Source organism: Mixophyes fleayi, chromosome 2, assembly GCF_038048845.1.
Source record: "Mixophyes fleayi isolate aMixFle1 chromosome 2, aMixFle1.hap1, whole genome shotgun sequence".
Classification (NCBI taxonomy): Eukaryota; Metazoa; Chordata; class Amphibia; order Anura; family Limnodynastidae; genus Mixophyes; species Mixophyes fleayi.
In genome coordinates, this window is record NC_134403.1 from 126,743,382 (window position 1) to 127,304,501 (window position 561,120).

General features: G+C 40.6%; 2 protein-coding genes and 1 long non-coding RNA gene across 5 annotated transcripts in view; 1 reads left to right on the forward strand and 2 right to left on the reverse strand.

The window, feature by feature from the left end:
• ITGBL1 (integrin subunit beta like 1) overlaps positions 1 to 3,701 on the reverse strand; it is a 257,791-nt gene extending 254,090 nt beyond the window's left edge. Inside the window, exon 1 of the mRNA XM_075199951.1 lies at positions 3,450 to 3,701. Coding sequence (XP_075056052.1) covers positions 3,450 to 3,541 — 92 coding nt within the window. The 5' untranslated portion in view covers positions 3,542 to 3,701. The remainder of the gene's footprint in view (positions 1 to 3,449) is intronic.
• Positions 3,702 to 38,812: 35,111 nt separating this feature from the next.
• On the forward strand, positions 38,813 to 470,787 carry NALCN (sodium leak channel, non-selective). 3 transcript variants are annotated; one of them, XM_075199955.1, is made up of 45 exons: positions 38,813 to 39,095; positions 55,537 to 55,685; positions 100,974 to 101,102; positions 102,472 to 102,654; positions 136,780 to 136,863; positions 143,816 to 143,955; positions 148,659 to 148,787; positions 179,538 to 179,689; positions 231,802 to 231,944; positions 232,047 to 232,151; positions 243,298 to 243,384; positions 274,130 to 274,261; positions 283,281 to 283,448; positions 284,076 to 284,267; positions 317,520 to 317,657; positions 341,105 to 341,179; positions 368,118 to 368,254; positions 373,215 to 373,356; positions 381,191 to 381,264; positions 382,541 to 382,642; positions 383,015 to 383,084; positions 387,176 to 387,267; positions 387,357 to 387,479; positions 395,936 to 395,992; positions 399,629 to 399,749; positions 399,833 to 399,964; positions 402,699 to 402,866; positions 404,217 to 404,321; positions 409,010 to 409,116; positions 419,561 to 419,681; positions 419,764 to 419,862; positions 437,109 to 437,202; positions 438,055 to 438,161; positions 438,633 to 438,707; positions 439,581 to 439,700; positions 441,401 to 441,469; positions 449,013 to 449,161; positions 450,779 to 450,872; positions 451,733 to 451,865; positions 454,683 to 454,798; positions 457,967 to 458,124; positions 461,269 to 461,419; positions 465,346 to 465,492; positions 467,253 to 467,370; positions 467,692 to 470,787. In XM_075199955.1, exons 2-45 carry the CDS (start codon positions 55,683 to 55,685, stop codon positions 467,883 to 467,885), a joined length of 5,235 nt encoding a protein of 1,744 aa, XP_075056056.1. In that variant the 5' UTR covers positions 38,813 to 39,095; positions 55,537 to 55,682; the 3' UTR covers positions 467,886 to 470,787. The 3 variants fall into 3 exon arrangements, with proteins under 3 accessions (XP_075056056.1, XP_075056057.1, XP_075056058.1); XM_075199956.1 differs by lacking the exon at positions 55,537 to 55,685; XM_075199957.1 differs by lacking the exons at positions 38,813 to 39,095; positions 55,537 to 55,685 and adding an exon at positions 39,593 to 39,636.
• On the reverse strand, positions 207,713 to 213,830 carry LOC142141453 (uncharacterized). Its single transcript, XR_012688676.1, has 2 exons — positions 213,558 to 213,830; positions 207,713 to 209,294 (listed from the first exon to the last, which is right to left on the reverse strand). It is a non-coding gene; the product is annotated as an uncharacterized LOC142141453 (long non-coding RNA).
• Positions 470,788 to 561,120: the final 90,333 nt, after the last annotated feature.

Sequence of the window (561,120 nt, forward strand, 5' to 3'; positions counted from 1 at the left end):
GAAAGAGGGCGGATCAGCAATGTGTGGATGTTCTCGCATGCGAGGGGGTTGGCACCCTCAGTGGAGCCGTATTTAGGCAAACAAGTATATAATACTATATGTCAGAGAGTTTTACTTTTAATATGTGCATACCTCCCAATTTCTGAAAGGAAAGAAAACTGGTACAAAATAAGCATGATTTGCCCAAGTCACACACATGATCAGTCAAATTTGTTTGAGACCACACCCTCATCCCAGTAAGCCAATACAATCTTGGAATTCAAGATCGGGACAATCATGAAGAATGTATATTCCTAATGACTAGATTTTCCTAATTTCTTGGGTTTTTTGTTTGGTCTATTTAAGCTTTTTTGGTGTCAGTTACCATTTATAACAACTTTTGCTGTTCCAAATTGACTCAATTCCTTTATTTGTACTTAGTGATAAATTAATAGGAATATACTAATTAATTTAAGCAACAAAGTGTAACTATGATGCCAACTAAATGGCAAATGTCTGCTGTGGATGTAACTGCACAGCAAGAAGCAGCAAATAGAAGGGCGGAGCGGGATAAAGCCCGACGACAAACTATTACTGATGACGAAAGACAACGTGAACTTGATCGTCATCACCATGCAAACATGACTCATCAATAAACTGCCAGTCACAGAGAAAACAATCGAAGACCGAACAGGACAGAAGTAATATCAATACAAGGTCAGCGAACAAGATGCCACGCTCTTCGGTAACTCTGTTGAAAGAAAAATTAATGCTCATAATTGTGGTCCCATGAACAGTATTTGTGAATTTTGTTACACTAAGTATTTTGTCAATGCTGCCACAAGGGTACAGTGAAATTGTGTGCAATAAGGTCTGCCCCTGTTGTTGAGCACTTAAAGGACAGTATGAACATTCAAAAAATTACTTTGGCAACTTGAGATCTATTAATAGTGCTTTACCATTTGCCTCTATGGGTGCTAATACAGGCCCACCACCTGGCTACGGTCCATATTGTTTCTGAATTAATGGTCAAAGTTACCATTGAGCAGGAACTTTGCATCAAACAAATGAGGACCAACAAAAGTTTGCACAACTGTATATTTTAAACCCAGATTAGGCTGCAAATGAATGAATGAGTATACATGAAATGCGGAGTGCAATCCTGATCTGATGCAAGAATTAAGTACTTTCATGTCTCAATTTAAGCCATGTCCTGGCATAAATAATGCGCAAAATTTAACTGTTACCAAAAAAGGGTCCATGATCTTACTCTTCTTTTTTCCATCATTTTGATGGTCTTTTAAATAGTTATATAATATTCTCATAAGCAGTATATAGTTTTCTCCTTTACATTATCTAGAATAGCACAATGCCAAAATATACAGTGTGTACTGTTTTAGGATACACAACTCAACAGTGCCAGTACACATGGCCCATTGTAGTACAGACTAACCCCCAGCGCTGCAGTAGATAGTAAACCGCCCTTGTACAGTATGCCCTATTGCAGTAGACCAGGGTTTCTCAACATGAGCACTTCCAAAGCACACAAAGATCAGGAGAACGCCCACCAGTTAATGTATACCAAAATAACAGTTTAATATATAAGTAATGAATAAAAGTTGCTAAAAAAAATTAGAATGGGTAGTCATTAAATTATTCAAAGACAATGTTGCTTGGCAAAAATGTATACATATTTAGGGGTACGTCCAATAAATGTATCTACTTTAGGGGTTCTTAGTAAACATTTATAATAATTCATGATTTAAAAACTTGCCCCAACACAGTATATAGTATGGCCCAGTGCAGTAGGAAGTGTATTCAGTTGCCAATATAAAACATTCAAGTAGTGCCAGTATACAGTGTCCCCTATTATAGTAAACAGAGTGCCTTGGCTACTAGTCTTCAGTGCCTCAGCTCCTCCAGCGGCCTCAGCTCCCTATCCCCTAGCAAACCAATAAAAAGCCGCCTGCGTTGTGACTGTTCAACGGAACAGGATGCTTCCTATTATATTGTAGAATTACATAAATAAATGTTGTCTGCCAGCAATTATTTATAGCAGTATGTAAACATATTTTCAGTTGTTGGCACACCCACAAATAGTCATGTGATAAGTATGTGGCAAGTACACACACATCTGTGGTTTTCAACAGCACATCATAATGCAAAGGCCCTGTAGATACTTTGTATCAAATACTCTACTACTACCACAACTGAAGTTACAAATAAATTGTGCATGTAAGAACACCCATCACTACAACTACTTACATCACTTATACACAATCTGTAACAGTGGAAAAAGTGCTGTGTGCTTAATTTAAAAAAAAAAAACTTTAATATTTTTCTGCATAGGAAAGTACTAATATTTTTAAAACATTTTTAGAATTTGCATAAGTTCGATCTTGTATTACTTTGATCATATGCAATATTTATTATTAGATATACTCTGTAAGGCGCTAGGTGATATGTATGCACAATATATAAATAACTGCTATTAATATTTTTATATTTCTCTTGGCATATTGCAGGCTGTAATCTCTTCAGCGCTAGCACTCTTTTGCTGCACATTTGGGCTTCTTTATATTAGAACAGCATATTCACACTTGACACATGACATATCATAAGGACACATGACACATCATAAGGACACATGACACATCATAAGGACACATGACACATCATAAGGACACATGACATATCATAAGGACACATGACACATCATAAGGACACATGACATATCATAAGGACACATGACACATCATAAGGACACATGACACATCATAGGGACACATGACACATCATAAGGACACATGACATATCATAAGGACACATGACACATCATAAGGACACATGACATATCATAAGGACACATGACACATCATAAGGACACATGACACATCATAAGGACACATGACATATCATAAGGACACATGACATATCATAAGGACACATGACACATCATAAGGACACATGACATATCATAAGGACACATGACACATCATAAGGACACATGACACATCATAAGGACACATGACATATCATAAGGACACATGACACATCATAAGGACACATGACACATCATAAGGACACATGACATATCATAAGGACACATGACACATCATAAGGAAACAAGCAGAAACTTTGAGAAACAGACAGCATAGCATACAGTAATATTTTCAGGTGTTCTTAACACTTCCTAAGCACAGCCCCCTCCTACACTAGTTCCCTCTAATTATTTTCATTAATATTATAATCAAGAGGCATTTACAACACTTATGGCACCATATATAAACAGAGAGAAACAAATGGCAGGCCATCATATTGCTCTGTAAAACAGAGCAGACAGCTTAGGCCCTACTGTATATACAAACAAATGCTTGTTTATAGCAGAGTTTTGGATTCTGCAGCTTCAATCTAAACCACATGTATGTTTAATATGCAACCAGCAAACCTCAGTGGGAGTAAACACTTACTTCTGGCTCAGAGAGGGGATGTGCGACACAGCAGCGAGGACACTGAAGAAGAAAGAAGCCCACAGAAGGTTGACCAGCGCTCCAGCATGCATACTTGATCCGGTTAGAAGAGTTAGCTACAGACTATCTATACGCAGCACTTACAGCTCTTCTTTCCTAAAACACAGCTCACACTGGAACTCCAGTATTCAAAGCTGGCCAAAACCGGCTCACAAGCTATCCTACTGCACAGTGCCTGTGATTAGCTGCCTGCAAGGATTTGGGCAGCTCTCTAGGAGGGACTGTAGTGCCAAAAGCCTAAAGTTTGCAGTCTAGTCAGTCAAGTAATTAGAAACAGTTGTAAATCCAGATGTTTTATTTTGACACACAAAGTATCCTGTCCAGACATTTTCCCTTGAACAGACAACCTCATTCTTGAAATACCTGTAGAAGACATCTTACTCAAAAACACAAACTTCACAGGATATTAATTGCTTGTAAATACAGTACTGATTCCGAAATAAGTACAAGTAAATATAGCACTAGGGGAACAGAAAGTCCAAAACACTTTCTGACAAGTAATAAAAAATTCCAGTTTCAGATCTCCTCTATATAAATAAGCCATGTGTATCTGTATAAAGAAGTAATCATCTGGTGACCAGAACGAGCAGGAAGTTAACCCTGTCAGTTGGAGCATAGTGTAATATTGCCAGTGGCTGAATTCTATAGCATTTATCATTCCTGCTTCTGGAAAATGGCATTCTGTGATTTCCAATTTTCTACAATTTTAATACAAACTGGAAACTATTCTGAGTTCCATTTGAGGGACACCTTGGTAATAAAACAGTGCACAATGCATGCAGCAGCCAGAGTAATAAACTGTCACTTCTGTTTAATATTAATCACGCCAAATAAAAAATGTACAGCAATGAAAATTAACATATAGCACCTCCAAATGAACAAAGACGCTCCTGTTCTTTCCAGTCCAAAATGCTTTGCTATTGGACTTCCTTCTTACTGTAGATTATAAAATGAATTATATAATTGATGAGAAAGGTATTTTTAAACACCAATTAATTAATTCAGCTCAGGTAACTGCAACTGTTAACAAGTGGGAAGTTTAGGAGCAGTGTATCAGTGCAGTGTCAGACGGGTGTTTTAGACATAAAGTGATATGTAAAGCGTTTCTATAATCCCATCTCATTAGATGATGATTATCCTGGGAGATGTAAGGGGCAGTATTCAGTGTCAGGGGTGTGCAAGTGACAGTTTAGTACTCTGACTGCTGCATGCATTGTGCACTGATTTATTATCAGTGGGCCCTATCTGACGTTAGCCAATTGAATTCCCACACTGAGCCAGTGTGACTCTTTTAAACTACTCACAGGCCCATAGCTGTCATAAACAATCAGTTTTAGCATAATTAGGGAATAGAACCCCTGGAAGCATATTACCTTAAACACTTCAAAATAATATTAACCCACTAATATGTTGTTCATTCTCAGATACTCTAATCTGACCCCTTCTTTCTGATACAAAATTATTGACTTCTGAACCTCCTACTTTTTCCTATTGCAGTGACCTGTGCTAAATTAATAAACTAATTACAGTACCCAATGTCTTAATCTACCTGCCTGCAATAGGAAAAATGATAACATAGAAAAACAATATATTGCATGCAGCTATGGTATACGTTGCTACCTGGTTTCGGTCACAAGTTACTGGACACTGCACTGGAAAGTAGTTGAAAGAGCACGAGATGGAGGAGTGAGCAGAAAGAGCATCTGTGTAGGTTTAGGAAATTTAGGGATGGAACATCTGAAAAAACAGACTAGGGAAACTGGAAGACTGGCAAAATAAGCATACAGAAGATACGGTGGAAAGGAAATAGAAGAAAAGAGAGTTAGTGAAGTGACATGGAGGTTGCAAAATAAATATGACTATTGAGAAAAAAAGAGAAAGACTAAAAACATCAATCAATCAATCAGGAAAGTGAAAGACCATGGCATAGTCTTACATTTATACCTATGTAATATATGTATAATCAATAAAAAAAATAGTGACTGAAATAAAATAAAATCAGTGAACTGTTCCATTGTAAGATACATTTTGCATATGGGGGGGGAACTATGTCACTGGGACTCATAGCAGAATTCGGAGGGGGGCTCATAGATGCAGTCCATGCTGCCGTGGCATACACAGTGGCTTCACTCCGCTTACACTGACTGCATCGTGAGTGCAGGCAGTGGCGGCGCTATCACCATGTGGCTGCTCTGGGACCAGTAGCCGCTGTACTCCTGCGATAGCTGGAGTTCCACCACTGATCCTGCGGCTACATACTGTTCTGTGATCTGAATTAATGCATTAAGCAGCAAATAAAAGATGGTATATTACAAAACTATGAAGTCTATTTATCAGTGAGCAATAACAAGAGTTTTCGTCAGTGATAGGACTTGTTTTTGATTCATCCTATTTACTAAGAGGGATACTGCCTGAGATTACCCTGTTTTCATACGCTATAATCCTTTTTCCGCTGGCTGTCGCCATCTCCATAGCTCAGCCTTTTCTTTTTTCTGTAATAGTTTTCCTTGAAAAATTAACATCAGAGAATGGTGTTAGCTGTATGAAGAGGAGGCAATGCTATGCAACATGACCTCTTATTTTGGAACTTTGAAAAAACATGAATAAAAGTACTTTGTTTTTTTGCAAAAAAACCTACTGAGCTTGTGCAGCCTTTTTTCAACGCATGTGTAGTTAAATAAAAAAGACAAAATGGTGAAAACTATAGAAAAATAAGTTGTTTTCTACTGGTAAGCAGTGCTAAAAATAATATTGCCACCACTAAGAAAATTCTTGATAATTGGGCCCTACTGTATGTTACCCTTATCCATATCGTATGTAATATACATATGTCACATCAATATCAAAGACTACGCTTTGTTACAGTAAGCTTGATAAATAATATTAACAAATTCAAATATGCCCTTTAGAGATTTTCAGATTTTTGGCACTCTGGACATTATTATGGACAAATTACATCTTGCTGGATATTATAACTGTGAATGTTGGGCCTGATTTAGAGCTAAACATAATAATTAGCCTTTTGCTTACACACAAAACTGTGAAATGGGTGCACTAATATTAGATATTGAACCTACTTTTCTTTATATGATTTGTTAGAGAATCCACTAAAACAATCCTAGAGCCTAAACTTAGAGATGATTGTACTACTCGGTAATATAGAAACAGCAAATTAATTTTATTAACCAACAATAAAATTGGGTATTTGTGAGCTGGAGGACAAGCTTGTGATTACTGCTCCAAACCCCGGCTCCCAGTTTTTGGTTGATGCTATAAGAGAAACAAAAAAAGTCCTTGAAAAACCTCTGCACGGAGAAGCCCCCAAATATAATATAAAAGAAAACCACAAGCCTCTCTCATGGCTTTCTGCAGGTTGTCCTCAATAAAAGTCTGGTTCCCCCGTTTTATCTGGTTAGGGAAGAAACCCAGATTGAGTAAATCGCTACTAGCTAAACCCAAAGAGGCTAGAGGCCTTGGTCTACCGCTAATGTTTGAATATTATTTGGCTACACAATTGAACCACGTCATATCTTGGCATCTCAACCCAGGCCTAAAAAAATGGGTGGACATAGAAAATGCTATGATACCGGATATACCTGTACATCACTATTATGGCTTCCTAAATCTTGTAGACCGCCGTCAGTATACTCCTGCCCATCAATTGCCTTTACTCTAAACTCATGGGATTTGGCTAATAAAAAACATAACCTAGCGCCATACCCATCTCCCCTGACTCCTATATGGACTCACCCATTATTCCCACCCGGGAGATCAACCGCAATATCAGGATGGTGGCGTACACACAAGATAGAGCGCTTTCTACATATTAAGGGAGTAACCGCCCCTGCCTTGTTCGAAGAAATTCGAGATAAATGTCACCCCCCCTCTCCTATTCATTTTTAATATGTACAAATCTGCAACTTTATACAGTCACAAACCCAGTCCTCCCGTCTCCGGAGCATTTCCCAATTTGAACGACACTGTATATACTCCGCAGGCCGTAGGGGAAATATCTCAATCATGTATCGTACACTCACAGCACCACCTGATGTAATTCTCGAGACTCATGAAGAGGCATGGCAGTGGGACCTGGGGGAGTCTTTGGACAGCGAGGAGTTTTCTATTATCCGTACAAGAACAGCGAAGGTCTCCATTAATGCAGGTATCCAATAAAATTGCTATAAGATTTATACGCGCTGGTACCTGGTTCCAGAGAGGTTGCATCGGATATACCCATCGGTTTCAGATAGATGCTGGCGCCTTTGCGGGGCCAAGGGAACTTTTTTGTATATTTGGTGGGAGTGTCCTGTCATTCAAACTTTCTGGAATCTCACTCTGCCTGTAGCTCAAAAAGCCACAGGGATTAAAGTTAGTAAGAAGCCTGCTCAGATCCTACTTAACCAGCCCATCCCTGATATAAGTAAAGCTGAAAATTGCTTAATTGCACACATTTATCAAGCTTCCAAATTACTCATAGCAAGAGCTTGGAAACAATCCACGGCCCATTCTAAAGCAGAACTGATTTACCGTATTTGGTTTATCTCCTACATGGAGCATATCTCTGCCCTGTTGAATGATACCTTACCAAAATTTAGGGAAGTGTGGTCACCCTGGTTTAATTGGCAACAATCCTCCATCCCGGGAAATTCTTGATTTGTAACTCTAATAGATTAAGAGGTTAATACCCCCCCTTTTCCCCTCCCCCCTGACCCTTTTTCTCCTATCCCGTTCCCTTTCTCAAAAATACAAAGCCACCGCTGCCTTATGATTGTTTCACGTTTGAATTTCGCTCAGCTGTCTACACTTCCGTGTTGTTGAAAGTGCTATTTTTCATCATTATTAAAGTGTCATGACGTTTATGTTTCAGATGTATCGCATTATTGCTTAAACTGAGTATGTTTATTCACTTGTCTATGCGGTTTCAAAATAAAAAAAAATAAAAAAGTCTGGTTCCCCATAGGAAGGGCAACAAAACAACAATGACCAGCACACGAGAGGGAGAGAGGCAGGTATAAATAGGGAACACCCAGGTGCAGGAGATAATTAGTGACACAGGTTAACCCCTAGTAATAACAAACTAAATAGGCACAAGGCAGAGGTACTGCCAGATAAACATAATATAACAAGTCCAAAGTCCAGAAGGCAGGAGCTGTCAATGCAAAGCAGCATGCAATGCAGAGGGCTGCAGGCAGATCCTGACAACACATTTTACACAATTTAGCTTCAGATCTGTGCTCTTCATCTGTCAAAACCATTGGCTGAAAAGATTGTGACTCTGCACACTCCATAGAGATCTGTGGACACTGCCAGTTTTGAGTGCATACACACTGCAGAATTGGAACAACACTGTTCCATCATTGAACGCAATTTTTAGCTTGGTTTAAAAATCAAATCAAACAATATGATGTGCTTTGAAATGGAAATTGTTCATCATTGGAGCATACACACTAATGCAGTACCAGGTCGAACTGTTGTTTATTGTGTGATTGGCCCGATATTTGGCTGAAAAACCTGTAGTGTCTATCCAGCCTTAGGGATCCATGGGAGAGACAAGATAGGCAAATTTAAGGCAAAGGGACATCAAAGTCAGGTGAGGGTATAGATAAGACAAGTGGAGAGCATACAGAAGAGAAATTATGGAGAAAAAGTGCCAGATAATGGAGCTGGGGCGATGAAGAGGGCAGCTATGAGAGTGAGCAGTATGGAGACATACTTTATGCAAGTAAACAAGCAAGACTTATGGGCATGAAGAAGGAGCAGAGGACTCGGGGAGGTAAAGCACCATTGTGTTCCAAGAAGATTGAAGCTGCCCCACAAACTGGAAGATGTGCGAATTCCCCACAATGTTTAAAAAAAACAGACATCATGGCAGAAATGGCTTTTGACAATTTTCACACTTTTGGTTGGAATTATTCTTAAAGGGTTTGGGGGATTGATTCAGTGGAGGGCCTGCTACATGGGAAGCCCCAGGAACTTTAACTATGATTCATCTTCCGTAGTTAGGGAGCATCACAATACCAAAACAGCATTCTGATCAACAGAGTTCTGTAAGATGTGCTATCAGCCTGCTTTCTATCGAAAAATAATTAGGTTTTGACTATTTCCCTTTCAGCAATCTCCAAGATGACCAGTCGTAATGTAATTATTACCCAAGTTCAGCTTCAAGCATTTAACAAGTGTCCCAGTACAACCTCTGGATCCCTGGTGGTAATACAGTCATGACCAAAAGTTTTGAGAATGAGACAAATATTATTTTTCACAAAGTTTGATGGCAATAGTCTCCAGAATGTCATGAAGAGTGATCAGATAAATTTCAATTAACTTCAAAGTTCCTCTTTGCCATGACAATGAACTTTATCTCTAAAACTTCCAAAATTTCCACTGCATTTCAGCCCTGCCACAAAAGGACCAGCTGACATCAGGTCAGTGATTCTCTAATTAACATAGCTGAAAGTGTTGACGAGGACAAGGCTGGAGATCACTCTGTCATGCTGAATGAGTTATAATAACAAACTGGAAGCTTTAAAAGGAGAGTGGTGCTTGAAATTATTGTTCTTCCTCTGGTAACCATGGTTATCTGCAAGGAAACATGTGTAGTCATCATTGCTTTGCACAAAAAGGGCTTCACAGGCAAAAATATTGCTGCTAGTAAGATTGCACCTAAATCAACCATTTATCATATCATCAAGAACTTCAAGGAGAGAGGTTCAATAGTTGTGAAGAAGGATCAGGGCGCCCAGGAACGCCCATCAAGCCCCAGGACCATCTCCTAAAGTTGATTCAGCTGCGGGATCGGGGCATCACCAGTGCAGAGCTTGCTCAGGAATGGCAGCAGGCAGGTGTGAGTGCATCTGCACGCACAGTGAGGTGAAGACTTTTGGAGGATGGCCTGGTGTCAAGAAGGCTAGCAAAGAAGCCACTTCTCTCCAAGAAAAACATCAGGGATGGACTGATATTCTTCAAAAAGTACAGGGATTGGAGTGCTGAGGACTGGGGTAAAGTCATTTTCTCTGATGAATCCCCTTTCATCATCATCATTTATTTACATAGCGCCACTAATTCCGCAGCGCTGTACGGAGAACTCACATCAGTCCCTACCCCATTGGAGCTTACAGTCTAACTTCCCTAATATAGACACTCACTCACACACAGACACAGACATACAGACAGAGACTAGAGCCAATTTGTTAGCAGCCAATTAACCTACCAGTTTGTTTTTTTGGAGTGTGGGAGGAAACCGGAGCACCCGGAGGAAACCCACGCAAACACGGGGAGAACATACAAACTCCTCACAGATAAGACCATGGTCGGGAATTGAACTCCCCTTTCATATTGTTTGGGGCATCTGGAAAACTCTTGTCCGGAGAAGGAAAGGTGAGCGCTACTGTCAGTCCTGTATCATGCCAACAGTAAAGCATCCTGAGACCATTCATGTGTGGGGTTGCTTCTCAGCCAAGGGAGTCCGCTTACTCACAGTTTTGCCTAAGAACACAGCCATGAATAAAGAATGGTACCAAAACATCCTCCAAAAGCAACTTCTCCCAACCATCCAAGAACAGTTTGGTGATGAGCAATGCCTTTTCCTGCATGATGGAGTACCTTGCCATAAGGCGAAAGTGATAACTAAGTGGCTTGGGGATCAAAACATGAAAATTATGGGTCCATGGCCAGGAAACTCCCCAGACCTTAATCCCATTGAGAACTTGTGGTCAATCCTCAAGAGGCGGTAGACAAACAAAAACCCACAAATTCTGACAAACTCCAAGCATTGATTAGGCAAGAATGGGCGGCCATCAGTCAGTATGTGGCCCAGAAGTTGATTGATAGCATGCCAAGGAGAATTGCAGAGGTCTTCAAAGAGAAGGGTCAACACTGCAAATATTGACTCTTTGCATAAACTTAATGTAATTGTCAATAAAAGCCTTTGACACTTATGAAATGCTTGTAATTTTACTTCAACACTACTTTGTGAAAACCAATACTTGTGTCATTCTCAAAACTTTTGGCCATGACTGTATCTATCAGCACCGGAAGGGTGAAGAGTGTATGATGGAGTAACTGTGGTGATGAATGCAGGGCAATGTGCTGACAATTTGTTGTGTGAATTATGAATATAACTTTTATGGATGCATTATATGTTTGATATTTGTATCATATTATCTTAAACAAAGTGTTGTAAGTGTCTGTTTCAGTAAGGGGGTTATGGTACTGGTGTCTTTCCAGCTGTACTTTTAGCAGGACACTATAATATTTGGAGTCCACTGCGATGATATTATATACTGGATATTTGTTCCTGCACTCAGTAGTGTGTTGCAGACAGCAACCATCAGTTTCAGTACAGAAACCACTAATATTTGCCTGAGAGAAAACTGCTTAAAGTCTGCATCAAATTAATGATCCGAATGAAAGCTACATCCCTGAGGCAGCTGCTAGAATGCAAGGCTAAATGACAGGCAAATCTGTCATTGGGTGCGGTATTCCTGTCAGTCAGACACTGAGGGCGACCTGGATATTTGCTGATAAGATTAAGAATCCCAACTGGTGATACCAGGGGTATCAAGAAGCGCTCACTAGTATTTACAATGGTCATATTCCTCTCTGTGGAGATGGAAAGTATTAAATAGACATAAGTTCACATGTATGAATGACTTGTTAAATGTTAAATGTTACCTAGTGTCTCAAGCCTCCGCGACTCACTGTGCCCGCAGGACGCGTCCCGGCTGTCTCCATGACGACCGGGACGTGACTTCCTGTCTAGGCAACGGTCGGTACGCTGTAGTTGCTAGCACCACGTCCCGGCATTAGGGGCAGTCAGGTGCATGGGCAATTAGTTCATTTGATTATATTAATTAAACAGCCCCTGAGGCTGATTACTCCCTGCTGGGCCTCCTCTGCTGCCATTGGCCAGTCTCTGTATATAAGGCTTAGCCTCCCTGCCGGTTATAGTCCTCTGTTGCTGTTGCTAACCTGCTCCTCTGCCATGAACCTGTTTGCTGTTTGGATTTCTTGTGTATGATCCTTGGCCTTGTTTATTGGACTTGATTCTTTGCCTGTTGCCCTAACGTTTGCTTCATTTCTGGACCCTCCTCTTTTGATCCAAGCCCTGACATCTTGCCTGTTTCTTACCACGGTACCTGCTTCGGACCTAAGACCTCGGCCTGTTTCCTGACCACGATTGATTCACTATCCCCCGCTACTCTGCGCTACGGTACGTTCATAAACCTGTACTACTCTGAGTTTAAGAACTGGGGGCATTCGAGTATCTGTGAGCATATCGAGATCTACGGGAAAGGCAGCTGCTATAGGTGAAGACCTCTCCATCTTGTTCTACAAGTTTATGATAAGACCGATAGCCATAACACCTAGACACAGCATGTTCTTTTTCTTTTCCCCCCTAAAGTGAAAGTAAACTACAGTAGACAGAAGACCACAGAGATATATACGCTTGTTTTCCAATTGATCACTGGCAGTCAAGAACTGTTAAAAATAACACTAATAAATAAACTCTCCCACTGTCTTTTTTCAACCTCTACACTCTATCTCTTCTTCATAACTTTATATTTCTGTTCTCTCAAGCTTCCTTTGTGAAGTATGGTGTCAATTCCGTGTCTTGGGTAGAAATTAGCAACATTTTCAAAACTGTTGAGCAAAATATTCACCTTGTTTCACATTCATCAGTGAAAATTTACATATTTCACCAGTGGAATTTGGCTTTAAGTAGTCCCAATCTTACCCCAATTACACCACAGAATGAACTGATCATTATTGCCTTAGCTGTATTCATAGAATTTAATATCAGCGAAATGCATACTTACAAATACAGTATATAATGGGGTGAAGCCAAAGCAGAAGATTGTATTGCTGCAACTTCCCTCCGCTGTAGAATAGCCAGTTCCACTGCAAATTGATACATGCAGACTTTTACCGCTACTTTGCTCGTCTATAGTGTGGAAATTGGCAATGCATTCATTGCAACCTCCAGTGTTAGTATACTGCTTGGATCTCTGTCTTAGTGGTCAAAGCACTAGTTTCACCAACTTGTAGCAGTCTCACAGGACCCTTGTAAAAATGCTATACAGCATCTTGTTAAGAGAGGACCCAGGAGAACTAAGTGGGTCAGTCTAGTCTGGGACAACTACAATAGGGCCATCAGGCCAGCTGAATGCAGAAACAAATAAATGAATGTAACCTACATGTAGTATGTTACAGTTGTCATGTATTCAGCAGGTCACTTTTCAGTCAAAACAGCAAATCAATAAAAATGTACCTAAAAAGAGGTTTCCTGCACTGCTGAAGATAAATGGAAAATTTTAGGTATCAAATATTTAATTTCCATTTATTACGACACAATATTCTTGCCTAGACTGTCATTAGAACTAGAAATCACTAGACCATACTATATAAGAATTTCATACTATATAGTTTACTTTATATGTTTGCAACACAAATATAAACTCTGAATCCCTGAGAGCAGGTTTTCTATTTTTAAATCTAAAATGACTAGATAGAGGTAAGTGCTAAGTAATAAGTTCTAAGATCCATGTTGGAAAAACCATCTATAAAAAACAATGCTTTGTTTGATTATGTATCATAGTCTTTTACTTAAATGTGTGCTTTTATTGTTGTGCAAATTGGCTTGGATGATTTGTTTTTTATAAGCTTAATAAATGAATAAACCAACCTACTTTAAAATACAATAATGGCGTTAAATATTGAAATCTCTGTAATAAACATAACCCTTCTTTTTGCGCGTTATATTTCACAATACGATCAATATTAATACGACTATATGATTGAAAGAACAAACAATACAATTATAATAAAAGAAAAAAGAAATATCTGTTAGTAAGGTGGACAATGAAATCATTTTACCAGTGAATTAATGTAGCCAGATAACCAAAGGAAATCTGCATAGTAAGCAGGGGTACCATGGTTAGATATATAGCTGCTGACAAAATGTTCAACATTAAAGTTATATATGTCATACTTGCCCATTTTTCAAACCTCTCCTCCAGGAATTCTGGGAGGAGAGGTGATGTGAGAGGGAAGGTGTAGGAGGGGGTGTGTGACACCATTGTGTCACCATTGCCCTGACCCCTGCCCCCGTCGGAAATGCCAAAATTCATGGCATTTCATAGCAGAGGGCGTGGCTCAATGTTGCAAATTTGCATCATTAAACTCCGCCTCCATCACCTCTGGGAGGATGCCTACTCTTCCGGGAGTTCCTGGAGAGTAGGCAAGTATGATATATGTTGTACAGATTAGCAAAATCTGTAAAATATCATGATTAAAAATGGTGTACAGAAGAATAAGTCATAGAAACATCCCATACACCTTACAAGGGAACTTAGATACTACTACAGGAGAACTACAGGTGGCAGCTACAAAAGTCTTACCAGGAGACAGATATCAAGTAAAAACAAGGATCCAAGAAATAGAATTAGAATTAGAATTATTTGCCAATCGCCAATAAGCGTAATGGAGCTAAAAATGTAATAGGAAAAGTAAAATTAATTTGATGTGTATCAGCAGCTAAACAAAGGGATCTGATATTCCCTCAAACCAGACATCTTCTTGGTCATTTCTTCAGAGCTGAAGATATTGCCTAGGCGATGAAATGCTTCAAGTAAATACTATCTGGCACCCTGGCAGATCTTCTTTAATATCTCTACAAAATTGGACATTCGGACACAGTCTGTACAGAAATATATGGACTGGCATTAAACTACAGAGGAAAGGTGAAGCACTCTCTGTTTAACTGGTGAGTATATCATCTTAAATGCAGTGAACTTCTAGGATTAGAGATTGACTATTCCTAAAAAGGACGACTGTCCATGTTTACCTCTATAACCACAGTTCCTGGGTTCAATAACCACCATTTCTGGGTAGTTTATGTAGTCTGAGTTTATATGTAATATCTAGTCTTTATTCATACAACAGTCTGATATTAACAAATGCTGTAATATACTCAGAATACATAACCATAGGGATTAATCTAATAGTGGATCTAGATCTAAAAACATTTGGGGTATTTTAACCAATAACTTGATTAATTTGCACATGAGTATCACCATGTTTTATTGATTTTTATTAAAGGTATTTACATTATTATTCATATTTAATAATTATGCATTAATTAATTGATTTAAGTTGATGTGATTTCTCGATCTTTGAGTGCTGACTTTTCTCCAGTTTTAACAGCAAGGAAATGAAGGAAAGGAAATGTAGTCCCACTGCACAAAGGAAATGTAGTCTCACTGCACAAAGGAAATGTAATCCCACTGCAAAAACGAAATTTAGTCCCACTGCACAAAGGAAATGTAGTCCCACTGCACAAAGAAAATGTAGTCTCACTGCACAAAGGAAATGTAGTCTAACTGCATAAGGGAACTGTAGTCCCACTGCACAAAAGTGAAAGCAAGGAAGAGGCAAACAACTACCGTCCAGTGAGCCTTACAACAGTAGTAGGGAAATCGGTGGAAATACTCTTAAAAAAGAGTTGTACAATATATCAAATCCATCAATTTACAGGATCCCAAACAGCATGGATTTACTAGGGGGGGGGGGGAGATCATGTCCAACAAATCTTATTGACTTTTTTGACTGGGTGGCTAAAGTAATAGATTAAGGGGGGCTTCTCTAGACTTTAGTAGGGCTTTTGACACTGTTGCACTTTGCAGACTGTTAAATAAACTCGAAGGCTTGGGATTGGATTCTAGGATGGTTGAATGGATAAGGTCTTGGTTGCAGGATAGAAAACAGAGAGTTGTAAATGTAGTGCATTCACAGGAGGGAAAGGTTACCAGGGATCCGTAATTGGACCAGTGCCTTTTAATATCTTTATTGGTAACATTGCAATGGTATTGAAGGGAAAGTATGCCTTTTTGCAGATGACACAAAGATATGCAACGGGGTAGACACCAGGGGGTAAATGGATTATTGTCCGGTTTTGTCAACTCGCGGGAGTTCGGCGAGTTGACAGCTTAAATATAAAGCGGCACTGCCTTGTAAAGCTGTCATCTCGCCGAACTCCCGCGAGTTGACAACAAAACCGGATGATAATACATTTACCCCCAGGAGGGGTAAAACAAATGATTGATTATCTAGGTAGACTAGAGGAATGGTCAAGAATGTGGCAACTACAGTTTAATGACACAAATGCAAAATCATGCACTTGGGTCTCAAAAATCTAAAGGCTAAATATAGTATTAATAGCACTATAATGGAAACTACTGAGGAGGAAAGGGATCTAGGAGTCACTATTTCAGTGACTTAAAGGCAGGTAAGCAATGTAAACAAAGCAATGAGAAAGGCAAGTCATATGCGTGGCTGCATAGGGAGAAGAATTGGCAGCAGAAAGAAAGAAGTGATGTCACTGTATAGGTCATTGGTACGGTCTCTTCTAGAATATTGTGTTCAGTTCTGGAGGCCATAACGCCAGAAGATTAGAGACTATACAAAGAAGGGCAACGAAAATGGTGCATCGTCTACAGCACAAAACTTATCGGGAAAGACTAAAAGATCTTAAAATGAATAGTTTGGTGCAAAGAAGGGAAATGGGGACATGATCAAAACTTTCAAATATATCAAGGGTTTTAACAAGGTAGAGGAGGGAAGCATTCTATTAATTGATCTCAGCCTGAAGAGGCTGTGTCACACGCCGGACTCCCGCTGTCTCCGCGGGAGCCGGCGCCTGTCCCCGCTGACTCTGGAGGTCTCCTCCACCAGGATTCCCCCCCTGTTTAACAAACTCACTTACCTGGTTCCACGCCGCTGCCACCGTCCAGCGCTGTCTGTTCCCCTCTTCCGTTCAGCGCTCAGTGTTCTGCGCATGCGCAGAACTGTCTAGTCCTTTTCTGTGCTCTCACTGCCCTCTATTGGCTGCCTAATAGGAACTGCACTATATCTAAACCCTATGACCAGAACTCAATGCTGGTTCTTTCAGTCAGTCCCTGACTCTAGTATTGGATACAGCTCCTGTGTTTTGCTCCTCTCCGAGGTTCCAAGCCGCTATTCCTCCAGGAACACCACCTCTGGTGGCTTCGCTACCGAAGCTCCGGTCAGCACCCCCCAAGTGGCAACTATATTCTACGTCTGCAAGCCAACTTCCGAGTATCTACGTTGCAGTATCTCCCTGCTATTTCCACTCCAAAGTGGCAACGTCGCTAAAACATTACCGGCATCATCTCGATCAAGTGGCAAGTTTATCCCTAATTGATTCTACGCTCTCTCTATTGTGGTTCACTGGGAACTTCCTTAGGGGACCGCGACCTGCAAGTGGAAGCCGCAAAAGCCCATATTCCTTTGCGGGAATCACTGGTGAACACCTTTCACTTGTTAGACTCCGCGCCCCTAGCGAGAGTAACGCCAATCCCGGCTGAACTACTAGGATCCGGTTTTAACCCTACTGGTACGTGACACTAAGAACCAGCCATGTCAGATCCTGATAGAGAACCTTCCGCCAAGGATATGCTTCAACACTTGGTTGGAAGAGTGGAGCGCCAAGATGCGGTTCAGATGCAACTTTTACAATGTCTGCAAACTCTGGCTACCCGTTTAGACGCACTACAGGTGGCTCCGCCTCAGCCGGCTATTCAACCACAACCACAAGTCGCTGAGGGTCCTCCTGCAGCTGCTTCCTCTCTGCGTTTGCCAACTCCCTCCAACTTTGATGGTGACCCTAACTCCTGCCGTGGTTTTTTAAATCAATGCTCCATCCAGTTTGAGTTATTACCTCAGAATTTTCCTACCTCCAGGTCTAAAGTGGCTTATATGGTCTCACTCCTATCCGGCCAAGCCCTAGCATGGGCCTCTCCTCTATGGGAGCGTAATGACGAACTCCTCAACGATGTTACAGCCTTCACCTCAGCATTCCGGAGGATTTTTGACGAACCAGGACGAGTAACATCTGCTGCTACAAGCATCCTAAGACTCCGTCAGAACTCACGGTCTGTGGCTCAATACGTTATTGAGTTTCAGACTCTATCCTCCGAACTCCAGTGGAATGATGAGGCGCTTGTCGCTGCCTTTTGGCAAGGGCTGTCAGAGAAAATCAAGGATGCCCTTTCAACTCAAGAATTACCTCCCACCTTAGACGCATTAATTTCTCTCTGCAACCGGGTAGATCTCCGGCTTCGGGAAAGATCGTCCGAGAAAGACTTTCCTAGACGTACTACCCTCCGGCTAGCTCCTCGCTTTCAGCCACCCACGTCTACGGATGAGCCTATGCAACTGGGGCGCTCCCGTTTAACTCCGGATGAAAGGGAGAGAAGGATGAAAAGCAAATTATGTCTATATTGTGGAGATTCTGGTCACCTCCTGGTTTCTTGCACCCGGCGTTCGGGAAACGACAAACCCTAGCCTGCACTGGAGAGGTCAGTCTGGGGACTTTTACTTCCTCTCCAACTTCTTTTCCAGATCTAACCTGTTCTTTTCCTGTCACCTTGCATCTTCTTTCAGGGCCCAGGTCGTCCAAAGCCTTGTTGGATTCAGGAGCAGCTGAGAACTTTATATCACAATCGTTAGTAACACAACTTGCGCTACCCACTGTTGCGCTGAGGAGGCCCATGGCCACTACTGGCATCGATGGCTCCCGTCTCCCTCACGGCAGTATTCTTAGACGTACCAGACCTATCTCCATGCAAGTGGGGGCCCTCCACTGGGAAAAAATTTCCTTTCTCGTCCTGCCATTGACCATCAGCCCAATCATCCTTGGATTACCATGGCTCCATCTTCATTCACCCCATCTGGATTGGCCCTCATCACAAATCATCGCATGGGGCCCAGCATGCTCTCACCACTGCCTGACACCAGTCAAGCCTCTCGGCTTCACGCAAATTCCAGAACCCACTACGGTTATCCTACCGCACCAGTATTCTTCGTTTGTGGATGTCTTCTCCAAAGTCTCTTCCGAGCGTCTACCACCCCACCGACCTTGGGACTGTCCCATCGATCTCCTTCCGGGGAAAACCCCTCCTCGAGGCCGAGTCTATCCGCTCTCACTACCCGAGACAGAGGCTACTACACGTTACATCAAGGAAAATCTGCAACGCGGCTTCATTAGACCTTCCTCATCACCTGCCGGAGCGGGGTTTTTCTTTGTGAAGAAGAAAGATGGAGCACTCCGTCCTTGCATCGACTACAGAGGCTTGAACACCATCACTATTAAAAACCGCTACCCTATTCCTTTGATCACCGAGCTATTCGATCGCATCAAGGGTGCGAGGATCTTAACTAAACTCGACCTCCGCGGTGCATACAACCTGATTCGGATACGCTCTGGGGATGAGTGGAAGACGGCTTTTAATACACGGGACGGGCATTACGAATACCTGGTAATGCCGTTCGGCCTATGCAACGCTCCTGCTGTTTTTCAAAGCTTTATTAACGAAATCTTCCGTGATTTACTATATTCCTACGTAGTGGTATATCTAGACGATATCCTAATATTCTCCAGAGACCTTTCCTCTCACCGCCTACATGTGGCTGAAGTTCTTTCCAGATTACGCATCAACCATTTATTCTGCAAGTTGGAAAAGTGCATTTTCGAGGCCTCTAAATTGCTTTTCCTGGGCTATTTAGTGTCTGGATCAGGCCTACAAATGGATCCCGGGAAAGTTCGTGCTATAATCGACTGGCCCCAACCAACCACACTCAAAGCCATTCAACGTTTCCTGGGTTTCTCCAATTATTATAGACGGTTTATTGCTAGTTATTCCTCTATTGTGGCACCTCTGATAGCTCTTACCCGTAAAGGAGCAACACCACAGGTTTGGTCCCCAGAAGCATTGGAAGCGTTCCATTCTCTCAAAAGAGCCTTTTCCTCTGCACCTATCCTCCAGCAACCCGATATTTCTCTTCCTTTCTTTCTAGAAGTGGATGCATCCTCCGCCGGTGTGGGGGCAGTCCTTTCTCAAAAAAACTCCCAAGGCAGGTTCCATCCATGTGCATTCTTCTCCCGCAAATTTCTGCCAGCAGAGAGTAATTATGCCATCGGGGACAAAGAACTTCTGGCCATGAAATTGGCCCTAAACGAGTGGCGCTATCTTTTGGAGGGGGCTCGTCATCCAGTTACGATCTTCACGGATCATAAAAACTTACTCTATCTCCAGACAGCCCAATGCCTGAATCCACGTCAAGCCCGCTGGTCGCTTTTCTTTACCCGATTTGATCTGCGGGTCACTTTCAAACCCGGAATAAAAAATAAGAAGGCGGATGCATTATCTCGGGCTTTTCCAGGTAATCTGGGAACAGACACTTTGCCGGAACGTCCTATCTTGGACTCTAAATGTCTAAAATTATTTTCTACAACTCCAGCTCCTATTCCCCCTCAGGGGAAAACTTTTGTTCCTCCTCATTTACGGAAGAGTCTCCTACGCTGGTCCCATGCTTCACGATTCGCAGGCCATCTTGGCTCCCGTAAAACATCAGAATTACTCTCTCGACAGTACTGGTGGCCCAATTTCCACTCTGAAGTTAAAGATTTCGTGGCTGCCTGTCCTACCTGTGCTCAAAACAAAACCCCCCGCCAAGTCCCACAGGGGCTACTCCACCCTCTTCCACTACCTACCAAACCGTGGACTCATATTAGCATGGATTTTATCACTGACTTACCCCCAGCTAATAAATTCAATACCATCTGGGTCATTGTGGACCGCTTCTCTAAAATGGCACACTTCGTTCCACTCATCGGTCTTCCGTCCTCAGTATGTCTGGCTCAACACTTTGTAAAGGAGATTTTCCGACTGCATGGCTGTCCCGCGGAGATTGTCTCGGATCGTGGGGTGCAGTTTGTCTCAAAGTTCTGGAGGTCCCTTTGTCATCTTCTGGGCATCCGTCTGAAATTCTCCTCCGCGTATCATCCCCAGACCAACGGCCAGACGGAAAGAGTAAACCAAGATCTTGAAACGTTTCTCAGGATATTTTCCTCAGCCAATCAGAGGAATTGGATGGATTTATTGCCCTGGGCAGAATTTGTTCACAATAATTCCTTTCATGAATACACATCATCCACTCCCTTCTCCGTGGTATTTGGGCACCATCCTCGCATGCCAGAATTTTCAGCCCTCCCTCCCACCCAAGTACCAGCAGTTAACACTCTTCGGCAGGACTTTCTATCCATCTGGTCTCGAGTTCGGAAGGCGCTTAAAAAATCCTCCACTCGCTACAAGTTAGCGGCAGATAAGAAACGCAGAGCTGTTCCTCTGTTGAAGATTGGCGACAAGGTATGGTTATCTACAAAGAATATTCGTCTTAAAGTACCCTGTATGAAACTGGCTCCTCGCTACATTGGTCCTTATAGGATCATTCAAGTAATCAGTCCGGTTTGTTTTAAGTTACGACTACCATCCACTCTGCGTATTGCTAATGCCTTTCATATTTCCCTATCGAGACCGCTCATCATTAATCGATTCACTGTGCCCGTTACATCTACTACTCCTCTTTCCCTCCAACAAACTGATGAATTCGAGATCAGCCATATTCTGGATTCCAAGAGTTCTAGGGGAACAATCAAGTATCTAGTTGACTGGAAAGGGTACGGCCCCGAAGAGCGCTCCTGGGTACGGGCTGCAGACATCTGTGCTCCTCTTCTGCTGAAAAAATTTCATTCCAGTTTTCCGAAAAAACCAGGTCCTAGGTGTTCAGTGCCCACCTTTAAAGGGGGAGGTACTGTCACACGCCGGACTCCCGCTGTCTCCGCGGGAGCCGGCGCCTGTCCCCGCTGACTCTGGAGGTCTCCTCCACCAGGATTCCCCCCCTGTTTAACAAACTCACTTACCTGGTTCCACGCCGCTGCCACCGTCCAGCGCTGTCTGTTCCCCTCTTCCGTTCAGCGCTCAGTGTTCTGCGCATGCGCAGAACTGTCTAGTCCTTTTCTGTGCTCTCACTGCCCTCTATTGGCTGCCTAATAGGAACTGCACTATATCTAAACCCTATGACCAGAACTCAATGCTGGTTCTTTCAGTCAGTCCCTGACTCTAGTATTGGATACAGCTCCTGTGTTTTGCTCCTCTCCGAGGTTCCAAGCCGCTATTCCTCCGGGAACACCACCTCTGCAAGCCAACTTCCGAGTATCTACGTTGCAGTATCTCCCTGCTATTTCCACTCCCAAGTGGCAATGTCGCTAAAACATTACCGGCATCATCTCGATCAAGTGGCAAGTTTATCCCTAATTGATTCTACGCTCTCTCTATTGTGGTTCACTGGGAACTTCCTTAGTGGACCGCGACCTGCAAGTGGAAGCCGCAAAAGCCCATATTCCCTTGCGGGAATCACTGGTGAACACCTTTCACTTGTTAGACTCCGCGCCCCTAGCGAGAGTAACGCCAATCCCGGCTGAACTACTAGGATCCGGTTTTAACCCTACTGGTACGTGACAGGCTGATTATGTCTCCTGTGTGCCGCCTCTTTGATTGGACAATCCATGTATTTAAGGCAGGAAGGGCTTAGCCTCTCTGCCGGTTATAGCATTCACTGTGCTATAGCATTCACTGTGCTGCACAAATTGCTGACCAGCTTTCCAGTTTCAGTGGATACCCTGCAATCCTTGACCTAACTTCCTGTTGTGGCCCTTTGGCTTGTTTATTGGAATCTGCCTGAACTCCTGTGCCCCTGCCCTCTGCCTGTTTCTTGGAATTTCCATGTTTGCAGCCTGCCTGACATTTTGGCCTGTCCCTCAGCTTTCCTGCTCGCTACTGACAAACAACCTTTGCCTGCTCCCAGTACCTGCCTTCAGTATTCCAGATTCCTTCATCCTGCACTACAGTTATACTAATAAGATTCTACTACCATAGAGTTTATGTACTGGGGGCCTCCGAGTACCTCCAAACAATATCAGTTTTACGGGAAAGGTGTCTGCTAGAGGTGAAGACCTCTATTAGTCCAGTTTTAAGAGCTTATCTAATAGCTATAGTTGTAACATACATAGAAGCTACCGAGTAACAAATAAGCAATGTTACAAATCACAAAATAAACCACATGTCAGGGACTGAAGCATACTGAAGCATAGCTTACAATACACAAAATATGGCAAGTATCGGCATTTACATTCCTTATTGAATCAGGCCACAAGTGTTTACTTAAAAACCAAGGGAATGAATCATTACAGATATCATAGCATAAAAAAGAGTAACTTTGCACCCGGACAAAACATTGGAGGTGGAGGTAAATTTAAAATAAGAGGACAGATTTATAGTTTGGGTAGGTCATGTCCTAGATCAACTATAAATTTAATTGTAAAAATAAAGCTATCAAGTATATGTGTGCTAGATAAAAAAACAGCCAGTATTTAACTTATTTTCAAAATAATAAACTAATTTGTACCCCTTGCATTCTAACATGGTTTGTCCTAGAGAACATTCACTCCTTTTTTTGTCTTGTTTTCCTTAATGACTCAGGCCCCAAGACTGCATTTCAGACCCAACGAGTGACAAATAAAAGGTGGAAAAATGCTGGTTCAGTATGTAACATTATCTATTACCCTAACTTGTTAAAGAGTAAACTTGAAGTGAAATCTTTTAGGCAGAACAACCTGAATCTTAATCCAATATTGTTTAATGGGACAAATATAAACACAAATAAAGGAACTCTTAGGGGGGATTTCGCAGAGTCTAATTGTATGAAGCTCTGGTGGGATTTCACTTAGAATTGATTTCCCCATAGTCTGATATATTTCATGGACAATCATACTTCCCAGGACAATCAAACTTGTCAGGAGAAAAGAGAGATGGATTCTGATGTTTTCAGCAAATTATTTCTGATATTTGGCAGCTTTGATTACAGTGGCAGAAGTAAGACCAAAAATACATGCTGTGTTGACAATTGTGTATGGTTTCATGTCATCCTGAGGGTCACAAGGCACATTAGTTTCTAAAAGTTGCAGAGAACTGTAAAGAAAGACAGGGATTACATTCAGTATACAGATGTGCAGCAAAGAATTTGGAGAACCAGTGGCTGATCAACTGAAAGTTCTATGCCTAACAATAAAAGAAACACAGTATAAACACGAGCAAGAGACAAATAACAAAATGCTGGTATGCATTGTTAGAGAGACAAGTTCAGAGTTAAATGGGCAGGGTCTGAGTCTTTGCTGGCAAAACCTTGGTCATGATGCAAAACATACCAGCAAATTCAGTAGCAGGGGAACAACAAGTATGGAATACCCCTGTGAAAGCAGCAGCCAGTACCAGACACTATTAGGCTGGGCTGGTCCAGTTTAACAGGGAGACCCCTGCTATCTTCTGATGAAAATGCAACATATGCCGCGTGCCGCGCGAAAGAATAGACCAGCGGCTGCGATCGAGAACAGAAGCGAGGAACAGGAAAGTTTCTTACACACACCTTGTGGTTTTCTTTCCAGGAAATTCTCTCCCAATGAAGCTAATTACAGCATTGGAGATAAAGAACTCCTGGCCATAACAGTTGCTTTGGAGGTGGTACCTTCTGAAGGGAGCCCTTCATCTTGTTGCTGTGTTTACTGATCATAAAAATCTCATTTACCTACAGTCAGCACATGCCTAAACCCTTGGCAATCCAGTAGGTCACTATTTTTCTTTATGTTTCAATTAATTTTGACCTTTCGATCAGTCCTTTCACGATTCTGCCCTTGACCATATCTACCAACAGTTGGTCAATCATTTGTGGACACACGCCTACGTACCAAAGTATTAAGTATATAATAATGGGCTCATGATTTCAAATTTACTGGACATGCTGGCATTAAGAAGACCATTGCTCTTCTATTTCGCCTTTATTGGTGGCCCTTAGTCTCCGATGTCCATAAGTATGTTCAGACCTGCGAGGACAGTGCCTGACTTAAACCTTTTAGACGAGCTCCCGTCTGCCTTCTTCTTCCCTTCCCAGTACCAGACCTCCAGGGATCAGCATCAGCATGGATTTTATCACGGATCTTCCTGACATTCATGGTTTTAATTCGATTTGGGTGGTAGTCGGTCAATTTTTCAAGTTAGCCCACTTTGTCCACCTCAGGAGTTTACCCTCTGCTTCTGAGTTGTCAGGATATTTTACGCATCTATGGTTGTCCTCATGAGATTATTTCCGATTGTGGAGTGCATTTCGTTTCTAGGTTCTGGAGGTCCTTCTGTAAACACCTTAGGGTCAGTTTGAAGTTCTCTTCTGGGTACCGCTTTGAGACCAATCACCAGATTAAGCTGATCAACCAGGATCTAGAGACCTTCCTTTGCTGCTACTGCTAGGAACAATAATCTTCCTAGAGCGATCTCCTTCAGCATACTGCGGATTGCTATAAGCACTTTGCAGATCGCCACCGTGAAAATCTTCCTGTCCTCCATGTGGGTGACAAGGTATGGTTTTTCAATCGCAATTTAAAACTCAGAGTGCCATCCATGAAATTTGCACCTCTTTATATCAGCCCATTATCCATTTCCCATGCAATCAATGCTGTTACTTATAGACTTCAGTAATCTCCCTCTCTCCACAAGTATATCTTTTTACATTTCTTTATTGTAACCTCTTGTCGCTAATGAGTTTTCTAAAAGATCTTTTCCTTCTCTACCTATTAAATATATCCAGGGTAATGAATACGAGGTTCAGTTCTCGGTCCACTTTAGGGGTTACAGCCCCGAAGAGAGATCCTGGGTCAATAAAGAGAACCATCATGCTCCTCGCCTTCTGGCTAATTTTCAGAGAAGAAAAGCTGAGGCATAAGAGAGAGGGGAAGGTACAGTCAGTCACCATCCCTGCACTTTATCCATGTGCCAGGGACGGCTGCCTGCCTAATCTGTGTGCTTCCATCCCCTTTCCTAGCAATGGGACGCTTTCCCTTAGTCCGGTCGACGCACTGCATGACAACTAGACACTCCCCCAGCACATCGTCGGCGGTCAGCTGTGTTCTGACCGCCGAATCTTCCTCTGTCAAATCAGGGCTAAGTTTCATGTATTTAAAAAAGCCTCTGGCACTAGGGTGCAGGGTATTGGTTCACACCTACTCCAGCGTTTCCTACTACACCTGTAGCCTGCTTTCTGATGTTGGCTCCTGATTTGTCTTGTGTTTTGACTCCCCTTTGGATCTCACTCTGGTAACTTACTGCTCGCTCTGGTTTTGACCTCTGGCTTGTTTTTGACTACTCTCAGATTACCCTTGTGTACTTCGTTATCGGCTAGTTCTGACCCGGATCATGTGACCATTCCTGTCTTCCTTAGCCACTGTGCTAGTGACTATCTCGGAGAACTGCAACCTGTGCACTCTTTGCAGCAAAGTCCATACTTCCTTGTGGGGGTCCCTGGTGAATAGGATGCATTAGACCGGATTATCAGGTGTGTGCTACCTAAGGAAGAGATTGCACCAGGATGACTATGGGAAGAATGCAAGCTGGCGGAGGCAGTGTGAAGCTCTGGGCAATGTTCTGCTGGGAAACCTTGGTTTCTGACATTCGTGTGGATGTTACTTTGACACGTACCAGCTACCTGAACATTGTTGCAGACCAAGAACACCACTTCATGGCAAAGCTATTCTCTGATGGCAGTGGCCTCTTTCAGCAGGATAATGCACCCTTTCACCCTGCAAAAATGTACAGGAATGGTTTTAGGAACATGACAAAGGGTTCAATCTGATCGAGCATCTGTGGGATGTGCTGAAAAGACAAGTCTGACCATGGAGGCCCCACCTCGCAACTTACAGGACTTAAAGGATCTGCTGCTAACATCTTTGTGCCAGGTATCACAGGACACCTTCAGAGATGTGGTCTAGTACATGCCTCAATGGGTCAGAGCAATTTTGGTGGCATGAAGGGGACCTACACAATATTAGGCAGGTGGTTTAAATGTTGTGACTGAAAATAATACCTAAATTGCTAAAATACCTGATAAACAATGGAATAAGGAAAATCCTTTTAAAAGATAACAATTAAGTTACATTTTATGTCACATTTCCTTATGTGCTTCCTAATGAAATGATGCCTTTTCTTGAAAAATATATCATTAAAAATATTGTCATTTAAAATACTTTCAGAGATTGCAATCCTGCTCTGTAAAAATCCCAGAATATGTTATCACAGAGGTAGTTAAAGGTACAAAGGGTCTGATTTAGAGTTGCATGTAAGTGCATTTGTGTGATGTAAAGAGGAGTCTTGATGCACTGTACATATTTAGAGATGCATGTATGCACTTCCGTCTCCTTGCGCTTGAAGAGGCACATCAGAGATGTTAATGTGTAAGCAGAAAACAGTAAAGGCATGCAGACACAAGTTAAGCAAACCCCTTTGAGATGTGTCTATTTTTGAGTTACATGGATGTTAAATTAAGCTAGCTATAAAATGTAGATATTGCAGCTACATAAACCGAGATTTGGAATTAAAGATGATGATTGATGAAGATGATGATTGTCACATCTTTGCTCCAGACACATACATGCAGAGGCAGGCTGGGCTGGGTGGCAGGGGGGCATATGCCCCCCCGGGCCGATACCATAGTAGGCTACCTTGGGCTGGGTCAACTTCATATTTTCCCATTAAAATAGGTTGCTGAGTCGAGTCTTGCCCCCCAGGCTAAAATTTGCCAGCCTCCCCCTGCATACATGCACTAGATTTAAGGTTGAACATATGTTAAAATGCATGCAATAAATCCCTTTCGCCCTCCTTAACTGCACTTAAGAAACAAATCTAGCATATAGAAGTCATGGAAGAAATCACCTACTATTTCAATCATAGGGGTCTTGAACTTAATCTAGTAAGGGTCCCTGGCTCTATTCAGAAAGCAGATCTCGGTGCCCCCACCCCTCTTGATCCATGCACGGTGGGCAGGTGCTCTTTATATATTCCCTCCCCTCCCCCACCCACATACTAGAATTCCCTCTCATTAGCCCATCATTATCAGATACGTCTTGAGTTCCCTTAATATACAATGACAAAGATGTTGATTTTTCCATACTAGTCCTGTATCCATCCATTCTCTATTTCTCCTTTATCTCCTAATCTTTTATTTTCCATCTACCCTACCCTCCTTTACCCTTAAAATCATTGTTCTTTCTTTTCCTTTTTTTGTGTGTTATTGAGACTGGTTCATATTCAGACATAACTTGTAATTGTAAACTTACACCTGGCAATCTCCCTCCTAATGTCCGCACGAAGCTGCGGTTGCCTCCTGCAGAGGTCACTCTGGCAGCATTAAAGCTGAGCAATAGACCACCTGCTGCCCATTCTGTGCAAATAATGTTTGGTAGCCCTGTATGCTGCATTTTTTCCCCATTGCGGACAAACTGGGATGCTGTCCCCAAAAAATGGACCATGACACATCTCACTCAGGCCCTCAAGCTCTGCACGTGAAACGTTAGCAGACTTTATGTTTGCAAATGTATGAGACTTTTCAACATTCTCAGTGATTGACTCACAGCACATTTGTGAGTGTAGATATACAAGTCATGGTTCCCTTCAAGACCATATCTAAAATGGCAGATACACTATCCTTTTACTTATTCCTAATCAAATACCCGTTATATTCCCTTTAAGCAGAATAGTGGGCCATACAAATATAGTAACGTTCCAATGCGTGCGCGTTCAGACAACAAATGGCGGGAGAATATGCCTCTGCAGACACTAAAGCTGGAAAGGCAAGGATTGTGCCTTGCCATTTTGTTATTCAGACTTCCATTTTGGAATTATACACCTTTCTTCATCAGTACACACCACCTGTTAGATTCAGCGCTCCAACCCAGAAGATGGCTGGCTGCTCCTGTGTCTGTAAAAAGTCAGTTGTCAGGTAATGGGTGACTTCTTAGTTGAGAAACCCCCAGAGGATAAATAACTGAGGGAGAAGCAGGCATATATAGGGGAGTGATTCATTTTGAGCAAGGTTCTTAATGAGAATACCTGGAAATAATGGTGCTGAGGAAATTAGCCAATCACTCAGATAAAAGGTTCTTAATGAGGACTATAGGTTTTTCGTGCAATTTGCCACATACAGACATCAAATAAAAGAATTGAGAAGTATGGTTAGAGATGATCTAGGCAGTTTAGAAATGTCAAAACTGCCTCTGAAAACAGAAACAAACCGCTGCATAATAAATTTCTAATAGCTGGCAGGTTTATTTATAACCCTGGGCTTGCGTGACACCATTGGAAAGCGTGGGGGTGCTGCCATTGTAAAGACGTGATGCCTGGAGCTGCATTCTTTTTTGTTCTCTTATTTATATATAGATATATAAACTGACTGAAACCACAAAAATATATATGAGCAACCTGTTCTCTGACACTGCCCACAATATAAACTTACTACCATCTGCATATAATAATCTACTATAATAGTGTTAAGTACATTAACTGCATAAGCTTGTCATACTGCCTGTCTGTTACAGTCAGTTTTAACTGTGAGCAACTGCATATATGTGTATATCATCTGTTACAAGTTCTCAAGTAAAGCCTACAAATTGGTTAAGTCTAAAAGCTTCTTGTGGTTTAACATCTACTACCAACACTGCTGACACCTATTACATATAACATCACAAGTGCCCTGATAATAGGTTTCTGCCAATAAGTGAGACAGACCACCAACGCCTGATTACTATTCTCTCGGAAACCCATGCACTCTGGCTCAGCACGAATTCAATGTTTCATGCTCAAGCTCCAAAGGTACCATCTGAATGTGGTGAACAAACCTGGAAAGAACCTCCTTGTAGCTGATACCTTAACACGTGCTCACCACCCGGACTCAGGTGTCCCAGATGCTAATGGTGACTTGGATGTCATGGAGTTTGATGTCCTTTCCTCCAGGCACATGAAGGAGCATCACAAAGTGACACTCAGGAATGACCTGTGGAAACGGTTGTAACGTGTTATCCTGCATGGTTGGCCTTGCTCCTCTAGCGAACTGTCTATTGACTTCAAATCTTCGCCTTCTGCAATGAATTAACACTCTCAGATGGCATCCTCCTGTGTGGTGAGCATTTCGTGATACCCTATGCCCTTCAAGGTCTCTATTGTCAGGCGGCCCACCAGGGGCATTCCGGGCATGAGGCCAACATACGACATGCAAAGGATGCCCTATATTGGCCCTCTATGGCTGCTGACATTGAGTGAATTGTCTCTGCCAGTTCCCCCTGCAATGCTTTATGGGGCCGTCATACCAAGGAATCACTCAATCTCCATGAGGTTCCTGACCTCCCTTGGTTCATCCTTGCTGCAGATCTCTTTGAATGGAGGAGAAAAGAGCACCTGGTTTTAGTGGATTCATATTTCGGTTGGTTCAAGATATATTATCTTCCCATACTGACAAGTGCCACAGTCATCAACAAAATGAAAATACACTTTTCTGCACATGGCATACCATGCAAGTTATTTACTGACAATGCCATGCAGTTCATGGGTGGTGAGATACAGTCTTCCACAGTCCAATGAATTAGCAGAAAGGGAAGTATGTTCTGCAAAGCACCTGTTCGACAAATATTATAGAGATGTTTCTGACGTGTTCATGGCATTCCTCAATTTGAGAAATAGTCCAAAAGATGAACTTCTTTCTCCTGCTTCTTCTGTACAGGCGTCACACCATCATTCCCACCGCCACGTTCAAGCTTAGAATACAAGTTTTGAACAACATGGAAGGTAATCTGCAGAATTCCATGATAAAACTAGAAATGTTCACTGACCTCCGTGTTCTGGTTTTTGTTTTGGATCTGAATTAATTTCGTGTTTTGGTTTTGGCAAAACCGCCCTTACGTCTTTTGGTTTTGGATCCCTATTTTTTTCTAAAATCCCTAATTTTTTTTGCTAAACTCACATAATTTTGCTTTTTTTCCCCCTACATTTTTATTAACCTCAATAACACTAATTTTGAGTCATTTGCAGTCAATTTTGACCACCTCACAGGTCACAATAATATTTTCATACACTTTCAAACAAAGACTTCAGCAGTTCTTGCCAGTAATAAGAAGAAGGCCATTGTCATGCATGGGCATAAAACCAAAAAATCCACCTCTTATGTGTGGAATTATTTTTACACAAATCATGACAACAGTTGTCTAGCCATTTGTAGCATTGCAAAGCCACAGTCAGTAGAGGTAGGGACCTTAACCATTTAGGAACCTCATCCATGTTACGCCATTTGAAGGGAGCTCATGGAAAGCTTTTGTGAAAATCAGAAACTTCTAAAAAATAACAACAAGTAGTCCAGCATCAGCTACCTCCCTTCTCGCAGCTAGATCTCAGCACCTGCAATCTACACCCCCAACAATTTCATCATCAATATCCTCAAAAGTGATCAGAGTTAGTCCTGCATCCAAGTTTCTAAGTGAGATGACTCCTCCCCTATCCAGGACTCCTCAGAAGAATCCATGAGCGTTAAGCCCACTACTGCTGCTCCTGCTGCTGGGGGTAAATCTTCATCCCAGAAGCAGACCAAGAAGAAGACTACTAGTAGTTTACAACAATTGACTGTTAAACAATCCTTTGCAAGAGGAAGCAAGTATGAAAGCTGTCATCCATTCGCAAAGCGGATCACAGACACCATGGCGACTATGCTAGTATTAGATCTGCGTCCAATATCCACTATTAATGCAGCTGGTTTTAGCCAGTTGCTTGAGGTCTTCTGTCCCCGTTACAAATTGAAACACAACACCATTTTACTAGAAAAGCTATTACTCACCTCTACCAGAAGGTTCGTAAAAATGTAATTATTGGGCTACAAAATGCCATTCTACCCACTTTACACTTAACCACAGATATGTGCACAAGCGGAACTGGGCAAACTAAAGATTATATGAATATGACAGCTCACTGGGTTGGTGATTCGCCTTCACCAGCAGGTACAGCAGCAGCATGTACCCAAGAATGTCACATTTTTCAGAGGCAGGCTACTCTGTGTATCATCTGCTTCACTAAGAGGCATATTATTATTATTATCCTAGATTTGTAAGGCACCACAGTGCTCCACAACTCCATACAGTATGGAAGACAAGGATATACATAAAACAAGACATACGTAATAAAAGAACAGACAAGGCAGACAAAATGAATGGAGACATGAAAAGAAAGGGTATGGAGGACCCTGCTCATTAGAGAACTTACATTCTAAAGGGAAGAGGGCACAGCTGAAACAAGAAGAGCACGTGTGGCTCAGAGTGGAGATTGGGATAGTTATGAGGGTGCAATAGTGTGAAAAAGTGTTATGGAGGATAAGGTCACCTCTAAAAAAGAGATGGGTTTTCAAAGACCATCTAAAGATTTGAAGGCTGTGGGAAATTCTAATTGACCGTGGTAAAGAATTCAATAAGTGGGGAGCAGCATGGGAGAAGTCTTGAAAGTAGGAGTGAGAGGTGATTATCAGAGACGAGACAAGATGCAGGTCAGAGGTAATACCGCTTACAACCTGTTTGAAAAACTAAGGGATGTCATTGCAAAATGGCAGGCTTGCACTCTCCTGAGGATATGTGATTTCTGATAACACCACCAATATTGTTAGAGCATTACAGTGGGGGGAATTCCATTACATTCCCTGTTTTGTTTACACGATCAACTTGGTGGTACAGAACTTTTTAAAAAATGACAATGACGTGCAGGAGATGCTGTCTTTGTCCTGAAATATTTTGGGGTAATTTTCGGGATTCTGCAACAGCATGTAGGAGAATGCAGCAGCTGCAAGAAGAATAGAACTTAGGGGGAATGTACTTTAGTCCAGTGCGGTGGAGAATATTTTCTGTGTTGTGCAAGGTGTAGAAACTGTGAAGAGAGTGCAGACATTGTTAGCTTGAGTAAAGTGATTCCCCTAATTAGACTTTTTGAAAAGCAGCAAGAGAAATCGAAGAAGGAAATGAAACAAAGCAATTCCGCTAATTATGTTGTTATCTTGTAGATTAAGTACTTTATTCGGTTTGCCAGGATCCAAGAGTTATCAACATCTTGAAATCGGATCATTACATTTTGGCAACTGAGCTTGATCCTAGGTTCAAGAGCTATGTCTTCTCTTTCTTTCCAACTGAGCCAGATCTCAAGAGATGCAATGAGCTCCTGGTCAGCAAGCTGACAGCTCAGATGGTACATGACACAATGACGTCTCCTCTTCCAGTTTAGTCTGGTCTAAAAGTATTGCCCAAAAAACATGGCAGCTTTTCCGTAAAATGAACTATAAATTCCATGAGGAAGGCCATTACCGGAAATTACATCAAAGTACACAGACTTCTGTATTGTTTAAGGGTGATGTACACACTGATGAGAGTGAATATGATGACAGTGTTGATTGCAGGTGCTGAGATATAGCTGAGAGAAGGGATCTAGCTGATGCTGGTATGCCTGGTAATATTTTGTGTAGAATGGCATGTTGGCAATTTTAGGTTTTTCTACAGTAAACTTTCACCTTTATTAGAGAGGTGTTTTTTTCTTTAAAAAGGTACAAGCTTTTTATTTACATTTTTGTTTCCCTGACTTAAAACCACTATGCACTTGAACATAGGCTTTAGCACATGAGGTAGAGGGATTAGTATCATCATGACTGAGAATGGAGAGTGACAAGAACAGTGCCACCTCTCCTGTTTCTGTATGAGCTATGGTACAGTAGAATGTCACTGGAGACTTTTAAGAACACTGACAGCCCTATTATTACAATTTCTGTTTCAGTACTGAACCCTGCCATATCTCCTGAGTTTCTGAGTGAGCTATGGTACAGTAAAATGTAACTGCAGATTTAGACCAAAACTGCCAGCCCTATTATTTCGATTTCAGCAATGTGTCACTAACCGCGGCGGTACGCCGCATCCTGGCGTGATCTAGCAGCCGGGCGCGTGCTTTAGTTACTATGCTCTGTTATTATTCTTTGGGATTATCTTTGTGGCATAGAGTTGGAGGGTGTAGGGACATCCTCCAACTCCAGGGGGAGCTCTCGTATGATTTAAACTGGTTCATTTATATATTTATACATGTTCCTGGTTTATGTTATTACCTATGCCAGTTTAAGCTAGTAATTAATTAGCAGCCTCCTGAGGCTGATTGTCAGCCCTGTCCTCCTCTGTCCTGATTGGCTCTTAGTACTATTTAAGGTAGTGAGGTCTGAGCCTCACTGCCGGTTATAGCATTCTGTTTTCAGTATTGCTGCCTGCTTCTGTGCTGTGTTGGTGTTTAACCCTGGGATTGCTTTCTCGTGCATGACCTCTGCCTGTTCCTGGATTCTGAACCATTGCCCGTGACCCTGATCTTTTGCCTGTACCCGGATTCTGAACCATTGCCTGTGACCCTGATCTTCTGCCTGAACCCAGATGCTGAACCTGTGCTTGTGACCCTTACCCTGCTGGTTTCTGACATCTCCACCAGTTCTCTGTCCAGTCCGCAGATCTCTGGCCTGTTCTACTCTGTGCATTACCTCCTGTACCTGTGTGCCGCCGTGTGAGTATAAACTTGTACTACTTTGAGCATAAGTCCTGGGGGCATCCGAGTACCTGTGTGCATACCAGTCTCTACGGAAAAGGTGGCTGCTAGAGGCGAAGACCTCATCCGCTTGTTCTACAAGTTTATGCCGCACTGGTGACCATAGCACAATGACAATTAGCAATGGAGCAGTGGGACTCTCCTGTTTGTGTGTTACCTATATAACACAGTACAATGTGACTGCAGATTTAGAAGACCAGGCCTACCAGCCCTATTATTTCTATTTCAGCAATGACAATTAGCAATTGACCAATGGAGCTCTCCTGTTTGTGTGTTACCTATATAACACAGTACGATTTAGCAATGGAGCTCTCCTGTTTGTGTGTTACCTATATAACACAGTACAATGTGACTGCAAATTTAGAAGACCAAGCCTGCCAGCCCTATTATTTCTATTTCAGCAATGACAATTAGCAGTGGAGCGATGGAGCTCTGCTGTTTGTGTGTTACCTATATAACACAGTACAATGTGACTACAGATTTAGAAGGCCAAGCCTGCCAGCCCTATTATTTCTATTTCAGTAATGACAATTAGCAATGGAGCAATGGAGCTCTCCTGAATGTCACTAGAGATTTTGAAGAACACTGCTACCCCTCCTCTTTCTGTTCTACTTATGACGCTGCCCAAATGCACTAGAGACTGGCAAGAGCTGTGCTACCCCCTCTGTGTCCCTCTGTGAAATGGCGCTGGATCGCCGTGGAGGGCGGTACTTACAGAATCCAAAACTTGTGAGATCCGATGACGTAAAGATGACGTTTTGCCCCTTTTTCAATTCCAAGTGCATGCAAAAGTACCGAGCCGGCTCGGCCCTTTACTCGGATCTGCTAAGTTCGGGTGTGTTTGGTTCTCAGGGAACCGAGCCTGAGCATCTCTAGATAAAACATCTCACGTTATCCCCTGTGCAGACTGTTCACATCTTGACCACTGTCAGATTTGACAGAACTGTGCAGGGATTTTCTAACAGACACAACAGCTATGTTCTGCAATCTGATGGTGTTTTGTATGAGTGCAACAGGTGTCACCTCCTAGGGGCGTGTGAGACAACAACTACACCTCACCTGACACAGACTAAGTGAATCAGAACACCCCTCATCATGGACAATGGATCCCCTGAAGCAAAGCCGTAACTATACATTTTAGTGCCCTGGGCGAAAGACACCACTGCTCTGTGGCAGCATCACATAAATTCCAGGAGGGATTTGATTGGGGCAAATGGTGGGGACTGTGGCGCCCCCTTGGCCTTGCACCCGGATGGTCGCATCGGCCGCACTGCCCACGTTATGGCCCTGCCCTGGAGAAACATCTACTGGGGTACAGGACAGTCCCTTGACCTTGCGCAGTAGTGAACCTATTCAGACAGGCCAGACCACTACTCTCTTTCTTTGTCACCAGGTCTGGGAGACTTTCCAGGACTATGTTAGTTAGCCTCTCATTTTCTCAGTTCATCCTTGTTGCACACTGTTCCCGCATTCAACACCTGTCACAACCACACACTTGTTGAATAAAAAGAGATGTAGATGTATGCTGTATGTGTTTGTGGGTGGGGGAAGTTTTATCATTGCCATCCACTTGCTATAGGAAGTGTTTTGACACACAGGAAGTTTTTGCTATACAGAAAGGCCCCTGCAGCCATGTTCTTTTCAGCATTACTGCAGCTAGTAAAGACCCTCTTGTGCAGCTCTCCAGAATCCTGTGGTAATTTGCAGATATACCACCTTACAGCCTCTACTTGAATATAGTGTGTGGTTCCCTAGGCAATACAATTGTCAGGTTCCTACCAAAACATACAATGCAATCTGTGCAGGGCTATCCCACAACAGATTAAAGCTGGTATTGTTGAAACAGTCTCTGGCTATGTCATTATTGGGATAGTGGTCTGTTTTAGGTTTAAAGATTCTATAAATGCAGACCCTAGGTTCAGACAGGCAAGCCACCCGGTCTCCTAGGAGAACAGGCAAACCTCCCGGTTACTGGCAATGTCTTTAGTTGAGTGGCGGGAGGCAGGGCTTAGCACGCAATTTCCACGTCATCGTGACCCTGCCCCCTGCTGTTATAGGCTTAGAAAGATCATGACAAGTTAGGGGGCGTGGCCACCATGATGCAATTCACCTAGCCCCGCTCCCACATGCCCACCTGCCCCCCCCCCTTCTCCTACAACTTGCCAAAGTTGGCAAGTATGTCTATATCCTGCACTGTCTCATCTTCTTCTACCTCCAATGCTAGCTTACCTCCCCTGCTAACCTTCTTAAACGTCCCACCTGCCATTATCCCTACCCCGTACCTCTATCACCCCTTCATTCTACCCTCCTACAACTTGGTCCGTTTAGCCTCCATCTCTTCTGCTACCCACCTGGACCACAGAGCCTAATGTCACATCAGCCACTATTATCTCTAATTACCCCCTCCCTCTAGAATATAAGCTCTTAAGGTCAGAGCCCTTTATCCTATGTCTCAGATCTGTCCACACCATCTTCCTTGTAGTCCCAGTCATGTTTCTGTATGTTATGAGATTTGTTCTGTTAATTTTAGCCAAACATTTATGATTCTGCCTACCTTTATCCATGTTTTTAACTTTGCTTTTTCGTGTATGTTTTATATGTATGATTATGTCAGGTGCTACAGAATCTGTGGCGCTAAACACATAAACAGTGGTGATGATCACAAAAAAATTAACAATAAAAAAGCTAGGAGAGCACCAATAAAATAAAACAATTTATTAGAAACTAAAATTGTATAATTAAATAGTTAAATAATTAAAACAATCTCAAAAGACACTCAGCAGGGTGAAAATAATCATTTCACACACAGTCAGCATGTATATTTCACAGAGATCTTATGTCCATTACAATCAGCAATCACCTGCTGTATGTACAGTGAGGTTTTGAGGTTTTTGCTTATTATGAAATTTACATGCTGACTGTGTGTGAAATGATTATTTTTGCTCTGCTGAGTGTTTTTTTTAAATTGTTTTAATTTTTTAACTATTTCATTATACAGTTTTAGTTTCTAATGTTTTTTTTTTATTTTATCTGTGTTCTTCTATTTTTTTATTTGTCATTTTTTTTGCTATTATAATAACAGGCCCAGTACCTGTTAAATAGTGGAGCTGCAGATAATTATAGGCACTTAGCTAATGGTCCTGTAGCGCCTGGTAACTATTTTAGTGGTGATGATAATTTTATTTGGGAAATGGGGGGTTCGAAAGTTAATTACAAACTATCCACTTCCATTCACATTTTCCATACTGACACTTCTCAATTTCCATTTCAACCACTGGCTTTAATTAGTGCCAGTATTGTTAATGATTTGATTTGAGAGTTATTTTATAAATGTCGCCCGCAGCCCATCCAGTCAGCATTATTGTTACTCTTGCACTTCCAACTGTATCATTCAAAGTTCTCCAATGTTGCAACATTGTGAACTGACCATTAGTGAGGAGGTGTGAGTACAGAGGTAACTGTAATGTTCCCATATACCAGTTGGGTGTTTTATAAACTTAAACAAACCCCAATAATTATAACAAGTGGTGTTCCTCTTTTATGATTTCTCATTATAATCATATTATCCATATAAAAAAATTATATTTTTGATCAAACTGCTTTAAATGAATTGTTGAATTAATCAATGAATTTCTTAAAACTGTTTTGAATGTGATTCATATATAAATAAAATATTTATATGATCATTTTAAAATAGAAATTTTCATTGTTATTTGTCCTGATTTTATTTCATTTGTAATATACATTTGATTTTTCAAAGCTCTAATATTTAGCTATCCAAATGTAGGGTATTGTATAACAAGTGGTGTTTCCCTAAATAACTACACATCTGGGTGTAATGTATGCAGGTATTATGTATGCAGCAGGGTAGATTGAAAGAGAATGGAAGTATGTCCCTAACGCCACTCCATAAGAGAGGATCCCAGCTGTGTGTAGCTCTGAGACTGATGATCGGCAAGCAGGAAGGAACCTGCTAGCAGTGAGCAGCCCTCTCCTTCACATGCAATGCTGCATCCCCGGCTGACATAGAGGAGTGTGTGCCTGTCCTCTGCCTCTCTTCCTCATCTGGCTCTTAAAGGAGGAAGGATCAGCACAAACACTGTCTTCATCATCTGCTCACAATACAAAACACCCCCCGAGAATGAATAAAAGCTAGAGGTGCAGGCAAAACATCCATGCAATGAAGGCAAAGGCAGTGCAATAGGTAGGTTGTTATTTCTCACTCCTTGTCGTTGTATTGCTCATCTCCTTATGCCCCTTGCTGTGTTCTCATCTTCTGCCCCTAGTATGTTGTTTTCTGCTGGTGTGTGGTGTGGGATTGTTGAGGGGTGTTGAAGCAGCAGCAGCAGCCAGACAGGCCCTATGTACAGTTGTGTGTCGTTGTGATGCTTTACATCTACATGATGCTGAATGCAGTTAAATGGGATATTCAAGCCCATCTGAGAAGCACATAAACATGCACGTTAACCCACATTGGTACAGTTCATTTGCCTCATCTGTTTGGGATTTTTTCAGTGTCTCTTGTTTGTTTTGTGTGGCAGACCCATCTCTTTGGTTTAGATAATATGTGTGAGCACAGCTTACAGGTGAAAGATACAGCACTTTGGTCCCCTCCCCCAAATTACAGGAGGTTGTCATGGTGACAGAGCTGCCAGCTGCAGCATCCTAGTTGTGAAAGGGGAGGAAGTGAGGGAGGGACATTGGAGTCCAAGGTTCATCTGCACTCACCAAAGCAGGGGCTGAAGGTACTGGACAGATATACTGTAAATGTGTTAGATAACATTATATACATCTATGTAGGGTAAAACAAAATACGGTTGCCTAGAAAAATGAAAACAAAAATGGCACTTTAACAAAAGCTGGTGATTAATGTAAGTGTCATTAAACCTGTTTATTGGAGTGCTGTTGTCAAATAAAATACTCAGAGACCAGTAAGTACAATAAAAATATGGAAAAAGAAATTCACCTGGAGAATATATAAAAAACTGCACATGATTAAAAGGTTTATGCTTTTCATCATCTTAATAATGAGTCATCTGGTTCCTTTCATCAGAGGGAGTGTTTTACATGTATTTTCCCTCAAAGTTTTCAAATTGTTTGGATACAGTAATGCCCCAGAAATATCTTGAATAAATAATAATAAAAATATGTTTTTCCCTTTTGAGCCTATATATAACTGCGTTGATGAAGCTGATTTTCTATTGTCTCAGAGATAGAAAATCATTTGCCACTGCAATTTATCAATGATATAGCAATACACTGCTGCCTAAGTGATACTAGCTGGGAGCTATAAGGCTTAGTTACTGTTATAGTATTATTATTTTATTAGTGGATCTGAAATCCCATGTCTGGGCGTTCCTTTCCACTGCTCATGGCTAGCAGGGTCATCCATCAGCATTTACCCCAAGACTGGCCTGGTAAGGCAGTATGATAAGCCCACTCCTGGCCTGTGTCGGTGAGTATCGCACTGCATCCCTGGCGATTAATGGTGGGGGGGAGAAAATCATTGTTATTACCGCTTTTTAGTAAATAAGCCAGTTACTCTTGATGTCTCTGATTTAATATTGCAGATTTTTTATGTTTAAGTGGAGAGAATCATGGCCAAGCTGGGGTGGCAGATAATTCTTCTGATACTGTTGTCCTCTGTAAGGTACAATTATAATTCAGATAATATTTTAATAAATTTACCAATATAACCATGGATTACATATGTACAGTGGTCTATATATTCTAGAGATGTTCACTGACCCCCGTATTTTGGTTTTGGCAAAACCGCCCTTGTGTGTTTGGATCCCTATTTTTTTTCTACAATATCATAATTTGGCTTTTTTTTTTTTGTTCCTATATTTTTATTAACCTTAATAACATTAATTTCCAGTCATTTCCAGTCAATTTTGTTAAGTGACAAGACCACTGCTCCCTCTCCTGTTCCTGTGTGAGAAATGGCACTGGAGACTGGAGAGTGACAAGACCACTGCTCCCTCTCCTGTTCCTGTGTGAGAAATGGCACTGGAGACTGGAGAGTGACAAGAACACTGCTACCCCTGTTTCTGTGTGAGCAATGGCCTGGATCTCCTGGGGAGGGAGGTACTTATGGAACCCAAAACCCACGAGATCCGACAATGCAACAATGAAGTTTTGCCTCGATTCAGATCCAAGGATGCGCAAAAGTACCGAGCCGGCTCGCGAACCTACTCGGGTCCCCTAAGTTCAGGTAGGCTCGGTTTTCTGAAAACCGAGCCCGAGCATCTCTAATATATACTGCACTTTTTAAATGCATACAATGTGCAAATTATACTTTTTTAGATCTGTTTTAATACATCCAGTGTTTTAAGTGGAAATTTAGAAGTGACGGTATGGAAAATGTAACCGAATGTCTTGGGACTACCTAGCCCCCGAAGCTTTAGGTAATTTAATAAGTTTATATTAATGTTAGATCTAATTTTATATGCATTTTAGTGCTATTTAGTAATACACAAAGACATAATCATGCAAAGCAATCAAAGCAAGCTCTCAAATGTAGCCTCCATTGGAGTTCAGTCTTAAATTATGCATTTTTAGCAGTTGTGTTGTCATAAATCCATTTTAACACAATAGTGCTCATAAAAACAGAAAGAAAAACAACCATAGTGTGATCTTTCATTTATATATAAATGATAAATAAGTGAGCTGAATGTGATCCCACTCACCTATTATATGATGTATAAAATCCACCATATCTCATTGAAGTGATGTGGCGGAATGGACTCTTGTCCTCCTGACGGTCTCTCTCACTTGTGCCTGGTCTCTCTGGGGTTCTGAGCTGTCCTGCACTGAATATGATGGGGTACTTGATTCCGCTCAGCAAGACAGGGAATGTCCTGAGAAGGATTGTAATAGGTGCTTATACCCTTGGGTAACGCATCTAAAATGAGGGGCATCAGTGTGGACACCATCACTGGAAAAATCCAATTATTATTATGTTATGCGTTGTAACGGAGCATTTTTCTTTATTAAGTTTTATGGTACTATGTGAATTTAGTATGCTCACCTTTTGCTTATCATTTCACAGTAATAATGAAATGTAAGAGGAAAGCAGTGTTCCCTCTTTTTATAAACCTTTTAAAGTTTTAGAAATCCTATAAAACTTTAAACAGAAATGTGTGCTTTTACATATCGGGACATAATTAACAATATGTAATATTTAAAATGTTACAATAATGTTTTAGACTTTTATTTAAATATTTTTTATTTTATTTTTTTAATTGGTGGAACTATGGAGACTGGTCCAAGTTAACTCTTATTTCCCTGGGTCAGTATCGCCAGAGTAGCTTAGTAGCTCTGCTGCCTTGGCAATATTTTTTTCTTAAATGCAGGTTATAAGTGATTATATTATTTTGTTGTTGTGACAGGGGCACTGTTATAAAATAGACCCCCATGTCCTAAAATTTGATAAACCTCATCTTGTGTGTCAATAACACAACATATTTTGCTTTGTCTTTATGTATTCAACAAAAAAGAATCATGAAGAAGCCGTATGTAAAATAATAAATTCAGTAGCCACTTTTATTTATAAAGTATTTTACCACGGAGAAATACAGTCGCCTTTCATTTTCACGTATGTCCTGGATACATCATATACAGTTGTGATCTGATATAGAAATAAGGCATAGCACATTATAATTACAAACTTGTTTATAGAGTTAAAGACAGTTTATCAGCAGTAACTTGTAATTGTTTTTTCCATGAGTTTATCAGTGTCTTACATTGTATTTTAAGTAATTTTGACCATTACAACCCCGTTTCAGTTTATTGATGTTTGAGGGCATTAATTTATACACCACTCTTTCATGGTCACGACATCTCAATAGAATTGAGGCCTGAATTTATTTTTACAAACCATGATCTTTCTTTTTCTACCATTCGCTTCCAGATTTGCTGGGGTGCTCATGATCATTGTCCTGTTGCATGATCCAATTTCGGCTAAGATTCATTTGTCACACAGGTGGCCTTACATTTTCCTCTAGAATATTCTGATATAAAGAGTACACCAAATCATCACCCCTCCACCATGGCGTTTGACTGTTAGTATGAGGATTTTGCAATAATGCATTGTTTTTTCTAAACTTGGTGTTGTGCATTACTACCAGGCCCGGCGCTTGCCTAGGGCGCCGGCTCTGGAGGGCGCCACAGAATTCTAAAATACTTTAAAACTGTGCGGCGACCGCTGACCATACCTGTCACGGCCGCCGCACAGCATTCAGATGGACGGGGAGGGGGGGAAGAGGCTATTTTGTCACCACCGCCGCCTCTCTGCTCCGTCTCCTCCCCTCCACTTACTAGTGTCAGTGAGTGGAGGGGAGGAGACGGAGCAGAGAGGCGGCGGTGGTGAGACAAGGTAAGGAGAGGAGGGAGGAGGGCGGCGATTTTTGCGGGGGGGGCAACGATTTTTGCGGGGGATGGGGGGGGGGGGTTGGCGCCGCTTTTTTAAAAATGCCTAGGGTGCCGTGGACCCTAGCACCGGCCCTGATTACTACCAAAATCCACTTTGGTCTTATCTGTGCAGAGGACATTGTTCCAGGAGTCTTCTGTTTTTTTCAGGTTCAACTGTGCAAACTTAAGTCATACTTCCATGTTTTGTTTGAAAGAATTGGCTTTCTTTTAGGTACCTTTCCATGAAAGCCATGCTTGTTCAGGCTTTTTCTGATGATAGTCATAAGCTTTAACATTCACCGTGTTGACAGAGGCATGTCGATCCCTGGATGTAGCTTTTGAGTTCTTTGCAATGTCTTGTAGCATCATACAAACTGATCTCTCAGTGAATTTACTGGGACCGCCCACTCCTGGAGAGATTAAGATCCGTCTTCAATGTTCTCCATTGGTATATAATCCGAACTGTAACCAGAAATTTTATTACTTGGGGCATGAAAGAAAAGTCGCACAGCCGTAGTTACGGCCTTGAATATAATCTTACTCACTATGGATTGATGAACTTCATTTGTTATAAATGGCTTGAACAGTAACAATCGCTTTTCTGAGATCACTGCAGATGTGTTTTTTCCTTGGCATTTTTCTTACACACACTTAAATGCTCCAAACTGCTTAAGATTCTGCTTTTATTTAGATGTGGCAGCACTTCCAGATGATACTCACTTGCACATGATTATGTGCTCATCTCCTGACTCAAATCGATTTCTTTATTAATATGGAAGTAGACAGTCTGGGCTGGTATATAACATGGAGAGTGGAATACAGTGCGTGGATGGTGCCTCTATGGTGGGCTGGATTTTGAGAGCCAGGGTAATAAAAAGATTGGGACTAAATGAGTGGCAACTTTGCAGTACTCCTAGTATAATGGACCATGGCAGTGGCAGAACTACCATTGGTGCAGCAAGTGCGATGCACCAGGGACCATGGAGTTATTGGGGTCCGCTGCACAGGGAATTAGCGAGCTGTGGGCCCCGGTTCCCTCCTCCCCGCTTCTCTGCACTGGGGCCCACAACTCGCTAGTTATGCCTCTGGACCATGGTCTGTAAGACCACTATCAATTATACAAAGGTCGTAAATAAAAATAAACACAGTCACAATTTTGTCATTATGTATTCGAAAAAATTGATTAAAACATTCACCAAATCCTGATTGACCTCTTTATTAAATATAAAATAGAATTGTTGTTCTTGACCCATCGTATTCCATTGGGACATAAAATATTTTTCTTCTTTGTTTTAAATTTTTTTTGGTTTTGTCTTAATTCTCCATAGTCCTATGGGGGCAGGAGGAATCCAGGAAAAATCACCATCAAATATCATTCACTATGAGAGCCTGTTGTGAAATGACTGTGACATAGAGCTACTAGGTCTCCCTTTCACTGATCAACCAGTCACAAGCGGCCACCTTGGGAAAACACTTATTATTGGATTGCAATTAATGGGGACTCTCTGCTTAGTGCGGCAAAGCTGCTTGTGGTACCATCATTGCCACAAAGTAATGAATATGCAAAGTTCTTGGTAGGCTGACATATGCCAATCAGAACAGCCCAGGCTGATGCCATATGCCAGGCAATTTAATTAATTATCAGTGAACCATTACAAGAGGACATTGGAAGAAGCTTTAAGAGAACAGTTGCAGAATATGTAAATTAAATTAGACCCTTTTATACATAAACAGTATATTGGTGTGAGATTGAGATGACCAAAACTATAGCTTGTATTAAAAATATCTGACTAGTGACACATGCATAGGTTATACATTGTTAACATTACATGCATCTGTACCAGTTTTTTATGATAGGCTAACATTTAAAGGGGAGTCACATAAACATTCCTAATTTATGAAAACCAATGTCTAAGATGTTGTAAATATATTTGTAATATTATAATTTTATTTATTACAGTTTATTCTGATATTTTGAATACAAACTGCATATAGTTAGGCTATTAATATAGCCTTTTAGAAACAGATGAGTATTACACTGAATGCACAAGATGCAGAGAAGTGTTCAATTGTTGCATCCATCAAAGTCAGAAATACTTTAACAAATACTTATGTGAGGGCGATCATTGGAGGGGACAACAGGCCAAACCGGGCACACTGTGAGGCTCACTTTGATTTCTGCTAAGGGCCCAATTTTGTCTAGATGCTTCTGGCTCATCTTAAGTGGTTTTGAAGATGAGCCGGCAGCACTTTAATAGAGGTGTTATTATCACGCGTGGAGGCTAAAGGCTTAGGTGTAAAAATAAAAAAAAATCATGCCAGCAGCAAAAGGGTAAACAAAAAGTCAAGAAGTCTAAAATGTTGTCCTTTGTAAGCTAAAACGTGTGTCTGGAATAAAGTCAGAGGAGACTTGGATTTTTGAAAAAAGCCTTTTAATCATTTTTTTTAATGTATTTAAATTAAAATGTATACACATATAATCAGAAGTACAGGCTTGATTTACACTGAGCTTATTCAGGCAAACAAAATATTTTGGTGTTAACTCTGTAGAATTTAAAGCTTAAAGGAATGTGAGTCCTGGTGTCAGAAGTAACACCTCCCCTCACTTTAAAAGAAAAATAAATGCTGTGTTAAGGAGGAAGGAGAAATAAAGTACGTACTGTATACCTGCTTCTAATTGAAATAAGTTTTCTACTATTGCTGAGAGATCACTAATGTTCTGAGTTTAGTATTGATTTCATTTTTGGCACTTGCTTTTCAGCTAGGGATTGCCCCCCAGCAGAATGAGGACAGCCATTGCAACATCAATGGGTTGTAAGTGGAGTCTACAGGCTATCGTAAAAGTCTAAGGGGGTCTTTTTATCATTAATCATCAGATTTTTCCTTTACTTATAATTTCTTATCTCAGCGATAAGAAATTAATTTTTGGATCATTTTAGCAATTTAGTATAGTTTGGACAGTGTCTTCAAAATGTGGTTGTTCTGGCGAATACTTAGCCCACCAGTGATGTCTTAACGAGGCTAGTGATGAAAATGAAGGTAAGAGGTGCTGTCGGCATTTCAGGACAAGCTTTTTGCTGCTTGATAAATTGAATGATTTTGCCGTCCCCAAAGAAAATTATGGTGTTCAGTTTTCAATTTCATTGACAAAAAGACAGGTTGAAATATGTTTGACATTTCACCCCAGATATTAAGTCTCTACAAAGCAAACTTTTCAAAAATGGTCTTAAGGCCCCAAAGAAATTTATAACATCCTGGAAAGGCAGAATCAATGTTTTAAAAAAACAAATAATTTACTTATGTATGTATCTCTACTCCTTGCCAATCCCACTTCATAAGTCAGAAATCCCCACCCTGCAAAAAGATATGGTAAATATTTTATGGGACTTAGAAAAGCAATTGCATGTTCACCACCATACTTATACTTGCTTAGGAAGAAGGTGGTTTGGACTGACTCCCATGTAGCCTAACTTTCTCAAATGCTGCTCCATTTGGGCCCAACATGTTTGAACGTTATGCAATGCCTCCTCCCTAATCACAAACCAATCTGCGCTATTAAATATCTGTTCATAGCGCACTTACATACTAGGAATTATTATTTACATTATAAATTAAAGACAATTATATAAATTAATTTATATATTAAACACCTGAAAATGTAAAAAAATAAAATACATATGTGTAATATACAATTCCTTACCACAATATCTTAAGCGGTATTCTATTGCTGTTTTCACTAGCTATATACATCACCATGAGATCATATGAGCATTTATACAATTGTATTCTCATTGTTCTTGACCTCTAGGTTCTAAAGCAACAGTGAGCCCAGGGCGAAGCTCACATACCCCTTTCCTAACTCAAAGGTTAACTTGGACCTGTATCTCAATGGTAGAGTGTATCCGTTTTGCTCAAGAGAGCAGTACATGTATTCAATCCATTCTATATATTTGCACTGGTACAGCTATATGAGGATTTTTATTAGAATTTAGGGACATATGATGATTGCTCTGTGAGAAATCCATGTAGTTTTAAAGGTGAGGCTTTGTTCTAATGGTGAGAAGTCTAGGGTCAACACTTTGGCCAGGTTCAGAATTAAGACTTGGATAATTTTAAGGCCATGTTAGAATTAGGATTAAAGTTATACAAGTTACATTTTATTGCTGTTTTTATTTCACCCAGGAAATCTTACCCCAAAGATCAAATGTCTAGAAATAGAAGACTCTCCTCTTTAACACAAGGGTTGCTGGGTCTTTCTAGTATTCCAAGGGGCTGAAATAGAAGGAGTAATCTAAAGATGAGCGAAATGTTGCTCATATAGAATTTCGCGATGGAGCAGGCAGCTTCTCCGAGGTGCGAACTTCCAGCCTAACAATTAGTACCACTTTCTCTTCTCCATTCATTTCCATATTTGTAAATTTGTATTTAGCTAAATATTTCAGTGTAGGAGTAGAGCTGGGGTGGCAAAGATCAACTTATACTGTTGTGTGGTATGGTTAGAGTAGGACTGGCAATAGTTGAGGCCAAATTCAGTTGGCAAAAGGTGCAAAGTTTGGCTGACAAATGCAGAACAATGCAAATATTTTACATGACAATTATAACATTTCACTCATCTTGAGGCCTATCCCATCTTGGCACTATTTCTAAATGGCCCTGCCTACCATATGCACCCAAAACACAATTCTGCTTTTTTTGGCTGTGCAAATGTATTTGTCTGTACAGTGGAGAATTGTGACATTATAGAGAGAAGAGAACATATATAGTGCCCTTTGTCATGTCTGTAACCAAATGGATGTGCTTGTATGTCATCAGTACTTTTAATAACAATGGGGTAACATAGATTTACTGCAGGAATTCCATGCTTCCCTTCTAGTACATGCATCCTGCTGTACTTCTATCCATAAAGGGGCCATGAATTGGCTGCAATAAATTAAACTGTGACATTTGGTTGCTATTATATTTTAGATATACTGTATATTTTATCTTAAACTACATTAAAAACATAAAAACAAATCTGCTCCAAACTTAATAATTTGATTTACTCTTATGAATGATACTTTTAGTAAATTTTGATAAACAAAATAGCTGTATTTCTCAGGTACACACTGCAGTGTATTTAGTCAGTACAGACATGCTGAGGTGAGCACTGCAAATATTCTTGTTTCATATTTTTACCACTGGCGTTAATTACTTGTTTTTTAATTGCACTTTTAACGCTAGTAAAACACTTGTATAGGGAGGGGTTTGACAATAAACCAAACCATTGTAGGTCCACATTACCATTATGTCACGGTGCCCACTTGTAATTTTAATAGTGTTGTGTTAGGGAAGCAATGGGGCAGCCTACTGTAACCTTAAAACAATTGTGACAAATATAACAAATTGTGTTGCTTTACTGATCTACATGTGATATTGTTTACAAAGATAATTTGCTTAGAATGTGATAGTTTTGTTAGACATTTGTTCAACGGTCATATTTAAAATGCTGTTTATATTTCTTTTAAACATTAAGTTTTGTACTATTGTAACATGAAGCTATAATTTTTCCAGTATGTTCTTCGATAACTCAGTTATCCATTGAGTTATGGACGAACCTTCATAACTCTCTCTGCCTTGCATATAAATCTCTGTGGCAGATTTATATGTAAGGCAGGTGCTTGTTCCCCAGGAGAGGATCACCTGACTATTGAGTCAGAGCCCTCCCTTCATATATTTCTACAATTGTATAATGTTGTACAAGCCCAGCCCCTAATTAGTGTAAGCCATATGCCCCATTTTGCCCGACCATGACCATTTCTGACAGAGCCCCATCCCTTTTGAGGTCGACCATTCATGGCTATTAGAAATTATGGTGCAGTTAATTACTCATCCTTATTGCTCTCTATAGGTACCAGTCCTGCTGCTTTCACATTTCACAGTGTTATGTGGTGTTTAGAAATCTCCATGGTCAATTTACGGCATGATGATGCTCACCACATCATATGTGAAATGACTTGTTGCCATGGTAGTTACATAACCAATAACAAATTAAATCGTTAATAGCAGCTTACATCAGTATATTCAGTGGTTGAAGTGGGTATAAAAATGTAATGGGAATGTAAGTGAATAAAATGTGATAGTTTTACAATGAAGGCAGTAGTGGAAGTGATGGTATGGCATACTACCGTACACCCCACACACACACACACACTTTGACCACTGAGTATATTGAAAAGTGAGCAAATCAATCCCTCTTCTTACAGGTAGACAGAGTGATTTATGTTAAGGTACCTCATTTTAACATGATGTTGCATCTTTAAGGTATTACATTTGTCTTCATTACAAGTGATTGTATCTTAGTCTAAAAATCTTTTTGCCTCACAAAGAGGCTAAAGTGTCATACAAGCCTGGAATATTTATTTTTCAGTTATTTTTTAAGAAATATATATATATATATAAGATTCCACCTGAGACAGCCTTTGTACATGCCTCCTACCACCCTGCATGCACACATTCTCTGATTACTGGCTGCATTCTTTAGCAATTGATTGCAAAGTGAAGCACTGTAAACCACAGAGCTATTAAGGCAAGACGTTGAGGTTGTCTCAAAGGCTCAGGTTGACAGTTATTTCAGCACATTGTGGGCCAGGAAGTGGAACCAAGGTGATAACTTCATCTCTGCCTCCTGTGTGCCATTTGTGATGGGTTCTCACAGCTAAGGACGGCCGTGTGTGTCATTATTTATTCTTCCACAATAGTACAATACATATATTAGAAAGCTTCATATAGCATGTTCCAGGTGCAGATTGTCAAGTCGGGATTCTTAATTTTAAGTTTCCAATAGTTTTAGGCTAACTTGGAGACAAAGGTAACACAAGCTCAAACTAAAAAAGTTTTGTTGTAAAGATGTAAGGAGAATTTAAAGAGCAACGCTGCCAAGATTAGCATCAACATACACCATCTCCTCAGTTACTGTGTAATGAACTCAGTGAGAGAAGCTTCTGAGATATTATTTAGAATGGATGCCTAGCATCAGGCTGGTGCAAGCATTAGTTACTACCTAAAACACTGACTGATTTACATGATGTCACTCACTCAGGGTTCTTTCCTTGCAGCGCCACCCGCTGTCATGGAGGAGTAACAGCCTGCAGCATCTTGCCTGTTAAGATGCCAGCAGCTGCTCTTTAATGTTGGTGATTGGCTGGAAATGTAGTACTTAGCTGTGATGTCACAGCCCACCTCCACATTCCTAGCCTCGTGGGAGTTGAATAAGGTTAAGGGAGGGGGAGCAGGCCCCTAGCGTGCCCACAGACCTTCTGTTGACCCTACCTAACATGATCCACTAATAATTATTCTCGTACTATAGACAATCATACCGCTTCCCTAGCCACCTATTTTAACAGACACCTACTTTTGTGTAGACTGGCTATGCTCTGCCTTAGAGGGTCAGAAATGCTGTCCCCTTCATGACCCTTAGATTCTGTGCTGCAGACATGGTAACACATGCAGTGTCCTTTAGTATGGGTCGTGCCTCACATTGAAGTAATTGCATGTATTGGAGGATTTGGCATCAAATCTATCAATTTCTACCTAGAAAGAAAAAATGAGCACACTAAGTAAAGTGTTATTTATTTAATACTTTGGCTTTGAATAGAACATGGTTTTTTTTCTCGGAAACATTGAATGAAATGTTAAATAAATAATATTTTATTTTCAAATAAATCTCAGGTGCCAATGGTTCATATCTGAGACTGTTGTGAGATATTCATTGAATGCGATACTGACACTTGTATCGCATTCAATGGAGCCCTGTTTATGAACCAGAAAAAAAATGATCACATGTCTGTTTAACAGCCTTACACATACATAGGCACATGCCTGTTTCTGTTTTTTTGGAACTCTTCCCAAAAAAAGACTAAAACGTCTACTTAAAGAGTAAAAATGTCTGGGTAAAAATCCCAATGTATGCATCATAGACCAATCTTTCTTTTTAATGTTGATTTGAAAATATATACAAAAAGTCCTGGCAAAGAGGTTAGTTTGGGTCATGTGGACCAGGTGGGATTTGACCCTGACCGTCGGGTGGGGTATAACAGATGTAGCAAACTGGACATCCTGTCCCACCCTGGTCATGGCCCTGGAAGCAGAAAAGGCCTTTTACAGAGTGGGGTTGACTTTTATGAAAAGGGCTCTGCATTACGTCTTAAGGGTGAATATTTCCAAGGCATCATGGATCTGTATCAGAACATGTCTGCAACAAGGATGCCTGCTTTCACCATCGAGTTTTGCCCTTGACATAGAGCCTTTCGCATCAAGGATAGCAACATCTCAGGGATCAAAATGGGGTGTTCTAAGATTGCTGCTAGTGTTGTCTTGCTGGCTAAGTCTCTCCCTTCCTTGAAGAAGCTGATTCAGCTTAATTTATATTTTAAATGGCATCATTGCAAGATTAAATAACTTGGGAGGAGAATTACCAAAAAATACCCATTCTTGTTTGAGGCAAATTTCCCTGAACTCCTGTCATCCAATAAAGCGGATGTAGTTAAATGGAACAAGCAATTGATATTGTGGTTCAAGAGCTTTCCAGCTGTTAAAAGAAATGTATTCCCATGACTGTTTTATGTATTTTAGAGGTTCCTAGTACAAATTTCGTAAGTTTATTTTGATGAGCTGCAAAGAGCCACTTCACTATTGACTTGGATGGGCAGAAAGCCACAAGTCAGAATGCGCGTTTTGGCATATTGCCCTTCATGTGGTGGACTCACTGTCCCAAACTTTAAGATCTACTGCCTTGCAGTTCACTTAACACAATGTATGCAAATGCATTCTATCTCTGGGCCTGCACCTGGTTGACATAAAAGCTGAGTACCTTAAGCTTTTTGCGCTGTGAATTTATTTTTGCCTCTCAGTCCAGTCAAGAAGCTGCTTTGAGAGCATCTAACAGCTGTGTTTTCTTGTAGATTGTGGCATCATGCTTGCAAAACATACAACCTTATTTCCAATCCATCCAACCTGGTTCTGCTATGGGCCAACCCACCCTTCGCGGCGCTGTCACAGGGGTGCCGCGACCAGCCAGAGGAAAAACAACAAAAAAAAGAAAAAAACTTACCAATCTGCGCGGCGCCAGGACCCAGCATCCTTCTCTCTCCTGTAGCGCGCCCGACAATCAGTGACAAGCTGCGGGAGAGAGGAGGATGCTGGGTCCCGGCGGCACGCGGATTGGTAAGTTTTTGGTTGTTTTTTTTTTTTTTTGGTTGTTTTTTTTCCTCTGGCTGGCCGCGGTGGAGGGGGGGCAGAGTGGCAGCAGAGTGAGAGAGGAGCATAGAGAAAAGGGCAGAGGGGGCGGCAGAGTGAGAGGGGGCGGCAGAGTGAGAGGGGGCAGAGGGGACAGCTTGAGAGGGGGCAGCGTGAGAGGGCAGACGGGGAAGCGTGAGAGGACAGAGGGGGCAGCGTGAGAGGGGGCAGTGTGACTGGATGCAGAGGGGGCAGAGTGTGTGGACATGAAGGAGGTCACAGTGTGAGTTAGTTGTCAATTATACTTTGACAGAAATATAAGTGAAAAAAATAAATAAAAATATTATTTTTTCCTTGGATCTATGCGTATTATTTTTGCATACAACTAAATAAGTATTTCTGTCCTGACCTAAATACTTATTATGTTTTTTTGACCCAACTACTTCTAAAACAGGAATGCTCAATAATTATTTTGGAGGGGTGTTTTGAAAAAATTATGGAGACTCAAAGGGTGCCGCGAACTGCAAAAGTTTGGGAACCACTGGCGTAGACTGTGAGCAGAGTGATGGGATAGAGTCGGGGGATATTTAGACATATGAAGAGAGATTTATGTAGTTGCCGTTTTTTATATAAACGCACCTTTTTCAAATATCATTAGCAGGAAAAATAAAAACCAAGATATACAGTAGCATTTTAGCCGGTGGGCTGATGGTGGAGGAAATTTGCTGGTGTTACATCTTTCATTAACATTTAATAGATTTATATAGGAAAATACTGTATGTGCTGCAATGTTCAGCTGTGATTTTTTTTTTTTTTTTTACAAACCTAACCACTAGTAGCAGACTGAATCTAAAAATATTGGTTGCCAGGAGACAAAGGAGGCCCACCCACAACTATAAGGCTATCATTTAATTTTTATAAGAAAAAACATTTTCAAATAATACATAAGTGGCAAAAAGATAAAATTATTTTTTTTGCAAAATAAATGTATATATTTTAGTAATTACAGTGTACATAAATTGTACATATTATTGGCAGTCATACAGTAGATACTAAATGTGAATACAGATTGTTATAATTTAGTTGTTAATTATTATTTTTTTATTCAAAATAAATGGTGGATATTTTTAAATAGCTTGTACTGAACATTTTACACATTATCAGGTAGTTCAAAAGCATATTTCATGCAATCGCCAATATTAAGAGCAATCATTTCAATTCACTAGATGATCGTGCATATCTGTCAATAGTTGCTTCTGCATCTAGTTCATTTAACAATTCCTTTTCAATGGATAGTAACATGTATGATTCCAAGTTCTCCTCAGACAGTGAATTTCTTTGTCTTGTCTTTATGATCATTCGCTTTGAAAATGTCTTCTCACGTTGGACTTGAGTAACTGATAGTGTGCAGAGGACTTTATACAGTTCATAAAGGTTACCATATGCCTTGTCATGAAGTCTGTTGGATGCCACAATTTGTTGTACACACGGGATGGGCAAGTGCTACAAATTTTACACTTGTTGCAACTGGAATTCATATTCTCACCATCATTAAACAATAGCTTTAATACATCAAAGTTTGAAGCAAAAGAAAACAATTCCAATATTCCCTGATCTTTACTGATTTGCAGAGACAGCTTAATAATACCTTCTAATACTTCATCTTCAAGGCCCTTCTCTGTAATAGTTTTAAACTTTGCTGGGTCCAAGCAGAATAAATCTTTATACAACTTTTTTGTGTTGTACAAAGCGTGAATCTAGTGGCTGGACAATGTGGTCCATTACTAGGTTAAACACATTTACTCGAAAATCAGCTAGAGAATCTGAGCAATTTCCTTCATAATCTATAAGCTGCCATTCTTTACTTCTCCCTTTGCCTCTTAACTGGCTATGTTGTTTCCAAAGAGTCCATTTCCAATGTTTGATTTTCTTTCAAATTCAACTGTGCAATCTTGTCATTACATTTATTTGCAAATCCCAATGCTTAGCTGTGAACCAAATCTTCTTGTCTGTTCCTACAACTTTGTTGTAGCTGAATCTACTAAACTCTACGCAGTAAACATATCTAAACCACTTGTCTGTAAATAACTTAATAACGGGGCTGTAGTTTCAAATATATACAGGTAACTAAATGCTGTTGATATTGTTTCAAACTTTAGAAGATTTAAAGTAAAATATTTGCTTCTTGTTTTTGCATCAAACTTTTCTGAATCTTGTATGACCCAATATTTGAATGATATATCATTCGTACTTTTTATGTTAATAAAAGATTTAAACCCGGACTTGCGTTAGTAATGTCTTTTCCACAACCACAAAAGTTTACCATAGCTAAAAGTTGGCAATTGAGTGGAACTAGACCTATCCAAACCTCTGCTAATCACACATATTATCTAAGCCATGGAAATTTGATTTGTGCGTTTGCCAAGTGACACTGTAATTGCTACTTTTTGAAAATTGGTAGTGGGCTTTCAGTGTTAATTACATATTTTTATCAATAACACGCTAACCCAAAGTATATAGTTTTATACTGTTGAACAGCTTGATAAACAGCTATGGTTGTAAATAGTACTGTGGCTGTAGTGACAACATAAATGACAACTGAAAAAATGGGTAATATAGTCCGCAGGTACTAAAAAAAAAAAGTAACATAATTTCTATAATATGTGGAAACAAAGCTAGACAAATTGTGACAAAATAGTGTGACGAACCTAAGATTTGTTAGAGTGGCAAACTTAATGCTGGTCAAAATGTTCATTGATCATAACCGCAATAATGTACAGTATGAGCTTGGGCAGCACTGAAGTATTTGAAATCATTGTAATGTCACCTGTAATGCTTGTCCAACTCCTGGGTGCTTGCCATTTCACCATATGTACATGTTGGGAGGGAAAGTGGTTTGTGGTTGTTGTTGCTTTTTGTTGTTTTTACCTGGTTATTGTGTTACCTGGGGTGGGATGATAAGTTATTTGGGAGGTCATTAGCACCCTGTGAACATTGCCCACTCCCTACCTTCATGTCAGCTGCAGAGCATGGAACTGGGCTGGCTGCGCCTTCTGTAATCTTACGACAACTGCAAGGCACCACAGGAAGAAACCAGAGAGAGGCAGACGGACTTGCATACAATAAGAGGAAAAGATAGAGAAGAGCAACATTGAATCAAAGAGGCATGGTATGTGCTGCTGTACGTGTATGTGTAGTGCCTTGAACTTGTGTTGAATTTGTGTTAACTCACAATGTATTTAGTGCCATATGACTTGTCCATACTTGCAATGACTACAGCACTAGATTGACAAAATCCATTAACGAGTTTCTATGTTGGGTTTTTTTTCAAATTCAGTAGTTTATATTTCTTTGAGTTTAGTTGATGAAAATATTTGTAGTTCAGTGATGAGAAATTAAAAGTTTACCACTTGTTTTAATGCAAATTTATATAGCCATATATGTATATAAATAAAGAAGTAGGTTGTCTAAGAAGTTACATTTATTGCTTTCTTGGTGCAGTATTTTGAATTTAATTTATAACCCTATTTTTTAAGTGCATGAAAAATTATATGCTGTCTCGCCCAATGTATACAATGTTCTTCAGGAAAGTTCCATTTCAAAAAGTGTTTAATTCAAACCATTTTCTTAAAAATCTTTCTGATTAAATGACATGCTTTACAGTAGCTATAATGTAGATGAGTGGTAAAGAATGATGTGTATTTTTGAGAATTGTTACAAGCTACATAGGCCTTCCACCTATACACCTACATGAGACAAGTGTAGCATCGGCTGCACATATCCACATACTGTAGGCAGGGCTGCCAAGAGGAATTCAGGGCCCCGGTACAACAAATTCATGGGGCCCCCCTTATAGTCTAGTATGCTAAAAAAAAATTGCGCCATCTTAAGGCGGCGCAAAACTTTTCGGAGGTGTGGTCATGCATTTGGGGGGCGTGGCAAATGCTCCATTTGGGCGTGGCTAACATCAAAATCACTAGGCTCTGAATTCACCGGAGCGTCACAAATGTCCAAGCACTCCTGACTTTCAGGACATCTAGCACCACAGTGTAGTATACAAAGAATGCAGTGTGTACACAAAGAGTTCAGTCTTGGCCTGCACCTTACATTGGGCACAACACTCACCAAAAATGCCATTGTCCCTACTAGATTTCACATACTGTCCTGCTCTCTCCTACCTGTTCTTCTCACTTTCACCACCTGTGTCACTCACCGGACCGTGAGTGCTTCTTACCGGACATTTAGGAACCGTGGCCGTCCTCCATCCTGAGGGTCTGCGCATGCGCAGCCCTTTCCAATCCTTCAGTGTATGTCCCTTTAACTTAATTGGCAGATCAGGCAACACTCCCTATATTAAGCACCTGTGGTCAACACCACGTTGCCTGATCTTGGAGTCTCATTCCCCATGAGTCTCTGAAGGTGTTCCTGTGTTTCCTCGTTTATTCAGCGCGGCTGATTCCTGTGGTTTCCAAACCACTTCTACCTCTGTGGTTTCCAAACCACTTCTACCACTGTGGTTCCCATACCACTTCTACCATCAAGTGTATCATCGTGACTGTTAGCTGATTCCTATCCGCTGCCTCCGTGCACTACAGTCTTCTAAGCCACTTCAACTCTACCACATATCATCGTGACTGTTGGCTGATTCCTATCCGCTGCCTCCGTGCACTACAGTCTCCAGCTTGCAACTCGTCTGTGTTTCATCATCGTGACTGTTAGCTGATTCCTATCCGCTGCCTCCGTGCACTACAGTCTCCAGCTTGCAACTCGTCTGTGTTTCATCATCGTGACTGTTAGCTGATTCCTATCCGCTGCCTCTGTGCACCGCAGTCTCCATCTCATCTCTCCCGTGTTTCCTCGAGACTGCTGCTATTATTGCCATCCGCTACTCTCCGTGATCAACAGCTCCTGGTCTACTCTGCTCTCCCGGGTTCCATCGCTATTTGCACCTGCTGGTTGCTACTGGTTACCTCCGTGTGTCCGCAGAGTCCTGCTGCTGCTGCCAGCGCTAATCGTCCATCTACTGCTGATCCGCTCTCCACGCCTTCCTGTGTTCCGCTGGTCTCTACCCGCCTGTCAGCATTGGATTCGTGTCTCATCAGCTATCCTTCTGCTAGACCATCACCACTCTCCTGGGTCCTCCAAGAGTCCAGTTCCACGTTCTACTGATTCCTGTGGATTCGTGTCCCTGTTGGTCTACTTACCTGTGCGCTGCACCTACTAGACCTCTGCTTCATCCATCCAGGGACTTCTCATCCTGCCGGCCTCCTGCCGCTCAGGTATCGCTGCACTCCTGTCTGACTGCCTGCTTCTGAACCACGGTATGCATACTTCTCATTGACTGTGCTGGTGTATTGCATATCTTGCTGGACTGTGTTGGTTCTCCTCTGGAGTCTACTATCCGATGAGTCTATTGCCATCATTGACTGTACTATCTTGTGCCGGATTACTTCAAGAGACTTTCCATATTTGCAGTGCTGTTCAGTCATTTATATATATATATCTATATTGTGCATATTACTGTGGATCGTGTTTAAGGTGCCGTGTTTACCCTGTGTTGCAGTCTCTCCCCGTGCACCTCCTCACTCATATATTCAGTGGTACAACTTGCTAGCGGCAGACCACTGATCCCTGTTTCCTGTACCACCTGTTCCAGTATCCTCTCACATAGCAGTGGTACAACTTGCTATCGCAGACCACTGACTCCCCGGATACCTCCACTTGGATTCCATTCCTTCACACAGACAGCGGTACAACTTGCTATCCGCAGACCGCTGACTCTCATCACCTCCTCGTTTCTGTTGGACATTCCTCCTCACTATAGCAGTGGTACAACTTGCTATCGCAGACCACTGACTACCTTCACGTGTCCTTGTCCATACAGTTCCTCGTGTACTATTACCTCCATATTACCAGTGCTGCTAGTCATAGACTTTCCTGAGCATCTCATCATCTGCTATTTCCTGTTCCGTGATCACCCTGCTACCAGAGTACCCTATTACCACCTACATTGCTCTGGTAAGCCTACCACCTGGTGATCCCTGGGTAAAGACTCCTAGTGCCCGTGACAGTAAGATCAGGCCATGACAGACCCAGATACGGAACCTACCGCCAGAGAGATGCTGCAGCATCTGGTCAGCCGTGTGGAGCAACAGGATGCCCGCCAACAGCTGTTACTTCAGTGTTATCAATCATTAACCTCCCAAGGAACATCTGGACAGACTGTGACAGCCACTACTGAGGCTCCTGTGCTTTCCTCCGTTTCCCCAGTGCCATCCCAGGTGTCTACAGCTTCCACGCTTCACCTGCCTACTCCGTCAAAGTACGATGGAGACCCCAAAACTTGTAGGGGTTTCCTTAACCAATGTTCAGTCCATTTTGAGCTCCAACCTCAAAATTTTTCTACCCATCGTTCCAGAGTGGCCTATCTTATCTCTTTGTTTTCTGGACAAGCCCTGGCTTGGGCCTCCCCTCTGTGGGAAAGAAACGACCCAATATTGCAAGATAGTGCCAAATTCATTTCTACATTCCGAAGTGTGTTCGATGAACCAGGTCGTGTGACCTCCGCTGCTTCCAGCATCCTCCGTTTGCGACAAGGATCTCATACAGTAGGCCAGTACGTCATTCAATTTAGGATCTTAGCCTCTGAACTTCAGTGGAACACTGAAGCCCTAGTTGCCGCCTTCTGGCAGGGGCTCTCCGATAAAATTAAAGATGCACTGACTACCCAGGAGCTTCCTTCGTCACTTGAAGATCTGATCTCTCTTTGCCATCGTGTTGATATGAGATTTCGTGAAAGAGAAGCTGAGAAAACAACATCTGCTAAAGCACCTCTTCGTTCAAACCCTCAATTTCGTCCAGTTTCACCCTCTGTAATTCCCATGGAGATAGGACGTTCCAAATTATCTTCAGAGGAGAGGAAACGAAGAGTAAAGAATAGACTCTGTATCTATTGTGCTGATTCCACTCATATGCTCAGCTCTTGCCCTAAGAGATCGGGAAATGCCAGGCCCTAACTAGTTCTGGAGAGGTGAAGTTAGGGTCCCTGGAGTCCTCTCCATCTTCTATGAAATCTAAAGTCTGCGCTTTTGATGTTACGATTTCCTTTGCTACCAAAACCTTTGAGTCACAGGCATTGATTGATTCCGGAGCAGCAGGAAATTTTATTTCCAAATCATTAGTGCATCAATGGTCTCTACCAGTGATTACGTTAAAAACACCCATTACTGTGACGGCTATAGATGGATCACGTCTCATCAACGGTCTCATCACCCAGAGTACGTCTCCAGTAACACTTCAGATTGGTGCCCTGCACCATGAAGAAATATCGTTTTTAATCCTTCCAGTTACGACAAGTCCGATTGTCTTAGGCCTTCCATGGCTTCAGTGTCACTCTCCCCAGATTGACTGGCGCACTTCTCAAGTTACGTCTTGGGGGTCTGAATGTTACCATCGTTGCCTTTCCCAAGTTATTCCTCTCAAAGTACAGCAATCTTCCATCTCATCTTCCTCACCGGGACTCCCTCCTCAGTATGCTTCATTTACTGATGTGTTTGATAAAGCTCAGTCTGAACGTCTTCCTCCTCATCGTTCTTGGGATTGTCCGATCGACCTTCTACCTGGCAAGACTCCTCCCAGGGGCCGGGTCTATCCACTCTCGTTACCTGAAACTCAAGCCACATCTGAGTACATACAGGAGAACCTCCAGCATGGGTTTATTCGACCTTCCACCTCTCCCGCTGGAGCTGGGTTCTTCTTGTCAAAAAGAAGGATGGATCATTACGCCCCTGCATAGATTTTCGTGGACTCAATGCCATTACTATCAAGAATCGGTATCCCATTCCGCTGATCACTGAGCTATTCGATCGCATCAAGGGAGCCCGTATCTTTACTAAGTTGGATCTTCGTGGTGCCTACAATTTAATTAGAATTCGTTCCGGTGACGAATGGAAGACAGCGTTCAACACCAGAGACGGGCATTACGAATATCTGGTAATGCCTTTCGGGCTGTGTAATGCCCCCGCTGTTTTCCAAGGCTTCATCAATGAGATCTTTCGGGACTTATTATATGTATGTGTCGTCGTCTACCTGGACGACATATTGATCTTTTCACAGGACCTGCCTTCTCATCACCAACATGTGGCAGAAGTCCTCTCCAGGCTACGGAAAAATTCATTGTTCTGTAAATTAGAAAAATGTTCATTCGAATTGCCCCAGATTCCATTCTTGGGGTATATAGTTTCCGGAGTTGGCCTGAAGATGGATCCAGACAAGGTGAATGCTGTACTACATTGGCCCCAGCCAACTACTCTTCGTGCTATCCAGCGTTTTTTAGGTTTTGCCAATTACTATAGACGCTTCATTCAAGACTTTTCTTCCATTGCATCTCCTATTGTGGCGCTGACTCGGAAAGGGGCTAATCCTAAGCAATGGTCATCTGAGGCTCTCCAAGCCTTTCAAATTCTCAAAGAGTCCTTCTCTTCGGCTCCAATTCTTCGACAGCCTGATGTGACACTTCCCTTCTTCCTAGAAGTAGATGCCTCTAATGTGGGCTTGGGAGCCATTCTCTCCCAACGCTCGGAACAGCAAAAATTCCATCCTTGTGCCTTCTATTCTCGGGGTCTTCTGCCCGCAGAGAAGAATTATACTATCGGGGACAAGGAGTTACTGGCTATCAAAGCTGCATTAGAAGAATGGAGATACTTATTGGAAGGAGCTCGCCATCCGGTGACGATCTTCACGGATCATAAGAACTTGTCATATCTCCAGTCTGCCCAATGCTTGAACCCTCGTCAAGCAAGATGGTCTCTTTTCTTTTCCCGTTTTGAATTAATTATAACCTTCAAACCAGCTGCCAAGAACAAAAAAGCTGACGCTTTATCTAGAGCTTTTGTGACGTCCTCTGATGTAGAAGAGGTTTCCAACCATACTATTCTAGACCCCAAATGTATCTCACTGGCTGCTTCATCCACCAAAATACTACCATTTGGGAAGACCCTCGTGCCTCCTACTCTAAGGAGGAAAATCCTTTCGTGGTTCCATGCCTCTCGTTTTTCTGGACACGCCGGTGAACACAAGACCTTTGAGATTCTCTCTCGAAATTACTGGTGGCCTTCAATGAGGAGAGACGTCAAAGAGTTCATTGCTTCCTGTGAGTTATGTTCCCAGTTCAAATCCTCCCGCAGAACTCCAGCAGGGTTGCTGCGACCACTACCCATTCCGTCCAAACCGTGGACCCATATTAGTATGGATTTCGTTACTGATTTACCACCTAGTAAGAATCATAATACTATTTGGGTGGTGGTGGACAGATTTTCGAAGATGGCTCATTTCGTCCCTCTGTCTGGTTTGCCTTCCTCGTCTATTCTGGCTGAACATTTCATTAAAGAGATCTTCCGTATCCGTGGATGTCCGTCTGAGATTGTGTCAGATAGAGGAGTACAATTCGTTTCCAGATTCTGGCGAGCCCTTTGTAAAACCTTGGGCATACGATTAGCACTCTCATCTTCTTACCATCCGCAATCTAACGGACAAACTGAACGAGTCAATCAAGATCTTGAGACTTTTATAAGGATGTTCTCATCAGCCAATCAAGACAACTGGGTAGAATTGCTTCCTTGGGCTGAATTCGCCCATAACAACATGTACCATGAGTCATCATCCAAAACTCCATTTTTTGTGGTCTACGGTCACCATCCGTCTTTTCCGGAATTTCCTGCCCTCCCGCCCACCCAAGTTCCTGCTGTGGAGACTGCTTGTCAGACCTTCAAAAATATCTGGTCTCAGGTCAAAACCTGCTTAAAGAAGACATCTAACAAATATAAGTCTTTCGCAGATAAGAAGAGGCGGGCTATTCCACCACTAAAAATTGGAGATCGTGTCTGGTTATCTACCAAAAATATTCGTTTGAAGGTTCCTTCTATGAAATTCGCCCCTCGTTTTATTGGTCCATATAGGATCATTCAAGTAATCAATCCAGTATGTGTTAAACTTCTTCTTCCTAAGAATCTTCGGATTTCCAATGCCTTCCATGTGTCTTTACTCAAACCTCTTAACATCAACCGTTTCTCAACTCCTCCCTCAGCTCCGCAGCCAGTTCAAGTTCATCAGGAGGAGGATTTCGAGATTACTGAGGTATTGGATGCAAAAATTTCGCGAGGAGTCCTCCGTTTCCTCGTTCATTGGAAGGGCTTTGGTCCTGAGGAGCGCTCTTGGATCAAAGCTGAAGATCTTAATGCTCCTGCCCTTTTGAAGAAGTTTTATTCCAAAAATCCGGACAAGCCCGGTTCCAGGCGTTCTGTGCCCACCTTTAAAAGGGGGGGTACTGTCACTCACCGGACCGTGAGTGCTTCTTCCCGGACATTTAGGAACCGTGGCCGTCCTCCATCCTGAGGGTCTGCGCATGCGCAGCCCTTTCCAATCCTTCAGTGTATGTCCCTTTAACTTAATTGGCAGATCAGGCAACACTCCCTATATTAAGCACCTGTGGTCAACACCACGTTGCCTGATCTTGGAGTCTCATTCCCCATGAGTCTCTGAAGGTGTTCCTGTGTTTCCTCGTTTATTCAGCGCGGCTGATTCCTGTGGTTTCCAAACCACTTCTACCTCTGTGGTTTCCAAACCACTTCTACTACTGTGGTTCCCATACCACTTCTACCATCAAGTGTATCATCGTGACTGTTAGCTGATTCCTATCCGCTGCCTCCGTGCACTACAGTCTTCTAAGCCACTTCAACTCTACCACATATCATCGTGACTGTTGGCTGATTCCTATCCGCTGCCTCCGTGCACTACAGTCTCCAGCTTGCAACTCGTCTGTGTTTCATCATCGTGACTGTTAGCTGATTCCTATCCGCTGCCTCTGTGCACCGCAGTCTCCATCTCATCTCTCCCGTGTTTCCTCGAGACTGCTGCTATTATTGCCATCCGCTACTCTCCGTGATCAACAGCTCCTGGTCTACTCTGCTCTCCCGGGTTCCATCGCTATTTGCACCTGCTGGTTGCTACTGGTTACCTCCGTGTGTCCGCAGAGTCCTGCTGCTGCTGCCAGCGCTAATCGTCCATCTACTGCTGATCCGCTCTCCACGCCTTCCTGTGTTCCGCTGGTCTCTACCCGCCTGTCAGCATTGGATTCGTGTCTCATCAGCTATCCTTCTGCTAGACCATCACCACTCTCCTGGGTCCTCCAAGAGTCCAGTTCCACGTTCTACTGATTCCTGTGGATTCGTGTCCCTGTTGGTCTACTTACCTGTGCGCTGCACCTACTAGACCTCTGCTTCATCCATCCAGGGACTTCTCATCCTGCCGGCCTCCTGCCGCTCAGGTATCGCTGCACTCCTGTCTGACTGCCTGCTTCTAAACCACGGTATGCATACTTCTCATTGACTGTGCTGGTGTATTGCATATCTTGCTGGACTGTGTTGGTTCTCCTCTGGAGTCTACTATCCGCTGAGTCTATTGCCATCATTGACTGTACTATCTTGTGCCGGATTACTTCAAGAGACTTTCCATATTTGCAGTGCTGTTCAGTCATTTATATATATATATCTATATTGTGCATATTACTGTGGATCGTGTTTAAGGTGCCGTGTTTACCCTGTGTTGCAGTCTCTCCCCGTGCACCTCCTCACTCATATATTCAGTGGTACAACTTGCTAGCGGCAGACCACTGATCCCTGTTTCCTGTACCACCTGTTCCAGTATCCTCTCACATAGCAGTGGTACAACTTGCTATCGCAGACCACTGACTCCCTGGATACCTCCACTTGGATTCCATTCCTTCACACAGACAGCGGTACAACTTGCTATCCGCAGACCGCTGACTCTCATCACCTCCTCGTTTCTGTTGGACATTCCTCCTCACTATAGCAGTGGTACAACTTGCTATCGCAGACCACTGACTACCTTCACGTGTCCTTGTCCATACAGTTCCTCGTGTACTATTACCTCCATATTACCAGTGCTGCTAGTCATAGACTTTCCTGAGCATCTCATCATCTGCTATTTCCTGTTCCGTGATCACCCTGCTACCAGAGTACCCTATTACCACCTACATTGCTCTGGTAAGCCTACCACCTGGTGATCCCTGGGTAAAGACTCCTAGTGCCCGTGACAACCTGTGGCTGCAGGTTTCTTTAGTTGCGGCTTGTCTGGATCCTGGAATACTGGGGGCCCTATTTAGAATTATCTTAATGTAGCCATTTTATTTTCCAAACAGCCCTGGCGTTAATTTAATACCACCCACGATTAATAATTAGGCCTTCCTCCAGCTCCAACATTACAATAATGTGCCCCTTCATCATCGCCATGCCTTATGATCACACTGCGCCCTCCATGCTGCTTTTGCCCCCTTCACCTGGCTCCCCTTCATCATACTATACTATGCTGCTCCCCCCCTTTTTCAATCCCACTGTGCCATGCCTCCTCCACTTTTTAACCCCACTGTGCCATGCTGCCCCCATTTTTAACCCCACTGTGCCATGCTGCCCCCCTGTTTTTTAACCCCACTGTGCCATGCTGCCCCCCTGTTTCCTGTTTTTTAAATCCACTGTGACATGCTTCCCCCCCCCCCGTTTTTTTTAACCCCACTGTGCCATGCTGCCCCTGTTTTTAAACCCCACTGTGCCATGCTGCCCCCCTCTTTCCTGTTTTTTAACCCCACTGTGACATGCTCCCCCCCCATTTTTTTAACCCCACTGTCATGCTGCCCCTGTTTTTTAACCCCACTGTGCCATGCTGCCCCCTGTTTTTTAACCCCACTGTGCCATGCTGCCCCCATTTTTAAACCTCACTGTGCCATGCTGCCCCCCTGTTTCCTGCTTTTTAATCCCACTGTGCCATGCTGCTCCATTTTTTAACCCCTCTGTGCCATGCTGCCCCATTTTTTAACCCCTCTGTGCCATGCCCCCTCGTTTTTTAACCCCTCTGTGCCATGCTGCCCCCCATTTTTTAACCCCTTTGTGTCATGCTGCCCCCCTCATTTTCTAACCCCTCTGTGTCATGCCCCCCCTCATTTTTTAACCCCTTTGTGCCATGCCCCCCCTCATTTTTTAACCCCTTTGTGCCATGCCCCCCTCATTTTTTAACCCCACTGTGCCATGCTGCCCCCGTTTTTAAACCCCACTGTGCCATGCTGCTCCCCTGTTTCCTGCTTTTTAATCCCACTGTGCCATGCTGCCCCATTTTTTAATCCCTCTGTGCCATGCTGCCCCATTTTTTAACCCCTCTGTGCCATGCCCCCTTGTTTTTTAACCCCTCTGTGCCATGCTGCCCCCCATTTTTTAACCCCTCTGTGCCATGCCCCCCCTCATTTTTTAACCCCTTTGTTCCATGACCCCCTCATTTTTTAACCCCTTTGTGCCATGCCCCCCCCCGTTTTCCTCCCTTTACTTACCTTTTCCTTTTCTTCTTTCTTGGACCTGTCTGCTCCATTCAGACTGAATGCTGGGCGTGACATGATGACGTCACACCCGGCATTCAGTCTGAATGGAGCAGAGAGTAGGGATGCCCCCCCCCCCCCCCGCTTCAAAAAAAAAAACACAACAAAAAAAACCTAGTTTTGAAGAAAAAAAAAAGTAAAAAAAAAAATCGTCGGCGCGAGGGCCCGGGCCGTGCCCCCTGTCATGCCCGGGTAATTAGTACCTGCTCCCCCCTCCTCTCGGCGGCCCTGACTGTAGGTTGCTTGCATATAGAATGCAATGAGTTCATAATAAGGATCAATTATAAAGCTGCAAAAATGTGGGTCTACAGGACAAATGTCATTTGTTGCCATCTTATGCCTAGTTCTTCTATACTTGCCTACCCTCTTGGAAAGTCCTGGAGACTCCTGAATTTTGGGTAGCTCTTTTTTTGATGACTGGCACATGCTCTGATGGCTGGTTGTATTTTGTGTTGTACGCCAAGATATTTTAATGAGCTTCAAAGGGAAGTTATTAATAAAAACAGTATAGGCAAAGGCAATTGGATAAAGGACATGTGCTTTAAAATGCAATCATATGGACATAGGTATGCCAAAGTACCACAGACATTGTAGAAAGCTGTCAAAAGGTAAGTATGGACTCATTTGTGGAAAAGTACACAGCAGTCCTGGGGGTCTTTTACAGTGAAAGTATGTGATCAGAGGATCTCAGCAGTTTGTGCATGCAATTTCTTACTGTGATCACTAAGGAGAAGCACAAATATGGCATAGGCTAGTTTGCAAAGCAGTCTGGTGTCTAGTGTAGAAAACAGTGCTCCAGTCTGGTGGCTAATGTTGAAACCTGAGTTCCAATCTATGAGCTAGTCTACAAACCAGAATTCTAACATGTTGGCTAGTGCATAAAGTGGACCTCTGAGAGGTTAATGTTTAACATATCTTCAATCTTGTTCTGTCAGGATTCCTAGCATTAAATACTAGGTGTCACTCACCGGACTGTGAGTGCCTCTTCTCCCGTTGTTAGGAACCGTGGCCACCCGCCATCCTGACGGTCTGCGCATGCGCAGCCTCTATGAACTCTTCAGACCTGTTGCTTTTAGTTAATTGGCTGATTAGGCAACACTCCCTATTTAAAGCACCTGTGGTCAATACCTTGTTGCCTGATCTTGGAGTCTCATTCCCTGTGAGTCTCTGAAGGTGTTCCTGTGTTTCCTCGTGTCTTCAGCTCCAGCTGATTCCTCGCTACTGCATTACCGGTTTCCAGACCGATTCAACTCTCCTGTGTTTCATCGTGTCTACAGTTCCAGCTGATTTCTCGCTACGGCATTACTGGTTTCCAGACCGCTTCAACTCTCCTGTGTTTCATCGTGTCATCAGTTCCAGCTGATTCCTCGCTACTGCATTACCGGTTTTCAGACCGCTTCAACTCTCCTGCGTTCATCGTGTCTTCAGTCCTAGCTGATTCCTGACTACTGCATTGCCGGTTGCCTGACCGCTTCAACTCTCCTGTGTTTCATCGTGTCTACTATTCCTGCTGACCTCCGCAAGAATCATCATTGCTCCTCTCGTGTGATGTTCTCTGTCTGTGTGCTTCACAGACACGGATTACCGCTACCACTCTCCTGTGGCCTCTACTCGTGTCGGCGTTCAGCCGCTCGGCTATCCCTGTGTTTCTCTCGTGACAGCCTGCTCAACTGAACCGCGATATGCTTATCTTTTATTGACTCTACCAGCTTATTGCATACCCACTTGGACTGTGTTCTGCTCATCTACGGAGTCCCCTATCTCACGAAGTTATAGATGCTATTGACTTTGTCTCATATGTCCTGGATCTCAGTAGTGACTTTGTATCTCCAAGCAGCGCTAGTCATTTGCTATTGTATTATATATACCATTGGAATCAAGTTCCTTGTGCTCTCCGTGTTACCTTTGATGCTCCATTCATCTACCCTAGTGCCTATCCTCACCTATATATGCAGTGGTACAACTTGCTGAACGCAGACCACTGACTCCCTGTTTCCTATTGGCACCAGTTACAAGTTTCCTCACTATAAGCAGTGGTACAACTTGCTATACGCGGACCACTGACTTCCCCGTTACCTACTTGCACCTGGAACCTGTCCCATCACTACAAGCAGTGGTACAACTTGCTGTAAGCAGACCACTGACTTTCCTCACGTCTTCACGTCCATCAAGATCCTCGTGTTCATATTGTTTAACTCATAACCTGTTACTGCTAGTCATAGACTTTCCTCGAGCATCCTCTCACCATCTGCTGATTCTCCTGTTCCGCTAGTCACCCTGCTACCAGAAGACCACTGTGTGCATACACTACTCTGGTAAGACTACATCTGGTGATATCCTGGGCAAAGACTCCTAGTGCCCGTGACACTAGGGAGTTATTGTAATAAAAACAAAATGACTTTATTGATAACACAGTTACACAGGGATAAATAGGCTCCAGTCAATGGTTAACAAAAACTCAGTTCTTAAAGGCAGCAGATTCAAGTCAGCAGGAAATAGCAAGTATAGCATGGATTATACAGGAAACAACAGATGCAAAGAATGGTTAATGGCAACTCAGTTCATAGGGGCAGCAGGATCAAGACAGCAAGGATGGCAGGTATAAGGATAAATGCAGGCTCCTAGACACAAATGGAGAACTACAGTACATGGTAGCAGATTTACCAGGTAAGGCTGTGAGGCTGAAGAAGCAGGAGGCCCTGGATAAACCACGGGTAACAGGAATCGGGCATAGCTGGGACGCACAAGGCACTGGATGATTTACAGGTGTCAGGAATCCAGGTTTAGTGAGGAGGCAGGAGGCACCAGATGATCCACAGGTGTCAGGATTCCAGGTTACATAGGAGGCACTAGGTTTTGGATAAACCAGCGTCAGACAGGCCAAGGGTCAGAAGCCGGAAAATCCACAATGGCAGGAAATGACCAGGTGAAAGGTCAAAGCCAGAGTCTAGGTCACAAGAGAAGATACAAAATAGAGGGACTAGCAGGAGGCCATACCAGGAAGCAGGTCAGGATCGGGTCGCAAGAATGCACAGAGAAACCAGCAGCAGCAATGGCAATTGATGAACTGGCTTAGTTTGCAGCAAAAGGCAATTTCTTAAAATCCAGCCACAGGTGATTGGGATCCATGTTAAATGATGAGGAGTTAACCCCATGCAGGCAAGATTTAAAGAATGCAAAGCAACATCTACGAAAAATATGTTGTAGCTGGAGGCAGATTGTGACAAGCACATAGTATAAAGCAGGACATCTAGTCGACTAACTAATGTATAGCAGGACATTCCGTTTGGTGGCTATTGTATAGCAAGACTTCAGGTCTAGTTGCTAATGAATGGCGGGAACACCCCACTCCTGAACACACACCCAAATGATGGGGAAAATAATGACATAAAATTAAAAACTCTAAAGTGATTTATTCATAAAATTAATGATATGTCTCACAATACAAAAATATATAAGATGTACACACAATTAAATACACATGAAGGTAAATGACACTATAAAGATATGTCGCTGAGTAAATCCTATAAAAGTGAACAATGTCTCAAAATCTACACTGCTTTTTTATACAAGTTATGAATGTTTCAAATGCTAGTTAACAGTATAATCCTGATCCTATAGTCCAGGTGATTAGATTGATCTAACAGAGCAGATTCTGCACATGGATGTTGGAAAACTGTTTACCACCCACTGCAGACTATTCCGTAAATTAGATATTCGTTGGAAATATTTCTATAGAGGTTGCCACTTCCAAGCTTACAGGCTGGAAACTCTGCGCCATGTGTGGGGCATCTATGAGGTAGTTCCCTGCCTTCAGTATAATGACTGAACCAGGTATAAAGTTCTCCGTAGAATCATCTACTGTTGAAAAATCAATTCAAAGTTTTATTACTATCACAACCGAATTGAGAGTGCGCAAGGTCATTCCACAGAGTTTTTCCCTATTGCATCCAATTTGAACAGCAATTAATTGACGTGCATTAATTTACGGGTGGATCCAAGTTGAGAGAGCATAAGTCCATGTGAATAATTAATAAAACTGCATCTCAAGAGATTTTACTTTTCGTAGCATGTAAGCACTGCAGAATTAGGTCAGAGTCACTTGCAGAGTGTCCCATCAGATAAAACTCTGACGCGTTTCCCCCATATGTTACGTATTAATCAAGGGCTATTAAATTTACTGCAATTGTATGTTTAAGAGTTTTTGGGGGGAATTCAGTTGGCTGCGTTATGGGTAAAAGCAACGTGGCCTGCGCATTATTACCGTTATTACGGTAATAATGCGCTTTATTACCGTTATTACGGTAATAATGCGCTTTATTACCGTTATTGCGATAGTGTCAAAGCCGGCTTTGAGCAGAAAGCCGGGTTAAAACTACCGTAATAACGGTAATAGTTTTAACGCAAATTCAGGGGGAATTGAATCCCCCGCCCCCCCCTTTTGAGCGCTTATTAGCCTTTATTGTGTAATCATATATTTATATGGGGCTGCAGGGTCCCTTGAGGCAGTCATTTCTCTTACACAATTAATAAATGAGATTTGTTATTTGGCTATATCCAACATATAGCACCCCTTATAGATTTACATGATTCCATTTATCACCTATATCTTTCTGGCCAATTGGTAGTGGAAAGGGGAACTTGACACTACCAAAGCCTCGCTCGGCTATTATATGCGCCATATGCTGGAGGAGCAATTCCGCTACAGAACCAGCAATGCTCATCATGCCTAAGAATAGGGCTTGACTGCTGTCCTTTTTGCGTCTACCTCCTGGAGGGCACTTCTCTCTGCATTGAATCCCCATCATATGATGTAGATAACAAATGTAACCCAATAATATCTTATTACTTTAGAGGTGTTAACTTAAGGATCAAACATGGGGTTTACAACATAAACTCATGCTAGTAAGTAGTAGTGAGAGTAGCTGATAAAAGGCATCCTGGCAGTAGTCACTCCTCCTTATCTCTTGCTAAACCTGACTAATAGAGTACTTGTACATACAGGGTCTCATTTAGAGATGGGTAGAAGTTCAACTCTCTGGCACAAAATTAAGCATGGCACTATCCCCGTAGATGCTGCCCATTCAGAGTAGGCCAAATCTCCATATAGATCTGTTAACAGGTAAAGACCCCAACCAGTGTTCCGCCAGCATCTGCAGCATGGCATGCTCTTGTAATAGTGGGAGTCAGCTGAATTCCCTAGCTGGATTTGTGCCCCCCCCCCCCCCCCCCCCCCAAAAAAAAAGAAAATAATTGTGATATGTTCACCAAAAAAATAGTAATTTAGTATGAGACACTATAGTCCCAGCACACAGTGACAGGTATCCTTCAAGTCCAAAAGCCACAGTTACAATATTGCAAAGGTAAACTGGTCCAAACTCCTATATACATGTGTTTCTGTGATTACAAATTTATAGTGAATTTCAACTGAATCCGTGTATCCCAGGCTTACAAAAATGCTGGAATTTTTTTCTACATCCCCCTCATCAGCTATCATTAATTACATAGGTGTGAAATTTGCTTGTAGTTCTACAACTCCAGCCATTGACAGCTGGCACTTGTAGAATACAAGTACCAGCATACGAATGGCTGCCACAGCATACAGCAAATTGTACAATTGCATACTGGCACCTGTAGTGCCAGATAGAAAACTACAAGTAAATGAAAACACGCAAACCATGACAAAGTCCTTTTATTTTAAATGCTCATTCCTGCGCTGCTATCTCTATTCGTCAGCTGAATCCTTAGGGATCATCTTTTCTACGTTACAAAATACCCTCAAAGACGCTGAGTGACTTGCTTTACTAGGAACAGTGACGCAAATGACTAGCAGGGAGCATGCCTGCAACTAGGCACCTATGAGGCTGCGGTCTTACACAATATTTTGAGTTAAACAAATGTAAGGATTTTTGTTTTATTTTTTTAACCATTGCATTAACTGAAGAGTGATGAAAAGAATAAGGAAGGAAAGAAAATTGATATGCAGTTTAGTTTCTATTTATTTTAAATCCCTAAGGATTTAGCTGAGGAATAAAGATACCAACAAGGTAATGGTTAAGTCTTTATTTAAAATACTCTGTGGCAAAAACAGGTCCCAGCAAGCCTGGGCTGCCAGGGAATGCAACAGCATGCTCCAACAGCCATAGGTATGGTGACACTTTTTAGTTTTTGCTGGTGCAATCTGCCGCTTTGCATGCTGTTTTGTACTTTTTATTTTACATGTACATTCAGCTTCAAAATGGCGCTTAAATGAAGTCCAAAGTGGTTTATGCTTCTTTCCCTGGTCTCGTATCTTGTTGTCTTTGTGGTAGATTTATCAAAACTTCTAAAAAGAAAAAATGGAGGTTTTGCCTAAAGCATCGATTTGGATTGTAATTGTCATTTAGAAAATGATAGTTGCAATGTGTTTGGTTGCCATGGGTAACACCTCTTTCTCTCTCTCTCTCTCTCTCTCTTTCTCTCTCTCTCTCTCTCTTCTCTCTCTCTTTCTCTCTCTTTCTCTCTCTTTCTCTCTCTCTTTCTCTCTCTTTCTCTCTCTCTCTCTTTCTCTTTCTCTTTCTCTTTCTCTCTCTTTCTCTCTCTTTCTCTTTCTCTTTCTCTCTCTCTCTCTTTCTCTTTCTCTTTCTCTTTCTCTCTCTCTCTCTTTCTCTCTCTCTTTCACAAGTATAATTGTATAAGGGAGAGCATTGGAGGTATTGGTGCTCTGTCCTGTTGCAACCGTTCCTTTGGGTTTTGTGTAAAATCTGCTTATCTTGCAGTCTGTGACTTATGTTGTTGCACATCTGCGACTGATGCATTTTTTGAGTTCTTGGGAGGTATTTGTATCTTATGGGTTTGTATTTTTCACAGTACAGGGGAAAATGTGTTTATGTGTCCTTGCTGTCACTCTGTGTGTATGCTCTGACTACTTGTGGCTCCTAACCGGTCTTCCTTCTGTACGCTCATTACACTAATGGAGACGAGTTGACACAAGCTGCAGTCCCCCACAGCAAACACCAGGTACTGGCTATTCTACCCACTAGCTGTTGCTAGTTGGCAAGCACTCTTGAAGTCCAAAATGGAAGTTTGCAGGAATTTATGATCTGTGAACGCTATTTGTTCTAGGGAGAAAAGGATTGCTACCTAGCAACATTTGCCCTCCCTATAGAGTTAGCCTGTTGTCTGATCTTGAGATCAGGCTTTCCAAGGTACCTGTAAAGAGAAATGGGGACTTCACAGAAGGATGAGACACAAGTGTGATACCATCTGCTATACTCGGCTGGAAGTGGCACGCGCTGGTTGAAGCACAATACGTTGCCTCTATGCAATTGGTATAATTTCATTACTACCCTTCCACAGTTTCATTCCTAGTTCCATAAATTAACACACAATTACAGTGTTTTCTCTTACATTGTTAGCTCTTGTTGTATAAAGTCCTCTTAACTAGAGATGGGCGGGTCCGGTTCCCCGAGAACCGAACCCACCCGAACTTTGGGTATCCGAGTACCAAGCTGAGCAGCTCGGTACTCTCCCACCCATTCCGAATCCAAATCGAGGCCGAACGTCATCGTGACGTCGTCGGATCTCGTGGCTCGGTTCTCGCGGCTCGGTTCTCGCGATACTTCAACATTTTATAAATACCCGCCTCCACAGCAATCCATCGCCATTTGACAGAGGGAGAGAGCAGGGTGTAGTCACAGGCTGATTAGAGCAGGGACAAAGAATACAATATTTTTATTCCAATTGCTGTAACAAAAATCGCTATAGAAGAGAGGAGGATAGAGGTGTATTTTATTTTTGTAATATTTGGCACTCCCCAGTGCTTTTGGGGTGTCCCCCATAACTGTGCATAAATATTTCTGGCTGTCAAAAGTCATATTTGTCAGCAGTATCTACCAATTAATTTTTAGCACTCCCCAGTGCTTTTGGGGTGTCCTCCCTAATTGTGCATAAATATTTCTGGCTGTCAAAAGTCATATCTGTCAGCAGTATCTACCAAATAATGTTTAGCACTCCCCAGTGCTTTGCGCTCAGAATGGATTCAAAGCAGTCCACATATGATCAGAATGAGCAACCAGGTTCTGTCACCAGTCCTGATGTTAGTGTTCCCAGTACGTCATCTGGCCAAGGCGATGTCAAACAACAGAGTGTTTTCCAAATTAGTGCAAAAAACAAAAACCCAAAAATTTTTTACTGTATTGAAGCGAAAAAGGAGTGTAACTGAGCAAAAGTTAAGTGACGATAAAAAAAAAATTGCAAGCATGCCATTCTACACACGCAGTGGCAAAGAGAAAATGAGGCCTTCACCTTTGGCTATTAGTGGCAGATCCCAAAAAGTTACCCAGCCTACAATTGGTGCACAACTACTGTTACGCGTCAAAGCCGAGCTGCAAGATAACAGTAAGGCATTAGAGGAGAATGTTTGCTCTGATTCACAAATGACAACAATCCCTGTGGAGAGTCCATCCAACAGTGGGATGTCTAATCGTGAGCATTCTGCTGATGTGTGCCTTAATAGCCCGAGTGTAGCCGGTGATACCCAAATTGAGGATGCCACTTTGGAATTAGAAGAGGATGAGGATGTTGATGTGTGGAATTATTTCTACCCAAATCCAGACAACAATTGTATAGCCATTTGTAGTGTATGTCAAGCCACAGTCAGTCGAGGGAGGGACCTTAACCATCTTGGAACTTCGTCTATGTTACGCCATTTGAGAGTTCATGGCAAAGTGTTGGGAAAAGCTGAAAGTTCTTCCCAAAAAAATACAAGCACTCCATCATCAGCTAAGACCCTCCGCTCACCGACATCCCGACGGCTACAAAATACACCCACCACACCATCCTCATCAATATCCTCAGTAGCGCTCGGAGTTAGCCCGGCATCCCACTTAAGGCTGGATGACTCCTGCACTATTATTGATTCCTCTGAAGAAAGCGTTAGTCCCACTGCTGCTGCTGTTGCTGCTGCTGGGGGTGAATCGTCATCCCAGAGGCAGGTCAAGAAAATAAGCAGTATTACATTTCAGCAATTAACTGTGAAACAATCATTTGCGAGGGGAAGCAAATATGACAGCAGTCACCCAGTCGCCAAGCGAATCACAGACGCCATGGCTGTAATGTTAGTGTTAGATCTGCGTCCAATCTCCACAATAAACGCAGCTGGTTTTTCACAGTTAATTGAGGTTTTGTGTCCGCGTTACAGAATTCCATTGCGACACCATTTCTCCCGTAAAGCAATTCCACAACTATACCAAAAAGTGTGTAAAAATGTAGAGATTGCGCTGAAAAATGCCATTCTGCCCACTGTTCACTTAACCACAGATATGTGGACAAGTGGAAGTGGCCAAACCAAAGACTATATGACTGTGACAGCCCACTGGGTTGGTCATTCACCTTCACCAGCAGGAACAGCAGCAGCATGTTCACCACTACGTAACATTTGTCACAGGCAGGCCACTCTTTGTATCACCGGCTTCACTAACAGGCATACGGCTGACAATTTGTTACGCAAACTGAGAGATGTGATTGATGCATGGCTTATACCACTCGGACTCTCCCCAGGGTATGTCATTTCTGATAACGCCAACAATATAGTGCAAGCATTACAGCTGGTTGATTTCCAACACATTCCCTGTTTTGCTCACACCATCAACTTGGTGGTGCAGAGCTTCCTACGAAATAACCGTGAGGTGCAGGAGATGCTTTCGGTGGCCCGTAAAATTTCAGGCCATTTCAGGCATTCAGCCACAGCATGTAGGAGATTACAGCAGCTCCAAGAGCAGTTTAACTTGCCCTGCCACCAACTTAAGCAAGAGGTGGTAACTAGGTGGAATTCCACCCTGTACATGCTTCAGAGGATGGAGGAACAGCGCAAAGCCATCCAAGCATATTGCACAAGCCATGACATTGGGAAATGAGGGGGAATGTATTTCACTCTTGTACAGTGGGGAATCCTTTCAGTGCTGTGCAAGGTGCTGAAACCATTTGAAGTTGTGACGTGTGAGGTGAGTGCAGACTCTGCTAGTTTAAGCCAAGTCATTCCTTTAATTAGACTATTGGAAAAGCAGCTTGAGAAAATGAAGTAGGAGCTGAAAGCAAGCAATTCAGCAAAGTATGTTGGCCTTGTCGATCAAGTACTTAATTCGCTTCACAATGTTCCTCGAGTTATTAAGATTTTGAACTCTGATCAGTACGTTTTGGCCACTGTGCTTGATCCAAGGTTTAAAACCTACATTGAGTCTTTACTTGAAAATGAGCGAGATGTGAACTTTTGCAAGGAGCTATTGCTCAGCAAGTTGGCCGCTGAACTGGGCCTCGGCTTGACGACGTGTCCTCCTTCACTTTCTCAAGCTGCTGCTGCTCGTAAAAAATTAAATTTCCCAAAAAGAAGCAGGGAACACCCAGGGGGCAGACCAGAACAATTTAACATCTGGGCTGGTTTGAAGAATTTTTCAAAAAAATGTGTCACTTTGGCCATAACTCCATCCAATATGAGTATAAACATGCAAAGGATGGTGGAGGATTACTTTCATGAGGTAGTTGATATGGAAATGTCAGACAGTCCCTTTCCTTACTGGGAAGAAAAGCAGGCCATTTGGAAACCCATGTACAAACTTGCTTTGCAATACCTAAGCTGCCCACCCTCCAGTGTGTACTCTGAACGAGTGTTCAGCACAGCAGGGAACTTAGTCAGTGATCGCCGTAGAAGGTTACTTCCCAAAAATGTGGAGAAAATGATGTTTATTAAAATGAACTACATCTTCCACGAGGTAGGCCTTCACCATCCAAGACATCCAAGCACTGACTGTTCTCTAATGGCGGATTCAAGCGGCGATGAATTGATAGTCTGTGATGATGACGTACACACTGATGAGGGTGAGGATGAAGCTGAATATGATGACGATAACCTCTTTTTAAAACTTTCTATGTAAGTGTAGGTTGCAATCTACCCCCAAAGAGGAAAGGGACTTGTGGCATTTCTATATCACGTACCATCTTGAAAGGCTGCTGTTAGGGCAATTTATCCTTAAGGGTAGGGTGTCATAGACAGAGTGACCCCAAACTGGCTTTGTCCATTTCTCATAATATTGTACAGTCTATAACGGCTGAATTTTTTTGTATTTTATACAAGTGGAGGGGGGCCTAGAGAGACAGAAACCAAACTGGCTTTCTCCATGTCAATTAATATTGTACAGTCTATAACGGCTGAATTTTTTTGTATTTTATACAAGTGGAGGGGGGCCTAGAGAGACAGAAACCAAACTGGCTTTCTCCATGTCAATTAATATTGTACAGTCTATAACGGCTGAATTTTTTTGTATTTTATACAAGTGGAGGGGGGCCTAGAGAGACAGAAACCAAACTGGCTTTCTCCATGTCAATTAATATTGTACAGTCTATAACGGCTGAATTTTTTGTTTTTTTAAACAAGTGAAGGGGGGCCTAGAGAGACAGAAAGCAAACTGCCTTTTTCCATTTCTTTACATATTTAACTATAAGTGTAGGGTGTAATATACATCCAAAGACGATGGCTGCATTGCCAATATGCATAGATGGAGAGGAAGACAATCTGTTTTGTGTGTAGAATAAACGAAGGAATACCAACGAAGAATTAAACTTTTTTTGGATGATTTATTACCACAACAATTAGATTACTTATCTCTAAAACAGTTGGAGCACTAAATTGGGTTATTTTAGGCCCAAAAACATTGATTTTCCAACAAAATAGCAAAACAAAACCAAACAAAACCAAAACCAAAACTAAAACATGCAATGGCGGTTTTGCAAAACCAAAACCAAAACACGACGATAATCCAGATCCAAAACCAAAACACGGGGGTCAGTGACCATCTCTACTCTTAACATTGCTAGTTTATTACCACCTTTCCCCGTGGAAGCAATTTGTGTGAATTACATTTGAAATGTCCTTATGACTGCAATTTATTTCTGTTCCAGGCCGATTTGACATCTTCAGTTTTACAGAATATCTGACAGGCTAAATATGAGGGATGTTGGCACTTGGGTTTGCTGATCACATGACTCACGAGACACATAAAAAAAATTGATTTATTGGAGCCATTTATTATTATTCTTTAGCCGGGAGAGCACTTCCGAAAATGGCTGTTCCATCCCGAAGCTTCCCCCCTCTCCACACCGCAGTGGCGAAAGACATTATATCTGTCACGGGCACTAGGAGTCTTTGCCCAGGATATCACCAGATGTAGTCTTACCAGAGTAGTGTATGCACACAGTGGTCTTCTGGTAGCAGGGTGACTAGCGGAACAGGAGAATCAGCAGATGGTGAGAGGATGCTCGAGGAAAGTCTATGACTAGCAGTAACAGGTTATGAGTTAAACAATATGAACACGAGGATCTTGATGGACGTGAAGACGTGAGGAAAGTCAGTGGTCTGCGTACAGCAAGTTGTACCACTGCTATAGTGAGAGGAATGTCCAGGGATAGATAGGAGGTAGTGAAGTCAGTGGTCTGCATACAGCAAGTTGTACCACTGCTTGTAGTGATGGGACAGGTTCCAGGTGCAAGTAGGTAACGGGGAAGTCAGTGGTCTGCGTATAGCAAGTTGTACCACTGCTTATAGTGAGGAAACTTGTAACTGGTGCCAATAGGAAACAGGGAGTCAGTGGTCTGCGTTCAGCAAGTTGTACCATTGCATATTTAGGTGAGGATAGGCACTAGGGTAGATGAATGGAGCATCAAAGGTAACACGGAGAGCACAAGGAACTTGATTCCAATGGTATATATAATACAATAGCAAATGACTAGCGCTGCTTGGAGATACAAGGTCACTACTGAGATCCAGGACATATGAGACAAAGTCAATAGCATCTATAACTTTGTGAGATAGAGGACTCCGTAGATGAGCAGAACACAGTCCAAGCGGATATGCAATAAGCTGGTAAAGTCAATAAAAGATAAGCATACCGCGGTTCAGTTGAGCAGGCTGTCACGAGAGAAACACAGGGATAGCTGAGCGGCTGAACGCCGACACGAGTAGAGACCACAGGAGAGTGGTAGCGGTAATCTGTGTCTGTGAAGCACACAGACAGAGAACATCACACGAGAGGAGCAATGATGATTCTTGCGGAGGTCAGCAGGAATAGTAGACACGATGAAACACAGGAGAGTTGAAGCGGTCTGGCAACCGGCAATGCAGTAGACCGGAATCAGCTAGGACTGAAGACACGATGAACACAGTAGAGTTGAAGCGGTCTGGAAACCGGTAATGCAGTAGCGAAGAATCAGCTGGGATTGAAGACACGATGAAACACAGGAGAGTTGAAGCGGTCTGAAAACCAGTAATGCCGTAGCGAGGAATCAGCTGGAACTGAAGACACGATGAAACACAGGAGAGTTGAAGCGGTCTGGAAACCAGTAATGCCGTAGCGAGGAATCAGCTGGAACTGAAGACACGAGGAAACACAGGAACACCTTTAGAGACTCACAGGGAATGAGTCTCCAAGATCAGGCCACGAGGTATTGACCACAGGTGCTTTAAATAGGGAGTGTTGCTTGATCAGCCAATTAACTAAAAGTAATAGGTCTGAAGAGTTCATAGAAGCTGCGCATGCGCAGACCATCAGGATGGCGGGCGGCCACGGTTCCTAACAACGGGAGAAGAGGCACTCACAGTCCGGTGAGTGACAATATCCACGTTTGGTTGGCCAGTATATACTGTGCATGCACAGCAGTAAGATCGCGCATGCACAGATTTAAACTACGGAAAGACTGCAGTCTACAGTGGCCATAGAACAATGTAAGATATACTTAACACCATCCGACGTTGGCAGTATGCAGAAAGCTATGGTTTTTGCAGCTTGATATATAGCTGTTCCAATAGAGATCTTAGGGGACAGCAGTACTAAGTACCAAGTTAATGAATGCCAGAAAATTCTATGATTTCTCTGGCGTTCTTGCTTTGATAAATGAAACAGATACTTAAAGTTGCCATAATCATGCGGAAACAGCCCTATCTACATGATTTTAGGTAAAAATGCCTCATAAATATGGCCATTTGTCTTTGCTCTCCAATGTTGAACACCTAGAACTAGTATCACACATGGAAACTACACCATTTGATAGAGAATGACACCTCCAATAAAAACTTAGAAATCAGCAATAGGCCTCAGACTCCAAAAACTGCCTACTTGTTACAAAGACTTTATAGAATTCTGATTCACATAATTAGAAAAGTGTTCATTAACCAATATGATAATACTAGTATAGCTACATAAATCCACACTTGCAGAACTATTAACATGAATTACCCAACAAAAAGAACATCATTAGATGTACCGTATTTGCCGGTGTATAAGACGACTTTTTTGCCCTAAAAAACATGCCTCCTAGTTAGGGGGTCGTCTTATACGCCGGGTGCACTTGGGACAGCAGTTGGCAGTTGGGATAGACATCCGATACTTGCCCGGTGCGGCCGCGGTGGGTCATCAGCGTGGTACTATCCATACTTCCATATCAACGGAGACTGAAGCGCTGACCAGCCTATATGCGCATGCGCGAAACCGCGTCAACACGCCAGCGGGTTCCGCTTACCATCTCCGGCCGTGAAGTGATCTCTGCACGGACGTGCAGCTCGCAGCACTTTTACATCCCAACGTCCTTCCCGGCTACTAGCCTTGTCTCCAGACAGGACTGCAGGAAGTTTTCAAGGCGAAAGTGTGGATTTCTTGAGACCGGTACAACAGGTCACAGAGGAACAGGACCTGGACATTCGAGAGTCAGACTGAGGCATCCAGACCATCCAACCTGGGGAGGAAGGTCAGTCCACTACCCACTACCCACCCTTCCCAGATTTGTCAACGGACTCTGTTTGGATTATCTGTTCCCCCTGGTCTATTCCAGGGGGTAGTCTTATACGGCGAGTATATATCAAACTCTATATTTTGAGTGGAAATGTTGGGGGTCGTCTTATACGCCCAGTCATCTTATACGCGGGCAAATACGGTATTCGTGTGTGTGTGTATATATGCATCCTATTGCAAAGTGCTATGGAATTTGTTGGTGCTATATAAGTGCTATATAAAAAAAATGAAGATGAGATATATATATATATATATATATGTTGCTTTAACCTGTTTTAAAGTATAGATAGTCTTCTTACTTGAGAAAAGTTACTCTACCATAGACCACTTTAACACACCCTCATATCATTTAGTTTAGAATAGATATACCAGCCCTATGAGTGTACCTACTAGTTTTCCAGATTAGCAGATTACTAACATTTTGAAATGTTCACTTTACCGCCATAATCCTCTTCTTTCTGAAAAAAAAGTCATTGTACACAGAACAACAATGCTGACTTAACGGTAGTGTATAGAATTCTTCATTCAAGCCCAAAGGAGTTGTTATTGACCATGAACTGCAGTCTCAGATTATTAATTAAATGCACCAATTTCTTACAGAGCACTATTTCTTCAGCAGATACTATAGCAAATACAGTTAAGAACATTTCGTCTCTTATATACATGAATATATATTATTTAATAGAACACATGTACATATCGATTTGTAGTTGTGAAACAACAAAAATCACAACATATATTGGAAGTGTGTGACTTGATGTCAGATTATTTTGAAGTTGCAGTATAAAATAAAATATTGTAGTATTTTTCAAAAGGAGTAAACAAAACCATATGTATTAGAATGGCCCCTGCAATACATTTAGAAGCTACTTCAGGCGCCTGTTGGCTAGGTAACAATGTAGTGTTGGCGTTGCTATAGATGTCCTGTCCCTTTCGAATGTGGCTTAAAGGAGGTGCCCCTCATCACAACTTTTAATAGTAAACCCCCCTTTTCTGAACAGCAGGCATCTGGCACCACCAAAAGCAGGAGAATTGTGAATCCAGTGCTTCAGAAATATAGGGGTTTATTTATTAACACCCCTCTGGCAACAAGATTTCTTATTGTTGCTTATTGCAGCGTAAAATATTTTTCCGCCAATTTATTGTCACCGGGGCAGTGAGAAATGCACAGTCCTAGGACCCTCTGTGCGTTTTTGTGTCTTGACATGGGCTACCAGTTCCAATATATATATATATATATATATATATATATATATATATATATATATATATATATATATATATATATATATATATATATATATATATAAAAATATGTGTGTATGTGTGTACATATATATGTATATATATATATATATATACATATATACACACACACACATATATATATATATATATATATATATATATATATATACACATATATATACATACATACATATATATATATATATATATATATATATATATATATATATATATATATATATATATATATATATACACAATTAAAAGGAAAGCACTCTCTGTACTTGGTAAGATTGTCTGGTGCTTAGAATATAATGCAGAGCTCTCTTTGGTGTCTAGTCCACGAACAATCGTTTTGTTTGGCAAATGTGTATAAAATACCAGTGTGATGGGGTTATACCAACGGCAGCCTCAGGTGTAGGCTAACAATGTCCCTGCTCAGTACTGATATTTTTAGAGATAGCTCACACTGTGGTATTCCATGCCCAGATGGCAAATATTCAGAATTTTGCTACATCATTTCAGTTTTGCATATTGGTTAACTGACCTTGTGTTTTATTTGCGTGTGGGAAGTTCAAGTGTGATGGCGTAAGAGTGAGTACAGTTGCATGTCCAAAACTCTGTTTAAAGCAGTGACTTTCAGTAATCATCATCATCATCATCATCATTTATTTATAAAGCGCCACTAATTCCGCAGCGCTGTACAGAGAACTCACTCACATCAGTCCCTGCCCCATTGGGGCTTACAGTCTACATTCCCTAACACACACACACACACACACACACACACACAGAGACAGACAAACACAGACAGACTAGGGTCAATTTGTTAGTAGCCAATTAACCTACCAGTATGTTTTTGGAGTGTGGGAGGAAACAAGAGCACCCGGAGGAAACCCACGTAAGCACGGGGAGAACATACAAACTCCTCACAGATAAGGCCATTGTCGGGAATTGAACTCATGACCCCAGTGCTGTAAGCCAGAAGTACTAACCACTACGCCACCGTGCTGTGTACTAGGCACTAGGCTGCATCTGTGCCTCTGTCTACCATTTTCATTTAATTACCCATTGGTTGCTTGTCTCGCTAAGGTGCATCCTCTGGTATTTTTGCCAGACAGAGATGACCTGGGGTGTTGGCAACTGACCAAAATAAACATCAAGGACTTGATGATACATCTGTAGCTTTCACCATGTGAGTAACCAGTTATAATCAAATTCGAAATGTATCTCTTTGAAATACTGCTCTATGTCCAGGGCTGCCAAGAGGAATTCAGGGCCCTGGTACAACAAATTCATGGGGCCCCCCTTATAGTTGAGAATGTAAAAAAAGTGCTAGTGGGTGTGTTCATACAATTGGGTGTGTGTCTATGCATCATTGGCATAGCTACCAGGTGAGAAGCGCTAGGCCACTTTCCTACAGACAGAAATCTGCAGTGTACATCATTGAACAGTCACCTAAAATTAAGATTGCCCCACTAGAATCACACAATTTTACAGACTCTCCTGCTCTCTTCCTTAGTTGTGGCATCTTTTAGATCCTGGAATGTTGGGGGCCATATTTGGAAAAAAAATGGGTACATTTAGAAAATCATAACCAGCGCCGGGGTTAAATCAATAGCACCCGCAAGTAACAATTAGGCCTTCCTCCAGCCCCAAAATTAAAGTAATAGTATTCCCATTTAATAAATAAACCTAATTCCCTCCATGCAAACAGCCCCAGCAATAAATTAATATTATTTACATATCATAAATATACCTATTTCCCGCAACCATCACGGCCATTAAATAATTCATAGTCGCATTTAATAAAGATACCTCATTCTCCCCAAACTCACTTCCACATTCAATAGTCCCAAAACCACCCCATCTTAAATTGACCCACCATCACCCCACAAACAAAATAGCACCCATTAATTAGACACCACCTACCTCACACACACTGCATTGCCACAGGCCCCCTGTGCCATCACACACACACACAGCCACAAGCCCCCTGTGCCATCACACAAACACACTGCCACAAACCCCCTGTGCCATCACACACACACACACACACACACACTACCACAAGCCCCCTGTGCCATCACACAAACACACTGCCACAAGCCCCCTGTGCCATCACACACACACACACACATTGCTACAAGCCCTCTGTGCCATCACACACACACACACACACACACACACATTGCCACAAGCCCCCTGTGCCATCAGACACATTACCACAAGCCCCCTATGCCATCACACACACATTGCCACAAGCCCCCTGTGTCATCTCTCTCACACACACACACACACACTGCCACAAGCCCCCTGTGCCATCACACACACACACACACACACAAACATTGCCACAAGCCCCCTGTGCCATCACACACACACTGCCACAAGCCCCCTGTGCCATCACACACTCACACACACTGCCACAAGCCCCCTGTGCCATCACACACACACTGCCACAAGCCCCCTGTGCCATCACACACCCACACACGTCCCCTGTGCCATCACACACACACACACACACACACACACACACTGCCACAAGCCCCCTGTGCCATCACACACACACACACACACACACTGCCACAAGCCCCAGTGCAATAACACACACACTGCCACAAGCCCCCTGTGCCATCACACACACACTGCCACAAGCCCCCTGTGCCATCACACACACACACTGCCACGAACCCCAGTGCAATCACACACACTGCCACAAGTCCCCTGTGCCATCACACACACACACACACACACACGTCCCCTGTGCCATCACACACACACAGTTCCACAAGTCCCCTGTGCCATCACACACACACAGTTCCACAAGTCCCCTGTGCCATCACACACACACAGTTCCACAAGCCCCCTGTGCCATCACACACACAATGCCACAAGCCCCCTGTACCATCACACACACACACTGCCACAAGCCCCCTGTGCCATCACACACACACACACTGCCACAAGCCCCCTGTGCCATCACACACACACACACACTGCCACAAGCCCCCTGTGCCATAACACACACACTGCCACAAGCCCCCTGTGCCATAACACACACACTGCCTCAAGCCCCCTGTGCCATAACACACACACTGCCAGAAGCCCCCTGTGCCATCACACACACACACACACTGCCACAAGCCCCCTGTGCCATCACACACACACACTGCCACAAGCCCCCTGTGCCATCACACACACACACACACACACACACACACACACACACCGACAAGCCCCATGTGCCATCACACACACACACACACACACACACTGCCACAAGCCCCCTGTGCCATCACACACACACACACTGCCACATGCCCCCTGTGCCATCACACACGCACACTGCCACAAGTCCCCTGTGGCATCACACACTGTCACAAGTCCCCTGTGTCATCACACACTGCCACAAGCCCCATGTGCCGTCACACACGCGCGCTGCCACAAGCCCCCTGTGCCATCTCACACACACACACTGCCACAAGCCCCCTGTGCCATCACACACACACTGCCACAAACCCCCTGTGCCATTACACACACACACACACACACAGCCACAAGCCCCCTGTGCCATCACACACACACACACACACACTGCCACAAGCCCCCTGTGCCATCACACACACACACACACACACACACACACACACACACTCTGCCACAAGCCCCCTGTGCCATAACACACACACAGCCACAAACCCCCTGTGCCATCACACACACACACACACACACACACTCACTCTGCCACAAGCCCCCTGTGCCATCACACACACACACACTGCCACAAGCCCCCTGTGCCATCACACACACACACTGCCACAAGCCCCCTGTGCCATCACACACACACACTGCCACAAGCCCCCTGTGCCATAACACACACACTGCCACAAGCCCCCTGTGCCATAACACGCACACTGCCACAAGCCCCCTGTGCCATAACACGCACACTGCCACAAGCCCCCTGTGCCATAACACGCACACTGCCTCAAGCCCCCTGTGCCATAACACGCACACTGCCTCAAGCCCCCTGTGCCATCACACACACACACACACACACACACACACACACACTGCCACAAGCCCCCTGTGCCATCACACACACACACACTGCCACAAGCCCCCTGTGCCATAGCACGCACACTGCCACAAGCCCCCTGTGCCATAGCACGCACACTGCCACAAGCCCCCCTGTGCCATAGCACGCGCGCTGCCACAAGCCCCCCTGTGCCGTCACGCACGCACACTGCCACAAGCCCCCTGTGCCATAACACGCACACTGCCACAAGCCCCCTGTGCCATAACACGCACACTGCCACAAGCCCCCTGTGCCATAGCACGCACACTGCCACAAGCCCCCTGTGCCATAGCACGCACACTGCCACAAGCCCCCTGTGCCATAGCACGCACACTGCCACAAGCCCCCTGTGCCATAGCACGCACACTGCAACAAGCCCCCTGTGCCATAACATGCACACTGCCAGAAGCCCCCTGTGCCATCTCACACACACACACACACACACACACACTTCCACAAGCCCCCTGTGCCATCACACACACACACACACACACACACACACTGCCACAAGCCCCCTGTGCCATCACACACACACACACACTGCCACAAGCCCCCTGTGCCATCACACACACACACACACACACACACTGCCACAAGCCCCCTGTGCCATTACACACACACACACACACACACACACACTGCCACAAGCTCCCTCTGCCATCACACACACATACACACACTGCCACAAACCCCCTGTGCCATAACACACACACACTGCCACAAACCCCCTGTGCCATAACACACACACACACAGCCACAAGCCCCATTTGCCATCACACACACACACACACACACTGCCACAAGCCCCCTGTGCCATCACACACACACACACACACACACACACACTGCCACATGCCCCCTGTGCCATCACACACGCACACTGCCACAAGCCCCCTGTGCCATCACACACACACTGCCACAAACCCCCTGTGCCATCACACACACACACACTCTGCCACAAGCCCCCTGTGCCATCACACACACACTGCCACAAGCCCCCTGTGCCATCACACACACACACTGCCACAAGCCCCCTGTGCAATCACACACACACACTGCCACAAGCCCCCTGTGCCATCACACACACACACACACTGCCACAAGCCCCCTGTGCCATCACAGACACACACATACACACACTGCCACAAGCCCCCTGTGCCATCACACACTGCCACAAGCCCCCTGTGCCATCACACACACATACACACACTGCCACAAACCCCCTGTGCCATCACACACACACACACACACACTGCCACAAACCCCCTGTGCCATAACACACACACACACACACACAGCCACAAGCCCCATTTGCCATCACACACACACACTGCCACAAGCCCCCTGTGCCATCACACACGCACACTGCCACAAGCCCCCTGTTCCATCACACACTGCCACAAGTCCCCTGTGTCATCACACACTGCCACAAGCCCCCTGTGCCGTCACGCACGCGCGCTGCCACAAGCCCCCTGTGCCGTCACGCACGCACGCTGCCACAAGCCCCCTGTGCCGTCACGCACGCGCGCTGCCACAAGCCCCCTGTGCCGTCACCGCACCGCGCGCGCTGCCACAAGCCCCCCTGTGCCGTCACGCATGCGCGCTGCCCACAAGCCCCCCTGTGCCGTCACGCACGCACACTGCCACAGAGCCCCCTGTGCCATAACACGCACACTGCCACAAGCCCCCTGTGCCATAACACGCACACTGCCACAAGCCCCCTGTGCCATAACACGCACACTGCCACAAGCCCCCTGTGCCATAACACGCACACTGCCACAAGCCCCCTGTGCCATAGCACGCACACTGCCACAAGCCCCCTGTGCCATAGCACGCACACTGCCACAAGCCCCCTGTGCCATAGCACGCACACTGCCCACAAGCCCCCTGTGCCATAGCACGCACACTGCAACAAGCCCCCTGTGCCATAACATGCACACTGCCAGAAGCCCCCTGTGCCATCTCACACACACACACACACACTTCCACAAGCCCCCTGTGCCATCACACACACACACACACACACACACTGCCACAAGCCCCCTGTGCCATCACACACACACACACACACTGCCACAAGCCCCCTGTGCCATCACACACACACACCGACACACACACACACACACACACACACTGCCACAAGCCCCCTGTGCCATCACACACACACACACACACTGCCACATGCCCCCTGTGGCATCACAAACACACACTGGCCACAAGCCCCCTGTGCCATCACACACACACTGCCACAAACCCCCTGTGCCATCACACACACACACACACACACACACTCTGCCCACAAGCCCCCTGTGCCATCACACACACCACTGCCACAAGCCCCCCTGTGCCATCACACACACACACTGCCACAAGCCCCCTGTGCCATCACACAGCACACACACACTGCCACAAGCCCCCTGTGCCATCACACACACACACTGCCACAAGCCCCCTGTGCCATCACACACACACACTGCCCACAAGCCCCCTGTGCCATAACACGCACACTGCCCACAAGCCCCCTGTGCCATTACACGCACACTGCCACAAGCCCCCCTGTGCCATAACACGCACACTGCCCTCAAGCCCCCTGTGCCATAACACGCACACTGCCTCAAGCCCCCTGTGCCATAACACGCACACTGCCTCAAGCCCCCTGTGCCATAACACGCACACTGCCACAAGCCCCCTGTGCCATAACACGCACACTGCCACAAGCCCCCTGTGCCATAGCACGCACACTGCCACAAGCCCCCCCTGTGCCATAGCACGCACACTGCCACAAGCCCCCTGTGCCATAGCACGCACACTGCCACAAGCCCCAGCCCCTGTGCCATAGCACGCACACTGCCACAAGCCCGCCTGTGCCATAGCACGCACACTGCAACAAGCCCCCTGTGCCATAGCACGCACACTGCAACAAGCCCCCCTGTGCCATAACACGCACACTGCCAGAAGCCCCCTGTGCCATCTCACACACACACACACTTCCACAAGCCCCCTGTGCCATCACACACACACACACTGCCACAAGCCCCCTGTGCCATCACACACACACACACACTGCCACAAACCCCCTGTGCCATAACACACACACACACACACACACAGCCACAAGCCCCCATTTGCCATCACACACACACACTGCCACAAGCCCCCTGTGCCATCACACACGCACACTGCCACAAGCCCCCTGTTCCATCACACACTGCCACAAGTCCCCTGTGTCATCACACACTGCCACAAGCCCCCTGTGCCGTCACGCACGCGCGCTGCCACAAGCCCCCTGTGCCGTCACGCACGCGCGCTGCCACAAGCCCCCTGTGCCGTCACGCACGCGCCGCGCTGCCACAAGCCCCCTATGCCGTCACGCACGCACGCCGCTCGCTGCTACAAGCCCCCCTGTGCTGTCACGCACCGCCGCGCGCTGCCACAAGCCCCCCTGTGCCGTCACGCACAGCACACTGCCACAAGCCCCCTGTGCCATAACACGCACACTGCCACAAGCCCCCTGTGCCATAACACGCACACTGCCACAAGCCCCCTGTGCCATAGCACGCACACTGCCACAAGCCCCCTGTGCCATAGCACGCACACTGCCACAAGCCCCCTGTGCCATAGCACGCACACTGCCACAAGCCCCCTGTGCCATAGCACGCACACTGCAACAAGCCCCCTGTGCCATAACATGCACACTGCCAGAAGCCCCCTGTGCCATCTCACACACACACACACACACACACACTTCCACAAGCCCCCTGTGCCATCACACACACACACACACACACACACCTGCCACAAGCCCCCTGTGCCATCACACACACACACACACACACACTGCCACAAGGCCCCCTGTGCCATCGACACACACACACACACACACTGCCCACAAGCCCCCTGTGCCATCACACACACACACAGCACACACACACACACACACTGCCACAAGCTCCCTCTGCCATCACACACACATACACACACTGCCACACGAACCCCCTGTGCCATCACACACACACACTGCCCACAAACCCCCTGTGCCATAACACACACACACACACACAGCCACAAGCCCCATTTGCCATCACACACACACACACACACACACACACACACTGCCACAAGCCCCCCTGTGCCATCACACACACACACACACACACACACTGCCACATGCCCCCTGTGCCATCACACACGCACACTGCCACAAGCCCCCTGTGCCATCACCACACACACACACTGCCACAAACCCCCCTGTGCCATCACACACACACACACACTCTGCCACAAGCCCCCTGGTGCCATCACACACACACACTGCCACAAGCCCCCTGTGCCATCACACACGACACACTGCCACAAGCCCCCTGTGCCATAACACGCACACTGCCACAAGCCCCCTGTGCCATTACACGCACACTGCCACAAGCCCCCTGTGCCATAACACGCACACTGCCTCAAGCCCCCTGTGCCATAACACGCACACTGCCTCAAGCCCCCTGTGCCATAACACGCACACTGCCTCAAGCCCCCTGTGCCATAACACGCACACTGCCACAAGCCCCCTGTGCCATAAGCACGCACACTGCCACAAGCCCCCTGTGCCATAGCACGCACACTGCCACAAGCCCCCTGTGCCCATAGCACGCACACTGCCACAAGCCCCCTGTGCCATAGCACGCACACTGCCACAAGCCCCCTGTGCCATAGCACGCACACTGCCACAAGCCCCCCTGTGCCATAGCACGCACACTGCCAACAAGCCCCCTGTGCCATAGCACGCACACTGCAACAAGCCCCCTGTGCCATAACACGCACACTGCCAGAAGCCCCCTGTGCCATCTCACACACACACACAACACTTCCACAAGCCCCCCTGTGCCATCACACACACACACACTGCCACAAGCCCCCTGTAATCACACACACACACTGCCACAAGCCCCCTGTGCCATCACACACGCACACTGCCACAAGCCCCCTGTTCCATCACACACTGCCACAAGTCCCCTGTGTCATCACACACTGCCACAAGCCCCCTGTGCCGTCACGCACGCGCGCTGTCCACAAGCCCCCTGTGCCGTCACGCACGCGCGCTGCCACAAGCCCCCTGTGCCGTCACGCACGCGCGCTGCCACAAGCCCCCTATGCCGTCACGCACGCGCGCTGCTACAAGCCCCCCTGTGCTGTCACGCACTGCGCGCTGCCACAAGCCCCCCTGTGCCGTCACGCACGCACACTGCCACAAGCCCCCTGTGCCATAACACGCACACTGCCACAAGCCCCCTGTGCCATAACACGCACACTGCCACAAGCCCCCTGTGCCATAGCACGCACACTGCCACAAGCCCCCTGTGCCATAGCACCGCACACTGCCACAAGCCCCCTGTGCCATAGCACGCACACTGCCACAAGCCCCCTGTGCCATAGCACGCACACTGCAACAAGCCCCCTGTGCCATAACATGCACACTGCCAGAAGCCCCCTGTGCCATCTCACACACACACACACACACACACAACACACTTCCACAAGCCCCCTGTGCCATCACACACACACACACACACACACACACACACACTGCCACAAGCCCCCTGTGCCATCACACACACACACACACACTGCCACAAGCCCCCTGTGCCATCACACACACACACACACACTGCCACAAGCCCCCTGTGCCATCACACACACACACACACACACTGCCACAAGCTCCCTCTGCCATCACACACACATACACACACTGCCACAAACCCCTGTGCCATCACACACACACACTGCCACAAACCCCCTGTGCCATAACACACACACACACACACAGCCACAAGCCCCATTTGCCATCACACACACACACACACACAACACACACACTGCCACAAGCCCCCTGTGCCATCACACACACACACACACACACACTGCCACATGCCCCCTGTGCCATCACACACGCACACTGCCACAAGCCCCCTGTGCCATCACACACACACTGCCACAAACCCCCTGTGCCATCACACACACACACACACTCTGCCACAAGCCCCCTGTGCCATCACACACACACACTGCCACAAGCCCCCTGTGCCATCACACACACACACTGCCACAAGCCCCCTGTGCCATCACACACACACACTGCCACAAGCCCCCTGTGCCATCACACACACACACTGCCACAAGCCCCCTGTGCCATAACACACACACTGCCACAAGCCCCCTGTGCCATTACACGCACACTGCCACAAGCCCCCTGTGCCATAACACGCACACTGCCTCAAGCCCCCTGTGCCATAACACGCACACTGCCTCAAGCCCCCTGTGCCATAACACGCACACTGCCTCAAGCCCCCTGTGCCATAACACGCACACTGCCTCAAGCCCCCTGTGCCATAACACGCACACTGCCACAAGCCCCCTGTGCCATAGCACGCACACTGCCACAAGCCCCCTGTGCCATAGCACGCACACTGCCACAAGCCCCCTGTGCCATAGCACGCACACTGCCACAAGCCCCCTGTGCCATAGCACGCACACTGCCACAAGCCCCCTGTGCCATAGCACGCACACTGCCACAAGCCCCCTGTGCCATAGCACGCACACTGCCACAAGCCCCCTGTGCCATAGCACGCACACTGCCACAAGCCCCCTGTGCCATAGCACGCACACTGCCACAAGCCCCCTGTGCCATAGCACGCACACTGCCACAAGCCCCCTGTGCCATAGCACGCACACTGCCACAAGCCCCCTGTGCCATAGCACGCACACTGCCACAAGCCCCCTGTGCCATAGCACGCACACTGCCACAAGCCCCCTGTGCCATAGCACGCACACTGCCACAAGCCCCCTGTGCCATAGCACGCACACTGCAACAAGCCCCCTGTGCCATTACACGCACACTGCCACAAGCCCCCTGTGCCATAACACGCACACTGCCTCAAGCCCCCTGTGCCATAACACGCACACTGCCTCAAGCCCCCTGTGCCATAACACGCACACTGCCTCAAGCCCCCTGTGCCATAACACGCACACTGCCTCAAGCCCCCTGTGCCATAACACGCACACTGCCACAAGCCCCCTGTGCCATAGCACGCACACTGCCACAAGCCCCCTGTGCCATAGCACGCACACTGCCACAAGCCCCCTGTGCCATAGCACGCACACTGCCACAAGCCCCCTGTGCCATAGCACGCACACTGCCACAAGCCCCCTGTGCCATAGCACGCACACTGCCACAAGCCCCCTGTGCCATAGCACGCACACTGCCACAAGCCCCCTGTGCCATAGCACGCACACTGCCACAAGCCCCCTGTGCCATAGCACGCACACTGCCACAAGCCCCCTGTGCCATAGCACGCACACTGCCACAAGCCCCCTGTGCCATAGCACGCACACTGCAACAAGCCCCCTGTGCCATTACACGCACACTGCCACAAGCCCCCTGTGCCATAACACGCACACTGCCTCAAGCCCCCTGTGCCATAACACGCACACTGCCTCAAGCCCCCTGTGCCATAACACGCACACTGCCTCAAGCCCCCTGTGCCATAACACGCACACTGCCTCAAGCCCCCTGTGCCATAACACGCACACTGCCACAAGCCCCCTGTGCCATAGCACGCACACTGCCACAAGCCCCCTGTGCCATAGCACGCACACTGCCACAAGCCCCCTGTGCCATAGCACGCACACTGCCACAAGCCCCCTGTGCCATAGCACGCACACTGCCACAAGCCCCTGTGCCATAGCACGCACACTGCCACAAGCCCCCTGTGCCATAGCACGCACACTGCCACAAGCCCCCTGTGCCATAGCACGCACACTGCCACAAGCCCCCTGTGCCATAGCACGCACACTGCCACAAGCCCCCTGTGCCATAGCACGCACACTGCCACAAGCCCCCTGTGCCATAGCACGCACACTGCCACAAGCCCCCTGTGCCATAGCACGCACACTGCCACAAGCCCCCTGTGCCATAGCACGCACACTGCCACAAGCCCCCTGTGCCATAGCACGCACACTGCCACAAGCCCCCTGTGCCATAGCACGCACACTGCAACAAGCCCCCTGTGCCATAGCACGCACACTGCAACAAGCCCCCTGTGCCATAACACGCACACTGCCAGAAGCCCCCTGTGCCATCTCACACACACACACACTTCCACAAGCCCCCTGTGCCATCACACACACACACACACACTGCCACAAGCCCCCTGTGCCATCACACACACACACACACACTGCCACAAGCCCCCTGTGCCATCACACACACACATACACACACTGCCACAAGCCCCCTGTGCCATCACACACTGCCACAAGCCCCCTGTGCCATCACACACACATACACACACTGCCACAAACCCCCTGTGCCATCACACACACACACTGCCACAAGCCCCCTGTGCCATCACACACGCACACTGCCACAAGCCCCCTGTTCCATCACACACTGCCACAAGTCCCCTGTGTCATCACACACAGCCACAAGCCCCCTGTGCCATCACACACGCACACTGCCACAAGCCCCCTGTTCCATCACACACTGCCACAAGTCCCCTGTGTCATCACACACTGCCACAGCCCCCTGTGCCGTCACGCACGCGCGCTGCCACAAGCCCCCTGTGCCGTCACGCACGCGCGCTGCCACAAGCCCCCTGTGCCGTCACGCACGCGCGCTGCCACAAGCCCCCCTGTGCCGTCACGCACGCGCGCTGCCACAAGCCCCCCTGTGCCGTCACGCACGCGCGCTGCCACAAGCCCCCCTGTGCCGTCACGCACGCGCGCTGCCACAAGCCCCCCTGTGCCGTCACGCACGCGCGCTGCCACAAGCCCCCCTGTGCCGTCACGCACGCGCGCTGCCACAAGCCCCCCTGTGCCGTCACGCACGCGCGCTGCCACAAGCCCCCTGTGCCGTCACGCACGCGCGCTGCCACAAGCCCCCTGTGCCGTCACGCACGCGCGCTGCCACAAGCCCCCTGTGCCGTCACGCACGCGCGCTGCCACAAGCCCCCTGTGCCGTCACGCACGCGCGCTGCCACAAGCCCCCTGTGCCGTCACGCTCGCGCGCTGCCACAAGCCCCCTGTGCCGTCACGCTCGCGCGCTGCCACAAGCCCCCTGTGCCGTCACGCTCGCGCGCTGCCACAAGCCCCCTGTGCCGTCACGCTCGCGCGCTGCCACAAGCCCCCTGTGCCGTCACGCTCGCGCGCTGCCACAAGCCCCCTGTGCCGTCACGCTCGAGCGCTGCCACAAGCCCCCTGTGCCGTCACGCACGCGCGCTGCCACAAGCCCCCTGTGCCGCCACGCACGCGCGCTGCCACAAGCCCCCTGTGCCGCCACGCACGCGCGCTGCCACAAGCCCCCTGTGCCGCCACGCACGCGCGCTGCCACAAGCCCCCTGTGCCGCCACGCACGCGCGCTGCCACAAGCCCCCTGTGCCGCCACGCACGCGCGCTGCCACAAGCCCCCTGTGCCGCAACGCACGCGCGCTGCCACAAGCCCCCTGTGCCGCCACGCACGCGCGCTGCCACAAGCCCCCTGTGCCGTCACGCACGCGCGCTGCCACAAGCCCCCGGTGCCGTCACGCACGCGCGCTGCCACAAGCCCCCCTGTGCCGTCACGCACGCGCGCTGCCACAAGCCCCCCTGTGCCGTCACGCACGCGCGCTGCCACAAGCCCCCCTGTGCCGTCACGCACGCGCGCTGCCACAAGCCCCCCTGTGCCGTCACGCACGCGCGCTGCCACAAGCCCCCCTGTGCCGTCACGCACGCGCGCTGCCACAAGCCCCCCTGTGCCGTCACGCACGCGCGCTGCCACAAGCCCCCCTGTGCCGTCACGCACAGCGCGCTGCCACAAGCCCCCCTGTGCCGTCACGCACGCGCGCTGCCACAAGCCCCCCTGTGCCGTCACGCACGCGCGCTGCCACAAGCCCCCCTGTGCCGTCACGCACGCGCGCTGCCACAAGCCCCCCTGTGCCGTCACGCACGCGCGCTGCCACAAGCCCCCCTGTGCCGTCACGCACGCGCGCTGCCACAAGCCCCCCTGTGCCGTCACGCACGCGCGCTGCCACAAGCCCCCCTGTCCTGTCACGCACGCGCGCTGCCACAAGCCCCCCTGTGCCGTCACGCACGCGCGCTGCCACAAGCCCCCCTGTGCCGTCACGCACGCGCGCTGCCACAAGCCCCCTGTGCCGTCACGCACGCGCGCTGCCACAAGCCCCCTGTGCCGTCACGCACAGCGCGCTGCCACAAGCCCCCTGTGCCGTCACGCACGCTGCCACAAGCCCCCTGTGCCGTCACGCTCGCTGCCACAAGCCCCCTGTGCCGTCACACAAACACGCACACTGCCACAAGCCCCCTGTGGCCCCTCTCTTGTTTAATCGCTCGGTGCCTTTCTGTTTTCCTCTGTTCCCTTACCTTTTTATATCGGCTTCTTCTCTCTTCTGTCTTCTTGTCTGGGTCCTCTCTGCGCCGCTCGTCACTGAATGTCGGGCGTGACACGCCCGGCATTGTGTGAACGGAGCAGTGAGGAAAGAAGAGGGACGCCGGTGCCCGCGATCATGTGATGTAAATATTAGTTGTATACTGAACTTACCTTGGTCTTCTGATTCTGTGCATCACTGTATGGTTAATAACCAATCCTGTCTGTTATACTTTCGCCCATATCCATTAGTCTCAAATATCCAGTGATTATTTTTCCAAGCTTGGCTGACACTCCCTAAATGAATAACTGATACAAAACCAAGACCTCTTGGCCTTTGCACCTGCTGCTTATTTCTCTGCGCATGAGGCAGAAAACTTTTATGGAAAATGGGAATTGTTCCATGCCTTGTAGTAGAATTATTAAAATTGAAAACATACTTTATTGGAATGTTTCTATCATATATAGCTTAAACATATGTATGTATTTTTTTCATATTTGTATGTAATATTTACTATTTATGTTTTTTTTAGTTTTTATGGGGGAGGGGCTTTCAGTTCCACTGCTCATGCGCAAACTGGCTAGCTTGATCAAAGGTGTGCATATAGGTGGCGATAAGTGATTTTTTTTTGTAGCCAATAGTTGATAAATAAGCCCCTAAGTGCCAAATATTGGAGAGCCCCAAGTGATAGAGCACCTACTAGGCTGGAGTATCTCCTTGGTCACTAGAGTGTAAATTTATCAAGCTGTGAGTTTCCGGCGAGCTTGAAAAGTGGAGATGTTGCCTATAGCAACCAATCATATTCTAGCTATCATTTTGTAGAATGTACTTAACCAATGATAACAAGAATCTGATTGGTTGCTATAGGCAAAATCTCCACTTTTCAAAAACTCACAGTTTGATTAATTTACCCTTAGGCTTTATTACAAAGAGTTCAAAAGAAGTTGCAAATCTCCCAATTTCTGGCATACCCTAAAGCAGTTCTATAAAGTTATTGATAACCCTATCAACCATAGAATGTTCTGAAAAATGTATCAAATGTATGAAAATACTTATTTCACAGAGTAGACAAATTTTTTTTTTTACATCCACATGTAGAATCATTTTTTTAAAAATATATCTTGTAGTTGTTTTGCATGAATCAAAAAGTGCATACAAATTTCAGTTACATGGCATACTCTAAGTTTACTCAATATTTTTCTATATATACATTATGAGTTTGCACAGGCTTATTGATTAAAATCAGCAGATGTGTTTTCAATTTTTCATTTATATGGCAGCCATTGGATTCATTATATATGACACAGGCAAGTGCTAATAGTAATTTTCCCTAATATGTGCTCATGCGTGTAAGGTGTGTGGGGGGAGCAGCGGCTACTGCTAACTATGTGAAGAATTATGCAAGAAAACTTATTGGGACAGTGAAGAAACTACAGTCTCTGAGCTAACAAATTATACATTAAATATTGAGAATATACTATATACTTTTGGGGCTATATTCTGGAGCATGTGTACATCCTAATATTACTTTTCATACGATAATCAACATAATTATCTTTTATATTAAATACAGGAAAAAATACTTGATTCTTGTAATTCCTGTCTATGACCAGTTTCGGAGTCCTGTAGTACAATGGTTAGCATGATTAGTAGGAATAGATTCACACAGCTGGAGTTGCATTTGGTAAACAAATGAAAGTATGGGATGGCTTTTACATGCCAAGCAAGTGTGTGGGTTAATGAAGTTTTTATCTGCGTATTTGTTGATTGAATGTTGTGTTTGAGTGAATTTTGGTAATTGGGTTTGTATTGTGCAAGATGTCAGTAAAGTGGGAGTGTGAATGGTGTGAGACAGTGAGGGCATTGTAGTAGAGATAGTACTTCCTATTGTACAGCCAAGTGGCAGACCCATCCAAATCTTAGCCTTGGTAAACCAATCCAACCATAGCATATCTAATAATAATAGCTCATGAGCCCAGTAGCAACTCTTAATAGTTGACTACCTCTGTCTTGGCGAATATGGTAACAAATTCATCCCTATTAAGTCTCTCTCTTTTTATCACAGAAATCACCTTTCCCTTTCTCTGTGCAATTTTTTGGGGTCAAATAAATTCATCTGTATGAATATGTTTACTCAATGGCCCTTTAAAAGTGTGTGTTTGATTTTCAAATGTATAAAAGTTACTGTCCCTTATATTATTATGTGTTATGGTTGCTTTGCAGTGTCTGTAATTGTATGATGATTTTTATTCACATCTCCGTCAAAGTGCAAGTGTATTGTCACAGGCTATGGGCAAGATTGTAGGAGTGGTCCCGCTGTGCTGCCAGTTCTTGGTGCTGGCTCATCTCAGGTGTCTTTTTGGCATGACATCCATATTTTTCAGCCTCCATATTTGTCCCACTACAGAGCAGCTGGACTTGGAGACAAGAATGAGGCAGGAGTGGGACCTAAAGTTAAGGGATTAGACACAGTTGTTGTCCGGGGCAGTTAATAGGAAATGCCAGGCAGCAAAGAAGCAGATGAGAGGCAGAGGTCAGGGTCACAAGCGGACAGTGTTGGTCAGGAACAGTTGGTCCAAACTGAAATCAAAGAGCAAAGATGGTCAGGAACAGGCCAGATCAGTAATGGATAGACAATAATCAGCACTCAAAGCCCAGAATAGATGTTGCTTAGGCACTGGATTGTGCACTGAGCTGTCATTTCTTAATCCTGTACCTGCTGACATGTGACCACACACCCAAATATATGAGGGAAGATGAGCAGCGGGCATCTGCCTATACACAAGCTGGAATGGGAAGCAAGGACCTCTCCATAAGCAACACGGGTGAGAGTGGCGTGTTACAGTGCCCCAATTTTTGTAAATTACCTTTCTGTATCTCTTTGTTTAAGTGGCAAACATAGGGCCCACAGTCTTTCCAGCCAGCCTGATTTTCTACATACCATTTTGAAACTTCACAGAAAGGGTCTCAGACAGTTTAGAGACAAATGGGAAGACTGCTGTTTACTGTATTCCACCTTAGGATGCTGGAACATCTGAACCTGATAACTCATCCTTGATTTTTTTTCTGAAAAACCTTGTCAGAAGGTGTGGCTCTTTTTTCCCTGTTAAACTCTGAAGCCTGTGTTTGAAAATTGTGTATGAAAATGAATGCATAATAGATTTGCAGAAGCTGAGAATACCCAACAATGCAGGTCCATAATAGCCACAATAGGTTACAAGATGTCGTGAGCAAACTATCACAGGTGATGTCACTGCCTAGGAGTATGGGCCCACTGTGGTGCTAGTGATTGCTGCTGGTTCACTTGACGTGACCTTGGCCAGGAGGTGATGGAAAACATAGGGCTCAACGCCCAAATTTGCCCCACTGGCCAGCAGCTGACACATTCAGGACCAAAAGTCAAGATTCAAGGCATAATTATTACCGGGGACAGGCCAGGGGTCAGGACACATGGCACAGGATCGAAGACAGTATACAGAGATTATGGTAAGAGCCAGACAGTGGTGGTGAGATAACAGTTTTGATCAGGACATTGGTTAGATAGATAACATGGATTATGCCTCCTTATTTATCAACAATAATGCCCCAGAAGTAAAGCAGACAAAATGCAGGGTAATTATTGCTCATGTACTGACATGTACAAAGGGCTGTCCTTTTTAATCTACTGCCAGCTACCATAAACATGCGGCTAGATAGAAGGGAAGAGAAGGCACAAACATATAGAAGCCAATACCAAGAGTGAGGGCTGTCCTATAAATAATGTTATTGAGAGCAACATGTGACAAGTGTGCCTGTGAGGGTTTTTTTTATTTCAAATTTACAGTGTCCCTCTTTTGCCATTTGAAATGTTGGAAGTATTTTATATAAAACAGTCTGAAACCATAAAAGTCAACAATTCATCATCATCATCATCATCACCATTTATTTATATAGCGCCACTAATTCCGGGGCGCTGTACAGAGACCTCACTCGCATCAGTCCCTGCCCCATTGGAGATTACAGTCTAAATTCCCTAACACACAGACAGACACAAAGACTAGGGTCAGTTTGTTAGCAGCCAATTAACCTACAAGTATGTTTTTGGAGTGTGGGAGGAAACCGGAGCACCCGGAGGAAACCCACGCTAAATCACGGGGAGAACTTACAAACTCCTCACAGATAAGGCCATGGATGGGAATTGTACTCATGACCCCAGTGCAGGCAGAAGTGCTAACCACTTAGCCACCATGCTTGGCCATTGTATGAGATTACTGTTCAAAATTATTTGAATTATCACCTACATTAGTTGTCAAGGCCACACTTAAATGATAGGAGCCGTCATTTTATAGGCAATATTTAATGTGCTTTTATAAGATGCTGTACATATTGTTTGCATGCATTTCTTGTTGTTGTTTCTACGAAGGTGTTATATAATAGAAGTACTTTCAGTGATTGCTTCTTAGGTCACAAGATTTTTTTTTTATTACAGAAAACTAAAAGTGACAACAGTATGCTGAAGCGAAAGCAGAGTTCGAGAGTAGAAGCCCAGCCAGTAACAGATTTCGGCCCTGATGAATCACTGTCTGATAATGCAGATATCCTGTGGATCAATAAGCCAGTAAGATGTTTTTGTTTGTTTTTATTGCATTCTTTTTTCCTATATATTTTACTGTAGAAAATATGCATTTGAAGTGTGATTCACAAGTGACAATATCACAGGTGTCAGGAACGTAGAGCTACTTGCTGAATTGACTAAGCCCTGTCTGGAGGTGCAGAGCCTAACGCTCCTCTGCTCTCCACCAGGGACCCCACAAGGGAGGTTTAGCTGTAAGAGACAAGCAGGTCGTGGGTTCTCCAGGAGGGCAATTGGCGAGGTAGATGGAGGTAAACAGATAGTCAGGGTAGCCAAGGCCAAGCCGAGCAGTCTGTGCTGTACACAAGGAGTATCCAAACTAATGGTCAGACAGGCAGGGGTCAAATACTAAGAAGGACTTGCAGAGCCAAAAGGAGTCCAGAGGCAGTGTTAGGACGAGCCGAGTTAGGAACCTGCGAATTGGACCGAAAGCAGGGATATAACATCCAAAGTGCCTGGAGCTAGTAGACCTAATACTCTGGCACCATAATGGTGCCAGAGTCATTATTATATAGTTGCAGGGAACCAAATACCTCAGCAGTGACGTAAACACCGGCTGCCAGGTCTCAGAGTAGCATCATGTTGCTTAGCAATGGGACTCGCATGCTTACCAGAGCCCGCCTCACAGCTGGAACTGATGCTTCTGGTTGCCGTGCAAACAAACTTGGCACCCAATGGGGAGGAAGGTGACCATCCCTGTGCGGATGGAAGAACACAGGGAAGCGTCTGGCAACAGGGACATTAATAGCAAAAGAAAAACGATCTGTCCTCCTGGACATTTTCCCAACAGCAACTCCTTGTGTCTCCTTTTTTTTAAAGTGGTTCTAAAATAAGTTAGATTTGTTGTGAAGTTTAAGATGATGAGCTAGTGTCTACTATCTAACATACCTTGAACTGAATGTCAAATTGTGCACTCGTAAAGTAAATCAGAAGTTGCTCAATGAATACTTCCACATTTCCATGCACCTCCGTCACCTATTTACATTACATAAAGCACTTGCATCAAATTAAACACTCAGAGCAGACTATTTTAGAGAATTTCCTTTGCTCTCATAAATAATTTTGAGACATCATGAAGTCTGCAAAGGATTAGACTGTAGAACTGATGTTAGTATAAAATATACATTTATCACTTTGATATATATTTATAGATAACTCTTTCTTAAAGTTTTAAAGAATGTTCTTCGTTTTTGGAACTCCTTTCGAATGCCATTTAAGGACAATGCTTAGAAGGCTATTAGTGGAAACAAAATTTTGTCTCCAAGTTTGTGTGCATAATGCAAATTATACTTCTCATGTAGATTTAACTGTTCGAATTAAGAAAATGTATATTAAAATGTTCTCTCTTTTTCAGTGGGTGCACTCATTACTACGCATCTGTGCAATTATCAGTGTCATTTCCGTTTGTATGAACACCCCAAAGACCTTTCAACATTATCCTCCTCTACAATATGTGACAATTGCCCTTGACACGCTATTGATGTTCCTTTATACCGCAGAGATGATTGCAAAAATGCACATACGAGGAATTGTCAAGGTGAGATGAACACTTTACAGTTTCTTATTTTCAATTTATTTATTTTTTCTGCACAGATTACTGGTTCTTTAGACGTAATTGCAATGCAAGTGTACAAATGTGATTGCATAGGTTTAGTTCTTTGTATCTGTGTTGACACTTTGTTTTTTAGATTTTTTTATTTGCTATTTTTTACAGTTGTAGAGGGTAGAAAGGAATTTGTGTGAAAGTCAATACATCGATTCGGTACTTTTTGTCCAATATAACAATTTATGTGGTACCCATAATAAATTCATAGTTGACCACTGCCCCTAATTTCCAAGGATAGTGCCAGATTTTCAAGATCTGTCCTGGAATTTCAATACTATGGTGTATTTAAGATACAATTCCTATTATCTAGTAATATTCTGTCAGTTAATATCCTCATCATTATCATCATAATTTATTTAAATAGCGCCAGCAAATTCCATAGTGCCTTAAAATTGGGAGCAAACACAGTGATTAAACAATAATGGGTAATACATACAGACATAGAGGAAAGAAGGCCCTGTCCCACGCTTACTATCTATGAGGCAATGATACTTTGATACATGATATTGAAGCTGGGTACACACTTGAAAATTACTACAGATTTCTTTTACAAACAACTGAAAGTCCCGACGATCATGCAGATTCATGTGTGCACATCTACACAAATTACCTTCAGATCTGTGATCTTCATCTCTCATAACCATCTGCTGAAAGGATTGTGACTCTGTACACTCTACAGATATCTGCCTACACTGCTGGTCATGAATGCATACACACTTCCACATTTACCTGACATTGTTCCATCATTGATCGTGATTTTCAGGAAGTTTATAAAACCAAATCAAACAATACGATGTGCTTTGGTACAATAAAACATGATTGTAGCAGCGTACATACTGTTGCAATATCTGACCAAACTGTTTTTAGGGCAGCACGGTGGCTAAGTGGTTAGCACTTCTGCCTTTCAGCACTGGGGTCATGAGTTCAATTCCCGACCATGGCCTTATCTGTGTGGAGTTTGTATGTTGTGGGTTTCCTCCGCGTGCTCCGGTTTCCTCCCACACTCCAAAAACATACTGGTAGGTTAATTGGCTGCTAATAAATTGAACCTAGTCTGTCTCTGTCTGTCTGTGTGTCTTGTGTGTTAGGGAATTTAGACTGTAAGCCCCAATGGGGCAGGGACTGATGTGAGTGAGTTCTCTGTACAGCGCTGTGGAATTAGTGGTGCTATATAAATAAATGATGATGATGATGTGTGATCTGCAAGATAATTGCATCAATGTATACCCAACTTTAGTGCTACATATTGCATATTGATCCAGCCAGATTGAAAAGGTTAAAAGTGCTTAGTGGGCTATATGATCCAGTCAGTCAGCAGTGTTGGTTAAAGCATTATTTTCTTCTGTACAGGGAGGTACTAAGGTAACCTAGAAGAAGGTTAAGAGAGTGGTTGCGGAGTATTATAAGCTTGCCTGAAGAGGTGTGTTTTCAGGGAACGTTTGATTTTTTTGAACACTAGAGAAAAGTCTTATTCCGAGAGTGAGTGCAGTTCGGGAAAAAGTTCCATAACCGGATTTGGAAGTAGATAATAAGTGCAGATGAGGCGCAGATCTTGTGCAAAATGGAGCTGTCGAGTTGGGAGATATTTTGAGATTTGATAAGTTGAGGGATTTATTTTAAACATTTGCCTCCAAAACAGTTACAAGAATGCCGCAGAGTACAAGTAAGACTCAGTAAATAGAGGTGTTAGTGTGTTCATTTGGTCAGTAAGTCCTATGTAACAGAAGCATTGTTACAAATATACACATTTCGACAGAAACTAGGATAAGTGCCAGTTATGTAAATGATGGTCAGTACAAAGTAAGAGCTATTCCTGGGAAAACATAACTTCTAATGCACAAAGGCAACTTATTATGTGTCTTAGCCAATTCATGTGGCTGATATATTTTAGACATTAAATATTGACTTTTGAGTGGAATTGCAGAGCACTTGCAGCTTAGATGACTTTGAAGCCTGTGAAAGCATCTGTCACCTACTACAGCGGCTTCTGTGCTCACTGGTGAGAGGGAGAGATGACTTAAGCAATGTGCCCTAAAAATAATGTTTAGCACATATCCCCAAAGACACAAGACTTTTAGACATATAATTGCTGCCAACCGGCTTACATTGGTGTTGGTAGATTTTGACTACATAAAAGAAGATTTCCCTAGACACCCACAATGTTTACACTGATTGGAGACTGATAGGACTTAATTTATTTCTGACTAGCTCTAGGCACGAATTTGTCATTTCTGATTTATGCTATTTTTTGATACAGGGAACCTTAAACAATTTTAAAATGGCTGCTTTATGTCTGCCAGTCCCTCGTCTTTTTTTTTTTTTTTTAAAAGTTTATTTTGGAGAGTCAAAGTAATACAAACAGATAGACCACAAGGGTCAAAAATAACAGCGTTATAAAACTTATTAGCAACGTCGGATAAATCGTGCTTCCAACAAAAGCAACAAGAGGTAATAACATCGATATGTCAGTATCATGTGACTTCGAATTTTGTATGAGTAAGGAAAAGGGTAGGGAGAGGAAGGGAGGAGAGAGATGACGTGGCTAGAGCTGTAAGATGGAAGAAGGCGGGAAAATAAAAAAGGGAGGAAGGAAAGTGACCGGAAAGACCACAATTAGTGAAAGATTAGACAGAGGAGATGAGTAGATTGGTACCTTCTAAAAGGGAGAGCAAAAGTTGAAAAAGGATAACCATGGAGACCAGGTTTTATTAAAGGATTTGGAGGAATTATTGAGAATGCTGATCATAAATTCCATACGTTGTACGTTGCAAACTCTATTAATTATAGGATAGAGGGAGGATTTTGTTGCTTCCAATCGGCTGCAAGTTGGCATGTAGCCGCTGTTAAGATGTGACGAATGAGTTTATTTTGATGGCGCGTAGCCCCAGGAATCCCTAGCGGAAGGAGGAAAAATTTAGGCTCCTTAGGGATCTAAACCTGAAGTATTGCAGTTATCAGCTTTTTCATATGTATCCAGAAATTAGCTAGCTTTGGACAATTCCACCAAATGTGGAAGAATGTTCCTTCCATGGAGCAATTTCTCCAGCAGCGATCAGATGTATCGGGTAACATTTTTTTAAGACGAGTTGGCACATAGTACCATTGGTCCAAAACTTTATAGACATTTTCTTTGATTTTTACACAAAGGGAACTAGAGGCAGCACTTTCAGGAATTTCCCTCCAATCCTCGGGGTCAAGGGGTTCCCCAATGTCCTTTTCCCAAGCCAACTCATGTAGATCTCTCTGATCTGATATGTCCAGAGAAAGTTCAGCATAAAGAGTGGATATTAGGCCAGTCGTGGATGATTGGCGAAGGCATAAATTGTCAAAGGTCCGGCGGTAAGTCGCTGCTTGGATGTGCTATGGAAGTTACAGATTTAGACATGAAAAAGATACAGTTGATAATAAATATCAGCTGAGTAAAGTAGTATGTGAGGCACTCCTGTCTAAAAAGACTATCACTATAAAATCAACTTTATTGGTAATTGATATTAAAAAGAATGTTGTTTAAATATCCAAATGTCGTATAAATTGGCGAATATAAAAGATAGAAGTGAAAAAGATTGAAATGTAGTGTTTAAAGGATTAAAAGTGACCCATAGGGAGATACGGTTGTCCTTGGTAAGTATTAGGTTCGTATCGAAAATACAATACGTGAGAGCTAATACATTCTCTATTCACCTTTATTATTAATATAAGGACCCCTAGCAATTGATATCTTGTGTCAAATTTCAGTAACGGTTCATAGTACTTGCAGCTGCCCTTGTTGTTGAAAAAGGGGTTATTTTGGTCTCATATAAATTGGGTGCTTTTAAATATACATTCACATATGTAGTTTGAAATATACTCATATATTTGATAGATATGCCATATGTTGCGGGCAGAGTTTAATATAGATGGTATTTATAATGGGGGAGTTGATAGATCTAAGCAGTTGTTCCACACATAATTTCATAGCTATTTATTATTATCTCATGTGTATAAAGATGGATACATATACATCTTATATAGTATATCCTAGGTTTATTTCACATCCTTTATCCAGGAAAAAAATATTTACACCAAGCTTATTATGTGATTGATAGTGAGTTATTTTATGTAGTTGTTTTCACATAAACGCTGTGTGTTAAACCAAGGTTGCCTATATGATGTATATAGAGGGGTGGCCTCTGATAAAGGCAATCTCTCTATAATATAGCTCAGCTATGGAATCTCCACATATAAATAATAGTGGAGATAATGGTGGATGATTTGGAAATCTATTGTCTCACATGGGCCCTGTATACTATGGAGAAATGCCTGTAGATATCATGGTAATAATAGTATCCACAAATAAGGGCAATTTCTCTCAGTAGTAGCCCAAAGGTGAGATTCCCACGTGTGTGGAATGATCCAAATTACCCACTGTAACTATGTCAGTAATCCGGATTGTAACACTACCCCAATCTATCAAAGTTCTCCTATTGAACCCGCTTTAGACCTGAAGCTAACCGCTATAATCATTATAAATTGTGAACCTTATTTTTAAAGTACGATCGCGAGAGGTCCCGCTGACCGTCTCCCTATTTCCGGGTCTGTGACGTCATGCATCACGTTACCCGACGTACGTTTCGCCAATAGGCTTATTCATGGGGAATTACCCGTCTAGGATAGGACTGGAACTTTTATGTTCCAGATAGCCAATGATATTGTTTCCTCAATGATTGACATCTGTAGTGGCCATTCATATGGACACAGATCTTGTTACTTATGGGAAAATAGTTACTTTGTCCTGATCGGACATGAATCTACATTTTAAGATAGAGGTTTGTTATTCCGAGGATGATGTATATGCGCATGATTGTCAATATGTATATAATTAAAGATACCATATGTTCAAGTACCTTATGTGTCAGCATATGTGAACAGTTGATTATTGATGAAAGAAGGACAATAAATAATGATCATTGGACATAGTGAAGATATCTATATCTAGGATATGTAGTGCAAAAAAGTGATTGTGAAAATAATAAATCGGGAGGAGGGTAAAACGTGTATAATAATAATGAAATCTTGACTAAGTGATAACTGAAGTGAGGGAAGGGGGTATACCCTAGGACTCCGATTACAGAGATAAAGTGACACGTGCAATTAAATGTGGTACCCAGTGATAAGGTAAGCATAAGTTGTTAACTATTGGTTATTATTATATTTGTGTTATTACAAGTGTGTTTTCGTTTTTGTTTTTATTTATATTTTTTGTGTTTTTTTGTGATTTTAATTATTTATTATTTATTATTTTTATTTTTACTTAAATTTTATTTTGTGTTTTATTTTTATTTATATATTTACATACTTTATATCCTATTGGACTCCTTTAATCCTTTGTATATTTGAAAAAGGAATAAAAACATTTTTTTAATAAAATGAATAAAATAAAAAAAATTTTTGTTTTATCAAAAAGAGTTCTTCTCATTATTATCCTTAGTGTGTTTGTAAAAAATGTCGTGCTACAGAGGTAAGTGGTTTCAGACGTTGTTTATCTATGGGGGCATTCTGAAACCACTTACCTCTGTAGCACGACATTTTTTACAAACACACGGAGGAAAACCAGATGAACTAAGTGCATTTGGGATAGAGAAAATTTCCATGGGAATAAGGGGTGGTGACATCATAAATAGATTGCTTAAAAAAGAAAGCAGGTGGATTTTTCTACTCCACTCCCTGACTCCATATGGTTTAAATGATAATATCAATTATTCTAGTTTCTTATAATAATTCGATTGTACCAAGAATATCATTCCCAGACATACTTAAGAGGTAGATACATAAAGTGAGTCACAATAAGAATACAGAGGTTTTCAACCACTTCAAGTTATAATTTTTATTTTTTATGCACAAATCTATAATTATATAGGCAATATATGTATATACAAAACATGGGTATAATTGTCTTCATGACTGAATTTTGGCTGTCCGGTTGGAAAGAAAGGGCACAATGAACAGTGTACATATTTCTCAAACACATATTACATATACGATAAAATAAATTTCTTCTTTATTAAATATTCGTCAATTGAAGTTTAATACATTTTGATTCATTATATTGTGTTATATTAATTGTGACCTGCAATATGATTATATATCAATAGCTAAGAATAAGGATAATGATAAGAAGAACTCTTTTTGATAAAACAAAAAAATTTTTTATTTTATTCATTTTATTAAAAAAATGTTTTTATTCCTTTTTCAAATATACAAAGGATTAAAGGAGTCCAATAGGATATAAAGTATGTAAATATATAAATAAAAATAAAACACAAAATAAAATTTAAGTAAAAATAAAAATAATAAATAATAAATAATTAAAATCACAAAAAAACACAAAAAATATAAATAAAAACAAAAACGAAAACACACTTGTAATAACACAAATATAATAATAACCAATAGTTAACAACTTATGCTTACCTTATCACTGGGTACCACATTTAATTGCACGTGTCACTTTATCTCTGTAATCGGAGTCCTAGGGTATACCCCCTTCCCTCACTTCAGTTATCACTTAGTCAAGATTTCATTATTATTATACACGTTTTACCCTCCTCCCGATTTATTATTTTCACAATCACTTTTTTGCACTACATATCCTAGATATAGATATCTTCACTATGTCCAATGATCATTATTTATTGTCCTTCTTTCATCAATAATCAACTGTTCACATATGCTGACACATAAGGTACTTGAACATATGGTATCTTTAATTATATACATATTGACAATCATGCGCATATACATCATCCTCGGAATAACAAACCTCTATCTTAAAATGTAGATTCATGTCCGATCAGGACAAAGTAACTATTTTCCCATAAGTAACAAGATCTGTGTCCATATGAATGGCCACTACAGATGTCAATCATTGAGGAAACAATATCATTGGCTATCTGGAACATAAAAGTTCCAGTCCTATCCTAGACGGGTAATTCCCCATGAATAAGCCTATTGGCGAAACGTACGTCGGGTAACGTGACGCATGACGTCACAGACCCGGAAATAGGGAGTCGGTCAGCGGGACCTCTCGCGATCGTACTTTAAAAATAAGGTTCACAATTTATAATGATTATAGCGGTTAGCTTCAGGTCTAAAGCGGGTTCAATAGGAGAACTTTGATAGATTGGGGTAGTGTTACAATCCGGATTACTGACATAGTTACAGTGGGTAATTTGGATCATTCCACACACGTGGGAATCTCACCTTTGGGCTACTACTGAGAGAAATTGCCCTTATTTGTGGATACTATTATTACCATGATATCTACAGGCATTTCTCCATAGTATACAGGGCCCATGTGAGACACTAGATTTCCAAATCATCCACCATTATCTCCACTATTATTTATATGTGGAGATTCCATAGCTGAGCTATATTATAGAGAGATTGCCTTTATCAGAGGCCACCCCTCTATATACATCATATAGGCAACCTTGGTTTAACACACAGCGTTTATGTGAAAACAACTACATAAAATAACTCACTATCAATCACATAATAAGCTTGGTGTAAATATTTTTTTCCTGGATAAAGGATGTGAAATAAACCTAGGATATACTATATAAGATGTATATGTATCCATCTTTATACACATGAGATAATAATAAATAGCTATGAAATTATGTGTGGAACAACTGCTTAGATCTATCAACTCCCCCATTATAAATACCATCTATATTAAACTCTGCCCGCAACATATGGCATATCTATCAAATATATGAGTATATTTCAAACTACATATGTGAATGTATATTTAAAAGCACCCAATTTATATGAGACCAAAATAACCCCTTTTTCAACAACAAGGGCAGCTGCAAGTACTATGAACCGTTACTGAAATTTGACACAAGATATCAATTGCTAGGGGTCCTTATATTAATAATAAAGGTGAATAGAGAATGTATTAGCTCTCACGTATTGTATTTTCGATACGAACCTAATACTTACCAAGGACAACCGTATCTCCCTATGGGTCACTTTTAATCCTTTAAACACTACATTTCAATCTTTTTCACTTCTATCTTTTATATTCGCCAATTTATACGACATTTGGATATTTAAACAACATTCTTTTTAATATCAATTACCAATAAAGTTGATTTTATAGTGATAGTCTTTTTAGACAGGAGTGCCTCACATACTACTTTACTCAGCTGATATTTATTATCAACTGTATCTTTTTCATGTCTAGACTTGTCTAGTTATGAGAGCACCCCCTCAAAATATATGCTACATTTGTTTACATATAACTGAGGCTTGTCTATACCTTTGAGCGGATTGGTCCACCCCCCCTTTTTCTGTTTGAAGTTACAGATTTGTAAGTATTGGTAAAAAAGTTTTGGAGATATCGTGAGAGTTTTCTGAAGGTTAGAGAATTGAGGAAACGTGTCGGTACAGGTGAGATCATTCAGAAATCTAACTCCTTGAGAGTACCATGGGGAAAATGCAGTAGGTTTGAGACCAGGGGAAAATTCTGGAGAGTTGAAAAGTGGAACCATTGGAGACAGTTAAGGGGAAAGCGGCCTTTTCTGAGAAACCGAATCCCAGATTGTTAGGGATTGAGAAACCGTAGGGTGGAGGGCAACTTGTTTTGGCCGGCGATGCCGTGGGAGCCATAGGAGAGATGCAGGGGACAATAGACCCAACGCTTCAGCCTCAATACGAATCCATGTTTTAGGGGAGTTGGAGCAACACCACAGAACACACTAGGCAAGGTGAGCGAAAAGTTAGTAGCGTTTGAAATTCGCAATCCCTAAGCCGCCACCCCGCGAGGACCTCTGCAGGACTTTCAGGCGAACACGAGGGCGCCTACCCGACCAGATAAAATGGGAGGTTATGAATGGAAGAAATTTAAACACGTAGGAAAGGACAAAGATAGGAAGGGTCTGGAATAAATAGAGAAACCTAGGGAGAATGTTCATTTTAATAGTGTTGATTCGAACTATCAATGAGATCAGACAATGGGACCATGTGTTTAGGTCGGACTTCACTTGGGTAAGTAGGCGGGGAAAGTTAGCTTGAAAGAGGTGATGGTATCGTTTGGTTATATAGGCTCCGAGATATTTTATCTTTTTAAGATGCCATTTAAATGGTAAAATTTGTTCTAGGGATAACTTCACAGGGCCGGGTAGATAGAAATCTAGTACCTCAGTTTTGTCTGCAGGTAATACGCAACAGTTTGACACACTTGCGATGAATAGCAAATAGTAAGTACAAATAACATACCTAAGTGTGGATGTAGAGAAAGGAGAAAGAGAGGAGATAAGAGGGGATATGCAGGACGGATGAAAGGGAAGGAGCAAGGGCAGATAGGGTAGGAAGGTTATGTGAGAAGGAAGAGTGGGAGCAAGTATAAGAAGGCATTTTAAGAGGAAGAAAAAAGCAGAGAACCACGGACGGAGAGAGGAAAATTTTTTTAAACACAGATCAGCTTATTAAGACAACAGTGTACAGTGGTACACAAACATCTAGAACAGGGGTCCTCAAACTACGGCCATTTATATGGCCCGCCGGCCGCCATCTGCTGTCAGTCAGCGACTGACAGCTACTGCTCCGTGCCCACCTCTCTCCGCAGGTGTCGCCCCCCGCCGCCCGCATTACCACTCCCAGGTCCACTTCCGATTCGTTATCACTGCCTTCCAGGACCTGACAGTCAGGTCCCGGCAAGGCAGTGTATACAGCAGAGTTAAAGGGGCCGGCCCTAGCCTATCAGTGACCGGCCCCGACATTCACTGACTGCTGGGTGGCTGGCTCCTCCACAGGAACCAGCCACCTTACTACCAGTTCCGCACGCGCGCGGATCAGCCCAGCGCTGCTCCTTCTCTCTCCCCCCTTTCCAGATGCCTCTTCTGTCTCCTGCTTGCCGGCGGGTGCTCCCATCACACAGAAGCTGACAGCTGCAGGTCCCTCCTTGCTCAGCGCCCAGAACAGCACCATAATCAGGTATGTATATATTTTATTATGTGCAATGTATTTTTTATTACTACTATGTTGGCACTATTTTGAACCTGGGGGCACTACTGTGGGGCATAAATTGAACTTGGGGGCACTACTGTGGGGCATAAATTGAACTTGGGGGCACTACTGTGGGGCATAATTTGATCCTGGAGGGCACTACTGTGGGGCATAATTTGATCCTGGAGGGCACTACTGTGGGGCATATTTTGAACATGGGGGCACTATCTAATATATAAAAGAGAAAATTTGTCCTTCTGTCTGTCTTTCTATACAAATCCACATTTTTCATGCGAAGATCATGAAATTTTGCATACGAGTGTATTAAAACATGACGGAGGCAACTAAAAAAATTTAAAATTGAAATTCATTACGGGGTGGGGGTGGCGAGGGGGGTAACACCTAAAAATCATCGAAAACGACCATAACTCTGTAATGTCTGGAACAATTTACACCAAACCTGGTACACATATGACTTACAGTCTGACAACAAATATTGTGGGGGCAAGACACCCCTAGCACTCCTAAGGGTGGGGGTGGCGAGGGGGGTAACACCTAAAAATCATCGAAAACGACCATAACTCTGGAATGTCTGGAACAATTTACACCAAACCTGGTACACATATGACTTACAGTCTGACAACAAATATTGTGGGGGCAAGACACCCCTAGCACTCCTAAGGGTGGGGGTGGCGAGGGGGGTAACACCTAAAAATCATCCAAAACGACCATAACTCTGGAATGTCTGGAACAATTTACACCAAACCTGGTACACATATGACTTACAGTCTGACAACAAATATTGTGGGGGCAAGACACCCCTAGCACTCCTAAGGGTGGGGGTGGCGAGGGGGGTAACACCTAAAAATCATCCAAAACGACCATAACTCTGGAATGTCTGGAACAATGTCTTGGAAGAAGTTCCAAAAAAAAAGGGGAAATATATTTTTTCTGGATGCACCCGGAAGAACAGGTAAGACGTTTCTCATCAAGTTGTTACTTGCTAAAATTCGAGTACATTCCAAGATAGCTATTGCTGTGGCCTCTCCTGGAATTGCTGCAACTTTGCTCCCTGGTGGAAGAACAGCACATTCAGCTTTCAAGTTACCGCTTAATCTGGCCCGAAGTGAAACTCCCGCCTGCAATATCACTAAACGAACAGAAAAAGCTCAGATTCTGCAGGAATGTCAGGTCATTGTATGGGATGAATGCACCATGTCACACAAAAATGCTTTACAGGCCCTCAATCAAACACTTCAATTTTTAAGAGGCAATGATTTACTAATGGGTGGAGTCACTGTTGTATTGGCTAGAGATTTTCGACAAACATTGCCGGTCATTCCAAAAGGAACAATGGCGGATGAAATTAATGCATGCCTTAAATCATCACATCTTTGGAGGCATGTTCGCACTTTGCGACTAACCACAAATATGAGAGTTTCTCTGCATGGCAACACAATGGACGGTCAGTTTGCTGATCATTTGTTAAATATTGGGAATGGTTTAATGCCGCTTCATCCGGTAACTAAAATAATTGTGTAAACAACATCAACTTAAAGATTCAAGAAGCGTTGCCTGGAGAAGCCATATTATACAAATCAATAGATACCGTTGTTGAAGAAAATGAGGCTGTGCACTATCCTACTGAATTTTTAAACTCTTTACAACCTCCCAGAATGCCACCGCATAACCTGGTACTGAAGATTGGATCATCCATTATGCTTCTCAGAAATTTAAATCCTCCAAGACTTTGTAACGGTACAAGGTTAGTAGTCCAAAAGCTCAATTCTCATGTCATTGAAGCAACTATTTTGACAGGCTGTGCAAAAGGTGACAATGCTTTCATTCCACGCATACCTCTCATTCCATCTGATATGCCATTTCAATTTAAGCGTCTACAATTTCCAGTTCGTTTAGCTTTTGCCATGTCTATCAATAAGGCCCAAGGACAATCTTTACATGTAGCTGGAGTCAACTTGGAATCACCCGGGGCTTTTCTCATGCACAATTTTACGATGTGTGCTCAAGAGTTGGATCACCAAGAAATTTGTATGTATTTGCCCCAAATGAAGAAACGAGAAATATAGTTTATCAAGCTGTTTTGAAGTAATTGTTTATCGGTTCGTTCCATCATATACAGTTCAAATACAGTTTGACATTTTCACTTTTCACCTTCTACTGGTCCAATTTTAACATGATATTTACATGTATGTTTAATATTTAGATTGATTTTTGTAAATAAACATTCTTTAAATCCCGGGCAACGCCGGGTATTCTGCTAGTGTGGCATAAATTGAAAATGTTGGCACTATTGTGGCATAATTTGTACATAAGGGCACTATTGTGGCATTGAACCTAGGAAATTACTGTGTGGCATAATTTGAACCTGGGGGCGCTACTATGTGGCATATCAATTGGGGGCACTACAGTGTGGCATAATTCGAACATGTTGGCACTATTGTGGCATAATTTGAACCTGGGGGGCACTAGGTGGCATAAATTGAAAATGTTGGCACTATTGTGGCACAATTTGAACCTGGGGGCACTACTATGTGGCATATCAATTGAGGGTACTACTGTGTGACATAATATGAACTGCCTTAATCCAGCTCTGCCCGCCGAGTGTTTATGCCGCCACTGCCTGTCTGTCATTTTTTTTACATGAGAAGGACGGTCATTGGTGGAAGAGGGAGAGGGGGCGGCGGCGGCCGCCGATTGGCTGGCCGGCTGAAGCGCTGGATCATTAGAATTGTTGTCCGGCTGCAATCTAGCTTCAGGCGGTGAACACTATAGTCCGGCCCTCCAACGGTCTGAGGGACAGTGAACTGGCCCCCTGTTTAAAATGTTTGAGGACCCCTGATCTAGAATTTATAGTGTTAGACTTCATAATCTTGGTCAACAGGTTAGATGCATCAAAGTTAGAGAATAGAAAATAAACATGAAACAAAAAGCAAACAAACAAAACCTCAAGCTCTATGTGAGATCAACCAAGACGGATGATTTTCCTGCAGAGGTGTGCCGACCATGGTGGGTGTCAATCTGTAAAAACAAAAAACAGAGAGAAGACCAACCCTCCCAGGAGGCATAGAGAGCATATTCACATTTAGAGTCACATTTAGGTCATGGAGGAACATTAACATTATCCTTAGCTCGTCGTCAAGGGACCCTGGATCATTCAGGGTTTGGTAGGAGCTGGTCTCTGAGACTTTGGAGAGCCAGATTGGGATGAAGAAGCTGTGGGGATGATATCCAGCTTTTCCAATAGGTCTTGGCCTTGGGTCAGGGTTTTAACAAAATGAGAGCCATTAGCAGCAAAGACTTGTAGCTGTAACGGGAATCCCCATCAGTATCTGACGTTGTGTTGGCGAAGGAGTCTGGTGATAGGTTAAGTCTCTACGTTTCTGAATGGTGGAGGGCGCCAGGTCTTGGAATAGTTGAATATCCATTTCGCGAAAGACAGTGGTAGAGCTATCTCTAGAAGCCATAAGAATTCGCTCCCTGGTACGGAAGTAGTGAAGTCGTACGATGATGTCACGTGGGGGTTGATCAGCAGGTGGCTGAGCTCTAAGAGCTCTGTGTGCTCGGTCCATGAGGCAATCTGCATCTGAGAGGTCCGGGAGTATATGGACAAATAATGCTTAGAAATATGGGCAATTCTGTGGTGGAAATGGTTTCTGAGACATTTCGTATCCGAATGTTGTTTCGCCTAGAACAGTTTTCCGAGTCTTTCCCTCGTCTTTATGTATGTATATTTATTTGTGCTTACAATTACATTTGTTCTGTATGTTTTTGTAAGAGTCGCAGAAGAAGACCTATAGTATCATAGTACAATATGTAATGTCACAAGATGTGAGGGGAGGGCACATCCGTCGGCTACTGCCAAGATGTGAGGGGAGGGCACATCCGTCGGCTACTGCCAAGATGTGAGGGGAGGGCACATCCGTCGGCTACTGCCAAGATGTGAGGGGAGGGCACAGCCGTCGGCTGCTGCCCCTCTTATTCACCTAGGTTCAATTGCATTTTTACCTTTCAATAATCAACATCGCAAACTAAAAACACATATGACGGTGAGAATATAAACTACTTAGCATACAGATGTTAGGTTCAAGTTTATCATAAAAATGCCACAAAGTAAAAAGACCTACAATGTTATACTTCCACATAAATAAAATTATTCCAATTTTTCAAACGGAATGCAAGAATAATATGTTCCTTGATGTCCAAATTTTATATTATTTAGCGTACTGCAGGCAAATCTAACAATTGTTTTAAATGATAGCACTCAGTAATAGTTCTGCTGTTTTCTCCAGCAAAATAGCTTTTTGCCATTTGATAAATTAGGCCTTGTGTTCTATAGTTAAAACCACTGTGGAAGGGCCACTGCTCATATGCTAGTGTATTTATTTAAATATAGTGGTTGAAGTGGAAATTTAGAAGTGGATGTATGGAAAAAATAAGTGAAAGAAATTTGGTAGTTATGCAATCAAAGTAGCAAAAGTGGTAATATAGCACTCGGTGGGCTACCAACTAAAAATGTAATCCCTGCTGGTGTTGTGTGTGGTATGACTGTTGGTGTATTGAGCCACTGCTCTCAAGCAAAGACTCACTTTATCACACACACACTTAATTTGTATTTATTTTTTAACCTCAGCATGTTTAGCCAAAGCTTTTACTAACCCCATAACTATAATCATAATTGCCTTAAGAAATTTACACGTGTGTGTTAAATGCCCATTGCAAATTTGCAGAATACACACAGGTAATTTAATTAATGGCATATATTTAAAAATTATTATGATGATGTTTCAGCCTCCTATTGTCTACTTTGTCTGCGTACTGCAATTACATTTATTTCTGCCTGTGTTCTCCGTTTGTCTTAATTTTTCCTTCCGTTGTTAGCTAATTCCATTGTCTGTTCCCCATGTGTCTGTCCTGTCTCTGATTTTGCTTTCTCTCCCTTGTATGCCTCATCTATGTTGCCTTCCCCCCTTCCATTTTGGCCCATGCTCAATGCTTTATCTCTCCTGTGTTTTCAATTCCTGTCCCTATTCATAGTCTGCTCACATGTTGTCATTGTCTGAACCCTCCTCTCTGGTCTTTATTGTTTGACCATTTTTCATTGTCTTTTTTGCTTTTTTACTTCAAAGTCTTCTATGTTTCCCATCTCTCCATTGTCTGTCTGTACTTTTGTCTTCTTTGTCTGCTATCCAACATCACTTGTGGAAACGCACATCACAGAATACTTCAGAGTACTGTAAATGTTCTACTGGAATTGTTCCATTCTAAGTGAAAATGAGCATGGACATCTGTCTGCTTATTTGACCATCATCATCATCAACATTTTGTAGAGCTTATGACCAGTGAAGTGAGAAAAGGCAATTGCTTCCAGCAGACCTCCAAGTGCACGTGGTTGGGACAACTGTAATACAAATAGTGTGGGGGTCATAAATTAAGTGGCATATTTTTGTTTATTTATCAATTGGAACTGATGTATTGCTTGCAAAATTGTAATTTACAACACAAGTATCTCATTGCAATTTAAAGGAAAAAAAACCCACACAGTTATGTTCTGCAATTAATTATTACATTATTTTATGTGTCAGTTAAAACTGCACCCCACTTACATAAAATATTGTTTTTACTAAGGTGCCCCTCCCCGTAACTGGAGCCCCAGGGGTTGCCACACACGGCTGTTTTGCTAGTACTCTGCCAGTTCTATAATACAGAACCAACAAATTGTTTTAATTCACCAACTTTAAATGGCTGTGGAGAGGGGGGGAGGGGTGTGAACGTGAGGGGTAATCACAAGGCTCAATCTCTTGGTCCTCATGCTCCCTGTCTTTAACATTGCTAGTTGTTTTTAAATGCAATGTATTCCAAAAGTTAAATTCACTTAATAGTACCAAGTATTGTAGAGATTATATGCTAAAGATGTCCTCGCGCTTTCTCAAAATTAACATCTCTAAAACTGAACTCATTGTCTTACCTCCCCCCAGGCTCCCCTTCCACCATGACCTCTCTATCACTGTTAACAACACCTCCATCTCCTCTGTCACCCAACTTTCCTGCCTGGGCGTTCTCTTCGACTCCTCTCTCTCTTTTACCCCCCACATTCAATCCCTTGCCCAAGCCTGTCGCTTACAACTTCGCAACATTGCCCGCATCCGGCCTTTCCTCTCTCAGGATGCCACCAAAACTCTCATCCACGCACTCATTATCTCCCGCCTTGACTACTGCAAACTCCTACTTACCGACCTTCTCCTCTCCCACCTCGCCCCCTTCCGCTCTATTCTCAACGCGGCTGCTAGACTCATTTTCCTCTCTCGCCGCTCCTCCTCTGCATCGCCTCTCTGCCTGACCCTACACTGGCTCCCCATCCCCTACAGAATCCTTTTTTAAACTCCTGACCACCACATACAAGGCACTCTCTAAGTCTACTGCCCCCTATATCTCCAACCTCCTCTCCATTCACACTCCTGCCCGCTCCCTGCGCTCGGCCAATGGCCGTCGCCTATCCTCCACTCTGATTACCTCTTCCCACTCCAGAATCCAAGACTTCTCCTATGCAGCCCCCCTTCACTGGAATGACCTCCCCCGCTCCATCCGTCTCTCTCCCACTCTAAGCTCCTTCAAGCGGGCACTAAAAACCCACCTGTTCCTCAAAGCCTACCAACATTCCACCTAACCCATTCTCCCCTCCGTCCTCCCGCCCCCTTTTCTCTCCCTTATGCGTCAACTGGCTCCTTTTTGTACCTGAGTTTTGTTCACCCTCCCTTAGGGTGCAAGCTCATTTGAGTAGGACCCTCTTCCGTCCTGTGTCCATTCCTGCTCTTCTTTACTGCTCCATCTTTACTGCATTAGCCTGCTTGGAGCTTCTGAAGTGTTGGTATTTTTGTTTACTGTTCAGTAATGTTTTAACCTGTATTGTCTACTGTTTGTGCATTGTACGGCGCTGCGGAACTCTTGTGGCGCCTAACAAATAAAGGATAATAATAATAATAGTTTTGTGCTATTCTTGTATACTAGGTATGAGCATACTTAAGGATTGTCTGCAACTGTTTACTTGCGCTCTATCTCATGTTGTCTGACATTTGGAACCTGGCCTCACAACTAATGTTAATATCCCAACCAAATTATGCCACAGCAAACCTCTCTCTGTAAGTAAGCTCTATCTAACAATTTTGTTTACCTTTATGAGTAGATCACATATATGCACCTCATCATTTAATCATGTGGTGTGGTGCTGTAATGAGATCACTGTGCACCTGTTTCAGCATTACTGTATTAAGTGCACCAGTGTTATCAGGAGCTATTGGATTGAGAGTAAATTCATAATGGTTGCAGTTGCTGCCAGCATAACTCTTTCTCCCCCATTCCTGCCATTATGACTGGCATGCTCCTCAATGATATCCATTGTGGAAGAGAGACAGTGGTAACTGGCAGGGGAGAGGAGAGAAAGGGAAGTGCGGTGCCGCCTGCTTAAAAGATTGGGTTGCATAAAATCAACCAAGACAATGAGTACAACACACTTTTTTTTTTTTCCTCTCCTCTGTTTTGGAGATGATTCCTGTGGTCGCTCTTCTTTTGCCACTTAAGATGAGATGTATATCACTATGGCAAGAACATCCTTGCACCTTTTCCCTGAAGGCAGGCATACCCCTTCTGGTATCTTGCTGTGTGCTTAAACTACTGGGGTACTCTTCTCCTCTTTGGCCCTTATGGAACTTGCTTTTGATATATTGTGGCACCTCCAGGCTATGGGAAACCCTCTCTGGTGCCTTCAAATAATGCAGGGCCTGAAGACCCCCTTAATGGGGTTAAAAACAGCCCTCCGGCACACGTAGCTCAACCCCTTCTTTTTCTGCTAAGGTATAGGGAGGCTTAAACTAACAGGGTTTTCTACCCCCTTTATTACCCCTACAGGGATATTACAACCTTGTTTGTTGCGGCATCAACTGTGCACCCTCCCCCCACTCCACTGGGGACCCAACACCACACTCCTTCCTTTGGGTCCCGACTTAAAATGACTGTTTCTCCTAAATGCGAAGAAACAAAGACTCTGGTTCCCCACGTGAAGGCCCTATCCCCGGTGGTGGTACTTTCAGACCTTGCCATTAGGCACCGCACTTTCACAAAGAAACAACTGCCTGCATCATTGCGCTTGAATCTCGCGAATCCCATGACTTGTTTGTTAACGTTCTCCCCCAGGGGACCTCACCTGCCAACACTGGGGGAGAGCAAAGGCAGGCGAGGGCACTGGGGAGAATCAGTCATTTTATAAAATAAGCTTTTGCTGAATATCTATATGAGATTGATAGTTAAGATGTAAAGACATAATTTTAAAAGCAGTAGAGTACATGCACATTATTTGATACTGTACAATTAATTTTACAGCACAAATCTTCTAATTAAAAATTAAACTTTCAAGAGCAGAATATCACTTCAAATTTAAATCACAGATAAAATCTCCGCATTAATGGGATTCCACAAGCAGATGGCTGAGATGGAAATGAACTGACCCAGGGAATGAGACATATGAATAGAGAAAGTTTTCATGCTGTGATAAAGAACTGGGGAAACCCTTTCATATGTCTTCTGAGGATTGTAATTCATATTTATGGCATGAGCAAAGAGCACACTAAATTCTGGATAACTGCAGGTCTAGAAATATTATTATCTATGTTTGCTTTTACAAAATTAATTGTTAACATAGTTAACTATAAATGATAAAAAAAATAGGAGAACAAACAGTATTTACCTAATTTTCAAATTCCTTTAGAGTTAACTCTACTTGCTTCAAGTAATATTAGGGTAAGTTACAAATAATGAAAACACTATGCCTGCAAAAACACAGCTTCATAAAATTACTCCCTTTTTTTTCACATGTTGAGCAAGCTGAAGGGAGACACCATCTTCCTCCAGGAGAATCACTTCAAGGTTACCAATCATTCTTGCATAGCTTACAAAACCAATTTCATGCTCCTTTAGTTGTCCAATAGCAACAATCACAATGGTCTTGCAGAGCTAATATCTAACTTCCCTTCCCTTTGAGTTAAGTTTGTCAGAAGGTGAAGATGGCCATTAAATCACCCTTACTGGGATACTTGGACCTAGGGAAATCACTGGGGCCAATATATATGTGCCTAATATATGTCAGATCATTTTTTTTTAACTCCTCCTTCTCTGTCTTGTCTAATGTCTGAAAGGATTTGGTTTGGACAGATGGAGACTTTAATGCTGGTTCTGGACCAGTTTCCGGATCAAGCTAACAGGTCGACTAACTTGCCTGCACACTCTCAATCAAAATCTGTAAACAGGGGGAGAGTTAGCTATGTTTGACACATAACGAGCCTTTAAGATTCCACAATGCCAGATAAAAATCTGGGCTTCCAGAACATCCCATTCCATTCAAAGGATCATGGACAAAAAGGGACTAATACAATATGACCTGGGAAAAATCAATGACATTTTCAAATAATGTTATCACTTTATAGTATTCACAGAAAGCTGCCAATGGATCCTAATTCATTGCACTGGACTCAGAATATCTCTCCTCATGTGGACTCTCTAAAATAGATGACTTATGGCTTAATAGGGAAAAAAATACCAAACGGACACATGAAAGTTTCAGGACCAGAAGTATATCACATGTACTATAATAAAACTTCCGTGCCCAGCTTGGTCCCTCACCAGGTACTGACTTTTAGCAGCATTATTGATGCATACTACTTCCATCTTAATATAACGAGGGCTAAGAAAAACGTTATTCTAAAACTGGGCTGGATTTTGGATAGTTGCATAAACGATCGCCCAATTTCGTTGTTATTATTGCTTGAACCATTACTTCCCTTCTCTAAAATGTCCCAATCAGGTGGGATTTCAAAAAATCCAGACAAGCACTAGACAATAAAAGATAAGTGATCATTATTATCCAGATCTCATCTATAGCATTCACCCTGGATGCTGAAGAGGCTTCTTATCATCATCATCATCATCATCATCATCATCATCAACATCAACATTTATTTATATAGCGCAGTTGTGAGTCAAGGATTACACCTAGACAATGAGCTTGCGGGGTGGTATTTATGGTCATGTTATCAACAGAAATAGAAATGTCAGGCAGGAAACTTCTGTTTTTGGGTGGGAATATTATTAATTCAGTTTTTGAAAGATTGAGCTTGAGTTGGCGAGAAGACATCCAAGATGAAATGGCAGAAAGACAGTCAGTAACGCGAGACAACACAGATGGGGAAAGATCAGGAGAGGATAGATAGATTTGTGTATCATCCGCATAGAGATGATACTGAAATACAAAGGAGCTTATTAGTTTTCCAAGAGAAGTGGTGTAGATAGAGAATAGCAGAGGACCTAGGACTGAGCCTTGCGGTACTCCAACTGATAAAGGAAGCGAAGCAGAGGTGGATCCAGAGAAATTAACACTGAAAGAGCGATTAGATAGGTAGGATGAGAACCAGGATAGGACAGTGCCTTCAAGACCTAGGGATTGTAGCATTTGTATGAGGAGAGAGTGGTCAACAGTGTCAAATGCAGCAGAGAGATCCAGGAGAATTTGAAGAGAGTAATGATTATTATTTTTTGCTGTGATCAAGTCATTGACAACCTTGGTCAGCGCAGTCTCTGTGGAGTGTTGAGAGCGAAAGCCTGACTGAAGAGGATCCAACAGGTTGTTTGCTGTAAGAAAGTGTGTGAGGCGAGTGTAGGCAATTCTCTTGGGAAGCTTGGAGGGGCATGGGAGCTGGGAGATGGGGCGGTAATTTACGAGAGAGTTAGGGTCAGAATTTTGTTTTTTTAAAAATGGGAGTAATCACTGCATGCTTGAATAGTGATGGAAAAATACCAGTAGAAAGAGAGAGATTACAGATTTTAGTTAGAGGGGGAATGAGCACAGGAGACAGGGACATACCAATTTGGGAGGGAATGGGATCAAGAGGACAGGAGGTAGAGTAGGAAGATGAGAAGATAGTAGAAACTTCCTCTTCATTTGTGGGATCAAATGAAGAGTGTCAGAGGGCGCTACAAAGGAATTGAGCTGATTGCTTGTCAAGGGAGATGATATAATTTCAAGTCTGATCTTATCAATTTTGTCTTTGAAATAGGAAGCAAGATCCTGGGCACTGATAGTAGTTGGAGGAGTAGCTAATAAGGTGATGATCCGAGAGGGGGAAATTAGTGTTAAGGAAATGAGAAACTGAGCATAGTCTAGAGAAAACAAGATCAAGACAGTGGCCATCCTGATGAGTAGTGGATTCAATCCACTGGGAGAGGTCAAGTGAGGATGTTGGAAAGAGTAGTTTGGGAGCAGCATTGGAACATGGATTAGAAATAGGGATGTTGAAATCACCCATGATGATGGTGGGGAGGTCAGTAGATAAGAAGTGAGGGAGCCATGCAGAGAAGTGTTCAAGAAATTGTAGGTGTGGACCAGGGTGACAATAGATGACAGCAACACGCATAGAGAATGGGTTAAAAATCCTTCAAGCATGTACTTCAAAAGATGTGAACGTGAGTGATGGGACATTTTGTAGAACTGTGAAAGTTCACTGTGGGGAGAGAAGTAGTCCAACCCCCTCTCCTTGTCTGCCTCCCGGTCTGGGGGTGTGGGTGAAATGGAGGCCACCATGTGAAAGGGCTGCAGGTGAGGCAGTGTCTGATTGCGTGAGCCATGTTTCTGTTATTGCTAGAAGGTTGAGGTTGTTTGAGAGAAAGAGATCATGAATGGAGGTAAGTTTGTTACAAACAGAACGTGTATTCCAAAGGGCACATTTAAAGGACTTTGGAAGGGAGGGGAGACAGGTGATGCGTTTGAGGTTTGCTGGATTTCTGTAGTGTTCAGATTTGAGTGTGGGAGAATTGAGGGGGACATGGATTAGGTGGTATATCACCAGCTAATAGAAGCAGGGAGGAAGAAAGATAGGAAATATGATTGTAAGATGCGTGTCCTTTTAGTTTCTGGCGACAGGGTGAGGCTGTTAAAGTTATTGAATTTAAATAGCAAAACCGTTCACTATGAGTGTTCACTAGAGGTGAGTGAAGTAATGATGGGGCAATGTGGACAGAGGTGTGTGTTGCAGGATGGGTGAGGGATGATATAGTCCTAAAGATAATGCCATGAAAAGAGCGAAAGAAAAATATTTTGGCAAGCATTGGGATTTATGAGTCAAGTAGCAAAAATGAGGGAATTAAAGAATTACCTAATTGCAATCTCCAGTGTAATCAGATAATTAGTGCAGACCTAGGGTGCAGTAGATGTAGTTTATCCATGGATGTCTGGATAGCATAAAGTATAGATGTGGGGAGTGGGTGGAAGTGTTGAATGGAGAGTAATAAAGAGCAGGTGATTGAGTAGCTGAGTTTTTGCAGAGTCATGAGAGAGGAGAGTGGTTGAAAAACAGTATCCTTTCTTCCTACTTGTGATGGCAGAGAAAGCTTAAAGTAGATTTAATGTACAGTGCTGAGGTAAGGGACTGAAATAACTGTAGCATGGGTAGGGAGTGGTTGAGCAAGTAGTACAGCAGGCTGAATAAACATAGTGGATTTTGCAGTGAAAACAAACTGACAGATAAAACAAACTTCATGAGAAGAGAATAAGATCAGAGTCAAAAACAGTCCTCATGTTCCATGTAGCTTGTAGCCAGGGTGAGTTGAAAACATCAGAGGTAGAATGTGGAGTTTCTAGTGAATACTGACTGTTGTCCTTGTGTAGCTGAGTTAATAGGCAGAATGTTCTTCTCCTGTTTCCTCGTGTGTAACTCTGGTATAACTCCGAATTATGCTATTTAAATTTTTCACACTTGTAACTGACACACTTAGAACTAGACACACTAACTATGCAGCCATCACTGGCTATGCAGCCATTCTACTATGAATATAGGCTTTTGGAATGTTTGCCTGGCTTTAAAGCCTTATATTATAAATCTTCTACCACAGTGTTCAGAAGCGCCACAACATTTTGGTCTTTCACCCTGGACAGTGAAACTAGAAGAGAATTTACCCTCTCCCCTCTGATATTTGTTCTGATCATTGAGCCTTTTGCATTCCCGTCTTATTCAAGGACTTGTAGGGTATTGGCCCCCTGCCCAGCTATTAAGTTAATAATCACAAATCAGAGGCGTTTCATTTAGTTTAATAAACCACATGAAACCGCTTCTAAGGCTTAGTTTTGTCACTTAAATACCTAAGTATCTGTATAGCCAAATCCTACAAACAGCTTAATAAATGCTCCCCCCCCCCCCTTTGCTTAATAAAACTGACCAGGGCCTGGCCTCATGAGAGAAATTGTTTATTACTTGGATAGGTAAAATCTGTGTGGTCAATTTGTTGCTTGACATGTACCACCTAACACTAAGAGATGGGTAGATATGAAAAATGACTTAATAAGGGAGAACTCATTGGAATGTATTCCTTTGCTTCAGAAGAAGCACAGACTAAAAACTAATCTTCAGTTACCCACTGTACAATTAACCTTTGAGACATGGGATATAATCAGAGGTTTCCACCTATCAAATCATCCTTTTCTCTTAATGCCCCTACAGGCCTACCCTTTATTCCCCCTGGGGTGGAGAAATGTCAACAACTCAAAAGTCTGCTAATATCACATGACCTCTCCATTTGGTCTGTGAATTTCCCCAACTGTCCCTCTGACAAGTTACCCGAAAGAAATCCAATCCCCAATGCTAAATTCTCCCAATGTTTTCAGATCTGCCACTTTGTGCTCCAAAGACTAAACAGAGTACATGTAAGGAAACGCTCAAATACAGCAAACCTCTATGTACTCGCCTAATAAAAAGGGAATAATCTTTCTGCTATACCATACAACCCTGACCCCAGGATCCATCAAAATACTACTCTGTATTTGTATAGGAAATGTATTGATTAAACAATAATATTTAAGGTAAAGATGGCCCTGCCCAAATGAGATTACAATGTAAGAGAATGGATACAAATAGAGGAATAAAAACTTTGAAACTCTGATTGTGATGCACTTGGTTCAGTGGCAGCTGCATGCAAAGAAAACATATTGAAAATCTCACACCTTCACACACATATGACATATTACATTATACATGATCCATATATCATTACGAAAACTGTTCTGGGCACTGGCGCATAGTGCACAAACATTCTGGATTAGTAAGCAAACCTTTAAAACAAATTAATTTTACAAGATTTTTAAAAAGTAAAATCTGTTAAAAAATAATCCTAATCACTACTCCAAATTATGCCACAGTCCAACCATGCACATCCTCATTCTCATAAAGTCACACCCACTTTCTTAAAGGCCACACTGTTTATGGGTCTGTCACTCAGGCAAGTTCTAGCAATATCAGTGGGCCATATGCAGTTGTGACAGTGTATTGGAATTGAACATTTGTTTCTATGCAAGTGGCGGAATGGAATAATATGTATTAGTAGTAAAAGACTCTCACTTGGGAGTGATTTTCAGGGAGGTCGTGTTGGATTGACAACTCAGCAACAGTTTATAAATGTGCTCAAAAGGCCATTCATATTCATGTTTTATAGGTAAATACATTAGTTATAATGGAATCCATTTATTTTTAAAAATTCACCCTTACTCATTTAACAGTAGTGACACTAGGTGGTCAGTAACTAGAGCCAGGGTAGTTGTGATCTTCACTTTTAGCTGTCCCATTTCTCTTTAGAACATTTCACCAGTTCTTCATTGCCTCCTGGATCCGAACATGCAACTCATGTCGCTGACCAGTTTAGCTATAGTCAATGGGCTAAACAACCGTGAGACCAGTCACACAAGCTGGATCCCTCTTTTTAGTTAAAACAGTACAAAGTCATCAGGCAGGGGATGAAGTTGATAAACAGACAAAAGGTAAAGGCAGGCATCAAGGTTTACTGGTCAGCAAAGGTTTGCACTATATAGCCAGATAAAACTAGCACCCGGATCAGAATGAAGGACGAATAATTGACATCTGAGTGATGCCAGGCTTGAACTTATTTATGAGCAAAGAGCAATTCTGGTTCACATCATGCAGGTGTGGATTGGGAACTTAAAGTGGCCCTGGAAAAAAATCTTAAAGTGGCCTCATGTGGACGGGACCAAATCAACTGTAGGTGGGACCAAAACAAAAGTAGGCAGGATTTAGAACTACTAGAATTTGGTTGTAGTAGCATTTAGGAAACCGTAGATGCGATGACTTAATACGCATTAGGTCATTTCTAAAGCAATGCAGGGCACAATCTGCCAATCATTTGTGCTAAAAATACATGAATGCTTTTGCATTATCTGCGATTGGTTTATGCCTCTGTGCTCAAACTTGTTTAGTTACCTACTAACACATCCTTCCACTATTCTCTTCATTGAATAATATCTTACTATGTTTAATAAGTTTAACTATTACAAAACATGTTCGTACAATCGTATTTGATCAGTCTTCCAGAGCAGCATATGAGCACCTTACCGCATCTAGGGCTAGCTTTACTAAGCTGCTGGTTTGAAAAAGTGGGGATGTTGCCTATAGCAACCAATCAGATTCTAGCTTTCATTTATTGAGTACTTTCTACAAAACGACAGCTAGAATCTGATTGGTTGCTATAGGAAACATCCCCACTTTTTCAAACCCGCAGCTTAGTAATTCTACCCCCTAGTATCTGCAAGAAATCACTTTTTTTGTACTAATTGGATATGAGCCCTAAATGTACCATTTTATTTGTCAGTGATTTATTTGTTTGGATAAATGAAGATCTATTTGTCCCCCAATTTATTGCATAGTTTATAGACCTACAATTGTGTCAACTAGTCTAATTACTTTGTTACAACATCTTTCATGCACCTGATAAAGCCTATAAATTGATTTGAGCAACTTCAATTTTCTTTATCTTTCATATGTATATCTTATTTGTCTCAGCGAATTTTGGTACCTAAGGGTTAAACTTTATTCCTTTTTCAGCTTCTCTTGGTTCACCAATTAATCTAGTAGTATCTGATAGGATAATGATTTGAAGAGTTTTATGTTAAATAGGAGCTCCAAGCCATATGGGAGCTATTCTGATTTCCCTCTGATGAAATTACGTGATGTAAAGAAACGCGTCAGGTTATTACTTAGCACATTGAACTCTTGTCAAGTGACTTTCTTTTTTTATATGTCCAGCTTATTTTGTGAGCAGTTTTGGATTTGTGGTAGCAGCGCACCAGCTAGTCTGCTATGTGAGAATCATCCCAGCGTGTCTTTTATACTCCAGGATACAGTGAGTTGCATGCATACTCTATTATACAATTAAGTGTCCATCACAGCCAAATAGAACAGAGTTCCAGATCGGCATATGGCAGGTGGCAATCTGCAAGTAGATGCCGGAGCGCACACATTGATACATACACCTGAACATTGGATATGACCGTATGTTGGAGAGGAACCACCAGCTGAGGGTAAAACTGATTGAGCGCGGGTGTCGGAGTGTGTTAATAGACACAGACATCCACGAATATCTGCTACACGTACTTATCCTGGGATGATTGTCAGACAGGTGAACACCGTTAGCAGATCGACATAATGATTGTGAGTGACTTGATTCCTTCTTGAAGAAATATTTATTACTATATGAGTAAAGTGTTGTGTAGAGCAAATAATCCAGATTAATATGTATATTTATTCTCCTGTTTGGAACACTTTTGAATAGATTATATCTATTGGATTAGCAAACCATTTATTATTTGCCAATGGAATAAATTCCTAATTGAGATATACATGAGATTGAAAGCTTTTCATAACACACATACTCTCTTGGAATCAATAACAGCAGTGTACACTGAACTTTTTTGTCTTTTGAAATGATCACTTTTGTTTAACATATCTTATAATTGTGGGCCCACATAAGTATTATACTACAGACACTGGATAAAAAGACTGCTGATTGAATACCTCTAAATATTGGATTTGTTGCTCATTAAGAGCCATTTCATAAGCATGTTAAACATCTAACTGCCAGAAATGCTTTTAAACATTTTACTACTGGAAATGTTTTTAAATACAACTATTTAGACATATTTTTATATGTGTTTATAACTTGAGAGAGTTCTTGCACCTTAACTGACGACAAGTTATTGTTTTTATACATGTATTATCGATTAAACAGATTATTTCATTAATTTAGTGACTAAGAGTTTGCAAATTGTATATTATTTGCATTCTATAGATTTATTATTGATTAGCGCTGCAGGAGTTTGTTTCTATAATTGGGTATGAGCCCTAAATGTGCCCATTGATTGGGGGTGGTTTGAATTAATAACCGTGCAGGGAGGGTAGGCAGACAATGGTATAAGTAAAGGGGAGAGCTATTCCAACGGTTTGCTGGTGATATAATTAATGCATCCTCCTTTGCACTAACTATATTGTCAGGGCAATGGGGGCTGGCCATATGTTCAACAAAGTCAACTGAGAATGGGACCAGTGCAAGGTAGAAGGCAAGCAAAAGAATCAAACCAACAACCACTAAAGTATCAGGCTAAAATATCAGAATAAGGCTCGGACACTTAAGTGAGGGGGGTTATCATTTTAGATACATTTTAGACATATACACAGGCAAAACTGTGTGTACTACTGTTAGGTGCACGCAGCTCTGCCTTCACGAGCAGTACAGTGTGAAGCGGGACATACCACCCAACTGTCCTTGTTGTCAGTTCAAATCCTGACTAAGCGGGACAGTCACCCAACACCAGATTCAGGACAGTTGGCAGACTGTCCTCCTCTCTCCTACCTGTTCTTGTCACTTTCACTGCTGCTGGTTTCATTAGAAGTTGCTGCTTGTCTGGATCCTAACCAATCCCAGCATTAAATCAATATAGCACCTACATGTAATAATTAGGCCTCTCTCCAGCCCCAACATTAAATTAATAGTACTCACCCTCCCTATAGTTTTCTATTTGCAGCCTCCCCCTCCCAATAGTTTTCTCTGTGCAGCCCTTTCATTTACCTTTATTTGTAGTAGCCATTCTGGTGCATCGCTCCTCAGACAGACAGACAGAAAGTGAAGTGAACACCCTGTCTGAGGCCATTCAGCAACAGGCAGCCTCATGATTGGCTGCCTGTTGCTTCCCACTGACCACCAATGCCGTTGATCGTCGCCATGTGAGACATTTTTATAGTGCAAGAAAAAAAATTCACCCTGGAGGTGACTGTGGAAAATTTCCTTCTTCAAAATTATGGAAAATGCTGCAGGATGTTACAACCATGAGATGATCCAGAGTAGATGGCCAGTTAAATATCTTCTGTTTGGCATCACACACAACTGGCATGGAATAGAATTTTCTTTGGTTAAGGAAAGATTCTCCCATTTTGCATAGAGTTGTGAGTGCCACATGAGTGCAATCAATAGCACACAGGACATTTTGTATTCCTACTAGGGAATAAAATACTACTTTATGCATATAAAAGTATCTTTAAAACAACTTAAAAGTCTTTTGTAACACCCTCTCATACCCCCTTTCTGTAGTAGCGAGAAGTTGATATATGTCTTCTCTTTCTCACTTTTGACCTTCTGACAGTACCACTTCTTGAATCCTCACTGCTCTTCAGGAAGATAGACTGGTTCCACCCACCAGGTATTAATTCAGGAAAATCCTTCCCTGCGTCAAATTGACCCGGATACCAACATAAAGACATAATGGATTGGGTGCTGAAACCACATGGCACATATATTAAGTGCAAAACTAGAAATGGCAATCAGTACTGTATTATAGCAAAAATAGAATTACAGATGTAAAATATAACAGCTTAGCTGCAATGAACATTGTGATGGTCACAGGTTCAAATATGTAATGAGACATATAAACACAATGACAATTGAGTTAGAATAGCAATTTTTAAGAACTTCTATATAGAAATATAACGCAAGAGGTATATCTAGAGGATTCAACTAAACTGCTCCCTTAAAATGTTAACTTTGGAATTAAGCTAACAGTAGATCATGTAAATATGACTTTAGGTATGACTTTAGATTTGAATTAGACTCAAAGTCAAAGAGCATATAAGAAACAACACTCATGTATTTCTGCAGCCACACACCATGAATGCTAAACACACACTTTAAAGGACAATAAACACATTGGAGTGCTCTCTTTTGGTGGTGCACAGTAGCTGAAGATATTGCAATTCAAGAGGCTTTCATTTGAAAGACTTAGTAGTTAAACTGAAAACAAGAAGAGTCTTGCACTCGCTACAGCCAGGATCGAAAACTATGAAATCCAATAAGAATAACTTGAATAGAACGTGAAAAATAGGAACTCTTAAGTGAAACGTCACTCCAGTGAATTGGAGCAGTCTCTGTCAGTAGCAGGCAATCCTGAATAGCAAAGTAACTGTAATACCAGGCTATCTGCTTCTGCCCCTGCCACCAGTTCCTTCCTTTCTGCTCCTGTTGGTTTCTGGGAGATGTAGTCTTTAGGAGCCCATCAGTACACTTACATGCACACTCACAGAACACAGGGGCTACACTGTGTTATGTAAAGTTGATCTACTAACCCCCAGAATATTGTAATTTTTTCCATAAGTTCACTGTGTTTAAATAAAAGGCTCAGTTTATCAAAGGGTATTTTCGCGGGTGACATGGCTTAATTTCACTTTGCCCTATACATCATAGGGGTTACCTTATATGATAACATTCTTGCAAAGACTTCTCTATGTCTTTGAATGGAGGAGCCTATTTATTAAATAGTGTGGCTTTACTTGTACTACTGGAATAGTTCAGTTAATAAGTTAACAGATAGATGGAGGCAGAAAAAAATAATTTATTACTGCTATACATTTTTTTCAGTCTAAAACTTTTAAAGTGAATGAGGCTATTGTCCAGCTCCCAAAAAATAAATAATGTTTTCTGGGGGGAAAAGGTAGATTTAATATAACTTTAATATAACTTGTATATTATATTTGTATATATATAAAAGGTATGTTGGGGGAGGGGTGCATAAAAAACTTTTATTTTTAATTATTTGTTGTGACAAAGCTCAAACTGGGCTTCAAGTTCCATGCATGTACCAGACTCCTGCAACTTACTTCTTGTGAGAGTGAACCCAGAGTTCTAATACTTTAAATATATGTAAAATAAGGATTCTGATTTATCCTTTAACTTTAATGATTAAAGTTGCAGATATAATTAACGATAAGACATGAACTTATTGTATACAATTGTCAAAAATTGCAATTTTAGTTGCAAAGTGGAAATTGCACCAGATTTAGGGGTCTGTTTTATCACCCTGCTAAATTAAAGATTGTCTATCACTGCTTATCACTGTAGTTGAATGTTTTCGGCCCCAGAGGGTCTCTGTGCATGTAAAAAATGTTTTCTTTTGTTTTTTTAATAATAAATATTTTTTCATGGCTTGACCACTGGTTAGAGAGACCCAAATAATAAAAAAAAATAATAAATAAAAACTGGTATTTTCGATGGATTTTTCACCCTATTTAATATATCGACCTGCTAATGTTTTTTCAATCTTTTTATCCACGTTCAGGACAAACGCTGGATTAAGCCTTGTTACTTTACATTGTATTAATGATGTATTTGTACTTTGTTTTCTGACCTTTTTTTGTACATGCAGTGATAGAAACCATTTGTATTTTTATCCTGTACATTTACATGAAACAACCCGAGTACTGGATCTCTAAATATGTAATATGTTTTACCAATATTGCTGTCTACAACATAGCAATCAACTTAATTCATGTTTATCACACACTTCATTTCATTTGTTTTTGTTTGAAAATCTCTATAACAGCTGGTCTCTTGAATAATTTATTTTCCAAGTAAATGGCCACATTAGTGCGTACTGCCTTCTCTTAACAAATATATAAACTTATGTTACACTGCATTGCCTAAACCTGGACATTTAATCTAAAGCAGGCTTTTTTTTTTTTTTTTTTAGACATTCCAATTGAATTAGGACTTAGTTTAAAAAAAAAAAAAAAAAGTCATAGTTACGGAAAGTTGCAAGAAAGAAGGAGATTATATTGTATTTACTGTATACCAATACCTAAATGCACATGCCAAAAATGTAAGACTCAGGTTACAGGGAATGCAATTGCTTCACTACCTTGGTAACAATGTGCTTCTATGATATACAATAGCAGTTAGTAAGTTGACTTGGTGTGACCTATACAAAAAAATTTTTAAAGATATGTTTTTAAAAAATGTAAAATGTAATGCAACATTTATTAATTGGTAAAAATGTGTAGTGTGTTAATGTTTTTTCATGATGCTACTCCTTTTTTGTGTTTGCTGGTAATTGTTTAATTGGTAATTGTATTCATATTTAACTAAAGGATAACTCCCCTCAAAAATGATTTTGCCTAATTAGAAACATTATGATAAATGCTATAACTTACTGGAATAACACCTGATCTTGAAATACGCAAGTACTTCAGCCTGAGATTATCTGTTGAACCTCACAATTGCTGCCATTTGACAAGTTGTTAAAGAGCAAGTAAAGCCAATATCTGTGTATTACGGAGTCGTTTACAGACGATAAAGTCACTGGCAGATTGGCAGGTTTTCTTTGCAGAGATGATTGATTTATACACGGGCTTGGCCAATGTCACAGCATCTGAAATGACTGCATTCCTCTGTATCAGATGCTATCACGGCACTACGTTAAAGTTGTGGGAGGAGCTTCAGCTTTCTATAATAGAGTGGGGAGGTAATACTTTACTTTTTAACAGAGTTTTAGTGGAATGTTGAACTAACACTGAACATTGTTTATATTTCATAGTTTATATTTGGAAGTTTCTGAAGCTATTTTGAATTTTATTTGTCCCTACTTAGTAAAGTATGTCAAAATGAAAACAATCGATGTAACCCACATTGTGTTTCCATGTTTGCTGAGGTTGTAAAGAGGGCCTATCCCTCTATCTGTACCATATCAGCAACTCTGTATTTCAGAGTTTCAGCAGGTAATTTAAAGCAGAAGTTTTATTTTATGCATCAGGGTTTGTTCCAATAATTTTTAGTACACAGCACAATGATTTAAATTAGACAACATGATTTTTGAGTGGAATTACCATCTACATTATTATCTGGAAGACTTTAAAATAGGGGTAATCTGGATACCATACCTGAGTATTTTTTGTTTAAATTGTATAATGTTGCCTCACGACTGCCTTTTCTCTGCATGATGAAAATCGAAGGGATATATTTTGTTTCTCATTATTTATGACTAATGGAGTTTGCAATAAAGAACATTAAAACTCTTTAGTAAGTTAGATAGCAATAGAAAGTATCTGTATATCATTCATTTGTTTTCTTAAATGTGTTGCCTTCAAATGCTTACATATTTTACACGAAATGTAAGTGGAAACCACTTTAAAAACTAAAGCATACAATCGACCTTGCAGCAAGTTAATAGATTTGTTACCAGAACTAAGTACGTAATACTACATTTTTTCTTGAATGTTGTGAAGGTCCTTTTAAAAGGGTGATATTAGGTAACTAAAATAATCCCATAGAATGAGTTTTCAGGTTGATATAATATTCTGATAAAAATGAGAGTTTTCAAGTGGCACAAACACTACTGCAAAAGTTTGATAGCTATAAATAGCATATTTTAAGTCAGAGGATTAATATTTCTAATTACATGGTAACTGCCTTAAATTTTTCAGCGGTAATGCATGCAGTTTTTTGGAGCTGATGGTTAGGCAATATATACATGTACTGTACAAAATGCAAAACCCAGGGAAACATTTAGTACACAAACATCATCATCAATTTATATAGCGCCACTAATTCCGCAGCGCTGTACAGAGAACTCACATCAGTCCCTGCCCCATTGGGGCTTACAGTCTAAATTCCCTAACACACACACACACGGGTCAATTTGTTAGCAGCCAATTAACCTACCAGTATGTTTTTGGAGTGTGGGAGGAAACTGGAACACCCGGAGGAAACCCACTCAAACACAGGGAGAACATACAAACTCCTCACAGATAAGACCATGGTAAGGAATTGAACTCATGACCCCAGTGCTGTAAGGCACCGTGTTGCCCCATTTTTATACTCAATCATAACAATCAAAATATGCTACCTATAGTGTAAAAGGCACATTTATTTTCATTCAAGACTCAAGAATGGTTGTAACATTTGTAGATATGTACCTGTACTAGGATATATGTATATGTGCTTTGCAATAAGTTAGGGTGCACGCACAGGAATATTTTATGACATCTACAGGCAGCATCAAAAAGATGTGAAAAGCCACATTAGGAAGTAAGTTTGTTGGAAGCCTCATATGCTGACAATCAGGAAATCCTGACAAGTGCATGGCAACATCATTTATGGAAGAGAATGACCATTCTTATCACAGCTGAAGATTGAGAGTCTGGTTTGTTGTGTGTATTTATTTATATATCCTGACCATACAATAAAACAAGGATTTCTTTGAGGCTAGCATGCACATCTGTTATTGCATATATTGATACCACAGACAGACCAGCCTGTCATGTATTCATTGAACCTACGAAAAACATTTACTTAAGCTTATGCAGAGATATCCTTGGTTTCTGAAATGAAAATAAAACCATAGTAGAGTTTATAGATTTATACAAGAGCTGGAAAACTATCCTCTTCACGAAAAAGTAGATTGTGCAATAAATTGAGGGTTAGGTGATATGACTAAAGGATGACATCTTCTATTAAATGGAAAGCAAAATGCACAGCTGGACAACATCTTAAGAACATCTATGAAATCTTCCAGATTATTATGTATGTAGTAGATTTATTGGGTAGTGTTTGTAATCTGGGAGTAATAAAGTGGAATAATATATAAGATTTCCATAATTAAGTTTTTCATATCCCCCATTAAGTGCATCTTCCTAGCGGTAAGGTTTCACATAACTTTGTAGAAGCTTTCTTGGTTACCTATTCTTATACTACACATTTGCATACTGTGTTTTCATATACTAATGTTATATGTTTAAACAAGTAAAGAGCCAATCGGTCAGTTTGTAAATATTTTATTTAATGTTTTGTAAATTAGTATCAAAATATTAAGTATTTTACTACTTTTAGTATGTTTGTGCTTATTTTTAGGGAGACACATCCTATGTGAAGGATCGGTGGTGTGTATTTGATGGATTTATGGTGTTTTGTCTGTGGGTATCCCTAGTTCTACAGGTAATGTTTAATTCTGAAGAGCACATTTAATGTACAAAAATTTAAACCAAAAATGTTATTAGCACTTGTTTTTGTTTGTAGGGTAATTAATATGCAACTTTTTTTCAACATTCTCCACCCCTGTTCTAAACTCCCCTTCTCCTTCCTTATTCTAAGCTTCCTCTCTTCTCGTTACGATGATGCAGACTACTAAATGTTTCAATGCACATTGTCCTAAAACAAGTGGGGGCTATCTATGTAGAAGACTTTAATAGGTAGGAAGGGTGTTCATACTCATGCCCTGGTATGCCCCATGCCTAAGTGGATTCATATATCATTTGATAAAAGTAAAGAATGGGAAAATTGTCCTCTGATGTCATCAAATTGTTAATCAAGTACCTGTCATTGTGCTAGTAATTTTACCTACACTGTACTTCTATAGTTTACACATGGGAGTCGTGGGGTTATTGCTTTCAGCATTCACAGAGATTGATGGATCACATCAATGACCTAAACAAATCAGCTCATCTGTACATAATATATATATTTTTATAATTTATTTCATCAGGTCAACAAAACAATGGAAAAAATGAGAATTGCAGAGAGGACATGGTTTTCAAACTTTGGTTAAAGAAAAAACATTTCGAAAATAAAAAATTTTGAGACTCAATATTATTTCCATGTAGACATTTTAATAAAATTGCAAAGAAGATTCAGCTGCCAAAGTATGTGAGTCCACTTTTCTTGAGTATTAGGGGTGGGTGGCCCAAAAAAGGTCCATAGGTCCTTTTCAATTGATGCTTCCATCATAGTGTTAAGAAAGGTTGGGAATCATATACCAATAGGGGGTCATCAGCTATGGCCACATTTTCACTAACATCAATATATGTAAAGTGTGATATGAGGCAATATCATTTTATGTATTGACCTCTTTCTCCTCTAGGTTTTTATTAGCATATTTGAGGATATTCTGAAAGGTCTGCTGCTCCTTATATATCATGCAAGGTGTTTTTTTAAGATATTGCTAAATAGTGTAAGTGGAACAGCAACAGGAATTCTTTGGAAGAGGTAAAACACATTTTGACCAATGTGACCCTGTCCAGCTACAAAATTATCTTGGTGGTTGCAAGAAACTAAATCAGTCTGAAGATTCTTAAAAAATGGAGGAATGCTGCTGTTAGAAGATCATATCTGGATGTTCTGACTAGAGATGAGCGCACTCGGATTTCCTGAATCCGAGCCCACCCGAACGTTGCCGATCCAAGTCGGATCCGAGACAGATCCGGGTATTGGCGCCAAATGAAAAATTGAAACCGAGGCTCGGAGTCATAATCCCGCTGTCGGATCTTGTGATACTCGGATCCTATAAATTCCCCGCTAGTCGCCGCCATCTTCACTCGGGCATTGATCAGGGTAGAGGGAGGGTGTGTTAGGTGGTCCTCTGTTCTGGTAGATCTCGTGCTGTGCTGTGCTGTGCTGTGCTGTGTTCTGCAGTATCAGTCCAGTGGTGCTGTGTGCTGTGCTCTGTCAATTTTGAGTTCAGTGGTGCTGCTGGGTCCTGTGTGCTGTGTCCTGTTCAGTCCAGTGGTCCTGTGTCCTGTGCTCTGTGCTTCTAAGGGCATAGTTATTTCCCCAATATTCCCAAGTGTTTAAAAAATGTAAAAAAAGTTATAAAAAAAAATACAAAAAAATAATTTAAATTTTTTTTAATTACAACATAATTTGCAAAACCAATCCTGCAGTATAAGCCCGTTGGTACTGCAATCTTACCAAGTTCACACATTCTGCAGTATCTTGTGCTACATATAATGTAGAGCAAAAATTTGGAGGATAAAGTAGGGAAAGATCAAGACCCACTTCCTCCTAATGCTGAAGCTGCTGCCACTAGTCGTGACATAGACGATGAAATGCCATCAACGTCATCTTCCAAGCCCGATGCCCAATCTCCTAGTACAGGGCATGTAAAATCCAAAAAGCCCAAGTTCTCAAAAAATAGCAAAAAGAGAAACTTAAAATCATCTGAGGAGAAACGTAAAGTTGGCAATATGCCATTTACGACACGTAGTGGCAAGGAACGGCTTAGGCCCTGGCCCGTGTTCATGACTAGTGGTCCAGCTTCACCCAAGGATCTTAGCCCTCCTCCTCCTCCCCCCCTACAAAAAATTGAAGAGAGCTATGCTGTCAGCAACAAAACAGCAAACAACTCTGCCTTCTAAAGAGAAATTATCACAAATCCTCAAGGCGAGTCCAAGGGTGTTGGTGGTTGTCAAGCCTGACCTTCCCATCACTGTACGGGAAGAGGTGGCTCGGGAGGAGGCTATTGATGATGTAGCTGGCGCTGTGGAGGAACTTGATGATGAGGATGGTGATGTGGTTATTGTAAATGAGGCACCAGGGGGGGAAACAGCTGATGTCCATGGGACGAAAAAGCCCATCGTCATGCCTGGTCAGAAGACCAAAAAATGCACCTCTTCGGTCTGGAGTTATTTTTATCCAAATCCAGACAACCAATGTATGGCCATATGTAGCTTATGTAAAGCTCAAATAAGCAGGGGTAAGGATCTTGCCCACCTAGGGACATCCTCCCTTATACGTCACCTGAATAACCTTCATAGTTCAGTGGTTAGTTCAGGAACTGAGGCTAGGACCGTCATCGGCACAGGGACACCTAAATCCCGTGGTCCAGTTGGATACACACCAGCAACACCCTCCTCGTCAACTTCCTCCACAATCTCCATCAGATTCAGTCCTGCAGCCCAAGTCAGCAGCCAGACTGAGTCCTCTCCAATACGGGATTCATCCGAGGAATCCTGCAGCGGTACGCCTACTACTGCCACTGCTGCTGTTAGTCGGTCATCTTCCCAGAGGGGAAGTCGTAAGACCGCTAAGTCTTTCACAAAACAATTGACCGTCCAACAGTCGTTTGCCATGACCACAAAATACGATAGTAGTCATCCTATTGCAAAGCGTATAACTGCGGCTGTAACTGCAATGTTGGTGTTAGACGTGCGCCCGGTGTCCGCCATCAGTGGAGTGGGATTTAGAGGGTTGATGGAGGTATTGTGTCCCTGGTACCAAATCCCGTCGAGATTCCACTTCACTAGGCAGGCGATACCAAAAATGTACAGAGAAGTACGATCAAGTGTCCTCAGTGCTCTAAAAAATGCGGTTGTACCCACTGTCCACTTAACTACGGACATGTGGACAAGTGGTTCAGGGCAAACGAAGGACTTTATGACTGTGACAGCCCACTGGGTAGATGCATCGCTTTCCGCAGCAACAGCAACAGCTGCATCAGTAGCAGCAACTACAAAATGGCTGCTCGTGCAAAGGCAGGCAACATTGTGTATTACAGGCTTTAATAAGAGGCACAACGCTGACAACATATTAGAGAAACTGAGGGAAATTATCTCCCAGTGGCTTACCCCACTTAGACTCTCATGGGGATTTGTGGTGTCAGACAATGCCAGTAACATTGTGCGGGCATTAAATATGGGCAATTTCCAGCACGTCCCATGTTTTGCCCACACCATTAATTTGGTGGTGCAGCATTACCTCAAGAGTGACAGGGGTGTGCAGGAGATGCTTGTGGTGGCCTGCAAAATTGCTGGACACTTTCGGCATTCAGCCAGTGCCTACCGCAGACTAGAGGCACATCAAAAAACCATGAACCTGCCCTGCAATCACCTCAAACAAGAAGTTGTGACACGCTGGAACTCCACCCTCTATATGCTGCAGAGGATGGAGGAGCAGCAAAAGGCCATTCAGGCCTACACAGCCATCTACAACATAGGCAAAGGAGTGGGGATGCGCCTGAGTCAAGCGCAGTGGAGACTGATTTCCGTGTTGTGCAAGGTTCTCCAGCCGTTTGAACTTGCCACACGAGAAGTCAGTTCCGACACTGCCAGCTTGAGTCAGGTGATTCCCCTGATCAGGCTGTTGCAGAAGCGGCTGGAGAAAGTGAGGGAGGAGCTGGTAAACCATTGCGATTACACCAAGCATGTAGCTCTTGTGGATGTAGCCCTTCGTACGCTTTGCCAGGATCCGAGGGTGGTCACTCTTTTAAAGTCAGAGGAATACATTCTGGCCACCGTGCTCAATCCTCGGTTTAAAGCGTATGTTGTGTCTGTTTCCGGCGTACACAAGTCTACAGCGGTGCAAAGACCTTCTGGTCAGGAGATTGTCCTCTGAAGAGGACCGTGACATGCCAACAGCTCCACCCTCATTTTCTTCCACATCTATGACTGCGAGGAAAAAGCTCAGTTTTCCTAAAAGAGCCGCTGGCGAGGATGCTGATAACATCTGGTCCGGACTGAAGGACCTGCCAACCATTGCAGACATGTCTACTGTCGCTGCATTGGATGCTGTCACAATTGAAAAAATGGTGGAGGATTATTTTGCTGACACCATCCAAATAGACATGTCAGACAGTCCATATTGTTACTGGCAGGAAAAAAAGGCAGTTTGGAAGCCCCTGTACAAACTGGCTCTATTTTACCTGAGTTGTCCCCCCTCCAGTGTGTACTCGGAAAGAGTTTTTAGTGCAGCGGGGAACCTGGTCAGTGAGCGGCGAAGGAGGTTGCTTCCTCACAACGTTGAAAAAATTATGTTTATAAAAATGAATAATCAATTCCTCAATGAAGTACAGCACTGCCCTCCAGATAGTACAGAGGGACCTGTGGTTGTGGAGTTCAGCGGGGATGAATTGATAATAAGTGAGGAGGAGGAAGTACACACTGCAGGGGGAGAGGAATAAGAGGTTGAGGATGAGGACGACATCTTTCCTCAGTAGAGCCTGTTTAGTTTGTACAGGGAGAGATGAATTGTTTTTTTGGTGTGGGGGCCCAAACAAACCAATCATTTCAGCCACAGTTGTTTGGTAGGCCCTGTCGCTGAAATGATTGGTTTGTTAAAGTGTGCATGTCCTATTTCAACAACATAAGGGTGGGTGGGAGGGCCCAAGGACAATTCCATCTTGCAACTCTTTTTTTGGCATTATGTGACCATTCAACAGCCGTTTGCCATGTTCAAAAAGTAAAAGAAAATGTCAACAAATTCAAAAAATTAAATCAAAAGTTAAATGCCCTGTCATAATTTAAAACAAGAGGTATTGACGTGCTAGAATTAGTGTAGTGTTAATATGTTATAAACACTACACTTGGAACTTGGAGGAGGTATTGTGGCCCCGGTACCAAATTTAGTACCGGGGCAACCCCACTACGCAGTCCAGATACTTGTTTGGTGTAATTCTGACCAGTTGAGGGTGTATTTATTATATTGTGGCCCCGATATCAAATTGGGTACCGGGGCCACCCCACTACGCAGTCCAGATTTTTTTTTGGGGAAATTCAGAGCCGTGGAGGGTTTTTTATTAATTATATTGTGGTGACCTGACCACTCCTCTACGCAGTCCAGATACATTTATTGGTGCGATTCATACCAGTTGATGGTTTTCTTATTATATTGTGGTGACCACTCCTCTACGCAGTCCAGATACATTTATTGGTGCGATTCATACCAGTTGATGGTTTTCTTATTATATTGTGGTGACCACTCCTCTACGCAGTCCAGATACATTTATTGGTGCGAATCATACAAGTTCAGGGTTTTTAAATTATATTGTGGTGATCACTCCTCTACGCAGTCCAGGTACATTTTTTGGTGCGATTCAGACCAGTTGATGGTTTTCTTATTATATTGTGGGGACCACTCCACTACGCAATCCAGAAAGATACCTCGTTGCAACGTTTTGGACTAATAACTATATTGTGAGGTGTTCAGAATACACTGTAAATTAGTGGAAATGCTTGTTATTGAATGTTATTGAGGTTAATAATAGCGTAGGAGTGAAAATAAGCCCAAAAACTTGATTTTTGAACTTTTTATGCTTTTTTCAAAAAAAATCCGAATCCAAAACCTTAAATCCGAACCAAAACCTTTCGGCATGTGTTTTGCGAAACAAATCCAAACCCAAAACATCACGAAAATCCGAATCCAAAACACGAGACACCAAAAGTCGCCGGTGCACATCCCTAGTTCTGACCACACCCAAGCAGTCAATCTTTTTACGCTGCCACTTAGTGGGTGCTCAGTAGGAGGTATTCCTTATCCTGAGGGGAGACCTGAAGAAGCTTGGCCTCCGATTTTAGAATGATTAATTTTGTATCCTGAAATTTAGCTGTATTATTGCATGATTTTATATAGTTTAGGCAAGGAGATTCTCGGATGGGATAGGACAATCAACAATGAAATCTTAGACCTACACTACTTACACTCCACGATTTGTCAGGGTCTGGTCTTATGAGAGATGTTAATGTTTCAATCACCAGGGCGAAAATCAGAGGGACAGCAGTCAGCCTTGTCTGGTTCCGTTTCGAATGGTTACCTTGTTAGTTGGTATTTCATTAATCACAATTTTATATGACTGATCTGAATATAGATTCAAAATACCATGCAAAAATTCCCCAATATTATACATGAAATATAATTTTAACTGCCGTAATGGTGAAGCTGTGGCTTCTGCGCTATCAGTCAAAACTGTTGTTAGTCTGCTCAAATTTCTGCTTATCATGTAACACTGGGGTACCAAAAATGGGATCCCCCCATTGCACCAATCACATAAAGATCGAATAAAAGTAATAGTTTCCTTTTAGCACTTGGTGTGCATACATTATTTTTATTAACATAAATCCTTGTAGCCTTTGGATGAGCATAGGAGTAGATACACACCTTGGTATTGACTGGAGCAGAAACAGAATTTAAAATTAATAACATTCATACAGTACTTAGGACCCAAAAACCTAAGAAGAAACTTGGGTAAAATCTTGGTTGCAATTGATTGTCTGGTTGATGTGCTTTAGGCAATAGGGAGCTGTGGACCATTTGGTAATAAAACTATGGATGTCTTATTAACAAAAACACTGTGGAATTAAAGTTAATGTTATTCCCTATTTGTTATTTTCTGTGTACACAGGTATTTGAAATTGCAAACGTTGTTGACCAGATGTCTCCATGGGGAATGTTGCGGATTCCACGTCCTCTGATAATGATTCGGGCTTTTCGTATTTATTTCCGATTTGAACTGCCAAGAACTAGGATAACAAATATTTTAAAGTGAGATGTTCTTTCATTCACTCACATGGCTGCCATAGCAACAGCATAAATATGTTTCAAGATGATGACTAAGTGTGTATTTTTAAATAGGATGATTTAGTTTATATACTGTGGATACCTAGAGTGGGAGTTACATAATTTCACAGACTTTGGGATAGATTTGCAAACAAAATTCTCTTGAAGAATAATTAAAAGCCTTGTGTTTTTAACCCTGTCTTTGCAACACACAGCAAAAATTGGAATAAAGTTATATTACGGAAATCAGACACTGACATTATTTTAATACGGGTTGGGTACGTGTCCCCAACTAGCACAACACCGATAACGACTTACCTGAGTTGAGAAGGGCGAAGCTGTCAATCACGAAAGAATGTTAAGTCCGAAGTTTTCAAATCACTAGCTGCCAGAATCTCGAGGAATGAAGAAGCCGGCACAAAATCATGTGACTTTCTGGGACTATACAATTATTAGGGGTATTAAGGGAGTAATGCAAAGAGGCGGTGAATGTAGAAAGTAGAAGGCTTGTTATAAAATATTGTATATCCGGCGCCTCTCTGCGTTACTGTCTTAAGACCCCTAATAATAGTATAGTCCCAGAAAGTCACATGACTTTCTGTGTGACAGTTTCTTCATTCCTCGTGATTCTGGCAGCTACTGATTTTAAAAGCTTCGGTCTTAACATTCTTTCATGATGGACCACTACATCCTTCTCAAGTCGGGTAAGTCGTTGTCTGTATTGTGATAGGTACATGTCCCTGACTAGCACAACACCGACAACGACTTGAGAAGGGCGACGCTGTCAATCACGAAAGACTGTTAAGAAAGTCGTTGTCGGTGTTGTGGTAGTTTCGTTAGTGGCTATCACCGTTTTAAAACACATTTTGCTATATGTCAACTTCCTGGGAAAAGCAAATAATTTCACATGAAATGTTACATTTTACTTTATCTTTTAGGTATATTGCACAAAACTAAACATATCACTTGTCACATTACTTATTAAAATTCCCTAAAATTACTCTGAGATTTAATTTCCTGATTTACATTCAGTTAATTAAAATGTGGTTTGAATTAAAATGTGTCTTTAGGTGCACCCCAGTTGATTGCTACACCATTTTTTATATTCAATGGTCATACAATTTTAGATATATTGTCCATTACAAAATATTGCAAATTTAAAAAGTGAATTATGGTACTGTATTATGAATAATGCTACAATATACTACATTAAAATGTTTAATTATAATTGGCATTATTTACAATCAATATTAAATGCACACAAATTTGGCAGCCTTAGGGTGTCCATTTATTTAAAACCAACTCATTTTGTACGTGGAGATTTAACACTCAAATAACCTACTAACATATTTTATTGTAATCCTTACATACAGATTTGAAAGCAGTTTAGCTTGCTTGATGATTTGCTGGCATTCAGTGGACATTAATTCCCCAATAGCAAAGCCTTATAGGTTTAACCAGTAAAAAAGGTAATAATAGCTATAAGTGTAGCAGTGGCATCAGCAGCAACTGTGCCCAAGATGGCCAGATACCTAGCTGTAACCCATACATGCTATATGGGCTCATGGAAGGCTTAAAGGGGCAGGCAAGAGATAAGGGGCAGACTTTAAAGAGCCCCTAAAAAGGAGACAATGCAGATGAAATGTCCATTATATGTGTGTACGTGTGGTTGGTGATATATTCAGTTCTTGGCTCACACTTTCCCTTTAGCTACACAACTAACAGACCCGGTTACAAAAATGAGTTACTACTGTTTTCTCTTTTACCATTAAATTATTGCTGAGTTTAAATACTCTCAAGCATAAACCTTTGTTCCACTGTGATTATTTTTCATTCGTACAAAACATTACCACAAACAAATCGTACATAGAAATGGAAAAGAGAACGTTTGTTACTTATAAAAGTTTTCACCAGGGCAACATACATTGATATTGTTTTAGCTTTCAAGTCTGGATACTAAGCAATGTAGTACAGGGTTGGACCTGGCCACCAGGGGATTGGCTATCCCCTGGAAGGCCCCGACCCTGAGACCCTGATCGTTCCCCTCTTCGTTTGAGGGGGGAGCGGAATTTTTTTTTAAAAAAAAGAATACTGACGTGACCTCGGCGCTCCCCGACTCCTCTCTGCTCCGTTCTCACTGAATGTCGGGCGTGACGTCATCACACCCGACGTTCAGTGAGGAGCGCCGCAGAGAGAGGAGTCGGGAAGAAGAGAAGAAAGAGGCCGATAGAAAAGGTAAGTGAAGGAATGGAAGCAAGGGGGAGCAGAGTGAAGGGGGAGCATGGCAGAGAGTGAAAAGGGGCAAAGACAGCATAGCACAGGGTGATTAAAGGGGGCCAGGAGAAGGGGGGGGGGCAAAAGCAGCATGGAGGGTGCAGTGTGATCATAAGGAGGCAGAGCATGGTGATGAAGGGGCACATTAATGTGTGTGTGATGGCACAGCGGGCTTGTGGCAATGTAATGTGTGTGTGTGTGTGGTAGGTGGTGGCTAAATAAGGGGTGCTACTACTTTGTTTGTAGGGTGAAGGTGGGGCAATTTAATTTTATAGTGGGGACTATTAATTTAAAATGGGGTGATTTGGGGGCTATTGAATGTGGGGCTTAGTTTGAGGAGCATGAGGTCTCATTATTAAATATGAATATGAATTATTTAATGTTGGGGAAATAGGTATATTTATTATACGTAAATGCGATTAATTTATTGCAGGGGCTGTCTGGAGGAAGGGAAATAGGTTTATTAAATGGGAGTACTATTACTTTAATGTTGGGGCTGTAGGAAGGCCTAAGTATTAATTGGGTCCTATTGACTTAACGCCGGGGCTGGTTGGAATTTTCTAAATGTAGCCATTATTTTTTCCAAATAGGGCCCCCAACGTTCCAGGATCCAGACAAGCCGCAACTAAAGAAAACAACAGCCACAGGTGGTAAAAGTGACAGAACATTTGACAGACTGTCCTACCTGTTCTTGAGTCTAGTGCAGGCTTGACTAACCTGTGACACTCCAGGTGTTGTGAAACTACAAGTCCCAGCATACCCTTCCAGCAATAAACTGCTATATATTGGCAAAGCATGCTGGGACTTGTAGTTCACAACACTTGGAGTGCCACAGGTTAGCCAAATCTGGTCTAGTGGGACAATCTCGATTTTTGGTGACTGTTCTGCCCAATCTAAGGGGCAGGTCAAGACTATGTACTCTTTATATACACACTGCATTCTTTATATACTACACTATGGTGCTAGCTGTCCTTCGTGGGCTGACCCTTTCCCCTCTAGTGTCTGGTCGCCTCTATGATGGCTGGTCACACCCCCTCTGGTGGGCCCCTAGCGTTGCAGTCCCTCGGTGGGCCCTTCATGCCCCAGTCCGACACTGATGTAGTACAGTTGGGCCTTCATTTGTGCTGCAATGCACTAGAATGTAGTTCTGACCCTTCTTTTTAGCCCCATAGTCTTTCCGCTATTTTTGACCCCATAGACTTTAATGTTTAAAGATAATTGTTCATTTTCGCCCAGCACATGCCACAAGTGTTTGAGCCCTGCTTCTCTTCCCTGTGTTCCACTTTTTTTTTTTTATTTGCAAATTAAGTGATGAGTACAGTACAGTGAGGTAAATAAGGTACTGTATGTGTTAGACTTTTTACAGGTTGTAGAAATTAATTAACAGATAAGTAATAACAATTACAGAGTTGTTGCATGTGGCAAAAATGCATATTAAAGGAGTTTAGGAAAGCAAAGGATTTTAGAATTATGAAGCTGTGTGTTCTAAGACTGTTCTAAGCTTCCTTCCTGTTACAATATTTTTGATCTTTAAAAATGGAACAGAACGATGACTGCAATTCAGTGGCCTCTTTTGTATTTGTTTTATAATCAGGTTGAAAAGTTGCTACCAGTCAAATTGATATATGTTCAAAATATGAAAGAGCGAAACTGAATGTATTCTGCTGTGTATTTATCAATATTTCTTTGATAAATGGTCAGTCTTCTAATATGCAGATACTGTACACACATGGGATTGATATATATCCTGGAACAATAAATATGAAACAGAGCAGAATAGGATTTTTCGTGTAATTCTGCCCCTCCCAAAGTAAAGAGAACAAACCAGATCATTGCAGAAGAACTCCCACTCCATGATATTACTATATTAGTGCAGTGTGGTAAGTGCGTGATTTGTGCACCTAGAGACGCCCTTGATCATGCAATTTTTCCCTTTAAAGTTTCCTCTATCTGTACAAATACATTTTTTTTTTTTTTTACATTTTTTAAAGGATCCTCTCAAATGCAGCAACACACTTAAGCCATGACTGTACATACTGCCGGCCAATTTATCTCTCCATAAAAAGTATTTTAGAGGTCAATTAATTATACCTGAAAGTGCTACATATTTGGAATTTCTTTATGTACTTTGTGTCTCAGTTTTACTGCAATTCAGTTGCACAGTTGTGATGAACATCATAACACCTTTAGAAAAAAAAAATAATAAATATATATATATATATATATATATATATATATATATATATATATATATATATATATATGTGTGTGTGTGTGTTGACCAGTAATAATACATATTTCTTCTACAGATTAGGCTATTTTGGTGAAATATAAAGTATACTATATTAACAAGTTATTTGTAAAATACATGGCACCTATGCTATAAATTTACATACATATGTCTTTCTTTATAGGCGGTCAGGAGAACAAATTTGGAGTGTTTCCATATTTTTACTATTTTTTCTGCTTCTTTATGGAATTCTTGGAGTTCAGATGTTTGGGACTTTTACATATCATTGTGTGACAAATGATACACAGCCTGGGTAAGTGTATACTAACCACAGTAGTTACCTGCTGGGAATAAACATGACATGTGAAAGGTTATAAAGTATTCTATATGTTGTTCAAGTGATCTCTAACAAAAGTCTATTTGGTTTTTCCAGCAACATTTTGAGGAAGGAGGTTCATTATGGTTCCATGTAGCCTAGCTTTTCAAGAAAAGACTGGGCTTTTAGCACTGAAAATTGTTAAGTAAGAATACTGATTTTCCAAATTATGTCCCTCCTCTTGAATATCAACCTGCCTCAGTAGACAAACTCATAGTTTCCTACCCTCCCGAAATGTCCGAGAGGCTCCCGAATTTCTCCCAGGATAGTAGGGCAACCTCCCGATTCCCGGCTACTTCAATAGTTAAGTGGCGGAGGTGGGGCTTAGTGACGTGATTTACGTGTCATTATGGCCCCACCACCTGCTGTAATAGGCCAGAAAATGTGATTTCAATTTAGGGAGCGGGACCAAAAGGTGCGATTCACCGCCCCCCCAATACCCCCACCTCCCCTGATCTTGCCAAAGTTGCCAAGTATTGTGAAACCTTTTAACATGTAGTATGAGCCCATATTGAAATACAGGACACAAATGTCATCAGGATATTAAATGTTCGGGATCCCTCTGTTTTCATCTTTTATCAATAGTTTTTACTTGCAACTTGGATTGGATCGGTACAAAACAAATAACCGGGCCAGAAATCATACAATATTGTCACTATGTCCTCCTTTGAAGAATATTTATACTCATCATGTTACAAGTCAGATTTGGTGGAAAAAAAATCTACTGAACATTGGAAAATTGCCCAGCACAGATAGAAAGTTGACAGTGGTGTTGCAAGTTGCCCAGGAGACCTAGGCATCAAATCCATTATTAAAATTAACACCCAACGCCCCAAGTCAGCATTGCTCCCTCCACAAGTATGTGCTCAGACTGATCTGGTGGTCGTAGGTGCTGTCTTAGCAGCTAACAGAAGCCACTTGTACCAACAGTAACGATGTGTTAAGCAGTAGTGATAGCTACTAACATGCCTAGCCACAGCAGTGTTGTCCAATAGTAGTAATGATCATTACTATTGCCATCCGTTGTAATGCCCAGTAATATCCATAGCAGTAGCAGTGATGCCCAGTATTTTGTACAGAAGTAGCAATGTTTTGTAAGATGATAATCAGAATTTGTATAGTCAATAGTTCTCATACTGCTCTGAACATTTGTTGTGCTGCGCTGGGAGCAGTGTTGCACTTGACAGGTTGTCAGAGTTTTGACTTCTGATCACCAGTGGCCAATTAGAAGTCAGTGACTCACATTGTCACATAACATCAAGCATTTGTGCTATGTAACAAACCGTTCTTTGCCTTTCCACCCTCCTAGAAATCATGACAAGTCATAATGGACATCATGACCTTCCTTATTCTGGTATGTATACGAGAGCATAAAAATGATTTTGTTTAGCATTGGAGTCCTGAGCTCCTAGTGCCAAGGAGTGTTGTCTTGCTGAGTGTAAGGGAATTATTTTATACGAAGGATCACAAAATCACAAGGGACTCGCACTCTTTTTCTCACACACACACACACACACATACGCATACACACACACATGCATACATACACACACTAATAAACTGTCACTAGTCAGAGATGAAGAGAATGCAGGTTCAAACAACTATTTTACTCAGCTTTGGTTATGCCAGACTTGCAAGAAGAAACACCAACTTAGGACCAACTTTAAACACTCTGATGAGTATGAGGCACAATTGAGGACTTCCTGGTCTGTTTGTATCTATTCACAAAATTCCTAGTGCCAATTACATTTAATTGTGCAGTATTATATGCATATGATTACTGATAATAAGCTACGCATGTGACACCACAGCACCATTTGCAAGTAAGCATGTACTACTATCATCCAGTAAAAACAGTTTCTAGCCCTACAGGTGATCAGTAAATAAGTGTCTGTAGATGTGATCCGATAGAAGGGTAGAGTCGCTGATTAATCACAAAACATTTTGTTTAATGATCACTCGGCTTCTATAAATCATTGCTGTATATTTGATTTTACCTAGAGCTGTTTCCCATCATAATACTTTTATACTATATTTTAATATGTTTCTTAAGCTCCAAGCGACAATGAATTTCACACACTTTTAGTCACACTGCATTATGCAAAAAATAATAGCTATGATGATTACTTATTGTATCAGCACCCACGGCAAAGATGCCAAAATGTGCTACACTATCACACTGTGGTTGTATAGTAAAGTTATGTGCACTCCAATTTTTCAGTCTGTTTTTTCTAGCAACCATGTGTGACTAAAGCTGCTGGGCAGAGAGGGGGCATGTGTGATTAAAGCATGTGTGCAAAGGGGGCATTTGTGAGTAATGCATTTTTCAGTAGGAGGGTGGCCTAGTGCTTTTTGCCTGCTAGACATGCCCCCAATGATGCACAGCCATGCCCCCAATTGCATGACCACTCCCACTTTTGTGCAATTTTTTTTGCCATACTCGACTATAAGGGGGTCCCCGTGAAGTTGCTGTACTGGGGCCCTGAATTCCTCTTGGCAGCCCTGGGCCTAACAGATGGGGAATTTGGCCTAAGGATCCAAATGTTTATTTCAAATGTTGTGAAAAATTCTGAATTTTAATAGCTGTGGTTTAAAGTTGTAGGTACTAGAATCCAGAGCAGCATGGCACCTAAGTCAATCTAAGCATAATGAAGAGATTAAATGTCTATATAGAATTAAAGTTTCTCACTGTCCATATGTGCTTTAATAAAGCTTAATAAAAGGTGACTTTTTATTCTGCTTTGAAATACGTCCAGGGGTGATGCCCCTTGGATTTAACCTGGCAGCAGGGGCGCACGCAGGGGGGGTTTCTGGTTCTCCAGAAACCCGTCCCTTCCACGAAGATACATAGCGGCACTGTATTGTACAGCAGCCGCGGTGCTGTCAAAGAAACGTCCGGCGGTGCTGTATTGTAGTACAATACAGTACAGTACGCGGCTGCTGTGCAATACAGTGCCACCGAAATGGAGCTCTCTCTCTATTTTTTTTTTCAAGGGGGAAACCCCCCCTTAAAAATCCTGCGTGCGCCCCTGGGCAGTCAGGGGCAGTATGGAAAAAGGCCTAAGCAGTGGATTTTGTGGGGGTATAAACATTTTTCCTCTGTTTGAGGAATGGAAGGACTGCGTGGGTAATAATATACTTAAATGTGGACTAAGACTGGTAAACATTTTCGAAGCATAAATACATAGAAACATAGAATTTGATGGCAGATAAAAACTGCTTGGCCCATCTAGTCTGCCCAATTTTTAACCTATGATAACCTCAAACCCTATTTGATGTAAAAGTACAAAATATTTGGATCAGAAAAGCTTTTGATGAGGCGTAAATTGGAATCGCCATGAAAATGGAGCTTAAGAAAGTACACAGTAAGATATCCCAGTGTATTTGTGAAATAGTGCACTTGAGTGGAGAAATACTGAGAATTACATTGGAAGTATACACTTTGATATCACTGCCCATACTGTGTAATGTGTTTGAAAATATTACTGAACAATCCTCTAGCAGCTGGAAAAGGAAGTGATCCAGCAGTCATGCAGTAATGACTGTTCCCCAGCTGTACAAAATGACTTTGCATAGCTTGAATAGACAGACTGTTATTGCACTAGACTCATTTTATTTTCTAAAAAAACAAAATAGTAGATTTGACTGGTATATGAACATATTATTGAAAAACGCCCAGAAATGTAGATTTAGCTAAGACATGTGTTATTGTAATCATCATTATTATGGGTACAGTTGGCTGACAAAGCATACTCAAAGTTCTATGTAAAGGATAGATGGAAACCTAAGGGTTACACTCCAGGGGGTATATTTACTAAACTATGGGTTTGAAGAAGTGGAGATGTTGCCTATAGCTACCAATCAGTATCTAGCTGTCATTTTGTAGAATGTACTAAATAAATCATAATTTGATTGCTATAGGAAACATCTTCATTTTTTCAAACCCGCAGTTTAATAAATCTAGCCCCAGGTGTGTTGCATGGTTTTCAAAAGACCCGACCCGACCAGTCCACACTCAAGCTTTTCACATTTGTAGATGCTAATACCATGCAGCGGCAGATGCCATAAAATTACATGTATTACAACTGTGTATGCATATAAAAAAAGCCATAATAAATCAATCAATAAATATTATCTGTGTGATCTTCAAGCTAGCTATCCCCTCCACAATGACCTCAGTGTAGAATTAAAAAATTACTAGATGAATGTTGCCTTCAATTTCTTGCCGAAGGTACCCTCCCTTGATGCGGTAATTTCCGCTGAAGAGCATAAACTATTAAGTGTCTAAAATTTGCTTCTGCTACAGTGCTGATGACTTTACTGCAATTTACTATAAGTAACTAATGTCTCACTCCTCTACTGTTAGATTTAATTCCATTCTTCTTGGTAAGAGGTTTGACGGGGACATCAGTGGAACCAACATCGTTATAATTCTTAAAGAGGGTAAAGACCCAAATCTTTGTGCTAGCTATAGACTTATCTCCTTCTTAAATGTTGATCTCAAATTATTTGCCAAACTTCTGGCCAATAGACTTGCTCCTGTTATAACTTAATTAGTACGACCAGATCAAGTGGGTTTTATCCTCAGGAGTCAGGCATCGGATATACTAGGAAAGCCATCAGTATCATTAATCATGCTACCAACAAAACTTGATGCAAAAAAGCCCTGAATCCGGTCTCGTGGGCCTTTATGCAACAAGTATTAAGTAAGACTGGTATTAGAGGCCGCCTCCTCATGGGTACAGCTTTATTATACTGCAGTTCTTTTGCCTTGGTCCAAACATATGGCTGTATCTCCCCCTCTGCTCCTCTTTGCATTGGTCATGGAACAACTTGCAGTGAAAATCCATAATAACATGAACATTTCAGGTATTCAGATAGGCTTGCAAGAGCATAAACTAGCTCTTTACGTGGATGACTTTCTCTATATGACTACGAACCATCAAGTCTCCCTCCCTGTGCTCTGGAATAAGATCAAGGAATAATGCTGTTTTCAAATTTCAAAATTGCCCGTGGCCCAGCCCAAGGTAGACCATTATGGGACCGGGTAGATGCCCCCCTGCCCCCAGCCCAGTCTGCCCCTGCCCTTAATGTTTAAAAGAGACCTTTAATTTCAATTGGCAACCACAGTAAATTAAATACCTGTGAATTTACCGAACAAAACATTATTATAAATGTTTTCGGCTAATTTTTCCCCTTAATCGATACTTTATATCCAGGATAGGCAGAGTTGCTGCTGTGAAAATGAATATACTTTTCAGGTTGCTTCACCTATTTCAGATTCTTTCGGTAAGAGTCCCTAATTACACCCTCAGAGACGTCCAGAAACACATTTCTTACTTTATATGGTCAGGTAGACGACCAAGATTCAGAAAGAAAACACTTTTCAGACACCCTAAGTAAGAAGGCCTTGGCCTTTTCTGCCTCCATAAATATTACCTAGCTACCGACGTCACCCAAGCAGTCCTTACACATGTCAACCCATGCACAAAGATGTGGGTTACATAAATGCTCACTTAATGAATATGATATCCCCCCTATGTCTTAATCTGGAGATACTTCATGGGTCTGCCTCCATCATTGCAATTTCCCCATCCTTGCTATTTTCACTGTCTATCATTTAAACTTATAGACAACACATTAGTGCACTGGTCCACACATAATATTAGGTTATTAAGTTTCTCCCGAATATAATTCCTTGGGGTGTCTTTCCAGAGTTCACTGAGCTCTGCAATCACCATAACCTTCTGCTGGCTCTTTTTGACAATATCTACAGATCCACCAGCTCTATAATAGCAAGATCAAACAGGATTCTGCCATCCCCTCTCGATACATTTTGTCTATGCATATCATCATTCAGATGCCTTATGTCCACTTTTTAATTGCTGCTGCTCCAGTATGATATACTGACTAAAGAGCCACATGAGATTCGATGCGAAGAGGACATGGGAAAGACTCTCGAACCTGAGGAGTGCGCTCGCATTAGGAAGGCGTTCACTAAATCTTCAATTTGCACCCAGATCAAGGAAAATTATTATAAACTTTTGTTTGGTCACTAATAGGATAAAAGCAATATATCATACTACCTCTCTTCTATTGATCCCCTTTACTCTTCAATCTTCTGTTGCTTCCCCTTTGTTATATTGTAAAATAATTCAATAAAATATATATATTTTTAAAAATATTAACATTGACACTTAACACAGTGTCTGAGAATTGAATCTTGAATTTTTCTGCACTGGTGTCAGGACACGCAAATAGACCCTCCCATAATTTACCCAAACCACACCCAGATCCATTCAAATACCAGGTTTTCGCTGAATTGCACCAATTTGTTCTTGAGTATGTTTGAGCAGTTCCACATCCTGTTGAGTAAACTGCATGGTGTGAATATGGTCTTCTAGTGCTTTTTTATAGACCATCTCATTTACACTTGGCAGGGAACTCTAGTTGATATTTTCCAAGTTGTGTTGTATTTAAATTGCAGTAGTTGGTGAATTAAATTTACCCAGAATACAAATGACAAACAAACTGAATACCTAGGTGTTCTGTTATCACCCAATTTCATGGGTAAGAGCATTTTAAAAACATTCTTTCAATCTGTGGATGCTAATAGTTTTTTAGATGTTAGCTGTCATTTAAAGAAGTGGAAAAGAAAGTCTCTTTTAGTACATTCAAATTGCAAGATGAATCATTATTTCCGTATTCAAGCTAGTATTCTCAGCAAAAGACTTATGGAAAAACATTATCCAAAACATTTAATTACTTCCTTTTTACAGTCAACCAGGTGCCTGACACAAGCAGATTGCCTAAAGAAAAAAAGAAAACTTAAATGGACTGCATAAAAATCTTATATTTAATGCAAGATATAACAAATTACATTCCAACATACAAGTGGCATTGTCTTAAGTACTGGCCTATATTATGAAATGATTACTTGTTAAAGCAAATAATTACATCTCACCCTAAGTTGGTCTATTGCAAGTAGAGAGCTTTCTCAGATTATCACAATTCCATCTTCCAGTATGGAAAAAGGCCTAAGCAGTGGATTTTGTGGGGGTATAAACATTTTTCCTCTGTTTGAGGAATGGAAGGACTGCGTGGGTAATAATATACTTAAATGTGGACTAAGACTGGTAAACATTTTCGAAGCATAAATACATAGAAACATAGAATTTGATGGCAGATAAAAACTGCTTGGCCCATCTAGTCTGCCCAATTTTTAACCTATGATAACCTCAAACCCTATTTGATGTAAAAGTACAAAATATTTGGATCAGAAAAGCTTTTGATGAGGCGTAAATTGGAATCGCCATGAAAATGGAGCTTAAGAAAGTACACAGTAAGATATCCCAGTGTATTTGTGAAATAGTGCACTTGAGTGGAGAAATACTGAGAATTACATTGGAAGTATACACTTTGATATCACTGCCCATACTGTGTAATGTGTTTGAAAATATTACTGAACAATCCTCTAGCAGCTGGAAAAGGAAGTGATCCAGCAGTCATGCAGTAATGACTGTTCCCCAGCTGTACAAAATGACTTTGCATAGCTTGAATAGACAGACTGTTATTGCACTAGACTCATTTTATTTTCTAAAAAAACAAAATAGTAGATTTGACTGGTATATGAACATATTATTGAAAAACGCCCAGAAATGTAGATTTAGCTAAGACATGTGTTATTGTAATCATCATTATTATGGGTACAGTTGGCTGACAAAGCATACTCAAAGTTCTATGTAAAGGATAGATGGAAACCTAAGGGTTACACTCCAGGGGGTATATTTACTAAACTATGGGTTTGAAGAAGTGGAGATGTTGCCTATAGCTACCAATCAGTATCTAGCTGTCATTTTGTAGAATGTACTAAATAAATCATAATTTGATTGCTATAGGAAACATCTTCATTTTTTCAAACCCGCAGTTTAATAAATCTAGCCCCAGGTGTGTTGCATGGTTTTCAAAAGACCCGACCCGACCAGTCCACACTCAAGCTTTTCACATTTGTAGATGCTAATACCATGCAGCGGCAGATGCCATAAAATTACATGTATTACAACTGTGTATGCATATAAAAAAAGCCATAATAAATCAATCAATAAATATTATCTGTGTGATCTTCAAGCTAGCTATCCCCTCCACAATGACCTCAGTGTAGAATTAAAAAATTACTAGATGAATGTTGCCTTCAATTTCTTGCCGAAGGTACCCTCCCTTGATGCGGTAATTTCCGCTGAAGAGCATAAACTATTAAGTGTCTAAAATTTGCTTCTGCTACAGTGCTGATGACTTTACTGCAATTTACTATAAGTAACTAATGTCTCACTCCTCTACTGTTAGATTTAATTCCATTCTTCTTGGTAAGAGGTTTGACGGGGACATCAGTGGAACCAACATCGTTATAATTCTTAAAGAGGGTAAAGACCCAAATCTTTGTGCTAGCTATAGACTTATCTCCTTCTTAAATGTTGATCTCAAATTATTTGCCAAACTTCTGGCCAATAGACTTGCTCCTGTTATAACTTAATTAGTACGACCAGATCAAGTGGGTTTTATCCTCAGGAGTCAGGCATCGGATATACTAGGAAAGCCATCAGTATCATTAATCATGCTACCAACAAAACTTGATGCAAAAAAGCCCTGAATCCGGTCTCGTGGGCCTTTATGCAACAAGTATTAAGTAAGACTGGTATTAGAGGCCGCCTCCTCATGGGTACAGCTTTATTATACTGCAGTTCTTTTGCCTTGGTCCAAACATATGGCTGTATCTCCCCCTCTGCTCCTCTTTGCATTGGTCATGGAACAACTTGCAGTGAAAATCCATAATAACATGAACATTTCAGGTATTCAGATAGGCTTGCAAGAGCATAAACTAGCTCTTTACGTGGATGACTTTCTCTATATGACTACGAACCATCAAGTCTCCCTCCCTGTGCTCTGGAATAAGATCAAGGAATAATGCTGTTTTCAAATTTCAAAATTGCCCGTGGCCCAGCCCAAGGTAGACCATTATGGGACCGGGTAGATGCCCCCCTGCCCCCAGCCCAGTCTGCCCCTGCCCTTAATGTTTAAAAGAGACCTTTAATTTCAATTGGCAACCACAGTAAATTAAATACCTGTGAATTTACCGAACAAAACATTATTATAAATGTTTTCGGCTAATTTTTCCCCTTAATCGATACTTTATATCCAGGATAGGCAGAGTTGCTGCTGTGAAAATGAATATACTTTTCAGGTTGCTTCACCTATTTCAGATTCTTTCGGTAAGAGTCCCTAATTACACCCTCAGAGACGTCCAGAAACACATTTCTTACTTTATATGGTCAGGTAGACGACCAAGATTCAGAAAGAAAACACTTTTCAGACACCCTAAGTAAGAAGGCCTTGGCCTTTTCTGCCTCCATAAATATTACCTAGCTACCGACGTCACCCAAGCAGTCCTTACACATGTCAACCCATGCACAAAGATGTGGGTTACATAAATGCTCACTTAATGAATATGATATCCCCCCTATGTCTTAATCTGGAGATACTTCATGGGTCTGCCTCCATCATTGCAATTTCCCCATCCTTGCTATTTTCACTGTCTATCATTTAAACTTATAGACAACACATTAGTGCACTGGTCCACACATAATATTAGGTTATTAAGTTTCTCCCGAATATAATTCCTTGGGGTGTCTTTCCAGAGTTCACTGAGCTCTGCAATCACCATAACCTTCTGCTGGCTCTTTTTGACAATATCTACAGATCCACCAGCTCTATAATAGCAAGATCAAACAGGATTCTGCCATCCCCTCTCGATACATTTTGTCTATGCATATCATCATTCAGATGCCTTATGTCCACTTTTTAATTGCTGCTGCTCCAGTATGATATACTGACTAAAGAGCCACATGAGATTCGATGCGAAGAGGACATGGGAAAGACTCTCGAACCTGAGGAGTGCGCTCGCATTAGGAAGGCGTTCACTAAATCTTCAATTTGCACCCAGATCAAGGAAAATTATTATAAACTTTTGTTTGGTCACTAATAGGATAAAAGCAATATATCATACTACCTCTCTTCTATTGATCCCCTTTACTCTTCAATCTTCTGTTGCTTCCCCTTTGTTATATTGTAAAATAATTCAATAAAATATATATATTTTTAAAAATATTAACATTGACACTTAACACAGTGTCTGAGAATTGAATCTTGAATTTTTCTGCACTGGTGTCAGGACACGCAAATAGACCCTCCCATAATTTACCCAAACCACACCCAGATCCATTCAAATACCAGGTTTTCGCTGAATTGCACCAATTTGTTCTTGAGTATGTTTGAGCAGTTCCACATCCTGTTGAGTAAACTGCATGGTGTGAATATGGTCTTCTAGTGCTTTTTTATAGACCATCTCATTTACACTTGGCAGGGAACTCTAGTTGATATTTTCCAAGTTGTGTTGTATTTAAATTGCAGTAGTTGGTGAATTAAATTTACCCAGAATACAAATGACAAACAAACTGAATACCTAGGTGTTCTGTTATCACCCAATTTCATGGGTAAGAGCATTTTAAAAACATTCTTTCAATCTGTGGATGCTAATAGTTTTTTAGATGTTAGCTGTCATTTAAAGAAGTGGAAAAGAAAGTCTCTTTTAGTACATTCAAATTGCAAGATGAATCATTATTTCCGTATTCAAGCTAGTATTCTCAGCAAAAGACTTATGGAAAAACATTATCCAAAACATTTAATTACTTCCTTTTTACAGTCAACCAGGTGCCTGACACAAGCAGATTGCCTAAAGAAAAAAAGAAAACTTAAATGGACTGCATAAAAATCTTATATTTAATGCAAGATATAACAAATTACATTCCAACATACAAGTGGCATTGTCTTAAGTACTGGCCTATATTATGAAATGATTACTTGTTAAAGCAAATAATTACATCTCACCCTAAGTTGGTCTATTGCAAGTAGAGAGCTTTCTCAGATTATCACAATTCCATCTTCCTTGTATATTGGACTATTTCATCAGTAGGCAGTTATTGTTGCTCAAGTTGTAAAGGTTAAACATGCACAATTAAAGATCCTCTAATGTCACAAATTAAATGTTTAGTATCTTGACATACATAGACTGTGTTATTGAGTGTGTCATCTAGCTACAAGAGTACAGTTGCAGACTGTCACAAATACACTGGGAAAAATGGACATACACCTGCTAGCATATCACTCTGTTGAGCAAAGAAACGCAGAGTATAACATGCCCTAGGTGGTTTGATCTTTGCTTAGGGACCAAATGTGAGAAAAGGCAAGGGACTCCACAGTAGGAACGGTAAAGTTCTTGGGAGAAGAAAATACAGGTAATTCAGGGTGGGTACCAAAGACAATGAAGATGGGAAGGGAGCCAGAGAACTTATGTAAAGGGTAATTGTAGAAAAAGTGATGGAGATGCTAGACCAAGCCTTGTCGGAGCTAGGCAATGGCTGGAGAGGACCCAAAGGAGACTGCCGGGGAACTTTATGCTAAGCACAGGGGGTACAAGCCTGCAGGTATTGTGAAGAATGGGCCGCCAGTAATACTTTGTGATCAGAGAGAGGGTCTTTTAATTCCCGCCTGTCCAGCTAGTTTTGAGCCACTCAACAAAGTTCTTTGAGGTGAAATTTGGGGCCTACGAAGGAATTACCTATTGGCGGAGCCTTAGGGGAGGTACTGGTAAGAGCTAGAATACTGGCAGGATTCACAATTAGTTTTGGGTCAGGATAACTCTGATGATCCGAGGTGTCCAAACAACCAGAAAGGGCATTGGCTGTTTGATTCTTGGAACCAGCTCTATCGGTTAGGATTAGATTAAAACATGCAAATAATAAAAGCCACCTTGCCTGTCACGCGGTAAGACAAAAAATTAGTCTACCTCCAGACAGCTCAATGTCAGTTATAGGATGAGCAGCGCCTTCAAGGAAGTAATGCCATTCATCTAGTGCTGTCTTAATTGCCAATAATTCCTTATCCCCTATTGCAGAGTTCTTCTCGGCCAGAGAGAACTTTTTTGAGAGGAACCCACAGGGGTGAAATTCTCCCAGAGGAATATTCATAAGAAAAGTCTGCCCAATCGCTATTATGGATGCATCCACTTCAAGATAGAATGGCTGGGTGAGGTCTTGTTGTAAAAGGACAGGTGCTGAAAAGAAGTCCTTATTTGGAAGCAGAGATTGCCTCTGGTGGCTAGGTCTTGTGAGAAGCTCCTTTATGGGTAAGAATAGTAATGGGTGCTATAACTGTAAAAAGGTCTACAGTTATAGCATTACTGGTGGCCCACTCTTCATCAGGATGCCCCACAATACATCCAGACTTGTACAACCTGTGCTTGGCAGTCTCCCTTGACCCACAGGGCGCTGAAGGTGTCCGTCCTTGCTGCAAGGGTAGAGAGTGGGGACATCGCCTTACACTTCCTTTATGATAACCCATAATGTAAGGTGAGCAGTTTTTAATTCCACTTTAAAGATTTCATCAAATGTTATTGCACCAATAAGCCCCCACTATTATATTATATATTTTTCTACTTTTTTAGAAAGATTTACAATTTGAGAGTATATACTATACAGATAGAAATATACAGTACTATACAAATAGGTTAATATCATCCTTGGATCATCTGTGGATCCAGCCTACAGGAAAGTGGGCGTTATGCTTTCAGCTGACCCTCCAGAGACTGGTCCCAAAAAGCTGACTGATTCTTTAAAGTAGCAATGCATGTAATAGTGGCTGTACCTGCTGCTAGTTTACAAATCAGTTGGCCTGAGTTCACACCTTTTTGATTATGCCACACCTCCTGTATCTCATGACACACTCACAACTAACTACAATTTGTTGGGGTTTCTACACTGTGCATGTGAAAGTCAACTTTCCAGCAAATCATATAGTCCAGTATCCATCCTCTATGCTCAATGTCCAGCAAATGTATTCTTCTTCACCACCACATCCAGTCTCACTGCCCACCATACCCAGTTACAGACCCATCATGTCACCATATAAATGTGCATATACATGTGGAGCGTATTTTACTGTTACACGTTAGTGTGTCAACCCATTAAGTTAGTTAAGAAGTAACTATCTATCTATCGAACGGTACATCATGCAATTATGTGGAATCCATTATTTCATATGTCTTCACCGACCACAGTGAGCAAGTTAACATTGTCCAGAAAGAGTGTTCACTGTAGGCTAGTGAATCCCAATGACTGTCATAGCTGATTCCTACAGCAGTTGTCACCTCTTTGTAATTTTGTTTGTAGGTTTTGTTTGACCTGTATCTAAATATCAGATTCAAAACTGTGGTATGCACAGGGGCTCAGCGCGGGGTGGGGGTATCACGTATCTCACAGGATTAGTCCTATTCTGATCCTTGTGTACATGGGTTTCCTGTGGTTACTCCTATCTGTTGTATAGCCTGGCGTTCCTCTATTCTTGGATGCCATCTTGTCAAGTGTTCTACACATGCGCAACCCAGGAACCTTTTAAAACCTCTGCTGCACGGTGATAGGACGATCACCAACCAGTTCCCCTTATAAGGGTCCTCCTCCTTTCTATGGGTGTCAGATCATCATGTCTCCCTACCTGATAGGAAGCATCTCCTCTGACTCCTGTCCATGCTCATACTTACCCTGCTCCGGTCTGTGCGAGTTAGGCCATTCATTTTTCGACTGCAGCTTCACCCGTCATCGGTCCTGTTCCATAGTTATAATACCTGTATGGATCTCAGTGCTTTAGTTCTCCGAAGTTCATCCCTGCACAGTATTGCCTGTTCAGCTTATACCACAGTCAAGACCTGTGGCCTCATTGCAGAGTATCGCTCATCATCGGTCCTGTTCCAGAGTTAGAACACCTGTGTGGATCTCGATACTTCTGTGCCTAGCGGTTCATCGCTTCACAGCAATACCTGTTCAGCTTACTCCGAGGTACAGTCCTGTGACTGTAGTGCTTCGCTCAGTATCCGTCCTGTTCCTGAATTACTACACTAGCGTATACCTCAGTCCTTCTGAGTTCTGCAGCTCATCGATTTACAGCATCATCGTTCAGCTTATTCTGATGTTAAGACCTGTGACTTTACTTCATCTCACAGCATTCACCCTGTTCCTGAATTCCCATACACCTGAGGCTACATTTCATTCTGCCTTAGTTACTTTGTGGTACTCCGAATTATCTGCTCTGCGCCCCCTAGAGGACTGCGACCTGTGGTTGAGAGCAGCTAAGATCATATTCCCTTGCGGGAATCCCTGGTGAATACCTCTCCTCAGTTAGACACCGCACCTCTCTGGGGGTAAGCTGTCACTTAAGCAGAGATCAAGACCATTCCAACTATCTGGCTTTCGTGACAGGGGGGTTAAAAAATTGACTGTCCTGGAGCTCCCCTCATGGTGGTGATGGTGATTAGGAGGGATTGGATAGGGCTCTTGCTTCATCTCTGGCCACATCCAAGGCAGATTGTTGGTGGGGGAGAGTTATTGTATGGAATGCTATTAGTTTGCACTGTGAAGCCCTCCTAGACTGTGAGTGCAGTACTAGCTTTTGCAGAGGCTCTACTAGCTGTTGCACAGCCTCCATGGGGGCAGAGTGGGGCCACATTATAGCTAGGGAATCTTGGCAGGCCTTAACATGTATTATTGGGTAGCCACAATTACAGTCCACGGGGAACATTTATGTATGAAAATTGGTTCTAAAGGAAAAGATGACATTGCCCGTAACAACTAATCATATGATTTAAGTTTCTAAACTGCACTAGGAAAATTACAGAATCTGATTGGTTGCTATGGGACACATTTTTATTTGTATACTTTGTATTGGTTTTCCATCAGTTCTGAAATCAATTACTTAAGTTACATTATTTTTTCTGTTACCAATTTTCTTTTCTTCATCAACAGTAGCTTCAAAACTCTGTCATATGAGTGTCAGCCTTACCTAAAACAACTCAAGGGTCTTATCATTTGTATATAACCCTTGGATTACTACAACAAGGAAAGCAAGTAAAATCTGCTATTATCATTGTCATGTAGATCAGAATGACATATTGTGGATATTGTTTGAGGTATGCAATAATTTTTTTATTAACTATCCCTTTAAGTACATATGGTTTAGTAATAAAGGGAACACTTATGCCATATACATCATGATAATCTGTAGTGCTATAAATACCTAGAAGACAAGACATATCAAGGAAAAATTGACTACTTAAAATAACAATTCTACATAGCTTGCAAGCCACAGAATAGTTCTTTGTAAACATAATGGTATGACAATATAATTTAAATAGGAACATGAAGGCTTTGAGTCTGATGAGGCAAATGGGGTGATTCACATGCTGATTTGACAGAGGTAGATAAATGGGGAACGAAAATGTTTCACATAAGCATTTTACATGTATTTTGCTGAGGACCAGTTAGCAATAGTGGTGGTTGGATCAACAAACAAAGGAGATGAGGATTTTTATGAGTGTTGACGTATTGTAAAGATGAGGCTTTTAAATAAATAATGGGAAAATTGATGCTATTTGACAATTATTATTTTTTTTTTACAAACATTTTAACATGTAAACGTCAGTTCATAAGTTCTGTTTCGTTGATGTTTTAAAATCATTTTTACATATAAGCTTTTGCTTTCATGAAATACTAAATTCCAAATAATGGGATATATCTCTGCAGATTATGTGGCATAATAAATGTATGCCCTAATTAATACTAAAATAAAATAAATATCTAAATCAGTACTGTGATTCCACACAGCTGTGGTTCCTGAGTTAATTCAATAATTAACATTCCCTCATGCATAAAAATGATGGGTAGGCACAGTTGCCCAGTCTTTCGTCTACCATGACTAATGGAAAAGACTGCAGTGATCTTGAGGAAGTGTGATTATTGAGGAAGATTTGGCAGGAGCTACAATAATGAACACTGCTCAATGTGCTGATGTTTTATGAGGATCAGTAACTAAGATGCTGGTGGCATGAATGTCATCATCTCTGGGCAATTGTGGGCAAAAGAGATTTTGGAGCAGACTTGGACAACCTGTGGCTTTCCAAGTGTTGTGAAACTACATACCCTGGCATGCTTTGCTAGCTGATAGCTGGCAGAGTATGCTGAGACTTGTAGTTTTACAGCTCCTGGAGAGCCATAGGTTGTCCTTGGCCTGCTTCAGAGTGATGTCTGATATGGAGTTTTGAACAATCATCTACATATTTGATTATTTGTGGAGTAATGGCGTTGATGGCCTCCAGTAGACTTTCAAACATCTGTAGTATCTATTCCAAGGAACAAAAGAGGTCATACTGGTGGGTTGTGGTGGCCCAAAGAACTATTAAGTCACTTTATGTTGTGGTTTAATTGATTTGTGTAGTTACCTATATATATTTTGGTATTCACTTATTGAGAATATGGTAAAGTTCACAGCAAATACAAGTTCAGAATGTCACATTTGTCAAAAGAGAAAAAAAGAGGTAAAAAATGTAGTGTTGCAAACAGAGCAATTTTGTATACTCTGTACAAGTCACTGGCTTAAGACATATAATGGATTTAGTGGCTTCATCCAAAAAGCAAACCAATAAATAATATTTCAGAAGTGCACCTCACTCTCTGGTACAACATTTAAAATGTATTTTTAATGTTTGGTCCACTTAAATAAATACACATGAATGATTACTTTGCATACAACTTTCTGTCTCTTTTATACATATGCTTCAGTATATTAAGTTTTGTTTTCATTAAAATAATTGCTGACCTCTTTCTACTGACGAGGCAAGCCTAGTAATTGCCTACTAAGAACAGTTATAATTATGATACTATACAGATAAAAGTTGCAGACCTCTAAAGAATGCACAATATTATCTCAATTGTATCCGTTGTTTGTACAAGAGTAGCTGAGATTGTGACCAGCTTAAGACCTGGTCACATATCTGGCTCACTTTAGATGGCTTTAAATTGTGTTACAATTAAGGAAAGTATTCATAAAAGTATCTACAGGTAGTGTAATGGGGTGGATGGTTGGCACCCCAAATGTAGTATAAGGAAGGGTTCTACAGGCCCAGTGGCATGTAAGAGAGGCGAAGGTCCCCCCAGTAGTGTTGGAGTGAAACAAGGAACACAGGGCTAAAACTACATAAACTTGTGGGTTTATTCTCTATGCTTGTGGCATAGAAGAGTAATAGCACTATACCATCAACATGCAATGTTATTCAACATGTCACCAAATAAAGAACACTCTAGAAATCTTGGTTCAACAATATGCAAACATAAATCGACACAACACATAGGTCACTGAATAAATATATCCCACTTTAAACTTAAGCACTGTGCATCAGTTATATGGATTTCACTGGATAGATACTTTAGGAGAGAACTGGTTTCTACAAGTTAATTACACCATTACACTAAATGCTGTGGCAGCAGATAATATAGACCAATCAAACACAATACTTTTAGTGCAAATATATAGATCATACTTTTCACACAAAAATCAGTAGAGATGCAACAATGAGTAATTCAGCTGGTTGAGATTAGATGCTTTCTAGTTTACTTTATGATATACAGAACCTAAGGGGGTAAATTATAATTCACAGGTTTAAGCGAAGTGTCAGCTGACACATGAAGCTTGTTTACTTGTACAAGTTGAAATCAGTAGTCACCTTGATGCATGCATGACTCCTGAGCTCTGTAAACAACAGCAATTATGCACAATAAACAATTTTCGGTGTAAAGGACAGTTCACTTGGCAATCCATCTAATGGACTAAGCAACTCTCTCCCAGCAACTGTAGGGTTAAGCAACTTGCAATTCTTTCATCAGCATCCATTTTAGGCAGTTTCAGTCAGCTTGCAGATAACTTTAAATACAGAAGATTTGGTTGGAACAAATTCTTCCTTTAGCCAGTACTATAACACCTCTCAATAACAATATTACAGTCCCTGTCAGAGGTTTTAATAACACAGTTTGATGTCTCACTTAAATTACTTGACCATAGCAAAGCAAAAAAGCTTATCTCATGGGCAGTGGTAAGTTAGGTCTTTTCCTATACTGCAAAGATGTTTTTTTCTGGGCTGGCTGCAAATATCCCTCAAGAAAACAGTTCAGCCATAGTATTCAGTGGCTCTTGGTGGGGAGATCCTGTCACACATCACTTCTCTCACTAGCCAGTCCGTTTTTGGCTTCTCTCCTTTTTTCCAAGAATCTCCTGGAATCTTCTAATTAATTCACTGCAGTTTGCCCATCCCAAAATAGCAGATACAGTTTGCATTTAGCTGAACTGTAGTTTTTTGAATAATTAAATAAAGTAATATACCTGTGCTTTGCAGGGTATTACACTAGTATGTTGCCCATCAATGTTATCAAAAGAGTTTATCTTCCATTGATAAGAGTTGCTTTTGTTGGTGTGGGGAAGTTTGTACCTTCCACAATGTCTACTGGTCCTGCCCCAAGGTATATGTTTTCTCGTCCCAGGTTGCAGAGATGACATGTTCAATATCACAATCCTACTAAATTCAACCACATTCCTCCTGGGAACAAAGATAGTTTTGTTTTTTTTTTGTTTGTTTTTTTGGAATAAAATCGGATGCATGGAGAATAGTAGATTACATATAAAGAGCAAATTTTAGCAATTTAAGTTGGAGTAGCTTCCCTGATATCAGTGTATATACACTCAGTGGTCACTTTGTTATATTGTGGCATGAATTCAACAAGGTGCTGGAAACAATCCTTAAATATTCTGGTCCATGTTTGACATGATAGAATCACGCAGTTGCTGTAGATTTATCAGCTGCACATTCATGTATTGAGAATCTCCTGTTCTACAACATCTCAAAGGTACTCTGTTGGATTGAGATCTGGGGGTAAATGTATTAAGCTCCGGGTTCTCCAACAGCCGCGAGTTCGGCGTCTTCAGCGTTTAAATTTAAAGCAGCGCTGCCTTGTAAAGGGAAGTTTCCCTTTACAAGGCAGCGCCGCTTTAAATTTAAACGCAGAAGACGCCGAACTCGCGGGTATTGAAGAACCCGGAGCTTAATACATTTACCCCCTGGTGACTGTGAAGTACACTGATCTCCTTGTCATGTTTGTGGAACCAGCGTAAGACCTTATGCATTATCTTGCTGGAAGTAGTCATTCGAAAATAGGTAAATTGGCGATAAAGGGATGCACATGGTCAGCAACAATACTTAGGTAGGCTGTTGCTTTTAAACAAAGCCTAATTTGTATTAAGGGCCTAATGTGTGCCAAGGAAACATTCCCAAACCTTTACGCCACCACCAGCCTGCACCAAAGACACAAGGCAGGATGAATCCAAAGATGTATGTAATTTACGCCAAAGTCTGACCCTACCATCTGCATGTACAGCCATAATCGAGATTCTTCATATTAGGCGACATTTTTCAATTCTACAACGGTCCAGTTTTGGTGAGCCTGTGCTCACTTTAACCTTGGTTTTCTATTCTTAGCGAATAGGAATGGAACACAATTTTGTGGTCTTCCGCTGCTGTATCGCATTCACTTAAAGGTTCGATGTGCTGTGCGTTCTTCTGTGTACCACTTTTTCAGTGCACGATTCTTTGAGTTACTGTCGACTTCCTGACCAGTCTGGCCATTCTCCCCGACTCTCTCATTAAAAAGATGTTTTTGCCAATAGAACTGCCACTCACTGGATGTTTTGTTTTGCGCACGATAATCTGTAAGCTTTAGAGACTGTTGTGCATGTAAATCTCAGAATATCAGCAGTTTCTGAAATAGTCAAACTACCCCATCTGGTGTCAACAATCTTTCCATAGTCAAAGTCACTTGAATCACATTTCTTACCCAATCTGGTGTTTGGTCTGAAGTGAACCTCTGGACCATGTCTGCATGTATTTATGCATTGAGTTGCTGCCACATGATTGGCTGAGAGTTATTTGCATTACCGAGCAGGTGTACCTAATAAAGTGGCCACTGAGTGTATATGAATGCTTATATATATGGGTATATATGTACATTATGTCAATATAGACCAGAAACTCTAGGAAATGTTTCCAGCGCTGTGAATGCATGCCACAAAGAATCCAAGCTGTTCTGGGGGCAAAGGTGTGTCCTACCCAGCACTAGAAAGGTGTATCTAATAAAGTGGCCACTGAGTGTATATGTACACTACATGGCCAAAAGTGTGTGTAGAAACCTTGTAATTTGGGTATTTGTCCATTTCAGCCACAACCATTGCTAACAGCCATGCAATCTCCATAATCAAACACTAGCAGTAGAATGGATCATACTGAAGAACTCAATGACTTTTAGCATGGCACTGTCATAGGATGGCAATTTTCCAGTAAGTCAGTGTGACAAATTTCTGCCCTGCCCCGTTCAACTGTAAGTGCTGTTATTGTAAATTGAAAATGTCCAAGAGCAACAACAGCTCAGCTGCAAATCTGTAGGCTCCACAAGCTTACAGAATGTGACCACCGAGTGCTTAGGCATGTAGCAGTTAAATATCACCTGTCCTCAGTTGAGACATATACAAGAACTGTTTGTTTGTAGCTTCATGGATTAGGTTGCCATGGTTGAGCAGCCGCACCCAAGTCTTTGCTCACCATGCACCATGGGCAATGCCAAACGTCAACTGAAGTAAAGCACATCGGCTTTGGAGAAGTGAAAACACACTCTTTGGAGCAATAAATGACGCTTCACTGTTTGGCACTCTGATGGATGAATGTGGATTTCTTGGATGCCTGGAGAACGCTTCCTACCCGAATGCGTACTGCCAACTGTAAAGTTTGGTGGAGGAGGATTAATGGTCTCTGGCTGTTTTCCATGGTTTGGACAGGGCTTCTTTTTTCCAGTAAATGGTAAACTTAATGCTACATTATACAATGACATTCTAGAGAAATGTGTGCTTCCAACTTTTCCCTTTTCTGCTTCAGAATGACAATGCCCCTGTGCACAAAGTGAGATCCATCAAAAGTGGTTTCCCGAGTTTGGTATGGAAGTCACTGCAGCTAGGTTCCAAAATATTTTGGAAAGCTTTCCCAGAACAGTGGAAGCTGTTATAGCAGCAAAGGTGGGACCAACTTCAAGGTGTTGGAATGAGATGTTCATCAAGCACATATGAGTTTGATGTGTTATGAATATCCACATTCTTTTGGTAGTGTACGGCATCAGCAACTCCCTTATTGGTGATTACTTGCCCTGGCACTGGATAATGATTTTAAAAAAAAAAACCGCATTGAAATGTTTGCAGGCAAGCAGAAAAAGATTGTGGGTGCTGAAGCACCCACAGAGCTGGTGTCTATGGTGGTACTTGTATATGGCTTTTATTTCATGAATTGGTAACTTTCTTGGAACTTGTTTGTAAGGTTGTAGGTGGTGAAGAACTAGCAGTTTGGCTAATGCATTGCAAAGAAAATACACCATTTGAAATGGCAGTGTATTGCCTTTGTATTTGAGTAATGCCAAGTACAGAATTAGTGTACTTGGGATTTATTACAGGGCTAAATTAAATAAAATGAGGAAAAACGAAAACCCCTACACAAAGATATTGTGCTCCAAAAGATTGTGAGTTACTGAGTAGGATGTAAAATAGAAAATAAGCAAATCAGAAAATGTTGCAATGTACTACAATTACACTCAGAAAAGTGAAGAATAGAATATTCAGTGGCCAGGCCCGTGGTACGTCAAAGCTCATGTCAGAAGTCACAATCACAAATAGTAACATTTACAGATGTTTTCCTCTAGAACAATCCAGGATGAATCCATACCAGAGAGGCTGTGTAAGCTCCTTTTATAAGACTATAGGCATGTGACATTTGTTTATTGACTTATTTATAGTAAATGCACTGTGCTTCACCTGATTTAACACAGGAGTAAAATTATTCTGCAAATTTTACCAATGTGGACCAATTACCGAATTGCTGAAATGCAGCCTAATTTCTGCAAATTAGCCTGTCTCTACTTTAAAGTAATGCAGTTTCAATTGCCACTATCTGTCTTGTTTGTATAGCTAGCAGTACTTGTTGATGCCCTTTGTTGTCATTGGTAAAGATATAAACCCTAAATAAACATTGTGCTCCATGTTGTGTAGGACATGATATAAGTGGAGATATTCAGACTAATAACTCTATTAAAAAGATTTACAACACACAGTAAAGTACAGTATTAAATTCTTACACTAGCTAAAAGTTTATAGCGTGTAGTAAATTGGCTAAATTTAGAGGGACCATAAAAAATATATAGTTGGTCTACTTTTTATTGACCATGGAGAGAAAGCTATAAGAAAAGGCAGATATGCTATTTTTGGACAGAGAAATGCCAAAGCACCCAGCTGTTTTTTTAATTTTTACTGCAATGGTCATTCAGAGCTCAATGGAAATTAATTTGATCATGCTGTCATAATAATATGAGGATTTTTTTTATATATAAATAAATTCTATATACATTGTATATTAATACATTTTACCAGTTGAGTCCCAGTTAAATATAGCTGGAAACCCAAAGCCCTAGGACTCATTAAGTCACTGACTTAATAGCTGATTTGTTGACAGCAGATGTTGACTTAGCTCAGCTGGGCTCTGTAATTATTTTGCTTGTGGCATAAAATGAAATAACCCCCCAACTTGCACCCAGCTGTCCCATTGGTTGAGTAGGCAATTGGTGTCCATAAAATAATTTTTTATTTGTCTGAAACATTTTCATGAAAAATATGCAACAGTTCTCATCTAATAATCCCAACGGATAATGTGGCATTTTGTTTCCAATAAAAACAAATATGGAAACAAAATATTGTACTATTACTATGTTCAAATTCTCGTTCTAGCTAATATGTATGCAAATATGTGTAGTTTAAGTGTTGCAAATGTACATGATAAATGAACGTTATAGAAGATGGTACATGTTTTCCAATTATCACTTAGCTAGTTAAACTGATAATAGCATTTATGGCTCTTGTGACTATAATTGTTGTTCATTTGTACATTGCATATGTGTAAAAAGTAATCGGTATTACATATACACTGTTTTATTTTACATAGCAACATATGTTTTTGTTAATTTATACTAATGCTATCTTGATTACAATTATTATGTTGTAAAAATTTGTACCAATGTATACATTTATATGCCATATATATATATATATATATATATATATATATATATATATATATGTATATATATATATATATATATATGTATATATGTGTGTGTATATATGTGTAGATGTATATATGTGTGTGTATATATGTGTGTGTATATGTGTGTGTGTGTGTATATATATATATATATATATATATATATATATATATATATATGTGTGTGTATGTATATATATATATATATATATATATATATATGTGTGTGTGTGTGTATATATTAATTATATGTGTGTATGGGCCTGTATCATGATTCTATTTGCATAGCATATCTTATATATGATATATATTTGCGTAGCTCTGCTCTGTGCATGCTCAGAAACGGACCTTAGGCCAAAGAGCGTAATTGTATGCAGTTCAGGGCACAAATGACACTTACGACAGCCTATGACTTGAGGGTGAATGGTGGAGGGAAGGGGCGGAATAAAGTAGGTAATGTAAAGTGAGGGTGTGCTGAGGTCAAAGCAGATGTGGCTGATTCAAGTCCTCCGTTTCTCGTACATTCGCTTGATTTCAGCTGTTTCATTTGCATTAGCTACACGGCAGGTGTAGGTGCCGACTGATAATGATGACTGACATGGCATAGTCTTTGTTTTAAAAATTACACGTATCCGTTCCACTAGCTAGCACAGAACATGTGTATGCAATAATATAGACTATAAAGGCGCATTGTATGTACAGTATGCATTGAAAACATCATCTTTTTGTATTGAAAGTAAAAAAATTAAAATTGTTTATTTTCTAACATAATATTTTAGTATGCATTGTGATGTGACCTTATGCTGCACATATGCTTGTGTGTATACCACAGTCTGTTCTGCTGTTTACGGAAAGAAAGTACTGTTTAGGCAGAGCGTACTTCAATCCAGATTCAAGTCGAAACACATCTTCCATTCTGCTTCAATTTGAATATAGTTAGAACTACACTCAAGTTCTGTGTCTTATTTTAAGATGCAATTTGCTTCCAAACATGAATTAGGTCCTATGTCTTGCAAAAAGTGTTGCTAAATGACAGTTATAAATACAATAAAGATGCTCTTAAATATGTTTTCTAAAGGGCGTATGATTTTACCTTGATATTGGGTCCTGCAAGCATATGTTCACAAATAGGCCCTTTGTGGCATTACTATTTATTAGTGTATGGTTTCCTGACTGTTTACAGATGTACTTCCTTTTACATACTGATAACAAGGTGCCCATATAACTAGACTCTGCATTTATAATTACGTACATAAGTACAAATTTGCCAGCTTAATCATTGGTTAAAAAAATATAAAAAAATATTTTAGTAAAATTGGAGGTATTGTCTTAACTCTTCCCTATACTTATATAATATTTCCTCTCTCTGTATATGAAGTACTCTCTGAAAAACTTCTCCCAAAACCTGACTAGAACACCATCTTACCTAAACCTTCTCTTAGTAGAAGTTGTATCCTATCACTACAATTTCTCACATTGCCCATATGGGATCCTCTTGATTAATGCTATTTGAATGTTGACTGATGGCAAAATATTATTTGCTGTTGCTGGATTGCAAAAGGGTTTAGTTGAAATATAACCAATATAATTAAATCTAAAAATTCTTAATTATGAAGAGTCCTTGTGAATTTCAAATGTACAGTGTCTGTCCATTTGATAAAAGATTATCTATCTGTATCACATACCCAAATGCAATGCTTCAACCACCTCGGCTAAAGGTTGGCATATGATGGGTTGCATTTGGCACTCATTGCCTAAGCCTGTGTGGTAGACGGTCAAACAAATACATTGTTAGTAAGCTTGAATTTCAGTAACTAACATATTTGGTCATACTATAGTTTACTTTATGATATTTGGTCATCTAAGTTTCTGGTTTTCCGTATAAGATTTGATGCTTTTCTATGAGTAATAAAATATAATAATAATAAAAAGAGTTTATAATTTTGCATAGTGTTATGAACTACCATGGCAACCCATGGCAATAGTGAGTAGAGAGGCTTTAGAATGCCCCACTGAGTTCTGTCTGCTCTATGTACTGTAAAATTATCCACTTCTTCTTTGAAAAGCAGATATTTGTAGAAGGACAGCTAAGGAAAAATGACAGATGCATGCTTAAAAGGTACTTAACTTACTATTCAAAGAAAAAGAGACTGTGGGATTGCTGCTTTACTCACAGGGCCTCCACATACAAATCAAGAAAACACTGTTCCCCTATGTTTTTTTGTTCTACATTAATAAATATTTGGTTTCTTCAATAATCAATGAATGTAGTAGACTTGTGTATAAAACCTCGCAGTTACATGCAGTTACATGTATGCTAAGGGTGTGCACCGGGCACTTTTAGTGTTTTGGGTTTTGATTAGCTTGAGGTTTTGGGTTCTGATTTGTTTTGCCAAAACACCTGACGAAAGGTTTTGGTTCTGATTTCGGGTTTTGGGTTCTGATTTATATTTTAAAAAGCACTAAAATCCAGTTTTTTGGTTTTTTTCCACTCCTACGCTATTATTAACCTCAATAACATTCAATAACAATCATTTCCACTAATTTCCAGTCTATTCTGAACACCTCACACCTAACAATATTGTTTTTAGTCCAAAATGTTGCACCTAGGTAGCTTTCTGGACTGCGTAGTGGAGTGGGCCCGGTACCCAATTTGGTATCGGGGCCACAATACCTCCGCCTTCAAATGGTCTCAATTCCACTGCACAGCTGCCTGCTCCTACATCCTCTGCAGCATATACAGGGTGTAGATCGAGCGCGTCAATACCGCTTGTTTTTGACGATGACAGGTCATTTTCATTAATTTTGGATTTGGCCCCAACACTGAATGTAGTTTAATATCTGATACGCATCTATCTGGACTGCGTAGTGGAGTGGCCCCGGTACCCAATTTGGTACCGGGGCCACAATACCTCCAACTGGTCTAAATTTCACTGCACATATGGCTGCTCCTACATCCTCTGCAGCATATTCAGGGTGTAGTTCGAGCGCGTCACTACCTCTTGTTTTAGACGACCATGGTACAGAGCATTCATCATTGAGATCCCATCAAGTATGTCAAAGACAGACAGCGTCGAAGTGTTATTTGTTGACTTTGGGAACAAAAAAACTGTCCCTGTTGCAAATTTTCGTGCAATGAAGAGTGACTTTTTCATTTAAAGGCTCAAGCTTTCAAGTGTAGTGTTTATAACATCATTACACCAACAGGTAAAAATCCTTTTAATTGGGATAATGGAGCCACAAAGGAAATTGCCCATATGTAATGCCCGCACAATGTTACTGGCGTTGTCTGACACCACAAATCCCCAGGAGAGTCAAAGTGGGGTAAGCCATCAACCGTCTAAATCCCACTCCACTGATGGCGGACACCGGACGCACGTCTAACACCAACATAGCTGTTAAGGCCGCAGTTATCCGCTTTGCCATAGGATGACTACTGTCGTACTTTGTGCTCATGGCAAACAATTGTTGGACGGTCACATAATGCCAAAAAAAGATTTGCAAGATGGAATTGTCCTTGGGCCCTCCCACCCACCCTCATGTTGTTGAAATAGGATATGCACACTTTAACAAACCAATCATTTCAGCGACAGGGCCTACCAAACAACTGTGGCTGAAATGATTGGTTTGTTTGGGCCCCCACACCAAAAAAGCTATTCATCTCTCCCTGTACAAACTAAACAGGCTCTACTGAGGCAAGATGTCGTCCTCATCCTCATCCTCTGATTCCACTCCCCCTTCAGTGTGTACTTCCTCATCCTCACACATTATCAATTCATCCCCGCTGGACTCCACAACCACAGGTCCCTCTGTATTATCTGGAGGGCAGTGCTGTACTTGATTGAGGAACTGATAATTCATTTTTATGAACATCATTTTTTCAACGTTCTGCGGAAGCAACCTCCTTCGCCGCTTACTGACCAGGTTCCCCGCTGCACTAAAAACTCTTTCCGAGTACACACTGGAAGGGGGACAACTCAGGTAAAATAGAGCCAGTTTGTACAGGGGCTTCCAAACTGCCTTTTTTTCCTGCCAGTAACAATATGGACTGTCTGACATGTCTATTTGGATGGTGTCAGCAAAATAATCCTCCACCATTTTTTCTATTGTGACAGCATCCAATGCAGCGACAGTAGACATGTCTGCAATGGTTGGCAGGTCCTTCAGTCCGGACCATTATATGCAGCACAAGAGAGCGTACCCCTAAACCACACACAGTTTGGGACTACAGAAAGAATGAACGTAGTAATAGAACTGGCAGTTCCTATTTTTTGGAACTACAGCTATAATGAACGTAGTAATAGAACTGGCAGTTCCTATTTTTTGGAACTACAGAAATAATGAACGTAGTAATAGAAATAGCAGGTCCTCTATTTTGGGACTGCAAGAATATATTGCTCTATAATAATTTTTATACTTTTTCAATTATTTTTTTTATATTTTTTGAAAATTTTTGGTTTTATATTTTTTGGAGATTTTTTTTTAATTTTTTAAAAGATTTTTGGCTAATTAAATTGATATGGACTTATCAGAAACAAATACAGGACAAAAGCACCACTGGACCATTGCAGTACCTATTCTCTGGAACTGCTTAAAAATTGAACGTATTAAATGTAATATAGATTGCAGTACCTATTCTCTGGAACTGCTTAAACAATGAACGTATTAAATGTAATATAGATTGCAGTACCTATTCTCTGGAACTGCTTAAACAATGAACGTAGTAAATGTAATATAGATTGCAGTACCTATTCTCTTGCACTGCTTAAAAATTGAACATATTAAATGTAATATAGATTGCAGTACCTATTCTCTTGCACTGCTTAAAAATTGAACGTATTAAATGTAATATAGATTGCAGTACCTATTCTCTGGAACTGCTTAAACAATGAACATAGTAAATGTAATATAGATTGCAGTACCTATTCTTTAGAACTGCTTAAATATTATTTTTTTTATTAATTTTGTATAATTTTTAAAATAATTTTTTTTTAGGGAATTTTTAAGAGATTTTAATAATTATAAAATTTGTATGGACTTAGCACAACAAAGCACAGGACTAAAGCAACACTGGACTCAGCAGGACAGACACTGGCCAAAGCACCACTGGACTCAGCAGTACAGAGCACATGACAAAAGCACCACTGGACTCAGCAAGGACAGGGCACTGGACACAGGCATAAAGCACCACTGGACTCAGCAAGTACAGAGCACTTATCACGCAGGAACACCACTACCCTACACACCCTCCCTCTTCCCTGATGTCAGGCGAAATGAAGATGGCCGCAAGGTGAGTATTTATGACATCCGAGTATCGCGAGATCAGACGCGAGACTTGGATGTCATAGCCTCGTTTCGGATTCCTTTGGCGGCCGGAAGTACCCAAACAGTGCTCGGATCCCGTTGGATTTCGGAAATCCGAGCCCGCTTATCCTTACTGTATGCATAATTACATACTTTTCCATCAGAAAGCCCCCACCAAGAGACAATAGACCTTTTTGTTGCAGATTTGTGTACTTTAGGTGTAGCATAAAAGGTTATCACTGTAGGTTCTTCAACCTTAAGGATTTCACATGTACCCTCAGTGATCATGGCAATTTTTTTTGTAGTATCAGTCATCTTAAACAACTTTTATGTTAATTATCCAAAGGAGATGAATATTATATTTTATTACATGTCTTATCTCTTGGTATCTTCAGACACATTTTCTGATATTTGTTTTTTTTATTATCACAATCTTTTTACTGTTATTCAACATTTGTTCAACATTTTTTTATTACAATGTGATGTTTTTAATTATCTTTAATCCTACCTGTCTAAGCACCAGGTTGTTGTATCTCATTTGTAGCTTCTTTCACAGTTTTGAAACACAGGGCTTTCATTTAACTGGGGGATGGTAAAGATGGGTTTTTACCTTTTTTACCTTTTGTCTATATTATTTTGACCACTTCTCTCAGACACTGTTGACTGACATACAGATTTTCTCACAATAATCAAATTCATCACATGCTTCTCAAATAACCATTAACCTCCTTCCTACAAATCTACAAAATAATTTAAACATTTGTATTATTTCTTAGAAAATGAACTGTAATCTGACCCGTTGTTGGAAAAATATTCCTCCTTTTGATCATACAGATTTTTCAAATATATCTAATAGTTTGCATGAAAGATTCAACAACATCGAATTCATCAAACTCTGAAGTGGATGAAAATTATAGACCGCTTTTAGCAATGACAGATTGGGATAAAGCTGAAAAGAGGAAAAATATATTATGTTTGACAGCTTTTTCAAAGGACTTAACCACTGTGATATAGATGTTTGCAGTGTCATCCTATAAACTGCTCTTTTTATGACATCTTTTTTTATCCCTTTCCTTCTTTGTACATTTCTGAAAATGTAATGTCTCTTCTATTAAAAAAGTTTTGTATTCTCTTTAGTCATGGGTGTGAAATTTTGTGTGCAGATTGATTTGTTGAAATGAGTTCTCTTTTATGTTAATTTTTATCTAGTGCTCTAAACCGGGTCCTCCCATCTTGATGTCAAGCCTGTTTGGGGGTCAGTTATTTATAGGCTTTCCTCATCTGGTGGGTTGTTGGGCAGCACTAAATTGTTTGCCTACACTCATCTAATTAGCTTCTCAATCCTGATGAAAGACCCAACCTTTACCATAATCTCCTGACAAAGCAAGTAGGGTGGAATAGCTCTCAAGAACTAAAGTAGTCCAAGAGAAAAAAAACCTATTCCAGATGTCCGTTTGTGCCAATTTAGAGATTCTCCGAGTAGAAGTTTAAAAAAATAAAAATAAATCTTTGGTTCTCAATCTTCATCTGCAGTAACCTGTAGTAATCTTGATTGAAGCCTCCATCTTCCTCACAGTTAAAATAATAATAATATAAAGAGATCTTGATGGAAGCGCTTGTTCACCATGTAGTCCAAGCAACCACAAAAAAGTGAAAAATCCCTACTCCAAGTGCCAACCAATGCACACTTTCTTCCATCTCTTATGTAATTTTTCCCTGTCAGCTGACTGGTTTAACATTTTAACCAATCGGATGGCAGTGAGGACTTTTTTGTCGTCAAGTCCCATGTATTTGATTGTTTGAAAAATATATATGGCCACCCTTTCTTCTGTTATATTATTCCCTTTTCTTCTTTTTCTTTTTGTACCCCATACATTTTGAAAATATTCCATAAAACTATTGATGAAAAAAAAATATGTAAAGACAGATGATTATCACTGTATTATACAATGGGCCCACAGAGCTCTAGGTGGGAATAAGAAATACTCCCCCACCAGAGGTTGGGAAGTTATTGTAAGTTGTCCTAGCACAACAATGCTCCCTACATCAAAACAGTGGGTGTGGGTGTTTTCTTATCTCCCAATTCCACTGTGGTAAAGAGGCTGGATTAAAGACCCTTATCACCAAAGAGCTGTATAATTGTTCAGCAAAGCATATTGCATAATTATGGACCTTTTGGATCATCCTTATCAAAAGTAACTATTAATTATTCCTGATTTCCATTCCACCCTTATCTTTAATTTTAACACACTATTTTGTTTTCATAATTCCAGAAATGTGACTTGGAATAATCTTGCCATTCCGGATACTCACTGTTCACCAGATGGAGAAGGATACCAATGCCCGCGTGGCTTTAAGTGCATGGATCTGAAAGACCTTGGTCTGACCAGGCAAGAGCTTGGATACAGTGGCTTTAATGAAATAGGTATGTTTACTTACAGTAATTCTAATTGACACCTTCTCCTATTTTCCAAATATCTGCTGTTAACATGGTTTAATAAGTCAAATGTCAACTCTGGGAATGAATGTTTAAAGTTGAAGTCATATTTTGGTTATTTAAAGACAAGTGCATTCAAAAACGCCTCTCAAAAAAGTGATCGATGATCTTCTTACTGCAAAGTCTAAGGGTGATTTCTCCATACTCATTCTTCTTTACCTCTCCTGCTTTTGACACTGTTGATCACCCTCTTCTCCTAAACACCCTTCACTCCATTGGCCTTCATGGCACAGTTCTTTCTTGGTTCACGTCCTACCTATCGAACAGCTCCATTAGTGTTTCTATCTCTGGTACATCCTCCCCACCACTCCCACTATCTGTTGGGGTACCACAAGTCTCTGTTCTTGGCCTTTACTTTTTTCATTGTACACTTCTTCTCTTGGGGCACTAATTTGCTCCTTCAGCCTCCAGTGCCACTTCTACGCTGATGACACCAAAATCTATATCTCTTCCACTGACCTCTCTACTTCTGTATTATCTTGTGTAACCAATCGTCTTTCAACTATCTCCACATAGCCCCAAAGCTACCTAAAGCTCAACATATTTAAAACAGAGTTTACTACCTTTAAGAATCGCCACCTCCCCTCAAATCTCCCTCACTGTTAATAACACCACAATTTCCTCAGTCTCCCAAGCCTGCTGCCTTGAAGTCACACTCGACTCTGCCCTCTGCTTTAGTCCTCACATCCAGACTCTCTCCCAGTCCTGTCGATTCCACTTTAAAAACATTGCCAGAATACGCCCTTTTCTTACATGCTACCAAAACGCTTATCCATTCTCTCATCATCTCCCGTCTTGACTACTGCAACCTCCTGCTATCTAGAATTCCCGTCACCCATATATCCACACATCAATTCATCCTAAATGCTGCTGCAAGACTAATCTTCCTCTCTCACTGCCCCACATCTGCTGCACCACTTTGCAAATCCGTACACTGGCTCCCTGTGTCGTACAGAATCCAATTCAAATTATTCACCCTTAAATACAAAGCCTTAAACAAGACCTCCCCTGCATACATCTCAAATCTCATATCAGAAAACTCTCTCTCGCGCCCTCTTCGATCTACCTCTGACCTGTGCCTTGTCTCGTCTCTGGTAACCACCTCTCACTGGCACCTACAAAACTTCTCCTGTGCTGCTCCCCACTTATGGAATTCCCTATCATGCTCAGTCAGACTTCCCCACAGCCTTTAAATCTTTAAACTCTAAAAACCCTGTTTTTTAAATCATACCTTATCCCTGATGATACTATTCACACTAATGCACCCTCACAACTGTCCCAATCTCCACTCTAAGCCACATCTGCTCCTCTTCTTTCAGTTGTGCTCTCTTCCACTTAGAATGTAAGCTTTTTAATGAGCAGGGTCCTTCATACCCTTTGTTTTCATATCTGTATTTATTTTGTCTGCCTGTATCCTCTTATTTTATGTATGTCCTTTTTTATGTATATCCTTGCTTTCTCTACTGTATGGCGGAGCACTGTGGCACCTTACAAATCTACAATAAAATAATATAAGAAGAATGTTCATATTTGCAAGTGGTTGAGTGCTGTAGGTTTTCAGCTTTTCAAACATGTAGGAACACATAGCAACTAAAAATTATTATGCCTACATCCACTTGGCCTAATGTAAAAAAATGTCTTGTCGTAGCTATAGGTTACTGCACTTTTTAGTCCTAAATCATGTTCGCATATGGGAAATTAACCCTTATGTGTCCCATAAGTTATTGTTGTGTGTTTTTTCATTTTAGAACTTTTTTATTTAACGTTCCAGAAGAGAAAAAACGAAAACGCAAATTTGGGACCAATAGGAATTCATATTTTATTGATTGTTGTAGATTATTATTGGGAATTCTGGATTTCTTTCCTACCCAAATAAAAAATCATTTACAGTTTGTAGATTCTTTAAGTTACTCAAGATAAATAAGGAGCATTCAGTATGCATATAAGAATTTAAGCAGGATCAACTACTTTAGGGCTACAATCTTACCAAAGCACTAGATGTAGTCACATGTCCAACCAAGTAATTGCCTTGTAATTGCCTCCAATAATGACCTCCATATGGACAGATAATGGAGGATTAACAGCTTGTTTAGAGCAACTGGGCGAATATTTTATGCATTTATTTTCCCCAATAACAAATTTTACCAATCAAAATGAAATCTCTTCACAAATCCCCCTTCTTGTTTGTCATTTAACCTTTGCCTGGTTTCAGTTTTAATTTAAAATGTGACCAAATCTAGTGAGAGTATTACATAATTTTTGTAAATGATGTGTCAGGATTGGTGGTTATTATAATGACATCCTCTGTAAATAGTCATATATTGTGTTCTAGCTCTATCATTTTTCTCTTCTATGCTATCTGGCATATTGAGCAGAAGCTCCATCACCAGAACAAAGAATAGGGATAATGTAGGGCACAACAGTCTAGTGCCATTGGTAATGTTAAACAATTCAGAGTAAATACCTGTATATAGAACATTCACTGAAGAATGCAAGTAGGACTCCATCTATATAGCTAGTACTAGTCCACTGAAATCAAATTGTTGTGCAACTGCTCTCAGATATCTCAAATCAAAGGTCTTCTCTGCCTCCAATGTTCTCTCATATCTGCATCCAAAGAGCCTCTCTAGGCTTTTAGCTGTTCCTTCAGCATTGCTTATAATCTAGGTAAGTCTCCAGCTTAATTATCTAGATCTCAGTGAAAATGTTCACTTCTGGGTGATGGAGAGCTGCCATATTGTGCTGTATGTTCTGGGTGCTTCCACAGGTTGTAGACAGTGATAAGCTTAAGGGATGACACTTTTTTAACCCTGCTTTTCCCATATTGGACATGAGTAAATGTCCACAAAATGCAAAAGGCTTTTTAATTGGACAAGAAGTTCTCACAGTCACCCAAAATTGGCACTGTCCCACCTAAATAAGGACAGTTTCAGTTGGGAAGGTCAGTGAAGATCAAAATTATATCCTTCTGTCCCGTTTTTCAATAGCTGCCCCAAATGATAATCTGTCTTACCCGTATGCATCTGATGGCCAACCCTCCAGAGGGATACTTAACTTCAGCATGCATGCGTGCCTTTTGCGGCCATAGATTCTGTAGCGTCTCCATAAGACAACAGGTGCGTACACCTTATTAGATCCTCCGATAATACAGTCCGCAAAATTCAGTTCCTGACAGAATTACATATTCTTCAATATATGACCCGGATAGTTCTTACACAGGACCTTGTTATCGTCGTTTATCTCAGTGTGTGAGCACATTTTTTTTACATGGGACTCATTTTTTCCCCTAATGTGTGTGCTTTTGGGATTCCTCAGGAGATTGTACCCATTTCAAGGTCTAGGTGTTGGCTTATTTGGATTTAATTGCTGGAGCTTTGCTTGGAGTATACACTTATCTCTTCATATTTGCACACTAATACCTATTGGTAATGTTTTATATGTGTATATAGTGATTAACAATTTAAGTTTTTTAGAGGCCCTCTTGTCACATTTATCTTTTTTAAAATGTATTGTGTATTGATATTTATTAATCCAGTGATCAATCTGCACATCGCAGTTCTGTTTCTTTTTTGTGTATGTGTCTATGAATAGGGTGAGCAATAGACCCTAAGAACTAGCTGCAGTGAGATTGACTTCTTGCATATTGATATGTTTTGTCATGTAATATTGACTGTTTAATTAAGATTTATGTTCATTAATTAGATATTTACCTTATCTTATATTTATGTTTATTACAGTCTTTATATCCTCATTAGCGCTGGAGAGCTTCCTAGGCATAAGAAGCTAAAATACCAGCAGAGGTTGCATTAACTTAATTTCACTTAGAGATTCAAACATTTGCCCAATCTTTGCTAAGAACCGTAAATATTTATGAGAGGGTTAGCCGGAAATTCATCTCTTTGGCTAGAGCTTGGCAAATAACAATAAATGCACTAGCAGCTGAGTCCCATAGCAGAAATACGGAGCAACCATGAAAACACAAAAACAAAATAAAACGTAAAAATACGTATTTGCACTTACTTTTGCCTGTCTGCCCCTAAGCTTACCAATGGAGAGTCCTTATGCAAATATTTGAATTTCCTGCATCCACAAGTTTACCATTAAAACCCTTTTAGCAGAGCCTTCACAACTACAAGCTACAAATGAACACTTCATGCCAAAACCTGAACTGGCCTTTATGGAGTGGGATTATAAGTAATTGTCCCTTCTTCTTCTTTCATTCTTCATCATTTATTTATATAGCGCCACTAATTCCGCAGCGCTGTACAGAGAACTCATTCACATCAGTCCCTGCCCAATTGGAGCTTACAGTCTAAATTCATCCCCTAATATAGACACACAGACAGACAGACAGACAGAGAGGGAGAGACTAGGGTCAATTTTGATAGCAGCCAATTAACCTACCAGTATGTTTTTTGGAGTGTGGGAGGAAACCGGAACCCCTGGAGGAAACCCACGCAAACACAGGGAGAACATACAAACTCCACACAGATAAGGCTATGGTCGGGAATCGAACTCATGACCCCAGTGCTATGAAGCAGACGTACTAACCACTAGGGCACTGTGCTGCCTCACAGCAACTCACTCCAGGGGGTAAAAGTATTAAGTGCCGATTTCTGCAAGTCGACGGAAATCAGTGAGTTTGCAGTGAAAATTTAAAGCGGCATTGTTCTGCAAAACAATGCCTTTTAAAGCCATTGCCGCTTTAAATTTTAACTGCAAACTCACCGATTTCCAGCGACTTGCAGAAATCAGCACTTAATACAATTACCCCTAGGGCTCCCTTTTCTCTATTTTACAGAACCAGACACCCTTTCCCTGCCATGGAGCTTCTGCTAATTAGCCAACCACTGCAAACACCTTTGCCCCAGTCCCAGCCTCTACAAAGGAGGCTCTCATTATCATTCGGTGTACAGTGTCACTGGCATTTGAACTTGCATTTTACACATGCCAATGGGTATAAGGGCTTAAGATCTCACAATATTACTACACTATTCCGTAGAAATAAATGTTGACACATACTGTTAGTAGACAACTCTTTCACAAAGAGCTTAATTTACATTTAGATTAATATGTTCTCTATTGCTAAACCACCTATGGCTGTCACATCTCTATCCTTCATCTGTCGGCTGTCCTAAACTTCCACTACCATCTCGTTCTTGTAAATGCAGCTCACAGCCATCAGCTGAGTCTATCAAGCTTGCAGTGCCTGCCTGTGAACACATATGACTACATTTTTAAAAAAAACTAATCATGTTTCTGATGGCCACAAAACGGGAATGTAACATAACATCCTCCTAGTGACTGAATTATGTAGATTTTCTGATTATGCAAATAGTTTATGGCTAAAAACAGAAAACAGCTCGAACATTTCACATGCCTCCAAGAATATGAAGAATTAATATACATGCATAGATCTTTTGATGTGATTTCACTCCCCTTGATCTTTTATAAGAATATACAATTTACATATTTATTTGTTTGTATTTACTAGCTTCTGCTGAGTTAGTAGGGTGCAACAACACTGGACTTATTACTGAAACTTATCACACACTTTCATATGCTCTGAGCTATATGTAGTTTCGACAGGAATGTTGTTAACTTTGACAATGAAATCATGTGTCTTCATTCTTTGCTTCCAAATGGTGCATGTTGGGTTGAAAGGTTATTGCATTCATTGCATTCAGGATTTTCAGTCATTTACAAATAAAAACTTGGTACATTTGATAGCCTATTACACACAGGGTCAGGCTGGGCAGGGGTGCATCTGCCCCCTTGGGGTAGTCCCATAGTGGGCTACCTTGGGCTGGGTCACTGGGCCACCTGCAATTGTTTTCCTTTAAAATGGATAGCAAAACTATTTGACTAATAGCACTGACTAACAGACTAATTTGTACCTGAGACCTGCCAAAGGCGACTGTGGTGACAGGAATCAGAAGGGATATAGAGCCGGGAACGCGTGAGGTGCGCATGCGCCGGCCCCCGCCGAGCAGAGGATCAGGACGCGTCCCGTTGCTAGGGAACAGGACGCAACTGTTCAGAGAGTGAGGGCGCCCATCCCCGGCACTTCCTGTATGTGTGGGGACGGCGCCTGACACCCTGGTTAGCTTCTCGGTATAACCCATATTGTATATGGTACCAGCTGCTTGACAATAAAAAACCTGGCAGGTGAGTGCATCTGATTTTAACTGCATTTTAATGGTGTTTAAAGCATATAGGTCAGTGTAGGACCTGCATATAATGAGGTGCCCTTGACACTGGGATGCAGGCTTAAATGCTGTGATCAAAATATGAACTAGTACCACATGTTTTCATTTTGCTAGACACACACAGATATACAGTGTTAAGGATAAGCGCTGACAACTGTCTTTTTGTTTTGTATACATATATGGGCATTTATATTGCCAGGCAGCTGGTACCATATACAATATGAGTTATACCAAGCGCTTGCTTATTGCCAAGCAGCTGGTACCATATATAATATGGGATATACCGAGCGCTGGATTATTTTTTCTTTGGTGCCAGATATGACTTTGTGTAAGTTTCAGTGTTTCTTCTTTACCCAAAAATCCAGATACTCCAATATAGAAAGTTTTTTAATAGTTACAATCAGTGCTTTTTTTGAAAGAAAAAAGGTGCCGGAATTCACATCACGTAGTCAATCACTGTACACACACCCACACACCTCAGTTGTGTAACGAAACATAACGGTCGCCGCTCGCAGTATGCACTCAGCGCACGACCACACAACCAATCACGTTTAATAAATCACTGGTTACAATCATTTCACAGATCATGTAGATGAAAGAATGTGGGAACGTATGCATATGTATATTGCAGCATGTATGTTTCAACATGGCTCAAGTTATGTTTCAACATGGCTCAAGTTACAATAAAGTACCACATAATTATATATATATATATATATATATATATATATATATATATATATATAAAATGTGTGTGTGTGTGTGTGTAGCAACTTATCACTGACCAATAATATTCATGTATTCCCATTTAAGGAACATAACATTCCATTTAGTTTATACAATCTGTATATTAAACAGGTATATATCTACTCCAGTGCCATCAAGTGGTATCAAAATATATTGCACCTTTAAATAATCCCAGGATTCAAATGGGGTCGGATTGCTCACAGTTTGCACATTACATTTGGTACCAGATATGACTTTGCATATTAAACTTGGTGCTATTTATGACATAACATGGGTCTGCATATTATTGTTGTTTCCAGATTTGGCTCTGCATGTTAGATTTGGCACCAGATCAAGGCCGTTGCTAGCATGTCTGGCGCCCCCCCTACAAAAAATAAATTTGCGCCCTCCTCTTTTATAAATTATTTGTTCATTCAATAATGCTTTTCTTCTATTAACACATATCATATAATAAACTTTCATAAGAGAGTAATGCAAATGAGTACATTAAACAGCGAACATTTGTTATATGAATAATATAATGAAGAATATGTATTCTTTGTAATAAAATGGTTACATTTTTGGCAAATTAATTTGGTGCGTGTGCCCCCTCTTTCATCACACTGTGCCCCCTCTTTCATCACACTGTGCCCCCTCTTTCATCACACTGTTTCACCTCCTTCATTATCACACTGTGTCACCTCCATCATTATCACACTGTGTCACCTCCATCATTATCACCATGTCACCTCCTTCATTATCACACTGTGTCACCTCCATCATTATCACACTGTGTCACCTCCTTCATTATCACACTGTCACCTCCTTCATTATCACCCTGTCACCTCCATCATTATCACCCTGTCACCTCCATCATTATCACCATGTCACCTCCATCATTATCACCCTGTCACCTCCATCATTATCACCCTGTCACCTCCATCATTATCACACTGTCACCTCCATCATTATCACACTGTCACCTCCATCATTATCACACTGTCACCTCCTTCATTATCACACTGTGTCACCCACTTCATTATCACACTGCCCCCCCCTGCATTATCACACTGTCACCTCCTTCATTATCACACTGTGTCACCTCCATCATTATCACACTGTCACCTCCATCATTATCACACTGTCACCTCCATTATTATCACACTGTGTCACCCACTTCATTATCACACTGCCCCCCCCCCTGCATTATCACAACATCCTTCCCCCTTCATTTTCACACTGCCCTCCCTGCATTTTCACACTGCCCCCCCCTGCATTATCACACTGCCCCCCCCCCCCCGCTGCATTATCACACTGCCCCCCCCGCTGCATTATCACGCTGCCCCCCCTTCCTGCATTATCATGCTGCCCCCCCTCCTGCATTAGCACACTGTCCCCTCCATTTTTACTTTACTTTCTATGATCTTCTCTTCTTCCACTTCTGTCTTCTTACCTTTGGTGCCGTTCCCTGTGCGGCTCCTCACTGACATTGTCGGGACGTGATGATGTCACGCCTGACACTATCGGTGAGCAGGGAGCAAAAAGGAGAGCGACTGTCGCCACAGGGAGTGACATTTTTGTTGTTGTTTTTTTAAACTGGTTCGGTGGACAGCTGGGAAGGCAGGTGGGGGAAGCTCGTCTCCGGCATGGCGTCCCCCCCCCCCCCCCCCAGCCTTGCTCACCCCTCTTACTGCGTTCCCCCAGCCCTGCACCTGATAATGTGTATGCCTGGCACCAGAAAATTGTACTTGGCAGCAGATACAGGTAGTGGACAGCAAATAGAAATTGCTGGGCAAATGAAGAATACCAAGTATATTGAAAGCAGGAGCTTCCACCCAGGTGTGACTCATGTATTAGTTAAGCAAGTTACATCCCAGCATAGTCAGGATCATCTATAAAATGCTAGATTGCCCTCATATCCTATTACATTTTGTACCATAACTATGTTGAGATCCTCATTACAACTAATATATATGCAAATCTGTGTAGTTTGTGTTGCAGAAGCTCAGTATACATTAAAGTTCTAGAAGATGGTACAGGATTTTCAATTATCACTTAGCTAGTAAAGCTGCTAATAGGTTTTATAGCTCTTGCAACTATAATTGTTATAAATTTGTACATAGTATATTTGTAAAAAGTAGTTGGTATCTACACAAATTCTCAATGCGGCCACATGCCTGAAAGCTAATGACTGGAAACGCCAAGACCCCCCGCCTCCCCTCCCTTCCATTTCTGCCTCACAGTGCTGGGGTCATGCATTTGATTTCTGACCAGGACCTTATGTGTGTGGAACTTGTATGTTCTCCTCATGTTCCTCTGGGTTTCCTCCTGGTGCTCCAGTTTCTTCCCGCACTCCCAAAAAATTACTGGTAGGTTAATTGGGCGCTAACAAAATTAACCCTATTCTGTGTGTCTGTCATTGTGTGCATGTGTTAGTAAATTTAGACCATAAGCCTCATTGAGACAGGGACAGATGTAAATGGCAAATATTCTCTGTACAGTGCTGCGTAATTGGTGGGGCTATTTAAATAAATAAATAAAACCTGCACCTTGCGACAAAGGAGAAAATCTCTGCTTACCTATAGAACCATTGTCTGGCAATTGCAGTATTTAAAAAGCAAAAAGTAGTTGATATTGTTACATAATATATATTGTGTATAACACATATGGCTCAAATTTGTATAGTAGATATGGCTCAGCATATTATACTGGCCAATAGATCATTCTCAATTTTGTGTACTTAGCAACAGGTATGACTCAGCACATTATACCTGGCACAAGATATAGCATGGTTTACATTTGTGTTCTTGGTGCCAACTATAGTTAGGGATATTAACCGACAGCATCTGTTGGCTGCTAAATGGAGCAGACTTCAAGAGTTTGAGCAAACTGTCAAGTTAATAGCCTGGTCTGTGCTCTTGAGTGATTTTACCAAAATCTAAGTATTTTGCCTTCAAAACAGTGGAAAAGAAAATCAGTAATTTTGCCATGTAATAAACTTTCTTGGTATATTTTTGTTTTGACCAAATGATGTGAGATTCTTTGCAGTGGTTTATACATAGATTTTTATTTTTTTAATACTTAGATCATATACAAATAGTGTTTGTTATGTCATTTTAAAGTTACTGACTTAATTGACTTTTCACTGTTTAATCCTCCGTTTTCAATTAACATTTTAAAATATTTTTAAATAGTGCAATTCTTGGCTATTAGACTAATTTTACCACTCCTAAAAGCTTTAAATATTTATATGTATTTTCCCCTGCTGTATTAAAAAATAAAACAAAGCTTATATAAGCCTCTTGCCTTAACAAATAATCCACTGTAATTGGCACGTCAGTGCTGTTAGTGTTACTTATTTGTCCATTGTAACATCCCAGTTGGTCAATTAATAAACATATTTTGGTATTCTGTTAGTACTGCAAGTACATGCTATAAAAAAGTGGCTTATTTACGAATTACACCAAACCTTTAAAACACAATGATAAGAAAAGAATGTGGTGGACACAATATGTGATCTACTATCCTCGGATACTCAGAAGATCCAGGCCCGGCGCTCCCATTAGGCAAGGTTAGGCACTTGCCTAGGGCGCCGGGCTCTGGAGGGCGCCTGGAGGGCGCCACAGTATTCTAAAATACTTTAAAACTGTGCGGCGACCGCTGACCATACCTGTCACGGCCGCCGCACAGCATTCAGATGGACGGGGAGGGGGGGGGAAGAGGCTATTTTGTCACCACCGCCGCCTCTCTGCTCCGTCTCCTCCCCTCCACTTACTAGTGTCAGTGAGTGGAGGGGAAGAGACGGAGCAGAGAGGCGGCGGGTGGCGATTTTTGCGGGGGGGGGGGGGGGGGCGCCGCTTATTAAAAATGCCTAGGGCGCCGTGGACCCTAGCACCGGCCCTGAGAAGATCACATTTGGATAACCTAAAAAAAAGTCCAATACAGAACAAAACAAGGAAAGAATGTAGCAAGCAGCCTTCACCGTAGAGGAATCATTTGGCTGTACTTTCCCTAACCTCATTGTCAGACTCAACCAGCGGTGAGTGGCTTCTATTAATGACTTTACCTATGGAAGGCTGCTTGCTACATTCTTTCCCCGTTTTGTTCTGTATTGGACTTTTTGTCTAGACTCTGGAGCCTCAATTTAAAGATTGGAACTTGCTATACTTATTTGAGTATTGGATTTGTATACATTTTCTGAACCTTCTTATTGGATTTGTTGGACTAATATTGCCATACGGACTCGTGGGCAAATGAGTACATCTTACTGTGTGTATATCTATCTTCACTCACAACACCCTCCCCCCCAATGGTCCAGACCATATATGTATATGTGTTTTATTCTTTATTTAAAAAATTAAATAATGCACCTGTTTATCATGACTACTACACACTTATATCGCTCCAGGGAAAACTGCTTTTTTCTTATTTTTTATGCACTATATTTTTTTTCTACATGGCAAGAATGTACATGACAAACATAACCTGATGCTGAGAATGTGATTGGTCTTCAAAAAAAGTTTTAAAAAATGACTTCAAAGCTCTGGGAAATAGCGGATCTACGGAACCGCAGCATAGTAGATATACCCCTTAGTCTCTGGTGTCCATAGCGCAGGCCTACTGTGCCTAATCCACATGCTCAATTTGACCCTTTCACCACATGTTTTACTTTAAAATGGGTTTCACTTAACACCTTGGGCTAGATTTACTAAAGGGCGGTTTGTTCAAACTACCAGATTTACTAAGCTGGGGTTTTCAAAACCGCCACAAAACAGCCATCTAAACGGCTAAAATGAACGTGGTGGTTGTGAGTGGCGAGATTGCTCAAACTACATGCTGTTTGAGACATTTTACCATTCAGAACATAAGAAAATTTTAGGGGGGCAAAATTATTGAATTATTATATTATTCTGGCACTATGTAATGCCAAATTGTGCAACAAATATAATATTAATAATAAGTAATTGCTATTGGTGAGTATTATTGTTTTGATTGCACAATTTGGCATTACATAATACCAGATTAACATAATATTTCAATAATTTTGCCCCCTTAAACATTTAAAAAAAAAAAAATTCCTTATAAGTAAATTATAAATTAATTTTGCACTTTAAAAAATAAATAAAAGATTGCCTCAATAATTTATTTATGATTGATTCTTCCTCTTGTGTTCTGAGTGGCAAAATAGCTCAAACAGCATGCAGTTTGCCAATTAGAGGCAGGTATTTAAAACCTGTCCTTTGGATGGGGGTTTTGATGGTGGTGTTACCCAAACCGCCAGCGGTTTTCCTGTTTCCAAACCGTCACACATCGCCAACCATTTCAAATTACAGCCTCAAATCGCCCTATAGTAAATGCGACAGTTTGGACCACTAAACTGCCGGCGATATGTGGCGGTTTCAAACTGCCACCAAACTCGATTCTTAGTAAATCTAGCCCCTTGTGTTTTGTTTACATGCTTTTTAAACTTAATTGTGCACAGAGATAATTTTGGGCGATTTCAAACTTACTGGTTTAATTGACTTTTCACTGTTTAATCCTCAGTTTTCAATAAATATTTTAAAATGTGTTTCTTAGTAAAGTTTGTTTTTTGAATGACTGCACCTCCTTTGCCTTTGCTGATAGTCATTGTGTGAGTTAAATTTCTGGAGGTTCTCAACTTCTATGTAGATAATATATAGTTGTTACTGATCTCATATGTTTTAACCTGTATTAGAGGTTGTTTTTACTTTACTTATTTGTACAATACAGATGTATATATGTTATTTGTAGCTATGTATTGTACATTTCATGAATAATTAAAGTAAATAATACATATTCTAGGTAATGAAACATGTATGTATGGGCAGCACGGTGGCGTAGTGGTTAGCACTTCTGCCTTACAGCACTGGGGTCATGAGTTCAATTCCAGACCATGGTCTTATCTGTGGGGAGTTTGTATGTTCTCCCCGTGTTTGCGTGGGTTTCCTCCGGGTGCTCCAGTTTCCTCCCACAGTCCAAAAACATAGTAGTAGGTTAATTGGCCGCTAACAAAATTGACCCTAGTCTGTGTGTGTGTGTGTGTGTCTGTCTGTCTGTGTGTGTGTGTATGTTAGGGAATTTAGACTGTAAGCCCCAATGGGGCAGGGACTGATGTGAATGAGTTCTCTGTACAGCGCTACGGAATTAGTGGCGCTATATAAATAAATGGTGATGATGTATGTGTTGTTGTTACCTTCGTCATTATAAACTGAGTTTTTATGGACTGTCCTACACATATTAGAATTTGAATATATAATTAGATTGCAATTAAAAACAAAATGTTTATACTCACTCTTCTTCATTATGTATGGAGTATGAATTTTGCCTCTTCCTTTCTCTTCTATATATTATTTACATTTACTTATAGATGACTTTCACATATTTTATAGATCAATGGTGCCACATCTGGTTTCATGTTGTAAGATACCTCATGTCTTGCCACAACAGGCCTCTTCCCCAGATGGTATTGTACACAACATGCAGAACAGTTTATTAACATGCCACGGTGAAAGTAATGGGTCATGTTTATCTTCATGGATGTTTACTAATTAGTGTGATTATCATTTTGACAGGAAAGTCATGCGACCAATTAGTAAGCGTGACGTATCTTGACAATGAGTTTGAGGAAAATAAGAATGTAGATACAGCTATCTATACAAACAGTGCGGGAAAGCAAGAAAGGTATAGTTATATAGCCACCAACACTGTTATCTCTTTGCTGTGTGCTCTGGTTATTTTAGAGTAACAAAAAAAAATCATTAGGAAATGTCCTTTGTGTAGGGTTGTACTGAACAGGTTCTGAATGCTGTCCTTCATAGTGGAGTTCTTTTTAGATTAAGCTTTTAACTGTTTCATTTCCAGCATCCACAAATGAAATTTATTAGTATTTGGGGCAAACTGTACATTGCGCTCATGTACAAGCATGCCATAATCCAGGTACTGTCATTGGTAATTATTTCAGATAATTGTGGCCATACATGAGGCTTTTTGACAAACAATTTAGCCCGAAATCGCTGTATTTGTACAGCTTACCAACACAGATTTCACTAGTTTCTGCCTGTAAAAATACAAATTGGATGGCAAGCAGTCCTACTATATGTGTGAGGAGCACCATGAGAATTGCTGTATGGGTGTCAGGATCACTAGGTGGAATTGATGATACCTGCCAGCAGTTGGCGCTACTGAGTACGAGTACTGAGGCGCTGAGTCTAACACGCCCCTGGTTTTCACCAGGTACCCCCGCAAGGAGGTATGGACTTCGCTGCAAGGGATGTGAAGGTCGCAGCCTTCCGTATCAGTCAGCTGGCGAGGTAACAATTGAAGCAGCGGTGACAGCCCACCAGGAGGCAGGATGGAAGAGTAGTCAGCAAGCCGGGTCAAAACCAGAGGGACGGATATAGCCAAATCAGAAGCAGGAGAATGGTCAGGAAGCCGGGTCCATACCAAATATCACTCTAAGCCAGAATCAGGAACCAAAGGAGAAGTCAGGAACAAGCCAGGGTCAGAATCCAAATAACAGCAACACAGGACCAAACGCTGGTGCAAGGCTGAAGACCAAATACTCTGGCACTAGACATGTGTCAGAGGCTGCTTTATATACCCTAAGGTGCCTCCTGATTGGGTTAGGGAGATTTTGGTGGTAAGACATGCTGGCTGCAGACAGGTGAGCAGAGATAGCGTCCCGCTGCTAGGCAACAGGACGTGGTTGCTGAGAAGGTACAGGTGTCTGTCTCCTGCACCAAGTGTCAGTGTGGAGACGGCACCTGACAATGGGCTGGCCACCTAATGGTCAGATCTATACAATTTACAATTTAGCATCCATGTGTGTGGCCACTTTGAATACAGATTTGGCTATTCAGTTTGATCTCTGTTCTTAACATATGAGACCAACTTTTCAGCATTACTTTTTTTTTTTCTTCCTGTGTCACAAATGCATTTTAGCCTACTTTATGGCTGTGTACCATTGTACTACTCATTGTCTTGATTGGGACCGGGGGATAGTAACATGGTGTTTGAGCTAGAGCCAATGACATCAGACCTACAGGTCACAGAGCTTACCAGCTGTGACAATTTAACATGAACACTAAAGGTCCTTCTGTTGATATGAAAATGTAACCCCTGCTTGCATGTATGTGTTGTGGCAGTGTGTCCTCCATGACACCTAGCTGGTGATGCCCATAGGTCACCCACCCAGTTGTACATCAGTCTCTTCCATCTAATGCATATGGAGGTGGAAATAGATGAATAAAATATAAATAGACTAGACTGGTGAAGTGGTTCATGAGCACAGTTGGTGAAAATAATGGCCACCAGATCATTTGAAATGAATAAATTAGGTTACATTTATATTCATGGTAGCTAGGTGCGTTCTATATTCAAAAGTCCCTGGAACACATTCACTTTCACAGTATAATGTTTCATTATTATCTTACCCACAGTGTGATAATGGGCAAAACATCATCGTGACAGACGGAGGCCTGTTGCAATCCTCTCCTAGGATAGTTCTGTACTCCTGTTATATCAATGTGTTTTGACTTCCCAGATGACTGGCCCCTCATCGGCTTAACATTAGATGGTACATCACTTCACTGGACTGGTGCCCCTTTTGACTGAAGTATCCTGGTTGTCTCTTCTAGAACTCGATTTCCAACTATCGCTAACATCAGAGTCAGCTGCACTCTAAGCTCTCATTGTCTCAAAGTTGGCACATGTTCTGCTATAACACTTCTCTCATACATCTCTCTCTCTCTCCACTCCCAGAACCTCTCTCGTTCCCCAACTCACTCTCAGAAACTCCTTTCAGACTCACTTGGGAGCTCTCATGTTCCTTTCCAACTCTCAACTCCCTCCCCCATCACCCTAAGATATCGCATCCACTCCTCCACTATAAAGAACGTTACAAAAATACAGTGATATTTAAAGCAGTTTTTAAATCCATTTAGAAGAGCCAGAATGGCATGAGACTTTAAAATTTCCTTCTGCAATTTGGAGTCCCCAGATTCTCTAGCTATAGTCCTAAATAGACAGTTTCTGCCATGCTCTATGGCAATATCTTATTATGAATCAGTGGTTTCAATTTGCATGCATTACTTTGGTTCAACAAAAATAATAGGTTATATTAACATATGTGCAGGTTGTCCTGAAATCCAGTCCTACTTGGGTCTCCAGATAGCAGGGCTTGAACTGAGCTGCTTAATGTTCTTAAGAGGATTTTATTGTTTTGTATCAAAAGTCTGGAAGGACCAGAGTGCTTAATGTAAAGCTGCCTCAGCACTGTATTCCCAGGGTAACGCATGTGCTATAAAAAGATGATATTATATATTCTCCTGCTTATCATTATCGTGTACAAAAAAAAGTGTCTTAATGCATCAAGTGTAAAGATAACTAATAAAAATAAAACCTAAGTAATGGGATTTAGCAAAGTTTAAGTACATAAAATTGTAATGGTCTTAACAAGACTTGAAAAAAAAGTATAATTTTTTTTTAAATTGTATTACCATTGCCAAGTTGCCCATACCATTTTCACACAGCTGCCACTATGTACATCAGGCACATCTAACTGGATGTTTTGGTTTCACTAGTTTGTGACACTGAGCCATTTGTGCAATTTCCAATTAAATATAGCCTTCACTTTATAAAACTGTTACATATCACCTGTTTTAGAGTAATTCATATTTGTCATATTTGATGTTAAAAATATTTTATGTTCCAACTTTATCCAGACACAGAGCTGTTGTATGTATAAAGTTATAAAAATATTCAATGTAGAGAGTGCAGCAGAGCTTTGTTGTAACCCCAGGCAATAAAAGTACTTCTTCCTGATGATATAAAGACATGGGTAAATGCACAGAAACAATGCATTTGGTAAAGGTTTGAGGGCTGCAGATATTTGTGATAAGGAAGATTCCCACCTGAACATCTTACTCACCAGTAGCGAGGGCCTAACCAAGTGGGAAACAGAATAGGGACATTCGCCGTATGAGCAGCATCTCATCTTGATGGTTGTCTGGGACTCCCAAGGGCTGTCTACCCTTGCTAGTATTTACCACCCACTCTAGTGTTTACTACTACAACAACCACATCCTGATCCTTTCGAACACTAGGGGCTAAATTTACTAAACTGAGGTTATGAAAAATTGAAGATGTTGCCTATAGCAGCCAATCAGGTTCTAGCTGTCATTTTGCAGAATGTACTAAATACATGATAACTAGAATCGGATTGGTTGCTATAGGCAACATCTCCACTTTATCAAACTTGCAGTTTAGTAAATTTAGCCCTAGGTGTTGTGTACTAATCTATCTAAAACACCTATAATACGATAGAGCCAACTGAAGAAGAACCAGACAGTAACTACACAGAATAATATCCTACAAGCCTACCTTTAATGGAGCCTGACTAGTCAGTGCTATACCAAAAGACAGCAGAGAAAATCTAAAAGAGAGAAAGAATTGGCTTAAATATATGGGCGTACTATACACACTAAAACCAATACTCTGGTGAACTAGTGAATGAAGGAAATATTGTGCCACAGGCCTAAAGCCTGACTACCGGTACCCGTAGGCCTTTAGCCTGACTACTAGTACCCACAGACCTAAAGCCTGATTAAACTATAATAAACTTATGGGAACCCCTGCAAAAGAAAATACCACTGCACTAGGTATCGCTATTCCAGTGTAATATTCTTGTCAATTATAAATATTTAGGTAACATGATTACTGGATGGTGCACTTCAACACAGATAGCTAATCAGGTAAGAAAAGAAGATAAAAAAGAAATTGTGTATTCAAAGGCACTCTGCGATATCAATAATAAATTAAAATAACTATATCTTTATTGGTATGCTTTAAGAAAATCCCTCTTAATTGGATAGCGAAATATTAAAACCAAAGTGATTAAAGTGAATTAAAATAGCAAAATAAATTGCTATGCCCCGCTACTTTATATATATCTATATAAGTATTCAGTATATAATATAATAATCACGCCTATATTAGACCAGTCTCACAATTGGATACTATTCCAAATCAAAATAATTGAAGTATGTGTGGTATAAAAGACTAATTTGGCAGTTATTACTTTAATCCAATATCCCAGTAATCCTTTATAGTAACTACATTATCGATAATGGGATATCCTGATATAATAGAAACTCCATATGAATCAAAAACACACTCTCAGTGTAATAACCCTGATCCACATAATTGCCTGCATATAGAGCCCTGCAAGGGCTTAAGCTATTGTTATATTAGTAATGGGATTACTAGTGCTTAAAATAGGGTCTCTGCCTGACGGTTGTTTGGCTTGGTTATATACCCTAGCACTATATTGCTCTAGTAGTTACACATGTGTGTTGAATTGATTACTCATTCTGGTATCAAACAGACATCTGATGTATCTATTGGAGCTCCTTCTAAATTAGAAGCCTGCCGTTTTTTAGTCATATACACACACACACACACTCGTGCTGTTATATAACCCATACAAGGTTTGGTTATCTGAGAATGCTAAATAGAGACTAATATTGAGGAGTGATTGAGCACAGTAGCGGGGTAAACGCCAACGCGTGTTTCGCTACATGCTTTTTCAAGGCAACCCGAAATGAGGAGGAATGAAAATATTTATGCAGCTCACCACGCCTACTTGTCTGACGTGTCATAATCTGATAGGCGGCAACTCCGTGTGTCATGATTCCAATGATTGATGGCTAGAATAACAAATCCTTTTGTTAGGATTGGTATTCACCCGCCCCCAAGAGTAAGTGATTGGTAAATCGATGTTTCAGGCTGTCAGCATGTAAACAAGCAGTATATGAGATACTGAATTGTCACTTCTCATGTCTGATTCCTCTTTAGTTCTCCCTCAATCTAAATAAAGATTAATTCCCCATATAATGCAATAGATATATAGTGATAATCAATTCATATAATAAAAATTGATAGAAATAAATTAGGCGTGGTGAGCTGCATAAATATTTTCATTCCTCCTCATTTCGGGTTGCCTTGAAAAAGCATGTAGCGAAACGCGCGTTGGCGTTTACCCCGCTACTGTGCTCAATCCCTCCTCAATATTAGTCTCTATTTAGCATTCTCAGATAACCAAACCTTGTATGGGTTATATAACAGCACGAGTGTGTGTGTGTGTGTGTATATGACTAAAAAACGGCAGGCTTCTAATTTAGAAGGAGCTCCAATAGATACATCAGATGTCTGTTTGATACCAGAATGAGTAATCAATTCAACACACATGTGTAACTACTAGAGCAATATAGTGCTAGGGTATATAACTAAGCCAAACAACCGTCAGGCAGAGACCCTATTTTAAGCACTAGTAATCCCATTATTAATATAACAATAGCTTAAGCCCTTATTGGGCTCTATATGCAAGCAATTATATGGATCAGGGTTATTACACTGAGAGTGTGTTTTTGATTCATATGGAGTTTCTATTATATCAGGATATCCCATTATCGATAATGTAGTTACTATAAAGGATTACTGGGATATTGGATTAAAGTAATAACTGCCAAATTACTCTTTTATACCACACATACTTCAATTATTTTGATTTGGAATAGTATCCAATTGTGAGACTGGTCTAATATAGGAGTGATTATTATATTATATACTGAATACTTATATAGATATATATAAAGTAGCAGGGCATAGCAATTTATTTTGCTATTTTAATTCACTTTAATCACTTTGGTTTTAATATTTCGCTATCCAATTAAGAGGGATTTTCTTAAAGCATACCAATAAAGATATAGTTATTTTAATTTATTATTGATATCGCAGAGTGCCTTCGAATACACAATTTCTTTCTATCTTCTTTTCTTACCTTATGGGAACCCCTGGCCTTGTGCCGACTATCTGCTGCATGGTTCTAGTGCCCAAAATTGCTCCTATGGGCCTTCTGCCCGAATGTGAGGAATACGTGTGCAGGCCTGTGTAATGGGATGCCCAAAGACCTTACCTTACTCGTTCATCGGCAGCAGGAGAAACCGTGATAGCTCAGTGCCTCCCCCTGCTGATTCTCCTTGAGATTGCCTGCCACAGTCTTCTTAACTTGACCACGCAATCTCCTTTCTTCTTAGCTTGATAGCGCCATCTTCTTTCCTCTTAGTTTGTCCGCGCCATCTTCTCCATCGTCTGTGCCATCCTTTGTTCTCAGGCGTCCTCTGTGTTAATCCAGCAGGTCTTCTTCCTGGATCTCCACCGACGGACTGAACTCAGGGTTTTATGCTCCACTATTGAGCAGGTCAGCAGAACTGTTTGGGGGGAGGTGTATAAAAGCGTAAAATGCCAAAAGGATCTTAAGACTGTTTTTATTTAGAATATAAAAAGTCACGTTTGACCATTTTTAGTCCTTAAGAAGAATGTGGAGGGTGCGGTTACTTAAGAAAATATACTTTTTTGTATAGTCATTTCTCTATTCCTTTTACGCTGATTTCCTAATCTTTTAATTTGGATTGCTGATTCAGTCAGAAAAAAATATGTAAAAGTCACCATTATTTATTACGCATTTTGCATAAGAAGAGGCAGAAGTGTCGGGGATGGGGGGCTTTATAACATAATAAAATGTTAAATACAAAGCAGAACAATCCTAATAATGATTTAAGGCAAGATTTTCATTCCTCCTTTCTTATAGCTTTCCTCCCTTAGACTGGGCAATTTTATCATTCACGCAACTTGTAACTAGTATTGATTCCACCACAATTGTGGCGATGCCCACAACGCCATGCACTGTGATTGCTGGTTTAGCTAGTATCAATGGCCACATCTGAAGATAATCTATAGGTATCCAGAGAGATAGGTGCTAAATTCATATAAATATAAACTTTGTTTCACTGACATCAAAATAGAGAAAATCACTTGAAAATAAAAACACATTTGACCACAAAAATGTAATGTTTTAAAATTAACACATTCAAAATGGATGAACACTGTTGAACAAAACACACCTGTGACTGGATCACTTATAAATAACTTATGGTATAAATTTATTTAAAGGAAATAGCGCAAGGCGCTTATTTATATAATTGCCAATGCACTTATTTTTGATATTGTACATATTTTGAGAGAAAATTTGTTTTTTTATTTTTTGACCTTGCCAAAGGAAATGCTTTATTTCTGATGTATATATCTGATACAATGAGCCTTTTTGTTTAGAAAGTCTTATGTGTATTGTGATGTGGGAAAATGACTTGTTTGGGGGTTGTACCTTTCTTTCGGAATGTGTATTCTGCAACTGTCTGAAGAAAGGATTCATATCAGTTAGACCTTTTGACTTGCTAGCAGATATTTTGCCTCTGAAATAAGATGCAGTAAATCACAGCAAGGTTTTTAAGATATCACAGATAAGTGTAAATATTGTTAGCTTTGCAATGCATCTATGTTTTGGTAAACAGGTTACATCCTGATTCTAAAAGTAGCCTGTAAGGCTGTGTCTGAAATAGTCTAAAAAAGGAGCCCTTGTAAACTGAAATGTATCATTCTGATGTTCCATCTGACCTGACCACTGATACCTTTAATCAGTGAACTGTCATTGTCAGGGCATCTGAGCAAAATAAAACATCACTGTTTGCTGCAAGACCCTGCTTGACAACATCTTCAATTTTGCTGTAATCCTGTGACCTGCAGATTAGACCCTAAATCTAATCCGTTCTTCAGCTGTTTCTGAGGTTGGACCTAGCTCTCCAGTACCACCGCTTTGCCGCTACCCAGCAGCTTTGGCAAGTATGATAGGCCAGGGGGGATCCATCCACAGCACCATGATCCATAGTAAGCGGTCAGGGGTACCAGCCCAAGTGTACCAGCACGGGAGTACACTAGCAATGACAATTACCCAGAAGGAACGTGGTTCTGGGCACCATAAAGGAGCCCAGTGGTGGTAGCAGGCTCCTCCTACTGCGACTGGAGGGGCGTATTTGGAATAACGAAAGGGACGGTGGAAAAGTAAGCTCAGTCGGTTTCCAGCAACAACAGATAGGGTGGCATAGGCGGTCCATCCAGTCACAACACCCTATTACAAAATGTAATTATCCCCGAAATAGGACTACTGAGCCTACAAGTTATTGTACATTGTAATTTTTTTTCTCTATTGACTCAGTTTCTTTTAGGATATCTATTGATACTTATAGTGCTGCTACATCTGGAGTCATAACATGACTCTAAAATGATGTTCCATTTTAAGAACCTGCTAAAATGTACACTGGGATGGAAATGTAGTTCCTTTCATGTAAGTTCTACAAGTGTTATCTATGCTTCTGCTTATTCAAAGCAAAATGTATTTGGGTTTACCAATGTAAAGTCATGGAAACTAGGGTTGGAAAGCTTTTCTTCACACTGAGCAAAGAAGTAGTAAACAACACAACTATTTGCATTTGGACGAGACACAGCCCCAGGTGGCTTTAGTTGAGAGAACATCTATATTCAGAAAGTCACTGCTGCCTGCATCCTTATTCATTGAGTTAAATAAGAAAATGCAGTTTTCTTTTCTCTTTTTAACTCCTAAATGTACAAACGTCAAGTTGAAACAAATTTAAAAAATAGCAAACTGTTTGTGCTATGACTTTTGAAAAGCTATAATGTATTTTTTTTTACAGATTATGGGTTAGATGCAGAGTGGGATGATCTCCAGTTTGCGTAACATGACATACCCAGCAATTGGGCACACGCATATGCACCTATGCAGACTGTATATGTGCCTATGCATCTATTCACTTATGCCCACCTGTGTCTGGAGAGGCGGGCTGGGTGAGGGAAGGGGTGTTCTAACATTTGCCGAATATAGTAAAGGCGTGTTTCAGAAAATGTGGCTCATGCAGACTTGCAGAAACATGAATATATGCCTGTTAGGAGACATATTTTTGCACCTGCTATAGGACAGGTGCAAATACTTGCTGATGATGATGACTTGATGTAACAAGGCACATATGCTGATGATATTTTTATATAGTTTCTCACCAACTCTACATCAATCCCTATGCATTTAGTTTTCTCTTAACTTGCAAATAGCACAACATAGCCTTATATATTGAAGTTACACAGGAAGTAGCCCCACCAAAAGCCATAACTACCTAGTAGCAAAGAGAAATCCATGAGACAACTACCAATGGTCAACTTATGTTCTTAAAATAAAATAATGGTTTAAATGGTACATTTACACATGCCAATATCTGACTGGACTAGGGTATCTTAAAGGTTCCTCACTCTCTTATTGACATCAAGGGTCTAGATGAAAATATATCTGGGTAAGATAATTGCACAATATCCCAATGACTATAGTTGATTTACTTTTGTTTTCCAGACAAGTTTCCAGACGAGTTGCATGAGAATCCAGTCTGTAGCCCCTGACTTTTAGGCTGTTGCTGCAACAATTCATCCCTAGTTCTTTTGCTCATTTTTAGTCTATGTTTCTTCAAGAGTTCACCAGGATAACTTAAAGCTCTGCATTCTGCAGTCTCATTCAAACATTTTCCCACATTACACTGTATGGCACAGCATGTACAACTGTCCAAAAGTCAATAGACTGTTCTTGTCTGTGGTTTTCAAGACAAAAACTTAAATAATTATTGTGACAGTATGGAACCCCTATGCCACCCTGTCTGTTGTTGCTGGGGACCGGCTGGGCTTACTTTTCACCGTCCCCCTTTTTTTTTTTATCCCAAATGGCACCCTCTAAGTGCAGTAGGAGGGGCTATGATGCTGCCACCACCAGGCTCCTTAGCGGCACCTAGAACCGCTTCCTTCTGGGTAACTCTCAATGCTAGGGTACCCTGCACCTGGGCTGGTATACCTGACCTCAGTGTTGTTGTGGATGGTTCCCCCTGGGCTATTACACTGGCCAGAGCTGCAGGTAGCTGTCAAAGTGTTGGTACTGGGATGCTGGGTCCAACCTCAGAGCAGCCGGAGAAAGGATTAGATTTGGGTCTAATCTGCAGACCACAAGAATTACAGCAGGGTAAGTAGTCAATAAGGACAGTTACATTCACTAGTTGAAGGTATAATTGACATCCAGAAAGGTACATATGGTATCATACATTACATGGGCAACAGCTCCCCCTTTTATACAGATTGTGACACAAATCCTGGAAGGGGGTAAGCCAGCCCCTGGATCCGGGATAGCTCTGTCGAGTTATTTTTAGTATCTGGATGCAATATGTTTCCCATAATTTGGTTATAATGCAATGCAAAGTTAAAATAATTTACACTAATCTGTTATTCTATAACTTGCTGGTTGCATTATTCGGACAGGATCTGAGATGCTGGATGAAAAGCCACACAGGACAGAAATGCAGCGGCCCTCTGCTGTGTATACCGATTAAACAGACGTGTTGGCCACTGAGATGAAAAGGCCTAATTAACATGAGTTTACCTGCCTTCAGACAGTCACAGAAACGAAACCAAATGTCCTCTCCTGACCCTGTCTCAGCAATAAATACATTTCATATACCAAAATACATACAATATAAAAAAGTAAGTACATTTCTAATACACAGTATCAAGAATCAGTACATTTCTAACAATATAAATTGGCACACTGTGCTAATAATTTAAATATATTATTACAATAAGTTATTTATAAGTGATCCAGCCATAATTATCCTTTACCTGTACCAATGTGGAGAGCTTCTTCAGCCTGCGGCCTGTTTTTCCGACAATCTTTATCTACCACGTGGCTACTAGAACTTTCACTGGAGCATGGTTTCAGCTGCCTCCAACAGCTCATGGGTCCCAATGCCTGCATATTACCTGCCTTCAATAAGTAGGTAGTGTTAAAGGGCCCCCACCGCTTAGTCCATCAGGAAGGCTTGTCAGAAATGCAGCTCTTGGTGTAGTACAGGAGCTCAGAAAGTAGAGTCAATGGGCATCAATTATAATAACAAGAGTCAACATCATCCCTGACATGCCAGCTCCCATTAAAGCAGGCCAGTGGTCTGTCGCCCCACCACCTGGCCGGGCTGAACAATAAGCCTCATAGGATATCTGGAGGCACCAGGTCTTCTTAACAGATACCAGGAGCATTTCTTTGGACTCCTTTGCAGCATCCCGGCATATGCATCCAGTGGTGCTCTTGCTAGACAATCAGCAATAAAACAACAAGGCTTCCGTGTTGGCCAGTGTTTCAGCCCTCCCATCAATACGCCATTGGAAAGGAGGCCTCCAACAGGGTAACCAAGTAAATGGCAAGGAGAGGACTTATCTACTTTAGAAGACTCCTGTGGATCACCTTTAAATTCAGGACCTCTCTCCTGCCAAGGGATGTGGCTGCACCACCACAGCCACCATCTTGAGGCCGATGCTCCCGATCACCCGGCCAGGTATGTATTATTCTTAGAGATCATTACAAGATCCTTACTTGTCCTAATCCTTCCTAGGCCCAAATTACAGAATCTCCAAGCCCCTTTAGAAGAATCCTGGGTTCCTCCAGACACTCAGTTGCCATGTATAAGGAATTTGGTGAGTTTAAAGTCTCCTGTAAAATCTACACAGCAATGTGATGTTTAACTGAAACGTTGCATTTATAGCTTACTATGAAAAGAACTAGTTAGTTTCTGGTATTCTTGATCAACTATATTGTAGTCAGCTACACCAAGGCAAAATATGTGTGGCACCACCAAAACTTTATGGCTACCTCACAAAACTAAGATCTGTCTGAATCCTCTAGTCCCTCTCCTTCAACCGGAATGTAAATTAATATCATTCACCGAATCAGTAATAATGGCTTGGGTACTGGAATAAAAGTATTTAAGGAAGAGCAATGTCTAAAGGACATAATTGTCAACTTAAATTATTTTAGGACCAAAGAAATAATCATTGCTGCAACCAGGGACAGTTCAATTTTTGACTTCAGAAATATGAAAATGAAAATCTTTAGTTCCTGCCCCCTTCAACCATCAATAAAGGAAGGAAGCTAAAATTACAAGAATCCTCCATCAAAAATAATTTTATAAATATTGTTGGGGTTTCCCATTATAGGCTCCCAGGTATTTGCAGCAGAGTCAATCCACTTTGCCAAAACAGTAGCTTAAGACCAGGAGATTCTTTTCCAGACTGGAAATTCTCCCTGAACCTGATCTTCTAACTAGCCAACAAAGCTCTCCTAAGCCTCAGTGAACTAAGCTGCCATGACCTAAGTGGACAAGAGCAGGATGCCAAGCAGACCGAATAGTATCTCTCAACATTGAAAGAAAATTTCTATAGACTATTTCTTCCAAGATCATCAGCCCTGACCGCTGATTTATTACATTCTTATGGCTATAAGTCTCCCTCTGAATCCTGCCCATATTGTCACAGTGTAAACCTAATGCAGTGTGTGATCCTGTTTAAATAAACTAAAAGGGCAATGGAATGTGGAACTTTGGCGGCATTCTTGGAGACATAACTTTTAAACTTCCATTTACCCAGATTAATTTTTTTCTGGACATATTGGGCTTTCCTTTGGTAGCTTATGATGAAAACTTACTAGAAAAAAAGAATTCCTTGATTACACCTACAGGGTATAACATGTTTAAGGTAACTCGTACTAATGCATAAATCTGTACATTTATTCTCTCATTTTTCCTGATTACAGAGCCTCAGACTACATGTGCTGTTTTCATGGTATTGGAACATTATATGCCCTTGAATCAAAGGTGTATATTTTAGCTTCCGGAATTAACACAAGTGCAGGCACAATATGGGCAATTGGACAACACCCCAGCTTGTACTTTGCTTCTTCTCCTGTGCACGGGGATCACACGTGCAGTGTCGGACTGGGGCATGAAGGGCCCACCGGGGGACTGCAATGCTAGGGGCCCACCAGAGGGGGTGTGGCCAGCCATCATACAGGCGAGACCAGACACTAGAGGGGGAGTGGTCAGCCCACAAAGGACAGCTAGCACCATAGTGTAGTGTGTAAAGAATGCAGTGTGTATATAAAGAGTACACAGTCTTGACCTGCCCCTTAGATTGGGCAGAACAGTCACCAAAAATCGGGGTTGTCCCGCTAGACCAGGCTTGGCTAACCTGTGGCACTACTGGTGTTGTGAAACTACAAGCCCCAGCATGCTTTGCCAATATATAGCAGCTTATTGCTGGAAGGGTATGCTGGGACTTGTAGTTTCACAACATCTGGACTGCCACAGGTTAGTCAAGGCTGCACTAGACTCAGAACATTAAGGCCATGGTCAGTAATCAAACTCATGACCTCAGTGCTGTGACGCAGAGGTGCTAACCACTATGCCACCATGCTACCCATGAATGGAGTCAATCTGCAAACAGCCAACCAGAAGCAGCTAGATAGTGTTGCTAATAAAAATCAATGTGTATATATGCACCAGCCATGTAGCACTTACAAGGAATCTGCCTCTTGAAGGGTGTATCTGCATATGCATCAATATATTAACTGAGTAGCAATTACCAGAACACACCCTTACTGTACACAGCCTATGCTTGCCCAAACCTTCCCTCTCCCATATCACCGCTCCAGGCATAAAGGGACATAAGTATAAGATACAGAAAAAAAAAATCTTGCTATGGATGTATGCTTTTTTTTGTCGTGCATGAGAAGTACATGTGTATTTTACACAAAAAAGCAGCATGTCAATGAAGTACTACTGGTGGGGATGCTCCCCATACTATGGAGTACTTAGCTGTGAAAAAAACACATTCAGGAAGCAAGGCCTAGAGTTCACAGCATTTCAGGTACTCAATGCATTGATTAGAGGGACTCATATTTTGATATTTGATGTGTGCAACAATAAAAAAAAGTACTTTCCTGTATACAAAAAATAGCTCTTTTTCTCCCTCCATGGTGGTTTTCCCCACCTATAGGCATATGTAATTTCCCAGACTTCTCTGCAAATCGCATTTGTGTTTTGTACTCGCATGTCTGTCTTGTCATTGTTGGGGTATCGGGGTTCACCGATACTTCTATCAAGCACCTTCAATGTCAGTCAGATCTTTCTTTGTTTTCAGTCGACTGGTGAACAGAAAATACTCAACACCTGTATGATATAATGCTGAGCAGCTTTATTCTGTTCCAATTTGAGACCACTTCAGCGCTTATTTTTATACATGTAAGTCTAGGGGTATAGATTCTGAACAACCAATTATAAGACAGTAAAATAATGAGAGAAAATCAATTAACAATATATATATTTCAGTTTTGCATCAAAGATCAAACAACTCTTTCTTCTTTGTGTGTTATCTCTTTCCAAGCTTTTTGCCAATATCCTTGTGCTGCCCCCATCTTTGAGTCCTTGGGTTTTATCTTATCAAGAACGTTGCTACATGTTCTTGGAATGTTTTCGTTGATGGGAACATGGCGCTGCGTGGCCAACCTTGAATAATTTGTCTTTTTAAACTGAAAATAATATCTGCTTAATTTCTCTTAAAGTCATAGCATAACATATTAGCATCTAAAGCTTAGCACATGATAGATATTAAATCAATAATCATACAATTCCACTCTAACATTCCCCTCTTTGATTAAATATCAACTATTAACCTCTACCTATCAGTCATGGCGATACTCAGCAGAAGACAGTTAGTACCTACATTTAAACATATGGTATCATAAGGACCCCATATGATTAGAACAAGAATTCATTAAGCACATATCTCTGGTACTTTATCACCATAACTTTTCTTTCCCTACTTAATGTTTTATCTCGGTGCATAGAGGGGAATACTTTGCTGATATCTATTCAAAAGCTTTCTTGTATTACATGTTAAGTAGCAGTTCCATATAATCATTATAGTTAGTACAAGAAGAATTAGTATCAATGGATGAATCAAGATATTCATTGCTTTCTATATGGAATAAGATTCATTAACAAATATGTTCCACTAATGAATAGGACATCAATTTTCATTCTGGTTTCTCGATGGTCACTGTCAATCTCTTGTTGCAGACTGTGCAGGTTTTTGGTTTGATTGTTGACCATTGCTGATAATGTTCACTGTTTGTCTCAGACATTAAACTTGTAGAAATTTCTGTGATCATTACTGGTTCTGGAAGCTCATTATTTTTCCTGCAGGAACAACAATCAAGTGTCAGTAATTTCTTAATCAGCCATATAACAATTGTCTCTACCACATATACAATGAGCTGGATTGCCAAACCCTTTGCTACTAATGGCAATATTCCCAATATTCAAAATGAATCATTGCTGACAACTTTGCCAATGAGGTTATGTATTAACAAAGGCATTTTCAAAGTTTATTCTCCTATGAGTGCAAATTGTTGAGCACTCCTTCCCCTTCTGTTTCTCACAGTGACATAGGCAATTTGTCACTTATCTGTCTGTTTCATACTGGGTTAGGGAGGCCTTGACCCCTACTTCAGGCAGAAATATTCTGGTAAGACATATCAATACCATAAGACAGTCATTTCTATTTATCAGAACAAGACTCCCCTGATTTAAAGACTTTCCAGGTGTCTTTTTCCTGTACTTTCACTGCCATGGGAGTCATCAACAGGACTTGATAAGGACCCTTATATCTGGGTTCAAGACGTCTCCTGATGCGCTTTCTTATGACCACCCAGTCCCCAGATAGCAGTTTATGGGTACCTGTATCAAAATTAGGGTCTGGAATGAAGGAGAACATTTGACCATGTATTTCAGTTAGTTGTTTCTGTAATAAAGCAACATAATTCAACAAATCACCATGTACATGCTGTAGTTGCTATGGAAAATAACAGCCTGTTCTGTGTGCTGTGCCAAACAGTATCTCATTTGGTGCTAAACCTGTGTCTCTTCATAAGTGTAGTTCTAATGTTAAACAGAACTATTGGTAAATATTCTAACCAAGTCTTTTTGGTTTCTTGCATCATTTTCTGTAGTTTCAATTTAATGTCACCATTAAGCCTTTCTACCCTCCCACCTGCTGGTGGCCTATAAGGAGTGTGAAAAGCTTGTGATACTCCCAAGTTCTTCATTACATGCTTCATTATCTCTTCTGTAAAGGTTGTACCTCTATCTGATTCAATAACTTCAGGTATGCCATATCTATAGATGACTTCTGAGATTAATTTCTTTGCTGTATTTTTAGCAGTAGCTTTTCCTTCTAACACATACTCGTAGGTACCACATTTAGGAAGTTGTATATAGTCGATCTGAAGTCTCTGAAAGGGATAGAAAGCCTTTGGAATGCTTCCTCCTGGGGTCTTTACTCTTTGCCCTGGATTGTGTATTCCACATATCCAGCAAGCTGCCACATAGTTTGTGTCCGCAGAGTTGAATCCAGGGGCAATCCAATTTTTCCATACCCTATTAGTCATTGCCTCTTTGGAATGATGTACTTGTCCATGTGCAATCTGAGTCATTACTGGGTATAAGGCTCTTGGTAGGCACCATTTATTTTCTTTTGACCATATTCCTTGCTCATCAAGCTGTGCACCTTCTTTTTCCCACTTATTCTTTTCTTCCTTTGTTGCTTGTTTCTGAAAGTCTTTAAGGCTTTGTAGGTCTGGGAATTGAAATTTGTCTGTGTCACCTTCTGTTGAGTCTACAAGAAATGTAGTATTCTTTGGTTGGAGGGCTGCCTTTTTTGCTGCTTGATCTGCAAAGTTATTTCCTCTTGCTTCTGGAGTTTGTTCTCTAGTGTGAGCTTGAACCTTTATAATTCCCACTTGTTTAGGGAGTTCCAATGCTCTAAACAGTTCATTAATCAAGTTTGCATGTTTGATGGGTTTTCCATTTGATTCTTGGAAATCTCTGCTTTTCCAAATGGGACCGAAGTCATGCGCCACTCCCCAGGCATAATGTGAATCTGTATATACATTGGCTTTTTGTCCTTCTGCATATACACAAGCTTTAGTTAGAGCTATCAATTCTGCTTCTTGTGCTGATGCTCCATTAGACAGTGTTCCTGAGTCAAGCACCTCTTCCTCAGTTGTGATGGCATAACCTGTATATGGAACTCCATCCACATAGTATCTAGATCCATCTACATAAAGAGTTAGGGTTGCATCTGAAAGTGGTGTGTCAGTAACATTATGCAAAGCTGAAGTCTCTAATTTCATAAGTTCCAAACAATCATGTGAAAATTTTTGTGTGTGTATTTCTTCAGTTTCTTCTTCAGACACTTCACTCAGGTCCTCATATCCCCTGTCTGATGATTCATCTTCTTTGCGACTCCCCTTACTCCCCTCTTCTGAATCATCAATGGGGAGCAGGGTTACTGGATTGAGGACTGTGCAATTGGTAATTGTTACATGTGAGGCGCTGAGCAAGGCTACCTGATATTTAGTTAGTCTAGCTGCAGACAAATGTCTTGTTTTTGCTTGATTAAGAATTTCTGTGACTGCATGTGGAACTTGAATAATAAGTGCATGGTCCAATACCATATCTGCTACCTTTTCTTTCAGTATTGCTGCTGCTACTGCTTGTATACATGATGGAGAGCCTCTTATAACTGGATCGAGTTGTGCAGAATAATAGGCCAGTGGCCTTTGCTTCATTCCATGTTTCTGTGTGAGGACTCCTAGAGCATGTCCTGACTGCTCATAGCAGAACAATGTGAAAGGCTTCAGATAGTCTGGTAGTCCAAGTGCTGGTGCAGTAGAGATAGCATGTTTCAAGGCTTGCACTGCATTCTCTATTTCAGTTATATTGAGTGGTTCTGTTCTCTGTTGTTTCCTCAAGCATTCATACAATGGTTGCATAAGAATTGAAGCTGAGGGAATCCACTCTCTGCAATATCCGAGGAGTCCCAAAAAGGCTCTAATTTCTTTGACTGTTTTTGGTGTCTTCATGTCTCGTATAACTTTAACTCTTTCAGTTGTAAGATGTCTGGTTCCTGCAGAGATACAATGTCCTAAGAATATTACTTTTTCCTGTACTAGTTGCAACTTGCTTGGTGATACTCTGCAGTCTTGTTCGGCCAGAAAACAAAGTAATGACAGTGTTTCTGCTTTGCATTCTTCTTCAGCTTCCGCAGCCACCATGAGATCATCTACATATTGAATGAGTTGAGTAGTTGGATTGATAGGCCTCCATCCTTGTAGAATTAGTGCATTGGGCTGGTGGCTCCTCCTTGAGAGAGTCTTGTCCAACAATATTGGTTTCCATCATGGGTGAAGGCTAGAAGGAATTGACTATCTTCTGTGATTGGGACTGAGAAGAAAGCGTTTGCCAAGTCAATTACTGAAAACCATTTTGCATTTGGCGGTATCTGATTAAGCAAAGTGTGGGGGTTGGGTACAATGGGAGTGTTGATCAGAAGTCTTTTGTTGACCTCCTTAGGTCATAAACCATCCAGTATTGCACCCCCTTGTCCGACATCTTGTTTCTTTACTGAGAATAGGGGTGTAGAATAAGGAGAGCGACATTTTCTTAACACCCCTATTTGTAGATATTCTTGTATTTGTTCTGATATCGCTTTGGTTTGAGCTGCAGCAAGTGGGTACTGTTTAATTGAGACAGGATGTGTTCCTGGCTTTAGTGTCGGTTTTACAGGATTTACTTTAAGTGTGCCCACATCGTGTTTTCCTTTGGACCATAACTTGTCTGGTACTATGTTCAGCCAATCTGGTAGATTAACAGTCTTATCCTTGTGACATGTGCTCATCTGCTCTAGCATCTAGATTGCTGCTGTAAGCTCTTCTTGGACTGGAGATGGGAGTTGACTTGTGAGTTTTACTCCAGTTGGGGTGTATTTGATGCTGGCTTGTATCTTTGAAAGTACATCTGCTCCCAACAGATTATAGGGACAAGATGAGGAAGTGAGAAATTGTATTGGTACTTCAATTGTCTCTTCACCTACTAAAAGTGTGACTGGTTTACTTTCTGTTAGTTTTACTTCTTTTCCTGCTAGGCCTGTAGCAGGTAAATAAATTTCTGTTAATAGTTGTTGAGGTACCTCCTGTTTTCTTAATACAGTGCGGCTTGCTCCAGTATCAATTAGACACTCACGTTCTTGACCATTGGGTAATATGATATTCATTAGGCCTTTAGTTAAGTCATCTTTCAGAGTTTGGTTACAATCTCTTTTCATGTGCCCTCTCTGTTTGCAAAAGAAACAAACGCCTTGCTTTTTCATTTCTTCCAGAGTCATGTTTTCTTTTTCCTTTATTTGTTGCTTTGGTGCACCTCTTGTGTCTATACGAACCTTCCAGTCTTGATTCTCTTGGACCACATGAATGGTAATTTTCTGAGTTTGAGATTTGTCTTTGGCTTTCCTTTGCTTCTCCTTTTCCCGGTCTTCTATATCTTCCAGAACTTGGAGCATAGATTGCATTTCCATTGTTACTACTTCTGGTCTTATAAGAAACAATTGTTGACGATATGTTTCAGAAAGGCCATTGAGGAATCTGGTCTTAAACAGTCTGCGATGTTGGGCATTATCTTGAGTGAAGCCTTCAATTTGTGTGCTTGAGTAGCTCTGTCACAATCTGGCAAAGCCAGTGCTGGTGCTGAAGTTGCTTTAGCTTAAAATTGGTTAAACATTTGGTTTTGCTCAGTGGAGAGTGTAAATGTCTTACTATCACCCAGAAATGCTAATGCAAAAACACAGATAATAGCTCATAAAGTCTTAAATCTTTTTCATTTCCTTACAAATATTGAATTCCCATCAATGCATTACCATACCCACGATACAAAGAAGGACTTGCAGTATACTACTATTATAGCACAGTAAATAATGGCAGTGAATGCGTTTACAACACTGATTGACTCAAAATTGTTATGAGGATAAAAATAAAAACCTTTTGCTTTCTGCACATACAGAAAAACCATCTGGTTCATGCATTTGCTATGTGAATAGTACATAAACTCTAATATCTCTTTCCAAAACAAGGTAATCATTACTCAGCAGAGTCTACGGTTTTTAAATTCTTGATTAGTTTTTACTTATGTTTGTTGTAGCTGTGGATCAAAACATTGCAAACTTCTATTCATTGGAAGTTGGATAAATTCAATCTGGATTGAAAGGGTGCTTTGTAGCTGGAGAGCTTCTGTGAAGAAAAAAACTTTTGCATAGAGATTAACATTTATTCACTAGGAATTACAGTAACTGTTATTAATTCACATTGAACAGCTGCTAATACGACACTTGTTTAAAAGTTTCTCTTTGTAGCTTAACTGTGACGCTATGCGTTCCATGCAATGAAAAACTGATTTCCTCAAAGGGGTAGTCCCTAATCTCACAAACAGGGAATGTCAAAGTGACGAGACCTGGGCGAGTGTTCAAAGCCACTCCTTTCTCATCATCTCTTTGTAAACCAAATATTCACACATATTTCCAGATTCTGTGATTTCCATGTTTAAAGTACAAATATATATTCACAATTCTCGCTCACAGACGACATTTTATCTCGTAACATTTCTTTATGGGCATAACAAACCCTCCTTATTTCTGAGAACATTCATCAGCGCCATTTTCACACAGATAAAAACAGCTTGTAATATATATCTTCATGTAAAGGCTCACTCCCACAATTTTCAACTTCATTAAAGAGAAAGCTATTTTTCTCAAATTTCAGAAACAAAATTATTTTGTTCAAATACAGAAACGGCTTGTTGGACCCCAGCCAACTTGTCCGTCCACTGAATCGTGTAATGACGGACCAAAACATTTCAACACTTGTTATGCATCTCTTTAAAAGCTTAGAATTAAGCAGGCAGGCATTATATTATTTACAAAATGTACAACTTCTTTAACCTTGAAACATGTCTCTTGTAAAAAAAAAAAAAATAAACAGACAAGACAGACAAACACAGATCTCCCTCACACGAAGTAAGACGGAGACAAAACTCACATACAGAGAAAGAAAAATCAGCTGATACCTTCCAGCCTACTGCTGTGGAACTACAAGTCCCAGCATTACACTGAATACAAGTTAGCCTCAACATGTCATTATCACTCAGCACTCCGGGCATATTTTATCAGCATTACATACATTGTCAGATAACAAAAAACAGAGTGCTTCTTATCTCAACACACTGAAATCTTTTACACAGAATAAGGGAGGGGCACATCTCACTCATTCAGCTGCGCAGGATCAAACATACATTTAGCATATCCACACATTGACCTGATCTTCATAGCCAAGCCTTTTTATCCATTCTTTATTATTCAAATAAAACCCATACCATTTCTCTAAGTCTAATGTCCCTTCTGGGGGAAATCCTGCTCTCTTGAGTACTTTATGAATTCTTTTAAGAGCTTTACTACCTTCTCTCTTTTTCATTATATCCATAGGCTTGCCTATAGTAGGCATCTTACTGTTCTGTGCCCCCATTTACTGGGTTACTGGTCACAGTACTGTCAGTATCTGGGATACAATGTCTTATAAGTGAAATAAGGTAATACAATTTTCCCCTTTGTACAGACTATAAGTATCTTTAATCCTTTACCTCCTAGTCTGCCATAGGAACACCAGATGTAAGGTTTATTGGCTGTAGATTAAAAGGCTGGCATTTATGGCTGATCCGATTCTTCCCCTCAAGTCAGTGTATGGACATATAGGTTTATAATCTGGTAACATATGATTTTGTGGCCAGTATGTAGTATTTCTTCATTCAAATGCACCCTAACATAAAATATAGTTCTTTTTCATTACTTACAAAACCGTAATATGCATTTGTAGTTGTAACACACTCTAGTCTAGGTCCCTTGCAACCTGAATATTTTCTCAGAACAATGCAGCAGGTACAATTCTTACATACACCTCTCTTATTATCTTCTAACTAAAATTGTCTACATCCATCATAATCTACAGTATCCATACATTTATCATTTCATTATCCTTTCCTCTGACTGTACATTGGGTTCATAGAATACCCTCTAATCACCTCAACTGACTTTCCTTAGACATACAAAGAAATACTGAACTGAGTAAGAAGGTAGAAATCTACACTTTTCTTACTCACCGGATTTAGTTCAGCAGTTCTCTGGACATCAGTGGAGTTTGGCGTCAGGTGTGGAGATATTGGAGCATCCCGGATCTAGCCCCCATAAATGTTGGGGTATCGGGGTTCACCGATACTTCTATCAAGCACCTTCAATGTCAGTCAGATCTTTCTTTGTTTTCAGTCGACTGGTGAACAGAAAATACTCAACACCTGTATGATATAATGCTGAGCAGCTTTATTCTGTTCCAATTTGAGACCACTTCAGCGCTTATTTTTATACATGTAAGTCTAGGGGTATAGATTCTGAACAACCAATTATAAGACAGTAAAATAATGAGAGAAAATCAATTAACAATATATATATTTCAGTTTTGCATCAAAGATCAAACAACTCTTTCTTCTTTGTGTGTTATCTCTTTCCAAGCTTTTTGCCAATATCCTTGTGCTGCCCCCATCTTTGAGTCCTTGGGTTTTATCTTATCAAGAACGTTGCTACATGTTCTTGGAATGTTTTCGTTGATGGGAACATGGCGCTGCGTGGCCAACCTTGAATAATTTGTCTTTTTAAACTGAAAATAATATCTGCTTAATTTCTCTTAAAGTCATAGCATAACATATTAGCATCTAAAGCTTAGCACATGATAGATATTAAATCAATAATCATACAATTCCACTCTAACATCATGTACTATTCATAATATATGATGGCAAAACGGGCCAAATTTAGGATCCTTTTTTTCCACTAACTGCAACGAGCATGAAGACAAAGTTTAGCATTGCCATGTTTAGACGCTTATTTAAAACACAGCCTCCTTGTGTACTCACATATAGCCTGCAATGTATCCACTAGTGGCCGAGTTTAGTCACTTCTAACCTGTTGCCAGAGAAAAGTTAGGAAACACCTATAAGAGCTCACATAAACCTCAAAGCTTGTCTTCTGGTCCCATGGACTTTTCACCTGTGGTTATTCCATGTATCATTTACAGGGGCGCACGCAGGATTTTCAAGGGGGGGGTTCCCCCACCCAAACCCCCCCCCCCAAAAAAAAAACCTGAGCACCACCGCGGACGTTTCTTTGACAGCACCGCGGCTGCTATATAGTACAGTGCCGCTATGTAGGGGCACTTCTTTAGCGGAGGGGAGGGTTTTCTGGAGACCCAGAAACCCCCCCTGCGTGCGCCCCTGATTTACATGCTTTCAGTAAATATCTTTAAACTATTAGCTTAGTCAAGACTGGGAATTTACAAAAGGAAGTGTGCAGTGAAGGAATGGGCAGCACAGTCACCCAATCAGTGACAGGCGGCAGTTGTAGGGACCAATGGAGGAACAGGTTTGTAGAAGTGGGTGGGAGGGGGAAAGTCCCATTTTACAAGCTGTGAACAAACTACTGCAGCGCTGCATTAACACTGCCAACCTTTCCTTACACTTTGCAAGTAAACAAATTACACTGTTACACGAGGTCAGGAAAGATGAAAATCCGAGACACTGTCAGCTGCGATCGCATTTGGAGCAGCAAGGAAAAACCGAGGAGGACAGCAAGCTCCCTGCTCCGCCCACTTTTAAAAGGGGGTGTGGCCATAAGGCAGCGGGACCCACCGGTGGTTTTACCGGTATCCCGGTGGGCCAGTCTGACGCTGCACATGTGTGCACTTACATCTAAGCTAACAACAGATGTGAAACAATCAACTAAATGCTATTTAATGGGGATGTAAGAGGTTCATTTGGGATAAGGATCATTTAGTTTGTATACATATATTTTTTTTTCCATTATCCTCAAACACATGCGGTAAAAAAATATTATGTGTTCAACACATTTGCTTAAGGCCTAATAAATGCACTATAAAACTCACAGTTGAAAAATTAAAGAAGATGAAAGGACAGAACTGCAAATAGGGCAGTGGGAGATTCGTCACCCCAGGGCGCACAACTTCAATAGCTTGATCCAGAAGGATGACTATGGGATTGTTTAGCAACAGTAATTCAGGGATATGCCTGGAGAAGTCCCAGGCACACAGGGATAATACATATTGGATATTATTGACCACACCTCTACAAACCCTGTATAAACTGTCATTTCTGGCTGCAAGGACGCACTGCCACCACCATCTTCCACCTCCCATAGAGCACATGGCAGTGGAATGTAGCCTGCCATCCACTAGGTGGTCACCTCCACCTACACGTTTAAAGAGATCCACTGCAACAGCAACCTTCACTAGTTTCAACTGCTCTTTTAAGAGCACCCTTAGCCAGCTATAAACCAACTATGGACCTTCAATTAGCCTCTCTCCTGGCCAGGGCCGGATTTACCGCTAGGCAACCTAAGCACCTGCCTAGGGCCTAGCGGCTCTCGGGGGGCACAGCTGGGGAGGACAGGAGCAATTAACAAAACCAAAAAAAACTTCAGACCCTCCCCCGACTCGCGGCACCCCCCCCCCCCCCCGCGCGCGACTCCTGCCGGGGGGTGGGGGGTGCCGCGAGTCGGGGGAGGGGGGGTCGGGTGCCGCGAATCGGGGGAGGGGGGGGTCTCAGTGTCTCAGTGATAGAGAGAGAGGAGGAGAGGCTGCCGGGACCCGACGAGCGATCACGTGACTCTCTTTTTTTTTTTCTTTTAAATCTGTTTGGACTGACCGAGGAGGAGCAGCGCACCGGAGAAGAAAGGCAATAGAAAGGTAAGAAAACAACGGAGGGACAGAGGTGGTGATGGTGAAGGGGCACAGAAGTGGTGATGGTGATGGGCACAGAGGTGGTGATGGGCACAGAGGTGGTGATGGTGAAGGGCACAGAGGTGGTGATGGTGATTGGCACAGAAGTGGTGATGGTGATTGGCACAGAAGTGGTGATGGTGATGGGCACAAAGGTGGTGATGGGCACAGAGGTGGTGATGGTAAAGGGGCACAGAATTGGTGATGGTGATTGGCACAGAGGTGGTGATGGTGATTGGCACAGAAGTGGTGATGGTGAAGGGCACAGAGGTGGTGATGGTGAAGGGCACAGAGGTGGTGATGGTGATTGGCACAGAGGTGGTGATGGGCACAGAGGTGATGGTGAAAGGGCACATGTGATATTGTGAAGGGGCAAAAGTGACAATGAAGGGGCACAGTGTGATGATAGAGGGAAAAAAGTGACAAGAGCACATACTTGGATTTATGCGTATTATTTTGGCAAACCACTTAAGTAAGTATTTCTGCCCTGACTTCAATATTTATTAAGTTGTTTGGACCCAACTACTTAAAAAAACGTGACTGCTTGGTAATTATTTAGGGGTGCCTTTTTCTGCAGCAGGGTGGCCCTGCTCTTTTCACATGTTAGGTACGCCCCCAAAGATGCAAGCCACGCCCTCACCTCCTTTGGCGGCGGCACATGCTTTCATATCTACTTAACTATAGGGGTATATGGTAGGCATGCGGCGGCACATGCTTTCACTTCTACGTAACTATAGGGGTATATGGTAGGCTGCAAAAATATAGTGCTATGGATTTTTTCAGGGAGGGAGCCCAAAAACAGTATCCTGCCTAGGGCCCTATGAGGTCTAAATCCGGCTCTGCTCCTGGCTGGCTAAACCTCTTTCGGCTACTTTCAACTGAGCTTTATACATATACTTTAAGCTATAAACACCTTATTGCTCTTATCAGGGCTCCATTTGCTAGACTGAGTCCAGCTCCATTATATTCTCTCACGGTTTTTTCCAAAATGAAACTTACACTTTTTCCTCCCCTGTATTCTCAGAAAAAGGGATGAGAAAAACAGATGGATACCCCACAGCTCAGCTGGTCCTGCGATCATCACTTGCTCAGCAACAGAACAACAAGACTCGCCGAATTTAAGAAGCGGCGAGAAAGGGTGGGGCAGGCAGAGCATGGTGCTTTTGAAAATAAAGCCTGCTTGACATCTCCTGTCACCTGTACTTGTTAATGCAGTTAAAGTATTGCATTTGTTATACTGATGTATGTGTATTATGTTGCACAGCTCTAAAATGTTACTAGGTGGGTTCTCTAGTCACCACAACAGTTGTTAACGTGTCCTCCTAAAGGAGCTATTGTCATTTAGGGGGGTATTCAATTGACCGCGAGTTGTTGTTTTTTTCCCACAGCGTTAAAAAAAAAATCACTCCTACAGCGACCGTTTTTAGTTAACGCAGCGTTAAAACTCATGCAATTCAATTGAAAAAGAAGGAACGCTGCCCCCGCGCGTTAATCATTGGTGTTTGCGAGTTTTTAAAGGAGTGAAGGGGAGTGTTTAACGCGGTCATGTATAACACAAAAAAAGTATTGGCATACATTTTCATACATTAGATTGCATTACACAACCATTCTATTTGATAATATCTACATTACAGTACTTTCTTTAGCATTTTTTTATTTCACTATTTTTTACTATAGAATCATCTATACCATGTCATAACACATTAGCACATACATATTTGTACCAAAAACATGCATAAATATATTTAATTAGTGATTTTTATTTTCCTTTTTTTTTTTTTTTCTTTATTTTTTTCCCCCAAGAAAATCAGGTTCTAAACCACCCTATACTTTCAATAGACCTTCTACTGGAGTGCGAGAGGACTGTTTCATGAAAAAAAACTGCAGCATTAAAAATGGAATTGAATCTCGGGTAAAGTTAACACGCTCGAAAATGACAAAAAACAGCGCGTTAAAATGTGTTAAAAAAGATCTCCCGGTCAATTAAATTCCCCCCTTAAGGTCATAAGTGTATCCAACCAACTGGGGGCATCCTGATTGTTAGCAATGCCTGCAGATCTTGAGCTGGTTGCATATTCGCAAATTTTGAAATTTGTTTTGGTGTGGCGAATCCTCTGCTACTTATTCTTAAAAGTGTTGTGTTGTGGTTTTGGCAATAAAGTACCTTTACTTTATCCAATATTGTCCTTGGGGATTCCTTACCCACTAGGGGTACCGGTTGTGCCAGCCAGATAGGCTGCTTACGACCAAACCAATTGATTAGTGTAGCAAAGAGCTAAATATTTTCCCAGTATCTACACAGCTAGGCTAGGCTTAGACATAACATTGCAATGCTCAATTCGGAAAAGTCTGCCTATACCAGATGCTATTATCATGGAAACTTAGGCGTGCTGCAGCATTTACATATGTGTGTGCATAAGGTAAAATAGTCATACACTAGAGGAAAAATAGGTGCACATTTCTCCATGATACCTCTCTACTATAAATGACACCCAGTTGATCATTAAGTAATATTGTCTTAGCACTTGTACCTGATGTAAGTGGCATATTCACTTAAAATCTTTAACACATTCTGTGTAATGTGTTGTAAACCCCTGGACTATTTTTTTTTTATATAAAGCCTCTTACCAGATGTGCCAGGGTCCCTTTAGGTAACATTATCTGTTGTTTTACGAGGAACATATGGAGTCGGGATCCCACAGGTTGACTTCTTTGACACATTAATGTTTTTTGATAAACTACTTGCTGAAAATTCACATAGTCCTATTTAATGACGGCTATCATCCAAGATCCCAAGAACTGCTGACGTGTTGCTTATTTGGCTCTGTACATTTGCAGGGTAATTATTACTTTACTGTTTAACTGGAAAATTATTTTATAAAAATAGCACATTTATAACCATGTTCTACTGATGCTACAATAAGTTAATAAAAAATCGATGCTGATTGATGATGTTGACTGACGTCTCTACCGCAAGATGATGTGCTAATAACGTAGCATACACTTTAAACATATCTATTATCTAGATGCACGTATCTCCTCTGCTTACAGTAATAAATGTTTCCTTTTTACGCGATTTACATCTGCGTTCTTCACATAAAGTGTGTCCAACTCTATCTACTGCATATTCTTATTTTACACTATTTCTTTTAGGGACATATACACACACACACACACACACACACACACACACGGCCTAAATCATTGAGAAGAGCAAATAATAAAAAAAATTAGGAGTAACATTGCACCTTGGTAAAACCATGTTGATTTGGAGGGGGAGGTAAATTTAAAAATGTGGAGACAGATTTATAGTTTGGGAAGGGATGTCCTAGATCAACTTTTAAATTTCAGTGTAAAAGTAAAGCTGTCAAGTATTTGTGTGCTACACGACAAAGCAGCCAGTATTTCCCTTATGTGCAAAATAATAAACTAATTTGCACCCCATGCATTGTAACATGGTTTGTCCAGGATCAAATTTACTCTTTTTGCCTTACTCTCCTTACTGACTCTGACCCACAGAGTTTTGGAACCAGAGCTGATACTCTTTTGATTCTTCATATTAGATGTATGCTTTTAAATGTTTGTGTACCTTAAATTACATCTCAGGATTTGTGATAGGATTTCACAGAAATCCTTAATTTATGTAATTTATATAAAAAAAAATGAAAGAGTTTCCATTGGCTAAATACTTTTAACAAAATGGTCTTTGTCTCAGTCAGATTAGAGTTTCTATTTTAGGAGGATACCAAAAGCAACTGAGAACTAAGAAATCTGGAACTTGTCAAGTAGTGTGCTTGACCTTAAATAAAATGAGCCACTGTGAATACAGCCCTCATTTACTCTTTAAAATGGTACCAGCAAGCATAAAAGCATAGATGTGTTTGCTTGAAACTATGTAACAAAGTGGGTATTTTTCCCTTATTAGAAACAACATTAAAACTCTATAGAAAAGTGTTATGATTTCTTGTTATTTATTAGGAGTTGGTCATATTGCAGGATTTCAGAGTAACAGTTTAATGAGTGACAGTTGACTTCAATGAATATACATTTGTATGTAAACCACATTACATATACCACATATTGGGCTGCAATTAATGGAACTACATACTGTATATTCCCCTATAAAACTGACAAAATAACATATTCTTATTTTGTTTTTATTTCCTTTCAAGCCAAGTTGTTGTTTCTCCAATGCAAATGAATGTTTAGTTAATGAATCCTTTAAAGAGGGTCACTTCCTATAACCTATCCAGAATGCTGGATCTTTATGCAAAGTGTGTAATTAAGTTTATCGGGTTGGAACGTGTGAGAATGTATAATAGAGGTTGTGACAGACATGTATCTTTTCTGAAAGCAAAATCATTATGGATTATGAGATTAACTGCAACAGACATGTGTGGTTTCACCGAGCAGTTGAATATGAATGTTTCTGAAATAGACAATTATTTACAACATATATAAAATGTGATCTGAAAATTTCTTAAACCAAATATGTTTTTAAGAATTGTGTTTTGGAGCGAGCAGACCTTTGCTGATACTGTGTTATGAATGGCCAATATGGTTACCATATAACGATAAAGCGGCCATTTGTTTTCTAAAGGGAACTCAGCCCAGTAGTTTTACAAGTGCTAAGCTAGCTAGCAGTTCAATGAGCTTGGTCGAGATCTGATATTTCATGGGTGTGTAAGTAGTAATATCTTTCATCCAGAGCATGCTCATGCAGGTTGTTTGTGTGGATCAGCACTTAGTGTGTGGATCAGAACTGTGAAGTGTTACTTACCTGAGAGTCCTTACATGACAGGATCACTGGCAACTTCTTATATTATTATGCTTTGAGTAGCGCACAGACAGACTGTAAGGTGATGTGTGGGTCAGTTGAATAAGATTTGAGTGAACAAGATTAATCCTGCAGTATGATCACTTTCTGTCAAATAACCTCAACACTTTAACGTTAGTACCAATAAAGAATACTTGTTAAATGTTTAAGAGTAACCAAGTCTTTAAGGTATTAATTGGTTACATTGGAGATTTCACTGTGGGTGGATTTTTTACATATATATATTTGATGTTTATGTAAAAAAATAATCCACCCACAGGGAAATCTCCATCTCAGCTGCATTTTACACTTACGATTCCCGTGCTGAAAGCTATGGATACCCCGTTCAACATATCTTGCCAGGGGGTCTTGGGGTAATAATATTCTTACTTCAAAGTATATAATTTTACAAATAGCTGTTCTAGACTAAACAAGTGGAATTGGGGCAGATGGAGCTCTGGTACCATCCACTACCACATCTGTGCCACCTTACAGGCTGGGCAAAGTGACTGTATGGACAAATCGTGGTCACACCCTTACTAGGCAGCATACAGATGCGCAGCCTGGGGATGGACAGCTCTGGCCATAATAATGTATACCGTGGACCTATTGGCCAGAATTTAAGAAGGTTCTGATTCAGTAATTAATTGTCATGGGTAGCTATTTGCTCCTTGAATAGTTATGTTTTTCATTCATAATTTTTTATCTGCATCCTTTATTATTTGCTTTCTCCTGGCAAATGGATTGTATGTAAATGAGAGTAGACATATTTGAACCGATAACATGGAGAAAATATTGAAAATGCTGTATACTCTAGACTTGCCAGTCATGACTTATAAAGGATTATAGTTTCTCCGCTTGGATGACACGTAGTTTATCCCAGGACATTTAACTATTCAACTCTCTTAGGTGAAATTTCTTCTTCAAGATTGACATGTTCAGCTTCCTTTCTGTTTCTAATAAAAATAAGCCATCTGTTGCCTTCATATTCTGGGATCTTGTTTATATTTCTAAATAATTGCTTGGAAGCACTTGTGGACCCAAGCAATGATTTGTGATTATTCAGAAAGGCAAGGCGGCATGCCAGAGCAGAGTCTTTATTATACAAGTTTTGGGGCTTTTTTTTAACAAAAAACGCTAGTAGAAGTATAATGTCATGTCGATTTGTTAAGACTTTTTCCTTATTCTTTGATATCTGAACATTTCCATTGTGTTTTCTAAAATCCATTCATTTGGAACTAGGGACTAGGGGAAGACCCCTTTTAATGTATCTCTACTTCTACCTCCTCTATCTGCCAGGTGCTTCCGATCCTACAAATGTGTGGATATTCGTCCACCCAAAACAGCAATCATGCAAAACATAACACAAAGAAAGGAAAAGGCATCAAAGTATCAGTCCAAAAGTCAAAATAACATTATGATAGCAGTTCAAATGTACAAGAACCTGGGTTCTTCTAGTATTTGCGATGTGGGTTCTTGTGTTCTTGCTACTGGCCAAAAGTTGCCAGCCTTTCTCTGATAAGAATGACACGTAATAATACTGAGACAGAGAGCAATTGCTGTCCAGAATTAATATTGTAAGTAATTGTATGTAGTCAGGTAATATAAATGATAATACTGTAATATAAGGAACTAAGGCAAGGCAAAACCATACAGGCACAAACAGAGTAGCAAGGGAACCTTAGAGCCAGACAAGGAAGGCTTGATGAGACAGAAGATGGGACCCAGGTAGTGTTGCAGTAACAAAAACATACAGTATGCTATGCAAGAGTGTATAATGCGGAGTGCAGAGCTGTGAGCCCCTCTGCTGGAGACATTTTAGAAAGATTGTACTATAATTAACTACTACTGCTAGTGGCTGCTCAATAAAATATGAGAGTTTGAAACAGCCCAGTGGTAGTAGTAAAATTCTGAGAAATTGACCCAATAATACATTTGCCCAATGCCCGTATTTAATCAAGTGTGAAGTAGGATGGGATTCAGCCTGATTCAGTCTGTAATGCAACCAGTGGTCAAAGTGGCAGTATGAAAAATGTAAGGGAAGTGTAAGTGAATGGAAATTGTTAGTTTTACAATGAAGGTAGTAGGAGAAGTGTCGGTATGACATACCAGTGTACACACTCCCACTTTGACAACTGCATACAAATGTAACAGCAGTTAGATTTAAGCCAATCAGAAGCTGTTCACCTGCATGTGGATCTACCTTGCCTTTCTCCTAAGCCACCATCTCCCTCATGGAAAAGAAGTTCAGGAAAATGCATTATGGCAGGTGGTTAGGAGGTTTCAGTTTAGATGTATTCCTTTACTAATACTAGTGCTGGGTAAATTGTGTACATACTAGTTTAAAACAATTGACAAATGTGGGAGGAGTGAGAACAGGATTCACAACATCACCGCAAATTGCATCATCAAATCCCCACCAACTTCACTAGACAGTGAAGCTGGATCCGAGAGGGTGGCCTACTCTGTTGGATGTCCAGGAGGACTCCCTGAAATTCGGGGAGAGTAGGCAAGTATGGTCTAATGCAGGAAGTTTAGAAGTGGCGGTGTGGAAAGTGTCGTGAATGAAATTTGATAGTTTTACAATCAACAGCAGTATGGCATACCACTTCCACCACTTCTTCTACGGATTCTGGTTTGTAGTGTAGACATACAAGAGAAGATGGATATACTGTAATTATGTCTGTGTTTAATGCCAGCTGTAGCGGGCTAGTTAAAAATCAGGGGCCTAGTTATTATTGACTACTAGTATTAGTACTAGTGACACTAGATTTGTAATGATAAATGGTAACAAGTGACACTTGGAATGAGACCATAATGGGGATATGTTTGATTTTCCTACATAAATCTTTATTAATATTGACTTCTATGTATTAAAACGGATTGTAGAGGGAATTATTTTGGTTAAAAGGGTGCATGAGTTAGTATGGTTTTCAGTAACCATTGTGCCACACACACATTTATATCACAAAGCAGAGTCTTTTGGTATGTTGTATTTCTTTATACTCTATGTTGATGTGTACAACACATGTAAAGTACTGCAAGAGAAGCGTACAACCACAATACTTGTTAAATGGACTTTGCCCGTTGATGCCATCACTGGTGTAAGTGGTGTTATCGTTGCCATTAAGCCTTTGTTATATAGACGATCACCACTTTCGCCAGTAGTAGGGCTTCTCGCCCTTAACTCACTCTGCTAGTCAAATTATTGTCTGCATATTCTCTGCAGCCATAGTACTAAAAGCATTTTGTAGCTGTGGATGTGGTCCATTGTACTGTTTGCTAAAGTGGCCAATGTAGATGTTTCTTTGAAACAGTAGCTGAGGCGCTCCTGGTTCACACTTATCTGATATGATTAAAGACATAAATTCCTTCCTATATAACTCATTTCAACAGTGCAATCAAAGTAAACATACAGTACTATATCTGGCAACATAAAATGTGCCATACTGGGACTGAATTGGTAGTGTCCCTGATTTATCCGGAGCTCATCCATTTTGGATGAGGCCATGCCTATTTCAGCCTCCAAAAATCTGGTTATACATCCAACTTATATCTTTGTTTAATATGGCAGCACTGTGTACATTTTAATATAGTCCGCAACAAAAGGATTTCTGGAACACTTTCGCAATTATAAACTTTAGATGAACTATAGTGTGGTCATAACCTTCAAAACTCAGTAGGATTCACTGATGGTCTGAATGTGGCCTTGCTTGCCTAACAGTTAATAACGAGACATAATAAAATATATATATATGTTAGTAAGTGGGGGGCGACTATCTATTATACACAAATTCGAAGCTGCATATTATCGTTATAACAAAAGAAAAGTTATATAATTTTAAATGTTATTCTTGTACAATCTGTACAAGCAAAAAATATAGTATTTGGACAATTTTCTTGTTTTTAATTAAATGCAGCAGTTTCAAATGTATTCTGTGGTACCATGAAGTGAATTAATCTCACCTATTTCATGCTAACACTGTTAAATGTGTTACATTTCATGTCATATCTGAAAGTATTGCTGTTATTTTATGCTCTTGGATCTTGTTATTTTTAAAGAAAGTTAGTAGGCATTTCACATTAAATATAAGCCTTAATTTCCCTGAGTACCTAGAAAATTGGATACATCTGGTTCCCTATACTGTTAAAATGATCTAATTGCAAGCTCGTTTTAAAAGGTGATCATAGACATGTTGCACAATTACACTATGTGATTTCTGCAGTACATTGAAGTGCTCATGATTGCTTGGTTTTTCTTCATGCAGAGCACCTTACAAGTACTAGGAATTATATGCTGTGCAGTACTGTTGGCTGATTGGAGTGATAATTGTATGATCAAATCATAGGCAAATCATTCTGGGCATTTTCTTTAAGCAATAAACAATTTGTTATCTTAACACTATTCAACTTATTTGAAGGGACAACAGTGTTGGGAAATGAATATGTCTTACTAGCTGTAGTGCACAGCAACAGGCAGTGACTCGTTTTTTCTTTTTACTTTAGTGATTATCAAGCCCTATGTTTGTATTTTGCGCTAGTCAATTACTGAATATAGTATGCTGGACAATCATAATGCACTGACCGAGAAGGTCTAGTATTAAAAACATTATACCCCCCTTTCATTCTCATTTGAACTACATATTGCAGTTGTTAAACATAAATATCAGCTATTATTATGATGTGTTTGAGGAGGTGAAATAACGTGTTCAATTGTTATTACAGCTAAGAGTAAATTAAAAGTTTTAATTGGAAAGGGGTAACAGCTGCTCGGCCCCCCAGTTGTAACCTTTATATTTTGAAATCTGTCAAGGTGCCATGTAATCAAAGCATTGTGGAAGTGCATTGTATACAGGCTCACCTCAACCACTATATGTGTGTCTGTGTGTATGTGTATGTGCGAGTGCAGGCGTGGGTTTCACATGACACGGGATGCGGCCGCATCATTGATGACGCGGCCACATCCCCTGTCATGTGATGCGGCCGTGGGTAAAATTGTGGTATGTTGCATCCGGGGGGCGGCCGGCCTACCCCCCGGCCCTAATAGCGGTCTGACTGAGCGGCCCGCTACCCCCGCCCCCCGGGCCAGCCCGCACCTGTGCGTTTGTGTGTGTGTGTGTGTGTGTGTGTGTACATGTGTGGGAGTGTGTGTGTGTGTGTATATGTGTATGTATGTATGTATGTATGTATATATATATGTGTGTGTATATGTGTATGTATGTATGTATATATATATATATGTGTGTGTGTGTACATGTGTGGGAGTGTGTGTGTGTGTGTATATGTGTATGTATGTATGTATATATATATGTGTGTGTGTGTGTGTACATGTGTGGGAGTGTGTGTGTGTGTATATGTGTATGTATGTATGTATGTATATATATATTATATATATATATATATGTATGTGTGTGTGTATATATATATATATATATAAACAATAGAACAGCACAAACAATGATACATTGATGGCGCGTAACTTAACTTAATTTTGAATAGTATTGTCCGTACAGTCTTAGTTTACACCAGGCCTGTCCAACCTGCAGCCCTCCAGATGTTGTGAAACTACAAGTCCCAGCATGCCCTTCCAGCTATCAACAGGTTGTCTACTGGCAAAGCATGCTGGGGCTTGTAGTTTCACAACACCTGGAGGGCCGCAGGTTGGACAGGCCTGGTTTACACTTTCCAATGTGCGGGCGGCCACCAATCCCCAAAGACCAGAAGGTGTCACTGGAAAATACCTAGAAATGAAAAGAAAGGGATATGGCGCACAATAGTGTAGTATTTAAGGATATAATATGGAAATCCTTTAGGTGAGATAGATGTATGCGTACCAGACTGCTATGTTTTTCAGACACTTCAGAACATCTTTCCCAAGAATGCAGGATCATCCAGAATTAGGTTTCACCCAGAAAAAACCCCAGAATAAACCAGAGATAGTGTTTTATCTTTTAGTAAAGCAGGGCACACCATTCCCACTCCAGTGTATAAATGTGTACCAGAAAAGAATATGACTTATTTTAGAATCCTAAGCTTGATTTCTTCCTGAAAGTCCAAACAGTGCATCACTGCACAAGTGGTGGTCCCAGAGCATCCTCAGAAGAGTAAAGCGGAGGGATCTGTATCAGATGAATTTCCATGCCTGTGTTCATTACTGCTACCACTGCACCCCTGTTACCATGTGTGATCTGTTGTGTTCCCCGTTTCCCCGTGGACTATAGACCAGGATAACATTCTTATAGGCAAACCGAGGGGGGAGCGGGGTTCCTAGTGCCTAGAAACCCCCCTCCAAGCCTGGGGTACTGTATAATTGAGGTGGCTGGACCCTGTCCCCGCTTCCCACGGCTCTGCTTGAAAAGGGAGAGCTGCGTGCACCTAACAGTAGTGCATGCAGCATTACCATTATATATTAGGGGGATAGGAGGAGTTGGAGAGCAGCCAAGCACTGTCTAATATTATAGCCATGCATGCTGGTCAAGCCCACTGGTGGCCCCTCTACAAATCCTGCGTTTGCCCCTGTTTCTGTATGCATATATCCGTTATATGCTTTGATTATACAGACCAGCATATGGGGAAATAAACAATGGAGTTTATACAGAGATAAACTGTACATGAATGCATTCCTCGGTGAACTGATTCCCAAAGGCTATTGCATAGGAGCAAAGAGTTTTCTTCTATGTTAAATCCAAATCTGTAAATGCAACGGATCATACATGGGATAAATATGTTCATGTGAAAAAGCTCTTCTAGTCAAAGTTGTTTATTATTCAAATTACAGATATTTCAAAAGGCAAAATTTCTTATGCAATGTGTGCTTTCTTTAATATTTCAATACAGAAATGCATAACTGCTCCAGATAAAATCTCACTCTTTTCATAGTCTGTTCATTTATTCTAAAACTCTTCATTTTCCACTTTTCCATACATTGTATTTTGATGCCATTGAATATAGGTAATTGTACGCACAAATAATAAGTCTGTTTTTCTTGTTTTAAACCACAGGAGCTGTTTATAATCTTTAAATTACAAGATTTACTGATTTTCACTGTGTCAGTCAAGCTTTGCTAATCATGGTAGAAATACTTGAAACAGTCTCTCTCTTTTTTTCTTTCTTTTTAAGTAATAGTTAATTCAAAAGAAAATAATCAGTTTATAAGGTACTCAAATGGGAACAAGTGACTATTCAGCTTCAGCTTGCCTCTTGACAAGTTTCATGTGAAACGTAATGAATGGTTGTTAGTGAATACAAAAAGAACATAAACTGTATGTATTAACTTCACAATCCACATACTATTAATGTGTGTTAAATAGAAATTCCACCTCTCCAAGCGTAAGTAGATGCAAGTGGCAAATCCTCACACGGATGTAAGCGTATGCTTTTTTGTGTGTTTATCCGCCTTACAAACTTGCATAATTTCGGTTAAGCAAACAGGCATAAGCCCTACTCACCATTAGTCCCTTTATGTGTATTTAGGCAGTACATTTATTAACATAAATGCAGATCAGTTCTGTGGCATTGTTTGCTTAATCTATAAAAAAAATAGCTTTTTTTGGTTTCCAAATTTTGTACAACAGTCCTTGAAACGGATTACAGGTAGTGCTAAATCTAATACATCTATGCATCAGGAGACTGAATTGTAGAAATTAAAGCATTAGCAATTACAGAATTGTAATGGGAAACATGGACATTGCATGAAGACATTACAAAGACTACTGTATATGATCAAATCAGTTACTTTACAAATAACTAAAGTCTATATGAAAAATTAGAGCTTTACACAATCCTTCACATGCAGAGAGTCCAAGCACAGGATTGTTAGTGTCGTGGACGGGCTATGCAATAGAGGTTTGTCTTACTGTGTGTGGTCTACAAATATTATTCAAGTCAAGCTTGACCTGACTGAACTACCATTAATGGATCAAAATATCCAGGTTTTACCATAACTGTACTGTTTTATCAGGTAAATATTTAGCTCAGAATGCCTTTTAATTCTGATTCACCAATATTCAGACTCGCTCACCAGTATCACTCATCAGGTATTAGTGGGAATAGACATTTTAAACTTGTTTACTACTTATGCCACCAGTAAGGAACCACTTGTTGCTTTTAGATACAGATTAGATGGGCCATATCTGCCATAAGTCCCTCATCTGAAATGGGCATATTTTGGGCAGGAATGTTGACAGTTATGCATGAGTTTCAAAATGATAGGAGTCCCCAGGGTTCATGTGGGGGTCAGTAATGTAGGTCTTAGCTAAAAAGTATTAGAAAATATTTAACATTAAAAAAGAAATGAAATAGTCACTAAAATAGTAGTGTTTAATGTATATATGGTTGATTAAAAATAGTTTTTAAGAGTACCTAAGTAAAGGAGAAAATCTATAATGTAATGTTGTCTTATGATAGTGTATATCGAGGCATTTTCACATAGCTTGTACTGTAGCAGTAGCTGTTCTTTACATCCACTTATATTACTAGGGACATATCTATTGATATTAACGGTTCAACCAGTAAAAGATGAATACATTTGAATCTACCTACATATTGTTTTCTGCTCCTCGTGTAACATACAGCATATTGAATGTATTATCCTGCCTGTGACTCATGCAGCATGATGGAGATTCTGTGAAGGGAATATGTATCAGTACATTCATGTATCCTAGGATACAGCATCTGCTAGTTTGTCTGCATATTTTCTTAAAAATCCGTTTCTCTCCTACAGGGACCAGCATATTTACTGTATATGAAGCAGCATCTCAGGAAGGGTGGGTTTTCCTTATGTACAGAGCAATTGACAGCTTTCCCAGATGGCGCTCCTATTTCTATTTCATTACCCTCATTTTCTTCCTTGCTTGGCTTGTTAAGGTATTGTATAATTTATTGTCTGGATTCAATGCAATTGTCATTTCTATTAACCAAATGACTGTTCTCTTCTAAACACTGGAAACTTTTTTTTTTTTTTTTTAGAATGTCTTCATTGCTGTGATCATTGAGACCTTTGCTGAAATTAGAGTGCAGTTCCAACAGATGTGGGGTTCTCGAAGCAGCACCACTTCAACTGCCACCACCACGGTAAACCATTCATAACTATGGCTCATTTTTCTTTACAGTGCAAGTTTTACTTTGCAATTGTCATGGAATTCTTATTCACATATCTGGAAACTGAGAACTGACATAGGTGCAGGTATCTAACAAGATATTAATGAAAACAACAATCAGGATCTGGTCAATTTCATTATATAGTAGTATACAACAAAGTAAAAGGTTGACATTTCAGATTAAATGCTGTCTGAGTATAATTTACATAAATAACAAAGAATATGGGCATGTGCCAGATTTTCAGGAATTTCAAGTGCCCATCAGAATGGTTACACTTGCCAGTTCTTTATGAATGTGTGTCCAATTCAATTAAGAAATGAAATGTTTAAGTAAGATAGGAATAAGCTATGGCCAGTTGTGGTGCAACAAAAATAAACAATATGAAATGATCTTGGGTATCATTCAAATTAATAAGGAACTTTATACTAGGATCTGGTGGCTTTCAAGCAGGTCCACCAGACTATAGTATATTGCTCTGTTGACCACGCTTGTCTGAGTTTAGGTAAAACCACTGACGAACAAAGGTAATTAAGAAACTTTTAATTAAAAAACAATTTGACCAGTGCTTCAATTAAAAATAAATAGCAATATAAACACCTCTCATACATTGCATATACATTAAAAATTAAATCAGTATATCACATATATACATCCAAGTCAGTGATCAGATACTATTATGCCTAGATTAAGGCATATAAACATCTTATGCTAAATATGACCAGTGATTACAATAATATATGTATACATATATAATAGATATAATGAAATATATAATACAAATGTGTATTTAAAGTATTAATATAAGAACCTAATTGTCCATGTTTTATAAATGAATAATGATACTTTTCCACTGATGTCTCCGAATCTATTTTATATATCCATCCCCAGTAGTAAATTAAGCAGGAGTTTATATATATCAAAAGTACTGCCAGCATAAGGCTTATTGAAAGAATGGATATAGAGTGAGCCATTTAATACAGTTCACTGCTCACGAGACTGACCCCTTGCTGCGGTCTATTGAAAGTCATCCCAAGCTTATGCCCTTCTGCTCCATATGAGATTTCTGTCCTCCCTGAGCTTGTCTTAGGATACCTGCATTGCCGTTTGACAGGTAAATCGCTCTAGTCAAACTCTCCTCCTCGGAGCGGGTCTGAGCAGAAAGGGATATAATTTTCAAGATAGCCACCAATAGTGAGTAGTGAAACCAAGATTTGAATAATACAAGGCAAGTTAAAATTTGTCCCACTGTAGATAAATATTCTTGCCACTGACTTCATTAACATGCTCACATATACTTATATGGGGTTCTTGACCCACGACTTGCTAGGGAGATCACTCCTACATCAGTGCAGTCCGCTAAGGAATAGTCACAAATGCTGTCGGTGTGGCTTAAGAGGATTGTGCCATGGAAAATATTAGTAGGTAGAAATCCTCCAGAGTTTTAGGCAGAGCTCACATGAGGTATAATATAGATGATGGCTTTCACCACACTGAATGGTAGTTTATGCTGGAGTACACAACAAATGCAACTTTTGTATCTAGCAGTTACTGTTGCAAAACTAGATATATATTTTCAAGATCAAGAAAGTGGCCCAGGTGCCAGACATTGAGAATATATTGTCTGTAAAGTGTTGCATAATATGATTGACACTGTATAAATAATAATAACAACAGAGGGAAGGTATTTACAGAAATGGAGAGTAGGTCATAGAGAAACATGGTCAAAACTGAGAATTATAACGTGTGTAAATTCTCATGCGTTTGGCAATCCACAAATTGGTTCTTTAAATGTTATATCTGATTTTCACTTGTCTATACTTTTCCTATTTATTGAAATACACTTCAGATAATTTGGATAAAGGACAGTAACAAGATACGAAACATACATCTAGTGTGTCACTCATCTTCCTCTGAGTTTTCCTGTGCTGAATTCTAATACCAAAGCCTCAGGACGCAGAGCAGCCAGGGAGGGATATAGATCTATGGTTAGACTTGTGCTCCAGGATAACGTTGAAGGAAAATTGAAAATATCTTTGCAAGACATATACTGGATGAAATGCTGTTTGCAATATGTCAGATTTTGTTCACCAAGACATTTGCTTAAGGTCAAATGATCTAAAGCACTGTCCCTTGTGGTCTTATGTGTCAATTTCGTTTTGCATCACACAGCTGGTTTATTGTACAGCTGATAGCCATGCTAATGCCACCGTGAAGACAAACTTCCTCTGTGGATCTGGGTGGGTCAGAGTGTAGGTCCAAAGGCTGATCTCTATAATGTGGTTGAACCTGGTGTTCCAGGCAAATAGTGTGTAGAAAAAATAAATCAATGGGACATTATTCATTTCATAATCAGGTAACTGCAGATGTTTTAGCCATACACAAATCCCAAATATTAACAGCAACTTGGCATTATCTATTTCTTTTCTACTATTTAAAACTATAGCTTACTATACTATACTAGAACACATACTTGTTTTACCCTTTCTAGTACCACAGAGCAGCATGTAAAAACAGAATGCAACAGATTACATTAAAACAGCATGACAAAGAACTATATATTCGGTAGCTGCATGGAATGCCGTAGAATTACATATAGTTAATCAATGCAACATATATTATCAATAATTTGCCAAGGGTACTAAAATTGTATTATGTAAACAAGTTCATGTAATGGTGAAGAGTGTTGTATTCTGTTTGGGGCAGGAGCTTCACATTTTTCTGCCTTGTTCAAAATGTTATTGCCCTCCGTCACATTGGAAAAATGCAGTTTATGACTCTCCTTTCATGCCCAGTGCAATATGGACATATCAAGTGCAATGTGCTTTGTATGGCACATACTGTAATACAACACATAAATATGCATTTAGCCTATGAGACATGGAAATAAGGGAAATAATGTAAATGGCAGATTCAAATTTCCAGCATGTTTTGCTACTGTATATCTTACATGACCTCCAAGTCCAGCACATATAGTCATATGTCAGCATAACAGCCTTATGCCCACTGGATACAGCGCCATTTCCACCAGATGTAGTCACATGCCAAAATACCAGCCTTATGCCCACCACACACAGTACCATGCTGGAATAACAGCCTTATACCAACATATACATCTGTACACCCACCCTACACAGTCCATGACAGCATGGGCTACTGACCCAGAAATCACTCATTGTGGACAGGTAGTCACAATAACTCTGCTGGGCACTTCTATCTCTGCCTGAAGGTTCTCTTGGGTGTATTCCATTAGATCAGACCCTCCTACTCCTGTCATCTGTGGGAGTATATGGAGTATTTTTTTTGAGCAGCCAGCAGCCAGGCCAAATCATCAATTTAATGTTAGATAACCTCCAGTAATAAGTGACACGTCTAAAAACAATATCACTTTCAGCTTTAAAGATTTAATTGCAAATATAACAAATATGATTTTGACATGCGGACAACAGTTAGAGATGGCTGCACTTTAGATCGGCTCTATGCCCTGCTTCCCACATAATCATTTGTTTCACAAATATAAAACAGTTATTAATTTGTTAAAGCAGTGGGAAATTGCAAAGTAATGTCAAGGAATGTCATCCCAGCAACGACAGGGCTGTTTGGAAGATCTACTAGAGTAGATTAGTTCCGATAATTAAATTATAGTGAGATCAACATTCAACTGTTGTTGCCATCTCTGTTCTTCCTTGGTGATATCTGTGGCCTTCTTGGTTGCAGCAGCCACAACTTCTGTGAACAAGGTGAACAAGTGTACTGGCCCTTTGTACAGCAGTGTGCATGATGCCTAACAAATGTACAGGGCACATAGCTACTTTCAGCTGGTGGATAACCACAAGAGTACCCATGCAAGACAACAATGAAAGCCTTCACCAAAACCAGGCCAGGAAAGAGGTTTAGTTATGTTAACTGGTCATGGTTGCAAGGAGCTGTCTTAAGATTTCTGCAACTAATTCATCTTTTATGCCTCTGCTGTAAGCTCATTTTGGCAGTGCCATCTTTACCTTCTGTTTTATGTACTTCTAATAATAATAATAATAGTAATAAGAAGAAGAATATGAAACATTTCAGACAAGCTACCTAACTGAGAAAAGTGACATGTTTGATGATCAGTTTACACTTTCATTACCTTTTGCTTCAATAATGCAACACAAGCAAGTATGTTAAAGCTTTTAGGCTCTGTGCCCTCTGGCATCAAAAATCCTGCCTTTACCTAGAGGTTGTTAACGCTGGTAAAAGCATGTAAATGAGTCTGGGGATAAACCTGTTTCCGATCCTATGACCCACTTACTCTTACATCTGCAATAAGTTAAAACTAAAATATACAGCATCATCATCTATTTATATAGCACCACTAATTCCGCAGTGCTGTACAGAGAACTCATTCACATCAGTCCCTGCCCCATTGGAGCCTACAGTCTAAATTCCCTAACATACACAGAGAGACACAGACAGAGAGGGAGAGACTAGGGTCAATTTTGATAGCAGCCAATTGACCTACCAGTATGTTTTTTTGGAGTGTGAGAGGAAACCGGAGCACCTGGAGGAAACCCACGCAAACACGGGAAGAACATACAAACTCCACACAGATAAGGCCATGGTCGGGAATCAAACTCATGACCTCAGTGCTGTGAAGCAGAAGAGCTAACCACTGAGCCACCGTGCTGCAGTATGTATTTTATTCTACATAATTATTTAGATTAATATCAACCTTTTCCATAAAAGCAACCCAACACATAGGAAACATATAAAAAACTATTAAATTATAGTTCAGCTCCCATAAAGTCATGTTACACAAAACGTTGAATGGCTAAATTAGTCCTTTCTCATGTTGCACTACTTTTTGAAGTGATTCTCAAACAAATCTTTTGTCTTCTGACGACTTGGTTGAATATAAATCTTGCCAGTCTTGTATTAAAAACATAAGTCCCACAGCGCACTTCATATAACAAAGTAAATTGTTGCTACAATCATTAAGATATGCTGTCCCGAGCCAAATGAGCCTAAAATATTCATAAACTGCGCCCCCCTTCAGCGTTGCACCCTGGGCAGTCGTCCCTCTGGCACAGCCCTAGTTACAAACCTGGTGCTGTCCACAGACTGGACCAGATGGGACCGGATATCCTTTGGAGTTAAATAAGAACACACAGGAGAAGCCTGGTTAGTATAAACTATAGCTTTATATGGAAAAATGTAATATCAGACATACAGTGTAATTCTCGGTATTGGTTTCTAATAAAAGGTAGATTTAAGACCTTAGGAAATACAAAGCGTGTGGAAAATGATTATTAGCAGCATCTGCAAGTGGGGATACTCTCAAATGGTTTTGCAGTAGTGCATTGTGGGAATTAAGATGTGCAAGCCTTTTAAAAAAAAAAAAAAAAAAAGCATCTGGCCAATCACATACAAGTCATCAGCGGGTGGTTACTCTGATGACATCTCCCTACTTATATGTGATTGGCAAGAGACTTTTAAAATTATGCCATTGATGACTGTATATGTCCCCATGATAAACACATATAATTCCATCTTTTCTGTTTCCTTCATATTTTTTGTCTGTGCCCCTCCCCATGTCTTTTCTCTTTATCTGTCTCATTTACTTATACCTGCTCCCTTTGTTTGCCCCATGGTTCTTGTCTGTCCTTCTTTGCCCCAATTTCTTATATCGTGGCTTTTTGCCTTGTCTTCATTTTCCCAATGTGCCTCCTTTTCTGTGTAACCGCTCTTTCTTCCTCCCTCTCTGTTCCACTTACTACCCACAGTGGTACTCACCACTGGGATGATCAGTGCAGCCTGGGTGCATTACATGACGTGGTGTAAAGTGCAGTCTCTGCAGTACTTGTCTTTTCTGTGACATACACAGGAAGTCCTGACCATTATTCATGATGCACTTGGTCTTGCACACAGTAAAAGCCAGTCCAGCACTCTTCCCGGGTGGTGATGCAATCAGTAGGGCATTGTGAGAGCTTCCCTGCAGTGGACAGTTTTGCCGAGCAGCGCAGCCTGCTTAGCTGTCAAAAATATTTTCAAATGATGCCCCTTTTCAAGGGAACTTTGGCAGCAAGATCAAAGCCATTATTGCCAGCCTTTAGAAACAAACCCTTTCAAATATTTAAAAATAGTTGTTTAGATAACCTGCGGCTTCATTGATTTCAACATACCACAGCTTCCACAGTGCTACCCCATTGATCTACCACCCTGCACAGTTTGCACATTCACACACTCAGCGTCCTGGTTGTGTTATATGTCTCCTACCTTTCACTGTATATTTGCATCAAGTCAGCAATTCTTGTAAATTGTTCATCTTCCCACGGATTATTTACTCATTCAACTCTTGCTTGCACATTTTTTTTACCTTTCAGGTCATTTAACATTCTGTCGATCACTTTATTCTATTTTCCTTAAAGACATTTAAGAACTGCTCAACACCAGGATATTTAACCTCATCTGCAAAACCTACCCAACAACCAATTAACCAAATGAAGCTGGCTATTTTGCCTGATGTTTCACTGATTGTTGTGTGTAGGTTTTAGGAGCTGGGAAGTGTAAACTGAGCTGACAGGTGTTATATTTGCCAAATACATGCAATAGAAGAATTTGTAAGCAGTGATAAATTGAACATTGACCAAATCATCAAGGAGGATGCATGGTGGCTTAGTGGTTAGCACTTCTGCCGCACAGCACTGGGGCCATGAGTTCGATTCCCGACCATGGCATTATCTGTGTGGAGCTTGTATGTTCTCCTTGTGCTTGCATAGGTTTCCACTTGGTGCTTCAGTTTCCTCCCACACTCCACTAGAAGGTTAATTGGCAGCTACCATATCGACCCTAGCCTGTGTGGGTGTGTATGTTAGGAAATTTAGACTGTAAGCTCCAATGGGGCAGGGACTGATGTTAGTGAGTTCTCTGTATAGCGCTGCAGAATTAGTGACACTAATAAACTGATGATGATGAGGATAGGAAGCAACAACAGTAACACCTTAGCCACGGCCGATGAGAGGGCTTTTATCAACGGCAATTCAGTTAAAGTGCATGATCAAATGATTTAAATGCTGGCAGAATCAGACTGCAAGGACAATGTGTGGAAGGGTTGCAGGCAGACAATGTTATTCAATCTCTTACAATATGATTAGTGATGTAAACACCCCTATTAATAAGGTTGTCAGTACTGTCCAATACAGACACATTCCCTGCCTCTCCCTTGTCTAAGCCCTGGTATACAGAGTACCACCTCTGTAGTCTGGACAGGATTCTCGGTATAGGTTCTTCTATTTGTATGGACAGCTGCAAAGTACAATGTCTCTTGGTGTAGTTTTCAATTTCTGTTCTTATTGTGTATGTATGGACTGCTGATTAAAAAAAATTGTGATAGTAAATAGGTTTTTATCTTGGAATATCACTAGTAATATCTATAATGATTTTGATTAAAAAGCCATGTTTTTAACAAACTGTTAGTTTAATAGGCTATATGCAGTAAGAAAATAATGTTAAATGTAATATATGAAATCCACATTTACTATTCAGTGTTGCTGTCCATAAACCAAGACAATTACTTTAAAAAAATACTTTTAAAATGTACTTTATTGTTGAACAGTGCAGAATTAGCATTTAAAGTGTACAATTATGAGTCTACACTCTTTTTTTGATGATGGTCTGTAGCAGATCAACATTTTATAGAACATTGGAATGAAATAATCACTGATCTTAGAATTAGAGATGAGAAGTTCAAAAACAGAAAAATCTGAAAGAACCAAATTTTGGGGTACCTAGTGGAATGGAGCCATGGCTTTTTCCCTCCAAATTCGGATCTGAGAAGTAGACAAAACTTAATTTCTGAAAAAATGTTGAATCTTGCGTGTTTTGGATCACAATCTTCTATATATAGCCCTCCTTCCTGTTCTCAGCTGCCAGTTTAGAATTGATAGCATGTGGGGAGGTACATTTATGGAATTTTGTGCCGATAAATTGGGTTTGAGAGGATGAACAAGGCAATCAATGTGTACTGGACTATCTTTGATTTTCCTGCAAAAATCTTTAAAGTTTATTTACAGATCACAGTCTACTGGAGTTGTGTGTTAAAGTGGGTTTGAGAGATTGACAATCAGTGACTACTGGCAGTAATACTAATATAAATAGTAAACTACTTTAGGAGTGAACAAAAATACAAAGTATTTCTTGCTTTTCAAATTCAAATGTTTGAATGTGAAGGCTATTGTGTAAGGGGCATTATCCAATCTGTACCAGCAATAAGTCAAAAGACAGGGTGCTGGTTTTGACAGCACAACCCCCCTAAAAAAAATGCATTTTTTTTTTTAACAAACCAACTGTATTCATTTGAATGATATTACGGTGCAGTGTCGGAATTACAAGGTAACAGTCCCTCCTTTCTCATTGAGTAGTTACCTGGTGTGGTGGCAGCTACAAGTAGCTCCAACTTCACCTTTACTCCCGTTGTCAATTATGGATCATTCTATAGATCAGGAGCGTACTGGCACTAGTAGTACTGTTTCAACCTGTACTAATAAAAAAGGTAATGTGGGAAGAAAGTGTAAAAAGAGCGCTCCAAATCCAAACAATATTTGTCAATCTCAGAGAAAACATCAGCTTTTGATGTAAGTATTAATGGAGGAGGTAATGATAAATGTGGTGGTTTGTCTAAAAAAAGGAAAATAGCTAACATTCCATACACTGCCTGCAGTGGCAAGGATAGGCTCAAACCATGGCCACTTTTTGTTAGTGGTGGCCCTTCTTCTGCTCATGCCCATTGCAACATGGTTATCCATCTTCTGTAACCTCCCATGCACCACCTTCCAAAACAGCCACATCAGTGCATGAAAAGAACACTGAGACTGAAGAACACAGTGGGGACAAAATCCCCAGCATGCACTATATAATATCCCTAAACTGTATAATGTCCGTGTATGATTACATTGTGGCTTAGAACTGTGAAGGAAAGTTACTTTTTGTATCATTTGGCAATTTGCTATCTGTGTGAGAGAGATCACTCACCGCAATGTTAGGAATCTTCAACATTAAACTCAGATACCCACACGGAATAACAGCATTGTGGTATAGCATTAGAATGTGGCATAGTCATAGTCGGTGAGGGATACCTAGTCTATTATAACTACCTACGTACTTATGAGAAAGAGTTTATCTATGAACCAGAGACCATTTTGTGTAGCAATATCAGAAAACTCAAAATTATCATTTAATCAAAAAGTAGGTGAGCACAATTTACAGCTTCCCTATCAATGCTCTGCCACGTATGATTCACTGTTGGTCCAGTCTAAATGGGTATTAATCTGTTAAATACCAATATAAATACTTACAACAACCCAATAACTTCAGGACCCAAGACCATAACTAACAGCTCTTTAATAAATAATTGTCAAGGATATTATTGCGGCTATAGTTAGCCTACACTGATTTCCATCTTGAGGACATATTACAACGTACTCTTTAGTTAAATAGTATAAGAATGAGATTATTACCAACGTACGTTTTTAACTCACTTTACATATTTTAATAAATTCACTGAAACACTATCTTCATTGAGACAATATAGGTCTATATTTTAATAAAGATCAATAAAGTTGTGTTTTTTAAATTATTTCAAACTATAGGTAATAAAATTAAAACTGTTTAGTGTTTGTGCACCACAATATAACACTTGCTCTCTCTTCTGCCTTTGTGATCTATTTGTATCCAGCCAGATCGCTGCAACCTTTGGCCAGTATTGTTGAAAATATTGACAGTTGTGAGGAGGTATTCATTAGAAAATAGACTGTAAATGAATATTAATGATAAAAGTACTAATGTAGGAACAAAACAGCTCCAAATAACATGATTGTACCTGTTTTGACCATTTTTAATGAAATTGAGGTCCAACACTGAAACACGAGTGTGGTTTTGCCAGAACCAAAACGTGAAGATGATTTTAGAACCAAAACCAAAACCAAAACACGGGGGACTCTGCACAGCTTTACTTAGAATGCTCACATTTTTAGGCCCCACTAGATTTACTGAATAACTCATATTGAGTTAATGGGAGAGATCTACTAGCTGAAAAATAAATATCCATGGGGTTTAATTATAATTATTGTTTAATAATAATTATTTATATCCTATTACTTTCCGCTGTACAGCTTACAATCTCAGTTCCCTTCCAAACAGGGCCGTCTTTCCCATTGGGCACGCTGGGCAGGTGCCTGGGAGCCCTGCAGCCCAGGGGGGCCCTCCGGAGGCAGGAAAAAAAAACAAACCCTGAAAAAAAAGAAGAAAACACTTACCGTGCTGTCAGCTGGCGATCCGGCTCCCTCCCTGGTCTCCTCCTCCGTCGCGCTGGCAGTGCATGTCGGGCGTGACATCATCACGCCCGCCCGACATCCATTGCGGGGCGCGACGGAGGAGGAGACCAGGGAGGGAGCCGGATCGCCAGCTGACAGCACGGTAAGTATTTTCTTCTTTTTTTTCAAGGTTTTTTTTTTCCTGCCTCCGACGGGCCCCCCTGGGCTGCAGGGCTCATATATATAATCATTTTTATTTTTTTTGTATATATAGGGGCCCCGATGCACTGCTGTGCCCGGGGGCCCAAGAGGTTCTTAAGAAGGCCCTGATTCCAAACACACAGACTAATACATTTTTGACTGTAGGAAGAAACCTGAGCACTTGGTTGACACCCACGCAACCATAAGACTAACATACACACTCCACACAGATAGGGCCCTGGTCAGAATTGAACTCATGACCACAATGCTAAGAGACAGCAATGCTAACCACTGTACCACCATGCAAAGTTAGATTATGATTTAGATTAATTTAGATTATGAATGTCTTGAATGTGCACTTTGACTGTAAAATCCAGTGTCTGATTAGTTGCAGTGCTAGAGTACAAATTCTGATCCTATATACAATGTTAGTAAATGTCTCCTAAAGAAATGGTCGTTGTTCGTGTTATTAAAACACATTTTCAATTTTAAAATTCTACAATAAGAAGACAATGTATTATTAGTGAAGACCAACATACTGAAAAATAAAAAGTGACATTTTCACACACACTTTAAGTATGCACGTACAGTTAATAATATGTCTTCATTTATGTCGACCTTTGTTTCTTCTCAAGATGTTTCATGAAGATGCGACTGGAGGATGGCAATTAGTTGCTGTTGATGTGAATAAGCCCCAGGGAAGAGCTCCGGCATGCCTGCAGGTAACTTGTAATTAAAATAGTCATTGTGTAGGCGGTGTGGGATGGCTGTAGGTGAACATCGTCTTTGAATTCATCAAACAGAAAATGACAATACTGCTCATACTGCATATACATAGTTGTATAGTTGCCAAGAGACGCACATTTTCAGACAGTCACATGTTTTTAAGGATTCGTCTGTGGTGGTGATCCTGTTTTTTCAATATAGATTAAATATATGATAATATGGTTCTTCTTATGTAAATTAAATGCAGTTATATGTACATGTTCTTATTATATCAGTGTTATACTGTAATATTTATTGAAGTAAGAGCATTTAAAAAATAAGCTAAATAAATAATCCAGTAGCTAAAATGGATAAGGAGCTTATGCTAGTATTTAAAGATGTTAAACACTTGCCTGAATTTCCCAATGAATGTATATCTGTTTTTATTGTATTTTGATGATTTATTCTTAATCCTGATTAATGATACATACAAAATACTGCTAAAACTCTGACGAGAATGTAAAATTTTTTGAGATGTACTGACTAATTAGTCCAATGCTGAAATACAATATAGCATGCAATCATGAAATCCGAATAAAATTAGAGATGATTGATTATGATCAAGAGTCACATGTCTTAAAAGCTTTTTCAGTTATAATACAGCCATAAGAAGACTCGTGTGTAATGTCTCTTGATTCACATTGTTTTCCTGAGTGATGGAGAGTGAAAAGGAAGATAGTTGATTTCCCATTAGATGTAATTAATGTCTCAATATGTGTTTATATTTGAATAGGCATTAAAAATCTCTTTTCTGTTCTCCAAATGTGTCTATGTACGTTAATAAAAATGAAAGGATATATTATTTAATAGGCTGATATTTAGAAATATTAGTTATGTTGTTGATAAATGTTCGATAAAATTTATATATACTGAGAAAATAATTTTTCCTGGCAATCATGCCACCTGCTGCATTAAATATGTGCTCTAAATAGCCATACTTAGCAGTTAGACCAAATGTGACACAGGACGCCAGCACAGCCAGACTTCCCTTCCTGCTCACATGAGAATGATGGCATTTTTAGAAGTGTATGTGAGCTGATTTAATAAATAATGAACATGACTCATGCCTGCCTGTGTTAGTGTTAGGTTTAGGGAAGTAGCAAAAATAACGCCTATAAGTAGCGTTGAGGACAGACTTAACAGGAATAACCATGTGTAAAACTGGACACTGTGTTTCTGTGAAAGCATGGGTTAATGAAACTACCTGTAACAGCTTTGCAAGGACTAAACCACAAAGCATCACTGTTTTTTTATGGATGCTAGAAGTGGATGTTTACTTGCAAGTAGTTCTGGGGTGTCCTGCATAGCTATAATATATTGGTAATCAATATGTAGTTTATACTGTGGAATTAAATGTATTTGGTGTAGACCTGGAAATGTTGTGAGCAGATAAAAACAGAGAGTGAGGTCTTTACTCTCGTGATCATGTCCCTCACTTCCTTGGGGATCATGTAATGGACTATGGCGACTACCCTGAGCTACTGAGGCTGGTTTGCACCATATTGCTTCATATTGTTAGATCAGCAAGACTGAAAGATAAGATAAAAAAAAATTATTATTTTCCTGGATTCTCTGACTAGTGATCTTTTTTGTGACTGTGCATGTATATGTGTGTGTTTAGCTGAAACTTTAATGAATTAAGATATCAGTTGGAGTGGTCATTACACAAACAGGCAATTAAAGAAAGCTAGATAGTGCTGCTGGTGTCATCATCATCACCATATATATTTACAATAGGCCTCCAGTATGTGCTAAAGATACTACTCCGTGGAAGCTCATCTTATTAGGTCAGATCTCCAGGAGGCCTGCTAAACTTACATGACATGACCTAATGTACTGCCCACCCCTGTGCTGCATCTCCAGTCTTTTCTGTAATAGACTAGAATTTTTAAAATAGTAGTGGAGTTCCACTATAAAAAGTAATTTCTCCATTGACCTCAATAATAATATATTTCCTATAGTAATTTGTTGCATCTGGACTGAGTAGGTTTTATTATTATTATTATTATTATTATTATTATTATTATTATTATTATCGTAGATTTGTAAGGCGCCACAGCGCCATAAAGTATGGAAAACAGTACATACATAAAACAAGGACATACAAGGCAGACAAAATAAATGGAGACATGAAAATAAAGGGTATGGAGGACCCTGCTCATTAGAGAGCTTACATTCTAAGTGGAAGAGGGCACAGCTGAAACAAGAGGAGCAAGTGTGGCTTAGAGTGGGTAACCCTTTTCTAGGGAAATACTGGTCAAATAGGCAGCAATGCTTTTTTGGATTGAGAATGAGCAAAATATACCTGAGGTTTGATGCGACTTTCCAGGAATAACTATAAACACCAATATTCCTGGTCAATGTTTTCAAAGTGCACTAAGTACACTTTTATAAATATGTGAAAAACTGCAATATGGTTATTATCCTGTGTAAGTATCTGGAAACATTACTTTTTAATTTTAAAGAAAGATCAGCAGTAGCAACAGATGTCCTCTAAAATGTATAAAAGCGAGTAGCTAAACTCCTAATTTGACAAGCCAGTGATTATACAAAAATGATGTCAGGCGCTTAAAAAAAAAATGTTAAATATATATATGACCAGGAGCTCGCTGTACTTACATTAGCAATAGTCTTTATAATTTGGGTTCAATATCATACAGTATATATTTCTCTTGTTTTCTTATGTTCAAAAATATCCTGTGTAAATTTATTCCAGTGTGTACTTTAGCTATTTCATTCATTTCCAGTGCAATAAGTGGCAGTAAGTTTTGATCAGTGGTCAAGTAGGAATTGGGAATTGATAGCATGGAAATTTGAGAATTTTAAGTGGTGGTATTTTAAATACCCCCCCTCCCCAAAAAAATAATTCATAATAAAATAATAATAACAAATGTTTTCATAAGAGCACATGCTAAAAATTGTTGCTATAAAACAAAACAGAAAAGAAGAGCTGAGAAAAGCACAATGTACAATGTAATATTATAATCACTTTGACAGTTAAGAAAAGTTTGCAAATGAACACAATGAAGGTATCTGGAGGGAAAAAATGCATCATCTGAGGATATTCAATGCTTACTTTATTGGTGTAGTCTCTCTTTAATACACAGTATACTATAATATTTTCACATTCATTCATGTCGGTGTGGGAAGTTGTAGTCAGTGTGACAGATTCAGTCACTTGGTCACATTGCTGAGATCCAACCCCACTGATTATCACATAAACTCTGGCCCTCACACCCACGCATGCTGCAAAATCTGCTTATGATTCTTGCAGCTTCCTACAGCCCCTCATCGTCCGATTGTCCCCAAAGGCTTGATCTATTACCTGAGGCAGCAGAGCATGAAACCATCTTAAAAGAGTTTTGGAAGAAGAAGTGCTGGTATATCATACTGTCACATACTAATAGCTCTGGTTTTGATTATATAATTCTTGAGCATTGCTCTCATTTTTGGGCTACATGTGCAACATCATCATGTCAATGGTAGAGCCTGTAATACTAGCATACAATAATTCTGTTCTCTCCAACTTTTTATTTGTTCATTTTCTATGCAAAATACCTGACCATTTAAGATCTTCACATTTTCGATTTACAAGATAGTTGTAGAAATAAAACACTGTAAAGGCCTGTCTGAATCTCTGATAATTGCTTGTGTCAAGAATCCCATGTATGTCATAGTTATACTGTAACTGTTGAGGCTACAGACCAGTTTAATATGAAACCCCAAACCAATTTGGCCTTTTAAAATAGTAAACGTCTTTTAAAATAGTAAACGTAGGACATGTTTTAAGGGCAAATAAATTACTATTTCTTAAGGGATTTTAAACTCTTTGAATGACTCTGAAATGTTCCTGAATTACATATTGTGTGATAATAATAGACTAGTTTGTGCTAGCTGGTCCCCTGTTAAGGCATGCAAAGATAGGATTGTTCCACACAAGGTTAAAAAGAGGTGTGACCAACTTGGATCAAACCACTTGACAGTGTTGCTGGAGGTGTGCGACAATAGAGTTCAGAGAGCATAACTCCTCTCCAGAAGTCTCCCCCTCCTCATAGGATGGGAAGGTCACCATTTGGAGTACTCTTATAACATTAAGTAAAATTACTTATGGCTGAACAGGAGAGCTTTGCTCACAACAAAACAAATCAGTGCTTAGCAAAAAATATACCCAACATTACTGTCAGCTCAATCAAATGTTATCAGTTAAATCGGCAAATACCCTATAATGGCCCCCCCAATGGTACTAGGAACGGGGAGACAAAGCAGTCTCAATCCTAGCCCAAAAACTTTAACCTAAGAAAACTCGAAACAGAATACTCTCCATCAAAGATACCAAGGGGAGTCTACTCTATGATCCCCAGAAGATAGCGGATTAGTTCCAAAGCTTTTACTCTGGCCTATACAATCTCCAAGCTGGAGAGCCTTCTATGGAGCACCTTAACAATAGGATCAAGAATTACCTGTGGAAATGTTATCTCCCTCACCTCTCCTGTTCACAGTTAACTGCACTAAATAAAGAAATAACCACTGAAACAATCAATCAAAACACTTAAGAATTGCTGGCCCAGATGGCTCATGCCCCTCTTAATAAACCTTTTTTAACTCCATTCCTCAGGGCAAAAGTTTGGCGGGCCACCACCAGAGAGGACATTGTAGTTATACCTAAAGAAGGGCTTGAACATGCTATAGCTACATTTTGCTACAAAACGTAAACTATTCACCAAACTGCTGACAAACACACTAGCCACACCCATACCCTCTTCAATACACCTAGACCAAGTGGGATTCATTTCTGGCCGACAATACCCGAAAGGATATAGATATGACTCACTCTGCCAGCAAGACTTCAATCCCCCCCCCCCACACCCCACACTGTTGTTGGTCCTTGAAACAGAAAAAGCCTGCGACCATTCATGTGCAACATTCTATGGGAGGTGGGTGTTTCTGGAACATTTCTTAAAGGTATTTCTGTGCAATATTGCAAGCCATTGTCAGCGATCCTTGCAAATGGCTGCTTCTTGCCCTCTTCCATATAAAAATATGAAACCAGACAGAACTGCCCATTGTCCCCCAACTTTTGATGAATGTATTTGCAACTTCATAATTTCTACAATAGTAAAGTTAGTCAGCACAGCCCCTCATCTCACTTCTGTGCTTGAAGCCTTTTGTCTGCGTATTTTCACCTCCAGAGGCCTAATTTCTACCTTTTACTCTCACTTTTTATTAAGCACAGTCAACTGACCAAAGAACTGCCTGAGCTTTGCTGAGAGGAAGACATAAGTCAGATCCTGAGCCCAGAGGACTGGTCCAGAATGTGCAAGGGAGTAGCTTAGAGTTCAATTTGTGTGAGAATAGAAGAAAACTCGGACAAATTATTGTTACGTTGGTATTTGGTGTCAACTCGACTCAGTGTGGTCCCTAATTCCTGTTGGTGAGGCTGCCTGATAGGCAGGCACCCTGTCCCACGTCTTGTATAGTTAATTTAAAAACTTCTGTCAAGAAGTCTGTGACCTTTTTACAGTCATTACAGAGGGCCACCATTCTGTCATATCACTTACATGTCCAATGTGAGGATACCGGGTTTAACGTAGCCTTCTGCGCCGCAACGCTGGCCTACCCCGTACCTACCCTAAGTTCAAAATCAACCAGGCAAATATCCAAAATAATACAAATAAGTTTATTTAACAAAATGGTAGCACAAAACAGCAATAAACATATTTTAAATAATAACTTGCTACAAATAACACTACAGTCTGGCACAGACAACATACAGGATATAATGAAAACACCTCACCAGTATCCTTGTCACTTTCAGGGACTGCCGTCTTTCAATCCAAGCTTATCCCCCTCTCTCCTTTAAGGCTACCAGCAAAGGTAGCAGCCTTCAGTCACTGTCACTCCGCTTTCGGCGGACACAAGACCTGGAGAGGTTGATTAGGGCAACCAGTAGTACTCCAGGGACCGATTGTGCCTTTCCTGTTAGTGGCAGAGATATATATCTCAACGCCAGCCCTGACTTCAGCTATCACTTGGTGATGAATGCCAATTTGCTGTCCTCTAGAGCTCTCTTTTAAGCCCAAAAATGACCTCATCAGTAATTTCAGGACCTGCCTGATTGGTCCTTTTCTGTGTTTATTTTTTCACAGGTAAACATACAGCCAATGGGATAGCAGATGAGTCACTCCTGATTTAATTAGGGACAGCTATTGTTCTGTGGCTATACAGCAGAGTTTGTTAAAACAGGAGAGATCACAATCCAGACATATTTACATTTAAATACACAATGCAGTCCTCTGTAATTAAGCATCAAGCTCACATCTAAACAAAGACAAGAGACCCTGTAGAGTGCTGTACATTCATACAGGTGGACATTAACCCTAAATTTGACTAAGAAATATAGGGAACCAGAGGGCTAGAAAAAGTATATGTTTTTATAGTCCGCAGTTGACAGGTTGAGGTGATATTAATACCTCATTTCCCCACATCCAGTCTCTGAGATACCGAAATATTCACAGAAGATGATAGTACACATCCTCTTGGCAACCAGATGTCTCATTACTCTTAAATGAAAAATGAAGCATCCCCCCTACAATACCAGCTCTTATAAATAAAGGCTGGCAAATACGCAAACTGGAACATATTACCAATAAAATATATGACTGATCCAATCAATTCTCCAATACTTTTTCACCTTGGCTGATGACTATAATGACAGCCCAAACTTAAGCATATAAGAAAGATCAGCCACTAAATCCTTTGCCCTCTTTTTATTTCCATTCCAGTCATCATCCTTCTTATTGTCCTTGCTAACATTCCCCCAAACTTCCTCTTCCAAGCCCCTTTCTTCTAGATTGAATTATGTTTCAAACTTTATATGTTAATTGGTTATTGTTGCTTTTTATATGAAATTTCAATTGATGTACTGTCTTTCTCTTAAAATGTCAAATAGCTTGGGGAGCTCAGGGTAGGTCTAATTGAGGAGCTAAACAGAGGACCTAGTATGAGGCTGGAGTGTGATATGTGGGAGGAAGGGAACCCGAGTAGTCTGACTGGCTAAGGAGAGAGAACAGCAGTATATGGACTATATATTGTGGTGTAGTAAGCCACTTCACAGAAAGTGTAAAGCTGCTATGAATTACTTTGCATCTTACTGAACATTTGGAAAAGTCTTCAAAATATGTGAAATAAGAATACATTTTATTATGATAAACACACATGATAGTAAGTTAGCAGAGCCCTTAGTCTGACGAGTAACAAATAGTACTGCACAGCAAAGTAAAATAATAACAGTCACAATAACATAGAAACCAATGAGGTGCAGATAAATTAAAACTTGAAATAATAATATGAACTAGTAGGCTTATAGGAAGGTGCAATGGTGAAATAGTCCAGTGAAAAAGCAAGCAGACAAGATCAGGAATCTGAAGGGATGCAGAAAAACCGGAACCAAACTGGTGGGACACTGAAACAAAAAGCTGTATCAAACTGAAGGACAGAACAAGAATTTGTACATAGGAGCAAATAAACAATAACCAGCAGTGAAGAAGAGCAGGGGGAAAAAGCAGGTTATTAGTTAATTCAGTGATAGAGGCATGAGAGAAGTTCAAATGTCTGAAGTTTATATGAATATAAACATCCAAAGTAACTGATGATCTTGTACAGTGAAAACACTGCTTGCTACTGATTTGTAAACACAGAACAAAGTCTTTAGTAGTGGTAGCTGTAGTGAATAAGTTATCTCCGAGACACTGGCAGTCTGTAGTGCTACACACAGTATAATTGAGACACAGTCTTGTAGACACATACACAGTATTCGCAAGATGCAATTTTATTAATGGCGATTGTTCAATCTTCCTGAACAGGAGACAGCACAACTCCATGGCAACTGAGACAAGCCCAGAGTCCCGCAGAAATTAGCAGGCAGAGTGATGAATAAAGATTTCCTTCCTAGCCAGCTCACCAATGTTTAATAGACAGTTCAATGTTCAAAATGCTTGCTGCCAGGGTATGGAGTCAAAAGTCTTTGTGTGATGTTAGCCAGGAAATTAGAGCCAGAATTGAAGCTGAAATCAGTAAACTGAAGAATCCCAGAGAGAAAACTGTACAGGAGTCTAGAGGGAAACTATTTCATGAACAAAGCTGTAGAAAACAGGAGGGACTTTTAAACTCTAAAGGTCCCATCAGATCAGGAGAGAAGGACCCCTTAATTTAACCAGACATGTATACAATAACTCATGCTCACCACAGCTGAATATGTATTCCCAATATTCTAACACAGGGAGTTTGGTGCAGGTAATCAGGTGAGAGAGAAGATTAACCACTTATAGGTAAAAAAAAAAAAAAAAAAAAAAAGTCCACAAAAACAGCACCTCTAGTGGAACAGAGGAAAAGCATGCCCAAAAGATGTACAGGACACAGTCCTAACAAACGAGGTCTAACTGCGCTCTTCATAGTGAGGGATGATGAAGTGAGTCAGCACTCCCTATGAAGGCTAGGATTATTATTTTTGATGAGCGTTTACTTTTGTTGCAAATTAAAAGTCTGCGTTTACATGTGGAGACCATTATTTTTATACATCAAAACACAAATCACTAACAAAGGCTACTAGCAGAGCTGGTTCCCCTATCACACCTGTTTCAAATCTAGTCCATATTTTATTCTAAAGTACAACCTTAATAGTGTTTAGCGCTTTAAAGATAAGATCATTAATATTAATTACAAAAACAAAACAACACCTGCTAATGTTTTACAGTATGTTTGAGCTTTAGCAAATGCTAATTAGCATTCAAATCATCAACAAGGAAATATGCAGGTATACGCTGACACATGGCAACTTTAAAAATGTAGTTCCAACTCTCAGCACCAAAGCTTGTTAAGTTAGCATTAAATTATGATAAATACTGCCTTATTTGTAATTCAGATTCAATTCCCAACTTTGTTAAAATGCCAGTGTTACACATAGAAGAGAAGACCCAAAGGAGGAAAGTAAACAGATATCGTACCAAATCGTTAGACAACTCATTTATTTACATTAATAATCTATGGCAGTACTATTACCACTGCAGAAAACATTAACTTAGTTTACTTTCTACTTCTGGTTGCATATGGCATTCATGAGGTTCAACTGTGGATATTCATGTTAGACATACTCAGGCCACAGCACTACCATGATGCTATCATGAAGCAAGGTAATATATGAACGGATAAAACAAATCATGTTATCCATAACTGTTTTAAATGCTAGCAAATAGGCTTTTCTTAACTGTTAAACAGTAAAGTATTGCCTTCTCACTCCTTTTAGATAGCTTCAACTTTCCAAAATCTTTAAAGCAATGCCCTTATGGGATAGTGTACAGATCAAGTTGCTGTGACATCACTGGCCTGCCTCTTGTGTATGAATTAACCAATCCCCACTGGGCTTTTATGCAAAGTTTTTCTCTTGAGATGTTACTTACTGTCTGCTTGATTCATTATAAAATTAGAAAAACTCCTCCCTCCTGACAATGCAACTACTGCAGAGGGGTGAAAGAGAGCATTGTAGACATATTTAGTTTGATATAGGAACGCCACTTTTTTAATTTACAGTTTATTATCCAGCTCAATGATATATATATATATATATATATATATATATATATATATATATATATATGCAGGGGCACTGTAAAAGTAGTGAATGGCTGATATATAAGACCTGACTTCCTGTCACTTGTGTTTTAAAGACCCAGGGAGATTTTATGTGGTTGGGAGAAAGCTTCCCATAGATTATCTTCAGTTGTAGGAAAAACTGTTAAGGGTCCCTGGGTTATGAATAGAGAGAGAAAGGCATGCTCCATTCATATGACCGTTATCAGGTTTTCCAATGAGCTAGCAAGTTGCTACCTAATCAGTAGTTGCAACTGATGAGCTCCTGATGACATTTCTGCACAGGAGAATGTTTATCACGCATGGGACCCTCCGGCTTGCATACCGGGGCAGGGCGCACTTACCGCCTCTACTGCCTGTGCTGATGCACTGCTTCAATGACAGGTGCTATCTATCTTGGATCTACAGACCCATATTTTATTTTCCCTGTTTCTCAGCCATATGCTTATTGGTTAGCACTTCCCCTCATCGTCTCTTACTATTTAAGGCACTATTTTAGGCACCTGGTCTGTCCAGAGAATACCAGATCTTCTTGGCCTATTACCTGTCTGGTTGTGGAATGATTCTTCGGCTCCCTGAATTTCTCCCTGAATTTCTTCCATTGTACCTGGTAACCAGCCTCTCTTGTTTCTCAGTTGAACCTGGTAATCCAAGTATACTGTATCTTCCAGCTTCTCCTGCTTCTGAGCTAAAATACGGTACTCCTGGTAATCCTGTACCTCCAGTTCTCCTACTGTGCCTGATTTTGTTCCTCTCCTGCTTTTGAGCTAACCTGATAACCTGGTTATCCTGCAACTTCAGTTCATCCATTACACCTAGAAACCAGCATTTCCTGCTACCGAACTAAACCTGGTAATTCTTTTAACCTGTTCCTACATCTCACCTACTGATCCTGATATCCTGTAAGCTAATCACGTTCTCCAGTCCTGGCACCCACTTGGAGAACCGTGGCCTGCTGGGTGTAGCAGCCAAGCCCAAACCTCCTTGCAGTGGTATCTGGTGAACATTTTCACTCTGTTAGGCTCCGCGACTCCATCGTGGGTTGAGTCATGTCATGCAGACCGTGAAGGATGCGAAAGTTTTGTCTAGTCTCATGATAACGTTCATTGAAAATTACTTTTTGGGTTCAATTATCCTTTTGGTAGAAGGCTATTCAGTCACCTTCTCAAAAGGCAATTGAGGCTCTAAAACAATACAATGAACTTTACTCATATCATTAAATAGTATTATAGCTCAACATTCAGTAGCCGTTTTAAACTCCATTATCCGATCCAATTATTTTGTTTTACTATTTCAAGGCTTTGAGCAAGACTAGAAGTCTGCAACCTTAGGGTCCTAGAGTTTGGTTTTCGAGTTTACTGATTTTCATATATGCAATAGGTTCTATTGGAAGCTGCCCCCTTTAGGGTCTAAGGAAAATGGCACGCTACCAATTAAGGTCTCTTAGAGCTGGACTACAGCAAACTTTATTATTTTTATCCAAATATTGTATTCAGTATAGTTAATAATTGCAATATATTCATATGCCAAATACCTCTCCTATCCACCACTTGATCCTTTATTATGTGACTGAAATGGCAGAGCAAGAGTTAGAAAGTTCTTACATAAATATAAAGTATATTCTTCACATATTGCAAGTCTAAAATATATTTTTCTGCAGACAAAACTTTGGTCAGCAATATTTTCTAGCTATGTTCCTTCTTAATACTAACATTTCCACTGTCAAATTTGACAAAGCACTCCTGCTGAAAAATTAGGATACTTTGCTAAATATTTAAATGTCAAGCCACCCTAGAGGGGAATTACACAAGTAGAAAGTAACTAAATTTTGTATGCACAGACTTTACACATATTTTAGGAAATAACAACTGTTTGTTTTTTTCCACATACCAGAAAAATTTGATTGGAATGATCTATTACCGGGGTTAAACTTGTGATTTTCCTTATTCCTGGTATTTTGTCAATAAATGTCAGTGCCTAAAAAAAAATGGGTTGACATTAAAAGATTTTGTTAAAAATATTAAATATAAAGGTAGATATGTAAAGAAAATGGAAACGAATGTATTGATCATAAACATTAAAAACAATCATATCATCGGTATCACCATTTATTTATATAGTGCCACTAATTCTGCAGCGCTGTACAGAGAACTCATTCACATCAGTCCCTGCCCCATTGGAGCTTACAGTCTAAATTCTCTAACATACACACAGACTAAAGTTAATTTGGTATCAACCAATTAACCTACTAGTATGTTTTTGTATTGTGGGAGGAAACCGGAGCGCCCGGAGGAAACCCATGCAAACGCAGGGAGAACATACAAATGCCACACAGTTAAGGCCATGGTCGGGAATTGAACTCATGACCCCATTGCTGTGAGGCAGAAGTGCTAACCACTAAGCCACCGTGCACATAAGACACACATCAAGAACTGGACTTGCATGTGTGGTCGGGCAAAAAGAAACAAATGCAATCTCATAATTGTGCTATTATTGGACACCCATATAATATAATGCATAGCACAAAAGGTCAGCACTGCAATTGTTGCACCTGTAAAAAATAATACATAACTTTAATCATCAAATATTTGTTGTATTATACAGTCATGCTCACTAGAAAATGACAGTAAGCTCATGAATAACTAAATAAGTGAACCACATTTACCTCAACAGCTCCCGACTGTCCCAATTTCAGTGGAACAGTCCTGCTTTTAGAGATCTGTCCCGCCTTAAGATATGTTTGTCCCACGGGTGGTAAAGTTCGGGGGAGGGAGATATCTAATGGGCAGCCTAGCTCTTTACAGCTCAGGGCAGCCCTCTGGGGGCGTGACCACACCCCACCGTGATGTGGCTATGCCTCACCATAATGTGCCCACGCCCCCTGTCCCGCTGCTGGAGAGTGACATTTTGGGAGGTATGCATAAATACAGATGAAGTAAATTTCATTTTCATGAAAGTGCAAAGTTGTGGCGATATACTCTTCGAGTTAGGCTTGTGCTTTGCCATTCTGCATTGTAAATTCATCATTCTGCATTCTACGCCATTTATAGTTGATAGAGTATATAGAGCTTGGATAATTATGGTGTCATTCCATTCTGTTCTGTGGAATGAAATATAATATGTGGTGTAAAAAAATGGTGCTGGTAATTTTAGACAAATTTTGCCAGAGAACCTGTTAGGACAGTTTCCTGAACTTTTTGTTGGTGTTCATCTGTTCCACCAAAGGTGCTGCAGTTTTGGACAATGTGTACTTTACCTGTGAGGGGTTAAATCTCCTCCTCTCTCTTGTTACGTCCATAGTATTGTGTAAAATAAAGATTCTCAGATGTGATTGATGTGGTTCCAAAGCACATAGGTTTCATTCACAAAGTATTACAAGGCAAAGTTTGGCATGAATATGCTTGCGCTGTTACCATTAACTCAAGCTTCTATTAGAATGCTCTGATTTTAAAAGAAAGAGGTGAAAAATGTATACACTGTACAGTGGTAAAAAGCAGTGACATCACAAAGATACACAGTTACATTATTAAGGTCCACATTCATAGGTTGATGGGTCATGATCTCCCAAGAATTTGACGTGCTATTGGTTGATTCCTCTGGTCATTGTTCCTTGAAGTGGCCAGGTGTCCTTTCTCAGGCTTTTGCCTCTAGCCCTGTATAAATCGGTTATTTTATGACATTTTTGGATTTGCTATTTGATGTATGACAAGTGATATTATTTATAACTAGATAACTACATAAATACTGAAAACGCTCTCATTCAATTGCGAACAGAATGATAGCAAACGCTGTGTAATTTAAACGTTGAATCATTAATTGGCCTCTTCACTACTTTCTATCTTTTAATATAAAATATAAAGTATGTTAAACATATTTAAATGTTACAATAATAATAATGTTGCGTATTAATCGCATCACAATTGATTGTAGTGTACAGAAATTATTAATTACCACCTTTGTCCAATTATTACATTTCAACAATCCACCCTTTGAGAGTATAGTTAACAATTTCACCCTTTCAAGGTTCTTTTTCAGGATTATAATATAATACTTAATTTTCTGTGATACCTGTCCCTCTTAATACCATCACTTTATCATTTACCGGGGCCACCTCAAGTTTACCACACTTAAACACAGCTGGAACACATCTGATACATAAGCCAATTACTATAAAAACACCAACTATAAGGATAAGGAGCTTACCTATACCAGTAAGCATTTTCTGTGCCCATTATATAGTACAACACTTATCATCAAACTGAGTGGCTAACATCATGCAGTATTCATCAGTAATTGCAGTGAGATCATTTAGTATCATTCTATGCTTTACTAATTCCTTCTTATATGTTTTCAGCTCCCGTATACCTGAATGTGTCATTGTACATCTCTGTAATGTTATCAATTAGTTTAGCCAGGGCTTTTATATATATTTATAGTTTAGTTAGTTTCCTGAGCAGTCTTGGTGGGGTCCAATGCAACCAAGAACTTAAGCTCTGTGGTTTCTGTAATTAAATTTGCTGCTGTGGGTTCTTCCCCTGGAATCATATTTCTTTTGACACTTTGTTCATACTGTGTGTGTACGTATGAAGGTGAGATTATTCTGTGAATGTCAGTCATTTTATCAGGGGAAAATACTCATTATTTCAGGAACTATCTTTCCTAGAAAACATATTCCTTTAGCGATCAGAGTTAACCATTTGTAAGCCATTCATCAACAAGTGTAATATACATCACCTGGAAGGATATAAGGTACAAAATGGTCTGTTATAATGTTACACAAAGTCTTTGTAAAGTTACCCATGCCTAGCATTTCCATCTGTTTAAGACACGTTTCAGCTTGGATAATGTTTAAACAGTAACCCAGATGAACTGTTCCAACCAATACATTTTTATGTCTATTAACATAGCCTTGTTTATGATACCCTTCAGCCTTTTTGATTAAATGCACTTTAACGTTTCAACAGGTCTTTCATTAATACTTGTGGACTGGGCTATTGTCTGATCATTCCTTTCTGCTTCCCAATACTCAAATATCTTTGTGTGCGTAAAATTCAGGCACAACAGAGACCTGTCGTCTACCGAATATTGCCAAAGTATCAAACTATAATATTATACCTCCCTTCTATTGGTCTCCTCCCCCCCTGTAATTCGAGAATCTCAGAAATACTTAGTGGAATGAGTACTAGTCTTACATTATTTTGTCCCTGAGGCACATGAGAACACACCCAGCATTCAGTTTGGTTTAAGATCTTACCCACCAATGAATGATAATCATCTTATGGATGTCCGCCCAGGTTCAAATTATTTTTAGACTGATATCGCTGGATGCACTTCTCTTCGATTATGGGGTTACAGTATTTACCATTACAATATTCTTCAGACAATAGCGCCTCACATTGTCTCCAAGCTCCAAGGTTAGCAAATAATGAATAAAGTGTTAACTTGAACTGATTGTGCTAACATTTTGTCCTTAATCTCCACAACATCAGTATCATCTCCCAAACCAGTCTCCGTCATCTGATCACCATTGCAAAAATAAATTGTCCTGGAAAAAATAAAGATGAGAAAAACAATTGAAAATGAAAAACAGAAAACTGTTGCTCCATGAAGGGAGAGTAGACTTTGTGACATCCTTGGCTCAGATGTTATTGACTAAGGTTTTAAGTCTCACAGAACAGATTCACGAGTGACGGGGTTGTAGTGTCAGCCTTGGCCTTGTCTTGAACCTTCCTTGGAATGTTGACTTTTTTTGCAGTGAGTGGAATGGATCCAAATGTCTTTTTCTGCTCCTTTTAGAGATGTAGTTTTGGTCATCAACACTTTGTACGGGCCTTCCCACATGTCTGTTAAACAACCTGAGCACAGGAAATTGCAGATCATAACATATTCTCCAGGTTCAACAGTATGACAGTTAGTGTCTGGCATATCAGGAGACAGTATTTTGAAATTCCTTTGTTGCTGTCTTGACAGATTGCTCCTCTTTATAAGATACTGAACGGTCAATTCACCGTTGCATTTTAAATCATCTTGTGGCTCTACTATCAAGTTAGGTTGTCTGCCAAAAACTATTTCAAAAGACGACAGGTTAAGAGGTGGTCTAGGAGTGGTTTTAATGTTGTGGAGTACTCGTGGCAATGTTTTCGGCGACACCAGTACAGTTTCAGCCATCGCTCTACTCAATTGATAGTACGATTTACTCTCTACTTTCCCACTGCTTGTGGCCTATTGGGAGTGTGTAACTTACTATCAATACCTATGATCTTGCACATAAGCTGAAAAACATCCCCTGTAAAATGTATACTCTAGTCATTTTCAATGATTTTGGGAATAGCAAACCTGCAAACAAATTCCTGAACGCTTTTCTTAACAGTGAAAACAGTAGTATTAGAAGCATCTGGATCAGCCTCTACCCAATTAGAGAAAACACTGATACAGACTGACACATACTTAAGATTCCTGCAGTGTGGTAATTGGATTAAGTCGATTTATATGACCTGGAATGGTCCATCTCTAGAAGGATTGTGAGATGGCTCTGTTGCTCTTCCCGTATTCTTTCTCAGACAAGTAAGACAAAACATTGCTTTCTTACTAGCCTGTGAAGAGAATCCCGGTGCACACAAAGATGCTTTTACCAATTTGCACATACTCTTCTTACCCAGGTGAGTCAAATCATGTGCTGCCTCTGCTAAGCTTGGAAGATATGTCTTGGGAGCTACTGGCCTACTGTCATGTTTCTGTTCTAATAACTGAACGAACATGCAAGAGGCAATAAACAAGAATGCACATGTAGATGAGGTGGGAGCATACCAGAAGAAAATAGGGAGGACCCTGCTTGTGAGCGTTTAGAATCTGATTGTGAAGGACAAGAGGGAGTGATACAGAGTCATGGGAATGTGGGATTAGCGAGGCTAGTCTAGTTGGTTGGAGTTAGGAGGAAGACTGGTAGGCTTTGGTGAACAGGGCTGTTTTTAAGGCGTGGTTCGAGTATCGTTGGATGTGGATGTGTATACCATAGGTGTGGAGCAGTACAGGAAAAGTATTGGAGGCAGGAGTGTCAGTGGGGAATTGAGGCAGAGCGGGGAGAATGGAAGGGAGTGAGGTGAGGTCAGAAATGTTGAGCGGAGCAGAGGAGTCTAAATTGGATTCTATACAGAATAGGGAGCCAGTGTATGGACAAAGGGCCTGATTCATTAAGGAAAGTAAAGCCAAAAAAATTATAACTTTTCACATTGGCAAAACCATGTTGCCTTGGAAGGGGAGGTACATTTAAAATGTGGGGACAGGTTTATAGTTAGGGTAGGGCATGTCCTAGATCAACTTAAATTTCATGTTAACATAAAGCTATCAAGTATTTGTGTGCTACATGAAAAAACATCCAGTATTTAACTTATGTGCAAAATAATAAACTAATATCCACCCCTTGCATTGTAACATGGTTTTGTCCTGGAGAAAACTTTTTTTTTACTTTCCTTAATGAATCAGGCCCACAATGTACATCAACATGCATCGATCAACTACAACATTAAAACCACTGACAAGTGAAGTGAATAACATTGATGAACTTGTTACAATGGCACCTGTCAAAGGGTGGGATCTATCAGGCAGCAACTGAACAGTCAGTTCTTGTTGGTGGGTTAGAAGCAGAAAAAATGGGCAAGCGTAAGGATCTGAACGACTTTGACAAGGGCCAAATTGTGTTGGCTAGACAACTGGGTCAGAGCATCTTGAAAATGGCAGGTTTTGTGGGGTGTTCCCGATATGCAGGGGTTAGTACCTACCACAAATAGTCCAAGCAAGTACAACAGGGTCATGGGTGCTCATAATACGTGTGGGGAGTGAAGGCTACCCATCTGGTACAATGTCACAAAAGAGCTACTAGAGAGCTACTGTAGCGCAAATTGCTGAAACAGTTAATGCAGGCTATCATAGAAAGGTGTCAGAAAACAGTGAATCACAGCTTGCTGGTTATGTGGGTGCATAGCCACAGACGGGTCATCGTGCCCATGTTGATTCCTGTCCACAGCCGAAAGCACCTACAATGGGCATCTGGCACCAGGATGCACAATTGGAAGAAGGCAAGCTGGCGGAGGCAGTGTGATGCTCTTGCCAATGTTCTGCTTGGAAACCGTAAGTTCTGACATTCATGGGGATGTTACGTTAACACGTACCACCTGCAGAAACATTGTTGCAGACCAAGTACACTTATTCATGACAACGGTATTCCCTGATGGCAGTGACCTCTTTCAGCAGTAAAATGCACCCTGCAATATTGCAAAAATTGTTCAGGAACGGTTTGAGGAACATGACAAAGTATTCAAGGTGCTAACTTGGCCTAAAAATTCACGAGATCTTAATCTGATTGAGCATCTGTGGGATGTGCAAGAACAACAAGTCCGAGCCATGGAGGCCCCAACTCACAACTTCCAGACTTTAGCAGCAAATCCTCTAAGTCCTGTGTGCCAGATACCACAAGATACCTTCAAAGGGCGTATGGAGTCCATGATCTAATGCATGTTGCCAACGTTTCGACAAGTGCACAACCGTTAACTAGTTAACATCATAAACTATTTAGTATTGGCAGGACTGTGATTATTGTATTAAATCATTGTTGATTTTTATTTTTACACTGTGGGCTACATTTACTAAGCTGCGGGTTTGAAAAAGTGGGGATGTTGCCTATAGCAACCAATCAGATTCTAGCTTTCATTTATTTAGTACCTTCTACAAAATGACAGCTAGAATCTGATTGGTTGCTATAGGCAACATCCCCACTTTTTCAAACCCGCACCTTAGTAAATCTAGCCCTGTGTGTGCGTTGTGGGAGAGTTTGGGCACCAGTGAATGTATGTGTGGCGGCCATCTTGTTGTTTCGTTATAACTGTACTGTTAGCTTTCAATATTATCTTACCCGCTGTCCCATTTATCCCGTCCAGAATCACTCCATATTTAAATATGCCTCTCCCATTTATTTTCCCCAAAATAAACACCCAATTGATTGTTTGCAACCACAGTGTGCGGTAAATTATTATTCAGTGGATTAGTGTGGTCGGGTACAAGGGACTTCCCGAATCAATCCCTGGTGGATTAAGTCACAGTTCGCATCCCATCATACTGGGTAGAAGACTCAGGTGGAGGCACTGAAGAAATAGAACACTTCACTACCCTCATGGTGTACTAGGGAAAGGGGTGTTAAAGTAATCATTTCAAGTTCTGTCAATGTCCAAAACCTTTTGGATACACATTTGTAAATATTATTAGTATCTCTTTTTATATAAGACATCTAATATTTTAGGTTTAGTGATCTCTTCCTGCATACTGTATGAGTCATGAATCTTTAAGTGTTTTGTAAAATCTGGGTTAGTGGGCTGGTAGGTATGTGACATTAGGTTATCATTTTTAAGTTTCATATTTTTGCCTAATAACTCCTACTTAAGCTGCTCATAAGACTGTCTACTGATTTGGTTCTGATATTTGGTTCTGATATGCTTGTTCACAGTTTTGACCAGCCTTTCTTGACTGCAAGTTTGTCTGTTTCTATTTGCAGTAAAAATAGATTATAGACCACTGAAGTGCAAAACTACAGAGCAAAATGTAATTTTGCATTATTGTGCTCCTACTTTTGTACTATTAGAGTAAATTTTGTGGGAAAGGCCATGCATTTGCAAGCCACAATGGTGCCTGTAATGATAAGCAGGTGATTGCTGATCAGAAATGAAAGGGAATGGAGTTTCACAGCAAGAATCAGTATAGAACGACAGGATGGGTAGGTCAGGAGTTAATTGAGGAAAGCTAATGATCATCATTAGACCGATTTAGAAAGAAATGAAAGTAGTAATTCAGAGAACAGTCAAACAAGCCAGGGTCGAGGATCCAAACAGGCAGAGATATGACTAAGCGTTGAACCAAATGGGTTGTCGGGCAGACCAGGGTCAATACCAGGAATCAAAATAGACACACAAACAGGCATATAAGACTGACCTGAAGGAAGAGTCCATGAACACAATAACACACAGGTAGACACATACCACAGCATCTGCTCCAATAGGCTATAGGCTAAGGAGCACTGGGTTTCACACACCAACATACAGTAATGTTTATGGGAGTACAGAAGTCTGCACCAGCCAGTGGGAGATGTTGGGTGCATTATGGGTGTTCCTTGCTAATTGTAGATTATACGTACATGAAACTAAATTCCATTTTGCATGATGAGATTATTTACATGGGAATAAAGGATGGCTCACAATCAGGGCTGGAGTGGGACTAAATATCAGCCCTGGCATTTAAAGCACACAGACCCACCTCTGTTCCAGATAATAATATTACAGTACTTTTTGCAAAGGTCATTGTTATACGGTGTCCCGTGAAATACAAATGTATTAAGCGCTGCTCGACTCTCTATTTGTAGAATAGGGCTTAGCAGTATCAGATAATGGTATGTACAGGACCGGCAAGAGAAATTTAGGGCCAGTGAACTTTTAGGGCCCCCTCCATAGACTATTAGCAAATAAACTGTGTGCCGCGCGGTCAGTGCCGAAAAGACGTAGCCACATTGTGCTGGGGATGTGGTCAACATGGGGCATTGATACAGATATTGTAATAAAACATTACATTTATCACGCCCTCCCAGCCACATTATGACATCCCCAGCCCACTGTACTTATCTATGCTTTTGGTGCTGCTGACGTCTATCAGGATGGGAACTTCCTGTTGAGTGAGCAGGGAAGCTTTTTGTCTCACGAGATTACTAAATCTTGTGATACTTAGAGTTCCTCAGCTTGCTCTGCAGTCTGTGTTCTGTCCAAGGACCAGGGAGGAGCTATCAGCTCCTTTCTCCTAACCATCATCATTTATTTATATAGCGCCAACATATTCCGTAGCGCTTTACAATTGGGGACAAACACAGTAAACTAATAAACAAACTGGGTAAAACAGACAGAGAGGTGAGAAGGCCCTGCTCGCAAGCTTACATTCTATGGGACCAGAGCTGGATTAAGACTTGGGGGGCCCAGGGTATTTAAGACAGCAGGGCCTCTATTATGTAACATGGTTATTATTTTAGACAAATTTTAGACAAATACACAGGCAATACTGTGTGCACTACCGTTAGATGCACACAGCTCTGCCTTTACGAGCAGTACGTTGTGAAGTGGGACATACTTCCAGGGGCAGACTGGGCAGGGGGGCATCTGCTCCCAGGGCCAGTCCCATAGTACACTATTTTGGCCTGGGTCACTGGGCCACCTGCATTTTTTCCCATTAAAATAGACTGCTGAGTCGAGTTTTGTCCCCTAGGCCAGCCCTGTACTGCAGACCTCCCAACTGTCCTTGCAGTCGGACCAAATCCTGACTAAATAAGACAGTCACCCAAATTCAGGACTGCCCCACCAGATTCAGGACAGTTGGCAGACTGTCCTGCTCTCTCGTACCTGTCTTGTCACATGCACCACCTGTGGCAGCTGGTTTCTTTAGCTCAGTTCCTGCTTGTCTTGATCCTGGAATGTTAGATGCCATATTTTGAAAAAAAAAAATACATGAGATTTAGAAAACTCCAACCAGCCCCAGTGTTAATTCCATAGCACTCACATTTTATAATTAGGCCTCCCTCCCTTCTCAACAATAATAATATTCACATTTAATAAATAGACCTATTGCCCTTCAACCAGCCCCAACATTAAATTAACAGTATACCCATTTAATCAACACCTATTTCTCTCTCTCCAAACAGGCTCAGCAATAAATTAAATAGCATTAATGTTTAATGAATATAACCATTTTACACAACCATCCCCGGGATTAAATAATTCATATTCACATTTAATAAATAGCCCTCCTCCCCAAAATCAGCCCCATGTTCAAGTAATAGCCCCAAATCACCCCAGCATGAAATTAAAGGTTCCGTCACCTCACCTTAAATAATTAGCCCCCACCTACACTCCACCATTAAATAGCCTACCTCCCACACTATTATGATCCTTTTTGCCCTCACATAATATATTAACGTACTGTACTCACACACACATATACACACACACGCACACACACTATATTAAAATACTGCGCCCACACACACACACACTATATTAAAATACTGAGCCCACACACACACACTATATTAAAATACTGCACACACACACACACACACTATATTAAAATACTGCGCACACACACACACACACACTATATTAAAATACTGCGCACACACACACACACACTATATTAAAATACTGCGCACACACACACACACACTATATTAAAATACTGCACACACACACACACACACACACTATATTAAAATACTGCACACACACACACACACACACACTATATTAAAATACTGCACACACACACACTATTAAAATACTACACACACAAACACACACACACTATATTATAATACTACACACACACACACTATATTAAAATACTGCGCCCACACACACCCACACACAGTATATTAAAATACTGCACCCACACACGCTATATTAAAATACTGCCCCCACACACACACACTATATTAAAATACTGCCCCCACACACACACACACTATATTAAAATACTGCCCCCACACACAAACACTATATTAAAATACTGCGTCCACGTACATACTATATTAAACTACTGCGCCCACACACACACATACTATATTAAAATACTGTGCCTACGTACACACATAGATACACACACACACACACTCTATATTCAAATACTGTTCACACACACACACACACACACACACACACTATATTAAAATACTGTGCCCACACACACATACACACTATATTAAATTACTGCGCCCACAAACACACACTGTATTAAAATACTGCCCCCACACATGCACTATATTAAAATACTGCGCCCACACGCACTATATTAAAATACTGCACCCACACACGCTATATTAAAATACTGCCCCCACACATGCACTATATTAAAATACTGCGCCCACACACGCTATATTAACATACTGCCCCCACACACACACACTATATTAAAATACTGCACACACACACACTATATTAAACTACTGCGCACACACAAACACACACACATACTATATTAAAATACCGTGCCCACATACACACATATACACACACACACACACTATATTAAATTACTGCGCCAACAAACACACACTATATTAAAATACTGCCCCCGCACACACACACTATATTAAAATACTGCACCCACACACACACACTATATTAACATACTGCAAGCACACACACCATATTAGCATTCTGCACACACACGCTATATTAATATACTGCGCACACACACACACACACACACGTTTAGCATACTGCACACACACACATTTACCTTGTTACATTCACGCGCACACAAACTACTTCACTTCACGATCCAGCTGTCCTCATGCCCGCCCAAGCAGCAGCACCTCCCTCGGCGGACGGAGATTCAGTGACATGCAGCCAATGCAAGTAATCACATGGGACGCACACCACATTACAGGTGACGTCCCATGTGATTACTTGCATCGCCCGCAGTCTCTGAATCTCCGTCCGCCAAGTAGCACGCAGGGAGGTGCTGCTGCTTGGGCGGGCATGCAGACAGCTGCATCGGCCCATCTAGCCATCAGCCCTTCTGGGCCAGATGGCTAGTCCGGCCCTGCTCACAGCCTTTACTTCTCTGCAAAAGGACTTGAATTCTCTGTCACCTCTAATGTCCCTGAGATCAGGTCTCAGCCCTATTCTTATAATGAGAAGAATTTTGCACCATCCAGTTGCACCTCTGCAGCAGAGTACATTTGTGGGCGCACTTCTTCAACCAATGTAACAGAAAGCTTCAAACAAAAATCAAAATGATAGTACTAATATCACCTGACTTTCATGGTTAATTTAAGCCATAAATGAGGCTAAACTGTGCAGCATTTAAGAATAAAATGGAAATGTTTGAATAAAGGGGGCTTAAATTATTTTCCATAGTATTCACAACTAGATTCAAGTTTATATTATGGTGATGGTTTGAAACGCCGTGAAGTGGGTACGCACCTTGGAATGAGCTTGGTGAAAATGTATGCTCCCTTGCCCATATAATGAAATATTGGTGTGTCATGGGGATAGTAATTAGAGATAACTGCATATTAGATTATAAGGCATCTAAAATGGGGGAAGCAGTGGTAAATTACACATTTACACGAAGGAGTATCATCAAACCTCTTCAGTGCCCTGAACTACCTTGATCAAATTTTCCTCCCCACTCTGCAATAACTACCCCAGCTTATCCACACATCCAAATCTCTTACGTCAAACTATCATACACCTACTATATTTAGCTTCTCTCTTTCTACTGCTCACTTTCATCATACTTCTCTCCAAACTCATCTTCTCTATCCAGCATCTCTATCCTCCTTCCCCATTATTTTGTCCCCCTCACGACTTCCTTGTTCAATAGTTGGCACCCATGAACGGCTTTGTTTCCGACCTACGCAAGCAGTAATAGACCTCGCAAAACAAAATCTCAGCCAACCCTGGGTTCTGTGCAATCCCTTTATTTGCTCTCACTTCTATTTCCACCCAAAACTTCCCATCTACATCATACTTTCAGTCCATCTAACCTGATCTATATCTCTTCACAACCCTTCCCCATTATCCTGTGCATTCTAGAAGTTGAGATCCATTTGTATCAAACTTGCATTCACCCATGTTCTATTCATTTTAAAATCCTTCAACCCCTTGCCATTACAGAATCTTGCCTTACCTTTTCTGACAATACTTCCCCTAAAGTCCTCTTTTACAGGTACTCTCCCTCAGCCACACTCCCAGACCAGGAGACAGCTGTCGGATTAGGCTCCAAACTACTTGAACGACTGTACAATTGCCAATTTCACTTTATCTCCTCTCATTTCCTTTCTCAACTCTCTGCAATGAGGCTTCTTTCCAACATTCCTCTGAGACAACTTTCATAAGAGTGATTAATAATCTATTTACAGCCAAGTCTATGGGTCACTTCTCCATATTCATCCTTCACTCCTTAAATATCCAGCCTTACTTCAGAGGATCCACCTCTTCCACATCATTCCCTCCACTCTAACTAATTATTTGGTTCTAACAGGCTCTGTTTCCGGCCCTCTGATATTCTCTCTGCACACATCTTTTCTTGGTGAACTAATTTGCTCATTCAGCCTCCAGGAACCCTTCTAAGCTGACATAAAACAAAACTACCTCTCCTCCCCTGACCTTTCTCATTCCTACTATCTATTATAATCAACTGTCTCTCTGCTATTTTCAGATGGATGTTCCAACACTACCTAAAGCTCAACATGTCCAATACAGAGTTTATTATATTCCCTCACTAGAGTCATTATCTTGCCTCAAATCTCCCTCCCCGTAAACAATACCCCAATTTCCTTAATCTACCACTACCTTGGTGTCACCCTTGCCCCGAAGTTTTCCTTGGTATCACCCTTTGACCCCACCCTTTGCTTTAAACCACACTTCCAGTCTTTCACACAGTCCTGCTGCCACCACCATGAAAATATGGTAAAAACACCAAAGATGCAAACAGAACTATTAACCATTCTCTCAATTCTTATCCATGCTCTCATTCTTATCCATTCTCACATCTCCCTCCTCAACTACTGCATTCCCTTCACCCATCTATCCTCACTTCAAGCCATATTAATTGCTACAAGATTGATCTTCCTCTGCTGCTGCTTCATATTCACCACTCTGTAAATATCTACTCTTGCTCCTCATAACCTCCAGAATCCAATTTAAATTACTGACCCTCACCTGCATAGTCCTCAACAACACCTACACTTCTCAAATCTCAAACTTCCTCTTGAAAGAAACTCCTTCATGCCCCCTTAGTTCTACCTCTGACCTGCACTTCATCTCATCTCTGATTACCTCTCACTCCCACCTATAAGACTTCTCTTATGCTGTTACACACTTAAGGAATTCCCTAACCATGTCCGAATAGACTCTTTCCCAGTATTCAAGTTTTTAAATGCTCTCTGAAAACTCATCTCTTTATTAAAGCCTAGCCTACTCCACCAAAAGGTAAATCAGGTGCTCTAAATACAAAGTTATAAGTATATATAAAAAATATAAATCTCCTACCCAAGGGTCTAGTCTCTTTTCTGTTGTTCAAAGGGATATTACACAATCATTAAAAGGAGACTGAGACAAATCAACAAAGAAAACAGCACTATAAGTGGTTCAAATACCAACATATAAAATATCAAAATTATTCGTGATGTGAAAAATATTTTTTTATTTTATACTCTCAGTATTTTTAAAGATTAAAACAGCATTCCCAGGTAGAAGTTTTTTTTCTCCTTTAAATAGCAAGTAAATTACCTTTTGAGCATGCATTTCGTAGCTATCCTCATACAAATCAATATCTCATTCTCATTAGCTTCTGGTTGTGGTTTTAAGCTATAAAAGATATGTGAAATTAATTAACACAGTGGTTGAAGTGGAAATTTAGAAGTGGGGCTAGGAAATTTTGAGGCGGCGGTATGAAAAATGTAATGGGAATGTAAGAAAAGCGATTTTACCAATGACTAACAGTCCCGATCAGCTTATTGATTCATGCGTACACAACTATACGATTTACCTTCAGATCTATGATCTTCATCTCTCATAACCATGTGCTGAAAAAATTGTAACTCTAGTCTCTATAGAGACCTGCCTATACAACTGGTTGTGAGTGCATACACACTTCAGAATTTGCCCGACATCGTTCCATCGTTGGTGATTTTTAGTTAGTTTATAAAATCAAATAAAACGTTACTATGTGCTTTGGTATTATAAAAAAAAATGTTTTTTTAATAAGGAGTAAGCATCCATTGATGCATATTTACATGCTTTTCAAATAATGTGGGAAGATCATAATGTGCCGGAATAAAATTTTAAATGAAAAGCTGGCTGGAAGGACTGGGGACACTCATGCCCTCTCTCTAAAGCAATGAGCCGCTTATGCAGAAGTGGAATAAGCACTTTTGGATAGACATTTGGCAATAAACATAGACTTTGAAAAAAGGTGGCACAAAACAACTATGCTTAAAAGAATAATCAACTATGCCAGTGGTTCCCAAACTTTTGCAGTTCGTGGCATCCTTAGAGTTTCCAAATTTTTTCAAGGCACCCCTCCAAAATAATTACTGAGCAGTCCTGTTTTAGAAGTAGTTGGGTCAAAAAATTGTAATAAGTATTTAGGTCACCACAGAAATACTTATTTAGTTGTATGCAAAAATGCCCCTCTGCATCCAGACACTCTGCCCCATCTGCATCCAGGCACATTGCCCCCTCTGCCCTCTGTCACGCTGTCCCCCTCCTCTAACCTCTGTTCCCCCTCCTCTGCCCTCTCTCACGCTGTCCCCCTCCTCTGCCCTCTGTCCCCCTCCTCTGCCATCTGTCCCCCTCCTCTGCCCCCCTCCTCCTCTGTACTCCTCCTCTGCTCTCTGTCCTCCTCCTCTGCTCTCTGTCCTCCTCCTCCTCTGCTCTGTCCCCCTCCTCTGCTCTCTGTCCCCCTCCTCTGCTACAATCCCTCTCACTCTGCCCCGCGCCAGGCGCCAGCCATAGAAAAAAGAAAGAAAACAAAAACTTACCAATCCGCGCGGCGCCGGGACCCAGCAGCCTCCTCTCTCATGCAGCTGTCACTGACGTCATTCAGTGACAGCTGCGGGAGAGAGGAGGCTGCTGGGTCCCGGCGCCGCGCGGATTGGTAAGTTTTTGTTTTCTTTCTTTTTTTTAGGGCTGGCCCGCGGCACCCCTGGGAGCCGCGGCGCACAGTTTGGGAACCGCCGGAACTATGCTCAATAGAATAATTTGTAGACCAATGTGCTACTAGGTTGGCTGATTATGCAAGCCAGATTGCAAGGGTCTAAATGGAAGTTAGGTGCACCCTGTCAGGCTGGAGGACAGGAGAATAACAACAAATTTTATAAAAAGGAAATATAACACCTGACATGCCTCAGCCTTTATTTCCCTACCTGAATTCCTTACCAAAACTAATAGAGCTTAATTTCAATGTGGTTGCTTAGATCACCTGTGCTTTGATAACAGCATACTTGAATAGACGTGAATCTCCTTTAAACAAACTTGCAGCATTAGTGTAGGCATCTACTGTCCACGCCGGAAGAGGGAGCAGTTGAACAGTGAGCAGGTCACACTGCTGCACCGCAAGAGCTCCGCCCCCAAAATAAACCAGCATATTCTGAAAAGACTTCATCCTTGTATTTTTCCATAATGGTTGGTGGCACCTTACATATCAACAACAATATTATTAATATCATTTGTAGGTCTGCAGATGTACCATGGATCATCAAATTACAAGTGAACACATGTAGCTGTGGCAAAGGAAACATCTAAATCTTGTGGAAACAGTGGTAAATTTACTTTTACACAGAGGAATATCATCACACCATAACCCTTTCCAGGGATCTACCGACCTACCATCTTTGTTCAGCTGCTGGACCAACTGAGCTCAAACCCCTAACCCCTGTAAAATTCCTGGTTTTGCTGTTAGACACAGAATACATTATATATTAACCACTTCTAAAGCAAAATCTGGATTATTTATTAAGTTTTTACTTCCTTGATTTTTGATTACTGCATACTGTACTATATTTAGTATAATATGCTCGCTATTAATGTACTATCTGCATTAACCTAAAGCCTAACTTAAACAAACTTTCAAACAAAAGCATACATTGGCACACATTGAACCCCATATACAATATATGCACAAAGTCCCTTGTGACCACAGCAGCTCTATTGTTTTTAGCACTTTTGTTATTAGTTTTTACGTTTTCCCACAAACATGCATACATTGTATAATTAATCCCAGATCATACACCTATGGTTATAATGATGTTTGTGCTCAGATGTGTCTTCCAAAGCTGGACAAAGGCCACTCTCTCCTTGACCGCCACAGCTATTTGTAATAGAAGAACAGCTTGGTGATTGTTCAGTTCATAAATATTATGATGACTTTATGACTTTAACATTGTTCTGACAGTTTGTAAATTGAGACATTTCCTGAGGAGTTATGAGAGAGTGTTTCAAAATCTAGTCTCTCTTTCTAGTTTCTATCGATTTAAACCAGTGAATCTTGACCATATTGTCCTTTGATTATCTTAGAGGGTCTTGATGTTTGATTGGAGAAAACACATTCTGAGACGTATGTCATACTTGCCAACTCGGGGGCATGACTGGAGGGCAGGAGGGGGTGGGGCGAGGCAAATCGCGTCATTTTGGCCTGCCCCCGCGATGGGCTCGCGGGGGCGGGCCAAAATGACGTGATGTCTCGTCCCGCCCCCTCCCGCCCCCTAAAATGGCGTGAATCACCGAGACGCGATTTTCGGTGAAACCTGGGATGCGGGAGAAATGCCAGCTCGCCCGGGAGACTGACCCGAATTTCGGGAGACTCCCGGACTTTCCGGGAGAGTTGGTAAGTATGACGTATGTGGGTGCTATTTGTATACTGGAAAAGCATGCAGTATGTTGACATGGAAAGCACATGTCTAAATTTCATCTCAAAAGAATAGTGTAAGAGAAGTAGAGCTGGAGGTTGCATGTTGCTGTAAGGAGGGAAACTCAAGAAGTAGGTTTTTGTTACAAATGCTACATTTCTTGTGGCAAAGTCTATCTAAATGGTTTCAACTTTGTTGGGAGATCTAATAACAGTGGTAACATTTTATTATGTAGTGTATATTACTTTATAGATTGTTTTGTAGTAGTGTAAGTTATAAGAGATGCACCATTTCAAGGAGCAGATTGATTAATCCCAACTCTGGGTGAAATGAATAAAATAAGAGATCATCATCTTCATCATCTTAGTTTCTATGAGTTGCTATATAGTGTTTGGAGTGATTTGGGGAGAAAATATGTGGTAGTGGTTGTTTGTTAGAATAAATAGAAATACTATAGATGGGGAGACCCGTTATTGACTGTTTATATACACTACATTGAAACATATTATTGTATGTTTTATTGGATGCTCTGTTATATCCTTGATGCTACTATCTAGAATCTTGTTGATTTTTTTAATGTGGATTTTGTTAGAAAATGACTTTTCAAATGTTAAAATAAAGAGAATACATAATATTTCATTGCTTATTTTGTACACAAAACTGATCTTGGTATGTGAATAATTATCTAGTGCTAGTCTTGGCTGGTTTCTGACATTGCAGTATATGGGAATAAATGTATTGGTGTAAATATTATCAAATAGAAAAAGACTTTAGGTTTAGTGGCTTCCTCAGTCTGACTTCATAGTGGTAACAGCACTGGATGGAGGCCGGACTTGGTTATGGGCCTTCAAAGTATAGAATTGGGCTATGTAATATCTTGTTATTCCCATCAGTGTAAGGTGTGCTACTGTACCCTGCTCATCTTGTGTGCATAGTAGCACAGACACGTAAACATATGTACAAGACTTCACAATATGTGGTATCATGGTAAACATAGTATATAATGGTGGAAGGCATCACAAGGCAGCCGGTGGTATCACCATGAAGCCGTACATAGTATAAGGTAAGAGGAAGCTGTACTTTTATTAGACCATTTGTGATTTTAGTTACATTCTCAATTCCTGTACATCCATGTTTCTGTCCATGGTTACTTTTTACCATACCCTTTCAAGTGTAATATTGCGCATAAAGTTTATGCTATAAAATATGGTGCAAACCAATATTGACGTCACTATACTATAATTAGCACATTACCCTTTAACGTCTATTGTGACAAGTAATGCTTTGCTGCATCCTTTGGAGGATTAGCAATGCTTTTACTCTGACATAATGACACATTTAGTTCACCAGATAAAGGATGTCTTTAATTCACTTCTTCATTAAACCTTTTTTTTCCACTTAGTCAAGCAACTCGATGTAAGGTTAAAAGCCACGCTGATTTCAGTTTGCATGAATACTCTATAACATTTTATAAAATTACTGTTGATTGTCACATATTTATAATAAGAAATATCTATTCATTCACGTGACACCAACAAAATGTGAGTATTACTTTTTTGACTACTGTCGTGGATTAATTTCTATTTTCTGTCTTCTTTGTACTTGTCCATGTGCAGAAAATGATGAGATCGTCCATTTTCCACATGTTTATTCTAAGCATGGTTGCAGTGGATGTAATTGTAGCTGCCAGCAACTACTACAAGGGAGAGAATTTTAAAAGACAATATGATGAGTTCTATCTTGCCGAGGTGGGTATACAAATTGCTGTTTCAAGTGGTTATGTATTTACTGTTCAATATACTTATAAATTATTCCCTAAAGATCTCCAGCAACGTATTCCCAACGCGTTCAAATTCTTTTGTGTGACAATGAATAAAGGCTGTCAGCCAATAATCCGGAAGCTAGTTTCCAGAAATAAAATGTCAGTGGTAATGAGCTGATGCTTGAGTGGAACCTCTGAAGGCATCCATGATGGTTGCTAAGCTGCTTATTATCATCAAGAGTTCAACCGACAGGAACACTTATATAACATTTCTCAAACCTTAAATGGCACATCTTGTAAGAACATGGTTCTATTAAATATAATTAGTGGAAAAACTCATTTTATTTCCTGATTTTCTTCAAAGATCAGTCACCACATAAGTACTTCATGTGTTAAAGTTCTAATTGTGACTGGGATGCTTTTCGGTACAAATATAGTTCATATCTGTTGAAAACGGCAAGCCCTGTTTTTGGTGTATATGTAGATTAACTGAGTGTGTTGAGTCTTTCAGGACCTATTCAAAAAATAAAAAATCATCTACACTCTATTTTGTGCCATTTCTAAATTCTTTCATTGAACTTAAGTAGCAGAGACATTCACCATATAGTTACACCATTATACAGTAGCCAGTGTAATTACGTTTGCTAACAGAATTGTTTTACTCTGCAGTATGGTGGCCTAGCATTACCAGATATTAATCTAAATGGAGGCCACATTACTTTGAAAAGATTTTTATGGAAGAGTCCTAGTTTTCTAAATCTTTAATTATGCAATTATTGTTGTTGCAACCCCCTTATATTCAACCTGCCTATTTCAATGTTTTGTTATTTGATTGAGCCAACATGACACTTCCACATTTAACAGAAAACCCTCCGCATCTTCTTACTAGTCTCAAGTTTGAGGCTCCTCTGTAATATCCCCTGTACTTTATAGCCTTTTTGCCCTGCCAGGTACAGTCAAAACTTAATTTGTGGCATGCTGTAGCTTGGTATAAAAAAATGCAAGATACTAGTCCTTTCTTGGTTTGAGTATTGCATACAAAAATCAGCTTCAAGTTCCCAGTTAGCAAGTTTGCCATGTATCAATATGACATAGAGTTGAGTTGAAGATATATATCTGGAAATAGATGTTGCACAATAAGCCAAATAAATGTGAACTTTTAACACCTCTTACCAATCTAGTTTGCATATATTAGTTACCAAATTTGCCTTCCACATTCCTCTCCCTCATGACTCTACAATTTTGGGTATAATAACTCTTTATTTCTATTCATATTAAGAGAAACAATCAAAGTTGGTTAAAGGCAATCCAGAAGGTCCTAAAATTCTCATGGCTGCAACGGTGGTGGTGTCGAAACACCGTAACAGAATCCTACCATCCCCAAAGTTGTCCTTATAAAAGCCACCAATGGTTCAATGAACAGAGAAAATGACAATTGACTGGTAACTCTTTGTAGTGGCAAACTCTCTAATAGCTGTTGACACTGGACCCAAATTCTCCCGTGGAGGGGTGCACTTTTAGTAATATTACCAATTTGATAAAATCAGGGCCAGAATTCAATCACACTCCACAAATAAAAGGCTATTAAAAACATTAGATGCTTCCGTGTAGGTATGGAATGATAGTTTTATTCCCTTTATTAGTACATTGCATATATAAATTCAGTAGAATGTAATAGATCTGGTAAATCTGTCTGAACCTCTGGCATCATATCCTTCTTCATTTTGAAACTGGGTGATTGTTACTATTTATCTGTTAAATAATGAAGAATGCCTTTGAAATTTCCCAAACATTCAAATGTAGGGAGCAAACATGTATTGTCGTTTATTGTATATTTTACATCGTTGTCCTAAGGGGGAAGAACAATAATAGTAAGATAAAACAGATTGACCCTCCTCTTTCATATTTGACTAAATTAACCAGGGGAGCCATGCATGGGTTAATCATGGCCAGGTCCATGTGGGAGAGACTGGCGTGTGAGATAGAATAACAAGAATATGGATGTCTGAGCTGCCATATAGCAAAACCTCCAGCTCCTACAGAAAATTGGTTAATTTTCCAAGTAACTGTGACGGCTGGAAAGTGTAGTGGCATTGTAATTTCCCTTGGCAAGATTAGAAACATTCTCTTTATCACACACATAATCAACTGGGACCTAAAATATACGTAAGAAAAGGATAAATATAAGCTAATAAAGATACAATGCCCTCAGTCCTCTAGCACATAGGGCCTCATTTAGAGTTGTATATAAAGATGCACCTGCACACTTCTGTGTCTACATTTTGAGTTGCATTTTATCATTAACTTGTAAATTTGTATACAGCTTATGGATGCGCAAAGGTATGCTTTCTTATTTACATATCTAAAGATATGTCTAATCTAAAATAGAATGCATCTCGAAGGGTGTGGCTAACCTGCGCCTGCACACCCTTAGTGCATTGCACTTGCACATAAACGCCACTGGTCCGCCTGTCAAATTGTAAACGGCTATAAGGACAACTCCAAACATGAGCTCAAGTTGTGCACATGTGCAGTAGAGTAACTTTTATGCAAACCGCAAAGTTGCGATGCACAAATGCACCTCCGTGAAGCTCTAAATAAGGCCCAAAATTGTTCCTCTTTATTAGAACATGCATTGAAAACTAAAATATAGAGCCCTTCTGACCAAAATGGAGTATGTTGGAAACCCTGAGTGGAAGTACCACCCTATCACAAGCATTTAAGTACCTACACACTATATAAATTAATTGTTAATATCACAACTGTAATATATTTTTACTCAGATGCATCTCTTGGATGGTGAAAGACCATAGCAGGCTGATATTCCAAAAAAGTGAAGGCCATTTTATTTTGTCCCCCAGCACCTAACATCACGTTGTCACTCACCGGAGTGTGAGTGCCTCCACTCTGGTACGTGGTTCTCCATCTTTCCCGCTCACACCTGTGTGGAACCGCGGCCGTCCACCATCCTGTCGCACTGGGCATGCGCAGGTCCCTTTAACAACTACACCTGACCACTAATGTGATTGATGGATCAATCACCCCTCCCTACTTAAGGCACATGCAGCCTTAGGTAGTGGCCTGATCTTGAAGTCTCACTCCCAGTGAACTTCTATAGGTGTGCAGTTTCCAAACTGCTTCCAGCTCTACTCCTGTGTGCAGTTTGCAAACTGCTTCCAGCTCTACTCCTGTGTGCAGTTTCCAAACTGCTTCCAGCTCTACTCCTGTGTGCAGTTTCCAAACTGCTTCTAGCTCTACTCGTGTGTACAGTTTCCAAACTGCTTCCAGCTCTACTCGTGCTTCAGCTTCCACGCTGCTCCCTGCTCAACTCAACGGTGGTTCCCATACCGCTACAATGCTTCACTTCTCAGCTGATTCCGGATCTACACAACTGGGTATGCTCTAGTGACTATTGCCTATTGCTCGCATACCAGTTGTATCCATTGTTGTTTGCTGCACAGGGTACAAGTACCCATATAGACTGTGTTACTGCATTGCTTCATTTAGGACAAGCTTTCACTCAAGCTACGATATCTCCTCACGCTACTACTTAGCGTTATTGTGCATATCTGCTGTGACCAGTTTCTCCTCACTGCAAGGCATCTACTCCATACAGACTATTCATTGTGCATTCCATCTCTGCCTCACAAGACATTGCTCTACTCGCGCTGTTTCCATACAGCCACAGTTTGCCTTTCAACTTCACTCTCCTGCACCTGGACAAGTCCTCATTCCTTCTCACAGCAGTGGTACAACTTGCTGCACGCAGACCACTGACTTCCCTGCTACCTACCCGCACCTGGACAAGTCCTCCTATCACAGCGGTGGTACAACTTGCTATACGCAGACCACTGACTCTCCTATTACCTACCTACACCTGGACCAGACTCCTCACCATAGTGGTGGTACAACTTGCTGAACGCAGACCACCGACTACCCTGCTACCTACCTGCACCAGTACTATTCTTCCCATCACTACAGTGGTACAACTTGCTGTACGCAGACCACTGACTCCTCCTCTACCTACCTTCACCTATCCACGTCCACTCCTCTTGTCTACATTATCTTCAGCCTCCAGTTTACTTCTCCAAGTCGCTGACTTTCCTCTAACCATAGCTGCAAGTCGCGGACTTCCTCAGACTATCTCTACTCTCCTGCTGTTGTGTCGCTCCAATAATTCACCTGCCTGCTTTGAGGTGCGTGCCATAACCCCGCCTCTCTAGCATAGTTCCATCTGGTGAAACTCGGGTAAGCAACTCCTAGTGCCCGTGACACACGTGAGAGAATGTTTGGTATTAGCTGTCAGTGCACCAGTGTGTTAATTGAGCTGTTGCATGTCATGCCTGAGGATATAATGCCCTCTTTCATAGCCTCCATCTGTTTGGTGTGAATTCTTATTTACTGGACATTCTTAAGTGTAGGCTCGGAATCAGGGTCCAATTGAACATGAGAATTACCAGGAACAGTGGGAGCTATGACCTTTCTTATACCAGTGACCTTCCATGCCTATTATAAGTGGGTTTCTAAAGAAATGTAGCAGCTGTGACCTGGACATTCACTGTACGCAGTAAATGATCCCTGTCTCCCCCTCTCTCCCCTCCACACAGAGGAGTTTACGAGTGTTTCACTCTAGATATAGCATGTCTGTTGGACTGCTTAGTGTTTTGGTGTCTGCACCATCGTGGCCCATTGGGTATGCTCTTGTTGTTTGGACTTGGTCATCTCCAGCATATAGCAGGAATCTATATCATCTCCAGATATGCTAGGTGTAGTAGAGAGCTGAAAATGGCCAATTTACAAGGCTCTGTATATGAAAGCAACAGTACTGCGACAGAGCTGTCCATGCTCACATCACTGGGAAGGCCATGCCCCTACCAGATTGTGAGTTTTTAATGCATCATGACACTATAATGTAAGAATTACCAAATCAGTGACTAATTTCTACGATCTTCTTAAGAAGCTGCGGTTTTAGTTCATCAAAACTACACTGTAACATAATCATCAAATGTTACACAGCTTCCTGACACTAGGTAAACCCACCAGCCCTAGCTATCATCCAGCTGCTATTCAGCGTCAGAAGCCCTGGCCACCAGATTCCACAATTATTTTATTCTTAACAAACACACCCAATGGATGTGTAACTGTGGCACCAAGTGTTGATGAACTATTTTCTCGTGTACCACCGCTATCCTATATAGCAGTTCACTTTTTATTATAAAATAAGATGTCAGTGTCTTGACTGTCCTTTCAGATCCCACGATGACACCACTCTGTAAGAATTACCAAATGAGTGACTCTTTACTCCGGTTTTCTTAACACGTTGCTGTTTTATTTTGTCACAACAACACTGTAGCATAATCATCAAATGTCCCACGGCTTCCTGACACTAGCTAAACCCACCAGCCCTAACTATCGTCCGGCTGCCATTCAGCATCAGATGCCCGCCCACCAGATCCCACAATCCTTTTATTCTCGGCAAACATACCTCAGGAATCACACCCATGTTGTGCACATGTGAGTAAAATTCTTCCTCAAGATGACAGCAGGATCCTTAATCCTGTATGTACCTTTCCCTGGGGAACGGGTCCTATTCTGGTTACCAGACCATGGTAAATTGTTCCCTTATCCACAATACATTTGTAGCAAATACTACTTAAAATAATCCAGGTCAAGGCAGGAGACAGCTGGAGTGCTGCAGGGCAGAAGCAAAACTACAGATTTAAAAAATTGGAATTTTGGGAGCTTCTAAGAAAACAATGGGATTAATGAGACAAAATAAACCAATGACCAAAGGGCATCCAGTGATCTGACACCTCTTGACATATTGTAGTTTACAACAGTACTTATAAGCAAGGCAGTGTCAGTCACCAACGCATTGCTGTTGTATCATTATATAGCTTTACATTTATAGTCCTATCTAATTCAATGATCCATAAAGTAAGATTGTCCAATGTTCTACTTTGATTGATATGGAATCCTTGCCTGATGTACGATGTTATCTCTTTAAATCTTTTTTTTTTTTAAACAAAATGAAAACATGCAAGACAAATGAATTTAAGCCTGCATTAACAAACTAGGCATACACCAATTCATTCACACATATATCTAGACCTGTCAACTTCATAAGACAGATTTTAATATGAGTGCAACTATTGTAATGGTCAAGACTTTCTTTTACATTTTCTGCTGCTGATAATCGAGAACAGATCTGTTATACAGTCCCTACTCTTGTATAACAAATTATACACAGGTAACACAAATTTAAATTACTTTTTCTACTCCACTAGTGTTGTTGAGGTAGTTAATTTCTTATTACATGTGATTCGTTTGTAGCATAAAACAACATCAGTCTCAAGAAGACTCTTGATTCCTGTGATCCCCGGAGGATATTACTGTATGGTGGATATTACTGTATGGTATACCACTACTTAACGATACTCGGATGTTGCTTCCCTGTTTGGCAAAAGGATAGGTTCATGAAATTTATCAATGAGTGTACCCTCTGGATCTTCCTCCCCCAAATCAACAGCACCCAAGTTTAATTAAGCCCCCCTCCTTCCAACCAGCCCCGACCTGAAATTAATATCATTCACATTTAATAAATAGACCTATGTCCCCCAACCAGCCCTGAAATTATATTATGTCCCTCCAATGAGCTCCAACATTAATTTAATAGTTTTCACATTAAAGAAATTAATTATTTTCACCCCAATTATTAATAATTAGTACTCATATTTAATAAATAGCCCTCTTTCGCCATAAACTCTGCCCCCTCATTCAATTAATAGCCCCCAAATCATCCCAGCACTATAATGTGGGGTGATGGAACTATAAATTTAAATAGGCAGGACATTGACGACACTATTATATTAAATACCCCCCACTATCAAAATAAATAGTGCACACTCACCACTTATTTGTTCCCAACCACCATTATGAACCCCTTGCAATTTGGAAAACCATAATACCTAATTTATCAGTTTATATCATTAAACAGCAATGTAATGTATAATTGCATACAGTTTGAATAGTAAAATAAAAAAACAGAAACATCCAATAAGGTTTTAAAAATTACAGGAATACAAAACTTATTTTATAACATATAATTGTATTTTGTTCTGAGTAGTGAAATAACTTTACTACTACTTTTAAATTAATAGCACAGGCATCTATCCCAAAGCATTAAGAGCCCCCCTCTCTCCTCCCCCACGCCTAGCTGTTTTCATATGGACATCAGCAGGGGAGAACATGCACGACCGTCTGATCCTGCAGGCCACCATGGAGTGCATCATTGCCTTATCCAGGTTCGGGGCTTGTAGTCTCGGAGGGCCGCTGCTGCCTCTCTTAGATGAATGTCAGCCTGATATTGTCAGGACTCGGGACAACCGTAACTAATACAACTGTGTGGCAGCCCACTGCTTTAGAAGTTAAAAACAGAGTCCACCACCAGCATGGGGTTAGTCTTCCGTTCAATGTCTGATGGCCGACACAGTGGCTTCACCCAAGTCCTGGCGCTCTAGGCAGCTGCCTAAATGTAGCGCCGGGCCTGACTCTAGGGCAAATTCCATTTCTTAAGCTGATGCTTCACAGCAGTAAAAGAGGCTCTTTTACTTTTATATCTCAGCAGAATTTTCTGCATATATGGAGACTTTATTTTTATTATATTTTAATTCACTAATGTAATGTTGTGTGCTACGTAACTGTGGCTCAACAGTTGATAGAGAGGGAAAGTGCTCTGTTCCAAATGTTTCCTACAATCCGGATTCTACAAATGTCTCCCTTTGTGCACCCTCTGCATTCCACGCACTTCAAGATTGTTGTATCTAGAACAGTTTCATGATGATCTAATTTGTTTCTGTAAGTGGCCTGTCGTCCTTTCTCTTAAATCCTCACTAAGTGGGGGGTGTCCTATAATTTGCTGTACTTATTTCAGCAGCATTGTTGTTCTTTGAAATTTTGCACAATCTGTCTAATTAGGGATAGCTCCACTTTTCCCCTTGAATATGTGTTGTCAGAACATTTTTGAATAGCATCGAAGATCTGAATCTGAGTGGGTAACCTGCCAGCATCCTATGCTGGGCCTCAAACCATAAAGACTCTGTGTTACCTGTAAAGAAACACATGTCACTTCAGAAGCCTTCTGACACCATCAAGTATGAAGAGCTGATTAATCCCTAGGGGTATGCGAGGCCAAGCTGCCACGTGCCACCTCATTGCTATGCACTTTTTCTTGGCCCTGGTAATCTTGCGTCTTACATGTACCAACAATGTTTGCTCGATTTTGAGCCAGGCTCTGGGTGATCTGCACAGTCTTCACAGCCACCTCTAAATCTAAATAAATAATTGATGATGATAAATGAACTGCCACATAGACAGGTGTGTCTCAGGCTGGAAAGGAGTTAAAAAGCAAACATGTCTTCCTGTGTCCTGAGGTAGCCAGTCTTCTCGAAATACACCAGCATTTCTACTAATAAAGTAGTTTCTGGCTAGTTTATCTGGCATTGAATGAATACAACATGCCATTCAGACTTGAAATTAATGTAAAACGTTCAAAAAATAATAATTATTCTCCCATTTGTTAAGAAAAACAACACATAAACTGCTTCATACATAGTAAACATAACAGTTAACACATTCTGTGGAGAGGAGTGCCTTTAAGGTTAGTCAATTGAAAAGTCCTCTGAATTTCAGTAAGTATCTTCACTACTGCTACAGCCCAAAACAAACCTTTGACCTGAGAAATACATTCTGTATAGAATATTGGTCACAATCTGAAGTGTGGGGAATTCAATTCCCCCCGAATTAGCGCAGCGTTAAATCTATTACCGTTATTATGGTACATTTAACCCAGCATTGAATCTACCGTAATAACGGTATTCAAGCGCACTATTACCGTAATAACGGTAATAGTGCGCAGGCCGCATTACTTTTACAGTAACGCGATCAATTGAATTCCCCCCTAAATGTGTTGCATAGTTAATTTGTTTCATTTCCCCTTCCAACAGGTAGCATTTACTGTACTTTTTGACTTGGAGGCTCTATTGAAGATTTGGTGTCTAGGATTTACAGGCTATATTAGCTCCTCTCTTCACAAATTTGAACTGCTCCTTGTAGTTGGAACAACTCTTCACATTTATCCAGTTCTTTACCACTCTCAGTTTACCTACTTTCAGGTACGTGTTGCAGCTGGCTTTCTCCATGTCTTTCTACCAGTAATATGAAGATCTCATTTCGACAGGTATAGCCAATGTTTTGTATATTTTGGAGACATCATTTTAGTTCCTGGAAGTCTATAGCCTGTGAATTGGTCTTGTGTAGTGCAGCATATTGAAAGAGGATGTCTCATTTCCTTTACTTAATGTATCGCCTTAACTACCTCTTTCTGCACAAAGAAAAAAAATGCTTGAAATCAGAGTATTCTAAAAAATAAAGGTTACTACACTGTATGCAACTCTTTCTTAATCAGTCATTTTTTAACCATTTGAAAACTGACCCTATAGCTGCTATAAGCACCTCAGTATACTGTGGTGTGATTAAAGACCTAAGAGAAATATAATTTTAAAATAAAGACATCCGCATCTAGGGATAGTTCCTGTAGCTTTTTATTAGTATTCCAGTGCAAAGATAAGAGTATGGACACTGGGTAAACATCACATTTTATGTTATTTGATCAGTTTTTCCCCTAAAGAGACAAACTACAATTTAACATAAGCCAAGTGTGCATGCATTAGCTGAAAGTAAATGTAATAAATCATTTGTGTTATTAAAAAATGTTGCAGTTGACATTTTCTTTTTTGCAGGTTCTTAGGGTAGTTCGACTGATCAAGATATCACCTGCTCTGGAAGACTTTGTATATAAAATATTTGGACCTGGTAAAAAGCTAGGAAGCTTAGTGGTATTCACTGCTAGCCTGTTGATTGTAATGTCAGCAATCAGCTTGCAGATGTTCTGCTTTGTGGAAGAGCTAGATCGTTTCACCACATTTCCCCGGGTATGTAATCACTAAAGTGTATCCATCATATTACAATGTATATTCTAGGAGTTCTTCGTCATGCATAACTCTTTTTTATTAAGTAAGTCAGAAAAGATAACAAAAGATTGCATATTTTTTTGTGTTTTTTAAACAAATTTTATTTATTGAATTTTATTATATCAGTGCAATAAAAAAGCATAATATAAACACAAAGAAAAAAAGTATTAAATTTAGAATCAAATGTATACAATTAATCATAGTTGCCTACTCTCCTGAATTCCTGGGAGTCATCCCAGACTCCTGGGAGAGTAGACAAACCTCCCGGTTATCGGCAATGTCTTTAGTTGAGCGGTGGAGGGGGGGGCTTATGACGTGATTTCCCGTGTCATCATGGCCCCTTCCCCCCGCTGTTATAAACTTAGAAAGATTATGACAAGTTATGGGGCGGGGCCACGATGACAGGATTCACCGAGCCCCGCCCCCACACGCCCACCTCTCCCCAATCTCCCGCATCACAACTTGCCAAAGTTGGCAAGTATGCAATTAATGAAGGACATTTCCAAATCCCATCAAAAGTAATGATGAGTACTTTTAGTAGTTTGTTAAAAGCATGGAGATAAGGACAAAAATATGTGGAGGGGGGGGGGGGGGATTGGGATAGGAGAAAGGACAATACGTGGTTTGAGCTAAAATTAAGGAAAATTGTTTATTAGATACTCCCTATGATCAAAATTGCAGAGGAAAGCATAGTGTAGACTATTATGTTTTATAAATACCAAGCAACTCACAGTGGGCGTGTTGTTAATATTATTGTGTGATAAACATATAGAGAAATAACTGGGTTTTCATGTTTTGTCCCCAGAGCAGAGAGCTACTTTCTTCGAGCAAGGAGTCAGTTAGGAATCAGTAACGTTTAATTCTTGTGTGCTGCAATGTGAACAGATGAGGTGTGCTGATGTAGCGAGCAGTGATTAGGTCTCTGTGCACTTTACATGTGGGAGACACACAGTCAGCGGATCCTGCCCGCATTGCTTGTAAAGTGCAGACAAAATTATGGTCTGAAAAAGTCCCTTTATGTGGAAGTGTTACCAGACCATAACAGACTTCATAACAATATGGGTCTGAATATACCACTTATAGGGGCAGATTCAATTGGCCACGATGTGTCTAAAAACATTGCAGCTGCGCATTTTTACTGATGTTACGGTAAAAATTAACGCTTACTTTTGTTCGCACCTCTATAGAGGCCGTCCTGGGGGCACCTCATGCGGATTTTTGTGGAATTCAATCTGCCCTATAGAGTCTAATCGGTAATGGTGGAGAAGAGTGAATGCTGCGGTCTCAGGGAATTTACACACCAATAACTTAAAAGATTGTGGTTCTGATATATCCATTAAAGCAATGATAGGCAACCTGATACACTTCAGGGGCTGCATGGACGGCTCTCTAAACTTCAACCACACATTACCTTTAATATCAGTAATATGTTAAATAATACTTGTAATCAAAGACAGTGAGACCTATCTGTAATAACATATTAACAGGCATTTTAAACAAGTGCTGCAAGCTATAGCAAACAAATCTGACCTTAAAACAGGAAGGGACTGGGATCCGCAGGTGAAGGCTCGGAGGGCTGCATGCTGCCCATCATCGTATTAAAGGGTGACAAATATATTTACCATAGTTGATGTGGGGAAATTCCAGTCTATCTGAGATGATCAATCAGGAATTATACATCAATCTGTAACCATTTCTTTATAGCACAGTATTTTCTTATAGTATGAGACTAATATTGTAGACTGTAGGGATTCTGACAATACTGCGTATCAGTCTGTTGTAATGGAAAAATAAATGTTAATGAACCACTGTTTCCCTCTAGATATTAGAGCATTCAGTTAATTTAATTGTTAAAGTGTTAAATATTCAATATACTTGATGCAGCAGACTCAAAGCTTGACACAACTAACTACTTGCCATCCCACCCAACATCCCAACCGACTCAACATCCTTTACGTCAATGGACATCACAACACGTATGTACCAGAACAAAAAATACCCATTAACTACACATTTTACCTCCTTAAACTATTCCCATCATTGCACTCATTACCTTATTCATATTTCCACCTGCATGTGTCACATACGGCTCAGGTTTTGGTTCATGTACCCATAGAACATGGTCCCAAGTGTCTTTAATCCAAAATCTGTTATATTAATACTGTTTTGTTTGTGTTGAGTGTCAAAAAAATCATCATTGTGGGCATCCTATTCACTTATCAACATTAAATAATTTGCCAGTACTAGGATGCAAAGTGTTGCAACCTAGTACTGGCAGGACATCTTGAACTTTTAGGTTTGGATATAGGGTGAGAACCTAAATAATTTTTCTCATTGGGCATAGAAGCAAATATTTTGTTAAAGCCAGGGCTGGATTTGTAAGAAGTCTACAAAGAGCAATGCCTTTCTCAACACTATGCATTTATGGAGATTAATATCTCTAATGAATATATTACTGATTTATTTTTATATTACTTAACTTTTCATAGTATTTATGTAGCATATATTAATGTGCTCCAAATCCTTCCTGGTCTCACCTTCGTTACTGCCCTCCATTATATTATATATGGGATGGATTGAGGTCAAAACAACAAAATCTTAAAACTGTTGTCTTGTGCAACTTAATATGGTGGAATAGTGGAAACTGGTAGCATTTGGAATGTTTATGTTGTCTTAAAAGAAGAAGATCAATGTGATCTTTTGCTGTAATTTTCTAACAATTTACTGACCTCTACCATAGTGATGGATGGCACAAGGAAATTGTATGTGACTCAATTGTCTCCCATTAAAGTGTCTAGAAGCTTCCAGGAAGTACGAATGTGAAGATAATGTTGACACAAGGATATTTTTGCACTTGCTTGTTTCTAGGTTATATGAATAATTTAGATTTTCTTTTTACAACAGTTTTTTGTGATCTGTTTTCCTATGTTTTTAGAGTCAATCTTATCTGATAAAATTTAAATTGTTATTACATTGAAATAAGTATTGTTCATATTTAATAACACCCTAAATAAAAAAGGAGGCTATGGAAAACATATTGAATTATGACTGCTAGTTTCTCGATTGTTTCAATTTTCTTTTTACTGTTTTTTAAAATCAAAAGAGTAATCACTTTTCACAACACCACTTACACGGCAGTTCTACAGCAACTAATAAATAGCTGTAGAGTATGTCGAAGCCGTATAAATAAATGTTAATAAGAATAACTAGCAACTGGGTTTTTAGAGCATGACAAGGACCAGTTCTGAGTCTGAGACAGTGATTCATCTCATGCTCAGAATACACAGTAGGTACTCATAGTGCTGCCATGTAAATGATATTCTCAGAAGTGAATGCTCCTTTAAGAGACAAGTGTTTGCAGATTGTAGACGTTTATTTATGTATAGTCACTGGGAAATAGTTTCCTTTAGGATAGTGTCACACAGGCTCCTTGTTACTCCACATATAAAGCGGCTTATAGCCTTCCCACTCTCTCCCCTCACAGCGGGGACTGATGCCTTCTCTGCCAGTGGTGCGTGGTTTATTGTCTAGTCAACAGGACACTGTCAATGTCTACACCTTTGGTCTCTTAAATTTGTATTTTGGTTCCGTCGGATTCCTGGTTTGACCATGGCTACTCTAAATATTCTTCAGCTTCTCGATTTTGGTCCCATTTTTATATCTGTCTTGACTTCGGCTACCTTGAATATTGTTTTGTTTAAGTTTCGTGCTTGGCTTGGATCTCCTGGTACTGACCCGGCTAGTTCACTATACTCTGTCTGGGACTCCAGCTCAGGCCCTAATAAAGGGGGGGAAAAATTTCCCCTGGCCTCCAATTGACAGGGGGCCTCAAAATTTTCCAACTTTTTGTGTTCCGTTTTTTTTGTTTTTATTTTTGTTTATATTTATGCATTTGCTAACTTGGCAATTCCCAAGTAATAAAAGTTCAAACCTAGCACCTAACCATGTTTATTGGTTAAATTGGCATAACGCACAGTGGTACATGTGCTTATATGCTCTCTCTGTGCATGATGCATCTATCCACACAGACACATGAGAACGTCACCTGTCCTTGAGATTTGCTGGGGTTAGTGATTCACAACTTCGCAAGGGAATAGTTTGTTTATAATTAGGGAACTGGAATGGACTGTTTGATGTTCAACGTTACTCAAGGAAATGCAGAATTGGTGTGTTAGGTAAGTTAGTTCCATCATTTTTTTATTATTACAATGCTCATGCTTGTATAGATTCAACAGGTTTTGTTTTTATTAATCCATTTTGAAATATCACTTTTTTTATGTGATCAACTGAACGCTTTTTAAAGGTAAATAGCATAAATTAGGTAAACGTAGGAAGAGAGAGAAAGAAGATGTGTATAACGGGGCACTCAGAAGTCTTTTGTTAAATAAAACATGCACATAAGCTTTATTGATGTACATTAAATTTGTCTTGGTATTTTACCAAGAATTCCCTTTAGAGTTATAAGATCCAAGTGATATTAGCGAAATCATTAAAAAATGTATTTTGGGTATGAAAAGATAATATATAAAACTATTAAAATAGCAGCTGCACACTGCTATAGCGCGCTGCTAGTCTAAGCTCCTATATGGTTGTATTGTACTTTCCTGTAGCCATAAACAGTTACTAACTCCTTATCTGCCTATATCAATATAAACCGGCAGTATGGTCTGTGTAGCCCTGATAGACAATATATTTTCAAAACCTATAGTCCAGTAGGTCTCTGATATGACATTCCCCTCCTTCTATTGTTCATATAGTATCCAGCAAGACTAGCTGATTTGTGCGTTACTTTTATCTGATTCTTATCTCGGATATTTCTTAATTATGCTAATGAAGCACTTATTCACACACTCCGGCTAGCTTGCTTCAATATTCTGCTACCTAACTGACAATATAGTTTACATTAATATAGTATAGAGGTAGGAGCGAGCGGCGTGCATGGTCTCGCCAACGCACGTTTTGCTAATAGCTTTTTCAAGGCAAGCCAATCTGGCCTCTCTATTGGTTCTGAATAGTGGTAGATCCTCCCCTTTTCACGTCATACCTAGCAACGTTTATAAGCAGCCGTCAAGCCTGATATACAAATGACATAGCTGTCGACCAGTGGTAAGGATTAACCCACCCACCTATGAACATGATTGGATGGCAGAAAAGAAATGTAAACATAGAGTTAGAACTGAAACTTAACCTACTGCCATGCATCCAAACACTCAAGATTACAATATTCCAACTAAGAGATGTATAGAAGTGTGGGGAACATTAAATCCAGATGGAATTGTTATGGTATATACACCGGAAACCAGATAAGGTAAGTAATAATAGAAACCTTCTTAGTTCTAGATCTGACCGTTTCAATCAAGGATATAAACTCTTTTAGAGTAGGAGATCATTGAACCGAACAGTTCCTATAGATTAATGATAATAAATATCAAGGGTCAAATTAAAGATTCTTCTGTTTATATCTGTATATTAACAAAGTCTACTATGTGTAGACTTTAATAATCTCCTCCTCCTAAACCTTGTGAGTGTTGTGCTGAATCCTGCGATTACTTACTTTGGAACTCTGCAAAAAATGTACAGTATATTCAGTTCCTCTCCACAAAGGTTGAAAACTCTGAAAGAGCATCTCCCTGCTTCACTCTATAATATATCCACAACTAGATGGTCTGCACACATTGATTCTGTCAAACCAGTTGAACATCATTTGCATTCTTTGGGAGTGGCTTTATCAAATATTGAAATTCTCAATCTCACTGCACAAACTCGATCAGAAATTCAGTCCATTAAGAAATACTTGTCAAAATTTTAATTTGTTCTAATTCTATCTTTGTGGAAAAAGCTACTTACAATGATCGACCAAACTACCCTCCTTATTGAAGCACGCAATGCTGCATATTGGACTTTGACCTGAACACCATCAAATGTCTTATCAAAGACATATAACAGATGCTCGGTAAATGGGATGAGATTATAGAGTGCAAACAGAGTTCTCCACTAGTCGTCACTTACTTACTCATTCCGATGCCGAAGGCACAATAGGGTCAGCGTTTTCTATGTAGTCATAGACTCCATTCTGTCTGGTATTCATTGTCAATTTACTTCATTGGAAGTAATTTGTAACTAGTTTAAGTTTCTTTGGGAGTAATGAAGACATGTTCTCCACAGCTGAAAACTTTCAGCAACAATACAAGAAAGATATTGCCCAAGATTTCAGTGACAAACTAATTTTCCTGAAGCGAATTTATAGTACAAGTTTAAGTTGAAACTCAAGCCAAAGGAACTTCTTACAGAAATCCTAGAACTAGGACTTTCTGGGGTGTTTCCCATCATCAAAAGTGCTTTGCGCCTTTTCCTCAGTTTCCCAGCATCTATTGCTTCTGGTGAACGAGCGTTCAGTGTGCTGAAGAATGTAAAAACTATCGCTCAACTATGGGTCAAGAGCGATTGAATGGGCTGGCAATGCTCAATATTAACTGTGATGTGGCACAAAAGTTGAAATTTTCCAAACTGATTGCTGTATTTGCAGAATTAGCGCTGTATTGCTATACTAGTTTTTGTATGCATACGTTTTAGAGGATATCTGGTGGAATTCTTTTAGTTATAGTATCAGCAGCTATCCTCTTGTGCGCGGTCAGTTTCTTTCATTATATTTTCTCACCATCCTTTCCCGTATTCACTTTCTCATTGAAGTTATAGTTTACAAATAAACTGTAAAATATCAGATGTATGTGTAAAACATTTGGCTCATGTAGATATCTTTTGTTTTAGTTTTCATTTTTCTTTCACACATGTACATGACACTCATCCCGACTTGCTCGGTGGAAATCTTCAGCAGAATGTAAGTACCTGGGGTGTTTTTTTCTGTTTGTCAGTGTAGCACATTCTGCCATTCATCAACTCTTATTTTTAGTTTGATTGAGTTGTTTAGCCACAAATCATATAGAATATTAGAAGCATTGACCTTGCTCATTGCAAGCCTGTATGTAGTATTTTGTTGAGGGAACAGGCAGCTCTTCTAAAGGGCATTGTTGTTATATAAATAAAAATAAGGTGTCACCCCCAGCAAATTACACTTTTGTGCTAAGCAATCTGATGTAATGATTTGTGAAAGTCCAAGTTTACAGGAACATTGTCAGTTCTGATCAAGCTGTTAGTAAACTGTTTAAAATAAATGTAGACATCTTTAGCCTGGATCTGTCAGATACATTTTTGTTTAGTCTTATGTCCCTAAAGCATAGAAAGCAAAATACAAAAACACATCTTAAGTACAAAATGTGTTGCTTTGTTTTGTTTTTTTCTGTAATATAATTATTGAAATTAAAAAGTGCATTTATATTTTGGACTTGGTTTAATGCCAATAGCATTAATTTATTTTTCTTGTAATAACAAAATATGATCACAAAATCCCTTCAATGGTAGTAATCTGCTATTTGTTACAAGATGTATCAGCTGATACAGAAGCCATACGTTCTGGTAGAGAGCTACTTCCACAGAGGGGACATTAGATAAACCATCTTTTTGGGAATGATCCTGTACTTTAGCCTGGGCAGTGAATGACAGGATTTGTTTTCCGTTAGACTCCTCATGTGGATGGCCATATTTGGCAGATTCTCCAGTCTGAGTCACCAAATCTCAAGGGGCTTTTTAGTGTGGTTGGCAGATCAGGTCCTCTGCCAGCTGGATTTACAGGTTTTATGGAAAATCATACATTTCAAATGTTTTGGGGAGTGAACCACACACACTGTACCAGGGTGTTTTGCAGATATAACCAAGGATTTGGCTACGTGTGTGCCTAGTTTAAGCTCCAGAGATCCTCAAGATCACAAAATCCATTTTTTTTATTTTTGTTAGTTAATTTTAGCCCAGAAATGATCACTTCTAGACAGTTAGTGTGGGATACCTGGATTAAGATTGGAAACCTGTCCCATTAGTTGAATGCTCATTTATTTATATATTGTTATATATAAGGTACATGCCTATTAGCTACCTGCTAAGCTATCCCACCACTAGTTGTCAGGTATTTGTAATTCCCAGGGATAGTCTCAAGTTATAAAAATTTGTTCCTGGAAATTTGTTTCTCTAGAAATTGTCGCTATGCTAAGGGGCAGACCTTGAGAGATTTTTTGTGACATATGCAATCTGCCAACACTGATGTAGTAGCAGAAAATTCCCAATATAGACAATGTTCATTTACTATGTGTGGGATTTATACTCCAAAAGGCAAATTGAAGAAGTCCACTTAAGTTAAAGCAGCAATCCCATGAAATAATTTGGTGTGGTTTTAACATTAATCAGTGTCTAAGGATTTAAAAAGAATGTCTGTATTTACCATTTTTCCTGTTAATGATTTATAATTCTGCACAGTGTCATGAACTATCGTGGCAACCACTGTCACATGGCACATGATGTAGTGAGCAGAGAGGCTTTGAAACACCCCGCTGACCTCTGTCTGTAATGTAAAATCCTCCTACTTCCTGCTTTGCCTTCTCATGACATGCTGAGAGCTGTGAACCTGTGAGGGTCTGGCAGCTATACTTTTGGTCATCAAGAGAGATTTTGAAAAGGCAATACTGATTTGTAGGAAGCCAGCTAAGAAAAATGCTTAAAAAGTACTTAACTTGCCATATGAAAAAAAATCTTCTATGTGGGATTGCTGCTCTAACTTAATGTGTGAACAAATCTGTGCTCCATAATTACTGCTGAAAATTGATTGAGTTACTGGCAGCATCTTCGCATCAAGAGCCCCACACAAAGGGGCATATTCAAATAAGCGCTAAGTGCCTCCGTAACGAACTTGAAGGCACTTAGCATTACTGCAACATCCTTCGCCTCCCATAAGGCTGCGAAGGGAAATCTGCGATATTGCGGTACCGTAATAACAAAAAAATTGCGGGTTGGGTACCTTATATTGATGCTGAAAACTCCGACATCGGTATCCCCGACATGATGGGCCCGAACCTGTAATTCCCAACACATGTCTAATAGCAACATCTTGGAAAAAAAGACTTCAAGCAATTCCGAGTAATGAACATGCCGGCAGGCTTCAATGACGTCACTTTCAAGAGACAAACTGATTCATGCTCTTAAGGTGGTAGTTTAAGGAGGCGGCGGCTGGACAATGTTGTTTAGAAAGCCTACTACATTGTCCAACCTCCGCCTTTTTAAATTACCACCTTAACAGCCTGAATCGCAGTGTGTCCTTTGAAAGTGATGTCATTGAAGCTTGTCGGCATGTTCATTAATCGGGATTGTTTGAAGTCTTTTTTTTTTCATGACGTCAGAGATTTCAGCATCGATCTAAGGACTACCACAGTTCTCACTGACCCTCTGCGCAATGGGGTAAGAGAGGATATATATATTCATAGGGAACATTTTTGGGTATGTTTACTAGTTGTTATTATATCCAGCAAATACAATGGCTCTTGAACTGTATGCATTCATTTTCTTTTTCAGTTTTTAAAAGTCTATTACTTTCTACAATATCACATACACTTTCTTTAATTCTATATACTAATAGTTTCTGCTATGTATTCTTATTCTCTGGGTTTAGTAAATTTATTTTTATTGGAGTATTTGAAATGAAAATAAATTACGTTATGACAAGTTTGATTATCATGATTAGGATTGTAGCTCTCCAAAATCTGCCTATTTCGATGCGACCTGTTTAAATGCACCTGTACAGCAGCAAAGTACCCTAGCAATTTAGTTTAAAATGTTGACAGTATGCTCACCCACTCCATCACTAACTTTACCCATACATTGTTACATCCTGTGGATGTTGATGTCATTAGGGCATACACTGATTTTTTTTTTTTTTTCAGAAACCAGTTGTCTAAGTACTAGAAAAATATGTGTTCTGCGTTTCGTGGAAATCCAGGACACACCTATACACAGGTCCCTGTATTGCAAGTGTATATCTCTTACAATATTACTTTAGAAATAGTATTTTAAGATATTTATCAGGGCATTACATCTCAAGAATTACTTGCCACCAACTATTTAATAGTGATATACTGTAGACAAATTGACATTAACTCAGAAAGGCTGTATGCTAAACAATAGAAAATAAACCAGGCTTTCGGAGCTCATTAATATATAATTTAGAGCTTCTCTTTTCTACCATGCAAATGTATGCAGGCATTTCTCTAAAACCAACTTTCAGACTTCTAGTACCTGTGTTTTTGCAAGATCCCGCTGTTAACTCTGACAGCTGGGTAGTGCAGCAAACCTGGGGATATGCACACTCATAATGTGAATGAAGTCAACAGTATATACTAATATTAAGTAATTGTGAATACAGCATTATGGTAATTTGTATATTGGAGTTATATTGCAGAATGCCTCCACTTTCTGTCAAAAACCTCTGCTAAATTCCACATGAATGGCCTCATCCTCTCTAGATTACTGGTTCACTAGGTTTCTTTTTTTTTTTACTTTACTGTCTATCCTAAACTCAGCAGATGATCTCTCTCCTCAGCTGACATTTTAGGCATGTTGCTGTTGACTCCCCATCCTCATACCTATAGCATTCCTGATTGGAAAATTGAGACTTGACCCCGACCCACCCAAACTACATTAATTTCTGGTGAAGGCACACCCATATTATGGTAAGCCACACCTCTTTTGGGAGTTGAAAATTAGGACTTTTGACAGATATAATGAATTTGGTTCAACTGGTTTATATAGTCGTGGGCAAAAATATTGTCGCTTGCCGTTTACTATATTAATGCATAATTACTTTAGGGCCTATTTAAGAATCGGATTTTTGCAACATTATTATTTTTATTATTATTATTATTATTATTATTATTATTAATATCTTTTATAAGGCACCACAAGATGTTTGCATTACTGTACAGATTACAAACATCAGACCATACAAGATATAACAACACAGAACAATAAACCACTACTAACACTCCAAAAACTGCAAACATAGCTAATACCAGTGTGGCTGGAGCAGAAGTAATAGGTATTGAGACAGGAGGGAAGAGGACCCTGCTCATGAGAGCTTGCAACCTAAAGTAAGGGCAAAAGGACAACAGGGAAATGGGGAGTCAGAGAAGGGGATATAGGGCAGGAGGAGCACATATGAGGGATGGAGGAAGAGAAAAGTGAGGTAATCAAGCAAAGAAAAAAGGTTAGGCAGATGGCTGATAAGCTTTTAAGAATAAGTAAGTTTTTACAGAGCCCATCTGAAACTGCTCAGACTAGGTGAGAGTCTGATAGAATGAGGAAGGTCGTTCCAGTGGAGGCAGGCAGCCTGGGAGAAATCTTAGATCTGGCAGTGGGATATGGTGATCAGAGAGAAGGAGAGGCGTCTGTCATTGGCCGATCGCAGGGGACAGGAGGGAGTGTGAATGGAGAAGTGGTTGGAGATGTTTGGGGCAGTGGAGTTGGAGAGGGTCTTGTAGATGAGGGTGAGGAGTTTGAAGAGGATTTTGTAGGGAAAAGGGAGCCAGTGTAAGGTTAGGCAAAGAGGGGAGGAAGAAGAAGAGCGGCATGAGAGGAAGAAAAGTCTAGCAGCCGCATTAAGTATAGAACAAAGGGGAACAAGATGGTAGCAGGGGAGGCCAGTGAGGAGAAGGTTAAAGTAGTCAAGATGTGAAATGATTAGTGCATGGATAATATTTTTTTTGTGCATTCAGCCATGGCAGTTTCAGTGGAGGGGACGGGGTGGAGGCCAGATTGGAGAGGATCAAGGAAGGAGTTGTCTGAGAGGTAACTGGTGAGGCAGTTGCAGTCCATCCGCTTGAGTAATTTAGAGGCAAATGGGAGAAGCGAAATGCGGTGGTAGTTAGAGAGTGAAATGGGGTCAAGATTCAGTTTTTTATGAATGGGAGAGATAAAAACATATTTGAAGAATGAGGGGAAGATGCCGGTGGAGAGTGACAGATTGAAGAGGTGAGCAAGGTAGGAGCAGGCAGGGGGGAAAAAGAGCAATGGAGTTGAGGGGTTGGGATCCAGGTGACAGGTTGATGGGGGAGAGGATAGTATGAAGGAGTGGACTTCTTCACAGGATGTAGAATGGAAGAGCACAAGAGTTGGAGTTTCGAGAGAGGAGAAAATGGTAGGGTCAAGAGCATCTAGATTTCATCTAGTAAGGGTAGATTTGGGTGTGGGGGGTGCAGAAGAAGAGGAAAGAGTGATGTAGAGGAGATGGTGGTCAGAGACTGGGAAGAGAGAGTTAGAGAAGTCAGAGAGAGCACATTGATAGGAGAAGACGAGGTCAATGGAGTGACCAAGACAGTGGGTGGGGGAGGAGATCCACTGAGTGAGGCCAAACAAAGAATAAAGGGCAAGAAGTTTGATGGAGGCTGAGTCAGTGGGACTGTCAATGAGGATATTAAAATCGCCTGGTATGATGAAGGGGAGGTCAGTGGTGAGGTAATGTGGAGGCCAGACAGCGTCCAAGCAGCGTTTCTGAAACTTGTCCAGAAAATGAGAAGTGGGGCCAGGGAGGTGCTATATGACTGAGACAACAAGGTGGATGGGGTAGAAGAGACAAATAGATTGGATGTCAAAGAAGGAGAATGAGAGGGAAGGCTCAGGGGATATGACTCCAAATGTACAGTTTGAAGATAGGAGGATGCCCACCCCACCTCCTGGGTGGTCGTCCGATCTGGTGGATTGGGTAAAAGAGAGGCCCTAATGGGAGAGATCAGCAGGGGAAATAGTAGAAGAGAGCCAAGTTTCGGTTAATCCAAGAAGGTTAAAAGAGTTGGTGATGAAGAGGTCGTGGACAGTTTATTGCGGATGAATCTGGAGTTCCAGAGGGCACAGGAGAAAAGGAGGAAGGGATGTAGGGAGATTGGCAGGGTTGCCAGAGCATGGGGGTGGATTGTGGTTGGGGCGGGGATAGGGGCAGGGAGTGAGGATGGGCATAGAACTGAGCGAGGAGACATGGTAAAAGACAGAGTAGAGGGTAAATAGAGTGAAGGGGAGTGGAGGGACTAGCAGAGAATGGATGAGTGGTCTAAGGATAATGTTAAGCATCATCTGTCTTTGCAACGATGACAGGTGACTTTTCGGGACAATTTACTATAAAAGTTATATCTAAACAGGGTACTCCATAGGTGGCTGTCTCCTTCACTCATTTCAAATTTGCTTCCTCTCTGCAAAATCCACACCCACTGCACTCTCATGCCTTAAACAGTTCTCTTCATTATATCTGGACTTCAGTCCCTCTTGACATGCATTAAACTCTATCACTAATTGGCTGAAATTAAAATCCAACATTATAGATCATTAGCACTATTGTAAAGTTATTGTCAGGACTGCACATTTAAGGCTGCATTTATTGTAGCACTGTTAAATGTATATAAATTTTTTTTACCTAACAATCAGTCAGCGTATATTTCTACAAACTAATTAGGTAGTAAGCTCTTCAGACAGGGGCCTATTCCCTATTATCTTCTTTGAAGTTACTGTTCCACCTAATTTGTCATTTATGCTGTAAGGTGCTGCATACTTTTGTGGTTATATGTAAATAAACCTATACATACATATTGAAGATCAGCAATTAGCATTCATGTAAAATATGTCATATGTACATAGTATTTAGAATGGAAAACATGAAATCAGACCAGGAATACATCCCATAATAATAATGACAGAATTGAGGTCTTGAGTATCATGATCAGCTGATCAATTTTCATATTAAGGGAGAGAGAAAGGAGGGTTGGCAATCATAAGGCTAAGGGAGAGTTTAAAGGGGATGTGAGCCAAGAGGATGGGCACTTATTGGAAGAATTGTGTCACAAGTGTTCTACTTAGAGCCAAGAATAGGTCAAGCAAGCTGCTGGGTTGGAGATTTAGGAGAACAGAAAGTGAGAGTTAATCATGTTCCCAAATCATGTTGTTGGTTTTACTGACGTATGCCGTTCATATATTCAATATGCTAGATATGCCATACCTTGTTAATAAATGGTTTGGATTAAGGAGACATTTGGTTTCTTCCAGTCAGTCGCTATCTGGCAGGTGGCGTTGAAATTATGTGTCTTATTAGTTTGTTTTGATGGTAGATTCCTGTTGGGGCCTGGAGGGGCAGGAGAAGAACTTGGGAGCAAGGAATGTTTATTCGCATGATTGAAAATATTAGGTTTTTGATGTCAAGCCAGAGATCGTAGAGTTTTGGACTCCCACCAAATGTGAAAAATGAGCCCACTGTTAGGCTTCCTCTCCAATATCTGAAGCATCTTAGTGTATTTTGTAAAGTCTCATTGGTACACAGTACGATCTATACAAATGCTTATATACATTTTTCTTGATCCTTACACGTATTGAGCTGGAGGCGACGTTTTCCCTGATCTCCACCTTATCCTTATCCTCTAGTTTTCTGCCAAACTCTGTCTCCCCATCTAATTAATTCTGGTAACCTTTTCCTTCTGTGAATGTACTCCATTTACTATAACTCTCTGTTTTCTATCCTGCAACCAAGCTTTTATTAATTCAACCATCTTAGAATCCAATCCCAAGCTTTCAAGTTTATTTAACAGTCTGCGATGTGGGACAGTATCAAAAGCTTTACTAAAATCTAGATAAGCTACATCTATGCCCCCCCTTGATCTATTACTTTAGTCACCCAGTCAATAAGATTTGTTTGACATGATCTCCCACCAGTAAATCCATGCTGTTTGGGATTCTCGCAGATAAGTCTGACCTCCTGTTTTCTGAGATTATTTTCTCTAAAGAGATGGGGGAGGGAGTGAATCGGATTTGCAAATGTTAGTAATATATTGTTTCCATAAAAGGCAATTATGTGTTCTGTGGTGGCTACTTGTATACTTGTTATTTCCGGATTGGATCATATTAAGGCTGGGTACACACTACAGGTTTTTCATCCAATTCTCGGGCCAAACACCTATAGTAGTGTGTACACTTATTCGATGACCGATAGTCGCTCCAAAGCACTGATTATCGGTTAATTTGATTGGTTGTTAAACTAATAATCTTGTTCCAATCACCTTCCGATCCTGCAGTGTGTATGCACTCATGATCTTGATCTCCATATAGTTTACAGAGTCATGATCTTTTCAGACGATGCCGTCTATGAACATCAGCTGCTGTACTGGTGAATAAATGTAGAGTGCACTGTAGGTGGACTAAGTCATCCGTTTGTTCTGAGACTGAATATTTTGTTTGAGTCGCAGAAGGTAATGAAATTTATAATGACACTGTGGAAAAGTCATTCGGCATTTAATGAATGAATGAATATTTTTCTGTCATTCTCTAAACGACTAGAGGATCAGATGAAGAGCAAATTGTGTATAGTGTGTATGCATGAATCGCCCGACTGATTGGACCTTTAGTTGTAGGTACCAAATTGGTCAGCAAATTCTGTAGTGTGTACCTAGCCTAACACAGAGAGAGGGCATCCTGGTCTCATGCCATTGGTGATCCCAAAGGGGGTCAAGGTCAGTCTATTAGCTGAGACTCACAAAGTAGGCAAGCAATAAAGGACAGAAATCCTGTCCATAAACCTTCCTGAAAAGCCTTGGAGCTCAGCATCCTATATATGAATGGCCATGAAATACTGTCAAATGCTTTATTATTTGTATTATTTTTGATCATTTTATTTAATTTATATAGAGTAGAATGCATAGAAACAACAGTAGAAGGAGATGTTTAGGGGTTAAAAATATAAATGTCAAGAGAAAGATCCCTCAAGTAACAGGTAAACAGTCAGTGACACAGAAAGTAACTTGTAATTCCTTTAGTATGAGTCCAGTGCAAGGTTTCACAGCACCCTAAGCTAAATGTCAGCCTATCGCTCCTGCACCCCCCAATACCGTCTTCTCAGCCTCTGACACACATGTGACTTTTCAAAATAAATGAATACAAATTCTGCATTTACTATTCAGGAACAAATGCAGGATTTGTAGAGAGGGGGCTTCCATGCTATGCCACCAGAGTGGGCATGACCGTCACGTAAGGAGAGTTGCTACAATTTTATACAGTGCTCGGCTGCTCTACAGCCCTTCCATGTCCCCATCAAATACATGGCAATGCTGAATGCACTACTGTTAGGTGCAGTGTAAAGCAGGACATACCTGCCAGCTGTCCTTGCAGTGGGGACAAATCCCTGACTGAGTGGTACAGTTATCCATTATCTGGACAGCCCCACCAGAACCAGGACAGTTGGCAGACTCTCCGACTCTCTCCTACCTGTTCTTGGAGGTTTCCTTACCTGTGGCTGCCCGTGGCATAAACTCAGTTGCTGCTTGTCTGGGTCCTGGGATGTTGTTGCCCTGTTTGGAAAGAGGATAGTTGCATAAAATATAAAATATGGAAAGTTTAGCAATGAGTGATCCCTCTGAGTCTCCCTCCCGGAAATAGACAGCATTCATGTTTTATAATTTGACCTCCCTCCTGCAACCAGCCCTGACTTTAATTAATATCATTCACATTTAATAAATAGACCGATCTCCCCCAACCAGCCCTGACATCAAATTAGTATTCACATTTAATAATAATGTATTTTCCTCTAATGTGATCTAATATTAAATTAATTGTTTTCCCATTTAATAAATGAACCTATTTCCATTCCAAACAGTCCTGACATTTAATAATTAGTATTCATATGTAATAAATAGCCCTCCTTCTCCACAAGCTCTGTCCACCCATTTAATTAATAGCTCCTAAGTCATCCCAGCACTCCATATTAAGTAGCCACCACCATGACGACACTATTGTATTAAATACCCTCTACTATAAAATAAGTAGCCCCCTCTCACAAATTAATACTTCTCACCCACCATTAAATGATTGACCCCTTGCAAACTGGAAAAATATAATACCTAATTTACCATAGTTTCTACCACTCAATAACAATGCACTATAAGTGCATATAGTTCAAATAATACTTAAATCATATAGTAGAAGGCTATAAGGCATTAAAAATTGAAAGAATAGAAAATGTATTTTCTAACATATAATTGTATCAATTGTTTTGAGTAGTGAAATGTCACCCTACTATTAAATTAATAGCCCAGGCTACTATCCCAAACATTAAAAGCCCCCCTCTCTCCTCTCCTACCCTTACCTGCTTCCATATGGATGTCAGCAGGGGAGAACATGTATGCCCGTTTGATCCTGCAGACCACCATACAGTTCTCATGTCATGCTCAGAATAGACCTAGCTGGCCTCTACTGAGCATGCTCAGGGGTTGGCCCATGTAGATTGAAGCCCCAAGGATCTCAGGATTGCGATAGCAGGATACAGTCATGGCCAAAAGTTTTGAGAATGACACAAGTATTGGTTTTCACAAAGTTTGCTGATTCGGTGTTTTTAGACCTTTTTGTCAGATGTTGCTATGGTATACTGAAGTCAAATTACAAGCATTTCATAAGTGTTAAAGGCTTTTATTGACAATTACTTTAAGCATTATGCAAAGAGACAATATTTGCAGTGTTGACCCTTCTTTTTGAAGACCTCTTAAATTCGCTTTGGCATGCTGTCAATCAACTTCTGGGCCACATACTGACTGATGGCCGCCCATTCTTGCTTGGAGTTTGCCAGAATTTGTGGGTTTTTGTTTGTCCACCCATCTCTTGAGGATTGACCACAAGTTCTCAATGGGATGCTTTACTGTTGGCATGACACAGGACTGATGGTAGCGCTCACCTTTCCTTCTCCGCACAAGCGTTTTTCCAGATGTCCCAAACAACCTGAAAGGGGATTCATCAAAGAAAATGACTTTACCCCAGTCCTCAGAAGTCCAATCTTTTGCAGAATATCAGTCTGTCCCTGATGTTTTTCCTGGAGAGAAGTGGCTTCTTTGCTGGCCTTCTTGAGACCAGTCCATCCTCCAAAAGTCTTCAACTCACTGTGCATACAAAAGCACTCACACCTGCCTACTGCCATTCCTGAGCTAGCTCTGCATCTTGGTGCCCTGATCACGCAGCTGAATCAACTGTAGGACATGGTCCTGACGCTTGCTGGACGTTCTTGGGCTCTCTGAAGCCTTCTTCACAACTATTGAACCTCTCTCCTTGAAGTTCTTAATAATCCAATAAATGGTTGATTTAGGTGCAATTTTACTAGCATCAATATCTTTGCCTGTGAAGCCCTTTTTGTGCAAAACAATGATGACTGAACGGGTTTCCTTGCAGGTAACCATGGTTAACAGAGGAAGAACAATGATTTCAAGTACCATCCTCCTTTTAAAGCTTCCAGTCTGTTATTCTAACTAAATCAGCATGACAGAGTGATCTCCAGCCTTGTTCTCATCAACACTCTCACCTGTGTTAATGAGAGAATCACTGACCTGATGTTAGCTGGTCATTTTGTGGCAGGGCTGAAGTGCAGTGGAAATGTTGTTTTTGGGATAAAGTTCATTGTCATGGCAAAGAGGGACTTAATTAATTGCAATTCATCTGATCACTCTTCATGACATTTTGGACTTTGTGCTAATTGCCATGATAAAAACTGAGCCCGCAGACTTTGTGAAAAATAATATTTGTCAATAATTCTCAAAAAATGCTTTATTTAATTAAATTAAGCATTTATTTTCAAATTGTAATACTAGCAAAATAAAATAATTATATTTAATATTTTTTTTTTAACATTTTATTTTTCAAGTGAAACTGAAAACCTGAGTCTTGATGAAGAGCTAAGCATACTCCAGTGAGGCTGAGCAGCTAAACTTCATTTAACTGCCATGGCAATATTCTCTTTACTAAATACTGGCGATAAGAGATTTTTTCTATCACTGCAATAAGTGGTGAGAGAAAACTGGACTTATCACCCCTTAGTTCCCTATGTGGTCGTATTTAATCTTTGGCTCACCAGTATATCCCCTGCGCTCATCTGCCAGCCATAAAAAACACAAACTAAGACTTCTGCTTATATTACTATATTAAACTTTTTTAATTAGGTATTTTTTGTTGGATGCAAAGTGCATTCTTGAAGTGTTATCACATCCCCTTATTTCTATCTTTTGCTAGTTTTAAATTTATTGAGCAATTTGTCTTATTTGTAAGTAAAACTGAAAGTACCAGCATGCCATTTGGTTGTCAGGACATGATAGGAATTGTAGTTCCACCATATAATATGGTAGATTAGCTGTGACAGTGAGCTCTTCCACCACTTGTGCTTCTTAACTTAAACCTTGCTGGGATTGTTGATAATATTTACCAGTGTTGCAGCTGCTCACCAGCCAATTAAGGGTAGGTACTTAAAATTTGCATTTATATACACTACACCTGTCAGTTTGGCATCTTTATTCACTACTATATATTTCACCTTAGCAATTCAACACTTGTATAAAGTCTAGCATTTGTGCCATTAACCTAAATCGTCATAAATCCCGCGGTGCGAGGATGATTAGTCTATTGGTGATGTGAGATGCATGGCATGGAATGCTAATGAAATCTATCTAGCTGTGTGTGGCAGCAGCCTCTCCTCCCAATAAAATGCCCTTGAACTACATGCAGCACAAACTGTGTGTATCTCCCAACTTCCAGCTGGGAGAAATGTGTCCACTGGCAGGGCAACGGGACAGTTGGTAGGTATGTTTCTCCAAAAGACATATAACATTTGCAGAGAGCTATAAACAAAGAAACACCCAATTGAAAATGTAAAGAAAGCCTTATTGTAGTATGCAGTAACTCAAGATGTTTTTTTTCCAGATGCTGGAACAAGTAGAAGAATTAAAGGCAGTGTTTGTTGTCATTACTGCATATGACCACATAGAATTAACACATTTGATTCCTACATCTAGGCACATGGATATCTTCATGTACAGCACATGTGTACTGGCTTACAACAAATTAAAAGATGCCATAGAAACTGAAGAAATGACTACCTATAGTGCCCTCTAGTGAATCTTATTATAAACTGTTCTCTGCTTGAACAGTTTAATACTGAAATGAGAATAATTGTGTGGATTCTCTAAATATTGTAAAATGATATAAGAAACTCTTGTAACAATTAACCAATCTTTATTGCAATATACATGGTAAAATGAATTAATATGGCTGAAGATCATTAATATAATGTTATAATCATCCTGCTCAATCAGCAGCTTGTTTTGTAAAAGTAAAAGTCATGGTACCATTTCTTCATAATGTAACTGTCCTCATTTAGCAGTTGATGCAGGTAAAGTTTACACGGGACATCTATTTGACATTCTTAATGGTATTTTTATGTTTTGTAAATTCTCATCTTAAGTGAAGTTTCATGGGAAAGAAAATGTACACCTTAGGATAAACTGACCTTAACATAGTATGTCTATACATATAGTGTGTTTGTTTATTTTTACATATTTTAAATCATTTAAAGCACACTTAATTCCATGTAAGTTATAATCATAGTATTAGCATGATGACCTTCCTAATTGAGTGCAAGTATTATAAAAATAAAAAATGTATGTGCTTAAGAAATAATTGGAAAAATATGACCAATGGGTATATTTACTAAACTGTGGGTTTGGAAACGTTGAGATGTTGCCTGTAGCAACCAATCCGATTCTAGCTGTCATTTTGTAGAATATGCTAAATAAATGATAACTAGAAACTGATTGGTTGCTATAGGCAATATCTCCACTTTTTCAAACCCGAAGTTTAGTAAATATACCCCTAGGTCTTATTTTTTCAATTATTTCTTAAGCACATACATTTTTTATCATTGTTGTTTTGCAATGTAAGTAATGCGTAAGAAAAGCCACAGTATTTTTCCCTGAGATAAAATTAGGTTTATCAATGAAAGTTCATTACTTTTGATTGAAATATGTAACTATACAACACTATTAATCATGATATTTTCAAACATAAGTAATTATCATGATATACTGTATAAATCGATGTGCTCATCCCTATATAAGAGCAAAGTTACTTTAAACTACTTAGCCATTTCACAGCATAGGTCCTTGGCAAAATTAGACCTCCCACTTTCGCTAATGCTTTTAAATTGTATGTTTTCTCCTAGTTATTCTTTTACTTGACATCAGAGAATAAGCACCAGTTCATTGTTGCCATGGCTACAAATTATAGTTATCTTTTTTCTATTCCTGTATCTCTGATGGCTTGATTTTATCTGAAAAGTACCAGAAACACACACATTTTCTTTAGTGCTTCCAAAAGATTAAACACATTACATTTTTATCAAAGCTGATCATTTTAATGTGGAAGACACGAATCCTGGCATATTTGCATATTGAAAGAGTTTTGCTTAAAACTGGCACATTTTTATTTTAGTGCTGTTTGAGAGTTTTTTTTCATTATGCTGTACAATGTAGTAATGTACAGATATACAATCACTGTCACATCCAGACCTCAAGAGGAAGGGAGCCCATACTGCATTATGGGCTTCCTTCCTGTGGATTACTGCCTACGCTGAGGAATGGGGAAAAGGTACAATCTGTTTATATGATTTGACTCTTGTAGCTCAAGTCCTGTTTTGACTTCAATGGCTGCAATGAATTCCATTGAAGAAGACATTCATAATGTAGGTGGGCAGACAGGTCAGGCAAACACAATAGTTAATTTCTTTGAAGAGTATGACAGATGGTTCTTTTCTTTGGCATGATATTGGTAAATAGTATGAGTCATGTGCCTCTGAAATATGTCTTTTCTACCAGTTCATGTACCATTGTAAGACTGGTGGTTGTAGTCTTGACTATGACAGCTTACAGTACACACCCTGTGTCTTATGTAGTAACGTGGTGCAAAGACCAATGTTGTGCTGAAAAGCTGGTAACCAATCAGATATTAAATTTGGTATGTCTAGTGTAGTACAGCTAATAAAAGCTAACATCTAACACTATGGGTGGTAGCGCACATGTAATACATGTGCTATGTAAATAGATTAGCCTTATTCCTGGCGCCTGTCTTCCCAACATGCTGCTTCTGCATAAAGATTGTTGGACAATACACCAACCCATGGAATGTGCATGAGTGGCTGGCAATGGAAGCTCGAAACACTGCAAGTGTTAAGGTTTTCAGTAAGGAAGGTAAAATATAATATTAGTTTGTTGTGGCTGCCTTTTTATGTAATGGAGTTAGAGTTATACCTGAGGTGTTACAGCTATCATTTTAGCGATTATATCATCTTTTGTAGACCTAGTAAGAGTCCACTTCACAGCTTCCTGAATGCGATGTCTTTGTAAAGTTGAGGTGATACATTTGCCCTTGTCCATTTTATCCAGCACTTAAGAAGACTTTCCAATTTGGTGAAGGAAGTTGTTCTTTTATTCTTCTTCCTGACAATCACTCAGTTGTTTCCCACTCATGCTTCGTGAAGTACATTTTATCTGAATACAATCTTTACATTTTGTGTTCCATTGTACATGGCTGTAAATGTGTGCACAATCAGAGCAACCAGCACCAGGCTATTCCAGACTGGGCTGGTCATGCTACGACAAAGAGAAACACAGCGTGGGGTCCTCCTGTCACAATGGGAACCATCTCCAGTTTGGTCCTTAGGGATATACATCTTGTCCCCCTGCCCAGCCCTGTGCTGAATAGGACTGGGTTTATTACCACCCACCCAGGCAGGTGGTGGTAGCGTAATATGTTAAAGTTAGTAAAACATAATAGTAAATACCACACAATACCAAAGAAAAATAGATCATTATAAACACACACCAATTCCATCAATCCCGTCTTTATTGTACGCCTTAAACCTTGTGCATATTCAGTGACTCATGCGGAGCCTACCTCATCAAGGGGCCTATTTATTAATGGCTGTAACTTCTCCCCATTAATTATCATCCCTTATCGCAACTTAAATGATATGGCACAAATCTTCACAGGGCAGAGCATCCGATCGAAAAGAGACTGTCCCGGCGATGACTTTACTTTATCAATAACTCCGAGATTTAATGCACATGTGTTGCCTTAGGTCATACATGTGCCCTTTTAAATATTTTACTGAGGGGTGAGCACAAAGTCTGCCAGAGACATATCACTAGATCTCTCTCCTGTGATGCTTTTCCCATAGGACAGAACGGCTAATGCCATCAGGGTTAAGCTACACTTTCTAAGCTTAATAAATTGGTCGAGACCACAGTCCTCATTGAGAATTATGGGGACTTCGGTATAATGTGATCCTTAGCCTAATGCAGGATATATCTATGATATCTCCTGCATTATGCTTTTGTTAAATAGCTACTAAATTATGTCTAAACCAAGAGGAAACCTGTCAGCATGGTTTAAGGCTTAATAAATAGCCCCCAAGTCTTTTACGTATCTTTATTTTAATGTATTTAACTACTTTTGACTAGGAGGTCTACCAGTTCACTTGGGGACTGATCTGTATCCTTAATTCCATTTTGGAATGCAGATTGCAAGGCATGATAGCCCGCAGATGGTTGTTAAACTTTGCAAAGTTTCTTCTTGGATGTGAACTTGACCTTAAAAAACTTTCAAAGTCTGCTACTATCTGCTTTCCTGAGAGCTGATAGATGCTCATATTATTTAAATGTCTCTCTTTTTGACTAGCCAAGAGCATTTGTATCATGATCTCCCATGTGAGATCACATGGATTAACAGAATCCTATGTTTAAGTATACGCCCAGTCTCACATGTAGGCTTATATGCACCAGAGCCTATGTTCCAGTCATCAGAATCATTCATCAAAACCACAGGGTAAGCAGCTTCAAGTAATTTGTCTCCATCTGCTGGCCAATTTGCAGACTGCAAGATATGGATACAGAAATTCTGCCTTCTTGAGGCAGCCACATGGCATCTTTACAATTTATTTGCTTTATTATTATTGTTATTGTGTTGGGTTTTTTTTGGTTTTTTTTTAAATCTGCTGCACCACATAGAGCATATTACAAAAATGTAGAAGACCAATAGGCAAAATACTGGACATTCAAGAACCATAACACGTAATAGTTAAGATATATAATAAGTGTTGTAAAGAACATGCAGAAGGCAAGATACAAGGAGGCACAGGGGGGCGAGGTGGGACAAGAGCTCTGTTCATAAGAGCTTATAGTGCAGAGGGGTTGTGCGTTGTGAAGGGAGTACCAACTGTGGGGAAGCTTATATGAGCACATAACAGGTTGGTTTGTTTGACATTACAGTACTGAGCTCCTAGCTGTGACATAACATGTTCTTGGTTCAACTTACCAGTAGTGTTATGCTCCATTGGCAGCATTGTTTGAACATTGTTTGTTAATCACATATTCTGAGATACATTGTGATGTATCCTCAATATTATGCACTACCTCAACTGTTTGTGTTTGAATGTGCCTCTCACGATCAGGGTATGCTCCATCCTCTAAGACCTCTGCTTCAGCAATAGTAGCTTCCACTTCTCCCTTTACAGTCAGTCTTTCCAAAGAAGCTTTCTATTAGTTAGTTCTCTACTATTATTGTTATATTTTTATATATAAATACTTTATAGTTTTTCTGCATGGGCAATGGTGGCTGCCATACTATTAAAGGAGCACTTTGAGGATCCTGAGATGCAGGACCTGCTCCCTAGTGCAGATGTCTGTAACATTATGGCATTGTAAGACTTGCCTCCTTAGCTAGATCTCTGTAGTTGTTGTTGGCTGTAATGCGGTATTGATATGTCTATCTGATTTGATATCCTAATGTCTTGGACATAGAGGAGGTGCTGTTTCTATGTTCTGTTCTTCTCTATATGTAGTTCAGAAAAATATTGACTAACAGGCAGCAAAATGTCCTACTTTTATTAAGCATTGAGATTGTGGGCGAGCCTAACTTCAGCTTTATTGATGAGTAACAGGATAGGGTGAAACTTGAACAAGATATAATGGCATTTACTATCTGTGATTAAAAAAAATGATCAATACATAAGTGATTATAGTACAGCATGAATGCTCTATGAATACATAGATGATTCTAGTGGAACATTTTATAAGGGAACACATTGAAGCTGCATAGCTATGAAGCAGCCATGAGGAAGTAAGATACTAAAATGTCATAACATATAAAAACATAAATAAACATCTAAACTTAATTGTTCATACTAGTGATGCTGCCATGAGGCAAAGACTAGGTGCATGTTTATAAATAGATCTTGCTAGTCAGACAAACAAGGCAATGTATGGAAGATGCTAAGGGACAGTTCTACTATAAAATGCCAATGTATGATGAACAACCAACAGAGGGAGCTAGAAACACAAGTTAATACAAACAATACAACAAGACAGCTAGATTGAAGTCATGACAACTTATGTTTCATGATATTGTGAGCAACAAGATAAAAATAAATGTTTGGTATAGATTATAGATCCAATTCATGCAGTATATACACACCTTGAGATCCTCAAATTACTTTTGCAATGTAAAGCTGTCTTTAGACATTTGCTACTGTAAGAGCTAAGGTAAAAATGTCTTACTTACTCTCATAGATGTGCACACAGGGCATGCCCAAGCACACCCTAATGCAAAGCCGCATTAATGTGTGGGCACAGGCGCAGCCAATTTAAAACAGCGCCGCGACTGTTTCTCTTATGCCCAAAACATGCCCAGTCGCAGCAGTTACTCCCAACTGAAGAGGTACTGAACTCGGTGTGCTGACTCCAGAGGTGAGTCGCACATAGGAAAATAGAACCACCTATTGCCTATATACGCTTTATTAATATATGGGTTTAATGGTGTGTGTATATATGAAATTGGTGGCACTGTACTGTGGCATAATATGAACTGGGGACAAAACTGTGTGGCATAATGGGAACTGGGGACACTACTGTGTAGCAGAATATGACCTGGTGAACTACTGTGTGGCATAATGAGAACTCAGGGCACTATAGTTTGGCATAAAATTATCTGGGGCCACTTGTAGATACCCTTGCCCCCCCTCCTCCCAGGCGATGCTAGACACGCCCTTCTGGTGCTGAGCTGTGGCGTATAATATCACTATCTAGGTTTTTTCTGGGTGCACAGTGTAATGAAATGTGCTGTACACATCTATGACTATTCTGTAACAACAGATGTTTTAGCTTTGTGACACTAAAACTCATTTAGGAACTGTCATTTGTTCAAGTGCAGTTAATTGTCCATTAAGTGTATTTTGAGGTGCACCAAAATCAGATCCCATCCTTTTATTTAGGAGGACACAAACCATGTCAGTGCGGTCCTGTCAGCCGTGATAGGATCCCAAACATGCTGTGAAATTCAATCACTTTGCTCCCGAAGGCCTGAAACACCTTGCATAATGACCACATTGTAATGGTGCCGGTCGTGTGTCATGCAGCGTTGTCATTTCTCAAGTGAGAAGATCACTGCACCAACACACCGCTGATATACAGTTCTGTTGCTTAATATAGTTATTAGAAATGTATTTTTTTTATGTATAGTAAACGTTACAGTACCATTTACAGTCTACATATGATCTGCAGTAACACTGAATACCCAGTTTGAGGCTTCCCACCCACCTATTAGAAAACCACCACAATAAAACAGATGAAGTGGTAGAGAAAATACCCAGAGCCACAAATTCCATCTGCATTCAGGTGGACAGAGTCAAGGGAATTCTGAATCTTTGATAGTAAACACTATTTCGTCCACACCGCCTTGCAGCTCATAGAGTGCCTTTGTTTGAAGTTTTGGAAGTAAATAATCTCTCAAGGAGACGTGGGCCCAGGATCAAATTTTGTCAGGGGTCCGATAATTCTTATTATTACCTTGTATATTATTATTATTACCTTGCTAACTCCACTCAGCCCTTCAATCAAGGCCTGGTAACATGACCCAGCTCACATGTCACTAAACATCCCTCTCATTGTAAGAAATGTAGATTCTACCTTCCCAGCAATGAAAGGGATTTAAGAGCAATATGTTCTGTTGCTAAGTGCAGGGAGTAGTATTAAGGAGTAGAATCACCACCCCACCCTGGATCCATCACTGAAGATCACAGCCAGTGGAGGAACTACCATTGGTGCTGCAGATGTGTTGCATCGAGGCCATGGAGATAGTGGGGCCCGTTGGACGGGGAATTAGTGAGTTGTGGGCCTCGGTTACCTCCTCCTCACTTCCCTGCACCAGGGCCCAGAGCTCACTAGTTTCGCCTCTGAGCACACTCACTTCCAGGTCTTTGGAAACACCCCCTAAAATAAAACTGTGCTTACATTTGTGGGTTTACAGATACTCTGGAAAAAGCATTTGGTGGAACAGTAAAATGTCACCACAATTTACGAAGACTTTAGGACCACCCCTTCATTAATTGAAACTGTTACATTTTTGTTCTAAAATAATGCTCTGTTTATCCTTGTGGTTACTGTCTATATTACATATGTCACTTTTGTGTGGTTGACTGCTTTTATACTGGGTGAAGTGCGTCTATAAATGTGTTGGAAACCCAACTGTCTCCCTATACTTATAACAGGATACATTTTGCAGTTGCACTTTCTAACACCTCTGACTATCCAAAGAATGCACATCATTTGCATTGAATGCCTCGATAAATGGACCTTCTCCAACTCTTTTCAGCAATTTAAAAGCGCGGCAAATCGCGGGTGATAACCCATGATTTTAGTCCCCAAGTCACCAGATTATTAAACTGCGATTTTTACTCTCATCTTAAAAATCGCTGGTCATCTCTGGTGAGTCAAACACTCCTGTGTTTAGCCAATTCTCGTGTGTTTCCGAACGGCGTGATTAGTAAACACATCACTGTTACACTGTCTTTCTATACAGCCGTAGGTCTGGCGGCTGGCAAAAGTTTAAAAATAGATAACTGTAAAAAAAACAAATGGGGGGGTCCCTTCGTCCAACCACTATTAACCCTACATCTGATCTTCTGTTCTGCAGTAACTGTGATGATGGGTTTCCCCTGATTTTCATGCAACCAGCACTAGGCAAACCAGCCTGGGGTGGGAGACACTATAGCAGGGGTACAAGCAGGAGGGGTCCCCCTGTCATAAAGACAACCGACCCCGGGCTGTTCAGTGCTGGGCTGGATTCCCTAGGGAGTGGGATCTGCCAAAAAAAATATGCGGGGCCCCCCCTCTAGGAATAACCAGCCCAGCGCTGAAAGCACTAGGGCTCTTCCTACCCCCGTGGTCTGTGGGTAGTAGGGTAATAGCAGCAAAAATAATGTAAAAAAAAAAAAAATGACCGCCATTTTGTTTTGTGGAACTACAAGTCCCTGCCATGCCAGGGTGCCCTAAACAGTCTGGGCATGCTGATGGATTTTCCCACTCTGTCGTGGGGAAATCCCTTAGACTATGAAAAGAGCTTGCAGATCTGCTATAGTCATTGCGTATTGGAGCTTGTACAGTGTACAAGCTGTTCCTGCGTGATCTGACATTTTTTAAAATTTTTTTGTCCAAGCATGTTCCTTTTTGGATTACAAATATAGGGACCCTCCTGGCCTGAAGAACACAAGACTGCAAGCAACAAGGGGGCCCTCCTGGCCACAAAGAACAGAAGACTGCAAGCAACAAGGGGGCCCTCCTGGCCAAGAAGAACAGAAGATATTTACAAGCAGAACAATTGGAATTAAAAATTATTTTGAGACATGGTTTACAAGCATTTTTTGGATTAAAAGCTGCTGACAAAGGAAGAAGAAATCTGATTGGTAAGTATATTGGGGTTTTCTTATTTTGACAGAAACACATCTCTGACGATTTTACATCAGATCTCACTTTAATACATCTGCGAGATGAAACACCTGCAAGAAAATTGCTGGATTTTCAAAATCGGAGCTTGATACATTTACCCCCAGATCTCTTATATATTCCAATCCCACAAAAATTAAACTTAATTTTTTCACCCAATTGCAAAACTTAGTAAGGAACACCCAATACTTTTCAATGGACTGTGCAAACTTTTGCCCTTCAAAGATCATTTGCCCTGTAGTTTTTGCGATTTCATAAATTACCCATAATGACTATCAAAGGCAGGGAGGAGACCCCTGGTATATGACATCTATCCATGTAACTTTAAGAAAAACTACATTCAAACCTTTTAATTACTATAACAATCATGTCCATCGCTATTATACTTTTTCTTGTTCAAAAAACAATAGATGTTGGAAAATGTATTTTATATATATTATCATACAAGTAATACATTTTTATTGAAGGTGGAGAGAAAAAAAAAAAAATAGTGTTATTAATGGTGCCATTAAATGTCTGTTTAAGTACTGCACTGTACGTGATAGACATTAATAGTGAAAAAGTTGACAATCTGCATTATAAGGTAAATTAATTCAGAAATTCCACATTAGCATAAATCTCATGGTTTCATTCTCACAGCTGTTGGCGCTGTCAATTTGATGGTTGCACTTTGGATTCATTTTAGCATAAGCTGATGGAGGTTTACCTTTTGAAGGAAATGTGTAATGTGAAGCACATACTATAATCACTTTGAAGTGCTTTCTGTTACTTTCTTAAATGTTTTGGGATCTCTTATCAAATTTGTGCTAATTTTTGGTAAAAACATATTTTAAAATTACATTTTTACCATCTATCCTGTGGATCATTTGCAGAATGGCTACATTTGCAAAGAAAACAACTGATGTAAAATGTTAAACCTGCTATATGTTACAAAATGATTAAATATGCCATTTTACATTTAAGAAATTGTAGAACATCACAGTTGTGGAAGATATACTGATCAATAGAGCTGATTAAACCTCAATTATCTATGGTTGAGTCAGGACCATTTCTGGTCCATTTGCCGCATGAGTCCACACATACTGTGCCACCCCATCACTTACCCAGAAAAAGAGTAGAATAAATAATTTGTATTGTAGAAAAAATATTATGCTAAAAAATAATAGATAGTTAAAACTTAATAAAAAATAAAAACATAACCATCCTCTTGACCAGCTCACATCACCTCACTGTCCTACATAATATAGCAGCCACGACCTGGCTGTAATCACCACAAATCCTCCAACAGTGATTGGAGAAAACAAGAGGCGATTGGTCAGTGAATGAGCCAATCACTTCCTCCCGTTAGTTTGTGAAGCACTATACTGACAAGAGGATGTGAATCATGACTGAGCATTTACTGACCAGTCCATGAGGAACAGTAATGATTGACAGTCTGAGAATATATTATGGAGGGCAGGAAGATTGGCTGGCCTCAAGGATGGTTTATGATTGTGTCAAGAAAAACATTGATAAAATAATAATGTCATCCACAAGATTCACCTCATGGCACATGCAACTCTACGTTAACAAAATGCTGCCTACACCATATCATCAGCACTAACACCAGCACTAAAGCGTAATTTGAGAATGTCCTCTACATACAGAGTAGTTCACTAGAAATGCAAAGTGCCTCATGTCTCAGAGATGCAACCAGAGGTGCCGAAGGGGGGAGGCTGGTACAAAATACCGGGGTCCAAGCCTGCCTGGGAGACCCTGGCCTGCCTGTGTAGTGGGAGGAGCCACTAACCTTGTGTTATCACACTCCCTTTGCCAAAATAATATGCGTTCTCATGAATATTGATACAACCAACTAAATGGTTGTCCCCACTGTGAGTAGACAAATTTACTTTAGAACAAAAACTTTTTCATATGTACTATATGTATTTTCTCAAACTTTGATGGCAGTAGATTTTACTTGGCCTGATATTATCTCAGTGCTTGTTTTGTGTTCTTTATTTATTGTGAGACAGTGAGTGACTGAGGCATAGGGTCATTCCTTCCATGATAAGTTGCTTTTTACCCCTGATGCAACCAAATGTACACCATGCAATACCATTACATTCATTCTCCCCAAACAACAAACTGCAAGTGAGAATGCTGCATATATCACCTTGATGTATCAGTATGTAATTTTACACATATATGTGTGAACTCCTGTAATTAATATCTATATAAATGATGAGTTCTGATGTAATTGTTTCAGTGTTATTTGGGAAAACTTGTGTATTCTAAGTAATAATGCACCATCTACTGTAAATTATTGCAGATATTTTCAGTAAAGTTGGATTCATGAGCTGTATAAAATCACTTATCCGCTTATATGCTCACAGAACTCCTTGGAGATTTATAATTCTTATAATTTACAATAAGTGGTACGTTATCCTGGAAATCTAACAGGTAATACATTTATTTTTTTCAGCTGAATATATGGTTAACGTATGAAGTATATATAGAATAAGAACAGGCTCTAAGAATAACATACAGAAAAATAAATCTTTAAACTAACTTATTTGGGGACTATTGAAAGCCATGGTGCAGGATGTAAAATCTAGCTACATAGACAAACTATTTTTAGCCTTTGGAGGACTTGCACGTTAATGTCTAACTTATTATTTTATCTTATCTTGAGTCCACATAAGACCACATTTGCACTAAATCAACATAATAATCTCTGACTACCCCTGAAGAATCTCCACTCTGGCTTCTGGAATGTAAATCAGTTTATTTAGTAAGTGTATGTCAGTGTTTATGTTATTAGCTGATAGAAGGTCCAGCAATGAATGTTTTTATTGTTATTTTATGGTTGGCTTTTGATTAGTGAATCCTTCTTAAACAATCAAATACTCAATACTTACTTATTTGCAAACTATTTAGTTGCACATCTAGATGATTTTTTTCCTTGGCAGGCTGAAAGCTCTCCATGTCCTGTTGTGTCACTTTATTACTTTAGCTAAAATTGTACAAAATAATCACAGTTCAGGACAAATGTGAACCTTTGAAGCATTTTTCTTGAGCAAGTTACTTTTCATTTAGCTAAGTATCATAAAATGGCAGGCATGTTTAATCAGTTGAATATATGAACTTTGTCTGACAAAAGCCTCACATCATCGCTTTTGCGTTTTTGTGGGACCCTGCTTCTTCCACTATATAATGCTCGGTCTGTGGCTTCCTGTCTACAACCATTTCCCTCCTCCCATCATGACACTGTATCTCTCACATTCAGACCTGTTCTCACTAACATTAAATTTTTAGTGGTAACTTACCAACCATCCCTACTTTCCACGTGTGCCGAACTGACAACGTGCACAACATTTTTAAACGTGATGCACAAGACTTTGCGAAGTGCAGATGGTACGCTATATGTGTCCATCAGCACCTCACAGCGAGTCTTACTAGGGAGAGTCTATCTTGCCTGCTCAGAGGCAGTAGAGATTGATTGGGTTATACTCCGCACCAGGTTAAAACCCCTCATAACTCATAAGCGAAATGCGCGTCGGCGTTACGCTGAGCCTGTTGTTATGTCCATATTTTATTAAGATGCAAGATTACATGTATTAACATAGGAGATTAGTATACATCTTCAAGCCAGTGAGGGAATCAGTCATTGGGGCTACTATACCAAGTCTGCCTTGTATCATAGCATCTAGCTTATTAATATAAGATACAGGGATAGGGTTTTAGATATCATTATAACGGGCCAAGTGCTGAGCCTGCTGATGCACTCCGCATGTTATAATCAAGCTGAGGGTTAATGCGCATGATTTAGGGAGATATCAATACTCCGTTAGATTGATTTATTATCCTGCTTTAGGGGCCATTGCACTTTGAATCCGCACGTTGTCATGTTGATAGCTTATACCTATTAACTGCAACTTATGATATCATACTTACGCTACATTGTAAGCACAAGGAGGAGCAACAAATGGGATGGGTGCACAGGGAGACTTATACACAAATTGGATGTCCTCTGGCTGGTTGGATGGTCAGCTTGAAAGCAGGACAGAGTGAATGACCCCTCCATCACATTATGCCTCCTTCGTTATCACCACACTGTGCCCCCTTCTTCACACCGTGCCCCCCCTTCATTACCACACTGTACCTCTTTCTTCACCACACGGTCCCCCCTTCTTTTTCACCATACTGTGCTCCCTTCTATTTCATCATACTGTGCCTCCTTCTTCATCCCATTCTTCACTTATCTTCGTATGGTCTTCTTTTCTTCTGTCTTCTTCTCTTCTATCTTAATTGTACGGTGTATTGGCCCGCACCACCCTACTTGCACTTCTGAGTTTACAGGTCAGCACACTAATCTGAAATAGTTTGGGTCTGTCTGGCAGTTTGGCAGTTTGATGATCTGTAGGTTAATTGGCTGCTATCAAATTGATCCTAGTCTGTGTTTCTGTCTGTCTGTGTGTGTATGTTAGGGGATTTAGACTGTAAGCTCCAAAGGGGCAGGGACTGTTGTGAATGTGTTTTCTGTACAGCGCTGCGGAATTAGTGGCGCTATATAAATGATGATGATCATCTAAGATGTACCTATCTTCTCTATTTTGTTCCTATTGCTTTTGTATTATTTTACAACAATTGACCTATACAGATGGTTTTCATGCTTATACGTTCTTCCTTTCAGGCATTCATGTCAATGTTTCAGATTTTGACACAGGAGGGATGGGTAGATGTGATGGATCAAACTCTTAACGCTGTTGGACATATGTGGGCTCCTGTGGTTGCAATATACTTCATCCTTTACCATCTTTTTGCCACTTTGGTGAGTACACGAACACAGTTTAGGTGAAATAAATGATTTTAGCCAAGCTTAGTTTATAGAGATTAATATTATGTGTGTTAATCCTGGTGAAAAAGGTTTTGTTAACTAATACTATATGATATAACCTTATGTCTTATCATTGGCACAGTGTACTTGCAGATAACCTTAGCAATGTGTTCTTTAAATTACCACCGATAGAAAAGGGTCATATATTCATGTATGCTGATAGTCTCTCTTCACTTTCACTGTTTGCTCATCACTGTTGTAATTAAACTGAAGACAAAACTTAAAGCCTCTTGGGTATGAGTACTTGATTAGAAATCAGTGCAGCTGTTTCCTAAAGTCTGGCTTAAAGTGAACACCAGGGGTTTGTTTCATTGCTGCACTAATAAGGCCAAAATGCTATAAATAGATTAATTGGGGATTTGCAATAAAAAAAAAAACAAGATAGGTTTGACATTTGAATGCCCTCTTTCAGATTTTGAGGAATGACCGTGTAGATGCATACCTTTTAAAGGGACCCTAGTGGTTGTTAATATTTACTTTATAGTCTCTTACATATAATATTTGCTTGCTATTTTCTTTTTTAGGTAACTGAACTCTATAATCCCTGAGATATGGTAACTGCATCTATGCCTTTTTTATGCAATTGAATAGTTATTTGGTGTTATTTTGGGAGCGCCGTGACACATAAAATAAATTTGTAGAGGCTTGTGATTTGAAGAGTTTCAATGACATAACAAACACATATGGAAGAAACAAAGCACAGTGATACAGGAGACACAGAGTACCATTGACATAGAAAGTACTTGTGGAAAACTAAGGGTGCAGTGATACAAAGCCACATGGGGAGACAAGGAGGCAGTAGCACACAGACCTATGTGGGAGACAAGGAGGGCAGCGAAACATACTGGCAAACCAAACATATGAAAGAGATAAAGGGAACAGCCAGTCATGAGAGCAGAAGAGAAACCTTGGTAAGTTAAGCGTCACCAGTGAAGTAAGAGGACAGAAGAGACACAAAGGAAGGGGGAGGGTGTCAGTGAAGCATAGTAAGTAATATGTTTTTGAAATAATAATAATGCTAAAATATGTATAGGTGCATGGACGTTTATTAGGAAAACAGGTATTTATGACATAATGGACCGGAACAGTTTTGTGTTGAGTAAGCTTATGGTGAAGATTGCAAATTGTGACAGCTGACTCAGTATCGTAGTTAGTGGTCCCAAGATGACCCCTTGGCCAATAATCATCCAACCAAAGTTGACCACACGGAATGTAGTTGAAGAGGCGACAGTGAGAATAATAGTGGTCTAAACTGGTTAATGAGCATTCCGATCCCAGTTAATGAAGAGCAGTTCCTCATTTTAACACTTTACTAGCATTTATGATGAAGGGGTTGTAGACGTTGCTAACTTCCTATATCTGCGATGAGAGGGGGATAGAGGCCAGAAAATAGGAAAGTAACCATTTTGTATACTAATGCAATGAATGGGATGAATAGATGTAACCCAACTGGCTTATTTAAGAATAGGGGGGCATTCCTCTGTTCATCCATATAGTGTTTGTCCAAAGCTGCACAGAGAATGGTAATAACATTGGGACACACAATAATACTTAAACATAGAGCCCACACACACCATTTTAAATATTTAAATTGACAGATGTGGAAGATGGTGCATGTTAGACATATATTGTCACAGCATGGGAGATCACTCTACAGGTGAGCAGCAGCCTGGGAAAAGTCCTGCAAGTGAAAAGGGAGGTGACTGTCGTAGGCACATCATCAGCAGCAGCAGCAGCTGTTTATATAGTGCCACTAATTCCACAACGCTGTTCAGAGAGCTCACTCACATCAGTCCCTGCCCCATTGGAGCTTACAGTCTCGATTACCTAACATAAACACAGACAGAGAGAGAGACTAGGGTCAATTTTGATAGCAACCAAATAATCTACAAGTATGTTTTTGGAGTGTGGGAGGAAATTGGAGCACCCTGAGGAAACCCACACAAACACAGGAAGAACATACAAACTCCACATAGATAAGGCCATGGTCGGGAATCGAACTCATGACCCCAGTGCTGTGAGGCAGAAGTACTAACCACTAAGTCACAGTGCTGGACATTAGATCAGAGTGTGTTGGTAAGGAGTGTGGGTAGACATGAGTTTGGAGATGTTGTGGGGGGGTGGCTAAGGGCTTTGTAGGTGAGGATGTGGAGTTTAAATTTAATTCTAAAGGCTACATGGAGCCAGTGTAGTAACTGGCAGAGAGGGATAGCAAAGATAGAAAGGCGGTAGAGAAAAATAAGTTGGGCAGTGGCATTGAGAATAGACGGGAGTTGGTTATTCCAAAGAGGAAGATGTTACAGTAATCAAGGCAAGAGAGTATAAGAGAGTGAATACCAATATTGGTAGCTTCCATGGTGAGAAGGGATGTATCTTGGATATATTCCAGAAGTGGAAGTGTCAGGATTTGGAAAGGGTCTTAATGTGAGGTTTGAACGAAAGTGAGGAGTCAAGGATGACACATAGGTAGTGGACTTGAAGAACAGTGAAGAGGGTAGTGTTATCAACAGAGAGAGAGAAGAGAGGTAAAAGGGGAAATGTAATGATTTCAGATGACTGGGAAACAGCAGGAGACAAAAGAGGCGAGGGAAGGGAAGAGGTCAAAGGATGAAAGATAGATTTGGGTGTCCGGTGGTACTGGAGGCCAAAGAGGGTAATGAGTTCACCAAGGGAGGTGGTGTAGAGGAAAAAGGGCAGGGGCCAAGAACAGATCCTTGAGTAACTCCTACAGGTAAGGGAAGCGGGTGAGGATGGAGTGAGGTGTGGAGACCTAAATTGAGCAGTTGGAGAGGTAAAAGGTAAACAAGGAAAGGACAGTGTAATGGAGGCCTATAGATTGAAGAGTTTGTAAAAGGAGGTAGTAGTGATATTGAAGGAAACAGAGAGGTCAAGAAGGATTAAGCGTCGCTTAGATTTAGTGGAGAGAAGGTTGCTGGTGACTTTATTGAGGGCAAATTAAAAGGCTTAACAAATTTTTAACAGAAAACTCACATTGCAGCTGTTGCACAATACAATTTTTTTTTTTAACATGCCAAAGATGTTAGCAACTCATGAGTGCACTCACCTTACACTATAACATTGCCCCTCTACCCTATTCCCTCCCATATTCTCCACTCTTTCTTCCCCACTTCATGACCAACACTAGCTCACCTCTTCAACCTTCCTCTCTCCACTGGCACATTTCCATCTCCTTTAAACATGCGCTCATCTCACCAATTCTAAATAAACAATATCTCGACACATCCTCCCTCACCACTCTATTTCTCTCCTCCCCTTTGCCTCCAAACTATTTGAGCAACTTGAGTTCAAATGCCTAGATTACTTTCTCTCCTTCACTCCATACTGAACTCTTTGCAATCAGGCTTCTGCCCACAAAATTACACTGGAACTGCTGTCACAAAAGTGATCAAGTGCATAGTAACCATGGCATCTTTCACACAACAAACAGCAGCCGGAAATTAAACCCAATTTTTTATTATTTTTTTTACATGCCTGCTCCCCAACAAACAAGATGGTAAATTTTGGGTGTAAGCCCCTTTTAGTAGTATTACATCATTACATCATTGAGAAATGTTGTAAAAAAAATTAAAGAAAAATAAACCCTTTAGAAAGTCATGCAATTATCCATCTAATGTGTGCAGTGTTTTATTACATTCATGTTGTTGTAGAAGAAAAAAAAAACTTTCTGTCAAACAACATTAAATATGGGGTAGGTATTCACAACTGTATGTCAAATTTATCCCTGTCGGGAACAGATATTTTGCTATGAGATGCTGTTTTTTTTGTTGTTTTTTTAAAAAAAGAACATTATCATGATGAGATTTCAGAGAATCTTTCTCAGTTTATGCTTGGGCATTATAGCGAGGTTACTCGTTTCACAACAATTTGCTATATAATTACTCCCACTCAACTGTCAAAAATCGTGGGTGGTTTAAAGCTTAACTGCCAAATTGGTTATGTCTTTATCATTTTTAGGAAGTTATTTTCTTAAATACTGCATTATTGCAGTGTTTTTAAGTAATGCAGGTGGCAGGTGGGAAAATTGCTTTAAAAGCCACAGCATTTTAAGTAAAAGAACATTTTGCTGTCGTATGGTAATAGATGAATGAAATCTAAAATATTTTACACTTGAAAAGGCAAATATTGTAACCTCCCTAAATATACAATACACTATTTTGTTTGCTGCATTAAAATTTACAATAGCTTATTAACAATTTTATAAATCATTTGTCCAAGGAGCGCTATACAGCAACATGTTGGTGATGAGTTTTTTTATTTCATGACTATTCGTAAACTACCATCTCTGAGCAAATAGAGATAAGACCTGGGAGCAGGAGTGTCAGATAATTTACCTAAAGAGGATATATTTATAATATATTTTTAAATGTTTGATATATCATATATTTGATTTGGGTATGAGGTGTTGTGTGCCTGTGGGTGATTACTGAGAATGGGGAAAGATGAGCATTGATGGGGGCAGGGGCTGTCGGTAATTCCTAGTTATGTCCATTACCTAAATTGTAGCTGCAAAATTGTGCTCTTTTAAAGTTGCTGGTACTGTCCATTATATCTTGAGAACAAAGGAACTGGGCTATCATTGATGGCTACTGCTTGGATTGCTTCTGCATATCGTTCAGAATGCTGTGTAGGGGAAGTGATGTCCCCCATTTACCTCTCCCCAAAAGCTCAGTGATGTCATCACATCCCTCTACACTTTGCCCCTTAACATGCCTTAACAGTAGCTTATATGTCTCTCCATAGGTGAATTTAAAAAAATAATATGGAAAAAAAGCACACACATGCAATAACACTTAGTCAAAGAAATCTGTATTAAACCATACATATTATGAATCCTTATCAAAGTACCAACATATGCAGTATCATGAGCAGGCAGGAAGAGCTGTGTAGGGATACATGATTAGACACTAAAGTAATGCAGTAGTATAACTGTCTTTTGTTGCAACACATATCTAAGCAATATCTCTTAATAAATGCTGGTGCAGGTTTACACAGTCTGAGGCAATGCAAGATATGAACAATGTCTCTGAAGAAATGCTGGTTTGGGTTTACACAGTCTGAGGCAATGCAAAATAATAAACATTGTATCTGAAGCAATGCTGGTGGAGTCCAATAATCACTGTGAAGCCCCACAAAAGAGCTATAGATAGTTTCTGTAGTCCATGCCTGGGTATTCTGAGTAGAGCTATAAATGAATAATGTATAGATACAGACCAGAAATAGGAGCCAGGAGACAAATATATGCAGACCCAGGAACCAGCTGAATTATACAATGTAATCCAGGAATTAGGAAACAAATTAATGCAATGCCATGAAGAACAGATGTGCGGTTCAGGAGTAAATAGAACACAAGTACACGAACCAGTAAGCTAGTGTCTCCATTACTATCACAGGCAATGAGTGTGAGTGTATGGCATGTGAGGGTTTAAATAGTGAAGTGTTCCATTCAGCTAAAAGAGGAAGACACAGCTGAAGTTTGTATTAGATCTGGGTATCCATCAGGAAACAAGACAGATTTAACCCTAACAAAAATTAATTATCATTGAAAGGGACTTATAGGAGAGCAATAGGTTGAAAATAGGTTGGGTCATATGGGCTGAAACATGTGGTCCTGAAAGGGTTCAAGAGTCTCAAGCCTCAGTGATGCCATTGATTCCTAGTAAAATAGTGGACTGTATTCTTAAGACTATTGTTTTTAGCCCCCAAAAAAGGTGGCTCCATTGTGTATAGATAATGGGTATTTACTAAACAATGTTACATCTTCTTAGAAGTTATGTACTGTTAAACTCTTTTTTATTTAAATTGGGAATAATATATCTCTTACTGTAAAATATAGTTGAAAAGACTGTTAATTAGAGATGTTCACTGACCCCCGTGTTTTGGTTTTGGACCTGGATTAATTTTGTGTTTTGGTTTTGGCAAAACCGCCCTTGTGTGTTTTTGTTTTGGTTTTGGATCCCTATTGTTTTTGCCAAAGTCACATAATTTTGCTTTCTTTTCCCCCTACATTATTGTTAACCTTAGTAACACTAATTTCAAGTAACTTGCAGTCAATTTTGACCACCTCACAGGTCACAATATTATTTTCATACACTTTCAAACAAAGACTGCAGCAGTTCTTGCCAGTTATAAGAAGGAGGCCATTGTCATGCCTGGGCATAAGACCAAAAAATCCACCTCTTATGTGTGGAATTCTTTTTACACAAATCCTGACAACAGTTGTCTAGCCATTTGTAGCATTGTAAAGCCAAAGTCAGTAGAGGTAGGGACCTTACCCATCTAGAGACCTCATCCATGTTACGCCATTTGAGGCGAGTTCATGGAAAGCTTTTGTGAAATTCAGAAACTTATGCTAAAAAATAACTACAAGCAGTCCAGCATCAGCTACCTCCCTTCTCTCAGCTAGATCCCAGCACCTGCAATCTACAACTCAACACCTTCATCATCAATATCCTCACAAGTGATCGGAGTTAGTCCTGCATCCAAGTTTCTAAGGTGAGATGACTCCTCCCCTATCCAGCATTTCTCAGAAGAATCCTTGAGCATTAGGCCCACTGCTGCTGCTCCTGCTGCTGGGGGTGGATCTTCAATCCAGAAGCGGACCAAGAAGAAGACTACTAGTAGTTTAGAACAATTGACTGTTAAATAATCCTTTGCAAGAGGAAGCAAGTATGAAAGCTGTCACCCAGTCGCAAAGCGGATCACAGATGCCATGGCGACTATGCTAGTATTAGATCTCCGTCCAATGTCCATTATTAATGCAGCTAGTTTTAGACAGTTACTTGAGGTCTTCTGTCCCTGTTACCAAATTCCATCACAACACCATTTTACTAGAAAAGCTATTCCTCACCTCTACCAGAAGGTTCGTAAAAATGTAATTATTGAGATACAAAATGCCATTCTACCCATTGTACACTTATCCACAGATATGTGGACAAGCGGAACTGGGCAAATTAAAGATTATATGATTGTAACAGCACACTGGGTTGGTGATTTGCCTTCACCAGCAGCAGCATGTATCCAAGAACATCACATTTTTCTGTGTGTATCATCTGCTTCACTAAGAGGCATTTTATTAATGTTATTTATTATTATTATCGTCGATTTGTAAGGCACCACAGTGCTCCACAGCGCGTACAGTAGGGAAGACAAGGACATACATAAAACAAGAACAGACAAGGCAGTCAAAATGAATGGAGACATGAAAACAAAGGGTTTTTAGGACCCTGCTCATTAGAGAGCTTACATTCTAAAGGGAAGAGGGCGCAGCTGAAACAAGAGGAGCATGTGTGGCTCAGAGTGGAGATTAGGACAGTTGTGAGGGTGCATTAGTGTGAATAGTGTTATCGACGATAAGGTCACCTCTAAAAAAGAAATCGGTTTTTAAAGAGCATCCAAAGATTTGAAGGCTGTGGGAAAGTCTGATTGAGCGTGGTGGGGAATTCAATAAGTGGGAAGCAGCACAGGAGAAGTCTTGAAGGCGGGAGTGAGAGGTGGTTATCAGAGATGAGACAAGGCGCAGGTCAGAGGTAATACTGCTGACAACCTGTTTGAAAAACTAAAGGATGTCATTGCAACATGGCTTATCCTGCTTGGACTCTCCTGAGGATATGTGATTTCTGATAATGCCACCAATATTGTTAGAGCATTACACCGGGGAAAATTCCATCACATTCCCTGTTTTGCTCACACAATGAACTTGGTAGTACAGAACTTTTTAAAAAATGATAATGACATGCTGGAGATGCTGTCTGTGTCCCAAAATATTTAGGGTAATTTTCGGGATTCTGCAACAGCATGTAGGAGCATGCAGCAGCTCCAAGAAGAATATATATTAGGGGGAATGTACTTTTGTCCAGCGCAGTGGAGAATACTTTCCCTGTTGTGCAAGGTGCTGAAACCACTCAAAGTAGTCACCTGTGAAGAGAGTGCAGACACTGTTAGCTTGAGTCATGTGATTCCCCTAATTAGACTTTTTTAAAAGCAGCAAGAGAAATCGAAGAAGGAAATGAAACAAAGCAATTCCGCTAATTATGTTGTTATCTTGTAGATTAAGTACTTTATTCGGTTTGCCAGGATCCAAGAGTTATCAACATCTTGAAATCGGATCATTACACTTTGGTAACTGAGCTTGAGCCTAGGTTTAAGAGCTATGTCTTCTCTTTCTTTCCAACTGACCCAGATCTCAAGAGATGCAATGAGCTCCTGGTCAGCAGGCTGACAGCTCAAGTGGTACATGACACAATGACGTCTCCTCCTTCAGTTTCTCTGGAAATTGCTGCTAGGAAAAAACTTAGCTTTCCCAAGACACTCAGTGGTGGTGCAGATGAGTCCGCACAACATTTTGACATTTGGGGGTAAATGTATCGAGCTGAGAGTTTTCCAGCGGGTTTGAAAAACCAATCAGATTCTAGCTATCATTTATTTAGTACATTCTACAAAATTATAGCTAGAATATGATCTCCACTTTTCAAATACGCCGAAAAACTCTCAGCTTGATACATTTATCCCCTGGTCTCTTGTAAAAGAATTGCCCAAAAATCGTGACAGCTCTTTCGTAAAATGAACTACAAATTCCATGAGGAAGGCCCTTACCGGCAATTACATCAAAGTACAAATAATTCTGTGATGGAGGATTCCAGCTGGCATGAATTAGTATTGTTTGAGGATGATGTACACACTGATGAGGGTGAATATGATGACAGTGTAGATTGCAGGTGCTGAGATCTAGCTGAGAGAAGGGAGCTAGCTGATGCTGGTATGCTTGGTAATATTTTGGGTAGAATGGCATGTTAGCAATTTTTTGTTTTTCTACAGTAAACTTTCACCTTTATTAGAGGTGTTTTTTTCTTTAAAAGATACAAGCTTTTTATTTAGATTTTTGTTTCCCTGACTTAAAACTAGGGGTGTGCACCGGCCACTTTTGGTGTTTTGGGTTCTGATTAGCTTGAGGTTTTGGGTTCTGATTTGTTTTGCCAAAACACCCCACGAAAGGTTTTGGTTCTGATTTTGGGTTTTGGATTCTGATTTTTTTTTTAAAAAAAAAAGCATAAAAAGTGCTAAAATCCATATTTTTGGTTTTTTTCACTCCTACACTATTATTAACCTCAATAACATTCCTTTCCACTAATTTCCAGTCTATTCTGAACACCTCACACCTCACAATATTGTTTTTAGTCCAAAAGGTTGCACCAAGGTAGCTGGATGTCTAAGCTAAGCGACACAAGTGGGCGGGACAAACACGTGGCACATCTAGGAGTGGCACTGCAGTGGCAGACAGGATGGCAGTTTGCAAGAGTTTGCTAGAGGTGCAAGATGGAATTGTCCTTGGGCCCTCCCACCCACCCTGATGTTGTTGAAATAGGACATTCGCACTTTAACAAACCAATCAGGAACAGTGAACGTAGTTTAATCTCTGGTACTAATATTTCTGGACTGCAGGAACAGTGAACGTAGTTTAATCTCTGGTACTAATATTTCTGGACAGCAGGAACAGTGAACGTAGTTTAATCTCTGGTACTAATATTTCTGGACTGCAGGACTATCTCTGATCAAGATCGTGGAGGAAATTGACGAGGAGGGTGTTGCTGGTGTGGATACAACAGGACCAAGGGATTTAGGTGTCCCTGGACTGCTGACGGTCCTAGCCACAGGTCCTGAACTAAACACTGAATTATGAAGGTTCTTCAGGTGACATATGAGGGAGGTTGTCCCTAGGTGGCCATGATCCTTACCCCTGCTTATTTGAGCTTTACATAAGGTACATATGGCCATACATTGGTTGTCCGGATTGGGATAAAAATAACTCCAGACCGAAGAGGTGGATTTTTTGGTCTTCTGACCAGGCATGACGATGGGCTTTTTCATCCCATGGACAACAACTGTTTCCCCCCCTGGTGCCTCATTTAAGATAACCACATCAGCATCCTCCTCGTCAAGTTCCTCCTCAGCGCCAGCTACATCAATATCCTCCTTCCGGTGTACAACATTGACACCTTCATTAGCCAAATCTGTAACTGGACTGTGGTTGACCCTTCCAGCATATGCAGAGGGTGTGCTGCAAATAGTGGAAGGAGCCACCTCTTCCTGTTCAGTGATGGGAAGGTAAGGCTTCGCAACCACCAACACCCTTGGTCTCGTCTTGGGGATTTGTGATGCCATCTCTTTAGAAGGCAGAGTTGTTTGCTGTGTTGTTGATGATAGCTTAAGTCTCTTAATTTTTTTAGAGGGGGGGAGGAGGAGGGCTTAGATCCTTGGGTGAAGCTGAACCACTAGTCATGAACACGGGCCAGGGCCTAAGCCGTTCCTTGCCACTCCATGTCGTAAATGGCATATTGGCAAGTTTACGTTTCTCCTCAGATGATTTCAATTTTCTTTTTTTGCTAATTTTAGTGAACTTTGGCTTTTTGGATTTTACATGCCCTCTACTAGGAGATTGGGCATCGGCCTTGGCAGACGACGTTGATGGCATTTCATCGTCTATGTCATGACTAGTGGCAGCAGCTTCAGCATTAGGAGGAAGTGGGTCTTGATCTTTCCCTACTTTAGCCTCTAAATTTTTGTACTCCATTATAGTTAAATCTCTGGTACTAATATTTCTGGACTGCAAGAACAGTGAACGTAGGTAAATATTGCAGTACTAATATTTCTGGACTGCAAGAACAGTGAACGTATTTTAATTTAGCAGTACTAATATTTCTGGACTGCAAGAACAGTGAACGTATTTTAATTTAGCAGTACTAATATTTCTGGACTGCAAGAACAGTGAACGTAGGTAAATATTGCAGTACTAATATTTCTGGACTGCAAGAACAGTGAACGTAGGTATTGCAGTACTAATATTTCTGGACTGCAAGAATATATTGCACTAGAATTTTATTTATACTTTTTTTAAAAAAAATTATATTTGTTTTTTATTATTTTTGTATAATTTTTTTTAAAAAATTTTTTTTAATTTGTTTTCTATAATTTTTTTTTTATTTTTTTTACATTTTTTTATGATTTTTTAATAATTTTAAAATAACTATGGACTTAGCAGAACAAAGCACAGGACAAAAGCACCACTGGACTCAGCAGGACAGAGCACTGGCCAAAGCACCACTGGACTCAGCAGGGCAGAGCACAGGACAAAAGCACCACTGGACTCAGCAGGACAGAGCACTGGCCAAAACACCACTGGACTCAGCAGCACAGAGCACAGGACAAAAGCACCACTGGACTGATCAACAGGACAGAGCACAGGAGAAACTAACTAACCACTGGATTAAGCAGGACACAGGAGCACCACTACACTACTACCTCCCTCTTCCCAGATCTCAGCCAGAATGAAGATGGCGGCCGCAAGCGGGGAATTTATGACATCCGAGTCTCGCGAGATCCGACACGTTTTGGATTATTTTCGCCGCCGGAAATACCCGAACAGCGCTCGGATCCCGTCTGATCCGCACTGTTCGGGTGGGCTCAGATTAGCGAAATCCGAGCCCGCTCATCTATACTTAAAACCACTATGCACTTGACCATAGTCTTTAGCACATGAGGTAGAGGGATTAGTATCATCATGACTGAGACTGGTGAGTGACAAGAACAATGCCACCCCTCCTGTTTCTGTATGAGCTATGGCACAGCAGAATGTCACTGGAGACTTTTAATAACACTGACAAACCTATTATTACAATTTCTGTTTCAGCACTGAACCCTGCCACTTCTCTTGTTTCTGAGTGAGCTATGGTACAGTAAAATGTAACTGCATATTTAGACCAAGACTGCCAGCCCTATTATTTCTATTTCAGCAATGACAATTAGCAATAGAGCAATGGAGCTCTCCTCTTTGTGTGTTACCTATATAACAAAGTACAATGTGACCGCACATTTAGAAGACCAAGCCTGCCAGCCCTATTATTTCTATTTTAGCAGTGACAATTAGCAATGGAGCTCTCCACTTTGTATATTACCTATATAACACAGTACAATGTGACTGCACATTTAGAAGACCAAGCCTGCCAGCCCTATTATTTCAATTTTAAGCATTGACAATTAGCAATGGAGCTCTCCTGAATGTCACTGGAGACTTTCAAGAACACTGCTACCCTTCCTCTTTCATTTCTACCTATGATGCTGCCCAACAGCACTGGAGACTTCGAGGAACTGTGCTACCCCTTGTGTGTCCCTCTGTGTAATGACGCTGGATCGCCATGGAGGGCGGTATATATAGAATCCAAAACTCGCGAGATCCGACTACGTAACAATGACGTTTTGCCTTGTTTTCAGTTCCGAGGGCGCGCAAAAGTACCGAGCCAGCTCGGCTCGGTGCTCGGATATGCTAAGTTCGGGTGTGTTTGGTTCGCGGGGATCTGAGCCTGAACATCTCTACTTATAATACATATTAGAAGCCACCAAGGGTTACATTTTTCCTTACAATATATAAGTTCTAATTTGAAACAAAACAAGCTGCTTCTACGAGATTATCCTCATATCCAGGTGTGTGTTTTGCCCTTATTGACAGATGTAACATGAGTCATGTGTCACAAGGAATATCCCTGCTCTCCAAACATAATATATATTTTTTAGGAAATTTTGCACATATCCATGTAACTTGTGTTACATAAAACAGATTGTTGCTGTTGTTGGGGCGTGGCTTGGATGGCTTTCGGTGTGGACATAGTTGTGTGGAGCTCCACAGAGAAACCTCTTTCTTATATGAATATTGGGGATTCCCCTTCCCCTAATTACACACGGCACATCACAGCATTGTTGTGAATTGCTAGAGCTCTTATGCTTATCCTCCTTGAGCAGGAATTCACAGTTACACCCACGTTCGGACTTCCCCCTTGTGTTCGGTGGTGAGAATATTGATATACCCACTACATGATACCCCATCACCTGCAGTAATTCTCACCCCTCGGACAGATTCTGGGGAAGAAAACAAACCCCTGAAACTCTTACCTATTAGAAAGGCTTGGTGTGCTTCTTCCGTGGAAAGGTCTTCTAGTGCGGGAACGGCCATCTTGAGCAAGGTGACGAGGGAGATCTGTGTACGTGAGTTGACAACCCAGAGGATCTGCATCGAACAATTCACCACCATTATAGTAACTGTCTGCTGCCAGCAGTTGCTTCATCCCGAGACAACTGCTGTATCCCACACCAGTAGTCAGGGAGTGAGGCACCGCAAAGCTACATTTTGAATGCTCTGCACAAGTTCTGTGAGAGGGGCATAACGTTTTCAGCTACTGTGGACAGTCTGCCGGGTCTTTGAAGGCATTTTTCTCTTTGTACATCTTTCTTTTTCCTTGATGTTCTTGCAGTTTAACAACACACCACTGACAACTTGTGGCCAAATTCACATATAGCACAGAACGTCAAATATCTACGAAACACCACTGCCGTCTAGTGGTCAATCTATATGTCCTATTTAGCTCTGATTATTCAATTACCTCAGCTACAAAAATTTAAGCAACTGTTCACTGCCCTGCGTGAGACTTAACCTCTGGGTGCTATTTTACACCCAAGCACAGACGCTCAATACAGCCTCCATCTCTGCACCTGAGTCAGGCTGACTTTGGCAATGTGCCTATCTATTCTGCTGGATTATTGGCGCCATCTAGTGGAACTTATTCTTATATGGTTTACTATAACATCTGATTCCTGTTTTAGACCCAGATCAATACTAACAAGTACAGGGTCTCTACGTTAACTCTAGACGACTAAAAGAAAAATTTCTCGTCTGTAACCTTATTAACCAACCTTATATTTTGAGACTCAGTTAACTCCCCTTGCCTGTCCTCTACATACTTACCTATCGACAAACATCCAACTTTAGTCTCAACATGAGTAAAAAACCTGGGAGAAAACCTCTATGTTACCTTCTTACAGGAATCTAACTTCAAAGCTTGTGGCCTCCCCTCCTTGTTTTCACGTCGCTTCTCCACGGTGTACTACGCCTCTCACTCTACTAAAAAAAAAACGGAGTGGCAATTAGGTTTCGTAGCTCTATTCCCTTCGTCTTATCAGAAACCAAGGAGGACCCGGTGGGCCGCTTCCTCATACTCACAGGGAAGATCGGACACTTAGACATCACATTCGCCAATGTCTATACCCCCAGCACAGGTCAGTCTGCCTTTTTTCTCCACTTTTTTCTACACTACATCACATACACAGAGGGCTACTTCTCCTGGGAGGTGATTTTAACATGGTTATGTCACCTTCCCTGGACAAGTCGGCTTCCAGACCTACCCCCAAGACATCACCCCATACGAAAACCCTTCAAACACAGGTGACCGAGGCTGGTCTCTTTGATATCTGGCGTGCAATGTATCCAACCTCCCGTGATTACACATTTTATTCCTTCCCAAATAAATCCTAACGCATATCGATATGTTTCTGAGCTGCGCACAAAGGTTTTGGCACACTACTCGAGCGAACATCATACCAAATACGTGGTTTGACCACTCCATCCTATCACTGATGATCAACCTCCTTCAAAACCCTCAGGGACAGACCTTGTGGAAACTGAATGAGACGCTCAAACTACCTCACTTCAAGGAGACCGTTTCGGTCTCCATCATACAATACTTTACGTTACATTCTGATCCGGAGGTCCCTATGCCCACAATTTAGGAGGCCCAAAAGGCAGTTATACAGGGGGAGATTATTCAGTTTGCTTCCAGGCAGAAAAAAGAAGGCTCTCTGACACTCCATAAATTGTCTGACCAACTCAGAGATCTTGAAACTCTACACAAGCAGACTCATTGCCACATGATATTCCAAAGTATACAAAAAATCAGGGGAGAGATCCAAACGATGCAATCAGAGCAAACGGAACGCCAACTTAGATGGTTAATGCAAGCATTTTATTAACTGGGAGACAAGGCGGACAGAATACTGGCCAAAAGGCTTAGGGCAAAATGCGCCTCGCAGGCCATTCCCTCAATTAGAGATAAAAAAGGAGCCTTGCCTTTTGATCCAAGAGTTATCAACAACACATTCCGATCCTATTACAGGGCGCTATACAACCTCAACCCTACACAGTCTACCCCGGTCCCAGAAACCTAGACGATAAACACCTATCTGGATAAATGCTACCTACTCACGCTTTCCCCACCGCAGATAACCGCCCTCAACTGTGAGATCACAGAAGAGGAAGTAACATTGGCCCTCAAATCCCAGAAGAGCTCTAAGGCCCCAGGCCCTCATGGATTTATGATGTCATAATATAAGATCTTTTCCAAAGAACTAGTGCCCCAACTAAGTTCAATGTATAACCACATAAAGCAGGGAGGGACATTCCATAATGAAACCACACGTTCTACTATAGTTGTAATTCTAAAACCAAACAAGGACCCGACGTGTTGCTCCAATTATCGCCCAATCTCACTTCTCAATGCGGATATAGATCTATTTGCCAAGTTATTAGCTACTCGTCTAAACTCCCACCTAACCTCTTTAATTTTTCCTGACCAGGTAGGCTTTGTTCCCACCAGACAAGCCCTGGACAACACAAGGAGAACCATAGCCATCATCACACACATCAATAAAAATAAAGTTTCCTCGGTCATCCTAGCCCTAGACGCGGAGAAGGCCTTTGACAGGCCTTCGTGGTCCTTCATGTTACGCACACTTAGACACTTTGGCGTCCAAGGAGCCTTTCTCACCGCTATTCAAGCTCTCTGTCATCGCCCCTCTTCATCTGTACTGACCACTGCGTTACTGTCTTCCGCCTTCCCCTTAAGAAACGGTACAAGACAGGGATGCCCTCTATTGCCTCTAATCTACGCCCTTTGAATAGAACCCTTAGCAGCTGCGATTTGCCGGAATCCAGATATTCTGGGGATTCAAATTAGACCTTGCATTTTAAACTGTCCTTATTTGTGGATGATGTCTTGTTAACGTCTCTCCAACCCCATAATCTCACTTCCCAACTTGCTAATGGAGCTGGCGGAATATGGCTCAGTCTCAAATTATAAAATAAATAACTCTAAATTGGAGGCCCTTGCCCTCCAGGGAACTTATATCCTGTATATCTAGTTTCATTTAGGCTGGGAAGAGACAGAGGTGTAAATTTATCAAGCTGCGAGTTTGAGAAAGTGAAGATGTTGCCTAGAGCAGCCAATCAGATTCTATCTGTCATTTTGTAGAAGGTACTAAATAAATGATAACTAGAATCGGATTGGTTGCTATAGACAATATTTCCACTTTTTCAAACCCGCGGCTTGATAAATTTACCCCTGAGAGTTAAAAGTCATACTTTATATAACGACCGACTGATGGCGGCCTCTGTGGTCCTGACAAAAGAATATTATTATTCTCTTTTAGCTCAGTGCATTGGTATGCATGTTTGCCCACGCCTTAAACTTTGGGTTGGCATCGAAGCAGACTTTATAGACTTCACTTCACTTCCCGCACTACTGTGGATTCCTTCTTGTTCACGACCATCAATTCTGTCTTCTTTGATTTTCCATATGCATTCTAAATAAAATAAAATAGTTTACTACAGGATGTTAATATAAAAATCACTAGCTATCATGAAACGAGCAGTACAAAATTAATTTTATACTTTAATATATATAAAGTAGTTTGTGTTTTATGATTTATCCAGCACAAAACAAACATATTTTCTGTTTTATATAAAGTGTCCATATAATTAAGGTTTTAAAAACAGCTGTCATACAACTGAATTTTCATGGACATGGCTAGTTGCGTGATTATAACTGCTCTCACGATACGTAAACACAAATGTACATTAGTGCTTACACAAACATAACCTTATAAGTAAATGATTTGTACTCAACAAATAGAATTTTACATTTGATGCTGGATGGTGTTAGGAAGCCAGTGAAGGGAACAACACAGGAAGGAAGCAGATGCGGAGCTGCATAAGGTGCTGGAAATTCTAGCGACAGACTGGAGAGAATATAGGGGCCTATTTATCAATCTGCAACAATAAGGATGCTTTTTAAAAACTCTTATTGCTACAATTTATAAAAAAAATGTTGTTAAAAAAAATCAGTTTAGAGGATCTTACAGTAGTCAATGCAAGGAGTTGTGAGAGAGTGGATTAGTAGATTAGTATAATCCAGTATAAAATGATAACACCAATTCATTTAATACAGGCTAATTATTTTTGGCAGTTACTTAAAAATGTTGGGGTTAGAACATTATCACACAGTGAAAATGAGTCATATTGGCGTGTGATATAAGACATGTGGCATACAAACAGCAAGTATATTATAATAAAACCTCTAATGGTTCACACCTAATATGAACAGCATTTATTACTTTTTAATGAACTTGTGTTTATGTGCCTGAGCCTCACATTATTCAAGAGAACTGGACCATTAAATGCAAATGAATGTATGGCAAACAGGATTCAAGAAAAATCGTCATTATTTCACAAGGTGGCAGATTACTAACTTGAGTAATCAGGCATGACATACTTTTAAAACATTCATAGCCATTCAGCAAGCTTAAATAGCAAATTACAGTATTACTAGATGACAGAGCTAAGTTAATGCTCTTTTGAACTAAATGTCTTCATAAAGAAAGAAAAAAAAATGTAAATTTATATCTGGGTGCTTAAGTGCAAGATGTAGTGAATGTAATGGGATAAAATCTGTCCATCAAAAATAAGTGATGTCAAGGCCCTTCTTTACCCATCACTTAGAAATTAATAATTATTGTTGGCCAAAATGTGCCTTATTTATACTTTATATCACAATACAATAGTAAAAAGTATGACATTTATCCATACATTTTGACAGTGAGACCACAGGCCATGTAAGCTAACTGTAGCTCACACCATGGATTGCGTTTTAATAAACACACATAGAATCAGTGTGTAGTTACCCAGTAGTGGTAGTGAGTATAAAATGGACAGCCTGGGTATACAGTAAAGTGGCCTGAGTCTAGTAGAACCTTTTTTACAGCTACTCCATTATTAAACACTGTGTATAGTCAGGACTTATTGGCTGTGCTGTCACACTGACTATAGGATAGCTGGTTATCCCACCAGACACCCCCAGCCCCAGCTGAGCAGAAACTTAGGGGGAATGACACACCTCGGAAAACTTGGCTGGTCCTTAAAATATTTAATGCCTCCAGCCGCTTAAGTGTTGAAAAGTTAAACATTCTTCATTGCCAGGAAAATGCTAAAGCATTGGAACTATATAACAAAATAATGCAAACTCCTTTTTATTATAAAAAAAAGAAAAAATGTAAAATCTGAATAAGATTTTTCCATACCATTCCATGTTAAAATTATAATTTGATAATCATTTTCCACTAAGACAAACAATACACACATGATCCTCATCATTCAGTATGTCATGCCTTCAGTAGATAACCATTTTTCCGCATTTGCATTTCAGTAGAATAGGAATAACAACAATTGGCTTCCCAAGTTTATTCACTTCTTTGAAGATGCTTTGCTATTATTTCTGAAGAACTTTTTATCATAATGCAGTGGTTCTAATTATAGCTTGCACTGTTCTATTAAATATACAGTAATATACTGAACATAGTCAATGTTCCTTTGTGAGGGTCCTCAACCTTTTTATTATACTGAATTATTCATAAAAAAAATAGTTGAACAATATAAATCTAATGGACTTTATGTAACATTTGAAATTAGTCATACCAGCTTTATTAAAAACTGAGGATGAAATAAGCTTGAAAGAAATTAAAATCTGAGGCTGGATCACTAAACTGTAGTTAGTCCTCTATGGTCAATGGTTTAACGAAGGAGGAGTACGCCCAGCTGATGGCACAGGGGAGGGTCATACATAGTCCATAAGTGGGATGGGCGGAGAATAAAGCATTCTCTTGAGTTCAGGATGTTTCCCAACCTCCCTGGTTGGCTGAAGTCAGGTGCCTGTTATGGATGGTCAGGCTGTTCTATGGTGATGGAGTCTAGTCCTGGTATGTCTGGCATTGCTGGTGGAGATCATGGATGGCGAGTTGCCGGAATGCAGTGCAGTTGATCGCCAGTGGTTGGTGCGCACGTTACAGCAGTGGGTGCGCTTAACCCGCCTCTCTTCAATTGAGCCGGCTATAGTCTCTGTCCAAGTACCACCCCTGTGGGTCGACTTTTGGTTGCGTTCCTTTTAGCCCAGAAGGTGTGCGGGTTCTGTAGTGCCCGGGATGGATGGTCCCAGTAAGAGGTAGATATGTGCTCCCGGGGTGTGTTCTGGTTATCCCCCTGTTTGCGGATGTCCCATGGTTGATGCTAGGACATCCTGGTTGCCTGGAGGATGTCGTACTGACTGCTCTGTTTCTCCATCACCATATTTTCAAATAAACTTCTTTTAATTTTGCCACGCTCATGTCTTGTGGGAATTATTCAAAGTAGTTAAACAAGTGTTGAGGGGTTAAGGAAAGTAAGGATATCAGGTGTTAAGCATTTTAATGATTTTTTTTATTGTTTAGCAATTTTGATTTGCCCCCTCATTTAGTTATCCAATACTTATTCACCTGTGCTATGTGTTTTTCTTTCTCGTGGTAATCGAATTACATGACTTATAAAGTTATACCATACAGAACTGCAAACTTTATATTTTGCAGAACAGCTCTTTTTCACATTTATAAATACTCCTTGTTTACCGACTGTAAACGCCATTCAAGCTCTGGAAATTTGCAGAATGGTTTGAATTAACCTATTAAGAGGTGAAAAACGTATAATCCATAACTGAATTTTTAGAAGTCTTTATTTTGACTATAGTTTCATGTGTATTTATAGCAGAATTGGTATTAGGAATTCCACATGTTATAATACCTTCAGTTATGCTGCTGCATAGAAAGTCCCCAAGTCAGATAACCAGCAGTAGAAACCTCAGTATTGCAGAACTGGGAAATCATGGTAGAGTAGATTTCACCTGCAAAGGTCCAAATAAGATGAGGTCAGGGCTTTGAAGTGAGAACAATCCAAGATCCATACCAGACAATCAAACAGGAACTGCTGTACTCTAGATGACTGTGACTGTTGTACCCTAGTAGATCCGTCTTGTAAATAGAGATTTCTAACCGGAGCAGAGAGGCCTTACTAGTATAAAATAGGTTACACAGTAAGCTATCCTGATAATTACAAATGCCACAGGGACTTACTAGAAGCAATAATGTTTGATAAAATATTTTCATTGATATAGAAAACCAGATTTCCTGTCTTTAGTTTATATATGCCCACTACAGTTGCCACTAGCTGAAGGTCATTAAGGAACTGAAATGAATGCAGTAGGGCAGGGAAAAGACTGTTCTTCCTGCTTTGTAACTTCATAAGGCTTTATGTACAGTTACACTTTTTTATTGGCATAAACACAGTTTAGTGCAGCAGGATACCATTCATAGCAAAATCAGTTGTGTCAAATAAATGTGATACTACAGAAATAATAAAGCACTCTTTTGGTAACAAGATTAATTTGGTATTATAAAATAATCTGTTATATCTACATAATAAATTATGTTCACAGAGGTAAACCAATAAGAAAATGTTTTACCAATTGAAAAATCAATATTATTTACAAATTCCTTTGATACTTCATCTCATCTTTTCTCCACCAAATTATTATGTATTATCAACCAGAATAAGTTCAATTGATTGACATTTAAGATGTGAAAAGCTTGCTGTCCCTCCCCTAGGTATATATTGACTCCTGATAGAGGCAGTAAGATTATCTTCCGCACAAGAAAATGTCTTCGAGACGAGCCAATATATTGAACATATCTTGTAATCAAGCTCAGATGGTAAAATAATATGTAACTAGTGTCAAAATAACACTTGTAAATTAGATGATATTGAAATAAGCCCCAAAGGGTGCTGCTTCCTGTAGTATATAATCGTAATAACTGAAAAAGAGAAGACTACTACTTGCGGAAGGCACACCTGAAATATAACATATATAAATCAAGTAAAGTAAGGACCCTCTCCATTAATCCATAAAGTGCCTGATGGTGGATTTGAAAAAACTACACCACACATAAAAGTTTAATTGGTATATATTAGCAAATAAATAAAAAGCAAAATATTAAAAATTCGGAGTATGGAACAAGCTTAGATATATGAAGGTATAAATATAAAGACATATAATACATAAGGCTCCATCCCTAATACGATCAATTATAAGGATGTAAAGTAAAGCATGGTATATGTTGTGAATAATACTTGATCTGGATGGTTCTATATAAATACTAAAGGACCTCAACATTGATAGAGTAAAGTTCTGGATGAAACAGTTATTATAAATATTGATATAATTAGTTTATCCAAAATAGATACCAAATGTAACCAATAAAGATGTGTTGCTTGATCGGTAGATATACTGTCTGTGAATAGTCTACTGTGCTAATAAGAGTCGTTCCTACATGATACCATAACGCAAATCGTATATATCAGGATCTTAAAATGTTGGTATTAATGGAGTATATAAGTTAAGTAATACATGGATCAATAATAGATTAACGGGTGCACTGGTATCTGTTCGACCTTCACTGTTTAATCAGTAATCATTCCCGCCCGTAATTGGTCTATTATATTGCAGGGGTCATTCCTTAGTAATCTGATAACTTATATCATATATTTCAGCACCCCCAAGTAGTCTGATTACTTATATTGTATGTATCAAACCCCGATAGTATCTCTCAGTCAGTGACCGTGGGGCACATGAGCTTGACTGTTAACTGTTAATATATACAGGATCCATCACAGATGCAGGGTTGATATATCATAAGTATGTGGTAAGAACATTGAAATAAATAAGATTCATAGTGCAGACTCCTCAATATAAATTGTTTTAATCATGGAGGTCTATATTTTTCTGTTGGTCTAACTCCATTAATTAGTTTAGAACATATTCCCTAAAGTAACATTCACTTAAGGTACATCTCATTTCAAAATAAACAAGGAGATCAGCTTTCCTGAGTTGTAAGAGTCTAACTGCTAAGCTTGAGGCATGAACTCCCTTCCTAAAACCTGACGTACATTTCGCTAATTGTCTAACAGTCAAACTCATATGCCTCACGGTCACTGACTGAGAGATACTATTGGGTTTTCATACATACAATATAAGTCATCAGACTACTTGGGGGTGCTGATACATATAATATAAGTTATCAGATTACTAAGGAGCGACCCCTGCAATATAATAGACCAATTATGGGCGGGAATGATTACTGATTAAACAGCGAAGGTCGAACTGATACCAGTGCACCCGTAATTTATTATTGATCTATGTATTACTTAACTTATATACCCCATTAATACCAATTGGGGGATTTTAAGATCCTAATATATACGATATGGGTTATGGGATCATGTAGGAACAACAATATGTCTCCCAGAAGTTGATTGACAGCATGCCAGGGCGAGTTGCAGAGGTCTTTAAAAAGAAGGGTCAACACTGCAAATATTGACTCTTTGCATAAACTTAATGTAATTGTCAATAAAAGCCTTTGATACTTATGAAATGCTTGTAATTTTACTTCAGTATAACATAGCAACACCTGAAGCTGCAAACTTTGTGAAAACCAATACTTGTGTCATTCTCAAAACTTTTGCCCATGACTGTAGTGTAAGCCTTTTGATAAGATTACTATGATAATTGGCATTAGACACTGCATCTCCGCTCCCTATAAGAAAATCTGGAGGAGGGCGCGGCAATAAATTTCCAACCTTCGGGGCCCCCACTCTGCTCTGCTAAGATTGGGGCCTCACTGCACATGTGTCAGACCAGCACACACCCAGTACAGCATTTGTGATTACATAAATTACTGTCATTTTATGTATTTTAGGGGTGTGTGTGTGTTTCCAATGACCCCATAAACACATTGTTACTCGTTTGGATAGTTGTAACAGAGTTCTTGGCATTTGTACTTACTTTTGCAAATGCAAAACAAACTCCAGTGCATATGAGGCCTAAACTTCATCATTTTTCAAAAACTTACTTGCTTATTTCATAACCTCAAAATGTACACGATATTTCACCTATTTGACAGGACACCTTCAACAGTATAGCATGGATTCCCCTCTTAATCCGTAACCATTTGATTTTCTTGACTGCTGTCACCACTGCTTCATCCATCCATGTAAAGTTTCAAGTTTGACATAATGTAAGATGTTTGGTATTATCTGTATTTTGTAGGGGAGGTCATTTTTCTTTATGCCAGTCAGAGATGGCTGTTACAGTGCTAATAAATTCTTAACACAGTAGATATCTCCACTGCATACTGCAAATGGAAAATGCACTATAGCTTTGCAAAATAAATCATGTAAATAAACGTAATCTTTATATAGATGTAACATTTGTTCCTATAAGCAGCGTGTCTTTGTGTCACTGATATGCATACATTTTGAAAAAATAACTGTTTTATACATTTTTTTTTAGATTTTACTCAGTTTATTTGTGGCGGTTATCTTGGACAATCTAGAGCTTGATGAAGACTTGAAAAAGCTGAAGCAGGTAACGTAAACATTTTGGATTTCTACAGACAATAAAATCTCAGCATCATCATGAACCAATCAAGTTTAAGCAAACTGAGGTGTAAAAAGGCAGACTGTAATGAAGAGTGTTGTACTGTTTACATGGAGCACTTGTACTTGAGACAAAGGCATAGTGCATGCACTGATCACCAAGCACTCTCGGGCCGCTCACCATTATAACAATCTGCCAATATACCCTGTATGTGAGTGGACACTGCTAATAGATCACAATGCAGTGCCGTGGGTGCCAAGTTGCCATTTTCAATGTTATGCCATTTCTTACAAATACATTCTCTATTTCTGGATATCATTGAAAGAAGAGCCAACCAGGCTGCTGTGTTAAACAAAAGGCCTTTTCTCTTAATACTCTATTAGTGTTGTAGGGCCCCCTACAACTATTAGTGTTGTAGTGCATCATCCTGTCCCAAGGAATTCAGCTGGTGCATTACCCCCAATCTCCTCCGCAGGAAATTTCATCATGGAGCAAATTGTTTGTCTAAGGGACAATTTTATCACAATTTATGTCTTATGTTTTTATTTCTTTGAATTCTTGAGAAAATCCAAACGTTCTATGACTGTGATTTTCTCATTTACATTAATGTATATGCAGAGATATTACAGAACATGACTTTTTTGAACACCCATTTTTTAAAAACAATCAAGTTATGGGATATGAAAATCATATATGACATTTGTTGGTTTTAGACTGTGGTGGGCAACAGACATCCTAGACCCAAGCAACATGCAATAGGCTGAAGTACTACTGCTGTCCTGGTCATTAGTATATGAACCCTCTGATATTAACTTACTAGTCTGGTGCATTCACTTAGCCTGTACTGTAATGGGATAATGTTGACTTCACACTATTCAGAGTTTCCAAGATTTTCAAATAGTTTCTAGAGACACTGCACAATACTGGAACCTGGAGCACTACAGTCCCCATCAGGTCATTTAATAAAATAAAATTGTTTTATATAATTAAATCAGCAGCTTGATGTTACAGTTAATTTATTTGACTTGCGTATTAATTAACAATATTTTTGCTCATCCATTAAAAAAAATCATCAATTAATGCAAATTTGTCATTCACTGGGAGTAGGGCAAATAGCAGTGTATTTTCATATACTTTTATATTCCATATTGGAGTTACAGTCTCCTTATAACCGCTGCTATTCACTCTCCCCAAGTGATTGAGCGCAGGGGTTTTTTTTTTCATTTTTTTTTATGGCTTAATCAGCTGCTAAGGTCTTGTAAAAATGTATAAATAATGTAAGTAGGTGCCACCTTGCCTTTAAAATTCCAAATGCTGCTCTATAGTTGCAATATGCAGACCAAAAAGCAAAATATAAGATCTTTACAGCGCTCCACTGGGGCTGCTGCTAGAATTATTCTTGATATAACCTCACACAAATAGGTCAATAAAATAAGAACAAAAGTGGATAACAAGAAATATTCAGGCGCTACCTTTTTCACATAAACGTATAAAAATATTTAGTGTGATAATATTAATATTTTAGAAGTGCATAGGATGCTGCTTCCAAGAGGGGTCTGTAAAATGTAAAAAAATATAAAAAATACACAAATAATAGTGCAATACTCTATAGAGAATGTAATTATGTCTACAATCCTAGATAACACAGGAAAAGTAATCGAATTCAATGTTTAAAACTTATAGAACAACAGCTTGTGATTGTGCCCTCATAGAAGTCAGACCAATGATACACCTTCCAGCAAAGTGTTTCCCCTTTAGGTATAATGCTTACTCTGGGAAGTCGTGAATTCTGCATATAGAGAGGTTCTTTATGATCTTCATTAAAATGATGTCATGAAAACGAATTTCCTCCTAAATTAGCAGCAGCCCAAAGGATATTAAGAAAAAACATCTAGTGTAATAGGTTTAATATAAAAATAAATTCCTTTATTTAAAATACACTAGATATAAAATCTTCAAAATTAAATGAGACACAGGTACTCCTACCAGATAGGAATAGATGATAGGCATATCACAACAAATAGTGATACAGTCTCAGGAAAAAGATGATAGCCCACAGCCTTCCTAGATGTAAATTTCCTGGGTAGGTATATCTGCAGTACTTCACCTGCACTTATCCAACACATTTCAGCCAAATATGTGTAATTTTGTCGAGGTAAGTGCAAGTCCAGTACATAAGCATTCGTTTATAGTGTCTCCATAGTCACATGATCAAAGGTCAAACAGTCAGATAATAAACTAAAAAATACAAAATATGTTAATGATTGAAATGTAGCCTTATTGAGTGTCCAAGTGCCACATTTAAGGCCCTGAAAAGCAATCATGTTGCATGACACAGGTTTAAGGGCATGTTCCTTTTTTGAACACACCAAGGGGTATATTTACTAAACTGCGGGCTTGAAAAAGTGGAGATGTTGCCTATAGCAACCAATCAGATTCTAGCTGTCATTTTGTAGAATGGTAACTCGAATCTGATTGGTTGCTATAGGGAGCATCTCCACTTTTTAAAACCCGCAATTTAGTAAACTTACCGCCAGAACTTCACAAAAATGTGTTAAATTCTAGATTTGCTTTTCTTGCTTTCAACAGGACTGCAATACGTTGAATAAAAAAAACTTGGCAAATCTTTGTGAAAAATACCACATTACGCAGTAACACACTTGTATTTGTTTTCTATGCAGTTTCTACACAGTTGTTAAGCATTTTGAATGTATGTAAGCCATAAAGATTTGAACGGATCTATATAAAATTAGTTATACTTTGTTGTTATGGGAGTTAATAGAACAGAAGTTTCTAGTTCTGGGCTTCCCAAGTGGCAAATGACGGCCCAAATTCAGTCCTCCGAGACTCCTGTGGCTTCTTCAATCCCAGACAACATCCATAGACTTATTAGCCTGTGTATAAATGTTTATTAAATATATGGGGTGTCCTTTGTCCACTAAACCTTTTATCTTGGCTATAGAACACAATCGGAATAAATAATATCTGAGTGGAAAAAAACGGGTTGGGTACCTTATCACGAAGCTGACAACACCGACATGAAATAGCCCAACATGATTAGACCGAAGGTGACATGCAGGTCAGCGTGGTAATAGTGACAGCTTGAAAAGAAGACTTTAAACGGTTCCAGTGAATAAACATCCCGGCAGCCTGCAATGACGTCAGTTTCAAGCTCCCCACTTTCATTTGAGCTGTTAAGCTGGTAATTTAAGGAGGCGCTGGCTGTACAATGTTCTAGGCTTTCTAAAGAACATTTTACAGGCTGCTGGGATGTTCATTCATCGGAAATGATCACGCTGTCGTACATGTCACCTACGGTCTAATCATGTCTGGCTATTCCTTGTCAGCTTCGTGATAATGACTACCATCGGAAAAAAACATGTGAAGCTGGGTACACACTACAGTTTTTTTTACCAGATTATCGCGCCATTCACGACGATAAACGACTGTTTGGTCCAATATTGTATTAGTGTGTACACTCCCATGATCATGTTTTATTCTTACCAGAGCACATTGTATCGTTTCATTTGATTTTATAACTGGACTAAAAATCTCTATAAACAATGGAATGATGTCAGGCAAATTCTGCAGTGTGTATATACTTACAACCAGCAGTGTCCATAGATCTCTATGGAGTTTACAGAGGCATGATCTGTTCAGCAGATAGTTATGGCAGATGAAGAGCACAGATATGAAGGTAAATCGTGTAAAACGTGTATAGCGTCTACATGAATCAGCATGCTGATCGGGACGTTCAGTCGTTGCTAAAATTGTTAAATATATTGCATCAGGAGAAATTCTCTGTAGCGTGTACTCAGCCTAACTCTACTTCTGGCTCCGTTTCAAACATCAAACATATTTAGCAAACTTTTAGGACCTTTAAAATAATAAAGAAGTGTAAAAAATGATGAGCTGCAACATTCACTCATCACTGAAGGTCTTAAATGATTGTTTCAAAATGAAAATTTGCATTAATATTTTGATAAACCTGTGCATTAAATTAACAATGTAAAAAAATTGCACAATAAGAACTATGGAAAACTCTCTTTAAAGTATTTACATTAGACCAAATAAAGTGGACAGCATTGTTAATTTTAACTATACATAATCCATGTTATGTAAGAGATTAAATTGTCAATTATCAGTTTCAATATATTCACCTCATAAATATCACTTCTATTCAAAGCAGATATAATAACAGTGGCATTAGAGACACAGCAAGCAAACGTATTGCAGTACAATGAATCCAATGCCATTAAGCAAATATATTTTGGATATGATTTAATGGGAGATTTACACATAATCATATGTATTAAAAAGCAATTATTCAACAATTGGGCAGCAATACAAATTTGATTTTCTTTTCTTTTCGTTATGTGTCTCATACTCTGCATGAACCTTTTATGTTCTTGCCATAGACGTGTTGCTTTACTCTGGGAGCTCTAGTTGCTTCCAATGGTCCAAAAGCATAGTAGTAGCTTATTTGGCTCCCACCTAAATTGTCCCTAGTGTGTGTGTGTGTATTTGTGTGCCTCTGTGGGAAAAATATGTTACAAACTCCATTAGAAGAGGAACCTAAGGGAATAAATAAGTATTCTGTCTGTACAGTGGTGGGTAATATGTTGGCGGTATATAAATATAGAGTAATATTATTTGAAGAATAGAAATCAATATTAGCAAAAACTACCAAATTACCTGCAATCAAAAGAAGTAATAAGAATGATCAGTATTGCCACCTGAGTCACAAAATATTCATTATAGTTATTTTACATACATCGCTTTTCAACATTTACATCATTGCAATATTTCAACAATTTTACTAATGCATGAAATGCTTAAACATTTTACTTATAATATATATTTACATTCTGTGGAGTGTATTAAACTACCATTTGCATTCACACAACTGACTACCTCTGAGAGTTTAATAACATGTCATTTATTACTCAGTATATCTTTTATGATTCTTATTTGTATAATTATTATCATCATTATTTTTATTAATATTATTACCTATATTATTATTATCACTCCATTAAACCTTCTCAGACCAAACCACATTACCAGGGCCTGATTATCCAATAGGGTGTCAAGGCTGCAGCCTAGGGTGCGAGGCTTTTGGGGAGGGGGGGGGGCACAAAATTTTGGGAGGTGATATTGTGACTGAGAGGTATAAACTGAAATTAATTCCAAAGTATAAAAGAATAATTTTTTTCCAACATAAAAAGGGAACCAATAATAATGTAGTAAGGATTTAAACTTGTTGTAAAGGTTGAGAACAATGAGTCATCTTTGGGAGGGGGGGGGGGGGTGACCGAGTAGGAGAGACAAATATGGCAACGGAATACACACAACAGACTGCAGTATACACATAGGGGGGAATTCAATAGGCCACGTTACTGTTAAAAGTAACGCGGCCTGCGCATTATTACCGTTATTACGGTAGTTTTGATGTTGGCAGTAAGCCGGGTTGATAGTACCGTAATAACGCTAAAATCTTTAGCGCGGCGGTACTTAGGGGGGAATTGAATTCCCCCCAAAGAGTCTATAAATATAAGATCACATCAGGACACAATAAAAAAATTATATACAGATTTTAAAAAAATATATTTAACTTTTTTTTATTTTAAATGCAAGAATCAAGATGCTTTTGATGTGTACTATACATACAATTTGTTTTTAAAGTCTGTCTTCCTTGCATACCCATGTTTTGTGCTAGCTAGGGACTTGCATCCGTGTAGTTTTTATTGCAAAAACTATGGCATGTCAGTCCCCACTTACACCTGCATCGTAACTGGTGCAAGTGATACGATTGAAACCAGGCATACTTACGATAAATCCAGGACTTGAATCTGCCGCACCTGCGTTGGCATACTCTTACTGTACATGGACTATGTTAATCCGTCCCTTCATTCCATCCTCCGCCTCTCAAGTCGTAGGCAGCCTTAAGTATAATTTGCCTTCAGACATTATTTGCATGCAATTGCATTGGCTTCAGGTTAGTTTCTGAGGATGTGCAGAGCTATTTCACGCTAGACAGGGCATGTAAATAGACTTGTGTCCGAACATGAATCAGGCCCTCTTTGTCTACTCTACCACTTTTTAGTTTAATGTAATTGTCCATCATTATTTATATTATATGACTACTTTCTTATTGACTTTCTCTTGTTACTATATTACTAGCATATTAACTGTTTACCATCTTGCTCCTACATTCATCCATTACCACGGCCCGCAATGTTCCAAACCACACCACTCTGGACATTCAGATCTACGACTTCTACAGCCAGATAAATCCACCAAGCACTCCACAGCAATGAGCGGCTGAGTATTGCATTTCTACTAGTTTATTAAAATGTACGATAGTGACACATGAGGTAAGAACAGTCCTGAAGTCCCCAGAATGTTGGTGTGAACCTATGTATATGCAAGCAAATAGGAGCTATTTGAAAAACAAAGCTTAGGAGCTACTTTTCCAGAATTTCAGAAATGAGACTACTTGTATGTGCAGGGGACTAAAGAAGTTATAGAACAGCTTATAACAGCAGATGTACAGATAACTTAAAGTGAAATAGTTTTAAAATCAAAAAGCATCTCATGTGCTTGGGAAGTAGGTATGATTAAAAGAGAAATTCTAAGTAAGCGTCACTGTTTTTAGTGATCATTTAGCTGTGGTATTAATTGCAAATTGCCATATGTTGGAAGCACAATCTAACAGCTGAGAAGCTGTTTTTCTGTTTTGTTCTGTGCATGTTTCCAGTAAGTAAACTTCATTTAAATTGTATTTCTTTTGAAAAAACATATGGCACCAATTATATTGCAATGGCAGAAGCTATTGGTGGTCCACAGTTTCAAAGCATTGTAAACACTATGTAAAATATATTAATATAGTAATTTTAGTTCAAAGTGCTCAACTAAACTTGTTCAAGTCTGAATGATTGATAGATCAGCTTTCTTCTTTCCCTTGTAATGAAATGTATAGATGATTATGAAATTGGCAGATAAATAAAAATGAAGTGAGTTGAAGTAAGCACAGTTAAAGGACCACTAAACTTAGAATACAATGTGTCCTTTACAAAGTGCAACGAAAAGCATCCCCAAATACTGTACATAGGTACAAGTTCTCTTATCATTGATAAATTAACTACGTCATGAATGGATAGCTTTCCCTGCTTGATGACCAGGCTGACTGTCATGTTTTGTTAATGTGTCCATTTTACAGGGAATAACTTTTAATTATTTGGGTGATGGTTTCAATTAACCGCTAAGTGCCATGGTTAGAGGAACAAAATCGTTTGCTTTTATAAAAAAAATGTTTAAACACACTTAACGATGTGGTGCTGGATGGCTCGTGCATTTTGAACACCGTGCTATCTTCAAGAGAAGGTAGTCAATCAGTTATTATTGCCGATCTCCTTGAATCTTAGATTGCTACTGACATCCCAGGTTCAGTAATGGGCCTTGCATATGCGCCCATGGTTGCTCGCCATATTTTCTAGCTGTCTCAGTGTCGTGCCGAAGGCAACAACATTGAAGGGGGCATGTGGTCTGCAGCTAACTAATATGTTTGACTTTGCGTTTACATTGAAAAGAAAAGAAGCAAAATGACTAACTTCAGTGTTCTTCAAACTATTAAAAACACAAGAAAATGTAATTGTGACCATGGGCTATAATAGATAATTTGCAATTTAAATAACACCCCTATAAATTAGAAAACTGGAAACACCAAAGGCAAAAAGAACTACAAATAAGATATGCAGTAGATAATAAAAATACATCTCATTCCACGACTCTATATAATATCATCCCAAAATGTTAAAATTATATATACATTACTGTGCAAACTTTTTAGGCAGGTGTGGAAAAAATGTTGCAAAGTAAGAATGATTTCAAAAATACAAGTGTTAGTAGTTTAATTTTTGTTTTCAATTAATAAAATGCAAAGTGAATGAACAGAAGAGAAATCTAAATCAAATCAATCTGCCTTCAGAGCAGCATCATTCTTTTAGGTACACTTGCACACAGTATTTGATCGTTTCAAACTTCTTGGAGAACTAGATGCAAGAAATTCCCAAGGTGCCTGAAAAGTAAGATTCTCAATAGTGTTTTAATAAAACTGTCACAGTATAAAAACTACGTATATAAGCATATCATAGCTACCATTGGATATAGCATAAATCATAGCAAGGTAGATGGTGACTCAAACGGGATAGTGGGTGTACATAGGGTCCCTATATGTAAATAGATGACTCGTAGTACTGTACTCCAAACCTGTCTGTGATAGATGTTACACGGTAGGCTGGTATACAAATGATAAGTCCTGATGCAGTGTGTATATATATATATATATATATATATATATATATATATATATATATATATATTATACACACCCTCAAAAGGCAAAGATGTGGTTAATGTCCTCAATAGAGATGCGAAAAATAATACTAAAGCGATAGATTCCTTAGGCAGAACACAGTGTCCTCGTTGTCGGTCAATAAAATATTCTCCTGTATGGTGCGTGATGTGTCCATAAAGATTGCTTACATTAAAGGCAGAGGCAGGTGGAAAAACAGACTGTGGGTGAGAGTGACTTGCCCTACTTACAGGTACAGCATCTCAATCTCTCCAAATCTGAGTGTCCTTCCTGGTGTGGTCCGCACTGGTTTCTGTCTCCCAGATGTGTGGTGCAATCTCAGAACTCGCGGCCCTTTCGTCGTGCATGCTGTGAAGTTCCGTAAAAGTTTGTAACTGCCGCCAGCTAAATTTTTCAGATGGTGAATAGATGAAATGAATGGTTAATTAGTAAATGTAGGATATATACAGTTTACACCAATGCGTTTCGACAGCTAAACTAGCTTCTTAGGGATAGTTGAAATGTATTCCAGGGTTCCTTTTATAAATAGAGATGTGGTTCCTGCTGGTTTGTGATTGGTTCCTCAGGGCAGAACAGCTGTGCAGTATTTGGTTTATCAATATGTCACAGCTGTAATCATTATGTTTTAACAAAGGTGAAGAATGAATGTGTCCTTCCTTGTTTTATAATAAAGAGTGTTACATGGGGTATTGATAGAGGCACAGTAGTTAGACAAAGCCCCATACTCATAAGTACCATAGGTCTGTCTGAAGCAAAAAACTGTGCTGTTTTGTAAATGCATGCATACAAAGGTTTTTTAAGAAGTATAGTGATGGATTATAGAGGTACAAGTCATAGACTTCAATTAACCAAAAGCCCACATCTATAGTATTAGAGAACAACATTAAGATAAGTCCATAAATAAATGCACTAGTTTGGGTAAGTTACCCAGTATAGATATGTGTAGATGTCATATAAAATAACATGACAATTGAAATCCTATTTGTAATTGTATCTCACTCCGGAAATCCGAGAAATGATCAATATAGGAATGGAACACTACAAAAGGATGTAAATTCACAAGGAAGTTTAGAGGAAACGGGCCATCTCATACTCAATATTAAGTCCATTAGGTGTCAGAGTTTTGAGGCTATATATCCACCTGCTCTCTTCTCTAGATATGTGATTGATATAGTCTCCTCCCCTCCAGGGATTCTGAACTTTACATATTCCTACAAAATTCAATAATGAGGGATCCTTATGTGCCTCAAACCCCTTTTTAATGTTCCTGTGGTATTCTGAAATACGTACATGCAGGCTCCGAATAGTTCTGCCTATATGTGGTTTTGCACATGGGCATTCAAGTAAGTGTAAGTAGATGACTCCCTTACTATCACATGATAGTTTTGTCTTGATATTGTATGTTTCACCTGTGATGTTGGATGTGAAGATCATAACTGGTTTATTGCTTTTGTTCCAAATTGTCTTGCAAGCAAGGCATCTATTACAATAATAAAATCCACTATTGTTTTCCACTAGCCAAGAATTCGTCGAATTATGGGTACTGGCTGTGAGACTGCTCTTGACCAGTCTGTTTCTTAGATTGTCTGCCTTTTTGTAAATACATTTTGGTTATGTTGGCAGTATTTCCTTCAATTTCTCATCACAAAATAGAACCCCCCAGTATATCCTTACAAGGCAGACAATCACCGCTTGCGTATGCTTGACGAAAGGGCCGCGAGTGCTGAGATTGTACCACACATCTGGGAGACAGAAACCAGTGCGGACCACACCAGGAAGGACGCTTAGATTTGGAAAGATGGAGATGCTGTACCTGTAAGTAGGGCAAGCCACTCTCACCCGCAGTCTGTTTTTCCACCTGCCTCTGCCTTTCATGTAAGCAATCGTTATGGACACATCACGCACCATACAGAAGAATATTTTATTGACTGACTACGAGGACACTCTCTGTATTCTGCTTAAGTAATCTATTGCTTTAGTATTTTTAGTTGGATCTCTATAAGGACAATAACCACATCTTTACCTTTTAAGAGTATATATATACTGCATCAGGACTTATCATTTGTATACCGGGCTACCCTGTAACATCTATTACAGACAGGTTTGGAGTACAGTACACGAGTCGTCTATTTACATATAGGGACCCTATGTACACCCACTATCCCATTTGACTCACCATCTACCTTGCTATGATTTATGCTATATCCACTGCTAGCTGTGATATGCTTATATATGTGGTTTTTATACTATGACAGTTTGATTAAAACACTATTGAGAATCTTACTTTTCAGGCACCTTGGGAATTTCTTGCATATTGTCCCACTTAGGAGGGTTGGTTCCCCCCTCCTCCCATCCCATATTTTGGCAGCAGCCATACACACAATCTCAGACACCGATACATATTTATACATTTATCTTGGAGAACTAACCACAGATCTTCTGTGAATGTAGACTTGATCAAATTCTTCTGTCTCTTCATGTAATCCCAGTCAGACTCGATGATGTTAAGATCAGGGGCTATATTTACTAAACTGCGGGTTTGAAAAAGTGGAGATGTTGCCTATAGCAACCAATCAGATTCTAGCTGTAACTTTGTAGAATGTACTAAATAAATGAAAGCTAGAATCTGATTCCCCCAGGCAAACCCCTGGCTCTCTCCTTCTTGAATGTTGGTGGGTGCTGGACTAGGGGATTGGAGGGGGAGTGGAGATGAACTGTAATTCCACAGTGACTCCACTGCTGGGTTCCAGACAAATGTCTGGACTAGTCCCTGTGGAGGACATTCAATACTAATTGGCCTTTCCCACATCAGTCATTGCTAAAATTAACCCCTTACACTACTTTGTGATGTCACAGGTGGAGAATGAATGTAGCTACAGCTCCCTCATCTGTATCCTATAACTGGATCCCACCCGATCCTTACCCAAAATTCACCTGGCTTCAATTTGAGAGCAAAGCATAACGCCATCACTGCAATAGCAACCAACACATTTTTACAATGGGTAACATGGAATGAAGAAGATTCTTACATAGGCATGACTACAATGTCCACTTATCCACATGTAATTAGACAGAGCATTTGCAATCTGGTGAGCTGGAGAAAATGAACAGGGCCATAAAAAGTACATGTTATGCTCCACATTTTGTGAGAAATGAAGGACAGGCTGGTTAAGGTGATATCAAACTCGTTTCATCAAAAAAATCATTAGAAGTTTATACATACTTACCAACTTTACAATGTTAGTATCCCGGCGCCTGCGGGAGAGGTGGGCGTCATGCTACTAGATTTACTAGATGAGCTTTGTTGTCGTTTAGCTGTCTTCTAGAAAGTTGGGGTTCTGTTTTGGGAATGTGTAAACATTGCAAACCCTCAATGGTTAGGCTCTTTAGAGAGCATCCTCATGAACACCACACAATACAGAGATCATGCCTTCCCAACAGACATTTCCTCAACCACCAGTGATCTTCATGCCTCCCTCAGCAATTTCATAACCCACTTCCAAAGTTATTTCATCACCTACCCTCCACACCCCCAGACAATGCATCATTCACCTTAGCTCTCCTCACATACAGTCAGGTCCATAAATATTGGGACATCGACACAATCCTTATATTTTGGGCTCTATACACCACCACAATAGATCTAAAATGAAACAAACAAGATGTGCTTTAACTGCAGACCTTCAGCTCTAATTTGAGGGTATTTACATCCAAATCATGTGAACAGTGTAGGAATTACAGCAGTTTCTATATGTGCCTCCCACTTTTTAAAGGACCAAAAGTAATGGGACAAACTAAACAATTCTACATCAAACTTTCACTTTTTAATACTTTGTTGCAAATCCTTTGCAGTCAATTACAGCCTGAAGTCTGGAATGCATAGACATCACCAGACACTGGGTTTCATCCCTGGTGATGCTCTGCCAGGCCTCTACTGCAAATTTCTTCAGTTCCTGCTTGTTCTTCAGTTTTGTCTTCATCAAGTGAAATGCATGCTCAATCAGATTCAGGTCAGGTGACTGACTTGGCCGTTGCATAACATTCCACTTGTTAGCCTTAAAAAACTCTTTGGTTGCTTTTGCAGTATGCTTCCTGTCATTGTCCATCTGCACTGTGAAGCGCCGTCCAATGAGTTCTGAAGCATTTGACTGAATATGAGCAGATAATATTGCCCAAAACACTTCAGAATTCATCCTGCTGCTTTTGTCAGCAGTCACATCATCAATAAATACAAGGGAACCAGTTCCATTGGCAGCCATACATGCCCACGCCATGACACTACCACCACCATGCTTCACTGATGAGGTGGTATGTTTTGGATCATGAGCAGTTCCTTTCCTTCTCCAAACTCTTCTCTTCCTATCACTCTGGTACAAGTTTATCTTTGTCTCATCTGTCCATAGAATTGTTGTTCCAGAACTGTAATGGCTTTTTTAGATGTTGTTTGGCAAACTCTAATCTGGTCTTCCTGTTTTTGTGGCTCACAAATGGTTTACATCCGAGAGAGGCCCCTCTCCCCTCCTGTCTCCACACCTGTTCTTCCGCTCCGTCTTTACAGTATTTGCCTGCCTGGAGTTTCTGAAGTTCTGGTACTTTGTGTTTATTGTTCTGTATTGTTTTACCCTGTATAGTTTACTGTTTGTGCTGTGTACGACGCTGCGGAAACCTTGTGGCGCCAAACAAATAAACGATAATAATAATACATCTTGTTTTGAATCCTCTATATTCACTTTTGTGAAGTCTTTTCTTGATTGTTGACTTTGACACATATACACCTACCTCCTGGAGAGTGTTCTTGATTTGGTCAACTGTTGTGAAGGGGTTTTTCTTCACCAGGGAAAAAATTCTTCTGTCATCCACCACAGTTGTTTTCGTGGTCTTCCCAGTCTTGTGGTGTTGCTGAGCTCTCCAGTGCGTTCTTTCTTTTTAAGAATGTTCCAAAGAGTTGATTTGGCCACACCTAATGTTTTTGCTATCTCTCTGATGGGTTTGTTTTGATTTTTCAGCCTAATGATGGCTTGCTTCACTGATAGTGACAGCTCTTTGGATCTCATATTGAGAGTCAACAGAAACAGATTCCAAATGCAAATGTCACACCTAGAATCAACTCCAGACCTTTTACCTGCTTAATTGATGATGAAATAACGAGGGAATAGCCCACACATGTCCATGAAATAGCTTTTGAGTCGATTGTCTCATTACTTTTGGTCCCTTAAAAAGTGGGAGGCACATATAGAAACCGCTGTAATTCCTACACTTTTCACCTGATTTGGATGTAAATACCCTCAAATTAAAGCTGAAAGTCTGCAGTTAAAGCACATCTTGTTTGTTTCATTTCAAATCCATTGTGCTGGTGTATAGAGCCCAAAATATGAGAATTGTGTCGATGTCCCAATATTTATGGACCTGACTGTACCTTCCACTTGCTCTTCCCCCCCAGCCATTAGATCACTGCACCCATTATCACACTGCCCTTCTCAATACCCTGTGCCCTTTATCACACCATGCCCTTCCTACAGCACACCCTGCCCCCCTTCAGCGCACATTGTCCTCCCTTATTACACACTGCCCCCACTTCAGCATACACTGCCTCCCTTATTACACACTGCCCCCACTTCAGCATACACTGCCTCCCTTATTACACACTGCCCCCACTTCAGCATACACTGCCTCCCTTATTACACACTGTCCCCCTTCAGCACACATTGTCCGTCCCCCCTCAGCACACACTGTCCCCCCAGCACATAATGTCCCTCCTCAGCACACACTTCTCTTCATTACACCCCCCCCCCCTCCCGAACATTGTCCCTGCATAAACACAAATCTTTACTTACCTATCTTCTGTCTACTTCTCTTCTCTTCTGTCGGCAGTTCCTCTTCTATCAGTTCATGTCACCGCAGTTCCTCACTCACTCCATCGGGACGTGATGATGACATCACGCCCGACAGTCAGTGAGGATGGGGGAGAAGCGGATGTGAGGAGAGGGGAAGGGGGGAGTGGCAGCATGGAGGAGGCGGAGGGAAGAGAGCGACAGCGTGGAGGAGTGGGAGGGGTGAAAGCGGCATTGTGGAGACAGCACAAGATGAAAAAAAAAAGTAAAAAAAACTTAAATGCTGCTGTAACTGTGCCCCCAGGTCCCAGCGCCCCCCAAGTCCCAGTGCCCCAGGCTGCATCCTGATCAGCCGATTGGTTGAATAGGCTCAGTATGCCAGTTGCGGAACTACCATTGGTGCAGCACATGCACCAGGGCCTATAGAGGTAATAGGGCCTGCAGCATTGCAGATGCAAAGGGTCGGGGTTGGCGGTTCCCTCCTCCCCGTCTCCCTGCACCAAAGCCCACAGCTCGCTAGTTCCGCCTCTGTTCTATGCCATAGCATAGTGTTCTCTTTCTGAAATGTTACATGTTTGGGATGTTATCTAACCATTTTCACACTATACTGACGTACAAGTTCAGAGGGTCCAGAGGTACATTTTACACTGCAGCTTTGTAGATCTTGAAATATCTTTTCATCTGAAGTCAGATTTATGTTATTCCTTATTAACTATATGGTTATAAGATATGATATTGCTACTTGTGTAAGGAGATTATAATATTAAAGTGTGTTCATGCCAATATAAATACAATATCATATCATATCACGCTGTCTCTTCCTCTTTTTGCTCTTTCTACATTTATTAATGTGCTTTCATGGATACAAGAAAATAACATAGATATAGAGAAAGAGAATTCACAACCGTAGCTGTAACTACAGTATTTATGCATAAAACCCCATTATCTATCCTGGGAATTCAAAACTTGTTTTTCATTTCCAGGTGAAGGTAGAAAGGGTAAACAATTATAACTTGGTAACATTTCCATTATCATCTTTTGTTAAAGACTGTGAAGCGGTGTTCTAGAAAAAAACAATTCCAACATTTCTATTCAGCCTTGAAATGCTTTATTTCATTTCCTGTGATATCTCCCCTTTTGCCACATCTTTAGTAATTACATTTTCTTTGTGTGACATCAGATCTATTCTTCTGTGTTCAATTATGCCGTCAAAAAAAACATGTGCTATACCCACTGCATGAGTTGCTATCTGCAAATAAAGTGATTTTGATACTGATCCTTAGTATTGCATATTAATGCTCTGTGGCTTATTACAGAAAAGATTTTTCATTTATATATTATTGTATCTAATTATAACAATGACTAAAAGAACAATTTATTTGATTGCTCATATGATTTTAATGGTGACTTTGATTGTAATCAGACATTCCAATCTCTAATATCCACTGAAGTATTTAGCAAAACCTATGCTAAGCCACGGTCTAGAGTTAGCTGTACATTTATGGATCCTATAATGTATGCACTGTCCAAAATGGAATTCTATAGATTTGTAATAAAAACCAAAAGATTAATAGTTTGTTTGCTCCTGTCGCTCAGTTCATTTGAGTATAATATAATTGTGGAATACATTTTAGAACATACGTCAGTCCACCTCCAACTAAATCTCCGTCCTCCCTTATCTTAATCTCCAGCACGTTTCACATGAATTATTATATCCCTGCTATCTCTCTAAGCATCACAACCTTGAAGCCAGTTGTTTTTATCCCTGGTGAGGGATGTTATTTTTAAATATAAGTTATACATTCTTAATTTACTCATTACTGTTATGCATAAGGTTTTGGTCAGCTATAGCTTCAGCTTTGGGGGTTTGTACCATTTTGGGGTTTTACTTGTGATCACATGGAGTATTAGGAATGGAATTAGCTGTACACTTGTCATTGCTCTAATGTACCCACTACCCCTAACCTTAACAATCTTATTTTAAAACTGTGGTTTTAGAAATACAGCTATTCTCCATTGTGAAGCACTGTAGCTGTATAGACCATACTTGCCAACTCTCCCGGAAAGTCCGGGAGACTCCCGAAATTCGGGTCAGTCTCCCGGGCTCCCGGGGGAGATGGCATTTCTCCCACATCCCGGATTTCACAGAGAATCGCGTCATTTGACACGATTCTCGGTGAATCACGCCATTTTGGAGGGCGGGAGGGGGCGGGACGAGGCCAATCGCGTCATTTTGGCCCCGTCCCCCGCGACGCAAATTACGGTTTCGAGGGGGGGGGGCAAAATGACGCGATTGGCCTTGTCACGCCCCCTCCCGCCCTCCAGTCTCGCCCCCTCTCCCGGAAACAAATTTCCGGGAGTTGGCAACTATGGTATAGACATCCAGGTTTTCTGCTGCAATAGAGAAAAACATTGGTCTGGTAAGATACATTCTACCACAATGGCTATAGTCTGACCTGCTGGGTTACAATTTATTAACTTTTTTTTACATGGTCTTGAGTGTACAAAGCATACACTCTTTTTAAAAAATCAGAGAAAGGGATAAACTAAAATTGTCTATAATAAATGTAATATTGTCTTGCTGAGTGCCAAGTAATTTTATGCAAAGGTTCCTGACACAGAAGGACTTTCTAACACACTAACAGGCCTATTTATTATTAATAACTAGCGATAGATGCTGGTTTTCTTTTCCTGCTTATTGCTGTGATATAAAACCTCAGATCACCATGATATACCAGGAAAATATCACTGTTGCAGCTGAGTAACTGGGTTGCTCTGCGATTCTGGATGCAGCGCTAAGATTAGATTTACCTCTTTGTCAGCACAGTCTTGGAACATTTGCATAATTCAGCAAATTAGATGGCCACAGCAGAAGTGGGATTGCGATGGTACATTTACCACAAAGATCCTTGTTAAACAGGCTTCCCCATGCCTTGCAATCTTATCGCCGGAGAAGAACAGGTTATTCCTTGATAAATAGGGAGAAGTCCTATCTTTGGCAAAACACCTTTTTGCAACGTCTTTAATAAATAGAGCTTTGAGTCACAAAAACACAAGCATAGAACTTGCACTAGTCAAACATTCACTGCTTTGTGGTTCATTTACTTTCAATGCTGTTACAGAAAATGTCATTAGCCCATGCTGTTAGACAAACACAAGAATCAGCATCTAGCTTTACAAATATAGAATCCATACTCTGTCCGCTCTCCCTACTTTTCTTACTTTCTCCTCAGACTTCCTTGTCCTGTTTCTGAACAGCTGTAGACTGCAGAGCAGAAGTCACTGGTAGCTCTTTGCCTACTGTCACCACCTTTTTTATTATTATTATAATTCATTTTTATTTATAGGGCGCCACAAAGTATCCATAGCGCCGTAGACGGACAAACAATGGCACAGTACAGGGTGAAACAGCACAGTACAAGTAACAGTAAGCACTATAACTCTGGGGGCTCAGGCACAGCAAGAAAGAGAGAGAGGGAGGGGAAAAGTGAGTACAGGCAGGTAACTATGGCCCAAGAGGGTGGGCATGGATGAGGGGTTAAGAGTCACTGAGGGGAGCGGAGAGAAGCGAGAGGAGACAGAGGGCAGAGGGACTGAGAGGAGGTGAGCTGAGTAGCTGGAGAGCGCAGTTAAAAGTGATGGAAACAGGAGGTAGGAGAGCCCTGCTCAAAGGAGCGTACAATCTAAAGGAAGGGGAGCTTTTTATCAAGAGTAAAACAGCTCATACAGGGTAACACATCCACTGCATTGGTTTAAGTCACAAATACTTGTGCTTTCTTCATCTATATATCCGTCTTTATGTAATCAACAACATTGCCTGCCCAATTGTAGCACATTGCAGTATAAATCTATTTTTTAATTGAAAACTGAGCCCTTCAATGTTTGCTACTGGGATGTTGGTGTCCCTGAAGAAATTGGATTCCAACAGAGGCCTGATTTGGAGTAGGACACTAAAGTTCAAAGTACCAGCACCAATCATTATTATGCAAACCTAAGTAATGGCGCAATGTTAGTGACACAAATCGGTGCGATTGCGGGGACAAGATGCAAGGCCTAATAGGGCTCTACTTGTGGTTTACACAAAATTGGACCCTCATTTTTGAGGGCACAATTTCTTAATTGATCCCTTTTAAGACCAAATACTCCCAGATATTTATAAACAATGTGGATATTGTTAACCTTGTGAAAGTTGTCTGTACAGTACTTTACTGTAAATACATAAAAAACAATATCCCACTGACTGTAGCAATGATTGAAAGAAGTATGACTTTTTATTTGAAGCAAACTTGTGGTATGTGTTCATCATTCTAACATTGCGGCTCTCCACATTCTTCCTGAAATGTGGAGCTCAGCGGGAATTCTTATAATCCTTGAAATGGCAATGGAGCATTTAATCACAACCACAATGATAATGAGCTTGTCAATTAAGCTGTATAAGCCCAGAACAGACTTACTGAGCTGTGAGAACTTCACTGAACCAATAATTCTTCTTTTATTATTTCCTCTTTTATTTTTAGAAGATAAGGGACTAAGAGGTGCCTGCATATTTTAACAGAATCCACTATTATATCCTTTTATTTTGCTAAATTCCACTAGGGACACATTATAGGTATTTTAATATGACATATTTTTAAGGTTGAACGGGTGTGCGATAACTCTATTATATAGTTCACCAATTCCTGAATAAATTAAATGAGTATTTTATCAAATATTTACTGCTCACTTTATCGTGTGTTTATATATATATATAAAAAAATATGTAATGCGAGACAAAGAAATGCATGTACTGAAATGCAAAGAAGATAAGTATATTAAATAGAACAGACTGATCTGGCAGTAATTTACTGTTATACATTTTCTTGACAAAAATATCGAAGGAATTATGACTGCCGAGAAACCCTCTTTGTTTTTATGGTGATTTTTCGTTGTTCAGCTATTTAGTGATTTAGTATAACATTACTAATAGAAATAATAACTGGAAGAATCTGAAGGCCCGATGCTATGGTGATATTTCACTACATAGTACATAAAAGCACATGATGTATATCGACTACATGCTAGTCTTAGTAGTAACATATTGAAGCCTGAGCCTTATTTGACCACGTATTCAGCATTCTGCTATAGATGTTTTTAAGAACCTTATCGCAGAGATGTAAACAAAGTTCTGGACAAATCAGAGGGAAACTTTCTGACTAGGAACCATGTAAACTTTTTTATCCATTTCATTGGAACCCTGGCTGTCACTGATATGATTTATAATAGACCAACAAATTTCTATTTATACACGTCCCTATGAACAATCTGCAAACAAGGTCTTAGATTTACTGTAGGCGCAAATCATAGGAAATATAGGAGTTAATCCAGGGCCCTAAATAGGGCTGTGTGAGAAAGCTAAACAGGCTGTAATTAGGGCTGTGTGAAGGGAGGAGCAGGGAAATGAATATGTTAGGTTAATTTGGTTAAACTTGACAACACGGGTGTTTCTAATTTCTTTCTTGTCCTAGGCACTAAAATTTCTATTTCAGATATTTACATTTCTGCATTATTCTATTCCACGCATACTTGATATGTATATGCTATGAGGATCATAGCATATACAAAAACATACAGGTAGGTTAATTGGCTGCTATCAAAAATTGACACTAGTCTCTCCCTCTCTGTCTGTCTGTCTGTCTGTGTGTGAGTGAGTGTATGTCTATATTAGGGAATTTAGACTGTAAGCTCCAGTGGGGCAGGGACTGATGTGAATGGGTTCTCTGTACAGCGCTGCGGAATTAGTGGCGCTATATAAATAAATGATGATGATGATGATGATGATGATCATTGGTATATACACCGATAAGCAGCAAAAGCTGCTATTGTAGCACAAATTTCAGAAAATCTTAATGCTGGCTATGATATAAAGGAGTCAGAACAAACAGAGCATTACAACTTGCTGCATATGGGGCTGTGTAGCCGCAGACCAGTCAGAGTGCCCATGCTGACTACTGGCCACTGCCGAAAGCACCTACAATGGGCACATGAGCGCCAAAACTGGACCATGAAGCAATGGAAGAAGGTGGCCTGGTCTGATGAATCACATTTTCTTTTACATTATGTGGACAGCCAGTTATGTGTGCATCATTTACTTGGGGAATAGATGGCACCATGATGCACTATAAGAAAGAAGCAAGCCGATGGAGGCAGTGTGATGCTCTGGGCAATGTTCTGCTTGAAGCTTGGATCTTGGCATTTATGGGGATGTTACTTTGACACATACCACCTACCTAAACATTATTGCAAACCAAGTACACCCTATCATGGGAAGGGTATTCCCTGATGGCAGTGGCCTCTTTCAGCAGACTAATGCGCCCTGCCACATTACAAAAATTGTTCAGGAATGGTTTTAGGAACATGACAAAGAGTTCAAGGTGTTGACTTGGCCTCCAAATGTCCCAGCACATCCCACAGATACTCCCAATGGAGCATCTGTGTGATGTGCTGGAAAAACAAGTCTGAGCCATGGAGGCCCCATCCCGCAACTTACAGGACTTTAAGGATCTGCCGCTAACATCATGGTGCCAAATACCACAGGATACCTTCAGAGGTTGGAAGTCCATGCCTCAACGGGTCAGAGCTGTTTTGGAGGCACAAGGGGGTCTTACGCAATATTAGGCAGGTAGTTTTAATGTTGTGGCTGATCAGTATATGCCATATTGCTGTTATTTTAATAAAGCTTTAATGAAACATATTTTCCTTACTTCACTCCTTGAAGTTGCGGGAGTTTGATTTACATTTGTATTTAAGTTACTACTAGGAGGTGGGAAGGAGTTAGGCAATAAGCATCTGGCATTCTGAATAGATGCTACACCTAAAAACTTTATTCTTATCCAAAGTTGACCTCTACAGCAGCTGGGTACTTATAGTAGGGGAAGTATTACTGAATATCCCCCCTCTAGATATCTAGATTGGTTTTCAATGATTGTTGGGCATTCAGTTAAGGAACTCATTAAATGTGAGTTTTTAAAAACATATGGGTGGAGTTTGAAGACAAACGGATTTAAGTTTTGCTGTGTCTAACAGGCATTTGTTGGTTCACCTGTCCTAAATCATAATCTGACAGGAATTAGAAGTATATAGACAAGGATGAACAGTCTACACAAGATAGGAGATTTGTTCTATTTCAAATAGCAGACAAATATTAGTTTCACACTTTCCAAAAAATAATATATTTTTATTAAAAAGAAAGTGATTTATGTTTTATCAACACCGACTCTGTTTCATCTGAAAAACAACTGTAATCATAGTCTTCTATGCGGCATTCATGTCAAAATCTTCTTACAGGTTGGTTTAAATCACATCTTGGGATAGAAAAAAAGCTACTGTTGAAAAAGTGATAGCTCACAAATCCTTCTAAAATAAAGTAATAATAAAAAGCTTTTTATTAAAATATCCCTTTGAACATACAGGGCCTAACTTATAAAACAAAACTGCATAAAATGCAATGCAAAATTACCTTTGCTAGTGCGGTTTGTCTCGATTACACAGGTGCACATAGAATTTCACCTATCCAGTTCTTGGTTGGTGGAATCCTGGTGTCATTCTATACTTTTATTTGAGGTAACAGTTACACTGAACTTTTTGAAAAATACAGGTATAAGATCCATTATCTAGAAAGCAAGTATCCAGAAACTTCTGTAAATTAGAAAGGGAAATGTAGATAACTGCTACTACTCGGCTTTAATGTCACACACTGTCTTAATAACTAAATGCCCTCTTCGAATACTACTAAGCAATTTAATTGGTATGTGAATTTTAGGAGCAGTGTGGGGTAAGATGGGTATTTTGTTATATATTGCTTTGCATATTTTAGACATAGTGCTAGAATTATAGGGGAAAAACCTTCTCTGGAAAACCATGTCCCAAGCACTGCAGATACTGGATCCCCAAACTACAAAAAGTAAGTACAAGCATTGCTACTTGAAACTGATAAATGTCCTATAAATCTACAAAAATGGTATTGTTTTCTATTGTTTTCTAGTGAAACAGGATTAGTCATATCTAATTATTTCTGAGCTTCTAATTTGAGTTTCTCATCTACACAGGAAATAGTATATGGTATCTCCTGTGTCCATGACTATATTGCAGGCAATGGGCAATGGGCCTGAGACATTAAGGAAAGCAAAGCATAAAAAAGGAGTAACTTTGCACCTGGCCAAAACCAGGACGGGAGGTAAATTTAAAATGTTGGGACAGATTTATATTTGGGGTAGGGCATGTCCTAGATCAACTTTAAATTTCAGTGTAAAAATAAAGCAATCTAGTATTTGTGTGCTAGATGAAAAAAACAGCCAGTATTTAACCTACATGTAATAAACTAATTTGCACCCCTTGCATTGTAACTTGGTTTTGTCCCAGAGATCATTAACTCCTTTTTTTCCCCTTACTTTTCTTAATGACTCAGGCCCTATATGTGCTGAAGATCTATTAACTCCATGCCTCCTAGACAGATCTAAATAGTGTATTAGTTAAAAAACAGTGAGGACATGACTCAATAATAGTATGATCACAGGCTTCCAATACATTTTACTCATATTTAGATATCCAGGGCAATAATCCCCTTAAAGCCTTATATATTGATCCAGTTTGCAGTACCAGGCAAATGGTTTTCAAAAACATACTTATCAGATACCAAATGCACTCAAGACTTTGAAAGAACAGTGTATCATTAAAAAGCTATTTTTGCAATATGTTCAGAACAGATGAAAGTATTATGCTGTCTTGGGCTCAAAAAGACATGAAGCTTATTTATGAGTATTTCTCTGTCCAATGGGTGAATACTGTGGCAGCATTTAAATCCAGGAGTTTAGTCTCTTCTATCTTAACCTAACACCACATGATTGGCGTTTTAAAACCACTACTCATAAACATTATGAATATTCGACTCATAACTTTTCTTTTATTTGGGATGTAACAAAACACATTCCTTCAGGGGTGTATCTAGACTTTTCTTTTAGGGGTGGGGGGTGTGGCAGTTTATCTATTAATCCAGACCCCTCCCCCTCTCCAGTCCCAACTCCTCCCCCTCTCCAGTCCCAACTCCTGTAGGCCCTGTGCCCTACATCACTATGTGTCTTACAAATTAATGTATTTTAGTATACACGTCTGTCAGGTTTGTTCTTTGCTTTATTTTAAGTAAAACACTATATAGCTATAAAATCACAACAATAAGAGCAACAGATAACACATATGTCTGCCCCTTCATCACACTGCTGTTCCCATAATCACACTGTGCCCCATTCATCACACTGCTCCCCTTTCATCACACTGTATCCCCTTCAACACACTGGGCCTTATTATTACACTGCCCCCCCTCATTACACTGTGCCCCCATTACACTACCCCCTTCTATCACACCATTATTTCCTGCTTGCCTTCCTATGGTCTTCTTTTCTTCTGTCTTCTTTTCTGTCAGCTGCTCCTCTCAGCACAGCTCCTCACTGACAGAATTGGAATGTGATGATGGCATCTCGCCCAACAGTTAGTGAGCAGGGAGCCTCTGTCCTATTGCACTGGGGGCAGCAGTGTGCTAGGGGGGCACAATCACCCCAATCACTCCCCCCGGATCCGCCCCTGGTCCCCTTTCTTTCTCTTCTCAGTCTACTCTTTCACTCTTCACAGCCTGATGTACTACAGGTTCAATATCACCTCTTTACCAATGATGCCTATATCCACATTGGTTTTCCATGGCTAATCTATTCTGTTTTATTTATATTCACAGATAAACGTGAAACTTTTATTCATGGGATACACTTTAAAGCAGGGAGGACACCATAATGGAAAAGGGCAGCAACAAATTGCATGTTATATGAGCCACAGTCAACACTTAGGTGTCACCTCCAGTTCACATTTGATCATGTGTCATTCTCTTCAGTGTAGAGTGCACCCCTCTTTCTAGTGTCTGTCAGTTACTGTCACATACAAAGATCCAACTGCCTACACAACCCATTTTACTTAATTTCTACTTCAAGACTCACCTCTTTAGGATTTTCTCAGTTATGTTGGTAGATGGTAGACCCATCCACACATTACATATACCTATATTTTCCTTTCAAGTCATGCACTTGCTTACTATACCAAAGTATAACATTTTGGGGCCTATCCCTCTTCTACAATTCTCTTTGTCACTCTTCACCTCCTGATATTTCTAAATGCACAAATGCTCGTCATTTGTATGTTCTCCCCGTGCTTGCGTGGGTTTCCTCCGGGTGCTCCGGTTTCCTCCCACACTCCAAAAACATACTGGTTGGTTAATTGGCTGCTATCAAAAAAAAAAATTACCCTAGTCAGTCTCTCTCTCTCTCTCTCTCTGTGTATGTGTCTATATGTTAGGGAATTTAGACTGTAAGCTCCAATGGGGCAGGGGCTGATGTGAGTGATTTCTCTGTACAGCGCTGCGGAATCAGTGGTGCTATATAAATAAATGGTGATGATGATGATGATCTGTATTTTAAGATAGATCTTCTCCCTTACTCTACCACTACTTCTCCTTTACTGAACTACATTTATGTAACTCCCTACAGGGGTGTTTTATGAGTTTAGTGGGCTTGTGTGCAAGAGTAGTGCTTGCCTTCCAACATAACAAGTATACAAATGGAAGGATAGAAGAAACATCTAAGAAAGCCACAATAGATCAATTGTATTAAATAAAGCAGCACTTTGGCCTTGTTTCTTTGGGTAACTTGTCCACCATGAATGCAGAATAGATGAAACAAGTCACCATGTCCAGCAACAGATCAAGGACTCTTTTTATTATTGATTAAAATACAAATCTATTAACTTTTAGTTTTCGCGGATATAGAGCACTGCTGGTTATGGTTGTACTGAACTAAAATGGAAACAGTATCCACATATGTAACCAGTGATGCATTTCAAAGTGCAATACTTTTTCCTCAGAACATCAGATGCCCAAAACAAGGGAATGATGACTTGGAAATATATGTGACAAGGGAAGAATGGGAAGGGCATATGTAAAATAGGGGATAGACAATAGTTATGCAGCACTTATGTCCCCTCACTCTCATGATTTATTAAGGACAAAAATGAGGCTAAAAAAGTATTTTAAGAAAACAATTAAAGGGGGTGGTTGTAGAGTGATCATAGGCAGGACTTTGTAGCACCATTTTTACTCTTTCCATAATGCATGTTTATAGACCAACCAGCCCCCTGATTTTATGGGGCAATTTCCAAAATAATGAATATTACAATGCTACTCTTTATGCACTAAGTGTATTCAGGGGCTGGCTGGTCTGGGGGTAATAAGCTGCTGAGCCAAGTCTCACCCCCCCTCAACCAGGCTAAGATTTGCCAGTCAGCCCCTGGGTATATATGCGCAAAATGAAATATCTGCTTTGCACATATTTTGTGGTTTGTAAATGATCTTTACAAGCAAATGAAAACAAGGAAGAAACCCAGAAATCTAAGGCCATGTATTTAGTAACAATTGCAGCAAGCCATGTCTAAACAAATAAGTTGCAGTGGTCTCAAGGTGAAAACCCCAGCTAATCCCATATATTATGCATTCTGTTTAATCATTACCCATTTCTTCTTCCGCAAGGCTATCTATCGCATTAATTTTCTTATACAGAAGGTCCAGACCACAGATCGTTTTCTCAGACTTCTTATATAAAATATGTGACTTACAAACAGATGAAGGACTTTGGCTTTGGGCTAAAATCATACTTGCAACTTTCTAAAGTTGACTTCCAAGAGCCTGCTGGGGGAGGTGGGCGTGATGGGGGGGCTCCAAAATTTGCGTAATTTTGGACCCACCCCATGACATAATGACGCAAACGCGTCATTTTACAGCAGGGAGCGGGGCCAAACGCCACGATTCCCGGTGAATTGTGGCGTTGTGGACCTAATTCTGCCCACTTCACTAGGAAGTGGGCAGATGCAGGAGATTAAAACAGTCTCATGACACTAGTCTCCTGTATATTTTTTGCTTTGTTTGACAACCAAAGGGTGTAACTGAGTGTATGAAATGTAAAGTAAGGTTTAATTTTTGTATGTAACCGTTCATCTAGATGATGTAATAGGGATACAAGCCATGTACAATTACAAGTACATGGTTTAACAGGCGAGAGGGATTCCAAATGTAGTCCTTCATCAAAATATTAATATTCTATGTATAAATATACTCTACAAATACTATATACTGCATATATAGCAAATAGTATATACTGTATATGTCCTGCTCAGGAAATGTCTACACATCACACTGTACTGCATGCATTAGTCAGTGCATGCACTTGTGCAGTGCTGAAAATTGTCATGCAAACAGCTTCTCTATGTATTCTAATCAGTAAGTCTGGTATAGATTGGGGATTCCAGACAACTGTAATCACCCATGCACTTCCATGGAGGTACATATTCCCTTCAAATTGCACATGTTTCAGTGCGTGTTAATGCTTATGAAATTACCAATGCTTTTAAATAAACAACATATACACATCTTTATACACTAATTAAGTTGTATTTATACCAATTGTGTTTATACTTTTGTAAAAAAATATTTTGTCTGAAATGGTCTTTTACCGTGTGCTGTAAACATATATATAATGTACAAAATTAAACATAATGCCTTTTCCTCAGTGACTAAAGTAATGTTACTTTGCTGCCATCTTCTGTTTCTTGCGATCAGTGCTTCAATATTTTTTCTCTTCATGTCTTTGTTCAGTTGAAACAAAGTGAAGCAAACGCTGACACCAAAGAAAAATTACCATTACGCCTCCGGATCTTTGAAAAATTCCCCAACAGGCCGCAGATGGTGAAAATCTCCAAACTTCCTTCTGATTTCACAGTTCCCAAAATAAGGTCATTTTTGTTTTAAATGCTTTTTCTGCATTTCCCACAGTGGATGTTTCATACAATTACACCCAGTCTGCATTACAGCATATTATATATACCATCTGTGCATTAATATTTACCTTAAGTATGTACGCCTTCATAAGGATAAATACAAATGTTGTAAAATCATTTAAATATTTGATTTAGATAAATTAACAATAAATTAGAATTGGAAACAGAAATATAAATGGTCAGCCCATATTGACACTTTGGTCCTATGCTTTTCTTAAACATCCCGGTTCCTGTGTTAATCTCAATTACATTGTTTGTCATATGTAGCTGAAGCATTAGTTTCTGTCACGACCAAACCAACCTGGGCATGTATAACATATGGGTGTTAAAGGGTGGACAATTTCTTAGCAACAGACTAACCCCACAAAACTGCCAATTTCTAAAATAATTTTGCAACTTTTAAACATCTCTTCTTTGCCCAGCCCCCCCCTTTACTTATGACATTAGAATGGAGGTGTGCTGGTATGCTAATTTGTATTAAGTCTATTTTATTGCACTTTGGTTTCATAACACTTCTAGCAATGAATTCTGTAACTAGGATATCTTTGTTCAGGAACATAACAGCAATGTAATACTAAGACCACAAGACAAGTGATGGTATTCTGCAAATGCATAGGAAACATGAAAATGTTATATAGATTCCTTGGTAAGCTACATTATCTCTGTCACTTCCTTATGGCACTGGTATCTATTAATGACACATGTCATTTGGCTAGTTTCACTGGTTACAAATATATACAGTACATTATCAAACATTGATTATAGAAGGTATAACTTTGATGTATGTTGTTTTTTCTTTATATATAATCCACTTGGAGTGAACACAGCTATTATCCAGTGTGACTACAAAGTAATACCCAAATCATTTGACATCTGTGGCGCTGCACAATAAACCATAGTTCACTGGTCATCTAGACACTCAAGTCTCTCTGCATAAACACTCTGGCTAGGTGACACAAAGCAGGTCCTCTGAAGCAATATAAACATACCTTAACCCCTTGTTTACTTACACATAATGATTTCACATGTTAAAACAATTCTTATCTTTTGGAGTGATCATGACCACATTAGTATATTATTTTCCTAATTCCTGATTAGGCCATAATCATGACAGGTGCTATTGGTTATATATGGTATGTGCACCTCACTTTTTTTGTTTAAATGTATTATGTATTGTCTTTGGAATTTTTGACTTGCAATAGAAGTAACTTATTCAATCTAAAATAGTTCCACAGCCCGGGCCTGATTAAGGGTGTAGACAGCCCTAAGCTAATACACTCACTGCCCCCCGTTGCGTCCCATTCCAGGCTAATATATGGAAAGGTAAAAGCAAACATTTCCTTAATTTAAAATCCAGCTTCTTTCACCCCCCTCCACCCACCAATGTTTATGTTCCCATGTTTTCGAAATGCAGCTCCACCTGGCTTTTTGAAAGGGCGCGGTATTTTGTCACTGGTTTAGTTGTCATTAAAATCAGAACTGTACAGTAGAATGAACGAACACTGCTGAGGGTGAGGATGTGAAGGTGGAGAGGGCTGTCATGTCTGTGCCTGTTGCCCTCTTTCCTACTGGCTTATCCTCAAGCATCCGCCCAAATATGACTCACTGTCTTTACCCTTCACTATGGAATACGTCAACATTAAAATCTTACTTAATTTTTCTTTCTTGAGAACAACTATTTTCCTATAGTTTAAAATTAATTTAAGTTTATACATCTTCCTGCCACAGTTTTGCACCCGCCAAAAATGTTGCAAACCCACCCCCTTGAAACGCCTTGCACTCTAAGCTGCAGTCTAGCCAGCCTATCAGATAATCAGGCCCTGTCCAGAACCTACCCCAACAACCCATAGATAACTATAGCATGTTTTAATAGATGTAACTAAGTAAGTTTTCTTACCTTATAGCTACATTCCAGTTCTCTGCTACTGCTGCAAGCAGTGTCCTTCTCCTTTGACCTGCTCTAAGCTGTTATAATTACAGCATTTGACAGAGTTCATGGGTCCAGTTTCCTCCAGGTTCCCCTGCCACCTATATTACCCACACGCTAATGTAACACATTTAACCCTCTCCCATGTAACACTGACTATTGGCCTACAAGCGACTCCAGACTGCTGTAAGACATAGCATGAAGAAAATATGTGAAATAAAATATAGTTAACAGTGGAACATTATGAAGTGAAATATGACATTTTATATTATTTATTTTTATGATCTCTTGTGTAGCAGTCAGAGTTATAAGTGGTAAACTGTATGTATACTGCTCTGAATGAAATTGATCACATTACTAACAATAATTACTCAACAGTATTCTAGTGCAATAATTCTGTGAAGACCATCAAACTCATTCCCAAGTGACTCAGCAGGCATTGCATAAAACTCAAGTCCACTTTATCAAAGGCCTTTTCTGTAGATAAGAGCATATGCAGAATGGTGGAATGTGAAGCTAACCTTATTTATTCAACATTATTCTAAAACTATAGACATTGAGGGTACTTTGCAATGCTAGAACACTGCACATGTTTGTAATGCATAACTAAAGGGTCAGGATTCATTTTTTGCCCCCCCCCCAGGTCGTTTCTGCTACCCCCTTATTCTCACCACTGACAAAGCACTTCATGCTCAGAGTGTCCCTCGCATCAGCTGTATAAAATAAATAATTATAGACTATTTAGATTATTCTATTTTTTCATTTTAATGATCATAATATTTTTTCTATTCATATATTAAATTTTTTCATTGGTATCACCAGACAATCCCTATTGTAGTAACTAGTTCAATAAGACAGTGCATACACAGAGAGAAGCATGAGCATGTTGCTTAAAGCATTTACTTAGATCTTGTGCAAGTAGGGCTATGCAACAAAAACATGTTACCAAGGTGGTGTCAGCCAAGTAATAAAACTCCCAGTATATTGAGGAACTGTTGTAATGTGTTGAAAAAGGTTGGGCTAACACATTAAGTGAAAATTGAACAGTTGTGTCTTAGCACTAACGATGTTGTGAGTGTAAAAGTTGTAATGATCATTCATACTCCAAAAGTACAGTATCAGCTATATACTATGTGTAGTGTTAGGATATATTTTCTCTATATCACATGTGAGAAGTAGTTAATCCTTGTCTACTTAAAACCAATACAATTTGGTTAAGGTCTATGCAGGGTATGATTAAGGGTTCAGACCGCCCTAGTCTAATATTCTTGTAACACCAAACTAATAAGCTTCCTTCACCTGCCACCAATCATCATCATCATCACCATTTATTTATATAGCGCCACTGATTCCGCAGCACTGTACAGAGAACTCATTCACATCAGTCCCTGCCCCATTGGAGCTTGCAGTCTAAATTCCTTAACATACACACAGACAGACAGAGACAGAGTGACTAGGGTCAATTTGACAGCAGCCAATTAACCTACCAGTATGTTTTTGGATTGTTGGAAGAAACCGGAGCACCCAGAGGAAACCCACGCAAACACGGGAAGAACATACAAACTCCACACAGATAAGGATATGGTCGGGAATTGAACTCATGACCCCAGCGCTGTGAGGCAGAAGTACAAACCACTTAGCCACCGTGCTGCCCAATGTTTGCATTTGCATGTTTAGAAAGTCAGCTTCACTTGATTTTTTAAATAGGTCACAGCATGTTTTACTTATTGTAGCCCAGTCTCAATACCACGGTATCTGTGGTTTTCGTTAAACATAACTTAATTTCGTCGAACAAAGGGTAGACGTCTTCATCTTTAGCGTCTTTATCCACATTAAGACACCTATTTTGTTCAAAAGCAGGACTAGTTTCATATTTTTATTTAATGTACTGCCGTGTTCGCCACAAAAGTTGCAGAGGTAAATGCATATTGAGCCTCAGGAATCAACCTGACATCAGATATCAGCCATTCAAGGGATTCCTCCTTGAAGGTTGAGCTGTTATTTTTAAGCAATGGCTCAATGACATCTGAAGGACACACTTCTGGTTGATCTGAGAACCTCACCTGAAAGTCCATTGCCACAGTACACAGCCTTACCTACAATCTGAATTGCTATTCGGTCCCTTGTAACTCTTGTTCAGAAACCCAATTAAGTCTTTCCCCAAATCCTTCATGAAGCTTTAGCAAAATATATGTGGTCTGCTGTAGATTTTGCAGTGCAGCTAAAAGCAATGGAGGAGAAGCTGATTAGTGAGAAGTTGGTGGGTAGGGTACATAAGGAGGAAGCTAGTGGGCAGGGATGCTTGTAATGTAAAATTTGGTGGGCATCTAAAAAAGAAGAGTGGGCAGGGGCATGTGTCCAGAGCTATCCTTTTAGATGCCATCACTTGTTTTGATGTTGCTAGGGTAATCTCATCTATCATTATGTACTTATTCAAAAAAGATGTTAATGTGACTGAGGTATGGGATGTAGTGGATAGAGGAGTAATGTCTGCATTTTCCCTGCAACAGAGTCTGCAGACTCAAAAGTACCCTTTGTTCTATTATGACCACTTGACTTGAGTAGGATTGTTCCTACAAATGAAAAGTCCCCTATTAAGAACAGACCTTAATTAGTTTGATCATATTTAATTTGTGTTCTGATTCTTATTTAAAAATATGTTTTTGTGAAACTAATTGTTTTACAGAGGTCTGTTTGATGGAAAGTGGATGTGTGCTTTAATTATATTTAATTATATTATTTACAATTTCACTGACATTTTATTTTATCCTTTACATTTTGATGACTCTTTAGCTTTAGATATTATTGTCAGAAACTAACCTCTAAAAGGATTGCCATGCTGAGACTTTAGTTGCACAACATATTTAGAGCCTCAGGCTTCCCATTCTGATTTAAACCATGACCACCTACAATCATTATTGTTTTTGTCCTGCTATTCTATTGTATTTCCAATGGCTATTTAACATTGCTTCTGTTTTTTTCCCAAAGGGAAAGTTTTATGAAGCAATTTATTGACCGGCAACAGCAGGACACTAGTTGCTTACTGAGAAGACTTCCATCAGCTTCTTCTTCTTCCTGTGATCACTCTAAGCGATCTGGAATTGAGGAAAATAAGTACATTGACCAAAAGGTAAAAATATGCCTTGTTTCTGTCTTGATTTTTTTCATGTATTTAAAGAAATTTTCCACTTCCGTTCCTACAGCTATAATATATTCGTTTTTACATGCCCTCCTTTCACTATTGCTACATTTTCCATATTACTTCAGGAGCAGAACAGGGACCCAAAGCAAATGTGGATTGGAGTTGGCGATACCGCTCTAACCTCTCAGACCCCTGCTCTACTCCCATAAGAGTATAGCAGGAGCCTCTTCTGAGCATGCACCATGCGGCCCATGTGACCTCTGAGCATGCACCATGCGGCCCATGTGACCTCTGAGCATGCTCCAGCTCAGGCGAGGCATCTGCTCTGCTCTTTTGATTAGAGACCTCATGGGGGGCTCTCACTCTCTTATATCCAGAGCTGAGCTGAGCTGAGCTGTGTCCTATTCAAATATACTGAAATTAACCTCCCTGACCTAGATGATATAAAGAACTTGGCGAGATACATAAATAAGCCAGGAAGTTAAAGGCAAGGTATTTAATAGAAAGGTCCAGGAGTGCAGACACAAACCAATGATTTTTCTAAAGATGGAGAAGCCCTTTGCCACTAAGGAATCAGTATACACCAAAGGGCTTGTCCACATTTTAAGTTGTTTAATGCTGCATTGAATGACTTGGTCCTTCCCTTCCCTGGGGGCCCCGGTTGCAGCTCTGTGTCAGAGCAGGAGGACCAATCAATAGCGACAATCATGTGGCTTGCAATTGGTCTACTTCATGCTCACACCCCAGCCATTTTAAATGTTCAGCTGCTTAGGTGGGAGTGAAGCTTTAAGATCGTTTGTACTGCAGTGTACCCTGTTTAAGCAATCCAAATTCTGTTATAAATTGAATCCCAACATCAGAAGAAATTCTGTTAGAAGTGAAAGAGGCTTCCAACATGTGAACTCTAAAATCACTCGATATTCTTTTTATTGCAATGTGCAATTGAATCTGACTCCTCTCCTTTAGTAAAATCAATTACCGATTTACTATTCTCAATACAACATGTATTCATTGTTGCTCTTCTGCAATAATTTCTTTGACCGTAAAATAGAGAATAAATTATGTGAATATAGGCAGAACAGGCCATAAGTGGCTTAATATAGCTTAATAGAGATGCATATTGAACATGGAAACATTTTCTATAGTCATGCATAATCTCTGGGGATTACAATACTTTTCAAAATTTGTATTCATTCATAGTTGTTGAAACGTGTAAATGGAAATGTGTTATGTGGTGGGTCAGAGGAAGATTATTCATCACATACAGCAATTTGTGTGGGAAGGATGTTAAAGAATTACCAGCAAAGAGAATTCTGGGAACTCATTTCAAGGCTAGAAATAATACAGACTTTGAACTTCATATCCTAAATAATTATACAACTGCAAATGAAAGGTACAATAAATAATTTAAACTTATACTTGGATTTGGAAAATGAATGAGTATTACCCCAAAAAACTAAAGTGTAGTATCTATAGCTTTTGTTTCTACTATCTATCTACAGTAGCTATTTCTAGACCAGAGGTTCTCAAGAGCTGACACTTTTTAGGGAAATTTTGTGTGACCATGACAAATATTTGTGGCTGCCTTGAAAACCACTGTGCATTGTGGGTACAGCTAAAAGATTCAAACACTGACATTGGCTGAGTTTGTTGTCTTTTTCTGTAGTGAATTTCAACAGTCAATTGAATGTTGATTTTTACTGGAGGAAAAGCAGCCAGAACTATGAATGGTAACTTCTAATCAATGTACCCAGCTGGTCTGAGTTCCAGCTGTAAGTGGTGGCATTGTGTCATGAGAGGGGTGCAGTGGTCTGCACTGTATCCTAGTCAAAAGGGTATTGCATTATGTATCAGTCAATGGGATTTGCATTGTGTACTGATCAAATGAGACTGAAGAACTCATATTAGGTACTGCATAATATTTTGGTCACTGGAACCTGCTTAACAAGCTGGTAAAGATTATATCTTCTTAAAGAACATTTCCATATTTTGAGCATATCTTTTATTTTCACCAGAAATGTCAAATCACCTTTATAGATGCACAAATATCTTTTCACTGTACTGTAGAATATATAGCTTCCGTTAAGTGTATCATATGCAGTGGAGCACAGCTAGCAGCCCCCGGGCTACAGCTGTCCAGCAGGAGGCTGAACAGATACAGAAGACCCAGAGCCGGATTAAAGGAATGGAGGCCACTGGGCTAAGGGGGCCTCCATGCCCCTGTGAGCTGCCCACACCTGTGAGGCCCCCCGTGAGCCACCCGCCGCCCCCCACCCCAAGTGCTTACCTCTTTCTGTTGCCCTGTCACTGTAGTCCTTCCACGGCACACTGTAAGCTCCTTACTGAGAAGATCTTGTGAGAGTGAGACTCACGAGATCTCCTCAGTAAGGAGATTACTGAGCGCTGCGGACAGACTACAGTGACAGGCTCAGCAGCATTGATCGAGCCGGGGGCGCCCACGCCCCTGCACCAATCAATAATGCCGCTGAGCACTGTGAAGGGCCCCCTGGATGCCCACTTAGACCTTGGGTTAATCCGGCCCTGCGGAGACCTAGGACCTCCACATCAGATATCCTACTTTCTCTCCTGGGTACCCCTGTATCTGCCAGTATCCCTTCCAGCTCCAATTCATGAGGTCAGTCTGACAGCGAATCAGAATGAATGACACTCGGCCAGACTGTTCCTGGCCGAGTGTTGCTATAGGGGGAAGTATATATTTAGTGGTAATTTGTTACTACAAGTTTAGGAAACTGTTGCTACAGAAGTCATGGGGGATTGTGTTACTACAGGGGTGGAGGATGTGTTACTGTAGAAGTGAGGAAGGCTAAGGCTAATGTTACAAGGCAGAAATATGGCTCGCTTCTATGTCACATGGCCATGCCCACTACATGGGATGCCCCCCCCCCCCCCTCTGGTGTCCTATAGGAACTTTTTAACAATGGTAAGAGGTATGGCATAACAGAGGTATAACTGCAAAGAGGTTATTTTTCTCTATACTAAACTCTATGTACTTTACATATTTAAGCAAGATTTTTATTGATATCAGATGAGTATTATCTCCTAATTTGGCTCTGAGGCCAAAAAAAGGTTGTGCACCCCTGATCTGTTGGATCTCTGGCTAATCATGATCAGCAAGACAGCACTGTGTCTGGGTCACACATCCACCACCAGCTACCTGGACTAACACATTTTAAGATTGAAATGTTCCTTCAATGTCCAGTAAAGAGGCTATTTTGTCATTACTGTGATGAAATCAAATATGATAGTATACAAATAATAAATATTTAATCCAATATATTGAGTGGTTTCTTAGATGTTTTTTTACCTACAAATATAGCTAATCATTGTTTGTTATAATTCTCTCTTCATTTCACATATTCTTTAAATGAACCTGTAGGGTATGTCAGTGAAATATTTTAATAGATATGGTATGTATGCATGAGAATAATAAAAGTACATGGCTTTTTTACAGTTGACATGGTTAAATTACATAATCCACACAAACACTTTTTGAGAATGCTGAGCAGCTTGTCCTGCTTCCTGTTGATAACAAGCATTGGCAGTTGGTTCTATCACTGTTTTGATAATCAAAGTATATCCTTTGGGAGATCCATCATAACATGCAATACAGTCACTCCGTTGAATATGAAATATGTCTTGATTATCGTGTGATAGTTGAATTCAAAACATTTCTATATTAATAAATATATGAAATACTGCACAACAAAGCTGATTCATTTTAATTGTGTGGCAGATTTCAATCCCATTGATTTTGAATAGCTCTCATTAAGTCCCAAAATATTGTGATAATTGCATAATACATGCACCGTCAAGCTGCTTCTGACCTTAATCAATCCGGCCATTCATTGTGGTGATTCATAGGTAAAAAAAAAACCTGCTAAATGATGTCTCGGTAACCATGGCTTTGAAAGTTCATTCTGCAATTAGTGTAAGATTGATAACCGAGATTTAAATATATCTGACCTTTTCTTTCATACATAGAGACAGAATATAATATCTTTGGAGCCAATCGTGTTTGTTTACAGCACATTCCTTTTATTAGTAAGATGAATTGCATTGCACATTGCTATACTACCATCTGTAACCATTTCACAAAATTAACGTTTGAACTAATAAATCAGACATTTATTTGCTTACCATAGCTCTTATAGACTAAAGCAATAAAAAATACAAACTTGCAAGCAACTATTTGGGCTGGCTGCATTAAAGTGGGTCTGTCAGTATGAATTCAAATTTTCTGATTCTGTAGTACACCTCGGACACCCTCTACTTTAGACTCTCTCCCTGTCCCCAGATACCCTACCCTATCCAGGGGTGCAGAGAAAGGGGGGGGGGGGCGTTAACAAGCTAGAGGGCCCTGGCCTGCCCTACCTGTATAGTGGGAGGATCTACCAACCTGGTGTGACCACACACCCTTCTGTGTCTGTGGAACGGGCCCCAAGATGTTGCTGTAGATGTTTGCATGTAAATGGAATAATACTTCCTCAAAAAATAATCCCTTAAAATTAGATTTACTTACTACTTACTAACCTTAATAAACTGACGCCTCAATCATTTTTTCCATTGGCATTGTAAACATCAGAAAATGAAGAGAATATTCAGCTACAGTAGTACCAGTAACGTAGATCAACCACCTTTAAAATCTCACAATGAACCTCACAACTACTCCCAACATCTGTTGCTGGCTGGACTAATATTCATGAGAATGCATTCTATCACTAGTGATATCACTAAGGCACTTCACGTGTTCTAGTGCATTGCTGAACTGTGCTGTAAAAAATATTTGATCAGCCCACAAAATGGATTCCTCCAATGGGCCCCATTTGATATGCACCACAACAAAAGTGTTGGTTTTGCACCAATACAACTTGATGGTCCACACAGCACACTTCAGTGCACACTCCTACTCTCTGCTTTCTGGAGATGCCTCTGCAAAATAGCAGTGTGTGTAAGTGTGCAGAAGATGTAAGTGCAAACATCCCATCCAAGTCCAACCTCCTGTCTTTTTGGTACCACCCTGTTCAATAAATTCAACGTTTCCCTTAAAATGCTGCTTGATTTAGCCTCATATAGGTATTAAATTAATCAGAGTGGGGGAATATTAGGAGTGTCTTTATTATTTTGTCTAAGTTTTTTATTACATTGTTTATAGTGCCCCAAGAAATGTATTTCTGGAGGCATAAAAAGGGTTCCATTAAAAGTATAGAGCAAAACCATAAGACAGCCAGCACAGACCTGGTGCAACATTTAAATCCTTTTGCAGAGTGAAAATGGCTGTGTGCTCCTCCATGCAGCAAGTAATGCTCAAAAAATCTCCACCCCTTTATATAATTTCAGTACTCTTGCTCTGTGATGGAAATCTCATTTTTGCATTGCTCCTCAAAACATAGTGCACCAGAGCACCCTTTCCGTACTTTGTAAGGAACATCCTCACTCTGCTCACCTCCTCCCTTCAGCCTGGAAAAACTTCTGTCAAGTGGGTGTAAAGCTGATTTTACAGTATACATCAGACAGGTTGTGCTATGTAAATGGCCCCAGTGAATACCAATACACTTAGGGTGGTATCTACTAAAGGTTGATTTTCCAATGTTATTTAAATTGTTCAAAATCGCTATAAATCACCACAAAAAAAAAATCTACTCTCTAAAACACAAAGCACTGATTTGTAGAAATTTCTGTCAATGTTAAAAGGTGGCCTCGCCAACGATGAATCTCAGAACTTTTCCTAGTAATTTCAATGAGCCCTTCCGTTTCTATTGTTTCCACTCCATTGAAATGAGTGGGTACATTGAAATGAATGAGAAAAGTCTATGGAGTTTTCCTTTGCTAGTCAAATGGTTAAGACATTTGGGCACCTTTCTGGCCTTGTCTGGTGAGTTCTAAATGATCCTGCATTTTTTGTGTGTTACAATGTCCCCAACAGCGATAATTAGTTTTTTACCACATCAGTTGAGTTTCAGAAGCCCTTTAATTGGGTGGCTTGTCTAGGAATGGAAACTCCATAGACAGAGCTTTTTGAAAATGTATTTCAGTGGAGTTATTAGTGCACCTGTGGAAACTGAAATAAATGGTTTTGAACTAATCTCAAATGTCTTAAACCACTGTAAACATTTTTGACAATTTCCAAAATGTAATTTCATAGATTCATCTGTTCCATACATATCACAGAGAAATCGTGCATTTCAATGATTTTGTGAACTTATTTGAGAATTTGAAAATGGAATTGTATAGCTTGATTTTCTTTTAATAGATTTTGTGATTAGGAAATCAACCTGTATATCACAAAACGACTATTTTTACAAATCAACCTTTACTTGATAACTTCCTTGATGATAATGTTTTTACAATGAATTACATGAAAGACAGAAACAAAACAGACTGTAACTATGCAGAGCACTACACTCGTGCTGTGCTTTGTAAATTAACCTTAACATTGTTTTACGTAGCTCCAGTACTCTTCCTCTACTACAAGAACAGTGCTTTATTAACCTATGTACTTTTTGAGTATTCACATTTATATAAATCTACGGGCTTAACAAAATAAACTTGTAATAGTACTTGTGTAGGTTTGAGTTTGTAGTGTGGTGGTATTAGCTTTGATGTCAGAGTGTATGGGTTATTTAAGTTTGTGATGTTTTTGAGTATGTATACAGAAAGTGAAAATGTATATTTACCATCGGCACGAATACAAATCTGTCTAATCCCTGCTCAACTCCTACATTGCCCTCCCCATATTAAAATTATTCGCTAGCATCTGTAGGGATTATTGAGTTAAGTATATCCCATTTGTCCAACCCATCAACCTATTTTACCAAAAAATAAGCCCACAATTTGTACATTATATGAAGCCTCACCTAACCCATCATTTGTATTATCATTACTCTTTATGCATGTTTATTTTAATTAATTTTATATTTATTTTGTTTATGAAATTCACTAATCCCTTGCGTATATCACTAAGTGCCTAGGGCTTATATATCTGGTTTATATTATTACTCTTTATTTACATATAAAGGTTTATCCAACAATTTGGTAAGAATCCAATTACCCTAGTATATATTTGGGTTGTGGGAGCAAATCTGACTATCCAGTTTAACACAGACATGGGGAGAATATACAAACCCCTGCATATTACACTCTGATCAGAGTAGGAAAAGCTCAGAATGTTGACCACTATGCTACTGGGCTGTGAAGGAGAAGCTCCATGTTGACTTGAACTGTACATGAAGATATTGCAAATGATGACATTGTATTCACTATTTGGAAGAGTGAGTTCCAAATATTACCATCAGTTATTACAATATGAACATTAAATTAGGTATACTGTTTTGGCTGTGATTAATAATATTACCTTGCATAATACTAGCCTTACCTCATACAAGTACTGTCAATTTTGTACAATTATGTCTAAAAAATATTTGTTCAATTTTGAAAATAAGCACTTCATCCTGTATATTAGGAGATGCTGGTGCCCCACTCTTGCAGTTGTTGTTGTTGTGTGAAAAAAAAAAAATCTTAAGAGGTGCCTTCTCCTTTTCTAAGTAAATAGATTGCACATTGTTATGATTTTCTTTGCAGCTTAAAAATAAATTATTTTATCTGTAAAATACCAATCAATGAAAATCAGAGCACTACCTGTCATTTCATGTTATCTATGACCTGTAGAAGGATATCTACAAAATGTTATAGTAAACTCACCCAAAAAAATGATTTATCAGAGAGTAAATTTTGCAGAATTTATGGTTTACATGCAAATAAAGGAGTTTTTGAATTTAATCAATAAATGTATTCTGTTTTGTAGCTACGCAAATCAGTTTTTAGTATCAGAGCAAGGAATCTCCTGGAAAAGGAAACCGCAGTAAATAAAATCCTCAGGTAAGAAACATATATTAAAACTGATTTAGCTTCCACAATATCCTTTAACTTGGCTCAAGCTGAATTTGAGTTGTGAAAAAAGCGTCACTGAAAATTGCTCTGAGCAGCCGCTAGCTGAAATATACAATTAAGAGATGTCTGAATGTTATAATGCACACCTGGTGATTTGTTATTAAAATTCATATATATTCAACATTTATTATTCAGTGTTGTTGATGTTAGTAAGAAATGTAATCTTGTATGGGTGGTAAGTTTAGCTCTTTTTCAGATGTTGCTTGGTGCCTCAGGGTCATACTGTGAGCTGCGATAGAGCACTCATTGGGTTCTTTTAGTTTGAAAGGGGCTCCCACTGGGAAGAAATGAGTGCTGACGATTTTAGCTGATTGCTTATAAGCTTTACTGTTACAATAATGCGGGATAACACATATAGTGCTCTATATCACCTCTAACAAAGGCATTTCTTCCAAAGCAGATCTCATCATTCAAGTGTAGGGTTTTAAGGGCTGCTACTCTCTTTATCCTGGGCCCCCAGAGGGACCAGTCCCAGATGTCCTGCTAAACACACTGGACCTGATTCATTAAGGAAAGTAATACAAAAAAAGAGTATGTTTTGTCCTGGACAAAACCATGTTTCAAGGCAAGGAGTGCGAATTAGTTTATTATTTTGCAGATGAGATAAATACTGGCTGCTTTATCATGATATACACAAATACTTGATACCTTTATTTGTACACTGAAATTTAAAGTTGATTTAGAATGTGCCTTACCCCAACTATAAATCTGCCATCACATTTTAAATTTGTCTCCCCCTCCATTGGAACATGGTTTTGCCAAGGTGCAAAAGTTACTAATTTTTTGGCTTTACATTCCTTAATGAATCAGGCCCACTTACTGTAGAAATACATATTAGTTTTCATGCAAAATTACATGTGATGCATCCATGTTATTACTGCACATCAGACAAGGTAGTGCGGCCACAGCTTAGGGTTTAAGAAGTGTACAACTAACATTTTTAAACGATTGCATTTTCATTAAATATAGTTTTACTGATCTTATAAAAAAAACTTCTGCAGCCTGTTCCTGGAGAATGGATGGTGTTAGAGAAAAAAAATCTGGAAAATGAAAATTCCCCTTTTTGGGGATGTATATTTTTTCACCTATATGACAGAAAAGTATATGTTTCCATTTGTAATATCTTCTAGCCCACTACTGGGGCTATATATCGTTTCATGTTGTACAGTGTAATTTATTTTCCTTTGCAAATCATTTCTTTCAGAGCGTGCACAAGGCAGCGCATGCTGAGTGGTTCATTTGAAGGGCAGCCTGCTAAGGAAAGATCAATCCTTAGTGTGCAACATCATATACGCCAAGAGAGAAGGTAACTTTAGTCTGAAAGTATCACATTTTCTGATATTTTTCATCTTCCTAAACTATCACATTTTCTGATTTATTATCCATCCATTACAATGTTGCAGAAACTACTGGAACTTTCCACATAAAAAGTCGACACTTTCCTTTAGAAATGCTGTTCTAGCATATATTCTTATAAACGTCATATAGTGACATGCAACAGGGCTATCAGATTAAAGATCAAGGATAGTATTGCTTTATTTGCTTAATTTGATTTTACATCATTTTAAGAGGACATCAGAGATGATCATTGTAAGTGACATGCTTTTGAAAGACCTTACATAGATTTTTGAATTTTTTTTTAATTATCAATTATTGCAAATTTTGTTTGTTGTTTCAGATCGCTAAGACATGGCTCAAACAGTCAAAGAATCAGTAGAGGAAAGTCTTTGGAAACATTAACACAAGACGTGAGATACCTTAATGCCCTTTTGTTGACTAAAACAATTGATGTGTAGGCTACTAACATTTTTCCAATTGTTTGATTTATATTGTGAATTACTGCACATGTTAGGTGAAGTGTGATGATGAGAAAAATGTTAAAGCAAGAGCTGAGGGCCGAGGTGAATGGGTTAAAAGGTGGGGGGGGGGGGGGGTGCTATAGCTTTAAGAATGTTTGGTTATATATTGTTGAATTTTGTTGAAAAACATACCGTTAAACTTTTATTATAGTTTCTTGGTTTTATTGTAGTGTAGATTAGGATTAGTGCATTTTACTACAGTACATTTGAAACCCTAATTTTAAGAAAAATGCTATATCAAACTTTTACTATTACACAATTACAAATAACAAAGCCCAACTACAACTGTTTATAGAAATTATGCTGGCATGGGGGCTGTTAAACCATTGCAAAAGACCAACATGAAGCTACCAAACACCAGTTTACATGACTACCTTATACTATAAGGGTAGCTGTAATGTCTATAAATAATGCACATGTAAAATATATGGCTGGTAAAACTGAGGGATTAATTGATTTTCATGCAGTATCCAATACTGACATGACTCCTTGCCTATGGCCGTTTTGTAATAATTCTATATGTTTTACATTGGGTGGAAAGAAGTGGCAAATTCAATTACTTCTTCAAGTGTTCCTGCAACTGCTGCCTGACTTCTATAAGTCCCACTTCAAATTAATATATATATATATGTGCAATAAATAGAAGTTCATTCGTTGGTCGTACGTCAACAACATATCATGACACTTGTGCCATAATAATGTCAACAAGAACAAATATTGGTTATATATTCCTCAAAAATCATTATATCTGTATATATATACAATTTGTCCCACTGAACAGTGAAAATGTATTTCTCCAAAGGCCTTTTATTCAAATTTCACCCATTACTTCAATGTAGGGTCCTGAAATAATCATGAAAGTAAAGAGAACAAGTAATACCAATATTGTGAACTAGTTTGGAAGTTTCAGTATATTCAACACATATAAAAAGTGTAGAGTCAAGTAAAGCTCACACTATAGTGTCCTTTGTGACAGGTAGGTTAGCAAAGAATCCATAATGACCCAAGCAAAAGTTCCTTTGTGAGTGCTCTTACATTACAAATAATGTGTGCACTCTTATCAACAGACTTGTGCCTTCTGTGCTTTGTAAGGAATTTAATTACTTTAAACCTTTCAAACAAGGAAAAGGACTGATATAATTATGTGAAATTGTGTCCTTGCTGTAACATGGACACTTTTTTTTTGCCTTAGTAAAAGTCTTTTTCAAGACCACCTTGAAAAAGATTTTTAATAAACTGAAATGCGTTGGGTTTTCCTGTGGAGTTCTATCAGTGACCTATAGGTTGGAGGAAAGGAAGAAGTGGAGCCCATTATCTGGATGTTACATCAAGGACTCAGTTTTTACCACAATGATGTGCTGATATACGTGGTGTTCGGTGAGAGACAGTGTGGAATGCCTTAAAAGTGATCATACTGGTACAAGTTTGGAGGTGCAGTTTTATGTGTTTTTACCTGGTATTAAACACACCTTGATCTATTGGCAGCTTCTGTTCTTTTTTTTCGTATAAAGCACACTCCTTGTGAATTTATTAATGCAAAGGCTCCTGTCAAAGTTATACAGTAAGCTTGTGGTGCACCTCCGCATGAGATTAAGTTCATAATTAATTAATAATTCAGATTAAGTTCAATTTGTTACATACTGTATTACATATTATGACATTTTGTGTAAACACATTCATTTTGTATTATTTGTCTAAATGATTTTATATGTTTGCAATTTTTCAAGTGAGCACATCTATAGTTAACATGTAAGTTACTCAGAGTGGTCACAAGACAAACGTTAACACAGACCTTTGTAATAGAAATATTAACAAAGCACGTATGTTTTAACCCATCTGTTCAGATTAGTCTATCCTTCTTCCATCTAACCCTGCCCTCCTCTAACCCTCTTCACTATCTTTCTACCCTCACCATACTCTACCCCCCCTCCCTTTTCCTCCGCTCCTACTCTCTCATGTTCCTCTCTTCCCTTACTGTCCTTGTCCCCTCACCCTATCTTCCTTCTCTGTGTCTCCTATCAGTCTCTTCCGTCTTCCTTAGATTGTAAGTTCCCTCAAGCAGGGCCCTCTATTCTCATGTCCTCTTCCTTCTGTTTACCTTTGCCCCCTTTTTGTCACTTTCATCCTGTCGCTGTCTCTAATCTTCTCCCTTGCCTTTACATCTCCCTCATTGCCCTGATCCTGTTAGTGAGGGCAAACTAGTGGGCACAGGCTCAGCCTCATTTCTTTTCTCCTCACCTCCTTCCCCACTCTATCTGTGCACTAGTAGTCACTTTTATCTCTTTATCTCGTGCAATCACTCTCTGCTAAGTTTGCAATTTTTAGACCTTTGCACCTTACTTGTATTTTTTGTACTTATTGCACTTTGTTTTTGTACTGCCTGTATGCCGTGTACTGTTACTCTGTACTGTTGTCCCATACTCCATGTACGGCACTGCGGAACCATTGTAGTGCCTCATAAACAAACAATAATAATAATACATGTATAAAACATGCATGTTTATAAAACAATATCCATTCATCCAACGTGTATTTTTTTTTTACTGCTGAGAGTAATGTATGTGGGTAAATATCATTATTTAAAGATGATGGCAGCTACTGAAATGTCTCCATCATTCAGAATGTTTTTAGTATGGTTCTATCACATCGTTTAGCTTAGTTAGCCTAGACTTATTATTCTAGCATTCACAGTTTTGTTGAGCATGATCTAAGCTTGCTAGAGGCTAAGAAATGGACACCCCAGATTATATGATCAAATAATAAAATACTGTTTGCAGGCAGGATAAGCATTAAAACGGGAACACAAAACCTATTCTTACCTAGCATGGATTACATTGAGTAGGATATTTAATTAACTGTTTATATTTGTATTTGTCGTAATACTATATAAAAGAAGATTGTGCCTTCCTTTGTATTTACATATTTACATATCAATGAAAATCGTGGGTTCCTGTAATGCTCTCTAAACTCATGTGAAGAATAGGCAGCATTGATAATTGAACATATTATAACATTTAAGATAAAGTCATAGCTGCAAAAATATGTTTCAAAACAGTTGCTCAAAATCATGAACACTTCATGAAAAGTAAATTTTATATTGATTGAATGTTTCCACCATTTGACTGTGGAATGCTGTAATATATTACATAACATTGTTGTCCTGTAATTCTGTAATCCCATTATCTATCATAATAGTTATAGAAACCTATAGTTGAAGACATTTGCATGTCTACATAAATAAAACAAATATACACACTGCCAAAAAGATGCCTGGCTAGCTGTGGCCACACAAAAATGGGGAGAACCAATAAAACTGCGATAAGGTGTGAAAGGCAGTGTAACAGTCCGGAGACTGAATAGGAGTCCAGTGGAAAGAAGGAAGGCTAGACACAAAAGGATTATATTAAAAAAAACTGGTCAATAGTAGCTGGGTTCAGTATACAGTAAGGTAATAAGGCAAAGGGTTCGTGCAGAGGGATAGTTGAGGACAATCCGAGGTCGGTTCATGAGTAGTAGATAACTGGAGGCAGAATGCAGCAACAGGCACAGGAACTAGATTAGTGGTAGGAGCACAATAATCTGGCAAAAAAGACAGGAACAGACCAGGCTTTTATAAAAAGTCAAGAGGAGGAACTAGAACATGCTGGAACATCAGGAGATCAGTTACACTAAGCTAGAGTACAGAGTAAAGGCAAGGAGCTGACCAGCAGCCAGAATAGCTCAGTCAGCAGAGCAGCAGGCTACAGGAGCAGAAACGCTGGGTTCAAATCCTGAAAGGTAGTTGTCTTAATGGGGGGAAAAAAAATCAGGACTTTGGTAGGGCAATACATGAAATGGGGAGTAAGATGAAGAAATTAGGACTGACAGTAGATGTTTGATGGCCGTTAAATATATTTACCCTCTATTATGTCAAATAATTTGTTTATTAGTTCATAATAAAGTATCATAAGACCTATTCATTTTGCCTCTAATAATTGTAGCACTCCAACACCGTAAGATACAGGAATGCCCAGAGAGAAGACAGTGAAATCAAAATGATCCAGGAAAAGAAAGAACAAGCGGAAATGAAAAGGTATTTGTGGTTTGTGTTCTCTTTTTTCAGATTTAAATGACCACATGAATAACTAACCTTGTCTTATAAATGTACTTTTATTTTATAAGGAAAGTGCAAGAAGAGGAGCTGCGAGAGAACCACCCATACTTTGACAAGCCACTCTTCATCGTTGGTCGTGAGCACAGGTTTAGAAACTTCTGTCGGGTGATTGTTCGAGCACGATTTAATGCGTAAGTATGAAATCCATACACTCATTTTGTTAGGCTTTCATATATTATAGTCTCTCCTGCATGAATATGTTTTATGATGTAAGAGAATTTCATTAAAAGGAAGTATTTACCCAATGTTACATTAAATGTAGTTGCATGTAACGTTACAAAAATTAAGAATTCACATTGAACATGTTAAGTAAACACTAAGCAAGTTTGCCTGATTTTCACAAATAAATTGATTTCCATTGTACTGAAGAAAATAAGTACATAGATCTAAAACAAATACATTTTTAGGACACCCAACGAATGTAGCTATAGTGCTGGATATGGGTGTCACTACCAGGATAACATTTAAAACAACCTTGTCATGGATTTTCAGAAATGGCCGCTAACCGGTATTAGCACAACTGAACAGGGAGGCGCAGAGTCTAATGTACCCCCGGTATTCCTCATGGACCCCGCAAGGGAATTTGGGCTTAGCTGCAAAGGGTATGCAGGTCACGGTTCTCCAAGACAGTCACCGGTGTAGCGACAGTAGTAGACACTCGTAGTAAGGCAGTCCAGGTCAAAGCCAAACATGCGGTGCGGTATGGTACGCAGGGAGGTTCCAGAGAGAAGTCAGGTCAAGCCAAATAGTCAAACCAGCCGGGCAGCAAGGTTCCAAAACGAAGCACAGAAGAATAGTAACAGGAAGGCGAGTCAGAACCGAAGAACACTGGATCAGAAGTTCAGGAAGTGCTGGAGCAGGAGTGAACCAATACTCTGGCACCCAACATGTGTCAGAGGGTGCTCTATAAACCATAAGGTGCATCCTGATTGGGTGATGGAGGTGAGCGGAGATAGCGTCCCGCTGTCTAGCAACGTGATGCAACATAGCAGAGCATGCGCACGCATTGCGTGCAAGGAACAAGGAGCCCGCTGCTAGGCAACGGGACGCGGCTGTCGAGAAGGTGCAGGCGTCCATCTCCTGCACCAAGTGTCAGTGTGCAGACGGCGCCTGACAAACCCATGTTGCATCTCAGCAGTGCCGGGAGGAGTATAGTATGTTGTTATCTGGCAGTTTAATGAGCTCCTGCTGTGTGATCGCCAACACCACAAGACATTTAAACCCCCAGAATGCCATGGGTGCAAGTTGGCATACTAAGGCTCCAAAATTCAGTTCGGTCAGAGGGAATGGGATCTTTGACGTTTTCTTCAGGAAGTGCAGAGCGATGTGCATCGGAGCAGAGTTGGTCACCTAGCACAGCAAGGTAAGTGAGGGGAGGATGTTCCTCCCTGGAAACCTTTAGTGCTCACAAGTTTCCAATTACATCCAGGGTGTAATGGGCAAAATACATACCCACTTTTTACAGTCGAGAACGTAAAAGCATATTTTTTTCAGATCATGTGGTGGTACTATAAGAGTATATAGCTATTAGAGGAGAGGCTATTTCCCTGCTGAAGGAGGCCTGTGAAATTTTTGCATTTTCGTCAGTTATGTGCTGTCTGAATGCCAAATTTGGTGATTCAGGCACAACTAGAAATAAGCAAAATGTCCAATGAAATGTTCCCCTCATTCCCCATTTGGCTGTGAAAAGTTGCATATTTAGTAGGTGGAATTTGCACCCAAGTGTTCCCAGTCCTACTCCAAGCACACCGCACAGCAGGATGACTTGACTATTGTTTTCCCAGCTCTATTCATATACTATAAATTCCATGAAATGTGCATTTACAAATACAGTCTGGATAAGCAAAGTAGAAGTTGAAGATTATATTGCAGGAATACTTTAATATTGCAATGACTCCATTTCAAATGATATAAATTCAGTAATGTGTCTAGCATGTAACTAGTATACTCTTTTAACTCTAGTATTGTTGTCGTTAGAGCAGGAAAGTATTTGGCAGAGAACAGTGTGCAGAATTTTTCCAAGTAATACCTCATATTGTCATGAACATGTATGCTAGGAAAATGAGTAATGAAAGTACAAGCAGAATATCCCGCTCAGGATCTGCATTTCCAGACACAATCTGTGACATTTATTTCTAGGGAGGAATGTACATAAATGGAAGCCCAGAGTTAAATATGCTACTTGTTCTCTAACCTTTTCAGCTATGCAGAGATAATTCAGGAATAATAGCTTTTGGATAATGGTTGATTTATGGTCCTAACCTGACTTTTAAAAGGTCAAGAGGTCCTTACGCAACAGGAAAAAAGATAAAATTATTTTCTTCACTTAATGTTCTTGGTTTTTTTATGGCACATTTTGTTGTTGGGGAATAAAGAGCTTACTACATATTTTGCGAAAATGAAATATAATTTACATGACACTTCTTAGTGTGTCATTGGAGAAGTTGTTTCTAGATCAAAACTTACTATAACGCAAGCATCAACTGTTAAGCAAACCTAATTGACTGATATTCAGTGGTAGAACTACTGTGATTGCAGGGGGTGCGGCAGCTACGGAGTCTGGGGGTTAGGGGAGGCCTGGCAATACGGATGCCCTGCCAGTACCAGCCACTTTCCGAGGCTCTCAGAAGAGCAGATCAGCATCTTCTTCTGAGAGGCACATGCTCTGGCTGCGCATGCTCAGAAAAGGCTTAATCTCTGTTCTCAGAGCGGGGGTCCCAGAAGGTTACAGCTACAGTGCTGGGCCCCTACCCAAACATTGCTATGGGACCAGGTGATGCAGACTTCCTCCCCACGTGGTATTTACAATATTTAAAGTATATTATATTTAAATATATACCAAAGGAGATTTACTATTAGTTCTTATAGTGACTAACAGCTAGACATTCTTACATAACCTTCTCTGTTTTTATCAGTTCCCTTGTTCTCATGTATCTTAACGTATCTAGTTGTCTCCTTTGGGGTTTGAATCATGGTGTCACAGTTCCTCTGCAGCTGGTTCTGTGATACCTCATAGCCTTCACACATGCCCCTCATATGACAATCAGGGTAATTGGCTTCCAACTCATGCTTCTTTGCTGTGCAAAGGTACATAAACAGTTTTTTGTTGGGTTCTAATGCCGGACCTCAGCTTGTCTTTGTGACTGCCGTCTGCCCTCCTGCCCCTCAGCTCCTTTACTGGATTGCCTTTTTTGTGTGATTTGCTACCTCACTCTCTAATAATCAGCACCCCTTCCTAGTGGGACTTCTTTGGGTCTGTGATCTATTGGTCACCTTGCATTGGCGTCCAAGTCATCTTGTGGGGTGTTGTCTGGTAGTACCACAAGGAGCCCATTAGACTCCGTGCCCCAAAGTAGCCCGTACCAACCACTAGAGACCCAGAGTATTCACTTTTCCACAATCACCATTACAACCATGCTGTCTGATTTATAGAAAGGAGTAGTAAATTTATTTTTTTACGCTGCAAACGCTGACTTAGGAGGGACATCTACAATAGAAATAGGAAACATTGCTAGGTGTGAACATCACAGCCTAATTATCTGCTGAAAATATGTTCTGTGCATTAAAAGAGAAAATAACTGTCTTACCTGGTTCTACAAATATGACAAACCTCTACCAGGGGTCAGGCATTCACACTGTATTATGGGACCTAAGCAGCATAGTGATATAAGAAGTGTTTTGTTTTAATAACTTCTTTGTTTTCTTGCATCTTTCATTGAACTCCTCTATCATGCCTTTCATTTCCTGAGGCTGTTATCACTCTTAATAATATTTTCTTTGTGTAGGGTTGTGGCATTCTTTCGCTCTTTTTTTCTCTCTAGGTATCTCTAGGTAGCAGCATAAAATGTTATGACTGGCAGATAAGAACACTTTCACCCATCTCATCAGCCTGCTTTAAAATCATACACGTTGTCTTATTTTCTTATTTTATATCCACAATTAAATATCTGGTTGTTTTAGTTTAGTCCTATATTCTCATATCACAGTACTCTCCTGTTCTTCTTTCCATTAAATGTTCTGGAAACTACTGTTCCTTACAAGAATGATGTACTTTGAAAATAGAAATGAATGAGTTTTGTTTATTAGTCCAATATGATAGGCATATCTGTCAGATTTAAAATGAATCTCCACAATTTTTCTAATTTTAAATTCACATTTCCAAATGCACATGCAGATACTTGACTACATTCATCTGCTTTATTGATGAAAAACAGGAGTTTAACAGACCACTAGATTTAAAATATAATTTAGTTGATATAAAAGAGCAACAAATACAATTGACAAATATATGTTTACCCATCAGATCTCCCCACATGCTCCTTAAATGCCCAATGTGGAAATGGACTTATTTTTCAAACCTACACAGTACAATTTTTCTTATGCTATACATTGGATACAATTTCCACTATCTGTTCTTATTCTATGGGCTTTATAAGTTAATGTTTATTGAAATAGAGTAGAAAAAGGCAAAAACATAAAACTATAACTAAAGCTAGGTACACACTACAGAAAATTTCCCCCGATACAATATCATCTTCGTCTGTAATAACCATTTGCTGAAAAGACCGTGACTTTGTAAACTCTATGGAGATCTGCCTACACTGCTGGTTGTGAGTGCCTACAAACTGCAGAATTTGCCCGACATTGTTCCATCATTTTAAAGAGATTTTTAGTCCTGTTATAAAATCAAATGAAATGATATCAATTGCTTGGTACAATAAAACATGAATATGAGAGCATACACACTAATGCATACCTAATAGTCGTTTATCGTGTGTTTGGCACGATAATTGGTTGAAAAACCTGTAGTGTGTACCCAGCTTTAGTTCATTATAAATCCAACCTGGTGGTTAGTATATAAAGAAGACCTTAAACACCAATCTGGAAGCTAATGTATAAAGCAATCATTCGCTATTATAACAAGTGTTTTAAGCTGCATTCCAATATTCTATCTAGTGTATAAAACAGATCTCCAATCATCATCATAATTATTTAACTGTAAAGTGCACAAAACTCTGCAGCCTCGCACTGTCAGAAAGACAAATCATACAAAATACAAACCATACATAAAAACAGTTGAAATACAGAGGAAAGGCATCCTATCAAGTTTTAATTTCTGTTAGTGAATTTGCTACCACCTCATGTTGTAAGAAATGACACGGCTTAACCACGTTTACATTAAAGAACCCCTTGCTCATGGTGAAACTGTTTTTCTTCTATTCACAATTGATGACCTCCTGTCCTTTTAATGGGCCTTGATATCAAAAGTTTGTTAGCCACATCTGTGTATTGACATTGGATATATTTATACACCTCACAGCTGTTTATCATTTGCGTCGGGTAGCTAGTAGTGTCCGTATCACCTGCATAAGGTTTTTTTTTTTCAAGCATGTTACAAAGGTAATGGCAGTCATGGCAGGGCTCCTACATCAGAAAGAGGTGACTGTACTGTCGAAACCTCGATGATTTCCTGATCAAAGCTTTTTTGGCTCCTCTTCTTCTGTCCCATTTGCGCTTGGCAGCAGACATGCTGCAGTAGCATGGTTGGGTCATAAATTTCAAGAAGTTCAGCCTGGTCCCGACCCAACGTATGGTTTTCCTGGGTCTCTTGTTTAACACCACGGGGTAACTGTATCAAGCTGAGAGTTTTCCGGCGGGTTTGAAAATTGGAGATGTTGCCTATAGCAACCAATCAGATTCTAGCTATCATTTTGTAGAATGTACTAAATAAATGATAGCTAGAATCTGATTGGCTTTCCAAACCCGCCGGAAATCTCTCAGCTTGATACATTTACCCCCAGGTGTCAGAGGGTGTTTTCTCCCCAGGACAAAATTCTGGCAGTTCAAAAGAAGGTGAATACTTTATTATCCCTCAAGCATGCTTCCAATCTTCAGTGCATGAAACTTATGGGGTGATGTCTTGTTTCAAAGCGGTTCAGTTTGCTCGCTTCCATATATATAGATATATCAACCATCAAGGGGGGGACCAGAAGTTCCCCGGCCATGAAGGAGACAACCAGGATCATGCGCTCAGCAGAACATCATTTTTCGACCATATAAGTTATCTTTATCCCAGTGGTAGACAGTTGGGAAGCCAACTACTTAAGTCGCTATGTCATTCATCCCGCTTGAATGGTCCACCCACCCTGAGGTGTTCGCCCAGATTGTAGTTAGGTGGAGTCAGGCAGAGGTCAACATGATGGCCTCTCGGGTGAATCACACATAGGTCCGGAATTGATTCAGGACCAAGGATCTGCAGGCATTCCTAGAGGATGCCTTGACAGCTCCCTGGAATAACCAGGTGATATATATATCTTTCCTCCGATACCTGTGTCACCTTGTGTACTCAAGAAGGCCAAGGGGGAGCGGTTGCAGGCAATTCTGCTGGCACCAGACTGGCTGAGAAGATCCTGGTATTTCAATCTTCTGGGCAGGGTGTCAGAATAATCACCGGGTTTGGAAATCCTAAATAGGCTGGTGTGAAAGGCGAACTGCACTCACCTCTTCATTCCATCTGGCTCGATGCTTGTCTTTCCTTCAGGATGGACTGGACTAGGGCCTACATTTGGCTTCTCTTGAAGTTCAGGTCTCGGCCTTGTCTGTCTCTTTCCAAACATGACTGGCTGAGTTGCCAGAGGTCCACACCATTATTCAGCGGACCCTTCACGTCCAACCACATTTTGTTCCGCTGGTGGTACCATGGGATCTGAATTTGTTTTTTCAGCATTGCTAAAGCCACCATTTGAACCTTTTAGATTCTATTCCTTTAAAAATTCTGACCTGGAAGGTCTCCTTTTTACTCACCATATTATCTGCAAGGTGGGTCTCGTTTTTGAAGGCCCTGTCCTGCAGATTGCCCTGTCTTCTCTTTCATAAGGACAGGGTATTTCTTACGCACCATGGTCCCTTTCCAACCCAAAGTGGTGTCCAACTTTCACATTAACCAGGACATTGTTATACCTGCGATGCCCTAGGTCTAGCAGTCTGGTTCTTGGGATTTGTTTCTTCTGTTGGATGTGGTTAGTGCATTGTGGATCTATATATATATATATATATATATATATATATATATATATATATATATATATATATATATATATATATATATGAATCTTTTTGAAACATCCAAACATATAACATCAATTGGACTTTCAGGATCCAGTTTGAAAATTGCCATAGAAACTAAACATAGTAGTGACTCAGGTGTATGAAATCACACTGACACTGTTATTGAAATTAATTAATACAAAATATATTTAAGAATTGCATCCATGAGAATGTTTTTAATTAATTTACCCATAACTAAAATCGGACTCATAGGTCTATAATTTCCTGGTTCTGATTGTGTTCCCTTAATAAAGATTGAATTGTGTTTGGTGAATTGTGTTTGGTGCAGTAATTAATTACTACCAGGAGCCACATGGAACAGGCCCTGAGTTGTGTTTTGCCAGGTGCAGAACGAATCAAACAATTTATTTGCTTGAGAAACTCACAGGGGCAATATTCAATATTCGATTATTCAATTGTTTGATTTTCCCGCAGCGTTAAAAGAATTACCGTTATTACGGTAATAGTGCGCGTAAATACCGTTATTACGGTAATACTAAGCCGGATTTCAGCTCGCAACTCCCTGAACTGCGAGCTGAAATCCAGCGTTAAAGGTACCATAATAACGGTAATTATGTGCACTATTTATGTAAAGATGGTAATAGTGCGCATGCTGCATTACTTTTCCGCATAACGCCAACAATTGAATATGCCCCACTGTGTTAAGTTGTTATTAAATTGTTACAAGATTTATTGCAATAATGTCTTCTTACAGAGTGACATGTATAGTGTCTGACATAGAGATATGCACACCATGGCATTTGTATATAATTAATTAGAGGCATGCATAAATGATATCATATTATGATACAATTTAGTATACAATTACATAATAGTTAAAAGTAGTAGATGGTAGTCTTGCTTTTATTTTAGTGTTGAAGAAACTAAAGAAAAAGGAGTGAAATCAATAAGATATGTCTCTATGTAGATCGTTCTGTGTGAGAATAATGTTTCACATGAATATATTTGGAAAAAAAACATAATTAAAAATGTCTGTTTCAATCACAATACAAAACATAGACATGTAAAAAAAAAGCCTTGAGATACCTATATGGTTAAAATATATATGTCTACGATTAACTCTTATTTTGCCTCATCAGTTGAAATAAAAAATGTGCGCGTTGTCATCGGAACATAATCGCACTGGTAAAATTGCAGCAGTTTAATCACCCCATAGGAGTGCTTGCTATCTTCTTTAAGTTCAATCTGTAAAGTACTATCTCCTTATAGACATAGTCTAGAAGATTATACAATTTTTCTGTGATATACAGCAGAGTTCTGGCTTCAGTCCTGACCTTGTCTCCCTCGGAATTAGCCAAAGAAAACATCATAACTCTGAAAATATTGTGCATTGAGTCTCACAACCCTTTAAGTATCCCAGAAAAAATGTTCAATAACTTATCCATAAAGGTTATTTTAAATTGACTGTTGTGGAAAAGAATACATTGACTTATTTTGTTACATTTAATGTTTTATACAGCTCAAAAACCGATCCTATTACTGGAGCAGTGAAAAATACCAAATACCATCAACTATAGTAAGTACATATATCTGTATATAATATATATATATCTATATATGTAGATGTGTTTGTTATGCCTTTGCGCTGTTACTCTAAGAAATATGTGTTGAATAGTAGCAAAATGTTATTTATGGTCTGCAAGCTTTACTTTATAATAATTGCATCAAAGAAGCATTTCTCAAGGCTAGTTCCACTGGCGGTTATAAAAAGCCCTGATATTCTCCAAACGATTAGGCATCTAACAGACTAGGAAGAGAAAGGTGTGTGGGTTAAAAAGTAGTTTAAGTCACATGCCTCTATGTATAAATAAGACAAGGATACCTAAATGGTTCCCTGGGATTGGGGAATTATTGTATAAGTATTAAGGTTCCCGTATTTTGTGAAAACGTTTGATCCTATTGTTATGCAAGCTTGTCATGTACTCTATTGAGGAAGCGTCCCCTATTTGCAAAATAACAGAGGGTTACGCAGCAGCATAACAAGAGGATCAGGCGTTAGATTAAAATTAGGGACATGGGGGCATTTCCACAAACATCCAGGTACCATCTCACATAGATATTGAAAGCATTTTCATTTATGGCTGTATTTATACATGACTTGGCAATTCAATTTAATGAGCAACCAACCCTCTTTTTCCAGGACAGTTGGCTGTTTTGCTCTCTCCTATTTGTTTTTGCAATTTTCATTACTTGGTGCTGCTAATGACTTAAGCTCAGTAGCTACTTGTCTAGATCCTGGAATTTTGGGGCCCTGTATGGAGAAAGGATAGGTACATGAAATATGGAAATCCTAGCAATGAGTAAGCGCTCTAGGCATTCCTCCCCTTAACCAGCCCTGACATTAAATTAAAAACCCCTATGTTTAATAATTAGGCATTTCTCCCTGCAATCAACTTTACAAAAAGTATCTTAAAAGCATATTTTCACTAAGCTCAGGTGAGCATAATACCTATTCACTAATTTAGTAGATTCACTAAATCTACCACTATGTTATAGACAAGTGTCATGTAGCATATTTAATACTTCCACCACAGTCTTTCCTCTATATTTTGTAACTTGCGTCATAACGCTTTGACAACTTTCATCTCATTTTAATAATGTTGATTATTCCCTTTTTTTTTTAGTCTCTTCAAACCAACACTATAAATCTTCCTTTTTATCCAGTCTTAATAAAAAAAATCCTATAATGGTCTTTTATACAAGTTTCTGCATCTGTAATCTGTCAGAATTTCATAAATAGAACAGATTTTGTTGCTGTAAGATGTGGTACTTTGTAGAACACTTCTCTCCTTATGTGGGCTTAATCCATGTAATGGACTGAAATTGTCTGTTTTCTTTCTGTGTCAGAGAAATTCGTATCAGACGAGAGCATTTGATGTCACTTGGGAAATATAATTAATGGCTTACACCATAATGTGAAGAATCCTGGCAGGTCTATACTGTGTATTGCAAAGATAAGAGCAAAGAAACCACATGACAATGAGTTGTTCACAGGCTACAAAGTTGTACACAATTCTTTCACATTTTAATCAGAACAGCATCTAATTACAGAAAACATATTTATTATTGTGTTAATTTAATTTTCTGAATATTGTTTGTTTCACTGCTTATTCCATATATTTATTTTATTATTTTTAATTGAAAGGAGGCAAAGCTCCATAGGCGTTATTATTATTATTATTATTATTATTATTATTATTATTATTATTATTGTTATTATGCAGTATTTATAACACACAAACATTTTACATATCACTGTACAATTTTAGTTGGTACATAGAAAATATGTGAAGAAAAAACTGTTTGTGAGAGTTTAGTTGTCAAGTAGTACTAGAGGTCGAGTAGACATAGGGCACTGTTTGTTGAAATTATTGGTCTGAGCAGACGGCCTGAGAGAAGTCTACTCAAGGAAAAATTAATGAAACATTGGCAGGGGAGGGGAACAATCAAACAGTTTGCAGTACTAATTAATGGTAAAACAAGGCTCTCACAATAACATTTACAAGTGTGTATGAAATCTCCTGTTGACAACTCAGATACACACTGCTGTTGACAATGGTTGTAAGTAACTGACCTTCCTTAGCAATATCTGTAAACATGGAAACAATCAGTGCATTCGGTTTCCATGGTTACAGAAAGTTGTAGGGTAGCATAATCATTGTAACTGCGTCCCGACCTAAAGACTTAAATCAGCAACTCAGATTAAAAACAGCACGTACAAATGGCACCAAATCAGGGCACCCTCCATGTAGCTCTGTAAAAGGCTGTCGGTGACAGGCTCCCGTTCCAGTGCTGTACCTGGGAATACATTTAAATTGGTTTTCGGGCAGTCAATTGCTGTTATATAGTGTTCAACATGTAACCCAACTATGTAACCCAAAATGGAAATGGGAATTCCACAATGGAGACACCTTGTGGCATTATTGTAAAATCACCACGTTTGTGTTTTGGGGGAGGGCAGCTTTGTCAGTGCAGGGGAGAGATAATCCCGCTCTCCCCTACAGCTCTGCATTAATAGATTACTTATTTTAGTTATCTATTGCTGACTGACCTATCATATAAGCTATGTCTTGCTCTATAAATACAGGGGAGTACGGATCAGGTTCTGCTCTTGATAATTTAAAAAAAAAAATAAAGAAAAGGCTTTAAAAAGTGTCCCTATCTTCCTCCTAAGTCCCTTACCATGGATATGTTAAGTTACAAGTGTTCAGCTGAGTACACAAGCAGCTGCACAGGAAGGACAACTCACCATCACATAAACTACAGTGGTTAACATTGCTGCAACATGTCATGAGTTCTCTTCCATCCAGGGCACTATCTTTGTGGCATTTGTATGTTCTCCCTGTGTTTGTGTTGGTTTCTTCCAGGTGCTACTCTTTCCTTCCACAATCCAAAAACATACCAACAGGTTAATGCTAGTGTGCCAGAGTGCGTGTTTGTGTGGCAGACAATTTAAAAATAACATAAGTACTAAAGTGACAAAACAAAATTATTTAAATACAAATAGCAAATGTAAATAATTACAACCCACAAAATGACATAATTATGAAAGGAAATCACTAGGAGATAAAACCCTGCTCAAAAGAGCTTACATTCTAGAGGGGATGGATGGACACAGAGAGGTTGAAACATAGTGGGGGAGCAGAGGTGGGGGATGCGGAGGCTGAAGACTTGGGAAGAGGGCTGGTTGGCTTGATTAAAAAGATTAATTTGAAGAGCATATATAAAGGCTTGGAGAAAGGTGGATCGTCTAATTTGGTGTTTGAGTGTGTTGAAGAGGTTGGGAGCAGTGCAGGAGAAACCCTGAAGACAGGAGTGGGAAGAGGCAGTCAGTGCGGAGGTGAGGCATCGGTCATTGGAGTACATATACAAATGAGGTTGGACATGTATGTGCTTTCCATGTGTTGTACTTTTACAAATACAAGAAATTGGAGTGGTAGCATGTGTTAACAATGAGAAATAGGGCATGCTGTATTCTAACATATTAAATGCAGTGTTAAAATTTTAGAAAACAATGGACCTGTATTTGTCATATTGTTAATGCATTATTTATGCTTATAAGTATATTTGTGAAAAGCAAGAAAAAAAAGTGGAGAGGTGTGAATGGAAGGTCACTTGGGATGTGTGCTAATCAGTGTCTGCTTTTTGGCAGTGACCTCCTGGGACTGGTGACTTACCTCGACTGGGTTATGATCGTGGTCACCATATGTTCGTGTATATCTATGATGTTTGAATCTCCCTTCAGAAGGGTAATGCATACACCAACTTTGCAGGTAAATGTTTTCACAAATCTCCTTCATCTGAATTAATTTATTTGTTTCTCATTTTACTAATTCCCAACATTCTTGTATTTTAGATTGCAGAGTATGTCTTTGTGATTTTCATGAGCATTGAACTAAACCTGAAGATTATGGCAGATGGCTTGTTTTTCACACCCACAGCTGTTATAAGGGATTTTGGAGGGGTGATGGACATATTCATATATCTTGTAAGTGAATAAATTTCTATCCCATGTACATATTTAATAGCAGTCTATAGATGAACTATTGTGTTAGAACAAATAACAAGATTTTTGTACTTGCCGTAAAATCTCTTTCTCTAAACACAGTTGGGGGACACTGCTAACCATGGGGCATAGATAGCTCTGTAAGAGTAAGGCACTAAAAGTCTTGTCTAGTCTGCTCCCCTCCTCTCTTTGCCGCCTCTGGTTGGAAATATCAGGTTTTTTTAATTAACTAAGCCACATGAGTGGGCGAAAAACAACCAACAGAACATTCAACAGAACCATCAGAACCAAAAAAGGGTGGGAGCACAGTGTCCGCCAATTGTATTTAGAAAAAATTATTTTACGGTGAGTGCACAAATCTTGTTTTCTCTAGTACATACAGTTGAGGGATACTGCTAACCATGTGAACATTCCAAAGCTGCTCCTATGAGTGGGAATGCTCATATTGAGCGGCAAGTAAAACTTTACGGTCAAAACTGGCGTCTTTGTAAGCAAAGACGTGTAATCGGTAGAATCTGGTGAACGTGTGGATGGAAGACCAGGTAGCTGCCTTACACAACTGCTCAACTGTGGCCCCATGCTACACCGCCCAAGAACCGATCTGATGAAATGAGTAGCAAGACCTTCAGGAACTAGAGATCTCTCCGAGATATAGGCCTGATGTATAGTAGCAGTAATCCATCTGGCTGTCATCTGTGTCGTGGCTGGCCAGCGACGCTTACATGCATTGTTCAACACCAGAAGACTGTCAGTCTTTTGAAAAGAGGCCGAACGATCTACATATATCAGCAAGACGTGAACCACATCCAACAGCATAAGAGAATCCTGACTGTAGATTTCTAGGCAACGTCGGAATGACAATATCCTGATTTATATGGAACCCGGAAACCACTTTTGGCTGAAATAAGGGCATGGTATGGTCGTCATAAAAATCAGAAAAGGAGAGTGACAAGATAAAGCCCCCAATTCCAAAATCCCTTCTGGCTGAGGAAATGGCCAGTAAAAAGACAACTTTCCAAGAGAAGGAATCTAGGGAGACTGACTTCAGCGTATTTTCTGTTAAGCCCTGATAATCAGGTTGAGATCCCATGGTTCTGGGCTACTAATATGGTGTCATGCAACCATTTTACTGGGAGTCCATAAAAACCTTAGGGGGGGGGCAGTGAAGCGCAGTCAGCGCTTTCCCTGAGTACCGGCCGCACTGTTCACAGTGTGACTACCACAAGCATGAGGCCAAAAAATCTATTTTAAATAAAAATTTAAGACAAAACTAAAAAAGTGCCCTACTTGTAGGCACTACATAAAATACTGTATTTCCAGCCAGAGAGGGCATAGAGGGAGGGGAGCAGACTAGACAAGACTTTTAGTGCCTCACTCCCACAGCGCCCGGCATACCCCATGGTCAGCAGTGTCCCCCAACTCTCTGTGCTAGAGAAAAGTTGATTTTACAAGGTGATGTTATTAAGTACTTGGTCTATGTTGTCTACAGTGAGGTAGCACTTTTACTTTTTAATTATTTCATATATAAGTGATGTCATAGAAGTTTGTCAGTTTGCTTAGTAAATATTCACACCTTTGGCAAACACACATAAATACATGCAGAGGACATCAGGAATATAGGAATGAATAATTTATCTATGCTTTTACTAATTACATACATGATGATCCTATGGTTTTTTTAAAAAAAAAATTATAGTTGTGATTAGGCATGTAGTCCCACGGACTTAGATAATTGTCCATATTAATGATCTATATTCTTAGGATAAGTAGTATATACCTGCCATTTAATATGAATTAAAAACAAATTCCATTGAATTTCGTTTTTTTTTTAATCACATTCATGGCTAACTTTGTTATATTCCATGTATAGAAAATTATAGTATCGTAATCTGACTGAAAATGCAACATAGCAGGACTGAGAAATGGGATACGGAATAGCATTGTTCCCAGAAGTTTTGTACTTACAGTTTTGTCTTGTGCTGTGTCTTACTGCCTGCTCTGATTCATTTTTTCTTTAAATGGAAGTGATTTAGAATTTGGGAGTAGCTCCAGCTAGGTGATGCAGTGTTACACCTTGGCAAAACCATGTTATTCTGCAGGGAGGGACAAATTTAAAATGTGCCAATATATTTAGAGTTGGAAAGGGTGTGTCCTAACTCGACTTTAAAGTGTCAAAATAAAGCAAATTTTTAATACTAAAGCTTTTAGTATTTGTGTGTTATATACATGTCCAGGTACAATGTATTTATAAGCAATGTATGTCACAGTTGCCAACTTTTTAAAGTTGGTGCAGGGGTGGGGCTAGACACATAACATCATTTTGGCCCCCCACTCCCCGTGAAAATGCATCATTTTACCATGGGGGCTGACCAAATTGATGCGATTGGCTTGAAATCTGCCCACTTCGCCAGGAAGTGGGTAGATGTGGGAGAGTGCCCTGCTCTCCCGGGAGTCAGGGAGACCTACCCGGATTTTGGGAGTCTCACGGACATTCCGGGAGATTAGCCAAGTATGAGATATGTATGAAATAAACATTATGAAATACATTTTATACACTGAGAATATATATCACGGCTTTATTGTTAGTCTATATAATTATTGATACGCATAGTCATTTCGAATACCATTAACCTCAACTGTAACTAATGACATGATTGTTATTATCATCATTAATATCATTTTTATTTAGTAATTACAATATACATTTCATTTCAAGGTCAGTCTAATCTTCCTGTGCTGGATGCCACACAATGTTCCCGCTAAATCTGGTACTCAGCTTTTAATGGTACTGCGATGCTTGAGACCCCTCCGCATATTCAAGTTGGTCCCTCAGATGAGGAAAGTTGTCCGCGAACTTTTCAGTGGGTTCAAGGAAATATTTCTGGTATGTTCAAACCTGTTGCCAAACATTCTTTCAGAAAACTGAAGAACAAAAGCTTGAATACACTCTTAAGTACAACTAGAGCATTTTTGAATGGTTTGAGAGAGTCCTGTGATAGCTATAGTATTGCACTATAATGCATATGAAATTAGGCTTTGCTTTAGGAACTCTTGAAAATAATTTGTTTTGGGATTTCGGTCTACTCCGTGCTGCAATTTATGACCTTTGAAATCTAACCATAGGATACTCCTGTTCATTGGTGCTTGTCCCAATTACGTTTGCTTTAGGAATGCAAGACAAGATATCTATTTGTAAAAGTATTCTGCTTTTTTTGGATTTAATTGATATTGCTGATAACACTCAAGGCCGTAACTAGGGCTGTGCGATAGGGGCGACTGCCCAAGGCGCAATGCTGAAGGGGGGCACAGTTTAGGAATATTTTAGGTTCATTTGGTTAAATTGAGGGCTAGGGGGGCGGCATTTGTCTTTCTCGCCCCAGGCGCTAGAATTCTAAGTTACGCCTCTGATAACACTGTCCTGTTTATTGAAATCTACTGTACGTTGTCCATTTTATCACTTTCTTTTTGAGAAAAAGTTGAGAATCCAGTTATCTGAGTCACTGTTACGTCACTAGGCCTACCCCCTGTGTATGAATCCACCAATCCACACAGTGCATTTCTACAAAACAACTCTGCCAAGAGTCGGTAACTCTGTGTTTGCTGTTAGAGAAGCACCTCCCTCCAATCATGGGAAAGAGCAGCTAGCAAAAGCATGATGGACATATTTAAGTATAAACACTTTAAATAAGTTATTCCATTTATATTATTCAGCTCAGAAATACCTTTTAACATATATATTGATGTGAAATAGTGGCTTTACTTGCTCTTTAAGGTCTACCCTATGTTCTCTTATCATCAGTAGTTATACTAAGCAATGCTCTAAAGCAGACAAAGGGTCAATTGGAAGCTTGCAGGGAGAGAAGTGGTAATGTATTAAAGCAATGAGGGTGGGGCAGACAAAATGATACAGTAGCCTCAGTTTAGTGGTGACATATTCAGTTGTGCAAAATATGCTCTTTAGAGTGCAATAATCACACACATTTTCATGCGCTGATGGACCAGGGCCAAGCTCAATGTGAGATTGAACAAATATATATGGGGACCCATTGTAGTAGGTGCAGTTGTGAATATATAAGGTGTGCTGTGCTGGGTAAGTCTTATTTTTTGTAAATGAGACCCACAGTTTTTCCCCAAAAGTGTAGAGCTGGAAAATTAGATATTTTCTCATTTAAATTTTGTTATTTCCAGAACTGCAATCAATATAGTCCCTTGTATTTGTTATGTATATTTTCAGGTATCCATTCTTCTTCTAACGCTGATGCTAGTATTTGCCAGCTTTGGTGTACAGCTGTTTGCAGGGAAGCTTGCAAAGTGCAACGATCCAAATATTGATACCCGGGTAAGTGCTCTGTACTGTGCTAAATGAGATGAACAATTTCCTATACATGTGTGAATGACAGAAGCAGCTTCTTGCACAGAAATGAAAACTTTTAATTGAATTTCATATATTATCCTATTCCCTGTCACTGTGTACAGCGTAATAGGTATAATCCTTTGGGACATATCATATATATTATATCACTTTATTGCTTCATGTACCAAATGACGTAGAAAAAAATGCTTTTGTATGTAGAAATTATATGAAGTTTGTTTTGTGCATACTTGTACTGCTCCAGCTCATTACAACATCCGTTATATTACCTCTGGTGAGCAGAGTCTGATTAAAGGTTGTGGCCGCCCTAGGCTCAAGGGAAAATTCAGGAGTATTCTCTTACCTGTTTTTGCTGATCTTTCTTGCTTGTTCTTGCAGCTTTCTTGTCTTTGAATTGTCTTCTGGAAAGAGTTCTGTTTTGAAAATTTGCAAACATTACAAATCCTCAATGATTAGGCTCTTTAGAGAACATTCTCATGAGCACCACATAATACAGATATAATGCATCCACCCCCCAGCAGCGCCCAAATCATGACCACCCAGCCTTTTCATCACACCGCAGTGGCAAATTCATGACTCCCCTGGCAATTTTATTCCCCACTTCCCAAGTTATTTCATCACCTACCCCCCAGTCAGTTCATCGTCAACCTTAGATCCCCCCACATCCCATCCACTTGCCAATTTATAACATTAGTCAAAACGATGTATGCAAAAGTGTCTCTTAACCAGCATTAAGCCCAGTGGGTTCTTCTATCAAATAAGTGCTTGAAGTCACACAATAGCATTTAATCTACAGCCCCCAATTATTGCATTTTCGTAAATGACCCTTATTAAGTATTACCTGATAAAAACATCTATTCTGCCATTGAATGAGTTATGCAGTTTGCCCTGTAGTATAATACATGTCTATGAAAATGTTTTTAGTTATAGCTCATAAATTTGAAAACTAACGTAGATGAGATGCACTGGCCTGTAACAGATTTCTGCGTAACATAACGTCACTGTAATAAGAAGTATGGTAATTTACAAAAGGTAGCACGGTATGACATAAAAAATCACTTTACATAAATACAATAGTAAGTCCATATTTTGCCATTTGAAATATTGCAACATTAAAATACTTTATTTAAGCTCATTTTGTGTAAGTGATTCAGCTACTGATATCAAAGTCAATAAGGAGATAAGGGTAAGTGGATGTTACAGCCATTGGTTTAGTTATACTGCTGTGAAACAGAAATCAGTATTCTTGAACACTTGTAAATATTTTATTATTTTAACATATCATAGATTTCTGATTTAGATGATTTGTCAATTAATAGTCTGACAACCATGTAACTTGAAACGGAAGGAACGGTGACAAGTGGGGACATACATTCAGAATTAGTGAATCCCTGTTAGAGGCTGTGCTGGTGCTCTTGCAGTCCTACAAATGGAGGAATAGAGAGAAGTGACATAATAACTGTTACATACAAGTTATGTTAGTTTTCCAGCTTTCTCGCAGATGCAGGAATGTTATTACAGCCTGTTAAGGGACTTTCTCATCCTAAAACTCTATGGCCTCTCGAAGATGCTACTTGGCTGAATCCACATCTATCCCAATGGTGGCACACAGTTTGAGCCCTTTCTTGCACAGCTTGCACATTACACTCTGTCCCTCCTCATTACACTCCGTCCCCCCTCATTACACTCTGACCCCCCTCATTACACTTTGCCCCCCTTCAGCACACTTCGTCCCCCTCAGAACACTCTCTGTCCCCCTGTGCGCTTCCCCCTGCATAAATACAAATCATTTCTCACCTGGCTTCTGTCTTCTCTTTTGTCGGCAGTCAGTTCCTCTCACCACAGCTCCTCACTGACACCATCGGAACGTGATGCTGACATCACGCCAGACAGCCAGGGAGGAGGGAGGGAAAGAGGGTAGGGAGTGACAGCGTGGAGTCAGCACAAGGGGCGGCTCCAGGTGCGCAGAATCAATAATAATAAATAAGAATCTTAAACCGGCTACTTCCTGTGCATTTGTAGCTCGACAGTGTAAACACATATATTCATGACAGTTTGTGATTACCCTCATAATTACCTATTTTTTCTTAACAGCAATTCTTTTAACCAAGTTTACATACACAGGGCCTGATTAATCTTCGGACATAAGTCCCTTTACATGTCGTATCTTATGTGAAATTTCTCTGCGTATGCTCAGAAAGGGACTTTACGCCAATAAATGCAATTGCATGCAATTCATGTGTGAACGCAAATGACACTTACTACTGCCTATGACTAGAAGGGCAGAACAGGGGAGGGAAAGGGTGGATGAACGTAGACAATGTAAAGTAAGGGCGTTCCAATGCAGATGTGGTTGAGTCAAGCTCTGTATGTACATGTTTTTTAGCTGTATGATTTGCAACAGCTACAGGGCAGCTGTAAGTGCTAACTGATAGTAATGACTACATGTATGCATGTCACTAGATTATATATAACATCTGTATGCAAGGAAGAGAAAGTATAAAAACAGATTATTTGTGCAGTCATGGCCAAAAGTTTTAAAAATGAATGAAGTATTGGTTTTCACAAAGTTTGCTGATTCAGTGTTTTTAGACCTTATTGTCAGATGTTGCTATGGTATACTGAAGTAAAATTACAAGCATTTCATAAGTGGTAAAGGCTTTTATTGACAATTACATTAAGTTTATGCAAAGAGTCAATATTTGCAGAGTTGACCCTTCTTTTTGAAGACCTCTGCAATTTGCCCTGGCATGCTGCCATTAAACTTTTGGGACACATACTGAGTGATGGCTGCCCATTCTTTCCTAATCAATGTTTGTATTTTTTTATCTGTCCACCCGCCTCTTGAGGATTGACCAAAAGTTCTCAATAGGATTAAGGTCTTGGGAGTTTCCTGGCCATGGACCCAGAATGTCGATGTTTTGATCCCCGAGCCACTTGGTTATCACTTTTGCCTTATGGCAAGGTGCTTCATCATGCTGGAAAAGGCATTGTTCATCACCAAGCTGTTCTTGGATGGTTGGGAGAAGTTGCTCTTGGAAGATGGTTCGGTACCATTCTATATTCATGGTTGTGTTCTTAGGCAAAATTGTGAGTGAGCCCACTCCCACCAGTGAAGAACTTGCTGAGAAATGACAGCAGGCAGGTATGAGTGCATCTGCGCGCACAGTGAGGTGAAGACTTTTGGAGGATGGCCTGGTGTCAAGAAGGCCAGCAAAGAAGCCACTTCTCTTCAGGAAAAACATCAGGGACATACTGATATTCTGCAAAAGATACAGGGATTGGACTGCTGAGGACTGGGGTAAAGTCATTTTCTCTGATGAATCCCCTTCAGATTGTTTGGGGCATCTGGAAAAATGCTTGTCCGGAGAAGGAAAGGTGAGCGCTACCATCAGTCCTGTGTCATGCCAACAGTAAAGCATCCAGAGACCTTCATGCGTGGGGTTGCTTCTCAGCCATGGGAGTGGGCTCACTCACAATTTTGGCTAAGGACACAGCCATGAATAAAGAAAGGTACCAAAACATCCTCCAAGAGCAACTTCTCCCAACCATCCAAAAACAACTTGGTAATGGACAATGCCTTTTCCAGCATGATGGAGCACCTTGCCATGAGGAAAAAGTGATAACTAAGTGGCTCGGGGATCAAAACATCGACATTTTGGATCCATGGCCAGGAAACTCCCCAGACCTTAATCCCATTGAGAACTTGTGGATTGACAAATAAAAACCCTCAAATTCTGACAAACTCCAAGCATTGATTAGGCAACAATGGGCGGCCATAAGTCAGTATGTGGCCCAGGGCGAATTCAAGAGGTCTTCAAAAAGAAGGGTCAACACAGCAAATATTGACTCTTTGCATAAACTTAATGTAATTGTCAATAAAAGCCTTTGACACTTATGAAATGCTTGTAATTTTACTTCAGTATACCATAGCAACATGTGACAAAAAGGTATAAAAACACAGAAGCAGCAAACTTTGTGAAAACCAATACTTGTGTCATTCTGAAAACTTTTGGCCATGACGGTACAGTAAGTATTAAGAATATCCTGATTTTTGTACTTAATGCAGAAAAAAAATTTCTTCAAACCACAATGTAGCATGTTGCGTATCTGCAACTTATTTATATATTTTACTGACCTGTAATAAAAGTAAAGGAGTGTGCATATAGATAGGGGGAAATTCAGTTGGCTGCATTACTGTTAAAAGTGACAGCCCTGATAAGTGAGAAAGCTGACATTTTGAAAAATACGCATTAAAAAATAAAAGATAAAAAAAATAAAAAATTGTGTTCCGACACTGCGCCCCCTCCAGACCCAGCGCCCCAGGCTGCAGTATGATCAGCCTATTGGTTGATCAGGTCCTGCTGATGAGCCAGGCATACTTGGCAAAAGGAGTCATGGATAGCGCACGTGCAGAAGTAGTATAAAAGTGATAATTGATATTCAGAGCCAACCAGCTTTAACTCAGGGAAGATACATGTCCTAAATTTGTGCAGTAGTAATTTCAAGATGCATAAGGACAATGAGACACAATGAAGCACAGGAAGATACTTTTTTCTCGTATTTGTAAAAATGGGGCAATTGGCGCATTTGACTATGATAACATGGGCTACAACTGTATATAATGTATTTGTATATTTCATGTTCAATTTTAGGAGAAGTGCCATGGAATATTTAGGATTAATGTCAGTGTTTCTAAAAATCTAAATTTGAAGTTAAAACCAGGAGAAAAGAAGCCAGGATTTTGGGTTCCAAGAGTCTGGTAGGTGACCTGAAAAACTATTCCTAGCATTGTATACATCAGAGTATAACATATCTCTTTTGCATGTGTGTTATTAAAATATAACATTTTTTTTGGAGGGGGAGGGGGAGAAAAGAGGCCAGGGAGAGATGGCAAAGTTTAGCCCGGAGGGCAAGACTATACTCATCAGCCTATTTTAAAGGACAAAATGCAGGTGACCCAGTGACCCAGCGCAAGATAGCCCACTATGGCACCGGCACGGGGGGTGCATGCACCCCTGTCCCCCAGCCCCTGAAGGAAGCTATATATTGTCCTCTCCACACTGTTACTTCAAGTAAAGCACAGGTTACAAATGTCCCATCCCCTCACCATCATTCTCCTAGCAAATAGGCAAAGGCGCCTCTATTATCTTAGGATTTGGACTATTTAGTGAAAGTTACTCCTAGTAGACAAACATCCAGTCCAATTCAGTTGATCTAAATAGAATTATAACATTTTCTTTTCAAATGTCAATTTCAAGAATTTAAATTACTAAGTTTAAAAGCAACAGCAAAATGAGCACATTTACATTATATACATCTATTTATAACATTAAAACAACTTTTTACTATTTGAACCTGAGTGAATGTAAATGTAATAAATATTAAGGCAGTTCTAGGAAAATGTGTTCAAAGATTAAATACAAAGTCTGTATTTGATAAAGTGCTTAAGAAAATAAATCTTTCACTTCCCTTACCTGAATTGCGGCGTTTCCTCCCCTGGGACCCTCTTCCGTTGCAATATTGGGGTCCTCTGATGTATCTGGGCCTCCATAAACAACATTTGCATTGCAGTTTAGGCCACAGTGGCATACCTCCTGCTGTGTCTGTACACCACTTCAGCACACACACATAATTATTGATTATTTCAAAGTCACAGAGTGGTAACTAGTGGTGCAGAAACTTTGAACCGTAATTGTTGCAGCATATATGGAATTCGCTTTTAAAGAATGTTCTATAAAACACATCACATTGTGGGATAGGACCAAACACTTTTAAAGATATAAGTGTTATTTATTGATTTAAAAAAAAAAAAAACAGTCTACATTTCCTATTCAAGGATTAACTTGATCTTGACCGACAAGTGGACCCTGCAACATAAAGGTTCGGCGAAAATTTCACCTATTACATGGTCAGACCACGTATCAGTAGAGTGGTCTTGGAACCTTCAACAAACTAGGGTCCCCCCTAGACCCTGGAGAATGCCGTGCTACCTCCTCTCGTCCCTGGAACCCAAAGTTGCCCTCTCAGAAGCCCTAGAGCTTTATCTACAAACTAACAGCCCAGATTATAGATCTCACTCTATGCACTGGTGTGCTATGAAGGCGGTTGTTAGGGGTAAAGCCATTGAAATAGGTGCTCATCTGAAAAACAATACCTCCATCACTAAAAAGACCTTGAATCTCAGCTGGCTCATCTTGAGCACCAAAATCAGAATAATCCATCCAAATGACTTAAAAAAGAACTGAATAGTATTAGGGAACAACTTAACACCTTGTTTATTTCTCGCATGAAATCTGCCATAACTAAACTACCCCAGAAATTCTATGCTTTAGGCAATAGAGCAAGTAGACTGCTAGCGCGGAAGCTTAGAGGCAAGCAGGCTCGTAGCAGAATTAAAATGCTCCATGATTCCCATGGAAATAAATCATACAACCCATGTGGTATAGCGAACTTGTTTGCTAAATATTATTCCGACCTCTGTAATCTGCGAGATGACTGCAATCTGCCACAACCAACACCAACCTCAATAGCCGCTTTTCTGCAACACTTACACCTCCCAACCCTTGATGCTGACAGCCTGGCATCCCTTAACCTCCCTTGCTCCCAACAGGAAATCGAAGCAGCCATTAAGACACTGCCAAAGGATAAAGCCCCTGGCCCGGATGAATGCATTAACTCCTTTTATACCACATTCAGAGAGATCCTGGCTCCAATTCTCACTACTTTGTATAATAAGGTGATGAACTGTGATAGCTTTCCAGTAGAAATGCTGAAGGCACAGATCATTATGAACCCGAAGCCAGGTAAGGACCACTCAGACTGTAAAAATTATAGACCCATTGCCTTACTCAACACAGACTTAAAGAACTTCGCCAAAGTAATTGCCACCCGGCTGAACCCGTTTCTTCCCCACCTCATCCATCCGGACCAAGTGGGATTTATAACTGGTCGCCAGGCATCAGATAACACTAGATGTATTTTAAATTATTATCTCTAAATGCGGAAAAAGCCTTCCATAGTGTCAGACGCCGTCCCCGCGCCTCCACGCTAAGCAGGGACGGACGTCTAACTATCTCTGAGCATCCTGTTGCTAGGCAACGGAGACGCATCTTCCGGCGGCGGTGTGCGCATGCGCGCCCGTCGCCATGACAACGGGACGTGCTGCTGAAGCTTCCTGTCGGCGGCCAGCTGTCTGACCGCCGAATCACTGCCCACCAATGAGAGTGAAGGACTTCCTATATATATCCTGCTCTGACATCACTAGGATGCCAGAGCAACTAGTTATCTAGCCTCCAGCGTTCCAGCTATACCTTATTGTATACTATCTATTGATTCCTGTTACTGACCCGGCTTCCTGACCTCGCCTTTGGATATTCCCTGTGTTCTGCCTTGTTACTTCGGTTTGACCCCGGCCTGCTGACTATCCTCTGCCTCCTGATTTGGTACCTTATCTGCCTGCTTGGTTCTGACTCGGCCTGTACGTCTACGGATTTTGCCCTTACCTCGCAAGTAGCTATCTGGGAGGGCCGCGACCTGCACATCGCTCGTTGCGAAGTCCAAACTCCCTTGCGGGGGTCCCTGGTGAATACCGGCGGCGTGTTAGACTCCGCGCCTCCTTGTGTAGCTGAGCCTATACTTCCAGGTACTAAAGTCACCTCTGTGACAGTTTGCTCTGGCCATGTCGACCGAGTCATCTAATGAACCTTCAGCACGTGACCTACTACTCCATTTGGCTCATAGAGTTGAGAAACAAGAGGCTGAGCAAGCACAGTTGCTTCATTGCATTCAAGGATTCGCCTCACGTCTTGAGACCCTCCAGACCTCTACGACCGCAGCTCAGAATGTTCCCGTGACTACCTCAGCGGCTGCAGCGACCTCCTCCTCTCCTGCCGTGGCAACCACTGCTGTTTTGAGACTTTCCCCACCGGAGAAGTTTGACGGAGAGCCTAAGAGATGCAGGGGATTCCTGAACCAGTGTCTTATACACTTCGAGTGTAATCCAGCATCGTTCCCCTCAGAACGCATCAAAGTGGCTTTCATCATTTCTCTATTATCCAGACAGGCACTCGCCTGGGCTTCCCTCTTGTGGGAGCGAAATGACGCACTGCTTTCTAACGCCTCTACCTTTATTGAGACCTTCCGTAATTCATGGATTCATTAATCACCCTATGCAACCGCATTGATCTACGCTTTCGAGAACGTACACAGGAACGTTCCGCCTTCAGACGGGTCTCTACTCGCCTAGCTCTCATGTTCCAAAATCCGATACTTCAGGAGGAACCGATGCAGATTGGCCGATCTCGGCTTTCCGCTGAAGAACGTCAGCGACGTTTCAAACAGAATCTGTGCTTATATTGCGGGGATCCTGGTCATACCATATCCTCTTGTACTAAAAGACCGGGAAACGCCCCCTCCTAGTCGGTGGCAGGGAGGCCGACTTAGGAGTTGGAGTTACTACTCCCTACACTACTGCTAGCACAGATTGCCTCATGCCCATCTCCTTGGATTCAGCTGTCAGCCCCTTTGAGACCCTAGCCTTTGTGGATTCCGGCTCTGCCGGAAATTTTATATCTGCCACTCTGGCATCGCAACTCCAATTAAATACACTAAAATTGCCTCAGCCGTTATTTCTCACCGCAGTGGATGGGAATCTGATCTCCAACGGGTCGGTTTCCCACATCTGTTCTCCTATTCGGCTGACGGTAGGGGTGCTACATTCTGAACTCATCGAGTTTTTGGTTCTTCCTCGTTCTGTCAACACTGTCATTCTAGGATTACCTTGGCTCAAGCTTCACTCACCCCAATCCAATCCAATTTGATTGGAATCGTGCTATGGTTACCTCTTGGGGCCCACAATGTTTCAAGTCCTGCATGTCTGGTCTAAAACCTGGCCACTCTACTCTTCCTTGTCGACGGACATCTCCTCAGACTGAATTACCATCTTCATATAACTCCTACCGAGATGTGTTCTGCAAAACTGCGGCCGAGGCCCTACCTCCTCATCGGGCCTGGGATTGCTCCATTGAACTTTTTCCTGATAAACCGCTTCCCAAGGGCAGAATATATCCATTATCTCTTCCCGAGAATGCTGCTATGTCTACCTATATATCTGAAAATCTCCAGCGTGGATTTATCAGGAAGTCTACCTCTCCCACAGGTGCGGGATTCTTCTTTGTTAAGAAGGAAGACGGGACTTTACGGCCTTGCATCGATTACCGGCGATTGAATGCCATCACTGTTAAAAACAGATACCCGTTGCCACTCATCTCGGAACTGTTTGATAGGATCTCTGGATCTAAGATCTTTACTAAACTAGATCTGAGAGGAGCATATAACCTCATTCGTATACGCTCTGGTGACGAGTGGAAGACTGCCTTTTGCACTAAAGAGGGTCACTTTGAATATCTTGTGATGCCCTTTGGATTATGCAACGCCCCTGCTGTGTTTCAGTCTTTTATTAACGAGATTTTTCAAGACCTTCTCTACGTCTCTGTAGTAGCCTATCTTGATGACATTTTAATCTTCTCTCCAGATTTGGCCACCCATCGTGCTCATGTAGGAGAGGTTCTATCCCGGTTAAGAACAAATAAGTTATACTGCAAACTCGAGAAGTGTGTTTTTGAGGTATCACAGATTCCCTTCCTGGGTAACATTGTATCTGGACTCGGTCTGCAGATTGATCCTGTGAAATTATCTGCTATCCTCGAATGGCCCAGACCGTTGGGACTAAAGGCAATTCAGAGATTCGTTGGATTCGCCAACTACTATCGACAGTTCATACCTCACTTTTCTTCCATCATTGCACCCATTACCCATCTGACCAGAAAGACAGCGAATCCTCAAGTTTGGTCTCCGGAAGCTATTACCGCCTTTGAACTCCTCAAGAAAGCCTTCTCGTCTGCTTCAGTGCTTGCTCAACCTGATCAGAACAAACCATTTCTAGTCAAAGTTGATGCTTCCTCGGTTGGTGTCGGGGCAGTCTTGTCGCAAGAATCTATTTCTGGGAAACTAATACCCTGCGGGTTCTTCTCTAGGAGATTTTCCCCTTCCGAGTCTAATTACGGCATCGGAGATAAAGAGTTATTAGCTGTAAAGTCTGCACTCGAAGAATGGCGTCATCTCCTGGAGGGCGCTCTCCACCCGGTCACTGTACTTACCGATCACAAGAATCTCATCTACCTTCAGGAGGCTCTGTGCCTGAATCCCCGTCAAGCCAGATGGTCCTCATTTTTTGCCCGGTTTGAACTCAGACTCACCTACCGTGCTGGTTCACTAAATTCCAAGGCTGATGCCCTGTCCCGTTCCTTCGATACCTCTGATACTCCTCACTCGGTAGAACCCCCACCGGTCTTAGAACCTTCTTGCATTGTGGCAATCACTCGGACACCGCCTGTCTGTTGCTCCTTTCTGGAATCACACCTTCGCCTGAAGGCGCTCCGTTGGGCACATACTTCTAAGTTTGCTGGACATGCCGGATCAGAGAAAACTCTTTCATTACTCTCTCGACAATACTGGTGGCCCACCATCCGTACTGACGTCCGGGAGTTCGTAGACTCATGCACTACTTGTGCTCAGAATAAAGTACCTAGGCAACCTCCCGCTGGACTGTTACAACCTCTTCCAATTCCTGATCACCCTTGGTCTAGCATCTCAATGGATTTCATCACCGATTTACCACTCAGCAACGGCTACAACACCATCTGGGTCACTGTCGACAGATTTTCTAAAATGGCCCACTTCGTTCCACTAAAGGGCCTTCCAACTGCAACTAAACTGGCACAAATCTTTATTAAAGAGATCTTCCACCTCCACGGTTGTCCTCTGGAGATAATCTCGGACCGTGGCGTCCAGTTTATTTCTCGCTTCTGGAGAGCCTTCTGCAAGGACTTAGGTATCAGTCTTAAATTCTCCTCTGGGTACCACCCACAAACCAACGGTCAGACGGAGCGAGTAAATCAAGATTTAGAATTGTTTCTTCGTTGCTTTTCTTCGCACAACCAATCCAATTGGAGTCTTCTGCTACCTTGGGCCGAATTTGCCCACAACAACCATAATCATTCTTCTTCTGGATTTTCTCCATTCTTCACTGTATATGGGACCCATCCCATTCTTCCCTCGTTTTCTTTCCCACCTCCCACTGTCCCTGCCGCCCACGCTATGACTCAAGATATGGCTAAACTATGGGTTTCCACCAAGCAGAACCTTCTCAAGTCTGGACGTCATTATAAATCTTCCGCTGATAATCATAGAAGAGTCGTACCAGTCCTCCAGGTTGGGGACAAAGTCTGGTAGTCCACTAGGAATCTGAGACTTCGGGTTCACTCCATGAAACTGGCACCCCGCTTCATTGGACCCTTCTCAGTTACTCAAATCATTAACCCAGTTACGGTTAGACTCCAACTTCCTCTGGCACTGAAGATCCATAACACCTTCCATATTTCCCTCCTTAAACCTCTGATACTCAACAAATTTTCCCATGTCACCCCTGTTCCTCATGCTATTCCAACCACTATGGGGGACGAATATGAGGTTAGTCAAATCCTGGAGGAACGTAAATTTCGAGGACGTTTACAGTACCTAGTACATTGGAAAGGCTTTGGTCCAGAGGAGAGGTCTTGGGTTTTTAAAGAAGATTTGCATGCCCCAGGATTATTATCCGCCTTTCTTAAACGGTGCTCTTTACCAGATGGGTCTTCCGATTGTGAGGAGGGGGGTACTGTCAGACGCCATCCCCGTGCCTCCACGCTAAGCAGGGACGGACGTCTGACTCTCTCTGAGCATCCCGTTGCTAGGCAACGGAGACGCATCTTCCGGCGGCGGTGTGCGCATGCGCGCCCGTCGCCATGACAACGGAACGCGCTGCTGAAGCTTCCTGTCGGTGGCCAGCTGTCTGACCGCCGAATCACTGCCCACCAATGAGAGTGAAGGACTTCCTATATATATCCTGCTCTGACATCACTAGGATCCCAGAGCAACTAGTTATCTAGCCTCCAGCGTTCCAGCTATACCTTATTGTATACTATCTATTGATTCCTGTTACTGACCCGGCTTCCTGACCTCGCATTTGGATATTCCCTGTGTTCTGCCTTGTTACTTCAGTTTGACCCCGGCCTGCTGACTATCCTCTGCCTCCTGATTTGGTACCTTATCTGCCCGCTTGGTTCTGACTCGGCCTGTACGTCTACGGATTTTGCCCTTACCTCGCAAGTAGCTATCTGGGAGGGCCGCGACCTGCACGTCGCTCGCCGCGAAGTCCAAACTCCCTTGCGGGGGTCCCTGGTGAATACCGGCGGCGTGTTAGACTCCACGCCTCCTTGTGTAGCTGAGTCTATACTTGCAGGTACTAAAGTCACCTCTGTGACACATAGGCTTCACTGGCTATATATGAAAGAAGTCCTAGTCAAGTTTGGTTGCCGGGAAAGATATTCTTCATTCCATTTTAGCTCGCTACCAAGGACCAACAACTAGAATTTTTAGTCATGGCTTTTCACCTCTCCCCTTCTCTATCTCAAATGGCACTAGACATGGCTGCCCTTTATCTCCTCTGATGTTCGCACTGGCTATTGAACCCTTGGCCCAAACAGTTAGGCCAGCACCCAACTTCCGGGGGATCACTCTTTACGCATTCCCCTCATAAATTGTGCTGCTTCTTTTTGTAAACTTAATATCACCAAATCAGAGGCTTTGCCCATTAACATCCCCCCTATCTACTCTTACGCAGCTACAGAGGAAATTACCTTTTGTATGGGTAGAAAAATCCCTGCCTTACTTGGGGATTCATATTTCGGCTACCACTGCTGAAATATTTAAAACTAATTTTACCCTGTTAATTACGCACCTTACTGCATTGACTAAGAGTTGGATCAACTACGAGGTATTCTGTCTGGGTTGCATTGCTACTGTTAAGATGATGCTTCTTCCAAAACTGATGTATCTTTTTCGCATCATACACTATGTTGTTTCTAAAAAATACATGGATCTATTATACAAACTAATGATAACATATGTTTGAAAGCAGAAACGCCCATTTATGACTTACCCTCGTATGACCCTTCCAAATTGTCAGGGAGGCCTAAAGCTTCCATATCTGACCCTCTATCAGGGGACATGTCTATTATCACACCTTAGGGACTCGTCCCTCCCCATCAAAACTAAACCTTGGGTGGACATGGAACGGGCCTCCTCCTCGGCCTATCCCCTAGCAGATCTGTTGTGAACCCCTAAGGGTGCTTGCCCAGTACTTACTCTCCAACTTCTCTCCATCTTGGATGCTCTGCTGACATGGGACCAATTTACCGTCTGTCTTAAGGACTTTTTACTTCCTACTTTCAAGGTGTCCCTACAAGCACTCTCTAAACTTATCCTGGACCTTAATCTTGCTTCCTGGCGCTCTAAGTGATTGTTCTATGGGAGAAGTGAATTGGTCGCGTTACTGTAAAAAGTAACACGGCCTGTACATTATTACCAATATTAATGTAATAGTGCGTTTAAATACCGTCATTACAGTAATTTCAACGCCGACGAGCAGAAAGCCGGGTTAAATTTACAGCAATAACGGTAGTAGGATTAACACTGCATTAATCTGGGGGGAATTGAATTCCCCCATATATGTAATATCCTTTCTTATATCACTCTGACCTGCCAAATCCTCAACACCACTAAGCCAAGTTGCAGCAGCATGGAAGGACCCTACACACCCATCTAATCACATGGTTATTGTGAAGATACCAAGTTTTCTGGCCCAAATCTACCCACTTCATGCTGGCTGGCCACCTAGGGGTGCCTTGCAATGCCAGGAAGCCTACCCAGTACCTTCTATGGTTCATATAGTCATTTAGGCAAATGCAGTTAGAAAAGTACAACAGTACATTTTGTGTAATAAGAACAACAATAGAACACTATATACAAACAGTAGGGTCATTCCACATCAGATCACCCAAAAAAACATGATTTGTCCACCACCCGTCTTAGATTTTTTTGAAAATTTTTTAGTTGAGAGGATGTCAAAAAAACTATTTCTGCCAAATATTTCAACTGTCTGACAATTAGTTGATTATATATTGATTTTTCAATTTATTAAATAATTTACTAATCGCGGCTTCTTTATCCAGTTTATTTGAAGTATTACAGGTGTTTATTAAGGAATCGACACAAAATTTGGACCCCTAAGGTAACTCTTCCTCCCGAATCCAAAAATGCAAACCAAATTACTGTATCTGCCTCATGTTTTGCGTTACGGCAAAAACGCAAGTTTTTCGAATATCGTTAAAAACGCTAGATTCAATTGACATTAGGGATCCCATTTTTTGCGGTGTTTAAAAAAGGTATAAATTACTACCAAAAAAATAAGCTGGGTACTCTGTTTCATAGGGGAGAAAAAAAGTCGAAATCTGAGACGGGTGGTGGACAACCCTGGTTGAACTGACATGGAATGACCCAGTAAATAAATACCAGGCAGGTTTCCCCTCCCTGGGCAAACCCCTGTCTCTCTGCCTCTTTAAACATTGGAGGATGCTGGATCATGGGGTTTGGAGGGAGATAAGCTGGAGATAATCTATTGATTTGGGTTTTCTAAACTTCCTGAATATCACGTTCAATAATGGAACAATGTTGGGCAAAAGTGTGTACTCACGACCAGCAGTGTAGGCAGATATCATATCTGTAGAGTGTGCAGAGCCACAATCTTTTCAGCAGATTTTTATGAGAGATGAAGATCACAGATCTGAAGGTAAATTGTGTAGGTGTGTACACATGAATCGGCATGTTCATCGGGACTTTCAGTTGTTGGTGAAATCTTTACAGACTTTGCATCTGAAGTAAGATTGCAGAGGTGTGTGCCTAGCTTAATTCTAATTGGGAGCCTGCTATCCTAATGCTACAGAACACCCACTGATCAATCTGTTTATCAGCACTTTACCAACAATCCGAGATATTCAACACAATTCTAATTACGTTGCATTATTTATGTGCAATAATGAAAACCTAGGTGGAAAATAAGAGTTACAGTACACAATATAAAATAAAAATAAACAAAAACAAATAAAAAATATAATTTAAGAAGAATACACAATAATAAACTTTTTTTTATGTAACTTACATTTATTTTAGCAATTGCTCATACTGCATTTTATAAACTCTGTGTTGATTTTTTACTCATTTAATGACCATGTGTTTTGCTGTGGTGATTTTGTTTAACTCTATAGGGCAAATCCCCGTAATTTTAATTTTGACAATGTGGGAAATGCTATGCTGGCTTTATTTGAAGTGCTGTCTCTAAAAGGCTGGGTTGAAGTCCGAGATGTTATCATTCATCGTGTTGGACCGGTAAGTTTACATATACTTCTCATAGCTCTTTTACTTTGGTGTTTATCTCTATTAATATTTGGCTGTCTATCTCTTTTTGCAGATACATGGAATATATATTCATGTTTTTGTGTTCCTTGGTTGCATGATAGGCCTAACTCTTTTTGTTGGTGTGGTTATTGCCAACTTCAATGAAAACAAGGTAAGATCTATGCACTCATGCAATTCCACCATATTAATTATATAACCCCTGCTATCTATAGTCCCTGCACCGCTCTTATTTTAAATGTACCTGGAAAGGATAGAGGGTGTAAATGTCTCAGTTAGGTTAGTCTCACTTCTTCTCAAACACAGTGCGTCAACACAAGTTAGGGTTGCAGATCTTGGCAAGATCTACTTGTGGTTGACTCAGGAATCCCCAGCTCATCTCACATTATATGACTGGTGATGACTCTCACGCACCAGGAAAAAGGGGAAAAGCCACTTCCCTAGTTTACTAAAATTCCAGGTAACTGACAGGCCAGTATCTTAATAGATGAGGAGTAAAAGAAAAGGATTATGTCCTTGATAAACATAAAATGGCTGAGAGAATAGTAACCATGAAATGAAAATAACACATGATGTAAGTGTTTAGAGCCATGGCGGTGCCTCAAGCTGCCACAATTCACTGTGCTCGCAGACGTGTCCCGGCCGTCTCCATGACGACCGGGACGTCAGTTCCTGTGTTCGCCCCGCAGTTGCTAAGGCAATGGTCAGTACGTTGTCTTGTTCTAATGCCGCGTCCCGCAATTAGGAGCAGCCGGGCACTTGCACAATTAATTATAGATAAAGACCTCTACACCCTGTTCTGCAAGCTTTATGATAGTAACCGTAGCCATAACATTATAACCGGCCACGAAGATTGGAACAAGTCACTTCCATGGATGAAAACGGGATGAATCCTTCTCCAGCTCAAGTTCTGGTGGGCCAGGTTCAAACTTTATCCCAGATGATCCAGGGTCTGTCGCATCGATTGTCTGCACAGGAGAAGCTGCTAGAACTTCACAAGCCCAGCAAGCTTCCCTGGTACCCACAGTGGAACCCAAATTGAATCTGCCAGATCAGTTCTCTGGAGATAGAACTTTATTTTGCAATTTTAAAGAGAGATGTAAACTTTATTTTCGCCATAGGCCTCGTTCATCAGAGCTCCAGATCATTATATCTCTTCTTCAAGGTGATCCCCAGTGCTGGGAATTCAGTCTTGCTCCTGCGAGCCCTCCAATATAGTCCATTGATGCATTCTTCAATGCCCTGGATCTGCTCTATGTCACTCACCGGACTGTGAGTGCTTCTTCCCGGACATTTAGGAACCGTGGCCGTCCTCCATCCTGAGGGACTGCGCATGCGCAGCCCTTTCTAAACCTTCAGTGTATGTTCCTTTAACTTAATTGGCAGATCAGGCAACCTCCCTATATTAAGCACCTGTGGTCTACACCACGTTGCCTGATCTTGGAGTCTCATTCCCCATGAGTCTCTGAAGGTGTTCCTGTGTTTCCTCATTTATTCAGCCCAGCTGATTCCTGTGGTTTCCAAACCACTTCTACCTCTGTGGTTTCCAAACCACTTCTACTACTGTGGTTCCCATACCACTTCTACCATCTACTGTATCATCGTGACTGTGAGCTGATTCCTATCCGCTGCCTCCGTGCACTACAGTCTTCAAACCACTTCTACTACTGTGGTTCCCATACCACTTCTACCATCTACTGTATCATCGTGACTGTGAGCTGATTCCTATCCGCTGCCTCCGTGCACTACAGTCTTCTACCACTTCAACTCTACCATGTATCATTGGGACTGTTAGCTGATGCCTATCCGCTGCCTCCGTGCACTACAGTCTTTCATTCACATCCACTCACCTGTTCATGATTGTGACTGCTAGCTGATTCCTATCCGCTGCCTCCGTGCACTACAGTCTTCAACCTGCAACTCGTCTGTGTTTCATCATCGTGACTGCTAGCTGATTCCTATCCGCTGCCTCCGTGCACTACAGTCTTCAACCTGCAACCCGTCTGTGTTTCATCGTGACTGTTTGGCTGATTCCTATCCGCTGCCTCTGTGCGCTTCAGTCTTCAGTCCTTGTCAACTCTCCCGTGTTTCCTTGAGTCTGCTGCCACTATTGCTACCCGCTACTCTCCGTGATCAACAGTTCCAGTTCAACTCTGCTCTCCCGTGTCCCATCGTTACTGCACCTGCTGGTTGCTATTGGCTACCTCCGTGTTCCCGCAGAGACCCGCTGCTGTTACTCCTCAGCGCTACTCATCCATCTACTGCTGATCCGCTCTCCACGCCTTCCTGTGTTCCCTGCTGGTCTACCTACCTGTGCGCTGCACCTGCTAGACCACCGCTTCACCCATCCAGGGACTTTGCATCCTGCCGGCCTCCTGCCGTTCAGGTATCTCTGCAATCCTGTCTGACTGCCTTCTCCTGAACCACGGTATGCATACTTCCCATTGACTGTGCTGTGTATTGCATACCTTGCTGGACTGTGTTGGTTCTCCTCTGGAGTTTGCTATCCGCTGAGTCTATTGCCATCATTGACTGTGTTATCTCGTGCTGGATTACTTCAAGAGACTTTCTATATTGGCAGTGCTGTTCAGTCATATATACATATATATTGTGCATATTACTGTGGATCAGAGTTAAGGTGCCCGTGTATATCTTGTGTTGCAGTCTCTCCCCGTGCACCTCCTCACATATATATTCAGTGGTACAACTTGCTAGTGGCAGACCACTGACCCCTGTTTCCAGTTTCACCTGTTCCAGTATCCTCTCACATAGCAGTGGTACAACTTGCTAACGCAGACCACTGACTCCCCGGATACCTCCACTTGGATTCTATTCCTTCACTCAGACAGCGGTACAACTTGCTATCCGCAGACCGCTGACTCTCATCACCCCCTCGTTTCTGTTGGACATTCCTCCTCACTATAGCAGTGGTACAACTTGCTACCGCAGACCACTGACTACCTTCACGTGTCCTTTGTCCATACAGTTCCTCGTGTATTACTACCTCCATATTGCCAGTGCTGCTAGTCATAGACTTTCCTGAGCATCTCATCCTCTGCTGTTTCCTGTTCCGTGATCACCCTGCTACCAGAGTACCATATTACCACCTATACTGCTCTGGTAAGCCTATCACCTGGTGATCCCTGGGTAAAGACTCCTAGTGCCCGTGACAGTAAGATCAGGCCATGACAGACCCAGATACGGAACCTAAAGAGATGCTGCAGCATCTGGTCAGCCGTGTGGAGCAACAGGATGCTCGCCAACAGCTGTTACTTCAATGTTACCAATCGTTAACCTCCCAAGGAACATCTGGACAGACTGTTACAGCTAATATTGAAGCTCCTGTGCTTTCCTCCGTTTCCCCAGTGCCATCCCAGGTGTCTACAGTTCCTACGCTTCACCTGCCTACTCCGTCAAAATACGACGGGGACCCCAAAACTTGTAGAGGTTTCCTTAACCAATGTTCAGTCCATTTTGAACTCCAACCTCAAAATTTTTCTACCCATCGTTCCAGAGTGGCCTATCTTATCTCATTGTTTTCTGGACAAGCCCTGGCTTGGGCTTCCCCTCTGTGGGAAAGAAACGATCCAATTCTACAAGATAGTGCCAAATTCATTTCCACGTTCCGAAGTGTGTTCGATGAACCAGGTCGTGTGACCTCCGCTGCTTCCAGCATCCTTCGTTTGCGACAAGGCTCCCATACAGTAGGACAGTATGTCATTCAATTTAGGATCTTAGCCTCTGAACTTCAGTGGAACACTGAAGCATTAGTTGCCGCCTTCTGGCAGGGGCTCTCCGATAAAATTAAAGATGCACTGACTACCCAAGAGCTTCCTTCGTCACTAGAAGATTTGATCTCTCTTTGCCATCGTGTAGATATGAGATTTCGTGAAAGAGAGTCTGAGAAAACAACGGCTGTCAAAGCACCTCTTCGTTTAAACCCTCAATTTCGTCCAGCTCCATCCTCTGTGATTCCCATGGAGATAGGACGTTCCAAATTATCTTCAGAGGAGAGGAAACGAAGAGTAAAGAATAGACTCTGTATCTATTGTGCTGATTCCACGCATATGCTCAGCTCTTGCCCTAAGAGATCGGGAAATGCCAGGCCCTAACTAGTTCTGGAGAGGTGAAGTTAGGGTCCCTGGAGTCCTCTCCATTGTCTATGAAATCTAAAGTCTGCGCTTTTGATGTTACGATTTCCTTTGCTACCAAATCCTTTGAGTCACAGGCATTGATTGATTCCGGAGCAGCAGGAAATTTCATTTCTAAATCACTAGTGAATCAATGGTCCCTACCAGTGATCACTTTAAAAACACCCATTACTGTGACGGCTATAGATGGATCACGCCTCATCAATGGTCTCATCACCCAGAGTACGTCTCCAGTAACCCTTCAGATTGGTGTACTACACCATGAAGAAATTTCGTTTTTAATTCTTCCAGTTACGACAAGTCCGATTGTCTTAGGCCTTCCATGGCTTCAGTGTCACTCTCCCCAGATTGACTGGCGCACCCCTCAAGTTACGTCTTGGGGGTCTGTATGTCACCATCGTTGTCTTTCTCAAGTTATTCCTCTTAAAGTACAGCAATCTTCCATCTCATCTTCCTCCCCGGGACTCCCTCCTCAGTATGCTTCATTTGCCGATGTGTTTGATAAAGCTCAGTCTGAACGTCTTCCTCCTCATCGTTCTTGGGATTGTCCGATCGACCTTCTACCTGGCAAGACTCCTCCCAGGGGTCGGGTCTATCCTCTCTCGTTACCTGAAACTCAAGCCACATCTGAGTACATACAGGAGAATCTCCAGCGTGGGTTCATTCGACCTTCCACCTCTCCCGCTGGAGCTGGGTTCTTCTTCGTCAAAAAGAAGGATGGATCATTACGCCCTTGTATAGATTTTCGTGGACTCAACGCCATTACTATCAAGAATCGGTATCCCATTCCGCTGATCACTGAGCTATTTGATCGCATCAAGGGAGCTCGGATATTTACTAAGTTGGATCTTCGTGGTGCCTACAATTTAATTAGAATCCGTTCCGGTGACGAATGGAAGACCGCGTTCAACACCAGAGATGGGCATTACGAATATTTAGTAATGCCCTTCGGGCTGTGTAATGCCCCCGCTGTTTTCCAGGGTTTCATCAATGAGATCTTTCGGGACTTATTATATGTATGTGTCGTTGTCTACCTGGACGACATATTGATCTTCTCACAGGACCTGCCTTCTCATCACCAACATGTGGCAGAGGTCCTCTCCAGACTACGGAAAAACTCATTGTTCTGTAAATTGGAAAAATGTTCATTCGAGTTACCCCAGATTCCATTCTTGGGGTATATAGTTTCCGGAGTTGGCCTGAAGATGGATCCAGACAAAGTAAATGCTGTACTACATTGGCCTCAGCCAACTACTCTTCGTGCCATCCAGCGTTTTTTAGGTTTTGCCAATTACTATAGACGCTTCATTCAAGACTTTTCATCCATTGCATCTCCTATTGTGGCCCTAACTCGGAAAGGGGCTAATACTAAGCAATGGTCATCTGAGGCTCTCCAAGCCTTTCAAATTCTCAAAGAGTCCTTCTCGTCTGCTCCCATTCTTCGACAGCCTGATGTGACACTCCCCTTCTTCCTAGAAGTAGATGCCTCTAATGTGGGCTTAGGAGCTATTCTCTCCCAACGCTCGGAGCAACAAAAATTACATCCTTGTGCCTTCTACTCTCGGGGTCTTCTGCCCGCAGAGAAAAATTATACTATCGGGGACAAGGAGTTGCTGGCCATCAAAGCTGCATTAGAGGAATGGAGATACTTGTTGGAAGGAGCTCGCCATCCGGTGACGATCTTCACGGATCATAAGAACTTGTCATATTTGCAATCTGCCCAATGCTTGAACCCTCGTCAAGCAAGATGGTCTCTTTTCTTTTCCCGTTTTGAATTAATTATAACCTTCAAACCAGCCGCTAAGAACAAGAAAGCTGACGCTCTATCTCGAGCTTTTGTGACGTCCTCTGATGTAGAAGAGGTTCCCAACCATGCTATTCTAGACCCCAAATGTATTTCTCTGGCTGCTTCATCCACCAAAATGCTACCATTTGGGAAGACCCTCGTGCCTCCTACTCTGAGGAGGAAAATCCTTTCGTGGTTCCATGCCTCTCGTTTTTCTGGACACGCCGGTGAACACAAGACCTTTGAGATTCTCTCTCGAAGTTACTGGTGGCCTTCAATGAGGAGAGACGTCAAAGAGTTTATTGCTTCCTGTGATTTATGTTCCCAGTTCAAATCCTCCCGCAGAACTCCAGCAGGGTTGCTGCGACCACTACCCATTCCGTCCAAGCCTTGGACCCATATTAGTATGGATTTCGTTACTGATTTGCCACCAAGTAAGAATCACAATACTATTTGGGTAGTGGTAGACAGATTTTCGAAGATGGCTCATTTCGTCCCTCTGTCCGGTTTACCTTCCTCGTCTACTCTGGCTGAACATTTCATTAAAGAAATCTTCCGCATCCATGGATGTCCGTCTGAGATTGTGTCAGATAGAGGAGTACAATTCGTTTCCAGATTCTGGCGGGCCCTTTGTAAAACCTTGGGCATACGATTAGCACTCTCATCGTCTTACCATCCGCAATCTAACGGACAAACGGAACGAGTCAATCAAGATCTTGAGACTTTTATTAGGATGTTCTCTTCAGCCAACCAAGACAACTGGGTAGAATTGCTCCCTTGGGCTGAATTCGCCCATAACAACATGTACCATGAGTCATCATCCAAAACTCCATTCTTTGTGGTCTACGGTCACCATCCGTCTTTTCCGGAATTTCCTGCCCTCCCGCCCACCCAAGTTCCTGCTGTGGAGACTGCTTGTCAGACCTTCAAAAATATCTGGTCTCAGGTCAAAACCTGTTTAAAGAAGACATCTAACAAATATAAGTCTTTCGCAGATAAGAAGAGGCGGGCTATTCCACCACTAAAAATTGGAGATCGTGTCTGGTTATCTACCAAAAATATTCGTTTGAAGGTTCCATCTATGAAATTCGCCCCTCGTTTTATTGGTCCATATAGGATCATTCAAGTTATCAATCCAGTATGTGTTAAACTTCTTCTTCCTAAGAATCTTCGGATTTCCAATGCCTTCCATGTGTCCTTGCTCAAACCTCTCATTATCAACCGTTTCTCGGCTCCTCCCTCAGCACCGCAGCCAGTTCAAGTTCATCAGGAGGAGGATTTCGAGATTACTGAGGTATTGGATGCAAAAATTTCGCGAGGAGTCCTCCGTTTCCTCGTTCATTGGAAGGGCTTTGGTCCTGAGGAGCGTTCATGGATCAAAGCTGAAGATCTTAATGCTCCTGCCCTTCTGAAGAAGTTTTATTCCAAAAATCCGGACAAGCCCGGTTCCAGGCGTTCTGTGCCCACCTTTAAAAGGGGGGGTACTGTCACTCACCGGACTGTGAGTGCTTCTTCCCGGACATTTAGGAACCGTGGCCGTCCTCCATCCTGAGGGACTGCGCATGCGCAGCCCTTTCTAAACCTTCAGTGTATGTTCCTTTAACTTAATTGGCAGATCAGGCAACCTCCCTATATTAAGCACCTGTGGTCTACACCACGTTGCCTGATCTTGGAGTCTCATTCCCCATGAGTCTCTGAAGGTGTTCCTGTGTTTCCTCGTTTATTCAGCCCAGCTGATTCCTGTGGTTTCCAAACCACTTCTACCTCTGTGGTTTCCAAACCACTTCTACTACTGTGGTTCCCATACCACTTCTACCATCTACTGTATCATCGTGACTGTGAGCTGATTCCTATCCGCTGCCTCCGTGCACTACAGTCTTCAAACCACTTCTACTACTGTGGTTCCCATACCACTTCTACCATCTACTGTATCATCGTGACTGTGAGCTGATTCCTATCCGCTGCCTCCGTGCACTACAGTCTTCTACCACTTCAACTCTACCATGTATCATTGGGACTGTTAGCTGATGCCTATCCGCTGCCTCCGTGCACTACAGTCTTTCATTCACATCCACTCACCTGTTCATGATTGTGACTGCTAGCTGATTCCTATCCGCTGCCTCCGTGCACTACAGTCTTCAACCTGCAACTCGTCTGTGTTTCATCATCGTGACTGCTAGCTGATTCCTATCCGCTGCCTCCGTGCACTACAGTCTTCAACCTGCAACCCGTCTGTGTTTCATCGTGACTGTTTGGCTGATTCCTATCCGCTGCCTCTGTGCGCTTCAGTCTTCAGTCCTTGTCAACTCTCCCGTGTTTCCTTGAGTCTGCTGCCACTATTGCTACCCGCTACTCTCCGTGATCAACAGTTCCAGTTCAACTCTGCTCTCCCGTGTCCCATCGTTACTGCACCTGCTGGTTGCTATTGGCTACCTCCGTGTTCCCGCAGAGACCCGCTGCTGTTACTCCTCAGCGCTACTCATCCATCTACTGCTGATCCGCTCTCCACGCCTTCCTGTGTTCCCTGCTGGTCTACCTACCTGTGCGCTGCACCTGCTAGACCACCGCTTCACCCATCCAGGGACTTTGCATCCTGCCGGCCTCCTGCCGTTCAGGTATCTCTGCAATCCTGTCTGACTGCCTTCTCCTGAACCACGGTATGCATACTTCCCATTGACTGTGCTGTGTATTGCATACCTTGCTGGACTGTGTTGGTTCTCCTCTGGAGTTTGCTATCCGCTGAGTCTATTGCCATCATTGACTGTGTTATCTCGTGCTGGATTACTTCAAGAGACTTTCTATATTGGCAGTGCTGTTCAGTCATATATACATATATATTGTGCATATTACTGTGGATCAGAGTTAAGGTGCCCGTGTATATCTTGTGTTGCAGTCTCTCCCCGTGCACCTCCTCACATATATATTCAGTGGTACAACTTGCTAGTGGCAGACCACTGACCCCTGTTTCCAGTTTCACCTGTTCCAGTATCCTCTCACATAGCAGTGGTACAACTTGCTAACGCAGACCACTGACTCCCCGGATACCTCCACTTGGATTCTATTCCTTCACTCAGACAGCGGTACAACTTGCTATCCGCAGACCGCTGACTCTCATCACCCCCTCGTTTCTGTTGGACATTCCTCCTCACTATAGCAGTGGTACAACTTGCTACTGCAGACCACTGACTACCTTCACGTGTCCTTTGTCCATACAGTTCCTCGTGTATTACTACCTCCATATTGCCAGTGCTGCTAGTCATAGACTTTCCTGAGCATCTCATCCTCTGCTGTTTCCTGTTCCGTGATCACCCTGCTACCAGAGTACCATATTACCACCTATACTGCTCTGGTAAGCCTATCACCTGGTGATCCCTGGGTAAAGACTCCTAGTGCCCGTGACACTCTATAATGACTCGGACAGAGTGGCGTCGGCTGAATCTCATCTCAGGGCCCTGAAGCAAGGCCGAAGTACCGCTGAAGAATATTGGGCATAGTTCAGGCGTGGGCCACAAACAGTGAGTGGAATGACCCGGCATTTCGGATCCAGTTCCACTTGGGTCTTTCTGAACAAATAATAGACTCTCTGGTGCAATATCCAATACCATCTACACTGGAGAATCTAAGGCAGTTTATTATAAAAATTAACCATATATTTAAAGAAAGAAAAGCTGAGAGAGATACATCCATTTCCTTATGCTCTCTGCTGACCTCTTCTGTTGCACCATTTGAAGCTGCTGACCCCATGCAGCTAAGTGCTTATCTCCTCAATTCAGAGGAAAATCAAGGAGATGTACCTTTGGCCTTTGTCTATATTGTGGAAACAGGGCCCATCTCCTCCGAAGCTATCCCAACAAGTTGGGAAACGAACAGACCTAGAGAACGTGGAAAAGGTTTGTTTAGGTCTGCAGATAATATCTTCCAAGAATGCACTCCTGGTTCCTGCGGTGATTTCCTTTGCTGCACAATCTACTTCTGTCTCTGCCTTCCTAGACAATGGTGCTGCTGGGAACTTGATTTCGCCTATTCCTTAAGGATTCCTTTTGATAAGCTCAAGTCACCCATCACAGTCTGTGGCCTGGATGGTGGTCCTCTACCTGGAGGAAAGATATGTTCGCAGACACCTCTGTTACAGCTCACTGTGGGGTCCCTACATTCTGAGACTTTGTCATTCAATCTTAATTAATTGTCCTTCAGTTCGGGTTATCCTGGGACATCCGTAGCTCCAGCTCCACAATCCAGTTATTGATTGGAACAAGGGAGACATCGTTTGCTGGGGTCCTTCTTGTTCCTCATCTTTGCCCGTCAGTTTGCTCCAGGTCCTGCTAGATCAGCTGCCTCTACCCTACCATGAATTTTGGAATGTATTCACCAAACAGGCGGCTGACACGCTACCTCCATATCGCGATTACGATTGCGCAATTGACCTAGTTCTTGGATCTTAACTCCCTAAAGGAAGATTATACTCTCTCTTGGTACCAGAAACGCAGGCCATGGAGGATTATATTAAGGAGAATCTAAAAAAAGGCTTTATGTGGTCTTCCATTCGTCCCCATCCCTGATACGTATAAGGTTGTATGCTCCACATAAATCAATTTTGGTAAACACTGAGGCACCTCTGAATTGATCGAAAAAGACTGATATGATCAGAAGCAGGTAGGTATTTTTAATGGTAATTTTATTTAACCCACAGAAGTCTATGCAGGGTTGAACAGTCCTGTCCTTTTTGGAGACAAAAAGAACCTGGCTCCCACAGGGGACTGCTGAGAGGAATTATGATGTGGGCCATTGAAAACTTTTAGCTATAAAATGGGCATTTGAACAATTGCAGCACTGACTGGAGGGAGCTGTACATGTTATCTATGTGCTTATGGTTCGCAAAAATCTTCTGTTTATTGAATCTAAATTCCAGACAAGCACGCTGGACGTTGGTTTTCACCCGCTTCAAATTTGTTATTACCTACACAACTGGCTCCAGGAATATTAAAGCGGATGCACTCTCCCGCAGTTTTAATTCCTCTCACACTCCACCCACTGTTCCACTCCCTATTATTCCTTCCTCTTCAATCCACAAGGGGTTGACCCAGGATATAGGGGCTGCTCTCCGCCAGTTCCAAAGAATTGATCCTCCAGAGACTTCTTTGGGCAAATTATTTGTACCAGTCCATTTCAGGAATGCTGTATGGTCTGGACATCCAGGCATTTTCAAGACCACTGAAGTACACTCGCGTACAGTTTGGTGACCCGCTTTGCCCTCTTATGTCAAATATTTTGTGGGGATTGTTCCAGAAACAAGTCTGCCAGAAACTATCCGTCGGGCCAACTAATGCCTTTGTCCACTCCAACTAAACCTTGGTCACATCTTTCAATGGACTTCATAGTGGATTTACCCTGGATTTAGCAAGATGGCCCACTTCATTCCTTTGGCAGGACTACCGAATGCTCAATCCCTGGCATCACTGTTCATCCGCCATATCTTCCGCCGCCACAGTCTTCCTGAAGATATTGTCTCTAACCATGGTTCTCAATTTTTGAGATCTTTCTGCACACACCTTGACATCAACATCATTCTATCATCCACAGTCAAACAGACAGACAGAGTTATTTACTCTTTAGAACAATTTCTTTGATTATACATCCCCAAATTTCTAAATAGTTGGTCATCTTTACTTCCGTGGGCCGAATTCGCCTATAATAACTCCTGTCATTCTTCCACCTGGCTATCGCCATTCTTTTGCAATTTTGGCTTTCATCACAAGTCTAATTCTTTTTCCTCAATCAATCCTTCTGATCCTTCTGGTATACGTCCAACAGTCTCCCGCTTCAGAATTATTTGGAAGAAGGTCCACTCCAACTTGCTCCAGGCCTCCGTTCGATCAAAAGTTTTGAGGGTCGTCATCGCAGGAACTGTTTTCTTAAAGTAGGAGAGAAAGTTTGTCTTTCCACCCGCAATATTATTATGCTCAAACAACCCTGCAAAAAATTGGAACCTAGGTTCATTAGACCCTTTTCTATAATTAAAAAAGTTAATTCTGTTGCCTTTAGGCTATAACTTCCATCTTCATTGACAATCCTTAATATGTTCCATTGTTCCCTCTTGAAACCTGTTGTCTTATCTACCAAGATCAAATCTCATCAACCATCTAAACCTCGACCAGTCAATGTGCATGGTTCTCACGAATTTCTTGACTCCAAGAAAGTCCAGGGACAAACCCATTTCTTGGTACATTGGAAGGCCTGTGGCCCAGAAGAACACTCTTGGGTTCCTCGGAATCACCTGCACGCTGACAAACTCCTCAAAGAATTCTTTAAACAATTCCCTGGAAAACCTGGATGTCGGGGTTCCTTGACTACTCCTCAAGGAGGGGGGTACTGTTATGAGCCGCAGCGGTGCCTTAAGCCACCGCGACTCACTGTGCCCGCAGACGCGTCCCGGCCGTCTCCATGACAACCGGGAAGTCACTTCCTGTATTTGCCACGGCCGTTGCTAAGGCAATGGTCGGGACGCTGTATTGTTATAACACCGCGTCTCAGCATTAGGACAGTCGGGTGTGTGCGCAATTAATTAGAATTAATTTTACAGCCTCTGAGGCTGATTATCACCGTCTGGGCTCCCTATTGGCCAGTCTGTGTATATAAGGCAGGAAGGGCTTAGCCTCCGAACGGTTATAGCGTTCAGGTTCTGCCTGTTTACCTACTCCAGCTCCTGTTATCTTGCTACTCTGGATTGATTCACTATGTATGACCCCCTGCCTGTTTCTTGGACTTTGATTTTGTGCTTATTGCCCTGACCTCTGCTTGGTTACCTGGACTCCCTTTGTTTGCTGCCAGCCCCTTACCACTTGCCTGTACCTGACCTCGTTACCTGCCTTGACTTCGCTAGCCTGTGCTGTGGTATTATCATAAGCCTGTACTTTGCTGAATATAAGACCTGGGGGCATCTGAGTACCTGTGAGCATTACCAGCTCTATGGGAATTGCTGCTATAGGTGAAGACCTCTACATCCTGTTCTACAAACTTATGATAATAACTGTAGCCGTAACAGTAAGACAGTAGTGCAACGTTAGTGGAATAGACTAGCTGAACAATAACACAGTGATAATGGCATAGAATAATGACGTTTGATAATAACATGCAGTAGGAAAATCAGCAAGCACATTAATGATAATGACAAAAACAGCAATGTAATCACAATGGAATAAATCTGCAGTAACAGTGATAACCAACTAACACTGAGGCATGGGCTTAAAGTCATACTTGCCAACTTTGACGATCACCACTCCGGGAGATCTCCAAAGTTGGCCGTGTTTTGAGGGCATGTCCATACTATTTGCATCATTAGGTCCCGCCGCTTGCTATACAATACTTATTTTGGCCTATTACAGCAGGGGTTGGGGCCAGGATGACACCATCACCCACTTTACCAACAAAGCGGGCAGGATTCTGGAGGTTGCCCTGCTCTCCCGGGAGTCTGGGAGAGCTCCCAGAAATTCTGGAGTCTCCCGAACATTCCGGGAGAGTAGGCAACTCTGCTTAAAGTGGGCAGCACTCACATTTAAACCTACAGGCACACAGCCTAATCTGGCTAATGTCTCTTTAAGGAGACATTGATAAAATGGAAAAAATTAGAATACAAAGAATTAAAATCGGAGTATAAACCCATTCCCTGAGAAAAAGAAAAAGCACTGTATAGTGTTCAGGGACCCTGCAACAACTATAAATATGAAGATAATAATGAAGAATAAAACTGAATAAAATCTACAAGAGAAACCCAGTTTGTGATTAAAAAGAAACATTCTAAGTGTTTATGAAATCATTTTCTAAAGATCAAGGGTAATCAATATATGATACTCCAGATATAGCTCACCTTATCATGTTCAATCACATTTTTGCTTCTCATTTATTTTCTACTGATACTTTTGCATTTTCGATAAACCTACATTCATTCTAAACTAGATATGGGTGTAGATATTTTCGAGTGTTGGAATATTATTTTATTGTTTAGTTGTTAATTTTCTCTCAAGTTCTAAAAGGACCACTAAACGAAGATGGTTAAGAAAAGTTATTATAGTGTACATGTCGCCTACCCAAAATCAGGGCCATTCCGAGGAATTATTATTATCATTTATAAAGCACTGATATATTACACAGTAATGTACATTGAGTAGACTCTTCTATAAATACATTAGAAAGATGGCTTACCCAAATGAGCTTACAATCTTAGAAGTATGGGGGATAATTCATATATAAAGTTAGTGGAATAGCAATCGTATCTGGTGCTGTGGAAAGTGTGTGTGTCTACGGTAAGGTAGAAGCATTATCATCTGTAATGACAATGGATGAATAAGTGGGGCAAAGCCCCATCCATCCTCACCATAATAGCCACAGCAAGGACCCCCCTCACCCTCTCATGGCATCCCATTTTGCAGGCTGAAGGAGTATTTATGAGAATAAGGCTTATCAATTGACTAGGAAAAAGTGACATCGCCTAGTGAAATAATAGAATTTATATTGGTTTAGTCCAGGCCTGTCCAACCTGTGGCCCTTCAGGTGTTGTGAAACTACAAGCCCCAGCATGCTTTGCTGGTAGACAACCAGTTGATAGCTGGAAGTGCATTCTGGGACTTGTAGTTTCACAACATCTGGAGGGCCGCAGGTTGGACAGGCCTGGTTTAGTCCATAAATGGCTGCCTCCACTAGATGACATGTACATTTTTCTTTCCTGTCATTGGGTGACACTGCGATTCATTGGGGTGTAGTAGGCTGATCTGGAGTTATGGCACTTTGTAAGACTAGCTTCTCCCCTACTATGCCTCTCCCATGGGAACCTTCCTCAGTTTTTTCAAAATGCCCTTTGAAGTAGGGTGATTTTTTTTTCAAGGGGCTCTTGCCCTTTATTTATTTATTTTTCACTTTTTTTATTTTTTATTAATAAGATTAGGGATGCCTCCAAAGGGGTAACGTGCCTGGTGGCGCCATATCCTTGGGTCCCTAATAGGGGTAGAGTAGCCTATAATAAGCTTCCCTCTCCCTGACTCCCTTTACTAATAAAGCAGTGCATGCCATATCCTAGCCGCTGCTCTGCTCATTGGTCAGGAATATCAGAGGGGACGTCTGTCTAAGCAGTTTTCCCTTAGGGGGAGTACAGCTTCATGCGATGGTATGGAGGATCTACAGAATGGCCTGAAAAGGAGAGCGCTGACAGCTCCTGAAGGGCACACACAGCTTCCTTGCATAAATGCCAACAAGGGGAGAGAACAGTTGGCAAGAAGACTGGTAACAGCCGGGGGAGGGTGGGGTGTCGAGACTACAGGCTTTAGAGCCATTTTTAGTAGTTTTGTTAATATTTGTTCATTTTATGAAGCACTGCCTGAGGACGCGATTATCACATGTAGGGGGCGTGACCTAACACTTTGGCAGTTCTCCTCAGAGAGAACCTTCGTCCTTCAGCAGAATGCATTTCTTGAGTCTCAACTTCGACACAGTACGTCACAAAGGGGAAATGTTCCCTTCACGCAGAGGTCTTTGCCCTTCTGGTTCAGCGTTGGGGTCAGCCAGAGATAACCCTTATGGCGTCACAACTGAACTTCAAGGCCTCTCTCTTCTGCTCGAATTACAGAGATCCAACGGTGGGGTACACGGAAGCCATGATGATCCAGTGGCGATTTCGTCTGGTATAGCCGTTTCCTCGGTTTCCCAGGATTCTAATGGTGCTATGGCAACTCAAAAGGGAATGGGTTCCTGCCATTCTGGTGGCTCCAGAGTGGCACTGCAGAATGTGGTATTCCGACATTCTACGGATGGAGATAGGTCCACCTTACCGGTTGTCTTTTCGTACAGATACAAGGCCCTTTTCGTTCCCATCGTTTAGGTAGTGTGACTTTGATGGACTGGTTGCTGAAACCGTAATCTTGTGATCTTGGGAAATGTCACACATCGCCGTGAGGACTATCATTAAGGCGCAAAAACTTCCTCTGCAAATTATTGTCTTGTGTGAAAGGCTTACATCCAGTGCTGTGAAGTCTACAGTTTTCAGACTTATTATCTTTCATGCAGGCCGGTCTTGATAAGGATCTCTGTCTCCATCTTTAAATCTGCAGGTTTCTGTGCTCTCAATCTTTTTTTTCAGATCAAGCTGGCAGTTATGAGGGATGTACAGACTTTGCTGCAGGGGGTTCTTCATACTCAGCCTCCATTTGTACATTTGGTTTAGACTAGGGATCTTATACTGGTGCTCATGACTCTTACTATGGAACTCTTCGGGCCTTTGTATTCAGTTGATTACCTTACCTTGAAGGTGGTGTTTTTACTCACCATTTCTTCTGGTCATTGCGTGTCTGAGCTGGGGGCACTGTGCTGTAAACCCCTTTTTCTGGTATTTTGCTTTGATTGGGCAGTGCCTCGCACTAAACCCTCATTTGTGCCGAAGGTAGCATCTCTGTTTCACGAAAACCAGGAGATTTTTGTTCCACCTTTTTGTGCTCAATTCCAGTCTTCTGATGCCTCCTTGCATTTTCTGGATGTGGTCCAAGCCCTTAGATGCTGTGTCGACAGGACGATTTCTGTTCGTAGGACAAGTCACCTTTTTATCGTCTACAAGCGGGGTTGGCCAGCATCTAAGCAATCCATTGCTCGGTGGTTTGCATCCACTATTCACTTGGCTTATATTCAAGTCGCTAAGCCTGGGGCAATGGGTTTAAAGGCTCATTTCACCAGGGCTGTAGTTACTTTGTGGGTGGCAGTGCACGGTGCTTTGGCTGAGCAGTTGTCCCTGGCTGCAACACGATCGCCTGTCCACACTTTTTCCAAATTCTATACAATTTACAGGGCTTTGTGTCTCAGGATGCTAGCTTTGGGTGCAAGGTGTTACCTGCAGCTGTTTCAGAGCAATCCCTCCCTTAGGGGCAGCTTTGGTATGGTCCCAATGAATCACAGTGTCCCCCACTGTTTGACTCCTTCATATGTCCTGTAATGCATTTTGCTGCACTATGTGTGAGTCCCCATATCATTACTTACACTCATCTGCTACTTATTTGTATTATCTCATCTATTTGTTACTTGCTTCTGTATCTAGCGCTACGGAATATGTGGCACTTTACAAATAAATAATAATAATAATAAAAAGAGGAATTTTTACTCTGCATAAAATCATTTGGCACTGGGTGACACTGCGCGCCCTCCCCTTGCTCTGGATGTTTGGTTTTTCCTTTTACATTAGTTATTGTTATGCCTTGTTGGCCCTCTCTTCTGGACTTTGTTATTAAAAACTGGGGACGGTTCCCAGGGGAGGAGCTAGCCATTCAAAATGTTTGAATGTTAAAGTGCCGTTACTCCAGATCAGCCTATTATACCCCAATGTATTACTCAATATATTCTCTATAAACTGTTGATTCAGGCAGAAGCGATGCTACTTTATTCTACATATCTGACTTAACAAGTTTTGTCATTTGTCTCTCAACCACCCAGGGAACAGCTCTGCTGACTGTTGATCAAAGGAGATGGGAAGATCTTAAAAGCAGACTCAAGATCGCTCAACCACTCCACCTCCCTCCTCGTCCAGGTATCAAAGCTTATAAATGTTCCCTTTACCGTGTGTTTGTTTTTTCTATTGTCTTTGTTCTCCTTTTAGTCAGAGCAACAGAATACACACGCAAAAAAAGTATTGTTTTCATCTAATCAGTGGTCAGTCTTATTTGTTTTCATTGTGTTTAGCGACAGGGTGGAAACTAGCGCCTACATATTCCACATCGCTTTACAGAGAATATTTCATTATTTACATCACTCCCTGCTTATAATCTATATTCCCTACAACACAGACACACAAACACTAGGGTCATTTTTGTCAGAACCAATTAACCTACCAGTATATCTTTGAAGTGTAGGAAAAAACTGCTGCATAAATATGTGGTGGTTTAGCAAAGATTGTAGTTTCAGAGTTGGAGGAGAGGCTCATTGATAGATAGTGTCCAACTAGTGTGAATGATATTAAATTAAGAGTTGATATCAGAAATTCACCACATTTTGAATGTAACTATCAGAAACAATATGAGTGCGTATTTCAGGACTTAATATATAATGGTGGATTGCAGTTATTTAGGGTTATCAATTGTGGAGATTGAACAATGGAACAGTCAGCATCATGTTGTAGTTGAGAGTAGCTTATATGAGCCACATGAGATTACATTTCCAGTGATACAAATAAGAGCAACATGCTTGAAAATAGATCAAATAAGACATTTAGGGACAATTACTAAGGGCAGTACAAGCACATCCAAGCCATGAATGCCTGTGTTTTACATCAGTGCACACTTTTGTAATGGTGCCATCAGACAGCATGCCGTACTGACTGCTTCAATATAAAAAACAGTTACTAAAATAAATGTGTCTCATGTAACTGATGTTTGTTTTGTAGACAATGATGGCTTCAGAGCACGAATGTACGATATAACACAGCATCCATTTTTCAAGAGGACTATTGCAGTGCTTGTGTTGGCACAATCGGTTTTACTTTCAGTCAAGGTATGTTGTATAAAAGAACATTGTACAAGAATACATGAACTGAAAACCCAAATGGGGCTTCACTACATATGCAACGGTCTCTGTGAGCAGAGCAGTGACCTCCAGAGGGTTTCGCCGCTGGGCACCCCCCCCCCCCTCCCCCAAAGAAAAAAAAATTGCCATCGGCCTGACTACAACCTTATAACACTACATCAGTTTATTGGTGTAATTATAATGACTCCATCATAATGACTCAGAATATATAAATTGGTAATATAGACCCACTCATAATGCCATAAAACACTGAAGTCTATAAGCATCTACTTATGTGTCTGTTTATGGTAGATGGAAGCACATATGCTTACATAAGTGTTTAGACATGATTGAGATCAAACTAATGGACTCCATTTTGTCATCTTACAAAGTATGTGGTTTGTGCTATAGTAAACAAAATGTGACTAAATTTGATTTAAAAATTATGTTTTGTTCCAGTGGGATGTGGATGATCCTGTGACTGTTCCTCTAGCAACAATGTCAGTCGTTTTCACCTTCATTTTTGTTCTAGAGGTAATATATTTCAGATCATATTTATTTAAGAAAAAGTGTGCTTAGAAAGAGCTGTAACTTAATGTATTTGAATGAAACTCCATTTGGTTTTAGAATAATCCATTTTTATATTCATTCTACTTTTTAATAAGAATGCAGAATGTTTGTAAGAAGAGGGTCATAGGGTTTGTGTGTTTTTTGAGGAGACAGTTGTTTTTAATAGTTCAATATGAGGAACCAATAGTCTATTGAAGGAGCTAGGATACCATAACATCTTGTAAGGTTAACAAAGGTAAGGAATCTTACAGATAATTGTTTAAGGCTATAAAATGTACCTTTGAGAAATAGTAACTTAACCAATCGTATGACACCACAATGCTTAACCAATCACATGATACCACATTATTTAGCCAATCATATCACAACGCAATGACTTTGGAGAATTGGATAGATAGACACTAATTTTAGTATAATAAGTTAGTTGGAACTGTTATGTGTACTACGGAGTTCATTTTGTTACCAACTTGTATTATGACTTGATGCTGAGTTGCCTGTAATAATACTTTATTGTGCTGTGCCTAGGTGAAATAAAAGTTTAATGCAAGAACAAGTTTGAACACAGTTGAAATTTCCAACACCCTTGGCAACCTGTTTTAGGTTGCTTTAATTTTCTTAATGGTACCGTAAAGCTGATTGTTAAATTCTGATTGGTTGCTATGGATTACAGCACTTATTGTGCACCGTTAGTGGTGCACCAGTTTCTATAAATGTACAGTTCATTGTCTTGAAAATAGAACCCATTCTTTTCACTGTTTTCTATCAATGATTGATCCTATGAAAATGTGTCTTATCTTATGTAATTAATACCCTGATGTTGATTTGTGTTATATAAAGGTAACAATGAAGATAACAGCTATGTCACCAGCTGGATTTTGGCAAAGTAGGAGAAATCGATATGACCTGCTTGTGACATCACTTGGTGTTATTTGGGTTATACTACATTTTGCATTACTTGTAAGATTAGTTCATTCTTTCTACAATACAGTTATTGTATATATTGTGTATTTTTATAATTATTACTACTTTGGCAACTATGTATTTATACTGTCTAATATTATGCTATAGGAATACTAATAAAAAATAAAAATAATTAATGAATTAAAAAGGAAAAGACTACCAATACAAAAATGTGGTAAAACACCCAAAAATGTTAGATATCAGCTTAGTTATTTTATGCCATGATTATGCATTTTTTAAGGTGCCTGAGCATTTTATTTTATTCAACCTTCAAATCCTGCTTGTCCATGGAGTCTTCAGTTTTCATGTGGGCGGGATAGAACAGACTACAGTCAATCGGATCTTTAGAATGGTCACAGCAGCAGGAGATCGTCGTGTGTTAGTGAGGACAGGGCTGCATGTAACAGGGGTAGTGCCATAATTTGAGAAGGGGAATGTAGGCAATCAGCAAGTCACAGACTGAGAATACGAGAGTGGAAAGAAGCAGGGTTCTCAGTAGTACAGAGTAGTGATATTAGGCTCCTGCAGTGTCAATGGTACCTCTATATGTAACAAAGTTTATATAGCATCATCATCAACATTTATTTATATAGCGCCAGCGAATTCCGTAGAGCTTTACAATTGGGGACAAAACCAGTAATAAACAATACTGGGTAATACAGACGAGGTGAGAATGCCCTGCTCGCAAGCTTACAATTTATGGGACATCCAAATTGTTATTTATTTTGTTAACTGGATTTTTTTTTTGGTTTGCAGATAACTGCAGTTTTAAAGCTCCACAACAATCATTAATTGTTATTAAATATTACTTTCTTCAGTAAGATATTTAAGACATTAGACTATTCAGAATGATAATGTATCCTTCATTTAAAATTAATTGCAGCTTACAAAGGGGTAGATTAATTGTCCACGTTGTTCCTCAGAACATAGCTGCCGTGCATTTTTACCGCTACTACGGTAAAAAGTAACGCGCATTTTTGCTTGCATGGGACGCAAGCAAAAATAAGCATTACTTCTGTAAAAAAAAAATCTGCGTAAGGTGTCTAGCAGCCATTCCGGAGGCACATCACGCAGCTTTTTTTTACAATTGAATTCCCCCCAAAGAGTCTGTTTTAGAGTTAAGGAGCAAATCCAGCTGAAGGGTGCACATTTTACATGTGGTGAAAAGGGGTGCAAATGCGATTACATTTTTTTTTTTGCATGCAGGGAAAATACTGGCTGCCTCTGTGTGTAGCATGCAAATCCTGGGCATCTTTATTTTTACACTGTGTTTTAGAGTGAAGCTAGCACTCACTTCCCAACTCTAAATCTGTCTACACATTTTCCACCCTGCAGTGCAATATGATTTGGCCTTGGTGCAAAATTGCACATTCAGTTTGATTTACATCAAACTCTAGGGGGTAAATGTATTATAGTCCGGTTTTTTCAACTCGCCGGGAAGCTAAAATTTAAAGCGGCGCTGGCTTGTAAAGGCAAACTTGCCTTTACAAGCCAGCGCCACTTTAAATTTTAGCTTTCAACTCGCCGATTCCCGGCGAGTTGAAAAAAACGGACTTTAATACATTTACCCCTAGATCACTAAATGTGCAGCTAATTGTAGAAATTATCTTTTTCCTTCTAAAACAAAATATTTAGAATCTGAAAAATAATGATGGCAAAGGGTTCTGAATTTTAACTCTGTAATATTTATTTCACAGAATGAATATACCTATATGATGGGCGCCTGTATAATAGTCTTTAGGTTTTTTTCTATATGTGGAAAACATGTAAGTATATAATATTTGTTCCTGGAAAATGTATTTTCTTACAAGAGCCCTTTCATAGTAATTTGGATTTGTAAATTATTCTGTGGTTTTCTTCAATGTATCCTTTTGAAAACACCTTACTTCAAAGGCTTATTTTATCTTTCAATGTAACTAGATTTCCTTACTGTACTTTGGGAACACATCTCTTAAATAAACCCTGTACCAGAATGTCTTCCTTGAAATCATGTTTCTCTTAAATAGACATGCTGAGAGAAAAATAACTACCCACAATTTACTTTTATCTCTAAATAGAGCATAAAATGGCTTTTTCATGGTCACTTGTCATCATGCCACTTAGTTTGTCAATTTGCAGACATACTGTTTTCATTTTAATTGTGTTTTTGGGTTGTTTAATATTAGACATAAAATAGATTTTTATTCCTTGTGTTTAATATATTTTAGTTGCATGTAAATATCCAAAAAGCATTACTTCAGCAGTGTTAGCTTCATCTTTCTCATCATTGAGACTTACAGATAATTTGGTGAGGTTTGATTAAAGACCTAAAGGAGGTAACTGACAAAATGCGCTCCTGGCTTCCAGCAGATACTAGTAACTGATCTCCTGAGGGTGGAAAGGTTGTGGATTGGACATTATCTGTGCTCCCATAATGCTCAGCCATGCTGTGCTGTGCTGAATTGTTTATTTAATCACCTGCCACTGAAGCTTTAAACTACTCCTACAACATGTGCTCTTTATTTTAGCTAAACGAACAATAATGGCTTCTTTTTTCTTATCAATTTATTCTCAAGCATCCATATCTTTTTGTATATATTTGGAGTTTGGGATAAATGTACTTAATACCTCCTCCCAGCTTTAATCCTGACTGCTGTATTTGACAACAATTGGCTTTGAGAGGAGCAGAGCGTTCCAGGCTAAAGAGGGTGTCATGTCATTGGAGGGGAGCCTGAGGAGGCACATTAGCAGGTGCTATCATGTGCCACCCTCTTAAGTCCAGAATGCCCTGCTTCTTTCAAGTTTTCCAGGGTCAATCAATCAGTAGTCAATCAAAACAGCAGTTAGGTTGTACACAGCAGGACGGTGCTCAATACAATTTAAGTGGAATAAAACTGAAATACATTTTTATACATTTTTAAAATAATTGGAGTATGTGAGATGCTTTTCATATGTAGCTATATTTTACCTCTAATAAATATGTTATACATTGCATTATACCAGATTCACAAAGAAACATGGGTAACTCTGAAGGACACAAATAAAAGGGAAAGGTTAGTCTGTGAGACCTGAAGACGTAAAAATGCACCTTTTGCTGTCTCAGAATAGGGAGTTCTAAATACCAAAAGCATAAAACAAAGATAAAATAATTGGGGCACAAAAGAATGAAGTGCAACGTGGTGTCCCCATTTCAGTGTTCTTTTAATATTGTTTTTTATATATGTTTATTTAGTTTTACTTCACTTTAATTTCATATTTACTAGCATTGTATACCATGTCGTACACCAAAGGACAGATCAAGGCAGTATATTATGCTTCGTGCCTTTATCAAAACACACCTAAAATAGTGTAAAAAGAGGATTTTATACTTACTGTGAAATCCATTTCGCTAAACCCATTTGGGGGAAACTGCTAACCATGGGGCATAGAGGGCGCTGTGCAGGAGTAAGGCACCTAAAACTAAGAGACTTGTCTGGCCTGCTCCCTCCCTTCTTTGCCCCCTGGACAGAGACATATCAGTTTATTTACAAAGCCCAATGAATAGGACTAAAATCACACAAATGTCAGAACAAGGGATGGGTCCCCCAAATGGGTTTAGAAAAATGGATTTTACGGTAAGTAAAATATACTCTTTTCTCTTGCACAGCCATTTAGGGTATACCACTAACCACGGGGACGCTCAAAAGCTGCCCCTATGGGTGTGAATGCGCAGACTTGGCTGTGCACATAACCTTTCGGCCAAAACTAGCCTATTTGGATACAAAGACGTATAAGAATCTGGTCAAGGTGTGAACAGAGAACCACGTGATTGCCCGACACACTTGACACTTGCTCAATCGACGCTTCATTCTGCACCAGCCAGGAGTTGCTGACCGACCAGGTGGAGTGAGCCATAACCTCCTCAAGAACCGGAGAACCTGCTGAGAGATAGGCCTGATGAATTGTCATCTTAATCCACATGGAAACTGTCTGTTTAGTTGCCGGCCATCCATGCTTGTGAGCCTCATATAGCACCAGAAGATTGTCAGTCTTGAGCATGGATGCTGTGCAATCCACATATATTCTCAAGGCTTTGGCCACATCCAGGAAAAGCAAAGATTAAGAAGTACCAGGCTGTAAGTCCTGAGTCAGCACAGGAATAACAGTACCATGGTTGATGTGGAACCTAGATGCCACCTTAGGCTGAAAGGAAGCAGTGGTGCGCAAAACAGCTCCTTCTTCATGGAAAACAAGGAAGGGCATTCTGTAAAATAGAGCCGTCAACTCCGAAACCCATCTGGCAGACAATATCGCAAGTAAAAAAATGACTTTCCAAGTCAGAAACTTCAAAGAGGCAGACTGCAATGGTTCAATTGACTTCTGTAATGCACTTAGAATCAAATTCAAATCCCACGGCTCTACTGGAGGTACAAAAGTTAGTTTAACATGAAAAACTCCCTGAAGAAAAGTGTGAACCTCTGGAAAGAGAGCCAAATGTCTCTGCAAGAAAACAGACAAGGGCGAGACCTGTATCTTAGGTGAGTCGAAACTGAACTCTTTGTCCAGACCAGAGTGTAGGCAGGACAAACACCTCGCCAATCGAAACGAGGAGGTGGGAACCCCCTGTCTCTCACACCAGCCTATGTAGGCTTTCCATATCCAGTGATAATTTCTAGAAGACACTGGTTTCCTGGCCCTGATCAATGTCTGAATAACTGTCAGAGAAATATTTCCTGCGGATCAGGGCCTCAGTCAGACCAGGCTACCAAAGCCAATCGTGCTAAGTCTGGATGGAAAAATGGACTTTGGCTCAGAAGATCTGGTCTACAAGGAAGTCTCCAGGGTGGTTCCACTGACATGTTTTGCAGATCTGCGTGGCCACCAAAATTACCAGAAGTCTTTCCTGCTTTTCCTCCTTTAGCAATGGAGGCAACATGGAAATCGGGGCAAATATATATATATATATATATATATATATATATATATATATTGGAACACAAAAAGACAGGGGGCGCCAACATAGTGCATTACAATAATTTTAAAAATGCAAATACAACTCCAAAGATAGGTTTTATCCGTACCAGATAGTGGTAGACTGATAGCCAAATAGAATATAGTTCTTGCTAGAGACACTGGAAATCTGTACCAAGCCTGGATGGCAGATGGAACCTTCCAATACGATGAAATGATGATCAGAAAGCACCTGTGGACTTAAATATAGCCACAATAGTGTGATAACATATATATATATATACCAGCCGGTAAATCCAAGGAACCGTCATGGCATCTACCATGCACCCTTGAGGGTCCCGAGTTCTGTCACAATAGCAGTTCATCCTGTGGTTCAACCGAAGGCCATCATGTCGGTTTTTTTTCATTTCCCACTTGTACGTAATCTGGGAAAATACCTCTGAATGAAGGGACCATTTCCTGGGATGAATGGTATGGCGACTCAAGTAACCAGCCTCCCAATTGGTTATTCCCGGTATAAATACTGCTGAGATGGCCGGAACGTTCTGCCTAACACAACGATCTTGGTCACCTCCTTCATGGCCAGGGAACTTCTGGTCCCCCCTGGTGATTGATATATGCCACTACCATGGTGTTGTCTGGCTATACTCCAATATGCCTGTTCTGCGCAGAACTCTGCACCTGAACCAGTGCATGGAATACAGCCCTTAACTCAAGTATGTTGATGGGTAATTTTGACTATTCCCGACTTCAAACACCCTGTAGACGCAGGCTGAGCGTCACCGCACCCCAGTCTAGCAGACTGGCCTCTGTAGTTACTATGGTCCAGTCCCACACTGAGAAGGGACGCCCCTGACTGAGATTACTTGTGTGTAGCCATCACACTAAGAAGTGACAGGTCACTTGAGGCAGCCGGAAGAACTGTCGTTCCAATTGGGGGTTGGACTTGAACTATCTAGCCAGAATCTCGAGCTGGAATGGTTGAGAATGTAAGTAAGCGAACTGAACTGCTTCAAAACAAGATACCAGTCGACCCATCAGCTTCATGAACTGAAGAATGGACATCTGTCTGAGGGCAAACAGAACTTTCACCTTTTTTTGAATAGCTAGGACCTTGTCCTGTGGTAGAAACACCCTCTGACATCTGGTGTCGAACCGTAGATCCAGAATACCATGTTCTGAGTTGGGACTAGGCTGGATTTCTTGAAGTTTATAATCCAGCCATGTGACTGAGTTTCTGCTGTTAGTCGCAGATGAGACAGAGAGAGAGAAGCAAAACTCGCCTTTATCAAGGGATTGTCGAGATATGGAATCCCCTAGACCCCTTTGTGATGTAAGAGATGGAACAGCCATGACCACCATCATTTCCGTGAACAGCATTGGTGCTGTGATGATCCAGTCCTACCACAAAACTGAGAAGGCTATGGTGGTCTTCCATATATGTATATGAAGGTATGCATCCTTGATTTCCAAGGATTCCACAAATTTGTTCTGCTCCATGGAATCTATTACTGAGCGAACTAACTCCATCCTGAAACTGAGAACTCGCAGGAGCAAGTTGAGGGATTTTAGATTTAGGATGGGACGAAAGGACTCACCTGGTTTCTGTACCAGAAAGATATTTGAATAGCCTGAGCCTCTTTGTTCTTTCCAGTTGGGGAAAGGGAGAAGTCATGTGGTTTGTTTATCTGCAGGCTTTTGACTAGAGCTCTTTCCTGTCCAAGCCTGCCTGACTGTCCCTCTGAGCAGTTCCCCGCGGTATAAATGACTGCCCTCTCGCGGACACCTCCACAGTTTGCCGGCAAATCAAAAGGACAGAAATCATCAGCTTCTTGATTTAGGGGTAGTAACAGGAAGAAACAAGCTCTTTCCTCTAGTGGCTTGCGAAATAATTTTGTCTGTCTGCGGACCAAAGAGCACTAAACCATCATAGAATAGAGCCTCCAAAGCCTTCTCAGATTCAGCATCCGCCTCCCAGGATCTGAGCCATAGAGTGTGTCTGCCTGCTACTGCCAAGGATGACATTCTGGATAGACCCTGACCAGCATCCAGAACTGCATCACTCAAATACACTGAAGCTTCCTTAGTATGAAGCTTTCTTAGTATGTTCAACAAGTGTGGACAACTCCCATATGGACATTCCAGACTGTATGCCATTACTTAGGGAACAAGCCCATTTCTCAACCACCTCAATCACCCATGCAGCTACTGCTATGAGTCTGAACAGAGCTCCTGGAGCAAGATAGATTTTAAAGTTCCATTACGTTTTCTGTCTGTGCTATCCTTTAAAAAAGCAGCACTAGAGAGAAGTAGTAGATCTTGTTAGACGAGCAATAGGTACTTCTACGGTAGGCTGCATCTCCTTCTGTGTTCTCAAAGTTGAGCTAGGACATACCCTATACCAACTATAAATCTGTCCCCACAATTTAAATTTACCTCCCCCTCCAATGCAACATGGTTTTGCCAAGATGCAATGTTACTCCTTTTTTTGCTTTACTTTCCTTAATGAATCAGGCCCTAAAACTGTGAGACAGATTTACAATAACAGATAGCAGAAACAGTCATTCTCCCAGGAAAAACAAGTTAATACAGGCTTAACTCAAGTATGTTGATGGGTAATTTTGACTCTTCCCGAGTTTAAACACCCTGTAGACACAGGCTGAGCATCACCGCACTAAGCAGCGTCTGAGGAGAGGGAGCAGTTAGAGAAATGGCGGGCTTTAGACAGGTAAAGTCCGAGCAGGGGGGAGGGGCCAACCATTCATAAAGAAATTTCATTCCCACAATGTCGGTATCTGCTTGCAGCCAGTGATGACCGTAGGCAGCCCCGCCTCATCTAAGGAGAAATTGGGTCTGCTGCCGTGGCTCCAGACGCTGTTCCACCATTCATAGGTGTCTGGGTCCCTGGATAACACCCCCAGTGTCCATGTCACCCTTTGCCAGGAGCTCTATTAATGAGAGTGGGATGCAGCATAAGCGCGCCGGTGGCGCTCATGTCCCCTCTCAGTCTAGTGAACACTGCCGATGTTTGAAAAAAATAAAAATTATTTTCTTAAACACTACAAAAATGCGCCCTACTCCGTAGGTGGCATAGAAGGGAGGGAGCATGCCAGACAAGTCTATTAGTTTTAGGTGACTCCTGCACAGCGCCCTCTATGCCCCATGGTTAGCAGAGTCCCCCAAATGGCTGTGCAAGAGAAATACGATGAAAGTCAGTCTCACAATTTGTTTACAATGCTATTTCATCCAATAGTTTTTAGCAAAATCACAGATTTTATTTCCCAGAGTTCAAGCTTTAGAAAATACAACCAAGATATTATTTCCTGCTGTTTGAATTATGAACAAACGCACAACAGCAATTATCAATCATTTCTTGAAATACAATGAGTAATGTAGTGTTTTGAGATTTTATTTGCCACTTGTGATAAATAGGACCTTATAGTAGTTAACCGTGATTACAGTATAATTGGTCGATGTGCTATGAAGATTCGTGTGTAACTGCATTACAATGATCAGGAGTTGGCAACTAGTGATAAAATAGTACCTAATAATTGTAGGAAATATAATTGAAAAACAACTAACTTCCTACTTTCTGTTTGAAGTTTTCTTTGTTAAATATAGCATACTTTGAAGAGTTGCCGATGGCTTACAAATGTGTTGAAATGTGACTGTTCTAGCTGTCATAATGGCAGCTTATTATACATAAAATAATGTAATTTCCCCTAACTACTGCATGGTGTACGTTTTATGAAATAGCTTTTAAATTTATTAGTATGATACAGCATCCGTGTAACAAAAATGTCATACCTTTGAGATCAACCAGATCTCAGCTAGGAATATATTTGCATATAAGTCTCAGGGGTTGCAGAACTTGAGTAGAGCAGCATTACTGTGCATAGGAAAGCCATCGTTAAGTATATCAATGCTTTTATTTTTACATCTTGTTCACACCTATGCACTGGGAATGTGGGCAAAAACACATTACAAATTAACGCGCACATTAGATACATTTTAGTTACATTTACATACATTTTAGATACATTTTTAATGTGTTTCTAATGTGGTGCGATTTTACTAATACAACCTGTTGTACTGATAGTGCCCATTAACACTTGAGAAATGGGTTGTGCTGCATTATAAAATTTGAAAAGTGGCGTTAGAATGCAATGGTAGGAATGAGCCCAGAAGAATCCATTAATCCTATTTTTTATATGTGGTTTTCAGGCATTAGTTAGCAGCTGAAATTTGCATTACCATCACATAGATTTGACTCATCTCTTTATGTAGACGGAACAATTAAACTAAAATGAATGGAAAAATATTTACAATATTTTTTAATAAAGTGTATCTGATCAAAATTATTATATTTACTGTTTCCAGGTTACACTGAAGATGCTGTTGTTGACTGTTGTCGTCAGCATGTACAAGAGTTTCTTCATTATTGTGGGGATGTTTTTGTTGCTTCTTTGCTATGCTTTTGCTGGAGTTGTTCTATTTGGAACCGTGAAATATGGGGAAAACATTAACAGGTCAGTACACAACACATACATTAAACATTCAATGAGAAAAAGGTTCAGACAACCTGTGCGAACGTGACGCCCCGTTTGACCTTCTTATGCAATTGTTGCAGACTTTAGACTATAGTGTAGTTTCACTTTATTGTGGAATCAAATATCCACCAAAGCAATTAGTAATAAAGCTTTTTTCAGAAAAACAGTTTTCTTCATATTTACATTTATTAACTTGACTGGGAGATGCTTTCACTGTACAATTAAATCAGTCATGGTCAGGAAACGTGCTACCATTAGGCTGAACTAGGCCACATATGTAAGCATACCTCCCAACAGTCCTGATTGTGGTGGGACATCCTGATTCGCGGGCTGCAAATGGGGGCAGGACTTGACAAAAAAATGGGTGGAGTTTTGCCCAAATTTGCCTCTTTGTGGGCAGAGTTTGGGTGAAGTGAGACGGGGCTTATTTTGTCTCGATTTTCATGATTGTAAATGTTGGGAGGTATATATACATGAATGCTCGCTTTTGGAAAGTGCAGTTGTGCAGGGACTACTGCCTACTGTATCTTTAGGACCATTTATTAATTTAAATATTTCAATATTTCTCATAAAATACTGTTTGTCATAGCGACACAACTGTCTCCATTTCATGTGTCAAATTTCTGCATTTAAATGTTTTTATTAAATTCTCATTTGTTTGTCTCTAAATGCACTCTCTCATACAAAACTCGCAATCCTCACCACCATTTGTCTTCGCAACCCAGTTTATCCTACTTCTCACTGACTGGATCTGTAGATGTATCTGGTGACTACAAATAAACAGTATATGGTACCAAATCAATGCTTTTCACCTGAAGTGACATCTTTTCCAAAACATACAGATTTGGTGTCACATAAGCCATCAGGAACTTTGTACATAAAGCACAACACATAAAAAAACAACACACAAAACACTTACGACATACCCCAGATGCATGCCCTTTTCAGTTTTCGTTGATGTTGTTGCACTTTGACACTTGAAACGTAAGACCTAAAACCCTTTTTCTTGTGACAATAGCTCTTGCTCATTCCTGTATAAATATAGGTGCATGAATTAACGTAATCTGCACTGCATGTCTGCAGTTTTACAGCTCCATAAATTACCATTTCACAAGGCATTGTGTAGCTCAGACTTCATTGGAGACACTAGATCCTGCAGTCTCCTATTCAGCTAACAACATGGCTGCCTTTTTGGAAAATACCAGCTTGTTAAGTCCTTCAAAGAGTTGCTTACAATTTTAATTGTTTTTGTTTGTTTTTTTTACTTACCTGAGCTTGAAAACACATTAGTTCAGTGTTGCAGATGCATAGAAGCAAAAACCCTAATGAACAGGCCCAATAGGGAATTCATTGATTATATATGTACTAAAATATATGGTTTCTTAAATTTTGTGCTCACTTTTGCTAGACTTTGCTGAACAAGCTCCTTAGAGTAGCAATACAAATGAAATGTGAGTTTTCTGGGGAATGTGTTTCAAAAAATAGCATCTCTAGGTAATGATCAGCATCTGTAGCAATCAGAGGGAGTTTGAGAACCATGAACTTTAGATAAATAAAATGTACAATGTGTTAATTAATTTGGCTTTTCCTACCTAGGCATGCTAACTTCTCCACAGCAGGAAAAGCTATAACTGTGCTCTTCAGGATAGTAACTGGAGAAGATTGGAATAAAATAATGCATGACTGTATGGTAAGTTGAGAGCAACACAATAAGAAGTGCACATAGTTTTAAAGCCTGGGGTATTATGATTGTACTTCTTATTATGCTCAATGAAAGTCGATAAAATCTTCAATGAGCCGCTAATATGTCGTTAGATTAAACAATCATGTAGTGATGTCTTGGTGTAGCTCATTAACTTTGAATCTAGATAGGGTATTTTACACTTTGTGTTTTAATCATGGACAGACTGTGGAGATTAAAACACATTTTAATGGACCATGCAACTTGATACATGTTAAATTGAGAAAAACCTAACATTTCCTAGGATAGCACAAAGCATCTTATAGCTAGCATCATGTTAAATCAAAAGCTAAATGTTTAAAGTGTATTTTATACAAAACGAAGCCTAGTATTTTTAACATGTTATTTAGAGCATGACCACATGACTGTAAATGTTTATGCACACTAAGGAATAGATTTACTAAACTGTGGGTTTGAAAATGTGGAGACAGCCTGTAGCAACCAAACAGATTCTAGTTATTTATCTAGTGCATTCTACAAAATGACAGCTAGAATCTGATTGGTTGCTATAGGCAAATCTCACTTTTTCAAACCCGCAGTTTAGTAAATATACCCCTAAGAGAGAAAAATAAGGTTTGGAAAACATAAAACCTGATCAGATTTTATTGTTTAGTGTCACGGGACACACTGTTCAATAGTTAGTCAGTTTGGTTGAATTGAGCTAATTGATCAATGGAAATCTTACCATGTGGGCAGCTTAAGATGTACAGACCTGGATCATTACAGTCTGAACTGAAATACTATTGTAGTCATCCTAATGTGCCACCTAACTCATGCATAATTTAGTGACATTAGTTTCTTAATTTCAGGTACAGCCACCTTTTTGCACTCCAGATAACAGTAGATACTGGGAAACTGACTGTGGAAATTACGCTGGAGCTCTTATGTACTTCTGTTCCTTTTATGTCATCATTGCCTATATCATGTTAAATCTACTGGTCGGTAAGTGCAAGATGTTCATACTGTCTCATAAACTAACTCTATTTCCTTTATTATAAATGCCGTGCTCAGGCAACTTTGTCAGGAAAATACTTTTGCAGCATTTGTCATTATCTTGTGATAGATCAGATCTTGATAGATTATTATTATTGCTATTATTATTATTCTATCTGAAGGGCAACACAGTACTCCACAACAGCGGACACTAGGATCAATTTCAAATATAAGTGCAGGATCGCAGGAGATCCAAAATAGGTTGAACTTGATGGACTGGTGTCTTTTTTCAACCTCATCAACTATGTTACAATGTAGGGAAAACATAGAGCATAAAAAATATGACACAAGGACATACAAGGTAGACCAGTAGGAAAAGATATAAGGCAGGGATGGTAATCACTTACTATATTATTATTATTATTATTATTATTATTATTATTATTATTATTTTTGTTTTTGTGAACAAATATTTTTTATAAGATTTTAGAAAATCAGAAATCTAGTAAACAGGTACAACAACAATACAAATAAACACGTTTTAAGGAAAGGGGGGAATTGTGAATTATAAGAGGGACTGGACGGAAGAAAGGGAAGGTAACAAAGAGGGGGTAATTAGTTAACAAATATCCAAATTTCCAAAAATAATAAAATCATGAGGAGAGAGAAGCTACAACAGAATTGAAAACTATACAAAATAAAAACATGTCATGGTGCTCCTCCCGTGAGTAATATGTGGTCATCATCAGCTATTTCTGTAACGCCACTAATTCCGCACCGCTGTACAGAGAACTCTCTCACATTAGTTCCTGAATAATCGGAGCTTACCAGGGGCACACGCAGGATTTTTAGGGGGGGTTTTGGGGATCGCCCCCCCCCCACCCAAACCCCCCCCCCCCCCCAAAAAAAAACCAGAGAGCTGCTGCGCATGCGCCCGCGCACATATACACACACACACACACACACACACACAGAGAGGCTAAGGGCAATTTAATAATAGCCGATTAACCTACTAGTATGTTTTCTGGAGAGGAAAGGGTGAGGGGGGGATGAGGAAAGAGTCACTTATTAAAGTCACTGATTACCTGGAATAAGCTGAAAAGAAAGACACCTTGGGGGAATTCAATTGGCCTCTTTACTGATGAAAGTAACGTGGCCTGCGCACTATTACCGATATTACAGTAATAGTGCACGTAATAACCGTTAATACGGTAAGTTCAACGTCTGCCTTTTGCTCGTGGCTTCCTGAGCAGCAAGCAGAAAGCAGGTTTAAAATTACTGCATTAATGGTAATAGGTTTAGCGCGGTGTTACTCTGGGGGGAAATTGAATTCCCCCCTTAAATGGTATTCAGGGGAGGTTGTATTGTTATTGTCATGATTATTATTACAATACTATATTTGCTTATTTACAAGTAGGGAAGTTATACATCAGTTCCCTGCCCCAGTGATATTATAATCTAATTTCCATACCACAGGCACACAAATGGACTAGAGCTTAGTTTGAAGCCAATTAACCTACCATTATATCTTTGGATTGTGAAAGGAAATCTGAGCACCCAAGAGGCCCCAATAAAAACACAGTACAGGGAGAATATATCTCTGTGCACATAGCATGCTGGAGGGATCTAGTCCTCAAGGCTACAGTGCTAGCCATGGTGCTATCTACGATGAGTGAGACTTTAAAAATGGAGAGGTGTAAAGTGGTGGTGGACATTTCTTATACCCTGTGAGAAATCCTAAAATCACCTGCAAACTTTATTGACCCCATTGAACCTAATTTATTTACCCTAATCACAGCAAAATAAGAAAATAAACTAATGCTGAACTGTTGCCCCATTTTGGATATTAATATAAAAAACTGTGTATTACTGAGCTAAATTAACTGAAATAAATGACACTTCGCTAAATCTAAGTTTATACTTAGCTCAACTTAACCAGCATGGTGTCTGTGTTAACTTCGTACCACCTCTTTTAGTAAATAAACCTTTCATTTTTTTCCTCCTATAATACTGCTTTGATTAGCCTCATTTATGGCTTGAATATACTTACCTACTCTCCCAGAATGTCCGAGGAATCGTGAATTTCGAGGATTCCTTCCAGACTCCCGGCAGAGTAAGCCAAGCTCCTGGATTCCGCTTCATTGTCTTCTGAGATGGGTGGGGCCATGATGACGTATTTTGAAATTAATCATATCATCATGATCTCACACTTCCAACTGCGCGATTGTATAGTTGTGTAGCGGGGGACAAGCCACAATGACTCAAATCACACCCCTCCCTGCACTTGTCCCTTGGACCCTCTGGGAAATCCCAGGGGAGAGGTCTATAAAATAGGCAAGTATGGGCTTAGATTGTGAGAGTGTGGGTTTTTTGTTGCACCTTTGTGTTTTTGAAGCTTAGTTTTACATTGGGCAAAGTGTATTTAGAAACGCCACCAAAGTGCAAATGGCACCCCATGAAAAGTGTAGAAAGAGACCCAAAGACCGCTAGCTCAGAGCTCAGGCAAACTGATGTTCTGTTTCTGAATGGAAAATGGGGACTTATCACTCTGCACTTCAAGGACTAGGAGCTAGAGCAGCAGTGCACCTACACTCAACTTTGCAAGGAATATCCTCACTTCACTCATCAACCAGTGTAAATTTCTTCTCCTCCATATACACTGCTATCTTTCTCCATAAACCTTGGTGCAATAGCAGAAATATAATCTCACTTCCATAGAGGATTTTGCAGTGCAATCTGGTTGTTTTGCACTTTGTAAATAAGACACTGTAATTTCACTTTTTATAGAGCATCATGCTAATCTTTATATCTGTTTTCTGATTTCAGCCATAATTGTAGAGAACTTTTCTTTGTTCTACTCCACTGAAGAAGACCAACTATTAAGTCCCAATGATCTGCGCCATTATCAAATAATTTGGAATATGGTTGATGATAAAAGAGAGGTAATGTTTTTTCAAACATTCACTTATGCTATCTGTGATTATTGTATAGGAGAGAGACACATACTGTTTTTAACATATTGTTTTTGATATTTGTCTTCCTGCCAAGGTAATCATTGTAGACTATTTACTAATGTATAAGGCTGAATTAAGGTCAAGGCCAATTAAGGCTCAACTATTAACCTGGCTTTTTATTTTCTGGGCTTGGTCAATAAATCACTGGAAACATAATTACCAATATCCTTAAGTTATATAAACATGAAAAAAGCAATGGAGTTTAAAAAAAATGGAATTTTATACTTGCATTAAATGCTTTTCAGTGTGTTCATTGGAGGACACTGTAAACCCTGGGGTATAGAGGCTGGACCTTGGACACTTAAAATTCAACAACAAAAGTTCAAAGTCCTCCCTGTCTTTACCCCTGTAGCTAGGAGGAACCTTCAGTAATTTCTTTTAAGAAAGCATCAGTGTCCAATGTACCACAATGGACTCAGAAAAATATTTAACATAAGTATAAAAATCCCATTTTTTTCTTTAATCTATGTGGAGGAAACGGGAAACACTAGGAACATCCCAAAGCTATCGCTATTGGAGGGTACGCATATAAGTAGTGGTGTGGAGCACCTTATGTGCAAAGCTGTCATCTTTAGATGCAAAGATGTTGAATTTGTAAAACTTTGTGAACATGTATACCAAAGACCAGGTGGCTGCTCGATACAGCTATTCAACCAAGGCCCCATGCCATGTTGCCCAGGAGGCATCTACCAATCTGGTAGAATTTAACATCACATTTTCAGGAACAGGCTTTCCTGCCCCAATATAAGCCTTAGAAATTTCTGCAATAATCCACTTCGCAATGGTCTTGAACTTGAACACTGACTAACCTCTCTTGTAGGCATAATAGAGGAGCAAAATGTTATCCGTCTTCTTTACTTTATGGGCGCGGAATCTAACGCACCCTTGGTATTCACTAGGGACCCCCGCAAGGAGGTATGGGCTTGGATGCAGAGGGTCTGCAGGCCGCGGTTCTCCAAGACGGTCACCAGTGAGATAGGTGAACAGCGGATAGTCAGACAGGCCGAAGTTGTAACCAGGAGGACGATGCAGTACCTAGTCAGTAGCCAAAGAGTAGTCAGGAAAGCCGAGTAGTACCAGGAGAGCGGAGTCTCCTGGGTGGCTTCAATCTTCCTATCCGTGCAAACCATTAAGGTAGCAGCATTCAAAATTGGAATGGTGGTGGATTTAGACAGGCGAGCTGTGAAAGCATCTACCCAAGCAGAGACTCTCATTTCACCGTCCTTGATATGGAGAGGATAAAAGGATTGCAACCTGAGTAAGAATGTAAGCTATAATCAGGTTTGGTTAACACTTCTCATAAAAGGTCTTCCAACTGAGGGAATGAATTTTCAATGAATTGCCAGGATCCTCTCCTCACTGTCCTGAATATTTAGTGCCTGCTGGACAGCTCACACTACATCCTCTACTCTATGCTTTCCGTTGTAATCCTTGTACGTGGACAAGGAAACCTCAGGGTCAGTATCTTCAGCCACCTCATTTTCCTCACAGGAAATCCCCCTGCCAATATCTGAAACTTCTGCTGGCTGGAGTCGATGGAAGGTTCCATGACCCTTTCCAAGGAAGATGAAACCCTGACCAGACGCTGTACCGACTTCACCAAGCATTGAGCTTAAGCTGGCTCTTCAAGTGTTGCAGAGGAGGGGCTTGAAGGACACAAGGGAGAAAGTGTCGCTTATAAAGTCTCCTGTGAGAGGGTCACAGGAGGGGGATCCCTGCTCGGATCCCTGGGACATTCAGTAAGCGCCGAAATAGACTGGGCTAAGAGTCTAGCCAAAGCTGGCTCGGCCATTTCAATGGGAGTCCCCACAGGCTAGCATGGCCGCTGCCCTTACATGCTCTGCATAGGGCATCTGCCCCAAACTGTGCACTAGGAAATTTAGAGTGTCATCTGGAGCAAAACCCCAAGCTGATGATCTCCCTTCTTAAGTCCTAGCCTTTGACATACTCCCCTTACCAAACATGACAGAAAGTGAGGGAACATAAAGATCACAGCTGCAGTGCACAATCCCAAGGTGAATGTGTAAAACAGGCACACAGTATAGAGAATGCAGAGATAAAGCCCATTTAAAAAAAAAAAAAATGAAGGCCCTGACATGCCACGAGTTATAGATGGGAAGGAGCTTGAAGTTTTGGAGCCAAATTAAAAATACCCAAAGTTCAGAGTAGTCTGTATACCTCAGTGTCCCCCACATGGAGGAAAGACAAATACCAATTTCAAAAATATTAGGTTTTGTCTTTGTCTAGTGGTTCTTCTGTATTGTGAGCCCAGTCCTGAGTATTTCTTTTCCCACCATTCACATCTTTTTTTCATAACTGTCTGTCTTATCTTTATGCAGCACTTTTGTCCTGTGATGAATTTTAATAACAATTTTATATCCACACTTGATATTGCCCAATAAAAATGAAATATTACCTTCTTGTCCATGTCAAACAATACAAAATACTATTATAAACAGATATCTTAGGTTAGTTATACTAAAGACAGCTTGTTGATAAACATTATACCAAAATAAATAAACCTAGTCTGGGAGTTCCCAACCTGTTACTGCAGTCACATACAGTACTGGCGTCAAATTAAAATCCAGGCTGGATTTTGTGTATTCAGGATTTGTCCCATGTCCACTTTAGAAGGGCTCCATGGACCAGGCTCCGCTAAAAAAAACTTACCAGTGTGCTTTTTTTTTATGTATTTTATTGTTATGGAACTTAAAATGGGGTTTGTGATTTATTTTTATTTATTTTACTATCACTTCGGCATGTTTAAGGAATATAAACACATGTGATCATAAGTCATTGGGTAAATTCAAAAGCCACTACAGATAGAAAACATCTGGGGCCTGCAAAGTAAATAAATTGGCCAATTCATTTAAATTTCTCCTCTTGCTCCCATTATCTTCCTTTCCCTATTTCTTCATGGAGATCCCTATGAATTTATAGGCATTGTACAAAGTGTATGTAGGTCAACTACCACTTACAGTTGTGTTGAGCTGATCCTAACATTAAAATAATTGATAAAAATAAATCTTACATCCCCAAAATAGGTTTACAGTCATAGACTGAAGTGATATAGTGCTGTGTCTTTATTTACTACAGGGTGTTATTCCAACGTTTCGTGTGAAGTTCCTCCTGAGGCTGCTACGTGGCCGATTAGAAGTAGACTTGGACAAAGACAAGCTTTTATTTAAGCACATGTGCTATGAAATGGAACGCTTGCATAGTGGTGGTGATGTTACTTTTCATGATGTGCTCAGGTAAACTATGCATAAATGTTTCTTAATATGGCTTAATATGACAGGAAATTCATTTATTTTTTTACTTTGGAAAGAACATAAGAAGTGTGGGTAAAATTCAGTTTTGCTGATAAATTGGCGATCATTATGTTTCATGCTGTCCATGGGAATATGTATGTATTGTGGCCATATACAAGCACTTTATTAGGTAGGCCTGCACACTTGCTTGTTGCAAATATCTAAGCACCTAATCATTTCACAGAAATTCAGCACTTAAAAACATGCAGACATGGTCAAGAGGAGCAGTTATTGTTCATACTAAAGACCAGAATTAGGAAGAAATGTGATCTAAGTGACTTTGACTATGAAATGATTGTTGGGGTCAGACAGGGTGGTTTGAGTATCTCAGAAACTGCTGTTCCCCTGAGATTTTCATGCCAGTTTACAGAGAATGGTGCGCCAATAAAAATAGTGAGCAGCAGTTCTGTGGGTGAATACACCTTGTTAATGAGAGAGGTCAGAGGTGAATGGCCACACTGGTTAAAATTGACAGAAAAGCAACAGTAGCTGAAATAACTGTGGTTTACAATAGTGGTATTCAGAAGAACATCTCTGAACGCACAGCACACCGAACCTTGACTACACCGGGTTCAACTTCTGTCAACTAAGAACAGGTAACTGAGGCTGCACTGGGCATAGGATCACCAAAACTGTACAGTTGAAGATTGGAAAAATGTCGCCTGGTCTGATGAATCTTAATTTTTTTTCTGAGACATGCAGATGGTAGGGTTAAAATTTTTGGAGAATATGTGGCTGACAAATCTGCAGCAATCCATGTCATGAAGAACTTTATGGGGGGTAAAGGGGGACCCTAGCCAGTACTAGAAAGATGTACCTAATTAAGTATCCACCGAGTGTATGTATTATGGTAATGTAGCATATTAGTGATATGATCTGTATTTAGATAGAGGTGGGGTAGACCACATTTACTAAAATTAAAAAAGCGTTGACATTAACATTGTATACTTAGCTTTACTTTCTGTACACTGCTCCCCTGATGAGTTGCGTACCCCTGACTGACGCGCAATTAGGAGGGTTTCCAGATGCCTGGAATGCCCCCTATGATCACCGCCTCCACCATGCAGAGGCTAGAGTTTTTGTTTGGAGTCTGCCATCCCCAGTGACGTCTTGGGGCTGCCAGAAGAAGTCAGGAGCCGTGCAGCTTATTGCATCTAGGCACAGCACGTTGGTTCCACCTCCCGAAGGGGACCCCTTTCTCCCCACCACATTCTGCCTATTACCATAAAAAAGACAACTTGCGGCCAATTAGTTTAAATGGCACTGATCCCACCTCCACCCAGCCCAGGGTAGAAGCATTGGCGCTTTTCTACAGTTTTTCCACATTTCACCCGACTCCTTTCTCCCCCATGTTTGTGTGTCTAATCTGTGTCTCTTGCACCCCTTCCCTTGTGTGTCTATCTCTATCATCTCTCCCTATCTCTGCTCCCCCTTTGTTTCTTTCTCAATGTTGTGTGTGTATCTTTCTCAATGTTGTATGTGTACCTCCGGCTCCCCATGTTTTCTTTGGCCCCATTGTGTTTGTGTGGAGGAAAAAAAAATATTTAAGAAAAATATGTTAAATGTATTAAAAAATAATATTTTCACATTGCTAGTGCCAGTTTTGGGAATATTCATCTTGCAATGGAAGGGGGTGGTTGGAAGAGCTGTTGCCTGGGATTTGTGATGCCCCTTTACCTCCTTTTAGGAGCTGATAAAAAAAACAACCTGTATTTATGTTTGTTTTTTTATAAAATCTGATATTTTATTTTCACATTTATGAATCTTGTGAAAGGTAGGCTTTGGAGGTAACAAAAATATCATCATAATAACAATATTCTAAAAGGTGATAACCAGGCGCGGGCTGGGAGAGGGAAGCCCGGGGGGCACACAGGTGGCCGCATCACATGACAGGGGATGCGGCCGCATCCCCTGTCATGTGATGCGGCCACCTATGCGCTGACGCAGTCGCATCTGATATCATCAGATGTGGCCGCGGGGGGAAATAATGTATTTTGCATCGGGGGGGCGGCCGGCCGGTCTACCCCCCGGCCCTAATAGCCGTTTGACCCAGCGGCCCGGGGGGCCGCTGCCCCCCCGTGCCAGCCCGCCACTGGTGATAACGATATATCTCGATGAATATCCATTTAGCAGAAAAAAGGATTTAGAAATATCTAATTACCTGTGGTAGCATGTATTATGTGTAATAAATATATACATCAAATGATGACCATGAAAAAAAGCCCAGTAATTTTGCAGTAATAATAAATAGCGATATTGCCTTACTACAATACTTTATTGCTATAATACATAATAAATAGCGATATTGCCTTAGTACAATACTCTATTACTATAATACCATTATATTGTTCATCCGTAATCGCAAACATTCTGCAGCGATCTTCTCTCACCGCAGTTTACATTTTGAAAGTAAGTGAGCGTTACTGGCTGGCAGCAGTAAGTGGACTCTTACCGCTTCATCAGCCAGTCTTTCGTCTATCTGCGCGTGTGTGAGCCAGCATGCCTGTTCCTGCTAGTGCACTGGAACTGGAAGCCCGGACCTGGGTTTCAAGTTCCAGATTAATGAAATAAATAAGGAAAATAGTAAAAAAATGTAATGACATGTTTTAAAAATATTTAATAATAATAAAAAAAAGTAATACAATCTGAGCGTTCCAATTCAAAAGAAAGGCTTTATTTATGCGTCCACCCTGCTACCACCATCCTATAATGGCAATAGCGTTAGGAGTTCAGCCGGAGATGGTAAATGGGCTTCCTTATGCTGCTCAGGGGCCACTGGTAAAGGCTATCAACAATAGGGAGAAGTCTTAAAGGTTTTTCTCCCTTTGTTAAAAAGACACATAATTTCAATAAATTTTCTTAGCACATAACAACAGTCCAATTCTCTTGCTGTGCAAAACAGTTATTAGAACCTATTCCTAATCAGTTTTTTAATCCAGATTGTTCATCTGATACTAATGTGGTGTAAATTGGAACTGTTCAAGGTAAACTGGGACAGATAGGAAAACTACGAAAGAGACTGTTACTAATCCTGTATGCTAACTGGTCAAGTGACCTTGCAGTTTTCCCATGGTCTGTTTCCTGCAGCATGCTGTCATACAGATCTGTGGACATCAGGAAGAGCCTTCAGCTGGAGGAGTTGCTTGCCCGGGAACAGCTGGAGTACACAATAGAGGAAGAAGTGGCTAAACAAACTATACGCATGTGGCTGAAGAAATGTCTCAAACGTATCCGAGCAGTAAGTACTGCATAGTCTGAGGTATTGTAATGTAATGTGTATGGGATTTAAATCATATTTTTATTATGCAGGCATTTACATTTATTTTTTACAACTAGTCCATCTTTCTTTTGCTTTATTAAACCAAGTTTTGTCTTAAATTCAGCTTTACCCTCTGCCTCCATGAGCAGCGTAGGCAGTAGTGAGGCAAAAATTAGGGATGAACACAGTCTTAGATCTTATTATGGGGGAGCACAGTGGTTAGCATTGCTGTTTCCCAATTCTGACCAAGGCACTATGGGATCATGTAGAGTTGGATGCATTTGCGCCCGAACTTTTAGCAGGAAAAGATGCACACATGAAAAAGCAGATTTACGTGCACAATGCATCCAACTCTACAACCCTAGTGTATGCACAGGATATGTACCTTGATAGTGTTAGTGGTAAATGTGCAATTAAAATCGCATTACCCTTTTTACACAATATAATAATGTAATGAGTGTCATATGCACATGTGAAAACAGTGTCTGGACATTGCTATTAATAAGTACATAAGTCATATTTACCGTATAAAATATAATTAAATACAAATTAAAATCAATTAAATTAAGTGAAATTAATTACAAACAGCTGTCATTTTCCCCTTAAATATTCTTTCCTGATGCAGTCCAAATGGAAATATCAATTAAAAAATGGAAGAAGATGTCCACAGCTTCATATAATATAGCAGCCACACAAACTGGAGAGGTAAAGCCGCAAACATCCAATCGGAAGTGGTTACTTAATGCTCCCCATTGTCGTCATCATTCCGTCTCTTTGCACCAGCCCTCCAATACCCGCAACAGATATGCCTCCTGACAGGTGCAAATGCATTTTTATAGAGGTCTACCTCCATCACACTTGTGCAAACACACGCTTAATCTACTTGTCATATGTTTGCCCAGCCCTTGCTTCCCCCTCTCCACCTCCCCAGTTAATATTATTATTATCCTTTATTTATAAGTTGCCCAAAGATTTCTGCAGCACCATACAGAGTACAAACAGTAGACCATACAGGGTGAAACAGCACAGAACAATAAACGAGTAATACCAAAACTCCAAAAGCTCCAAGCAAAGCTAGTACAGAGAAATAGAGCAGAAGAAAAGGTATAGAGACAGGAGGAAAGAGAGCACTGCTTGTAGGAGCTTACATCCTAAAGGGAGGGCAAACAGACAGCAGGCAGAATAGGGAGTCAGTGGAGAGGATCAAATGCAAGTGGAGCTAGTAAGGGGACAGAGGAAGAAAGGAGGTTAAGTGTGGAGAGTGGATGGCTGGTAGACTTTGAGGTACAGATGAGTTTTAAGTGCCTATTTGAAGGTGCACAGATTAAGGGACAGTCGGATAGAAGGTGGGAGGTCATTCCAGTGGAGGGGGGCAGCCCAGGAGAAATCTTGAATTCTGGAGTGGGAAGAGGTGATCAGACTTGAGGTGAGGCGATGGTCATTGGTCGATCGCAGGGAACGGGAGGGAGTGTGGACGGAGAGGAAGTTGGAGATATATAGGGTAGTGGAGATATAAAGATTTGCAAGATAAAGATGCAACTAAACCCACAAACAGATGTATGTGTATACATTTATTGTGCGCATGCATTTTACTCCAATGAAACAGACATAGGTCAGACTTTGCATGAGGCCCTATCTGTGCGGCGTCTCTAAGTATTCCCTATGTTTGCGTGGATTTCCTCCGGGTGCACCCGTTTCCTCCCTCAGTCCAATAACATTCAGGTAGGTTCATTGGCCTCTACCAAAATGGACCCCAAAGTGTGTGTGTGATAGGGAATATAGACTGTAAGCTCCAATGGGCAGTGACTGATGTGAATGATTCAATATTCTCTGTAAAGAGCTGCGTAATATGCTGACACTGTACAAATAAACAATAATAATAATAAAATAATGGTATAGGAAGAATTCCACTTTACTGACCCATGAATACAGCTGTTCTTGCAGGACTAGTCCGCCAGCTCTTTGTCAGGCGCATGGACTATGCACATGGGATTACTTTTGTAGTCATACAAAACATGTTCAAGTCTTTTTTTCTTGCCAAATGGATGCAAAGCTAGAATGGTGAATTGTTTTTATTTAATAAAAGATGAAGACAGGTACAATTTAAAGAAGAATTCAACCAAAACTGTAAAAATGTAGTTTTGGGTGGAGTTCACTAAGATAAGATAGAGTTGTAACACTGGATGATTGGTGCTTCTGGTGGACACCACAGATTGTACCAAAGGTAAGTTATCTTTTAACGAATACAGAATTTGTGTGGTTCCCGTCACCATAGGACAGAGAGCCTTCTATTAGATTTTTTAGTAACTGAGTCAGATTTCCAAAACTTTTATCTGACCCTCCTGGGGTCATAGGAAGAATATAAGACACCACATCCCTGCCCAAAATAATCTTAACATCTCATGGTAAAAAGAGAATACTAACCTCAAACACAGTCTTAATCATACACTTAGAACACAAAAATAAGTCCAAATTCTGACCCTACCAAAATACTAGTCCAATCCTCAGAGCCCTATTTATCAAAAATAGGTAATAATGATCTTTTATTTCAGCAGTAAAAAAAATCATTTAACGCTGCAATTCATCAAGAAAATATGGCTCAGGTACCCTGGCAATACAGCCCTGTTACAGTAAGGGTTCATTTAGCGCTTCATCAGACCAGTCTCTAAGCATCTGCACATTCTAGACTTGGCTAGCAGGCTTGTGCAGTGGAACTGAAAGCTAGATTTGGGCTTTCACTTCCACTAATACAAATAAATATCTAAAAATAAATAAAATAATAATAAATAAATATATTGTAACAATTACAAATATAAAAAAAATGAAAACCATTAGAAAAACGCTTAAAATGCCGCAATATTTGTTAAATAGGCTTCCCCGTGCAAGCAGAACTTTTAGCAAGGTAAAGTTCTCAGTTGTATATTTCATCCCTATTTTAAAACAATGTGATGTTTACTTAGGCTCGGTACACACTGGAGAAATTTCTGACCAATCTGTTATCTAGAATGATTGTACCTACGACTGAAGGTCCAACCGGTCGGGCGATTCATTCGTACACACTACACACGATTTACCTTCAGATCTGTGCTTTTCATCTGGTCCTCTGGTCCTCTAGTCGTTTAGAGAATGACCGCACAATATGCATTCACTCATTCCTGTCACACTGATTAACCACCTTGTTAGAGCTATCCACATGTCATAACAAATTTTGTTAGCTTCTGTGACTCAAACAAAATATTCAGTCTCAGAATGAATGGACAAACAAATTATTCCATCTACAGCACTCTCTACATTTAGTCATCAGGACATGTTTATTGCTGGCATTGGCTGATCATGACTCTGTAAACTCTACAGAGATTGTGATGGTGAGTGCACACACACTACATGACCAAAAGAAGATTGGAATGAGATTATTAAACAGTACGACCAACCAAATCAAATGACAATTGCCACTTTGGAACGACTGTCATTCATTGTGTAAGTATATACACTAACGCGATATGTGTCCTAGCGTTCGTTAATCGGGTGATTGGCCCAATATTTGGCTGAAAAACCTTCAGTGTGTAGCTTGCCTTAAAAGTAAGTCGTCTTTTCAGGATGAAGGCATTGGAAAAAATTATATGATGTTGTACCAGTGCCTGTACTACCTGGTGTCTTTACAATTTTTATGCTGTTCATTGTAACATGTTCTATACACAATGCAGGAGTGTATTTAGTTTTAGGGTAAATTTAAGCCACTCCAGTATGTAACGCATATGAAATCAATTTACGTTACATTGAATCCCCCGTGCAGTAACCAAAACCAGATAGGAAAGCGATTAGAAATGTGTTGAATGCTTTTATTTTAAATGTAGGTGTTGTGCATATGAAAAATGTATTGTTTGTGTTACTTCAACTTCCTTCAGAAACAACAGCAATCCTGCAGCATTATACACAGTCTTCGAGAAAGCCAACAACAAGAACTCAGCAGGTTTTTGAACCCTCCTAGTATTGAGACTACACAGCCGAGTGAAGACATGAACCTCAATAACCAAGATAATGCACAACCAGAGGTAATTCAGGACATAGACAACTTCTAAACCAATCACAAAGCTTGCCTATGTTAGGTTATGCATGGTGCACAAAGAGAATAACATAAAACGGATATCAATTTATGTTGTGTCTGTTTAGTGGGAGCAATGGCGATCTTACTGAAAATGTTGCCTATCATGTAGTATTAAAGGGACATAACCCAATAAATTTAACACGGTTGGATGAAGTGTAGTTTGTTTTAGGTATATACAGAGCAACCCAGCTCAGAGTGGCTTCTGAGTATATGTTATTCTTTTTTGCGTTACATATTAACATAGTAATATTTAGTAATTATACATTTTATTTATCAGCAGCAGAGTTTTATTTTCTAATGAATGTTATAGTTGAATGTATGCAGTGCTATTGAATAGCATCCCTTGAATGGTTATATTTAGCACAGTAAAACACTGAACAATTTAAATATTGGTATTTATTTCATATTTTAACTGGAAAAGAGCGTGAAAGATCACACACACAGTCATGCATGTTGCTTAACTTTATACTGACAAAAGATATTTTAATATTTAATTAGCAGTCTCCTTTTCACATTCATAGCTTTAACTTAACTAGCAGATTGAAATACAGTTATTTCGTTTTAATTTTGGAGGGAGGAAAAAAGCTATAATTATCATCTGTTTTTTGTGTTGCATATGTTTTTAAACTATTATTGTTAGAGTATATACTGTATATTATTTGACAATCTGGTCATAGGTTTATTTTATGCAAGTGTGAAAATGCAATTTTAGGGCAGATACAGGTAATTTGCATACAGCACCATTTATATGAAAGACACCCTGAACCAATATATGACCTGCTATCTGTTTAGGTTACATATATTTGGAACATAGTTTTGATACATTTCTTTTCCCTTTAATGGCTTATTTCTGATAACCCATTTCGGATGTTTTCCACTCAGTAAGGTGGTTACTGCTGGGTTTCTCTTGGCGACAGCTTCCCCATAAAGCATGGTGATGTATATTTACAATGGACCGCAGCGGTACTTGTCCCCTTACTGACATTGCCATCTCAGGATGGAGTTTTCAGGCGGTAATGAATGAAACAATGTTTAATGTATTTAAATAAAGCATTTTTCCCATTGAAGGTCCAGGGAATTTTTTTTGTTATTTTTTTTAACAATTTTTGACGAAAGTGCGACTGTAAACCCAAGTCCAGGCTTCCAGTTCTACTATGCATGTGTGACCTAGCTAATCCAGAATGGCTAGCGTAGAGGTAAGAGTCCTCTTACAGCTGTCAGCCAGTATCGCCAGGGAGCCAAATATCACTCCGCTATAACAACGAAAATTTAATGATAAATTGCGACAATATTAGATTTACAAAATCTATGATTTTGCCGCTCCATAATAAATACAGCCCAAAGTTAAATTCAGTATTAATGTAGCAATGTTGAATAAACAGAAATAGTGTTTATCAACGACAGGATATAGTTTATAACTGCCATATTAGTTATGTTGATTGCTTGGGCACACAGCATGATTACTGCTCTGTGGTCCTTTACATCAAATATTGGCATTGGTGGGAACTAGTTAGTTTTCTGGTCTTTGTGTGCTAAGAATTTTGCAAAGCAGTATTGACAGTGTAGGAATGCATCCTAGTTATTTCCTAGAAATTCAGCAATATTGATCATTTTACTTTTACTATATTGAACATTGTTAATTTACATAATAACTGTTATATTAGCGCAGAAACCTAATAAAGTAGTATCCTTTTATTTGTCCCGCAGACAAGTAGCCAACAACAACTTCTAAGCCCATCGCTTTCTGATCGAGGAAGCTATCATCAAGATTCTATTGAAGCTGGAAAACGCTCGAGAAGGTTTGGCCAGTGGCATCTACCAGCAGGTAGGTGAATAGGATGCACTGGCACTCAGCATGCACAGGTGTTTTCTTTATTAAACTGTCACAGATAAAGTAATATAATATAATATAATATTAGTGAGTTAGTCTAACACTCCACATAATTCATTTCTATCAAGCGAGAGCATGGGTTCATTGTGAAGCATTAAATAATATCTATTAATAAACTATTTTCTTATTTGAAGACCGCCAGTCATCTAATAGTAAACCCTTAAATTAAACATAAAATGATAAAAAATGTATTTTACAAAAAATGTTTTGTAACTTAAGGATGTTCTGTGGGTTTTTTTTGTTTTTTTTTTACAGCCCCAAAACCTTTAATTCACTCTGTATCCTCTGTCAATCTGCGATGTGGAGGGCGCTCTACTATGAAGTCTGTAGTGTGCAAGATGAATGCCATGTCTGATGCTACCTCTTGTGGGTCAGAAGTCAAAAAATGGTGGACCAGACAACTTACTGTGGAGAGTGATGAAAGTGGAGATGACCTCCTCGATATGTAAAGACAATGCAAAGCAAAATTCAAACTACAGTCTAACAGCACAGAAAGCCTTTTATATAGGAAACCAATATTTAATAATGATTACTTTGTTGCAAACATGCTCCTTCAACATGTGAGTAGGAAACAAAAAATGTCCAGTAACTGTTTTATTATCCAAGTTTAAAATATGCGTTACGATATGTATAGCTGGTCAGTCATTCGCATAACTTCCAAGATTCCCAAAAGCTGGAACAAGTTCTGATTCCACCACCCCATATCCACGTATCATTAGCAGCATTTATTTATATAGCACTAGCAGATTCCGTAGCGCTTTACAATTGGGTATACCACATCTCTTTAATGCACCGCCATGCATTTCCAGTAGGACACCAGAATATCTCTCTATTATGTTGCAGGGTATGCATTCGCATTGGCAAATATAAAACTGGATGTGACTGAGAACAATATATGGCCACTGGGACATAATCAATAGGCAAAAAGAATCCTCAAATTAAGAACAATGTTTACAGACTTTATATTTCAGCTCTTACTATTACAATTTGTTCTTTTTTTGATGCTATATGTCTAATACATACAAGAATGTACAGTGGCCGAATTTTGCTAACATTGACTATTAAATGTAAATGACTTTATATTTAACATAATTGTAACATGCGGTGTTACGATATGTCATGTTGTGTTACAGGTGTGAGTGTCATACACTACATATGATAGTTAAAGGTGCACTTCTGTAATGAATTTAGATAAAATGTATTTTACACTTTCAGTATGTTTACTTGGGGGGGGGGAAACATCAAGTTGAAACAACAGTCAAATAAATACTGTGAAATTATATTATTTTTTATTATTATTATTTTTTTAGAATAATGTAGTACATTTATTAAAAGAAATGCCTTTATTTATGGTGAAATAAGTAAGATACATTTATGTTATTTTTTATTTTATTTATTTAGACTTTACGAGTGGTTAAAGCTTCCTGCATGGGGCATCCTAACTGGCTCACTAAACACCATAAATATATTTGAAAAATAATGACTTATATTTTTTGCGTTCTAATAAAGAAAGGAACATGATTATTATATTATGCTGTAAGCAGAAAGATGTCAATGCTACAGATCTCTGTATATAAAAAGACAACAATTGAACAATTACTTACTGGCATATCAAAACCCCATGGCCAGTTAATGGAAGGGAAGAGAGGGCATCACATCTAATCCCCAACACGTGAGTTATTACTAGACTAGCATTTGATCATAAGACATATGTAATTTTTAATAAATAGATTTTACATGTTGGTAGACCCGACTAAAAAATAGAATTACATGTAAATAGAAACAATTAGAAATAAATTCCCAACCTCCTAAACTAGTAGGACTTTGGAGATCTAGTGGCCATCCCTGTGATTTGGGAGTTACTCACCCATGCTGACACTGGAGTTGGTTGCTTCTTCATGCATAAACCCCCCTCTGCAAGTATAAAAGCCTGGAGCAGTTTGACATCACAGTCTACACTGAACCTGTTGGCACAAGTGTTTGGACAAACCATCCAATAAGTTGTATTGATCATCAGTAACACAGTCTGGGCACCTTCAAACTTCTCCAGGTCTTCAGGCTAGTACATTGGTTCTAGAATTATATATTCTTATATTTAAAGTGAAGTGCTGGATATCTAAACATAAGCATACATTTAACAGGAAATCTGTTCAATATTCTGAAATCAATTGCTTGATAAAACAATTTACTTTAATCTACAGCCCAATATAGCTTGAAAATCACAATGCATGGGTATAATTTGCATATTATTGTTTGCCAGTGTTTTCTCAATTAATGTGCATTAAAATGGTGCATATTATATATGATTTTACAATATATTGAGAGGACAAGAAAAATATATGAATATGACTAAATCATTATTCCGTAATATAAATTTGCCATTTTTTAATTTATAGAAAACGGCAAGAAATCAAAATATATAATGTATTCATTTCTAAAAAAGAGTTTATACGGCACAAATTTGGAAGCTGGCTCATGGAAATGCAGACAGCAGTTAGTGATGTAGTGATGGCTGTACTTTACATCACCTTTGTGCCCTACCTCCACATAATGAACTTCACAACAATTTAAAACAATAATTTGTGAAGACAGTGGGAAATTACATGTTAGTGCCAAGGAGTGTCATTACACTAAGGATAAGGTTGTTTAGAAGATCTGCAGAATCCCATATCAGTTCAGCTGCTGGACCCAGTCAGCTCTACTGTCGTTGCTGTTGCCATCTATATTCCCTCTTTGGTGACCTCCAGTGCCTCCTTTGTGACAACAATTGTCGCCGAACATCATGGGGCACAACCGTCCTGGCTGTGTTTCCAGCAGCAAGAATGATAGTAAAGAAAACAAGACACAGCCTACTCCATACTGGCAGACAGCTACAATAGTACCTGTGCCTCACAAAAGCAAAAGCCTTTTCTAGACCCAGAAGAAGAAGGACACACAGTTAAAATAAATAGTGAAGGACAATTGTAGTTGACATCAGCTGACTGTTTTTTGATTTCTACAGTGACTAGTTCATGTTTTGTGTCTTTGCATTCTGCGCTCTCTCCTCACTCTATGAGTGACGCACCACTGGTAGCTGCACAGAATTGCCAGTCACCAGTGATTGCTTGTAATGTTGCTGCCTTACACTGGTCAGTCACACTATCCCTACCAGCAGCTATAACTGTTATTCCACTGTTATGTATCAAGTGTTCTCCAACCTCTTAGATTATAAGCTCATTTGGGCAGGGGCATCTTTACCTTCTGTTTCACCTCATTATATTTAATTTGTTTATGTCATGATCTTCTCAATATACAGCTCTGCGTAATGTGTCAGCACTTTACATATAAAAGATGATAAGAATGGAATTACAACTAGCATGAGCCTTGTTTATGTACAAATTACAGGAAAACACAGAAAACGTTCTGGATCTAGGTATTGAAAATATATACACAGCAGTATAGGTATTACGACTGTAACTGTTTAATTACTAATTGATCATAGCTAGCAAGACTAAATGCTATCTGTGGTAGAAAGACATGAAACATTCTGTGCCACATAGTAAGCCAATCAGTGGGCAGGAGGAGAGGCATTCACAGAGGTGGCTGGCACGTGCTGACATTAAAGTTATTGTAGCACAACATTTTAAGACCAGTTTTATGTAGCTCTGACAGAATGTATAACAGTGTAAACAGTATCTCTACATCATTGGAATTTTCCTCCTTAATTGAGGAACAAGTCTAAAGAGCAATAAATCAATCAACAGGCCATTTGATTAACACAAGGGAGGATGTGATGTCAACCAAACTTGACACTTGGAAAAGAAAGTTAGAAGAAGATAATGAAAAACAAAATAATGAAATAAGAAGAATTAAATTAGAAGAAATGGCAAAATTCAAAATAGCGGTACAAAGGAGCAATTTAAGTATAAAGCAAAACAAAGCTGACAAAGGCTTTTGAATCCTCCTTTCTATTCTATGTATCTGGATATGGAGGTAAAGACTTGGCGCAAATGTGATATAATAATAAATAGCACAAAAATTAGTTTTTTCATAAAAACAAACCAGAGCATGGCTGGGCTACAGTACACGGGGACCAGACATGTGAGCTGGCTTGCAAAAGTGAGGATAAAGTGAGGATTTTAAAATAGGGGACTAGAGCAGAACAAAATTTAAGTAAGCAAAGATGAAAAAAAGGAAAGGAAGAAGGCTAGATGCCATTGGCATGGTCCAGGCCCCAGTTGCTTTCAGCAGCAGAGTAGAACATTCTTTGCTTGTCATTGGAGATCAGCATCCTTTATAAGAATACCTATGGAAGAGGAATCCCAGTTGTTCCATCAGAGCCTATGCAAAGGATAGCTGCTCTATGGAATCTAATGGTGCTGATTTAAATACACTACCAATGTGCTATATACCTAATGTATATATTTCTTGCTAAGGAGTGACGAAAAACAGTGGGACTAGTCAGGAACAAAACAATGTCTCTGTCTAATATTCATTAGAGAAACCATACTGTATGTTGCTCTGTTATGTACTCTCTGTGATACATTATGGTTGACATAATGAAGGAAGTTACAGTATATTAATGTGTTGCTCTTTGACTACACTACTTTAGTCCTTCCAACCTTTCCCCTCTGTCTGTGTAAACTGTTGCTCCTCTACAAACCTATGTGCTCCAGCTGTTTGCACAAATTGATGGGTTTATCGCTTCATTTGCATTGCAGAGTAGTCATTTTGTGCTTCATAACAGGCATCCAGGAAGCTTATGAAATGTTCAAGAAGAATATCAAATGTAGTAAAATCATAAAATAAATATATATATACCAGTACTGAATATCACATGTTTTTATCTTCTTCCATTTAATGATTTTGGTGATTTTTAGACAACATTTTTTTTTTTTTTATAGTTCTCTATTTTGAATGGTCAAGAGGGTTACAAGTACATGTAACAGTGCAATTTAACAATAACACAGAAAACATCAAATGTCAGGTAGAGTATAACAAGGTCCAACATGAACAGGCATAACAGACAGCATCAGCAGTGAACCAAGATATGTGATATTGTGACCAAATATTTAGGTTTAATGAGAGTTTATAAATAGAGTGGGTGGGGTTTAGGCAGAGGGAGGGGTAATGGTACAGGACTAGCAGCGAGAGGGGAAAGGATTCCTAGCAACTCACTGTATGGTGTCACCAGTCGCTGGGTATATAGGGGGAGTGGCGTATTACCCACCTTTTTAATATTTTCAATAACATTCTTTAATGACTGCTAAAAAATATTCTATAAAATGTTGCACAGTATAATAATTATTTATAACAATATACAATTATATAAACAGTTGCCAATAATATATTTTGCACATAAACAGAAAATATCAGTGGTGGTTAGTGTAACAGCAGATCTTAACTTAAATCCTTTTTACCAAATATTTAACATGAGGAGTTCCGTAGAAAGAAGTACTTTTTATATACAACTTATAAATATTTGTCTTTATTTTTCATTATGTAGATAGCAGAGAAAAATTCTATGAGCTTTAAAACACTGTAAATATAATTTAAAATTGTCTCTGAGATGTTTGTGTTCTCTTTTATTGATAAAAAGAAATAAATCTGTAAAGAACCTGAACAACTGTGATGAGTAAATTAAATGCAATGCTTCTGTCTCACTTTTGTCTGTTTTATTTGTTTATGTTCTGTTTTGTTTCTGTATTTGATTTCACAATGCTGTTGTCATTTCAATGATTATCAGAATGTTATGTTTGTGCAGCAGACAGTAATGTAAATGCAGTGTTTTGATTATGCCTTCACTGTGTTTTGCCTTTGGGCTCAGCAGTACTTTGCTTGCCAATTACTTTCTCTGTTGTGTTGGTCATGTTTGCAATTACAAATAACAGGATATTTACCTAGTCTTTGGTATACACATTGGGGGTCATTAACAACAAGTAGGCATGGTGCTAAAAAATACATGTTTGTTTTTTATATTAAGTCTGACTGCACACATTTGGCTGGTCCTGGACACTATACTGAATGCAGCCCCTGAATTTGTTTTACACCCCACTTATCTCCTTAGAACCAATGTTAGACTGCCTGGTTGGCATTCACATGCATATTATGAGACTAAAGCTGGGTACACACTACAGAATTTTCCACCAACTTTTTATGCCGAACGATTTTACATGCGATCGATGGTCCGATCGCTCGGTCCATGGACTGCATACACACTAGCCTTGTTTAGGACGATAAAGGGAAGAGCGGACGTCCCTTTAGCGACTTTTTACAGCCATGTTGTCGTGAGCAATGATTATAATTTTGTACTCACTGTTGTGGATCGGTCAGAAGTTTATACACACTACACAACGGAAACGAGATTGGAACGAAGATATTTAACGGTACGACCAATCATATGAGGCGACAATCGTCCATTTGGGCAGACTTTCGACCATCGTGTCACTACACACACTGACCCGACTTTTGAACGAATGGTCGTATGTCGGCTGATTGAGCCGATTATTGGACGAAAACCGTGTAGTGTGTACCTAGCTTAACAAAGTTAAATTATACAACAAAAAGAAAGATGAAAGGGCACCTAGTGTAAGAAGTGTATTAAACTATTAACATAACCCTTGTTCAGTGATCACCAATGTAAATGTTTAGCCATGGATGGACAACATAACCAGTTAAATTCATGCAGTTCCTCACACATGAGCATAACTGCCAAATGTCCATCATTTCTAGGGTCAGTCCCAAAAAATGTGTGTGGCTAAAAATGTTCCTGTGTTTTCAATACTGACTTATATGGTGCAATTCCTCTAATTGTCCATATTGAATGCAACTACATATTGATATTGTCTATGCTTTATTATTTGGACATGTCCAACTTTGTTGATTTTGATATCTGAATTAGATGTAATAGACTAGAATAGGGTCTACTGGCTTCCACACCCCCACCACTATATCATCTACTGACATCAGCAGGAATTTCAAAACTGGTGTTGGAAGACTAAGTGGCAGTCGTGGTGGGAATGTAGGCAAATCTGCACTCGTCCTGAAGAAAGAAAGCTCTTCAACTGCTGCTTATTCAGTTACTGTCATAAATACTTCCGTGAGTTTATCTAAGCAAGAGTACTCATTAGATAGGGACTCATTTTAGCAAAAGCAACTGTATGGGTCTAATACATCTAATTCTGAAAAAAAAAATTGTCCACAATGCAAATATATTCACTAATATTTATTCAAGAGAAGTGTTTATATGATATAATAACCATGATAGGAATTGTAATGCACCAAGAACCACCTCAACAGCACTGCCAAAGTCATGCTTGTCCTTGGAAATTAATTTGAGATATTGGTAACTATTAGAGATACCTTAAAGTTTGCTCAGTTAACTCCCTCGTCTAATGATTATCCCACTCACACATCTGCGATATCGGTGTATACAAATGTCGGTGTGGTGCCGTAAAAGATTGGTCCAACTATTTGCACTGTGCATGGCCTGTGCCACATGTTAGAAATGACCCCCACTGTTTTATCTTTTTACACATGTGAAACAGAATTTTCTCTGTTGTATTATGAAACATTATGTTATTATAACAGATTTGTATCTCAGGCAGTATTTTGTCAGGATTACAGAGTACTTGGCCATCACAAAGAAAATGTGTCATTTGTTGTGAGTGGAAATGAATGTAGTCTGGTATACATGTAAGTAAATATGTCTAAATATTGTATTTCTTAAAGAAGCTCTGCGTGGGTTATCAATAAATAATTCAATTACTAACAATGCCTTTTACTCTTTTCTTGTTTTCCCGTTTGAAGGATTTGGTTTTACGATAACAATACAGAAAATTATATGTATGCTGCTTGGTATTTTATTGTGTTTAAATAAAAAATGAGCTCTATTTAAGAATGTGTCCCTCCCTGGTGACTTGACATAAACCAACAAAGAATGAAATGTGCCACAGACTTAACGTGCAAATGTTTTATAACCATCAAAAGTGCTTCTGACAAGGACTGCTAGATTAAATTGAAAGTCCCTAGACAATAAAGGGAATTGAACTTTTGTTTATTATGGAGGCACATATGAATATGCATTTATCTACTCCATATATTGGAGATCATTTATTTATTATAGGAAAACTAAACCTAAAGTACAAGTTGGTCTTAATAAAGCTACAAATATTAACATATACATTTGCAAAAGTTTCAGTAGTTTTTTGTTATAAAGGAAAATATTTGTGACAAGTTTTGGAGAGATTTCCCACACTGAGGAGACTTGTTTTCAATAATCCTATCTAAGGACACTGCAGCCCACCTCTTTTAAGTATTTGGCGATTATGCTGAGTGTTTGTTTACAATGAAGCCATTAGTGCAGTCAGAAGATGAACACACACTCAGAATGATATCGATCATCGTCACCAAATTTTCCATCATGTCTTACCAACATACAATATATTACTGATGAACAATAATTAGGTATTAAGATAGTTGTAGGGCCATATTCTGCAATATATTTTGACCACTTGTTGTGGAAAACAGCTGATAACAAAGAACAATAACTTGCACTCAAAAAATTATGTCAAGGATTTGGAAACTTTACATATATATTTATGAATGTTTTCTTTTCTATAAGGCAACATATATGTACCTTTTATTTGTCCTTTAAATTAACTGGATATTATTGATAAATCTACTGCATGCAAATCTTCAAAGTTTAAGGGAGAAACTACCCCTTCTTAATAGATATTGTCAGCTCAACACATATCTCCCACCATTACCAGACAAGCCTCCCTCCCTTCTTATCCTGGAGTGTATTTTTATCTTACGCAGCAATGTTCAGGGTTTTGTCATGTATTTGTTAAGTGCTCGGTTTCCTTCTGTTGCTGGAACTATATTAATTGCTTTTGGATGCCCTTGCTGTGTGCACACACCTTAGGCCACCACCCACAATGTATATACCCTACAACTAGGCATGTACAGAGACAGGTTGCCACACTCCTGACTGTGACTGCATTGCATGTTAAAATACTTTTTAGGGTTATTAGTTGGGTTTAATTTAGTCTTCAACAAGTCTAGCACCAACCCTAATCCTGACCAAAACCCTTGAATGCTATTGGGATCCAATACAATCTGGAATATACAGTATAAGGAACTGTCAGTGCGAAGAAAGAAACAGAACTTTGGAGACTACTTGAAAAGTAAGCCCTGAATTTAAATGTAACTTTCAAATGGTTGTATTCCAGCAGAAATAACTCACACAAAATCCTCTCCATGTGTGTCAATGTTATTAGAAAGGTAATGGTAACTGTTAAATCCATTTTAAAGTAATACCAATATTAACATGGGATTAAACACAACATTGTGGCAGATAATTCTGAAGGAAAGGTCATGGCAGATTTGAAGGTCACGAGTTAACTATGTCAGAATGATCTAGGTTGTCATCCTCTTGTTTATTTATTTGTTAAGCTAAAAGTTTAAGATAAAGCATATCCTATACAAACAGACCGATCTGTGGATTACAAGAGAAATTACCACCTTTGTATACTTATGGCCTGATGTGATAACTGAAAATAACTTCCATTAGCACTATAACAATTCCTGCTGGTGCCAGATGAATTTCATTTGATACCAACCGAGAAAAATATTGGCAACTGATCTGTTTTTCTTTCATGGATTTTTATAGTCTGCTTAAATCCATGTATCGTTGCTATACTTCTCCAAATGCTTCCACTTACAAAGGTCTTCAAAGATTGTCTGCCATCTTTAAAGTGGTTCAATTTAACACAGGTTGTTATACTGCTTCCAATTCCACAATGACATCCCTGCTGGTCTGACAATCTTTCCATATGGTTTTCAGGTAAATATTATATACTATATTCTATGAAACATTCCTATGTGTTATAGATTTGTATATAATAATGAATAGACTTTGTATCTGACTGACCAGACTGAAATGTTTGTGTGTAGTGTAGCTGATATTGTGTTATACAACGTGGTGGAAATCAATGCATTATGTTTTTGGTGATAGCAGTTAGGTAAGAGGTAGAAATACTGTACACAATGTTAACACAGCACAATAACAATGTGAGAGCTCACAGAAGGCCATTATCATAAGTTTATATACCCCAGCTGTCTACACACAGTAAGGGCAATAGAAAACTAACGCTACACCTCAGAAAATGCCAAAGAGGAGGGACAGATTTGTACATAGAGAAGGGGTGCAGTTCCATGAAAATGGGTCCTAAGGCCTATTCATTATACATATATCCACCTATACACATACCCTGCACAATTAGCAAAAAATTCACTAAAACTTAGCTAGTGTAAATAGTAATTCTAAAAACATACACATTTTATTAAAATACAAATGAAAATAAAAATCTAAATAAAATGGACCCTAAAGAGGCATAGTTATCACTATAAAATGTCAACATGCCACGTTCAGCTCCCTCCTCTCCCCCCTCCTCCTCTGTCCCACCTTCCCTCTCCGCTTCTGATTTCGCCACTTTCTTCTCTTCCAAAATTGAGGCCATCAGACTGAACATCTCCTCCTCCCCTTCTCCCGCCACCCTCATCGCTTCACCTCCCCCCATCAACCAACTCTGGTGCTCCTTCAGCCCTACAACCGGTGAAGAAGTTTACTCCCTTATTCTTTCCTCTCCACCCTCTACCTGCCCTCTCGATCCCATCCCCTCCCACCTCCTTCGCTCTCTCTCTCCAACGGCCTGCTCTTACCTAGCACACCTTTTCAACCTATCACTCTCCTCTGGTGTAGTACCCACCTCTTTTAAACACACTCTTATCTCTCCTATCCTCAAAAAACCCAATCTTGACCCCACCTCTCTTCCTAATTATCGCCCTATCTCTCTTCTCCCCTATGCCTCCAAATTACTTGAGCGGATTGTCTGCAGCCGCCTTACCAGGCACCTCGCGGACAATTCCCTCCTTGACCCTCTGCAATCTGGCTACCGCCCCCTCCATTCTACCGAAACTGCCCTGGCCAAGGTTACTAATGATCTCCTATCAGCCAAATCCAAGGGTCACTTCTCCGTACTCATCCTCCTTGACCTCTCTGCAGCCTTTGACACAGTGGACCACCCCCTCCTGTTGCAAACTCTTCTCTCTCTCGGCCTCTCTGGTTCTGTCCATGCCTGGTTCGCCTCATACCTCGCTAATCGCTCCTTCTCTGTATCCACGTCTGGTTCTTCCTCCTCCCCCTACCCTCTCACCGTAGGAGTCCCGCAGGGCTCTGTTCTTGGCCCTCTACTCTTTTCGCTCTACACTTTCTCCCTTGGTGCTCTCATCTCCTCCTTCGGTCTTCAGTATCACATTTATGCTGACGACATTCAACTCTATATCTCCTCTTCTGATCTTTCCTCCACCCTCCTCGATCGGGTATCCGACTGCCTCTCCGCCATCTCTTCCTGGATGTCCGAGCGCGTTCTCAAAATCAATATCTCTAAAACTGAACTCATTGTCTTTCCTCCGCCCAGACTCCCATCCCACGATGACCTCTCTATTGTCGTCAACAACACCACCATCTCCTCTGTCACCCAACTTCGCTGCCTGGGTGTCACCCTCGACTCCTCTCTCTCTTTTGCCCCCCACATTCATTCCCTTGCCCAAGCCTGTCGCTTCCAACTACGCAACATCGCCCGCATCAGTCCTTTTCTCTCTCAGGATGCCACCAAAACTATCATCCACGCACTCATCATCTCCCGCCTTGATTATTGTAACCTCCTCCTCACTGGCTTGCCGCACTCCCGTCTCTCCCCCCTCCGCTCTATACTCAATGCGGCCACAAGACTCATCTTCCTCTCACGCCGCTCCTCCTCTGCCTCCCCTCTTTGCCTTGCCTTACACTGGCTCCCCTTCCCCTACAGAATCCTTATCAAACTCCTCACCACCACTTACAAGGCTCTCTCCAACTCTACTGTCCCTTATATCTCTAACCTCCTCTCCATTCTCACTCCTGCCCGCTCCCTGCGCTCGGCCAACGACCACGGCCTCTCCTCCACCCTTATCACCTCTTCCCACTCCAGAATTCAAGACTTTTCCCGTGCAGCCCCCCTTCTCTGGGACGACCTCCCTCGTTCCATCCGTCTCTCTCCTACTCTGTGTTCCTTCAAATGTGCACTCAAAACTCGCCTCTTCCTCAAAGCCTACCAACCATCTACTTAACCCCCATCTCCTCGCTTTGCTCGTCCTCCCTTCTCTCCTCTTGCCTCAACTGGCTCCTCTTGTGCCTGGTCTGTTTACCCTCCCTTAGGATGTAAGCTCGTATGAGCAGGGCCCCGTCCCCTCCTGTCTCCATACCTGTTCTTCCGCTTCGTCTTTACTGCATATGACTAGCCGGAGTCTCTGAAGTATGGATACTTTTTGTTCATTGTTCTGTATGGTTTCACCCTGTATAGTCTACTGTTAGTACTGTGTGCGGCGCTGCAGATACCTTGTGGCGCCTAACAAATAAATGATAATAATAATAATAATAACATGAAGAACCACAATAGATACAATTGAAATGTCTTACTATCTTCAACTGTCCTTTAAATACTCCAATTTGTATAGGTGTTTTTAAATGGGGAGCTCAAGCAAATCATATATAGGAAATACTTCTCTGCACAGCTTTATCCCCCCAAAGATTAGTATAATAAGTGCAAGATTAGTACCTTAGCCCAGAAGATCAAACCGGTTTGCTATCAGCTTGAAACAGAATCACCTGTACCACTTCCTTTGCAGCGGGTATGTCGGTTGCCGGCGATTGTGGGTCTGCTGTGTTCCTGCGTTACTCTTTGTAGCTTGTGTAATCCATAGGGAACTTCCAGGTATTCTCGCCACTGCCGGTTAGAGACTGTAACAACGGGTGCTGAAAACAGGGATGAAACACGTTGGTACTTTCACTAAGGACTTCTTCCAGGGGATAGTCCTACCATTCATTGGATCACCTTATATATGTGATCCCAGCCCAATTAGTGGAGAAACGCAAATCCTTAAAGGGCCCAGTACCCACAATAAATTAATAACTATCAAGAGCCTGTATAATTCATTCTTTATATCAATAAGTAAAGAAAAGTCTTTAAAAAATGGTTACATAAAACTAATTTATCAAGCAGGAACCCAAATATGGATGAAAAACTATATACTAACTGCATGAATGAAAATTAAGTATATAAAAGTATACATACATAAGCAGAATATAAAGAAATATAAAAAACATGCATAAAAAATGCACTATCTAGCAGCATTATGAATCCTTAGAGTGTGTAAGAAAGGGGTCTCAGAATATATCCTATAAAAAACAGGAAGGGGGGAGTTGGATAAACTATGTACAGAAAAAACATAGCACTTTAATCTAAAAAAAAAGTTCAAATCAAACAATTTAGTCCATCAGGAGTTAGGGTTGTGCAAACTAAAAATCCATCTGATTTCCTCATGTGAAATGAACCTATCATTGTCTCATCCCCTACATGTTTTTTTTATTCTGTGAATTCTCAAAGTTTAAACCACAAGGGTCACTGTTACGGACTATCAAAATGAGCTGAACACTGTGGGATAAAATCCCAAGACATATGTTCCTCATGTGTTCATAAATTCTAGTTTTCAACTTTCTTTTTGTCCGCCCCACATATTGTAGGCCACATGACTGATATTACTCCTTTTGTTTCGCACATAAGTTTTCCTTTAACAACTTCTGATTATTGGGGGCTGAGAAAAAAAGTCTCCACACACCTAATTGATCAAGCTTATCTATACGTTATTAGAACATCAACCCCATAACTGCCTTAGCTATATCAGTCTTTCAGCAGCTAAGTTTTATTAACTTAATTAAGGTAAGATATCAGCTATTTGATTCTGTCTAGAACAATGATATTTTCTAGGTCACAAGTGAAATAATTATACCACCTGTAGCTCTTTTAAAATGTGTCAGTCAGTAATGTATAAACCTGTGCTCCAGCAAGGAGAAAAAAGTGGTCTAGAGCAGCGTGGCCAACCTGTGGCTCTAGAGCCACATGTGCGGCTCTTTGAGCTTTGAAATGTGGCTCCTGGCCGGGATCATCAATAAAGTATAGTGTTTCAGGCACAGGCAGATTGGAAAAAATTTCTGCTTCTCAACTGAGTGAGAGCAGCCACTTCTTTTGACATCCTCTGCACAATGCAGAGAGATCACAGCATCACAGACAATCAAATCAGGGAAGAAGGAGGAGTATAGTGTGCTTTTCTTCCTTCATCTGCGCAGGCTCCAGCAGCTAAGGGTGGGCAGGCCCGGCGCTCCCATTAGGCAACCTTAGGCAGTTGCCTAGGGCGCCGAGACCTGCAGGGCGCCGCTGACTAGATTTTCTTATCTAGTCAGCGGTGTTTGGAACAGCGGCGGAATGGCGCCTGCTGTGTCTGATTTTTTTTTTTTTTCAATGGATGCGCCCGGGTCGCGCTGCCCGCCGCACTCACACATGATCACTGACTCTCAGTCCCTCCAGATGCAGATAAGTGCTGTCCCCGCCCTCATGTTCTCACACTGTCTGTCACTGACAGTGTGAGTAAAGTTATTTCCCAGAGCCCCCTCCCCTCCCAGCATACACCACTCTGATCCACTCCCCTCCTCTGTGATTTTGGAAGCTGAGGAGCGTTTTGGCAGCCATTGGAGAGGACAGAAGAAGTGTGAGGAGCCCCCTGCATCTGCTGACAAGAGAAAAAAAGTAAGTAAATAAAATTTTATTTTTATTTTTATATTATTATTGTTTTTTTATTTGTAAAAAGGCGTGCACGAGGACCAATAAGGAAGAGGTGAGTTGCAAAAAATAAAAATGGGGGGGTTGGATTATTCTTTGGCACCTCATGTTCTTTATTTCATTGTAAAACTATGGTGGAGTGGCACCTCATGCTCTATATTTGATTTTCAATTGTCAAATATAGAGCATGAGGTGCCAATAAAATAATAATTTTCTCCACCATAGTTTGCATATCAAATATGGAGCATGAAGTGCCAAATAATTGTAATTTTTTTGCCCGCATAGCTTGCAAATCAAATATAGAGCATGAGGTGGCAAATAGTCCTTTTTATACCATAGAAAAATAACTATTTGCCATGTCATACTCTATAATTGATTTGCAAACTATGCGTGAGAAAAATGACTATTATTTGGCACCTCATGCTCTATATTTGATATGCAAACTATGTTGTAGAATAATGTATATTATGTCAACAAGCATTATTAAATCAATTACTGCTGTAACTTCCCAAAGGGTAGAAGTGGAGCTTGGAAAGTATTGAAAGCATCAGTGCGCCTGGACTGCATCCTTGCCAGCCAGGATAAGGTAAGGGTTGTTCTTTTTATTTTACACTCTTTCTTGAACCAAAGTGATCACTGATTGGCTGTGGGCTGAGACCCTCACCAATCAGAATATTGTTTGTGTGCTGTAGGTGGTTACTGAGACACCTTGGGGTAAATGTATTAATGTCCGGATTCTTCAACTCCGGCGCGTTCAGCGTCTTCGGCGATTAAATTTAAAGCGGCGCTGCATTGTAAAGGGAAGTTTCCCTTTACAATGCAGCGCCGCTTTAGATTTAATCGCCGAAGACGCTGAACACGCCGGAGTTGAAGAATCCGGACATTAATAAATTTACCCCTTTGAGTGTGTGACAATACGGGCCCATTGCGGTCCACAAAGTGTTCACACATACTTATTTATATATTATCATTTTTTTTGTGTGTTTGACAAAGGGGGGGGGCGACAAGGCTGAAACCTTGCCTAGGGCGCCTACAGACCTTGCACCGGCCCTGAGGGTGGGAGACGTAAGTAAGAGGGACATGTGAGATCTGATGGCATGTGAAGAGGCTGATTAACATCTAAGGAGATGTGATGGTGTTTGGGGAGATCTATTGGAATATGTAGATGTCTTTTGACATGTGCGTAGGTATGATTGGCATGGATGGAGCATATGGGGAGGTCTGATGGTATGTATGGGGAATTTGGGTAGATCTGATGCATGTGGGGATTCTGATGGGCATGTGAGGAGGTATGATGGAATTTTAGGGGCCTGTGGTAAGATCTGGTGGCATGTGGAGAAACTGATGGGCATGTAAGGGGCATGTGGGGAGGTCTGATGGCATGTGGGGAGCTGTAATGGCATGTGGAGAGATCTGGTTGGCATGTAAGGAGCATGTGAGTAAGTCTGATGGCATGTAAGAGGAATATGGGGAGGCCTGATGGGTATGTGGGGAGGTCTGATGAGCATGTGGGAATATCGGATGAGCATGTCTGGGGCATGTGGTTAGATTTTATGTAAAGGGTATATGGGGAGATCTGATGGCATGAGTGGAGATCTGATGGGCATGTAAAGAGGTCAGAGGGGCACATTAAGAAGTGAGATTTATTGTAGATGCAATAGCAGAATAAGCTACTGTGAAGAGACTATAGGTAGCTCTTTGAACCCTCCTCTGCTGGACACAGCAGAGAAGTAAGAGCTGTGCAATGCAGATTTGTGCTGATTTGATGATTATTCTGAACATTTTGGCAATGTGTTAGATATTGAAAATATAACAATTTACAATATTTTGCTAAGCGAAAAAGAAAATATCTGTATGTAAGGTATGTATGCCTGTGTTTATACTGGGCATATGTATATGCACACACATATAAAAGGTAAAGTTGACTCTTTGCGGTACCTATAGATATTTCTTGGCTCTTGGTCTCTGACAGTTTGGCCACCCCTGGTTTAGAGTATACTTAAATTATTGGTGTGTTTGAATAAAACTTTCTCACCTGTCACGAAAATGCTCTCTATTTTGTATCTGTCACTAGAATGCACTCTATTTTGTATTTCAGTCACTAGAATATTCTCTGGGATCACTAGAATGCTCTCTGCATTGTATATAGGTCACTAGAATGCTCACTGCATTGTATATAGGTCACTAGAATAGTCTCTGCTTTGAATACTAGGGGGGATATTTACTAAACTGTGGGTTTGAAAAAGTGGAGATGTTGCCTATAGCAACCAGTCAGATAAGGACAGAATATAGTGTTACTGTATGGGGAATGAATTGTGTAATGTAATTGCTTTATGAAAAATAGTGCAAAATAATATATGAATAGGCAGATATACAGATTTTTGTTTAATATAACGCTATTACAGATATACAGATTAAATAATCAATCCTGGCTAATAGATAATAAAAAACAAAAAATATGTTTGATTTTTTGATAAGCAATAAAAAATGACATATAAATCATATAAGTGGATAATAATAATATACCCCTTGTAGCACTTTATTAATCTATAATAGATGAGATCTACATAGTTGATGTACAGTACAACTAAATCTGAAGGAAGACTTCATAGATAACACAGCACTTATACAACACTATTTTATGTAGACCAATTGTTTTCCACAATTATTTCCCTATACATGCGCTACTGTCTTCTGTCAAGATTGTAAATCTGTTTGCTTAAAAAAAAAAGTGTGCTAGTTTTCATATGCATCATTTTTGTATTTCAGAATTTAAAGCATTAGATCTCAGTTATATAATAGCATCTTCAGAAATAGTGTTGGGTATACAGTATACCTCTTTATAAGGGCTCACCTAAAAGTTAAATGACTATATTTGATGTGGGACATCGAGGGTCAATTACACTGCTAAAATATATATGCACAATTGCACTTATTTTCTGCACATAAGTAGGTTTATATCCTAGAACCTAGCATTTCATGGTCTATCAATGCAGATGCTTTGCATGATCATTACAGATGTTTACTATGACTGAAAAGTGCTTGCTTTGCAAAAATAAAAATGTTGCCCGAACTCACTATCCAATGTCACATTTGGATCTCTCCCATCATTAATTTCAATTTTCCTTTTTTTCTTCCAATTTACTGCTTGTTTGATCCTCATTAATACAAAACATCTACAGATCCTGAAAAAGGCAGTTTTAATGTCCATGTATGTTCCCGTGTCACAATTTTACATTGTAACTCTAATATACATAGGTTTATTTGTATATATAAACAGTGACGGATCCAGGGGGGGGGGGGGGGGCGATCGGGGCAATCACCTCCCCTAGCGGGGGCTTGCTGCCGACAGCTGCACACTGTGCAGGTCCGCTCGGCCGTGACAGTGTACTACCCGGCTGCTCTGATTGTGTTTTAAACACAATCAGAGCAGCAGGACAGGACACTGCCACTGCCGAGCAGATCTGCACATAGTGTGCAGCCGCCGGCAGCCTTAGAAATCAGAAAGGGGGCGGGGCCTAAATCGCCCCCCCCCCTAAAATAGCCCAGGGTATATCAATAGTCTGGATCCGCCCCTGCATATAAATGTGTATTCTTTTTAAACTGTTCCTAAGCCCAGCAAAGGGCATCTTGTTGAACTTAATGGCCAGGTACAGATGACTGTCACCACTGAGGTGAGGTAAGAATCTAGATAAGTAGCTGTAATTAGCCTTATATTTGTTAGGAACCCCTCTAGCCGGTACAGCACAACCCGGAGTCTACTCTGCCAGTCAGGTGTTCACTGGAGCCCCTAGTGGTGGGGACAGACTTGGCCGCAGACTAGCAGAGGTTCGTGAAGTGTGTACCGACTAGGGAGAACCCAGGAAAGCGGAGTGAAGTCCAGGCAAGGGTCGAGGGCCGGCAGCAGACAAGGAATCCAATACATAAGCCGGGGTCAAGGGTCACAGGAACGGTAGCTAGGTCCAGATACAGGCAAGAAGGTCAGGGTCACAAGAAACACAGGCAAGGTCCAAATCCAGGCAAGGGATCATACACAGGCAATCCAATCGTAATATCCACAGGACAGAACTGGGACCACAGCAGGTCAGCAAACTGGCAACAGGAAGCTATAACCGGCAGTGAGGCTGCAGACCTCACTGCCTTAAATACCAAAGGCACCCAATCGGAGCCTAGCTCTGAGTCCCACACAGCCCCCAGTAATAATTAACTTAATCAGTCCACAGGCTGTGTTATTTTGCGCGCATGTGCCCGGCTACCAGTACCACCGGGACGCAGCGCCGGAGGGCAAGCGTCCGGGCAGGAACTGGAAATGACGTCCCGGTCGTCAAGGTGACGGCCGGGACGCCAGAGGCTCAGAAAGCGAGCCGCCGCGGCTCGTGACAATATTCCATAAGAAACACTCCGACTTGCCCATCTCAGGTCAGGTCTGTCTCATCATTTCTTTATACCACAATCATCGAGATGCAAGAAGTAAATAGTGCTTGCTCAGCGCTGGTTTTATATCATAAATGACTCAAGTTATATACTGTAAATGCCCAATAATCTACAGTATAGATATAGTTCATGAATGTTTGAGACATAAGAGAATTATGGTCATCTCTCCCATGTTTTCATTGTGTCACACATTCTGCCAACGCCCATTAGAGGCAACTGCTGAACACTATCCCACATAGAGCTCTGTTTTCCCCTGGAAATCTATATTTTAAAATGCTTATTCTCCCAGAATTGTAATGGACTCTCGTTCTCCAAAAGGATGCATGGGGTGTATTTAATGGAGCAAATATTAGATTGTATGATCGTGCTAGTTTTTCATTCCAAAATGACAGGGGTTCTTAAATAAATAAACAAACAAATTAAAAAAAAATACAAATTGTAAATCTCCATGAAATTCATACATTTGTTAGCACTGATAAATGATCATTTTATGAAGCGTTAAAATCCTCATTGTTTATTTGTAAGGTGCCACAAATCTTCGCAGTATCGGACATCATTCAAAATACAAATCACAAATGAAAACAGTACAAATGGGGGGAATTCAATTGGCCGCCCTACTGCCGAAAGTAACGTGGTCTAGAAGCCGCAAGAACAAATTTTAAGTTAAAATCACCGTATTAACGGTAATGGTGCGCAGACCGGGTTACTTTTGGCAGTGACGCGGCCACTTGAATTCACCCCACAAAGATAAGGAAAGAGTTGTAGATAGGAGAGATGTCCCTGCTTGTGAGAGCAACTTACATTTTTTTCTACAATCTCTGTTTTTGATGACGGGAAGTTATCTTGATAATCTCTCTCAAAGTCTGTGGTACTCTTCTATATGTACCGAGACAAGGGAATATTATTTGAGAATGATAATACTTTGCCCTATTTTTTTGTTTCTTTCTAATGATGATATAATACATAAACAAGTACAAATAGTTCAAAAATTTACTACAGCATACATTACTAATAATAAAATATTTTCTTTACTGATCCAGTCAGTGCCTAAAATTCTTCAAATTCAAATTTCAACCTGAAACAAGCAGCTCTTAGGGAGATTCTCCCAAAATCTCAATAACATATGTAAAAAAACAATCCTGTAGCGCCCAGTGTCAGGCCAACATAAAAACAACAAATAAATGATAGAGAATACAAACATTAATTACAAATATACTATGACTAAACAACAGGATTTCACAAGTCCAATATTACCATCTTGGACACAAGTTACGTGTGAACAATTACATGTTTTACTCAAGCAGATTCATTGCCTAGATCTGCTGTCAATTGATCTATTATTACCACACTGATATTGTGTATATTTGTAATTGATGTTTGTATTCTCTATCATTTATTTGTTGAGTTTATGTTGGCCTGACTCTGAGCGCTACAGGATTGTTTTTTCACAGTGACTAAACATCTACAAAAATTATGGCACTGTGCATAAAGCAATGTGTAATTTTCTGAGGAAACTGAACTATTCTAACGTAAAACTAGAAGAGGTTTGTACTGTTCGCCCATGGGTACAACGTGAAAAAAAATATTATAAATGGTTTAGTTTTAATTAAATGGTGGACCACTGTTTCGTTTATCGTACAACATACATCTCACATGGCTAAGCTGTAAGCTACATATACGAGTTTGTGATAATGTTTTACCATAAAGAAGCGAATAGCAATTATGTTTTGCATTACTATAATGCCACATTAGTTCAGTGGATAATATATCCAAATGAATGTTTTAAAAAAACAATAATTTACGAATCTTGTGTGGCAGAAATATCCTTCAGTGAGATTGTTTTTTTTCCTTTCTATACTTTAGAAGGAACTGAGTGTAGAAGGAACTGATCTAGTTCATGGAGATAATCAACTCACTCATACATGCACTTTCTTGGATAAAAACTACCATATTTTAGACATGATATATTTGTTCCTCCATCCGGTTGTTAAATGTAGTAGTATGTGTTTAGAACCTATTGTGGACATTACAAATAGAAGACTGAAAATTCAACAATACTTCGTTAAACAAAACATAATAATTATAATAATAATATTTTTGTTTACATACAGCCAAAATGAAAGCTTTGCATGGGAGGTTTGTTGATTCTCACAAACATGTTATTTACTAATGCATTTGCTGGCATGTGAGAGGTATCATTAGATTAATTACAAACTGCAGGAATGGCGACAGCTTGCAAACGAGCCCATCTATCATATGCAAAATGGGGTTTGCCCAATAATTTTGCACCTGGTTCAAGGAGATGTCTCAGAAAGTGCTATGAAAGTTATTTGAATGGAAAGTGTCCAGCTATAAACAAATTCACAAATAAAGAGAAAATATTTTTGTACTGGGGAACCATTCATCTAATAAAGCAGTGCTACACGCTAACGATTCTTACCATTAGTACTAGCATGTAAGCTACTCCAAAAGGTAACTAGACTTATGGGTAATGTAATTTACATGGTAGCTTTTTCAGTCAAATTATTACCAAGAAGTCTATTCTCCGTTGGAGTGGTTTACCTGCATATTGTTCTTAGGAGGCTATACCTGTGACATATTCCTAACTCAGTCTTCCAACCCTCAGTAAATTTTCGACAAGTCAAAACTCCATCTGTCACTCAGAAGAAAGTATTGGTCAGTAAAAATTAGACCACCTCCTGTTTCCACAGTGATACTCACTAAAGTGGAATGAGAATAATTTTGAGTTGAGATGAGTTGCAAAGCCTTAATTTAAAATCCATGTTCCCTATTGGTTGTATATATTGCTTTTACTTTCATTTGTGGATACATATTTAAATAGCATAATAATCTGTCAGGTGAAATTGGCACTAAAAATATTTTCAAGGTTTAGCAACTCTGAGGGGTAGATTTATAAAAACTTCTAAAAAGTAAAAGTGGAGGTTTTTGCCCATAGCAACCAACCAGATTCTAGTTATCATTTAAGGGCATCACGGTGGCTAAGTGGTTAGCACTTCTGCCTCACAGCTCTGGGGGTTCAATTCCCGACTATGGCCTTATTTGTGGGGAGTTTGTATGTCCTCCCACACTCCAAAAACATACTAGTAGGTTAATTGGCTGCTATCAAAATTGACCTTAGTCTCTCTCTCAGTGTGTGTGTGTGTGTGTGTGTGTGTGTGTGTGTGTGTGTGTGTGTGTGTGTGTGTGTGTGTGTGTGTGTGTGTGTGTGTGTGTTAGGGAATTTAGACTGTAAGCTCCAATCGGCCAATGGGCCTTCAGGCTGTTCCCTCTTGCCATGCAAAGCTTTAGATTCATGGCATACAATTACTGCATTGACAAATGATTACCCATGGGCTGTGCCATTTCATGTGCATTTTTTGCACTACTGCCTAGTTGCAGAGACAAAGACTGAATTATGGCAGGGGGACACGTAGCACAGGCCCCCCTGCCATAATGACATACCAACCCCAGCCCATGCTGTTCAGCGCTGGGCTGGATTCCCTAGGGTGTGAGGTCTGACGATTTTTTCCCAGATTTTCACGCAACCAGCAGTATGCTGGCAGCACTAGTGTTAATAATGGGCGGGCGGGGGGGACCCAATGCTTTTTTTTAAAAAAACATTTCTCTAGTTTTAAACTTTTGACAGCTGCCGGACCTTCGGCTCTATAGGCAGACCAATGTAACAGTGATGTGTTTACTAATATCGCAGCTATTAATATGAACGTATTTCAAGATTCACTTTGATTTGAATCTGGATGTAACTACACTTTGTCTAAACAAAAATACTCCACATCAGCCAAGCCCTACATCTTGTAGGGGTCCTGGTGAAAATCTACCCTTCGTTAGAGTCAAATCAGTTCAGAAGTACCTGTGAGATCCTTGACACAATAATTACATGTAAAATTGAAAGTGGCGCTGGCTTGTAAAGGCAAACTTGCCTTTACAAGCCAGCGCCGCTTTAAATTTTACATGCAAAGTCGCCGATCTCCCGCGAGATGAAAAAACCGGAGCATAATACATTTACCCCCTGGTGTGTCTTGCATCCTGACCTGTTGTGTTATAATTTTTTGACACAAATTGTTTAAATGATTCTCTTTTGTTCTCCACATCTGACCCTTGACTTCTTAAACAGATCTGCATATATATCTCTACCTGCCCTGACAGCTGGCTTTTTTAAAAGATTCTGCTGTCTTCTCTACTCCTGACCATTGCCTGTCTGTTATTTGTATTAACACCTGCCTTTCTGATTGTCAGTTTGCAACACTATACCATCTGGTTGCTCACTACCTGATGTCCACTCCACCAGGCAAGTGCCAGATCAATCCATGTTAACCTCTGGCTGTCTGTCTCTGAGTTCTGTCAATAATATCCTGATTGCTCACTATCTGTTACCATGTGCTGTCCACTTCACTGGGCAAATGCCAGTCTGATTCTCAGTTTACTTTACAATACCATCAAGGTTGCTCAATACTTCCTACCGAGCTTAAGTCCTGGGGGCAACTTTGTACTGTAGAATGTATCTAATTCCTTGGTGGGGGCTGGTAAATGAACATCTCAAAAAGCGGTTCTAGTAGTTGAGAATTACCTATACCTCGCACCCACTATTTTTTGCAATTTCAATTGCAAGCTTTCAGACAGGCCATGTCCAAAGCACAGAAGGCAAATCACAAATACACAAATTATGTTTGGAAGATTGTTAACTAGCAGTTTTCGCCTTTCTCAAGAGTCATTAGCCCCTCCCTGTGGGGGGGCCTACCAAGCTGCATGGAGTAAGTGGCAAGCACACTGGGAATTGGGGCAGAGTAAGTGCCAATAACATTCCCTTCTTTCCCTGTTGGTGTGGATGCACAGAATAGGTAGCTCTGGGGCTACCACCAACTCCTCAGAGGCAGAAATTTGTATAAATTGCTGCAGGTGGCATAACTATCCGGTAGATTGGTCCCAGGGAGTGTTCCCTTGGCAGGCAGGGTAACTCACCTCTCTTGGTGGAAAGTGTTGTGTTCAGCCATGGGAAATGGCCCTGTGATAGGCAAGAGAGGTCACTACACTACATCTGGCTTTGTGGAAACACAAGAAGACACCACTATGTGGGCGTTAAGGGTGAAGCCAAGGAGATTGTCAGTGAGGATATGCTATGGCCAGGTAGAGGAAGGGTTCAGGCCCCCCCCCCCCCCCCCACACACACACACACACACAGAATTGTATGGTCTTTTGAACCAGCAAAGTTGGGAGCCCCCCATGTTAAGTGATAATTTAAGCTGGTGTCCACAGCTCAACCACCCTAATGACAGGCACACACACACCGACCTTTTCCCTTAATTTCAAATGTTGACATGTAAAATGTGTACTGGGTTGCAAAGTCAATTCTCAAAATGTTGACGTAAATCACTAGATTTAAAATAGCAGTAGATAAAAAAAGGCAAGAAATATAAAAAAAAAAGTGTGCACGTCCCCCATAAAGCTTAACCAACCATAGAGCTGCCAGCCTAGGCTAGTACTAGCAAAATCAGAAAAGAGTGAAGTCCCCCTGATTTTATTTTTCTAGGCTGAGCTGGTGGCAGTATAACAGGGAAAACCACAGTGTGGGGTCCCCCAAGCCATAATGCCAAACCAGGCTGGTCAGCACGAGGCAGGATTCTCTAGGGTGAACGGGTCTGCAAAAAAATTCAGCCTCCCCTCCCCCATACACAGGTTTAGTCAAACCTGTGCTGATAGCACTAGGGCTCTTCCCACACGCTGGAGCGTTGGGTAATATTAATATTTTAATTGTAAAACTCCATTTTGTCTCTGGTGCACTACAGGTCTCATCATGCCCAGGATGCCATTAAGTGTTTTTGGCATGTTGGTGCTTGTAGTACTACAAGAACCAGCATACTCATGGCTGCCAGAGCATGTTGACACTTGGGGAAACACAAGTGCCACCCAGGGCCGCTGAGACATGTAGTGCACTAAGGAAAAATGTGAATAAAACACAGACGTAAGTGTAAAACTGAATTTAATTAAAATTAATACACCCCATACACTACCCTCAATCACTCTCTTTATTTATCACCTAAATCCAGGGTCTTCATACAAAGATCCTTGGCAAAATAAAAAAAAACCCTGGTACACGATGCAAGACTAGCTCCTAAGAGTTCTGCTGCAAAATGAGCTCTTAGTGCAGAAGCTATATATGTAACATGGGGAATACAAACTATGAACTCCCTAGGGAATCCTGCCCCATGCTGACCTGGAGCTGGTATGACATTATTGCTGGTGGACTCCGCATGCAGGTTTCTAAAGCCTAGTCTAGACTGGCAGCACTGGGGTTGGTTAAGCTTTGGGGGGAGGGCTGTGTTGCAGGAGAAACAGCAATTATTTTGTCTGTGAAAAGACAGAGAAACTGTGAACTGTTCAGCACTTTTGTTTTACCATGGACCTTCTCAGTCTCAGGGCCCTTGCACAGTCTCCTCAAGGTCCTTGTTCGACTTCCAAATGCAATCTGCCAATATCAATCAATTCATGTGTATGACTACTATTATTTCTATGCAGATTTTTGTGACGTGCTGTGAACAGAGGCTACATTACTGTCAACTCAAGTGTAAAATTTAGTCAAACTATTTGTTTTTGACCAAATTCACTGACTACTGCTCACTGTATGGCTCCATACTGTCAACAAACAATTTTGATGGTTTGTCATAGGAGTGCGGTCATAGGAAGATGGCCTATTTCAATTGAAGACAATTTGGACTCATCATTGCAATTCGATCACATCTGTGCTGTTTGGCTCTTCCGACGTGTGACCTAAATGGGTTTCTTGTGTTAGTTCCATTTTGTTTGCAAGATTTTTACAAGTACAGTGTAACATTTTATTAAAGAAAAGCTCTAAATAACTCTTTGGAAAAACTCGTAGATTATCAACTTTTATTAAATGTAATTACCAAACAATAGACTAATAAAATTACTTTTTTTATGTATTATATACAGACTTATATTGAACCATACCTGTTTATCCTGTGGTTTCTCTGAGCCTGACCTTAAGCTGGGTACACACTACAGAAATTTCGACCAACATTTTATGCCGAGCGATTTTACATGTGACCGATGGTCCATGGACTGCATACACACTAGCCTTGTTTAGGACGATAAAGGGAAGAGCGGCCGTCACTTTAGCGACTTTTTACAGTCATGTTGTCGTGAACAATGATTTTAATTTCGTACACACTGCAGCGCCATTTGCGGGAAATGTAACGAGATACCAAAGGCATTAGTATAAAGGGGCAGAGCTTTTGCTAAAGTTAACACCCAAAGCTGCATAAAAAGAGAAGACTACACTGTCTCTTCATTCATTTCTATAAAATAGAAGTTTAGCAATATACATTTAATTTAGAAAAACATTTGACTGCTAAAGTGCAATGCAATGAATATTCCCTAATAATAAAACTCCTTCGTATGTAATGGAATGCTCCATTCTCTGTGTGCATCATCGCTGATTGGTCCACAGCAGAAACAAACGCCCATGTCTGAGTGTATAAAATGACAGAGGAACCTGTTTGGCGCCGAGGAGCGTCAGAAGATGGCGAGTGAGCAAGTGGCAGTGGGGGTTGCGGGTGAGGAGAAGATGTCAGTGGGGGTTGCGGGTGAGGAGAAGGTGTCAGTGGGGGTTGCAGCTATGGAGACGGAGATAGAGTCAGAGATGGTGCTGGAAGGGCCAAAAAATGTTGGAAAATTTAAGGTGGGGGATAGAGATACTCAAGAAGAGCAAAGAGCAAATCCAATGAGCCCAAGAGAGGTGGAGATGATGGTCAAAGTACTGGACCAGGACGACAACGACATTAAAAAAGGTCAGTAGCACATGTAGTCTACCTGTTAGAAGGACTTTATTTCATTCTAGTGTCACATAAAGCTAAATGCTTTGGACACATACCTGTACCGCTATAATAACCAAAATGGCGCCTGTTTTCCAGAATGCTCAGAGGTTAAGCCCGCTATTGTTGCGATTTCGCCACAGGGACCAAAATATAAACTGATCTCGAGCAGTGTGAAAGGTGAGAAAATGAGAGTATTTATGCCGTCGTATATAAATTACAGATATAGAAGTTAAATGGTAAACATTTTTTATTTCCTTGTATCGTAGATAAAGAAATCAAAGGGAATAAAAACCCAAGCGACATCAAGACCTGTTCTGCCACAAACCAGTAGCAGCTTTAAAAATACTAAATACTAAAAATAATACTCTGCAGTACTCAGCTCTCTGATTGGTATGGGCGCGCTCACTTCTCATGCGGATCTTTCTGACAGCTGTGTGTGTAAAAATTTTTGTACCTTTTTCCTGCAATAAAAATGTTGCTTGAACACTGTCTGGTGTATTCTGGGTACTTCACAATTATAAGTTAATCAAGGTTAATATAACTTTAATAGGTTATAAAGGTATAAGTGTATAAAGAGTAAATATGAATAACACACGTGCTTTTCACAAGTGTAATGGTCTGCAGCCAGACAGGTGCAATATACATCGATGCAAAACACTAGTCAGTGATGTGCGGATTCCGCACCACGTGGGACTGGGACAGACATAAAAAAATTAACATACACACTCCCCCCAGGTCGAGGAAGTATCGGAGGATTGTCGTGGATCGGTTGAAAGTTTATACACACTACACAGCGGAAACAAGATTGGAACAAAAATATTAAATGGTACGACCAACCAAATGAGGCGACAATCGTCCATTTGGGCAGACTTTCGACCGTCGTGTCACTGCACACACTGACCCGACTTTTGAATGACCGGTCGTATGTCGGCTGATTCAGCCGATTATTGGACAAAAACCGTGTAGTGTGTACCCAGCTTTACTCTGTCCCCTTGTATACTTATTGCAAAAATAACATTGCATCCTCTGGGTTGCGGACTCCATTGTAGTTGCTGTCGCAAACCCCTGTTCAAGAAAGTTTATAGCATGAAGCGCTTTAGTAGCTGAAACTCTCATAGGAGCATTGAGGAAAGTAAACAGCATTCAATGTGACTTCTCTGGCTTCTGAGTACTGTGATTTTCTAGCTGGCAAAACGCTGAATTTTAAAAACATCAATGTGACACCAACAATATGCAGAAACATTCTACGTATGGCAAAAAATATTTAGATACATTTTAATCTGCTGTGTATAAAAGGAAGCATGAATTATGAGATTTATTTGATCTGAGGTTCAATTTTTATTATATTTATGAGTTTGCTTCCCCATTTAATGTGCTCTTGAAAACACAGACACTTTAGTGGTAGCAAGCCTAGCTACTCGAAGAACGTATAATCTAATATGCTAATCATTTATTAAAACCAGATAAATTCTGCATTAAAAGGAAACCCCATTGCTTTATATGCCATTCATTTCTTTATAGTAAAAAAGTACAGCAATCCCCCGATGTTACGCTGTTGAATTAGCGCCTTTTCAATTTAACGCTTTAAAGATTAGTGCTCTTTTAATATGGCTATTATACGCTCAAAAATTTGATCATGTGGTCAGGCTGGGCACAGATAAACAGATGATGCCCATAGATTGTAAGCTTGCGAGCAGGACCCTCTTACCTCTCTGTATGTATTACCTAGTATTGTTTTATTACTGTTTGTTCCCAATTGTAAAGCGCTATGGGATCTGCTGGCGCTATATAAATAATCATGATGATAATGATGAAGACAGCTGTAGCCAAAAGCAATGGAAGGGGCAGTGATTAAAGTCTTTTTAAAGATGTTTTTTATATTTTGTCAAAGTATAGTACTCATACATAATACAGTACAGTATTTTGTTTGTGTTCAATATCTTTAATAAATATATGTACAATACAATGCTGTTGTTAATTGTTGTCAACTACTATATAATTTAAGTTTTTATCACTTTTTACTTAATTTTGATACAGCTTTCTGGACCTTGGGAACAAATTAATTTGATTTCTATTCATTCTAATGGAAAATCATTTTTCGTTTAGCGCTCGAGTTTTCACAAACGATTTAGTAGCGTTAAGCAGAGAATTGCTATATATGGTTTTCCAATGCAGCTCACTACATTGGTTAATGTGCATTTCTCTATTTGTTCAGCTAAGGGGACTGCAACTCAAAGCATGACAAATACATCAACAGCACATGTGTGTTTTTGGTGTGTTCATTTCATCATCATCACCATTTATTTATATAGCGCCACTGATTCCGCAGCGCTGTACAGAGAACTCACTCACATCAGTCCCTGCCCCATTGGAGCTTACAGTCTAAATTCCCTAACATACACATACACAGACAGAAAGAGACAGACTAGGGTCAATTTGATAGCAGCCAATTAACCTACTAGTATGTTTTTGGAGTGTGGGAGGAAACCGGAGCACCCGGAGAAAACCCACACGGGGAGAACATACAAACTCGACACAGATAAGACCAAGGCAGGGCCGGACTGGGACTAAAAATCAGTCCTGGCATTTAAAGCACACTATATTGTTGCACACTGATGCTGGCGCAGTACAACATGATGTAGTATGAGTGTGTGTGTGTGGGGGGGGGTATTTATTTCTCCTAATGACCCTCAACATTACATTATTAGCACCCCAATTACATCAATAAACACCATGACAATACATTATTAGTACCCAAATTACAGCAATAAATAACCCCCCACACACACTCATACTACATCAATCATCCCCACATTACAGCAACCGGCATCACCCCCCACATTACAGCAACCGGCATCACCCCCCACATTACAGCAACCAGCATCACCCCCCACATTACAGCAACCAGCATTACCCCCACATTACAGCAACTGGCATCACCCCCCACATTACATCAACCGGCATCACTCCCCACATTACAGCAACCGGCATCACCCCCCACATTACAGCAACCGGCATCACCCCCACATTATAGCAATACCCTCTCCTACTTATTAGCAATACTAGCACCAAACACACTACAACACTGCCATCAGCACACCCCCCCATACTACAGCAATACCACCAATTATACAGACGCCACCGTAGGAAACAATGTTTTGCTTTTTTCAAATCTCCCACAAAATAGCAACAACGAACAGAGTACTTACACACATAGGTAACAGGTACCCTTTTCCCTCAATTAAATAGTAATGGCAGAATTTTCATTAATCATTCCACATGAAATAAAACTAACATATATCTAAAAAAAACATAACTATTGAATGATCAGTTGAATCCACACGGCCGCATTAAAAGTATTTCCATCTACAGCAAAATGTCAGAGAAAAATATTTTTGTTTTACTACAGTAATTGGATATGCGTCTTTTCTATTCATTTTAAATAACACAGTATATAAATTAAGGGGGATAGAGGAGGTGGGTGAGAAATAATTGGATGTGATCCATCAGTTTGATTAGATAGGAAACATTTAGATTATTTACCTGGAGGCGTCTACCCCCTTGACTCACAGGCAGGGCTGACAAGAGGAATTTTGGGCCCCGATACAGCAACTTCTTTGGGCTCCCATCATATTCAACAATGAAAGACTTGCCTTTGGCAGAAGTTCATATGATGCCACACCGTAGTGTGCCCAGTTCATATTATGCCACATCGTAGTGCCCCAAGGTCATATTATGCCACATAGTATTACCCTCAATTCATATTTGGTCATGCAGAAGTGCCCACAAATCATATTATGGCATAGTAGTGCCCCCAAATCATTAGTAAAGCTCAGATAAAAACTCATTCACAAATAAAAATTGCTACAGCATATCAGATACTGAGTGTGAGTCCCAAGAGCAGCTTAATACATCATTTACAATGCAAACAAAAATAGATATATTGACACAATTACAGATAAAATTTATGACAAGCAATGTTTTTTCCTCTTAATTAAAAATCTCTGTACAGATAAATATGCAAAAAACATTACAGCGCAATAATGAGCAATACATAGTGTTAAACATTATTGGATACGCTGTAGTGTCCCCAGTTCAAGAAAGGATGGTTAAAAACATATTGCACACGAGAAAATATATGAACTTACCTGATTATGGCATCCTGTGTTCTGTTCTCCTAGTGGGCGCGCTGGGCGAGGAGGGATCAGCAGCTGTCAGCTCACACAGGCAGTCGGGAGCAGGAATAGAGGGCAGTGGTCGAAGCAGAAATTTAGGAGTGGGGGTATAGAAAATATAAGTGAATGGAGTATGAAGGCTTGATTTTTTATTTTTTTTAACACTTGTCCCCTCTGTGCATTTCCATTCTTCATTACTACTTGTGTTTTATGATGGCTGCATCCCTGACATTCCCATTCTTAAGATGTCTCTCTCTTTACACTTTCTTTTACCTATGCCCCTGCACCATCTTCTCCTTTGTCCCTCTCACTTAACCCCCTGCACCACCTTCTCCGCTGGCTCTCACACATCTTCCTGTACCACCTACTCCCCTGGCTCTCTCACACGTCTTCCTGCACCCTCTACCCCCCGGCTCTCTCACTCCTCTTCCTGCACCCCCTACCACCCTGGCTCTCTCACCCCCTTCGGCTCTCTCACCTCCTTTCCCAGCACCCCTTCGGCTCTCTCACCCCCTCTCCCAGCACCCCCTGGCTCTCACCCTTTTTCCCAGCACCCCCTTCCGCTCTCTCACCCCCTCTCCCAGCACCCCCTTCAGCTCTCTCACCCCCTCTCCCAGCACCCCCTTCAGCTCTCTCACCCCCTTTCCCAGCACCCCCTTCCGCTCTCTCACCCCCTTCGGCTCTCACACCCCCTCTCCCAGCACCCCCTGGCTCTCACCCCCTCTCCCAGCACCCCCTTTCCCAGCACCCCCTTCCGCTCTCTCACCCCCTTCGGCTCTCACCCCCTCTCCCAGCACCCCCTGGCTCTCTCACCCCCTCTCCCAGCACCCCCTTCGGCTCTCTCACCCCCTCTCCCAGCACCCCCTTCGGCTCTCTCACCCCCTCTCCCAGCACCCCCTGGCTCTCAACCCCTTTCCCAGCACCCCCTTCCGCTCTCTCACCCCCTTTCCCAGCACCCCCTTCCGCTCTCTCACCCCCTCTCCCAGCACCCCCTTCGGCTCTCTCACCCCCTCTCCCAGCACCCCCTGGCTCTCAACCCCTTTCCCAGCACCCCCTTCCGCTCTCTCACCCCCTTTCCCAGCACCCCCTTCGGCTCTCTCACCCCCTCTCCCAGCACCCCCTGGCTCTCACCCCCTTTCCCAGCACCCCCTTTGGCTCTCTCACCCCCTTTCCCAGCACCCCCTTTGGCTCTCTCACCCCCTTTCCCAGCACCCCCTTCGGCTCTCTCACCTCCTTTCCCAGCACCCCCTTTGGCTCTCTCACCCCCTCTCCCAGCACCCCCTGGCTCTCATCCCCTTTCCCAGCACCCCCTCCGGCTCTCTCACCCCCTCTCCCAGCACCCCCTGGCTCTCACCCCCTTTCCCAGCACCCCCTGGCTCTCACCCCCTTTCCCAGCACTCCCTGGCTCTCACCCCCTTTCCCAGCACTCCCTGGCTCTCACCCCCTTTCCCAGCACTCCCTGGCTCTCACCACCCGAAAATCGCGGCACCCCCGCGACCCCCCCCCCCTGAAAATCGCGGGCACCCCCGCCCGAAAATCGCGGCACCCCCGCGACCCCCCCCCCCCCAGAAAATCGCGGGCACCCCCGCCCGAAAATCGCGGCACCCCCCCCCCCCCCCGAAAATCGCGGCACCCCCGCAACCCCCCCACCCCCCCCGAGAATCGCGGCCCCCCCCCCCGTCTTCAGTAAAAAAAAAAAAACAAATTAAAAAAGACAGGAAACTCACCAGTGTAACTGGCTGCACAGCATAACGGGGGAGGGAGCTGGGGAGCGCGCAGCAGAGGTGGCTGGTTCCTCCAGCCACCAAGAAGACAGGGGGAGTCGGGCCGGCCCATATAGCCATCGGCCCTTCTGGCATTTGCCAGAAGTGCCAGATGGCCAGTCCGGCCCTGGACCAAGGTCAGGAATTGAACTCATGACCCCACCGCTGTGGGGCAGAAGTGCTAACCACTAAGCCACCGTTCTGTTCTCATTGAAAACAAACAAGCCCTAAATTATTAGTACTGGATGCATGAGCTCAGATATTGGCCTACTTTGAGAGGCGTACAGACAAAGATTGAAAAAAGGATAAATAGTGGAGGATATAGTTTGCTGCCTGATATGTTAAGTGCAAGTTTACTCTTCAGGTTGGAAGTTATATCAGCTCAGCTGTGCAAGGCTGCCAGTAACATGGTCCCATTAAGTTTCACTGTGTTGTATTTATTAATTGGCTTCTTGGACTAAAAGAGTAAAATTACTAAGGAGAGAATAAGGATAGGCATATACAGTCATGTGAAAAATAAAATAAGCCCTCTTTCTGTTTTATATATTAATACATAATTAAAAATTATCTAGTCTGCAACAAGTCCTAAAATATGATACATCAAATCTCCTGTGACAAACAAGACAACATTATTTTACTGTCATTATTTTTTTACTGTTATTATTATTATTATTATTATTATTATCGCCACAGTGCTCCGCAGCGCCATACAGAAGGGAGAACAGAATATACATAAAACAGAGACATACAAGGTAGACAAAATTAATGCAGACATGAAAACAAAGGGTATGAAGAACCCTCCTCAATAGACAGCTTACATTCTAAGTGGAAGAGGGCACAGCTGAAACAAGAGGAGCAAATGTGTTTCAGAGTGGAGATTGGGACAGTTTTGAGGGTGCATTAGTGTGAATCGTGTTATTGGGGATTTATTAAACAAAATAAAGGTCAACATGAAGGAGCCATGTGTGAAAAAGTACTTACAGTCCATTGTTCTGAAGCTTGTAGAACCACCTTTAGCAGCAATAACTAAAAGTAATTGTTTTATGTACAAATTTATCATCGGTCTCATCATATTTGAGGAATTTTGTCTCACTCCGCCTTACAGCACTACTTCAGTTAATTGATGTTTGAGAACATTTGTTTACATACAGTTCTCTTGATGTCTTATCACAGCATCTTAGTTGGCTTGAGTGACAGTTGTAGAATCACTGGTGTGCTTAGGATCAATGTCCTGTTCCATGATCTGGTTTGGGGTAAGCATTCAGTTGTTAGACAGATGACCTCACATTTTCCTCTAGAATACTCTGGTATAAAGTAGAGTTCATGATGGACTCAATTATTGCAAGGCACCCAGGTCCTGTGTCTGCAAAACAACTCCAAATCATCACCCCTCCACCCCCATGCTTGACAGTACGAGGTTATCAAAAAAATTATTAAAACCAAATCAACTCCACTGTGGTCTTGTCTGTCCTGGGGACATTGCTCCAGTCTTGTGCTTTGTTCAGATGTATCTTTGCAAAGCCAAGCCATATGGCAATGTTTTTTGGAGAGAAGGGCCTTCACATGGTTACCCATCCCTAAAGCCATATTTGTTTTACCTGATGAACTTCAGCTTTACATTTACCATGTTGACATAGAGGCCTGTAAATTCCTGGATATAGCTTTTCGGTTCTTTGCAATTTTTCGAAGCATCATAAAGTCTGATTGTTGGGTAAATTTGCTGAGTCAGCCACTCCTAAGAAAATTGGCAAAGGTCATTCATGCTATCCATTTGTGTACTATCTTTCTCACTTTAGAATGATAAACTTTAAATTGTTTGAAAAGCCAAATAACCCTTCACAGACTAAGCAGCAGCAAATATTTATTCTCTGATAAAATTGCAGATGTCTTTTTCCTGGGAGTAAACACAAACCTGAATATTCCAGAATGAACTGCTAAAAGTTCTGTTTGTATATAGAGGTGGAAGCACTTTCTGATGATGATGAAGTAATGCAGAGCATTTATTTAGCAGATCTGGTCTCAAATGGCCTTTTTTTGTATTGAGATGGAAGAATTAAGGGTGTACTTAGCTTTTCACACATAGGGGTAGATTTATAAACCCTCTAAAAAGTTGTGGCAGGTCTAACAAAATGACTGCTGAAACCCCATTTTAACGTCTGTTCTTTCATGTGTGTATTACTTTAAATGCTTATATCACCAATAATTTCACAATGCTTATATAACCAATGACACATCTACACATATTTTGCTAGGGTGGTGTCAATAATTAGGCCACGATGTCTCCTACGCAAATTTATTAAAGGTGCATCACAGCAGATATCATGGATATCTGCTGCTTTGCACTCCTCATCGTTTTTGCGAGCAGTCACCATACAACAGTATGGTGACTGCTCTGGCCGCAATCTAATAAGTCCCGAAAAAGGGGGAAGCTGGCGTACATTATCAAAATTGAAAGAATCCAATGCTGTCAGCTCTGCTCCGAAGAGCAGAGCTGGACAGCGCATGTGTGGAGGGATCACATGATCCCTCCCTGTCACTCACAGCTCTCTCTCTGCACACAGAGCGGGGATCTTTGTGCGCATGTGCAGTTCTTTGATCTGCACATGCGCAATTGAAGGAAGAGGAACGAAGATGACCAGTAGGAGATCCGGAGACAGCGCGTCCCGAAGAGGGGGGTAAGTATGATTTTTTTTTATCAGTTTTTCGGAACTGCTGTTTCTGTGTTCCATTTTTCATAAATTTGAGAAATACATCAATCCTTATCCATACAATAAGGATTGATAAGTATTTCTCGTTTTTCCCGATAAATGATAAATGTGCCCCTATATGTGATTTTATCCCCTCTAGAGGGTGGAAATATTATACCAGAAAGAAGAAATGTATTCCATCTCTCCTGGGACTGCTATGGGACATTCAGACTACTTAAGTACTTGTGGCTTTATTTTTCATTAGGATTTGTTCCACCCACATGGATTCAGAGTTTTTATCCTGTATATATTAACCTTAATGTTGCTGCATCATTTTGAAGCTTTCTGTTTATGATATAAAGATTTTGTACTTCAGTGAGGTGGTGTTTATGTTTTTATTTATATTTATATTAGCTTCATTTTATGTTTTAATATTTTATTGTGTTTAATACATTTTTATGTCATTATTATTCTTATGGTTACATCATTCAGCTATTTGAATGTTATCCTTAAGGGGGAATTTTATTTCCACAGCGCTTTCTTCTGCTTTTTGTTTGTGTTTGGTTTTCATGTATAGGGCCATGCAACAGGCCCGAGAATAGCAGCAGTGTTAATATTTATCTGGGGTATTTATCAGATCCATGTTGGCTCTTATTTATAATTCTATTATATATTTTTTATTATTTTTTGTTATATTGTGTATTATAGCCTTGTATAGTAGCGCAGAAGTGTGTCCTTTCTATACAGATACAAGGACTCGTGTGGACCACAAAATAGCAAGTATCTGGTACCCATCACTTGAATTATTTTTTTGGCATTTTTTGGACGTTTGATAATACAATATAGATGGACTAAGAGACTTTCTCATTTTGATTTTGGTTTAATATTGTACATGCAGTCAAAATTATAAGGATTTTTAGAAAACTGATATATGGTTTTATTAGATTATTATTTTAGGAATAAATTGTTTATTAGCTTTTTAAAAGAATTTTCCCTTTGAGCTATATATATCCAATTCTCTTATTATTTAAGAGAAAATGGTACTTGTTAATTATGTGTGTCTAACTACTCTGTTCTTGATATTTTGTGGGAGATTTGAAAAAAGCAGAACATTTGTTCCCTACAGTGGTGACCGTATAATTGGTGGTAGTGCTGCAGTGTGGCGGTGGCATGGTGGTAATGTAGTGTTTTTGGGGTTTAGTATTGTTGATAAGTGGGAGAGGGTATTGCTGAAATGTGGGGGTATTGCTGATTGCTGTAATGTGGGTGGGTATTGATGTAGTATAAGTGTGTGTGTGTCGGGGGGTATTTATTGCTGTAATTTGGGTACTAATAATGTATTGACATAGTATTTATTGTTTATTGGAGGTGCTAACAATGTAATGTTGGTGGTCATTAGGAGAAATAGTCCTATTTGTTACATGTGAATGCTATTGGTTTAATTTTAGAGCTGGTTGGGGGGAAGTAGAGTGTTTATTAGTTTCGCAGCAACAGGGCCTATTTATTTAAGGTGAGGTGATGGGGGCTTCAATTTAAGGCTGGGGTGGTTTAAGGATATTTAATGTCAGGGCTGGTTTGAGGGAAATAGATCTATTAATCAAATGTGAATAATATTATTTTAATGTTAGGGCTGGAGGGAGGCCTAATTATATAACGTGGGTGCTATTGACTTAATGCCAGGGCTGATTGGAGTTTTCTACATTTCATGTACCCATTTTATTTTCAAATAGGGCTCTCAGCATTCCAGGATACAGAAAAGCAGCAACTGAGCTAAAGAAACCAGCAGCCACAGGTGGTGACAAGAACAGGTAGGAGAGAGCAGGACAGTCTGCCAACTGTCCTGAATCTGGTGGAGACTGTCCCGCTTAGTCAGGATTTGACTGCAAGGACAGTTGGGAGGTATGTCCTGCTTCACACTGTACTGCTTGTGAAGGCAGAACTGCATGCTCCTAACAGTAGTGCACACAGTATTGCCTATGTACTTATCTAAAATTTGTCTAATAACTATATTACATCATAGGAGCACCCTGTCTTGAATGCCCTGAGCCTTAATCCAGCTCTGGTTAGCAGGAGGGAGCGGATAGTTGCTCCCAGTCCCTGGATAGGACACAGCCTGCAGAGCAAGCCGAGGAGCTCTAAGTCTCATGAGATTTAGTAATCTCGCAAGACTAAGAGCTTCCCTGCTCACTCTACAGGAAGTTCCCACTATAATGGATGTCAGCAGCATCAGAAACATAAATAAGTACAGTGGTTGTGTCATAATGTGTTTGGGGGGGTCGGGGGCGTGATGTGGATGGGGAGGGCGTGATAAATGTAATGTTTTATTATAATGTATGTATCAATGCCCCATGTTGACCATGTACCCAATGCAATGTAGCTCCTGCGCAGCGGCGGCACGTGGTTTATTTCCTACTCATCAACAGAGGTGGTCCTGTATGCTGTAAATGCCAGGGCTGATTTTTAGTCCCAGTCCGGCCCTGCCTACTAATATGTTTTGCAGTGTGGGAGGAAACCGGAGCACCCGGGGGAAACCCATGCAAACACGGGGAGAACATACAAACTCCACACAGATAAGGCCATGGTCGGGAATTGAACTCATGACCCCAGTGCTGTGAGGCAGAAGTGCTAACCACTTATCCACCGTCCTGCCCCGTATGTGTTATTTGAATGTATGTGTTATTTGTCACATGAGATGAGGTATATCGCATTTTAGATGAAAATAATTACTGACAATATGAAACCCCTCAGGCGTTGTTATAATATCTTTGCAGATTAATAGAAGTTTTACTTATATTATTTGTGATAATATTCTTAGAGATCTTGATTCTTTATGGTGCTTTTCTCATATGTCGTGTACATGGAAAAGAAAAATCACAATAGTACAATATTGTTGGACATGTAATTGTGCAATAAAGTGCCATATATAATTCTTTTTTGCTTGAAAACCCACAACTTCTTCTTAGCTTATCGCCCCCTAGTGTTGGGCTACTCACTAGAACGCTGTGGGGAACAGTCACATCAACATAGGGATCTTTTTTTCTTTTCTTTGAGTTCTTCCTCCATACATCATAAGGAGCTCACCATTATACCATAAAAGGGAGAAATAAAGTGCATCTAGTGTGATACCGATTCATAAAATCTAAAATATTTTATTCACACAAAAATGATATACTCACATTTTAATAAATAAAATAATGATAAAATCTAAAAGGAAAATAGTCATCCACTCATACCAGATAAATGAGAGGACCAAGGCAGTTTGTAATTGTACCACAAAGGACCCGGGATAGAAACAATTATGGAGAGCCAAAGAAGTCCCCCATTCAGCGGAAGAGGTGCAGACCGTATTCAGAAATAAAATCACAATCAGCTAACAAGCTCCAACATGTTTTGACATTAACTGTCTTTCTCAAGGTGCATGCCAGCTGATTGTCCCAGGTGTGCTTTTTATACCAGATGTACTCAATCAAAACATTCCTCTTTTTTTACTTGAAAACCCCATGCAATTTTCTCTAAATTTTGCGATATATACGTACATAGCAAAATCGGCATAGTTAAAACCCAATAAACACATTATCAAGAAGTTTGATTAAGTTTCATATTTCTGTGTACAGCGAACGAGTGTTGCAAATTCACTTCCGGTTCTTCCACTATGATTCTCCAATGTAACGCATAAAAGACGCAATATTGCTTACGTGGAACATGACGTCATTTCCAGATTTGCAAGCCAGACCTCGTAGTGAGTTCCGTTATTAGTATTGTTGGAATCTCTAACTACTCCATCTTCACATACAATAAACAATATAAATATTACTAACATGAAAGTTACAGTGTATAAGTAATGTACTAATATATTATCAATTAAATTCATATGGGCAAACTTACTACACATAAGTGCATCTTACACAATACAGAAATTAACCCACATAGAAAATGATAATACATCAATAGTCCGTTAGTTACAGATTCCATCTAATTACAATGAATCTCAAATTCTTTCCCTCTTCACTTCCCGATTTGCAATCATGGGAACACTTCAAGACACAATAAAAAGAAACAATAGAAAAAAAAAACAGAGAACATTAATAAAATCTACTTTTTTTCTTTATCAAAGATACTATTTTTATATATTTATGTTTAAAAAAAAAATAATTCAAAATCTTTATTTAGTCCCAGAGGGATAAGGCTGTTTAATATATATATATATCCATGCCATCTCTGTTCTGTCAAGTCTATTATCTACCTCCCTGATTCTCCAATTACTTTGTATAGAAACTATGGCCATAAAATACGTTAAATCAAAGGTCAAACAGTTGTGTATATCTTTAAAATGTGAAGACACTGAATGGGGTAATAGTCCTTTTTTGATATTTCTCACATGTTCACTATACGTGTCTTAAGCAGTCTAGATGTTCTTCCCATATATACTAGACCGCATTTACATCCCAATAGATAAATCACATTCTTCGAATTACATGTAAGGAAATGATTTATCGAATACTCTTGTTCTTTTACTGCAAATTTCTCAATTTTACTATATTTACTTCTCACTGTTCTACATCCTTGACATATTCCACACCTATAGAAACCTTTATTCCTAATATGACCATTAGTTTTTTCCTTTTCATTAATACCTCTCACTAATTTATCTTTGATGTTTTGCGCGATTTTATAAATGAAAGTAGGTTTTTTCTAGAGTATTTTGGTGAGTATGTCTTCTTTATGTAAAATATGCCAATTCTTTTGTACCAATCTTTCCCTACTTTTATGATAACTACTATATTTAGTAATGTTGAAGTAACTTTTAACAAAGTAACAGAAATACATATAAGCTCATATATTTAAGATTAGGGTCTGTACTAAGAGAACGTGTTGCACAATACACATATTGCATAACAAGAGACACGTCTTTAGTAATTTTCCATTACTGCACAATTCATGAACAAAACAGATTAGATAATGGTCATATGATTGTATTTAGCAATATCACCGGATATGTCCAAAGAAATTTTGGCACCGTTAAAGTTCAAGCTGACCGTCCAATAGAACATGTTATTTTAATGATAGAGTGCCAGCAGTGATGTAAGCTGGGAAGGTGTGTTTTGAAGGAAGAAGGAGTTTCATATTCTATAAAAGAATAAGTTAATCAAATATAGGGTGTCAATTGGCATTTGAGACACTGGGCGTATATGTCTGCTTCGTCCAGTATGGCTGTATCTATGTATAATACCTTTTTAATAAATTATAAAAATATTATATTTTGGAAACCTGCTTATCTCATTTATTATTTAAAGAGACGGAAAGAAAATAACTTATACAGTAATAAGGGACATTTCATAATTCTTTCGGTTCTTTTGTTGTTTTTGTTTTTAAAAAAAATCCTGAAACCGGAGGTTATGTCTATCAACCTTTAATGCTCTATTTTGTGCTTTTTCTAAATCTAATTCACTGTACCCTTTATTCTTAAATGCTTTTTTCATATCTTCCATTTGGTTGTCCAAAACATTTGGTTCAGTACAATTGCGTCTGAGTCTCAGAAACTGGCTGTATGGAATACAATTCAACCATGTTTCATGGTGTTCACTGTTCTTAAGGATATATGCGTTACTATCCGTGGGCTTTTTATACCCCCTGGTTTGTACAACCCCATTCTCAACATAGATTTTGTATATCTAAAAAGTTAACAGTAGTTTTACTTATATCAAATGACAGGAAAACATTCCAGTCATTGTTATTCATATAGGAGCAGAATTGTTTCAGAGAATCCTCAGTACCACACCAGATGAAGATGATGTCATCTATATATCTAAACCAGGACACCAGGCCTGCCCAAAGCTCACCAACCTGAGCCATAAAAAGATTGTCATAGGTAGGAGCGAACCTGGTGACCATGGCCGTGCCTACCTTCTGAATATAATAATTCTCTTGGAAATAGAAATAATTATTATGTAAAATAAAACGAATTCCTTCAAGAATAAATTGTTTGAGATTAAAATCATATTCTGATGAATTCAAAAAGAATTCCACAGATTGAAGACCCCTTTCATGTGAAATAATAGTATAAAGAGAGGTAACATCTGCCGTAATTAAAAGATAGTCCTTCTCCCATATTATGCAATCCAATTTACGTAGAATATCTCTCGTGTCTTTTAGATATGATGGTATAGTTTTTACTAAAGGTTGCAGATGATAATCTATAAAAGCTGATAAATTAGAAGATATGCAATTAACACCGGATAGAATCGTATGTCCAGGGGGGTTTATTAGGCTCTTATGTATATTAAGTAGAATATATATACTGTATATACTCGAGTATAAGCCTACTTTTTCAGCACATTTTTTATGCTGGAAAAAGCCCCCCTCGGCTTATACTCGAGTGAGTGCCTGTTCTCCGGTCCCTCAGCTCTTATCTTCCGCAGTGGAAGTTAAGGGCTGAAGAAAATCCCTCCCTCCCTACCAGGCACAGAGGATAGTAAACACAGGGGGACATATCCAGAGCTCCTCGTCAATGAGAAAGAAATGCAAGATGTGTGTACTGTCCTAAAGACAGCCTAGTAGGATAAGGGGGCGCAGTACCTGGGGTGAGCAGTTTATCTAGTAATTATTAATAACAAACATATCCTCTCCAATATTTTCCAAATTGTGGCATCTGCTATCCCATGTGAACGCTATATACACTATATATACACAATATATACACCTTACTAATATGGTTGCTGATTTTTTGGTACATTTGGAGACATTTTGGGAGCCTGAGTTTATTAAAAGAAGCAAGTCATTTCCCACCCTAGGCTTATACTCGAGTCAATAAGTTTTCCCAGTTTTTTGTGGTAAAATTAGGTGCCTCGGCTTATATTCGGGTCGACTTATACTCGAGTATATACGGTATATAAGGAGTAGTAGGTACTGGAATTTTCATATACTATACCACATCTTTATCTATGGTTTTGTTTTTTTAATATTTCTTAATTAATGTATCAAATCTTACTCTTATAGTTAAAGTTGGACCGCTTCTTAATTTTTGGTAGGTCTTTTCATTCCCTAGTTGACATATTACTTCATCAATATACATTTCTCGATTCATTATACATTAATACGAGACTTAATCAAACTTCTTGAAAATGTGTTTATTGGGTTTTAACTATGCCGATTTTGCTATGTATATATCGCAATATTTAGAGACCTATAGGCAAAGAAAATTGCATTGGGTTTTAAAGTAAATATAGAGTGTTTTGATTGGGTACATCTGGTATAAAAAGCACACCTGGGACAATCAGCTGGCATGCACCTTGAGAAAGAAAGTTAATGTCGAAACATGTTGGAGCTTGTTAGCTGATTGTGATTTTATTTCTGAATACATTCTGCACCTCTTCCGCTCAACGGGGACTTCTTTGGCTTTCCATAATTGTTTCTATTCCGGGTCCTTTGTGGTACAATTACCAACTGCCTTGATAGTCTCATTTATCTGGTAGGAGTGGATGACTATTTTCCTTTTGGATTTCACCATTATTTTATTTGTTAGAATGTGAGTATATCATTTTTGTGTGAATAAAATATTTTCGATTTTATGAAGCAGTATCATACTAGATGCACTTTATTTGTCCCTTTTATGGTATGGTGGTGAGCTCCTTATGATGTATGGAGAAAGAACACAAAGAAAAAAAGATCCCTATGTTGATGTGCCTGTTTCCCACAGTGTTCTAGTGAGTAGCCCAACACTAGGGGGCGATAAGCTAAGAAGAAATTGTGGGTTTTCAAGCAAAAAGTATTATATGTGGGACTTTATTACACAATTACATGTCCAACAATATTGTACTATTGTGATGTACACAACATATGAGAAAAGCACCGTAAAGAATCAAGATCTCTAAGAATATCATCACAAATAATATAAGTATAACTTCTTCTATTAATCTGTAAAGATATTATAACAGCGCCTGAGGGGTTTTTGTCAGTAATTATTTTCATCTATGCTTTGGGATTGGTGTATATTCCAAATTGTAACCTATTTGGCAGCAGTTCGAAGTGGAGCGCTGTGGAATTTTATATTTTTTATATATCACATTTTAGGACTTTGTGAGGACTAGATGACTGATGTCCTAATATGTAAAAATACAGATTTGAAAGAGGGTCTACTTTCTTTCACACATGAATGTATATCTGCGCTAAATGTTTAAGTCACAATAGTAAAGCAGTGTTAACAAGACACATTTTTTCAGCATACTTGTGTTTAGTTGTCTATTTTTGGAGCCATCATCCTGACATGTCACAAACAACAAATACCTTTAATAAAAGCACTTACAGATTTATTTTGCTCAACATATAATTACAGTTTGTTGCTGTGATGTGTAATCAACTCAGTAGGACTGAATGCCTCATGAAGTTTTACTATTTGTGTCACCAAAAAGGGTGATTTTAACTAAAAAAAAAACAAAGTTAGTTGCACAACCCTCAGTGACTTTACAATATATATTTATCATGTGAGGTATGATAGATGAATAATTAATCATTTATAAAGTAATGTTTTGTCCTATTAATAATTGTTTAATAATATACTTCATAACATACCGTAAAATTGTGTCTTTTACGTACGTGCAAAAATGTACATACGTTTCAATGGCTGTATTTTTAATAGCATATTCTAAGTTTGTTTTGAATATTGTGTATAGATAAATCTGTCACCCCAAAAAATCCATCATCAACTTGGAAACTTGCACCAAGACTCAGAGTCGTAACCAGATATTTTAGTGTCCTGGGAAAGAGAGACCTCTGGTGCCGCGCCCCTACACCTTGGTGGAAGTAGATGCTGCTTCTCTGTGGTGGTGCACTGCTGGGACGCTGTAGACATACTACAGTGGGGACATGCTCTATAAGCGCAAGACCATTCTCCAACCCTATGCTGCACTCTCCTACATGTTCGTTTGGCTTTGACTATCTGGTACTGCTTAAGCTCAGTTGCTGCTTGGCCGGATCCTGCAAAGTTGGTGCCCTGTTTGGAAAAGAGACAGCTATTATTCACCTCCTGGAAAGTGACTGAACAATCTAGGCCTCCCTCCCCCTCAACCAGCCGGACTTTAAATCAGATTTTTTTGTTTAAACAACAGGCCTTCTTCCACTTAATCAGCCAATAATTTAATTGATAACATTCACATTAAATAAATATGTCTATTCCCCCCCCCCCATACAACCCTGACATTAAATTAATACCACCCATGTTTAATAGTTAGGCCTACTGTCCCCTAACCAGTCCAACCTTGAATTAATAGTGTTCACGTTCAATAAATAAGTCTTCTTCCTCCCAACCAGCCCCAACATTAAATCAATAGCATTCCCATTTATTATGCAGATCTATTTCCGCACCACCACCCTGACATTAAATTAATAGCAATTCCATTTGTTAAACCAACATATTCCTGCTGCCGCCAGCGCCCCCCACAGTATATTAATAAAATTCCCATTTAATGAACAGACCTATCCCCATCGCCAGCCCTGACATTAAATTAATAACAATTATTTTCCCCACAAGCTCCAAAATCAAATAAATAGGTTACACATTTCCCCTAGACATCACCACCTTTTGAATATATTACCGATTTATTTTTAATAGTTATATTTAATTATTATGTTTTATTGAATTTATGTACCACAAAAATCCCCCCTTTTCCCCCAGCCCTTATCTTGTTCTCTCCAGCCCCTCCCCTATTTGCTCCAGCCATCTGTCCCCCGTTTTCTCCAGCCACTACCCTTTTTTATCTGGCCACCATTCCCCCCTGTTTTCTCCAGTCGCCTCATCCCCAGTTTTCTTAAACCACCTCTCCCCATTATTTCCAGCCAACTCTTCCCTCGTTCTCTCCAGCCACCTCTCTCCCTGTTGTTACTTCACTTCTCTATTCTTGCCCACTTCTCTGTTTATTCTTTCTTCATTGCCTCATTCCTGATTTCCTGGCTTCTCTTGGCTCCTCTCCACTGACAGCATTGTTCAAGATGCTGCAAGGAGCCTGAACTGGGCCCTCATTCATTTTTTTTCCTTGTGGCAGCACCAAGTACACCTGGGGTTTGAAGCAAAGGCAAATAGCGGGAGTCCATGGGCGGTGGCCAGCAATGCCCATGCTGCACTAGTTACAGCCCTGCCAGGAATAGGAGAGGCACAGAGATGTATGTAAGTCAAAATTGGAAGTGTCAACACACCCCTACTGTACTGAGCTTACGAGTCACCCATGATCTGTTTCTCCAAGCACAAGTGAGTGTAAACATAAAATACCCACAAAATAATGGTACAAGTCATGTGCATGTGCAGTGACACAAATTATGTGTCTCAAATTTTATGTGGTGCAAATGGACTTGTGTCCAACTCTAAATCAGGCTCAACAATTTCTACTGGAAAAAAGGGGACTCTCCTTGTAAAACCAGGACACAATGGAGTCCTAGCTAAATGGTGCCTTGTATGTAACAATGACATTGCTGATAATATATTAACAAATCATTCCTGCTAAATCATGTAACTTTTAATAGCTTGACAATTGCGTTCCTCTCTGTCAGCTGATTTGACAGGATAGACTCAACTTAGCAAATATCCTATTGCTTGTGATTTTCTAGAACTACCATGTAATCTGCATACTGGTTGTACTTATTGCCACCAGTACTAATAGCATGTGAGTGTTATGCCCATGATATCTCCAATGAATCAGTTGTTAAAATATCTTGTATCCTGTTATCATTTTGTAAAATAATTGAAAAGTAACAAAATGTATGACAATTGTATAATTATTACACTGCTCTAGACCAAATATGAAAAATAAACTCTATTATAAGTAAAGATGAATTCAGAGTATTCATGACCAGTGTCAAATTAAAAACCATTGTTTGCCCTAAGCAAGCAGCCCCTGCTCTACGTACATGTTCAGCAGCTAAGATACTTCTAATCAAGGACCACTTTGAGTTTATTTTCATTAGAACACACAAGGACCTTACAGCAAATGTATCAATATTCTGTACCCCTACATTTTTTGCAAAAGAAACAGCAATATTAGCTCCCCTCATATTTAAACAACATAGACTGAATGGAGAATGCCTGTATGAACCAACTTTTTAATGCTAAAAACGTCCCTATTATTTTCCACCGTGGTTTATGATCATCTATGTGTGTTATTGTTACTATTAAAGGAGAGTATTATGTTACTGCCAACTGTTTGTTGAATGAAGATCCAACTCTCCATTGTCTCCATTGTAAATATGGCTGTAGGTCTTTGTATGCAGCATTAGTAACCGTGAAACCTGCAGACTAAGATGCTCACTTCATCAAGGTAAAACATTTACAGATTCTGCATCTCAGTGTTGCCCTTGTCACTGTTTTAGTTAACATAAAGCATATATGACCGCTTCATCCTATATGTAGGTGAAAAAAATCCCCATATTTGGAGAAAAATCTTGTGTCATTTCACGAAATTCTGTCAAAATCTGTGGAGCCTGAGAACACAACCGCTTAGTGAATGTTTTCCTTTGTATTTTCTAGCTAATCTGATGGAGCCTAGCCATGTGAAAATCTGTCTTCAGACAGCTGCTCCATAGCGATAGGCTCCCTCCTTGAGCAAATCTCCAGCTGGAAGAAATGACAAATTATGTCTCAGAGTGGGCAAATGCTTCTGTAAAGCTAAAGCATGAATGTGTTTATTTCTAGCACTGACAGTTCACTGATCCACTGCAATTTAGCTCTGATTTATAACAGGGAACCAAAGACCACTTCAAAGGTGATTTTAGTTTTCTCCATCTATCATGTTTCTCATTCAGTATATTGGGAAGTTGATTCTGTGACCTCCATTTACTTGAATTTATTGCATCTTATTGTAGTTAGAGTACTGTGGATTTGGGGATCTACATGGCTGTAAAATAAGCTGAAAATATCACCTGCGAGGAGTCCAAACCTCCACTTTAATGCAGCTAAGCTGCATTATATTAAACACATCTCCACAGGAGATGTTTTCATAAAGGTCTAACATAAAAAAGAGTTTTCAATGCTTTATTAATGGCTATTGGAGTAAAGTATAGCTAATAGATTAGGAGAGATAGAGAAACGTAAGCGAAAATAATAATTTGGAACCAAACCTGATAAAAAATAGAGATATGTTGTAGAGGTTAAACTGGTTTTACTCACATTTCCCTTAAATTCAGAGCACCTCTCATTCTTTATAAAATTATTCTGCAGATGCTTACTGACATATTTATATGAAGGTTTCTCCTACATACATGGCCACCGACTTTTCTGTGTTAGCAACAATATAAGATGTACAAAAATTTTCCTTGGTTGCATGTTGCTTACATATCACTGGGGCACTGTCACAACTTTAGTATGTGCTTACTGGTTTTGACACTACTCACCAAAGAGGCGCGGAGTCTAACGTGTTCCAGGTATTCACCAGGAACCCCCGCAAGGGAGTATGGTCTTAGCTGCGGGAGACACGCAGGTCGCGGTCCTCAGAGGGAGCAACCAGTGAAGCGGTGAGATGAAAACGGTGTCAGGCAGGTCGGGTCAGAAACGAGAGGATCAGGATATGCCACAGGGAAGATCCAAGTCAAAGTCAGAAGTAGCCGGGTCCGATACACAGGAATATCAGCAGTAGAATGGTCAGCAAGCCGGGTTCGGTACACAGGAATATAGGCAGTAGAATGGTCAGCAAGCTAGGTTCGGTACACAGGAATATCAGCAGTAGAATGGTCAGCAAGCCGAGTTCGGTACACAGATATATCAGCAGTAGAATGGTCAGCAAGCCGGGTAATACACAGAGAACAAGAGAACACAGGAACGCTGGAGTTAGGTGGGACCTATTACTCTGGCACTCTCCTAGTGCCAGAGTGATCCTTAAATAGCACCTCAATTAGCGGCGGTGGTGACGCTGAACACCACCGCCTGATTTACTAGAGAGTGTTCCGTTGCCTAGCAACGGAACGTGGCCGCTGACCCGGAAGTGTACTTGGTTGCCTAGCAACCCAGCGCTCAGAGGTAGTAACAGGCGTCCGTCCCTGTGCGACGGACACAGCACAGGGACGGCGCCTGACAGTACCCCCTCATCTACTTTGTTGGATAGATCCTTGGTCCAAGAATTGTTTCAATAGTCGTGGGGCGTGAAGATCCTCTTTAGCCACCCATGATCTCTCTTCTGGACTGAAGCCCTTCCAATGGACTAAGAATTGATGTCGTCCGTGGAGAATACGGGAGTCCAGGATGCGGCTTACTTCAAATTCCTCGCCAATGGTAGTCCGTACAGGAGCTGGTCGATGAGGCAAGCGATGAAACTTATTGAGTATAAGTGGCTTCAGAAGAGAGACGTGAAACACATTATGGATTTTTAGGGAGGGAAGTAACTGAAGTCTGTAGGTCACCGGGTTGATAACATGTGTTATAGGGAAAGGTCCAATATAACGAGGAGCTAATTTTTGAGAAGGAACTCTCAACTTAAGATTGCATGTAGACAACCATACTTTGTCGTGAACATGTAATAGAGGAATAAGTCTCCGATGACGGTCAGCCGCTTTTTTATAGCGTAAAGAAGTCTCCTGGAGTTTGGTTTTAGTAGTTGACCAAATCTGAGAGAAGTTCCGTGTTAAATTTTCCACAGCTGGAACTGGTGAGGAAATCTGACCGGAGAAATCTGGGAGGGTGTGTTGGGTTCCATAAACAACAAAAAATGGAGAGCCACCAGAAGACTCGTGATGATGAAAGTTGTGAGAAAATTCTGCCCAAGGTAGGAGATTGGCCCATTCTGTTTGATTGTCTGCAGAAAAACATTGTAGAAATACTTCGAGGTCCTGGTTGACCCGCTCCGTCTGGCCATTGGTTTGTGGGTGATAGCCGGACGAGTACTTGAGGTCAGAACCAAGAATCTTACAAAAGGCTCTCCAGAATTGAGAAACGAACTGCACTCCACGATCCGAAATGATTTCATGAGGACAACCATGGATTCTGAATATCTCCTTAATAAAGATAAGGGCCAACTGAGAGGCAGACGGTAGAGCAGGTAAGGGTACAAAGTGGGCCATTTTCCAATGACAGTAAACCCATTACTGGGGGGAAGGTCAGTGATGAAATCCATGGATATACTTTGCCAAGGAAAATCTGGAGTAGGAAGTGGTTGTAGAAGACCTGGTGGAGCCAATCTGGGGTTTTTACAACGAGCACACGTGGAACATGAGGCCACAAATTTCCGCACGTCAGAATGCAAAGCCGGCCACCAATATTTTTGACGAAGAAATTCATAGGTTTTCTTCACCCCGACGTGTCCCGCCAGCTTGGAGGAATGTGCCCACCGTAGAGCTTTGGCTCGTAGCTTAGGTTCCAAGAAAGCACAATCCCTAGGAGGTGTTTTGGGAGAGGTTCTGGTAAGGGCTATAACCTTGGTAGGTGTTAAGATTGGCAGTGGTTTCAGAGATGTGAAAAGATCCGTGTTATCAAAAGATCGAGACAAGGCGTCCGCTCGGATGTTCTTGGACCCAGGATGATAAGTAAAAATAATATCAAAACGTGCAAAGAATGAAGCCCATTGAGCTTGGCGTGGGTTGAGGCACCGAGCTTCACTGATATACAGCAGGTTCTTATGGTCAGTTAAAACTGTTACTGGATGACGGGAACCTTCTAAGAGATGTCGCCACTCCTCCAAGGCGGCCTTGATTGCAAGCAACTCTTTGTCGCCAATACCATAATTCTTTTCATGCGGCAAGAATTTTTTAGAGAAAAATCCGCAGGGAAGATGAGTACCACGTTCAGATCTTTGGAAGAGTATTGCTCCAGTACCTATTGCAGACGCATCAACTTCCAGAAAAAAGGGTTCCAATTGATTAGGTTGAGAAAGAACTGGTGCAGACGAGAAGGCTTGTTTTAGGGAATCAAAAGCCTTTAAGGCATCGGTAGACCATTCTCTGGGATTGGATGATTTCCGGGTCAGAGCGGTTATTGGGGCTATAATGGAGGAGAACCCTTTAACAAACTGCCTGTAATAGTTGGCGAACCCAACAAATCTTTGAATGGCCTTGGTGCCTTGAGGAAGAGGCCAACTTTTAATAGCGGATACCTTCTTTGGATCCATGCGTAGTCCTGATCCTGAAACAATGTACCCTAGAAAAGGGAGTTGCTCAACTTCAAAGATACACTTCTCTAATTTGCAGAAGAGTTGATTAGCTCGTAGTCGAGATAGAACTTCTTTGACATGAAGACGATGGGAGGAGATATCTCGGGAGAAAATCAAGATGTCGTCCAGATAGACAACTACGGAATGATATAATAAGTCTTGAAAAATCTCATTTACAAAGGACTGAAAGACAGCGGGGGCGTTGCTAAGCCCGAAGGGCATAACTAGATATTCAAAATGTCCGTCCCGCGTGTTAAACGCTGTCTTCCACTCGTCCCCTTGGCGAATTCGTACTAAGTTATATGCCCCTCGGAGATCCAATTTAGTGAAGACTCGGGCTCCGCTGATTCTGTCAAAAAGATCCATTATAAAGGGCAGAGGATAACGATTTTTAATGGTAATTTTATTTAGTTGCCGATAATCAATGCAGGGGCGTAGGGATCCGTCTTTTTTCTTGACGAAAAAGAACCCTGCTCCGGCCGGAGAGGAGGATTTTCTGATAAACCCTCGGGCTAGATTTTCAGAGATGTATTGGGACATAGCTTGGGTTTCTGGCAGAGACAGGAGATAAGTCCTGCCACGAGGAATCTGTTTTCCCGGAATTAAATCGATCGGACAGTCCCAAGGGCGATGAGGTGGTAGAATCTCTAATCTTTGCTTGGAAAAGACGTCCCTAAAAGTCAGATAGACCGAAGGTAATGTGGATGTCTCCGAATTGGTTTGAGTGAGGCAAACGTTGGAGTGAGGAGAAAAAGTACACCGATTATGGCACTGCCGACCCCAGGGGATAACTTCGGCACGAGACCAGTCAAATTGTGGAGAGTGGTTCCGGAGCCAGGGGAGACCCAATATTAAAGGATTGATGGATTGAGGTAACACTAGGAATTGAATCCATTCTTGATGCAAGGCCCCAATCCGCAATTGAACCGCACTAGTGATGCTGGAAATGGTGCCGTTGCTGACACGATTACCGTCTACAGCTGTTAGTGTAAACGTCTGTGGAAGAGCCAGAATGGATAACTGAAGCTGTGAGGCAAGAGAAGCCGAGATGAAATTCCCAGCCGCACCCGAATCCACGAAGGCAAGGATCTGCTGGGGTCCTTTAGAACTGACCAGTAGAACAGGCATAAGGAACTCAGGGTTAGAAGTTGAGTAGGGAGTGGAAACAGCTACTCCTAAGGCGGCCTCCCTCTTACCGTTTAGGAGGGAGCGTTTCCCGGTCTTTTAGGACAGAGGCTTAGGACATGTCCGGACTCTCGGCAATATAGACACAGTCTCTGTTTGAATCGCCGCTCACGCTCCTCAGGCGTCAATTTTGAGCGACCCAGCTGCATCGGTTCCTCTGTAGCCGGAGTAGGATTTTGAAAGGTAGGTGCCAAGCAGATGGGGCGTCTTGAGAAAGATCTCTCCGATGTTCTTTCCCTAAAACGTAGGTCAATCCGGATACACAGGGAAATGAGGGTATCCAGGTCAGAAGGAAGTTCCCTGGTGACCATCTCATCCTTAATTCGGTCCGTAAGGCCCTGCCAAAAGGTAGCAATGAGTGCCTCGTTGTTCCATCGCAGCTCTGACGCAATGGTACGGAACTGTACCGCATACTGACCGACTGACATCGAACCTTGTCGAAGATTTAATAGACCAGAAGCAGCTGAGGAGACTCAACCTGGTTCGTCGAAGACCTTGCGAAACATGTCGATAAATGCTGCGGAGTTCTCCAGTAAAGGATCATTGCGCTCCCATAACGGTGAAGCCCAGGCCAAAGCTTGTCCGCTGAGCAAGGAAATCATGAAGGCTACCTTGGTGCGCTCAGATGAGAAGGCAGTAGAGTTGCACTCAAAATGGATTGCACACTGATTGAGGAACCCCCTGCATCTTTTAGGATCTCCGTCATACTTCTCTGGAGAGGGAATTCTAAGTCCAGTAGAATGAGCCGGGGAAAGGGACGGAGCCCAGCGGAGCAACTGCGGCCAAAGTCGGAGCAACGGTAGGTTCCACCGGAGGTGCTTGGACCGCCTGTAAGGAGTCTAGACGAGACAGTATTCCTTGGACACACTGAAGTAACCGACCCTGATCGGCTTCTTGTTGTTCCACTCGGCGGCCCAGGTGGATGAGCAGATCCCAAGCTGAGGGTTCACCTGTTCCATCTGACGTCATGGCCAGAGTAAACTGTCACAACTTTAGTATGTGCTTACTGGTTTTGACACTACTCACCAAAAAGGCGCGGAGTCTAACGTGTTCCAGGTATTCACCAGGAATCCCCGCAAGGGAGTATGGTCTTAGCTGCGGGAGATACGCAGGTCGCGGTCCTCAGAGGGAGCAACCAGTGAAGCGATGAGATGAAAACGGTGTCAGGCAGGCCGGGTCAGAAACGAGAGGATCAAGATATGCCACAGGGAAGATCCAAGCCAAAGTCAGAAGTAGCCGGGTCCGGTACACAGGAATAACAGCAGTAGAATGGTCAGCAAGCCGGGTTCGGTACACAGGAATATCAGCAGTAGAATGGTCAGCAAGCTAGGTTCGGTACACAGGAATATCAGCAGTAGAATGGTCAGCAAGCCGGGTTCGGTACACAGAAATATCAGCAGTAGAATGGTCAGCAAGCCGGGTAATACACAGAGAACAAGAGAACACAGGAACGCTGGAGTTAGGTGGGACCTATTACTCTGGCACTCTCCTAGTGCCAGAGTGATCCTTAAATAGCGCCTCAATTAGCGGCGGTGGTGACGCTGAACACCACCGCCTGATTTACTAGAGAGTGTTCCGTTGCCTAGCAACGGAACGTGGCCGCTGACCCGGAAGTGTACTTGGTTGCCTAGCAACCCAGCGCTCAGAGGTAGTAACAGGCGTCCGTCCCTGTGCGACGGACACAGCACAGGGACGGCGCCTGACAGTACCCCCTCATCTACTTTGTTGGATAGATCCTTGGTCCAAGAATTGTTTCAATAGTCGTGGGGCGTGAAGATCCTCTTTAGCCACCCATGATCTCTCTTCTGGACTGAAGCCCTTCCAATGGACTAAGAATTGATGTCGTCCGTGGAGAATACGGGAGTCCAGGATGCGGCTTACTTCAAATTCCTCGCCAATGGTAGTCCGTAAAGGAGCTGGGCGATGAGGCAAGCGATGAAACTTATTGAGTATAAGTGGCTTCAGAAGAGAGACGTGAAACACATTATGGATTTTTAGGGAGGGAGGTAACTGAAGTCTGTAGGTCACCGGGTTGATAACATGTGTTATAGGGAAAGGTCCAATATAACGAGGAGCTAATTTTTGAGAAGGAACTCTCAACTTAAGATTGCATGTAGACAACCATACTTTGTCGTGAACATGTAATAGAGGAATAAGTCTCCGATGACGGTCAGCCGCTTTTTTATAGCGTAAAGAAGTCTCCTGGAGTTTGGTTTTAGTAGTTGACCAAATCTGAGAGAAGTTCCGTGTTAAATTTTCCACAGCTGGAACTGGTGAGGAAATCTGACCGGAGAAATCTGGGAGGGTGTGTTGGGTTCCATAAACAACAAAAAATGGAGAGCCACCAGAAGACTCGTGATGATGAAAGTTGTGAGAAAATTCTGCCCAAGGTAGGAGATTGGCCCATTCTGTTTGATTGTCTGCAGAAAAACATTGTACAAATACTTCGAGGTCCTGGTTGATCCGCTCCGTCTGGCCATTGGTTTGTGGGTGATAGCCGGACGAGTACTTGAGGTCAGAACCAAGAATCTTACAAAAGGCTCTCCAGAATTGAGAAACGAACTGCACTCCACGATCCGAAATGATTTCATGAGGACAACCATGGATTCTGAATATCTCCTTAATAAAGATAAGGGCCAACTGAGAGGCAGACGGTAGAGCAGGTAAGGGTACAAAGTGGGCCATTTTCCAATGACAGTAAACCCATTACTGGGGGGAAGGTCAGTGATGAAATCCATGGATATACTTTGCCAAGGAAAATCTGGAGTAGGAAGTGGTTGTAGAAGACCTGGTGGAGCCAATCTGGGGTTTTTACAACGAGCACACGTGGAACATGAGGCCACAAATTTCCGCACGTCAGAATGCAAAGCCGGCCACCAATATTTTTGACGAAGAAATTCATAGGTTTTCTTCACCCCGACGTGTCCCGCCAGCTTGGAGGAATGTGCCCACCGTAGAGCTTTGGCTCGTAGCTTGGGTTCCAAGAAAGCACAATCCCTAGGAGGTGTTTTGGGAGAGGTTCTGGTAAGGGCTATAACCTTGGTAGGTGTTAAGATTGGCAGTGGTTTCAGAGATGTGAAAAGATCCGTGTTATCAAAAGATCGAGACAAGGCGTCCGCTCAGATGTTCTTGGACCCAGGATGATAAGTAAAAATAATATCAAAACGTGCAAAGAATGAAGCCCATTGAGCTTGGCGTGGGTTGAGGCACCGAGCTTCACTGATATACAGCAGGTTCTTATGGTCAGTTAAAACTGTTACTGGATGACGGGAACCTTCTAAGAGATGTCGCCACTCCTCCAAGGCGGCCTTGATTGCAAGCAACTCTTTGTCGCCAATACCATAATTCTTTTCATGCGGCAAGAATTTTTTAGAGAAAAATCCGCAGGGAAGATGAGTACCACGTTCAGATCTTTGGAAGAGTATTGCTCCAGTACCTATTGCAGACGCATCAACTTCCAGAAAAAAGGGTTCCAATTGATTAGGTTGAGAAAGAACTGGTGCAGACGAGAAGGCTTGTTTTAGGGAATCAAAAGCCTTTAAGGCATCGGTAGACCATTCTCTGGGATTGGATGATTTCCGGGTCAGAGCGGTTATTGGGGCTATAATGGAGGAGAACCCTTTAACAAACTGCCTGTAATAGTTGGCGAACCCAACAAATCTTTGAATGGCCTTGGTGCCTTGAGGAAGAGGCCAACTTTTAATAGCGGATACCTTCTTTGGATCCATGCGTAGTCCTGATCCTGAAACAATGTACCCTAGAAAAGGGAGTTGCTCAACTTCAAAGATACACTTCTCTAATTTGCAGAAGAGTTGATTAGCTCGTAGTCGAGATAGAACTTCTTTGACATGAAGACGATGGGAGGAGATATCTCGGGAGAAAATCAAGATGTCGTCCAGATAGACAACTACGGAATGATATAATAAGTCTTGAAAAATCTCATTTACAAAGGACTGAAAGACAGCGGGGGCGTTGCTAAGCCCGAAGGGCATAACTAGATATTCAAAATGTCCGTCCCGCGTGTTAAACGCTGTCTTCCACTCGTCCCCTTGGCGAATTCGTACTAAGTTATATGCCCCTCGGAGATCCAATTTAGTGAAGACTCGGGCTCCGCTGATTCTGTCAAAAAGATCCATTATAAAGGGCAGAGGATAACGATTTTTAATGGTAATTTTATTTAGTTGCCGATAATCAATGCAGGGGCGTAGGGATCCGTCTTTTTTCTTGACGAAAAAGAACCCTGCTCCGGCCGGAGAGGAGGATTTTCTGATAAACCCTCGGGCTAGATTTTCAGAGATGTATTGGGACATAGCTTGGGTTTCTGGCAGAGACAGGAGATAAGTCCTGCCACGAGGAATCTGTTTTCCCGGAATTAAATCGATCGGACAGTCCCAAGGGCGATGAGGTGGTAGAATCTCTAATCTTTGCTTGGAAAAGACGTCCCTAAAAGTCAGATAGACCGAAGGTAATGTGGATGTCTCCGAATTGGTTTGAGTGAGGCAAACGTTGGAGTGAGGAGAAAAAGTACACCGATTATGGCACTGCCGACCCCAGGAGATAACTTCGGCACGAGACCAGTCAAATTGTGGAGAGTGGTTCCGGAGCCAGGGGAGACCCAATATTAAAGGATTGATGGATTGAGGTAACACTAGGAATTGAATCCATTCTTGATGCAAGGCCCCAATCCGCAATTGAACCGCACTAGTGATGCTGGAAATGGTGCCGTTGCTGACACGATTACCGTCTACAGCTGTTAGTGTAAACGTCTGTGGAAGAGCCAGAATGGATAACTGAAGCTGTGAGGCAAGAGAAGCCGAGATGAAATTCCCAGCCGCACCCGAATCCACGAAGGCAAGGATCTGCTGGGGTCCTTTAGAACTGACCAGTAGAACAGGCATAAGGAACTCAGGGTTAGAAGTTGAGTAGGGAGTGGAAACAGCTACTCCTAAGGCGGCCTCCCTCTTACCGTTTAGGAGGGAGCGTTTCCCGGTCTTTTAGGACAGAGGCTTAGGACATGTCCGGACTCTCGGCAATATAGACACAGTCTCTGTTTGAATTGCCGCTCACGCTCCTCAGGCGTCAATTTTGAGCGACCCAGCTGCATCGGTTCCTCTGTAGCCGGAGTAGGATTTTGAAAGGTAGGTGCCAAGCAGATGGGGCGTCTTGAGAAAGATCTCTCCGATGTTCTTTCCCTAAAACGTAGGTCAATCCGGATACACAGGGAAATGAGGGTATCCAGGTCAGAAGGAAGTTCCCTGGTGACCATCTCATCCTTAATTCGGTCCGTAAGGCCCTGCCAAAAGGTAGCAATGAGTGCCTCGTTGTTCCATCGCAGCTCTGACGCAATGGTACGGAACTGTACCGCATACTGACCGACTGACATCGAACCTTGTCGAAGATTTAATAGACCAGAAGCAGCTGAGGAGACTCAACCTGGTTCGTCGAAGACCTTGCGAAACATGTCGATAAATGCTGCGGAGTTCTCCAGTAAAGGATCATTGCGCTCCCATAACGGTGAAGCCCAGGCCAAAGCTTGTCCGCTGAGCAAGGAAATCATGAAGGCTACCTTGGTGCGCTCAGATGAGAAGGCAGTAGAGTTGCACTCAAAATGGATTGCACACTGATTGAGGAACCCCCTGCATCTTTTAGGATCTCTGTCATACTTCTCTGGAGAGGGAATTCTAAGTCCAGTAGAATGAGCCGGGGAAAGGGACGGAGCCCAGCGGAGCAACTGCGGCCAAAGTCGGAGCAACGGTAGGTTCCACCGGAGGTGCTTGGACCGCCTGTAAGGAGTCTAGACGAGACAGTATTCCTTGGACACACTGAAGTAACCGACCCTGATCGGCTTCTTGTTGTTCCACTCGGCGGCCCAGGTGGATGAGCAGATCCCGAGCTGAGGGTTCACCTATTCCATCTGACGTCATGGCCAGAGTAAACTGTCACAACTTTAGTATGTGCTTACTGGTTTTGACACTACTCACCAAAAAGGCGCGGAGTCTAACGTGTTCCAGGTATTCACCAGGAACCCCCGCAAGGGAGTATGGTCTTAGCTGCGGGAGATACGCAGGTCGCGGTCCTCAGAGGGAGCAACCAGTGAAGCGGTGAGATGAAAACGGTGTCAGGCAGGCCGGGTCAGAAACGAGAGGATCAGGATATGCCACAGGGAAGATCCAAGCCAAAGTCAGAAGTAGCCGGGTCCGGTACACAGGAATAACAGCAGTAGAATGGTCAGCAAGCCGGGTTCGGTACACAGGAATATCAGCAGTAGAATGGTCAGCAAGCTAGGTTCGGTACACAGGAATATCAGCAGTAGAATGGTCAGCAAGCCGGGTTCGGTACACAGAAATATCAGCAGTAGAATGGTCAGCAAGCCGGGTAATACACAGAGAACAAGAGAACACAGGAACGCTGGAGTTAGGTGGGACCTATTACTCTGGCACTCTCCTAGTGCCAGAGTGATCCTTAAATAGCGCCTCAATTAGCGGCGGTGGTGACGCTGAACACCACCGCCTGATTTACTAGAGAGTGTTCCGTTTTCTAGCAACGGAATGTGGCCGCTGACCCGGAAGTGTACTCGGTTGCCTAGCAATCCAGCGCTCAGAGGTAGTAGCAGGCGTCCGTCCCTGTGCGACGGACACAGCACAGGGACGGCGCCTGACAGGCACCTCCTAAACTCCCTAAAGCCTGTATTGTCCTTGCACCTTGCTGTGTGGTAAACAAGTAAGCCAGCGAGGTACAGTTTCAACTACAATAGTCAGCCGACACCAGTACGCAGACCATGCGTGATGTGCAGGGAGGCTCTGACGCTTGAACTAAAAGTGGATTGAAGTTTTTTAGTTTAATCACACTTGTCTACTCTCCTGGAATTTCTGGGAGGCTTGCAAATTTCGGGGAGTCCTCCCGGACTCCCGGAAGACAAGGCAATCTTCCATATGTGGTGGAAGTGGGGCTTAATGACGTCCCCTTCTATGAAATGCCGTGGATTTTGGAATTTCCTATCAGGGGGCGGGGTTAAGGTAACACAATGGCATCACCACATCCCCTCCTACCCCCTGTCACATGACTTCGCTGGCGAGATCTCCCGGAGAAGTTTGAAAAGTAGGCAAGTATGGCTTTACTATGTGCTGACTACAGGGAGATCATAGCTCATTCTTAGTTTCAGGTTGGCAACATCTATCATCATCATTTATTTATACAGCGCCAACAGATTACGTAGCGCTTTACAGTTGGGACAAACAGTAATGAAACAATACTGGGTAATACATACAGACAGAGAGGTAAGAGACAGTATACCTCAGCTATTTATCAGACACCTGATTTTGTTGGTATGTAGGAGCGCTTTGGCTCCGTCTCTTGTGTGTTGCCGTGGCAACTGCAGTTTTCCCCGGTGGTCTAGGAGGAGAACAGGAAGTGGGGCGTCCAAATTGCGCTACTGCCCGGAACCGGATGTCCGGAACCGGAAGTTCGGCTTTTCGTGCCGACACTTCCATTAAGACACTGAAGGGGACAGTCGCAGCTATGGAGGCTGCGTGGCGCACATATAATAAAACCCCAAATGCCCTCATAACTGTGAACCGGAGGCTCCACTAATTATATAGGAGGGAGTCTGCCACAATATAAGTACTGCACAGACGTGCAAATACTGAGTGCATTACAAACCTATCTGCATATGTGTATTACCAACTGCATATCTCCATCTGCATATAATCTGTTTTGCCTGATTGCTGCAACTGTTGTTACTGCTGAATACTGCTGTACTACAAGTAAGTGTGAGTAGCTGCATTTATTATCAGCTTTAAAATAAACAGTAAAATAAACAGTTTAAGTTACAAAAGCATTGTGGCTTAACATCCACATTAACACTGCTGAACACCTTCAGTAACATCAGAAGGTATAACAACAGATTCCTCATATAAAAAGTTTTTAAAAATAAGGGTTCATTTTTTTGGATTCCTACTATAGGTCTTGCTGGAAATATACAGTCTCAGGTATAATCTCCACAACCCTCACTGTTTCAAATATATACTATCCAAAACTCCACAAATCACATGAGCTCAGTTTCTACACACTCTCATTTACATCAGCCACTTTATAATATTTCATCAGTATGGCTATGTTAATAAATGTATCATGGTTGTTCTCAGGAAGACAAAGCAGTTTATCTACTAGTAATATGAGCAAATAAATGTCTCTGTGAATATGTGCAATGGTTAAAATTCACTGCTGCCACCAGGTGGCTGAATCCAGAGCATACAGACTAAAAGAAAAACATTGAACTCCAATTATTAAATATTAGAGAACACAGGATTTTCCGTTATGTTTTAACAGAGTAGAAGGAATGAAAACAAATATAGCGCAAATACAACCATTTTATTTATATACTAACAACACCATTTACATAATTTAAACTTACCTGTGATTCTAATAATTAACTTAACAAAGTTATACAATATGCCCATTTCTTAATACTCCAGGCACCTTCATAAAAGTTGTTCTCTTTTAGCTTCCCATACACTAGCCGTATAGGCTTACTCCTGCATTCTTGGAGAAGGAATCTCTGGCTGGAATATGTTTTCTAATGAGCACATAAAAGGATGCCAGTTTGAGTGCTCAGTGCATCTGTTTGGTGCAGGGGCGGATCTAGAAAACTACTGTACCCGGGGCGATTGGGGGGGGGGGGGATTTAGGCCCCGCCCCTTTCTAACAGTTTAGGCTGCCGACGGCTGCACAGTATGTGCAGGTCCGTCCAGCCATGACAGGCAGGGACAGTGTTCTGCCCGGCTGCTCTGATTGTGTTTTAAACACAATCAGAGCAGCCGGGCAGAACACTGTCCCTGCCTGTCATGGCTGGACGGACCTGCACATACTGTGCAGCCGTCGGCAGCAAATGTCTGCTAGGGGGGGCGATCGCCCCGATCGCCCCCCCCCCTGGATCCGCCACTGGTTTGGTGCCAGATCTTAACCTGCTACTCTGACCATTTTTCGCAGCATGGAAATTTAGAAGTGGTGGTATACAAAATGCAGGTAGGAGAAGTGGTGGCATTGCATACTACTGTATACCAGTCCACTTCAACCAATGGTCACGCCTCAAGTCACTGTTCTCGCTAGTATACACCTGCTGATCAAGGCTTGTGGTTGCTTGTGATCTGTTTGTTACTAGCAGCAAAGACCATACATCCTTGTGGGGGTCACAAGTGAACAGCTACACTACGTTAAACTCTGCGTCTATGTTGATGATATCGCCAATCAGGATTGACAGTGTCAGATTCACTAAAAACTTCAGTTTCTTCCAGATACTTACATGATTCTGGCACTTACCGTCGCCAGTGTCTGGAGAGATAAGGGGCATTCTAGCGGTGGTCGAGTAAAGGCGCAAAAGCAGCTCATGCTGACCGGCAGAGAGATGCATATATGCCTGCTAGCAGGCAAATCTTTTGCGGTTGTTATAGGGTAGGGGCAAATACTTGCTGACGATGATGTCATAAACTTGTCATAAACCACTTGTCATAAACCACATATACTGCTGATGCAGAAGCAGATGCATCACGAAATGCATGCTTATTATGAAATAGCCATTTTATATACACAATCGCTTCCATGTATTTGTTCAAACAGGCACATTCGCAGCAATTTAAGTACAACAAACTTGCTGTGTTTGGGTGTGCGCTTTTTACTTAATTTCCCTATTTATCTTACTCCTATAAACAGTTGCATTTGGCAACTTCATTTGTGTGACATTCCAACAGATAGGTCAGGTTTTCAAGCACTTTATTTGGAAAGAACACATGTAATAAATACAAACAATATAGAAAATGAGTAAGACAGCATATACAAGGTCCATATTTTGTTAGAATATAAAAACATTTAGGAATAAACAAAAATAACATTATGCAAACAGAATTCTGGGGGCAAGGGATAGAAAGAAGGTACCGAAGGGAATGTGGAAGTCAAATAATTGGATGAAGTAAAGCAAATTGATTAATATTGTCTTACCGCGAGATTGCAATTAATACACTATGTGTTATGACGCAATCGCACGGATTCATAACACACACATTTACATTCGCACGTACACTTGTAAATAATGCACATTTATTAAAGTTCCAATCCACATTTACTTATTAGTAAAATGTATTAGATTGTTTATGCATAAATGATAATATATTCAAAATGACATTGTGTTTTAAGTTTGTTTAGAACTGGTTTGGGTCAGTTTCCTTAAACATCACATGTGTTCAGCAGTTGGGGATGGGATGGTGACTCCTTATCAGGGAAATCCTTTGAAGTGACCTATGATCAGCAGACAATTGGAACATCATAAACCCTGAGCCAATGAAGACCTCTAGACATGATGCTTGTTTACATAGTGACATCACCAGTAGTTTTTTCTATACTGAAGCTATATATAAGCATGCTGGCCCATTTTTTCTATCTCTCTTTGCCTGACTACACAGTATACATGATTACCTTATCCTGGGCCTGAATGAAGCGTTAGAGGAGATGTAATGTATTCAGTGTTTTAAATCTTTCCTGCTTTATTGTAACATCTTTAAATCGTAATAATGGCTTACTGTAAATTCTGCTATATTTTGCAATTAAATATCTTTGTTCTTTGGAACCACAACAATCGCATAGGACAATGTTACCATCTTGTCACAGTTCCATTGTGACATTCGCATAACTCAAACAGGAAACAAAAGACATTATTGGTAGATGGATAATGTTTATCACTAGGCAGCCAATCAGGATGCTGTGGAAATGAACTGTGCTGGAGCTTTGAAGTCTGATTCACCACGGAGAGGGACAAAAGAGGACATTTCTTCTTTTCAGAAACGTCTTGGTCAAGTTTGTTGCACACAGCATCTAATCACTGTTTCACCATTTTTTGTTCCCAACTGTTCCAGAAGTTTAATTTATTTCATGTTGTTTTGTCATTTGTTATTTTCCTGCTGAAATATTAGATTTCACTTAGTTTATAATACACTGTCATGTTGGCTAGTTTTCATCTATGTTCATTGATTTGTAATAATCAGGAATTACTCAAAATGGTCCCCTCATGCTTGAAAAAAGGTACATGCTAATAAAAGAATACTACAAAAAAATATATCTTCATTGAAAGAGTTAAAAAAGCAAAACAGAGTGAGGTATAGTAATAAGACAAACTTATGGGAAGTCAGGAAGTGTGTTATTGTGTATAAAATATCTGTTTAGTCGTGTGTGTGTGTGTGAAGTGAATTGTATAGCAGAAGTTGTAAAAGGTTGTCTTAGTTCATTATGTTCGCTACTGTTTTATTTCCTGCCTCCTATTTCATGTAGTCTGCCTTGATATAAGCTCACCGAACTGGAGCTGGCTGCATATGACCCGAAAGCCTCATTCAGGGGCCATCATTCACCTCTTTATAACATGGCACGGCTGCTCCTCTGCCGCAGACACAGGGTTTTGTTGCGTCTCCTAACACCACCAATGCCTAGGAGGGTGATGGTGCTGCTGGACCTTCTCTGGACAGGTTGGGTACTAAATGTCGACACAGGAAATGTCGGCAGTTAAGCTGTCAACATAAAAATGTCAGCAGGCGGGGGCGTGGCCTGGAGCAGCATGGAGTAGGGTAGCAATTCCTTTAGCTCCCGCATTATCCTTAATTAAATATCCTGAACCCTCTTATCGCTTTCAGCTACAATTCAATTTTGCAGCCTTATAACCTTCTCCCTCCCTGGTACCGGTGCTGAAAACTCCAGCTGCAGCAGTGACCCCTTGCTGGCGTTCCGAGGTGAGGTGATCGGGATCCCTGTGCTGACGGCGGGCCGGCCGTTTAACAGTCCGTGAGTCAGAGGGGCTAAAGGACCTGGCGGGAATCCCCCTACTGTGTTCCGCTTATTGCACCGTCGCCCGGAGTGTATATATACCTGGGAAGAGTGTCCCTGCAGCAGCCCTGTCAAGTCATCAGAGAGAGACAGGTCTGTGGTGAAGGTGGCGACCGCCATTTTGTGTACTCACAGGCCGCGGGTGAAGGGAGAAGTGGCAGTCATACCAGATCATCTGTCTCCTGCATCTCACGGTGCCTGCGTATCTGACCCGTCCGGAGCACAGATATACTGGGTAACAGTACACTGACTTCTGTGCAGCTACAGCGGCGCTTATATCAGGCGGGGAGCAGAGGGAGATATTTGCTTGTCAGTGGGAGCGCTCACACATGAATTTGCCTGGAAACAGTGCAGCACACTAAAGTTGCCTAACAAATATAATACAGGAGCGCTAGCCTGTTATTAGAGTGTCTGGTGAATGGTGCTTTAGGACACAGTCCTGTTTATTCATTTGCATGCAGGGATAGCACTGTGGGACCTCTGCCTGCCATTTTAGGTATCTGCAGGCTGAACCTCGTGGCAAGTGACATCTGCAATCTCTCTGTTGTAATAAAGAATTCAGCAATTTGTGATCTACAATAGCATATAGTTGTAGCATACAGAGCCATATCTTTTGTACTGAAAAGTTCAGCAAGACAACACTTCAATCCTAACCCAATAAACACAGCAGATCTGTCATACCTCTACATGAAAGCTCTACAATACAGCTACTTACTCTCTGTAGCAGTCTACAACCAACGATTTATGCCACCTAGTGGTCATCTATAGTACTGCTGCAACGATCATCTTTGATTTCACAACAAATCTGACTCAGTACAAGCTACGTCACTACCACTGAATAAATTATATATAACAGAGTGGTTCTCTCCATGGCTGATAACAACTAAAAGCTTTGAAACTCGCCCTGCCTAAATGACTGATTAAATATCTAACAACAGGAACTTCCGGTGGGCGGTACACCTAGTTGACCGCGTTTTAACAAATCTCTTCATTCCCTCCCCGGAGTTCGGTCACGTAAGCGGACCTATAGAACACAGATAACCATTGCAACATTCCTGAAATTAGATACGTATAATTACATATGTTGAGTTGCTTACTGCCTAAATATTGCTTATTAGAGTTGAAATATTGATGTGAACGTCTAAATCAATAGTTCATATACACTGTGGTATAGTATCGACACAACAGGATCAAAAAGTAATTTTGATGCTTTTGTTCTTTCATCCACTAATATGTGATTAGCTTAATGTAAAAAGAGAGAGTTTACAACATAACCTTAGTCGCATATTGTTGAATTTCTAATATAACAACCTCTGTCAGAATCTTAGATTAGTGCCTTATAATTGTACTTGGTCTGCTTAGAAATGTAAAAATATTGTAACAAAAATTCATCCAAGCGTGGAAACAGCAAGCTGGATCAGAGTAAAACGGGCAAAAACAAGCCTGGAGCGAGCAAAGATGCTTCCTCTCCTTCCTCGCCCCTCTCAACGGGGGACGTGGAGGAAGGGAACCAAACTCCTCTTACTAAATGCATTGATACTACAAGTACAGACACGGCTCAGACTATTCTAGACATTCTCCTTCCTATTATAGACAAAAAATTCGGTGCTATTCAGGATACCTTTGATGCAGCTGTTGCCAAAATAGCAGAAAACACGGCTAGAATTAACACGCTGGAACAACGTACCAGCGATGTGGAGGATAATGTTCTAGCCTTGCAAAACGGATCTGAACAAGATTCGCGCAGATGGTCACAAATGCAAGAAAAATTTGATGATCTAGAAAACCGCAGTCGAAGAAATAACCTAAGGTTTATAGGTATTCCAGAATCGGTGAAAGGGCCTGACTTATCCTCTTACCTTAGCCAAGATCTAGTGGTTGCTCAATCTACATGACGAACTAGATAATTTACAAATAGAACGAGCCCATCGTCTGGGCTCAATTAGAGAGGATAACTCTACTAGATCTCGACCTGTTTTGGCTCGGTTCTTAAACTTCAAAGACAAGGAGAAAATATTGATAGCATTCAGGAGGAAGAAACAATTAGAGATTGAGGGTAATAGAATACTGATATTTCAAGACTATTCAGCTATGTTGTCACAGAAGAGAAAAGAGTTTGCACCAGTTTGCAAATTCTTGGCTGGTAATAACAAAAGTTTCGCTCTTCTATACCCAGCTAAGCTCAGAGTGGTGGAGAATGGCCGTACACTAATTTTTGAAAATCCGGAGATGGCAAAGAGTCATTTTCAAGTGCCTACTCTGCACTCAAGGTCACCAGCTGGAGCCCGCTCCCCTTCTAATGCACTGACTTGAATGATATAGCATTCTAGACCTAGATAACATGGCGTTAGAAGGTTGATAAAACACATAGTGACTATGTGATAGCTGATTATGTTGATAATGTGAACTCTCTCTATATGTATACACATGTATGTGCGTATGTATGTAGTTATGTTACAAATGTTCATTGTTGAAGGTTCTGTGATCTCTGGTAATACTTCCAGGGATCACACGCAAAATTTGGTTAGGAAAATGTTAGGAAAAAGTTTGAGGTATAGAAAATGTAATGCATTATATACTTTGCGTTCATATTTCACAAAAAGGTTAAATATCCAATGTCTCATTTTACAAATGTGGGGTGGTGAATCCCATGGTTTGGATCAAGTTTACTTATTGATGGTTTTGGTGGGGTTTGTTTGCAACCTCTCCCTACACACCTTTGGTTTGACTAATTGCCCCATTGTGGGTATTGGTTAGGAATGCAACCTACGCAGCTGGATTCCCAGGAACCTAATACTCTACAGACCCTTAATTTGTCATCTTGGAATGTGGGTGGGCTTAATTCTCCTATTAAACGTAAAAAAGTCCTTACCCACCTCAAAAGAGCTCATATAGATATAGCGTTTCTACAAGAAACACATTGGAGAAAGGATGATGGTTTTATCTTGCAGGGAGGCTGGGTTGGGGATTGTATCTCGGCCTCATATAAAACTAAAACCAGAGGCGTAGCCATAATAATAGCTAGACACCTCCAATATACAGTTTTAGATACAGTCATAGACCCTGAGGGCCGATATCTACTAATTTCTTTACAAATTAACGATGAAAAATATACCTTCTTGAATATTTATGCCCCCAATGGATCACAACGTGACTTCTACCAGTCTCTAATTCAACTTGTCCTACAACGTGACACCCCTAACCTTGTGATAGCAGGTGACTTCAATTCCGTTATTGATCCAAAATATGATAGGTCAAACGCATCTTCTACAATTAACCCAAGGGCCTCGGAATGCTTTTTTGGTCTGATGTCCAGGTGTGGCATGGTTGATCCGTGGCGCCTCTTAAACCCAACAGACAGATCCTATTCGTTCTATTCTAGTGTACATGGATCTTTTTCGAGGATAGACTATTTATTAGTCACGGACACCCTAATGCCGTGGGTTCGTAGGGCAGATATTGCTGATATAGTTATCTCGGACCATGCAATGATCTCTCTTACAATCCAAAATCCGAACTCAAGACAGAGGTCTAGGCACTGGAGATTTCCTACTTACCTATACAATTCAGATCATTTTCAACAATTTCTAAGACACAGATGGGCTGAATATCTAGATGATAACATTGACCAATGGGATGACAAAATTCTATTCTGGGACGCTTCAAAGGCAGTTATGAGGGGACACATAATTGCGTATGTATCTAGGCATCGTAAGAAGGCTAAGGAAATTTATGATAATTTGAGCAAATTATCGGCTGAGGCATATGCCAGGTTTGCTTCCAACCAGTCGGATATGTCATGGTCTACTTATCGTGAGGCGAGACAACTCTTAGAGAGTTTCTTGACTTCCCAAGCAAAACAACAAATTGATTTTTCAAAAAATAAATTTTTCAGATGGGGAAATAAAGCTGGCAAATTACTTGCAAATATAACCAAACCTCAGAAACGTAAAAGTCACATAATTGCTCTTAAAGCCCATAATTCTTCTAAGATTCTTACCAAATCGGAAGATATATTAGAAACCTTCCAGGCTTACTATTCGGCCTTATACAAGGGCTCTACACCAAATCCCCAGCTAATGTCCAAACTTTTGACTGAGGCCAAATTGCCTTCATTAACGCCAGAACAGAGAGAAGTTATGGCAAAAGATATCACTTCCCGAGATGTAGAGATTGCAATCAAGCATTTGAAACTCAATAAAACACCAGGCCCAGATGGCTTTACGGCAGAGTATTATAAGATCCTTGAAGGAGATCTGGCTCATGTTTTAGCAGATTTGTTTTCAATGATACATAGGGAACGTCCTGTATACCCATCGTTTAATGTAGCCCATACAGTCCTTAACCCTAAACCAGGTAAGGACCCTATGATTGAAGGATCTTATCGCCCTATTACTCTTTTAAACACAGATTACAAACTTTTAGCAAAGATCATGGCGGACCGCTTACAAGGTATCCTTCCTGGGTTGTTAACATTCCATCAGCTGGGATTTGTAGCAGGACGCCACTCGGTCAAAGGTATTAGGACAGCCATATCAGCGATTGTGGCCTCAAGTGTAAATTCCACCTCAAACATGATCCTTAGTTTAGATGCTCAAAAGGCTTTCGATTCTGTTGCATGGCCTTTTCTAAACGAAATTCTCTCATGTAGGCGCTTTGACACTGATTTTAGAGCACTTATAGCCTTTCTCTACACCTCCCCTAAAACATCTCTATTGGTCAATGGTATCACGGGTTCCCCACTGGAAATGTATAGAGGCACTCGCCAGGGATGTCCACTCTCTCCATTACTCTTTAATTTGGTATTGGACCCTATGCTTAGAGTCTTGCAAAACTGGACGCAACTGGAGGGAATAAGGATTGGAGATCAGGAAATCAAAATTACAGCTTTTGCTGATGATGTAATGATCTACATATCTAATCCTGAAGTCTCACTTAGATCCCTAATGGACCGAATAGTGGAGTTTGGTTCTGTCTCTGGGTTCTCTGTCAATTTTGAAAAATCTACTGCTATGTATCTGGGAAAGGGTGTCATAGTCCCAACATGGGCAAGGGATATTCCCATTACATGGGCAAAGTCGGCCATGCCATACCTGGGCATCCAACTACCAAGAGATATTCACTCTCTATATAACCTTAATATCTCTAGGGTGATAAATGTAGTGGAACATGAGATGAAAGGTTGGAAACACCTATGCCTCTCCTATGGAGGTAGAATAAACATAATTAAAATGATCATATTTCCTAAACTATTGTATCCATTACAAGTTTTACCCTTATTATTGACCAGATCAGATGCAATGAAATTGGATACAGAATTTAGACGTTTTATCTGGAATTCCAAAAAAACGCGTATTGGGTTGATCAAATTACAACAGTCAAAAAATAGAGGAGGGCTGAATTTACCAAATGCTACCAAATATAACCAAGCGGCCCAATTGCGACACCTTAAAGACTGGTTGCATAACACGGATACTTATACTAATACTACATTAGATCAGAATTTTATTCCTAACCTTAGCTTATTAGCCTTTATTCATCTACATGAAAAAGAACTTCCAATTCAAACTATAAATAATCCAATCGTGTATACTGTGCGTAAACTTTGGCATAGGCTTTGCCACATATACCATTTAAGCCCTTATATCTCAATGAACCTCCCATTATTAAACAACCCTAACTTTCAGGACGGATCAGCTTCCTTCCCATTTACTAACTGGGCGAAATTAGGAATTACTAAGATAAGATCATTAATTGATGCAAATTTGCGAAAACCTATGACCTATACTCAAATAAGCTCTACTTATCCACAACTAGCCCCTTATCATTTAGCAATATTTCAATGCCAGCATTACATTAATACAGTACTACGTAAAATCTCTCCGGAGGATTGGGATAATCCCTTGGAGGCTATGCTTTCGAGACCTCCCCTGAACCGTCAAGCCATCTCACAGCATTATTCCCTATTACGTACCCAATTTGACTATAACTATTCTAAAACTGGCCTTTCATTGTGGCAGGAACAATTTCCTCACCTGACACCAGAGGTTCTTTTAAAGGCACTGACCAATTCCATTAAAATATTACCGGCCATGACCTACACAGAAATGTTCCTAAATATCTATCATAGGGCATATCTGTCTCCGTCTCGTCGGTTTCAGATAGGTCTATCAGAATCACACTGTTGTCCGAAATGTGGGTCTCCGAGAGCGGATTTGATACACTGTTTTTGGGAGTGTCCCCCAATTAAACGATTCTGGACCCAGATTTGGAGATTCTCAAATACACACCTGGTAAATTATGCGCCTCTATCTCCGGAATGGGCGATATTCGGAATACTTCCAAATACTTGCAAAGTTAGTAAAGGATGCAATAAACTACTATTAGCAGTTTCTGCTGCGGCCAGGAAGAGCATACTCCAGGTCTGGGCCCAGGATTCCCCTCCTATGTTTTCCCTTTTTAAAGAAAAGCTCTATCACATATTCCGAATGGATTGGATAGAGACGTCTTTGCAGAAAGAGGTTAGAGTAAAGCAGTTCTTTGACGCATGGGAGAGCTTTATAACTCTCTTACCCCGTATCATACGTACACAACTTTGGAATAGCTTCCACAATACTGAGTGGTACGGGTTGAGAATGGTCTCAGCAGACCCTCCGATTGACTTATCTCCACCTTCTAATGGTTAAGTCCTAGACAAGATGGATTATTTGAGAATGGGAGATGGGGCATGTTAATGACTTATTGAATTGTTTGAAAAAATGTGAAAATATGTATTTATTCCATAATGCATTCAATTGTATATGTGATATTGTATACCTCAATAAAAACTGTTTATAAAAAAAAAAAAAAATGTCAGCAGGCTAAATGCAGACACTTCTGTTCTGGGGACAGGTTGAAAATGTCAACAGTGTGATTGTCGACATGCACAATGCCGACATTAAAACAACAATGCTGTTGGGTCCGGCAGATAGCCTGTGTCGGAAATGTGTCTGCAACCACGCTGGACTTGCTATTACTTATACCTTTAGTACTTAAAGATACAGTACCCCTTTTCTCAATATAACTGTCTATAGGGCTGTTTTAAATATGAAGCAGTTTAATTATAAGGCTAGTGCGGGGGGGGGGGGTCTTAATGGTTTAGAGTGTCTCATTACTAAAGGATTGTGACTACCGTTATGTAAAAAGGACTGTCTTATGGATCAATTTCTAACCCACATGTATCTTACCTGTTGTATTTCCATCATACATGACCCAAAAGTCTGTTCTGTTGGAACTGTATGAGAGTATAATTGCTAATTAGCACTAAAGTGGCTGAAGCATAAACAAGATGGTGGAAACATAAATAAAGCAAACAATATTAACTGTACTGTCTTCAGTAAATGCTTTCTACTGGCTTGCATACAATGGGACTGCTTACATGAGTACATTCCTTTCCATAAATGGTTTACATAAGTTACATAAGATGAATTTTCTGTAAACTATGTAATCACTAATTCATATCCAAACCCAACCTGTATGTAGTAGGTACAAACAGGGTGGCTTCCGCGCTCTCTAAATGAAGGGGTGTTGTAGAGTATTGCTGCCGAGGGGACAGGAGTCAAAGGGGTAGTCCCTAACCCCTATAGTAGAATTAGTAGATATAGAGAAGTCCCCCTAGGCGCAGAGAGAATGGTGTACAATTAATGGTCTAGAGATAAATAAATGTATAGATACAAATGGAGACAGCAATATTTATTGCTTGTGTATACTGCAGCAGTGGACACAGGTAATCAGCTTGTGCATCCAGACAACAAAGGATATGCAGTAAATGCAGAATTAAAGGCAAAAATGAAAATGAAAAAATGATATAATATATACACAGGTATAATAGTCAATCAGTAAAGCAGTTGCCTAACTGCCAGGGGCATGGGTGCGCCATATACACAAAATGAAGGATGTAATCAATAAGGTGTATGGACTTCATACACCTAAAAAGAATGGTGATACAGTCAATAGGCGTGGAAACTTCTTGCAAATGATAGTCCTAGGAGTTCCAGAGACCAAACGAAAAACTTAGGTGCGTCCCCTGAATGAATATCAGGAACGACGTCCTCCTATGTTCCAGTGTAACAATGGGAATACGACAGATGCGTGGGTGATGCAGCGGGACTTACCCTTTAGGGAGTAGAAATCGTATCCCGTCTGATCTGAAAATGTCCAGTAATTCCCGGGTGGTGTAGTATGGGTGCCTTGAGATGACGATGAAGCGGTGGTGTCGCCTCGCTGCATAACCCACGCATCTGTCGTATTCACATTGTTACACTGGAACATAGGAGGACGTCGTTCCTGATATTCATTCAGGGGACGCACCTAAGTTTTTCGTTTGGCCTCTGGAACTCCTAGGACTATCATTTGCAAGAAGTTTCCACGCCTATTGACTGTATCACCATTCTTTTTAGGTGTATGAAGTCCATACACCTTATTGATTACATCCTTCATTTTGTGTATATGGCGGACCCATGCTCCTGGCAGTTAGGCAACTGCTTTACTGATTGACTATTATACTTGTGTATATATTATATCATTTTTTCATTTTCATTTTTGCCTTTAATTCTGCATTTACTGCATATCCTTTGTTGTCTGGATGCACAAGCTGATTACCTGTATCCACTGCTGCAGTACACACAAGCAATAAATATTGCTGTCTCCTTTTGTATCTATACATTTATTTATCTCTAGACCATTAATTGTACACCATTCTCTCTGCGCCTAGGGGGACTTCTCTATATCTACCAACTTGTATGTAAGTTGCGTTTTAAAAAAGATCATGCATATTGAGTGTAATTTAGGACGAATTAAAATCAAAGTGTATCTCAGGATAAGTTTAAATTTGAATCTGGGTGGATATATGCTCTGTCTAAGCAGTACTTGCCATACTTAGACACTCAGAACAGACTGCAGTATACGCACAAGTGTATGTACAATAAGATGTCCCATCAGAAAGCATTAAAAAATATTGTTATATTTTTTATAGAATGATATATAGAACAACATTTAATTGTATAATCCTTTATATATTTATTTTTCATTTTAAATATTCTTTTATTTTTTTTTAAATTAAGTACTGTGGAAAGAGCCTGCTACTGCTGAAGCACACGCGAACAACTTCTTCTTTTTATGCAGCTTTATTGTCAGGATGGTTTAAAATGTATTTGACACCATATGAATTTCACAGCAGATATGGAGACCCTAAACGCTAGCTAGACATAAACAATCTCTCTCAAGATCAGCCAGCTTCCCCAGCGTTGTTCTCCCTGAACAAATGATACAAGCAAGCTTTTATACCTGATACTCCTCCCCCAGCGTTAGCTTGATGGACAGGTGACACACCTACCTTCTCTTTAAGAGGAAACGCCTATCACTGGCTCTGTTTGCACAAACAGACACACCCTGTCTGTTTGCTGAGAGGAAGGTGCTTTCTAATCATGAAAGTTAACCAAACTTTAAACTATACATAAGTCTTTACCTGGTTTAACCTCAATCTAGGTGCATAACTGCGCCAATGTTTTATTCTGCTTGTATATTTTCTCTGCATCTTGTCAGATAAATGCCTTCCTTTGTTACAGTACATAAAAATGCTTTCAATGTATACTGTACATACAATGTTTTTATAGTCTTAGTTGCATACAGTTGTTCTATGATAGTAGCTAGTTGCACACATATGTGTAATTTTAAAATTAAACACTATGTTGTGTTAGTCATCACTACCAGTCAGCACTTACACCTGCCCTGTAGTCAGTTTTAATGTATGGCTGAAACCAACTGCACTTACCATAAACACAGAACTTGAATCTACAGCATATGTGCAGAATCCCCACGTCATAGACAGTCATAAGTGCGATTTGCATGCAGACATGAATTGCATGCAATTGTGTTCATTGGAATAATGTCTGTTTCTAGACATACACAGAGGTATATTACGCAAGATAATCTATGCAAACGGATGTATGTCTGAACATGGATCAGGCCTAGAATGTTTCATGAAAACGTTTACATCCTAACGTTTACTTCATAACTGTAATAATCAGTGGAGTGATGAATTTTAAAACAATTTTAATCATTGTGTTTATGTTTTTGAATGATGTAAAATTGGGTGTAAAACATTGTGTATTTGTCATACGGGGTGAAACTGCTAATTTTGAGTTCAGCATCCTCATATGCATGACAGAAAATAAAAAGAATCTGAGTTCATAGAGTTTTTTTGATAGGACCTCCATGACAGTTGGCGTTTCCGCTTGGTTTAGAATCTTTAACGATAGGTTCCAGTGACAGCTCCCAGGTTTCCCTGTAATTATTTTTACCTGTCATTTTCTGTGTAAGGACAGTACAGGACTTATTCCCAGTCTTTGGAGTTTGCTCTGCACTAGACACATTGGGTTAAGAATTATATGACTCAAGTACTTGATTTATTATGAAAATATTTTTATGATTACTGAATATACAATGTTGAGTCAATTTAATAAGAGTTATTTTGAAAGTTTTCTTGTTATGTTAAGCCACAGAACTGCAAAATGTTACATCTGTTTTTAACAATAGGGCCCCCTAACCAGACATGGTTATAAGGACACACTACTGTGTTATAAAATGTCTCCATGTTTCCTGCGTTATTATTGTGCACAAAGTGTAAGGAAAGTACCCAATAAATTTTATGTATTATAAATAAGGTTGTGATTTCTCTTAAACGATACTTCACTGCTGTGGCTTGTAGTTCTACAGCTGTAAGATAGCTGTCTATATTTCTGTTTTTCAGTGAGGTGAGGGTCTTAGCTTTCACTTCGCAGTGGTTATTTGGGAGTAGAGAACGACTGACCCACAATGAACTTCTGTTTCTGCTTTTAAATATATATATATAGACAGAGCGGTGTAATATATTACCTTCTAAACTTGTGTGAGTATAGTTTGATGCATTTCTGAATATCAATCTGAATGCGTCTTGTAGTTGAAGGCCAGGGCACGATGGTGAACGATTGGTTTTGTTGCAGCTTGGAGGCTTTCTGAGTGAATGATTAAACATGTTCTGTACATCACTGTGTGAGTATGTAGCTTTTATATAGATTGCCTCATCTTTAAAACACACCGTGTTGTATTAGATAGACAACATTTATGAAACAACTGCTCTCATGTTAGACTATATTTATATGGTTCAGAAAGAATCAGTAGGATATCGAATCTTCCTACAACTGAATGGTGCAAACAACTTTTAAAAGAAAAGCAATGAATTTCAGAGGATAGCAGAATATAAACAATAAATATGTACAATATGATTAAATATTTAAAACCTGATATCATGAATAATCACTTTTAACTGATTAGTTGGTATAAAAATGGTATTGGCTAATGTCCAGAAACTAAATATCTTTCAGTGATATCCCAGAGGTTAATTGGAGTATAACTCCTTCCCAATCGCTTTAGGAGGGTAGCTGTTCTGCAGAGGACTTTGGAATTGTTAATGAAGGATTGAACCAAATCCATTAAAGTCTTAATGGAAACTTCTCTGTACTTGTGTCTTCTTTTAATTTTTTGAGCTGAGTTTTAGTTAGTCTATGCAGAGGTAGTTGTTGGCATTCCAATTAATGCAATCTGGAAATGGGCTGTTAGGATCTATGTCCAATTAACCTCAAAGTAAACAAATTAATAGGTCAAAGACAAAAACGTAAATTAATTCTAATGGTGATAGATTACAGACTTTGTTGTGCATGAACAGCTTATTAGTATAAATGGCAGTGGCGCACGCAGGGGGGGTTTCTGAGTCTCCAGAAACCCCCCCCCCTGCGCTAACTAAGTGGCCACCAAAGCGTCACTGTCCTATACAGCAGCCGCGGCGCTGTCAAACAAGCGTCCACGGTGGTGCTGTATTGTATACAGCACTGCCGCGGACGCTTCTTTGGCAGCGCCGCGGCTGCTGTATAGGACAGCGCTGCCGAAACAGAGCAGCAGCTCTCTCTCTCGTGTTTTGGGGTTTTTTTGGGTCAGGGAAACCACCCCCTGACAATCTTGTGTGCGCCCCTGAATGGGTGATCTTTTGGTTAAATGAGAGTACTACAAAGCAGACCTTATCAGACTGAATTACATATCATATACAATGTCTTAAAAAACAATTTTATTTTATTTATATTGTGACAGGATCACTATTAAATAACTTTTGCTAAATTTATTTAAAGCAAATAGTGCAGGGCACTTATTTATGTAATTGCACGTGCACTTATTTTTGATATTGTGTATATTGTGAGATAGAAAATCATTATTTCTGAGACCAGGGTAGAAAAATTGGTTTTCCTGTTGTAACCTTTCAAAAGCAAACACCTTATTTCTGATGTATATCTGATACAATAAGTCTTTGTTTTGAAAGCCTTTTGCATATCTTGGTGCAAGGAAATGATTTGTTGTACCTGTCTTTGGAAATGCATTCATGTCTAAGGTATATGTTTGATTTCTGATAAGCATTTGTAAGTCTGTTGTGTAGTCTGGAGGATGTCCTCATTAAGGCTAATTATGTCTATTCAATGTGAGTGACCAACACCTGAATGAACAACAGGGGGGCTTGTTACCTGAATGCAGGTCCTGTTAGACAGACAGGAAATCTAAACAATGGAGACAGAACATCTGAAGGGAGGATGTGGAAGTTAAATTGTGTTAGATGCAAAACTAGATTACATCCTGAGATCTGATGGAAATCAAGTTGATATGGAAATTCAACTATTAGATGCAAAATTAGATTACATCCTGAGATCTGAGGGAATATTCTAGATGGGTTGGAGCCAGCTAGGTCCAAGGATCTGACTTACCTCTGCTAGGAGTTATGTCAGAACTGTATAATAGGTGAGCTGTGTGAGAATGTAATGTATTCTTCTGATTTTCATCTGACCTGATCACCCTGGTACCAACTAGGGTGAGAGCAAATAAACATCTTGCTTCAAGACCTGCTTGAAAACATCTTCAATATTGCTATATTCCTGTGATCTACAGATTAGACCCAAAATCTAATCAGTTCTCCGGCTGTCTGAGGTTTGGACCCAAGCTTTTCCCGTACCACCGCTCTGCCTGCTACCCATGCAGCCCTGGTTAGGGTGATAGGCCAGGTGGATCCATCCACAGCAACCCTGATCTATAGTGAGATCTCAGGAGTACCAGCCCAGGTACACCAGCAACGAGGTACACTAGCAGCGTCAGTTACCCAGAAGGAACGTGGTTCTGAGTGCCATAGAAGGAGCTCAGTGGTGGCAGCATTGTAAGCTCCTCCTACTGCGGCAAGAGGGCGCATTTGCAATAACGAAAGGGAACGGTGGCAAAGTAAACCCAGTCAGTTCCCAGCAACAACAGACAGGGTGGCATAGGCGGTCCATTCTGTCACAGATATAATAATAAATTCCTAACATTATGTATACTTTTATGGAGGTATAATATATTCCTAACATGATAAATCTGTATATCACTGATGTTTTTCTATTGACCATTGATGAGTAAACAATTGTCAGATGAACAATAAACAATTGCCAACAAGTAGTGTGACTGAGATTAATGCTATAATGTTGTGAGCATTAGTGACCTCGAATTAAGGTCGACTGTTCTGACCGTATAACAGCAGATATATGATTATAGTACGGTTCTCAGAGTCTTAAAACTGTAGGCCATGATGTTCCTGAAAGGTTGAAAGGCAGTGAAATAGGATAAATACACATGTAAAAAGATGGAAGGATGGTGAAAGAATATGTATACTCACCAGGGTCATGATGAGTATAATAGCAACTGATTGTATTAGATCCTGCTAGTCTGTTTTTAATAATTGAGGGTGATAGGGTAAGGTATTGTAGAATGTCTACCCCAAGAGCAATCCTGTAGATCTAACTTCTATCAAGTCAAAAAGAAGTTTTGCTATAAAGTCTCTGAATAAAGTGGTGTTTATTGACCACAACCCTGACATACCCACTGTGAGGTTGATTCTATAGTGCTTACATGCAGTGACTGCAGTTACATTACTTCAACGCTCTAATATTTTAAATCCAGCTACACTTTTACAAGTTAGTAATGACTTAATGATTATGCAGTCTCAGAGGGTAGAGGAGGAAATGGACGTTTTAGACCTAACACCTGAACACGACTGCCTCCAGTGGTAGAACAAACATTTTATTTCACAATGCTGCCACACTCAGCACAAGTGACAGAACTAATAGCCTTAATTAAGGCTTGTCAAATTGAAAAAGGACAATCAGAGACTCACAATATGCTGTTGGAGAGGTACATGGTTTTTGCTACACTACGGAAACTGTGTAACTTTTTAACTTCACATGGTACTCCAATTGCACATGCAAGAGTAATACAAACTCTTTTGTAAGCAGTAATGGAACCTAGTCAGGTAGAAATCATTAAATATCAAGCACACACCACCGGGATAGATGAAATTTCCAGAGGAAATTAATTAGCGGATATTAGAGCAAAGTGGGCAACTTTATCTAGCACTGAACCTATTACAATGAGTTCAAATATTATTGTATTATGTTTTTGTGTTATTTTATTCCAAATGTTATTGTGATCAGAGCTGGATTAAGGCTTTAGGGGACCTGTGGCACTTAAGACAGGGGGGAGCTATGGTCTAAAATTAAGAGCATAGTACACAGTGAGAGAGTTACTAAATCTTATATAGGATCTACTCTGGACTGTGACTGGATATCAGTCCTCCCCAATTGATAAACTAAGAATACATGAAAACATTTTATATATAATAAAAATAATATACGTGTAGCCAACTGCAAAGTAATGAAAAGGAAATACATCATTTTTGAGGATAGCAGATAATGTTGGATAGCCCAAGATTTAACGGTCTCGTGTACTACATGCTAGTAAAATGTTTATTTTTAAATAGGAGAAACAAACTTTAGATTATGAGACTTATTTAAAAAATATGTCCTCTTTCATGAACAAGTTACATTCAGTAAAACATTGCATAAATTTCAACTACATAACAACTAACAAGAGAATTAGACTTACCGTTAATTTAATTTCCTTGAAATACTCCTTGTGCATTCTCCTGAATGAATTTGATATCTGCTGAACCAAACTATTAGATTAATGATATTCAATTATAGAACATCCCCTAGTTTAATAGTTATTTGTCTAGATCCAGAGTAATATAACTAATATTTTTCTTTATTTCTCTGAAGGGTGCATCCAATTACTTTAACCATGAATGCAAAGGAGGAAGGAGAAGAAGTATATATTGAGGCACTCCAGGATGTTAATTCATATTAAAAACATCTATTTTATTGGTATGCATTAAAAAAACGGTTTCATTAAAAGTTGCGAAATAAAAACAAAAGAGTGAACATATAGTGATTAACTCTGTGTTGTGATTTAAAAGTGCAGACCAGCTGCAATAGCTTTGTTATTTCACTAATTCCTTATTGATAGAAACCTTTATTAGTGTTATATAAATTTATCTCTGCTAGAGTTAATAATCAGGAGTATTACTTGGACTGTGTTTTTTCTATATTTATTCATCACAGTGAAAAATAGTTATATATAGTACTAAGCCTGGCTTTTTGCAACCTCTCCACTAAAGCTTTCACCTTTAAAAATTACATCAATAGCGATAGTATATATGACCACTGTCAGCCTATGGAATCTATAGCCACTTGATAGAGTCACTATAGTACTCTATTAATCTATTAGGTACAGATAAGTATTTAGATATTATTTGATTTGTTTTTATTCAAACAATACTAGTATACTACCAACCAGGGTCGGACTGGGCCACCGGGGGACTGGGCCATCCCCCAGTAGGCCCCGACCTTGATCACTCCCCTCTTCATTGGTGGTGCGAGCTGAAAACTTTAAAACAAAAAACAAATATTCACATGACCGTGGTGAACCCCAATTCTTCTCTGCTTCGTTCGCACTGAATGTAGGGTGTGACATCATCACAACCGATGTTTAGTGAGGAGCGGCGCAGAGAGGAGGCAAGAAGACAGAAGACAGGAGACTGAAGAGAAGAAAGAAGCCGATAGAAAAGGTAAGTGAAGAAACAGAATCAGCATGGCAGAGTGAAGGGGGAGCATGGCAGTGTGAAGGGGGAGCATGGCAGTGTGTGAAAGGGGGCCAAAGCAGCATGGCAAAGTGTGAAGGGGGGCCATAGCAGCATGGCAGAGTGTGAAGGGGGACCAAAGCAGCATGGCAGAGTGTGATCGGGGGCCAAAGCAGCATGGCATAGGGTGATGAAGGGGGGGGGGCAAAAGCAGCATGGAAGGGCGCAGTGTGATCATAAGGAGGCACAGCATGGTGATTAAGGTGCACAGTAATGTGTGTGATGGCAGAGCGGGCTTGTGGAAAATGTAATGTGTGTGTGGTAGGTGGCTAAATATTGGGTGCTATTTTATTTGTAGGGCGAAGGTGGGGCAATTTAATTTTATAATGGAGACTATTCATTTAAGATGGGGTGGTTTGGGGGCTATTGAATGAGGGGCTGAGTTTGAGGAGCATGAGGTCTATTTATTAAATATGAATATGAATTATTAAATGGCAGTGACGGTTGCAGGAAATAGGTATATTTATTATACGTAAATGCAATTAAATTATTGCAGGGGCTGTCTGGAGGGAGGGAAATAGGTTTATTAAATACTATTACTTTAATGTTGGGGCTGGAGGAAGGTCAAAGTATTAAATGTGGGTCCTATTGATTTAACGTCGGGGCTGGTTGGAATTTTCTAAATGAACCCATTATTTTTTCCAAATAGGGCCCCCCAACATTCCAGGATCCAGTAAAGCCACAACTAAAGAAACCAGCAGCCACAGGTGGTAAAAGTGACAAGAACAGGTAGGACAGTCTGTCAAATGTTTTGAGTCTAGCGCAGGCTTGGCTAACCTGTGGCACTCCAGGTGTTGAGAAACTACAAGTCCCAGCATACCCTTCCAGCAATAAGCTGCTATATATTGGCAAAGCATGCTATGGCTTGTAATTTCACAACACATGGAGTGCCACAGGTTAGCCAAGCCTGGTCTAGTGGGACAATCCCGATTTTTAGTGACTAATCTGCCCAATCTAAGGGGCAGATCAAGACTGTGTACTCTTTATATACACACTGCATTCTTTATATACTACACTATGGTGCTAGCTGTCCTTCGTGGGCTGACCACTCCCCCTCTAGTGTCTGGTCTCGCCTCTATGATGACTGGCCACACCCCCTCTGTGGGCCCCTAGCGTTGCAGTCCCCTGGTGGGCCCTTCATGCCCCAGTCCGACACTGCTACCAACTACCTAACAATAAACTTCCTAAGGCCATAGATCATGCAAAACTTCAGCCACTTATAAATACCACTTGATTAGTTTCTAGGTTAAGTAGGCTTATTTCTAGCTATGTAAAAAGAAGGCAATCGTTTGTTGCTGACTGCCTAATTATAAATCTGTGGCCATATATAACTCTGGCTAATGCTGCTAGATAGACTAATTGCAATAGTACAGATCTCAAGTAGGTGTCTATGATATTAGAACTTCAGTATTGGAGAAAAACGTGTATTGCTGACTGCCTAACAACAAACTAATTGTTGCCATAGATCACTGCTACAAGGGAGCCTTGGTGGTACTGCCTAACCAGATCTAATTTCCATAATAGGAGTAATGGCAGATCGTGGGCTAAACAAAGCAAATGCCGACGCACGTTTGATTTTATGTTTTCCTAGAGCAAGATGAGTCTATGGAATGACAGGTTCTTTATACTATGCATGTCCGGCCCCCATCGAAACATCATCCGTTTCAACCAATCAGAGTGTTATTTGTGTTTGGATGATAGATAGTTGAAAATGCCAATCCAAGTGGAAGTCCCACCCGTCCCGATTTGGCATTGGTCCAAAAACGATATAGGTTCATTGCACAGAAATAAAGCTTATTCTTATATTTCCTTATTATTGCAAATTTACTCTAGCGATCAGGGATGATTAAGGTTTAAAACAATCAGGTTTACAGTAGCATTACAGGAAAAGAAAAACAACATATTAGAGTAGACATACAAATATATCATAACTGAAGGATTACTGCCTAGTATTCAGGAATTATTTCTGTAAGACAACATACATATTCCAAATGGGGTAAGCATCAATTCAAGGATTAAGCTTCCATTTCTTAGCTATAAAATAATATTAACTGATATTATCAAAAAAAAGCTTCATAATAGGTGGAAATTATAACCATATGAAGGATAGAACTGACGATGATCATGGATTAAAAGAGGGAGCTATGTGTATATAGACGTGATTTTTTTTTTATTATGGTGAAAGAACATTAAATTATAGTGTAAGAGATTGAAAGAGGGAGAAGGGTGAGTAAAATTAATAAAACTACGTAATCCCAGTTACATATAAACAGAAAACAGTGAAAAAAATCTTAATAAGATTAATGTGATTTGTTGTTGAGAAGTTTTTACCATATTAATTTATGTGCATAAACGATGAGTCAGAAAGGTCATATAATGTATGTCATCCATACACTAATATTTAATGTGATTTAATGTGATGTGCAAAAATAATAATAAATAATTGTCAAGTGTGAAATGATAATATTATTAAATAAATCCTTAATTGGTTATTCCAAGCAAAAAACTATATGTATTTGTTGGCAAAAAATCACGAGTGATTTCTTTAATAATTACATATCAATAATGTAAAGATCTAAAATTGTCCCCCATAGGAATTAACATTCTAAAGTAAAGAAAACATGTGTGCACCTATAAGAATGCCAAATAACTGTTGTAATCACTTAGACCCTCCGAGATCATACTCCCCATAATGAAGATCTTTTTGGTTTCTTTTTTGAGGAGTTCCTTCTGCAAGTCTACTCCTCGAATTCCCATGTGTATCTTCTCCATTATTAAGGGCTTCATCAATTTTGGATTGCTATTATGAAACGTTAAAAAATGCTTGGTGACTGAGGTAGTATTGTTTTTGCCTGCTACATGAAGCACAGAAAGGAACTTCCAATTTTTCTCTTCCCATGACATGATTGTTGTTACTCCAAACTAGAGATGAGCGCACTTGGATTTCTGAAATCCGAGCCCACCTGAACGTTGCGGATCCGAGACAGATCCGGGTATTCCCGCCAATTGCAAAACTGAAACCGAGGCTCTGAGTCATAATCCCGCTGTCGGATCTCGCGATACTCGGATCCTATAAATTCCCCGCTAGTCGCCGCCATCTTCACTCGGGCATTGATCAGGGTAGAGGGAGGGTGTGTTAGGTGGTCCTCTGTCCTGCTATATCTCGTGCTGTTCAGTTCTGTGCTGTGCTGTGCTGTGCTCTGTGTTCTGCTCAGTCCAGTGGTGTTGTGTCCTGTGCTCTGTCCTTCTGAGTTCAGTGGTGCTGCTGGGTCCTGTGCTGGGTCCTGTTCAGTCCAGTGGTGCTGTGTCCTGTGCTCTGTCCTTCTGAGTTCAGTGGTGCTGTGTCCTGTGCTCTGTCCTTCTAAGGGCATTGTTATTTCCCCATTATTCCCAAATTATAAAAAATTTCAAAAAAAGTTATAAAAAAAATAACAAAAAAAGTAATTATAAAAAAAAAAATATCCCAAAACAATCCTGCAGTATAAGTCCATTGGTACTGCTATATTACAAAGTTCACTCATTCTGCAGTATAAGTCCAGTGGTACTGCAATATTACAAAGTTCACTCATTCTGCAGTATAAGTCCAGTGGTACTGCAATATTACAAAGTTCACTCATTCTGCAGTATAAGTCCATTGGTACTGCAATATTACAAAGTTCACTCATTCTGCAGTATAAGTCCAGTGGTACTGCAATATTACAAAGTTCACTCATTCTGCAGTATAAGTCCATTGGTACTGCAATATTACAAATTTCACTGATTCTGCAGTATAAGTCCAGTGGTACTGCAATATTACAAAGTTCACTCATTCTCCAGTATAAGTCCATTGTTGTTACTGCCATATTATAAATTTCACTGATTCTGCAGTATAAGTCCAGTGGTACTGCTATATTACAAAGTTCACTCATTCTGCAGTATAAGTCCATTGGTACTGCAATATTACAAAGTTCACTCATTCTGCAGTATAAGTCCATTGGTACTGCAATATTACAAAGTTCACTCATTCTGCAGTATAAGTCCATTGGTACTGCAATATTACAAAGTTCACTCATTCTGCAGTATAAGTCCATTGGTACTGCAATATTACAAAGTTCACTCATTCTGCAGTATAAGTCCAGTGGTACTGCAATATTACAAAGTTCACTCATTCTGCAGTATAAGTCCATTGTTGTTACTGCCATATTACAAATTTCACTGATTCTGCAGTATAAGTCCAGTGGTACTGCTATATTACAAAGTTCACTCATTCTGCAGTATAAGTCCATTGCCTTGCCGACCGTTCCTTCTCTGTTTCCACCTCTGATTCTCTCTCCCCTTCTTCCTCCCTTCCAGTCGGGGTCCCTTAGGGCTCTGTCCTTGGACCCTTACTATTCTCACTATACACCTCTTCTCTGGGTGCACTCATCAGCTCCTTCGGCCTCAAGTACCACCTTTATGCTGATGACACTCAACTCTACCTTTCCTCTCCTGATCTCTCTCCCTCCCTTCTTTCCAGGGTATCCGCATGCCTCTCTGCCATCTCCTCCTGGATGTCCTCTAGATTTCTTAAACTCAATCTTGCTAAAACTGAACTCATTGTCTTTCCTCCCTCTCGTACCTCCTTCCCCTCTGACCTCTCCATCACTGTTGACAACTCATCTATATCCCCTGTTCCCCAACTCCGCTGCCTAGGTGTCATCCTCGACTCCTCTCTCTCCTTTGCCCCTCACATTCACTCTCTCGCCAAATCCTGCCGTTTCCAGCTTTGCAACATTGCCCGCATTCGGCCCTTCCTCTCCCAGGATGCCACCAAATCTCTCGTCCACTCTCTGATTATCTCCCGCTTGGACTACTGCAACCTTCTCCTTATCGGCCTCCCCCTCTCTCATCTCGCTCCCCTTAGATCTGTACTTAACGCCGCTGCTAGGCTTATTTTCCTCTCTCGCCGTTCCACCTCTGTATCCCCACTCTACCAAGCCCTTCACTGGCTCCCCTTCCCCTACAGAATCCTTTTCAAGCTCCTCACTCTGACTTACAAGGCCCTCGCCAACTCCACTGCTCCCTACATCTCTAACCTTATCTCTATTCACACTCCCTCCCGCTCACTGCGATCGTCCAACGATCGTCGCCTCTCTTCCCCTCTGATTACCTCCTCTCATGCACGTATCCAAGACTTCTCCCGCGCAGCTCCCCTCCATTGGAACAAGCTCCCCCGCTCCATCAGAACTTCCCCTAATCTGTCCTCTTTCAAACGAACATTAAAAACCCACCTTTTCCTTAAAGCCTTCCAGTCTCATGCCTAAACTTCCACCGGTCGGCTACCTCTCTTTCTCATCCCTTCTTCCCTTCTCCCCCTTCCTCCCGTCTCTCCGTCTCATCCATGTGTCTGTCTGTCTTCCCCTCCCTTTAGATTGTTCGCTCCTTTGAGCAGAGCTCTCCTACCTTCTGTTTCCATCACTTTTAACTGTGCTCTCCAGCTACTCAGCTCACCTCCTCTCAGTCCCTCTGCCCTCTGTCTCCTCTCGCTTCTCTCCGCTCCCCTCAGTGACTCTCAACCTGTCATCCGTGCCCACCCTCTTGGGCCATAGTTACCTGCCTGTACTCACTTTTCCCCTCCCTCCGTCTCTTTCATGCTGTGCCTGAGCCCCCAGAGTTATAGTGCTTACTGTTACTTGTACTGCGCTGTTTCACCTTGTACTGTGCCATTGTTTGTCCTTGTACGGCGCTATGGATACTTTGTGGCGCCCTATAAATAAAAATTAATAATAATAATAATAATTGGTACTGCTATATTACAAAGTTCACTCATTCTGCAGTATAAGTCCATTGGTACTGCAATATTACAAAGTTCACTCATTCTGCAGTATAAGTCCAGTGGTACTGCAATATTACAAAGTTCACTGATTTTGCAGTATAAGTCCAGTGGTACTGCAATATTATAAAGTTCACTCATTCTGCAGTATAAGTCCATTTTTGTTACTGCCATATTACAAATTTCACTCATTCTGCAGTATAAGTCCAGTGGTACTGCTGTATAACTCCAGTCCAGTGGTACTCTCCTGTGCCGCATATAATTTTTAAAGACTTTGCCGAGTGTGTGTGGCTTCGGGTACACTCTCTTGTGCTACATATAATGCATAACAAAAATTTGGAGGATAAAGTAGGGAAAGATCAAGACCCACTTCCTCCTAATGATGAAGCTGCTGCCACTAGTCATGACATAGACGATGAAATGCCATCAACGTCGTCTGGCAAGCCCGATGCCCAATCTCCTAGTACAGGGCATGTAAAATCCAAAAAGCCCAAGTTCAGTAAAAGTAGCAAAAAGAGAAACTTAAAATCATCTGAGGAGAAACGTAAAGTTGCCAATATGCCATTTACGACACGCAGTGGCAAGGAACGGATTAGGCCCTGGCCCGTGTTCATGAGTAGTGGTTCAGCTTCACCCAAGGAACTAAGCCCTCCTCCCCCCCCTACAAAAAATTTAAGAGAGTTATGCTGTCAGCAACAACACAGCAAACAACTCTGCCTTCTAAAGAGAAATTATCACAAATCCCCAAGGCGAGTCCAAGGGTGTTGGTGGTTGCGAAGCCTGACCTTCCCATCACTGTACGGGAAGAGGTGGCTCCTTCCACCATTTGCAGCACGCCCTCTGCATATGCTGGAAGGATCACCCACAGTCCAGTTACAGATTTGGCTAATGAAGGTGTGAATGTTGTACACCGGGAGGAGGATATTGATGTAGCTGGCGCTGAGGAGGATGTTGATGATTATGATGCAGACAGATACCAAATTGCCTTTCTCAATTTCTATTTATATTCTAGATTATATAACGGCTGAATAGTTTTCTATTTTACTCCTAGTGAAGAGGGGATCTGATGCAGACAGATACCAAACTGCCTTTGTCCATTTCTTTGTATATTTGAATTTCTAGTTCTACAGTCTATGCAGGCTGCTTTTTTTATATTCAACTACAAGTGTAGGGCGGGGGGGGGGGGGGGGCATAGATAGCTACCAAAGTAACGTGGTCCATTTAATTTCACTTTCTAGCTCCACAGTCTGTGCAGCCTGCTTTTTTTATCTTCAAAGTATTTACAAGCCTTGCAATCTAAATTAACTAGAGGTAGTGACGTGCTAGAACTCCACCCTCTATATGCTGCAGAGGATGGAGGAGCATCAAAAGGCCATTCAAGCCTACACAGCCACCTACGACATAGGAAAAAGAGGTGGGGATGCGCCTGAGTCAAGCGCAGTGGAGAATGATTTCCGTTTTGTACAAGGTTCTGCAGCCATTTGAACTTGCCACACAAGAAGTCAGTTCTGACACTGCCAGCTTGAGTCAGGTGATTCCCCTGATCAGGCTTTTGCAGAAGCAGCTGGAGAAAGTGAGGGAGGAGCTGGTACACCATTGCGATTCCACCAAGCATGTAGCTCTTGTGGATGAAGCCCTTCGTACGCTTTGCCAGGATCCGAGAGTGGTCAGTCAATTAAAGTCAGAGGAATACATTCTGGCCACCGTTCTCGATCCTCGGTTTAAAGCGTATGTTGTGTCTCTGTTTCCGGCGGACACAAGTCTACAGCGATGCAAAGACCTGCTGGTCAGGAGATTGTCCTCTGAAGAGGACCGTGACATGCCACCAGCTCTACCTTCATTTTCATCACTGTTTGTGCAGTTCCAAAAAAGAGGAACTGCCATTTCTATTGCTACCTTCTTTCTTTCTGTATTTCCTGTGTCCTGTGGTCTGTTCTGCTAAGGGCATTGTTATTTCCAAGTTATCCAAAAGTTCTAAAAAAACAAATTTAAATTTATAAAAAAAATGATAAAAAATTAATTTAAAAAAAAATAAAAAAAAAATAATAAAAAAAATTTCCAAAAATAATTGGAAAAAAATATTACAAAATTTTAAAAAATCTAGCTTGTACTGCTATTTAAAAGTCTAACTATGATCATTCACTGTTGCTGTACCCAAAAATAATAGGTACTGCTATTAAAGTACAGTCCAGTGGTACTCTCCTGTGCCACAGTGTCACGGGCACTAGGAGTCTTTGCCCAGGATATCACCAGATGATGGACTTACCAGAGTAATATAGCTGGTACTATGGTTCTCTGGTAGCAGGGTGACAAAGGAACAGGAGAAACAGCAGATGGTGAGAGAATGCTCAAGGAAAGTCTATGACTAGCAGCAACTGGTAATGAGTAGATAAATGTACACGAGGATCCAGATGGACAAGGAAACGTGAGGAGAGTCAGTGGTCTGCGTATAGCAAGTTGTACCACTGCTATAGTGAGGAGGAATGTCCAGGAGTAGCGAGGAGGTAGTGAGAGTCAGCGGTCTGCGTATAGCAAGTTGTACCGCTGTCTATAGTGAAGGAATGGAATCCAGGTAAAGGTAGGTAACGGGGAAGTCAGTGGTCTGCGTGTAGCAAGTTGTACCACTGCTATGTGAGAGGATACTTGAAACTGGTGTCACAGGGAACAGGAGTCAGTGGTCTGCAGCAGCAAGTTGTACCACTGCTATATATATGTGAGGAGGGGCACGAGGAGATGAATGTAAAGCAGAGTATACACGGGGCACACAGAACTTGATCCCACGATGATATCCACAATACAACAATAACTGACCAGCGCTGCTTGAAGTATACAAAGTCTCAATAGCAATCCAGGCAATAGAAAACAAAGTCAATGGTAACAATACTTTCAGTGGATAGGAGGCTCCGGAGAAGAACACAACTCAGTCCAGATGGATATGCAATACAAAAGCAAAGTCAATGGAAAGTATGCATACCGTGGTTCAGGAGAGCAGGCTGTCAGAACGACGTGCAGGGATACCTGAAGGCTGAAGGCCGGCAGGAGGAGAGACCACTGGAGGGTGGAAGCGGTAATCAGGTTGGTGCAGCGCACGGCAGGTAATCCAGAATCAAAGAAGCAATACTCAGGAAGCAGTAGTACGTGAAACTGGAAACATGATGAACAAGGGAGAGTTGAGGCGGTCTGGTATCCAGTAGTAGTGGTAACGGAGGCAGCGGAGAGCTGACACTATAAACACAGGAGAGTTGAGACAATCAGGAACTCTGAAGTAGTAACGGAGGCAGCGGATAGGAATCAGCTGAGTGCAGGCACGATGAACATAGGAGAGTTGAAGTGAGCAGGAACTCTGTAGTAGTAACGGAGGCAGCGGATAGGAATCAGCTGAGTGCAGGCACGATGAACACAGGAGAGTTGAAGTGAGCAGGAACTCTGTAGTAGTAACGGAGGCAGCGGATAGGAATCAGCTGAGTGCAGGCACGATGAACACAAGAGAGTTGAAGTGGTCTGGCAACCACAATAGCAGTAAACAGGAATCAGCAGAAGCTGAATACACGAGGAACACAGGAACATCTTCAGAGGCTCATGGGGAATGAGACTCCAAGATCAGGCAACCAGGTAATGATCACAGGTGGTTTAAATAGGGAGGGTTGCCTGATCATCCAATCAATTAAAAGCAACAGGTATTGAAGGCTTGATAAGGGCTGCACATGCGCAGACCCTCAGGATGGCGGACGGCCACGGTTCCTGAACACACGGGAAATGGCACTCACAGTCCGGTGAGTGACACACAGATAATTTATAAAAGCTTTGCCAAGTGTGTGTAGTTATGTATCACAGGTTTTAAGAAGAGGCACAACACTGACAACCTGTTAGCGAAACTGAGGGAAATAATCTCTCTGTGGCTCACCCCACTTAGACTCTCCTGGGGATTCGAATAACTGCCATTTCTATTACTACCTTCTTTCTTTCTCTATTTTAAAAAAATAAAAAATAACTGCCATTTCTAGTACTACCTTCTTTCTATATTTAAAAAAAAAAAAAAAAATGTCATTTCTATTACTACGTTAATTGTTTGTGCAGTCACAAAAAAGAGGAACTGCGCCCTTAACTGCTATGTTGGTTTTAGACGTCCATCCGGTGTCCGCCATCTGTTCCCTGCAATTCAGACCAGTTGAGGGTTTTATTATTATATTGTGGCCCCGGTACCAAATTGGGTACCGGGGCCACTCCACTGCGCAGTCCAGATACTTGTTTTGTGGAATTCAGAACAATTGTTTTTTTTTTATTATATTGTGGGGACCACTCCACTACGCAGTCCAGATACTTTTTTGGTGGAATTCAGACCAGTTGAGGGTTTTTTTATTATATTGTGGGGACCACTCCACTACGCAGTCCAGATACTTTTTTGGTGGAATTCAGACCAGTTGAGGTTTTTTTTTTATTATATTATGGCCCCGGTATCAAATTGGGTACCGGGGCCACTCCACTACGCAGTCCAGATACTTGTTTGGTGGAATTCACAACAATTGGTTTTTTTTTATTATATTGTGGGGACCACTCCACTACGCAGTCCAGATACTTGTTTGGTGTAATTCAGAACAATTGTTTTTTTTTTATTATATTGTGGGGACCACTCCACTACGCAGTCCAGATACTTGTTTGGTGGAATTCAGAACAATTAGGTTTTTTTTATTATATTGTGGGGACCACTCCACTACGCAGTCCAGATACTTTTTTGGTGGAAATCAGACCAGTTGAGGGTTTTTGTATTATATTGTGGCCCCGGTATCAAATTGGGTACCGGGGCCACTCCACTATGCAGTCCAGATACTTTTTTGGTGGAATTCAGACCAGTTGAGGGTTTTATTATTATATTGTGGCCCCGGTACCAAATTGGGTAGAATGTCACCTCTAGAATGTCATGAAGAGTGATCAGATGAAATGCAATTATTTTCGAAGTCCCTCTTTGCCACGACAATAAACTTTATCCCAAAACCAACATTTCCACTGCATTTCAGCTCTTGCCACAAAAGGACCAGCTGACATCAGGTCAGTGATTCTCTTGTTAACACAGGTGAGAGTGTTGATGAGGACAAGGCTGGAGATCACTTTGTCATGCTGATTGAGTTAGAGTAACAGACTGGAAGCAGGGGTATACAATACAGCACCGCCGCGGACGCTTCTTTGACAGCACCGCGGCTGCTGTATAGGACAGTGGCCACTTAGTTAGCGCAGGGGGGGGTGTTTCTAGAGACTCAGAAACCCCCCCTGCATGCGCCACTGGGAAGCTTTAAAAGGAGGGTGGTGCTTGAAATCATTGTTCCCCCTCTGTTAACCATGGTTATCTGCAAGGAAACATGTGCAGTCATCATTGCTTTGCACAAAAAGGGCTTCACAGGCAAGAATATTGCAGCTAGTAAGATTGCACCTAAATCAACCATTTATTGGATCATCAAAAACTTCAAGGAGAGAGGTTCAATAGTTGTGAAGAAGGCTTCAGAGCGCCCAAGAACATCCAGCAAGCGCCAGGACCGTATCCTAAAGTTTATTCAGCTGCAGGATCGGGGCACCACCAGTGCAGAGCTTGCTCAGGAATGGCAGCAGGCAGGTGTGAGTGCATCTGCATGCACAGTGAGGTGAAGACTTTTGCAGGATGGCCTGGTGTCAAGAAAGCCAGCTAAGTAGCCACTTCTCTCCAGGAAAAACATTAGGGACAGACTAATGAGCGCTATCAGGAAAGGCGAGCGCTAACATCAGTCCTGTGTCATGCCAACAGTAAACCATCCTGAGACCATTCCTGTGTGAGGTTGCTTTTCAGCCAAGGGAGTGGGCTCACTCACAATATTCCCTAAGAACACAGCTATAAATAAAGGATGGTACCAAAACATCCTCCAAGAGTAACTTCTCCAAACCATCTAAGAACAGTTTGGTAATGAACAATGCCTTTTCTAGAATGATGGAGCACCTTGCCATAAGGCAAAAATGATAACTAAGTGGCTTGGGGATCAAAACATCAAACTTTTTGGTCCATGGCCAGGAAACTCCCCAGTCCTTAATCCCATTGAGAACTTGTGTTTAATCCTCAAGAGGCGGGTGGACAAACAAAAACCTACAAATTTTGATAAACTCCAAGCACTGATTAGGCAAGAATGGGCGGCCATCAGTCAGTTTGTGTTCCAAAAGTTGACTGACAGCATGACAGGGCGAATTGCAGAGGTCTTCAAAAAGACAGCATGACAGGGCGAATTGCAGAGGTCTTCAAAAAGAAGAGTCAATGCTGCAAATATTGACTCTTTGCATAAACTTAATGTAATTGTCAATAAAAGCCTTTGACACTTATGAAATGATTTTAATTTTACTTCCATATACCATAGCAACATCTGACTTAAAAGGTCTAAAAACACAGAAGTAGCGAACTTTGTGAAAATCAATACTTGTGTCTTTCTCAAAACCTTTGGCCATAACTGTACAAACATATATTAGCGGTTTAGCAAAGTGGCAAACAGAAATATGTAATATTTTAAACCCTGACTTTTAAATTGTGAAACAGTTACTATAAACAAAAAAATAAAATAAAATAAAATAATAAATAAAATAAAATCTCATATTACCGCAACACAGGTTTCAGTGATAAATAACAAAAACAAACCACATTTCATAGCCTGTCCATGCAATCTGCGCTGTACTTTTTGCAAAAGGGTAATATTGTTTACCTTCTTTTACAAACAGGATGTCCATTTTCTTTCCACCAAATATTGCAAACCCAAGCAAGAAATGCTTCTTTTCGCCAACAAAAGTGGGATAGGTATCTCAGCAGTCTGCCTCCAATTTTGATAAAGCAATAATTACATTTCTATATGACGGATGTGACTGGATCACTGATAAATAACTTCTGGTATAATTTTTTTTAAAGGAGATAGCGCAGTGCGCTTATTTTTATAATTGCCAATGCATTTATTTTTTATTGTGTATATTTTGAGATAGGAAATCGTTATTTCTGAGACTAGGGTAGAAAATTTGCTTTTTTTGTTTTAACCTTTCTAGAGGAAATGCCTTATTTCTGATGCATATATCTGATACAATAAGTCTTTGTTTTGAAAGCCTTTTGTATATCTTGGTGTAAGGAAATGCATTGTTTGGGGTTGTACCTTTCTTTGGGAATGTGTATTCTGCGACTGTCTAAAGAAAGGATTCATGTTGATTGGATCTTTCGATGTCTGAGGGTTCACTTGAAGAAAGGAAGGTTTAATTAAAGACGTGCTGCTAGATTTCCTGCGTCTAAAAACAAGATACAGGACATCACAGAGTTTCTAGAATTTAACAGATAAGTGTAAATATTGTTAGCTTTTCAATGCATGTAAATCTGTGCTTTGGTAAACAGGTTACATCCTGATTGTAATGTAATGTAAAGTGTGTGATGGCAAAGGGGGCTTGTGGCAATGTAATGTGTGTGATTGCAAAGGGTGCTTGTGGCAATGTAATGTGGGTGTGAGGTAGGTGTTGGCTAATTAATGGGTGCGATTTTGTTTCTGGGGTGATGTGGGACAATTTAATAGCGGGGTCTATTCATTTAAGATGGGGTGGTTTGGGGGCTATTAATTGAATGTGGGGTGAGTTTGGGAAGAATGAGGTCTATTTATTAAATGTGAATATGAATTATTTAATGGCAGTGATGGTTGCGGGAAATTGGAATATATATTAAACGTAAATTTATTGGTGGGGCGGTGGGCGTTCACTACTTTAATTTGTGTGGGAGGTAGGCTTTTAATTTAATGGTGGACTGTGAGTTAGTGATAATTATTTAATTGGTGGTGCTAGTAACTTATTTGTGGGGTTATGGTGGTGCTATTAAATGTAATAGTGGGGCCTATTAATTTAAGGTGAGGTGATGGGGCCTTTAATGGTGGGGTAGTTTGGGGGCTATTAATTGAATGTGGGGCAAAGTTTGGGAAGAGGGGTATTTATTAAATGTGAATATGAATTATTTAATGCCGGCATGGTGGTGGGA

Bases quoted from the DNA above. Each gene is read 5' to 3' on its own strand.
- NALCN (XM_075199955.1), top strand. The intron at 383,085-387,175 runs GTGAGATACCTT...TAATAATTGTAG, and splicing joins TGGAAACATTAACACAAGAC to CACTCCAACACCGTAAGATA. The intron at 395,993-399,628 runs GTAAGTACATAT...GCTTTTTGGCAG, and splicing joins ACCAAATACCATCAACTATA to TGACCTCCTGGGACTGGTGA.